We start from the raw sequence: 549385 nt of genomic DNA on the forward strand, positions 1-549385 counted from the left end.
TCTTCCAGGTCTCCCATGCAGGTGCAGGGGCCCAAGCACTTGGGCCATCTTCTACTACTTTCCCAGGCCATAGCAAGGAGCTGGATCAGAAGTGGAGCAGCCGGGTCTCAAACCGGTGCCCATATGGGATGCCGGCACTGCAGGCTGGGGCTTTAACCCGCTGGGCCCGAGCACGGACCCCTACACACTGCTTTTATGATCCTTCCTTTGCTTGTATCCCAGTGCGGGTGAGCATGGGTTGCTCCGGGTGTGTAAGAGGAGTGCGTCTCTAACATATGAACTAGGGTGACCTTCCATTTTGCCAGTGATGGCACCACTTCACGTGCCCACCAGTGGGGCATGCAAGTTCCCCTAATCTGTGCCAACACTTGATATTGTCAGATATTTTTTCCCTTTTTTTGTCAATCTGTAGCCATTTCATTATAGTTTTAATTTGAAAAATTTTTTAACTATTAATACAGTTGAAGTCTTTAGACATATTGACATTTGGATTTCCGTTTTATGTGCTCTGCATATTTAAATTGATTGCTCAGGGGCCAGTGTTGTGGCACAGTGGGTAAAACTGCCACCTACAAGGCCAGCATTCCACATGGGCGCCGCCTCATGTCCCGGCTGCTCTACTTCTGATCCAGCTCCCTGCTAATGGTCTGGGAAAAGCAACAGAAGATGGCCCAAGTGTTTGGGCCCCTGCCCTCCACATGGGAGATTTCGATAAAGCTCCTGGTTCCTGACTTTGGCCTGACCCAGCGCTGGCCGTTGCAGCCATCTGGAGAGTGAAACAGTAGATGGAAGATCTCTCTGTCTCTCCCTCTCTGTAATTCTTTAAAAATAAATATACATAGGGGCTGGCGCTGTGGCATAGTGGGTAAAGCCACTGCCTGCAGTGCCTGCACTGGTTCGAGTCCTGGCTGCTCCACTTCTGATCCAGCTTTCTGCTATGGCCTGGGAAAGCAGTGGAAGATGGCCCAAGTCCTTGGGCTCTTGCACCCATGTGGGAGACCTGGAAGAAGATCCTGGCTCCTGGCTTTGGATCAATCCAGCTCTGGCCATTGCGGTCAATTGGTGAGTGAACCGGAGGATGGAAGACCTCTCTCTCTGCCTCTGCCTCTCTGTAACTCTGGCTTTCAAACAAATAAATAAATCTTTTAAAAAAAGAGAGAAGGCAGTGAATAAAGTAGACAAAACCCCCGCCCTCCCAGGGTTTGCTTTCTAGTGGGAGACTCAGACAACACACAAGATAAACAGACCACAGTGTATTAGATAACCATCCATGCTAGGGACAAAAATAAAGCAGGCTGAGCTGACATTTTGGAGAGGATGGTTACAGAAGACCTCAGTAAGAAGAAGATACTGTGATACTGTTGATATCTTTTTTTTTTACAGGCAGAGTTAAATAGTGAGAGAGACAGAGACAGAGAGAAAGGTCTTCCTTTTCTGTTGGTTCACCCCCCAAATGGACGCTACAGCCGCCGGCGCTGCGCTGATCCGAAGCCAGGAGCCAGGTGCTTCCCCCTGGTCTCCCATGCGGGTGCAGGGCCCAAGCACTTGGGCCATCCTCCACTGCCTTCCTGGGCCACAGAAGAGAGCTGGACTGGAAGAGGAGCAACTGGGACAGAATCTGTTGCCCCAGCCAGGACTAGAACCCGGGGTACCGGCGCCAAGTGAGCCGCGGTACTGACCGATACTGTTGATATCTAAAGGGAGTGAGAGAGCCCAAGGTAACACCCAAGAATCCCATTATGGACTGATGAGATCCAAACCACTTAATAAGTATGTTCTCAGAACTGAATAGCTTCCTGAAAAAAATCATATCTATACGTTAAAATAGTTTAATGTTCTTCTTAAGTCACCACAAAGACACGGTAATGGGAGGTGTGCACCTGTTGAGCATGACACAGTGTCTCAGATGCTGGGATCAGCTTGAGCACTGCCACCGTAATTTCCTGTCTATATTAATTTGCACGTGGTATTTGCTTTTTTATTATGGCGCCTCTTGAAAATCCAGCTTTGCCAAGAGATAACGTCACTGAAAGAGATGCTTATCATCTAGTACTGAAACTGTGAACTCCCTCACGTTTAAGGTGCTGCAAAGCCTGACAGATATTGAGTATCTGATGTGAGCAGGGAGGAGCTGAGGTCACCAGCCCCTCGCTTCAGCCCTGCCTGTTCCACCCAACCCTCCCCCGGCTTTGTGCCGTGGAAAAACCAGAGCTTCTGTGAACCCACTGCTCAGAACCAGTGCCGGGCAAAATGCTAACCAACATGGCTGCCGACTGCATCCCTGTGAGGACATTAGTTAGTTACAAGGACATAATAATAAAGTTCCACTGCTGACACTTCTATTCCTATAATGCACCTGATACCACGACACTTCAGAGACTTCCAGGAAGGGCAAGGAAATGAGTGGTACTCAAACTCCACCTCAAGCTCCACCCCTAGTGTCACTCCCCCTCTTCGTGGAGGAACGACACTAAACCCTGCCTAGGCTTCATATCCGAGTCACGGCACCATTATGTCGCTCCCCGTCTTCGTGGAGGAACGACACAGGACCCTGCGCTGTTCTTTTGTCTGCTCGGCCCTCCCCGGGTTTGCTGCTGGTTCTTCCCGGGTTGGCTACCGACCCTTCCACCTCCGTGGAAGGGCAGTTCCCCCTGCCACTTTCCCCACTTCCGCAGGGGAGCGCCACACCGCCGGCCGGCTCTCTCAGAGGCTGCACAGGTGTCCCTTCAGATAGATGTTCCTCGTGCGTGTTGTCTCTCTCCTCCTTTATAGTCCTCTTCCGCCAATCCCAACTCGGCTGCCCACACGCTGAGTACGCTGCTCTCCTCCAATCAGGAGCAGGTCCTGCTGTTTATTGGTTGAACTGGAGGCAGCTGTGTAGAAGCTGTTTCCTCCTCTCCCAGCGCCATATTGTGGGAGAGCAGATGCATAGAATAAGTCTTAATTCCAGTAACTTAGTCTAGTCCGAGTTGCTCCCAGTTGCTCCCCACACCCTAGGAATATTCAATTAAATCCTGCCCTGACACCTCCCCCTAAAGCCTCCAGATCGTAGAGAGATGGCACCAAACTTGGCTGAGGGCAGCTCACTCTCCAATACGCATGCACTTCCTCTCAGTTCTTTATATCTGCTTTATGTGTAGATAAATCTTGTTCCTCTTTTTTTAAATATTTATTTATTTGAAAGTCAGAATTACACAGAGAGAGAAGGAGAGGCAGAGAGAGAGAGGGCTTCCACCTGCTGGTTCACTCCCCAGTTGGCCGCAGAGGCCGGAGCTGCGCCGATCTGAAGCCAGGAGCTCTTCTGGGTCTCCCACGCGGGTGCAGGGTGCAATAGAGGATGGCACCCACTGCACCCTTAACTCACAGGGACATTGGAGGCTATTTTAACTTTTTCTTTTTTTTTTTTTTTTTATTTTTTATTTTTTATTTTTTTTTTATTTTATTTATTTTTTTTTTTTTGACAGGCAGAGTGGACAGTGAGAGAGAGAGACAGAGAGAAAGGTCTTCCTTTGCCGTTGGTTCACCCTCCAATGGCCGCCGCGGCCAGCGCGCTGCGGCCGGCGCACCGCGCTGATCCGATGGCAGGAGCCAGGAGCCAGGTGCTTTTCCTGGTCTCCCATGGGGTGCAGGGCCCAAGCACCTGGGCCATCCTCCACTGCACTCCCTGGCCACAGCAGAGGGCTGGCCTGGAAGAGGGGCAACCGGGACAGAATCCGGCGCCCCGACCGGGACTAGAACCCGGTGTGCCGGCGCCGCTAGGCGGAGGATTAGCCTAGTGAGCCGCGGCGCCGGCCTATTTTAACTTTTTCAAGGAAAATACATCACTATGTTGTGAGACGGCTGGGTTCGGATTCGTGTATACAATGCAAGAAAGAATTCAAAGATGAGTTGGGAGCTGGTGCTGTGGTGTAGTAGGTAAAGCTGCCGTCTGCAGTGCCGGCATCCCATATGGGCACCAGTTTGAGTCCCAGCTGCTCCACTTCCAATCCAGCTCTCTGCTATGGCCTAGGAAAGCAGTGGAAGACGACCCAAGCCCTTGGGCCCCTGCACCCATGTGGGAGACTGGAAGAAGCTCCTGGCTCCTGCCTTCGGATCGTCACAGCGGCCATCTGGGGAGTGAACCAGTGGTGGAAGACCTCTCTTTCTCTTTCTCTGCCTCTGCTCCTCTCTCTGTGTAATTCTACCTTTCAAATAAATAAATAAATCTTTAAAAAAGACATTGTCTATGACAGCAAATTTTATTCAGGCCACTGGAGCACAGGAGAGGCAAGGCTTAGTCTCTGGAAATGCACGTGGTGGCCGGGAAAATACACAGACACATGCACGCATGCACGCACGCACATGTTTTTGCAATGCATTATGGTCATTGCTCTATCAGAAATATACACTAAACGATTGATTTTGACTGAGGAGCAGGTCGAGAAGGCATTATAAAGCAGAGAATTTACAGCTGACCAGGGAAAGAAAGACGGAGTAGACCGCACAGCAGAGGAACAGATGGGCTAGCGCGTTTTATGCTGTGAGCCGCACGGGACTGCTACAATTAAGGCCAATGAATTAAAATCCCAGGAAGTGCCGGTGCCGCGGCTCAACATGATTAATCCTCCTCCTAGCGGCGCCTGCACACCGGGTTCTAGTCCTGGTGGGGGCGCCGGATTCTGTCCCGGTTGCCCCTCTTCCAGGCCAGCTCTCTGCTGTGGCCAGGGAGTGCAGTGGAGGATGGCCCAAGTGCTTGGGCCCTGCACCCCATGGGAGACCAGGATAAGTACCTAGCTCCTGTCATCGGATCAGCGCGGTGCGCCGGCCGGCGACGGCCATTGGAGGGTGAACCAACGGCAAAGGAAGACCTTTCTCTCTGTCTCTCTCTCACTGTCCACTCTGCCTGTCAAAAAAAAAAAAAAAAAAAAATCCCAGGAAGTGAGAAGGAACAGGTGGTTTGGGCCCCAACTGTGAGCAACGTTGAATGCAATAATAGGGAGTTGAGATGTTATTGTGAGAGCTCTAGGGAGCTGTCAGAGACCTCACAGATAAGGGAAGCGCAAGGGCCCGGCACGGGATGGCGCGGATTTAAGTCTGTGAGGTCCAGCTCCACAGTCCACGTGGCTGGCCTCAGGGAATACCGCCTCTCCACGATGCCGATCAAACATTGCCCTCCCTCCACAGGACGCATAGCAGCGCCATCAATGCCGACCCTGCAGCGTGAGCTACGCTCTCACACACAGCCAAAGGACTTGGTCAGTTGTTTGCAAAGTGACAATAGTACAAAAAGTAGGATCACCCAAGAAACGTCCACAGGTTACTGCATGAGGCGTGTCGCCCTGGTCAGAGTGGACACACCGGCAATGTTTCAGCGTGGCCTGCCAGAGTGTGAGGAGATAAAGTCTTCAGCCCGGAGTCTGCTGGCATCGCCGAAGGCAGCAGGGAATTTAGGGGAAGCAACACTGTCTGGTGAGGGATAGAAGAGTAAATAAATCATGGATGGGTACAAGAGGCAGAACTGCCGACCGAGGAAGGAACTTCTGCGGCTGGATTTGCAGCAGGAAACCTGAGCTAACCTGCAAAGGCCGGGGATGAGACTGGGGGTGGAAGCGGAGGGTCCCCGAGGTGGAAGATGGAACTCTGCCCTGCTCCACACTTCCAGCATCGGAATGCCCAGTTGTTCAAGGAGGAGTTTCACGATGGAATGCAGACCTGTGCATTAGTGTGTGTGTGTGTGTGTGTGTGCGTATCTGTGTGTGCATCTGAACATTTGTCTTGGAAGAGAAGAAAAGATTTATCATTCCCATGATTCTTCCAAGGGGTTCTTCATTTTAAAAATCCTTCAACAAACACTTTTGGTGTCTTTTGGTCCTTTTTTTTTAAATCATTTAAGTTTGAGAGAGAGAGAGAGAGAGAGAGAGAGAGAGGTCTTTCATCTGCTGGTTCATTCCCCCACCCAGTGCCTGCAACAGTTGTAGCCAGTTTGGGCTAAAGCCAGGAGCCAGGAACTCCACCCAGGTCACCCACATCAGTGGCAGGGACCTAAAACCTTGATCTAACACTGCTGCCTCCCAGGGTTCACTTCAGCAAGTAGCTGGAATTGGGAGTGAAGCAAGGACTGGAACCCAGGCACGCTGTAGGCACGATACGGATTACCTTAACTGCTATGCCAAACACCTCCTCCTGTTTCTTTGAAAGATTTTTATTATTTATTTATTGGAGAGGGGAGAGGGGAGAGGGAGAGAGCTAGTTCCTATCCACTGACTCACTTCCCAAATGCCTACAGTGGATAGGACTGGGCCAGACCAAAGCCAGAACCCCACATGGGTGGCAGGGACCCAATTCCTTGAGTTATCACTCCCAGGATCTGCACTGACCGAAAGCTAGAACCGTGAGCTAGAGTGGGGTATCCAGTCCAGGCATTCTGATGTGGGGTGGGGGCATCTTACCCATTAGGAAAACCATTTTCGCTTTTTTTTATTACATTTTTATTTAGGAGTGGTCTGTTTTGAGGTCGACCAGCTCCTGTAGTGCATCCTTTCTTCCTCCCCACAGCTGTCCTCCAGGGATGCCCACCTCTGGCCTGACTGTGCCCCCTGGAGCAACACTGGGTGAACCTAATCCTACATTTGTCTATCTAAATGGAAGCTCACTTCTGGGGCATTGCTTAGTTGTTAAAAGAAATCCTTGACATTTTTGATTCTTTCAAAGATCTTGATGGAATCAGCAAATATCCTCATATGAATATTTTTGAAAAGCTTCTAAGTTTAGCGATCTGGTGCTTAGTAACAGATTCTGTTACTTGAACTCCCCATACAATCTCATGGTTCCAACTTTCTGCCAATGCAGATCCTGGAAGGCGGCGGAGATGACTCAAGGAATTGGATCCCTGCCACCTACGTGGGAGACCTGGATTGAGTTCCTAGCTCCTAGCTTTGTCTAGGCCAATCCTAACCATTGCAGGCATTTGGGAAGTGAACCTGGGAGTGGACGTGCTCTCTCTCTCTCCCCTTCTCAATCACAATTTGCATGATTGTTAGAGTGTTGGGAAAAGGAGACAGAATTCTGTCCTCTCTCACTGTTTGCCAAATAATACTCAATGATCACTTTGCAGGGTCTGGTTTTCAGGAAAAGTAGTTTTAACAGAGGAGACATATTCTTTTTTATTTTTTAAAGATTTATTTATTTATTTGAAAGGCAGAGTTACAGAGAGGCAGAGGCAGAGAGAGAGAGAGAGAGAGAGAGAGAGAGAGAGAGAGAGAGAGAAAGGTCTCCCATCTGCTGATTCACTCCCCGGTTGGCCACAAAAGTCTGAGCTGTGCTGACCCAAAGCCAGGAGCCAGGATCTTCTTCCGTGTCTCCCACATGGGTGTAGTGGCCCAAGCACTTGGGCCATCCGCTACTGCTTTCCCAGGCCACAGCAGAGAGCTGGATGGGAAATGGAACAGCTGCACTCGAACCAGTGCCCATATGGGATGACGGCACTGCAGATGGTGGCTTTACCCGCTATGCCATAGTTCCAGCCCCTTTAAGTAAATTAACATGACTTGAATGAAGCACCCAGCTCCTGGGAAGTCACATACAAGAACCTGAGATTTCTTATTACACATAACCCAGCCAATGCAACACCAACCAAATGTATTGAGGAACTTGAGAAATATGCAGTTACCACGAGAGCAAGAGTCCGTGAAGTGACTTCCGACACGACTCTTGGGGAGAAAGAGGACATCCATCTTCTCGACTGGCCTTTTCATGATGGTGCACCCCCAGCCAGCCGGACTGTCCAGCACTGGTTAAGTCTTGTCTAAACTAAGTTTCATGAAGAAGCTGCTTGTTGTAGGGCTGTTTGTGTTTGTTGCAGACCTTGGGAAAGCTCCAGTGCTTGTCTCCCGAGCATTCATTGAAGGTGGAATGAAATCCAAAGATGCAGTACAGTTCATAAGACAAAAGTGGCATGGAGCTTTTGACAGCAAACAGCTTTTATATTTGGAAAAATATTACCCTAAGATGCGGCTGTGCCTCAAAGACTCCAATGGTCATAGAAAAACCTGTTGCATTCAATAAAACTGGGGTGCCTCATGCCATTGCCTTGGAAGTAGAACTTGAGACAGGATCTGATTTGTCATACATATTAGCCAGTATGTTGGCACGGTGAATAAGTTTAGTGAAGCTTCCAAAGGGTTTTGAAAAGCAGTTTGACGAGGCCATGAGATTGATGGAATTGCAACTTCTATCTTTGGGTTATAACCAACGGACATTTAGCAAAAGATTCTTGCTGTTTAGCATTTAAAACGTGCTTATCATCTGTACCAATTTGGCCTTTCCTGAAATGATGCAGTATTGAGTTGTATCTTAAATCTATTCCCATGCCAGAATCTTATCAATGCATAAGAAATTTTGAAAGATCAGGTGCCAAAAAAAAAAATACCCTGCACAATACTTGTATAATTTTAGAATCCTACAGAATTAAAATCCCAGGAACTATGAACACTCTAGACCTTATGTGGTTGATTCCTTCAGCCACTTCAAATATTGAAAATGGGGACTCTTTAAGTTTAGATTGCTGGGGCCGGTGCCATGGCACGGTAGGTTAATCCTCCGCCTGTGGTGTGGCATCCCATATGGACGCTGGTTCTAGTCCTGGCTGCTCCTCTTCCAGTCCAGCTCTCTGCTATGGTCTGGGAAAGCAGTAGAAGATGGCCCAAGTCCTTGGGCCCCTACACCTGCGTGGGAGACCTGGAAGAAGCTCCTGGCTCCTGGTTTTGGATTGGTGCAGCTCCGGCTGTTGTGGCTATCTGGGGGAGTGAACCAGAGGATGGAAGATCCCTATCTTTCTCTATCTCTTTCTCTCTATCTCTCTCCTTCTCTCTCTGTAACTCTGCCTTTCAAATAAATAAATAAAAAATCTTAAAACAAAAAAAGAAAAAGTACACATCAAAGTAAAAAGTGTTACTAAAAATAAAGAAGGTTATTCATTCCACAAGGATAAAGAAGTGAATTTATGAAGATGACATAACACTCCTAAACATCAATGTACCTCATGACAGAGCTTCAAAGAAAATGGAGCAGAATCCAATACAACTACAAGGAGAAATAAACTAACTCATCATTTTTAAAAGATTTGTTTATTTATTTGAAAGGCAGAGGCAGAGAGAGAGAGAGAGAGAGAGAGAGAGAGAGAGAGAGAGGTCTTCCATCCACTGGTTCACTCCCCCCAGATGGCCACAGCAGCTAGAGCTGGGCCAGTCTGAAGCCATAGCCAGGAGCCAGGAGCTTCCTCCAGGTCTCCCACATGGGTGCAGGGGCCCAAGGACTTGGGCCATCTTCCACTGCTTTCCCAGGCCATAGCAGAGAGCTGGATCAGAAGTGGAGCAGCCGGGATATTAACCGGCGCCCACGTGGGGATGCCAGCACTGCAGGTGGCGGTTTTACCCATGACACCACAGTGCCAGCCCCCTAATTCATGCAGCAGTTTCGACATACTCTCCTCAATGAATGACAGAGGGCGGGCATTTGGCACAGTGGTTGCGCTACCATCCCACACTGGAGGGCCAGGGTTAGAGTCCCAGCTCTGCTCTCGGCTCCAGCTTCTGCTAATGCACAGCCTGGGAGGCAGCAGGTGGTGCCCCAGGTAGTTGTGGGAGACCCAGACTGATCCTGGATCCCGTCTTTGGCCTGGCCCTACTCCGGCTGTCCTAGGCATACGAGGAATGAACCATCAGATACAAGATCTCTGTTTCTCTCTTTGCATTTCAAGGGAATAAAACAAAATAAAACATCCAGGAAGAAACAAATCCAAAAGATTTGTACACATAATAAGTAAATGATAGAATCAGTAGGAAGACAGTCAGGAGGCCCCTGCCAATCACCTTGGCCTAACTGTCACAGAGCACTGCCAACTGCAGAGGCCACACTCTTCTCAAATGCACGTGGAATGTTTACCAAAACAGATCACATTCTGGACCATAAAACAAGTCTCAAAGCATTCCAAGGCACTTGGGGCCGGCGCTGTGGCATAGTGGTTAAAGCCGCAACCTGCAGTGCTGGCATCCCATATGGGTGCTGGTTCGAGTCCCAGCTGCCCTACTTCCTATCCAGCTCTCTGCTATGGCCTGGGAAGCAGTAGTGCTTGGGCCCCTACACCTGCGTGGGAGACCTGGAAGAAGCTCCTGACACCTGGCTTCAGATTGGCCCAGCTGCGGCCAACTGGGGAGTGAACCAGCGGATGGAAGACCTCTCTCTCTCTCTCTCTCTCTCTCTCTCTCTCTCTCTCTCTCTCTTCTCTGCCTCTCCTTCTCTCTGTGTGTAACTCTGACTTTCAAGTAAATAAAAAAATCTTTAAAAAAGTTTAAAAAAAGAAAAATTAGAAAGCCCTTTGAACTGAAATAAAAATCCAGCATATCAAAACTTGTGGGGTGAAGATAATGCAGTATTAAAGCACCTATTTTAGAAAAGAAGAGAAATTGGCCGGCACCGTGGCTCAATAGGCTAATCCTCCACCTTGCAGCGCCAGCACACCAGGTTCTAGTCCCAGTCGGGGCGCCGGATTCTGTCCCGGTTGCCCCTCTTCCAGGCCAGCTCTCTGCTATGGCCCAGGAGTGCAGTGGAGGATGGCCCAAGTCCTTGGGCCCTGCACCCACATGGGAGACCAGGAGAAGCACCTGGCTCCTGGCTTCAGATCAGCGCGATGCACTGGCTGCAGCGTGCCGGCCGCGGTGGCCATTGGAGGGTGAACCAACGGCAAAAAGGAAGACCTTTCTCTCTGTCTCTCTCTTTCACTGTCCACTCTGCCTGTCAAAAATAAGAAAAATAGGGCCGGCGCCGTGGCTCAATAGGCTAATCCTCCACCTTGCGGCGCCGGCACACCGGGTTCTAGTCCCGGTCGGGGCACCGGATTCTGTCCCGGTTGCCCCTCTTCCAGGCCAGCCCTCTGCTGTGGCCAGGGAGTGCAGTGGAGGATGGCCCAGGTGCTTGGGCCCTGCACCCCATGGGAGACCAGGAAAAGCACCTGGATCCTGGCTCCTGCCATCAGATCAGCGCGGTACGCCGGCTGCAGCGGCGGCCATTGGAGGGTGAACCAACGGCAAAGGAAGACCTTTCTCTCTCTGTCTCTCTCTCTCACTGTCCACTCTGCCTGTCAAAAAAAAAAAAAAAAAAAAAAAAAAAATAAGAAAAATAAAAAATTTTAAAAATTTTAAAAAAAGAATAGAAGAAAAATCTCAATTTATGACTTGGGTCTCACCTTAAGAAATTAGGGGAAGGGGCCAGCGTTCTGAATGGTGGGTTAAGCTACTACTTGCAATGGCAGCATCTCATATGGGCACCGGTTCAAGTCCCAGTTGCTCCACTTCTGATGCAGTTTCCTGCTAGCATGCCCGTGACAGCAACAGAAAATGGCCCAAGTACTTGGGCCCCTGCCACCACATGGGAGACCTAGATGGAGCTCTATGCTCCTGGTTTTGGTCTGGCCCAGTCCCAGCTCTGGTGACCATTTGGGAAGTGAACTAGCAGATGGAAGATTCTCTCTCTCTCTCTCCCTAATTCTGCCTTTCAAATACATAAAATAAATCTTAAAAAAATTTAGGGTAAAATGGAAGAAGCAAATGAAACTCAAAGTAACAAAAGAAAGGAAATAATAAAGACCAGAGTAGAAATAAATGAATTAGAACCTATAAGATTGGTTGAGAAAAATCAATGAAACCAAAAAGTGTTTTTTATTTTTTTGGGAAGAGCACTAAAATCAATAAACTTTTAGCCAGACTAACCAAGAAAAGAGAGGGGAAAAAAAAAAAAAAACAAAAAAAACAAAAAAAACAAAAAAAACAAGGTACCAGTATCAGGATGAAAGAGATGGCATTACTACAAATTCTGTAGGTAGTAAAAGAATAATATGGAACTACTATGCACAACTTTATGACCTAAATTAATTCAACAACTTAGAAGAGAAAGCAAATTCATTGAAAGACCTAACCACCAAACTTCATTCAATAACAAATAAAACCTGAATATTCCTATAACTATTTTTTAGAAGATTTATTTATTGGGGCAGGGGCTGTGGCACAGCAGGTTAAAGCCCTGGCCTGAAGCGCCAGCATCCCATATGGGCACCGGTTCAAGACCTGGCTGCTCCACTTCTGATCCAGCTCTCTGCTATGGCCTGGGAAAGCAGTAGAAGATGACCCAAGTCCTTGGGCCCCTGCACCTGTGCAGGAGCCCCAGAAGAAGCTCCTGGCTCCTGGCTTTGGATCTGCAAAGCTCCAGCTGTTGCAGCCAACTGGAGAGTGAACCATTAGATGGAAGACCTCTCTCTCTTTCTCTCTCTCTCTCTCTCTGTCTCTGCCTCTCCTCTCTCTGTGTAACTCTGACTTTCAAATAAATAAATAAATCTTTAAAAAAAATCATTTTACCAGATTAAGAGACTACACAGAAAAGTATATGCAGAAATCATTGACAAAATTCAACATGAATTCCTGACTAAAAAAAAAAAAAAAACCTTCAGCAAAGTAGGAATAGAAGTGGCCATCTTCAACACAATAAAGAGTGTCTAGGAAAACTCTATGGCCAATGCTGCTGTTAGTGATGCAAGATTGAAAGTTTTCTCCTACAATCAGGAACAAAGCAATAATGTCTTCTCTTACTACTTCTCTTCAGCACTGTTACTAGAAATTCTAGACAGTGCTACAAGGTAAAAAAAAAAAAAAAAAAGAAAAGAAATTAAATACAGAGAGGCAGAAATAAAACTGTGTTTATTTGCAGATGATGCATTTGTCAATAGAAAAACCCAATGAGTGGTACAAGGTTACAGAAAAATCTACTACAGTTAACAAATAGATTTAGCAAAATTGTAAGACATAAGATCAATATTTAAAACTTGGTGTTTCTATATAATACCAGTGAATAACCAGAAATTTAAATATAAAACATTATTCAATAACATTAAAATAAGAGGGTATTCAGGAGTAAATATGAAAAAAATGGCAAGCAAGACCTGTATCCTATTAAAACTACAAAATGCTCAGAGAAATCAGAGTACTGAAATACAGGAAGAGTTCATGAAATGGAAGACTTATGTTATGACATGCATTGTCCCCAATGTGATTTATAGATTCAAAGCCAACTTGATCAAAATCCTAGTGCATATTTTCGTAGAATTTGAGAAGCTCATTCTAAAATTCAGATGGAGGAGTGGGTGTCTGGAGTGTAGTAAAGACGCAAGCATCCTATATCTGAGTGCCTGAGTTCAAGTCCGGGTGCTGCTCCTAATTCCAGCTCTTTGCTAATGTGCGCCCTGATGGCTCTAGTAAATGGGTCCCTGCTACCACGGGACACTTGGCTTTTGGCTGGCCCAGCCCTGACTGTTGTGGGCTTTTGGGAATGAACAAGGAGACAGGAACAGTCTGTTTATCTCTGCCTCTCAAACAAATAAAAATGCAAACTAAATAAAATTCATATGGAAATGCAAAGGACTTAGAATAACAAAATCAGTATCAAAAAGAAGGGCAAAGTCACACAGCTTAAAGCTACGTGGGAACTTCAACCTGCTTGTGGAAAATGGAATGAAAAGACTTTGGTGCAAACAATTTTAAAATGCATGCATACAGGGATCTTCAAAAAGTTCATGGAAAACACAAGTTATCACAGTACATGGGCTGCATGCACACTTTTTTGCACCATAATAAACTCATCTTTTTAATTTTTTTTTTATTTTGAAAGAATTACAGAGAGGGGAAAGAAACACACACACACACACAAAGAGAGAGAGAGAGAGAGAGAGATCTCACTTGCTGGTTCACTCCCCAGATGGCTTCAATGGTTGGGGCTGGGCCAAGCCAAAGCCAGGAACCAGGAGCTTCATGTGGGTCTCCCACTCAGGTGCAGGGACCAAAACACGTGCACCATCTTCCATTGCTTTTCGCAGGCTATTAGTAGGGAGGCGGATGGGAAGTGGAACAGGCTATTAGTAGGGAGGCGGATGGGAAGTGGAACAGCTGGGATACCAACCGACCCCCGTATGGAATGCCAGTGTCGAAAGTGGTGATTTTACCCTCTCTGCCACAGCGCCGGCCCCAAAACTCATCTAATTCCATTTTCTACTAACTTTTTAAAGTCCCATCAAATTAGTGTCAAGATAGGAAAATAGAGGAAAGAAACCAAATAGATTCCAGAAATAGACCCTGACTTACTGGATCAATTGATTTTTGACAAAGGTTTGAAGACAATCATCAGAAAAATGAGTCTTGAACAGGAACAGCTAGCTACCATGCCTTCCCTCCCCACCACTGCACAGAAGAAGGAAAAACGAACGAAAAAGAATCTCAAACTACAGTTCACACTATATACAAAAATTAATTCAAAATGCTTTACGTAATTGAGGACTACAACATTTATAAAAGGCAAAACAGTTTAAAGGCACAAGTCCATAGCACAAGGAGACATCTGAATCCACCTTTTAGGATGGCTGGGAATGAAAAAGGCTGCCAACGCTGGCATCCGAAACTGTCAACGCGCTGTCGGGATGCAAAATGCAAAGCAGCGCGGTCCTTACTTAGCATGTTCAATCTACACCTCTAATACCTGCAGCCCGACCCGGTAATTCTGTTCCTACATATGCGTACCCAAGAGAAATCAAAGCATCCGTCTATTCAGAGGCTTGCACGCAAATGCGTGTAACAACTTAACTGGCAGTAGGCAAAAACTGGAAATAGAGTAAATGCCATCAATGCCATCAATAGGTGACAGGATAAACGATTGTGCTATATCCCCATCGCGAATACTGCTCGGCAGTAAAAAAAAAAAAAAAAAAAAAAAAAAAAAAAAAAAAAAAAAAGACGGAACTGTCGACGGGCAGCAACCGAGTAATCTCCAAACAATTACGTGGAGTGCACGAAGGGAGTTCACACTGCATGACTGCATTTATTTAAAACCCCGAAAAATGCAAACTAATGGACAGTCATAGAAGACGCGTGGTTGCCTGGAGAGGGTTGTGGGGGCGAGCGAGGCAGGGGAGCTCCAGGAAGCAGCACCGGGAAACTTTTGGAAGGGAGGGGTACGGTCCTCACCGCGGGGAGTGAGAGCTGCGTGCACACACACGCATCTCAACACCGCACTCTCTCCACGTGCAGCTAGCTGGGCACCTGTCCATCAAAAGGCACGCCGCGGGCACCGAGGTGCCTGGCACACCTCGGGTCCTGCAGCCCCCACCACAAACCCATGCGCTTGGCACCCCGGGGCCTAGCTACTGAGGTCGAGCGCCCCTAAGGTGAGCTTCTGGCAGGAAGAAATGAGCAAGCGCGAGGCACAATTAAGTGCGCTCGCATTCACGGTCCGGCTCCTTGCCGGAGTGCGGACCCAGCCGCTCGAAGGCTCACGCAGGCTTTCCAGACGCGCGCACGGAGGCTCGGGCGATGAAGGTGACCCCGGCGCAGAGTCACACCTGGGGGCCGTCCGGGAAGCGGTGCGCCCCCGCTCCAGCCACCAGGCCCGCGTCCTTGGAGACACGCGCCGCCACCTGCTGTGCGCCCAGCCCCCCCCCCCCCCGCCCCCGAGCTCCCCAAGCTGGCCAGAGGGCAGGCAAACGGAATTCCTCGCGTCCACACGCGTCAGCAACCTCCAACATCCCGGCGGGGTCCCGAGACCCGCGCGGCCACCGTCCCGGGCCCCTCCCGTGCGCTCGCGCGCGCGCGTGGCTCAGGCGGGGGCGTCGCGGGGGCGGGCGCGGGAGCTCCGGCGCGGCGCCCCCTACCGGCGCCCTGCTCGCTCGCCCCGGATCCGGTGCCGGCGGCGCGGGGGACGCGGGCCCGAGAGCGGGCGAGCGGGCGAGCGGGCGGCGCTGCGGGCGAGCGGCGCGCCCTGCACGGGGTAGGTGGGCCACGGGTGGGGCGCGGGGGACGCGGGGGGCGGCCGGGGCGCGCGCCGAGGGGTGGGCGCGGGGGCGGGGCGGGGGGCCCGGCGACGGGGCGCGCGCGGCGGCGGCCGCGGCGGCGCGCGACGGGCGCGAGTCATCAATTATGCAAGGCCCCGGGCGGCGCGGGGGGCGGGCGCGGGGAGCGCTCCAAGATGGCGCCCACCGCAGTCCCGCCCGCCGCAGCCTCGGCGCCTCTGCAGTCCGGCCGCGCCTCCCGGGCCCCGCGCTAGGGCCGCCGCCGCCAGCCTCGCCGCCGCCGTAAGTCCCTCCCGAGTCCCCCGCCCCGGCGCCGCGCCTCGCCCGCCGGGGGGGGGTCTCCTGCTCGCCTCAGGACCCTCGAGCGGCGCTCGCCCGTGTCCTGTCAGGGGCATTGCCGCAGAGTGCGCGGCGGGGCTGAGGGGCCGGGGACCTGGGATGTCCGCCTTCCCCGTTTTGGACAGGTGTTGGGAAGTCTGGCTTTCTCCTGCCGTGTTCCCCCGGGGTGTGGGGTGGGGAGGTCCTTTGGGAGGATGGGGGGCCACCGACGCCCACCCCCAGACGGCCTCGCTCTCCTCGTCTCTTGGTTACCGCGGGGCACCGGGCCTGCCGCCGGCCGCCCCTCGCGCTGGGTCGCCCCGGGAAGGGCATCGCTGCCGGGTTTTCCCTGCGGCAGCAGCCCCCCCCCCCCCCAGTGCTACCCCCTCCTCCATGTCTGACTGCATCCTCCTCTCCTATCCGGCCCCAGGCTGCTCCCCACTGCAGAAGCCCGGGGCCTCCCGGGTTCTTTGGGCAGCCGAGACTCCCCCTGTCCTGTGCTCGGATGCGTGGGTCCCCCTCCCAGCGGGGTGCTCTGGGGCTGTGTTGGGGGCCCCTGGGACCGTCTGGGACCGACTAGGATTCCTGCATTAGGGAGTACATCACTTTGAGAATATCCCCTTCCCCCACCCCCTCCGCTACGCCACCCGTTGCGGAGCCCGCTCCTCTCCGCCTTCACCCCCACCCCCCTTACCGCCGGCAGCAGCACCCTGCTTTGGCCTCTTGGTAGCTCGGGGGCCCGGGACCGTTTGCTCGGCTTCACAGGCCGAGACCCCTCCTCTCTGGGTCTCCCTGGGTACCCTGGAGGGGGGAGGGGGACATCGCAGAGCCTGTGCGTTGCTCGGGAGAGCTCAGCTCCAACCCCTCCATTGCCAGCAGCGACCACCGGCCAGACTTGGCAGTTAACTTTCTGGGGCTGCGAGACCCCTCCAGGGGCCCCATCTGCGAGTTGGGATGGGGCAGGAACCCATGGGTTCTTCAACCCGTGCATTCATTCCTTCTAACTACTCCACCCTGTGCTCTCTGCCTCACTTACACTGCAGTTTTTTTAAAGATGGGAGAATACATTTTATTTCCGGGGAATCCAGGGTTGGCCTCCGTGTTGCGAATTCAGGGGTGTCATCTGTCTGGGGGAGGGGGCAGAAGAGGTTTTGCATTGCATCTAGCTCAGTGCAAGGGGGGAGGAAGAGGGAATTGGCCCGGAGCAGGGGCTACCCCAGAGAGCTGCTTGCGGTGCACAGTGGGCAGCAGAGAGACCGGGGTGGAAGCAGGATGCGTGGGTGAGAGCCATGGGAGCAAGGGGGCAGTGCTTTTAAAAACTGTTTTCACAAGTTGGAACCTGGAGAGAGGCTTCAGGGAGGTGGCTGTGTTAGGGCTGGGGGATGTTTTATCTTTCTAGGGGGGAGATTTCAGCATGGTAGGGTTTTCGGTCTCACCATCTGCCTGTATGGGTCTCTTTTCTCCACGTGTGTTAGCAGATATGGGGAGGGGAGGATTTTTCCCCCTTTCATCAGAAAAATTTTTTTGATGTGTAATGCAAATGGCTGGATAACGTTGCCACCCGGTACCATCCTGGTTGGAGTCTTGGGGGAATGGCATTTAGAGTGCTGAAAGCCGTTAGCACATTGCCTGTAACCTGGTTCTTGAAATATTGCAGTATTTCTCTTTGGAACTCATGACCCATAAGGCCGTCAGTTCTCCCTGGAAGAGGATTTTATTGCCTGGGATGGGGGCGGTAGCGATGGTTTGGTGTTCCGCGGGCATTCTCTGTCCTAGAAATCGAGGCTGTCCCTGGACAGGGCTGCAAGCGTGTTCCATGTTCCCCGAACATCTGAATCAGTATGGAAATGTGGTGTTTCCTGGTAGGACTGGTGTTGGATCAAGCAAACTAGTTCTTGGTGGTGTGGGTTTGACTTGAGAGGCTGAGTTAAAATGCCCTTGGCTTTTGTTTGGGGTTCTGTTAACTCTTTGATTATCAGACTATTTGGAGGCTTTTAATTTAAATTAATAATATAGAATGAAGTGGGATGTAGTATACAGAAAAAAGAGGTGACCATACAGTTGCTTGTCATTTTCCTTGTGGGGTGGTTAAATTTTTCTCGTGGCTCGGATTTGCATTGCCCGGGTTTGGTTCCCACCGGGGTTTCTTGCTGTGGTGCTGAAAGGACAGCTCCCTGGCTCTCCTGGTGGAGTGCACACATTCTGGACGTGATCAGGGTGTTTCTTCGCTTTTCATTATCAGCAGGCATTCCTGTGGACGTGGCGGTGCATGCGCAGAGGGGTTTGTGCTCAAGGCTGAAGCCTAGTTATCACGTTGGATTACTCCCACATAACTTCTTTCTGGCTGTCCCTCATGGAGACGACGCTTTGCGGGCGGCTGCGGCAGTCATGCAGTGACATTCTGCTGACTGCGTGATTTCAGCGCATTTCGAATGGCAAGAAACTGTTAATATTATGGAGATTTGGTCTCCACAAGAAGTCATTAGGTAGAAGGATAAGTTGAGCCATATTGGAAGGGCATTTGCTCTGGCCTGCTCTGAACAGTGAGCTGGGAGAGGGTCCTGACCCAACAGAGGCTGGTGTGTGACCCATAGCAGATTTGTCCAAGAAAGTTACTTACAAATCAGAATAGGTAGGGAGGCATTAAATTTAGCTTGTGCACCCAACATAGGAGACCCTTGGATGGGAGAACTCCACGTTGAAAACTTAGGTTGGTAGGGAACTTAATGGGGCAGTGAGTGTCTTAGTCCGTTTCAGTCTCATTGAAAACTACTTGAGAGACAAGTTAAGTTGGGCTGTCTTAGGGCAGATGTCACTCTTGTGCTTGTCATCAAGGGAACCAGAGTTCTGGAGAGATTATACAAGAAATGCATACCTCCTTGAAAAGGATGCAAAGATAGAGACACGTCCACGTGAAGTAAGGAAAGCCTATGTGGATGGAAAAAATTGCCTGTAACGTGCTGGTATTATGTAACAAATCGTCCTGGACGGCACATGCTTGAATTAATGACTGCTTGATTCTTATGGATTACTTCTAATGAGGGCAGTGCACCCATGCTGCATAGAAAGAGTTAAAAATACGAAGCTTTTTCTAACTCTTCACATGAGATCAGTTACTGTAAAAATAACCAAAACTTATTGCAGAAACACTTCAACATGTGTAAAGAGGGAAAAAGTTGTCCTTAGCCTTCTGATCCTAAGCACATCATTTATATGTGTTTTGTTATATTTCCTGCAGTCTTTTTTTCCAAACAGAGGACAAGAAGTACTTGGAAAAGTTAGAATGACATTCGTTTTAAACTGAGCCTTTTAACATCTTAATTTCGTGGTTCACTAATCATTGGGAGACTTAAAAACTAGATTATTATATTTCAACTTACCTTTTTCTTAATCCTTTTTAAGTTCTTCAGAAAGTCATCTTTAATGTGAAAGAGTTTACTCATAGAATTGGGCTTCTGTAAATTCTCTTGATTTTAATTTAACAGTTAACCAGAGGAATAAAGGAGTCTTCTCTTAACACATAGTCCCACTGTGCACCTGCTGTGTGTAAGGCATTGTAGTAGGCGCTGACACTCTCACTCCATGACTAGCAGCAGTTTAGAAAACGCCATCCTCAAAGTCTGTGGCTATTAAAGTGTTGAAGGAAACAGAACTGTCACCTTTTAGGTTTGATGCCGAACTGTTGTAAGGCATCCATTAGATCTCACTTAGTAATTTTACATACAAAAGAACAGTCTGTGCAAGAATGGGAACCAAATGCAGGAAACAGCAAAGGAGAGTGTCCTGGAAATTTAGAGACAAGCGGGACACAGGGTTACGTACTATATGCGGGATTAAGGTGAAATGAAGACCCAAGAAGGTTGCCGTAGTTACGCTGCTGACAAGACGAAGTCACAAGCAGCATGGGCTTTGCAGTCTGACAAACCTAGGTTCAAATCCTGGCCCTGCTGCTTCATTTACTCCGTGACCTTGGGCAAGTTATTTAATCTGTCTGGGCTCCAGTGTTCTCATCTGTGAGTACCGGAATAACAATAGTTACATTGCAGAGTGTTTGTAGGGATTAAATGAAATCTCCATTTCCTTATGGTTTCTGACACATAAAGCTCAATATGTATTAGCTCCTTTCTCTCTAGGGATTTAGCAGCTTAGAGTGTGTTTCAATGTGTGTTTGATAGAGTATACATGTACTGTATTAGATTTCGGCTGTCTGGAGAGCAAGCAGTTGCTTTATCTTCAGTCTGGCCTGGGGCACGCAGAATCTGCAGGTGCGCTAACCCGGAGGGCTGTGGCAAGTCTGAAAGGAGAGACCCCCACCACCACACTGCAGATGCAGTTACCACAGTAACTCTTTGCTGTTCCCAAACTGCGTTAGAACAGGCCTCCTTACCCAAAAGGAATGCCTTGGCACTCGTCAGCTGACAGGCAGCTGGGCCGTTTTTAGCTACAGTTTGGAATCTGATGGTGGAATGAGCCCAAATGCTGAGGCCTGCCTTTGGTCTGACTTGAGCTGGGTTTTTTAGTTGGTGGTTAAGTGGTTATACAAGTTTAGAGTTGCTTTTGTCTTCAGCACCATTTTAGGTTTCCCCATTATAGAAATGCAGTTTTTTTAAATTAAAAAAAAGTTTAATTATTTTCATCTTCTTGAAAGATTGAGAGAGAGTGAGAGAGAAAGGGACAGATCTTTCATCTGCTGGTTCATTTCCCAAATGCCAGCAATAGCCAGGGCTGGGCCAGGCTGAAGACAGGATCCAGGAACTCAGTCTGGGTCTTCCATATAGGTAGCAGGGATCCAAGCACTTGAGCCATCATCTCCTGCCTGTTAGACTGCATTAGCAGGAAACTGGATCAGAATCAGAGTAGCTAGGACTCAAATCGGTACTGCTGGGTGGGATGCAGGCATACCAAGCAGCAGCATGACTTGCTGTACCACTAAACCTGCTCCCGTGAGTGTGGTTCATTTGTGTGAATCTCTCATGTCTGGGTCTCCCACATGACTGTCCACTATTGGTAATTATTACTCTGCTTGCAAAAACTTAAGAAAATTTTCTGTCTGCCCTTGAGCTTGGGAAGGCAAATATTCTACCCATTTTATAGCTGAGGAGTAGCCAAGAGTTTAAGTGAGTTGGTTGTCCAGGGCTAAAAACTATTTACATGGTTGATGGAGTGGAGGCTGCTACTCAGGTTGGTAGACTCAGGCATCAAGCTTTTTTTTTTTTCTTTTCTGTTAAATGATATGATATTCTGATGTTCATATAACCAAGTAATGTGAATAATTTTTGGTTTTATTTTAAGAAATTATCATTATCCTAAGTAGCTAAACATATCTTAGTGAGTGGGCATTATGAAAGATTTTGCCATAGGCAGAGGAAAGAGAAAAGAGCCATTGAAGGAGAGCATTTTGGGAGCAGGAAGGCTGAGGGGAAATGAATAGAAGATGTACCAATAAATAGAAGACGGATGAAATTAGGAGGCATGGAGGCAACACAGTTTCCCTTCTGCGGCTATCCTGGCTGCTTTGCCTACCTGTCTTGGTCTCTGTCTCGCACTGAAATGCACACAGTTGGTGCCTCATCAATGCTTTCACATTGTCAACCTGGGTTAGAGCCGGGACTGTGGGGCGTGCGGCCACGGCCCCCTGGCCTGCGTTGGGTTTGCAAGGCTGGAATTGGTGTAGAACTCAGAGAAGAGCAGGGCGTGCTGGGGGCTTTGTGCTGGGAGCCGTCAGCAGAATGGAGAAGTTCTAGGAGGTCTCTGGGCTGGAGGAGCGCAGGGAGGGGAAAGAACTTTCGGGGAAGCTCTGCCTTCGGTGTGGAGAACACAATGGCAGAAAAGCTGGCAGCCGGGGGGTCCAGGAGGCTAAAGCTAGATAGGGTGGGGGAGAGGTTTGAGCACTTTTTTACCCTCACTGCTGGTGGCAGAGGGAAGCACCCCATATTCACTGGGCTTGTCCCAGAGTTTGGAAATGGGCGGCACTGAAATCCCTCTAAAGACACAAACAGGCCTCTGCCACGCTCGCTTGGCCAGTGAGAGCATTTGAGTTCCCGGGAGTAAGAACCCGAGAGATTACGGTGACTGCTTGTTTTACCAGGGTTGGGGTCTCCAGATCGTGAATTATACAGTCATTTATTTCCCTGTACTTTGAGGTGTTTGATTGCTAGCTGTTTCTCCAGAGTGAACAGGGGAAGGGAGGAAAAAGTTACAGTGTTCTTTTTAACGAAGATCATGCCTGGTGCAGCGAGAGCACCCAGCTACTTTATCAATGAAAAGGCAATTCATATTCCACGTGCGCCTGCTCCCTCCTCCCCTAAACAGCACCGGCAGTTGAAGGCTGAGCCTGCGGAAGCTCAGCGGCCACTGCAAGCCACTGCAAAATAGTGTTATCCCTTGGTTTTTACTGACATCAGCCCTGTCAACAAACAGGGTGTAACTTATTACATGGTCAGCTGGGTGCTTCGGGAGGAATTTTCTCTGAGTTCCTCTGATCCCGCAAGCTTTTGTGTCCCATGTGCTTGTCTTTTTGTTTTATCAAAAAGCTGAATAACATGCTTGTAAGTGAAAACAAATTGATGCATTATTAGCAAATTGAGAACAGAGAGCCGGTTGCAAATGAGATGGATATAGCTTTCTCAGGGGTCACAATACTCCGATATCCCATTCACTGCATAATTCTATGGGGGATTCCCTAAGATTTCAATTGAAAACTGAGGCGACACAGTGCTTTGTTAACAGAAATTCTGCTTTGAAGATAATAAACTTTTTTTTTCTTTTTAAGTTTTATATTGTGATTGGGAAGAAAGGAATGAGGGGACTTGGGGGGATAAAGTGAATGCAGTAAAAAAGAAAAGAATTTGAATGTGAATGTGGGGACCTGCTCATATATATATATATATATATATATATATTTTTTTTTTAGATTTTTAAAAATTTATTTGAGAGAGTTACAGAGAGAGAAAGAGACAGAAAGATCTTCCATCTACTGGTTTGTTCCCCAAATGGCCACAAGGGCTGGAGCTGGGCCAATCCAAAACCAGGAATCAGGAACTTCTTCTATATATATATATATTTTTTTTTTTTTTGACAGGCAGAGTGGACAGTGAGAGAGAGAGACAGAGAGAAAGGTCTTCCTTTTGCCGTTGGTTCATCCTCCAATGGCTGCTGTGGCCGGCGCGCTGCGGCCGGCGCTCCGCGCTGATCCGAAGGCAGAAGCCAGGTGCTTCTCCTGGTCTCCCATGGGGTGCAGGGCCCAAGCACTTGGGCCATCCTCCACTGCCTTCCCGGGCCACAGCAGAGAGCTGGCCTGGAAGAGGGGCAACCGGGACAGAATCCAGCGCCCCTACCGGGACTAGAACCTGGTGTGCCGGCGCCGCAAGGTGGAGGATTAGCCTACTGAGCCGCGGCGCCGGCCAACTTCTTCTACATCTTGCACATGGGTCCAGGGACCCAAGCACTTGGGCTGTCCTCCACTGTCTTCCCAGGCCATAGAAGGGGAAAAGGGAGTGAAGGAGGGAGGGGGTAGCTCTTCCATCCACTGGTTTACTCCCTAGGTGGCCGCAATGGCCTGGGCTAAGGCAGGCCCAAACCAGGAGGCAGGAGCTTCTTCTGGGTCTCCCACGTGGATGCAGGAACCCAAGCACTTGGCTCATCTTCCACTGCTTTCCCAGGCCATAGCAGAGAGCTGGATCAGAAGAGGAGCAGCCAGGACATGAACTGGTACCCATATGGGATGCAGGTGGAGGCTTAGCCCACTATGCCACAGTGCCAGCCCTGACCTGCTCGTATTTTAAGAGAAGCTGTTCACTTCCATCTGAAAGCTCCTTTGAGTCTGTGTCTACTTCTGAGTTAGAGGGATCTTGATCTGTGATCTTCTGGACAGAAATTTAGAAAGGTGTTTTTTGTTGTTTTTAAAAATTCATTTATTTGAAAGGCAGAGTTACAGAGATGCAGAGGCAGGGAGAGAGAATGAGAGAGAGGAGGAGAGAGAGAGGTGTCTTCCATCTGCTGGTTCACTCCCCAGATGGCCACAGTGGCCAGAGCTGCACCAATTCGAAGCCAGGATACAGGAGCTTCCTCTGGGTCTCCCACGCAGGTGCAGGGGCCCATGGTCTTGGGCCATCTTCTACTGCTTTCCCAGACCATAGCAGAGAGCTGGATGGGAAGAGGAGCAGTCAGAACTTGAACTGGCACCCTTATGGGATGCTGACAGCGGCTTTACCAGCTATGCCACAGTGCTGGTTCCTGTTGTTGTTTTTAAAATTAATTTATTCGAGAAAGAGAAAGCTGCCATCTGCCCATTTACTCCCCAAATGTCCCCAGTGGCAGGGCTGGGCCATTCTAAAGCTGGGAGCCAGAAATCCAACCTAGGTCTCCCAATCATAAGCAGGAACCTAGTTACTTGAGCCATCATTGCTGCTCCCCTGGGTCTACCTTGACAGGAACCTGAGTGAGGATTTACAGCTGGGAAGTGAACCCAGGCACTCTTACATGGAACATGGGTGTGTCAGCAGCTGTCGTAACTGCTAGGTCAGATGTGTGCCCCTTGTTTGATTAAAAAAAATTGTTTTTATCCATAGCTTTGTTGTAACATTGCTGTAAATGCTGCCTTTAACTGATTTCTACCTTAAGAAAATTGGTACATATTTTCTTATTTTATGGCAAAAATATTTGTTAGCATCTTTAAATGTTTTTTTTTTATTTCATTTTTTTAGATTTTATTTTTATTTATTTGAAAGTCAGAGTTATACACAGAGAGAAGGAGAGACAGAGAGAGAGACAGAGACAGAGACAGAGACAGAGACAGAGAGAGAGATCTTCCATCCATTGGTTCACTCCCCAGTTGGCCACAATGGCTGGAGTTTCGCTGATCCGAAGCCAGGAGCCAGGAGCTTCTTCCAGGTTTCCCACATGGGTTCAGGGGCCCAAGGACTTGGGCCATCTTCCACTGCTTTCCCAGGCCACAGCAGAGAGCTGGATTGGAAGTGGAGCAGCTGGGACTTGAACTGGTGCCCATATGGGATGCTGGCACTGCAGTATTTCACTTTTTAAAGGCATTTATTTATTTGAAAGGCAGAGTTACAGAGAGGCAGAAATACACATGTGCACACATAGAGTGCAATCAATCTTCCACCTGCTGGTTCATTTCCCAAATGGCTGCAACAGTCAGAACTGGCCCAGCCCAAAGCCGGTACCCAGGAGCTACATCTGGGTCTCCCACATAGGTGCCAGGGGCCCAAGGACTTGGGCCATTTTCTATCCCAGGTATAGTAGCAGAGAGCTGGATTGGAAGTGGAGCATCCGGGACTCGAACTGATAGTGATATGGGATGCTAGTGTGACAAGTGAGGGCTTAACTCACGAGATCAATTAGATCAACTGATTTCCTCTTTTCCTCAGGATATACCTAATCCCTCCACATTTTCCTTTTCTTAGTGAAAATTATATTATTTCTGGCTTAGTAGAGATTCATTAGAGACTCATCTGTGAAAACCAAGAGTAGGGAGGAAGATGGTGGTGCGTTGTGGCAGGTAGTGAGGAAGAGATAAAAGACCCTGTATTGCAGGCATTTGTTTCTTTGTAAATAAATCATAAGTCAATGTTAAAGACATGACGAAACAATTAAAAATTTAACTGACAAATAAGTGGTATAGTTAGTAAGTGAATTGATTTTTTTCTTAAAAATTTATTCATTTATTTGAAAGGCAGAGTTACAGAGAGAGGGGGAGGGACAGAGAAACAGAGAGGTCTTCCATCTGCTGATTCACTCCCCAGATGGTTGCAATGGCCAGGGATGGGCCAGGCGGGAGCCAGGAGCCAGGAGCTTCATCCAGGTCTCCCACATGGGTGGCAGGGACCTAAGCACTTGGGACATCCTATGTTGCTTTTCCCAGGCCATTACAGGGAGCTGGATCAGAAGTGGAGCAGCTGGGACTCGAACCATTGCCTGTATGGGATGCCGGTGTTACAGGTGGTGGCTTTACCTACTGTACCACAACCCTGGCCCTGACAGACTGATGGAAGAAGTACGATTTGAACTGTGCTGGATGGATGGCATGAGCCACAATGCAGAGTGTTTGGGGGAAGCCATAATCAGACCTGGGCAGGGCGCAGTCCCCCAGCAGAAGCTCCCCAGTGACACAGGGCTGTCCACCTGCCGACACACGGCAGAGTCAGCCAGTTTCTCCTGGGTGACTTTTGAGGGCATGATTGAGACCGTGCTGAAGTGTTGAAGGTTGGGTCATGGCGTCTGCTGGGATGGAATAAAGCAAGGAGTGGCCGTCAGTTAGTTGCCTCTTGGATTTGCCGGGTATTGATGAAGGCATGGACTAGCCTAATGGTGATACAGGTGGGAGGGAAGCGAATGGAATTCTGTGTATCTGTGCCACGTGGCTGTGTGTGTCTGAGTAACATTTTCTAATGTAATAAACAGTTCACAGGAAGGTGCAGGAGGACTTAGCACTTTAATGCTTAGGGGAGAGGGAAGCAGAACCAAAGATTGTTTTGTTGTCTGGGAGTTTAGAGACAGACTCTCCTGTTCTGAAACTCAAGGGAAGGGGCGGACATTGTGGGGTGCTGGGTTAGACCGCTTGCTGCGCTGTGCCCCCTCTCAGAGTGCTGGTATGAGTCCCAGCTTGTTCAGCGCCTGGTCCAGCTTCCTGCTAATGCATCCTAGGTTGCAGCAAGTGATGGCCCAAGTTCATGGGCCACAACCCGTGATTCTTGGGTCCTGGCTTCCTCCTGGCCCAGTGCTGCCTCTTGTGGAGATGGCAGATCAATCTCTGTCTTTCTGTGTCACTCTGACTTTTGAGTAGATTAAAATATATTTTTAAAAAAAATATGGATTTCTATTTGGTAATGAAAAAGAGAAAAATACATTCTGAGGACAGATACTCTAATGCGTGCTTGGCAGTCGAGTCCAGAGGGTTGTGGCTACCTAGGTCTCCTTTTTTCTCATTTTCTCTGAAGTATTTCATTTTTTTAAAATTATTTATTTATGTGAAAATCAGAGTTACTCAGGGAGAGAGAGAGAGAGAGGTCTTCCATCTGCTGGTTCACTCCCCAGATACTCTCAACGGCCGGAGCTGCGCTGATCCAAAGCCAGGAGCCAGGAGCTTTCTCTGGGTCTCCCACGCAGGTGCAGAGGCCCAAGGACTTGGGCCATCTTCTACTGCTTTCCCAGGCCATAGCAGAGAGCTGGGTCAGAAATGGAGCAGCTGGGACTTGAACCAGCGCCCATATGGGATGCCGGCACTGCAGGTGATGGCTTTACCTGCTACGCCACAGTGCCGGCCCCAAGAAGTGTTTGCTTCTTGCGCTTCTGGTGTTACTTCTGAAGTTTTTTGTTCTCTGTGCTCTTGCTGCTGCTGCTGATTCGGTCTCTGTGGTTTTGGAGCCTTTCATTCCGTGCATTTATCAACACTCACATTAGCCTGCTTTCCATTATTTTAACTAAAATCCCCATGAGGACCTTCTCTGGGGAAGAAGAGATTTATTTCTGCGGACAGTGCGGAGACTACGCTTGAGGGTGGATGGCCCCTTGGTGTTTGTGCGTGAGTATGGAGGCCTGATCACACGATGAGTCAGGCAACAGAGAGAGAGAGAGAGAGAGAACCTAGGTCACACTTGAACTCAGAACAACCAACCCTTGCTAGAAACACCCTCCAAGGACACACCCCTGTGACCCAGAGCACTCCTGCTGGCCTCCTGTCTCAGATGCCATCATTGAGTCATGTCTCCACTCTTAATACATTATGCCTTGATATTAAAACCCCCAGAGGGCTGGCTTTGTGGCATAGCAGGTAAAGCCGCCGCCTGCAGTGCTGGTATCCCATATGGGTGCTGGTTCGAGTCCCAGCTGCTCACTTCCGAAACAGCTCTCCGCTATGGCCTGGGAAAGCAGTAGGAGATGGCCCAAGTCCTTGGGCCCCTGCACCTGCGTGGGAGACCTGGAAGAAGCTCCTGGTTCCTGGCTTTGGATCAGTGCAGCTCCAGCCGTAGCAGCCACTTGGGGAATGAAACAGCGGATGGAAGACCTCTCTCTCTGACTCTACCCCTCCTCTCTCTGTGTAACTCTGACTTCCAAATAAATAAATAAGTCTTAAAAAAAAAAAAAAAGACAACCTCAGACTTTAAACATCTCGTGTGAGTTTTGGGGAGACAAGTCTCGCCGAACCCATGCCTACACATAGCTTGCAGCTGGGAAGATAAAGAAACAGGATTTGTGCACCTCTTCCTGGACCCAGTGGATGACCGTTTTATCCTTACTAAAACTCGGTGGTGGCTTCTGTTTTCTTTGGTCTCCTGTTGCTACACACCCCCGTGCTTCACAAGAGCCTTGGTGTTCAGTGTCGCAGGCTGCATTAAGGTAGCAGCTGAGAGGATCTGCCAGGTGACAGGCCTTCCCCAGCCCGGGCCGTTGCCTTTCTGTTCTGTCCGTTAAACCGGGGGCTGGGGGTGAGAATCATCAGCTTTGACTTGGGTGAACTTCCCTGGGGAGGCCAGCAGGTTGCAACTTACAGCTTGGGTTTGCAGCTGTAACTCAGCAGGGACTGAGCCCGGAGCCCGGGTGCAGCTTCCTGCCTTTTCTAGGCAGTAAAGATCTTTGAATAAGAAACAGGGCCAGTCCAATGGACTTAAGAGGATATGCCTGGAGACAAGCGCATTCAAAATTTAGTTTAATACAGCCTTTTTTTTTTTTTTTTAACAGGCAGAGTTAGAGAGAGAGACAGAGATAAAGGTCTTCCTTCTGTTGGTTCATCTCCCAAATGGCCGCTATGGCCAGCACGCTGTGCTGATCCAAAGCCAGGAGCCAGGTGCTTCTCCTGGTCTCCCATGGGGTGCAGGGCCCAAGCACTTGGGCCATCCTCCACTGCACTCCCTGGCCACAGCAGAGAGCTGGCCTGGAAGAGGGGCAACCGGGATAGAATCCGGCGCCCCAACCGGGACTAGAACCCGGAGCACCGGCGCCGCAGGTGGAGGATTAGCCTAGTGAGCTGCGGCGCCAGCTTAATACAGTTTTTAAAAAAACATCCCATTTAATTCATTAAAATTGTATTCCTTCTCACCGTTGAAGTTGCACAGTTCTTGCAGGTTCTGTCCCTGTCCACCAGAGTTGGCCCTTGGCTTCTGTGGAACCGGGAGCGTGAGCAGGAGCTTAGGTGGAGCACTCTGCTGCAGGTGCACAGTGCACGCACCGTGGCTCCATTGCGAGGGCCTCTGTGCAATCACAGTGGGAGTTCTTTCATGTCTGCCTTCTGGTTGGAATGCTCCAAGTCACAGGGGTGAAAACTCCATCCTCAGTAGCCGTTCACATGGCCCTGGCCTGCTCAGACGAGCCTGGGAGGAGAGAGGCAGTGAGTCCCACTTCACTGAGTGATGGCAATCTGTTCTATTCGTCTGCCTGTTCCAGTGTTCTAGTGCAAGTAACATTTTAGTGGGGTTGGAAATTTTTCTTTTTTTAAAAAAACTTTTTACTTATGATACTTTTTTTTAAAAAAAGATTTTTTTGTTTATTTATTTGAAAGTCGGAGTTACACAGAGAGAGAAGGAGAGGTAGAGTCAGAGAGAAAGAGAAAGGTCTTCCATCCGCTGGTTCACTCCCCAATTGGCCGAAACAGCCAGAGCTGAGCTGATCTGAAGCCAGAAGCCAGGAGCCAGGAGCCAGGAGCCAGGAGCTTCCTCTGGGTCTCCCACACGGGTGCAGGGACCCAAGGGCTTGGGCCATCTCCTACTGCTTTCCCAGGCCATTGCATAGAGCTGGTTGGGAAGTGGAGCAGCCAGGACTCGAACCAGCGCCCATATGGGATGCCAGCACTGCAGGCAGTGGCTTTTTCTGCTATGCCACAGCGCCAGTCCCTGTTTATGATACTTTCTCCTTTCTTGTCTGTAGAAAGGAGGGTGGGCGCTGTGTAGAACCTAAGAAAGGGTTTCCTCAGCGCACAGGTGGAATGATTCAGTGAGGTAAGGAAGCAGCAGTGGCTCCGTACGACTTTCACTTGCTGGCCTTTTTTTTTTTTCCCTGACTCAGAGAGGAAACTTTGGCCAGAAGTGCCCAAAGGTTAAGACTTCTCTTAGGCAGAATCATGGCATTAGACGTTTCTCAGCAACATTATAGGTCAAATAAAATAGGTCCCTTTCTGTCTTTGCATGGAGTGGGTATCAAGATTTCCGTTAATTAGATGAGTGTTTTCCATCTTTAAATTTAGTTAAACCAAATCCAGCCTGAGCCTTGGGGGCCGGCGGGCTTTGTTGCTAGCCGCCAGCGCCTTGGCTGGTCGTGAGTCTCTGGTTTAGCCTGTCCCTTGTAAGGTGCAGGAATTCTGAAGCTTTTCCCTCCCACTCCCCTGCAGGCTGCCTGCTGGTCTCCAGGCTGTGAGGCAGAGAGCGAGAGCGGAGCAGTGGAATGTGATTCCTGGGCCCTTGGGGGGCTCCACTCTGGAGCACTACCTTGGCCACGGTGGTGCTCAGAGAAAGAATTTTTTTTTTTAAAGCAATGCATTTATCACTTAGTGTAATCATTGTAAAATTTCAGGAGCAAATGATCATCCACACAAAGCAAGGAGTCTGTGTCACTTTTCTAGACAGGACTCAGAACCAATGGGTTGATGTAGGCTGGGGGCCAGTGTGCAGCTGTGACCCTGTGAGAGCCACATGGGCTGTGGTCCTGTGTGCAGCTGTGACCCTGTGAGAGCCACGTGGGCTGTGGCTGTGTACAGATGCGACCCTGTCAGCACCATGTGGGTTGTGGTCTGTGTATAGCTGTGACCCTATCAGCACCATGTGGGCTATGGCTCTGTGTGCAGCTGTGATCCTGTGAGAGCCACATGGGCTGTGGGCCTGTGTGCAGCTGTGACCCTGTCGGCACCACGTGGGCTATGGCTCTGTGTGCAGCTGTGGCCCTGTCAGGCCTCTCCAGCTGTTTCCTCCACCCATGACGTAATAACAGACCCTTGTAAGCATTTGTGGGGCTTTCTTTTATTTATTATTATTTTAATTTTAATTGTATGTATTTGTGGGTACAGTGTGATAATTCAATACAGGTATTCTGTGTGTCATGATAAAATCAGGTGAGTTAACATGTCCATCTCATTAAGCATTAAAATTATGTTTTGATTCACATTATTGTTACACATTTACGAGGTACAGTGGGAAATTTCAGCGAATATGTATAGTGTGTACTGATGGAATCGGAGAGGAACGCTCCCTCCCCTTCTTACTTTGTGTTTGGGGCCTTGGAGCTTGTCTCTTCTGTGTATTCATAAAGTGCATACTGGTCTGTTGTGAACTGTGACTCCCCCACCCCATGCTGGGGAGCACCAGGATGTATCCCTTATCTCTTGCTGTATTTTGGCTTCCCTCTGCCTACCCTTTCCCCCTTCCCAATCTCTGGTCATCTCAAATTATTTTATTTCATAAGTAATATTTATTCTTTGAGAGAGAGAGAGAGACTGAGCTCCCCCATTTGCTGGTTCACTGCCCAAATGCCCAAGAGAGCTAAGAGGGGCAAAGCTGGAGCAGGAACTGAATCCAGGTGCCCCATGTAGGTGACTGAGAACCAACTACACCTGCAGCTGGCACCTGCTGCCCCCAGTGTCTGTGTTAGCAGGAAGCTGGACTGGAGCTGGAGCTAGAGATAAAACTCAGGCACTCCAGTCTGCAACTTGGGCATTCCAACTAATGTCCTACTTCTTGGCCAGACACCTGCCCCTTAAATTCTTAGTTGTGGGAACTGAATACTGACTTCTGGGGGTATTAAAAAGACTCATTTGTGGTCAGCATTGTGGCATAGCCATTACCATCCTGGCTGTTCCACTTCTGATCCCACTTCCTGCTAATGCACCTGGGAAAGCAACAAAAGATGGCCCAAGTACTTGGTCCCCCTGCACCCACGTACAAGACCTGAAAGAAGTTCTTTCTCTTTCTCTCTCTGTAACTCTGCCTTTCAAATAAATAAAATAAATCTTTAAAGAAAAAACAACAACCACCCAATATGGATCTATAGACCTCAAAGCATGTGTGCTAGTCCAAGTGTTGAGCAAGAGGAAGTGTGATTTTTTTTGTTTGTTTTTTTGCCAAACTCTGGGGACAGAATTCCTGCATTCTGGATGTGGATTAGGCTGACAGTGTCACAGGGAGAAACCAGGTACTTTTAGGTATTTGGAAACCTTTTCCTTATCACAGTGCTATATATATAGATAGACAGATAGATAGATAGATATCTATATATAATATATATAATAAACATCTCCATATACATATATATGTATATACACATATATATACATATATGGAGATATAGATATCTCCAAATAAGCACTGTTGTTCTTACAATAATATGTCCAATAGAAATGGAATTTGGAAAGCTTTTGAAGTGCTAGCTAACAAATGATAAATACCTATTTTTCCTTTTGACATTTTAAACAACTTTGGTTGTTTTTTAGTTCTAATTTTTGAATTTACAATCGGCCTGCAGTTGTGAGTTGTAACACGTGTGTAGGTTTGTGTGCCTGCCACCGTGGTCAGGGCAGGTCTTTCTCTGCTCCCTAACTCCTGGCAACCCATGGTCCAGTCGCCATCCCTGTGGTTTAAGCCTTTTCCCGAGATGTCATATAAATGGAATAGTAGTGCCATGTATGACTTTTGGAGCCTGGCGTCTTTGCTCAGCGTGATGCCGTGGGGACGGACCCACGTTGTATCTGTTAGTCATCTGTCCTTCTGTATCACCGAGTAGCATTCCACTGTGTGAAACGGTTTGTCCCACTGTGTACGGCACTCATCCGTTGGCATCTGGTGACGGGCAGTGGTGCTGCTGGAAACATAGACAGGTGTTTCTGGGACCCCAAGTTTTCCTTTCTCAAAGGTGATCCCTGATCGTGGAATTGCTGGACAATATAGAGACTGGAAAGCTGCTTGCATCCCCCCCAGTGACGTGTGGGAGTTCAGCTGCACCACGTCCTCCTGAGCACTTGGGCTTGTCAGTTTTGTTGTTTCAGCCATTTTTTTTTTAAGATTTATATATTTATTTGAAAGTCAGAGTTACATAGAGAGGAGAGGCAGAGAGAGAGAGGAGAGAGAGAGAGGTAGGTCTTCCATCTGCTGGTTTACTCCCCAATTGGCCGCATCGGCTAGAGCTGCACCGATCTGAAGCCAGGAAGCCAGGAGCTTCTTCTGGGTCTCTCACGTGGGTGCAGGACTTGGGCCATCTTCTGCTGCTTTCCTAGGCCATAGCAGACAGCTGGACTGGAAGTGGAGCAGCCAGGACTTGAACTGGCACCCTTATGGGATGCCAGCACTACAGGCGGCGGCTTTACCTGCTGTGCCACAGCTGTTTTCACAGGTGTGCAGTGGTCGCTTCCCATGTCTCTGATGGCTACTGATGTTGCACATCTTTTTACATGCTTGTTATTTGTTACTTTGTATCTTTGGTCAAGAGTCTCTTCAAAAATTGTTTTCTTACTGTGAGTCTTGGGACTTTTTTTTTTTTTTTAAGAAAAATATTCTAGATACAAGGCTTTTATTAGCTGACTTAGTCACGAGTATTTCTCTTGTGTGTAGCTTTTCTTGTACTTCCCTTAACGGTGTCTTTTGTAAAGCTAAGATTCTAAATTTTGATTAAGTCTAATTTGTCAATTTTTTTTTTCTTATGTGGGCCATGTTTTATGTCTTTGTCTTACCCCAAAATGTTCTTCGTTTTCTTGTAAAGTCTTTATAGTTTTACATTTAGATCTGTGATCCATTCGAGTTAATTTTTGTACAAGGTGTAAGATCTAGGTCACAGTTCTGTTTCTGCAGATCTGTGTGCAATTGTTCCAGCGCCAGTGTCATTGAAAAGATGAGTCTTTCTCCATTGAATTGGTTTTGTGTTTTTTGTCACAGCTTAATTGGCTGTTTTTGTGCTGGTCTATTTCTGGATTCTTTTCTTCCATTGATTTATGTGACTGTCCTTTCACTAAAACCACACTGTCTTGATTATCTTTATAGCTGGACTTAAAATTGGGCAGTGTGACTTTTCTTAACTTTGCTCCTTTTTAAAGTTGTCTTGGCTGTCTTAGTCCTTTTACCTTTCCATATAAATTCCACAATCCGTAAATCCTCCTGCTGGCATTTTGAATGGAACCACATGAAAACCAGTAGAGCAATTTGAAAATTCATCTATTAACTATTTTGGGTCTTCCAATCAATGCGTATAATATATGTTGTTTCATTTATTTGGATCATATTTGATTTGTTTTTTATCAGCATTTTGCATTTTTCAGAATATAGGTTCTAGTTGTTAGGTTTATATCTATTTTTTGAATTAATATGAATGTTACATTGTGTTTCAGTTTTTAGTTCATGTCTTGTACATAAAAATGTGGATTTCTTTATGTAAACTTTTTTTTTTACAAAATTTATTTGAGAGGCAGAGTTAACAGAGAGAGATCTTCCTTTTTTTTTTTTGTTTGTTTGTTTGTTTTTATTTATTTTTTGACAGGCAGAGTGGACAGTGAGAGAAAGAGACAGAGAGAAAGGTCTTCCTTTGCCGTTGGTTCACCCTCCAATGGCCGCCGCGGCCGGCGCACCACGCTGATCCGATGGCAGGAGCCAGGAGCCAGGTGCTTTTCCTGGTCTCCCATGGGGTGCAGGGCCCAAGCACCTGGGCCATCCTTCACTGCACTCCCGGGCCACAGCAGAGAGCTGGCCTGGAAGAGGGGCAACCGGGACAGAATCCGGCGCCCCAACCGGGACTAGAACCCAGGGTGCCGGCGCCACTAGGCGGAGGATTAGCCTAGTGAGCCGCGGCGCCGGCCCCAGAGAGAGATCTTCCATCTGCTGGTTCACTCCCCAGATGGCCGCAATGGCCAGAGCTGCGCCGATCCGAAGCCAGGAGCCAGGAGCTTCTTCCAGGTTTCCCACATGGGTGCAGGGGCCCAAGGACTTGGGCCATCTTCTACTGCTTTCCCAGGCCATAGCAGAGAGTGGGATCAGAAGAAGAGCTGCTGGGACTCAAACTGGTGCCCATATGGGATGCCGGCACTGCAGGCAAAGGCTTACCTTACTGTGCCACAGCACTGGCCCTAGCCCCTATTGTATTTTTCTTTCTTTCATTTTGTTTCTCCTTTACTACAGACTCCCAGTAAGATGCTGAGTGTGGGTGGTGAGAATAGACTTCCATGCCTTCTTCCTGATCTTAAAGAGAAGACATTCAGTCTTTCACCGTCAAGTGGGATGTTAGTTATGAGGTTTTTTTTTTTTTTTAAATACTTATTTGTTTATTTGACAGGCAGTTTCAAAGAGAGAAAGAGAGAGATTCTCCATCTGCTGGTTCATTCCCAAATGCCCACAGTGGCTGGATCTGGGCCAAGCCAAAAGCCAGGAGCCAGGAATTCTATCCTGGTTTCCCACATGGGTGGCGGGGACTCAATTACTTGGACCATCTTCTGCTGCCCACCAGGCACATTAGCAGGGAGCTGGATTGGAAGAGGAGCAGGCAGGACATGAGCCGGTGCTCATATGGGATGCTGGCATCATAGGCAGTGACTTAACTTGCTTGCTGTGCTATGATGCCAATCCCAGCTGCAAGTTTTTGCAGATGCTTTTTATCAAGTTAAATTCCCTAGTTTCCCTAGTTCTGAAGAGTTTTATCAGGAATAAGTGTTAAATTTTGTTAGATGTTTTTTCTGTATGAATTGATACAATCATAGTTTTTTTCTTTAGTTTTTAAATATAGAGGATTGACTGATTTTCAGATATTGAACCAGACTTGCATTCCTGGGCTAGACTGTGCCATGTAGTTGTGATACATCTTTCTTTAAGTGATTGGACTTATTATGCTAATATTTTGCATCTATGGTCATGAGAATATTGGGCTACAGCTTATTTTCTCTTTTTTCTTGTACTCTTTTTTTTTTTTTTAAAAATTATTGTATTTATTTGAAAGGCAGAGTTACAGAGGGAGAGAAGGAGAGATAGAGAGAGCTCTTCATCTGCTGGTTCACTCCCCAAATGGCTGCCAGGAGCTTCATCCAGGTCTCCTATACAGGTGCAGGGGCCCAAGGTCCCAGACCGTCTTCTGCTGCTTTCCCAGGTGCATTAGCAGGGAACTGGATCAGAAGTGGGGCAGCTAGAACTGGAACAGGTGCCCATGTGGGATGTTGGCTTTGCAGGTATGCCACAATGCCAGCCCCTCTTACATTCTCTTTGCCCTGCTGACTCTCACCCTGGCTTGAGTCCTTGGGTCCCTGACACCCACTTGGGAGACCCTGATTAGGGTCTTGGCTGCTGGCATTGGCTGGTCCAGCCCTAGTTGTTGTGGGCATTCGGGGAGTGAACCAGTGGGTGGGAGATGAATCTAGTCTCGATCTCTCTCTGGCTCTGTCACTCTGCCTTTAAAATAAAAATAAAGTTTTTGGTTTTTTAAAATATTTATTTATATATTTGAGAGGTAGAGAGACATGAAGAGAAGCTAACAGACAGAGTTCCCATCTGCTGGCTCACTCCCACAATGCCCACAGTGGCTGGGAGGCCAGGAAGGGGCCAGGCCCAACGCTGGGAGCCAGGACCTGGTTGAGGTCGTCCACGTGTGTGGCAGGGACCCTGAGTCACCACCTGCTGCCTACTAAGTGTGGATTAGCAGGACCCTGGAATCAGGAGCACAGCTGGGACTTGACCTGGGCACCCTGCTATGGAATGTGGGACCTCAACTAGCACCTTATCACGAAGCCCAATGCCCACCACTGTCTTTGTCTAGCTTTGTTATCAGGTTGGTGCCGGCCTTATTAAACAAATCACAAAGTGGTCCCGTTGATATTTTTTGGGAAGAAACTCTAGAGGTTTTTTTTTTTTTTTTTTTTTTTAAGTATTTGGTAGAACTCTCCAGCGAAACCATCTCAGCCTAGGATTTTCTTTGTGTGAGGATTTTAGCAACAAATTGGGTATTCTTTAAGTAGAGATGGGGCCATCCGAGCTGTCCGCTTTTGGGCGTGTTTTCATGGAACGGTCCGTTTGGGCTGAGTTCTGCAGGTTTGTCAGAGTCCTTGGTGTCGTGACAGCTGTGGCGATCTCCCTTCCTTCAGTCCAGGCTTGCTGACTCGTCTGTTCATTCTGTTTTGCTTTATTTGACCAGAGACTTACCAACTTTATTCATCTTTTCAAATAATAGACTTCTGATTCTGTTGACCTTTTTTCCCTCTATTTTTCTGTTTTCAATGTAGTTGACTTCTGTTCTTTATTTTCTTTCTCTGGCCAGCTTTAAATTAATTTGCACTTCTTTTTGTTTTTCTAAGCTAGAAGTGTAGTATGTTGACTTAAGACTTCTCTTCTTTTCTAATGTAAGGTTTTTTTTAAATATTTATTTATGTATTTGAAAGGCAGAGTTACAGAGAGGCAGAGGCAGAGAGAGAAAGAGAGAGAGGTCCTCCATCTGCTGGTTCACTCCCTAGATGGTTGCAATGGCCGGAGCCATGCTGATCTGAAGCCAGGAGCCAGGAGCTTCTTCTGGGTCTCCCACATGGGTACAGGGGCCCAAGGACGCAGGCCATAGCAGAGAGCTGGATCAGAAGTGGAGTAGCCGAGACTCAAACCGGTGTCCATATGGGATGCTGGCACTGTAGGCCACAGCTTTACCCACTACGCCATAGCACCGGCCCTTCTAAGTTTTTAATGCTATAAATTTCCCCCTAAGTACTTCTGTATTTTTACAAATTTTGATGTGTTGAGTGTTTGTTTCACTTGTAACTTCCTCTTTGACTTAAGGATTATTTTAAATTATATTTTTTAGTGTTAGGAGGTTTTTTAGTGTTGGTTTCGTTGACTTTTAGGTTAATTCCATTATGATTAGAGAATGTATTTTTTCTGCTTTCAGTATTTCAAATTTTCTCAAGGGGTCATTTTATGTCCCCAATAATACTCTACCTTGGTGACCGTTAGCATGTCCTTGGAAAGAGTTGTTAAGAAGAGTGTTCTGTGAATATTGGTTGCGTCCAGTTGGTTGATACTGTTCAGTTCCTTTGTATCCTTGATTATCTCCCATATGTCTGTTTTATTGATTATTGAGGAGGAAAAATGGAAGTCTCTAATTATCGTTATGGGTTTCCCCATTTTATCCCTTAGTTTTATTAGTTTTTGCTTTATGTATTTTGGAATTTTTTTGTTGAGTGCCTACCGATTTAGGATTGTTATGTCTTTTAGTGAATTGGCCATTTTTGTCACTACTTCATGTCTCTCTCTATCCCTGGTAACTTTCCTTGCTTGGAAGTCTAATTTGACTGATTTTTTATATAGCCACTTGAGTTTCTGATGATTCATTTTTTTTTCATGGTATTTATTTTCTTCTCTTTTCACTTAAAAAAAAACCTTTTTATTTTGAAGTAATTTCAGATTTATAGAAGAGTTGCAAAAATAGTATAACAATTTCCTGTATGCTCCTCACCCATTCCCCTAATGTTAACATCTTATGTAACCGTGATACACTTAAGAAAAATGAGACATTTACATTCGTATAATATTAAGCCACAGACTTTATTTGGATTTCGCCAGATTTTTCTACTGATGTCCTTTTTCTGTTCCAGGACCCAATCCAGACGACCATATTGCATTTAGCACCCACTTATTTTTAACCTGTACATCATCGTATTTGTTGCGGGTTTCTAGTGGACAGCCAATAGCATGTCCTGTTTCACCGGGTCTGTTCTGACCTTCTCTCTTGCGGTAGGAACCATATATGTGAGAGCTGCCCTCTTGCTTAGGTGTAAGTGTGCAAAACTATCTTCTTGACTGGGTGCAAGGTCCTGGGGGCGGTCTTTACCACCTGTGTGTCTCGCTAAACTCAGCCTCCGCGTCCATTGTCTACCAGCTCCTCATGATGGTCCCTGTTCTAACTGGCTGTTCAGACCTTTTACATCTGACACAACACAGTGTGACTGGGTTTGGGTCAAACGTTTTAGTCTTTGTTTTCTGTGGGTTCCTTCTGTTTTGCGTTTGTTTTTTCTCGCCTGCCTTCTTTTGGGTTATTTGTAAGTGTTTTAGAATTCCATTTTAATTTCTCAATTGAGGATTTTTTTCCTGTATCCCTTAGTATAATTATTTTCACAATGCTCTAGGGATTACAGTAAGCATGCCTAAGTGTTCAGTTTACTTAAATCTAATATTTTAGTACTCAAAGTGGAGTGTAGAAATGTTAGTATTATGTTGATCTTTTTAATCTCTCCCTTTGGTCGTAATTGTCACTTATAGTGTATCTACATACATGAAAAACTTCATCTAAAGTGTTTAAATTTGTGCCTACAGCCTCATTCTTTTTTTTTTTTTTTTTTTAAAGAACTTAACAGAGCAGGAGTAAGACAAGCTGTTAGATTTACCCAGGCATTCACCACTTCTGTTTCTCTTCCTTCTCTGAAATTCTAGGTTTTGCTGTAGCATCATTTTCCTCTAGCATTTCTTTTAGAACAATTTGTTGGTGGTGAGTTTTCTTGGTTTTTCTGAGGATTTCTGAAATTCATCGTCGTTTTGGAAGGAAATTTCCACTGGATACAGAATTCTGAATTGAGGGGCCTGTGTTGTGGCTCAACAGGTTAAGCTATCCCCTGTGACACTGGCACCTAATATGGGCGCCGGTTTGAGTCTCAGCTGCTCCACTTCCAATCCAACTCCCTGCTAGTGTGCCTAGGTAGGCAGCAGCAGATGACCCAAGTGCTTGGGCCCCTGCACCCATGTAGGAGAGATGGATGGAGTTCTGGGCCTCTGGCTTTATCCTGGCCCAGCCCTGGCTGTTGCTGCCATTTCGGGAGTGAAATGGTGGACAGAAGATATTTCTCTCACTTGCTTGCTCTCGCACTCTGCCTTTCAAATAAATAAATATATCTTTGATTAATTTTTAACATTTAATTAAATTATTTATTTTATTTAAAAAGCAAAGAGGCAGAGAGCTCCATCCTCTGCTCACTCCCCAGATGCCCCCACAGCAACCAGAACTGGCCCAGAAAGCAGGAGTGGAAAACTCAGTCCGGGTCCCCCATGTCAGTGGCAGAGGCCCAACTCCAGAAGCTGTCACCTGCTGCCTTCTGGGATGCACGCTAGCAGGAAGCCAGGACACAGAGCAGAGCCAGGACTTGAACCCTGACACTCTGATATGGGATGTTGGCATCCCAAGTGGAGCGCTGACCACCATGCCAAACACCCACCCCACAATCTTATAATTCTAAAAGCGCTTGGGGCTGTTGCTTCTTGTTAGATTGTCTTTTCCATTGTTGAGATTTTCAAGTTTCTTTGTATGTCACTTTGGATTTGTATCCTGGACATTGTGAATAATGTCAGGAGACTTTGAGTCTTATTAAAATCACAAAGTTTTTTTGTTTGTTTGTCTTAGCAGGCAACCAGTCCAGTTATGTTCAGACTAAATTCCTGCCTGCCTCCTGAGGGCTGGGGATTGAGCATCAATTTGCCATGCTACCCTGTTGTCTGTCCCATGAATGCACTGGCCAGTGGCCATTCTCAGACCTGGGCAGCAGATTGTCTGGGTCAGGTGCATGTGTGCGCATCACGGGGCCAAGCCCGGAGTCCAAGCACCACGTTCCTGAACTCTCTCCTCTTGCCGTTCCTCTCCAGCAGTCTGGGACAGCAGTTTCTGTGCCATGACCGCACCACCTGTGGGAATCGAATGGCAGGAAGATGGGGAGAAAAAGCTTAGCAGTGGAAACCCCTTGCAGCCTTGGCTTCCCAGGTCCCCTGGCCAGAGAGAAGCTCTCCTCATCCCGCGGCAGGGCAGGAGAGAGCTGAGAGACAGCCGGGAGAGTTTCTCCAGGCCCTTCCATGTTTGGGGATTCCTGTTCCAGGGGAATCAGAAGTGGCTGTCTTCTCCTGGAGCTTCTGTGTGCACCTGCTGCAACAGCTCTCGGTTGGGACTGCCTCCGAGGTCAGGCTAGAAGATACCGGAAGAGGGGGAAACGAGGTGGTACCGCTGGTTCCAGACTGGGGACCTTGAGTCTTGGTTTGTTTTCCCACCCACCTGCACCATCAGACCAACATCCTGAGCAGTGTGGCCCAGGGATTTTACTTGAATTGGGTGGGAGAGCTAGAGTCGGGTGGACTTACTGCATCCTGTCTGGAGCCAGAGACTTAGTTCTTTATTCGGCACATGCTTGGAGGGGAGTGAGGTTGGCAGGAGCAGGAAGGGCAGTGGCTTCAGTTGTCAGACACCCCTGGGAGAGCAAGTGAGATGGGACTGGCAGGTGCCTGGGGGCCCCAAGCGGGGAGGCTTCTGGAAGAAGGACTTGGGTGTCCTTTGTGTGCAGGGTGCTCCCTCCAACTCCTTTTATAATTTTGAAATTTAAAGTAGTTTGTGAATAGATAATGTCTGCAGTGAGTAGCACTTCTGAAAGCTACAAAGGGAACAAAATGAGAGCGGCCAATGTTGCTGGCCACCCAGGCCCTTTCCTGGTGGAAACCACTTCCCAGGGCCTCCAGTATCCTTTCAGAGAGATCCTGCGCACGACCAAATACAGGATATGGAGACGTGTGTGCACAGTAACAAAAGCGGTAGTGTGTCCTGCACACCGCTTGGTGCTGTGCTTTCTCTCTTGATGTGGCCTGGAGACCGCTCCACATCAGTGTCTCAGAGAGCCTTGTTCTTCTCAGCTCACAGAATGCCATCGGATGCACGCATTGTCATCTGGCTGGGAAGTCCCTTGTTGATGGGCATGTGTGCCATTAGTAAACGTGTACTTTCTGTAATAAGCACATATACACTGTTCCATCCGTTTCAATCCTTTGTTACTGTGGGAAGGTGGCATTGAATATCCTTGTACATGCATTTGGCATCTGTGAGGTTTATTCTGTAGAATGAACACTTGGGAATGAGTTGCTGGGCTAAGACATGTGTCCATTTAAGCTCATCCCAATCTTTTTTTTTAAAGATTTATTTATTTATTTGAAATATACTCAGAGAAAGAGTGGCAGAGAGAGAGAGAGAGAGAGAGAGAGAGAGAGGTCTTCCATCCACTGGTTCACTCCCCAGTTGGCCGCAACAGCCGGAGCTGAGCTGATCTGAACCCAGGAGCCAGGAGCTTCTTTTGGGTCTCCCACATGGGAGCAGGGACCCAAAGACTTGGGCGATGGTCTACTGCTTTCCCAGGCCACAGCAGAGAGGTAGATCAGAAGTGGAGCAGCCGGGTCTCAAACCAGCACCCATATGGGTTGCTGGTACTGCAGGCCAGGGCATTAACCCGCTGCACCACAGCGCCATCCCTGCTCATGCCAATCTTATGTCTCCTTTTTCTCTCTCTTCCTTTACAAGTAAAAGTTAGAGAGAGAGAGAGAGATCTTACATCTTCTGGTTCATTCCCCAAATGGTCACAACAGCCAGGGCTGGGCCAGGCACAAATCAGGAGGCAGGAACTCCCATTTGGGTCTCCCACGTGGGTGCAAGAACCCAAGGACTTGAGTCATCTACTGCTTTCTGAAGCACATTAGCAGGGAGCTGTATCAGAAGTGGAGCTGCTGAGACACAAACTGGCACCCATATGGGATGTCGGCATCACAGGTAACAACTTAACCCGCTACACCACAGCACCAGGCCCTGTATCTTATTTCGTAACTGCAAATGATATATCAGTTTTTATGCTTCAATAGGGTGATGAGTGTTAGAACTGGTACTGGAAGCCTTTGTGTCAACTCAAGTCTTGGTTTGGTAAAGATCCAACTCCAGTTCTGCCTAGTCTTTTACCAAAGTTATGTGGAAAGAAGTGAACAAATTAGCATGGTCCTTCTTTTGTCACCCTTCTGATTCCAGCAAGTGGTGTACCAGGAGGCCATGAACAGGGTCTTGTGATGCCAAGGGCAAGGCTGGGCCAGTCAGGAGGGTTTGGACATTGGTCTTCATTACAGTTTTGTCACCTGCTGTCCCCTGCACATCTGTGTCTGTGTAGGCAGGAGACAAAGGGTGTGCGTAGCTGTCACTGACTCTGCCGGTGGTAGAATAGAAGCCCTGTGAGAGTCAGGGTCTTCTCTTTCTGGTCAGCGTGGGGGATATGGAAATGTTTTATGCGAGAAGCTATAAAGTTGTCCCTTAGGGTTACTTAGATTGTTCGTAGTGTTTCTTTAAACGCAAGGCTCTCAGGGTGGCGTTGGGGTTATGATGCTGCCTGGGCCCCCTGATTCCCACAATCAGAGCGCCTGGGTTCCAGTTCCAGCTCTACTCTGGAGTCCATCTTCCTGATGTTGCACTGTATCCCCTGGGATATGACTCAAGTAGCTGGGTCCTTGCCACCCGCACGAGGGACCCAGATTGAGTGCCTGGTTTGTGGCTTTGGCCTGGCCCAGCCCCAAATGTTGTGGGCATTTGGGAATTGAACAGTTGGATGGGAAATCCGTCTTGGCCAGTCTGTTCTCTTCCTTTCTGTGTGCCCCGCCCCCAACCTTTCTCTCTCTTTCAAGTATGTAAAATAAGTTTTAAAAATTGCTTAAAAATAAAACCAAGGCTTTCCTGGAAAATCAGAGATGCACATTTGTAAGAGTGGAGTGTTTTCCTAGTAGCAGTCCTTTTGACAATGCGCTTGGAACCAAAAGTCAGGTCAGTGAGTGCTTTGGGTCTTTCATGTTTACTTGGCCATGATCAGGTTGGTGTCTGCTTCCTTTAGTATGAATGAATCTTAAATAAAATGAGCTATACAATAAATCTGCAAAGCACAATTTTAAAAGTGAATTATGTGTTCTTCCCCAGAGAGACCCAGGTGGTAGACTGTTAAGTCATAGAACTAGCTTTGTTGTCTCTGCAAATTGTAATCTTTTCTTTTTTAAAAATTATTTATTTTGAAAGATAGAGTTATAATGAGGCAGAGAGAGAGAGAGAGAGAGAGAGAGAGAGGTCTTCCATCCAATGATTCCCCACGTGGCTGCAATGGCTGGAGCTGGGCCAATCCGAAGCCAAGAGCCAGGAGCCAGAAGCCTCTGCAGGTCTCCCACATGGGTGCAGGGGCCCAAGGAGTTGGGCCATCTTCTGCTGCTTTCCCAGGCAGAGAGCTGGGTCAGAAGTGGAGCAGCTGCTGGATTGGAAGTGGAGCAGCCAGAACTTGAACTGGTGCCCACATGGGCACTGCAGGCGACGGCTTTACCCACTACACCACAGCACTGGCCCCACAAATTGCAATCTTGTTGCAGTTTTCTCTTTATACAACCGCATGCTATTGGACAGTTCGAGATGCGCAAGTGTGAGTTTTGTAAAGAAACATGATGCAGCAGCAAATAGGAAAGAAAGAAAAACGATGATCTTGGAAGGCTGTGCACACAGTACAAGAATCATTGCATGAAGACTCCTTGGAATCCCTTGTTTGAATTTGCCTGCTGAACCTGCAAAGGGGGAAGAATCTGGAGGATCAAATCCCAGTGCAGGGCAGGCAAGGAGGGAGAAAACTGCTGCTGTTAGCGTGACTGGAGTGACACAGGCTCGCCAGAAGACACTCAGGTTTTTATCCATGTGCTGTCCTCAGATTGTGGTTTTAGAGAGTAGTGCAGTGGAGGGGACACTCGGGCCATGTTTTATTGCTTTGAGGCTGTATCTTTTGCTTTTTCATTTCACAACACTTTGTGACCATCTCTGCCCAGCGTATTAAGCAAGTACGACCGTCCACGTCTCCGGGTCTAGAGGTTCTCTTCTGAGTGGTGATTCCTGTATTTGGATTCAGAGACCAGGATCTGTGTGGTTAGTATGCAAGCTTTCCCAGAGGAGAGCTAATAAATTCTTAGAACTGAATTGTTACTGGAAAAAAAAAGTGCTACTGTTCCTTTAGGAGGAGCAGGTGCATTGTGTTGGTGACCCCTTTCAGGAAATGAACCATTAAAACCTCCATGGGGGCCCACACTGTGTCATAGAGGGTAAAGCTGTCACCTGCAGTGCCGGCATCACATATGGGCACTGGTTTGAGTCCCAGTTGCTCCACTTCTGATCCAGCTCTCTGCTGTGGTCTGGGAAAGCAGTGGAAGATGGCCCAAGTGCCTGGGCCCCTGCACCTGCATGGGAGACCTGGAAGAAGCTCCTGGCTCCTGGCTTCGGATTAGCACAGCTCCAGCCGTGGTGGCCAATTGGGGAGTGAACCAGCGGATGGAATACCTCTTTCTCTCTCCCTCTCCCTCTCTCTCTCTCTCTTTCTCTCTCTCTGCCTTTCCTCTCTCTGTGTAACTCTGACTTGCAAATAAATAAATAAATATATAAAAAAAACACCTCGATGGCAGAGGTGGGTATGAGGTGTGACCATCAGTGCTGGGGTCTTGGCCACAGACCCGGACGCTGCTGTGGGATTAGAGTGTCCATGGACATGGTAGTGAGTATGGAGATGCGTTGGTCTGCAAGTGGAGACTGGAGCAACCCAAATTTCTTTAGCTCCTTGCGGTGAGCGAGCAGGCAGAGGATAGGCCTCTCGTGGGCAGGCTGGAGACTTCAGCTGATCTCATGTGGGGGCGAGAGAGGGAGGGCCAGGGTCCTCGTGCCTCCCTCGAGTGGCGGCTCATGTGTACTCCTGATGAAGAAGCCATATCAGTCCTCCCTCTCGGTCACATATTTCCAGTTCACAAGGTAGTGTGGCAGGTGCACTTCATGAGGCTATGTCACCAAGGTCAGGGACAGCGGGGTTAACAGAAGTATTCCCTTGGGTGCAAATCGATTTTTGAAAGCCTGCATTTTTCCCCCTCATAATACGTATTTCCCATGAACTTTCTGGAAACTTTTCGAATTTGCCGACACCACTAGGAGACCAGCATCGATATGCTGCTGCTAACTAGATTTCAGATCTTATCTGGATTTTCCTGGCCATCATGCCAAAGTCCTCCTTCTGGTCTGGGACAGGTTCTCAGCCACGCCTTGGTAGGTTTGAGGAATCCCGGCGAGGACATCCCTTGATTTAGTCTGGCACTTGTGTCATGACTGAACAGAGGTGTGACGGTGACCAGACGCTTCCCTGGGGATGCCACCCTCGACCAGAGGTCTCCAAGGCGCTGTGAACTTACTGTCTCCAGTGTATTTGAACTAGCCGGCGCCTGGGGGAAGAGAGGAGGGGCAAGGACCGAGTCCCACCCCTGCAGGAGGTGGTGTCCAGTCATACTGTTGCCTTCCTGCCTTCTCTGCCGGGTTTATTTATCGATCGGCTACTTTGTATCAGAATGCATCCTGGATGTGTGTTTTGCCCTTTGTGTTGTAACAGGTTGTTTGAACTTTGGCTGCTGAGGCCTCTGGCAGATTTGCTTCGCCTGCCCTCATCCTGGTAGGAGGTGAGTCCCTCCTTGCTTTGTGGATCTAGAAGATGCTCCAAGCTCAGCTTGAACTGGTAGTGCCCCTGTCCCAGCTCTAGAATGGCTGTTTTTCTTTCTTTTTTCTTATGGGGTGGTGGGGAGTGAGAGTAAGATCTTCCATCCGCTGGTTCACTCCCCAGTTGGCCACAATGGCTGGAGCTGCACTGATCTTCTTCTGGGTCTCTCACATGGGTGCAGGGGCCCAAGGACTTGGGTCATCCTCCATTGCCTTGCCAAGCGCATTAGCAGGGAGCTGGATTGGAAGTGGAGCAGCCGGGACTTGCAGCTGCACCTGTATCGCATGCTGGCTCCACAAGCACCAACTTTACCTGCTGCGCCACCGCGCCAGCCTGAACGGGCTGTTTGTCAAGGAGTCCTGGTTCTTTTTTAGTAGAAATCAAGATCTGAGCACTGGACTGTGTCTTGCTCCTGGGGCCTCTCAGTGGGAAATACACATACACAGGTTGAGTGTCCTGTATCTGAAATGCTTTGCACCAGATGGGTTTTGGGTTTGTGATTTTTTTTTTTTTTTCGAATTTTGGAACATGTGCTTATATGTAGTGCGGCACCTTGGGAATGGGACAGAATTCTAAATGCAAAAGCCACTTACATTTTTAAAGAAATTTCTTATTTATTTTTCACTGATGTAAAAATGTACAGCTTTCTAGGGCTATTTATGTTTCATATTCCCTTTTTACAAAGGTGATTTCTTAGGTTTATTTTTGACTGCAGCCTGTCCCTGAGGTCAGGTGTGGAATTTTCCACCTGTGGTGCTGTATCTATGCTCAAAGAGTCTCAGGTTTTTCAAAATTTCAGGTTTTGGGTTTTGGAATTCGGAACATCCAGGCCCATATGTACTAACCCACGCATGTGTACGTATTTAAAGCTGCTGCTGCGTCTGCCCATCTGTATATGGCTCAGGCATGCTGGGGGCGCCCTCTTACAGTTCCAATCCTGATGGGTAGCACGGAGTTCATCGTAGCATCCTCCACCCCCCGCCTGGCGTATTTGCTCTTCCCTCTCTGACAGTAGGAGGCCGGCCCATTGTCAGCCATTTCCTCAAGCCTGTGTGTGTGTGAGGCAGGCATGGAACTGTGAACTCACACCCCAGCATGGTCACCAACTAGGGGATAGTGCTCCTGCACAGGTCCTTTTAATGTCTGTGGTTGCCCTTCAAAGCGATATTTTCCAAGGTCACTTAGGTCAACCCCCACCCTTCGGTGAGTTTATGCTGTGCATTTTGTTCCCTCTGTCTTACCTGTGTTAGAGTCACTTGCCACAGTCTCTGTTCCATTCTGGGGTTCCCTGGCTTCCTGGAGCACTCTCAAGTTCCCATGCATTGTAGGGTGCAGCTCTGTAGGCTTTTGACAGATGCGTGTGGCACCCCAGTAACATCGGGTTTCATCACCTTACAAACGTCCCTATGCAACTCTCACAGCTGCCCCCCCACCACAAACCCTGCCAGCCGCTAATCTGTTTTTCTGCCCTTTCTAGAATGGAGTCATATAATACATAGTCTTCCGCTTGCCAAAACGCGTTCAAGGCTCGTCCGCATTGTTGCGGGAATCAATAACTTCTTGAACCCTTTTGTCGCTGAGTAATTTTCCGTTCTGCGGACACGCACCTCGGTCTGTTTGTTCATCTGCTCCTTAAAGACGTGCTGGCCTTTCCTGCTTTCGATGCTTGTTAAGACAGAGCTACTGTAACCATTCGTGTCTGTGTTTTTGTGTGAACAGGGTTTTCAGTCCCTTGGGGTAAACACCTAGTTGTGTGATTGCTGGGTCATGTTGTAGTTTATATATAAATTCATATATATATATATATATATATATATATATATATATATATATATATAAAGCTACCAGACTGAATTGTTAGTGTTTAAACACTATTTGGGGGTGGGGGAGCAGAGGGGATAGTTAAATAACTGCTAAGATTCAGGCTTTAAAAATGTCCAAGTAGTTATTTACGTATCTGTGTAATGTTCAGCTCACCCAGTGACTGCTGTGCCTGCAGCCTTACATTTGGGAAGTGGTGGGTGCCAGAGAGGAGCTTGCTTCAGTGTGCAAAGGGATTCGGGGTCTAATAGGACAGGTAAGTTCTTCTAAGCACAGTGGAAGCCAGGGTGCAGGACTCAGCAAGGCTATATTCTGGTTCTGTGCATCTGTTGGCTGTGGGAATGGTCATATCTAGTTGATGTGTCACCTTTAAGAAAGAGAGAGAGAGGGAGTGAGAGAATATCTACCCACTGGTTCATTCCCCAGATGGCCACAATGGCAAGAGCTGGGTCACGCCAAAGCCAGGAGCCAGGAGCCTCCTCTGGGTCTCCCACGTGGCTGCAGGGGCCTGAGCACTTGGGCCATCCTCCACTGCTTTCCCAGGTGCATTTGCAGGGAGCTAGATTGGAAGTGGAGCCTCAAACTGGTGCCTGTTAGGGATGCCGGCATTGCAGGCTGGGGCTTCAACCCGCTGTGCCACGCGCTGACCCCCATTACTTAAATTTCCAAGAGAAGAGGGCGCAGATCCTGCCACAGAGGACCAGCTTTGCTCAAGAAGCAGAAGGAGTAAGCGGCTGTGAGACAGGGCAAGGGCCATGGTTTAAGGCTGACTAGTTTGAATGCCTGCAGCCGGCTTGGGGTGGGGTGGGCAACAGGGGTCTAGGAAGAACCCACCCTTTTCGTGCGGATACACGAGGTGCACCAGAGTGTAGCCCACGGGTCTCAGGGGTGGTGTAAATGCTTTGGCCCTGTGATCAACAGATGCCAAATACGGAATCTGAGAGATTCCTTCATAGAGCTCTCCCCGCCCGCCTGCTGAATGGTTTAAAACAGCGCAGAAGCAGGATGCAGGATTGCCTGTGCGGAAGGAAGGCTCCACCCTCGGATGCGCTCATCCAGTGAGCAGGCCTAGACTGGCCAGCTGCCCCTGGGGGCTGGCAAGTTCCTGACCTCCTCTCGCTTCTTTCCCCTGCACACATTCGTGTTGGAGATGGAAGTGCCTTGTCTCCCTGTGCTGTCTCCCATCCCCCACTGCCCCACACGGCCCCCACCAGTCGCTTTCTGGATGTGTTGTTAGATTTCGAGGCGCTTCACGGTTATGGATTCGAGTTTTCACATGGGCAAAAGATATAAAGGAAAGTACGTCACTGACAGATTTCTCTTTGACAATCTGAGGGCAGATATTATACAATATCTGATACTGATACTCTGCAGATACTCAGCGCTTGTACTCAGTGTATGTAGTTTAAATCAAACCTTCGAGGACTCTTGGAAAGCAGCACATATGCAAGCGAAGGAGAAATCGGCATGCAGACTGGGAGGGTGAGGATGAGGAGGGAGATTCTGGTCTTGACCCTACAGACAATGTGGAAAACAGAAGAGGGGCATGCTGGAGGTAGGAGGAGAATACCACCATGGCAGAGGTCAAGTTGGTGCCCTTGTTACATTGCAGGTGTTCGCTGTGGCTGTATGCAACCTGCAGCTCTATACCGAAGTGGGTCACAGGCATTGTAGGTGACGACGCCCTTCAAGGTCAGGATTCTACCTACAGAGCCTCTCGCTTCTGCGGAAGGCATCCCTTAGGCTCTCGCTATCACTGACAGCGTAGTCCTTGTCAAGAGGTCTGGCTTTCGTAGCAGACAGGGCAAGCATTAGCAGTCTTTGGAGGAGGTGTGCCAACGTTTGGGTTACTTTCCATCTGGAAAGTGCAGAGGATTCTCGCTCTTGTGGGGATGCTCACGGCTGGGGGCTCAGCGACCTGCGTGCTGGCCCCAGCCGTAAATGACTGAGAGCGACTGTTTCCAAGTGGAGGAAAGAACTGAGTGTTGGTACCTGCGAGCCTGTTTCTCCCCTGAAGTAAGGGCATCTTTCTTATCCACGAGTTAACAGCAGGTTGGCTGGAAGCCACTGCCTTCCTGTTCCTCATTGGTGTAGCTGCGTATTAGTAAGTACCAGGCTGGATGATGTCTTTACCGGCAATGCACACATTATCTGCTCTGCAGAATTTCAGCCTGAGACTCTCAAACCTCCATAAACCCAGAAGCATGTGTGACAGCTGTCCGAGTGTCTGGCTCATGTGTTTATAGGATGCAGTGGCTCTCTTGTGGTTTTGGAAACTTGCCATGTGGAGCACAGTCTTGGCTATTCTTTGACCTCAAAAACCAGCATTGGACCGTGAAAGGTCACAGAGACAGATGCCGACAGAGCTGGAGGAGTGAGCTTTTTAGTGGATGCCGTGGGCTGCCTCTGGGGGTCACCGTTTCCTGTGCAGCTGCGGCAGGGGCTGGCATTTTCTTGGTGATCTGTGAGTGGCTGGACCATGGCCATCAGGGTGTCAAACTCTCAGCACCGTGGACATTTTGGGCTCGGCCATTCCTTGTTGTAGGGGGTTGCAGCATCCTGGCCTCTGCATGGGATCCCATCACGTTGGGACCTTAAAGCTGTCTGTAGACAGGGTCACAAATTCCCTGAGGGACAAACTGTTGGGCGGGGTGACTTGTACTTCGTTGGTTTACAAATGACTTCTGCCCCGGTGTCTCAGCCAGGGCCTCACTGCTTTCCTATTCAGGGAGGCTTGGGAGCCTGGAGGGTCTCCAGAATCCTTTGAGAGATGTGGGAGTGGAATGCCTAGGTCATTCCTGTGAGTGTTTGTTTATCTGCCTATTCTTGGAAGAGTTGAGTGGGAGGTGGAAAGGAAGGCTGGACAAAGCCTGAGTGAGAAACCCGGGTGGCCAGTGAGAGGGGGAAGGCCAGGCTGTAGCAGGCCGAGCCTGGAGGCCTCTTGCTGACGGCTGCCTGTCTTTGTCTTTGTGCCCCTGTCCCAAAGCTTGTGGGGGAGGAGGGAGCAGCGCCTAGGAAAATCGAAGGCTTTAATCGGAGTTTGAGTTCTGTCCGTTCTGTAGCCTAGTTTTGGTCTGGCTGAGTTCCCTAACCTCACCGTGCTATTTAAAACACTTGTTTTTGAATGGTGACAAAGCATACATAACACAGAGCGCATCACAGGGGCCATGTTGAAGGGCGGGCACAGTTTTGCGGCATTCAGTAGATTCTCTGTGTCGTACAGCCTCCGAACACTCGCATCTCCCCTAAACGACACTCTGTGCCCAGCAAGCAACAACTCCCTGGGGGACCCTGTGTGAGAGCACTCGTGGCTCTGCGTGACCGTCAGCCAGGTGCGCCGGTGTCGCAGGGGTGCGCGTGTGCTCCGCCCTCTGCTTCTCTGTTCAGTTTTTGATAGGCACTTTGGGTGGCTTCCACCTTCCGGCTGCTGTGAAGAATGCTGCCGTGGTGTTTGGTTTTGTGTTTCATTTAGAGTGGCGAAAAATAGCGCTTCCTTCCCAGGATTCTGGGCAGTGTCTGGAGACAGTGCTGGTAGACCTGCAGAGTGCTGGGCGCTGGCCCCTGTTCCTCGCCTCGTTGGGCCAGTTCCTTGCTCTCTCGCTTCCCCGGCACCTCCCTTCCCGTCTGGGTAACCAAACCCAAGCAGAGAGGGGTCGTTGATTGTTTTTTTGTTGTTACTGTTTTTCCTGCCACCACAGGTCCAGTCTAAAACTGACATTTTGCAGTGTTCTCCAAACAGGTTATTTCAAGATCAGTCCGTCTTTTTGGTAATCTGGCTTTTGTTCTAATGTTGCTTTACGCCTTCAGGTTCCCCTGGGTGGTTTCAGGCATCCTACCCCAGATCTCACCATCATACTTTTCCCTAAGATGATTTATTCCAAAACCTCACTCCCGGCAGCTCACTTGGCCCATGGTCCTGAGTTGCCATCATCTAGGGTTTTTGATTCTTCTGTTAGTCAAAAAAGGAGAAAGAGAGGGAGAGGGAGAGAGGGGGAGAAAGAGAGAGAGCGAGCGAGAGCACATTGCTGTCCCAAGGACAAGTTTCTGATACACTTGGTGGGTCTCCGTGCTCTGCGCCCCTGACCCCAGCCTTGAAGCACCAGGCTTCTTTTCTCTGTGGGGAGGCGGATTTGTGGCCAGCCCCTTTCTGTCTCTGCTGTGCCATCTGTCACAGGGGTCACTGTTCAGAGGTTGGCTCCTTTCCCACCGGGAGCAGGTTGGTCAAAACCAACAGCCATTGACAGGGACGGGTTGGGGCAGCTTTTCAGCGTGCCCCTCCCAGGCTGAATGAAGAGTTGCCATGCTTCGGAGAAGCCACGGGAGGCTGCACTTGGGAGATGCTTTCTGTCACCAAGAGCAGCTGCAGGCGGGCCCCTAAGTTGTTGGTTGGTTCCCGAGATCCAGCCACGTGTCGGCCGGGCCGTCTGTGCCCCTCTCTCCGTACCCCAGCTGCTCCTGGCCACTACAACCACTTCCTGAAGCCCCGTACAGTGCACAAAAATAAAGCAGCATCTGTGCAAATGACGGATGACGGAATTACTCAGGCCCGGCGCGTGGCAAAGACGCTAGAGCGGCGACCATGCTGACCCTCGCGCCAACAAAACCAAAAGCCCCCGAAAGTCCCCTGATGATCTTAGGTGGCAGAGACCCTGGTTTTCAAAGTCGCATTTAAAGAGATCGTGTTTCCAAGCCCCCGAGGTCCCGAGCCTGACTCACAGGGGAGCCGGCCCAATGCTGAGTCACTTAGCCGGTTCCATTCACGATCAGGTGCTTGTGCACAGCTTGGTGGCAAGGTGGGAGAGAATGACTATTTTCAAATGTTCCTTCCTGAGGTAGCATGGTCCAGAAGTGCGCCGAGAGACAGGATGCCGGTGTTCTATTCTGGGCCTGGCTGTACACCTCTCCAGCAAGATACAGTCCCGTTTCCCCCGCCCCCACCCCCTGCCCGGGTTCACATGCAAAGAGCAGGGGAAATAACAGAACCAGCCAGACACATCAAGAACACAGATGTTTAAAAAAAAAAAACTGTTTCCCCCAGAGAATAAGAGGAAGTACAGCCCCCCAATACCCCTGCCCCGCCGCTGGTTAGGGTGCCCTGCCCGGGTCGGCTCCGGTGACTTCCAAGGCTGCCCTGGTAAAACGAAGAGGACTCTGTCCCCCAGAGGTGAAGCCCAGCCCCACCCCCAGCCCCACTTTTGTCTAACCCCCTGGTGCCTCGTCCTTAGAACTGGCTGCCTGCTCTCTGCTACCCTGCCCTGTCCATGGAAACACAGGCGCAGGATGAGGGGAATAGGCGTGCATGGATCTTGAAATTTGTTGCGCTGAAAATTTCCATTTCTCTCATTCTGTATTCCTGCGCCTTCCCCGTGTGGTTCAGAGCCGCGGCTGCAGGATCAGCCCCGGGTACAAGGGGTCCTCCGAAAAACCCGTGGAAATGTGTGCTATGAAAAACCTGCTCGCGGGTGTCAAAGGCCTTTGTTTGTTTGTGTGACTGCACTAAATAAATTCATCTTTTAATTGCGTTTCCCCACGAGCATTTTGGAGTAGCTTCAGGTTACTGAAATCAGCCTGGCCCAGTGTGGGCTGTGCTGGTTTCCTTGGGGCCTCGTGGCTCCCCCTGGTGGTCGCATATCCCCGCCTTCTAGCGGGCAAGCTCAGTCCTCCGGCTCCTTGGGTACGTGGAGAGGTCGGTCTTTTCGCCCTGTATCCCACGTGCAAGGTGCAAACCTCTTCCCGCATCCATGTCTTTCTTTTCGCTGGCTTCTGAACCTCAGCGTGGTGGCATCCCCTACACTTTGCTTACAGAATTCTTTTATGTTCATTATGAAATATTTTAAGCATGTAGAAAAAAATATATAGGAAATCAGACAATATGTACTTTGGATTTTTTTTTTTTTTTTTTTTTTTTTTTTTTGTGAGTGAAAGAAAGCTTACAAGTGCGTTTGAAGCCCTGAAGCACCGTGACCACGCCCCTGCCCAGCTCTTGGGATCAGCCCGGTTTTACCCAGGGCTCCTTGCAGACGTTTTGCCGTAGGGGGAGCTGCCCTCTGTGGCCTGTGTTCCTTGTTCTGCCTTCACAGCCCTGGCTGTGACCTCGGGTACATTGCTTCCTGACTGTGAGCTATAAGGCCCTCATCTGTGAAATGAGAATAGCTACACCTGCCAGCTGCCAGTTATTTGGGGAATCCAATAGGGTAATATATGTATATATGTACAGGTGCCTTGTAAAGCTCTGTGTTACACCTGGCGTCGCCGCCTGTGTAAAGGACACATGACAGTGTTTTACAGGTCTTGCCAGGGGTACACTGCCGAGGACAGGGTGGGGCAGAATCCCCAGGGCCTCCTCAGGTGGCTGCTTCCTGCCCCGTGTGTGTGTGTGTGTGTGTGTGTGTACACATAGACGCTTACACATGCAACTGCTGCAGGTGCTTTGAAGGTAGGGACTCGGGGAAATATTTCTTTCTCTATCTCTCTTTTACTGTTTATTGCATTTTCTTTAATTTTTTATACATTTTAAAATTTTGATTAATATAAAAAGAACAGATTTCATGTATTTCCTAGGTACAGTTGTAGGAAGATAACTGTACTTTTCCCCTTCCATCTCTTACCCTCAGTGCACCTCCATCCTTCCTTTTTTTCTTCTTTAATTTCTACAAGGCCATGCTTTCACTCCCCCTCTGTAACCCCAGGCTTAATTCACTACCAAACTTGATATTCAACAGGTAAAAAGTGGGATGGCCAGAGTTCCACAGCAGTCTAGACAAGGGCCAAACATGACAATCACATCACGAGATGTCAGTTTTAGTCCTATACATTTTATTTGGTCTTCTATATTAAATGCCACATATCAGAGAAAACATAATAGTTCTATTCTGGAGACTGGCTTATTCACTAAGCATAACGGTTTCATGGAATACTACTCAGCCATCAAAAGGATAAAATCCTGTCTTTTGCAATAAAATGGATGCAATGGCAACCATTGGTGCAGAGAAATCTCTCTCTGGAGTCCTTTCTGTAACAGCCAAGCCTCTCTGTTATTTTCTGACCTAGTCCATCTTTCAGCTGGTTTTGCACTGGAATGGCCATTTAAAAAAAATAAGTTTCTCAGTCTGTTTACTCAAAAATAAAGTTTTAAATAAGAATCTCCATCAGCTGTTTGAACAAGGAGGTTTGCTGTCACCAGGGTGCTTTGCGGAAGTTCTGTCTCTAGGTAGTCTGAGCTCATAGGACGTCCCTGTCCTCGACTCTGCCCTCTCTCTCGGCTGCAGGAGGCCTGCAGAGGGTTCTGCTGGGTCAGCGCCAGGGAAGCCTCAGCTCCTCCTCCATAGCACGCCAAGCTGAAGACAGGGCAGTTGCTGATCAGGCTGGAGAGAAAATGATGCAGGTACGCCTGTTACAGCCCAGGCTGGGAGAGTTCCGTGGCATAGGGGCTACTGTGCTGAGGTCTTGGAGTAGGAAGATGGGGCTGGATGCAAACACAGCATGGAGAGGTAGGGGTGCAGAGCCAGGGAAGGGTGCTGGGGTCGGTGAGTCAGTGACCAGGTGGTTCCCTGGGCCATGCCAACCTGACAGCCTGTTGCCACAGACAGGCAGGGTGGTGTTCTTTCCTGGGATGGGGCAGATGATGAGAAAGTAGACCAGATGTCACAGGCAATCAGGGCTTGAGGATGGGGGTCTGACTGACTGAGCTTAGCAGGGGTCTTTTGCCAAAACCAGATGCTGCAAGTGCAGAGGCGGATAGAACACAAGATTCAAGAGCCTCACCCAAGTGTAGCCATGCAAGGGATCTTCGTCCAGTCTTTTCTGTGCCGCCATGTGCAGGTTCACCAGGGGCATTCTGGGAGTCCCCGTTTATGTAAGCACTTGCATTTTCTTTTAGTTTTTTAAAAAAGATTTATTTATTTATTTATTTATTTGAAAGAGTTACAAGGAGAAGTGGATATCTATCTGCTGGTTCACTCCCCCAAATGGCCACAGTAGCCCGGTCTGGGCCAGGCCAAAGGCAAGAGCCTGAAACTACATCCAGGGCTCCCACATGGGTGGCAGGGGCCCAAGCACTTGGGCCATCCTCTGATGCCTTCCTAGGCACACTAGCAGGGAGCTGGATGGGAAGTGGAGCAGCCAGGACTCGAACCGGCGTCCATATGGGATACAGGTGCCACAGGTGGTGGCTTAATCCACTGTGCTACAGCGCCAGCAGGTGCATTTTCCTTAATTATGATACTCTGGCCTGGAGCAGAAATTGGTGAAGGTGTATTTTATTTTATTTTATTTTATAACTGTATAATTATAAGTATAATTATATTTACAAACTATGTAGTTTTATTACTTAGAATCTTTAAGACCAAGAGGAAACCCTGTAAAGTCAAGTGTAGAAATTGGGGCTGGCGCTATGGCTTAGTGAGCTAAGCCTTTACCTGCAGTGCCGGCTTCCCAGATGGGCGCTGGTTTGAGACCTGACTACTCCTCTTCTAATCCAGCTCTCTGCTTACGTACTGGGAAAGCAGTAGAAGATGGCCCAAGTGGTTGGGCCCCTGCACCCACTTGGGAGACCCAAAAGGAGTTCCTGGCTCCTGGCCTCAGATTGGCTCAGCTGTGGCCATTGCGGCCAATTGGAGAGGGAACCAGTGGATGGAAGATCTCTCTCTCTGCCTCTCTTCCTCTCTCTGTGTAACTCTGACTTTCAAATAAATAAATAAATCTTTTTAAAAAAAATACCAGGATTGATATTTTGCATCTATATAAAGTTTCAAAATAGTCCTTCAGGTTGTATGTGGATACATTTTTACATGCAAGAGAACAAGAAATACCTGCTTGAGGATAGTGGCTGAAGAGGGAGGATGGAGAGGAACTCGACCAGAAAGAATATGAGGATACTTCAAAAAGTTCATGGAAAATGGAATGAAAAGGTGTTTATTTTAGGGCAAAGAAGTTTTGACATCCATGTGTAGTTTTTCCCATGATACATATTTTTCTGAACTTCTTGAAGATACTACTGTTTTTATATCTGAAATATTTTGTAAAACAACCAATGGAAAGGATTCATTCACAATGTCAGGGGAATATCATCCCCAATTTTTTAAAGATTACAGACAAAGGAAAGAACACAGAGATATTTAACCATAGTTCCCTAATTATTAGGCCCATAGACAGTTTTGTTTTGCAAAGATACTTCAAAAGTTCCTGTGGAAATGAATTAAAAGCTAAGTTTAGGGGCTGGCTTTGTGGCATAGCAGGTAACGCCACAGGCTGCAATGACAGCATCCCATGTGGGTGCCAGTTCATGTCCTGGCTGCCTCACTTCTGTTCCAGCGCTCTGCCAATGTCTTGGGGGAAAGCAGCAGAGAATGGCCCAGGTGCCACCCACATGGGAGTCCTGGAAGAGGCTCCTGGCTCCTGGTTTTGGCCTGGCCCATCCCTGGTCATTGCAGCCATCTGGGTAGTAAACCAGCAGATGGAAGATCTGTCTCTTGTGTTCTCTCTCTCTCTTTTTCTCTCTCTCTGTAACTCTGCCTTTCAAATAAATGAATAAATAAATATTTTAAAAAGATGTTTATTTGGGTCCAAACAAAATTTTGAAACCTGCTCATGTATTTTTTATAATATACATTATCCACAAACCATTTTTTTTGGACATGCCCTTATATCTTCCAAGTTGTCTGTAATGTGTATTATTTTTATAACCAGGAAAAATGGCAATAAGTATTATTTTAAAGAGATCACAAAGTAAGACCATAAAGTAGTACTGCAGGCTGTTCAGAGGGTTTCTCTGCATATGGGACTGAGAATATTTTATGATGACCTTAACTGGCTTCCATTTTCAGATACTTTAATCCTAGGGATGATTTTTTTTTTTTAATTTTTTTTTTGACAGGCAGAGTGGACAGTGAGAGAGAGAGACAGAGAGAAAGGTCTTCCTTTGCCGTTGGTTCACCCTCCAATGGCCGCCGCGGCCGGTGCGTGGCGGCCGGTGCACTGCACTGATCCGATGGCAGGAGCCAGGTACTTATCCTGGTCTCCCATGGGGTGCAGGGCCCAAGTACTTGGGCCATCCTCCACTGCACTCCCTGGCCACAGCAGAGAGCTGGCCTGGAAGAGGGGCAACCGGGACAGAATCCGGCGCCCCGACCGGGACTGGAACCCAGTGTGCCGGCCCCGCAAGGCGGAGGATTAGCCTAGTGAGCCGCGGCGCCGGCCGCCTAGGGATGATTTAATGTTCTCTTTGCATTTTAAACTTTTTGTTGTTTTTTTAAAGGCTCAGGAAATAAACAGCCAGATTTTTAAATCCAAAAAATGATGTTCAGTATTACATAAAGTCATGTTGAGACATAGTGATTTTCTTTATTTTTTTCTAAGATTTCTTTATTCATTTGAAAGGCAGAGTTACAGAGAGGCAGAGGCAGAGGCAGAGGCAGAGAGAGAGAGAGAGAGAGAGGTGTCTTCCATCTGCTGGTTCACTCCCCAGATGGCTGCAGTGGCCAGAACTGTGCTGATCTGAAGCCAGGAGCCAGGAGCTTCTAGGTCTCCCATGTGGTACAGGGGCTCACCTGTTGGGACCATCCTCTGCAGGCTTCGCAAGCACATCTGCAGGGAGCTGGATTGTAAATGGAGCAGCCAGGGACTCAAACCCATACTCACGTGGGATGCCTGTATCACAGACAGTGGCTTAACCCATGGTGCCACAACATTGGCCTCAGTACCCCTTGTACAGGGAAATATACTCCCCACCCCCAACTCACAGGCCCCTGCCTCTGATTCTGAGTGATGTGAGTCCCTAGGGCCTGTCCTTGTGCTGTCGTGTGCTGTGCAGTGTCTGGCTGGCTGTGCATCTGTCTTGCCTGGGCTTGAAGCCCCGGAAAGCTGGGATGCAGGCGTTCAGTACATCACTGAGTCAGTCCTCAGTACCCAGCACAATGTCTGTCACATAGGAAGCTCCATGAATGAACAAGCGAATGAATGAGAAGGTCGTGACCGAATGGACATTCTGGAAACTGAGTCATCTGATGGGAAAAGTCAGGTTTTCCATTCATAGGTACGGGAAAGGTAATTATGTTGAGTAATAAGATGTGAGTAATTCTCCCTGGAACTGTTCAGTGAAGAAATGAAAAGCTAGAGCTTTGGATGCCAATGCTTGATAGAGGTGATGAATGAGGAGATGGAGAAATGAAGAAAGCATACATAAGATTGAGAGAAATGGCGATTTTTAAACATTTGTTGATTCATCTGATATAAGTAGTGTTTTAGGCTGGTGCCGCGGCTCACTAGGCTAATCCTCCGCCTACGGTGCCGGCACCCTCGGTTCTAGTCGTGGTTGGGGTGCTGGATTCTGTCCCGGTTGCTCCTCTTCCAGTCCAGCTCTCTGCTGTGGCCTGGGAAGGGCAGTGGAGGACGTTCCAAGTGCTTGGGCCCTGCACCCTCATGGGAGACCAGGAGGAAGCACCTGGCCCCTGACTTTGGATCGGCGCAGTGCACCAGCCGTAGCAGCCACTTGGGGGGTGAACCAACGGCAAAGGAAGACCTGTCTCTCTGTCTCTCTCACTGTCTAACTCGGCCTGTCAAAAAAAATAATAATAAAATAAGTGGTGTTTTAAAATCTTGCTTTAGTGGTAGGATTTCTTAATATTAGCGAAGTCTGGTCAGTTTTGTGACTAGTTTCAAGTTGACAAAACAGAAGTCGTGAAGTCATACGCAGTTCCTGTTGTACCCGGACCCAGCTTCCCCTGGTATCAGCATCTTAGTCCAAGTGTCTGCCATGGCAGGCGAGCCTCGCCAGCTCTCTCTGATGTGCACGTAGAGAAATGCAGACGCCGTGAACGTGTGGCTGCATGCAGTCCAGTGCACAGCAGCCCAGCAGCCGCCCTGCCCTGCTCTGCTCTGCTCACTCCCTGTCCTAGTGGGTAGCCATTGTCCCGAGCATGCGGTTTTTCCCATAGTACAGTTTTCTGGAATGCCTTAGCCTATCAGGTGTGAGTCAGCCATCTTCCACCTGGTGATCTGAATGAAGCCATGGCAACCGGAGCCCAGTGGGACCACCCCGTGTTATTGACAACCAGTATCATCGGGTAACCTTCATCACAGAGATCTTAGACAGTGGTTGTGAGGACAGGCGAAGAACAAAAGAACAGAAATTGATGAACATAGTTGCTCTGAGCCCTGGTCCTCTTGGATGTTGAAGATCTCAAAGTAGTTACATTGTTTTTTTTTTTTTTTTTGACAGAGTGGACAGTGAGAGAGAGACAGAGAGAAAGGTCTTCCTTTTGCCGTTGGTTCACCCTCCAATGGCCGCCGCGGCCGGCGCGCTGCGGCCGGCGCACCGCGCTGATCCGATGGCAGGAGCCAGGAGCCAGGTGCTTCTCCTGGTCTCCCATGCGGGTGCAGGGCCCAAGCACCTGGGCCATCCTCCACTGCACTCCCTGGCCACAGCAGAGAGCTGGCCTGGAAGAGGGGCAACCGGGACAGAATCCGGCGCCCCAACCGGGACTAGAACCCGGTGTGCCGGCGCCGCTAGGCGGAGGATTAGCCTAGTGAGCCGCGGCGCCGGCCAGTAGTTACATTGTTGTGTAAGAGATGCAGGAGTCAGCTTGCTTTCTGGTGTGGCCGTTGTCTTACTTGAGACAGTAGCTGGATGCATGCTTTGATTCATGCCACACACACTCGCCCAGCAGCCTGCTGTGTTCCTCTCTGTTGGCAGAGTGCGATGCAAGGCAGAGACTTGTGAAGATGTACTTATTTTACCCTTAAGGCACGTATGATCGCACAAGGAAAATGAAACCCATCAACACAAAACTGTGCTTTAAAGTAATATGGGGACGGGGGTAGAACAGCCACCCCGAGCAGGGATGGGCACCATAGCATTCTGGGCCAGGGGAATGGCACACCAGAGCAGAGGCGGGTAGCGGGTAAAGCCACTGCCTGAAGCACTGGCATCCCGTATGGAAAGCGATTCAAGTCCCAGCTGCTCCACTTCCCATCCAGCTCTCTGCTGTGGCCCGGGAAGGCAGTGGAGGATGGCCCAAGTGCTTGGGCCCCTGCACCCGCGTGGGAGACCTCGAGGAAGCTCCTGGCTCCTGGCTTTGGATCAGCACAGCTCCAGCCATTGTGGCCATTTGGGGAGTGAACCAGTGGATGGAAGACTACCTCTGTCTCTTTGTAACTTTGCCTTTCGAATAAATAAAATAAATCTTTAAAACAAAACAAAAAACAAATAGGCACTGCTGAGATAGTTCTGGTTGCTTCTAAAAGGACAGGTGCTTTTTAAAATTTTATTTTATTTATTTGATAGACTTACAGAGAGAGGTAGAGACAGAGAAAGAGAGAGGTCTTCCATCTGCTGTTTCACTCCCCAGATGGCCACAACAGCTGGAGCTGCACCAATCCAAAGCCAGGAGACAGGAGCTTTTTTCTTGGTCTCCCACACAGGTGCAGGGACCCAAGCACTTGGGCCATCTTCTGCTGATCTGAGAGCTGGATCGGAAGTGGAGCAGCCAGGACTCGAACCGGCGCCCATATGGGATGCCGGCACTTCAGGTGAGGGCTTTAACCCACTGTGCTGCACTGAGGGAGAAGCAGAAACGGGGATTCCAATGCCCATAGGCGGCCACATGCTGGTGTAACTCAGACGGAACAAGAACTTTGTAAGCTGCCTTGCTTTTGTCTTAAGGCATTGTTACAATAGAACAGCCACAAATGTAAATATTCACTCTCTTTCTAACTCCTTTTCTTGTTCTAATTCAGTTCCAAAAGACATAATGAATTCTGTAGCTCTTTATTGGAGGATTCTCACTACATTGGACAGTGTTCTTGCAGACTTGCTAAAAGGACTTTCCACTGTGCTGGATAGCGGCCATCTCATCTTCTCTCTCTCTTTTTTTATTTAAAGATTTACTTATTTATTTGAAAGGCAGAGGCAGAGAGAGAGAGGTTTTCCATCCACTGGTTTACTCCCCAGATGGCCAAAACAGCCAGAGCTGCGCTGATCTGAAGCCAGGAGCCAGGAGCTTCTTCCGGGTCTCCCACATGGGCGCAGGGGCCTAAGGTCCTGAGCCATCTTCTACTGCTGTCCCAGGTCACAGCAGAGAGCTGGATCAGAAGAGAAGCAGCTGGCACTAGAACCGGCACCCATATGGGATGCCGGCACTGCAGGCGGTGGCTTTACCTGCCATGCCACAGCACCGGCCCCCCATCTTCTCTTTTCTCTTTCTCCTCTCTGTCTCCAGAACTCCTTTACATCTCTTGGGCCACACTCTCCTGCGTTCTTAGGTGTTTAACTACCTGTCGTCTTCATCCGTCATCATCTGTATTACTATAAAGAGAGCTTTCTGCTTTGCTCTCCACCCGTCATTCTGTTCAGCTGCAGGCAGAGGTGGCTTGGTCTCAGAAGGAGGGGAAATCTCTTTCCTTGGCAAATGGGATAGGGGGCTGCCAGTGTCACTGGCTGTTTTGCACTAGGAAGTCAGTTGGCCTCATTAACCCAGGACAGCTTTTATTCTGTGAAGTCTGACCTAGGAATATTTGCTCTTTTGCAACTCACCAGCGAGGACGAGATGAGGCAAAGCATAAGAAAATACTCTGTAAATGTCAAAGCGCTCTACAAATATGAGGTGGCATTAATTTGTAGGCTCAGCAACTATTTGCAGAGTTTGTCACTCTGTCAACTGCAGCCTCCCAAGTTCCTTGCAAGCCCAAAATCTTGTTTGGGAAAGATCTGCCCTGGTATTTTTTTCTTTAAGCGTGGCCGACCCCAGGGAACTTCCTGCTGGGAACTTCCCTGATGTGCACAGCCTGGTGGCGGCAGGTTTCATGTTCACATGTGTGTAGCTCTCCTGTCTGTGCCTCCATGTAACCCTGGGAGGCGGGTGATTTTATTACCCTGTGGATGAAGATGTAGCTCAGGCTGGAGTCACCGCATGCGAGTACCCCAGCAGCTGCCTGGGGCACCTGTCTGCCCTTGCTCTGTATAGCCCCATGCAAGGTGAGCTCTGAGTTTGGCCAGTACCTGGTGGGGGCTGGGTCCTGTGGTCACAGTGTGTGCATGCGTGCACACGCTTGTGTTGGCGAATGAGGAGCAGTACCCCACTCTTCGCTGCTCTGCAGCCTGGGGGCTCCCAGCTTAGAGTCTGGAGCTCCACACCACTGTCTGGCCTTACACTGGGCTCGGTGTCTTCTGCCAGGGAAGCAACTGTGTGTTGCCCGAGGGACAGGCAGGTGAAAGGCTATGGTTTTCAGAGGAATCACAGCAGACCCCCCCCGCCATACTCACCCAGACCCCAGACCATTGCTGCCGGGGTGGCCCATGGCATTCTTTCCTCTCCTGTGCAGGACTGGCTTCAGGGCTGCCTTGGGAGGAGCCCAGTGGGCTTCAGGCCCCAAGCCACCTGGTCTCTCGCGTGTGTAGAGGAAGCCAAGCACTACATTATCTATTGACATTCTGTGTGCAATTTCCTTTGGAAAAAGACTTGTGGCAACTGAGAACAAGAGCGCTTGAAACTTTGAGTGCCGGCTTCCCAGCCATCCGACGTGGAGAGCTGCTCTATAGCGTGACTTCGGTGAGTGGGACCTGGTGTTCGCGTCTGAATTCTAAGCTTTCCACTGCCTCCGTGAGCACGAGTTCTTGGTCATGCTGCTAGGGTCAGCTGTAGGGCACTGGAACCTTCGGTTCGCCTCCATCCTTTATTCAGCACACAATTCCGTGATGATAGGCTTTGCCTCAGTGCGTCACTCTTCCTGATTAAGCCTCTATAGTGTTTCTTAAAAGATTTATTTATGTATTTGAAAGGGGGAGAGGGAGAACGGGAGGCAGGGAGGGAGAGAGAGCAAGAGAGATCTTGCATGTGCTGGTTCGGTCCACAAACGCCCACAATTGCCGGGGCTGGGCCAAGCTGAAGCCAGGAGCCAAGAGCTCCATCCGGTCTCCCACGTGTGTAGAGGAACCCAAGCACTCAGGCCCATATCTGCTGCCTCCCAGGTGCATTAGGAGGAAGCTGGCTCAGAAGTGGGGCAGCCAGGACTCGAGCCTGCGTCCTGATACTGGCTACAGGTGTCCCCGTCAACAGCTTCACCCCCACTGTAGCACAGCACCCACCCCCAGCCTCTGTAGGTTTTGGACCTCGGTAAGCTCAGAGACATCTCCTTTGCCAGTCTTGAGGACAACTAATACGTCTAGCTTGATGGACTCAGTCAGAGCTGGGAGGGAGGGAGGGAGCATAGCCTGCAGCCAGGCAGCAGGAACTTGAAGCCCAGGTGTGACCTCGAGCGAACTGTCCAGCTTCCTTGTGCTGGTTTCTCACCAGTGACCTGGCCTTGAGGAGTCACTGGGAGGATCAGAGACTGCTGTTGCGCTCTTGGAACTGTCCCCAGCAGGCAGTCAGCGCCCGTGTTAACCACTGCAGGAAGCATTCCCGTTAGTTATTAACACCCACTTCATAGGCATCGTCTGTGACACTCAGACAACTGTCGCTCCCCCTCTTCGTGGAGGAGCAACACAGGACCCTGCGCTGTTCTTTTTGTCTGCTCGGCCCTCCCCGGGTTTGCTGCTGGTTCTTCCCGGGTTGGCTACTATCCCTTCCACCTCCGTGGAAGGGCAGTTCCCCCTGGCCGCATTCCCCACTTCCGCAGGGGAGCGGCACACCGCCAGCCAGCTCTCTCGGGGGCAGCACAGGTGTTCCCCTTAGATGTTCCCCATAGATGTTCCTGGTGCATGCCGTCTCTCTCCTCCCTTATAGTCCTCTTCTGCCAATCCCAACTCGGCTGCCCACACGCCGAGTACGCTGCTCTCCTCCAATCAGGAGTAGGTCCTACAGTTTATTGGTTGAACTGGAGGCAGCTGGGTAGAAGCTGTTTTCTCCTCCCCCAGCGCCATACTGTAGGAGAGCAGATGCATAGAATAAGTCTTAATTCCAGTAACTCAGTCTAGTCCGAGCTGCTCCCCACAGAGGAGAGCAGATGCATAGAATAAGTCTTAATTCCAGTAACTCAGTCCAGTCCGGATTGCTCCCCACAGATCCCCCTTTCTTTTTATTTTTGGCGTTGATACGCGCCTGTCTTCGGTGTCCCGCGGCACACACTCTGCTCTACTTGCTAGAGTTGCCACAGGCTCTTACAAGTCCTATCAATCAGGAAAACCGAATCCGGGTCCTCTCTTCGCCATGTTGTGAGGAGGTTTTTAGGCGCTGATGCGTGCCTGTGTTCGGTGCCCTGCAGCGCATGCTCTGCTCTGCCTGCAAGGGACTTACAAGACCTATCAGGCAAACCGAATCCAAGCCTTCTCATTGCCTTATTGTGGGGGAGACTTATTAGTGTTGGTTCGTGCCTATCTTCGGTGACCTGCGGCGCATAAGCTGCTAGCTGCCCGCAGGTGCTCATCGCCTCACTTGATTAGGCAGACCGAATCCAAGCTCTCACATTGCAGTGTTGTAGGGAGGCCTTTTTATTTCTCTATTTCTCTATCTCCGGGCATTCCTATTTCTCCCATTTTACTTCTATCTTCCAGCATTCCTATTTTTCTTTTACTTCACTTCCAAACTTCTGTTTCTCTTATCCCTGCGGCTTCCCGCTCTCATTCTTATCCCCGCGGCTTCCCGGCTGCGCCCGCCCCGAGGCTGCTTCTCGGCGGCTTCCCGGCTGAGCCGCTTCAGCCCGCGCCTCTCTCATCTGCGCAGCTTCCCGGCTTTGCGCGGCTTCCCGGCGCCTCGCCCCGCGGCGGCTTCACGGCTCTGCGCGGCTTCCCGGCGCCTCGCCCCGCCGGCGGGTTCCCGGCTCTGCGCGCACGCTCCGCGGTCTCCACGCACTTCGCGCCCGCACCACGGCCTCGCGCCAACGCCCCGTGCTCTCTCTGCACGCGGCGGCTTTCGCGAATGTTTCCGCCACCACCAGCATTCAGTCCAAGTTCCCCGGACTAACCTGGCGAATTCCAACCTGGCGGCCCACGTCTCTGGTTCCAGATCTTCGCCTCTTGCTCCCCGGGGGTGACTTGAAGAATTCCAAGGTGGCTTATATCTCCGCCTCGGCCTGCACTCGCGGCTTCATTTTCCCTAACATTTTTCTCTACCCGGTATGTTTCCCCAAGTTTTCTTCCAACAATATTCCTCCCTCATTTCTCCTGGCCTCTCCCCACAGTCCGCGTCCGAGTCTGTTTGTTCTAGCTTTCACTTTCGCTTTCGACCTTAAAGATTTCTCCCAGCTTCCCCCCCGTAGTCCGTATCCGAATCTATGCCTAGGCTTTCAATAGCTTCTTCCGGCACCCTTTTCGTCCGGCTTTTCCCTAGGCTGTTTGCTAGTCTCTCCCTCCGGTAATTTCCCACTTCTTCCCGTTTCTTCCCTCCTAAGTTTCATATCCGTCCTAGGTTTCCTATCCGAGTCAGGTTTCCTATCCGTTCTAGGTTTCCTATCCGAGTCACGGCACCATTATATCGCTCCCCCTCTTCGCGGAGGAACGACACTAAACCCTGCTTAGGCTTCATATCCGAGTCACGGCACCATTATATCGCTCCCCCTCTTCGCGGAGGAACGACACTAAACCCTGCTTAGGCTTCATATCCGAGTCACGGCACCATTATGTCGCTCCCCCTCTTCGTGGAGGAGCAACACAGGACCCTGCGCTGTTCTTTTTGTCTGCTCGGCCCTCCCCGGGTTTGCTGCTGGTTCTTCCCGGGTTGGCTACTATCCCTTCCACCTCCGTGGAAGGGCAGTTCCCCCTGGCCGCATTCCCCACTTCCGCAGGGGAGCGGCACACCGCCAGCCAGCTCTCTCGGGGGCAGCACAGGTGTTCCCCTTAGATGTTCCCCATAGATGTTCCTGGTGCATGCCGTCTCTCTCCTCCCTTATAGTCCTCTTCTGCCAATCCCAACTCGGCTGCCCACACGCCGAGTACGCTGCTCTCCTCCAATCAGGAGTAGGTCCTACAGTTTATTGGTTGAACTGGAGGCAGCTGGGTAGAAGCTGTTTTCTCCTCCCCCAGCGCCATACTGTAGGAGAGCAGATGCATAGAATAAGTCTTAATTCCAGTAACTCAGTCTAGTCCGAGCTGCTCCCCACAGAGGAGAGCAGATGCATAGAATAAGTCTTAATTCCAGTAACTCAGTCCAGTCCGGATTGCTCCCCACAGACAACGACATGAAGACTTCACAAATTTTATCTAATTTGGCCCCCCAGGCACCCAGCTGATAGATTGCAGGGCCATCTCTACAAATCCTATCACCGACCTGCCTCCCTCTTTTTGTAAATAAGGCCACAGTTTGGGTGGGTGAGTCAATTTATGAAGGGCCACATTGGGGCCAGCGCGGTGGTGCAGCCAGTTAACACCCTGGCCCGAAGCGCCGGCATCCCATGGGCACCAGTTTGAGGCCTGGCTGCTCCGCTTCTGATCCAGTTCTCTGCTATAGCCTGGGAAAGCAGTGGAAGACGGCCCAAGTGCTTGGGTCCCTGCACCCATGTGGGAAACTCAGAAGAAGCTCCTGGCTCCTGGCTTTGGATCTGTGAAGTTCTGACCGTTGCAGCCAACTGGGGAGTGAACCAGCGGATGGAAGACCCCCCCCCCACCTCTCTCTCTCTCTTTCTCTCTCTCTGTCTCTCCTCTCTCTGTGTAACTCTGACTTTCAAATAGATAAATAAATCTATTTGAACAGCTATTGGAACAGCTATGACTTGAACCAATGCCCGTATGGGATGTGGCACTGCAGACGGCGGCTTTACCCGCTACGCCACAGCGCTGGCTCCTGATGTCTTAAATTTAAACAGGCTGGGGCCAGCATCATGGCATAGCAGGTAAAGCTGCCAGCATCCCATATGGGCACCAGTTCATATCTTGGCTGCTCTACTTCCTGTCCAGCTCCCTGCTGATGGCCTGGGAAAAGCAGCATAAGATGGCTCAAATCCTTGGGCCCCTGCCACATGGGAGACCCGGATGAAGCTCCTGGCTCCTGGCTTTGGCCTGGCCCAGCCCTAGCTATTGCAGCCATCTGGAGAATGAACCAGCAGATGGAAGATCTCTCTGTTGCTGTCTCTGTCTCTGTAACTCTTTCAAGTAAATAAAAAATAAGTAACTTTTTTAAAAACTAAGTCTATAGCGGCTACTTGGGGGGTGAACCAACGGAAAAAAGGAAGACCTTTCTCTCTGTCTCTCTCTCTCTCTCTCTCTCTCTAACTCTGCCTGTCCAAAATAAATAAATAAAGTAAGTCTATAGCTAGGGTGATGTCAGCTGTCCAAGACCGTTGTATTGGAGATTGTGAAGCCTCAGAGAAGCATATGGCCTAGAGTCTTGCTAATCACAGGAAGCAGAAAGCTCACAGTCTTCTCTCTAGTCAAGTCTGAGGATGGCAGACTTAAGCCCAGCTGTGAAATCACGTGACTTCTGAACTCCACACACTTTGCAAAAAGTATATGTGGACTGGGACCGGTGCTGTGGCTCAGCAGGTTAATCCTCCGCCTATGGTGCCAGCATCCCATATGTGCGCCAGTTCTAGTCCTGGCTGCTTCTCTTCCTATCCAGCTCTCTGTTATGGCCTGGGAAAGCAGTAGAGGATGGCCCAAGTCCTTGGGCCCCTGCATGGGAGACCCGGAAGAAGCTCCTGGCTCCTGGCTTTGGATCAGCGCAGCTCCAGCCATTGCGGCCATTTAGGGAGTGAAGCAGTGGAGGGAAGACCTCTCTCTGTCTCTCCCTCTCACTGTCTGTAACTCTACCTCTCAAATAAATAAAACAAAAGTAATGTGACCCTGTGTGGTTACTGGCATCGAAAGCCAGACTGGTGTCCCTGGTTGAAGAGTCTGCTTTATGCCTAGCCAGTGTCTCCACTGTGTCTCTTTTCTCTGAAAGAGTCAAGTCCTCTTTGCTCCTCAGTTGAACTTGGCAGGTGCGTGTCTCATGCACTCCACATCTTGCCCGTGTTTGTCTTTCTTACATGTGGTATACTGATGCTTCCTACCCATGTTTGGATTTTCCGTAGCAGCTGGGAAATGAACGCTTTTAAAACTGGTATTTAATGTACCCCTTCCACATGTTAGGTGTGTTTTAAGCCCTGCACTTTCTTGTCGGTTAAGTAGTTTTCATGGTCCCTGTCCAGTTGGGGCGAAATGCAAAACCGTTGGATTTTTGGCCTGAATCTGAATGTCTGACCCAAATCATATATTCAGTGGCCTTATGCTGAGTAACTGTGTTCAGCTGTGGAGGGAAAAAGTGGCATGGCATCCCAGATGTGTCAGTTTCCTCTGCTTCAGTTGCAATTAGGGGCATCATAGTCGGCGAGTACATCCAGCTATTCCTTTCGACAGAGAGAATTTTTCTTCCTCCTAGTCCCACCGTGCACCGTGAGTGCTTCTGGGGGAACACACGGAGTAAGAGTTTCTCAGCCAGGTTCCAGAGTGGTTCAGACGTTTCAGAGAAAATGCAGTGTCCTCAAAGTTCTGCTCCTCCCAGGAGCATGAGCACCTGCCGGTTGTCTAATGTTAAACTTGAACATGGTGGAGTGGAAAACAGGACGCCTTGGGCTCTGGTCTCATTCCACAGGGAGGGGAGCAGGAGACCATGTGGTGGGGAGGAGAGGCCCAGTGTCACAGCAAGGCAGGCACAGAGAGTTGAGGGTAAGCCCTCATGTGCATGCTGGCACTGGGGAAAAATGAAACAGAGAACCACTCGTCATGAAAGCAGAGCCCTTTGCTGTTGGATTCATCCGTGTCCAGCTGGTCTGTTTGGCTCAGGACTTTTCAGAACTTTCTAGCAGCCCGGGTTGGTTATTCTGGGACTAGTGTTCCCAGGAACACCTCAGGGAGTACGACATTAGTCTGTGGGACACCACTAACAGGTTTCAACCAAAGCGCCAATTGGTCGGAATCACTCACACACCTTAGAAAAAATCTCCCCTTGGGGCAGATAGACAGAAAGGAAATGAAACTGGAGGCAGCGACACTAGTTAGATGGTTGCTATGGCAGCTACACAAGAAGTGACAGGACTCAGGACCGGTGGGCAGGCTTTTTCTGGAAGGGGTCAGATGGGATGCGTTTTTGGTTTTGTGGGCCTTACAGCCTCCGTGGTAACTGCTCAGCCTCGCCACCGCAGCGCAGAAGCAGGCATGGATGCCATGTAAAGAAACAAGTGTGGGCTGGTGCCACGGCTCACTAGGCTAATCCTCCGCCTGTGGCGCCAGCACCCTGGGTTCTAGTCCCGGTTGGGGCATTGGATTCTGTCCCAGTTGCTCCTCTTCCAGGCCAGCTCTCTGCTGTGGCCCGGGAAGGCAGTGGAGGATGGCCCAAGTGCTTGGGCCCTGCACCCACATAGAAGACCAGGAGGAAGCACCTGGCTCCTGGCTTCGGATCGGCACAGCGCACCGGCCGTAGTAGCCACTTAGGGGGTGAACCAATGGAAAAGACCTTTGTCTGTCTGTCTCTCACTGTCCACTCTGCCTGTCAAAAAAAGAAAGGAAGGAAGGAAGGAAGGAAGGAAGGAAGGAAGGAAAGGAAGGAAAGGAAGGAAAGGAAGGAAGGAAGAAAGAAAAGAAAGAAAGAAAAGAAAGAAAGAAAGAAAGAAAGAGAAAGAGAAAGAGAAAGAGAAAGAAAAGAAAAGAAAAGAAAAGAAAAGAAAAGAAAAGAAAAGAAAAGAAAAGAAAAGAAAAGAAAAGAAAAGAAAAGAAAAGAAAAGAAAAGAAAAGAAAAGAAAAGAAAAGAAAAGAAAAGAAAAGAGAAAAGAAAAGAAAAGAAAAGAAAGGAGCGTGGCCGGGATCTAGGGAGACCTGATGCGCAGGGTTCTGGAGATCAAGTGGCAGGTATGATCCTAACCAGGATCAAGGAAGCTAGTGAAAAATTGAGAATAGAGGGTCTGGCGCTGTAGCATAGTGGGTAAAGCCGCCTCCATGCAGTGCTGGCATTTCATATGGGCACCGGTTCAAGACCCGGCTGCCCCACTTCAGATTCAGCTCTCTGCTATGGCCTGGGAAAGCAGTAGAAGATGGCCCAAGTCCTTAGACCCCTGCACCTGCGTGGGAGACCCAGAAGAAGCTCCTGGCTCCTGGCTTCGGATCGGTGCAGCTCTGGCCGTTGCAGCCAATTGGGGAGTGAACCAGCGGATGGAAGACCTCTCTCTCTCTCTGCCTCTCATTCTCTGTGTAACTCTGACTTTCAAATAAATAAATAAATCTTTAAAAAAAAATGAGAATAGATGCAGAGGCAGCACCTGGGATATAAAGCAAGAAGTTCATGTGGCCTTGAGGAAGAGCTGAGACACATGGGAAGCAAGTCAGATTTGTAGGGAAGAACAGTGGTGACAAGGGTGGTACAGTAGAGGACGGGTTGTAGCATCTGCAGGGTCAGGGTGGCAGGTGTGGCCACATCACACCTGGGAAGCAGAAAGGGTGGCCAGTGCTTGTGTGCACTTAATAGGGTGGAAACCTTTGAGCCAACGGCACCTGCTCAGAGAAAACTTTTGGGTTTATTTAAAAACGTTATAATCATTGGTTCTTACTTCATTTAGGTAGGATATGTTCTTTTTTAAAAGAGAGAGAGAGAGAGAGAGAGAGAGAGAGAGAGAGAGAGAGATTCTGTCCACTGGTCCACTTCCCAAGGGGCTGCAATAACCAGGATGGGCCAGGCTGAAGCCAAGAGCCTGGAACTCCATCCCCATATACCATATGGATAGCAGGGGCCCAAGCACCCAGGCCATCTTCCGCTGAGTTTAGAGGCACAATAGCAGGAAACTGGGTCAGAAGTAGAGCAGCCAGGGCATGAACCGGCACTCACGTGGGATGCTGGCATCCCAGGCAGCAGCTTGACCTGCTACACCACAGTGCCAGCCTCCTAAGCAGGACAACTTCTTGCCCAATAATTAGTATGTTTAGATCAAAATATCTATACTCAAAGTATAAGAGGTTCACAGGGATTTCCTGATAGAATTACTTATATGGTTGACTTGTGTTGATATCCACGCTGGGCTTCTATCCAACACCCTTCGCAGGAAGATCTGTTCCTGAATGAACCAGGAGTTGACTGTCTCAAAAGGGCTCGGGAGAGACTGAGTTCATGGGAATCAGAGGCAAGTGGGTGAGCTTTTGGTAGATTTGGTGGAGGTGAGGTGAGGGATGTGAGAAGTCAGAAGTGACCTCAGCCGGGGGCAGGCCATCATGACCGAAGACTGCGTGGGAACTCTTGGTGAGGGCGAGCCCCCAGGATCCGGGAACAGGGAGAGGCTTCAGGCTGCAACCCCTCGTGTTTAAAATGGTTAAAGTCAGACTTCGGCAAAATTGTTTTGATTTCCATTTCTAGAACTGTTACAGGTTTTCCAAAATGAAATATGTAAGTGACAAAGTAGGAAACTGGCAGGCCAGCGTCCCGGTGTCGTTGGAAGAAGGCGGCTTGGGGAGTGGGGGGCGGTGCAAAGGCTCCATATGCCTGCTCTTCTCTCTCCTCCTAGGAGAGGAGCCGCCCACCTCCTCCCAGCTCAGAGCCGCTCCTCTGGCTAATTCCAAATGAGTTAACAGATCACATGCAAAGAGCTGGCTTGCAGGCTCCAGTCCTGTACCAAGCTTCCTCTCTTCTGGTTCCCCTAAGCTTTAGAGCCACCTGTCCTGCTGCCCATAGGGTGTAGCAAAGCGCCTCACACGCAACCCCACCCCGAGCAATCATCACCTTAGCCCCACGTCTCGGCCCCCATCTTGGAGAACTGCATTGCTGTGCATCTGCTCGTAGGGGACAGAAATCCGAGTGTCTGTCTTGACTCTGTCCTGCCGCCCTCCCACCATCAGCTGGCCTGCAGGATGGTTCAGAGCAGCACACCTGCAGCTGCCGAGGGGCCACACCGGTCTCCTGCACACTTGCTCCTCTCCTGCTCCACTCCACTCCGCCCACTCATTCAAACACTGTAGCTAGAACAACCTCCCACAGGTGTAGCTTTGGTCCAGCCGTGGCAACAGGACTCTGCATTTCTGACATGGTCCCTGCTCGCCTGTTGGGTGACTCTCTGAAGCCCACATCCCCTGTGCCATCAGCGCCTAAGTGGCTTGATCTCCGATCTCCGACGTGTGCACTTCCTCCTCTGCGAAGCTCCGCTGGTTCCTTGCCATCCCCACTCCACCTGCCCGGCCTTCAGGCCTTGGGTAGATGGTTCCCTTCTCTGGGAAAGCCTTCCCTGCCCTCTTCCCCCAGACGAGCTCAGGTGTCTTGTCGTGTGTTCCTGTGGAAGCTGATTGTGCTTATTGGAGGATGTAGCATGTTGCACTTTGCCTGTTTGTCTCCTACCCCCAAGAAGACTGCAAACAGGCATGAACTGCCTCATTCATCAGAGTGTAGCTTCTGGCATATACGAGAAAGCATAGCAAGGTTTTCTTCTCTCTCTTAAAAAGTATGGTATTTACACTTAACTTAAAATTTGCCACCTTGGCCATTTTTTAAAAAAGATTTATTTATTTATTTGAAAGAGTAACATAGAAGGAGAGGCAGAGAGAGAGAGGTCTTCTGAGGCCAGGAGTCAGGAGCTTCTTCCAGGTCTCCCACGCAGGTGCAGGGGCCCAAGGACTTGGACCATCTCCTACTGCTTTCCCAGGCCATAGCAGAGAGCTGGATCGGAAGAGGAGCAGCCAAGACTCGAACCAGCACCCATATGGAATGCCAGCACTGCAGGCAGCGGATTTACCCACTATGCCGCAGCACCGGCCCTGTGCCTTGGCCAATTTTACACGTACAGTTCCGTGGTATTAACTTACACATACATTGCTATGCAGCTATCATCTCTGGAACTTTCTCAGCCCACACTGACACCCATGAAACTCTTCCTCCCTGCTGCTTCTCCCCTGCACCTGTAACACTCTTCTGTCCCCACATATGGGACGACTGCTCTAGGTGCCTCTTATCAGCAGGATTATTCAGTGTTTGTGCTTTGTGTCTGGTTTCTTCCACTTAGTACCTTTTCGAGGTTCATTCATGTCGTAGCATGTGTTAGAATTTCCTCCTTTTTTTTTAGAGAGAGAGATTTATTTACTTATTTGAAAGTGTTAGAGGGAGAGAGAGAGTGAGTGAGAGCGAGCGAGAATACCCCTATCTGCTGGTTCATTCCCCAGATGGCTGCAATAGCTGGGGTTGGGCCAGGCTGAAGCCAGGAGCCAAGACCTTTATCCAGGACTTGTACGTAGGGGGCAGGAGCCCAAACACTTGGACCATCTCCCACTGCTCTTCCCAGGCATTAGTCCGGAGGTGGATCTAGGGTGGAGCAGCCAGGATGCAAACCAGTGCCCACATGGAATGCCGACATTGCAGGTGGCGGCTTTCCCCGCTACACCACAACGCTGGCCCCCAGAAGTTGCTTGCTTTGTAAGGTTCCATTGTTTGTACATACCACATCTTACATATGTATGAATTTCAAAAGGTTTTAGCACCAGGAGAAATTTGTCTTTTCATTGCATTTCGTGCAAATGTTTTGAAGTACCCTTAGATTTATCAACACTCATGGACATTTGGCTTGTTTTTACCTTTTGGCTGTTTTGAGTAATTCTACTGTAGGAACAGGGGAACGCGAGCATCTTAAGCCCCTGCTTTCTGTTCATCTGGGTGTGTATGTAAAGGTGGAATTGCTGGATCTTGTGGTAATTATGTGTTTAATAGTTTAGGGGAACTGCCATACTCTTTTCTGTAACAACTACACCATTTACATTCCCACCGTCATTGCATTAGGCTTATAATTTTTTAAAAAGATTTTTTATTATTTTTATTTGAGAGATAATTACAGAGAGGGAGAGACAGAGTGAAAGGTCTTCTCTCCACTGGTTCACTCCCCCAAATGGCCACAATGGCCAGAGCTGAGCCAATGCGAAGCCAGGAGCCAGGAGCTTCCTCTGTGTCTCCCACACGGGTGCAGGGACCCAAGGACTTGGGCCATCTTCCACTGCTTTCTCTGGCCATAGCAGAGAGCTGGATCGGAAGTGGTACAGCCAGGACTTGAACCGGTGCCCATATGGGATGCTGGCACTACAGTTATAGGCTTTACCCGCTACACAACAGTGCTGGCCCCAGAGTTACAATTTTTCAACACATTACTAGCACTTACTACTTTCCACTTTATTTTTTTTACTGTAACAACCATTCTGATGGGTATGAAGTGGGATTTAATTTTTATTTTTGATTTCCATTTATCTAATGATTAGCAGAATTCAGCATGTTTTCCTATGCTTACTGGCCATTTGTGGATCTTTTTTTTTTTTTTTTGAAAAATATCTTTCATCCTTTGCCCAATTTTTAATTGCATTTTTAAGGTTTTGTTAAGCTGTAATTCTGTGTATATCTGGGAATTAATTTCCTATCAGATATAAGGATACTTCAAAAAGTTCATGAAAAATGGAATTAAAATATAGGTTTAAGGGTAGGCATTTGTCTTAGCACTTAAGTCACTCCATGTCCCATATAAGGTTGTATGCCTGGTTCCACTCCTTTTTTTTTTTTTTTTTGGTTTATTTTATGTATTTGTAAGGCAGAGTAACAAAGAGAGAGGGAGAAACACAGCGAGAAATAGAGAGATCTTCTATCCACTGGCTTGCTCCCCAGATGGCCACAATGGCAGGGGCTGGACCAGGCTGAAGCCAGGAGTCCAAAACTCCATCCAGGTCTCCCACATGGGTGCAGGGGCCCAAGCACCTGGGCCGTATTCTGCTGCCTTCCCAGGCACATCAGCAAAGAGCTGGATCAGAAGCGGAGCAGCCTGGACTTGAATCAGTGCTCATGTGAGATGCCAGCACCACAGGCAGAGGCTTAACCTGCTGAACTAAGATGCAGGCGCCTTGGCGCCACTCGACTCTGGGTTCCATGTAATGCAGATACTGAAGACTACTGCAAGCATTTGGAGAATGAACCAATGAATAGGGATCAATGTTCTCTCTCTCCTCTCTCAGATAAGTTTGTTTTGGTGCAAAAAAAAAAAAAAAAAAAAAAAAAAAAGAAATCCATGCATAATTTTTTTGGTACTGTGGAACTACCATGAACTTTTTGAAGACTCCTCATATTATAGATTTCACAATTTTTTGCATTGAAATAAACTTAGTTCATTTTTGCTATGAACTTTGTGAAGTTCTCCTATGTATGATTTGCAAATATTTTCTCTTGTTCTATGCATTGCCTTTTTTTTTTTTAAGATTTATTTATTTGAAAGTCAGTTACACAGAGAGAAGGAAAGGCAGAGAGAGAGGGAGAGAGAAAAAAGTCTTCCATTCGCTGGTTCACTTTCCTGTTTGCCACAATGGTCAGATCTGCACTGATCTGAAGCCAGGAGCTAGGAGCTTCTTCTGGGTCTCCCACGCAGGTGCAGGGTCCCAAGGACTTGGGCTATCTTCCACTGCTTTCCCAGGCTATAGCAGAGAGCTGGATCAGAAGTGGAGCAGCCAGGACTCCAACTGGTGCCCATATGGGGTGCCGGCACCACAGGCAGATACTTAGCCTACTATGCCACAGCACTGGCTCCTGCATTGCCATCACAACAGTGTTTAATTTTGGTGAAGCTCACCTTATCCTTTTGTTTCATTGCCTTTGCTTTTGTTGTCACATCAAAGAAATCATTGCTCAATGCATTGTCATGAAGATTTGCCCCTGTGTTTTCTTGGGCGAGTTTTGTAGCATTTGATCTGTGATCCATTCTGAGTCAGTTTTTGTGTATGGGGCAAGGACTCACTTCAGTCTTGTGCTTGTGAATATCCAGTCTGCCCAGCACCTTTTGTTGAAAATACTCACCTGTTCCCACTGAGTGGCCCTGGGCCTCTGGCCAAAGGCATTTGACCACCCATGAGGCTCATCTGTGTGCTGTCTAATCCTGTTCCATTGGCCCCTCCCTCCTCACACTCACACCACCCTGCAGATCTGTGGCAAGTTCTGAATCAAGGAAGAGTGAGCCTTGAACTCTGGTTTTCTTGATCAGATCTGAGGCAAGTATTTTTCTTTTAAGGTTTATTTTATTTGAAAGACAGTTACAGAGCCGGCGCTGGGCTCAATAGGCTAATCCTCCGCCTAGCGGCGCCAGCACCCTGGGTTCTATTCCCGGTCGGGGTGCCGGATTCTGTCCCAGTTGCCCCTCTTCCAGGCCAGCTCTCTGCTGTGGCCAGGGAGTGCAGTGGAGGATGGCCCAAGTGCTTGGGCCCTGCACCCCATGGGAGACCAGGAGAAGCACCTGGCTCCTGCCCTTGGATCAGCGCAGTGCACCGGCCGCGGCAGCCATTGGAAGGTGAACCAATGGCAAAAAGGAAGACCTCTCTGTCTCTCTCTCTCACTGTCCACTCTGCCTGTCAAAAAAAAAAAAAAAAAAAAAAAAAAAAGTTACAGAGAGAGGTAGAGACAGAGGGTCTTCCATCTGCTGGCTCACTCCCCAAATGGCCATAAAGGCTGGAGCTGAGCTGATCCAAAGTCAGGAGCTTCTTCCAAGTATCCCATGTAGGGTGCAGGGGCCCAGAGACTTGGGCCATCTGCTGCTTTCCCAGGCCATAGCAGAGAGCTGGATTGGAAGTAGAGCAGCCAGGACTCGAACCGGTGCCCATATGGGATGCTGGTGCTGCAGCCCAGGGCCTTAACCTGCTATGCCGCAGCGCTGGCCCCTGAGGCAAGTTTTTAGCACTGCTCTCTGCTCTTCTCAGATCCCATCCCAGCCTGTTGTCTGATGTATGTCCCCCTGGGCATTGTAAACCACTCCTCCACCTTTAATCCCTGTCACAGGCCCTCTTCAGGGCTGGCTTGCTTCCTGGCTTCCACCCCAGCTCTCAATTTGGATTCCTTTATGCATGTGTCATGGCCACTGCTGGCATTTTAAAACCATTGTGTCCCATTGTCCTTATCCATAGGACACCTGGAAAGACTTAAACTGAGCAACAAACAAAACGCTTATGGCAACTCTGAAATAAATATCACATCTCTGAAATACTCCCAGCATTGAAAACTTGGGACTGAATCCTCCTGGACAGCCAAGGCAAGAGAACCCTAGCCTTGCCTCCGGCTGTGAGTCTAGTTCCATCTCTTTTGGAGCTCCAAGTTGCTTTTCTCATTCCTTCATCACCTGGGCACGGGCACATGGCCGGACAGACAGCCAGGACAGACAAAGTGCAGTGGCTGAGAGACTGTGGGTTGGCAGAAAGTACATTTTATTGGAGGCCGAGAAACCTGGCTCCCAGCTCCATCCGCTGCTACCTAGACAGCTCAGCCTCTCTTTTTAACTTACAGGTAGAGCAGCTGGACTCGCTGCTCCCTAAGTTTCCTGTAAATCTAAAAAGTTCCTGTCTCCCTTTTGCAGCCCCTTCTCAGAAGGAGAAGGAGCTGAAGCTGAGTCTGATGGACGAGGAAAGCTTAGGTAAGAAAGAAAGATTTCAGGAGGCTTCAAACTAAGATGAAAGCGAATTCAGTAGTCAGTGCAGGTTCCCGTGACTAGACGTTTTGATTTCCATGTAGGGGCAAATGAACATTGACTTCTTCCTCACACCACACACACAAATCATTTCCTTGTGGTTTGCAACTGAAGAAGGTTAAGCAAACACGGGAGAATACCCATATAACTTTGGGGCAGGCAAAGATGCTTGAACAGAACAGATTGATAGATTGGATGTCGGTAGCATTGCGGACTGGTCATTACGAGGCGCCCCTGGGAAGTTAGATGGGAGAAGGTAGGCGTTTGGCTTGGTGGTTAAACCGATGCCGCTTGGGGTGCCCACATCCCATAGTGGAGCGCCTGGTTTGGAGTCCCAGCTCTGTACCGGTTTCCTGCAGGTACACACCCTGGGAAGCAGTAAGCTGCAGCCCAAGTAGTTATTTCCTTCCCAGACTGAATTCCCTTGTCCTGAATTCGTCCTGGCCTAGCCCTGATTATTGTGGACATTTAGGGATGAACCAGCTGATGAGCGATCTCTCTGTCACTCCTTCTCTCTGTCTCTTTGTCTCTCTGTCTCTCTGCCTTTCAAATGAATAAATCAGACTCCCAGCTTTGGCCTGGCTCCCAGCCCTGGCTTCTCTGGGCATTTGGGGAGTGAACCGGTGGATAGGCACTATGGCCGTCTGACTTTCTGTCTCTCTCTCCCTCCTCCCCCATCCCCTTTTCAAATAGTTTTATTTTTTATTTTTTTTATTTGGAAAGTAGAGTCATAGACAGTGAGAGAGACAGAGAGAAAGGTCTTCCTTCTGTTGGTTCACTCCCCAAATGGCCGCTATGGCCAGCACTGTGCCAATCCGAAGCCAGGAGCCAGGTGCTTCCTCCTGGTCTCCCATGCGGCTGCAGGGGCCCAAGGACTTGGGCCATCTTCTGTTGTTTTCCTAGGCCACATTAGAGAGCTGGATCGGAAGTGGAGCAGCCGAGACTAGAACCGGCGCCCATATGGGATGCCGGCGCTGCAGGTGGAGGATTAACTAAGTGAACCACGGCGCTGGCTCCCAAATAGTTTTAAAAATCAATTAATAAGGCCGGCGCCGCGGCTCACTAGGCCAATCCTCCGCCTAGCGGCGCTGGCACACCGGGTTCTAGTCCCGGTTGGGGCGCCGGATTCTGTCCCGGTTGCCCCTCTTCCAGGCCAGCTCTCTGCTGTGGCCAGGGAGCGCAGTGGAGGATGGCCCAGGTGCTTGGGCCCTGCACCCCATGGGAGACCAGGATAAGCACCTGGCTCCTGGCTCCTGCCATCGGATCAGCGCGCTGCGGCCGGCCGCAGCGCGCTGGCCGCGGCAGCCATTGGAGGGTGAACCAACGGCAAAGGAAGACCTTTCTCTCTGTCTCTCTCTCTCACTGTCCACTCTGCCTGTCAAAAAAAAAAAAAAAAAATCAATTAATAAATTAAAGGAGGACCTGGTAGAGGTGACTGTGGTTCCATTTCATATGGCTGTCAGACAATGGTCCCAACAACAGAAATAAAAAACCAGGAGGAGGAGTTGGGGTTGGAAGCAAGATGCGTGTTTTTTTTTTTTTTTTAAGATTTGTTTATTTATTTATTTGAAAGTCAGAGTTACACAGAGAGAGACATAGTCATAGAGAGAGAGAGGTCTTTCATCCGCTGGTTCACTCCCCAATTAGCCACAATGGCCGGAGCTGCACTGATCTGAAGCCAGGAGCCAGGAGCTTCTTCCGGGTTTCCCATGCAGGTGCAGGGATCCAAGGGCTTGGGCCATTTTCTACTGCTTTCCCGGGCCCTAGCAGAGAGCTGGATCGGAAGTGGAGCCATCAGGACTCAAAACAACACCCATATGGGATGCCGACACTTCTGGCAGCAGCTTTACCCACTACACCACAGTGCCAGCCCCAAGAGATGGGTGTGTAACATGTGTTATTCTGAAGTGGGTGCAGACCCCACAAGACAACCATGGGCTCAGCAGAGCTCTCAGGTGCCTGTGAAAGGAAGAGTGTGACAGACATTTCCCAGGCTGGCCCTTGGAGAAGGGAGGGGTGAGGCCGAGAGGACACTGCAGCTGCGGGGGGAACAGCGTAGCAGAGGGTTGCACACCAGATGCAGAGTGGGGGACGGGTGTGCACAGGGAGGTCGAGGGAGGATTGAAAGGCAGCGGCGAGCCGGGGTAGCTGAGGGGACTGAGGAGCTGAGAACAGGGCCCAAGTTGTGGAACCCGGATGCCTGCAGTGAGATCACAAGAACTGTCAGCCTCTCCGGTGACTTAGGCTGCCCTCTGAGTAGCAAGTGGGAGTGGCCTCAGTTTGCGCATAAGCGTGTGTGCAGGAGCCAAGGTGCCCAGGGTGTTGGGCGAGTCGAGGCTGTTCTGAGTCCGGCATGTGTCGTTTCCTGGGGCGTGCAGCTTCGTTTTCTCTCTCTCCACCTGTCAGGTGGCTAGGATGGTATTGAGCTCGCTCGTGTTCTGGAGGTTAAATGAGCTAATGCAGGCAAGGCGCTTGGGATGCAGTAGGTGACCAGTGTCAGCTGAGAGCCTGAGCGTGGCGCGGTGCCCTGGGGGCACAGAAGGAGGAGTTGCTGGGAGAACTGTGGAGGAAAAGGGGCTTACTGGTGGGAGAGGGGGCACTGCAGGGATAGGTAAGGGGACAGGGAATTTTAGGTTGGGAAAAACATCGTCACCAAAACCTCGGATCAGTAAAAACAGAATATTTCCATGTGATTTTCTCGCTGAGCCGATGAGCAGCTCTTCAAGGAAGGGCGAGTCAGCATGTCAGAGCCCTGTGACTTGGAGCAGACCAGCCAGTTCCCTTTGACCCCTTGTGTCCACATCAGTGAAGTTGAAGGGACTGGACCTGTAAAATCCCTCACAGCCGTGAAGCCTTGAGTCTTCACACAAGGAAGCGATTTCTGTGAACCAATGGCGTTGGTACAATGGGATGCCCTATGTGGGGCCAACTTGTGGCTCTGGCCTCATCCACCTCATGCTGTGAGTAGGTGCCCACCTGCAGACGCTTGGGGGCCTTGCCCATGTAGCAGTCAGTATCCCTGGAGAGTCTGGGATCTCAGCAGGTGGACTAAGAAGGCAGCCGCCTCCCAGATTACTCAGAGCTAATCTGCTGTGGGTTTCCAGAAGGGGCCCCCAGTTTTATGGATTCTTGCCTTGAAGTGGGCCCCAAGTGGGCCAAGTAGGAAGGGAAAGAACAATCTAAGGCCTTTTTTTTTTTTTTAATCCACTTCCCTGGCTTGTCCTTGTGCTCACAGACTAAAGGAGAAAAGACAGTGCTGTGCAGCCAGATGGACTGCCAGCGAAACCCTGAGGCTGTCACGGCTGCTCCCCTGCCCTGGCCTCTCGTGACGCTAGCCGAACGCTGGTTGCTTTAACACCAGGATTCCTGCGTATCAGGGCCCGTGTTGAAGTAAGCTGGGACTCTGTGTAGACTCATGTGGGAACAGACTGGCTGTCAGATGGCATAACTTCAGCCATCCTTCGTAGAACGGGGTTCTGCAGCTCCCTGTCCTGCCACTGGTGCCCAGGAGCGAGTTCCAGAGCTCCATGGGAAGGGGCAGTCCCCTGGCTGGAGCCTGGCCACTGAGGGAGACGCTTCCAGACAGCTGTTCCTCCATGGTGGACTGGAAACTAACTTGAAATGGGAGGACCCACGCAGGTGGCAGCTGTTGCAGCCACATTCTGTGCCTTGTGGAGCTTTTGCTTTCTGGAACTGAAAGTTGGGAGGAGGGACTGATTACCTTTGTGTCATCCTTTAAAGGGGGAGTGGCTCCGGGGGGGGGGGGCGAGAGCTCCAGGAAGGGCAGGTGGCATGGGCGTCTGGGGCTTCCCTGAACTGGAGCTGACTGTGCCACTCTGTGGCATCACGGAGGTCTTAGCAGTTCAGCCTAAGAGCCCCTGAGAGTGTGGACTATGCCCTCTTGTTGCTGTAGTTGTCTGTGGTCGTCTAACAGGAAGTGCCTATGATAAGTTCTAGAGATTCTGGAGGCTCCCATCTTTTGGCCGATGACTGGTCTATGACCCAAGTCCATTCCTGCCACTGAGAAAAAAAAAATCACCAAGGCAAGGGGCAAAGGAGACACGCTGTGTGTCGCAAAGGTGGGGACTGGAGGCTGCGAGGGAGGTGGCCCGGGCTGGCCGCTGTTCCGAGCGGTGATTGATTAATGCTGTCTGTGCTGCTCTCTCCTCCAGAGCTGACCTGCCCCGGACGCAGCCCAACGAACGAAGCAGCTGCTGCAGGATGAGAAGATGGCAGCGCGGCTGCTCGCACCGCCAGGCCCCGACAGCTTCAAGCCGTTCACCCCCGAGTCGCTGGCCAACATCGAGAGGCGCATCGCCGAGAGCAAGCTCAAGAAGCCCCCGAAGGCTGAGGGCAGCCACCGGGAGGACGATGAGGACAGCAAGCCGAAGCCCAACAGTGACCTGGAGGCGGGGAAGAGCCTGCCTTTCATCTACGGGGACATCCCCCAAGGCCTGGTGGCCGTTCCCCTGGAGGACTTTGACCCCTACTATTTGACACAGAAAGTGAGTTACAGGAGGAGCGGTGGCCACAGGTGTCCCCCACCCACCGCCACCACCACCGCCACCACCTCCAACTTCCCAGCAGTCTTAGGGGGAGATGGGCCGGCAGGAAGCACACCTCGAGGCCAGAGTGTGGCCGAGTTGCTCACCATCAGCTTCAGGGCTGGGCTCTGGGGTGATCTGTCCTTGCAGCGGCCGCCCAGGGTCAGCCATGGGTGTTGGTGCTCGTCCATCCCATCAGTTAAGACCTCTGGTTTGGGTTCCAGGTCACACGGGGCGTGGGGAAGAAGAGAACGGTTCAGTGGAGTCCAGAAAACGACGGGGCACCATGCGGGATCACTCGCACCCGCACCAGAGCTGCCTGTACAAAGGAAGCAGCCAGTGCAGAGCATGGGGTGGCCCTTGGGGGGACGTTAGTGCAGAGCCGCCGGGGACAGGGACAAGACAGAGAGTAAAGCAGCACGGACCAGCGAGGAGAGGCACCAGGACCTCGGCCTCAGCCTTGGCTGTCTGGGTTGGTCCAGTTATTCCTGGGGGCTGGGTCCGCAGGTGACAGACAAACCTGTGTTCTTTTGCCCAGGGTTTCCCAACTTCCCAAATGATGATCTGAGTGAGTCTGGGGTTTCTTTCTCACAGTCATCTTCTGAAACAAGGCAACAGGTGGTGAAGTGGACTCTCCTGGGTGCGTTCCCGGTCCCGGAGTTGGCCGTCGTCTTAGGGAACCCCTCGCTGGACAGGTGTCACTTAAAGAGAGGTTTTTCCAGACGAGAGGGGAAATGGCTTTTTGTGATTTTATATTCATAAATAGAGAGGCTTAACTGCCTCTGTTAGCAAAACCATCTCTGGCGACTTTGCTTCATCTCTTCACACTGGGGGGCTTTCAGTGCGACAGAAGTCAAGGCGAGGTGCGGGAATCTCTTGACTTGGCTCTGGCTGTGGGATCATTTTTTAGTCCAGGATGACACAGGCGGTCCAGACGCCAAATGCTCCTTTACCCATGCAGTTTGGCTGCTGCCCAGAACAGCTACACCCTAGGAAGGAGTGAAACTGGTAAACTTTCTCTTCCACTGAGCAATCTAGGAAGTTTAAGGGAGGAAACGTGCCAGCGACACAGGGCACAGGAGATAAAGTAAGAGCTGTCAGCCCCTAAGTCCCCAGGTTTGTTGTTTTTCAGTTTTCCCTTTTTAGTGTAAAGGAGGGGGAAAAAAACTCCAAATGAATGCATGACTTTTAGTAAGTCACTTTATTTTCTTGGGCCTACATTGTTTACTCTTACAACTCAAATGCAATTGAAACTTTATCTTCTTCCACTTAACACATGGAAACCACAGGCAGCTGTCGGCTGTCAGAGCCCAGTTCCCTTCTGCGTGCCTGTTCCTCAGGCTCCTGCCTCTTTCCAGTCCCCGCACCCCAGCTGTCAGCAGCCTGGCCTGGGGTCTCTGCTCTGGTGGGCGTCGGTCCTCTGATGGCCTGGACCATTGCTGACGGTGCTCCGTTAGGGAGCCGGCTCGTCATGATGTATAAAGGCTGATCTCGCCTGTTGGCCCTTACCACAAGGGTTGATTGTTCTGAAAAGGATCACCTTAATTGCATTTTCCTATACTCTTGCCTTTTTTTTTTTTAAGTTTAATATACTTCCACACAGAAAAGTTTGGAAGGAAGAACACTGCTAGCACTTCCCAAGCGGTAATTGTCCTTTGAAGTGAGAGATCTTTCAGTTGATTAAAAAGAATATGCTGGATCCAGTGTGCTCACCATCCTTCGCAGGCATGGCTAACGCTTGTTACTAACCAGGCCTTGTGCCAGCCAGGCCTCCACTGCAGGGACGCACACAGGGAATTAACCCACAAATCAAAAAGAGATATGGGTAGGAATGACCTTAAGGGGACGTCCCTTTCTGCTTGTTTCTCAAGGGCTGCCTTAAATGATTCCAGGCCGGTTCTAGCAGCTCTCTTTGCTGAATGATACAGTGGGAGTCCTTGTTCTTGTCCTTGTGGGCCACAGCTTCTGATTTGTGACTGCTGCGGAGACTTGCTGCTCACTCCCTTCTCTCTCTCTCGTAGTCGGTGAGAATGCGTTCGTTCCCCATGAGCAGACTTCTGGTTTCTCTGCCCCGTGGGTTTCACATTCCAGGGCCCACACAAGGCCCTAACAGTTGTATGTCACGGCTGCTGGCCTGGCTGTCGCAGGCCTCTGGGCGTGTGCTGGGACCCATGGGGCCTTCCCCAGTGCCTGTGCAAACCCGCTGGATGGTCCTCACTGACGAGCCTCAGAACTTTACTCGCCCTTTGCCTCCTGCTACTTTGTCCTAAGTGCCTTTTTCCTTTGGTTGTCTTGTTTTCCAGTTGTCTGCTACAAACGCTTGCATCGAATGTTTAGACAAACGCATCTAATTTTTAAAATAGGTAATTGCACGCTCAACAACTCGGAGATATTCTGTAAAAAGTCTATCCTTCACACCTGTCTCATCTGCCCACGTCTTCTCTGCCTGCACAGGTTAATGCCTGTAGTAGGGTCCTCCAGACCTAATGCACGCACATATACGAGCAAAACCCGCCATGCGTGTTCCAGAACTTTAACTCCCTCAAATGCCTTTGTTTTTGGTTTCCTTCCTTTTTTTAAAAAAAGATGTATTTATTTATTTGAAAGTCAGAGTTACACACAGAGAGAAGGAAAGGCAGAGAGAGAGAGAGAGAGAGAGAGGGGTCTTTCATCCACTGGTTCACTCCCCAATGGCTGGAGCTGCGCAGATCCAAAGCCAGGAGCCAGGAGCTTCTTCCAGGTCTCCCACACAGGTACAGGGGCCCAAGGACTTAGGCCATCTTCCACTGCTTTCCCAGGCCACAGCAGAGGGCTGGATCGGAAGAGGAGCAGCTGGGACTAGAACTGGCACCCATATGGGATGCCTGTGCTGCAGGTGGCGGCTTTACCTGCTACGCCACAGCGCTGGCCACTCCTCCCTTCTGAACGCTGTGGCCTCTTTTCCTTCTTTTATGCTGTGGCACCTCCAGTGTTAGCACTGTCAGCTCTCAGTGCCTCTCTCTCCTCTCCCTCTTTTTTTTTTTTTTTTTTTTAAGTGAACTGAGAGAAGGACTCTGTCTCTCTCTTCACCCCGAAATCACACCCTCCAGTGCTACACGGGGACGTGTGGAATTCTGAATGGCCCAGGGTGTGCCTGAAGACTGCCTGACACGGGCACAGTCAGCGGAAGATCCCCTCCCTGGCTGACCCCCACCCGCCTCCCTGTTTGTTAGAACTGATGACTCCTGTGCGTGTGCCTTTCATGTGGCGCGTTTGCCTTGAGAGAAGAAAGGCTTCTATAAAGGCCAAAAATCCAAATCACAGCACTCTGTCGTGCGTGTAAATAAGACACGGGACTGTTAGGGTGAAAGTACCTGGGTATGGCTTCCCTAGGTCCGTTTTATTGTCTGCAGCTCTTGGTGTGTCCGTTTTCCTGCAAAGTGGGGTGATGGGGCGGGGCAGGGCTGCACTTAGAAGCATAGAACATCACAGTTGCCCGGCCCAGCCCAGCCCAGCCTGCTCATTTCATAGGGGTTTCTCGAGGTTAAGTGCTTTGTCAGAAGTCAGCGCCGCCGTCAGTGGCAGAACCCGGACGATAACCACGCCTCTGCCCCTCTGCTCACCGCAGCGTATTTCTGGCTCACCGCTCTCCTGGTTTTGCATCAGTTGGGGGCCAGCCTCAGTGGGCTCGGGCCTTCTGAAGTTGGGCCGGCAAATAGAGAAAGAACGATAAGCCCCTTTTTCACTTATGCTCTTGGGGGACCCCTGTGGTTTCCTAACCCTTCTTGGGCAGGGCCTAGCGAGTGCTGGGAGCCCCTTCTGCTGGGAGGGTGGGATTCGCGTTGTAGCCAGCACTGCGTCTTCTCCCGCAGCAGCCCCCACAACAGCCTGTCCCAGGGCCCGGGCTCAGCATCACCACTTCTGGGGTTCAGCTAGGCCTCGAACCTTGCGTGACCTGGAACCTCACCTCCCCACCTTTGTCACTTTTCAAAGCAGATTATCCTTCCCGCGACGCACACACTGGCCATAGCCCCTCCCCAGATTGTGGCAAGGGGGCATGGTAAAAAGAGCCCCCAGCTAGGAAGTAAAGCTTTGGTTTTTGTTCCCACTTTGCCTGGGCCAGGTCATTTAAGCCCTCAGAGCTTCAACTCCCTTCTCTGCGGTGCACACTGTCTGCGTCTTTGTCAGTGAACTTCATGCTTTTGCCTGAAACAGGTGATGTGTTAGCTGCGGCAGATAACTTTACATTTGTGTAGTGTGCCCCTCCCAACCCCCAACACACACACACACACACACACACACACACCTGCTGCATGTTCCGTCATTTAAGTTCACCTCTGGCATCCCACCCATCTGTCTGGGCCCAGTGCACGGTCCCTTGCTTCCCTCCAGCCTCTGCTGGTGGTCCTACACCAGTGCCGATTGTTGCTTCTGGAGCTTTCTCATACACTAAGGTCTCCAGCCCTGTCTCAAGTAGGATTCTCGTTTTCGATTTCACTCGTATTAGGTGTGGCCGAGCACCTGTGTTCCCAACGGTGGTTACAATTTTCTCCTGACCATCAACTCCCTCAAATAAAGAACTCTTAAGTGACACACACACACACACACACACACACGTACACACGTGAACTCCTGGCTAGAAATTTTTCCCCAATCTATCTCACAACCTTTCAGTAGGTCCAGGGCAGAGAAAGGTGGTTAAAGCAGGATTCGTGTTCATCACCTGTGTCTTGAAGTGTTGCTGATGAGTTGTTGCATTGGGTCTTTCACCCAACAAGCCGAGTTGCTTTATGCTTTATCTAAAAGTAAATGTTTTTAAACTTCGATTTACTTTGTTGTTAAAAAGTCTTTTTTTTACCCCAATAACAAAAGAAAACAAAAGGAGTTTTGAAGTTATTCTATCTTCCAAATAAAATTGAATATTTGGGAGCCCTTGAGATGTGGGCCATTGTCAGGATGATGGATCCATTAATGGCAGGCATGGAAGTTGGGGTGGGGCTGGGGGACTCTTGGCTGCTGTCTGAGTGTTGTTACGCAGAGGGCAAGGAGCCTGGTTCAGCATTCCTAAGCCAGATCTCTCTTTGATAGCCTGAGCAGTAGACCAGGAGTTGGGAGGTCTTCCTTCTTCATCTAACTCCCCGGTGATCTTGGGCATGGCACTGGATGGGTCGGTCATTCAGGGCCTCAGTTTCTATAGAATATTAAGATGACGCACATAGGCAGCATCTCACCGGCGTCTCGGGGTGCTGGTTAGCATCACTTCTGGACTGTCTGGACAGCCCGGCGCCCTGCCCCACTTCATTGTTCTCCATGGGGCTTACCGCCTGGTGCGTACTGTATTTATTTGCTTCTCGTGTCCTCGTCAGCTGGAGCGGTGCCTGCCCTATAGTAAGAGCTCTGTGTTTGGATGAGTGAATGAATGAATCTTGTGAGCTAATGCATGGGAAAGCACCATGCAGTTTTCTAAGTGCTATGGATACAGAAAGTGACATTTAAGCCTTTCCTAATGAGACATCGTCCCATTTTCCAAAAATACAGCCCTTAAAGGGGTGTGGGTGGGTGGGGGTGGGGGGAGACTGATTACCAATATGTTTGTTTCTTTCCCAAAGCATTGGCGTGGTGGAGGAGCTGAGGAGGAGGAGGGTGGGAGGCAGACTTGCTAATGGAGACGTTTCAGAGGGCGGCACAGGTGGAGCCCCAGCTTGGAGAGAGGACGCTGGGAAAGGCGCTTAGGTAGCAGCTGCTGTGCTGGGCTTGCCTCTCTTCTTGTCAGTTAGTCACAAGGGTGCATTGCACAGAGGGTGTTATTTCCTGAACATCCTAAGTCCTCTCGTGTCCACTTATTTTTTTTTCTTCAAAGATTTATTTATTTACTTGAAAGTCAGAGTTACACAGAGAGAGGAGAGGCAGAGAGAAAGAGACAGAGACAGAGAGAGGTCTTCCATCCGCTGGTTCACTCCCCAATTGGCCACAATGGCTGGAGCTGCTCTGATCTGAAGGCAGGAGCCAGAAGTTTCCTCCAGGTCTCCCACGTAGGTGCAGGGGCCCAAGGACTTGGGCCATCTTCTACTGCTTTCCCAGGTCATAGCAGAGAGCTGGATCGGAAGTGGAGCCATCAGGACTTGAACCGGCACCCGTATGGGATGCCGGCACTGCAGGCAATGGCTTTACCTGCTACGTCACAGTGCCAGCCCCTGCATCCACTTTTTATTTTTTTATTTTTTTTAACTTTTATTTAATGAATATAAATTTCCAAAGTACGATTTATGGGTTACAATGGCTTCACCCCATACCGTCCCTCCCACCCACAGCCCTCCCCTTTCCCACTCCCTCTCCCCTTCCATTCACATCAAGATTCATTTTTTGACAGGCAGAGTGGACAGTGAGAGAGAGAGACAGAGAGAAAGGTCTTCCTTTTGCTGTTGGTTCACCCTCCAATGGCCGCCACTGCCAGTGCGCTGTGCCCGGTGCACCGCGCTGATCCAATGGCAGGAGCCAGGTGCTTCTCCTGGTCTCCCATGCAGGTGCAGGGCCCAAGGACTTGGGCCATCCTCCACTGCACTCCCTGGCCACAGCAGAGAGCTGGCCTGGAAGAGGGGTAACCCGGACAGAATCCGGCGCCCCAACCGGGACTAGAACCCGGTGTGCCGGCGCCGCAAGGCGGAGGATTAGCCTAGTGAGCCTTTTTTTTTTTTTTTTTTTTTTTTGACAGGCAGAGTGGACAGTGAGAGAGCGGACATCCACTTTTATTAAGCATTCTGCTAGTTTGTCAGCCACATGAAGACAAAGTCCACTCCTTGTCTCTGTGTGGTTATGGCTCGGTGGCATATGATGTGATGTCATCTTTGACCTGGGGGGTTAGGAGGGTCCCCGAATGGTTTCATGGTAAGATTAGTATTTGAATCAGGCCTTGGATTTTATTTATTTTTATTAGAGAGAGACAGCTCCCCTCTGCTGGTTCACTCCCCCATGATGCCAGGAGGGCTAATGCTGCTGTCCGAGGACTTAACCCAGGTCAACCATGTGGGTAGCAGGAACACAGTCACTTGAGCCATCGCTGCTGCATTAGGCAGTCAGCAAAGCCGGGTGTCCCGCTCAGGGACTCCCTTGTGAGACACAGGCTCTTCCCCACGGGGCCACACACCTGCCCCAAAGCCTTGGATTTTTAGGAGGGGGGCCGAGCTTGCAGGCAGAGGCGCAATATGAATGGAGGTGCTGCTTTGAGAAGCAGGCAGCATGGAACCTGGGAGCAAAAGCCAGGTCTCATTCCACCTGAATCTGATCTAGCAGCTGAGGAGCAGGGAGAGCCAAGGCGTGGCTGGCTCCCAGTGTTGGGCCAGCACGGTGGTCTTCACTTGCTAAGCAGTAGAGAACCGTGCAGGGCGGTGATGTGTGGGGTAACAGAGCTGGCACGAGGGGGCCAGCGGTACAGTAGCGAGAGTCTGAATTCCAGTGGTGCAAGCAGGAAGGAAGGGGAATGGAGGAATTCGGGGTTTTCAGAGAGAAGTTGGCAGGGTTTTGTGCTGGGCCTTGCAGGGTTAGGAAGGAATTGAGCAACTCTCATCTGATAATTGATGAAATTGTGACCAAGCATTTTCTCTCTGTCCAAGCTCGTGTTCTGTGCCCTTGGGAACAAAGACAAGTTAGAGAGACTCTTGGAGTTTAGTTTTTGTGGAGGAGACAGATAACACACACACACACACACACACACACACACACACAGAGAGGAAGTCATTATAGATAACTATGGATGCTCTGAGGAGGATGGCACGCCATGGATGGTCGAGGTTTGGGGTTCTCTAAGTTGGTACAGAGGCTGAACTTTGGGAGATTCCAGTTTGTGTTTTCTCAAATATGTGCCTTCAGTGGGTCTTTAGTGAGTACCAAATCGTAGTCTCTCGAAGGACCCATCCTACAGGTGTTCTGGGTAGTTTTACAGCCAGTGCTGTCGCCGTGTTAAGAATGACCTGTTTTTATGGGCCTGTCTTAGGTGTCTGCATAGGCGGAACTCAGCCATCTGGGCCCATCGATTAGGAAGTGAATAAGACTGTTAAGGAACTGGTCTCTTGGTTTCTCCAGAGTGTGAGTTAAGAACTCCTATTCTTGTAAGAATTGACCCCGTCAAGTGGCATTCTTTAATACACACAGAAATGTCGGAGAGTGCCACAGTGACCTTGGTCGTCATCTGACACTGATTAACTGTACTTTTTTTAAAAAGATTTATTTGTTTATTTGAAAGTCAGAATTACTGTTAGACACAACTTAAGGTGAGAGTTGCCCTGCCCTGTCGTCTGCCAGTTTCTGCCAGCCCTGGTCCCAGCTGGCTGCAGGCTTTCCCAGACAGACTTGGAAGGGGTGCACCTCATGTTCCAGGCTGGGAAGGTGGGCCTGCGGCCTCGGTGTGAGTGAAAGAATGCTCTAGCTTCAGGAATGGGTGCCCCCCGTACTTGGCCACCCCCTCTCTGTTCTGTGTGTCCCGTTGTTCCCTCTCATGGTGGTTCCTTCCCCGGTCTGTGAACACACGTCTAGCCTCGTCCTAGCAGCTCCTTAACATGGCCTCATCTTCCCAGCCAGGCTCATCTCTCTGCGTGCCTCTGGGCATTATAAGAGGGACCTCTGCTTTGCACCTGCTCATCTCTGCCCACCTCCACCACCCTTGCAGCCTGCGCATCCTCAAGATAGGATTTTCCCAGGAAGACGAGGGCTCAGATCTAAGCCGTGTCCTAAGATCCCAGCCCTCTGACCCTCTCTGCCGTGTGTGGTGCATTGGCCACTCTTGAAAGCTATCTGCCTTCTTGGCCTCACTGCTCGAACTGTTTGCTTTCTCTTTCCTGTCCTGCTCCTTTCCCATCAGTGTTGCTATTGCCCCGCTGGGTTCCGCCCTTGGCCCGCATTCTTCCCATTTGGCACTCTCTGGCTGGGTGATCTCATCCAGTCTCTCAGTGGAGGGCTCCTGGCGCCGTCTCCAGTCTGGAATGCTACTTAAATACTCAACACCTGCTTGGCCGGGCACCTCTGCCCGGATTTCCCATAGGCAACCCCGTGTGTCCCAGGCCAAGCTCAGTCTCTCCCCTGCTATCTTCCGCCATCTGCCATCTTGCTGACAGCACTCCCAAAATTCTAGATTCCGTTACTGTCTCCCCATAGTTTTCTGCTGCCCCACAAGGATCACCGGTACTGGGGTGGGGGGTATCAGTTATAATGATGAACGTTTTTACAAGTAAGAGAAAATTATGGCTCAGAAACATTTAACTCGCTCACAGGCCCTCTGCAAGTCCATGGCAAGGCCAGGTTCAGTGCCAGGAGTGTGTCAATTTAGTGCCTGTGGTCACCACCACTCTATAAAGTACGAAGGGTCTTCAAAAAAGACTCTGTGGAAGATGCGTTTTATGGAAAAAGTAGGCATGGCTTTCCTATTTTGTGCATGGAATTAAACTTGCCTTTCACAGCCACTTTGCCGTGAACTTGTCCCGGTCCCCTAGGATGCTGCACGAGCACGCTGTTTTCTACCAGCATTTTTAGAGAATTTTCTCTCATTCTGCATTGCTGCCATTGCAAAGTTGGCACATTAGTTTTCTTAGTTCTTTTTTTTAAAGGATTTATTTATTTTATTTGAAAGGCAATGTTACAGAGAGGCAGAAGCAGAGAGAGAGAGGGAGAGGGAGAGAGAGAGGGGTCTTCCATCTACTGGTTCACTCCCCAGATGGCTGCAATGGCCAGAGCTGTGCTGATCTGAAGCCAGGAGACAGGAGCTTCTTCCGGTCTCCCACATGGGTGCAGGGGCCATCATTTGCCGCTTCCCAGGGTGTGCATTAGCAGGAAGCCACAACAGCAGAGCCAGGATCTGAGAGGGATTGTGGGTGTCCTAGATAGCGGCTTGTACCACAGTGCCCGCCCCTAAGTAAACCATTTCTTCATACCTGAGAGGTTTGTTCATACATTTTAGCAAGCTTATCTGAACTACCTGCCTTGTGCCAGACAGGTGTCATATTTCATTCTCTGCTTGCTAAGCCAAGGAAACCTGTGAGACAGAAGTAGGGTTCCTACCTCCACTGGTCTCCCGGTCCAGTGAGAAATACTGATGTGAAAACAAAAATGCCAGTGTCTCTGTGTCAACCGTTCCAAGTAACAAGTGAAGTACAAGTGTTGCGAGACACCCGGGAGGGTGGGTGATCAGCATGGGAGAGTGGAAGGGGGCTGTTTTAGGAGGTAATAGTTCAGCTGGACCTGAATGTGCTAAAATACAGCAGTGGGTGCCTGGCACCGCAGTTAAGATACCCTTTGGAACACCTGCATTCCATGTGGGAGAACCTGGGTTCAATTCCTGGTTTTTCCCTCTCGCTTCCAGAGTGCCCAGGTCTGAAACACACTCGGGGGCCCATGTTGAGCCAGTGCGTTCCCAGCTGCCCTGGACCCTTGCTTTAGCTTGTGCACAGGGGTCCTGCTGGCCTGTGCCGCGTGTGTGGGTGCCGATTAATGTACGTGTAAGCCCCCTGAAAGGGCCTTCCGACAACCGCCCCTGGTTTGGACTCGCAGCTCAGGAGTGGCTGCTGGGTGCGACAGTGGCAACGGTGTCACAGTCACAGCACTTGCTGGGCGCATGTTCTGTGCCAGCCACTGTGTTAAGGGCTTCTTGTGACCTTTCATGGAACCCTCAACCTGGTCAAGTACTTCTCAGGGGTACCAGTCACTACCCCTATTATCAATACCAAACCGAGCCTTTAGAACCTTAAGTCATGGCCTGAGATCATGACAGCTGATAAGCCAGAGAGTTGGGTCTTAAATCCAAGCTTCTCTGGCCTTAAAACTTCTAAGTCTCTCTGCTCTGCTGCTTTCTATGAGAGAGAGAGAGAGAGAGAGAGAGAGAGAGAGAATGAATGAATGACAATACAGAATGTAAGTTCACTTAACCAAGGGGCTAACGTGCTTTGCATAATGGACCTGCAATTTGTTGCACCCCGGAGCAGCTGCGGTCTGCACATCCTAAGAGAGCAGAGGGGAAGAAGGTCAAGGGCAGGTGCACCATGAGGAAGAATGGTCCTGCCAGGGTGTGGGTAAGGGAAGGTGTGGGTTGAAGGGCATGGGGTTGCAAGGTCAGACCCAGTGAGAGTAGGCATACAGAAACACCTGGAAAACCATGGCACCACCAAGCTTGGAGGAAGACCAGCATGGTCTCTGAGGCTGTCTTGTGGGTGTTCCGGGATACAAGTGGTGTGACGGCTTTGTGGACCTGAGGGTTGGACCCAGCGGCCTGGCATATAAGCGTATGGGGCTGGAAGCCCTGTGACCCTGCACCCCCTGCCTGCCAGCTGTGTGACCTCAGCCTGGCTTCTTGTCTGTGAAATGAGGAGTTGGGTTTGATAGATGGTTCTGAAGCTTTCTGTAGTTACTGCAGAATGGCATGAAAATTACAAGTTTAGGCTCTGGAGTTTGCCTGCCTTGGGCTCAGGCCTGGTGTCCCACTTAATAGCTGTGTGGTCTTGGATAAGTTACCTAACCTCCCGGGCTCAAGTTCATCATGTGTGGAATAGCACAGACCTCGTGGAGGAGTTGCGGTGAGACAGCTGTTATATGGAGAAGCTTCACAGGGTGCCGTCCACACGGTCAATTATTCATAACTATAGAATGTTATTATTCCTTCAAATAGACTCACACATAAAATTATCAGCGACTAAAAGCAATTTTTAAGAGATTTATTTATTTATTTGAGTCAGAGTTACACAGAAAAAGGAGAGTTAGAGAGAGAGAGAGGTCTTCCATCCGCTGGTTCACTCCCTCAAATGGCTGTAATAGCCAGAGCTGGGCCAGTCTGAAGCCAGGAGCTAGGAGCTTCTTCCAGGTCTCCCACGTGGGTAGATCGAGGGTCCAAGGTGGTCGTAAGTCCACACCACTCACAATTACAACCCCAGAGGCTCAAAGGACTCTGGTTTAGATTTGGCTAAGCCTCCGAGCCGCCAGGTGTCCATTGCAACCGGGACACCGTCAACCCTGGCCCTAGTGGATGGGGAGAGCTTGGCTGTGAACAGAGCTGCCAGCAGGGCCGTGTGCCTGCAGCCGACCAGGGCTGTGCCGGGTCGCAGGTGCTTCTCTGAGAAGCTTCGTGTCCTGTGAGAGACACCACCCCTGCAATCATCCACACAGCACCCTCGCAGTTTCGTGCACCCTTTGCTGTTGTAACTTACACTCTGCATGCGACTAAGACAAATGGTGCCAGTCTTGGGGGCCGAGCAGGCACATGCTCAGTGCTGGGAGGACGTGCAGGGTCACCTTAGCGCCTTTGCAACATGCTGGGATCTGTTTGGTGTCTGTGCATGAGCTGGTGCCGGGCCGCCCCTCCCCCTAGAACTGTGGGCCCCCAGGGCAGAGACATTCTGTTCACTTGGGGCTGAAGCCCCAGCTCACCTCCCAGGGAAGGAAAGCCCAGCTCTGCAGGAGGCACCTCTTATGCCGCCAGCTCGCTGTGCCCTTACCAGGCCCGTCTATGGCTGCTGTTCTAAACCCATGTATCCCCTGGGGTAGCCAACCGCAATCCAATTTCAGTTTCCCTTTTGGCTCATTTGCTGCACGAAGATTTAATTTAAGACAGATTAGGCAAACTATTATCAGACATCATGGGCACCAAGTGGTGGCTACTTAAGGAGCGCCCTTCTGCAAGCCATGCGCATCCGGGCTTCGGAGGAGCCCAGGGGCTAGAGCGTGGTGTTCAACTAGGGTCCCCGTGTCCTCCTCCGCCCTCACACCTGCAGTCAGTGATTACAGAAGGTGCATCGGCCGGGCCAGTGGCTTCGACGTTCATTTATATATATTTAAAAAAAAAAAAAGCCATCACCAGCCGTCCCTGGTCATCGTCTCTTCTTAGTCACTGTGTGCCCAAGAATAAGGGCTGAAAGCCGGCGCTTCTGTCACGGCTGCCCCATGCTGCCCCCTGCCGGCGCCGCCCGGGGTTGTCGGGAGAGCGTCCAGCGCGACCCTGGCCTGGACACACCCAGCCAGGAGAATTCTACCAAGATATAACGCTAGGGGGTTCGGTAACAATGGGCTTTCTCCCTGACAGGGGACTTTGCTGCCGGCTTGCACTTAACCCCAGCGGCTCTGTGAATTCCCCAAACCCCAGAACCCCACGTGAGAGCTGGGAAGGACCTGGGCAGCCCCCTCACCTTATGTGAGACCAGGAGAGGTGCAGGGCCTCAGCCAGACCCTAGGCCAGGTGGAAGCCACACTTTTCAGGGTCCACGTGGTCTGGGACCAGAGAATTGATCCGGGGACCCCCAGACCCGGTGAGCTCAGATTTCCGGATCGTCCTGCAGACATGTTTAGTGAGAACTCTGCAGGTGGGATTTGTGAGTAGGCTTTTTTTTTTTTAAGAAGAGTGCTCAGATGACTCTCATTGCAGCAGTCTGGCCTTAGTCTGGCTCCCAAGCGGGCAGATCAGCTCTGCCATCTGTCTTTGCACAACCCACGAGCTAAGGACAGTTTTTACATTCTCAAACAGCTGGGCGTGTGAACCTCACATGAAGCCTTAAGGTCTGTGTCCACAGAATTTTACTGGGGACGCTGCCATGGCAGCCGATATTTGTGTGCATACGGGTATCATCAGTGGTCCTCGGGCTGCACACTTGTAGAGCTGCATAAAATTATGCAATGCATAAATGCGGAGAGCAGTCAGCATTTGCATCCTGCACTTCCCTGGGCAAGCCTGCTGACGCTCATGTGTGCCGTTCTCTCTCTCTCTCTCTCTCTCTCTCTCATTAGCATCAACAGCGTCAAAAGGCAAAACTCCTAAGCTTTGAGTACCTAGGTTGGTCCAAACAGCATCTTGCTTTATGCAAAAGATGCATTTATGAACAGCTGTGTGTAAGCTCTCTGTACACCTTATTGGTGATGGAGTTCATCGTACCATTGTGCAGTCAGCTGCTCTATGTACAAAGGACTCAGCTGCCTCTCGGGAGGTTCAGTGCGGACCAGATGTTGATTTCTGTCCCAGTCGAATAAAGACCTCCTGGTTTTACGCTTGATGAAGACATGGGCAGCGACAGACATCTTTTATGCCAAGTGCAGCAATCACTACGCAATCTCTACGTCACATGTGACGTGTCCTAAACAAAACCTCTCTACCTACAACATCATAGCCGCTGTAGTAGTCTCACAGAGGCTGTCCATGTTTATGGGGTGCCGTGTGGTGTCGAGACACAGGTACACCTTGTTCAAGTCAGGGCACACACAGGTGTCTCCTCCAGCATCCGTCGTTTCTTTAGGGTGAAGACATCCGGGACCCCTTTTCCTAGTGTTTTTACATGCAGTACCTAATCATTGCCCACAGCAGTGAAGCTTCCTACTCTTGTGCACCCTTTCCTATCCCCCACCCCCACTCCACTTGCTCTGCCCGGCCTCTGGACATGTAGCTGTGTGCCTCACTGAAGGTACCCAGCCTCCCTCGGGCTGGGCGCCCTCCCAGGTGCCACCTCATTGCCACCCTCAGAACGCTGACCACCTCCTGGCTTTTCATCAACCAGAGCACACGTTTCAATTCCCTCGTGTCTTCCTCTCCTCCCTGCCCCCCCAACCTCGTCCAACACAGGCATTTGTCCATCAGCCGCTCGACATTTATTATGAGCACCTGCTGCATGCCAGGCACCGCAGGCATTGATTCTGCGATAGGAAATACCCTCGAGGTACCTCTAGCTCCCTGTGTGTCCATCACGGCCAGACCAGGGAAGGGGGGCTGGGAGGTGGGGACTGTGTTACTTCTCAGAATTCTGCTGCTTGCCTACCAAGGTGGGCGGGTGCCTTCGTAAAGGCCTGGCCTGGTGGGTTTTAGGTTCTGTGATCTGGGCCAGTCCTCTCTTTGCTGTGTGGCTGCTTTAGAATCGAGGACCCCTGGGGTCCCCCTCTCTTGCTCACTAGCCCCCACACTGACTTCAACCTGTAGAAGCAAGGGCATGGCTCCGAGCGCTCACATTGACCACCGATAGGTGGCGCCTCTCCTGGGCTTTCGTAAGGCGGGAGGGTGCCGGTGACCCTTCCTGCACGGGAATATCCCGAGCTTGAACGAGGAGGTGATTGAGAAGGGCCGGATTGGCGCCTCGTGAGTTGCCATGGGAGCACAGAGGCCCACAGGTGCTTTGCAGAGGGCGGTTTGGGGACGGCTGGGCACCTGCCGGGAGCTGTGGGGGTGGGGGTGAGTGCCAGCTCGGGCCCTGCCCTCAGCTCAAAGCCTGGCTGCGGAGGGCAGGGCAAGAGTGGAAACAGAAGCAGGGGTCACGTTAGCTGTGGGGCCCTCACAGGTGACTGCACCGGGGAAAGGAAGTGCCTTCTCCGTCTGGTTTCCATCGTCGACTGCTCCTATGATGGAAAGTTGTTGAGTTTTGTCTGCTGCTTTCCTGCACCTGCTGGGACGGTCCCCAGGGTCTTTCTCCACTGTTTTATTAGTCTGCTCTGTTCCATCAGCTGAGTCTCACGGCTAAACCATCTCTCCCTTGGTCATGGTGTATGATTCTTTAAATATGCTGCAGGATTCAATTTTGCTGGCATTTTTGCCAAGGCTTTTTATGTCCATGTTCCTAAGGAGCATGAGTCTAGAATTTTCTTCTGACTTTTTTGTCTGGTTTTTGTATGCAGGTAATACTGGTCTTATAGAATGAGTCGGGATATGTTCCCTTCGCTTCTATTTTTTGGGGGGAGGTAGTGTTAATTCTCCTTTAAACACTTGGTGGAATTCAACAGTGAAGCCATCTGGTCCTGGGCTTTTCTTTGTGGGGGTTCATCTTCTTATTGCAAGGTGCAGAAGAATATTTATAGTACAATCCTATGAGAGAGACTTTTTAAGGATCGATCTATATGCTTGTATTTACATGGAAATTTTCTGGAAGGATATAGAAAAAAAAACTGGCAGCAAAGTTCTCACTGGGTAATGGGATGGAACTTAATCTTATGATCCATTTAAAAACAATTATAAGCATGCATTGCTCTGAGTTAGAACAATAAAAAGCCATGTGCACCGTCCCTCCCCAGGGAGCTTCTCAGACCCTGCTTGCCGCTGGCCTAGTCTGCTGAGGCAGGCACAGTTCAGGAGCCCCCTGTACCCTCCTGCAGCACCCTACATCCTGTGCTCCTGGGCCACCATGTCCTCCATCAGCGCTGAATTCCCTGTCTGTTCCCTGCAAACAACCCGCAGTTAAGAGCTGCTGTTCCCTTTCCTTGCTGGCCCGTCCCCCTTTATCTGCCCAATTGATTTATCTACATCCCTTTTTATCCTTTATTTTAAAAAAGGATGTATGCATTAGTTTATTTGGAAGGCAGAGAGAGAGAGAGAGAGAGAGAGAGCGAGCTCTTTCATCTGCTGAGTCACTCCCCAGATGGTTGCAGTAGCCAGAGTTGGGCCAGGCCAGAGCCAAGAGCTCAATCCAGGTCTCTAATGTGTTTGGCAAGGGGTCAAGCACTTGAGCCATCTTCCACTGCCTCCCACGGGCATTAGTATGATGCTGGATCAGAAGTGGAGTAGCCAGGACTTGAACTCACATTCCCATATGGGATGCCAGCATTGCAAGTCGTGATATCCCTCTGTGCCATGGCATTGACCCCTCCATTTTACCCTTTGAATCCCCTTCCAAATATTAGCGACCTTCCCTTTTGAGCACCCTGTCTCTCCCTCCTACTGCCTCTCACATTTTACACCTACTGAGCTTTGTTAACTTCCTGCATCCTAAGTACCAGGCCGCATGAACATCCCCCCTAAAAGGACAGTTTTTCTCCTTGCATGTCCCTGGACTGCACACAATGCTTGGTGCAGAAGAAATGCTCAAAAGATACTTTAACTGAACTGAATTTTCAGAGCAGGGCATCCTGGGTAAGATGAGCAATGTGCAAACAAAGGCCCAAGTTGCACATCACGATGACCTGTTCCGGGGACAGGAACTGGTGTGGCCGCACAGGAAGCTTCACACTAGGGAGTGGGACTGGATGATCTTGGCGAGGCTGAGAGCGGAGGCTCTTAAAAGCCAGACAGCGCAGACTTGGCAGCTAGGCACTGGCAGAGGGAAGACCTCTTCCTCTTCCTTGCAGTCCTCACTCGAAGGTCTCTTCTTATCAGGCTTACCCTGCCCGCCTCCTCTGGAACCATCCCCCTCCCTCCAGCCAGCCCCTCGCCTGGTTACCTTGGTTTTCTCTCTGGCACCCCCCCCCCTTTTCTTTTTTCGTAGCACTTGCCACTTTCTGGGTGTCACGCTGTCTGTAATTCCCTTACTCATGTTTTTGTTAAATGTATTGCCTGCCTTCTGTATTTGCGTATAAGCTCCAGGCCAGGACTGCCCTGTTCACTGACAAAACCCAAGTGCCAATCAACATTTCAACCAAGTGCAGTCAACATTTCTTAAGCAAGTGAATCCTAAGCGAACGACCAGAACCCGGAAGGATATCTTAGGTGTAATTCACACTGCTTGTTTCTCCAAGAGCCACGTTTCTTCTGTAGCACTGCTAAGATTCTGCCAACCCGCTGTAAAGACCCATTAAGTATCTCTTTCCAAAATGTTCAGGGCCGGAAGTGGTTTTTCAGATTTGGGGATATTTGCGCAGACTCTACAGGTTGAACACGCCACATCCCCAAACTCTGAAATCTGGAATGTCCCAAATTCCAGAACTTTCTAAGCATCCTATTGGCACTCAGGAAGTTTCGGATTCTGGAGCATTCTGTGGTTTGGGTTTTGAACTTAGGGGCTCTCAGTTTGTGTAACCTGGGGGCAGGGCAGGGGTGGGAGGTGGGAGGAGGGAGGGTAAAAACATTGCCTTTAAGGTGCTTGCCTTAAAAACCAAATCAGGAAGTAGAACTGTTAAATGCCTTTGAGTTTCTTTATTTCTTGCCTGGAAAAAGAACTGTTTCAGATGGTGATGCATAGCTATGCTTAATGATCTCTCTCTCTTTCTTTCTCCACAGACCTTTGTAGTATTAAACAGAGGGAAAACTCTCTTCAGATTTAGTGCTACGCCTGCCTTGTACATTTTAAGTCCTTTTAACCTGATAAGAAGAATAGCTATTAAAATTTTGATACATTCATATCCTTTTCTGCAAACGTGGAGCCAGTGGAGTGACGGCGAGGTCACAGGTGTACACTTCCCAGGTTCGACAGCTGAGCTGGGTGTGGAGGTTTTGGTTATTGGTTTTGTTTTGTTTTTTTTTTTTTTTTACCTGTAGTGCAATTGGCTGTCCGGCCAGGCATGCAAAGCCTGCTGAATCCCCCAAGCAGAGCCTCGGCCGGTTCTTTTCTCCTGGGATCGGTTTTGTGGGAACCTGGGTTTCCGCAGGTGTCAGGACGAGGGACGGGAAGATGTCAGCTTTCAGCAAAGTCTTCGCTTTTTCTAGTGACTCCAGCCGTGGCACACTGTTCAGCCTGTTCACTCAGTAAGATAACAGTGCTCCTGCCTAAGTCCCGGAGAGCTGAATGAATGTTGCAGGGATCTGCCTTGCATTTTTGTGGCATCTTGAGCCATAGGCTTGGGAAGTCTGGGAGACAGTCTCCGGGAGAGAGAGCCTCCTTCGTGGCAGGGTTTAGATGCCAGCCGCAGCTGAGGTCTGGGTCTCTTCTGATATTTTTGCTTGCCTCAAACGGAAAAATGCCAATTTGCTCCCATTTGGCCCATGACATCTCATTAATACATGAATATACACGACAAATGAAAAAGTTACATGGTAGGCTTAGCCATTTTGCAGGGTGACTTTGAACTTTCATGGCTGGCTTTTAACACTGTCTAGCCCCACGCTTTGGAGAGCGTTGCACCCTGGCTGAGTGAGTTTTGAAACTTTAGCTACCCAATTCTTTTTTTTTTTTTTTTTTAAGATTTATTTATTTATTTGAAAGAGTTACACAGAGAGAGGAGAGGCAGAGAGACAGAGAAAGGTCTTCCATCCACTGGTTCACTCCACAAATGGCTGCAACGGCTGGAGCTGTGCTGATCCGAAGCCAGGAGCCAGGAGCTTCCTCCAGGTCTCCCACGGGGGTGCAGGGGCCCAAGGACTTGAACCATCTTCTACTGCTTCCCCAGACCATAGCAGAGAGCTGGATTGGAAGTGGAACAGCCGGGTCTTGAACCAGCGCCCATATGGGATGCCGGTGCTGCAGGCCAGGGCGTTAACCCGCTGTGCCAGAGTACCTGCCCCGAGCTACCCGATTCTGAAGTCTGTTGTTAATGAGCAGCCGAAGCCTGAAGTCCAGGGTTTGGAAGGAATCAGTGATTCAGAATGGACTCCTCTGCTCCGCTAGAGCGGGAGATGGTTCTAAATAGCACGCTATTGGTTCAGCTGCGAGGATGTTCCCTTCATACAGCTCCACGGGGAGGGTATGGACAGCAAATGCGTAAACAAGAGGGAGGGAGTCAGCTACAAGTCAGCCGCGGTGGCTCCCTGGGCTCGTGAGAGGAACAGTGTGAGTTTGAGGACCTCACGCAGCCCCCAGATGGCCTCATTTCTCTCAGTAGACAACACACAAACAGCTAAGCAAGGTCCTGGGTACAGCTGACATGGCAACAACATGAGTTGCTGTGGGTGCTGCGGGACAGGGAGGCAGGCTTGCTGCACTGCAGCCTCTCAGGAGTGCAGGTGTCCTTGACCCTCCCCAGACAGGGCATTTTGCTGGTATCTTGCCCCCGAGGACAGACAGCTCTGTGGAATTGGGGGCAGGGGGAGGAGGGGATATTAACCACTAAGTACGTGGAGATTTGCCAGTATAACTCGAGATGTGAGCTTCTTAACAATAAAGGAGGGCTGAGTAGTGCACATTTAATTTACCCTCGCCTCTGAAGGATCAGGAGGCCAGTGGAGGGGGAGACTTCTGATCACAGGTACAGTCAGTGCACAGTACAGTCGGTGCACAGGTACAGCCATCAGTGCACTGTATAGTCAGTGCACAGGTACAGTCAGTGCACAGGCACAGCCATCTGTGCACAGTACAATCAGTGCACAGGCACAGCCGTCAGTGCACAAGTAGTTAAGTGCACAGGTACAGTCGGTGCATAGGCACAGTTGTCAGTACACAGGTATAGCCATCAGTGCACAGTATAGTCAGTGCACAGTACAGTCCATGCACAAGCACAGCCAGCAGTGCATAGTACAGTCAGTGCACAGGTACAGCCATCAGTGCACAGTATAGTCAGTACACAAGCATAGTTGCCAGTGCACATTACAGTCAGTGCACAGGCACAGCCATCAGTGCACAGCACAGTCAGTGCACAGGCACAGCCATCAGTGCACAGTACAGTCAGTGCACAGGCACAGCCGTCAGTGCACAGTACAGTCAGTGCACAGGCACAGCCATGAGTGCACAGTACAGTCAGTGCACAGGCACAGCTATCAGTGCACAGTACAGTTAGTGCATAGGTACAGTCGGTGCACAGACACAGCCGTCAGTGCACAGTGCAGTCGGTGCACAGGCACAGCAGTCAGTGCACAGAAGCAGCCGGGGCGGGGTCAGGGCTGCGAGCCTGTGGAGCAGCGTTGTCTATGCCCTTGACTCTCCCCCCACAGTGTTTAGCATGATCATCATGTGCACTATCCTGACCAACTGTGTATTCATGACTTTCAGTAACCCTCCCGACTGGTCGAAGAATGTGGAGTAAGTAGCTCACGATTCCTCTGCCTGTTTGTTTTGAAGCTTTCTCAGTCCCCAAATCTTGCTTTGCCACAGTTTATCCACAAAGGGAATGAAATGGTTGCTCTCTGTCTCACAGCGGGCGGGCTGGCTGACGGTGCACGTGGAGTTCAGGTAGTGTCCCCAGAAGCACCCGCTAGAAAGGGGAGGCGTGCCCTGGAAGTCACTGTCGCCACCTCCACCCCTCCTGGGGCCGTGGCCTGGCTGCCCACTCAGCGCCCGCCAGCCCCTGTGCTTCGAGACGCCCTGTTCTCAGAGTCCAGGCCTCCCTTGCTTTTTTGCCTCCTCTAAGGCTAAAAATAGCTCCTGGGGCCTCCTCCCCGCTCCCAAATGATGGAGAACTCCGCTGGCCATGCTGAGTGAATCCCTGGGAATCCCTGCAGAATGCCGAGGCGCCCCCCGGAGGGCTTGGTGGGCGCACGCCCAGGGCGCGTCTGCTCCTCCCCGCTCTGCTCCCTCTCTGTCCGCAAAAGCCACGCATCAAGCCCGCGTTAGGTCTTTACCGGGTCGCTTAGAGCCGCTGCCCGTTGAGAAGCCGCCTGAAGCCTCCCGTTTCTTTGACAGGTACACGTTCACAGGGATTTATACGTTCGAATCACTAGTGAAAATCATCGCCAGGGGCTTCTGCATAGACGGCTTCACCTTCTTGCGGGATCCGTGGAACTGGTTAGATTTCAGCGTCATCATGATGGCGTAAGTTCGCTGCTTCCTGCCTTGCCGGGGCATGTGGTCGTATAACTGGGTGTGCTCGTGTGAGTTTGTAGACGAAGCTGAAGCTGCGTGGGGAATTACTGGGTAATCGTGTAAGGAGAGCCCTGGAGGCTCTTGCCTGCAGGGGCCGGAAGTGGGGCGGGATTCCCGCAGGTGCTGCCTCCTAACTTATTCCCAGCACCTGTCACAGGGGAGGGGGCGGGGCTCTTTGAAGACCTGACACTTTTTTAGGTATAAACCTTCAGCTGAAAATGAATTTCCTGGATATTTTTTTTCTCTCCCTTTAATCACATGTTAATTTAATGAGGCTGCGTGACATAGAGCTCAGAGCACATTTTAAAATCGAGACGTGAGCCAGGGCATGCCAACTGGCCCTCCTGAAGGGTGACTAACTCAAATTTCCGGCCACTGCTGGGGCCCAGTGTCCCACCCCACCACTACGACAGCCACTTGGAGTAACCTGTGCTGTTTTAGCAAAGCAGATGTTTCACTTTGGGGAGTTTAGCTGACGACAGAGAATGACAGCAGGCTTTCTTATTTTTATTCCCAGGGTGGGAAAGCACTTTGTGGTTTGGGGGTGGTGTAGATGGGTGTGTGTGCGCGTATGCGTGCGTGCGACTGAGAGAATGCATTTGCACATGTTTGGGTGTGCACGTCAGCTACAAAGATATCTCCCACCCTAGAAATGTGGGTGCATCAGGCACACTGGGTATGTGTCACTGGAACTTTGACTTTCCGCTCTATGAAGGCATTTTTCTAGCTTCAGCCTTATGAATATACCCTGGTGTTCATTTTCAAACTTGAGTGTCCTTGCTAGGCACAGAGCTGGTGATCAGACGAGCAGTTAACACGCAGGCTTTGCTCCGATCCCCTGGTCTGATTTTCCTGAGCCCTCTGCTTTTGCACGGCACAGGCTAAAACGTCACCTATAGTCGTGACTTAGCCAGTGTTTGTACTTGGCTCTCGGATGAGGAAGAGCGCACAGACTTTCGGCATCTTTGCCAGCACCAACTGGGAGGTGATCTCAACACGGACCTTCCTTGGGGGGCTCATGCTGTACAAATTTGTCTCCCTGTTCTAAGAAATTCTGTGCAGAACTTGGGGACGCAAGCCTTGGATATCCCCCGGGCTTTGGGTTTTGCTAAAAAAGACGTAAATGGGCCGATAGTTAGGTCATTTCGGATTGAACCCAGTGCATCGCTGGGCTGGCTCAGAAAACCAGCTCCAGGACTTCCTGGTGGTACCAGTTCTTCCCAAACCATACTTTGGAATTCTCTTTTGCCCAATGAAAAGAAAAAACAAATCAACCCCCCCCAAAAAAGTGCCCCTTATATGTTTGTATTTTGAAACTTTTTTTCTTTTGCAAGGAAAAAAGTGAACCTATAGCTTGTATATAGACCCTTTTTGATCCCCCTCCCCCCCCCGCCCCGTGATGAGCCCCTCGCCCAGTGGCACGGTTATAAGTTAACTCTGGTTTGATTCTGCAGGTATATAACAGAGTTTGTAAACCTAGGCAATGTTTCAGCTCTGCGCACTTTCAGGGTTCTGAGGGCTTTGAAAACTATTTCAGTAATTCCAGGTAAGACGGCCCCGGGGCTACTGTTAGGTGTTGGGTTAGGCCCCGATGTGACGTATTGTACTTTTTGTTTTGTTGTGGTTTCGTCTTGGTTTCCTTCTTTTTTTTTTTTTTTTTTCCTTTTGCTCGTCCGTGTTTGTGTCTGTGTTCGTCATTCGTGTCTGCGTGTCGCCTCCCTTGCTACAGATATGTGACAGAGTTCGTGGACCTGGGCAATGTCTCAGCGCTGAGAACATTCAGGGTTCTCCGAGCTTTGAAAACTATCTCTGTAATTCCAGGTGAGAGAAACATGCACACGAGACCCACCTCGCCGCCTCTGCTCCTCATTTGTCCCCCCACCACCACCGCCACCCCACATTCTAAACTGGCGTGGGCGCAGGTGGCCACGGCCTCGCACGCTGCATGCTTGGCCCGGGAGGTGGCCTGGGGTCTGCACGCTGCTTCCTCTGATGGCGCTTGCCAGGCATGCGGCCCCCATTCCATCCACGCTTTGGAAAAAGCACGCGCTTGAGAGTCACTTGGATCGTAACACTATCTGGGGGGAGGGAGAAAAAAAAAAAAAGCTGACACAGAGCCAGCTGTGTCTTTGTCCGTAAATCATTTGCTTCCTGGCCTCATGGAATTACAGTGATTTTCACATTTTCCCCGCCATTCCATCGCCTGTGACTTCCAGACTTCCTGGAGCTCAGCTGGCTGGTGGGATCTTTTCCAGAGCATCACCCTGTCGTTGTTCCTGTATATTAATGGAATCATTTACTCCCAGGAGGGACTTTACCCAGTGACAGGAGGTAGCGTGCTGACCTGGGGTAGCCCCTCCTCGCTTCGTGAGAGCGAGCAGCGGTATGCACCTGCCCCACGCATGCGCAGGTGGCAGCTGCACACAGAAAGCTCAGTGAAAGCTTACGCAGGGGCTAGGTTTTTTTAATAATTAAAAAAAAAATGGCAGGTAAGGTAAGATGCAGCTGAAGGCGTGGGCAAGCAGAAACCACAGGAGCCCAGAGGAGAATGGCAGGTGTCGGGCAGGGCAGGCAGGTTGACGGCAGTCATGGACGATTTCTCTGAAGGTTTTGCCTTTTTCCTTTTTGTCCTGGTTGAGCAAACCCCAGTGGTTCTTAACGTTCTGAAGCTTTTGAAAATCAGATGAAAGTTGACAGACCCCCCACCCCGTCTGAAACCTACCCATGGACCCTGGGTCAGGGTTCTCGAAATTACCGGAGCTGGAGGGTACTAAGAACCAGTCCAGTTAGAGGATAGAGGGAGTCGTGGAGGTCAAGAGTACATGGCCGCTCTCTGGACTCGAGTTGGGCTCAGGGCTCGGGCTTGGGGGGGTTTCCAGGAACCATGCTGTCCACAGCAGGTGTGAGGGCCCAAGCAGGCAGGTGTCGCGTCACCTGGTTCCCCCGCCTCGGAGGCTGACTCAGAGATGTTTCTCTTCTCCCCTTAGCCATGTTATCCAAACACCTGGTACTTAGATGATGACTTGTGGCCCATGGAGGGGCTGGGGCATTAGCGCCTCAAGGAAGGTGAACTCCTTTCTTTTTAAAGGCAACTGTAGCTGAGTCCTTGTCAACCAGAGGCCAAGCGTCAGGCCAAAAGCTACCACCCTGATTTACCAAGATTTTCCTGCCAAGCACCTTAAACTTAAGAGAAACTCCAGCTCGGTGTCCAGGCAGCCTCACACAGCACTGACATCAGCCTGAGCCTTGATCTTAACCTTCAAGGCCTCCCGAGTGCCAAGTCTTTGCTTTTGCCTTTGATCTCTCCTCTGGCCCCTTCTGTTTTTTATTTAATTACTTTTTCACTTTATATGAAAAGCAGAGAGACAGAGAAAGACACACACACACAGACACACACACAGATCAATCTTCCATCTGTTGGTTCACTCCCCAGCTACCCACAGGAGCTTGGAGTTCCATCTGGATCTCCCATGTGGGTGGCAGGGACCCGAGCCCTGGAGCCACTTCCTGTGCTTCCCAGGGTGCAGCAACAGGAAGTTGTGTTGGAAGCAGAGGCGGGACTCGAACCCAGGCACGCTTACATGGAGATGTCCCACGTGGCATCTTTTTTTTTTTTTTTTAAGATTTATTTATTTTCTTGAAAGTCAGAGTTACACAGAGAGAGAAGGAGAGGCCGAGAGAGAGAGGTCTTCCTTCCGCTGGTTCACTCCCCAATTGGCCACAACGGCCAGAGCTGCTCCAATCCGAAGCCAGGGGCCAGGAGCTTCTTCTGGGTCTCCCATGTGGGTTCAGGGGCCCAAGAATTTGGGCTATCTTCTACTGCTTTCCCAGGCCACAACAGAGAGCTGGATCGGAAGTGGAGCAGCCAGAACTCGAACCGGCGTACACGTGGGATGCCAGCACTGCAGGTGGCAGCTTTACCTGCTAGGCCATAGAGCCAGCCCCCCATGTGGCATCTTAACACTGCTCCAGACACCGGCCCCCTGGCCCCTTTTCAGTGAAATCTGTGTGTTTCACTCACCCCTTCCCCCAGTGTATTCTGCAAGGCCTCTGTCCCTCCATGCTTTTGTGATCTCCAGACTACTCTTCCAGAATCAAGTCAGAAAGCTGCGTTCTGCTAAGCCAGACAGCAAGTGCTCCCTGTGGACTAGCCCAGGGCTTCTACCACCATCCCTGCTGCGTGGTTGACTTGGGGCCACAGCGTAAGCGACTGACGCCACGTCATCCATCCTTAATACCCCAGTAACGCGGTACATGTATGCACCTGTACTTATACAGCATCCAACACAGCGGTGGGCCCGCAGCAGTGCTCCACACATGCCTGGATCATAAAGCAGTGAAGCAACTGAAGCCCACACGCAGGGATTATATCAGGATTTAGGCCTCAGCTTCATCGTTTGAAATGGATTTCCAGATTGCGATTTCTAGAAGTGCCCGCCTCACCCCACATGCCCTAGGAGGCTGGGGTCGGGGCCGCCAGGGCGCCGCCAGGTGGCAGAGTAAGGCTCCTGGGTTCACTGCAGCCTTTTGCAGCATCTTCCTGTGTCTTAGTGAAGACCCAGCACACCCTCTGCCCCTTCTTGTTCAGCCAGGCCAAAAACATTGCCAGTTGCATGTGGTCCCTGGATTGCCTCTGGCCTCATGGGCGTCAGCTCAGGGAACAGTGCACGCCAGGGTCTTTCTCAAGTGGCCCCTGGTCTGGAATTTGCCAGGTTCAACCTGACATTGAAGGATTCTGCCTGAAGGTGTGTATGTCAAAGCCTGGTTTCTACTGCTTGATCTGGAGCTTGGGCCCAAAAACAAACATGCAAGTGAGTCTGTGAGAAGTTTCCAGTGGGCAGGTGCACCCAGAGAGAGTGCAGGAACCTCAAGGAAGGCGTCCCAGGTCTTTCTCGACTCGCACTTAATGGTATCAATATAAGGAGACATCAGAAGCTTTGGGGAAAGGGGCGGGCCTTCAGCCTGGCAGGTAAATCCGTATCAGAGAGCCCGTGTTCACGTCCCAGCTGTAGCTCCCAACTCCAGCTTCTCCACAACGCAGTCCCAGGAGCCAGCAGTGATGCTCAAAGACCTGAGTCCCTGCCATCAATGTGAGAGACCTGGGTTGAGTTTCCAGCTCCTGACTCAGGCTCTGGCCCAGCCCCAGCTGTTGTGGGCCTTTGGGAAGTGAGCCAACAGATGGAAGGTGTCTCTCTTATATCTTATATCTTGTATCTTATATATCTTATATATATATATATATATATATATATATATATATATATATATCTGTCTCACTCTCTGTGTTCCTCAAATCAGTGAAAATTGGGGCCCGTGTTGTGGTGCAGTGGGTAAAGCCACTGCCTGTAATGTCAGCATCCCCGTATTTATCACAGTGCCAGTTTGGGTCTTGGCTGCTCCATTTCCAATCCAGCTTCCTGCTCATGCACCTGGAAAGGCAGTGGAATGTGGCCACCCATGTGGGAGACCCAAATGGAGTTCCAGGCTCCTGGCTTCAGCATCACCCAGACCTGGGTGTCGTGGCCATTTTGGGGAGTAAACTGGTGGATGGAAGCTTGCTCAATCATTTCTCTCTCTCTCTCTCTCTCTCTCTCTCTCTCCCTTTCAAATACACACATCTTTTTTTAAAAAGCAACAAAAATTGCTTTAAAAATAGTTTATTTTGGTGCAAGAAAATTCTGGAATCCATGCAGTTTTCTTATAATGCTCATTTCCCATGCATTTTCTGAAGACCCCCTGTAGAATGGGCTGGGAGTGCCCCCATGTCCTTTCCTCCTGGTTCCCAGCATCTCAATGGCTCCTCCAAAGCTCTGCCCTCCCGCCGCCCGTCAGTCCTGCTTTCAGCCCGTTTTATTGTCTGGAGCGTTCTGACTCCTCGATCATCTTTCTCCTGGATATTCGCTCACTCTTCTGCAATTTGGTGGCTCCCACTGCCGACCAGCGGGTCAGGCAGAGAGCAAGGACCTTCCTGCTCACAAGGAAGTGTTTTTGTTAAAGGTATAGGCTGTGAACATGGCGATCTCCACCGAGTGGCCGAGGGACCCCGGGGGTGTTTAAGACCTTGTTCGGGCCGGCGCCATGGCTCACTAGGCTAATCCTCCGCCTTGCAGCGCCAGCACACTGGGTTCTAGTCCTGGTCGGGGTGCCGGATTCTGTCCCGGTTGCCCCTCTTCCAGGCCAGCTCTCTGCTGTGGCCAGGGAGTGCAGTGGAGGATGGCCCAAGTGCTTGGGCCCTGCACCCCATGGGAGACCAGGAGAAGCACCTGGCTCTTGGCTTCGGATCAGTGCAGCGCGCCGGCTGCGGCGGCCATTGGAGGGTGAACCAACGGCAAAGGAAGACCTTTCTCTGTTTCTCTCTCTCACTGTCCACTCTGCCTGTCAAAAAAAAAAAAAAAAAAAAAAAAGACCTTGTTCGGACACATTGCTTTTTTAGGATTTCTGGTTGGCAAACATGGTGGTTTTGAGCTTCTTTCTTCCTGCTGCTTCTCAGGAAACAGAACTAAAACCTAACAGTGGTCCTGAGTGGACCAGCCCCAGCCTAGCGGGTTCCCCTCACACACCTCCGAGAGCCAGGTACACTCTGTATTGCATCTGGGCCGGAACAGACAAACCCACAGCCCCCACATCTCTCCCAGATTACTCTTGGCCTGGAGAACCTTCCAGAGCTGTAGCTGGGAAGCGTGTGTCTGCAGCAGGAGGGTTGGCAGACACCACCTTGCCCCTAGGACTTCCCCGCACCCCAGCCAGGCTCTGGCAGCCGGTGGAGGAGCTGTTCTGTTCCTTCCCTCTGGTTCCGAAACTGCTTGTCACTGCCAGCGGGGCCTCGTTCCCGTGTTAACTCTGCAGAGGAATCAGCTCGCGTGGCTCCACACCGCTTTGCATTTCCCAGCCTGACCTGTAAACCAGGGACTGTGAGTTAAATTTGTCTATAGTCTGGCCATCGCTGCGCTGGAAGATTGTGGTCCTGTTTGGAAATAACCACGTGAGCCGGCTCTGTCTGTTCGCTCAGGGGATTGCTGGGCATTCTGGAAGGTGACAGGGGCTCAGAGTGCCTTTGGGCGTAGCGTGGGATGGAATTCTGCAGCCATGGCTTCATCTGCTCCTCCAAATTCCGTAGACAGACAGCTGACCTTCCTCTACGTGGGTCTGTGCTCAGACAGACGCTGATGCCAGCCTTTCCCGAGAGTTCTCGCTGTCCAGTGGGCCCCCCACTTTGTCGCGCGCACACTGCTCCCTGCGGGAGTCATCTGGAGGCATGTTCTTCTCTGTTTGGGGTCATCAATTGTCAGGATCTTGCTTGTTCCGGCGTGCGGTGCCAGGAGCCAACAGAAGAAGTAAACAGTCCCAGCCGGAACAGGAGCGGCCTGCGTTCTCGCTTGCCTCCTCCGGTCAAGGCTTGCACCTGCAACTTCTCAGCCTTTCTCAACCTGTGCTGGTGATGGAGGGAGCAAGTCAGCTAGGTGGGGCAGCCCCTGGCGGCGGATCTGTAGAACCTGAGCTCCCGAGCTGCGGTGCTGGTGCCCCCTCCAGTGGGTGGGCGCTGGTGCCAGCAGATACGGTCATTCCTCATGGAGGGAGGAGGGGTCTCAGCAGCTTGGAGCCCAGGGACTGCTTACAGTCAGTACTGCCGGGGGATTGTGTGCCTCCCTCCCATGCAAACGTGGAGCCAGGTCTCCTCCCTCCCCCCACTAAGCCTTCTGCCAAGTGTTTCTCTGTGACCTGGGTGAGAGTCTTGGAGAGTAATCGTTTTCCATGGCCACGATTAATATTACGGGCTGATTATTCGTGCTGAATGTTGACTTGTCCCTCTGAGCCCCTGCGAAGCGCAAGCAGCTGAAAACCATTTCCAGCTAAGTTTCTGCTTCAGACATTCTCAAAAGCCGAAAGAAATCTCACACGATCTCAGCCTCAGGCTCCAAAGCAAAGCCCTTGAGGGAAATTATTATTATTTTTTCGCTTCCTGGCCTCATGTATCCAGATGCCATCAGCAGTGACATCTAGTTCACGGAGAAGAGATGCCAGACATCTGTGTGTGAGCATCCGGGCCCTCTCCCAGGAGAGATGAGCTCCTTCCGTGGCTGCTGTGTGAGCTGAGCATCTGTGGCTGCAATTGAAGGGACGCAGGAGTCATTCAGGGAGCCAGGGGCGGCCAGCACCTGCATCTCTTCGCATACTGACATCTTTAAGGCTAACGCACGCCCTGAGTGACGACAAAGTTCCCAGATGTACATGCTCCTGTCCCTACACGCGAAGAAACTCCTCACCTCTCTCTTGTCCCATTACAACGCCTGTTGGAAAGCATCTGAGTTTAGGTCGGGTGTCCACCCAACACGCAGGAACTTCTGAGAAGGACCCCTTCCTGGAACAGCAGGTGGTTGGCACTCATGGCCTAGAATTTCCTGTCGTATGAATTAGAACGGTCGGAAGAGTTCCCAGAAATAGAAAACATTTGCATAGAAAAGTAGCAGTGGAGGGGCAGGCTCTGAGGCACAGCAGGTGAAGCCGCTGCCTGGGACGCTGCATCCCATAAGGGAGTGCCTGGGATGCAGTCTCAACTCCACGCACTCTGGGAGGTGACAGGTGATGGCTCAAGTGCTTGGACCCCTGCCACTCACCTGGGAGACCCAGGCGAAGTTCTTGGCTCCTGGCTTTGGCGTGGCTCAACCCTGACTGTTGTGGGCATTTGGGGAGTGAGCCAGCAGATGGAAAATCTCTTTCTCTTCTTCTCTCTCCCTTTCAGACAGATAAAAAGAGGAAGGAAGGGAGAGAGGGAGGCAGGAAAGAAAGAACAATGGACAGGGCCTTGAGAGAGCACTGGTGTTGAGAAGAGACAGAGCTGAGTGAGCTCTTCCCAGAGGACCAGGGAAGACCCCAGTAGCTGTGCTTCCGTGGCCGCTTCAAGTACTCTTTGTAAAGTTCCTGACTTTCAAAACAACAAACCAGCTGCTTTGTGGACCCAGACCTTCTTCCTAACCCAGGCGAACACCACGAGGACTGTTTTTCTTTTTAAAGATTATCTATTTGAGGCCGGCACTGCGGCTCACTTGGCTAATCCTCCGCCTGTGGCACCAGCACCCCAGGTTCTAGTCCTGGTTGCTCCTCTTCCAGTCCAGCTCTCTGCTGTGGCCTGGGAGTGCAGTGGAGGATGGTCCAAGTGCCTGGGCCCTGCACCCGCATGGGAGACCAGGAGGAAGTACTTGGCTCCTGGCTTTGGATCGTTGCAGTGTGCCAGCCACAGTGGCCACTTGAGGGGGTGAATCAACAGAAAGGAAGACCTTTTTCTCTCTCTCTCTCTCTCACTAACTCTGCCTGTCAAAAAAAAAAAATGTGGAGCAGCCAAGACTAGCACCCCATGGGATGCCAGAGTCATAGGCTGTGGCTTAAAAAAAAAAATTATTTGAGAGGTAGAGATACAGAGAAGCAGAGGCAGAGAGAGAGAGAGAGAGAGAGAGAGAGAGAGAGACAGAGGGAGAGGTGTCTTCCATCCACTGGTTCACTCCCCAGATGGCCTCAACGGTCGGAGCTGCGCCGATCCAAAGCCAGGAGCCAGGATCTTCTTCCGGGTCTCCCATGCAGGTGCAGGGGCCCACGGTCTTGGGCCATCTTCTACTGCTTTCCCAGGCCGTAGCAGAGAGCTGGGTTGGAAGTGGAGCAGCCGGGAGTAAAACCTGCGCTCGTAAGGGATGCTGGCATCGCAGGCAGAGGCTTAGCCACAGTGCCAGCCCCAAGAGGACTACTATGTTCCTCCACAGCCGCGCGGACCTCAGTACTGCAGTAGGGGACTGGCACGCTCACCTCCCGGCTGCCTCCTGGGTCAGGCCACCCGTGCCTCCCACCTGGCTGCGCACTGCGAAGCAGCTCCCTGGTGCCTTAGGTGTCAAAGACAAGTTTGCACTGTCAGCCACTTTATCTCCAACAAATGAAAATCTCTGCCCTATTCTTTGAATGTTTTATTTATTTTTTATTCTAAAAGCGGGGGGTGGGGGTGTGGGGGGAGGGAGAGAGAGAGAGTGAGAGAGAGAAAAGATCCTTCACCTGCCGGTTCTCGTCTGCAAATGCCTAGGCCAGGCTGAAGCCAGGAGCCAGGAACTCTGTCCGGGCCTCTCACCTGGGTGTCAGTGACTCGAGCACCTGAGCCGCCATCTGTGCCACGGCAGGAACCTGGAAGAGCCAGGACCGGAACCAGGCATCGGGTTGCGGGCATCCCGAATGATGGCTTCACCGCTGTGCCACAACGCCTGCCCCTCGTCTTGCTTTTCGAGGCTTCTAGGGAAGATTGGCCACATGCCCCGCAGTGTCCGCTTCCGAGTGGACCTGTGTGTGTGTCCATGTTCTGCGCCGGCAGCGTGAGCCCGAGAGGTGACCTGAAGTCCGCTCTGCACGCAGTGGCCCAGCCTCGTGGCTGAGCCAGGGACAGAGTTCCCACTCTTGTTTCCCTGCCTGCTGTTCATTCTGCCCTGCCCTGGGAGGAGGCAGGGACTCTGGCTGGAAGGGCCTTGCTTCCTCGTCCCTGGGGTGGCTGTTGGGCCTGACCCTGCACCTGCGAGGTCTAATCCTGGGCTCTCTCTTCTGGGCTCTGTGTGTGTGAGAGATTTCTCATTCACTTACTTCTTCGGTAAAATCCAGAGTGCCTCCCTGTGCCCGGTTCTGTGTGAGGCACAGCACCCACTACTGCTGCTGAGCTCAGCTTACAGAATTCTGGCTTCTTGCATTCACGGCCGTCCCACCCCTAGAGCACCGGCCTCCTGGGCAGTCAGCCCCACGGTGGGTCATCCCAGCCGGGTCCCTTGGCGGAGGGCAGTGCGTGGGCCAGGTGCCGTGTTTTCCCTGAGCGATGTCTAATCCTTACAGCAGTCCCATGATACTCAACCATTTATCCCCCATTGTAAAAATGAAGCACTGAGATTCCTAGAGGTGTACGGCTCAGGTCCTGCAAGGAGACACCGGTAGCTTGGCTGAAATGAGTGGTCTTCCAAGGTCAGGCCTGGGACTCCCTGGAATCCCCTCTCATGTCCCCACCCTCAGCAGGGGATCAGGCATGGGAGCCCTGCTGAGGCCTTGGTCTGCCTGGTGCTTTGGCCTCCGGGAGGGCTCCGTGCCTGTCGGATTGCCTGGTGTCTTGAGCGTGCCGAGAAGAGCCACGCATGAACTCAGAGATCCGTGTCCTACGGGCAGCCTGGTGTCCCAGCCCAGGAGAGCCCCACACAGGCTTGTTTAGGTCCCCCTACGACTGCTCCTTGCGCCGTCACGAAGTCTCTCTTCTTTAGCTTTAAGTGGGAACCCAAGGCTTGCAAGCAAAGCTCAAGTTTTGTCTTTCCCCTGGGACAGAGCAAAGGTCGTGGTCATCATCGCAAGCGGGACACGTCCCTTAATGGAAAGGCAAACTCTGAATCCTGGGTTCAGAGCTGACCTCTGCAATGCGCGGGGGATTGTTACTGAGCCTTGTGCTTGCTGTGGGCGCTCAAGCTCCCCAGTGTTCCCTTTCTAAACTAAAAGCCTCCTTGATCCCTCGTTCTTCTATTTGCTGCCTCAACAAATGTGTCCCGCGTGCCCGCGGTGGGATAGGCACTGTAGAGACAGCCGTGAACAAAACAGTCATGGAGAATTCATCGTCATAGCGATCCCTACCCCAGGGGAAGTATAAAGTGCTCCTTATCTGAACTCCCAGAGACTGGTAACAGCAGAGGAAGGAGGGTTGTCAGGGAGGGCTTCCTGGAGGAGGTGGTATTTACGCTGACTCCTGAAGAGTGAGCAGCTATTAGGCAGGTAGAATGCGGGTGGAAGGGAACAGCATGTGTGAAGGCCCTGAGGCCCGTGGGGAAGAGCAGACGCCAGCAGCCGGGAGGGCGGGGGGTGGGGTGAGTGGGTGGGGAGGTGGGGAGGACTGGGGGCTGAGGCCGGCGCCGGGGTGCTGTGTCCGCAGGCCTCAAGACCATCGTGGGCGCCCTGATCCAGTCGGTGAAGAAGCTGTCGGACGTGATGATCCTGACCGTGTTCTGCCTGAGCGTGTTCGCCTTGATCGGCCTGCAGCTGTTCATGGGGAACCTGCGGAACAAGTGCGTCGTGTGGCCCATCAACTTCAACGAGAGCTACCTGGAAAACGGCACCAAAGGCTTTGACTGGGAGGAGTACATCAACAACAAAAGTAGGTGGTTCCTCCGCCACGGGGCCGGCACCAAGCCAGCCAGGCCTCCAAGGAGTGGTTGGGCCCCAGGGGGAAGGTGGGCGGGCGGGCGGGCGTCCCCATTCCCTGGGAGTGGAGGGAGCACAGGCCTCTGACAGCAGCCCCCACCATTGGTCCTGGCCTCACCTCTTGCAAGCAAGCGGGACTTGAGAGCATCTTTGCGTGTGCCCCTGGATTCCACTTCAAAATTCAAGCTTCCAAGCCGAGTGAAATAAAATTCATTCTTTTTCCCCTGGCTGGGTTCCCTGGGATATTTAAACATTTAGTTCCCAATGTCCCTGTGGAATGTGTTTTTTTTTTTTTTTAAAGATTTATTTATTTGGCCGGTGCCGCAGCTCACTAGACTAATCCTCTGCCTGTGGCGCCAGTACTCCAAGTTCTAGTGTTCTAGTCCCGGTTGGGGCGCCGGATTCTGTCCCGGTTGCTCCTCTTCCAGGTCAGCTCTCTGCTGTGGCCCGGGAAGGCAGTGGAGGATGGTCCAAGTGCTTGGGCCCTGCACCTGCATGGGAGACCAGGAGAAGCACCTGGCTCCTGGCTTTGGATCGGTGCAGCACGCCAGCCATGGCGGCCATTTGCGGGGTGAACCAACGGAAGGAAGACCTTCTTTTTTTTTTTTTTTTTTGCCGTTGGTTCACCCTCCAATGGCCGCCGCGGCTGGCACACCGCGCTGATCCGGTGGCAGGAGCCAGAAGCCAGGTGCTTTTCCTGGTCTCCCATGGGGTGCAGGGCCCAAGCACCTGGGCCATCCTCCAATGCACTCCCTGGCCACAGCAGAGAGCTGGCCTGGAAGAGGGGCAACCGGGACAGAATCCGGCGCCCCAACCGGGACTAGAACCTGGTGTGCCGGCGCCGCTAGGTGGAGGATTAGCCTAGTGAGCCGCGGCGCCGGCCATGGAAGACCTTTCTGTCTCTCTCTCTCTCACTGTCTAACTCTGCCTGTTTAAAAAAAAAAAAAAAAAAAAAAAAGACTTATTTATGTAAAAGAGTTAGAGAGGTCTTCCATCTGCTGGTTCACTCCTCAAGTAGCCACAATAGCTGGAGCTGGACTGATCCGAAGCCAGGAGCCAGTAGCTTCTTCTGGGTCCCCCATGTGGGTGCAGGGGCCCAAGCATTTGGGCCATCTCCCACTGCTTTCCCAGGCGCATTAGCAGAGATGTTGGATCAGAAGTGGAGCAGCCGGGTCTTGAACTGGCGCCCATATGGGATTACTAGGAGCTGAGGCCATTGGCTCCTTGGGAACAGTATAACTCTATCTCTGGTCCACCTAAACCTGCCTGTTCCTTTCCTCCCTCTTCACACTTTCCTAGCAAATTTTTACATAGTTCCTGGCATGCTGGAACCCTTACTGTGTGGGAACAGCTCTGACGCTGGGTAAGTAGCTCGGCTCCTTTGGTTCTCTGGCCTTAAAAACACTGTGCCTCTTATTAGTGGATCGGATCGGGCAATGTTTTCAACCTTCCTTTGTGCCCGCGTGGTAGCTCCTACAGTCGGGGTCAGATTCTCTTTCTGTTTCATATTTACCCATCCAAAGTGGACGTTGCACCTGTAGCTGGCTGCGGGAGGTACGGGGCAGGGGGAGGATAGATTCTGTAACACCAGATGGTATCACAAAAGTAACACAGTAAAGAGTAAGGACAGTGTCACCCAGGGATGACCCGGAATCCACGAGCCCTGACCTCACACCGGTGAGGGCCCAGAGGTACATGTGTCATGATTCTGCTGCTTCCAGCCCTGTGACCTCTGGAAGCCACTCAATTCCTCTGAGCCTCAACTCCTTCACCCATAAAATGGGTATAGTAGGCACTGGTGCTTTAACACGGCCCCAGCAGCTGCCAAGTTCACCGAATTCCCCGTGCCGAGGTAGATACTAGAGACCGCATGGCAAGGCACAGCCAGTGAGTCCAGAAGCAGAGGAAGTCATGTAACCAGGGGGTCCCTGGTATCCCCAGCATGAGCTAGGCTGTCAACAGTGAGGGCCAGGAGAGCCGAGACCGTGAAGGGGAACTTCTGGGGCCCTTGGCACTGGAGGTGGTAGTTGGCTTGAGGTTGGATTGGCTGACTTGCCCACCGGTAGGAATCTAGGACAGCAGTTCTCATGCTCGGGGCAGGCACGAGAATCCCCTGGCCTCACCGCTCACAGTGCAGACGCACAGACGCCACCTGCAGAGCGGGTAATTCCTAGGTTTGGGGAAGAGCACGGGAAGCCGCGTTCTTAAGATATCTGCTGATTCGGACCTGGCCTGCCCCTTCCCGACTTCCTACCAGCTGTGTGCCTACTTGTGTCCCATTCTCTTGCCCTCTAATCTGTTGGCCTGGCTCTGTGCGCTGTTCCTTGTCATGGAGTGGGCGGAGTCACGGTATTCACCCTCTCGGAGGGCATGGATGGGCGGGTGCTTCTGACCAGCGTTGAAGTGCCCGTTCTGTCTGTAGGCAATGCCCGGAGGGCTACCAGTGCATGAAGGCGGGCAGGAACCCCAACTACGGGTACACGAGCTTCGACACCTTCAGCTGGGCCTTCCTGGCGCTGTTTCGCCTAATGACCCAGGACTATTGGGAAAACTTGTATCAGCTGGTGAGTAATCCCTCTCCCTCCCCACCCCCCATGGTGGAGTTTGCACGAGGGCAGGTGGGTTGGGGGCTTTCTGTGAAGGAGGGCCGTGGGGAAGCTGTCCAATGGGACCCCCGGCGGGGTAGATTTCTTTCCATGTTAAGTCAGTCATGTGTCCAGTGAGTTCTGCCGGCTCCCGTGCCTTGTGTCTTGGATGCACAGGCACGTGGAGCTGTCGAAGCTCTCTCCACCTTGGCAGCTTCTTACCCAGCCCAGGAATCTGCTGTCTCTGCCTACTTCCTGTTAGTTCACCCTCTCGTTTTGGGTTTGGGGCTCAGGGCATCTAGAAAAAATACTGAATACCGCCCTGTACATGGCCCTGTGCCGGATGCTAAAGAGATGGGCTATCTGCACACAGGGACCTTGGGAGTCTGAGCGCATCTCCATGTCTGAGATTTGTAACACTTCTGGAGTTGGCACAGCTGAAAGCAGGCTGAGTCCCGTTCTGCTGGGCAACTCCGGTGACTCCGGCGCAGTGCTGAAGTTCGCTGGCTGGAATGGAAGAGGAGTTGCAGGCGACTGCCCAGGCTCTCCCCGCCTCAGAGTCCCACAGCGGTGCCTTAATTTGCTCTTTGACTCCGGCCCCGTGACAGACGAAGGGGCCCTCTATAAGGAAAGCGCCCCGTTCACACCGCCAAATGAGTTCTCCCTTTTCTACTAGACAGTTCACTCAGATGCAAGTCTTTCCCATAAAATATTTGTGACTGGTGCTATGTGCCATTAAATACTTTTTAAAAATTTATTTTGAAAGGCAGAGAGAAGAGAGAGAGACAGAAAGATTTTTTCATCCACTGGGTCACTCCCCAAACGGCTGCAACAGCCAGGGCTGGGCTATGCCCAAGCCAGGAGCACGGAGCTCCCCCTAGGTTCTCCCGTGTGGGGGCAGGGCCAAACTCTCCGGCCATCCTCCACTGCTTTCCCAGCTGCACCAGCAGGGAGCTGGATTGGAAGCAGAGCAGCCGGGACTCGAACCTGTGCCCTGATGTAGGATGCTGGCTTTGCAGGCAGCAGCTTAACCTGCTGCACCACAACACCGGCCCTCCACTGAATACTTGTGAGGGAGAGAATAAAGATGAAAATTGGGGAATATGGTCACGTGTACTTGTTGTTGTGTTTAGTGTTTTTTTGTTTTTTTTTTGTTTTTTTTTGTTTTTTTTTTTTTTTTGACAGACAGAGTGGATAGTGAGAGAGAGAGACAGAGAGAAAGGTCTTCCTTTGCCGTTGGTTCACCCTCCAATGGCCGCCGCACTGTGGCCGGCGCACCGCGCTGATCTGAAGGCAGGAGCCAGGTGCTTCTCCTGGTCTCCCATGGGGTGCAGGGCCCAAGCACTTGGGCCATCCCCCACTGCATTCCTGGGCCACAGCAGAGAGCTGGCCTGGAAGAGGAGCAACCGGGACAGAATCCAGCACCCTGACTGGGACTAGAACCTGGTGTGCTGGCACCACTAGGTGGAGGATTAGCCTATTGAGCCGTGGCACCGGCCGTGTACTTGTTCTAAAACCCAGTTGTTCTTACATGGCCATGTGCTCACTGTTAGTGAAAAGAAGGAGCCTAGGATCTTCTTATTTTCTTCCCGCTATCTTTTATGCCCTGTCTCTCTTTTTAAAACGCACCCTATTGCAAAAAGATAAGGTAGGTGTCACTCAAGAAGGGGACCTCCTGTGACTGGGACCTGGTTCCCAGGAGGGAATTTGTTAATGTTCTTTGAGGACCAGTAGATAAACAAGGCAAAGTCTTGCATTCTTTCCTTTAGAACTGTCTTCCAGCCAGCCACTGAAGTCAAATAGAATTCTTAACTCAGCGCATTTTTCCCTGAAAGTAAAAAGAGAGAGAGAGAGAGAGAGAGCATTTTTCTGTGTAACGAGGATGTGGGGAGAATTTGGAAACAGGAGGGGATTTCTCTGTCACCATGGGTGGAGGTTAGTATTTCCATTTACTGTGAGCTGAGGATGAGGCCGTGTGACCAGTGGGGACACCATGTGTCCCCGACAGGACGGGCTGCCCCCTTCAAACGGCCCACAGAGCCTTCCCAGCCCTGTTGAGTTGACTCAGCTGACTCAGAAAATGATCTCTGCTTTTGCAGACTCTGCGAGCAGCCGGCAAAACATACATGATCTTCTTCGTCCTGGTCATCTTTGTGGGCTCCTTCTACCTGGTGAACTTGATCTTGGCTGTGGTGGCCATGGCTTACGAGGAGCAGAACCAGGCCACGCTGGAGGAGGCCGAGCAGAAGGAGGCGGAGTTCAAGGCCATGTTGGAGCAGCTGAAGAAGCAGCAGGAAGAGGCGCAGGTTGGTGGTGGGCTCTTTGCCCGCCCTGGGCTTCGGGCAGATCCCAGTGACCGAGGCTGCCTCTGGGTGTTGCTGTGTAGGCACACCGCCACGCAGAGCTCGCCAGTCTGATGAAAAAAACCCAAAGAACCCCTACTCGTGGTTGAACCAATTGGTCCATTTGTCTTCACGACCAGATCATTTGCGGACGTGACCTGTTGTTGAATTTCCCAGCCGGTCAGCCGCTCTGATGACCCGGAAGGAAAACGTAGGCAGCAGGGCGGTTTCTGGAGTGCTTCATCTAAGCATTCATTGCCTGCCACGAAGAAAAACAGGAGGAGCCCCTGCAGAGGTTCCCTCTGCTCATGGAAAGTGTTGTTGCTAATAGAAAAGAGGATACAGGCAAAAAGATCTCCTGCCCTCACTTAACTTGCTGACCCTTATCCAAACACGAGCATCGGTGGTTGTGTCCCTAGCATCTAAGTAACGTGGTTTCCTAGCGTTCATTTCCAGAAGGTTCTCACAAAGTGGCCTGTGGTGCCGAGAATGCAGTTGCATCCTTGGCCGAGATACTCCAAAGAGCAAGCCCCAAGGTCAGCACTGTGGGTTCTGCTCTCGCCAACAGAGGGCCGGTGCAGGTGGCCAGGCTGTGGCCGCGGTGTCCACCAGCAGGTGGCGCTGCCCTCCTCCTGGTTTCCCGCCCTGTTATCCCTGCAGGAAAGGGGGTGCCGGCTGCTAACTGCGACCGACTTGTTGAGGGAGAAGGGGACTTCTGGTCTCAAATGTGACTGTGGCTCCTCTCCTAGGCTGCCGCCATGGCCACCTCGGCGGGGACCGTGTCAGAGGATGCCATCGAGGAAGAAGGGGAGGAGGGGGCCGGCTCCCCGCGGAGCTCATCCGAGATTTCCAAGCTGAGTTCCAAGAGCGCCAAGGAGCGGCGGAACCGGAGGAAGAAGAGGAAGCAGAAGGAGCTATCAGAGGGCGAGGAGAAGGGGGACCCCGAGAAGGTGTTCAAGTCCGAGTCGGAGGATGGGCTGCGGAGGAAGGGCTTCCGGCTGCCGGACAACAGGATTGGGAGGAAATTCTCCATCATGAACCAGGTGAGCGTCCCCGGGGCGGAGGCACTGCCGGCAGGTGCGGCTGGCCCTGCACTGCGCTGCCTTGCCCGAACGCACGGGTGGGTTCCGTGCCAGCCCGTGTCTCCCCTGAGCACAGAACGCACCCCGGACGCCTCTGCTTAGGAATCCCATGTCACTCGTCGTCGGTAAAAATAGCAGCAGGAACCCTGAGGCTCCGTGGGAGACCTGATTCGAGCATGGCCCATCCTGGTAATTAATTATTCCAGGAACACGGAGTCAGGCGGAAAAGTTAGCCGAGCCGTGCATTGCACGCCTCCGGTTTTCTCCAGCCTTAATACCTAAGGGGAACTGGGAGAAAGACAGGGGAGAGGCCTAGTGGATAACTGGTGGCCGGTTCTCTTGCCATGAACGTCGTCATAAAATAGATAGCTTGGGGTATCAAAACCTACTACCCAAATCCCCAAGGGGTTGGATTGGATTCCGTTCCACTGCCCATTTTAAAGGAATGCGGCCAGGGTGTAGGTGGAGAACAGGGCACATCCCGCCGGTGGCACTGTCCTCAGCATCGTTTCTTTGTTCCCAAAGATGAGTCACTGTGTTCCTCTTCCTTGTAGCTCTCACTGCCCAGTTCATATTTATTCATTTATTTATTTATTTTGCCAGCCCCTGTTCATTTTATCACGGCACAATCTCCTGCTCCCATCCCCATGAACCTCTCTCTATCCTCATTAACCTTAACCCCGTTGTTACTTCATTCCACTGCAGTCGGCCACTATGGTTTTGTTTTCTCTAATCTTTTTTTTTTTTTTAAGATTTATTTTATTTATTTGAAAGAGTTACACAGAGAGAGAAGGAGAAGCAGAGAGAGAGAAAGGTCTTCCATCCACTGGTTCACTCCCCAACTGGCTGCAACAGCCGGAGCTGTGCTGATCCGAAGCCAGGAGCCAGGAGCTTCCTCCAGGTCTCCCACACGGGTGCAGGGGCCCAAGAACTTGGGCCATCTTCTGCTTTCCCAGGCCATAGCAGAGAGCTGGATGGGAAGGAGAGCAGCCAGGGCTCAAACTGGTGCCCACACAGGATGCCAGCACTGCAGGCGGTAGCCTCACCTGCCACGCCACAGCGCCGACCCCCATCTCATTATTAACCTGACATAATTCTGACCTCGTGGGCCCTGCTACAACAGTCTCAGGGACCAGCAGGGGTCCCCAGGTCACATTTTACAAACTAACTTTGGCATAGAAATAGAACCTTTAAACCACACACACACACCCCATTGATGACATTTCAGACATCCGAATCCTTCCAAGCCCATGGATGCCCTGAGCTCCCCAAGTGCAATTTTTCTATGGAATGCGAGGGCCATCATCCCAAGTCCTGAATACCCCAGGGCTTGTTTTTCCAAGCAAGCAGCCGTAATGCCACTGCCTGGCAAAGGGGGCAGAAACCCCTGGTTTTGCAGGAAAGATTTTTGCAAACAGGAAGTTCCTTACATGCAGACCAGGCAATCCAAAGCTACAGCCTCAACCACCTCCTTGAACTGGCTCACTCACCAACCAGGGTTCCCCTTGCCCTAAGTCACCCAGGGCCAGTCTGCTCCTACGGATCTGGGATCCTCTCTGGTGGAGAGTGGGGCTGGGGAGCAAAGCCAGAGTGCCCGCAGTTCTTGCAGTCCCTAAACACTTAGCAATTCATGCAAAATGAGCTCCTCGGTGACTGGTTTGCCTCCATGGGGTCCCTAGGGATCAAATTATGCATCTCAGAAGCACGTGGGCTGCTTAGAGCCAGGGCAGGAAGAGACTGAGTCCCCCGGGAGAGACACAGGTGGGAGGCTGGACTGCGGGAGAACTAGAATTGCCTGAAGAAAAGGCAGAGGTCTGGGCCTGGGGGCTCTGTACCTTCTAAGGAGCCGCCAGAACTGGAGGCATTTTGAGTGTAGCACCGGAAATGGATTCTCCACAGCAAAGAGATAAGGGCATGTATTAAGTAAGGAGGAGTCCCATGGCCCTTCCAGGGTTCTCACCAAAAGTTATCAAAATAGGTCTCCCCAGCAGGTATGGGATACGCACCATGCTGCCACAGCCCCCTCCTGTGATAAGAGGTGCAAAGAACTAAACCCTAAAGCAAAAGTCTCATCCATTTAAAAAACTGGTGTCAGAGTTCCTTCAGAGTCCCCCTCGGGCAGACTGTCTCAGGCCAGTGCTTTGCCAAGTTTCCTCCAGCTGGACGGGCTCGCCCTTTGAGGCTCTTGGGAACTTCCTGAGCACAGTCTCAAGAGCTTGTTTGCCAGGCCTTTCACACAGTGCATCCCGGGGCCTGAGAGCAGCCCTGCACACCTCGGCCCCGGCCACGGCCCCACCCCCACCCATCCTCCCTTCCCACTTCTCCTTCCAGCACCCCTTTCCCTCCCTGCACGAGGAAAGCGTGTCCCTCTCACCCGCCTCTCCCTTGTCCTGAGGTGTAGACATCTTTAGGATGTCTGATGAAAGGCAGTTAACAAAATTAGCATCTGTAACATTTCCCTCGATCCAGAGAGCTTCAGTTCATTGTGAGGCTTTTTGCGCTGCTGCTTAGATATTTCTGTTCAGATTGAAGTTAGTAATTGGGAGTGCTGGGTGTTGGAAGTTCAGCAGTGGGGTGGCTGTCGCTCAGGTCTGCATACATCTATTAAAAGTGAAAAGTGAGGCCAGCGCTGCGGCTCAATAGGCTAATCCTCCACCTGCGGTGCTGGCATACCAGGTTCTATTCCCAGTCGGGGCGCCAGATTCTGTCCCAGTTGCTCCTCTTCCAGGCCAGCTCTCTGCTGTGGCCCGGGAGTGCCAGTGGAGGATGGCCCAAGTGCTTGGGCCCTGCACCCACATGGGAGACCAGGAGAGGCACCTGGCTCCTGGCTTCAGATCAGTGTGATGCGCTGGCCGCAGCGGCCATTGGAGGATGTACCAGCGGCAAAAGGAAGACCTTTCCCTCCGTCTCTCTCTCTTTCTCTCACTGTCCACTCTGCCTGTCAAAAAAAAAAAAAAAAAAGTGAAATGTGAGGTTACGTGTTCAAACGCATCTGTGACCACGTGGGCTGACATCCTCGGATCACGTGGTGGACAGTCTCATAAAGCAGTGAGCCTAGCTTGCCGGTAAAACCTATGTGATTAGAATGATTTGATTACACATTAATGATATTTTGATTATTCCATGCTTTTCTGTTTGGTTAAACTAGGTAGTTTTTTTTTTAACTTTTATTTAATGAATATAGATTTCCAAAGTACAGCTTATGGACTGCATTGGCTTCCCAACCCCCCCCCCCCATGACTTCCCTCCCACCCGCAACCCTCCCCTTTCCTGCTCTCTCTCCCCTTCCATTCATATCAAGATTCATTTTCAATTTTCTATATATACAGAAGATCATAAAACTAGGTAGTTTTATGTGAAAGAGGAACCCTTATCAATATAAATAAGTAATCATTTGCAGAGATCAAGAGAAGCAAAGCCACTAATAACCAAGTATCCAGTCCCTTGGCAAGAGCTGGGCTATTAGCAGTTTGTTTTCAACAGAATTTAAAGAGGACCTAATGTAATTTTCGCTGAGACATCAGTATAATAAATTTTGCTGATGGTTTGCTGTGTCATTTTTGGCAGATAACTTGGAAGGAGTTGGAAGAATTACTATAACAGTACTATAACATAATTCTTCTGCTCCTAGTAGTCTTCCAGTGAAAAGGATACTAGAAAGTATCTCATTCTAATGATAAGTAATACCACCAGCAAATATTTAACCTCTAGTTGACAAAAAAAAAAAAAAAAAAAAATCCCATCCATCTCATTGAGAAATGCATTCTAATATAATTTTCTGTTGAAAACCAATTATAAAATATGTGATAAGTTTTGTCTTTAAAGCCAATTGCTTATAAAATGCGATACATTTGTGTAGCTTGATCGATGGTTTTCATAAGCATTGCAGTAACACAAGTCAGGAGAAGTTTTAAATTCCTCAGAGACTTGGCCACAGGGAGACTTACATTTTGAGTACAGTTTGCAACACTTCTGTTGCAGAGAAGTTGTTCAAGGGTGGTCAGTAGCAGACGTTAAGCCACAGAAATACCCAGGTGCATAACATTCCCTAGGGAGTGAGGACCGGCAGGAGAAAAGGGGGGGTGGGGTGGAGGAAGGCAATTAGGCGGCAAAGGAGATTCGACTTGAAAATATCAACGCTGAGAGCTCTGTCATTCACAGCTGGTTTACACTGGGGGTTGTACCATTGGCAGTCACTCAGACTTCCCATGGGGAGGTTACTGAGTCGGCTTTATCACCGGGTGGGAGGGGGCGCGTGATTGGCAGGAGGAGCCACACAGGGTGTGCGGTGTGACCATCGCGGGTACCGCGTGGAGCGTGCGAGGTGCGGGAGTGGGCGTGGGGTAGGGGTGTGGGAATTCCTGAATCCGTTGGACCCTGGTGCGCCGCGTGCATCGGGAAGTTCTACACGCACCTGTGCTCTGGTCCCCGGGCTGGGGGCTGGGCCCCGGGAGTCCAGGGACCGCTGGGTCTCACATTCTCGCTCTCTCTCGCCCCTGCAGTCCCTGCTCAGCATCCCCGGCTCGCCCTTCCTCTCCCGCCACAACAGCAAGAGCAGCATCTTCAGCTTCCGCGGGCCCGGGCGCTTCCGGGACCCGGGCTCGGAGAACGAGTTCGCGGACGACGAGCACAGCACGGTGGAGGAGAGCGAGGGCCGGCGCGACTCGCTCTTCATCCCGATCCGGGCGCGCGAGCGCCGCAGCAGCTACAGCGGCTACAGCGGCTACAGCCAGGGCAGCCGCTCGTCGCGCATCTTCCCCAGCCTGCGGCGCAGCGTCAAGCGCAACAGCACGGTGGACTGCAACGGCGTGGTGTCCCTCATCGGCGGCCCCGGCTCCCACATCGGCGGCCGGCTCCTGCCAGAGGTGAAAATAGATAAGGCAGCTACCGACCACAGTGTAAGGACTTACAGAGAGGTGGAGGCTAGGCATGGCGCCCGGTCCCTGGTCCCTCGGGCCGCCCTGGTTAATGCCCCCCGGCCATCTCCGTCTAACGCCCACCCCCGGGGCCCCACCCTGTGTGCTGCTGCCCTTTCTTCAAGCCCTCTCTTCTCCTTCCCCCTCCCACCCTTTCTCTCCACTTAGAATCTGTCTCTTCCCACCCCCGCTTTGATTGACAGCCTCTGTCCCCACCCCTGGCGACTTGAGAATGCCACCGCCAATAACCAAAGTCTGAGCCAGTTTGGAGCTGCCCTTGCTTCTCCTGCCCCCACTTCTCTCCTCCTAGGGAGACAGCTTGGAACTTAAAGATCTTATTTTTTCCATTTAAAAAAAAAAAAAAGTCACACGATGTGTGACTTTTTTTTTTCCCCCAAAGAGGCCAATCCATGCGTGATGTCAGGGTGGCAGGTGCGTAACCCAGAGAGGCAGGCAGGGAGAGGTGTTGGAGACCAGAGATAACTGGACCCAGACTTTCAGAGGGATTGAAATGGAGATAAAGGAGGGAGGGGGAGGCTGGGGGCAGAACCATGGTGTTTGGGGGAGGAGATGAATTTCAGATGTAAGCAGGTGCCAGGCTCTGAAGAGCTGCACGTCGTCGTCGTAGCTCCACAAATTCACCCGCCCAGGGCTTTGCATCGGGGTCCCCGCCCGCTCTCTGGGAAAAGCCATCTCTGAGCCGCCCTTTAAATTCTAAGCTGTTTGCACCTTTCTCTGTCCAACCTTTCAATTCTCAGAATCTCCAGGGCCCTGATCCTTCCCACCTCCAATCCTGTAACTGCCCAGCAACACCACCCCCGCCCCCCGCGGTGGACACCTTGGGGGCAGCATGTCCCAACACCTCAATGGGCTCTAACACAGCATGACAGCAGCCAGGCCCGTATAACCAGCATGACGCATGTGTGGAGGAAATGTTCCAGAACCATCTGTCCTTAGCGGTTGGTGACCGACTGCACAGATAAACACTCAGAAGCGTTTGAGTGTCTCCGAGGTGGTCGTCTCTCTTCCTACTCTTTCTTTAAAAGCAAAAAATCTTTCTCCTTTCACTTGTTTGGAGCCTTTTACAAGCTACAAATTAATTTCACTTGCATTATTTAATGTCGTCTTTAAAAAAAAAAATCCTGTAAGGCGGACCCAGTGGAAATTATTATTCCCGTTTTTGAGATGGGGAGCAGGCTCTCTGGGAGTCTGTGTTCCTTTAAGTCTGAGTTACACAGAGAGAGAGGAGAGATAGACAGACAGAGGGGTCTTCCATCCGCTGGTTCACTCCCCAATTGGCCGTAACGGCCAGAGCTGAGCTGATCAGGAGCCAGGAGCTTCTTCTGGGTCTCCCACGTGGGTGCAAGGGCCCAAGGACTTGGGCCATCTTCTACTGCTTTCCCAGGCCACAGCAGAGAGCTGGATCAGAAGTGGAGCAGCCAGGACTCGAACCGGTGCCCATATGGGATGCCAGCACTTCAGGCGGCAGCTTTACTCTCTATGCCACAGTGCTGGCCCCTACCAAGTTCTTTCTGATGTCAGAGTTACCTGACACCCTAAATGTTAACTCCAATGGAGAGTGGGAAGAACAGTCATTTACCTTGGGACATAGTTTATTTAGACTTTTCTGTTTTTTATTTGAAAGGCAGAGCAGGGGGTGAGAGGGGGGAGGAAGGGCTGAGCCTTCCATCGACTGATTCACTCCCCAGATGCCCACATCAGCCAGGACTAGTCCAGGCTAAAGCCAAGAGCCTGGAACTCCATCTGGATCTCCCACAAAGGTGGCATGGAGCCCAGTGCTTGAGCCATCATCTGCTGTCCCCCACCCCTGGGGTGTGCATTGGCAGGAAGCCAGACAGGCATCAGAGGAGCCGGGACTCATACACCTGCAAGGTGTCCCAAACAGAAGCTTCACCACTGCGCTATAATATTTTTCCCTTAGGTTATTTTAATATTGTAAAATTTGATTACAAAATTCCAGAGTTGCTAATTGCTCATCTGTCAGCCCAGGCTTCCCAGTGTAGTGAAGGCAGGGAGGCAGTGGTGGCAGCTCAAGTAATTGAGTTCCTGTCACCCACCTGGGAGCTCCCAGCTCCTGGCTTTGGCCCAGCCCAGCCCCAGTCATTGTAAGCATGTGGGGAGTGAACCAGCAGATGGGAGCTCCATCTCTATCTCTCTGCCTCTCAAATAAGTTAATTAAATATTATATATTCTATTTTTAAAAAAGAGTTATCTACTTAACTGAAAGAGAGAGATCTTGCATTTGCTGATGCACTCTCCAAATGGCCACAGCTGCCAAGTCAGCCCATGCCAAAGCCAGGAGCCAGTAGCTCCACACAGGTCTCTCACATAAGCAGCAGGGACCCAAGCCCTCAGGCCATCTTCCCAGGCCATTAGCAGGGAGCTGGAACGGAAGCAGAGGAACCAGGACTCAAACCAGCACTCTGGTAAGGGATGCCGGCATCACAAGCAGCTCCTTAGCCCACTGCACCATGATGCCGGCCCCTCAAATAAATAAATGATTGAACATTTACATTCATGTTTAGGCTGTACCACATTGCCTTCTGTCTTTAAACTCAGAATGAGCAGGACTCTACGCCATTAAAGAAAAGACATCACCTCGTTCGCGTCTCCTCAGAACCAAGTCACACACTCATTAATTACTCAGCTGTGGTTGCATGGTGTTGAGTTCCTTCAGAGTTTAGGAATTTCTGTGTTTGCTTTTGGCTGAAGCAGAGCGTAAGGGGACTTTTCCCTGTGCCGCCATCTCTGAGCCAGGAAAGTGGATGACGAAATCATTGCTTTTTGCTGATGGAGACGGCAGGTGCCCTTAGAAACCCAGACTCCCGCTAACCCAGAAAGCACGTCTTAGCAGCTTGCAGACGTACAAGCGTGATTGCACTTAATGCCCACAGCCCCCGCCCTTCGAGAGAGGCGGTGCTGTTCTCCACACCTTACTGAGGGGGGAACCTCGGCTGGCAGGAAGCAGTAACCTGTCCGAGAGTGCACGGCAGGCCGTAGCGTTAAGACGTGAATCCAGGCGTGGAACTCCAGAGCCTTCCCTGTGAGCCCTTGCATGATCTGAGCAACTGGAATCCAGATGCTCCAAAATCCTAAAGTTTTTGAGTGCTGTGTGGTACTGCAATTGGAAAATTCTATATTTGTCATAGGCAGAACATAGGTGCACTAGTAGTGTTGTCTGAAATACACACACACACATCTCCTGGGCCCCATCCCCAAGACACCTCATTATGTGGATGCAAATATTCCACAATCCAAAATCTGCAACACTTCCGGTCCCAGATAGCTCAGGTAAGAGAGATCGCAAGAGTTCTGAAGCCAAACTGAATACTTGTAGGATCCTGGGAAGATAACATCACCAAGCCATTTTCTCCTCTGTTTAAAAAAAAAAAAAAAAAAAAAAAAAAAAAAAAAAGACCTCGGGCATAGACCTATTGTGAAGATTAAAACTCACGGGTATAAAATGAGAAGCGTATTGTATGGCCCACTCCTGGTGTTCAGAGAGCCGAGGTCCCTTCCTCTCTGGTCTTCTTCGTCCTGAGAAGCAGATGGTGGGAGTGCTGCTTGAGTTGGTTGAGTTAGAAAGGGCCAGGTGTGAGAAGGAAAAATTGTTGTGCAATTATTTTAAAGCATTGAAGGAAGCCTTGAGTAAGGGAACTGATGAATGGCTAGATCTTAGGAATGCTTCTAAGATGCTATGAGTTTTAGTTGTGCGAAGGTAACCAGATGATAAATTTCCATTTCGTGCAAGCAACTTGGGATCTTGAGGCCGATGAGCTGCCTTGGTGGTGGCCTCAGGACGCAGGTGTTCTGCAGGAGCCACGGGCCATCGTCTTTGGGACGAGAGGGCTGCTCCAGATGAGGAGGTGGCGGGTCAGCGGCGAAATGCTCCCGTAAGCTCTGCATCGGAGTTCAGAGAAATGGAGCAAACTCGTGCTAGGTTTAGCTTCCAAAGTACTTGATGAAGGTACACAGTGGCTGCTTCTGTGACTGACAGCTTTGCTCCCAGGAGCGCTGCAGGCGGAGGGGTTGGCAATACCTGCTGGCAGGTACCATATTCGTGTTCAGGGCGGTGAAGTGTTCTGGGGCCAGGTGCCGGTGCTGGTGCCATTTACATGATGTGAATAAACCAAAATGGATGGTCAGCCCTAAGTGGTGAAATGATGAATTTTGTGTTGTTTGCTTTTTTTCTCAAAATGTTGTTGTTGGAAAGAAGGAAAAGGAAAGGGAGGGAGGCAGGAAGGATGAGCATTCGTCCCAGCTTCCCACCCTCACCCTGGGAGGAGGGGCTGCCAGGGACTGCCCGCCCAGCTTGGTATCCAGTGTTTTGGGGTCTTGGTGGATTAGAGTTTCCTCTACAGGTGTATTTGTCTCTGGAGACTGTCCTGCCCTCCCACTTGGGCGTTCTCCCACGTCTGAGTGATGTGGCAGTTTGGGTTTGGATCATTGTGATGGTTTGCTGCAGTGCACATGGGCTTGTTCTGTCTCCCCGTTAATCTGATGGATGCTCAGATGCTGCCTGTACCAGTGAAAATGGCCACGCCACACACAAAATAGAACTCTGACCTCCAGCTTGCCGGGAGGCCAGACCTGGATCTACAGTCAACAGACCCAGAGGCCTGCCTGTTAAGAGGCCTGCCTAAGGGAGCCAGGTGCTGGCTCTTGGGACAATGCAGGAGGCCCAGAAACCTGGGCTTGGTGACTGCTCCCTCGCATTTCCAATTTCAGCCCAGGGTGACTGCAGAAAACATTTCTAGGCAATCGCGCAGGACACCCCACTTCTCGCTGGCCCACCTGCAGGCTTCCCCCAGGCCACTGGCCTCAAGGCAGGACACAACGTGCAGCCTCCCCTCCTTGCCGCCTGCCTCTGAGTCTCCGCTGGGGGCTTGCTGCCTTGGTGCCTGAATTATGAGCAGAGGTGGATACGTGGATCTGGAACGGATCCGTCAGGCTGTGAGTGAGCCAGGCATTGTCCTTTCCCTGGGGTGGTGTTTTACACGTATCTGCACCCTCTGCATTCAGCAAACTGCAGTAGTACGTTGGGTGGGCCTCAACCCAGGAGTTACCAAAGATGGCAGTTAGAAAGAGGTGGGGAAGGAGCTTCCGACCAACAAATGATTTTCCCCTAAACCTTTTCTCACCACGAGGCTGTTGAAAAAAGAACATGGATACCCCTTTCTAGCCAATCCCCATCCACTACCGGAAACCACTATTTTTTAAAATAGAATTTCTTTTTTATTGCTCCTCCCTCCCACTTATTTATTTTTATTTTATCTGAAAGGCAGAGAAACAGAGCAAGACAGACATAGAGTGAGCTTCCATCTGCTGGTTTATTCTTAGTCCCCAAATGCCTGCAACAAGTCAGGGCTGGGCCAGCCTGAAGGCAGGAGCCTGAAACTCCATCCAGGTCTCCCACATGGGTGGCAGGGACTGACTTAAGCCATCAGCTGCTGCCTCCCGGGGCGCACATTAGCAGGAAGCAGGAGTTGGGAACAGAGCCAGGACTTGAGCTAAGTACTGTACAGTGGAGGGCGGGCATCCCAAGCAGTGAACTCACAGCCATGCCGCAGGCCAGTGCCCCCAGACAACCACTCCTGTCTCGTGTCATCATCCATTACTTTTCTTTCCTATTGTAGATTCAGACACTGTGTATTTTTTATTTACTTTCATTCCATGAGATTTATATATATATATATATACACACACACACATATAATATACACACATATGCACATTCGTGTTGTGTTTTGTATGCATATCATCAAGCTATATTCCTTGTTGCTGAGCGATGTTTCTTTGTATAAATATACCCCAATTTGTTCATCTATTCTCCTCTTGGTGGGCATTTGAGCTGTTTCCAGTGTGCAGGTAATATGAATAAGTTTGCTGTGAGCATTTGTATATAGCTTTTTGCAGATAAATGCTTTCACTTAGAGTGAATAAGTCCCTCAGATGAAGTTCCTGGGTTTTATAGGACAAGTGTGTTTAGCTCAAGTTTTTAGATGTTTTGCATATGAGTCATTTATGAGGTCCATAATTTTTACTTTTGGTGAGGTCCAGTATATCGTTTTTTAAAAAAGATTTTATTTATTTGAAAGTCATAGTTACACAGAGAAGGAGAGGCAGAGTGAGTGAGTGAGTGAGAGAGAAAGAGAGAGAGATCTTCCATCGCTGGTTCACTCCCCAGATAGCTTCAACAGCCAGAACTGTGCCGATCCAAAGCCAGGAGCCAGGAGCTTCCTCCAGGTCTCCCACGGGGGTGCAGGGGCCCAAGGACTTGGGCGATCTTCCACTGCTTTCTCAGGCCACAGCAGAGAGCTGTATTGGAATTGGAACAGCCGGGTCTCAAACCGGCGCCCATATGGGATGCTGGTGCTTCAGGCCAGGGTGTTAACCCGCTGCACCACAGCACCAGCCCCAAACTAATCTTATAACGATTATTTTTGCTAGTCTTGACTTTTTTTTTGAGTGTTTTCATCTGCTTGAGTCAGCGGAGGGAGTGGTGTCTTCCATCCCCTAGCACAGCCAGGAGCCTGGAATTCTCTCCAGAACTCCCAGTGGGTGGCAGAGCCCCAGGCCCTTGAACCATCATCTGCTGCTTCCTGAGCTGCATTAGCAGGAAGCTGGATCAGAAGCAGAGTCACTGAGAGGCAAACTAGTACTTTGGTGTGGGCTGTAGGCATTGCAAGAACCACACGGAACCACAATGCCCACTCTAGACCTCATCCAAAGATTGTGTTTCTATTCTAGAGCCTTCATGTGTCCTCACAAGTTTTAGAAGACCTGGCAGTTCCAGAATCTGTAGTGTGGGGAGGATGAATGATACCCTCCTACAGTCCATGGACATAGTATAGTTCTTCATGTAGTTAGGTCTCAGCAAAGTTGAGTGGTTCATAGCGGGGTCTTGCATGTCTTTCATAAGATGTATTCCTTGCCTTGATATTTTTTGATTCTGCCATCAAAGTATTTAAAACATTAAAATATTAAAAATGTTATTTCTCAGTAAAATTAAAAGTATTATTTCTCAAGTGTTTCTTGCCAAAGTGTAGAAATTCAGCTGGTCCTATGTGTTGACTGTGTATCATGTGACCCCAATAAGTTAGCATATTGGCTCTGTTAGCAGTTTTCTTAAAGTTCCATGGAGTCTTCTACGTACATGGTAGCATTGTCTATGGATAACAGCAGATGCAATCTTTATCTTGCGTTATGCCACTAAGTAGGAGTTCAGATGCAAAACTGAATATGCGTGATGAAGGCAGGCATCATTCCTTGTTTCCAGTGTTAGCAGAGAAAGAGTTAGTGTTTCACCAGGAAGCAGGATGCTAGTTACAGGTTTTCATAGGTCTCTTTCCTCAGATGGAAGCTGCTATGTGCTATTCTTGATTTGCAGAGAAATTGTATTACTCAGAGGTGTTGAACTTCGCTGAATGTTGTTTTTCTGCATCCGTGACGTGATCACGTGCCTTTCCTCCATTCCTCTGTCAGGGTGAGGAGTGACATTGACATTTTTCCTGAGGTTAAACCAACCATGCTTTCCTGAGAGAAACTCAGTTGTTGGTCAGGATGCATGATCCTTTGTATTTATTGCTAGATTTCATTTGCTCATAATTTGTTAGTGAGTTTGCATCTCTGTGAGGGATATTGGTCTCACATTTTTCTTCTAATGTTTTTGTCAGGTTTGCTATCAGGATTATGCAAATCTTATAAAATAAGTTGAGAACTATTCCCTAATCCTGTTTTCTGTAAGAATTTGTGTAAGATTGGTATGACTTCTTCCTTAAATTTTTGTTGGAAATCACTTGTAGAACTATCTGGGCCTGGAGGTTTTGCTTTGTTTTTTTTTTTTTTTTTTATAAGGTTCATTATTACAGTTTCTTAATTAGTATAGACTAAGGTTTTCTATTTCTTCTTGCGTCTGTTTTGGCAAGTTGTGTTTTGGTAAGGTAGAGGAGATGGCATAAAGCTATTCACAGTATATCCTTAGTAACCTGGAAATATCTGTAGGATTTGTAGTGATGTCCCCTTTTTAATTTTTTTTTTTTAAGATTAGAGTTATACATAGAGAGGGGAGAGAGAGAAAGAGTGAGAGAGACAGACAGACAGATAGAGGTATCTTCCATCTGCTGGTTCACTCCCCAGTTGGCCACAGTGGCCAGAGCTGGGCCAGTCTGAAGCCAGGAGCCAGGAGGTTCCTCCGGGTCTCCCACATGGGTGCAGGGGCCCAAGGACTTGGGCCATCTTCCACTGCCTTCCCAGGCCATAGCAGAGAGCTGGATCTGAAGTGGAGCAGCCGGGACTTGAACTGGCACCTGTATGGGATGCCAGCACTACACGCGGCAGCTTTACCCACTCCGCCACAGTGCTGGCCCTCCCTTTTTAATTCTTGAAAATAATATTTCTCTTGATCAGTCTTACTAGAAAAATTAAAAGTTTGTTAATCTTTTCAAAGAATCAACATTCACTTTTGTGAAATGTTTTTCTGTTCACTGTTTCACTGATTTCCACTCTTATTTTTATTATTACTCTAGAAAACTAAGATGTATTCTGAAACAAAGAAGTCACGGAACAGATTTTAGTGTTCTGGAATTTGTCATCATGTATTCCTGCTACAGCTCACTTCCATTTAACACAGACAGATCATAACTACCAGCCATTAGGTCTTAGTATGAAGTTGGGGATGAACTTTTCTCTATATGTGATTTTGAAAAGCCCATGCTAAAGATTATCCTATTTATCAAATGATAATCTAATGATTTGGCCATCTTTTTAACTGTTTTTTATTGATTTTGTTTTTTAAGCCAGACCTTTTTCTGTTTTAATGTGTAGAATTTTAAAAATATAATAGCTTTATCTGATTTATTATCTGCCTGAGGACTATAGCAAAAAGTAACTTCTCAAGGAAATATACCTTTTGATCTGAGATAATGATTAACAAGCCATACTTACACATACAGTGTTTATGTAACAGCGCAGCCAGGAATTCCAAGAAAATCAATTCTTTTTCCAGTTTCTTTTGTAAGTCCACCAACAATCAAAATCAGACCCTCAGCTCATATGTGAAACAATCTGATGAGGTAGATCTCGTCGTCTACTAGGGACTTTGTCCCATGGACTCCTTACAATCTTCCTAGGTGTTGTAGGGACAGAAGGGCTGTTTGCTGTAACTCTGCAGAGAGAAGTTTCTGCCCACAACAGCTAGGAATCTGGCGCGGCTGGGAGTACACTCCCGCAGCCGCCTGCAAACTCGTCCCTTCTCTGTCCTCAGAGATGGTGATTACCTCTGTCCCCTCCCGACTTCCCATGGGTGACACAGGACAGTGGAGGGCGTGGTCCCTGGAGAACCAGCCTGCAAGCCACCCCCCTTAAGCCTCATTCAATGTAGAATCTTCATAAAAAGCAAAGGGACACAAAGAAAGCCTTCGCCATCATCCTCCGTTTCAGTATGGCCCAGGGTGGAGCATTTAAAAGCAGATGCCTTCTGAAAAACCATTCGATGATGTCCCCTTGCCATTTTTCTTTGGGTGGGAATTCGAGCATTAGCTCCCTCCTTGCCAGGGAGAGGTTTGGAGTAGAACCTCCTTAGCAGTGCTCAGTGGGGTATGGGTTTGGCATTAAAGGGGGCATTTTATTAGTGGGACCCCGGGAAGCAGCAGCTGCAGTATCCATGTGACCAGGGACTCGGCCTCTGACCAACTTTGTCACGTCCGCGACTCTAGGCACGTGTGGCCGAGAGACACGGACGGGAAAACTTGGGGCTGCTTCCGGTAGCATCTTTCTGCTCTGTCCTTGGAATTCACCTGCCGATCTGCGCAGGTCTCGGCCGGCCTCTCGGATTCATCACAGATTTGCGCAGACTTGAATAACTCGGTCTGAACTGACCACCAAGGGTGATCCATGGCCAACTTGGCTCATCTACTTCTTCTTGAAGTGACTGAGATTAAAGAAGCAGTGTTTAAAAAAAAATGCATGGATTGCCTGTCCAGCATGGCCCGGCCTCACGAGACTTCCCTCACCGTGGTTTTGTTTTTGTTTTTGTTTTTGTTTTGTTTTTTAGGCTACAACTGAGGTGGAAATTAAGAAGAAAGGCCCTGGGTCTCTTTTAGTCTCCATGGACCAATTGGCTTCCTATGGAAGGAAAGACAGAATTAACAGTATAATGAGTGTTGTTACAAATACTCTGGTAGAAGGTAAGTGCACCGGGGTGTTGGCCGTCCACACTGCTGGTGTAAATATGTATAGTGTGACCAGTAAACCAAATCCCAGCCCCTTGTCTGAGCTTTGCAAAAACGGCCCCTGGGCTTTTGGCACAGATCCTATTGAGCATAGCAACCAAGACCATGAATTTTTTTCCCAAATCTAAGTGCAGACAAATAAAATCTTTGCCTCTGCTGCTGCCAGCCTCACACACAGATTGTGAGACGTTTGTGGCACAGAGGGTTGAACGACCACTTGTGACATCCGCATCCCATGTCGCAGCTGCTTCCTTCCCATCCAGCCCCCTGCTAATGCACCTGGGAAGGTAACAAGAGATGCCCTGAGTGCCTGAGCCCCTGCCACCCTATAGGAGAACCAGATGGAATTCCAGGTTCCTAGTTTCGGCTTGGTCCATCCCCAGCTGTTGCAGGTATTTGGGGAGTGAACCAGTAGATAGAAGAGATTCTCTCTCTTTTTTTCTCTCTCTCTCTCTCTCTCTCCCTCTCCCCCCCCCCATTTTGTCTTGCAAATAACTCTGTTTTTTCAGAAAATGAAAGAGACTTAAAAAAACTACAGAGATAGAAATGATGGAGTTGCCCTGTGGCCAAACCCCAAAACACAGCCTTCCTCTTTTCCTTTGTAACTCCTTCACAGCCTTTTGATTTTTCCCTTCAGGAGAAATGCGCTGTGTGTGTCGATTGCACCTAATTCTGTCTCTCTTCAAACACCCCCACATCTCCATAAATATATTTGATGTGTGACTAGGCAGGCGGCTGCTCCTCTTGTCCCAGACGCTCGGTGCCACGACAGAAAAGCAGCCACAGTGGGAACGAGTACGTGCGTGGTGACACCGGCATTGGTGCCTGCGTTCTCGGCACTGAAGACCTTCCCCGAGCACAGAGCTGCCCTCCCTCCCGTGGGGTCTTGCAGCCCGGGCTCCTCTTGCCTTACTGGGTAGTAAACTCAGCAGCTGGGCTGTCTCTCTCACAAGATCACGGCTGACGCTGCTTGCGTCCCCTTTCATCCAAGCCACAGAGGTTCAGCTGAGTTGTCCTGTTGTGGGTTCAGACACCCAGGCCATCCCAGTGACAGCCAGAGGCCTTCAAATGGGGAAACTCAAAATTATCCTGGTGTCATTTCAGCCCGACACCACTCCCACTCCATACAGAGGAAGGGGCAGGAATCCCTCGACAGGAGCTCCCTGGGGCTGTTTATACCCCCCACAAATGCACAAGAAATGAGACCACAATTGCACCCATCTTGTGAAACTACGGAGCACAAAGAATACAGAACTCAGGCTTCCAGCTGCCTGACAAGCTCCAGTCTTTGCCGTTTTCATTTGCTCCCGTTGAGGTCTTTGTCCAGTAGAGCCTCTTCCAGCTTGGCCGCTGAGCCTTGGAGAGTGCAGACAAATAACTACAGATTGCAGAATTCCAAGCTAAGAAACCCTAGCTCAAGAACCGCAGCTAATTCTGTCACTCACTTGGAGATGGACACAGGATTCCTCCCGGGTATTTATGGCAGTTGAGAAAGCAAAACCCACAGCCTCTAACGGGTACATGTTGTTATTGCTGGAGACATCAGGACGGGAGAGCCATGCTGCAATGCAATGGTTATTTGTCGGTTGCTACGCTGGCTGGCAAAGGGAGATGTCCAGACTCTTGCCAAATTGAACTTGGCCGCTTTTGGAGCAGTGGGGGAGTGTTGGCACTGCAAGGATCCCTTTGGGGGGCCTTGGAGCTCCCCTCCCTCTGCTGAATTGGATACCATTGGGGCATTTTAAAAATTTTCTCTTCTTCTTCTTCTGCCCATCCTCCACTTGGTCTTTCTCTCCTGCTGGCAAGGAGTGGCTGGACTCAGGGACACAAGGAAGGACGTATTCCTCTTTAACTGTTGGTCCCAGGCTTGCTGCAACGTTAAAAGCCAACGTTAAACAGTGAGGAAGCTCTGATGTGATTTCAACCCAGAGTCCAGAAGAATTATTTTTTAAAGCCAAAGAAGCAGGCTCCTGCTCTCCACGGCAGAGAATCTCAGAATCCTGCAAATAAATGAGAAGTGTTGCAGACATGTTCACCACGATCCAGTAATCTCGGGAGCATCATAGCCGACAAAGCCATTTGCTTTGGGGTTTGCTCAGCGGGCCAGGGCTGGGACGCGGGCACAGAGCCATACAGCCAGGGAGGAAGAGCAGTGAGGGCACTCGGAGCAGGGACAACTCCATCCTCAGTGCCTGGTAGATGTGTAAAACGTGAATGGAATGGAGCAAAGCACCTGCCCAGGGAGAACAGGGGGCCTCCCTGCTCTGCCTTCGTGCAGAACAGATGGCTCCCCAAAAAACCAACTTCCAGGACGTCCAAGACCTACAGGGTGGTGTCCGTGAGAGCAGTCCCAAAGCCCTGGACAGCCCCATCTGCTAATCCACTGCCCACTGCTGGCGCGGGGCGCGGGGAGTGGTTCTCAAAGGTTGTCTTCCCCCAGCTGCTGGTGGGGCTGGCCCCTGCAGCGCCACGTGGTCTCTCTTTGTGTGGGATATGCCGCATCACCCCAAGGGTCCTCCCCTTCTCCGCTAGCGTGGGTTAGAAATACCCCAGTCCCCCTGAAGGAATCTCCTAAGTGCCTTGGGGCGTGGGAGTGCCCCTGCCTGATGGTTCACTGTCAAACAGTACGATGGTGTCCGCACAGTCAAAGCCTCAGCAAACGCCCAGGGAAGGGAGGAGATGGAAGACAGAGTGGAACCAGGTTCCCAAATATGTACTGTAAGAATTTATAGAAATAAGAGAACCTTTGCATTTTCTTTTTTTGGGGCAGGGGGGAGAAAACTAAATTTACCTTGGGGAGAGGGATCCTATGAGGAAGCAGCCAAAGTGAATTCTCCTTCACAGACCTCCTTTTCCCACGCAGACTCCCACGTGGCGCTTGCCGTGGCCCTTCCATCCTGGAAACCAAGGCAACCGTTTTCCTAGCAACCAGGGAGCCAATCAGAAGCCCAGCCCAAGTCACCCCGTCTAAAATAAAGCCATCACCTGGGCACCATCCAGCTGGCTGGGAGAAGGGAAGGTAGACTAATGTAAGACAGCCTCTTCTCGGTGAAATGTTAGGAGTTTGTACCAAAAAAAAAAAAAAAAAAGTTTTTGTTTGTTTCTCACTTCACTTGAAAGTCAGCGAGACACAGACGGACTGAGAGATCTTCTATCTGTTGGTTCACTCCCCCAGTGCCGGGCCAGGCCAAAGCCAAGGAGCCTGGAACTCAGTCCGGGTCTCCCACATGGGTGGCAGGGAGCCAGCCACCTGAGCCAGGCTCCCAGGAGGTACTTTGGCAGGAAGCAATCAGGCGCTCTGATAATGGAATGCAGGCATCCCGAGCTGTAGATTGACCACTGCGCCCTCTGCTGTACAAACATCTCCTCGCTTACTCCTCAGTCAAACCCATGGAACCTCCTTCAGGGAGCTTATAATTTAGTCCCAGGACCTATGAAGTGTTGAAGCCGGGTTAAGCCCAGGGAGTCAGGCTCAGAGGCCAAGCTCCTAACCTGGGGACTGGAGATCCCTATAACTGAGGGTCAAGTTCTCCTACAGCTACTTCATTCTCAACATTGAAACAGCAGTGGCGGTGGCCAGGGAGGCCCGGCCTGGGTCTCCTGTGTTTTTCTCACTGTGATTGACAGCTGTCTTTTTGTTCTTCACTCACTACAGAGCTGGAAGAGTCTCAGAGAAAGTGCCCGCCATGCTGGTACAAATTTGCTAACACGTTCCTCATCTGGGAGTGCCACCCATACTGGATAAAACTAAAAGAGATTGTGAACTTGATAGTCATGGACCCTTTCGTGGACTTAGCCATCACCATTTGCATTGTGCTGAACACACTATTCATGGCCATGGAGCACCACCCTATGACACCGCAGTTTGAACACGTCTTGACTGTAGGGAATCTGGTAAGTGGGTTGTGCTGTGGACACGTTCCACCTGCAGCACGCCTCTCCCTGCTCCTCCACTCTGGAGCTTGGTGGAAGACAGACATATCCCACATAGGCCCGGCACCGCTCAGCTGTTTCCTGCTTCTGCAGAACTTGAAGGTGTCATGGAGGAGCTGTTGGCAGGGATCCGACCACGGTGACAGAATGAGAGGCACAGCACAGTGGCTTGGTTTCAACTGCTGAGCCAGGGACTTCTGGATTTTTTTTTCTCATTCTGGTTCTTAAATGGATTCCTGCAAATTGCTCCAGCAAATCTCTCCCTCCTTTCACCTTAATTAAGAACCACTGCAAAACAGGGAGCTCCTAGTGCATTCACTGGTAGCCCTGTGCATGCCCGCACCGTCACCTCTTCATTATCCAGATGGGAGCTATTTGTGAGAAATCGAAAATTCTATTCCAACTTCTGGGCCATCACCCAGTTTTTGCCATTAGTTGATCTGGGCCAGGCTTATTTTAATGTTAGCTGAAGTCATACTTTTAATTTGTCGTATCATTTAGAAGCATGCAGTTTCTAAAGATTAGATTATACAGTGTGTTCCAGAGTCAAATAGTTGTGAGCATTGTTTTATGTTCCTTCTTTAGTACAAAAATCAGGAGTTCATTGAGTTTTGATGGGTTGAATAATTGGCTGATTGAATTTTTTTAAAGATTTATTTATTTATTTGAAAGAGTTACAGAGAGACAGAAGCAGAGAGAGACAGGTCGGGGTGGGAAGTCTTCCACCCGCTGGTTCACTCCCCAAATGGCCGCAGCAGCTGGAGCTGCGCCAATCTGAAGCCAGGAGCCAGGAGCTTCCTCTGGGTCTCCCACATGGGTGCAGGGACCCAAGGACTTGGGCCATCTTCTACTGCTTTCCTAGGCCATAGCAGAGAGCTGGATCGGAAGAGGAGCAGCCAGGACTCGAATTGGTGCCCACATGGGATGCTGGTGCTGCAGGCAGCAGCTTTACCCGCTGCGCCACAGCGCCAGCCCTGACTGATTGAATTTTGATGGTTGCTAGAGTTGTTTGAATGCTGAGGGACTCATGGCATTGATGGGATTTCCATAGGCTGCAGAGTTAATTGGGCCAAGTCCTCTAGGTCATTCTGGGCCTCGTTCTTCCCCAGGAGTCACAGCCTGGTGTCTTCAGTCCTAGCTGTTGCCATTTCCTTTGAGTAGGATCTCTGCCCAGTGCCAGTGTGTGTGTGCACGCTCTCTCTCTCTCTCTCACACACACACACACACACACACACACGAGTCCTGGAGACACTTACAAAGCATTGCAACATCATTGCTAGTTCGAATTCTGAAAGCACAGACCCTGCACCCGATTAGGCCTTGTAATGTTCTCTGGCTCCCATCCTAGATGGTTCTACACTCCTTCCCATCTGGGGTTGGGCACCTGCCCCAGCCTCACTGCCGCCCCGCGAGACACCTGCCTTCTCTGGAACACGCTGCTCCCGCAGGCTACCCGGCTCCTAGCAGTGCCTGTGGGTGGGTGCGCTGTATGATGCCTGACACTGGCACAGGGCCTGGGCCATGGAGTCTAACCAAAAGCCCATCCGCAATGCCCCCACATATAAGCTTCATACTGTTACCCAGGAGTTAAAGCAGTGAGAAACGTGACATCATAAACTGTGGTGCTGATGGTGGCATTTTCCCCGGAGAGCTGGGTTTTTCCTTTAAGTCTCTACTCGTCCTCGCCGCCACAGAATCAGTCCTTGCTTCCTGTGGTGTTTTGAGAGACCTTGCTGCCCAGTGGCAGCTACTGTGCCCTCGGACCAGGCTGGCTCACAGTGGTATGTTTCCCTGTCTTAAAAAGGCCCAGAGGGGCCAGCGCTGTGGCGTAGTGGGTAAAGCGCCGCCTGCAGTGCCAGCATCCCATATGGGCACCAGTTCAAGTCCCAGCTGCTCCACTTCTGATCCAACTCTCGCTATGGCCTGGGAAAGCAGTAGAAGATGGCCCAAGTCCTTGGGCCCTTGCACCCACATGGGAGACTTAGAAGAAGCTCCTGGCTCCTGGCTTCGGATCTGCACAGCTCTGGCCATTGCGGCCATCTCGGGAGGGAACCAGCAGCTGGAAGACCTCTCTCTCTGTCTCTACCTCTTTCTGTAAGAAAGAGAGGTCTTCCAGCTGCCGGGTCACTCCCCAGTTGGCCCACGCAGGTGCAGGGGCCCAAGGACTTGGGCCATCTTCTACTGCTTTCCCAGGCCCTAGCAGAGAGCTGGATTAGAAGTGGAGCAGCTGAGTCTCAAACCAGCATCCATATGGGAGGCCAGCACTGCAGGCAGTGGCTTTACCCGCCATGCCACAGCGCCGGCCCCATGAATAAATCTTTTAAAAAGGAAAAGAAAGAAAGCCAGAAAAGTCTCAGGCCAGTAGGGATGATTTGGTCGCCCTGCCCCCGGCGAGTGAGTGAGTTATCATGGCCACTGCTTTTTTCAGGTCTCCACTGGCACTTCCTGAGCCCTGGGGGAGGGCCCGCCATAGAACAGGAGCCCCCATTCCAAGAATACAGCAAGAACCGTGCCACACCCTGGTTATTCCCAGTGAAGCCCACACTGTGCAGATGCAGTTAATGCAGAAGGAGGGGTACTGCTGCTCCCTGCCCTGCTGCAGCCCCAGGGCAACCTCCAAGCAAAGCACCCCAGGGCACTGGCTGTGAATTCAGAATGTTCTATTAAAACAGGGTCTCGATTGATATGTAGTCTCAAGACCTCTGTAATCTCTTAAAAGAGCTAGAGCTTTGGTTTATGTGGGTTATATCCACTGATATTCACTTTTTAAATGATCTCCCTGATAATGATCTCTGATTAAGAGATCATTTAAAAGTATCCACTTATTTATTTTTAAATCATGATACTATACCATTATGCATTGAACATAAATAACACGTATGGAAAAAAATTATATCTAAGACAAAGACAGAAGCATGGGAGGATTTGCCATTTTTTCAAATCCCTTTCGGGTCTTGTGTGTGTCTGTGTGTGTGTAAGATTTATTTATTTTACTTGAGAGTCACAGTTATACAGAGAGAAGGTGAGGCAGAGAGACAGAGAGAGAGGTCTTCCATCCACTGGGTACTTCCCAAACAGCCACAATGGCTGGAGCTGAGCCGATCCGAAGCCAGGAGCCAGGAGCCCCTCAGGGTCTCCCATGCGGATGCAGGGGCCCAAGGACTTGGGTCATCTTCCACTGCCTTCCCAGGCCATAGCAGAGAGCTGGATCGGAAGTGGAGCAGCCAGGACTCAAACCAGCGTCCATACAGTTGCAATCACTGCAGGCAGCAGCTTTACCCACTATGCCACAGCACTGGCCCTGTTGGATCTGTTTTAATAGGAGATAACTAGACCCCCTTACCTGCTTCTGCACTCAGTCCATCGTGTAGGGAGAAAAGCTGGCCTCATATGGATATGTAGTGGGAAAGGGGAGGACCGGGTGGGGGTCTTAGGGCCCCCAGGGACCCTCAACTGCCCTTCGAGAAGAGCTAGAACATAAATTCTCAAGTGAGTATTTGACAACAGTCCTGTGTGATTGCTAATACATCACTTTTCATTCTTCCTTCTTCCTTCTCCAAAATCATCATCACAGTGCAAATGAGAGCAGCCCCCTAGGGATAACCTTTGATCCACTCTTTAAAAAAATAAGATTATTATTTATTTATTTCAAAGGCAGAATTACAGAGAGGCAGAAAGAGAGTTCACTCCCCAGTTGGTCACAACGGCCGAAGCTGCACCGATCCGAAGCCAGGAGCCAAGAGCTTCTTCCAGGTCTCCCATGCAGGGGCCCAGGGACTTGGACCACCTTTTACTGCTTTCCCAGGCCATAGCAGAGAGCTGGATCAGAAGTGGAATAGCTGGGACTCGAACCAGCACCCACATGGGATGCTGGCACTGCAGGCAGTGGCTTTACTTGCAACGCCACAGCACCAGCCCCTCTTCTATGATTTTGAATGAGAGACCCCACAGCATATATCTAGGCTTCATAATACATGTAATAAGTCAGAAATAATACTGTATTTTTCTGTTCCAATTATAATACCATGAGTAAGCTTTTTTTTTTTTTTTTTTAACACAGACATCCCTAGCACACACCTACAAATAACTGCCAATTCCTAAGTCATCTGGGTGGTATTGTTCTTGCTTAGCATATGTTTTTTTAGGATTTAATTATTATTCGAAAGGCAAAGTTACAGAGAGAGTTCTTCCATCTGCTGATTCATTCCCCCAAATGACCACAACGGCCAGGGCTGGGCCAGGCTGCAGCCAGGAGCCAGGAACTCCATCCAGGTCTCCCACATGGATGGTAGGAGCCCAGACACGTGGGCCATCTTCTACTGCTTTCCCGGATGCATTAGCAGGGAGCTGGATGGGAAGTGGAGCAGCCAGGACTCAACCTGACCCCTAAATGAGATGTTGGCATCGCAGGCAACGGCTTAAACCCACTGCACCACAATGCTGGCCCCAAATGTTTTTCTGACCTTTCTTTGGAACAGTGTGAATTGAGTGGTTCTGGCAACAGAAAATGGGGACAGTGGGGCTGGGGCTTCCATTCAAGATGCAAGTGAGTTTCCAGCTGATAGAACCCATCGTGTCTGAGGAGCCCGGGTGCTGTTTCCCCCAACTCCGGCCATTGTGCGGGATACGCCTGTGTCAGAGGCTGATCGTCTACCCAGAAATAGGCACATCCAGTGCACTGTCAATTACAAACTCTTTCAACTTTTATTAATATTTTTAATTCCAAGGAGTAGAAAAGAGAGAAATAAAGAGACTTTCCCGCCTCCCATGGGGTGCTCGGGGTGGGGACCCAGGATCAGCCACAGTCCTCAGATGCAGAGTTTAACCACAGCTGGCCCGTGAGCTTTCTCGGACGTCTGGGTTCAAAGAGAATGACAGAGGTGTTCTTTTCTCTATTATCTCTCTCTCTCTCTCCTTCCTCCTCCCACCCCCGTCCCCCTTGTCCCACCCCCTCTTTAGGTTTTCACTGGAATTTTCACAGCGGAAATGTTCCTGAAGCTCATAGCCATGGACCCCTACTATTATTTCCAAGAAGGTTGGAACATTTTTGACGGATTTATTGTGTCCCTCAGTTTAATGGAACTGGGTCTAGCGGACGTGGAGGGGCTTTCGGTGCTGCGATCTTTCCGATTGGTATTCCATATTTCTCCACTTTCTTTCACTATTGCTAGCTTGCAGCTACTAGAAAGAGTTTGTGTATAAGTTAGCTTGATGATTCCTTAACGCCCTTACCCTGTAATTCTCTCAATTCCGCTTGGCTGTTTGGAACTGGCTTGGCTACTACTAAAAATCCTGACAGCATTCCTGCTGACCACCTAACGTAGAAGTTCATTTTAAGACTCTGTAAGCAAACGGGAATGACTTTAGGACGCAAACGATGCTTAGAGATAACGCTTATTCTAGAAGCCGAAGGAGGATTCCCACAGGCCTTGCGTTGGTAGTCCGGTTTGATTTCCCGGGGAACCGTTGCCATACCTGTCTCCCTAGAGTGGCAGTGGTCACTCTCCCATTCCTTGCTGCTCTGTCATCGTAACCCCTTCCAGAAAATCAGAATCAAATCGTGTTTTTTAACATTATGTTGAAATGGATTGTCGTATGGTGTGGCCTTATTTTTTGTATTATTAGCTAAGAAGGATATTATTATTATTATTATTATTATTATTATTATTAATGTATTTGAAGGAGGCCTGGGCCTGGGCTGGTTGAGTCCCTGGAGAAGCTCCAGGCTTCTTCAGGCTGCCCACTCAGACCAAACTCTCTGCTGCTTCCTGGGTGGCAGAGCTGGCTTACGTCTCTCCAGCCTCCTGGGAAAACACCCAGCCCCTTGCAACACCAAGGCACTGAGCAGATCTGAGAGAGAATCGGAACAGAGGGCCACTTTGTAAAATGCGCCAGTGTCACTTGTTCCGGGTCGCAGATAGCATCTGGCTGATTTCTGGAACCTCCGCCTACTGTTCCATGGCTGCGATCCAGCCTACTTTTTAAGAACAGTTTTCGTTATTTCAGTGACAAGAAGGGAGGGTTGAGAGATAAAGCCTTAGAACAGATATGCTCATTGACGTACAAACCAGTCAGGGAAAAGGAGACAGGCGACCCCAGTAAATGTCGAACTCTCAGATGGAAGACTCCGATTTTCAAATAGAGGAGAACCGCTCCAGGCAGCGCTGTCGCCTTCTACCGAAATCCTTGTCACCGTGTGTATCAGCTATGTGTTAACTCGTGGTATCTGCCATAACCATTGGCTGAGCCACCGTGGCCTTTTACGCTCTGCCAGGCCATTAGCCAAGACCTTGTCGTCACCGTGGCAGAGTACATGCCCTCTGAGTTAGTGACCGTATTGGCCCTTTTCCTAAGAAGTTTGAGCTCCATGGCCCTCCCCCCGATCCAGAACTCTGCTTTTTCCTCCACGTTATCCCGAGCATGTCAATGCACTTTCAAATCAGCAAAAGGGAGACATTTCAAATTTTTTTGAAATGCTTGCTTTTTTATTTTTTTTTAAGAGACAGATGACTTTTTTCCCCACTCCCCTTCGACAAGGCTGTTGGGAAGGCCAGGGCCCGCCAGCTGGGAGAGGATGTGTGCACATTTAGGTTCTGGGACTTAAGGTCCATGTAATCCCAGGAGGTTGGAGGCAGCATTCCTGCCTCCTACTTGTAAACGTTTCGCTTCCTATGAAACCCGTCGGTTTTCCCTTACCTAAGTTCTCCCCGCTTGAGCCTGAGCCAGTCAGCAACATCCTGGGACTCTTCCCGACACTGCAGCTTGTACCAGTCTAGTCGTCTTTGTTTTCCCGCGTGCTGAGAGAGTGCATCGACTGGCATTTAGCATCCCTCCTCTTGTCTCCTTCTCCCTTAGCTTCGAGTCTTCAAGTTGGCCAAGTCCTGGCCCACGCTGAACATGTTGATCAAGATTATTGGGAATTCCGTGGGCGCCCTGGGCAACCTGACCCTGGTGCTGGCCATCATAGTCTTCATCTTTGCCGTGGTCGGGATGCAGCTCTTCGGAAAGAGCTACAAGGAGTGCGTGTGCAAGATCAACCAGGACTGCGAGCTGCCCCGCTGGCACATGCATGATTTCTTCCACTCCTTCCTCATCGTCTTCCGGGTGCTGTGCGGGGAGTGGATCGAGACCATGTGGGACTGCATGGAGGTGGCCGGCCAGGCCATGTGTCTCATCGTCTTCATGATGGTCATGGTGATTGGCAACTTGGTGGTTAGTACAGACCTTGTGCCTGTTTTGGTTTTCTGCCCTTGGCTCGGAAGCCCTGCCCTCAACCCCCAGCCCCGTCCGTCTCCTGCTTTCCCTGTCTATTGATTTTTTTCTTCTTGCCCAGTCCCTGGGGGGCCCTAAGGTACAAGTGACAGGGAGGAGCCCAGTGCTTACAGAGCTCCGACTCATGACCCCTGCCCCCCACACACACACTTTTCACAATTAGAACAACAACAAACCTGAGCAGAAGTCAGGAGACCTTCCTTCCCCAAGATCACATGGCTGCCATTGTGTGCACAGGGTGTGCACTTGAACTTGGACTTCAAAGTCTGCTCTTGGAGCTCCAAAAAAACCCCCTTTTACCCAAACCAGATAATCTCGACCTTGGCACTGCTGACGTCCTCGGCTGGATAATTCTCCGCTGTGGGGCCGTCCTGGGCATTGTAGGATGCCATTAGCATCACCCACGCTGGGACGACCAGAAATGTCTCTAGAAAGTGCCCAAAGGCCCCCTGGGGAGCACAGGCTGCCCACCAGTGAGAACCACCTGATCACTGATCCAAATCATCTTTGGGTTTGTATCTGTGTAAACAGCAAATCAGTTCCTGGCTTTGTTGGGGTCTGTCCGCCCGCTGTCTTCTACCTCGAGAGCCAGCATTGGGGACGCGGCACCTCGTCGAAGTGCAATCCGGGGACCAGCAGCCATGAGCTGTGGACTCTGAGGCCCCACCTCAGAACTCCCTACTGACTCAGACACTGCATTTCCGACAGGGTCCCCAAGGGATCTGTGCGCACGCCGCCATTGGAGGAGTCTCCATCTCCAGGTCCCCTTGCAAGCATAGAGCAAGGAGAACTGAGAGAGGGCGGGCTCAGGCTACCCCTGGCAGGCTCATCCACTTCATTTCATCCCCCTTTTCTGCCGTAAAGAAGCCAGGACAGGGTTCTCGCCAGCCCTGGCCCAGCCCTGGCTCGCCTAATGCTTTCATTTGACCTATAAAAATAACTGTCATGATGGTTCTCTCTTATTAAAAATGTTTTATGTATTTGAAAGTTTGTAGAGAGACACAGATAGACAGAGGGAAGGCTCTTCCATCTTGATTCACTCCCCAAATGCCCGTGATGCCAAAGAAGGTGGGACCAAGAGCTCAATCCAGGTCTCCCATGTGGGGGCAGGACCCCAGTCCTGTGAGCCATCCCTGCTGCCCCCCAGGGTGCACGCATTAGCAGGAAGCTGGAGTCAGGAGTGGAGCCAGGTGTCATGGGCGCTCTTGAAGTGAGATGTGGGTGTCCTAACCGGCATCCGAATCCCACCAAGCCAAACCCTCGCTGCTTCTCTAATTCCTCCCATTCTACATCCCCAGCACCCTGTCCCTTGGCCCCGATCCCTCTGGGCTTCTCACCGCTTCGGTGAATCCACCCCCTGCCTCCTGGTGGGGTGCCATCACATTTCCTCGCCTGACATCTCCACTCGGCTGCGCTCAGCTGTCTCGGGATGTCCCCGCTGTATCTGTCCCCAAACACCTGAACCCAGGACAAAGCGCGTCTCTCCCTGGGTCCCCGTGATGCCTTTCCAGGCCCTTCTTTGTCCCATCCCTCTGATGTACGGCTTGGGATGTACCTTCATTTAGGAGGGAGGGAGAGAGAGAAAGAGAACATGCTCTTAATCAGTGGTTCACTTAATCCGGGCCACCCCCACCTCTACCTCGCATATGAATACAGTTTATAAAGTTTAGTGGGAAAAAAGCCACATCCCAAGTCCTATATCAGATCTACTGAATCAGAATCTCTTCAAGGTAGGCCAAGGGCATAGGTATTATTATTATTATTATTATCATTATCATTATTAAGAGAGAATGCCTACCTCCTGGTTCACTCCCCAGCCAGCAATGCCTGAATGCCTGAGCCTGGGCCAGACCGAAGCCAGCAGCTGGGAACTCCATCCAGATCTCCCACATGGGTGCCAGGGACCCAGCTACCTGAGCCATCACCTGCTGCCTCCCAGGTTCTGCATTAGCAAGAAGCTGGACTCAGGAACCCGAGCTTACTGTTGAACTCAGGAAGTTCCCAGGCATCTTTACTGCTCGGCCACATGCTGAGCACCCCCACCCCAGACAGGAAATATTTCTTTGTAATGAACAGCCACCCCCAGCAGGTTATTCCATAAACTAGGGTTTGGTGTTGTTACCACCTGGTCTAAACACTTACCCGTCAGACCTGCAGCAGCCCCCTAACTCATGTAGCTGGTGGGAATGGCTATCTCAAATCCCTGTCGTCATGTGTGACTCCTATATCCAAGAACCAATAGTGGATCCAATTAGATAAGTTCCTGTCCCTCAGTGTGACCTGAAAAGCTGTCTCCAACTCACCCCAATTCTGCCAGCCACATTCCTTTGAATTCTATAAATGCCCTAGAGAATCCAAATACTCACGGGTCGCGTGTCTGCCACCTTGCCCTTATGTTATTTCCGCCTCAAATGCATACCTTCTTCTCCTTCCAAAGTACGACAAAGTCAGCACCGAGTGTCAATCAAGAAGTGAATCCCTTCCACTCTCCAAGAGTATGTCTTAAGAACAGTAATTAATTTTGATGTCCATGGTAGTTAAAATGAAAATGGAGAAAGAAAGCATATGTTTGAACGCCTGGCGCTTGACTATGCAAGAGAACAAGGAAGCAGCCATCACTGTGTTGCTAAGGCTGCTTCATTTTTGTAAATTTAGGTAAACAAGGACGGGGCGGGGGGGTCTTCCATCCGCTGGTTCACTTCCCACATGACCACAACGGCCCAGAACTGAGCCAATCTGAAGCCAGGAGGAGCCTCCTCCAGGTCTCCCACGTGGGTTCAGGGGCCCAAGCACCCAGGCCATTGTCCACTGCTCTCCCAGGCCACAGCAGAGAGCTAGATGGGAAATGGAGCAGCCAGGACTCGATATGGGATGCCGGCACTACAGCAGTGGCTTTACCCGCTATGCCACAGGGCCAGCCCCAAGGATAATGCAGTCTTAAAATTAAGACAGCATGAAGAGTTTCAGTTCTACCTTCTTGGTTCGTTGTGTGAAAGGCTAGCTCTCCTAGCCTCATGGGCCCAAAGTACTTGGTATACGCCTGCTCTCTTGGCCACAACCCTCCCCCACCCCCAACAATTCATAGCCATCATTTTGATTTTATTTGGGAGCCATTTTCCCCAAAATAAATACAACCTTTGCTATTTTTTTCTGGTTGTAAAAGAAGTAATAAGTACATTGGGGCTGGTGTTTGGTGCTTGGGAAGCCTGCATCAAATACAGGAGGGTCTGGGTTCAAGTCCTGGCTCCGCTCTTGATTCCGGTTTCCTGCTAATGTACAGCCTGGAAGGCAGCAGCAGGCAAGGCCCACGCCCTTGGTTCCCTGCCACCCTTGTGGGAGCCCCAGCTCGCATCCTGGGCTCCCGGCCCAGCCCTTGGTGTTGCAGGCATTTTGGAGAGTGAACCAGTGCCATGGACAATCTCTGTCTGGCTCTGTCCCTGGCTCGCTCAGTCCTTCTGCCTTTCAAATAACTAAATAGATAGATAGATAGATAGATAGATAGATAGATAGATAGATAGATAGATAGATGAGAGAACAATGCAGAAAGGGAAGCCCTATATGGACTTACAGTCAGATTTCAAAAGGGTCCGGCATCAAAACTTTTTGAAGTCCCCTGTCCGTAGGCAAGCTATGCAAGAAGGCAGGTGTGAAACTCCTTGTGTTTGCAGCCAAAACCAAACACTTAAAATGAGTCGTGGGCCCCACAAACGCAACGGAAGCTCCTTTTCGGCATCCGCTCCTCCCAGCCCCCACTACCACCAGGAAGCCTTCGGGCTTGCAGTGGGTAACCCCTGGGGCGGGGGGCAGTGAGTCGCTAGCTCTCCCTTCCCTCGGCCAGTTCCTCACTGCCTCCTTTCCACCAACACTGCATGCTGCAGGTGCTGAACCTCTTCCTGGCCTTGCTGCTGAGCTCCTTCAGCGCGGACAACCTGGCGGCCACGGACGACGACGGGGAGATGAACAACCTCCAGATCTCCGTGATCCGCATCAAGAAGGGCGTGGCCTGGGTCAAGGCCAAAGTGCGCGCCTTCATGCAGGCACACCTGAAGCAGCGGGAGGCGGACGAGGTGAAGCCGCTGGACGAGCTGTATGAGAAGAAGGCCAACTGCATCGCCAACCACACCGGCGCCGACATCCACCGCAACGGCGACTTCCAGAGGAACGGCAACGGCACGACCAGCGGCATCGGCAGCAGCGTGGAGAAGTACATCATCGACGAGGACCACATGTCCTTCATCAACAACCCCAACCTCACCGTGCGTGTGCCCATCGCCGTGGGCGAGTCCGACTTCGAGAACCTCAACACCGAGGATGTGAGCAGCGAGTCGGACCCGGAAGGCAGCAAAGACGTAAGGTCCCAAGCCAAGAAACCCAACCTCGCTGTCTGCAGGAGCCTGGGAGGGGAGGGGTCATCTCTGCCCGGGGCCGGGGCACAGTCTGAGTGCTTCCCCCTGAGCCGTGGCCCTGAGATCCACCCAGAGCCACCTCTGGTTCCAGGAGGGTCCCTGTTTTCTCTGGGTTTGGACATGATACCCACTCCCGACAGAGGTCCTGGGGAACCCTGGTTATGGTATAGCTCATCGTGGCTTGGCCAAGGAGGAGTTGTACTAACAATTTAGGGGAGGAGAAGGGGCACAGGTGGGTGGTGTTGGGGCACAGCCAGTGAAGCCGCCAACTGAGATGCCGGCATCCCATATCTGAGCACCGGTTCCAGTCCCAGCTGCTCCGTTTCCAGTCCAGCTCCCTGCTAGTGCACCTGGGAAGGCAGTGGAAGATGGCCCGAGTATTTAGGCCTCTGCCACCCATGTGGGAGACCTGGATGGAGTTACTGGCTCCTGGGGTTGGCCTGGCCCAGATCTGGTTGTTGGGGCCATTTGGGGAGAGAATCAGCAAATGGACGTTCTCTCGCGGGCTCTCTCTCTCTCTCTCTCTCTTTGGCGGACACGTGGCCACAGCCTTGCCTGATCTCCCTTTCCCTTGCTTCTAGAAACTCGATGACACCAGCTCCTCTGAAGGCAGCACTATTGACATCAAACCGGAGGTGGAGGAGGTGCCCGTGGAGCAGCCCGAGGAGTACTTGGACCCGGACGCATGCTTCACCGAAGGTGCGCGCACAGAGCCGGGCATGCGACACCTGACGGCTCCCGGGCACAGCTCGGCCAGCAGCTGGGGGGCCCCGTGTCCATCTCCGGGACTCTGTTCCTCACCCTGCCCTCCTGAGAGATGTCTATCATCCTATTCAGCTTTGATCTATAGCAAGTTTCAGTTCTCAGACTTTGTCCATTTTCTCTCGACTTTCAGCCCCAAACCTTCCCCTAAAACGTCCTATCTGTCGCAGCCTGCACTCCATGCCCCTGCCTTCCCTCCTCCCTCTCACTGCTGCTTCCTAGACTGACAAGGGCCCTGCCAGCCCCTACCACACTGTCCCTATCTGAGCTGGGCCTCTGACTTGGCCCCCATACTGGTTTCCAGCCATGCGGTGGGCAGCACCTGTTGGGGAACTGGGGTTTTGGGGGGTGGGGAGGAGTGTGGAGGACAGACCTGGGCTGAGCCTCGGGGGTCTGACCCACCTCTCCCTCCCCCGCTCCCACCAGGCTGTGTGCAGCGGTTCAAGTGTTGTCAGGTGAATATTGAGGAAGGGCTAGGCAAGTCTTGGTGGATCTTGCGGAAAACCTGCTTTCTGATCGTGGAGCACAATTGGTTTGAGACATTCATCATCTTCATGATTCTGCTCAGCAGCGGTGCCCTGGTAAGGCCCCGGGGAGAACGCGGTGAGGGCTTGGCTCGGGGGAACGGTTCAGCGAAACCAGGGAGGCCCATGCCCAGGTTCCCTGAACACCCAGATCAGCTGTGGCCCCTTGTGCTTGGGGGGGCAGGAGATCGCACTGCAGGAAGTGGACAGGAAGGGACAACGCAGCGGTGAAACATGACCTGAGCTCTCGTGTTACTGCATTTGTCAAGATAGGATGTTCAGGGAGCCGGTGCTGCGGTACGGCGGGCCGAGCTGCCGCCTGTGATGCCAGCATCCTGTATCAGAGCGTCACCCACTCTACTTGGTCAACAGCTTTTGGGCCAGCACTGTGGCATTATGGGTTAAACTGCCACCTGCCACACCCACATCCTATATGGGTGCTGGTTCGAGTCCCAGCTGCTCCGCTTCCGATCCAGCTTCCTGCCGAGGTGCATGGGAAAGCAGCAGATGATGGCCTAAGTGCTTGGGCCCCTACACCCATGTGGGAGACCCAGATGGAGTTCATGGCTCCTGGCTTTGTCCTGGCCCAGCTGTTGTGGCCATTTTGGTTCACTCCCAAACAGTCTCCCTGTTCTTCCAGCACTGCTGAGAGCAGGCACCTCCCACTGCCTCACCGCGGACTTTTGCACCTCTGTGTCTCTCTCACACTCTGGGCATTCCCTCCCCCTTGGCACCGCACCTGAACACCTGTGTGTGGCCCTCTGCACATGGGGATGCGTGTGTCCTCCCTTTTCAGGAAATGGCCTCATCCGTGAATCCCTCCCTTCAGTGGGGCCACGGGATTGACAGAAGGAGCGATTCTTTCATGTCTGGAATCCTCATACTGCCCTGGCGGGAACGTGAAATGGCACAGCCAACTCTGGAAACCAGATTGGCAATTTCCTCAACCCAAAAAAATCAAACACAGAGTTACCCGCAATTTTTTTAAAGATTTATTTATTTGAAAGTCAGAGTTACACAGAGAGAGGTAGAGAGAAAGAGAGAGGTCTTCCATCCAATGGTTCAATCCCCAGTTGGCCGCAATGGCCAGAGCTGCGCCAACCCAAAGCCAGGAGCCAGGAGATTCTTTTGGGTCTCCCATGTGGGTGCAGGGGCCCAAGGACTTGGGCCATCTTCTACTGCTTTCCCAGGCCACAGCAGAGAGCTGGATCGGAAGAGGAGCAGCTGGGTCTCCAACCGGTGCCCATATGGGATGCCAGTGCTTCAGGCCAGGGTGTTAACCTGCTGAGCCACAGCGCTGGCCCCAATCCCGCAATTCTAATCCTAGGCATACACCCTAGAAAAATAAACTCATATGTCCACGCAAAAACATATCCAGACAGTGGCCAAAAGAAACACACACTACGAATGTTCGTGGGTAATAAAGTGCAGCGTGCGTCAGCCAGCCACACGTTAGCATGTGCTTGGTCACAGGCGGACAGGGGCTGGCACGGGCTGCACATGGGTGAGCCTTGAATGCGTGGTGCCGAGAAGCTCTAGGACTTGCGGGGGCCAGGGGAAGGGAGGTGACAAAGTGTGTGAGAGTTCTTCGGGGTGGAAGGTTCTAATGTCAATTGTGGACAGAAAAAAAACAGACGCCTGACCCCGACTATGCTGGAAGTCATTGAATTATTTCAGGTGGCTGAATCGTGGAGCGTGGACATGACACCCTACTCAGCTCAGCAGAGCTGTTTGGGAAATCAAGAGCACGCACAGCAAGGGGCAACCTCAAGGTCACTGTCACGGGCAACCGCCGCCTCTCTTTCAGGCCTTTGAGGACATCTACATTGAGCAGAGAAGGACCATCCGCACCATCCTGGAATACGCCGACAAGGTCTTCACCTACATCTTCATCCTGGAGATGCTGCTCAAGTGGACGGCCTATGGCTTCGTCAAGTTCTTCACCAATGCCTGGTGCTGGCTGGACTTCCTCATCGTGGCTGTACGTGTCTGGCTTTCTATTTTGCCACTGCCGCCGCCACCACTGCTAGTGGGAAAACGGAAAGCAGGCTGGAGGCAGCCTGGGGTCCAGGGTGTAGAGGAGCTGAGGCATGGGCGTGGGCGTGGGCGTGGATGGGCTTGAGAAGAGTCCCTTGATAGCACTCAAATCTTAATGCCAGGCACGGGAAACTCAGAAGTCCCTGCGTTTACAGCTCTGGTGGGTCTGCTTCGTGTAGATTCAGGGATTAGGAGAGAGAGCAGGGTCACGGATGAAGCCCCAGGAGCAGAGAGGAGCTGTGCTCTCCTGCTGCGGGCAGAATGGGCGGAGTGGGTTGGGGGGAGGGGGGGGCTCTGGAGTGGAGGTGGTCATCTCAGGACCCACGTGGACTCTCCTGCTGGCCGCACCTGTGGACTTTCCCATCTGACCCGAGTCTTGGTACCAGGCTCGCCGGAACCAGTCAGTTTATCTGAAAGAAGGCATCTCCACCAAGCACAGGCACCTCCTTCCACCGTCTAACCGTGCTCACCAGACCCAATCCGTCTCTCTTTCCCTCCAGGATCGGGGGCCATCTCCCAGCATGGTGACTGTGCCACCACCCCCCACCCCACCCTGTGTTGCTTTTCAGGTTGGAAGCTGCGTCTTCTCCCACTGCGGCTCACGCCAGCAGCGCTCACTCCTCGTCAACTTTCCTAATGATGGTGGCTCTTCTCTCATTCAGCGTGACAACTAAAGCCATTTTTTCCCTCCCAGCATGCAAGGAAAGAGTAAATGGGAACGCGGGCCCAGGACCCATGGGCAGTTCACATCCTGTGTAGCAGGTGGATGCATTTAGTACTCGGCAGCCAATGCTGGGGCCTAGGGTAGAACAGCACGGCAGCCTCGCTTGGGGACAGGAGCCCAGCACCCTATAAATGATTCCCTTCCTGACACATAATCTGCAGGTACCATTTACCATCCTGACTTCTGGAGGGCGGGCCAGGGGAGAGCGGGAGCTACCCTGTTCCTTAAGGTGAACCAGATGGGCCAGCTCCAGAGAGCCCCCATATGAGGCCATGGGAGCCAGAGCTTTGACACTCTCTTCCACAGCTGTGGACCACACCTCTCAGCAGAAGGCCCTCCGCTTCCCCCAGACAGGCAGGCAGACAGACAGACAAAACGCTGCGGCTCTGAGTCTTAAAGCTCCATGGGCAGAGAACTGAAGTGTGGCTGGCCCAGCCCTCTCAGTAGAAGAAGGGGAGACAGCACAATCCTCGCTTCAGAGTAGCTCTTCCGGACCACCAAGTATCAGGTGGGACCCCTGTAGGAGCCCCCTCAATCTCTTGCACCTTCCAGAAACTCAAGACAGATGCCAAGGGTCTTCAAGAAGTTCATGGAAGAATGGGCATTTAGCCTAGTGGTTAAGACACTGGGTAAAATGCCTGTGCCTCACTCGTGGCGGGGGGCGGGGGGAGGGGGGGTCTGGGACCAGTTCCTGGCCCCAGCACTGGATTCCAGCACCCTGGATTCCAGCGGTGGCGGCTCAGGTACTTGGGTCCCTGCCACCCACATGGGAGATCTGGATTCAATTTCAGACTCCCAGCTTCAGCCTGGCCCCGCCCCAGCTGTTGCAGGAATTTGGGGAGTGAACCAGCAGATGGAAGATCTCTCTCCCTCCTCACTCCTCCCCCCGCCTTCTCTCTCTGCCTCCCGAATAAGTTATTTTTAATTTGTTTTAAAGTTCTGGGAAATGTGTATTATGAAAACAACTATGCATGGATTTCAGAATTTGTTTTTTTGCACCAAAATAAGCTTATCTTTTCATTCCATTTTCCATGAACCTTTTGAACTCCCCGTGCACAGACACAGGCACACTCCTAACCATCTCTAGGGAGGCTGTGGTTTGGAACAAAGCTTCCCCACCACGGCTTAGCCTCAGCCACCTTCCTCTTCCCAAGGAGGGAGGCACCTCAGAATTCCCAGGATATTGACCAGGGATTGCCACTTGCCTTGGTACCCAGAGATGCGGCAAAAGGCTGTCAGTGTGTCTCACATCACCATTCATTCCGGACACATTCTTGTTACTTCTGGTGGGATGAAGTAGCAAGCATAAAGCAGGCATACAGCCAGCTGACAGAGCCCGCCAGTCCCTCCAGCTTCTGCTCCGTTAACCCCGTTGCTATAACACTTCCGAGAACCTTCTGTGCCAGCTGTTGGTAAACAACGTAAATGGAATATAGTTCTCTGTGTAGCTGTGTAGCAGTTGTCCCAAGAAGTCACAAGTAGCCCCAGGGGATAGGCAGGCATGGTCCCAGCTTCCAGGGGCCCCTGGCCCGCTTCAGGCCTGAGGAAATTCAACATTCTCCCAACAAGGCGCTCCTAGGAAGATTTCATTTGTTCTTGGCTCACCAGATGTATATCCACAGTGCCTCCTGCCAGGTGTTGTGGGGACTGCAAGAGGATGCGGCAAGGGCAGCTCCCCTTGAACCTGCAAATTTGGGGCTCCTGCACTAGTCACCAGCACGGCAGCTCGGTAGGGACTTCCCCAATCCATCATGCTGGCTCCACTGTTTGCCCCTTGTGCACTGTGGACGGGCAAGGCTGCTCAGCCCGGCACCTGGCCAGCCGGAACCGCGGGAGCTCTTGCTGTCTGTCTGGGTCTGTGCGGCTCCTTGGGTGTTTGCGTGCAGCAGGTGCACATTTAGGTACTAGCACAGCACTGTCCGAGAGCATCTTCCCTTGTCGGGTCCCCGGGAGGCCATGATGTCTGTGTTTCTCCTCCCCCTTCCCCGCCCCCGTTTGCTTCCCTAAGGGATTGTCAGTCATTCTGTTGCCCCCCTGAAAGCTGCTGAGAGCACATTTTAGACTCCTGGGGATAACCCAGACACCGTCCAGGCTCAGCGGACTTTGCATACAAGCCAGGGTTCCAGCCGGGGACAGCGTTTGCCTCTGCGCAGGTCCTTGCCCAGGACGGCATGTGCTATAGGATAACTCCGCCTTTTTCCTCCAGGGAAATTGGTCTTCAGTCACGTGTGGGGCTATGTCTGTTCCAGGGGGCTTCCCGAGACCACGCACTCCGTCCTGAGCGTGCATTTCCGAAAACCTTCTCTGTTGGACAATGTCCCGTGGTTTTGAACAAGCACCCCCCAGTGTCTCTCTCTGTCCTCCACCATGCCTGCAGCCAGACGGCCACCCGGACCTGTCGCTTTCTCACCACTCCCTTTTGTGTTAAGGTTCACCGCTTTCCTGCAAGCTTAGTTTAAACAATGTTCTGCTTGTCTCGGCGGGGAGTTAACATGGAGACTCAGAGGATGACAAGAGCGCCCTCACCTGCTGAGGATGAGCTGTGCCTTGGGCTGCCCCGACCAGACTGAAGGGCGGAGCAGCGGGGTCCCTGGGAGCAGCGTGGAGAACCAGCCCGCCCATGCCTCCTCCCCGCTTCTCCCCATTTGGTAGCAGACAAGTCGCCCAGCTTCAGGAGCTGGGGTCTCTGTCCCTGGTGTGAGGCCAAGAGCCACTCCAAGCTGGATTCTTTGGCCATCTTTCCCTGGCACATTTCCCAGGACGGTGCTGACCCAGGGGCGTTCTGAACAGGGTAGCTCACCCCAGATGTGTCTGTGACAGCCTCTGTAAGAGTCTGGAGCTTTCAGTTGTTTGGGGTTAAGAGTTGGTTGCACCTGTACCTGTTGCTAGTAGGCAAAAGACACCTGTGCCTAAATTTCTTAGCAGAGGGAAAGTGGCCGTGGCCGGTCCATGTTGCTGTGGGAAGACCGCGGAGGCAGAGATGGACTGGGGACCGTGCACCGGTGTGCCTTCTGGGCCTTGGCACCCTAAGTCTCTAGGATCAGGCCAGACAGCCCGAGGTGAACGCAGTACCCCAGGGGAGGGGAGTCCTTGTGGCCTCTGCCCCGACAGCTCTGGTAGAACAAGGTAAGTTTGCCTGTGCAAGAACCGGAGAGCACTTGAGCCTGGGAACCTGCAGACTTCTCTCCGCGGAAAACTGCAGGTTTTCCAGATGCTTGTTCACTCCTGTTGGGACACTGCCACAGGAGAAATTGGCCTAGGAGCTCGCAACAGGGGCCTTTAATCTTGGCTCCAGAGCAGGCAAATTCTGTTTAGGTCGCAATTCCCTGATCTGTAAAATAAAGGGAAAAAAATCTTTTCCCTTAAGAATTCTCCCAAGCTCTTTTTTTTTTTTTTTAATATTTACTTATTTCAAAGGCAGAGCAACAGAGAGAGACTGAGACAGAGAGAGAAAGAACTTCCATCCGCTGGTTCACTCCCCCAAATGCCCACAACAGCCAGGGCTGGGCTGACCCGAAGCCAGGCGCTTAGGGCTCATCTGAGTCTCCCACCTGGGTGACGGGGACTCAAGTTCTCCGTCCATCACCTCCTGCCTCCCACTTCGCTCACGAGCAGAGGGCACAGTAGCCGAGACTTGAACCAGGCGCTCTGATGCGGACTGTGGGCATCCCAAGAGGTGGCTGCATCCACCGCGCCACAGCGCCTGCCCCCTCCTCCAGCTGTGAATCCAACCACACTGGAGCCATAGAAGACTGTCCCGAAACGGACAGAGCGGAGGCCAGTTCTTTGGAAGGCAAGCACGGGGAACGCTAAGGAAAAGTCTGGATCCCGTTGTCCAGACCCACCCACGTTCTGGTCCTGCGAAGGTCTCGGGATTGTGCTTTCAAGACGGAAAGATTGCTAGAGTTACAAGGGAGAGCAGGAGGAGCGGCTTGGGCGAGTTCTCCCGGAGCCGGAAGCACACTCCTCCCGGGGGGCTGCGGGGACTCGCGCAGCTCCGGAACACAAGGCTATGTCCCCCGTTGGTCAACCCAGGGTCGTGAGTGAGCTGAGGAGGGGCAGCTGGCGTGGGGCACGCGTATTTACCTGTATTCTTTTCCATAGGTGCCATTAAATTTGTCTGGCTTAATTTAATGGGAACTGCTGGGACCCCGCAGACTATGCAGGGCGAGGGTAAGGCTCTTGTCAACTCTCAGGCTCCTCTTCTTCCAGTGGAAACTCGCTCATCCTCACCCTCTCCCGCCCCCCCCCCACCTCCTCCCCTGTCCAACGCCTGCGTGTGCCCGACCGCCTCGCGACTGCCTCCTCCCTCTGTGTTGTCGTTGTTGTTGTTGTTGTTTTCTTCTGCCTCTCTCAACCACCTTTCCTTCCAGGTCGTTTGAGTCAAGTTGAAGTAGGCAGCTGGTGTCACCCACCGTCCTTGACCTGGGCGGGGCGGGCAGGGTGGGGGGAGCAATCGTGTCACCAGTGCTAGGGGCTGTGTTCTAACTCTCTGGAACCTCTGCTTTCTTCTCTTCCCTTTGTGTTTTTTTTTTGTTTGTTTGTTTGTTTTTTTTTTTTTTCTCCTCTGTTCCGGTGTAGGTCTCTCTAGTCAGCCTTATAGCTAATGCCCTGGGCTACTCGGAACTAGGTGCCATTAAATCCCTTAGGACCCTAAGAGCTTTGAGACCCTTAAGAGCCTTATCACGATTTGAAGGCATGAGGGTAAGCTACCGAGAGAGAGAGCGGGCTGATCCTTCTGCATGCCACCGGGAACTGTCAGCATGCCAGAACCGATCACACGGTGCGGGGGGTCGTTAAGATGCGACCTGTGTGACGCAGCTGCGGCCCGACCCTCCGCCGTGCGCCCCGTCCCCCGCCCCGCGCGTGCGCACACACACGCGTGGGCAGGGGCGATGCACCGGGCTGCCGCATCACAGCAGTGTGGGCCCCATCGCAGAACGTGTTCACGTGGGCTGTCCTCATGTGGCCTGGCTTACCTGTAGCGTTCGGGGACGGCTTTTTTTTTTTTTTTTTCTGGGCTGTTGATACCATAGGGAGAATCACCAGGTGCAAAGAAGGGGAATTGTGCCCCCCACCCACCCAAGACCCACCGAAAAGCACGGGGCTGCAAGGCAGGAAGAGGGCCGCGAGGGGGCGCTGTGGCCTCGGAGCCACCACCGAGAAAGCCGCTGAGCAGGGGCCTTGGGAAGTGGGGACCGAGCAGAATTTGGCATGGCCCCGGGAGAAGAAATGCTTTTCTGTCTATCCTGATTCCTCTTATTGCACCTTGTTGTTCTCAACCCAGTCCCCGCGAGGACTGGCAGCCTCTTGTCTGGTAGCAAAGCTTCTTCCTCACCCCACGCTGTCCGGTCCGCCCAAGGCTGACACTGCCGGAGCGACGAACCCCGGGCAGGTGCACCTCTCAGCTAGGTCCCCGCAAATCTCTCTGGACCCGCGCACACCCAAACAGCACAAAGCGCCCCCTTGGGGGTGCCACCTTCTGTCTTTCTGTGTGAATAATTTAATGCACACCATGCAGCCGACTGCCTAAAATCAAACAAACAACCGGCCCTGGTTGGTCAGCGTTGTCCTACGGTTACCAGAGAGGTCTGTTAACGCTTAAGGAGACCAAGAAAACTCCTTTTGGACCACGTGTTGAATTCATGCAGGAGAGCAAACCAGAGAACGCATTGTTTGAAACGTGCAGAGCTCAAGAGTCTAAGTGAGAATTCCCCTGTGAAGGTCGCCCAGGCGAGGCAAGACCGATTGGACAAGACAAGATGCCAGGGTGGGGCTGCTTCATCTGCGACCCCACCACCACCTCCCCCAGCCGCCAGCCGGTGACGCCCCCCCACGGCTGCAGAGAGAGGCGAAGTGGCTGTGAGCCATGCGGGTCTCACTTTGCTACTGAGGTTTGCTCAGACCCGGACCCAGGCGCTCTGCGGCAAAGCCGTGTTTCCTGTGTAGCACAGTCACAGTTTGGTTTACTGCACAGATGCAGGACAGGCAGCTCCACAGCGAGAGACATCCAGGTTTATTATTATTTAAACAGACAAGCCTGGGCTTTTGAGCCTTTTTCCCCACAGATGAGAGAGGTTTCAGAATGTGTGCAATAGAATTATTGCTAGACTCGGGCTAGGTTGAGAGAGACAGAAAATAGATGTTGCCCAGGGCACACATGCAGATACCCCCCTGGGTTACCCCCCGCTGCCACCCCACAGTTTTTCAGGAGAAGTGCATGTCGTCATAGATCATACTTGTTCTGTTAGAGCTGATTATCCACTTCACTGGCTGAGACACAGGCCGCTGGGCCCTTGGAAGCTCACTGGAGACAGGACTGGCAGCTGAGCTCTGTAGCCCAGGGGACCCCAACACTGTTCCCGGGGCTCCTCACAGGAGACTGGCGATCCCTGGAGAAAGCCCCAGTAATGCCCGCCCCAGCCTCTGAGCTCACCTGTCCATCTGGATGCCGGTTCCTGCCCGGCTGGGCTGTGGCAGAGGCGGCCTCACCAGCCAGCTGATGCCTATTTGCAGTAACATGGATCCAGGAGCCCTTGCGGTAGTTGTGTCTTTCCCTGTCAGCTCCTCCTCTCCTCCCCTTCCCTGAACTCCCAAATAGCTCAGCTTTCGCAGAGTCAAGGAGCCCAGGGGTCCAGAGTGGGTAAGTTCTGGAAAGTTCTATTTGAGAAGCACTAGGAAAAAAAAATAATTCTATTTGAAAAGCATCTGCACTGAGGTCTTTTCTGATCCAAGGTGGCAGCCCTTCCAAAAGTTCATGGAAAATGCACTGGATGAAAAATGAAAAACTGTCCACAGGATTTCCCAAGCTTTTTGCACCAAAATAAAGTCTGACGTCGTCATCCTATTTTCCACGAACTCTTTGAAATGGCCTCGTAATGTGGGGAAGAAGGACTTTGAGCCCAAAACGGCAACTTGACGCCAAGCGTTGCAGGAAAGGACGCTGTGGTGCAGGGTGTAGCCATCAGTGCCGACACTGGCTGGGTCCCTGGGTCCCTGAGTCCCTGGGTCCCATCCCTGTCCTATAGTTTCCCAGCCCTCCTATGGAAGAGTGACTGCAGGGAGGCGAGATGGAATTTGACCAAGCTCCTTGTCAAGCTCCCCTAGGAGTCGCCAGTTAGGTGTGCCCGCTGCACTGACACAGGCTTTGAGTAGAGTAGGTGCATGTGGTGGTTCTGTTTTGTTTTTGTTTTTCATCGTTCGGTTTGGGTTGCTTTGAGAGCCTGCCCTTAGATGGTTTCAGTCAGCGATCCTGAGGAAGTGAAGTGAACAGCGTCCGTGGGGATGGCCTCACCTGTCACTCTGCTGCTCCGATCTTGTAGGCTCAGATGCCTTTGGCCCCAGCCTGTCCTGGGATGCTGACTTCCGTCTGCTCCTCCTCTCCTTCCTCAAACCAAAGACCAGAAAATTGAAACACTCCCGCTCCCGGCAAAGGAACACTTCCTTAATGTAGTTCTTTGCTTTTCTCTCCTCCATCGTCATCTTCATTCAGAGATTTTTTTTTTCTTTGCCGTGCTGTGAAGTTTCTGAGAGGCCCTCATAGTGGCACTATGATGCATGCATGCGTGTTTGTTGATCGTCGGTGCGTGGTTGTCCATGAAGGCCATGTTCCCTCTGCCAGATGTCCAAAGCTGTTTGACAGACCCGAATCTTGTTTAACAAGCACCAGCAGCATCCCAGGCATTAGAGAGAAGACACAAGTGCTGTGAAATCAGTCTCCATTGGCATGTTCTCATCAGTTGGGTGAGACTTACGTCAATTGCTAGGTGTAAACTTCCAGTGAAGACACTCACTCTTTGTAGATTGCTGGCACCTAACTTCGAGCACCAGTGAGGGCAATGTGGAGCCTCTAGAGAGAAGGGAGCGAGCAGACGAGGCCATGCAGTTGCTTAGGTGACTCTCAGGGGAGACTGCAGTGGCCATTCGTGCTGTATCTTCAGCAGGAGAGCCCAAAATAAAAAGCGTAGTCTCTTGCTCTTTGGTTGCCAAGAACCGCGGCAGACACATTCTACGTGGAGCCCAGCTCAGTTCTACTTAACCTATGAGTACTGCCACTTAGGAGCCAACGCTCACAGCAAAGAACTTAAATCAGTGAATTGCATCAACTCTCTTTGCTGTTTTAGGCACAGAACCCAGAAGTCTTTCCTTTGGTAATGATTAACAAATAAAAGTACTTCTGTGTCTTAACAGAAGCAATGGATTTTACAAGGTTCTGTGTCGCTTCAGGGAGCAAGGTTTAGCAAAACAAAAACAAAAAACCAGTTTAATGCATCGATGCCTTTGGTGAGATCTGTGCATCTACACGTTCAAAGAGACCACTTTGTACACTGGCCGATGACCCTCCTGTGCTGTGACCCTCACCCTGGATCTCACTGTGGCACACAGACCCCGCTGGGAGTTTAACCTTTTGGGGGTCTGCTTCCCTAGATCCCATCTGCAGTGGTCTACTGCAAGGTCATTGTGTCTCACCCAAGCTCACGTAGATTTGACCTTTGAACTCTTCCCATAATCCCCTCCTTCCTGGTTGCGAAGTGACCGTTCTATCTGTGGACCATCCCCCCCACCCCTTTGCCTGTTCTTTGCCACTTTGCATTGCTTTTTGGTTCCCACCAAAGAGTGAGCCATGGCCAAACCAGCTCAACCAGTAAATACAACTCTCATTCTTCCAAAGTTAACATGGAGCATTTTCCGAGTTTTGGTTAGTCTGGCTTTGCTTGCTCAGTGATAATTCAGTGAGAAAGTAGTGAGCATTCTATACCAGTGACAGAGCCATCAGGTCTAGAAGAGCTTTCTTGGTCTAAAATTAAGAAGTAACTGCCTCTCGATCCAAAAGCCTCCATATAAGAATCGGAGAAACACAGAACAAATGTTCTCACCTAAAAGGAAGCGTGGCTCCGTAGCAGGCTTCTTGTCACCTTTGTTTATGTAGAATGGAAGAGAGGGCTCTTCCCCAACACCCTGTCTAATGCGGGACCATGCAGTCTAAGGCAAAAATAGAACCCAGCTTTGGAAAACCCAAACCTGCTATGACCCATGAGAGCTCAGCACTGCCCCCTGGTGTCCCTGCACAGTATGACCGGCCCATCTTTGCACTGGGCTGGCTGATGATAGGGCCAGCCACACCTGTCATTAAGCAGGGACATTGGTGATTGACACCTGTCACTGCCTCTGAACAAAACTGTAGAAGACACACTTCATTTGTACCTGGTGTCTTAACTCTCTTAGCCTTCCCGGATACCAGGAAAAGGAAGAAGCATTATTTTTGCATATTAAAATCAGGGCAGAAATGGAAACCAACCTTGTTTTCCATCCCACCACCTGAAGTATTAGTGTCGTGAGCACTTGAACTCCCCCCGCAAAAGCTGCTACAGCAGTGCGATGTTGTCCAAGTTCTCTCACCGCCCATGCAAAGCAAAACCCAGATTAACAAACACCCCGGAAGCTTCTGTTCCCAAAGGGATTTTTCCTTTGCTTTTTATTATTATAATTTATTATTGTTGTTATTTTTATTCCTGACTCTTAAACATCTGCCAGTTTTTAAGTTTCCAGGGCAGTGCTGTCACCAAACCTTTACACACACACACACACACACACCATCTCAGTCATTCCTTTGGGTAATCATCGGGAAGAATGGAATCAAACCCTGGAATTCGAGCAGACTCTTAGATACACCAGGCAAAGAGAGGCTGCAGCAGAACAGTGACCCCGAGTGACAAGCACATGTGTTCGGATTTGATTCTGTTACACTGTTTGGTAGAGGGAATATAGCTTTTTTTTTCTTTTTTCTTGAGCCTGCAAACTATGCATGCTCAGCTATTGCCTGACATCCGATACGTGGCCTTGCACAGACAAGAGAGATGTTAACTCGCCGCCGGTCTCGAGGGCGGCTCTGTGTGGTTTGAACGGTCCTATCTTGTTTCTCAGAGGGGGAATGTCCATCGGAAGACAGCCCGTGAGCTTGAAATTCCTCACAGTTCGCCCACAGGGGCGAATTTCCCTGAGTTGAGGAGGAGGGAGACTCCAGTGGGACTGAGAAGTACTGTGTTCAGTCCCAGGTTGGTGCTGAGGAGCGAGCTCTAAGCTTGGCAGGGAAAATTTGCCTGCGTTTCAGTAAAGATGTATTCAAATTCCTCAAAGTCAAGTTCAGAGACTTAGACGTTCTGGATCCTGCCTGCGGATCCATCCAATTACTCTGATTGCAAAGGGAACTTGGTGCTTCCCTAGAGGAACAAGGCACAGACATATCATTCCCCTCCTGGAAACGAAAAGAATGCGCCTGCCCCCCCATGTTTCTGGACACTCAGCAGCCTCCCCCTTCCAACGCAGGTGGTGGTAAATGCCTTGGTGGGCGCCATCCCTTCCATCATGAATGTGCTGCTGGTGTGTCTCATCTTCTGGCTGATTTTCAGCATCATGGGCGTTAACCTGTTCGCGGGAAAGTACCACTACTGCTTTAACGAGACCTCCGAGGTCCGGTTCGAGATCGATATTGTCAACAATAAAACCGAGTGTGAGAAGCTCATGGAAGGGAACAATACCGAGATCCGATGGAAGAATGTGAAAATCAACTTTGACAACGTCGGGGCAGGGTACCTGGCTCTTCTTCAAGTGGTAAGTGGCACACAGCCATCCTTTAGTGCCCTGAAATCCAGGCAGCAGCTGGCATTCCCCGTGCCCTGCCTTCTCAGCCCTGCTCCCTGAATCAGGGTTGCTCTCAGAAGGGCGGTGGGAACGAGATCATTCCCCAACCTGAATTGGGGGTGGGGAAGGGGAGGGCTCACCTGCCTATTCTCTGGCCCCTCCCAGGTTTCCACGCTAAGGGGACCCCTGAACTGTGCTCAGAAGCAGAGTTGTACGTAGCAATAAGATTTCGGCCGTGTAATTCGGTGCCTCTCTCCCCGAGTCAGTGTAGTTGAAGAATTGGGGAAAAAAAAAAAAACAAGTGCATAGACAAAAGGGGGGGTCATTTTTGCTGGAACACAATCACCCTACATTTTAGTTACACTAAAGAGGGAGAACCCGGGGCTGGCGGGCGGCCGCTTGCACCCCCGCCCTCGGAGACAGCGCCAGTGGGATCGGTAAGGAGGGATTGACTGCAACTCCGCAGACCAATCTCTTTTGGCTGGATTTTGTTTTCCTCACTTCTTCCCCCTCCCCCCCAGTTTTTGGGGACACCTGGACAGCAAAATGACATAGTGCAAATGCACATGGCGGATTCATCTGCAGACTTGAGCCGCCCTCTGCTGTGTATTGGATAACTTGGACAAGTTCCTTGGCCCCTCTGTTTGTCCATCTATTAAGTGTGGATAATAACAGCTTGCATGGATACTCACGGGATTTGTGATTTCTTTTTAAGATTGATTTATTTGAAAGTCTGAGTTACACAGAGAGAGAGAGAGAGAGAGAGAGAGGGGGGTCTTCCATCCACTGGTTCACTCCCCAGTTGGCCACAATGACCAGAGCTGCGCTGATCCGAAGCCAGGAAACATGAGCATCCTCCAGGTCTTCCCACGCGGGTGCAGGGGCCCAAGGACTTGGGCCATCTCCCACTACTTTCCCAGGCCATAGCAGAGAGCTGGATCAGGCAGTGGAACAGCCAGGACTTGAATCGGTGCCCATATGGGATGCTGGCACTGCAGGCGGCGGCTCTACCCACTATGCCACAGCACCGGCCCCTGTGATTTTTTTTAAAGTTTCTCAGCACAATGCCTGCCACATAACAGTGCTTCATTAATGGTAATTGCCGTTGCGAATTTTCATGATGGTTATTACTAGGCCTACACTGTACTGTTGTTGAGAGGATTAAATGTGTTGGTACAGGCAAAGCTCTCAGCCTAACGGTGCACTCGTAGCAAGCAGGCATACCCTGTGAGCCGGCAGTAAAATAAAGTGAGAAGGAATTTATCCTGCCCCAAAGCTCTTTTGCTGTTGTCCATCCCAATTCAAGAGACTTGCAGCCACAAATCAAAATTGAATGGGGGCCAGCACCGCGGCTCACTAGGCTAATCCTCCACCTGCGGCACTGGCACCTCAAGTTCTAGTCCCGGTTGGGGCGCCGGATTCTGTCCCGGTTGCTCCTCTTCCAGTCCAACTCTCTGCTGTGACCCGGGAAGGCAGTGGAGGATGGCCCAAGTGTTTGGGCCCTGCATCTGCATGGGAGACCAGGAGGAAGCACCTGGCTCCTGGCTTTGGATCAGTGCAACGCGCCGGCCGTAGCAGCCACTTGGGGAGTGAACTAATGGAAAAGGAAGACCTTCTCTCTCTCTCTCTCTCTCTCTCTCTCTCTCTCTCTCTCTCTCTCTCTACTGTCTAACTCTGCTTGTCAAAAAAAAAAAAAAAAAAATGAATGGGGGCAGCTCCAGAAAACAAATGTAGCTTGGGTCACTCAGCCAGCCAGCTCCTGGGTTCCGTGAGTCCACACCCGATATGGGCGGTGCTTAGGGTCTTTCCATGAATAAAGAACTTCCCGTGTCCTGGAAAAAGGTAGAATCCTGCTGGAGAATATTGGATTGCCTGGCCATGATTGTTGGCAAGATGCAGTAGAATGATGGACTGGAACTGGCCCAGTGTTGCCATTCCGTGGCCTACACGTTGGTGCATTAGGGGAAAGTTCTGGCCTCGGTTGCCCTGGAAATGCAACCAGGAATTGCCAGATTCCATCGCTCTGTAGCATCTTTGCTTTTTAAAAGGAGCTCCCAGTGGGAGGCTGTGTTTCGGCCCCTTCATTAGATTCCTGAGTTAGCTCATGAATACACATTTGCCACCACCCCTGTTAAAGAGCTTTTGTAATAGTATTGATCCAGTTACCACTGTCTGTTCAACTCCTTGCCAAATTTCGATGGGTCCCAGAGCTGTCCTGGGACCTGCAAAGCAGGGGTTCTTGAGAAAGTTTGTGGGGAAAATGGATGCAAAGTTTATTTTGGTGCAAAATAATGTTTAATTATAAACATAATTTTTTGTCATAATACACACTTTCCTGGGAACGTTTTGAAGACATCTCATCACACCTCTCTCAGACTTTGGCACCAAAGTAAGCTTAACCTGTTAATGCCATTTCCCACGAACTTTCTGGAGGCCCCTGTGTTAACCAGCAGACGGTTCTGTGTCTGTGCGAGGCTGTGCTGAACTTCAGCCTGGTGCTCAGACCCTTGCCTAGACTCCCACCCAGCCCTTTCGCGGCACAGGCTCATGCCTCGCTCTGTTTGCCAGGCAACCTTCAAAGGCTGGATGGACATCATGTATGCAGCCGTGGATTCCCGGAAGGTAAGGCGGGGCGCGATGAGATCTGAGATCCTGGGAAAGCAAGCTGCTAGCCAGAGCCCAGCCAGAGAAAGGGAGGGAGGGAGGGAAGAATGGCTTGGAGGTAAGTGTGGCTCCTGGCAGACAGCCCTTCCCTCCCCCTCGCCTCCTCTTAGGAAGCCGGTAGGGCGGCGCGCATGGCCAGTGTGGGATAGAAGAGCTGACCCTTCCTCTCCTCTGCTCCTTCCCCTTCGACAGCCTGATGAGCAGCCGAAATACGAGGACAACATCTACATGTACATCTACTTCGTCATCTTCATCATCTTCGGCTCCTTCTTCACCCTGAACCTGTTCATTGGCGTCATCATTGATAACTTCAATCAACAAAAGAAAAAGATAGGTCTCCTCCCCTCCTTGCCCGTGGTCGGGGGCAGGGTCCACCCAGATGGACAGCACTCTGCCCTCCCCCCTCCGGAGAGCAAACGCCCCTCCTGCCCTCTGCAAAGCCGGCACCATCACCTTGGTGTCTCAGTGGCCCCCACCAGCTCTTTCTGTTTGGGGCTGGATTGGGTGCTTTGCGACAAAGACCTGCCGTCTTAGAATTCTTGGGGCTTTTTACCAGTTTGGGTCCCTCCACCAATGGATGCCCCTAACAGCTGCAGGGTGGAGCAGAGGTGGGAGGTGGCCTACACTGGCAGCCAATCACATGAAGCCTGCACGGTGGGAACTGAGAGATCACCCTTGGAAAATTCACTTCCTTCTTAGCCCAGACGGATACCGAGTTTCCCAAAGCAAATGGAGCGGATGACCCTTGTCAATCACTGGGCAAGTGTATTCTTGCCCAGTAAGCGCTAAGGAACTTTCCAGATTGCCTTTTTGCTCCAGAACTTCCGAGGGTTGAAGATTGGCTCAGATGCATGAGCCATTAGCCAGGACTTTTGGAAAATCATCTTCTTTTAAGGCTTTCCTTGAAAAATTGCCATGGGGAAAGCAGGCCAGAAACGGGTTGTGAGACTGTGGGTTGTAACTGGCTTCAGCGACTGGCTGGCCTCAGGGAGCCCGGGCCGCCAGCCAAGACAGGTGTCTCCTGGAATTGGGATCAGTCACGCCAGGTCCACCTCACGCACCGGGAGACAGCTTGGAGCTGAGCCGGCCCCAGGACGGGGGAGAAGGGCAGTTGTGGGCTCTGGGTGGAGGGGCCGTGGCACCGAGCGCCGGTTGTAACAGCCCTTCCTCTCTCTCCTCCCCTTACTTCGGAGGTCAGGACATCTTCATGACGGAGGAGCAGAAGAAGTACTACAACGCCATGAAGAAGCTGGGCTCCAAGAAGCCCCAGAAACCCATCCCCCGCCCCCTGGTGAGTGCAGGCAGGAGCCCTTAGGGGAAAGGCACTGCTAGGGTGACCCTGGCAGAGAAGGGGCAGGTGACAGCACCCGGCGCCCACTATGCCAGCAGGGCTCGCAGCCTGGGCTGGCTCTCGGGTGGGTTCACACCAGACCCATCCTCCGACCCCGCCTCCAGAAGTGGCCGAGTAGCCATGTGCTGGCCACCTGGGCGCTGGCCCTGGGAGAGACAGACAGAACGGAACAGCAGAAAACCTGAACAGAGCCTCTTGTGGCACAGGCCAGGGAGGGGGACAGAACCCCCCAAAGCCAAACTTCCTCCTGGAACTTTCCTTTAAAGCGGCTTTCAAAAGCAAAAAACAGGCCGGCGCCACAGCTCACTAGGCTGATCCTCCACCTGCAGCTCCGGCATCCCTTATGGGCGCCGGGTTCTGGTCCCGGTTGCTCCTCTTCCAGTCCAGCTCTCTGCTGTGACCCGGGAAGGCAGTGGAAAATGGCCCAAGTGTTTGGGCCCTGCACCCACATGGGAGACCAGGAGGAAGCACCTGGCTCCTGGCTTCAGATCAGCACAGCGCGCCGGCCATAGCTCTGCCTGTCAAAAAAAAAAAAAAAAAGGCAAAAGACCAGCAGGGCCTCTCAAAAGAAAAGCTGACCTTGGCAATCTAGTGTGTAGACGGGAGAGGAAAAGTCGGAACCCAGCATCGGCGTCCCCGAGGGCCCGACTCCCGGCACCAGTCTGAGGCTGCGCCTGGTACTTTGCATACGGGAACCTGAGCGCATTTTCGTCCGCAGTCAGACACGGGTTAATGGGGCAAGTGTTGTGGCACAGTGGGGTAAGCCACAGCATGGGACACTCACATTCCATATCTTGAGTGCTGGTTTCTTTTTTTTTTTTTTTTTTTTTTTTTTTTGACAGGCAGAGTGGATAGTGAGAGAGAGAGAGAGAGAGAAAGGTCTTCCTTTGCCATTGGTTCACCCTCCAATGGCCGCCGCGGCGGCCGGCGCACCACGCTGATCCGATGGCAGGAGCCAGGAGCCAGGTGCTTTATCTGGTCTCCCATAGGGTGCAGGGCCCAAGCACCTGGGCCATCCTCCACTGCACTCCCTGGCCACAGCAGAGGGCTGGCCTGGAAGAGGGGCAACCGGGACAGAATCCGGAGCCCCGACCAGGACTAGAACCCGGTGTGCTGGCGCCGCTAGGCAGAGGATTAGCCTAGTGAGCCGCGGCGCCGGCCAAGTGCTGGTTTCAATCCTTGCTGCTCTGTTTCTGATTCAGTTTCTTGCTAATGCACCGTAGGAGAGCAGCAGCGATGACTCATATAGTTGAGCACCTGCCAACCATGTGGGAGAGCTGAACTCGGCTCCCAGCTTCAGCCTGGCCCAGCCCCACCTGTTGCAAGCATTTGAGGAATGAACCAGTGGATAGGCTTTCTCTCTCTCTCTCTCTCTCTCTCACACACACACAAATAAATAAGCTGTTTAAAAAAAAAAACCCTTAGCATGGTAAGAAGCATTAATAAAAAAAGTGATTATCATTCATTCAGCAAATATCTAAATATCTATAAATATTTTGTGATGAAAAAAATTTAAGACACTGCTATCATGGAGCTTGCAGGAGAATGAGAGAAAGAAAATAAACAGCTACAATAAAACCTGGGGCATCACGGGAAATAATTACAGGGCCATGGCCAACAAAAATGTAGGTCATGGGTTGGGTCTGCTTCAGCCCAGCCAGCAGCCCGCACCGAGGAGGGGCCCCTGGAGTGGGCATGGCGGCACAGCCAGATGAGGGGGTGGGCTCTGGTTCTGTTTTGGGGAGGAAGCATCAACAGGGTCTTCTTGGAGCGGGTGGAGGCTGAAGGAAAAGAAACTGCTCCCTGGCCCAAGAGATTGGAGGAATTAGGGATTTGAGATGGATACGGCTTGCGGGCTGGAGCGGGGCACAGGTGCGCTGGTGTGGTGCGTGCAGTAGGCTTGAAGGAGCTCTCCCTGTGCCACAGGGCCGAGAGAGAAGAGTTAGGGTGAGACCAGCGGGGAGGCACACAAGATCAGACATGCGAGCGGGCAGCGCAGTGAGGCCGTGCACGTGTGGCCCAAGTGTGGACGTGTGGGAGCCCGCAGCCCCGGGAAAGGCCTTGCTGAATCCTGTTCCCTCTCCTCCCCAGAACAAGATCCAGGGCATCGTCTTCGACTTCGTCACACAGCAAGCCTTCGACATTGTCATCATGATGCTCATCTGCTTGAACATGGTGACCATGATGGTGGAGACGGACACGCAGAGCAAGCAGATGGAGAACATCCTCTACTGGATCAACCTGGTCTTCGTCATCTTCTTCACCTGTGAGTGCGTGCTCAAGATGTTCGCCCTGCGCCACTACTACTTCACCATCGGCTGGAACATCTTTGACTTCGTGGTGGTCATCCTGTCCATCGTGGGTGAGTAGGCGGGGTGTGGCACGGAGAGCGCCCCCTGCTGAGCGGGGTGAGCATACAGGTGTAGCAGGGGCGCCCCCTGCGGGGCAGAGCGAGCACATAGGCACAGTAAAAGACCCCTGCCAGGCGGAGCGAGCACATAGGTGTGGTGGGAGTGCCCCCTGCTGGGCGGGGCGGGCACACAGAATGGGTGGATAGGGCATGCACACAGGCACGGCGGGTGCCCCCAGCTGGGCGAGGCAAGCACACAGTGGGTTTGTGCTGTGTGCCCGCAGCTCTGTGGGATTGGAAAGTCTGTGCTGCAGAGGGGAAAAGGGAACAGAGTGTTCAACTTAATGAAATCATCCGGGAACTTGTGATGGTGGCACGGTTGTGCCACTGCCATAGGAAACACCCGTTTACTGGGGTCTGACCGTGGGCCAGGGACAGCTTGAGCATCTGACCTGGGCGACCCCGTCTGGGCCTGTAACAGCCCAGGAAGCAGCCGTGAGTTAGATTCGCCCCTGTGCACCTGCGCAGGGTCACGCAGGAGGCGGCAGCGGCAGAACTCAGGTAGGCCCCAGAGGCCGTGTTTTCCTCCGTGACTGCGTGCACTCTGCTGGGGCCTACAGCGTGGAGAGGAAGATCCCGGCAGGTGGGCCGAGAGATGCCTCCCATCGGCTCCTCCCCAAGCACAGCGTCACCTCCTGTAGGGCATCTAAGTCCAGCAGGTGGGACTGCGTGACACCAGCAGAGACAGGCCCCGGCCCCGCTGAGCGATGTGGCAACTCCGGCCTCCCTCCCCTCTCCCCACTGCCCCCTCTAGGCCTGTGCTTCCGAGCAGCACAAGAGCCTGCTGGCCTCTGGCGTCCCTGTGACAAAGTCCCCTTGGTAACACAGCACCGTCACTCCCCTCTGCAGGGTCCCGGTGCACAGAGCCGCCTCGGGCGTCCCTGTGACAAAGTCCCCTTGGTAACACAGCACCGTCACTCCCCTCTGCAGGGTCCCGGTGCACAGAGCCCCCTCGATCCTCTTTTTTTTTAAAGATTTTATTTATTTATTTGAGAGATAGAGTTACAGATGGTGAAAGGGAGAGAGAGGGAGAGAGAGGGGAGAGAGAGAGAGAGAGAGAGAGAGTCTTCCATCTGCCAGTTCACTCTCCAAATGGCCACAATGGCCGGAGCTGTGCCAATCCAAAGCCAGGAGCTTCTTCCAGGTCTCCCACATGGGTCCATCTACTGCTTCCCTAGGCCACAGCAGAGAGCTGGATCAGAAGTGGAGCAGCCAGGACTCAAACAGGCGTCCATATGGGATGCTGGCACTGCAGGCAGTGACTTTACCTGCTATGCCACAGCTCCAGCCCTCATGAGTCTCTTTTTAAAACCTCCAAATAGGGGGATTCAGTGGCCTTCTATCTGAATTCCTGTGGATGAGAGAGACTGCCCTGCTTAGACTAAGCTCCCCTGTGTCAGTGGAAACCTCGCGCTGCTCAGGGCCTGGACAGGAAGAGACCCTGAGTGGGGAAAGTGTGGCACTGCCTCCCCATGCCCCACCCTCTCCTCTCTGCCCCTGCTGTGGCACCTGGGACTCGCTGCTCGCTCTGCGGTCTTATAGACAACCTGCCTGCATTTCCACACTCTGCTTCTATGTCCTGCTCCTGCCATGGCCCCGTGGCCCGCTGAGAGTGGTCTCTCATTTACGGCTTGCAGCACAAAATCGAGACGCTCTGAGAGGGGCCCGTTAGCTTTCCAGTTGGGGAGATGGACGATTAAAAAAAAAAAGTACGAAGAGTCGAAAATTGGTGGCATTAATGGAACAGTTGGGACAGCAGAGTGAGAGGGCAGTGGGCCATGTGGGGAGCAGGGACCTTGTGCCCATCATTTATGAATGTGGAGATTCAAGAGCATTATGGAGAACAGCCCATAATACTCCGGAAAGCCGTGTGTGCACACATCAGGAAGACTTGCTGTTCTGGCACAGGAAGACAGATAAGTGAAAGGGAATACCACTGAATTGTTAAAATGAATCATCTCAACCTATTTTTTAAGATTTATTTATTTATTTGAAAGTCAGAGTTACGCAGAGAGAGGAGAGGCAGAGAGAGAGAGAGAGAGAGAGAGAAAGAGAGAGAGAGAGAGAGGTCTTCCATCTGCTGGTTCACTCCTCAATTGGCCAGAGCTGTGCCGATCCAAAGCCAGGAGCTGGGAGCTTCTTCCAGGTCTCCCATGCAAGTACAGGGGCCCAAGAACTTGGGCCATTTTCTACTGCTCTCCCAGGCCATAGCAGAGAGCTGGATCGGAAGTAGAGCAGCTGGGACTCAAACAGGCACCCATATGGGATGCCGGCACTGCAGGCAGTGACTTGACTTTACCTGCTACGCCACAGTGCTGGCTCCTAAACCTATTTTTTTTTTTTTTTTCATTTTATTTGAAAGGTAGAGAGACAGACGGAGAGAGAGATTCCATCTACTGATTTCACTCCCCAAATGCCCACAACAACCACAGCTGGGCTGGGCCAGGCCAAAGCTAGGAGCCCAAAATTCAATGTGGGTCTCCTGCATAAGAGGCAGGGGCCCAAGGTCTGGGGCAGAAGCAGAGGAACCGGGACTTGAGATGGCACTCTGGTATGGGCTGTGGGCATCCCCGATGGCGACTTGAACCGCCGTGCCAGACGCCCGCCCCGACACCTATTTTCACACAAGATCCATCTCATAAACGTGATAAATCTCAGAAAGAAATTCATATAGATCTAAAAGGATAAGCCACGTAGAATCGGGCTGACGTCAGTGGTGCAGCAGGTTACACCACCACTTGCAACACCTGCTGGCATCCCACATCAAAGTGCCAGTTTGAATTTTGGTAGCTCTGCTTCTGACTCAATTTCCTGCTGATGTGCCTGGGAAGGCAGCCCCTGCCACCCATCTGGGAGGCCAGGATGGAGTTCCTGGCTCCTGGCATCAGCCTGGCCCAGGCTGGACTATTGTGGGCATTTGGGGAGTGGCCCAGTAGATACAAGATCTCACTCTCTGCCTCTCTATGTCACTCAACCTTTCAAACAAATCTTTAAAAACAGATGCAGTGGGATTTCCCCAGTGTGATGAGATGCTCTCGGTAGCTGGTGGGTTTCATCCTGTGAAACTAGACAGATGGTGTGCTCTGGGGTGTGGATGCCCTGGGGAATGGAAGGGGCAGAAGCAGATCTGGGAAGAAAGATGCTCCCTCTGTCCGGGCTGCATGCTGGGCACAGAGGCCTCTGTTTGAGGCTTTCTGTCTCCTTTGACGTGAGAACATGCTATGGTCCTATTAGGCGAGTGCAGATTGTGGAGCCAGGCACTTGCTCTTATTACAAAGCCCTTTGGACTCCAGGCGCCAGGTGAAAAACAAGGAAGGAGATAGGGCAGCTCCAATGTCAGTAACACAACGTCTTCTGTCCCTCGTCCTCAGGCATGTTCCTGGCTGATATAATCGAAAAGTACTTTGTCTCTCCGACCCTCTTCCGAGTCATCCGATTGGCCCGAATTGGGCGCATCCTGCGTCTGATCAAAGGCGCCAAGGGGATCCGCACCCTGCTCTTTGCCTTAATGATGTCCCTGCCTGCCCTGTTCAACATCGGCCTGCTGCTCTTCCTGGTCATGTTCATCTTCTCCATCTTCGGGATGTCCAACTTCGCCTACGTGAAGCACGAGGCCGGCATCGACGACATGTTCAACTTTGAGACGTTCGGCAACAGCATGATCTGCCTGTTCCAGATCACCACCTCGGCTGGCTGGGACGGGCTGCTGCTGCCCATCCTCAACCGTCCCCCGGACTGCAGCTTGGAGAAGGAGCACCCGGGCAGCGGTTTCAAGGGTGACTGCGGGAACCCCTCGGTGGGCATCTTCTTCTTCGTGAGCTACATCATCATCTCCTTCCTCATCGTGGTCAACATGTACATCGCCATCATCCTGGAGAACTTCAGCGTGGCCACGGAGGAGAGCGCGGACCCCCTGAGTGAGGACGACTTCGAGACCTTCTACGAGATCTGGGAGAAGTTCGACCCCGACGCCACGCAGTTCATCGAGTACTGTAAGCTGGCTGACTTCGCGGATGCGCTGGAGCACCCGCTGCGCGTGCCCAAGCCTAACACCATTGAGCTCATCGCCATGGACCTGCCCATGGTGAGCGGGGACCGCATCCACTGCCTAGACATCCTTTTTGCCTTCACCAAGCGGGTCCTGGGAGACAGCGGGGAGCTGGACATCTTGCGGCAGCAGATGGAGGAGCGCTTTGTGGCGTCCAATCCTTCCAAAGTGTCTTACGAGCCCATCACGACCACGCTGAGGCGCAAACAGGAGGAGGTGTCCGCCGTGGTCCTGCAGCGCGCCTACCGGGGACACCTGGCGAGGCGGGGCTTCGTCTGCAAAAAGACAGCTTCCAATAAGCTGGGGAACGGAGGCACGCACAGGGAGAAGAAGGAGAGCACCCCTTCCACGGCCTCCCTCCCGTCCTACGACAGTGTGACCAAGCCTGAGAAGGAGAAGCAGCAGCGGGCAGAGGAGGGGCGGAGGGAGAGGGCCAAGAGACAGAAGCAGGTCCGAGAGTCCAAGTGCTAGAGGCGAGCGGAACCCGGCCGCCGCTTGGAGCTCAGACTCGCGCGGGCCAATGGTTGATGATTGTTTACAAACTTCCTGCATCTTATCCATTCAGAACAGCTGTGGGGACACGAACCCGAAGACCTATGCGAAGCGTACGCTGCTTTCCATGTCACACGGTTGCATCTTGAGCAGTGACCTGCCGAGGGCACAGGACCCCGCTCCCTGGACTCACAGATTTTTTTCTACTGCTTGGGCAGGTGGTTACTGCATGTTCCACATCAGTCAATGCAACTTAGGACAAAACCAACAGGATACAAACACCGAGGAGAGGCTGCTGGGGCCAGCGTTGTCTCCGCCGCAGCCAAAAAAAAAAAAAAATGGATTGGATTTGATTTGATTTTACTTTTTTCCATTCTGTCGATTCTCGGAAGCAGAAAGCATCGCTTTCAAAGTTTGTTTGTCCATGCAAACTATATTTGCATTCTCACATTAGTTAAGCTAAAGCGGCAAAAAGAAACCACACACACACATACACTACACACACTCACACACACACACACACAGTCACTCACTCACATTTAGCCCATGTCATTTAATTGTCAGTTTCTTTGACATAACGCGCATCTTCTCCACATGGGCTTTCCGTGGTTTGGAGATGGGTAGGGGGAAATAATCCGGTTTTTTCCAGGCTGAGGAGGACTTGCTCAGGCCGATTCCAAACATCGTGCTCGTTCAATGCGTAGAAATGATTTGCATGATGGCATGCCGTGATCAGAACTCATGCATGAGATCCATACGCCACAGGACACTACTCTCCTATCCCCTGCATTGGGTCAGCCTCTGGACGGGACCCAGCCCTGCACCGTTCACTGTATCTGGGAGAAAACGGTAAGAGTTCCATCCCGGCTGCAATTTTTTTCTGAGTTCTTAGAAGTCTTTCATACACAGTTGCTGGGTGGGAAAGACCTAACCAATCAATTGACCGCCGCCGCCACCAACAAAAACAAACCCAGTCCAACAAGCAGATGGATCCGTTGCGTGTCCGTGGTTAACAGACTTCTCTCAGACATGCAGCCACTGTTGCACATTTTTTTTTTTTTTTGCAAGATGAACTAATCAGTACTGCTTTGCGGCCAGTACGTGGGGAGACTCAGATCCCGAATGGCTTGTACCATTAACAACACTGTAAAACCAAATCCTAGGGCTGAAAAGAAAAAAAAAATTTCATTTGTATTTTGCAATATTCACGAGGATTGTTTACCTTTCATATTGAAGAACTGACACATACTTGAGGTAGAGATGAAAGCGCTATGCAGAATAGCTTGTCATCTCTGGGGGCCTTCTGCTGGGGTTGGGGGTGGGGTCACGGTGGGCTCGCTTCATTCGGTATCCTGTCTTCCTGCATCGGGGCTGTCTCCCGGCTCACGGGCCCCTGGGGAATCTGTGACCCGGCCTCTCGCTTCTGCAGAGGGGTTGTCACAAGATCACGCCTGCATGATGCCTTCTGCCTCCATTGCTCTTCTCCACCAAGCAGGGCTGCCCTGACCCGCCCAGGTGGGCGAGGGCGGCGGCATGGGGGCGTGGCTGTGGGCTCTTTCCTTAGTGGCTCAGGTCCTGCTCCTGAACCAAGCCTGCTTGGGTTCCTCACTGCACTGGGGTTCCTGAGAAAGCAACCTAGTCGTACGTCTCTAGAATGTTCCAGCTCCTTCTTCCCCCCAACGGGGGCATTCTCTTTCACGCATTTCCCTCCCTGCTTAGCGACCTGCCATTTGTCACTGAGGGTGGCTTCTGGGGGGGAGTATCCCAGCTTGCATTCCATCTCCTGCTGTGTGGAAGTGGGGGTGGGGGGGTCCGAATCCAGTGACTTAGCCCAAAGCCCCTGCAGGCTGCTGTTGGCTGTGTCTGGGGTGGGGGGGAGTCTACCCAGAGACTTGAGTGCAAACAAATTCTTCCCGAATCATCCCACAGAGGGGGAAACAGTCCCACCCCATCTTGGCCACGCACCAACCTGCCTTGTAGTGGAAGCACCTTGGAAGCTACCGCGCAGCCCACCTGGCTAGTTTTGCATAGAACAAACCACGGCCAAGTTAGGACACAGAGCTCCGCATCTTTCAGACCGGCTCTCTTAAGCCTGCTTCTGCAGTGTTGTTAGAATGTTCGTACTACACCCAATACCAACCGGGGAAGGGCATTCTCTCCATGCCCCCGCTAACTGCTAGGACGAATGTATAGTCACGTGTACAGGCTCTTATTGTAAACAGCACAAAACAAGCTGACATGGTAATTCTTTTTTTTAAAAAAAAAAGGATTATAAATACTGTAAGATATCATTTTATTTTATTGGCATGCCTTTTTGTAAATACAAAAATGACTAACTTATTAAATAGGAAGTGGCTTCTGGCTTATGCCATTGTCATGTTTATTTTTATTTTTTATACTTTTCTTTCTTCTCAGAACATAGATGCTTATCAGCCGATGTACATCCCCAAACCAGACAGACAGACAAAAAATTTTTTATCGCTAATGGTCTTTTCCAAAATGACATATATATATGTGTATATATATATACACATATATACATATATATATATTTGTTCCAATGTGCAATAAATTGTAACCACTTCTATGCAAGATCTGGCTAAACTCAGTAAATTGTTCTTAGGTTTTGAGATAGACGACAGGGTTCTGTGGTCCTGCTTAGGTACGCCGAGCACTCGCGCCAGCCGTGTCCCGAAGCTGCTGGAGCCTGACCACAACACTTGGGCCTTGCGCACCGACCGCCATCAGCCAGCTTCCTAGGAAAGAAGCCCCCTGCCCCTCCGCTATCTCTGAAGCTTTACTTTTCTTTCTGACTTCTCCCGCCCCCCGCCCCTCCACCTGCTCACTCGCTCACTCACCCACCCATCCCACTCAGCACTTCCTTGGTAGTAACCGACACACCATCACCAGCAGTCTGCACCCGCAGTTAACAGGCACGGAACCAAGAGCAAAAGTGAGGACAGTGTCACACGTCCTCGCTGAGTGGGTCAGCAGCCAATCAGAAGCAGCAGCAGCCGCAGCGTCACCACACACACACACACACACACACACATGCACACACATATAGAGATATATAAATAGAGTATAAATATTTATTTTTTGTAGCCAGGTCCTTGGTGCAGTATTTATACCCCCACAATCCACCTTTTAAAAAAAAGGACAAAAAAGCAAAAAGACGCGTGCAATGCTGTTCATCTTGGATGCAGAGCTAGATGCGTGACTGCTGCCCGCAGGCGCTGGTTTATATGTGGAGACCCTTCCTCCCTCAGCCTCCTGGGGCTTTGAGAGGCTGAGAGCAGGGAGAGGCTCTGGCACCTGCAAGGGGAGGCAAATGCAAACTCCCCCCGAGGGGGCGGGGCAGCCCCTGGAGCGCCAGCACCCAGGGCCCTCTAACTCCTCGCCACGACCAGTGTAGACCGTACCCCCTAGAAGCCAGCACCTCCCTTGCATGAGCAGTGGCCGGAAGCGCATCACTATAGAAGCGAAAAGGAAGCGAAATAAAAACGAGCCTTTTTTCCTGTACAAGGGAAGCCTGTCGTGGTGTTTGTTGTTTGTCCCAATTCTTGGGTCCTGGGAGGGGGTCTGGGAACTGGGACCGTAGCACTCTTGGGGGAACAGGAGTCAGAGGCGTCTTTGCAGACGCCCAGGCCAGAGCTTGGCGGGGAGAAGAGCCAGGTCCTGCCCCTGCCCCCGGGAGCGCACTTCCCACCCCCACTCCATTGCATGCATTTCTCCTGTCTACTGGGCTGGTGCTCCAAGGCCCACCCAAGCCCCCTCCCCCACCATCGGCCGAGAGATGTCAGCCAACCCAGCTGGACTGGCCTTACTTTTTTTGCCTTCTCACCAGAATGTTAGGAGACGCCTGGCAGCCTCCCCTCCACGCCCGCTGACCTGGCCCCCTCCTGGCCACCCCTTCACACTTGCACGGGGGGCGGGGTCCCGGCTCCGGGTCCTCTTCTCCCTCCCCCTGCTGTGGGGACCTCTCTCTCTCTTCGGGCCGTGTCCCCTGGCCCAGAAACACTCTCTCAGGAGGATCTTGTGCCCACTCTAGTCCTGCTCCACGCTGAGAGAGACGGCAGTAGGTCAGGCCCCCTCCTCCCCTTCCTCTTCCTCTTCCCTGGGCTCCCCCCACCCCACCCACAGCCTCCAGGCCTGCTATGGAGGCCAAGCAGCCATTTGTGACTTCAGTCCCAGGCATCTCCAGGCGCGATGCCTCTTTTCTGTTCTCAGATGCTGCCCAAAGTTTTGCAAAAAGCTTCGTTCATTTTCAGGTACCTCCCCCCTTGCCCCCCAAAAGAATGAGCTGCAACCGTCAGCTAGGGGGACATCAGGAGTGAAGAGGAAGCCTGGGGTGGCAGAGGCCCCAGGCCTGCACCGGCGTCGGCCCTGGGCTTCCTAGGATGCCCGCTCCCAGACTGCCAAGATTTCCCCCGTTAGATGCTCCTGAGGCACCCCTGCCCCTGCCCCTCCCCCCTTGCTGTGTGCTGTGCATAGAGGCTCCGTGGGGGTGGGGCGGGCAGCTGTGCACATGTGCTAGTGTGTGTGTGTGTTTGTATGTGAAGAATGCACATAGGTAAAGGGGAGTGTGGCCCAGTGGTTCCAGAAAAGGGACGGAACCGTGTTCTATCCCTGGCTTTTGGCCGCTGGCTCGCTGTGTGGCCTTGGGCAAGTCACTTAACCTCTTCGTGCCTCAGTTGCCCCATCTGTAAAATGGGGGCAATAATACTGACCTACCTCACAGGGGTGTTGTGAGGCTTTACGTCCATGTTTTGTAAAAGCGTTTTTGAGATACAGAGGCCAAGGCACTAGGGAAGGGCAAAGCCTTGTTGGTCTTTGGAAAGATGCAATGGTACCATATATGCTGCTATTCTGAGAGCCATTTAAAACTGCACTGCTCCAACCACCCCCGCTTCTCATCACCAGGACAGCAGGTCGAGAACCGTCTTTCCTTTCACTTGCTTCTGGGCTCTGTCGTTTACTCTAGACACGGAATTCTTCCCCCCCACCCCCGCCCTCCGCTGTATCTCCCGCCCTCACCCCCCCTCGACTTGTTCCCTGTTCTGTTCATGAGGAAATGGCAGAAATCCTTGAGAAATGAGAATGTATCCGTGGATTGGAAGTTTCTAGTCTGAAATTTCAATTTTACTTTGTACTGTACATCTTTTTACTTTAGAATTTGCAATAAAGGGTTACGTCAATCTTGTTTTCAACTCTCCTCTTGGACTGGCCTGTCATTCTGTCCTGGCTGTCACGCCGAGAGCCCCTTGGGCCCTCCCACCCCGAAGGACCACGTGGAGCTCCTCTGTTCCCCCCAACCCCCACCCCCACCCCCGTGGGCTGGGAGCAGAGGGGGTGTGTGCGCGCGTGCGCACTTGGGCTGGCCCTGCCCTCTGCCACTCGCTGCTTGGAGGTGGGCAGAAAAGGCTGGGGGCTTCAGTTAGAATACCAAGAGGCCTGGCCCGCGTGGAGAGGACACCTGGAAGGCAGCAGGCCCCTGGAGTGAGCACCCCTCCTAGGCCCTGCACACTCCAGCAGGGCCTCCGTGTAGACCCCAGCGGAGCTGCAAGTCCCAGGTCCCTGTTGGCATTTCTCCGGCTCCCTTATTGCAAACACACAGTGCTCCCTCGGGACTGCAAATCTGATGGCTTGGGGTTCAAAAAAATCGGACGATGGGGCAGGGGTTCGTTGAAACAGTTAAAAGACCGCCCCTCGGGAAGGCAAGCATCCCATAGGCCAGCGCCTGGGTCACAATCCTCGCTCCGCTGCCAAAATTGCAGCTTCCTCTTCGTGAACATGCGGGGAGGCAGCAGGTGATGGCTCAAGTACTGGGGTCCCTGCCTCCCACAAGGGAGACCTGGATGGAGCTCCTGACTCCCCGCTTCAGTCTGGCCCCGCAGCTGTTGGCATTTGGAGAGTGAACCAGCAAATGGGGAGATACCTCTTGCTCGCTCGCTTTTCAAATAAATAACAGGACTTTTTTTCCAAAGCCAACTGTGCCACCACCTTGCGGTCTCCTTGTGTGAAATGGAGATGCTCTATGGGGCTTCTGGGGTTTTGAAGAGTGCATGAAATGATGGCTGGGACCCCTTAGCACTAGGGCCAAGCACACAATTCCTGCTCAAGAAGCGGCAGCGCTAAGTAGCAGAGAAGAAAGAGGAGCCACGGCTGGCACGCAGCGGGAGGTCTGTCCCCGGCCCTGGGACGCAGGCACCAGAGCTGGGGGCTCGTGGGCTACGCCTCCCACTGCCAGTGAATGGACAAACCGACCGCTCCCTCCGTGCAGTGTTTTGTGACTTTTATAATCCGTGCGAGGATTGCGCTGCCAGTTCACAGTGGAGCGGGCGCCTCTGGCAGCGCTGCAGCCCAAGCCGGGCGTGTCCCGGCCCTACGTCGGGGCGCCCTCAGCAGCGGCTCAGCTTCCCACGAGCCGCGCCCCTCGGCGGGCCTGAGCCGGAAAGCGTCGGGAGGACCCGGGCCGCTGCCCGCCACCCACAGCGTGAGCAGGAGCAGCAGCGCCGCGGTGCCCAGCGCGCCCGCGAAGCCGGTGAGGAGGCCGAGCGCCAGCGGCCCGACCCAGCCCGCGGGGCTGCGCTCGTATGGCGGCTGCGGCAGGCGCTCCAGGATCAGCTCCAGCTCGTCCCAGTTGGGCTCCGAGGAGCGCCGGGAGCGCCGGACCGGGCCGGGCGCCGGGGCAGGTGCGGGGCCGGCGGCCGGGGGCGCGGCGGGGCCCGGCGGCCCCACGTAGCGCTGCCCGAACTTGCGCAACTGCAGCGTCGCCTGCTGGTGGAGGTTCTTGCCCAGCTCCCGAGCCACATCCGGGCGGCCGCAGCGGCGCAGGGCGCGGGCCACGCGGTCCCAGGACAGGGATGGGGCCTGGACAGCCAGCCAGGCCGCCAGCGCCTCCCGGCAGCCGTCCGACACCGCGTCTGGGTCCTCCTGGGCCTCCCGCCGCCGCCGCCACAGCTGGCCCGGCGACCCAGATATGGGCCTCACAGGCCGGGGCCGCGCCAGCCGATCCTCAGAAAGTCGGGCCAGCTCCGCCTCGAAGTCCGGCTCTGGCGCCTGCAGCAGCGACCGGAAGTGGCCGCACTCCTCGGGGGTCAGCAGCTCGGCCAGACGGATGGCCGCATGAGGGCCTATGGCGTCCAGGGCCCCCGCAGGACTCAAGGTCCAGCCCCAGAGCGTCAGAACCAGAGCCGGCGCCGCCATAGCCGGTGGCGGGGACAGATTGTGCGTGCGCTGGCGGGGGGCGGGGGGTTTGCTCCGAATGTCCGCGGTGGGGGAGGGGCCTCGCGCCTCGGATTGTGGCAGGGAGGGGCCTGGAACTCTTGGGGCTGCAGAACAGGGGCAGATCCCGGACACCCAGGGACGGGGAGGGGCGCCCCGAGGAGGGTCTCCCCCAAAGGCAGGAACCGGAGTGAGAGGCTTCTAGACTTGAAACTGAGCAAGTCCCCTTGAGGCGGCGGCACTTAAGCCACCTGCTTGGTTCATCCGCTTCCCACATCCGAGCGCCTGGGTTCAAGTCCCCACTTCCTATCGGGGCTGCCTGCTACTGTGCACCCTGGGAAGTAGCTGGTGGCACCCGTGTGGGAGGAGATTGAGTTTCTGGCTCTTGGTGTCCTTTTGTGAGCATCTGGGGAATGAACCCGCGGATGGGAGCCGTCTCCCGCTCTCTGCCTAATAACTGAGGAAGTCCCCAACGTCTCTTCCAATCCATCTGCCACCCACAGAAGCCTGAATCCTCTGCTCTCCACTACCCTGCATCTCTCGTGTCCCATTCTCCCACACCTGCCTTCCACCTGTCCTCTGGGTACGGGAGGCAGTGCCTCCAGTCCCCCCCACCCCCCCACACACACACTAGGAGCCGGACTGCTTGAGCCGTCAGCTGCTGCCTCTCCAAGCTGGGTATGGAACAGAAGCACTCCAGGGGAGGGTGTAGGTGTCCTAGCTAGCTAGCATCTTAACCAGTAGGCCACATGACTTCCCCCTGGGGGTGTGTGTATTTTTTTTAAAGATTTATTTATTTGAAAGGCAGAGTTACAGAGAGGCAGAGAGAGAGAGAGAGGTCTTCCATACACTGGTTCACTCCCCAAATGGCCACAATGGCCGGAGCTGGGATGATCAGGAGCCAGGAGTTTCTTCTGGGTCTCCCACATGGGTGCAGGGGCCCAAGCACTTGGGCTATCTTCTACTGCTTTCCCAGTCACATTAGCAGGGAGCTAGATCTGAAGTGGAGCAGCCGGGACTCAAACCGGTGCTCATATGGGATGCCGGCACTGCAGGCGGCAGCTTTACCCGCTATGCCACAGCACCAGCCTGGGTTGTATTCTTAAGTGATCTCTCAAGCTTTTCCCATCTGGATTGGGGGCTCTCCAGAAATGGTGGCACGTGCCACCCGTGATGCCTGCACACAGGTAGCGCAAGATAAACCAGAGGGGTGGGAAGCAGGCTGGACCTCCAAGCGCCAGGACTGGGATGGCTGAATGCCCCCACGTCCAGGAACACCCACATTTGTCTGCGAGGGGCAGCTTTGCTGGCTTTGCCTCCCGCAAGCCTGTGCACCTGGGTGTACTGCTCCCCTTGAGCGCTCATGCATTCTCAAGAATTTTGCTTCGAGAAGGAGGCTCCTACCCTAGCAGTTCACACACCCGTGCCTCACAGTCAGAGTGGGTTCCATTCTTGGCCCTGGCTCCGCCCTCCTGCTAATGCAGAGTCTGGGAGGCAGTGGTGATGGCTCAAGTCCCTGTCACCTATGTGGGAGACCTGGATTAAGTTCCTGGCTCCTGGCTTCAGCCCAGCCCAGCTCCTGCTGTTACAGGCACTGGGGACTGAGCTAGCAGATAGACACACACACACACACACCCCGCCCCATTCTCTTCCTAAAGGTTTAGTTAGAGCACTCAGGGGACCTCAGGGAGCTGGGGGCCAAGCCTTTTAAAACCATGAACACAGAACTTTCCCAGCAAAGGTCCCTCATGAATTTTCAGTCTCGTCAGAGGCTGGAGGCTGGGCACTGGTGGATGGTGGGATGGTGGCCCAAGGATCACACGTGAGCTGAAATGCTGGGACGTGGCTGCCCACTGCCTGCCTTCCCTCCATTGCAGGAAGGATGCTCTGATGCCTAAGGGCTACAGCAGGGTCGGGTTCATTCCTCCTCCTCCTCTTCTGCCACCCCCTTTCCTGTGTGTTCACTCACTCACGGCCTTCTTTGCCCCAACACTGCAGCATTCTGGGAGATTGCCCCAGACAGGGCTTCACACCTTGGAGCAAAGAAGTCCCACGGGAACTTTGTGCCCAAGGAACAGAAACACCCGCGGAATCCCTGGCAGACCGGCCTGGGTGCCTAAGCATCCCTCCTCCCCACCCCAGGACTCCCCCCATCGCACGCTCCCCACCCCCACCAAGAAATCCTCCGGAAACCACCTGTCATTGCTTTAATACTGTGTTAATACTTTCTTTTAAAATACAGTCTCTTCTGAGGTAGACCATAACTGCAGAGCATCGTCAGACAGGAGATAAATATGTCCATGTACAACACGCAGCAAAATGAGGTAGAAATGGTTACAGCCGGAGGACAGGTGCCTGACCCTGACTGGGGGGGAAGGAGCAGGCTAGCTAGCAGAGGCCACCCTCCCCCCGCCGGCCCTGGGATTCTTTGGTATGTCCCCCCTCCCCCCAGCCCCCACCAACATTGCCAGAGCTGAACCTGCTCTTTTCCCTACTACCTTGGTGTCTAGGAGGTAGGTACCGGTAGCCTGGGGGCTGTCTCCTTGTGCAAAGTCCCCCAGGCCTGGGGAACAGGAAGAGCCCGGGAGAGCAGCCTGGGTCTTGGTCAGTGAGCCCCTGGCTACCCCCAGAGCCGTCTGCCTCTTGAAGACACGGATCCCAACCCTTCTTCTTGACTGGCTCCGCCCACCCACCCCCTGCGCACGCGCACACACACCTGAGAGAGAATCCCTCGCTCACCGCACGCTCCCTCTGCACCCGGCTGACTCCCGGGAGAGGAGAGGGTTTGGAAGAGACCAAGAGGGAAAAGCAAGCAGCTTTCCTGACAGCGCTCCCGGGCCAGCATGGGCCCTCAGCACCTTGGCACCTGGAATGTCCCCCAGGGACACCCTCCCTGCCAGGACGGGGAGGTGGTAGACTCTGTGGGAGCTCCATGGGCAGTCAGGGGCAAGGGAGAGCGGCTGGGCTGGGGGAGGGAAGAGGAGGCGCCCCCTTGGACCAAAGCTCAGAAGTGTGAAACAGAGTAGGGGTGCCTGCCCGGGTGGCCCGGGGAAGGAGAGGGCTAGGGCTCTCAGAGAAAAGGGCTCCAGGCCTGGGGGAAGTGTGGGCCGGACCGCGGCTGCATCCTGCATGGCGCCAGTCTCTGTCGCACCTGCAGCTCAGAGCTGGGCCTCTGAGGGGCCCAGTGAGGGGTGCACAAGCCCCCCCCCCACCCACACACACAGGGAAGGCAGCTGAGGGCTGGCAGTCTTCCCTGCCCAGGTGACTGGGGGCTCTCTGCTCAGGCAGGGCCCCCGGGTGAGATGGCTTCTCTGGGGACTTTTTGCCTTCACCCCCTTGGCCATTGGGGCCCTCTTAGCCCACTTGCTGGACCAGGAGCAGGCCATGGACAAGGGGTACCCCAACTCTGGATTAACCCTTTCCCAGGAGATACTAGGCTGCGGCAAGGGGTGGGGGGAGCAGCAGGCAGGGAGCAAGCCCCACCCCCTCTGAAGACCACCCGGCAGCCCCCCATACACACCCCTGCCTACCGCCACGGGACTTGGGGAGGAAGCCCTGAGGAATACATTCTGTTTCTGCCCTGGCAGAGCTCCGGGTTTTGCCCTGCCCCTGTCCCAAGCCCGCTACCAGCAGCCAAAGTCCAACATTCTTTCTGAGGTCAGTTTCTTCCTGAGTTGTCAAAAGAAAAACAGCAAACGCTACACATCTTACAAAAATAAGAGGCCTAAAATAAAGAAGCTACATTTCTGGGATTTCTCCTCAAAAAAAAAAAAAAAAACAAACAAACAAAACAAAAACAAAACAAAACAAAACAAAAAACTCTTCTTTGGGCTTTGGGTGTGTTTTTGTTTTTTTTTTTTTCTTCCCAGCTGAGTGAGAGATAAGGAGGTGGGAGGAAAGTCTCCCGCCCTCCCCAGTCCCGGGGGCCTCTGGCTCTCCCGGCTCAGGGACAGTCAGAACCAGGGGGCCAGGGACAGCGGCAGAGGCGCGGGAGAGACACCGCAACAAGGCGCAAGAGAAACAGGGCCAGCGACAAAGCGACTGCAGCGAAAGCGGAGGAGTGCAGGGTGCCATTTTGCAGGAGGCAAAAAGGAATTGTGGCGGGGGGGGGGGGGGGGGAGAGTGCCGGCCCCGTGCGGGTCCGCCCCATCGCCTGCGGAGATGGTGAGCCTCCCTTCCACAATAAATAGGAAAGAAAAAACAAAAACAAAAACAAAAACCTGAGTACACAGCGCATCTGGCATCTGGACCTGCCTGGAAGAAGCGTCCTCCTTCCCCCAAAAATGAAATCCACCCGCAAAGCACCCCCCATCCCCAGCCCACTTTGGCCAACGGCTTTCCCCGCAAGCGGCGGCGGCGCCCGCGGTCCTCCGCGCGCGCCTTCAGTGTCCGGAGCCGTACATCTTGTCCCACTCCACGAACGAGTCCAGTTCCTTCGGGGAGGCCCGGGGGCCCACCTTGGCTAGCGCCGCCTCCAAGTCCTTGTAGGAAAGGGGGCGCTGCAGCCCCGCCAGGCCCGTTCCGGCCGCCGCCTGCTGGCACAGCTGCCCCAGCTCGGCCCCGGAGAAGCCCTGCGTGCCCTGCACCAGGGCCGCGAGCTCCCGCTCGCTCAGCGCGCAACCCTGCTGGGCCAGCGACCGCCGCAGAATCTGCCCGCGGGCTGGGCCGTCGGGCAGCGCCACGTAGAAGCGGAGCGCGAAGCGCCGGCGGGTGGCCTCGTCCAGGGCGGCGGGCCGCGCGGTGGTGCCCACCACCAGCACGCCGTCGGCCCCCGCGCCGCAGCCGCCGTCCAGGCAGGCCAGCAGCGGAGCCTGCAGCGCGCCGTCGTCGCGGGCGGCCAGCAGCGCGTCCAGCTCGCTGAGCAGCAGCACCGCGGGCGGGCGGCAGCGCGCGGCCGCGAAGGCGGCCTGGAGGAGGCGCGCGCCCTCCGCGGCGCCCGGCGCGGCCAGCGTCGCCCCGCGCAGCCGCAGCAGCGTCGCGCCCAGCTGCGTGGCCAGGCAGCGGCCCAGCAGCGCCTTGCCTGCGCCGCGCGGCCCGAAGAGCAGCACGGTCCGCGGCGGGCGCGGGCTGCCCGGGTAGGCGGGCGGCCTCAGCAGGGGCCACACCAGCTCCTCCTCCAGCGCCGCCTTGAGCGCGCCCTGGCCCGCTACGTCTGCCCACTGCACCGGCGGGCCGCAGTCCAGCATCTTGCTCGTCACCAGCTCCAGCGCGCTCTGGTCCACGCCGTTGGGAGGCTCCCCCGACGGCACCGCGAAGCCGCCGCGGGGAGCCGGCGCCGGGGCCCGCTCTGGAAACTTATCGAAGGGCTCGAGCTGGGGGCCGTAGGCCGGGGAGCCCAGAACCTTCAGCGGGACGCCGCCGCCGTACTTCCCCGACGCTTCCTCCGCGGCTCCCGGCGGCTTGGCCCGGAACCCGTTGCCCCGACATTCGCCGTTGTCCGCGGCGGGGTAGGGGGCGCCGTCGGCCGCGGGGGCTTTGGCGGGCTCGTACGCGTACTTGCGGTAGCGGCCGTCCGCGCCCTCGTCGGCAGCCTTGCGCTTCAGCGACACTCCGGCCTCGGCGCCGGGAGCAGCCGCCTGGAAGCCATAGGAAGCGGGCGCCGGCCGCGGCGGCGCGGGCGCGGGCAGGGGCGTGGGCGCAGCGAGGCCGGGGGTCAGGTAGGGAGCCGGGGGCGCGGCCGGGGGCGGCGGGAGGGCGCCGTAGCCGGGCTGCGCCGCGTAGCCGCCCGCGGGATAGTTGTAGAGCGGCCCCGAGGGGCCGTACCCCGGCGGCGGCGGCGGCGGCGGGGGCTGCAGCAGCGCGGCCGGGGGCGGCGGGGGTAGCGTGGCCCCGGTCTGCGTGCAGTAACCGGGCGCCAGGTACCCGCCGCCGTAGCCGGCCGCGTACTCGGGCGCCGCCGACGTGGCCCCGCAGGCGTTGCCGGCGTACAGGGGTTCAGGCAAGTTCCCCGCTAAAACCGGGGAGCCCGCGAGGCCCCCGGTACCGCCCGCACCGCCCGACTTGGTTCCCGGGAGGCCCTCGTGGAGCGAAGCCAAAGGATAGGGCGGCTCGGGCCCCGGCCAGGGCTCAGGGTCCGCCTTGGCGCCGTTGAGGAAGGCGGCGTCGCCGTAGCCGCCCAGGGTGGGGCGCTCGTAGGGCGAGTCCAGGACCCCCGAGTACTTCTCTGCGTAACGTTTGAGAAGGTTGGAGGCAGTGAGAGCGGAGATGTCGTCGTGCGCCCAGGCGTAGTGGCAGCGCTGGCGACCCCCCGGAGGCAGCTCCAGCTTGTGAGCCGGCGACGGCGTGGTGGAGGAGACGTCCAGGTGCTGCTCTGGCCACTGGTTGAGGGGCTGGGCGTGCTCCTGTGTCCAGTGCATCTTTGACAGAGCTGCAGGTGAGAGAGAAGGGGGGGGGGCGCGACGGTTGAGAGCCAGCAGAGGCCTCTGGGAACCCGACTCCACTGACGGGCAGCCCCCGCCAGCCTCCTACCCTCGCACGCTTGACACCAAAGCCCCCTTCTACCCCGGGATTTAAATGAGCTCCAAATACTGCCCTCAGAGCCAAGGGAAGCCTCCAAAGGATACGGCCAACAGCTGAACTCGCCCTTCCCCCTCCTGGTGTCCAGGAGGTCGGTGCCGGTAGCCTGGGGGCTGTGTCCACCTTGATCTCGAAGGCAGTGGTTATGATTTTGTCAAAGACGAGTGCCCGGGGTTCCTGACCCTCCGGCTGGAACTCCCACATGCCCTCTTCCCAGTGGCGGCCCCTGAGAATCCAAAGCCCCCTTTGGGCCCCAGGTCGGAAATGCTCCCTGCGTGTGCCTCTCAGCCTCACGGTCCCTGACAACCCGCTGTGGTTGACCCAAAAGTCCCTTCACTTCCTCTCCATGCGGTGTCTGGGCCTCTGCCTGGTGAAGTTGGAGCGCCCCGGGGTTCCACCCCCCACCAACAACGGCACCATAATGGCTGTGTGCCCAGGGCGGGTACCTGCCGGCTGCTTCATTCCCCAAATGCATCTCGCCACAGTACACAAGTATTACTCAGGCCCTATTGCGGAGAAAACAGGGTCACACGATCACAGACTGCGGGTCACAAATTTCTGAGTTTCCCAGAAACCAGACGAATGTGGGATTAGACTCACTTTGTGATGTTAAAAAAAATTTTTTTTGCTCAAAAGAAGCAAAAAGGGGGCTGGCACTGTGGCACAGCAGGTGAAGCCACCACCTGCCATGCCAGCATCCCACATGGGCACTGGTTCAAGTCCCGGCTCTTCCAATTCTGATCCAGCTCCCTGTTAATGGCCTGGGAAAGGCAGCAGAAAATGGCCCAAGTGCTTGGGTCCTTGCAACCAGGTGAGAGACCTGGAGGAAGCTCCTGGCTGCTGGCTTCGGATCAGCCCAGCCATGACCTTTGTGGCCATTTGGGGAGTGAACCAACGGATGGAAGACCTGTCTCCCTTCCTCTCTCCAATCTGCCCTTCAAATAAATAAATAAATAAAGCCACTGCCTGCAGTGCCATTATCCCATGTGGGCACCACTTCCAGACCTGGCTGTTCCACTTCCGATCCAGCTCTCTACTCGTGCACCTGGGAAGACAGAAGATGGCCCAAGTCCTCGGACCCCTGTACCCATGTGGGAGACCCGGATGAAGCTCCTGACTTTGGCCTGACCCAACCCTGGCTATTGTGACCATTTGGGGAGTGAACCAGCAGATGGAAGATTCATTCATTCTCTCTGTCTGCCTCTGTAACTGCCTTTAAAATTGGGGGGAGAGGAAGGGGAGGGGGCGGGAGGTATGAGTCAAACTCTGCTAAAACAGACCCAGGGCCTGGGGACCAGCACTGCCCCAGCATATGGCTCCAGTGGGCCGGCCCGATCCTAGAACAAAATCTCTTTTCTTTCTTTTTTTTTTTTTTTTTTTTTTTTTGACAGGCAGAGTGGACAGTGAGAGAGAGAGACAGAGAGAAAGGTCTTCCTTTGCCGTTGGTTCACCCTCCAATGGCCGCCGCGGCCGGCGCACAGCACTGATCCGATGGCAGGAGCCAAGAGCCAGGTGTTTTTCCCGGTCTCCCATGGGGTGCAGGGCCCAAGCACCTGGGCCATCCTCCACTGCACTCCCTGGCCACAGCAGAGAGCTGGCCTGGAAGAGGGGCAACCGGGACAGAATCCGGCGCCCCGACCGGGACTAGAACCCGGTGTGCCGGCGCCGCTAGGCGGAGGATTAGCCTAGTGAGCCGCGGTGCCGGCCCAAAATCTCAAAAAACTAAAAGGGCCCACGGTGTGCCAAGAGACAAGTATTTTTGCTGTGGATTATTTCTCAGACTTAAGCTTCTGATGAGTTACTGAACAGGTTTGGGCATTCTCACAATCTAGGCAAATTTTTATTGAGTAAATCCCGAGTGCTTTGCTAACCATGAATGGGCTGTTTCAGCCAGGTGGGAGAGATCCCTGTGAGGCGACATCCCTATCTAAAGCGGGGACATAGGCATGTGTGCCTGGGGCTCTGCGCTCTGGCCAGCATGCCACACCTGGTTAGAAGGCCTCACCGTGGAGGTGGCAGCTTTATGAGAAGATGAGTGAGAGTGAGGGGCCGAGCTGACTAGGCAGGCTAGAGGCAGCAGGGTATCCCAGATCACAGGCACAGCACCTCCAAGGGTGTGGAGCACAAGACACTCAGAAAGCCAGGACCAGGGCTGGCATTTGAACGCTTGTGTCACCGGCCTCCCACATCAGAGTTCCTGGGTTCAAGCCTGCTTGGACCATCCAGCTTCCTGCCCATGTACACCCTGGGAAGCAGCAGCAATGGCTCAAGTACTTAGGTCCCTGCCACCCATGTGGGAGACCTGAATTCAGTTCGTTGGGTCTGCCCGGCCCCGGCTGTCACAGGCATGAGGAGTAAACCATCAGGTTGAAGAGTTAGAGAGGAGAGGCAGAGAGAGAGGTCTTCCATCTGCTGGTTCCACTCCCCAGTTGGCCACAATGGTCGGAGCGGCGCCGATCTGAAGCCAGGAGCCAGGAGCTTCTTCTGGGTCTCCCACACAGGTACAGGGGCCCAAGGACTTGGGCCATCTTCTACTGTTTTCCCAGGCCACAGCAGAGAGCTGAATTGGAAGTGGAGCAGTAGGGACTTGAAATGGTGCCCACATGGGATGCTGGCACTGCAGGCGGCGGCTTTACTCACTACATCACAACACTAGCTCCATCTCATACATTTTTTTTTTAAAAAAGCAAGTCAGGGGCCGGCGCTGCGCTCATTAGGCGCCTGCGGTGCTGGTACTCTGGGTTCTAGTCCCAGTTGCTCCTCTTCCAGTCCAGCTCTCTGCTGTGGCCCAGGAGGGCAGTGGAGGATGGCCCAGGTGCTTGGGCCCTGCACCCACGTGGGAGACCAGGAGGGGGCACCTGGCTCCTGGCTTCAGATCGGCGCAGTGCAGTGGCCGTAGAGGTCATTTGGGGGGTGAACCAACAGAAGGAAGCCGTTCTCTCTGTCTCTCTCTCTCACTGTTTTAACTCTGCCTGTCAAAAAATAAATAAATAAAAATAAAATAAATAAAAATAAAATAAAAAGCAAGTCAGGGCAGCGCCCTTTCTCAAGGTGCTTTACTGCCACCCTCTGGACAACCGTCATAATACATAATACATAATGAGTATGGTATGATTTGTACCCCCTTAGAAGTAGAGCAGGTTAAGCCACCAACTGGGGTGTCCACATTCCATGTCAGAGTGCCAGTTTGAGTCCTGGCCCCTCCTCTTCCAATCCAGCTCCCTGCTACTAAACACCCTGGGAAGCAGCAGGTGATGGCCCAAGTACCTGGGCCTCTCCCACCCACGTGGGAGACCAGGATGGAGTTCCAGGCTCCTGGCTCCAGCCAGACCCAGCCCTGGCTGCTTTAGGCACCTGAGGAATGAACCAGAAGATGTAAGATCTTTGTCTCTCTTCCTTTCCAATACATTAAAAATGAAAAGATTTAGAGCAGATAAATTAGTGAAAGGCAGATTCTCCTGTACTGGTCAAAGCCTCAGATTGTCTTAGGAAAGGAAAAAAAATGAGGGCTGGCACTGTGGCACAGTGGTTTGAAGCCCCGGCCTGAAGCATCCACATCCCATATGGACGCCAGTTCGAGTCCCGGCTGCTCCACTTCCCATCCAGCTCTCTGCTATGGCATGGGAAAGCAGTAGAAGATGGCCCAAGTCCTTGGGCCTCTGGACCCATGTGGGAGACCCACAGGAAGCTCCTGGCTCCTGGCTTCAGATTGGTGCAGCTCCCGCTGTTGCGGTCATTTAGGGAGTGAACCAGCGGTGGAAGACCATTCTCTCTCTGTAATGCTTTCAAATAAATAAAAATAAATCCTTTATTTAAAAAATGAAGCAGCAGAGCTCCTGGGCAGTGCACAGCCTACAGAACCACACCTGTGGGACCGTGGGGAGCACCCAGACATGCCGGACCCCCAGAGCTTTGAGCAGGGGTAGAGAAGAGGCTGGAGCTCACCCAGCGTCCTCTCTGGGGCAGAAGACAGGCTCTGAAAATAAACCCAATGTCGTTGTCACCGCCCTAGGGAAGGTGGAAGTCGGTGCAGCCTCCCTCCAGAGGCACGAGGGCGCACAGCTGAGAGTGGTCTGGGGGCAGCTCTCGCCCACAGGGCCCCTGAGATGGGCAGCATTACTCGGTAATTTCCTGTAACTTCAAGGTCACAAGTGGCTGTGGCAGGATCACGGGAGGTAAGCGTTGTATTGCTGCATGGACCCTAGCCAGTTTGGGATTTGGGTTTTGTTTGTTTGTTTGTTTCCTATTTACCGGTATCTCTGCCTTGGCTCCTTCCCATAGAGGGAAGAGAGTTGGCTTTGGTGCCAGGGAGAAGCAACCCCGTGCCGAAAGGCGTGGACTTTGGGGAATAATGCGCTGCGTGTGTCCAAGCAGCTGGAGGACAGGACCCCAAGGGCAACTTCGGGGACAGGTGGACGTCCCCCTTCCACTGTGTATGTGGGTGTCAGCACGCCACGTGCGCCCAAGACATGGGTGATTTGGGACCAACTTACATCATGACTGCTTTGAATTATGATTTTAAAATAAAAAAAAGCCTCTGGATCTAGACGTATCCACACACATCTCCTCCAGGCCCCACCGGCCGCTCTGGTCCTCCTGGTTGCTGTCACATGGTATCCTCGGTCCCTCGTACCCTGAGGCCCTGGGCCGAGCTCCCTCAGACCCTGGCCCCCATGGTCCTCCCTAAAAAGCCTCACCCTCAGACCAACCTCAGGGCCCCTGCTGCGTGCTGGGGATGGTGGGTCCCTTGAGTCCTCCTCCACACCTGCACCCCAACTCCATGCCACCCCCTCCTTTCACCCCTGGATTCAGCCCCTTCCCCAGTGGGACCTTGCCCGGGACGCTTCATCGACCACTTGATGGCTAACCCTCAGCCTCCTTGGATACCGGCCCTTCCACTTTGGGGAACTCTCTTCCCATTTCAGCCAGGAAAGAAAAAAATATGCAGCCATTGCGTGGCTCTCCCTCACCTCGGGCCCTGATTTCACCTTGCCATCCCTGCTGGACCTCAGGCTGGCAGCTGGCGCCCGCGTGAGCTCCGCCTCTTCTCTTAGCACGGCTCAGCTTTTCCCGCCTTCCAGATACCGCCCTGGACCCAGTCCCTCCCTCCCGCCCCCCAGCAGCCAGCCCCCTGCTCCCCTTCTGCGCTGCTCCTGGGGCGTCGGGCCCTGCCTGCAGCAATGCGCCCTCTGCTGGCGGGCCTCCCCTGTTCTACCCGCGAGCAAGGCAGCCGAAGGCGATCCTGGAGCCTGTAGGACTCTCACCCCCTCCTTCCGGGACGGATCGCAGCCGCCCCAGGACCAGGCTCCACAGGATGGCAGGAGGAGAGCAGAAGTGTGAGGCGAACACAGGTGAGGCTGCAGTGGGGCCCAGAATGCTGCTCACACGAGCCCAGACGCACACCAGCTTGCTGGCGTGCGCACAGCACACACAGCCTCCAGAGGGTCGGTGGAGCCTGCTGTCTCCCCGCCCTGTCCCCAGGCCGGCCACAGGCCACAGTCCTGCTATCACACAGACAGCACCCCCAACCATTCCAGCTCCTGCCCGAGCCTGCAGGAAAGAGCCCCTGCCCCAGTCCCCCAGAGCACCTGCCCCCTCCCTTCCAGGTTCCCGGGCCACACCCAGTCCCCTGGGAATCAGCTCTGACGGCCGGAGACCTGGTCTTCATAGAGGCCTGGGCTCTGTGTGACCCATGGTGCTGGCCCTCATCCAGCCTGTTTCTCCATCCAGTAAAGGACACATAGAGTGGTTTTAAGGGTTAAAATGTTGGGAAGCCAGTGCTGTAGCATATCGGGTAAAGCTGCTGCCTGCAGTGCCAGCAACCCAAATGGGCGCCAGTTCAAGTCCCGGCTGCTCCACTTCCTGATCCAGCTCTCTGCTGTGTCCTAGGAAAGCAGTGGAAGATGGCCCAAGTCCTTGGGCCCCACACCCGCATGGGAGACCTGGAAGAAGCTCCTGGCTCCTGGCTTCAGATCGGCGCAGCTCCAGCCATCTGGGGAGTGGAACCAGCAGATGGAAGAACTGCCTGTCTGTCTGTCTGTGACTCTGCTTCTCAAATAAGTAAATAAAACATTTTTAAAAGTAAAAAAAAAAATGTCGGTGAAGTACACAGTCCAGCATCCACTAAGAGCCCACCCAGTAACCCGTGCTGCCAGTGACTCAGCATGTCTGTCACACACCCCCTCCCTGGGAGAAGGGAGCTGGAACATTCTCTGCCAGTGTTTCCAGGCAATGGAGACATGGCACACTGGTCTTTGTGCCTTTCCCCAGCACTCAAGCCATGGAAGCCAACCAGTCCCATTCTCTGCTTTGCGTATCTCACCGGGCCCTGGCAGTCCTGAGATCAATACCATTATCATCCCATTCTCCAGATGAGGAGACTGAGGGTCAGTAGGAGTACCACCTCTTCGAGGTCCCACAGCCACTCCACAGTGGAGCCCAGCACTCTGGCTACAGAGCCAGGCCTGATGGATTTGCCAGGCTGCCTCTCAGCCCAGCCTTTGGTCCTTGGGGCCACAACACGGCTGTACCAACACTCCTATGTGCTGGCTCACAAGCGTGGCCGTGGCCCAGAGCTGTGCACTGAAGAAGAATCTCATCTCCTCCCAGCAAAATGGCGCCCTGCCACACCTATCTGCCTTGTGTCCCCCTCAGGTGCTTCTGCCCCCCTGTGGCCCTCCATGCGTGTGGCCTCTGGCAGGCTCAGCTGGTGCGCCCCTCCCCCTTTCCCTGGCATCCTGGGCTGCAGGTACCTGAGCTGTCATTGAGACCACAGGCAAGACCCCTGACATGCTCTGTGTCCACTTTCGTCATCTGTGTCTTGAGACAGTTGGCTTTGGTAGGTAGACTTCAGACATTTTTCTTCCCTCTAGAAACATTTACAATAAATTTCAGGGGCTGGCATTGTGGCGCAGCAGGTTAAGCCACTGCCTGGGACACCAGCATTCCCGTATGGGCGCCGGTTCAAGTCCTGGCTGCTCCACTTCCAATCCAGCTCTGTGCTGATGACCTGGGAAAAGCAACAGATGATGGCCCAAGTGCTTGGGCCCTGGCCACCCACATGGGAGATCTGGAAGAAGCTCCTGACTCCTGGCTTCAGCCTGGATCAGCCCTGGCCATTGTGGCCATTTGGGGAGTGAACCAGCAGACAGAAGATATTATTTCTCTCCCTCCCCCTCTCCCTCTCCCTCCCCCTCCATGACTTCAAATAAGTAAATAAATCTTTAAGGCCGGCCAGCGCTAATCCTCCGCCTTGTGGCGCCAGCACACCTGGTTCTAGTCCCGGTCAGGGCGCTGGATTCTGTCCCGGTTGCCCCTCTTCCAGGCCAGCTCTCTGCTGTGGCCAGGGAGTGCAGTGGAGGATGGCCCAAGTGCTTGGGCCCTGCACCCCATGGGAGACCAGGATAAGTACCTGGCTCCTGCCATCAGATCAGCGTGGTGCGCTGGCCGCAGCGTGCCGGCCGCGGCGGCCATTGGAGGGTGAACCAACGGCAAAAGGAAGACCTTTCGCCCTGTCTCTCTCTCTCTCACTGTCCACTCTGCCTGTCAAAATAAATAAATAAATAAATAAATAAATAAATAAATAAATAAATAAATATAAAAAAATCTTTAAGGCCAGCACTGTGGCATAGTGGGTAAAGCTGCCACCTGTGATGCCGGCATCCCTTATGGGTGCCAGTTCAAGTCCCAGCTGCTCCACTTCCAATCCAGCTCCCTGCTGATGTGTCTGGGAAAGCAGCGGAAGATGGCCCAGGTGCTTGGTCCCCCGCACCCTTGTGGGAGACCTGGAAGAAGCTCCTGGCTCCTGGCTTCGGATCGGCCCAGCTCTGAATGTTGTGGCCATCTGGGGAGTGAACCTGTGGATGGCAGACCTCTACCTCTCTCTCTCTCTCTCTCTGTGTGTCTCTGTCTTTCCTTCCCTCCCTCTGTAACTCTGCTTTTCAAATAAATAAATTTAAGAAAAAAAGAGTTACAGAGAGAGGGAGAGACAGAAAGGGAGAGAGTACTAGAGCCATCTTCTGCTGCTTTTCCCAGATCTTCAGCAGGGACCTGGATCGGAAGTGGAGCAGCAAGGACTAGAACCGGCGACTGCCGGCACTGCAGGCAGCAGCTTAACTGTCACACACTGGTCCCACTGTTCTACTTCTGACCCAGCTCCTTGCTAATGCGCCTGGGAAAACAGCAGAAGATGGCACAAGTGCTTGGGCCCCTGCACCAACACGGAAGACCCAGATGGAGTTCCTGGCTTCTGGCTTCAGCCTGATCTGTCTGTAGTGGGCAGCTGGGGAGCGAACCAGTGGATGGAAGATCTTGCTCTCTCCCTCTCTCTGTAGCTCTGCTTTTCAAATAAATGAACACATTTTATGCAGGGTGGGAGGCCCAAGACCTCCCTAGATCTCAACAGAAACTGAGATTCTGGATTCATTACCAGGAGGAAGGACCGACACCCCCCACCACCATACCAAATAGGGCTTGGGGGCAGGGTGGAGAAGGAGGGGCAGCTGGACAGCGGATGCGCGCCTGTGTGGAAAAGGGGCCGAGGCCGCCCTTCTGGGCAAGGCTTCTCCAGCTCCATTATCTCCGCCTGGGACGGAGGGGCTGCGTGGAGAATCCCATTGTCCGGCCCCGCACAGGGAAACCCCATTCATCCATTCACCATGGCTCCCACAGGCCTTTTGTCCCAGGCTTTTTGTCTGCTGCTCACAACCGGTGCCCTGGGTGGGTTGCAGGGGTAGGGGGAAGGGGTGGGGGTCTTGGGCTGGCCGCCTGGCAGAGCCTCAACAAGACTGTGCCCCCTCCTCTGGGCCCTGCCCCCTCATGCCAATCTCCAGTCACAGCAAGAGAGAGGAGATGGAGGGGTGACAACGGCACCCGAGAGGACAGGTCACCTTCCCCAGCTGTCGCCCCACCCACCCTGGAAGTCTGACTGGGGGATGCCGGGGCCTGGGCCAGGGTCTGGCTTGGGTGGGGCTCAATGCATGTTTGGGATGAGCCGTGGGTGGGGCTCAATGCATGTTCGGGATGAGCCGTAGGAGGCCAGAGTGGAAACTGCACGATCCAGTGTGTTCAGGCTGCAATGCATTTGCGGCAGGTGCACGGCGCCACTGCCCCCTCTTTGCAGACAGCAAGTTTTTATGCCACCTCCAGCGGGCCGGGCCCGAGGACCAGCACTGAAGACACGCGGACTGGGCCCAGGCTCCCAGGCTGGAAGATGAGGTGGGAGTGTCCATAGCCAGGCAGGAAGGAGGGAGACAGGAAAGAGAGAGAAAAAGAAAGAGAAAGGAGGGGGGAAGAGAGGGAGGGAGGGAGGAAGCAGGGGAGAGGGAGGTGTTCAAAGGATGCCAAGTTTCTGCTAGGAGAGGTCAGTGCAGGAGAGCTATTGTTCAGTGTGGTGATTGTGGTCAATCACAACATACTCAGTATTGGAAATCGCTCAGGGAGTCGATTCTAAGTATTCTCAACACAGATAAGTATGTGAGGCAGTGCATATGTTAATTAGCTTGATTTAGTCATCCTCCAATGTATGCAGATTTCAAGACTTCGTACTTGTACACCATGGATATATACAAGTTTTTAAAGCTTTTTTTTTTTTTTTTTTTTGAAAGGTGGAGGAGTTGGGGAGAGATCTCCGATCTGCTGGTTCTCTTCCCAAACAGCCACACGGTTGGGGCTGGGGCTGGGCCAGGCCAAAGCCAGCAGCCTAGAACTCCATCCACTTGGTACATCCTCCACTGCTTTCCCAGGTGCATCAGCAGGGAGCTGGATCAGAAGTGGAGCAGCCGGGACTCGAACCAGCAGCCACATGGATGCCAGCGCTGCAGGTGAAGGCTTAGCTCTCCACGCCACAGTGCCAGCCCCGAAGGTAAGCTTTAAAATAAAAACTTGTCATTATATTACCCTTAAAACATCTAGACAAATGTTTATTACTGAGGAGGAATCACGGGAGAATGATTTTTTTAAGCCATGCAGGGAAGAAAGCTGGGGCTTCAGACACAGCTGAGAGTCTTTTCGGATGCAGACTTGGGATCTGGAAGAGGGAAGGGGGGATGCCCTGGGGATAGGGTGGAGGGGAGGTCCCAGCCAGGAGGGAAGGAGAGAGCAGCACCCAGGGAGACGGCGGTTGGCCCGAGGCCACACAGCCTCCTGCAGGGAGAACCGGAACCAGAGTTTGGAACCTGACCGGCCTGAGTTCTGTCCCACCTGCCCAGGCTGGGTGAGACAAAGATGCACACTTCGGGGACATAGCCTCTCCTGCCCTCACACTCTGTCCCTGGTGGGGGAAGGTGAGCATGCCGGGCCCAACAACACAGAGCCAGCCAGCGCTGCTTCCCTAATATCCTGGCATGGCCAGCCCTTCCCTGTTCAGCTCCAAGGCCAGCCCTCTCCCGGCACTGCCGCCCATCACCCACCACAGTGCCCCGCCCCCCGCCACCGCCTACTCTTCCTCACACTTCCCTGATCCCTTCCTGCATCCCTCCCTGGCCTCTCCAGCTCCAACCGAGCCCTGGCCTTCCTGGGGAGGCTGTAACAAGCCCCACTAACAAATACTGGAGTATTCATCCCATTTCATGGGAAAAAAAAAACACCAAAATATCTAAATCCCTCTCTAGCTACATCCTCTCTCTACTTGCTTGTTACCCTGCACCTGCACCCCCAACAGCAACAACAGTGAAGTGGCTACTCCGGGTACAGCCAGGCACCCTGCCCCACATGCCACCTGTACCACGCGCACGTTGCCGGTCAGCGGTCAGCCCGCGGTGCACAACTCCCAGTGCTGGGCTGGCTCTTCAGGCCAGCGTCCCCTCCCCCCACTGCCACACTTCTCCCTGACACCCCCATAGCCCGGACTGAGCTGCAGAACCAACACTTCCAGAAGCAGGCTTTGCTGGCCCGCCCTCCGTCTTCCCCGTCACGGACTAGGGCAGCGTCACCCTCGCTGTCACCCTTCCCGCCACCAAATCCTTCAGGCTGAACTTCCAACTCTATCCCTGAGAAGCCACTTCTCCTGCCTCCAGGGACAGCTCCCCGCTGGATGGCGGCAGCAGTCTCCCAGCTCACGTCCCCAGCTCTACGCCACCCTATGCACCGGCTACTGTCAGCACCCACCTGGGGGCCTAGCAAACACTGCCCACCATTCATTCTTCCCCCAAAGTGTCTGCTGGCTCCCACGGCACTCAGGATAAATTCCAAACTCATCACCCTGGCCTGCCTGATCCTTAAACCCTCAGCAGGTGGGCTTTACCTGCTCCGCTCCAGCCCCACTGTCCCCCTCAGTCTGGTGTTCACTGTGTAGCACTCAGCCTAATCTGATGAGGACTTCCTTGTCTGTGGGACCCAGGAGGGCTTCCATGAGTGAAGGACTTTGTTTCGCCTACTGATACATCTCAAGCACCTAGGACAGTGCCTGGCACACACTAAGTTCTTAATGGACTATAGGCTAGATGGATGGACGCATGGATGAGTGGGTGGGTGGGTAGATGTATGGAAGGATAAATGGACAGGTGGATAAGTGGATGGATGGACGGGTGGATGGATAACTGCACAGAAAGATGAGTGGGCGGATGGATGGATGAGTGGGTGGGTGGATGAGTGTGTGTGGATGGGTGAATGGATGGATAGTTGGACAGATGGATGGGTGAGTAGATGGATGGATGGATGGATGAGTGAGTGGGTGGATGGATGGATGGATGGATAGACAGATGGATGAGTGAATGGACAGATGTGTGTGTGGATGGGTGTATGGATGGATAGTTGGACAGGTAGATGGAAGGATGGATGGATGAGTGGGTGGGTGACTGTGTGGGGATGGGTGAATGGATAAATGGACAGATGGATGGATAGCTGGACAGAAGGATGAGTGGACGGATGGACAGATGGGTGGGTGGGTTGATGGATGGATGGGGGGCCAAGGAACTTGAAGTTGCCTCTGTGTCAGATAAAGAGTCAAGGTGACTACATTTGAGCCCACCCAGGACACTAAGCGGCAGGAGGTGGAGCCAGGAGGCGACCTCGGGGGTGACAGGGGAGTTTGTGTCTGTGAACCCAGGAGACCACACAGCCCTGGCCTGGCTGGAGCTGAAAGGCACCCACTCCAGCCCCCATGGGCCCCACCTGGCCTCCCTCTTTAAAAAAATCTCCCTCCTTCTGTCTCCACCGGTGCTCAGACCTCTGAGAGAGGACAAAAGGGCCGATGGAATTCCCATCAAAGGCCGCCGGACACATGGTAAAGAGATCAGGGCCCTTGGGAACCTGCTTCCTGGAGGCAGTGAGGCCTCCGCGCCAGCCTGGCTCCTCTCTGGGCCGGGGGTGGGGTGGGGTGGGGGTGGGGCTGTGGCCTCGGCCCTCCTTGTGTGTCAAATGCCACACAGCAGGCGGTCTGCAGGAGAAGCTGCCGCATCTGGGCTGTGTGCTGTGTGCGCGCGCGCGCGCGCGCGCATGCGGGGGAGGGGGCAGCGCTGAAATCCCCGCCTGCATCTGCGGTCAGGGCCACAGCCGCGCTGGGACCATCTGTTGTGGTCCTGAGAAGCCAGGCCAGGGGCCACACCCTTGTGGAAGGAGCTGGCTCCTTCTCCCAGCTTCACAGTTGTCCCTTGCTCCCACATTTCGCCCCGTGCCCGCCAGACAGGTGTCCTTCTCCCCATTATTGTCCATGGGAGGAAAGGGTGGCTCAAGGAGGCAAAGTGAACCTGTGAAGGTCACAACAGCTAAGAAGAGGGGCCCTGGAGGGGCTGGTACTGTGGCATAGTGGGTAAAGCTGCAGCCTGCCAGTGCCAGCATCCCATATGGGCGCCGGTTCTAGTCCCGGCTGCTCCTCTTCCGATCCAGCTCTCTGCTGTGGCATGGGAAAGCAGTAGAAGATGGCCTAAGTCCTTCGGCCCCTGTACCCTCATGGGAGACCTGGAAGAAGCTCCTGGCTCCTGGCTTCAGATCAGCACAGCTCTGGCTGTTGTGGCCACTTGGGGAGTGAACCAGCGAATGGAAGACCTCTCTCTCTCTCTGCCTCTCCTTCTCCGTCTGTATAACTCTGACTTTCAAATAAATAAATAAATAAATAAATAAATAAATATTTTTTAAAAAAAGAAGGACCTGGACCCATTCTGCCAGCCCTTCCTTACCCGAGCCTTGACGAAAATGCCCAGGTGCCAAGCAGGGCCCTCACATCAAAATCAGCGGGTCTCCAGGGCTCCCTGGCTAATGCTCAGCTCCAGCCCGAGCCTCAGCCCCACTCACCCCCTCTTTCAAGAAGTCTTCTTGGATTACCATCACCAAGGAAGTTCCCAAGACGTGTCAAAGCCTCGCTCCACTTCTTCCCCAGTGCAGGCTGTCTGTCTCCTTAGGTGTTCATCTTTCCTGTGCCCCACGGCCTCTTAAGTCTCAGCCACGACCCCAGCCAAAACTACAGTCACTCATGCGGTGACCCGTCCACGCTAACAAAGCCCCCACCACGCCCAGAGGTAGTGGGAGGGTATAAGGCTGGACAGGTGCGCTCCCTAACCGGCTTGATCAGGTAGGGACATGGTCTGCTAGGGGCCTGATCCTTGCTCCAGGCCAGATGAAAATCCTTTGTCTCTGCCCAATGATCTGGGCACAGTGGACACCCCAGCCCCCACTCCTCAAATAGCCACGCACCCATGCGTATGCATACATATACACACATACTCCCAGCTGCGGCCATGAGCCCCCTCCCATGGCCCTCTGGCCAATTGCAGCACTGGAGACTAAGTCCCACTGTTCTGTGCCCCCCCCCCCCCGCCGCCCCGGACTACACAAGCTCAACCTACAACTGACAAAGCGGGGGTGGGGGAGCTTGGGAGGAGACACAGCAGGGGGGTGGGCGCCTGCTAGGGGCTGGGAGGAAGCTGACATGGGGGGCCCAGCTCCCGCAGTGGGTAAGCAGCCCATAAAATCTCAGTTCCCACAGTCACCGATCAGACAGCCCCTGGATGACCCAGGAAGCTGGGGTTGCTCTAGGTAAAGGCCCTGAGAACCTGCAAGCTGGACCCAGGACCCAGGCTGCCAATGCTGCACCTGCAGACACAGCCTCATCGCGATTCCCAGGAAGGGCACTGGGCCCCTGCCTGCCCCACCCCCGTGTGAGCCTTGGGTCGGGGGAGGGCTCAACCTGGCGGCCATCTTTGTCCATGCTCGGGCCTGAGGCTGCCCGCCGGACTGCAGCCTCATCAGAGCCGCTGATCACTTTTCCAGCTCTGAAATGCTCCCCTCCTGCCCGCCACCTTCTCTTGGGGGCTTTCTCCAGACCCGCCTCCTGGGGCTCCACCCTCAGCTCAGCCCAAGCCAGGCAATGTCCAATGTCCACTGCTGTCCTCGTCCTCTCTCCCTGCAGGAGTCAGGCCAGGAGACCCAGCCTGGAAATCACCCTTGTCCTTCCCCTGAGAAAACACGATTTATCTGAATTTGGTTTGCTCCACGTGGTCAGGCACTGCCGGCATGAGGAAGCCACTCTGGTGAGCCCAGCATTTTCTCTCTGGGCACTCTCCAGGAGGGTCCAGGCTGCCTGCCCCCTCGAACCTCGAGTCTCTGTGGCTGGGAACTGACCCGTGCCTGGAGCTGCAGTGGACTTCAATAACGGGGCTGGAGGGGCTGGTGCTGTGACATAGCCGGTAAAGTCGCCACCTGCAGTGCCAGCATCCTATATGGGCGCCAGTTCAAGTCCCGGCTGCTCCACTTCCTATTAGCTCTCTGCTGTGGCCTGGGAAAGCAGTAGGAGATGGCCCAAGTCCTTCGGCCCCTGCACCCGCATCGGAGACCTAGAAGAAGCTCCTGGCTCCTGGCTTTGGATCAGCGCAGCTCCAGCCATTGCAGGCAATTGGGGAGTGAACCAGGAGATGGAAAACCCCTCCCTCCCTCTCCCTCTCCTTCTCTCTCTTTGACTTTCAAATAAATTAATTAATTAAAAAAAAAAAAAAAAACGGGGCTGGAAAGGCAGAGATGGAGGCCAGGGTGCACCTACCTCTTCTTCCCAGAGAGCTCCCGACACAGCCAGAGCTGTCACCTCCCAGAGGTGGCAAACGAGGCTGGGGGCCTGAGCTCCAGCAGGGGTGAGGGGATTATAGTACGAGCCCCATCTACAGTGGGACACAGTCTTTCCTGCCTTCTGCCCCGTCTTCACCCTCACTGCTGCCCCCAGCCCACCCAAGACAGCCTGACCCGGTCGGGATATGAGTGAGGCAGGTGCCTGAAGCCTCAAAGACTGACCCAGGGCTGGGGGGCTCCAGGCACACTCTAGCAAGCCCAAGGAGGCCATCTGGAGGTCTCAGCCCCCCACCCCTCCCCGTGATCAGCTGTCCCAGGAGTAGCACCGGCCTGAAACAGCCTCCAGGATGCTGGGTGGATGTCCCCATGTTCTCAATACCACCCAGAAGGGCTCAGGGTTTGAGACAGGGCCAGGGGCAGTCTCCACCTGGGTGCTGCAGCCTGGGAGAGTAGAGGAAGGGCGGGACTCTCCAAGGCAGCTCCCAAGGGAGAAGCCTGCTGGGGCCCACAAGAGCGCCATCCTGCGGGAGTGAGATCCCCAGCCCTGCCCCTGACCGCCTAGCCGTCACTGAAATGCAGACTGAGTGGTAGATCCCAGTTTCCCGGGGATGCCCCAGCTTGACCCTGAACCCTGAGAGGCCTGGCGCCAACTTCCCCTCTGCCAGCAGAGAGAGGAGCCCCAGGGCCCTGCCTCGCAGCCCCCACCCTCCTCACCCTCCTGCCACTTAGAAACTGCCCTGGGCAAGTTCACACGCTCAGCTCCAGGCCTCTCTGCAGCACCTTCGATGCCCAGACTCAGCTGCAGCCCAAGCCTCATTTTCCCAGGGGTCCCTGGGAACCCAAGAGGAGACATGGGATTTGGCGTGGGACTCTGTAAGCCCGCCGGGGGGCCGCAGGGGCCGAACACAGCCTAGTGCACCTCCTGTCCAAGCAGACAGACATCTGGGAGACGCTGGGTCTTCTCAGGGCTCCAGGAGTGCCGCTGACACCTTGTGTGAAGTGGCCCACAGTTCTCACGTGTTCTCTCTGCCCCCCACCTGCCACCAGGGCCCCTCTCTGGCACCTTCCTCCACATCGGCCCAGCCCCGGGCCCGTTAAGGGATGATTGGCTTTGCACACGGGACCCACTCTGCTTCTCCCAAGGCTGCAGGGGACTCCAATGAGCTGGCCCATGCAACACAGGTGCCCAGTGAGGGGGGACTGCCAGCTCTGGACAGCTATGCCCGTCTCCTCTGGGGTCTGCATCCTGGGTATACCTGGTATGGCAAGGTCAGGGCTCTCTCCAGGTCTAAGCCATAGGCCCTGTGGCTATCGGGAACAGATGTGTGTTCTCAAAAGCACTTTCTCGGGCCGGCGCTGTGTGTTAAGCCGCCACTTCTGACGCCAGCATCCCATGTGAGTGCTGGTTTGTGTCCCAACTGTTCCACTTCCGGTTCGGCTCCCTGCTGGTGCACCCGGGGAAGGCAGTGGAGGATGCCCCAACTAACTGGGCCCCTTGCACCCATGTGGGAGACCCGGATGGAGTTCTAGGCTCCTGCTGTCATTTGGGGAGTGAACCAGCAGATAGAAGCTCTCTCTCTCTCTGACTCTCAAATAAATAAATAAATAAATCTTTTAAAAAAAAAAAATACCGTTCTCACTGCACAAAATAAAAGCAACCAGGACCATAAACTCCATGAGCGACATGGAAATATGATTCTACCCATGAACTCTCCAAGGGCTGCCGATCACAGGTCTGAGCCCAAAAGCCCAGGGTCTCCTCCAGGCCCCCCTCCCACCCATCACCAGGAGCAGGGTCCGGGGGTGACTTGTGGCATTTCAGGTTGCATGTGGCTGCCAAAGGCTGGGTGACTTTCTGTTCCTGGCCCGGCAGGGGGTGCGGGAGAGACATCCCCCCCCCGGGGGGGGGGGGTCTGGGCTGCCCAAAGGTGAGTAACAGGCCCAGGCAGCCCACCCAGCCTCCTCCTGTCCCTTCCCAGGCCCGGGGGTGCTGAGCTGAGTCACTCCAGCTATGCAGCTTGGCCGGTCCACCTGGTATGAGCGGGCAGGGCCACAGGCACAGAGAGAGAGAGAGAGAGAGAGAGAGAGGATGCTGAGGAGGGCCCACAGCCCCTTGCTCTGTCTGCCCGTATGGGATTCCCAACACCAAGTTTGCCCTAGGTGCTTCCACCTGTAGGTCAAGGTCACTTACATCACCCAAGGGCCACAGGGCTTTATTCCCACAGGACAAAGGAGGACCCTGAGGCACAGATAACTTAGGAAACCCAGTTAGACAGAGGGCGATCGCCCAGGCAGTCTCCAGCCAGGTGCTTGTCTGCCTCCCACCTGAGAACCAGACGTCATCGCTCCCCTTTAATAGCTAAGAAAACAGAGGTGGGGGCTGGCACTGTGGCATAGGAAGTTAAACCTCTACCTGCAGTGCCGGCATCCCATATGGGTGCTGGTTTGAGTCCCAGCTGCTCCATTTCCGATCCAGCTCCCTGATATGGCCTGGGACAGCAGTAGGAGATGAATCAAGTCCTTGGGTCCCTGCACCCACGTGGGAGATGCAGAAGCAGCTCCTGGCTCCTGGCTTAGCTCTGGCTGTAGTGGCCACATGGAGAGTGACCCAGTGGATGGAAGATCTCTCTCTCTCTCATCTTTCTGTCTCTTCCTCTCTCTGTAACTCTGCCTCTCAAATAAATATTTAAAAAAAAAGCACTTGGCTCTGTCTGAGAACAGGTGGGCTGCCTGCAAGTGCTGAGCTCCCCGTCGGCAGGGACATTCAGCATCCGAGTGCCCGGGCAAGTGCAAGCACTCTTCTCATCATCTCTGGGTCGCCGCCACTTGGCTGTCTAATAGACAAGTCCCAGACTGAACTCCAGACCTCCCCCAGCCCATTAGGGCAGCTGCATCTTTCTCAAGGAAGGGCCCAGACCCTAGAGTTCAAGCCCAAAGAGGTTCAGCACGGGAGATGCTGTTTTGAGTGACAGCCTTCTGGGAAAGCAGCCTCCATGTGGAGTAGTGCGGGTCCAGCCACCAGCGAGATGCCATCCCCTTGGAGGAGCTGGGTGTGAGGGCAATCTGTCCTGGGGGCTGAAGTCCCCAGGGAGCAGACAGGCAGGCAGGCTGGGTGGGTGGGAAGGGTCCATTTTCAGGTATAACCCAAGCCCCACCAGCTTTCTTCCCCCTTAGCCTGGACAGAACAAACTCCACCAGCCCCCTGAACATCCACAGGCCACAGCTGCAGGTAGACACTCTCTAAGCTGCAGGCTTAAAAAAAAATTATTTGAAGGGCAGAGTTACAGAGAGGGAAAGAGAGAGATTTTTGCATGTGCTGGTTCACTCCCCAAATGGCCAGGACTTCAAGTCAAGCCAAAGCCAGCAGCCAGGAGCCAGGAGCTTCTTCCAGGTCTCCCACGTGGGTGGCAGGGGCCTAAGTACTCAGGCCACCCTCCACTGACTTTCCAGGCTCATTAGCAGGGAGCTGGATCAAAAAGTGGGACAGCCAGGACTCCAACTGGCACTCACATGGGACGCTGGCACCACAGGCAGCGGCTTAATCAGCTGCGCCACGATCCAGGCCCCCAAGGAGGGGCCTTTGTCCCCTTTCCCTACATCACTTGGCACAGCCTCACCAGGAAATGACTCCCTGTGCCAGCCAAGTAGCTGGTGTTCGCCTGCGGCCTCCCCGCTCCAACCCGTCCTGTCCCCTCCCCAGCTCCTGTGCCCTTAGAGGCTCCCTTAGCCCAGGGAATACAGGGATGGTTGGTCCTGAAAGCATAGTCTGTCCCTTCACTTCTGAGCCGGCCCCCAATCCTTGCAAGGTCCCTGAAGGTGGCCCCGTATCAGAGGGTGTGGGATGATTCAACACCTAGATGCTGACCCATCTAAAAGGCCATGGCAAGCAAGGCCAGGGCTGGAGACACCCTCTGTGTCTCCCTGGCCACATGGGAGGCTGAGGGCTCTTAGTGGACACCCCAGGCATGCACGGCCCAGCTCAGGGCTCAGTGAGCCTGGAGGGAGCCTCGGGGTCCCAGGACTCCAGGCCCTGGCTGGGTAGCCTCTGAAGCCTGGCTGAGGTCCCCGGCTTTGCAGACTGCTCACTGTGGGGAGGCACCAAGGAGAAAAGAGCCAAGGCTCTGGGGTGGCTCCCACCGCAGTCTCCTCTCCCCGGCCGGGCAACCAGGGCCACGGCAGTGCTCATGAGCTGGGCGCTGTTCTGAGGCCCACCTCACAGAGGACAGAGCGTGTTTCATGAGTGTTATGTGAGCGTGGGCCACGGATCCACGCAAAGGCTCGGAGCCAGGTTTCCCTGCCACTCCTAAAACAGCAAAGCCCTCCCAACCAGGGCTGGGATGAGCAGCTCAGACCCCGACCTGGCAATGGATCCCTTTCCACCTGAAGGCTGGCCCAGCCCCCACCGCCCCCCCACAGCCCCTGCCAACACCACGGCCATAGAGCAAGCACTGAGGGCAGAGGCCGCCAGCCGTGGGCTGCAGCACATCAGAGGGGGCCGGATTGGAGTGAGAGTTTGGGGAGCCCAAGAACCCTGGAAAGCAGTTTGCAAAACCTGGTACCAATTAACAGCAGGACATTTTTCTGGGGGGCGACTCTGATTAGCCCCTCCAACGGCTCTGAATCAAAATCCACTATGGGGGCCAGCACCGTGTTGCAGTGAGCTAAGCCTCCACCTGCAGTGCTGGGATCCCATGGGTGCCAGTTCGAGTCCCAGCTGCTCCACTTCCAATTTGGCTCTCTGCTATGGCCTGGGAAAGCAATGGGAGATGGCCCAAGTCCTTAGGCCCCTGCACCCATGTAAGAGAACTGGAAAAAGAAACTCCTGGCTCCTGGCTTCAGATCTGCCCAGCTCCAGCCATCACGGCCATCTGGGGAGTGAACCAGTGGTTGGAAGATAGCTCTCTCTCTCTCTCTCTCTCTCTCTCTCTGTAGCTCTGCTTCTGAGATAATAAAGAAATAAAATCTTTATTTAAAAAATCTATTTTGGATCTCCACGCTGGGCAATCTTGAGGGTGACAGGCATTTAAGCATCAACTCCACTCCCATCCTCCGAGGCCAACTGAGCTGCCACTCCAGGAGACTGTCACAGATGTCACTGCAGCCCGTCAGGGGCCCCCTGCCCTGGTCGTCTCCCTCATCGGCTCTCCAGCTGCCCCAAACAGCAGAAGACTCCAGGACACTCGGAGGTCTACCGGGTGTGGGCAAGGTAGGGGCCCTCAGTATTACAGGCCGCAGGTGCACCCAGGCTCGGGTCCCCCTCCGCCATATGCAGCCCTGGATCCTCACGGAGCTGTGCTCCTGCAAGGAACCTGGTTTGCCTGAAATCGGGTGAGGGAGTCTTAACTGCCCAGTTGAGAGTAGAGGCGAAACTGCTAGCAGGCATAGGAAGGCGGGGGGAGACCCGGCCTGTCCTCTGCCCTCCCTGGCTGACCGACGGTGGGGGGAGGGGGAGGCAGGAAGGCGGGCTCCTAAGGGTCCAGAAACTGCAGCAGGAGGAGCTGGGGGGTGGAGAGTGGGGGGAGTCTGGGCCCAGATAATAAGCAATTGTTAATGTAATCCATATGGATCCTGACTGGCCTCTCTGTTTAACAGGATGATAATGGCAGGGAAGGAATGCGGGTCCACGGGGAAGGAGAGGGGCAAAGTCCTCCCACACTTGGGGGTGGGGGTGGGGAGAGGGTCATGGAGGAGGAGGAGCAGCAGCAGCAGCAGGAGACCCACCCAGGGGTCTCCACCACCCAGGAGCAGAGAGCGATTGGCCTGGAAGTGACCAGAGTGGGCGCTGTGCAGGCTGCCTGGCGAGAAGCCCTCACAACCCGCCTTGTACTGGGCCCGCAGACACTGGTGGGCACCCACAGGGTGCCACGCTCTGCGGGGAGGGGGGCAGGCAGGAGGGAAAGGGTTATGTTCCACAAAGGCTGCAGCCAGGCACAGGTGCAGGGCTGGGAGGCCACGGAGGGAGGGAGGAGCCAGCGACAAGACTCTTGGGAGGCTCTGGAGCAATGTGGCATCCAGGCTGGGCCTTGAAGAATGAGGAGGCTGTGGGGAGACGGGGACAATGGGGAAGGCCTTTGGCTGGGGGAACTGCAGGGCGCAAAGGCAGAGAGGCGTGAAATTGCGTGGAGAGAGTCTGAGATTTCAGCAATAAAGCTGTGGCCCAGGGGAGGGAGGGGATTCTTGATCCATAGAAGCTGCGGCCATGGATGACCAGCAGGAAGGCAGGAAGGGGCACTGGAGTCTGCTCTCCCAAGCTCCTCAGGGTGCGGGCTGCAGAATTGTCCAATTACAGCCCAGCCCGGGGCCACACCACAGCCAGAGACTGGAGCAGAGTTCCCAGCGCCTCTCAGCCCCCTCTTCTTCTCCCGGGGAGATGGGGGTGCCCCCGAGGAATGGAGGCAAGCCAGGCCTCAGGAGAGAGACTGCACCGCTCCACACAGCTACAACCCCTTGGTCCAAGAGAGCTTCCTCCAGAACCTACTACAGCCCGGCGATCAGGGGCGCTGGGGCCTCTGCGCACACCGATGAACTCAAGAAATCCACGAAACGGTCTTAACGTGGGAGAGGGGGATTCACCAGGCCCCGCCCCGTTCCTCGCCCACCCCCAGGAAGTCTCGCCCCGCCCCCTGCCCCCGAGCGCTCCGGGCCGAGGGGAACCGCGCGCACCCCGGCTGGTGCCCAGCGCGCGGGTCCTAGGAGGCCGGGGGTGGGGGGGCAGCAGGCCACAGCCTCTGCTCCCGGGTTGGGAGGCTCGCGGGCGCCGACCACGGAAGATGCCTTGTGGGGGTCGGGCTCGCCCCCCACCTCCGCCCTGAAGGACCAGAGGTCTTTGGATGCACCTCGGCACCTCTGGGCCGCTCCACAGCAAAGGCCGAGGCTGGGATCCGAGAAGCGCCCCCACGCCGGAAGCCCACAGTGGGGCTGGCGCCGGGTCCCCACTCCTCGGTGCCGGAACGAGGCAGGGGCCGGCTCGGCCGCCGCAGCCCGTGCGGACGACAACACAAACATTCTTCCGTCCTCTATTCTCCTCCAAATTAGGTATCCATGGAGACAGGGCCGGCAGCCTGACAGCCCCACGGCCTAATCCTGATTTAGTGACCGTCCCTTTAACAGCCCACCCACCCGTCCACCCACCCCTGCGCTCCGGGCCGCCGCGGGGCGCCGGCTCCAGGCTGCTCGCACTCGCCCCGCAGACCCCTTCCCAGGCCCCCTCCTCCGGCGGGGCCATGGGGGGCCGGCGGGGCCGAGAGAGGGGGGTCCACGTCCCGCTTGGGCACCTACTGCGTACCCAGCACCCCGCGGGGGCCCCTCTGCGAATTGGACCCTAGCATGGGAATCTCTGTGTAGCCCCGAGCGGATGGGAAGTTTCGGGGGCTCCCTCCAGGTAGGGGGAGCTCAGGGGGTGTCCTCTGCAGCCTGCAGCACACGGGCGAAGGTAAGGGGGTGTCCCTTGCAGCCCCAACACTCAGAGACTGGGCTCTGCGCTCCCGGGCCACGGCAGGAAGAAGCGGAGGGGGTGGGCGTTAGGGGCGCGGGCACCCGAAGTAGCCTCGGTCTCCTGTCACTGCTCCGTCACCACGCTGGGGAATCTCCGGGCCGTAACCCAGCCCCCACCCCTCCCACACACACACAGGGGCCGCTGGACAAAGACCTGACGGAGTGGGAGGGGCCTGCGGGCCGGCCCTCGGGCTCCGGACGCTAGATCCTTCTGGGACCCGAACCCGCAAATCTGGCTCCCCGCTCCCCCCGCCCCCAGCAATCGCGCAGGCTCCCCCCCACCCCCCGGAGTCGGCTGCTCCCTAGGGATGCAGCCTGCGCACTGGAAGGGGTGGCGAGGGGGTGCCCGTCGGCGGCCCAGCGGCGACCCCCTGCTCCGCCCGCGCCCTCCCCCCGGGAAGTGACCCTCGGCTCCCACGCACCCGCTAGGGTCTCTCGCCGGCCTTGCCCTCCGACCCCCGCCTAGTTGAACCCCGCGACCCGCAGCCCCCGCCCTCTCCGGCCCTCTCACGGCCCCGCGCCCGCGGACAAAGCTCCGGACACCCCGACCGAATGGTCACCACCCCCTGACCCCGGCCCGCCCGCGCGCTCCCGTGCCTGCCCCCGCCCCGGTCCGCAGCCCCCGTACCTCGGCATCCCGGCCGGGTCCTAGGTGAGCGTGCGCGGCCTGGGAGGGCGTCCGGCCCAGGGACCGGGGCGGGGGCGCGGGCCGGGGGCGACAGGCCAGGGCTGGGGGGCAGCGGCGCTCACCATCCTGGAGCCGCTTCTGCTGCGGCTGTTGCGGCCGCCGCGGCCGGGAGCGGGACTGGACAGTGGGGGTGGCCGGACAAGGGGCGGCCCCGGCTCCCCCCGCAGGCAGGACCCCCACCCCCACCCCCGCCTCCCCTCACCCGCCCCAGCGCCCTCCCTCACAGGCCCTCGCTCCCCTCCCCTTCCCCTGCTCCTCCCCTCCCCTGGTGCCCCTCCCTTCCCCCAACTCCCGCCCCTTCCCCGGCCCTCTCCACCCCCGGGCTCCTTCCCCGCCCTCCCCCACTCGCCCCCGCCCCGCCCCCACCTCCCCGGGGCTCGCCCGGCCCCTCCTCGCCACCCTCCCCGCTGGCCCCGCCCCCTCCCTCCTCTAGCTCTAAAATAAATTAGCCACAGAGGGGGGAAAAAGAGCAAATGACCCTTGGTGTGGAGAGTGTCCTTGCGCCACTTCAGGGCCGCCCGCCCCCGCCTCTCCCGGGCCGTCGGAGCGGGAAGTTGGGGTGGGGGTGGAGGCTGGGCCGGCGGGCAGGGGTGGGGGAGAGGCCGGCCGAGAGGGGAAGGCCGGGATCCAGAGGCCCGGCCGGCCGCCGAGCTCGTCCGCTGGGTGTGTGAGCGGCTTCCTGGGCCGAAGGGCAAAGGGGAAGGCAGCCGGGCCGCTCGCCTCACCGGACGCCCCTCTCCCAGGACTGCCTTGGGCCCTGGCCCAGCCATGTGGGCTCAGCTCCCTTCCCCTGCCCCTAGGTGAGCTCATCGCACTAGGTGCGGTGCGAATTCTGCTTTGCCCCCGGTGGGGGGGGGCGCAGAAGGCGCAGCCCGGTGAGTCCGGGTCTCTGCCTTGGTGCCACTCGAATGCAGGTGCGTGCTGGGAGGAGGGCGAGCCCTGGATGCAGCGGGCAGCGAACCATGGAGTGTGACTTCTAGGCTGGGGGCTTCCCTGGAGGGCTTCCTGGAGATGGCGGGTGTTCACACTAGGCCAAGTGGGATGAAGACGCTGGGGGAAGTCAGGGTATCAGTCCCAGGCCTCCAGTCTGTGTGTTCTGTCCCAAGGCCTTTGTAGGTGGGAGCATGCGTTCAGCATACGCTAGGCCGGACACCCACAAGCATCCAAAAGGAAGCGCCTTGCCCTGGGGTGGGTCCCAGAGACGGCTTTGGTAGTGATATAGGCCAGGAACCCACTGTCCCTCCGCAGGCCATGGGCAGAGGGTCCAGGGAAGAGTCCTGGGTGGATGTTGGCCCCCCAGGAGGGCGCCAGGGCCATGGGTGCCCCCCTAGTCCAGTGCCTAGGGCTCCTCTCTTCCCAGCTGTGTGTTCCTTGGGGGTGGCAGCCCCTCCTGTCAGGAGTGCAGGATTGCCCTGTGCCCCTCACCCTCCCGCCTGCAGAGCAGGGCCCTGTCCTCTGGGGTGGGACAAGCACTCCTGTAGGTAGCATTCAGGGAAGGAGACCAGCATCACATGTCCCTACCCCCTACCCCACCCCACCCCTAGCCCCCACCCGGAAGGCAGAGCAGCATCCAGGCAAGGTTCTGGAACTCACCAAGGTCAACGTCATTTCCAGTCCCAGAACTCTGTCTTCCTGTGCACTGCTGACCCCCAGGACTGTAGCCCGGCACCGGGAAGGGATGTGTCCAGCGCAGAACCAGAAAGGCAGGGCTAAGGGGGAAGCCCTTGAGCTTCCTTGAGGAGCTCCTTGAGCAATTCTTGAGGAATGGGGCATCAGAGGGAGCCAGGCGAGTAGCAAGGCGCTTGGGTCACAGAGCTAAACATGGTCTGGAATCCACTGCCTTCTCCCCCATCCCACCCCTTGCCCACGCACCAGCCAGGCTCCCCCTGGGCCAGAAGCAGGAGTTAAGGGCGAGGTCAGTGTCACGCGCTGAGCCACCTTGGCTGGTGGGGGAAGCCCAGCTTCTGGGTGTCCCTGGGGACTCCACTTGTCCAGGCTCGGGGACGGGGGAGGGGTGTGGGTGACAGGAGTGGGGCCCAGCTTGCAGGAAGGAGTTGATGTGCACCCTGAGATTCATTGCCTCATCATCTCCACGAGCCCAGGGAGAGAAGGGCCTGGCTGTGCGGGCTGGAAAGACAAGGTTAGCCCTCTGGAAGTCCTTGGCTGGGGAGCTGGAGACCATGGAGATGTGTTTGGTGGACCCCCCCCCCCCAGCCCTGAGGTGAGGCCAGCATCCGCCATGTTTCCGATGGGCAAACTGCCAGTCAGGGGCTGGGTTAGCAGGTAGGGGTGAGGTCGGTGGCTGCACCCGTCACCCCCATCCCGCCCCAGTGCTCAGGCACTGAAGTGTGACTCCCCCTCCCTTTCCTGAATCACGCAGCTTCCAGGGCTGACAAACACTCCATCTTGGCCAATGGCCTCCATCTCTTCTCCACCTCCTGGCCTGGGGGAGAGGCGGGGGGGGGGGGGACGGGGGCAGGGGCTGATCTCTGAGGACTGCCACCTGACCTTTCTGCTGGCTGCCCTAAGTCCAGGGAGCTGGGCCCCCGAGAGCCCCCCTGCCGAGGTCATTGTGATCGGTTCCAGGCAGGTCAAGTGCCCAGCAATGGATTGGATAATAATAGTGGTGATGACAGCCCCCTGGCTTCCACAGAGCACACACCACTCTGCCACAGCCCTTTGGCCTGCATCCAATCCCCGGGTGGAGAATCCTACAGCCACCGCCCCTAGGGAAGGCACCTGCTGGGGCCTGGAAGGGATGGGGGCAGTGACATGTGTGTGACATTGCGACCACGTCTTGCTACAAGGATGGAGAAGCTCCACGAGGCCCAGGGAGAATCCACATTAAGCTTTGGCAGGGAGAGAGCAGAGTTGGAGGAAGGGAGGAGCAGGTGGGGTGAGGAGGAAGGGGAGAAAAGTGCCCTGGGGAGGGGTGAGGGTGGGGGAGGAAGGGAGGAAGAACTGGCAGAGAGGAAGAGGAAAGGGTGAGGCGTGGAGGCCTCTCTTTGTGGCCCTGCAGCTGGCAGCTCCGGAGTCATTATAAGCCGGAAAGGAAGGAAATGTGTCTGGCTAGGGGTTTGGGGTGTGGCCAGGGGATGGGCGGGGGATGTCCAGAGACCCCTCCTCTCCCCTGCTGGCTGCCACGCCTCTCACCTTGGGTTCTGTGGCAGCCCTGGCTGTGTCCCCTCCACCCCCTCCCCAGCAGCTCCTAACTGTTTACAAGCTTTGTATAGCAGCTTCGCCTTCCACTGAGCCACAGGCTGCACCTGGGTCCATTCCCCAGCCCACATCCCTAAGAGACGCCACAGGAATTGGACAGAGTGCTTCTTCCTCCAGGCAGGCAGATGGCTCAGTGCCTGAGCACGGGGCGGGGGTGTTGGGAGAAGGAGATGGGCTGGCCACCAGCCTTCACTTTACCTCCCAGGGGCAACTCTTGGGGAGCCCAACACCCCACTTGCCGAATCCTCGCTCTCACCTGGCCCTGCTGCTTGGCCATTGAACAGAACACACCCACCCCAGCCCCCATTCTGCCATGGATACCCCCAGTTAATCCCACCGAGCACCTTAGAGCCCTGCAAAATTTCTCACTGAACACTGGCACCGTGTTTATGCCTTGGAGTCTGCCTGGTGGACTCGTATTGATCCTACAGAACCCTACTCAGATGTGGCTTTCTGCACTTGTCCCCTACCTCCTGCAGAGCTACCAGCTCCACCCTTTTTTCCCCCAGGGGCTGAGCCCAGAATCCCTAGAGGCCACCCCCACCCCACCCTCCCAGGGCTGCAAGACCTCCTCTGTAACCGGGGAGGGTACTGAGATCCAGCCCATCTGGATCTCACTGGGCTTCCCTCCCTAAAGCAGCCGGAGCCAGGGCCCAACAGAGAACTGGAAATCCCAGTGTCCGCAGCCTCCCCACCCCCACTCTGCCCTCTCTGGGCCTGGGCCTGACCAGGAGATTCCTCCCTGCACATCTGGTTGTGTTTAAATCCCACGGCACTAGGCTGCCCAGGCAGGTTCCCTGCTCCTCGGGCTTCTGGCCCAGCCTCCGTCCCTCCCTTCACCAGCCAACCAGGTCTCTCCAGGATGCCTTCCCTACCTGCCCAGCCTGCACCTCGGCACCTTGCACCGCTACCTCCCTGATCTGGGGTCTGTAAGGGTGCAGAGGGTACTGTGCGTGCCTGCGGGGCTCAGAGTGTGGAACCGCACCCTCCCCAAGCAGCAGGGCTGGAGAGAATCCCCCTGCGAGCCTCCCTCTGCTCCCTTGCCTGCAGCTCCGTGTGTGTGTGTGTGTGTGTGTGTGTGTGTGTGTGTGTGTGTAGCGAGGTGGCGTGCATGCCACTCTGACACCGAGTGTCACTCTGATCAGCTCTACACCCCACCCCCCTGCCCCATCAGTGTGCCCCTTCATTCATTTGTTGCTTCAGTAACATGGACTGGAGCCTGCGTGCTACATGCTGACGGTAGAGATGTGAACAAGACTCCAGCGCTCCCCAAAGACACTCAGAGTCCAGAAGGAAGGGAGAGGCGGAGGAACCCGTGCCAGGTGCTGTGACGGGCAGAGGCCGTGGCTGCAGCCCAGATCTCTCACTTTTCCTGGTGCTGCTGCCCCCGGTGGTGGTGGCAGCGGCGGCGGCGGGGTCAGGGGGTGGGGGTGGGGGTGGGGGTCGGGGGAACATGTTCTCCTGCTGCTGGTCACCTCGCCTCGGCGTGCGGTGCTCTGGGATAGGTACTGAGCCTGCGGGCACTTGGTAAAGAGGTTGCCCGCCTGGCATTTTTCTCACACCTTGACAGCTGTCTCTCCCCTCTGCCTGGTGGGAGCCTGCGGGACGAGTTCTGTGAGCAGTGGATGGTGAGGGAACACGCACACGTGCACGCGCACACACACACACGTGGGCACATACCCCTTTTGTTATGCAAGCAAAACACATGTTTATAACAACACTGGGGCCTGCGTTGTGGCAGAATGGGTTAAACCGCCGCCCGCAGTACCAGCATCTGGGCACCAGCTAGAGTCCCAGCTGCCTCACTCCCATCCAGCTCCCTGCTATTAATTTTTTTAAGAATTATTTTATTTATTTGAAAGACAGAGTTACAGAGAGAGGGAGAGACAGAGAAGTCTTCCATCATGCTGGTTCACTCCCCAAATGACCGCAACGGCCAGAGCTGAGCTGATCCGAAGCCAGGAGCCAGGAGATTCTTCAGGTTTTCCACGTGGGTGCAGGGCCCAAGACCTTGGGCCATCTTCTACTGCTATCCCAGGCCACAGAAGGGAGCTGGATCAGAAGAGGAGCAGCCAGGACTTGAACCAGCGCCTATTTGGGAATGCCGGCGCTGCAGGCTGGGGCTTTAACCCACTGCACCACAGCGCGGGCCCCACAAGTATAAATTTAAAGTTTCCTTTCTTGTCCATTTTTTTCCCCAGAAATGAAAGCCAAACGAACAGACTTGCAACTGCCACTGTTGTGCACTGCCTTAAGGACACAGTCCCAGTTAGGAGAGCTGGGAATGTATATTTTTAGCTTTGAGGAGCTCCCAGCCCCATCTCCTCCAGGCAGCCCTCCCGGACTGGCGGGCCTGGCAGGGTCGAGAGCACACGCTCAGGCTTCAGCCCCTACAAGCCTGCTGGGAAAGCCGTGACAGTCGCTTGGAAGCAGGCCCCGGCTGGTGCAGGCCCGGAGGGGCCCCGGCGTGAACAGCACAAAGCCGGCGCCTCCGGGGCTCCCGGGGAGAGGCTCCGCCCTCCGCGCCGCCCGGCCCAGCGTTCCTGCCGGACAATGGCCGCGTCGGGAATCCGGAGAATGAAGGCGGCCGGCCGGCGTCCCCCGTGCACGCCCCTCCGCCTCCCCCCCTACAAGCCGCGCCTGAGCCCTAAACGGAAAGTAGGGGCACTTTGCGCGGGGCGGGGCGGGCGGCTGCCGGCCGCCCCTGCCCGCGGGCCTGGGGCAGGTCCCGCGCCCTGCCTGGGCCCCTGCTTCCACGGCTATAAATAGGAAGCTCGGATTCAGTGGCTGCCGAAGTGCAGTAACGGATGCAGCCTTTGGAGCCAGGCTAGGTGGGAGTTCAAATCCCGATCTATCCTTAACCCCTGGAACCCCCTCTGTTAGGCGGGTCGGTGATAGAGACCTACGGCCCCCCGCCCCCCATCTTCACGTCTGCAGGTCCAGGGCATGGATACTTGCCTTCCTCCTGCGTGTCTCCCTATGCACCCGCACTGCCCATAAAGCTGTCGCACCATGCAAGAGTGGGGGGGTGGGGTTGGGGCAGTAAATAAAACTGCCTTCCAATGAACAAAAACTCCTGCTGGAAATAAAGGCATTTCCTATGCAGCCATCGATGGCTAAGCACCGCGGGTCGTGGCTCGTGCAGGCTCCCGGTAGCCCAATGGGGTGAGCAAGAGGGCTCTCCCATTCATATTTTAAAATGTTTTCTTTTAAAATATTTATGTACTTATTCATTTGAAAAGCAAAGTTACAGAAAGACAGAGGCAGAGAGAGAGAAGAGAGAGAGAGAGAGAGATCTTCCATCCGCTGGTTCACTCCCCAGATGGCCTCAGTGTCTGGAGCTGGTCCCATCTGAAGCCAAGACCCACGAGCTTCCCCGAAGCCTCCCACTTGGGTGCAGGGGCCTCTCTCTCTCTCTGCCTCTCCTTCTCTCTCTCTGTAACTCTTTCAAATAAATATATAAATCTAAAAAAAAAAAAAAAAGGCAGAGAGAGAGAGAGAGAGAGAGAGAAAGATCTTCCATCCACTGGTTCACTCCCCAGATGGCTGCAACCACCCAGGCTCGGCCAGGCAGAAGCCAGAAGCCAGGAACTGCAACCAAGTCTCCCATGTGGGAGCAGGGGCCCAAGCACTTAGGCCATTTTCTACTGCTTTTCCGGGTGCATTAGCAGGGAGCTGGATTGGAAATGGAGCAGCCAGGACTCAAACTGGTGCCCATACGGGATGCCGGTGTTGCAGGAGGTCGCTTTACTACACCACAACTCCAGCCCTGACAGAACATTTCTTAAAAGAATGCCCTCCAATGGAGGATGTTCCGGGTGCTTGGGGCCCTGCACCAGCGTAGGAGGCTGGGAGGAGGGGAGCACCTGGCTCCTGGCTTCGGATTGGATTGGCACAGCACTGGCCGTGGTGGCCATTTGGGGAATGGACCAGCGGAGGGAGGACCTTTCTCTCTCTCTCTCTCTCTCTCTCTCTCTCACTGTCTGTAACTCTACCTGTCAAATAAAAAAATTTTAAAAAATTAAAAAAAAAAGAATGCCCTCCTGGAGCTGGTGTCCTGGAGCAGCAGGTTAAGCCACCACTTAGGAAGCCAGCATTGCTTATTGAAGTGTCAGTCAGAACCCCAGCTGCTCTGCTTCTGATCCAGCTCCCTGCTAATGCACCTGGGAGGGGGCGGCACTGTGGCGTAGCAGGTAAAGCTGCCACCTGAAGTGCTGGCATCCCATATGGGAGTCTGTTCTAGTCCTGGCTGCTCCACTTCCGATCCAGCTCTCTGCAGTGGCCTGGGAAAGCAGCAGAAGATGGCCCAGGTCCTTGGGCCCCTGCACTGCCATGGGAGACCTGGAAGAAGCTCCTGGCTCCTGGCTTCGGATCAGCGCAGCTCCGGCCGTTGCAACCAACTGGGGAGTGAACCAGTGGATGGAAGACCTTTCTCTCTCTCTCTCTCTCTCTCTCTCTCTCTCTCTCTGTGTGTGTGTGTGTGTAACTCTGACTTTCAAAATGTACCTGAGAAGGCAGTGGAGGATGGCCCAGGTATTTGGGCTCCTACTACCACCCACGTGAGAAACTCGGATGGAGTTCCAGACTCCTGGCTTCAGCCTGGCTATTGCAGCTTATTTGGGGAGTGAACAGCAGTTGGAGGATCGATCGATCTTTCTTTCTTTCTTTCTTTCTTTCTTTCTTTCTTTCTCCCTGCATTTCAAATAAACAAATAAATCTTTTTTAAAAAGAGTGTTCTACTGGATTATCTATTGCTACGCACAAATTCTTCCAAATCATAGCAGTTTTAAGCCACAAACATTTATCCTATTTTTAAATATTTATTTATTTGAAAGTCAGATTTACACAGAGAGAAGGAGAAGCAGAGAGAGAGGTCTTCCATCCACTGGTTTGCTCCCCAAGTGGCTGCAACAGCCAGAGCTACACCAATCCAAAGCCAGGAGCCAGGAGCTTCTCCTGGTCTCCCACGTGGGTGCAGGGGCCCAAGCACTTGGACCATCTTCCACTGCTTTCCCAGGCCACAGCAGAGAGCCGGATCAGAAGTGAAGCAGCCGGAACTCGAACCAGTGCCCATATGGGATGCCGGCACTGCAGGCTGGGGCTTCAATCCGCTATGCCACAGCACCACAGCGCGGGCGTCCAAGGGTGCACTCTTGAGCGCCCATTGTACCTGGATGTTCCCAGGCACAGCACTTCCCTTTCTTTCATCTGGCCTCTCCCTGCCCTTGCAGGCTCTGCAGCTCCCCCAGGGAACCTTCCTGACTAACATCTGCACGGCCTCCATAGTGTCCCAGCCCACCCTGTTTCCCCCCTCTCCAGGGTCCATGCCCCAACCCCCCAAGACCAGGAACTTTCCCAACTGTAGCTCAGCGGTGGCCTGGACCCTGGAGGAGCTTGCCTGGTAAGGGCAGGATGCCCGCCCTCACCCCCATTCCCACTGGAGAAGGGCTCAGATGGGGTGGGGCAGGTGAGGAGGGGGCCATCTGCCTGAGTGGCAGCGGACAGGCCCACTCAATCCTTGACCTATGCGTTGAGGGGTCAGACCCAGTTCAATAGACCCCTCCAGGCTGATCCCCACCTCATTCCCACAGGTCTGGGGGATGAGGTGGGAGAGGAGGAAGCCTTCTCCGAGAGCCCCTGGTTTCATCCTAGCCCCTAGGGAATAACCCAAGACCAACCCCCAACAGTGCCCAAGCCCCCTGGGGCGAGGCCCCAAAGGGAGGTGGAAGAGCAACAGAAGCCCAGTGTCTTAGGGGTCCCCTTCTCTCCTGTGGAATTTTCTCCCAGAGAATGGCCCTTTCTGGATATGAGGAATGGTGGAGTCCCACGTGCAAAACCGAGAAAGGCTTTGCTGCAGCCTTGATGCCAAGCCTGGGTCCACCTCCTTTTCCCAATCATCTGCCCAACTCCACCCATCCTTGGCCCGCCAGGAGTGCTATGCTAATGAGATGCAAAGCAGGCCGACACAGCCGCAGGGATTGGCTAGTGAGGCAGACTTTGTCCTCCCAATCCCAAGCTGCCAAGAAGCCTGGGCTCTCCCCACCCCCCCCCCCCACTACCACCACTTCGGGCCAGGGGCCTGGTCCCCGCCCATAAATCAGCTCTGTCAGTGTTAATGGCTCCTGACTAATTGCCTGGACTTGGGCTCCAGGGCTTGGGTCGCCCACATTAAAATTCAATCAGGCCTAGAGCTGAGCTATTAAATATTCATTGGGAGAGCTTCCCGAAACCCGGCTGGGGGATGGGGTGGGGTGGGGTGGAGGGCCCGATTTCTCTCTGAGCTGACTTGCAGCAGGAGTGTGGCGTTCACTCCTGCAGCGAGGGTCAAGAGTGTGCGTGTGTGTGGAGGTGTGTGTGGCTGCCCTCGCCTCCTGCCCTGTGCGCATGCGCATATGCGTGCCGGCTCACCTCACTTTAGGGACCCCGGAGTGGAACAGCGACAGGCACAGGTTTCATCCTAAGCAGAGGTCAGCAGAGGTCCCCAGGTCCCTGGCCCCGTGCCCTGTGCCGGCTCGGAAGGAGCTGCGTGGTTAGTGAGGCCATCAGTCTGGGCAGCTCAGGGACTCTGCTGGATGGGAGGAGGGGGCTCGGCACAGTCCCCCTCCCCTCTCTCCCCTGCCCCCAGGAATGCAGCCTGTCCCAGCTCCTGGGTCCTGGCCTGATGCTGAGCAGGCTGCCTGGAAGTTCTCAGTGGGGGGTGCCAGGGGGAGGGGGCAGGGCCTGGGGGCCCAGGGAGAGCCAGGAACTTGAGTAGAAGCGCCCCCCTGCATTCACATTACACCCTTGGGAGCTCTGACGAGAGCTCAACTCTCTCAAAAGTCTTGTTTGTTTGTTTATTTATTTATTTATTTATTTGAAAGACAGAGTGATGGAGGAAGAGAGAGGAACTGACAGAAAGATCTTGCATCCACTGGTTCACTCCCCAGATGGCTGCAACAGCCGGACTGAGCCTGCTGGAACTGAGTTGATCCGAAGCCAGGAGCCAGGAGCTGCTTCTGGGTCTCCCACGTGGGTGCAGGGACCCAAGGACTTGGCCATCTTCTACTGCTTTTCCAGGCGCAAGAGCAGGGAACTGGACCTGAAGTGGAGCAGCCGGGACTAGAACCGGCGCCCATATGGGATGCCGGCACTACAGGCCAGAGCTTTAACCCACTGCACCACAGCACCAGCCCCCAGACACTCTGGATGGGATGTGGGCATCCCAAACAGCAGCTTACCTCACCGTGGCTCCCTGGGGAGGGGTTACCAAGTGTGATGACAGCCCTGGCCTAAAACCTGGAGCTGGTTTCCTGGAGCTGGTTTTCTGGCTATACTGAGACTCCTTTGACACAGCCCCAGATCCCAGGGCAGCAGGACTTTGGGTTAGGAGGAGGAGAAATCACAGGAAAATATTCTGGGGCCAGCACTGTGGCACAGTGGGTTGAGCCACTGCCTGCAGTGCCAGCTTCCCGTATCAGCGCCAGATTGAGTCCCGGCTGCTCCACTTCCGATCCAGCTCCCTGCTGATGCACCTTGAAAAAGCAGTGGAAGATGGCCCAAGTGCTTGGGCCTCTGCACCCACATGGGAGACCCGGAAGAAGCTCCTGGCTTTGGATTGGCTCAGCCTCAGCTATTGGGGCCATTTGGGGAAGTGAACCAGCAGATGGAAGATCCTCCCCCCCCCCCACACCCCGCCCCGGTCCTCTTGCTCTGTAACTCTGCTTTCAAATAAATAAATAAATCTTAAAAAGAAAACATGCTGGGAGAGGCCCGTTCCCTGCTCCTGTTTTGGCAGGAAATGCTCAGCTCCAGGGACCCACAGAGACCCCGGGGACACTGCAGGGGGGACGGAGGTGGAGGGTACCCGTCTCCACAAGGCAGAAGCAGTGAAGTCTGGGGAGCACTGGTTTGGGGCTCCTGCGGAGGACTTGTTCTGCTGTGTCTGAGCAACCCTTGGCCCAGCAGGAAACCTAGGATTTGGGAGAATTCGCCAGGGCTTGGGTACTCTCCTGGCAGGAAATGGGGCCCACGCAGCACCCCCTTCCAGGTCCCAGGCAGGCCGCAGGGCTGGGTGCAGCGTCTGGCAATGATTAGGAGGGGAGCTGGGGCCAGGAGGCCCCAGGCTTGGGCCGGTCAGGAGTGACCCCAGCCGAGAGTCCGATTCCAAAGGCAAACGTCACAGGCGATCCGGGATTCCAGGCTCACCCCACGTGTGGTTCCCATTAGAGCCGGCCAGGGTCTTCCTGAGGGCCAGGCTGAATGCGGAGCCCCTCCCCCAGCCGGCCCCACCCTGGGCAGGCGCAGTGCCCAGTCTCACCCAGCCCAACCTTGGGGGATTTCTTTTTTTACAGTCCCCTAAAGAGCACAAAGGGACAGGGGACTTTAAACCTTGAACACTGCTCCCACCCCCACCAGGGAAGGCTAATCCCCCCAGACACCAACACTGTGCAGGGGGGGCTCTTCCCACCCCCACCCCCAGCTCAGCTGCTCTTGTTCAGCTCCGTCCCTCTGACCAACATGGCCAAAGCTGCCCCACTGCCCTTCTGCTACCAGGCAGTCCTCCATCCTAAAACCCAGCCCTGCAACTCCCATCATTTCCCTCCTTCCAAAGCTTCCAGCACATTGCCAGCCACTCTGCAGCTCCTTGAGACTGGTCCCCAGTGGTCCCCAGATAGACTTATGTCGTGGTGCTTTTGGCACTCGGCACTCGGTATTTCTTTCTTTTTCTTTTTCTTTCTTTCTTTTTTTTTTTTTTTATTTGAAAGGTAGAGTTACAGAGAGAGGAGGAGAGAGAAAGGTCTTCCATCTGCTGGTTCACTCCCACCCACAAATGGCCGCAATGGCCAAGGCTGGGCCACACCAAAGCCAGGAACTTATTCTGGGTCTCCCAAATGGGTGCAGGGGCCCAAACCCTTGGGCCATCTTCCACTGCTTTCCCAGAGGAAGCTGGATCAGAAGTGGAGCAGCCAGGACTTGAACTGGCACCCATATGAGATGCAACTGCAGGCAAAGTCCTGGGGGGACTGGGTATTTCTAAAAAAAAAAATACCTATAGCTGTCAACATCTGAAAACCAGGGGGCAATATACAAATATTCACATTTCTGACTTTTCTTGCAAACAATATTTTCTTGAACATATCTCATTTGGGTTCGTCTCAAAACAACCAAAACCCAGAAATACTCTTGTTCCAATCACTTCAACTCTTGCCATACACAAGTATGCTTCGACTCTCCCAAAGATCAGCTCGTCATCCTCCCTCCGCGACCCCCACCCTCCACCTCCCAGGGGCTTCCCAAGGCTAGGGACAGGCCTGATGCCCCCTGGTCTCCCCAGGACCAGCGCCCAATCCTCAGGACACACCCAGCAAGTAGCTGCTGGCTCCCTGATTCACAGACAGGACACAGGCCCCCCGAGCACGCTCCAGGTGGAACCCCACCCCCACCCCCGCCCCAAGCAGGCTCAGCAGGACAGCCGGGTCCTTCTCGCCCACTCCCTGGGTAGCACAAGGTTGGGATTCCGGCTCTTGCAACGCTCAGCGACTCCAACTGGGCGCTTCCTAAAAGACGCAGCGGGGGGTGCTCTCAGCTTGCCCTTCTGCCCTGTCCCCGAGATGGGCTCAAGCCCTGCGCGCGCCCCAGACCCTCCCCCAGGCCGTGGGGGAGGGGGAGGCGGGAGCAGATGTCAGCAATTAGGGCTCCGGACAGTCCCCGCCCGCGGCGCGGCCGGCGGAGCTGCGCGCTGGACCCGCGCTGGACCCGCGCTGGCCGGGACTTGGGGCGGGGCTGGGGCGCGGCTTCCCGGGCAGCGGGGCGGGGCGTCCTGGCTTCTCCCGAGGGAGATGGCGCTGCGCCGCCTGCGACCTGCGCGAACACCAGGCCTTGGCAGGTGCTGACTCATTCCGGAGGAAAGCAAGGGCCCCTCTTCTCACACGGGGGCCCCCCGCGTGAGCCTCCGACTGCCGCAGGGTTAGGGCTGCCGGCTGTGCTGGGGGCGGCGAATGGCCTGGGTTGGCCGCAGTGGGCCCGCCAACGAGGGCTGGACTCTCCCGGCTCAGCGTTAGCGACCCCTGGAGCAACATGGCGTCCTGGCCTGGCCCTCTCCCACGCTCAGCCTGACTCTTGCTGCAAGGTAGACCCTGGATCAGCCCATGCCCCCTCCCCCACCCCTCAATTGTCCAGGCCGGTGATTTCCTGGCACCCCTGCAAAGGCTCCTGTTTGCTCTGCGCAGCCAGAGACCTTTAAAAACAGAAATCGGTGAGAGTGGGGGCAGTGGGAACCAGTCGTTTCCAGTTTAACAGCCGCCCTTGGCTTCATGGCCCCAGCTTCCCTGGTCCCTGCTGGAGCTGAACTGACCACTCTTCCCCTGAGTCTCTCCTCTGCCCAAACCTGGCTACTTTAATGTCCCCTTGAACTTGACAAACTTGCCCCCACCTCTGGCCTTGACCTGGCTGGGCCACTGGGCCCAGCGCTTCACAGGAGCGTCACCTGCCCGTCGCCATCACCACGGTGGGAGTGCTGTCCCATCTACCTGAGTCAGTGTCATTTAGCCGGACGGGGATCTTCCCAGGGTGCACTGCGTTCTAGAATTCCCTTCCTTACTTGCTCCATTTGCTGTCTCTCTCCCTGTACCACCCCCCTGCCATCATTGCTTTCTCTTCCAAATAAATAATAAATAAATCATTTTTAAAAAGCCATCATCACAGCCTATGCTTTTATTTATTTGAAAGGCAGAGTTACAGACAGGCAGAGAGAGAGTGAGAGAGAGAGAGAGAGAGAGGTCCTCCCTCCGCTGGTTCACTCCCCAGATGGCCACAACGGTTGGAGTTGGGCCAATCCAAAGCTAGGAGCCAGGAGCTTCTTCCAGGTCTCCCACACAGGTGCAGGGGCCCAAGGAGTTAGGTCATCTTCCACTGCTTCCCCAGGCCATAGCAGACAGCTGGATCGGAAATGGAGCAGCCAGGACTCAAACTAGCACCCGTATGGGATGTTGGCACTGCAGGCGGCAGCTTTACCTGCTATGCCACAGCGCCGGCCCCACAGCCTATCCTTAAACTGAGTGGGTACTGTGGGCCAGGCTCTTTTTCTGAGCCCTCTTCATGTGGCTGATCTGATCTGATTTGTTTGCTCACCCCCACGAAGTGATCACTCACATCCTCTCTTTACAAACAGGCTGCACACAGTCAGATGCACCCAGCACACACACACGGCTAACACAAATGTGCTTGGTAAGCAGCGGCTCCATTAATTATTACTGCACACCAGGCACGTGGTGGGGAAAAGAGATAGAAGGGTGAGCCCAGGCGTTTAATAATTACTGCCGGAAGGCGGGACAGGGCTGACGCCAGCAGAGGGTCAGTGTGGGGGTGGCGGTGGGCACAGGCAGTGAGGGCACTGGGGGGACCCTGGGTCCCCACAACTCTCAGAGCAATGCTGAGGGGTGATCTTGGGCAACCGTTCACCCTCTGGCGCCCCCTGAGCAGGATGATGGGGGCTGTCATTACAGCTAAGCTTTAGCTCCTCTGAACCATAGCCCCCTCCCCACACACCCACCCACCGTGGGCTCCTGCAGAGCAGGGGTCTCCCCTGTGCCTGGCCTGGCAGAGAGCTAGGACTGCACAGGTGTTTGTGGAGTGACTACCTGAGCGAGGGGCTGACCAGGAAGGGGAAGAGAGTAAGTAGGGGAGGGGAAGACAAAGGGATTGAAGCAGGAATTGGGCACAGGTTCTGTATCAGAGCCTCAGCTTCCTTGTCGGGCCTGCCTTCCCAGCTGGGCCCCAGGGCTGGTCAGCTGAGGTGGGGGCAGGTGCAGAAGAGCCACCTCTTGCTCTCTGGGTGGGTCTCCGGGGGGGCAGTTGGGGGGGCAGCTGGTGCTCCCCTCCCCCACAGCCCAGTCCCCTGGAATGTATGGAGAACTCATTGTCCCACACAAAAGCCTTCTCGAAGAGGGCGGGGTGGGCAGGAGGCTGAGTAACAGCCCACCACACCCGGGGCCCCATAAATCTGCCGGCCCCTGGAAGATGGACTCACGCTGCCCTTGCTCCAAGCCTTGGAAGCTGCTCACCCTCCTCCTCTGGGCTCCAGACGCGGGGGGGTCTTTGTGCACATGGCACTTCACCCCTCATGTTGCGTGATGTCCCCCGCCCACGCTCCTTCTTCTAGGCAGGAAAACCAGTCTGGTCTGCTGTGGGTCTTTCCTTGGAGGGGAGGGACCTGGGGTCCCAGACCCCAGGCAAGGCGGCCTCCTCCCCCACGCCGGCCTCTGGGAGTACAACTGACAGATGGTGCAGTGTTAACAGATGACCCGGAGAGCATACCCGCTCAGCTGCTCCGTGCCCCGGCTTCCCGACGCAAGGGGATGGCCTTCAACCTGGACCGAGACGAGGGGAGGGGGTGGCCGAGGAGAGGAAGCAAGACCGAGTGGGGACACAAAGCCCCCGTGTGGAATCCCGTCCCTGACACTCACCTGGCTGGGCCACCGCCAGTGGGTCCCTGGACCTCTGAATCTGGTATGGGGCCGTAGCAACCCAAGCTTTCCTTTCTCACGGCTTTGATGAAGGCGACACAGACTCTTCTTACTGTACAACGAGTTTTAAAGCCTTGTGTGGGGGTAGGTGTTGCAGCACAGCCGGTGGAGCTGCCACTGGCGATGCTGTTCCACACTCTGCTTCCGGTCCAGCTCCCTGCTCATGCGCCTGGAAAAGTAGTGGAAGGTGGCTCAAGCGCTTGGACCCACTGGGAGTGAGAAGTGGATGGAGGAGCTCTCTCTGCCTCTCCTTCCCTCTCCCTGTCACTCTGCCTTTCAAATAAATAAATCTTTTAAAAATAAAGCCTATGACGATATAAACTGTGAACTGTAAGTTCCTGCCCAGTCCTGGCTTATTAAATTGTTGTTACAACGTTTTTTTAAAAAAGATTTATTTTATTTATTTGAAAGCATTATGGGGGGGGGGGGAGTCTTCCATTCACTGGTTCATTCCCCAAATGGTACAGCCAGAGCTGTACCGATCTGAAGCCAGGAGCCAGGAGCTTCCTCTGGGTCTCCCACGCAGGTGCAGGGGCCCAAGCACTTGGGCCTTCTTCTACTGCTTTCCAAGGCCATAAGTAAGGAGCTGGATCAAAAGTGGAGCAGCCGTGACTCGAACCAGCATCCATATGGGATGCCGGCGCCCATATGTGATGCGGCCACCGCAGGCAGAGGCTTTAGCCCACTATGCCACAGAGGACCCCAGAGCAAATGTATTTAGTGTGGGTGACGGTGGCAAAGTTTAAAACAGAGTAGAGGGGAGTCTTCAGAGAACTGCCAAAGGGAATGGTGGGTGGCTGGACACTGGCAGCGTGGAGGGCACCAGGGATGAAGAGAAATGGAGAGGGGGTGGCCTGTGGAGCCCCAGGCTGGGGAAACCCCGCTCTGAGCAGCTCAGCGCAGCAGAAGGTGGTGGCACAGGGCGAGGGCCTTACTTGGTGGGCAATGAGGCTCTCTCTCTCTCTCTTTCTTTCTCTCTCTGGCTTTGTAAGATGCCTAGAGCCTGAGGTGCTGAATGCCCAGTATGGCCCGAGCTGAGCCAGAGAGGACAGGCTAGAGCTGATAAGAACCGTGAATTCCTGTGCCTGCACCCTCCCCCGACCCCCAGTACAGAAGTGTGTGCAACAGGTGTGATGCACAGTGGTCAGGACCGCCCCCCCACTCCACCTCCTGCCTGAACTTCACCTCTGACCCCCATTCCCACCCCCACCCCAGGGGCCATAGCCTAGTGAGGGTGAGGTGGTGAGAGCCAGCCCTAAATCAATCCCAGACTCTCCTAGGCAGCACAGAGTTACAAGCTACAGGCTTTGTGATGTAGATCATGATCTAGGGCATAGGGGACATGACCTATGGCAGGTCCTCAGAAGGGGCCGGAGCTGGGGTTAGAGGCCATGGGTTACAGGCTCATACTCCACCCCGCCCCCTGTGTCAAGTCTTTCGGCTGTGGGCCCCTCCCCACGACTGCCGACTGCAGCAGTACCTGTGGCGGTACCTGTGCTGTAGAAGGGACTGCAAAAGGCAGGCTGAGACGACAGCAGATGTGGCTCCCTGGAGGAGACTGATCCATACTCCAATCTGCACTCACAGCTGCTTTAAAAAAAAGATTTATTTATTTGAAAGAGTTACACAGAGAGAGAAGGAGAAGCAGAGAGAGAGAGAGAGGTCTTCCATCTGCCAGTTCACTCCTCAACTGCCCACAATGGCCAGAGCTACGCTGATCCAAAGCCAGGAGCCAGGAGCTTCTTCCGGGTCTCCCACGCAGGTGCAGGGGCTCAAGCACTCGGGACATCATTAAGCCTGCCACTCCACACACTCCCCACGGCCACAACCATCTCTACGGCAGAGCCACACACAGGGAGTGCTGGGAGCCAGTGGGAGCGTCTATAACGATCCTCCCAAAGAGGGAAGCCTAGGTGGGGTGCCTGGGAAAGCAGCGGAAGATGGCCCAAGTGCTTGGGCCCCTGCACCTGCGTGGGAGACCTGGAAGAAACTCCTGGCTCCTGGCTCCTGGCCCAGCCCTGGCCATTGTGGCCATCTGGGGAGTGAACCAGTGGATCGAAGTCTCTCTCTCTCTTTCTCTCTCTCTCTGTAACTCTTCCAAATAAATAAGTAAATCTTTTTTTTTTTTTTAAATGAGACCCTTGACCCTCCTGTCTAGACCCTACCCCCGCCTCTGCCCCTGGGATCCTAGGAAGCCTCAAGTTTGTGGGGTGGGGATGTGCTCCCAATTCCTGCCCAGGGCTGCCACCTGCTGGCTAAGAGTTGCCTTGCAGAAACAGGACCCTGACTGAGGTTGGGATTTATGGGGCTTGGTGATGGACTAGAAGTAGCTTCTCTAGGTTTGGGGATGAAGAATTTGAAAAAGCAAATCCCAACATCTCCTTTCACCTGCACAGACGTCCTTGGGAGCTCTCAGCACAGTTTAAAGTCTCCCTAAACCTCGACAGTCTTTTTTGTGTAGTGCACACATTTACAAAGCAGCTCACCCTGGGCTGGATGCAAGAGCCGCAGAGACGGCCAAGGAGGCGAAAGCAGCCAAGAAGGAGGCTGTGATGGTGAGAGAGCACAGTGCAAGAGCTGGGGCAGGGGCCGGACACGAGCAGGATTCCAGAGATAGCTACAGAGTGAATCAGCACCACCGAACGACTTCGGGAGAGCTTGGGGAAGAAGCAGCAGGAGAAACAGAAATGTCTCTTTCCTTTCTTCCTGTGATAACCAGGCAATTGTTATCTTAAAGGAAGATTCAAAAGCAGGAGCTTAACAAACAAAATAGCGAAGTCCCCTCTCTCCCCTCTCCTGCACTCCCCCACCCTCTCAAATTAGCCACTTTGTAATTAGCAACATTCTGCCTGCTGGGTCTCAGCCTCCGCTGTACAGTAGAATCTCATCAGGAATTGTTTTTTTGTTTTTGTTTTTTTTTTTTTTTTTTTTTTCCCCAGGCAGAGTTAGTGAGAGAGAGAGAGAGAGAGAGATTTATAGACAGTGAGAGAGAGACAGAGAGAAAGGTCTTCCTTCTGTTGGTTCACCCCCCAAATAGCCGCTATGGCCAGTGCGCTGTGCCGATCTGAAGCCAGGAACCAGGTGGAGGATTAGCCTAGTGAGCAGCGGTGGTCTTTTTTTTTTTTTTTTTTAAATGTATTTATTTATTTGAGAGACAGAGACAGGGAGAGCGAGCACTCAGCTGCTAATTCACCCCCACACGTCCACAGCAGCCGGGGGCTGGGTCAGGGGCTGAGGCAAGGAGCTGGGAAGACACGCCAGGTCTCTCATGTGGGCGGCAGGAACCCGATCGCCTGAGCCCTTGCGGCTGTGTATGTGCGTGTGTTTGCTCGTGTACGTGTGTATGTATCATTACAGTGAACTCTTCCCATCCAGTTTACAACGTACATCAGAGATGTTTTCAGGGTAGTGCTGGGTCGGAAGTGGAGCAGCCAGGACTCGAACCGGCGCCCATATGGGATGCCAGCTTGCAGGCGGCAGCTTTACCTGCTATGCCACAGTGTCGGCCCCAAGTTATTTTTTTTTTAACATAGGTATGATCTTCATGTACTCTCCTTTCTCTAGCCCTGTTCCTATTGATAAGCATTTAAATTGGTCCTGATGTTGGAATTTACAAGCAAAGCCGTGCCCACGCCCTAGGAAGGAGCTCCTGGCCCTGAGTGTGTGGCACCTGCAGCTCTGAGGGCGGTCCCAGGGACTATACCTTTGGAAGTGGTGTTTGGGGAAAGATTTCTAAAAGCAGTGTTTCTGGGCCAGTGTTTGTGCACATTTATTACTTTGACATTTCCTGCCAAAATGCTTTCCTAAAACCCTCCACTGATTTACATCCCCCATAGGGTAAGCATTTAATATTATTAACGATGATTTTTTGCCAAGTCGATGGGCCAAAAGCAGTATTTCATTATTCTAACCTGCCTTTTCCTGCTGGCTTGTGAGATGAAGCATCTTTTCATGTTTTCTGATCTTTCATATTTCTCCTGTGAATGAATTGCACATTTTTTTTTAATTTTCAAAAATTTGAGAGGCAGAGAAAGCTCCCATTCACTGGTTTATTCCCCCGATATCTACCAACAGCCGAGGTTGGGTCAGACCTAGGTTGGGAACCACGGACATAATCTGGATTTCCCACAGAGGTGGCAGGGGCCCGAGCACTTGGACCATTTTCCACTACCTTCCCAGGTGCATTAGCAGGGACCCACATCAGACGCACAAAGTAGCTGGGACCCCAGCCGGCTCTCTGGGAAGAGATGGGGCCGTCACAAGAGCTGGCTATACATGCTGCACCACAATGCCTGCCCCAGAAGTTCTTTCCTTAAAGTTTTTTTTTGTTTTGTTTTTGTTTTTTTTACAGGCAGAGTTAGACAGTGGGGGGGGGGGCAGAGAGAAAGATCTTCCTTTTTTTCGTTGGTTCACCCCCCAAATGGCCGCTACAGTCAGCACGCTGTGCCGATCCGAAGCCAGGAGCCAGGTACTTCTCCTGGTCTCCCATGTGGGTGCAGGGCCCAAGCACCTGGGCCATCCTCCACTGCCTTCCCGGGCCACAGCAGAGAGCTGGCCTGGAAGAGGAGCAACCGGGACAGAATTCGGCGCCCCAACTGGGACTAGAACCCGGGATGCTAGCGCCGCAGGCGGAGGATTAGCCTAGTGAGCTGCGGTGCCGCCAAAGGTGTTTTTTTGTTGTTGTTGTTGTTGTTGTTTTTTTTTTTTTTTAATAGTAGGTGCACCTGCTTTCAGAGAGCATTCTCTGGCTGTCAGCAGTGTTTTTGTGTCAGAATATTGCACACGGATTGAGTGCGAAATCCAGGACACCGTATTCTGGGACCATTCCCTTTATCTGAAGAAACTGTCCCCCGCTCCAAGGCATGGGCTGGCCCTTGGAGAAGGCACACAGCCCTCTCCTGTTTGTCCATTCGTTCATCCTGTCTACCCCCTGGACCAGGCCTCCAGGTCACTGCAGCCAGGAAAGCTGTGCTGTGCCCTGAGTGTGTGGTACCTGCAGCTCCCAAGGGCAACCTGCACCCTCTGCTCCCACTGGCCCTGTACCACCTGCATCCCCCAAAGTGCCAGGGGATCCCCAGCTTGCCATCAGCCTCAACTGTGCTTCACATGTTTAAGAAAATAAGAATCAAGCTAGGGGGCCGGTGCTGTGGCGTAGTGGGTAAAGCCACCGCCTGCAGTGCCAGCATCCCATATGGGCGCTGGTTCAGGATTCGGCTGCTCCACTTCTGATCCAGCTCTCTGCTATGGCCTGGGGAAGCAGTGGAAGATGACCCAAGTCTTGGGCCCCGGCACCCATGTGGGAGACCCGGAGGAAGCTCCTAGCTCCTAGCTTCAGATCAGTGTCGCTCCGGCCATTACAGTCATCTGGGGAGTGAACCAGCAGAGGGAAGACCTCTCTCTCTGTCTCTCTCTCTCTCTCTCTCTCTCTCTGCCTCTGTAACTCTGGCTTTCAAATAAATAAATAAATCCTAAAAATAAAAAAAGAAGAGGATCAAGCTAGAACATTCCTACAGGCAATAGAAAACTGTAGAGAACGGCCAAGAAATTTGCATAAAGAACAAAAAGGAAACATAAAATAGTTAAAATCTTTTTACTTACTTGTTATTAATTTACAAGCAAAAAACAAAAGGACATTATAAAACTGAAAATATTTAACAATTATACATCGTTCACACTTTCATGATACTAGCAGACACAGTAACAATGTATTTCAGAGTCTTTTTTTTTTTTTTACATTTATTTATTTATTTGACAGGCAGAGTTACAGAACGGCAGAGACAGAGAGCGAGAGAGAGAGCAAGAGAGAGAGAGAGAGGTCTTCCATACACTGGTTCACTCTCCAAATGGTCACGTGGCCAAAGCCAGGAGCTTCTTCCAGGTCTCCCATGTGGGTACAGGGGCCCATGGACTTGGACCATCTTCTACTGCTTTCCCAGGCCATAGCAGAGAGCTGGACTGGAAGAGGAGCAGCCAGGACTTGCACCGGTGTCCATGTGGGATGCAGGCATCCCAGGCAGTGGCTTAACCTGCTGCATCATGACGCTCACCCATCCCAGTGTACTGAATTCTTGAATCTTTCATGATTTGTTGCTCCTCTATTGGGGAATGATTCTTTTCCTTTCTTCTGTTTGAACGATTTATTTATTTACTTGAAAGTCAAAGCAAGGGAGAGAGAGAGAAAGAGACAGACAGACAGACAAACAATCTTTCATCTGCTGCTTCACTCCCCAGATGGCCACAGTAGTCAGGTCTGGACCAGGCCAAAACCAGGAGCCAGGAGCTTCGTCCTGGTCTCTCGCATGGTGGCAGGCCCCCAAGTTCTTGGGCCATCTTCTGCCACCTTCGCAAGTAGCAACTTATCTCCTTTGTCACCAGGCCTGCCCAGGACAAATTTTGGATGAATCGAATAAAAATCAGGATTTCTTTCAATAGAGGCCGTGCCGGATGAAGCTCTCGGAAAGATTTACAGCAGAGTCAGAGGAAGGAACCCCTCTTTCCTTAAGCCCGAGGCAACAGTTTGGGTTCAGTGGCGGCTAACGGAAATAAACCTAGCCGGCTTACACAGCAAAGGGTTAGAGACGTAGGCCTGGGTCCAGAGACAACTCCAGGACTTGAGGGTCATGTGACCTTCGCTTGTGACACAGAACAACCGGCACTGCTACAGGAAGCCGCTCACCGGGTGACCCTGCCACGGATGTCCCAAGCTATAGAGCTCAGCTCCAAATCTGTGTCTCGCACCGAGCAGTGTGCGAGCTCAGGGGACTCCCGGGAGTGTCACTCTCCCTCCCAGCCTCTGCATTTCAGCAGCAAAAGCAGCTTCGGGGTGTGGGGAGCACCCCACCTGGCTGAGCCCCGTGTTTGTCTGCTTACGATGAAACGCACCCTTAACTGGGGCACTACTCGTAAAGCAGCAAGGAGAGATATATTTTTTTAAAAAGATTTATTTATTTATTTGAAAGCCTGAGTTACACAGAGAGAAAAGGAGAGGCAGAGAGAGAGAGAGAGAAAGAGAGAGAGAGAGAGAGAGGTCTTCCATCCGCTGGTTCACTCTCCAATTGGCTGCAACGGCCAGAGCTGTGTCGATCTGAAGCCAGGAGCCAGGAGCTTCTTCCTGGTCTCCCATATGGGTGCAGGGGCCCAAGGACTTGGGCCATCTTCTACTGCTTTCCCAGGCCACAGCAGAGAGCTGGATCAGAAGTGAAGCAGCTGGGACTCGAACTGGCGCCCATATGGGATGTCGGCACTGCAAGCGGCAGCTTTACCTGCTGCGCCACAGTGCCAGCCCCAAGGAGAGATCTTTTTGTTTTGTTTTGTTTTTGTTTTTTGACAGGCAGAGTGGACAGTGAGAGAGAGAGAGACAGAGAGACAGAGAGAAAGGTCTTCCTTTACTGTTGGTTCACCATCCAATGCCCGCTGCAGCCGGCGCACCGCGCTGATCCGATGGCAGGAGCCAGGAGCCAGGTGCTTCTCCTGGTCTCCCATGGGGTGCAGGGCCCAAGCACCTGGGCCATCCTCCACTGCACTCCCTGGCCACAGCAGAGAGCTGGCCTGGAAGAGGGGCAACCGGGACAGAATCTGGTGTCCCGACCAGGACTAGAACCCAGGGTGCCAGCGCCGCAGGCGGAGGATTAGCCTAGTGAGCCGGGGCGCCGGCCAAGGAGAGATCTTAAAAGCTCAGCTTTGGGGCTGGCTCAGTGGCGCAGCGTGTTAAGCCACCATCTGTGGCACCGGCATCCCATATGTGCACTGATTCGAGTCCTGGCTGCTCCACTTCCCATCCAGTTCTCTGCTGTGGCCTGGGAAAGCAGTGGCAGATGGCCCAAGTCCTTGGGTCCCTGCACCCACATGGGAGACACGGAGGAAGCTTCTGGCTCCTGGCTGCATCCTGGCCTAGCACTGGCCATTGCAGCCATTTGAGGAGTGAACCAGTAGATGGAAGATCTCTCTCTCTGCTCCTGCCTCTCTGTAACCCTGCCTTTCAAATAAATAAATAATTATAATAAGTCCCAGTAACCCCTACAGTGCTTCAGGGAGCCCCAGGCCTACTTGGTGTGATACCCAGCACCTGCTCCTCCAGCCTGCTGGGCCAGAGGTGAAGGGTCCTTGGAGCTGGGCGCAGCTGGGCTCCGCAGCTGGGGAGTGATCGGGCTGAGGACCTCCCATCTTCCCCCTGGAGCCCACCCTGGCAGGGAGGAGCAGCCGGTCTGAGGCCCAGCCCCACCTGGCAGGATCTTGGCCAGCTCCCGAGACAGAGCAGCCTCGCTTGGGGCCCCCAATCCCTTCCTAACCCGCTTGACCCAGCTCAGCCCAGGGGGTTTGAGGCTGCCCATCTGTCAGCAGCCAGCCAGGCCCCAATTAAGTGTGTGCCCGGGAGTCTGGGAGACGGACGGCTGGGGACCCCAGGTGCTGTGGCCGGCTGTGGTGACCACCTCACGGAACTCCTCCCACGTCCAGGTGAGGCCCCCTCTGGACCCACGCTGCCCTCCTAGGGCTCCTACAGCTGCAGGAGACCCGGTCCTCTCCTCTCCGTTCCAGATACCTGCTGTGTGAGCTCCAGCCTGGAGGAGGAAGAGCCGCCGCTGGGCAGGGCGGGGCTGGGCATGTCTGGGCCACCCTCCTGCCCGGGGCCCGACAGCCTGGCCCCAGGCTGCAGGCCGGCAGCCGCCCTGTACTGGGCCTGCGTGCGCAACGATACAGCCCAGCTCCAGGCTTTGCTGGATGCTGGGGTCTCCCCAGAGGAGGCTACGCAGGCCGATGGCAATGGGCGGGTGAGACACTCCCCTCCCTCGCCCCTACCACGTGCTTGGGCCAGGGCTCCGTACCCCATGCTGCACTGCCCTGAGTCCCAGAGAGAGAGAGAGAGAGAGAGAGAGTCAAGGTCAACCCCCACGACCTGTGTGCTGAGCTGGAAGGGGGTGGGGGAGCATGGGGCTGGGCCCTGGGACAGGTGTGGGCCCCAGGGAGACCCAGGAGGGGACTCAGCTGCCCCGCCCTCAGACAGGCCTCATGGTCGCCTGCTGTCGCGGCTTCAGGGACGTTGTGGTCCTGCTCAGTCGCTGTCCTTTCCTCGACGTGAACCAACAGGACAACGGAGGCGACACGGCCCTCATGCTGGCGGCCCAAGCAGGTGCGAGGCTGCTGGCCCCCACCCTCCCCCCTCGTGCTCTGCTGCTTCGTGGGGAGGAGGGTGGGTGCGGAGCTTCATCTCCCTGGGCGCCCTGCAGGCCACGTATCTCTGCTAAGCCTTTTGCTCAACTACTACGCCGGCCTGGACCTGGAGCGCCGGGACCAGCGGGGGCTCACGGCACTGATGAAAGCCGCCATGCGCGACCGCGCCGAGTGTGTGGCTGCCCTCCTCATGGCAGGTGTGTGGCCTCAGCCCCTCCCACCAGCTTCCTGCACCCAGCCAGCCAGCCAGCCTTGAGAGGGGTGAGAGGGTGAGGATCAATCCAGGCCAACTTCCTGGTGGAGAGGCACATGCTGCTGGCCTCTCTCAGTCAACTCAGTCTGGCTGTCAATGGCTCAGCGGATGGAGGACGCAGAAAAGACAGCCTGGGAGGATAACAGAGACCAGCAGGAAAAACACAATCAGACGCTGGTTTCTGGCCCTGGCCTTGCCCCTAACTGGGTGCCCCTGGCAGACGGCCTCCTGCTCTGTGCCTCGCCTGTAGGCTGAGGGTGCTCTAAGACAGGTCTGCAGGGAACAAGCTGACGCGTGGCGGTGGCGTGGGGGGTCCTCGTTCTTCCCCAAGGTGGGGCTCACCCTGGTGGGATTCCAGCCTCTGGCTTTCCCCTTCCCCACCCCAGCAGGCTGGGTTTGGTGTGAGGAGAGAAGGACCCCACAGCCATTCCTTTGTCTCAGAGTGAGGGCTCCTCCCCTATGCACGCTGCAGGATCCCAAGGGAGTGGAGATGCTGGGAGGAAGGAGAGGGAACCAGCAGAGCTCCCCTCCCCACCCCCAGCCCCAGCACCCAGCCCCGCAGGTGCAGCCTGGGCCTCTGCTCCCTCTGCTCCAACCTGGGAGCCTGCACGGTGGGCCACTGAATTTCCCTCTGCGGCCCAGACTGTTGGGCTCTCTTATACGGCAGGTTGCAATACCACTGTTCACCAACAGGGGACGCTGTGTCTGAGGATTTAACCCAACTCCATCCTGCGTTGGAAGAATCCGCGCCTTGTCCAACCCTCACATCACCCCGTGTGGCCCCCTCCCAGGTGCTGACCTGACAGCGGTGGATCCAGTGCGGGGCAAGACGGCCCTGGAGTTGGCAGTGCTCACCGACAGCTTCGCTGTGGTGCGGAGGATCCGACAGCTGCTGCGGCGGCCCCGGCTGGAGCAGCTCAGCGAGCACTACCGGCCCGAGTGGCCGCCCTTGCCCGGGCTGGTAGCACAGGCCAAGGCCCGGGCTGCCCCAACCTTCCTAGAGCGGCTACAGGCCAGCTTGACCTTCTCCTTCCCCCAGGATCCTCAGGAGGGGGGCGTCCTGGACCACCTCGTCACCATCACCACCAGCCTGGCCAGCCCCTTCCTCACCACTGCCTGCCACACTCTGTGCCCTGACGACCCACCTGCAGTGGGCACCCGAGGCAAATCCGTGCCGGAGTTGCTCGGGACTGCCCCGCCCCCGCCCCCTGCTCCCCAGCCCCCCCAGGTTGTCCCTGGCCCCCGGGTCTTTGTCCCCTACCAGAGCCCCCAGGGCATGCTTCCTCAGTGGCTACAGTGGAGGGACAGTAGCAGCCCCAGGTCCCAAGTGCCCAAGATCCTCCTCTCCAAGGCACCACCATCTTTCAGCCTGTGTCTGCCGAAGCCCAGCTCTGCAGGGCATCATAGGCTGGCCCTCCCTGTCTGGCATTACCAGGAGCTCCGGATGGAGAGGAAAAGGCAGGAGGAGGAAGAAGCCAAATAGGCACAGACGCAGGGGAGGATGGGTGGGTCACCTCCACCTCGGTGAATCTGCTCTCAAGTCTGCAGGGTGCGAAGTGTAGAACAGCAAGCATGCCACGTAGCCACGCGTCTAAGTACAGTTTTCACCAAGCCGAACGTGAGTCACGTCGCTCTATACCGAGCGCAAGGGTTCACTCGGCTTGATTGAAACAGCGGTCGGGATCAAAGGCAGAAAGGGGAAACAGGTGTTGAGAGTGGCGGAGTTTTACAAAGTTTCACAAAGTTAGGTGTAGAAAGCTAACTTCCTCCCTGGCAAGCAGAACCTATGGTTTTAAAACGTAATTGTTTTATCAGACAAAAATAATTTGCTGTCGATCAATCACCCGCAGGTCAGCCCCTTGCTAATAGCATGTCAAAGTTATCCTCAGCGACTCGGGGGTGTTCGTAGCCCCCCTGTGAGCTAAAGTATCTTGGGAGGGTGTTTAGCCTGGAGGTTAAGCCAATCAAGTCCCAGCTCGGCATTTTCGGGGTTTGATAGCTGGCTCCAACTTCCTGCGAATGCACGCCCTGGAGGCTGCGGGGATGGCTCAGGTCACTGTAACCCTTGTGGGAGACCCAGGCTGAGTTCCCGGCTCCCATTTCAGCCTCTGCCCAGGCGTTACAGGCATCTGGGGGTACCCCGCAAAGAGGGAGCTGTCTCGGTCTCTCTCTGTTTCTCCAGTAACTAATAAACAAACAAACAAAAAGCTTTCAAAATAAATACACTTGTTTGTAAGTTACGAGGATAATGTTAAGTCAGCACCCGCTTATAAAGTGCTTACTGCACACAGTTACACACTGGACCCCTGACCCCTAAAATCCCACGGCTGTCATCTTTGAGGACAGCAGGCACAGAGCAGATAACAGCCCAGGTCCCACCACTGGAAAAAGGACAGAGGTCAAGATTGAGCCAGAGGCGGTGACTGCGGGGGCTCCCCAACATTCGGCCACCACCCCTCCCCCTCCACGCCCACCTTCCCTGCGGGAGAATTGAGCAGCCAACCTGGGGAGGGAGCAAAACTCTTCACCAAGTATCTTTTCTGTCCTTTTTATAAAAAAAAAAAAAAAAGAAAGAAACAGGATTATTTTAGAACAGTTTTAGATTTGCAGAAAAGCTGTGAAATAGTACGCAGAGCGCCCCCATACCCCGCAGCCAGCTTTCTCTGTTATTAATGCGGATATAGAACATTTGTTACAACTGGCAAGCCAGTACCCATGCCTCGCAATTAGGATTAACAAAGCTTGCACTGGGTTCAGATTTCCCTCGGTTTCTCCTGATGTCCTCTTTCCACATCCAGGCTACCTCATCCCCTCTCCTTGCAGAGCGTTGTGACTTTTTAAAATCATGCAATATCACGTTTTTTTTTTTTTAATTAAAAATAAATCTGGGTCGGTATGGTGGTGCAACGGGTTAAGCTGCCACTTGCGACACCCGCATCCGGAACTGGAGTGCTGGTTTCGGTCCCGGCTGCTCTGCCTCTGATCCAGCTCCCTGCTAATGCACCCAGGAAAGCAGCAGAGGATGGCCCAAGTGCTTGGGCCCCTGCCACCCACATGAGAGACCCAGATAGAGTTCCTGGCTCCTGGTTCTCATCTGGCCCAGCCCAACTATTGCAGCCATTTGGGAAGTGAACCAGTAGATGGAAGATTTCTCTCTCTCTCTCTCATGAAAATGACCACTAGGGTTAGATAACGTGGGATTTCTCTGCCGGGCTCTGACAGCAACCGAGCTGGGCCAGAACGGGCTCGGGGCTGGCCCTGCCTTCCCCACCTGTATTAGCCTGAACGAGGTGCTTCAGTTTCTCTTGCGTGAGCCTGAACATCTGTCCAATGGAGAGAGGTGGGGTTTTCGGAGGAACCCAGTAGACAGCTAAAAAGAAGGGTTCTGCAAACAGCCACCTGCTCCTGAGAGGCGTGGTCTTCAGGCAGGGCCCCTGCCCTACAGGGATCTCCCCTCCCCGCCCAGGGCTGTGAGCCCAGCACACCACGCCAGCCTGGGCACCATGTCACAGACAGCCCACAACGCCTGTGCTCCTGCTGGTGAGATGCCGTGGCCTGGGAGGCAGCCGTGACCTTGGACAAGGGGGATCACATTTCTGAGCCTCTCAGCAGTCACCTGGAGAACTGTGGGGGGAGGGATCTACTGTGGGGCTGCCGGCCCTGTGCCTGGGCTTGCTCACATCCTTCTCTTATTCTCTGCCTTCCAATGGTGCAATTAGGGAAACTGAGGCTGTGAACGTTGGGCCTAACGTTCAGCTGGTGAGCGGCAAAGTGGCACCAGGAGACCCCGGAGCCCGAGTTGCTTCCACCATAGCGTAAGGCCTCCGCCTACAATTCCCACCACGGAGCTGGGACCCGGAGGGGAGGGGGATCTGGGGTTCTCCCGCCTGGCTCTGTCCCAGCTTGGTTGGCGCTGGAGCAGGAAGCTGAGTGGACAGGAAGGCCTGGGCCAGCAGAGGGAGCCCCTCCTCCTTGGAGAAGACCTACCCTCCCAACCCTAGCCGTCCCCAGGGTAGCTGCAGACCCAGGCTATCCTTCAGGGCCATGCCAGCTCCCTCCCAGCCCCTAAGCCTTCAGAGGGGCCTGGGCGGGCTCCGCTGTGTTCTCACAGTCAGCCTCTCCTCTGCTCCCAGCCACCCCGGCTCTCCAGCTCCTGAGGCTTCCAGGCGGGGGCCCCATCCGCAGAGGCCGAGCAGCCCGTGATAGGACCCCTGGCCACAGGGAAGGCGCCTGCTGCAACATTCAGAATCTGGTAGACTCGGGTTTCAATCCTGGCTCTGCCTCTCCCAGCCTCTGCTCCTCACTGGTTACAACACAAGCTACTGGGGCGGCGGCAGAGGGGTGGTTGCTGGTACGGGGGAGTGGCTCTGTGGCAGAACAGGTAAAGCTGCCACCTGCAGTGCCGGCATCCCATAGGGGTGCCAGTTTGAGTCCCAGCTGCTCCACTTCTGATCCAGCTCCCTGCTAATGGCCTGGGAAAGCAGCAGAAGACGGCCCAAGTGCTTGGGCCCCTGCTACCCAGGTGGGAGACCTGGGTAGAGTTCCAGACTCCTGGCTTTGGCCTGGTCCAGTGCTGGCTGTTGTGACCATCTGGGGAGTCAACGTCTTGATGAAGAGTGAGCAGTGGTGAGGCCCACTCAGTAAGCGCAGCCTGTGTGCTACTGGGCTTGAAGCGGCAGCACGGAGAACATAACTGAGAGGCAGCTCCCTGGAGGAGGCGGGTGGGCATTCCCTGGGCTCCCCAGCCCACACTTGCTCATCTTGCACCTGCCACCCAGGCCCATTCCCAGCCTGCACCCCATCACCGCCAAGCGGACCCGGGGGTGCATGGGCCCAACCTCACCTGGTGCACAGGCCGGGCCTCCAGAGGGGATGCAGGGTTGGCCATCCTGAGCCATGCCAGGATGTCAGTGGGGCCCCACTGACTCCTGGGCCGGCAGCCACCATGTCTGTGTGTCACCCCAGCTCTGAGAATGGCCCAAACAGACTCACTGTGAAGACCCGAGTGCAGGTTCTGCCTTCGTCAGAAGCCCCCTCCTCCTCTTCTAGGAGCTCCCTGGCTCTGGGTGTGGCAGGAGTTCCTGGTGACTCTCGGCCATGCCCAGGGACCCTCCTGCTGGATCAGGAGACAAGGGAATTCATGTGTACGTGTACGTGTACGTGTGTGTGTGTGTGTGTGATGAGGCCAGGAGGTCAGGCGAGGGCTCACCCAGCTGAGCCCCCTCCCACCCACACTGGGGCGTCTGCACAGGGTCCCCTTCTCCGCCAGTCGTTTTTCCCATGGGGTTGAACCCCAACGTGTCTCCCGGCACACCAGGCCCAGGCCATCGCCCCCTGTCCGTTGCCCAGCCGGCCTCTCCAGGCCCCTTCCTCTGCCAGAATTCAGCTGCCATCTTGCTAGGGTTCACATAGAGGCTGAATACCAATAGTTGTTCAAATTATTAATTCATTTGTTTTCACTGATGCGCTTGAAAGAGGGACAGGCAGATCTTCCATCTGCTGGTTCACTCCCCCAAATGCCTGTACAGCCAGGGCTGGGCCAGGCTAAAACCAGGAGCCCAGGATGCCATCTCTGTCCCCCGTGTGGATGGCAGGGATCCAGGTACTGGAGCCATCACCTGCTGCCTCCCAGAGTGCGCATCAGTAGGAAGCGGGGATCAGCGCCCAAACCAGGCACTCTCACGCATGCGTGTCTCACCCTCTGTCCCACCCAGCGGCCCTGCAGAGGCATAGAGCTGCTCTCTCCACCTCTGGTTGTTCCCTGTGGAGAGGAGGACTGGCAGGTGCACCCCCGGCCTTGCCTCTTCCACCGTGGGGACACAGGCCATGAAGGTCACTGGCACTCACACTGCCCAGAGCACATAGAGGGCCACACCAGCGAGAACGCACACTCACACTCGGCCACAAGTACACACAAAACACACAGACAGACCGATGGTGCAAAAAAAATAAAGGCGGTGCCTCCCCTCCCCCACCTCCATCCCTACAGCCCAAGGGTCCAGGCCCCTCCTCTCTGCCTTGGGTGTTTTGCCTCCATTGCCTACACAGCCTATGTGTGTTAGGGGGATCAGAGTTTCAGGGTCCAGCAGACCACATGGAGGGGAGGGGGGAGCGGAGGGAGGCCCAAGCCCCGCCCTCTCGCCTGGGCATGCGCCTTAACTGCAAAGAGCTGTGGCCCCGCTGAGGCTGAAAGGGGAGAGGTGAGCAGTCCAGCCCGAATTCCTTCTTTGTGCCTCTTTACGAGACAAACCTGCCTCAGACGCCCCCGGACCCCCATCTGCTGTACCCACGCCCGGGCAAGGGGCAGAGACGCGCCCGAGGGCTCTCAGTCCCAGGCGCAGCGGGCCTGGGAGGGGCAGGGCCTGGGCACGGATGCTGGAGGGGGCGGGAGCGGGGCAGCGTCTGTGGCATTTCCCCTGCAGCTGGGAACAAAGGCGGATTCCTGAGTCCAGCGTGAGCAATCCGGTCCCACCCACCCGAGTGGCCCCGAGCTGAAGGAAATCCTCGCTGGCCTCTGGCCTTGCGCAGCCACTCGGCCACTCTCCCAAACAAGTTTTCTCCTAGGCAGCACCGGCACTCACTTTTAAGTCCCCGAGGCCCCCTCCTGTCCAAACGCCCAGGGCGCCCTGCTGGGGATGTTCACCGTAAACCCTCGGAATCACCTAGAAGCCTGCCAGGCCCCCACCCTCTCTGCCGGCCCGTCCTGCCCTCCCTCACCCAAGCTCAGACCCTGCCCCTCACTGGGTGAGGGAGCCTCCACGCCTCCTCTGCCCGCCCAGACGCCCAGCAAGGCCCTCAAGGAACGAGATCTTCACCTCTGCTAATTGATTCGTCTTCCCCACCCGCATCAGAATTGCAGCTCCAGGGATGCGCGGGCATGTGGCACTGAAGCTAAGTCACCAACTGGGACTCCCACATCTATGTCTGAGTGCCCGGTTCCAGTCCTGGCCACTCCGTTTCTGAGCCAGCCAGTTACTTGCTGGTGCGCACCCCTGGGAGCAACAGGTGTTGGCTCAAGTGCTTGGGCCCCTGCCACCCATGTGGGTGAGCTGGAGGAAGCTCCTGGCTCCTGGCTTCGGATCTGCGCAGCTCTGGCCGTCACAGGCAACTGGGGAGTAAACCAGCAGATGGAAGACCTCTCTCTCTCTGCCTCTCCTTCTCTCTGTGTAACTCTGACTTTCAAATAAATAAATCTTTAAAAATAATCTATTTTCTTGTAAACTCATAATAAGTATAGCACCCATGTATATGGCACCTACTGTATGCATTTACACACTGACCCTCCTCAAATCCTGATGATGTCATCTTTGAGGACATATAGGGAATTGTCCAGACAGATCCTCTGTCTGTCTGTCTCTACCTCTCAATTACATAAGATAAAGAGAATGCAGTTGGAGAAGAAACCCCCCGCCATGGGGACAGTAACTGAACCTCACAGCACAGGTGCTCCAAGCCCTGTCCCTTCTGCTGATTTCCTCTCCCCCAGCAGTGAGGCGGGGCTGGTGGGCATGGGTTCGAGGCTCTGGGAGACACGAGGGGCAGGCAATCCTGAGCTGCCAGGCTGGGACGGGGCCTCTGCAGACTCGAGACCTCACGCCCACCCAGCCCTCTGGCTTCGAATGGGCAGCGGCTCACCTCCAGACCCTCCTGCCAGATGCACCCTCTCCCCAGCCCCCCACAAGAGCGTCCACGCTCAGATGAGTCACCTTGAAGGTGCGGGCCTGGGTAGCGAGCGGATGATGCCGTCCAGAAGGGCCGGAGAGGAAGAGGAAGAGAGCTTGGCGGCTGGGCGGCTGGGAACCCAGCTGCCAGCTTCGTCCGGACGTGCTGGGAGGAGCGCCCCTTTCACCTGACTCACAGCGGCAGGGCCTGGGAAGATCGCAGATGGCTGGGAGGGGTCGTGGGGATCAGCCGGTGTGCGGGGGGAGACACTGAGCCCCATGCTGCCTTGTGCCCTGAGCCGAAGACTTTTAGAAAGTTCGTTCCTCTCCCTCTTCCTTCAGGTCAAGCCCACACTCCGGAAGACTCTGCCATGTGTGGAACAGATGGGATTTACTGGCCTCGGCCCACAACCCCCTTTATTCTTCCTGCACAACTCTCGCCCCTTGGGTACCCTGCACCACCGTGCTCCCGTCTCTTGGGTTTGAGTTATCTTTTCCATGTCTAACCTGAGTCTCTCATGCTGCAACTTCAGTGGAGCCAAGCCCAGCGCACCTCTGCTTATGCCCTCCCCTGTTTTTCCTGCCTCCTCTGCCTGGTGCAGAACTGGCTACCTAATTTGTGGGGGCCAGCGCAAGGTGGAGATGCTGAGCCCTTTGTTCAACGGGAAGAGTGGAGTGTCACCAAGCGTGGGGCCCTATGTGTGTGCATGGGTTGTACACCCATGGTCAAGGGTGAAGCTTGAACTTAGTGCCCATAACTTCTCCTAGGAGATCAAAGTGAGCGGCTGGTGCTGTGGCATAGCGGGTAAAGCCGCCACCTGCAGTGCCGGCGTCCCATATGGGTGCCAGTTCGAGTCCCAGCTGCTCCTCTTCCGATCCAGCTCCCTGCTGATGGCCTGGGAAGGCAGTGAAGATGGCCCAAGAGCTTGGGACCCTGCCACCCATATGGGAGACCCAGAGGGAGTTCCTGGCTCCTGGCTCCTGGCTTCCGCCTGGCCTCGGCCTAGCCATTGTGGCCACCTCGGGAGTGAACCAGCAGAAAGATCTCTCTCTCTCTTTCTGTCTCTCTCTCTCTGTCTCTCCCCTCTCTCTCTGCAACTCTGCCTCCCAAATAAATAATCTCTATAGGCCAAGGTGTCCATCCCCCTGCCGTCCCTGCAGGCTGCACGTCACATGCCTTCCAACAGTGGGAGTCTCTTCCAGGGCCACTCCACGCCCAGTTCCCACGCCCTCCAGGCCTCTGCTGCGGGCCGTGCTGAGAAATCCTCCGAGCATCTAAATTCTCATCTGAGTCCTTGGGGCCTGTTTCCTCTCATTCTGGCCCGGCTGAAAATGGCAAACAGCTGGTCCCTGGGAGCCGTCGGTTCTCGGAGACTTGGCCACGGTCCGTAATTTCTTCTCCCAGTTCTCTCTGGGCTGAGGCTCCAGTGCTGTCTCCAAATCTTTCCCCTCCTCTGATCCCTTCCCCCCCTACCCTCACATCCTCTGGGACCTTTGCAAGCCACCAGGCTCACCAGACAGCCCCCAGAGAGCTCCAGTCCAGGGCCAGAAGGCTCAGTGCTCTGAGGAGGAGAGGGAGACGCCAGCATGGATGACTGGCCCCCACTTACCACTGGGTCCTCTCTCCTGCTCCCCAGTGCCCAGCCGGTGTCCCCGTGCGCATCTCAGACTCAATGCCTCCCTGGGCGGGGGTGGGGAGGAAGAGCCTCCACTCCCTCCCCCTAGGATGGAGATCTGTGTGGTGGGGCGGATGGGGGGAGGGAGGAGAGGAGGTGTGAAAGATGGCCACAGGCCCCGCTCGCAGGCCTCCAGCTCATACAGTGCCCAAGCAGCCACTATAATCTGGGAGAGCAGATACCGTAATCCCATACTACTTCCTTATTGGCTGCAGGACACGGCTCAGTCCTGACACTGAAATTGGGGTGTGCCGGCCCTTCTGGGAATTCACTGAAGCAGCTGCGGGCTGGGCTCCGCAGGAGGAAGTGAGTGAGGTCAGCCACTGGCTGTCTGAGCCTCTGACCACTGTCTCCCCCAGCCTCTGTTCCCGGCAGTGGGTGGGGGTCCCTGCCCCTCCTGCAGAATCCCGGCTTCCCACCTCCTCCCCAGCTGCTTCATTCATGGATTTAATTAGCAAACTGCTCTGCACCAGCCCAGCCAGCCAGCATCTGCTATGTGCTAAAGTTAAGCTCCACTTCCTGCCATTCTCCCAGCCCCATGGGGCTGGCACTCTGCAGCACGCCCATTTAGCAGACTGGGAAGCTAAGGCCAGGAGCAATGTTGCTAGCCTGAGATCACACAGTTCTGCCTCCAGGATGTCACAAGCTGGAGCAACAGTAGAGGCGTGGGGGTGGGGGGTAGGAGGGGGGGCCTTGCCCCCTGGCCTGGAAGCCATCTGCACCCCTCCCCAGCTGCCTTGTCTCAGCAGGATTTCCAGGGAAGCACCCTCTGGCTCCATCTGATAGGATGGGGGCCTGCCTGGAGGAGGCAGGTCCATGGAAGCACTCAGCTCTCCCTGCATTCTGGACACCCTGGGGTAGAGAGCTGGGGTGCCCAGAGTGGCTCAGGCTACCCTCATCAGTGACCCAGAGTCACCCACCTGGGGCCTGCTTGTCCCTGGGCTGGGGCGAGTGGACACTGGGAGGGGCCCAAAGGAGGAGTCCCAAGCACTGGGGAGTCCCCAAGGGTGGAGCCAAAACGTCCAGACCCCATTTTCTGCCCTGCCAGGTAACTGACCCTCCTCCTTCTCCTCCTCCCCACCCCCCAGGCCCCTCAGCTGCTAGGAGCGGCCCCATCTCTGCTCTAGCCCCCACAGCTCTGGGCCAGGCGCCCTCAAGACCCCCCGCGGGCCAAGGCCCGCCCCGCTCAGGCAGGCGGATGTGGGAGACTGGGCTGGGGCTTCCCTGGGGAGTGAGGGGCGGCTGCGCTGGGGGTCCCAGCAGCCATGGAGGAGGGCGGGCCCTGCAGCCCCGCAAGGGGCCGGCGGGCTGCCTGGCGGAGAGCTGGGCAATAGGAAACGGTTTATTAGGAGGGAGTGGTGGAGCCGGGCCAGGCAGGAAGACGCTGGAATAAGAAACATTTTTGCTCCAGCCCCCTTCCCAGTCCTGAGAGGCCGCCGCGCCAGCCGCGCCGAGCAGAGCCCGAACCGATCCCAGCCCTGTCCAGGGCCGCGCCCGGACCCCGGCCGCCGTCCCGTTCTCGTCGTCGCGCGTCCGCGGCCGCCGTCGGGGAGGGGACGCGGCCCGCCGCGCCCCGCAGGCCCAGAGGTGAGTGGAGGTCGGCGGGCGGGCGGGACCGGGTGCGGACGGCCAGACCCCCGCCGCAGGGGGCCCTTCCTCTGGGCGGGTCAGCGAGGCCTCTGGGAGGTCCTGGCAGGGCCCGTGCTGGAGGGCAGGGTGGCCCTCACCGCTGTCTGCGCGGGTCTGCCGGTGACCCACCTGGGCCTGGGACGCGGGAAACTCTGCTGCCGCCAGCTGATGGGGGGGCCACTCCCAGAGCGCCTCTGTTCTACCCGCATCCGTGAATGGGTCTTTCTTGGCCCGCGGAGGCGCCATCACATGCCCCTCCGGGCCACCTGGGGGCCATGGGCCACTTCCAGTGCGGTGGAGTCCCCCTCGGAGCCCACCCGTCCCAGGCCCTCCCTGCTGGAGGGGTCTGCCACTGCGGAGACTCCATCCCGCAAAACCCACCTTGACCCTGCCTGGGCACCCTGGCCACGGCCTCCCATCGAGGACCCAGGCCGGAGGGACCCGTTTTCAGTCAGTCCCACCCCCTTTTCTGTTTGGGACAGCAGCTGGCACTCCATGTGTGGGTAAGGTCTCAGCTTTCTGACCCCACGCTGCCCTAGTTGTCCTCCAGCTCCTTGGATTGTTAGAAATAGCCAGCATTTATTGAGTACTTACTGTATACCCACTGAGATACGTTTTTTTCCCGTCTTGTAATGCTGGCCACAGATAACATAAGATGGGTGATTCTGACCATGCTACCTAAAAGACAACAAACACATACTCGGATAGCTGGTCTGCAGGTTCACTGGTGGTGTCAATGGGGTTTGGGTAGCATTCATTATGTGCTTACTGTATACTACTTAGTATTTTGCTGAAGTTTCACTACATCATCCCTATGAAATAAGTGCTAATATTATTCCCATTTTGCCTGCAAGGGGAAGCCTGGGCCTCAGAAGCTTGTGTCATTGGCCCCAGATCTCGTAGCTCTGAGTGGCAGAGGCAGGATTTGAACTCGAGTCCACATGACCCAGACCACGCCCGGCCACTACGCCAAACGGGAGTCGCCTCTAGCTGTGGTTTCAGGCACCAGGGTCGACTGCAGTCTGGAAACATTAGATGGAAACTTCTAGAAAGAAACAATTCATACGTTGTAAACCGTACACTGATCTGAATAGTGTAATGAAATGTTGCATTGTCCCACTCTGTCCCTCCTGGGACACGGGACACGAATCGTGTTTTAGTCCCGCGTGTCCAAGCCATGTACACTGTCCACCAGTGGTCACTTGTGGGCCGTCTTGGTTACCAGATCGGCTGTATGGCGGTGCTCCTGTTCAAGTAACCCGCATTTTACCCAGCAGTGCCGGAGCAATGATACTGGCAATTTGGATATGCCAAAGAGCGGCCTTTTGGTGCTACTTTTAAGTGAAAAGGTGGAATTAATACTTCGATTACCGTTGTTTTATTTTATTATTAGTTGTTACGGCTCATCTCTCAGTGTATGCATTTGTAAGTCAGACTTTATCAGGGGTGTGTCTGTATGGGAGAGAGGTAATGAGACAGGCTGGGGGGGGGGGTGTCCTGGAACCCTGTCCCCCGGGAGAAGGCGGGCTGCTGTGGCTCTGACATCCCGGCTTGGTCCGCTCCGGAGGGGCCGAGGGGATGATGCAGTGACCCCTGAGGGCAGCCTTATGTGAGCAGCTGAGTCCAGGCAAGACCCGCTGCAGGGCAGGGGCAGGCAGGACAGATGTGTTTGATGAAGCACTTCCGCAGCCTCAGGGCAGTCACAGCTGTGCTGAGCTGCTGCTGATACACCGCTGGGATCAGCCCCTTGGCTGCGCTGCAGGGAAAGACTGACAGGCACCTCCCAGGTACTCCCCTACTTTGCTTCTACCCACAGCAGAACAGATAATGTCAGTCTCGGTGTGTAAACAAACCCAAGTCCACCTGCTGATGAGGATGGCAGGGGCCAATGTGTCTGCCAAGGCTCGCGCCATCCGGTCTTTCCCCCGCCTAACTCAAGCGCTTGGAGGTATAGCAGCGACAGACTCAAGTGCCCGAGCCTCAGTTTCCCCACTGAGTGGCTGTGAGATTTAATGGAGATAAACCATTAAGGTTTAGCACTGGGGCCAGCGTTGTTGGTACAGCCAGCATCCTGCATACGTAGTGTCGGTTTGAGTCCCGGCTGCTCCACTCCCATCTGCTTCCTGCTAATGCGCCTGGGAAGACAGCAGAAGATGGCCCAAGTGCTGGGGCCCCAGCCTTCTATGTGGGGGACCTGGGTGGAGTTCCAGGCTCCTGGCTTTAGTCTGGCCCAGCCTTGGTTGCTGCAGCCATTTGTAGAGTGAGTCAACAACCTCTCTCTCTCTCTCCCCCCCACACACACCCCATTACTCTGCCTTTCAAATAAATAAATAAGTCTTTAAAGTTCAGGAATTAACACATAATTAGTACTCACAGGAGGCTAACCATTATTATTTCATAGGGTTAAGTTCATGTTTGCAGTGAGCGGAACAGCTGTGGTTTCTGGCCAGCAGCAGTGATGCTTCTATCAGCAGGACTGTTGTGCTAAGAAACAAAAGGCTCCCGCCCTGCTCCAGGAGTGCTGCTGCGGTCAGCTCGCAGGGCAGCTGGTCAGGGCTCAGCACGCTCCTGCACTCGACCTTCCGGGTCGCAGCTGGACGCATCACAGGCTTTCCTCCACCCCATTCCTGGGAGTAGACTGTAGTAGGACTGTGCAAGTGCTGGGGGCGTCCCTGCAAGGCAGCGGGTCCCTGCCCCACCCAAACCGCTGGCCTCAGGTTTAGCCGGGGTCACCCTTTCTCCCATGATGGGAAGATGGGGAGGTCCCTGGCTGGGAGTGAGAGTCCCCTCTCTGTGTGTCCCCGGGCACCAAGAAATGAAAGCCCAGGAACCTGTCTTAACGTTGTGGAGAACACATCTCTCATTCCCTGGGGGGGCAGGGGGGCGTTTTTAAAATGCAGGTTTCCTGCCGGTGCCAGAATCTGGAGTGAGAGCGAGACTGGAGCACCGCAGGGGATTCTGCTTCCAAGTAAAGGAGGTGAGAATGGACTGGGGTTGTCAGAGGAATGGCTGTCACTCCCTGCTGGCCTCATACCCCCTCTCCCTAGCTGCTTTCTGGGCAAGCCAGGGCTGCCAAGGAGTGCTTCCTGCCGGGATCCCCACCTGGGCTCGGGCCACCTCTCCATCAGCTGCCGGCCCCATTGCAGAGTGCTTGCCTGAGTCCTCACTGGCTGCCGGGCGGGGTAGGAGGGCCGAGGTCAGGCGGAGGCTGGGGGCACAGCTGCAGCAGCCCCGGGTTCCATTTCCTTCCCGAGCTCGGGCCTCTGGGGCAGAGGAAGCACCGGCAGGAAGGCCGGAGCTGCCACCAGGCAGAGAGGCCCATGAAGCCGCTCGCCCAGCCATCCTGCACTCCCAGCCTCAGCATCTCGGCTCCATCCTCAGAGCACGTGGCCTCATGCCCAGTCCTCACCAAGCCAGGCCAAAGGCCACCCCGCCTCCCTCGCGGTTGCCGCCCTACCTGGCCCCAGACCGACGCCAGCACACTCTGTACCCTTCAGGAAGTCCTGGGCGCCGTCTGACCACGATGCTTCTTGCTGTAGCCTGAGCCCCCGCTTTCTGTGTCTGACCCTTTGGGAGACGAAAAGCAGGGTTGCTTCTGAAGCAGTGGCCGGTGGGGGACAAGGGCTGGGGACTGTCCCAGACCAGAATTGCTCCTGGTAAACACTCTCTACCAACCGGCTGGAGCAGTTCGGCCAGCCCTGGCCAGCCACCGAAAGTCACGCATTGGGCGTTTAGGTGTGTTTCGCTTCCCTCGTGTCACTGGCCCTCCTACACCCTTTGCAGGACAGTTCCCGGGGACAGGAGGGGCCCAGGGAACAGAGCAGAGTTGGCACCAGACACTCCCGGGGTGGTGGAGCAGAGCAGAGAGGTTCCTTTTTGCCTGGCGTGAGCCAGCGCCAGACGGGGGCGCGGGGGTGGGTAGGGCAGCCACTACTGGGGCGAGAGAGAGAGTGGAAGGCGTGTGGGCGCCTGGAGCTCTTCCCAAGGGCCCTGTGACCCTGGACAAGTCTCCTGCCCTGTCTGAGCCTTACTCCCCACCCCCTCACACCTGCTCTACATCACGGGGCTGGATTCTGTGGTTTCCAAGGTGCGCTCCTAGAACTCCGTCTCCAGACCCCACACTGGCTGCCGGCTGCCCCGATTCCCTGCCCTGCGTGACTCCTTGCCTATTCTATCCAGACCCCAATCTAAACAATCTTGATTCCTGTTCCCCGGCGTGGCGGGACCCTGAATAGCAGGAAGTGAAGCCAGGAGTCTGTTTATGTTCCAGGCAGCCAGGGCTGGGGGGCTGGAGGTGGACCGGGGCACTGGGAAAAGGGTGGGCAGGGGTGAAAGCCGGGAGAGGGGTGGGCGAGGGGCAGAGGATGAGGGGCGGCTGCTGTGCCTTCTACACCAGCCCAGCTCTCAGCAGCTGGGGACTGGAGCCAGGGTTCCCCTAAGCTCTCAGTGACTGAAACATGGGCTCTCCACCCTTCACCCCTAACAGGATGGTTTCCATGGGGAAGTGAGCCAGAACTTCCCCTGTAGGCCCCGCCCCCAAGCAGACACAGGGAGTAGGGAGGTGGCCTCCGTGCCTTCCCCCCAAAAATACACCCAGTGATTTCCTCTGGCTGGGAGGGAACCGTAGTCCGCAGCTGTCACATTTTGCCAGTCTCCCTGTCTCTCTCCTGTCCCAGCGACCATGGCCTTGAACCCCCCCAGGAGCGGTTTTCTGATGCTGCTGATGACCTTGGGCCTCACCCAGGGTGAGTGTCTGGGGAGCAGGCAGGGAACGGGGGCCCTGCGTGGCTCAGCTGCTGCTCAGGCTGAACTTGAAAGGCTGGGAAGGAGTGAGGCACCGGGAACCTGGGCTGGAGGGAGAAGACAGTGGGGCTCAGGCCAAGCTCTCTGCCCTGGTCTTCCTCTGTCCTTGATCGCAGTCTGGGGTGCAGGGGGTGGGGGCGTCTCCCAGGCCGGGAGAGCCTCAGAGCTGGGGCTGAGGGCCTGGAACTGGGAGGGGAGATTGGGATCTCGGAGGCTCCGAGGATGGAGGTCAGGCCCCAAGGTCCCGAGCTTGTTTGAGGGGTTGGACGATGGGACAGAAATGGTGGCTGAGCCTCTCGTGTGTCTCCCAGGTGACCCTGGGCGGCCCTTGCGAGGCCCGCTGCTGACCTGCACGTGTGAGAACCCCCACTGCAGGGGGCCCACGTGCCAGGGGGCCTGGTGCACAGTCGTGCTGGTACGGGAGGAGGGCAGACGCCCCCAGGAGCACCGCGGCTGCGGGAGCCTGCACCCGGAGCTCTGCAGGGGGCGCCCCACCGACTTCGTCAGCCACTACTGCTGCTACAGCCCCCACTGCAACCACAACGTGTCCCTGGTGCTCGAGGGTAGGTCTGTGGGGCCCCCTGTCTCTGCCCCTGCCCTGCTTTCCTCCCGGGCTCTGGCCAGGGAGGGGTGGAGGCGGGGCAGAGAGGGCTACCGCAGGCGGGGGGGGGGGGGCGGGGGGGGAAGCTGGGCCTCAATGTCCCCCTCTCCCAGCCACCCAAACCCCTCCGGAGCACCCAGCCAACGGCCAGTTGCCTCTGATCCTGGGCCCTGTGATGGCCTTGCTGGTCCTGCTGGCTCTGGGTGCCCTGGGCCTGTGGCGCGTGCGGCGGAGGCAGGAGAAGCAGCGGGGCCTGTACAGCGACCTGGGCGAGTCCAGCCTCATCCTGAAGGCATCCGAGCAAGGGGACAGCATGCTGGGGGTATGGGCATGGGGGGGTGGGGGGCGGGGAGGACGCTGGGACCCGGGGTGGGGGGCGGGCAATGACCCCCAGAGAAGGGGGCTGCTGCTGGGGGTGGGTGGCCCCTCAGTGGCCCCTCGGTGCCCCCAGGACCTTGTGGACAGCAACTGCACCACGGGCAGCGGCTCTGGGCTCCCCTTCCTGGTGCAGAGGACAGTGGCACGGCAGGTGGCCCTGGTGGAGTGTGTGGGTGAGTTGGGAGAGGGCTTCCATGAGCCTGGAGGGGTGAGGCCCCGGGCAGGCAGGGTGGGGCCGGGCCTGGGTCAGGTTGGGATTGTGCTGGGCAGGGGAGTGGCTTGGAGAGGGGCAGGACCTGGTGCTTCTGTGGGTGCAGGGGTGGAACGAGAGGCAGCTAGGGGTGGCCCGCAGCCGGGACTGGATGTGGATGTAGGGCAGCGGGGATGTCAGCAGTGCAGCAGCCAAGCTGAGGGGCTCTAGGTGCTCGGGGTGTGAACCTCGTCCTCTCCTCTGGCTGCCGCGTCAGGGAAGGGCCGCTACGGAGAGGTGTGGCGGGGCTTGTGGCACGGTGAGAGTGTGGCCGTGAAGATCTTCTCCTCGAGGGACGAGCAGTCCTGGTTCCGGGAGACGGAGATCTACAACACGGTGCTGCTGAGACACGACAACATCCTAGGCAAGGGAGACCGTCGGCCCCTGCACCTGCCCACCCTCACCCAGCCCCCAGCCCCCTTCAGCTCCCACCTCCACCCCAGCCCCTGCTTTGCCCTGACCCTACCCATGCCCTGTCCTGGCCCCCCCGACCTTGATCTTGACACCCCTCGACCTTGACCTCCCCCTCAACCTTGACCCCCACACAGGCTTCATTGCCTCGGACATGACCTCCCGCAACTCGAGCACGCAGCTGTGGCTCATCACGCACTACCACGAGCACGGCTCGCTCTACGACTTCCTACAGAGGCAGACGCTGGAGCCCCAGCTGGCCCTGAGGCTGGCGGTGTCCGCGGCCTGCGGCCTGGCGCACCTGCACGTGGAGATCTTCGGCACGCAGGGCAAACCGGCCATCGCCCACCGCGACCTCAAGAGCCGCAATGTGTTGGTTAAGAGCAACTTGCAGTGCTGCATCGCGGACCTGGGTGAGCAGTCGGGGCTGGGGCTGGGGCTCCGGTTCTCATCTTGCTCCATTCCCAGCCTCGGGGCTCTGCTCCGGGAAGTGGGCACAATAGAGCCTCAGATGATAAACTGTGGCGGCTGCTTCCCTGTGTCCAGACCCAGCTCAGGGTGGGCATCCATTTGCCTGCCCGTCGACACGTCACTGTGTCTCTCCCACCCAAATATGGCCTGCAGCCCTGGACCCCTCAACTCCAGGGACCATGTGGGCCCCGTGAGTGACAGGCCTGGTACCTGCAGGTCTGGCTGTGATGCACTCCCAGGGTAGTGATTACCTGGACATCGGCCACAACCCCAGGGTGGGCACCAAGCGGTACATGGCGCCCGAGGTGCTGGAGGAGAAGATACGCACCGACTGCTTCGAGTCCTACAAGTGGACGGACGTCTGGGCCTTTGGCTTGGTGCTGTGGGAGATCGCCCGGCGGACCATTGTCAATGGTGAGGGCCCACCTGGCACAGCGTCAGGGGAGGGTGGCGGGCAGGTGCAGCCGGGGGCGCCCTCCTGGTGTCACCTCAGTGCCGCTCAGACAGTGAGGTCCGGCGGAGCCTGAGTCTGTGATTCCGGCTCTAAAATCCCGGGTGTGTGATAATAACAGAAATATGAATAGCAGGCTAACATTTATGGAGCTTAAATAGCACCAGATGCCTTGCTATAAGTGCTACAGGTATCAGCGTGTCTTACTCCTCCTGTATTGGCAGGGAGGTGGTTACGGCTTCGTGGTTAAGAGCGTGGGCTTGGAAGCACACTGCCTGGGTCCTGAGTGTGCTGTGACGGACGGTGGGCAGGCAACTTAGCCTGTCTGTGTTTCACTTTCCTCACTCGGGAAATGAGACTTAAAAGCAGCTTCTGGTTTTTGAGGTAATCCAAGTACTCAGAGCAGTACTCAGGCAAATATCCATGGTCATTATTGCTGTAACAGGATAAGTGCTGGACATAGTATTATGCCCATTTGATGGATGAGCAGACTGAGGAACACAATTACAGCTGGCTCCAGACAGCAGCAGCGTCTGAGAATAGGCAGTCTGACCCTGGGGCCAGCACTTTTTTTTTTTAAGGTTTATTTATTTATCTGAAAGGCAGAGTTACAGAGAGAGAGAGAATCTTCCCCCTGCTGGTTCACTCCCCAAATGTCTGCAATGACCAGGGCTGGGCCAGGCTGAAGCCAGGAGCCTGGAGCTTCTTCTGGGTCTCCCACGTAGGTGCAGGGGCCCAAGCACTTGAGCCATCCTCCACTGCTTTCCCAGGAGCATTAGCAGGGAGCTGGATTGGAAGTGGAGCAGCCAGGATTTGAACCAGCGCCCATATGGGATGCCGACACTGCAGGTGGCAGCTCTACCCGCTACGCCACAGCACCAGGGGCCAGTGCTCTTCATCACTGCGTCTCTGTGCCTCTCTGGCCCTTTGCTCATCCACAGGAACGCAGGCTGTTACGGTGCCTGCTCCGCCTGCTTCCTGCTGCCTCTTGGTTCCTGTGGGTCGCTGCAGGGCCTCTCGATCTGTCGGGTGTGGGAGCAGGTACAGGACCTGCCCTGGTGAATCCTATGCTCGGTGCCTGCCCGCCTGTGGACTGGACGGGGGACGGGGGTCGTCTGGGGCTGGTGCATCCAAGGTGAAGGCTGTGGGCGGCCTGGCAGACTGGGGACGATCCTAAGGACACAAGAGGAGCCCTGTACTGGCCCACATCTGCCCATGCTGGCCACCAGCCCCTCCTGGAGACCCTGATTCGGGGGCTCAGTTCCTCCGGACTCGGGGCACGACCTGACCAGCGTGGGCTGTGGTCAGCAGGAGGGAGCACCTGCAAGAAGCCAAGCCCCGCCTCCCCTCCCCTCCCCTCCCCCCCAGCAGGCTGCAGGCAGGAGGGGAGGGCTGGGTCGGAGGCTGTGTGCAGGCTCTGGGCTGGCAGGGAAGAGCTGTCAGCAGCGCATTATAAACACTGTAATCTGGTGTCAGCCCCGGCTCTGATTAAAGGCTCATTAGACACGCTCAGGCCTCCGGGCAGCACTGATTAGGGCTGGGGCTGCAAGGGGCCGGCCTGGAAGCCAGCCACGGGGGTGAGCAGCTGGCCAAGGCCCTCCTGTGGTTGTGGCCTGCGTGGCCCCAGGGCCCCCAGCCTCAGGCTGGGAAGCGAGACGGGTTGGGGCATGGGCACCATGGTCAGAAAACTGTCACCGAGGACCGCACACTGGGGGTGACATGGGAAGGGGTGCTGCCGGCTGCGTGGCTCAGCGGAGGGCGTGCCGGCCCTGGGGCTGGGGGATGCTCTTTGGACCTATCAGCATGTGACACGGCTGTTAAGTGGCCACTTGGGACACCCACGTCCCATATTGGGGTGCTTGGGTTTGAGTCCCAGCCCCACTCGCAAACCCAGCCTCCTGCTAGCGTGTGCCTTGAGAGACAGCAGCAGTGACTCAAGTGGTCGGGTCCCTGCCATCCACACAGGAGGCCTGGATGGGCTTCTGGGCTCCTGGCTTCAGCCCAGCCCAGCCCCAGTGGCTGCAGGCATCCAACCAGCGGATAGAAACTCTGACTCTCAAAAAACATTTTTTGTTAATTTTTGTGCTTGATCCAGTCCTCATCCAGCAGTCCACCAGCCGGGAGAGGGGAGCGGTCAGGAGCATGGGCACTGGTGTCGGACTCTGGCTGTGTCTGTTACCCCTGTTCATCTTAGGTTGCTCAACTGCCTCGGTCTTACTTTTTTGGTGTGTCAGATGGAGCTGATAGTGTGATATTGACCGTGCGAGGATTTAACGGAGAGCACCCAGGACAGGGCCAGGCACCCAGGAAGCGCTCAGTAAACAACACCAGGTGCTATTAGGATCAGGCACTTGTGGTGGTCCAGGTCTGCAGGCAGGGCCTGGGGCCTGTGTAGCTGTGGAAAGACTGGAGGGGCCGGTGTTGGGGCCCAGTGGCTTAAGCTGGCCACCTCTCACGCCAGCATCTTGTACGGGCAATGAATGGTTCAAGTCCCGGCTGCTCCACTTCTGATGCAGCTCCCTACTACTATACCTGGTTTTTTTTTTTTTTTTTTGGACAGGCAGAGTGGACAGTGAGAGAGAGAGACAGAGAGAGAAAGGTCTTCCTTTTGCCGTTGGATCACCCTCCAATGGCCGCCGCTGCAGCCGGCGCACCGCGCTGATCCGATGGCAGGAGCCAGGATCCAGGTGCTTTTTTTCCTGGTCTCCCATGGGGTGCAGGGCCCAAGCACCTGGGCCATCCTCCACTGCACTCCCGGGCCACAGCAGAGGGCTGGCCTGGAAGAGGGGCAACCGGGACAGAATCCGGCGCCCCAACCGGGACTAGAACCCGGTGTGCCGGCGCCGCAAGGTGGAGGATTAGCCTATTGAGCCACGGCGCCGGCTCCTACTACTATACCTGGGAAAGCAGCGGAGGATGGCCTAAGCAATTGGGCTCCTGCTGCCTACATGGCAGCCTTGGATGGAGTTCCAGTCCTGGCCGTTGTGGCCATTTGGGGAGTGAACCAGTAGATGGAAGAGTCTCTCTCTCTCTCTCTCTTAAAGATTTATTTATTTGAAAGGCAGAGTTACAGAGAGGCAGAAAGAGAGGTCTTCCATCCACTGGTTCACTCCCTAGATGGCCACAACGGCTGGAGCTGCACTGATCCAGAACCAGGAGCCAGGAGCTTCTTCTGGTACAGGGGCCCAAGGACTTGGGCCATCTTCCACTGCTTTCCCAGGCCTTAGCAGAGAGCTGGATCAGAAGTGGAACAGCCAGGTCTCGAGCTGGTGCCCATATGGGATCCCAGCACTGCAGGCAGTGGCTTTACCCGCTACACCATAGCCCCAGCCTGTCTCCCTCCCCCCTCCCCTCCCTCCCCTCCTCCTCTGGCTCTGTACCTCTGCCTTTCAAATACATATTTTTCTTTTTTTAAAGACCAGACCAAGATCTGGCCTAGGAAGCTGATGAGAGTCTTTTGACTTTGCCGCCACTCCATTGTGTACCCTAGGGCTCAGTATCAGTTTCTTCACCTGTGAAATGGGGGTCACGGCAGTTGCCACCTCGTTGGGCTGCTGTGAGGACTAAGGATAACGACGGGAAGGCACCTGCGATGCCTGGCATACGGGAAGTGCAAAATGAACAGCAGGATGTATATCAGTTAATACACCTGTTATGGTCTCCGCACGGGGTGGACGGTGGGTGAAGCAGCCCATTGGGCCTCCTTGGGGTCCCGAGTGATGGCCCTGCCCACCCTCCGCCCCACAGGCATCGTGGAGGACTACCGGCCGCCGTTCTACGACGTGGTGCCCAATGACCCCAGCTTCGAGGACATGAAGAAGGTGGTGTGTGTGGACCAGCAGACTCCCACCATCCCCAACCGCCTGGCTGCAGACCCGGTGAGGCCTCTGCTGGGGTCGGGAGGGCAAGGGCTGGTGTGTGTGGGGGGTCCAGGTCCCAGGGACTTTGCGTCTGAGGTCTGCGTTCCCCTTGGATGTCTCCTGCGTGTCTCAGATGGAGAGGGAGCACCTCCCCGGAGGCACCGCCCCCTCCCCCGGCCCTCGGGTTACCCTGAGATTTCCAGAAACTCAGAGGCTCTTGGCCCCATCTCCTGCCAGGGAATTTTGGTTGTTGTTTGCTTTTGTTTTTTCTCCAAACATCGCACATGCTTACATGAAGACACACACGCATGTATATAAACACAGACAGGCGTGCATATGCTCCTGAGCCGACACTCAGAGCCACACACAGACAGGCACAGATCCGCCCCCTGCAGTGGGCACCCTCCCGGGGGGGGGGGGACAAAACAGGCGTCTGCTCGCTTGCTCTGTAACCCTGTCACCTCTCACAGTGCCCCATGCACATTTACTGAGAAAATGAATGTATACATGTGTGTCCTTACATGGAACAGGCGTGGGTACGTGTCTGCACAACACACGTCCCCACAAAAAGCCACGTGTGTGCTCCTTTGCACACGCACATGCTCTCAGGCAGCACAGGGGGCGCGGCTGGCATGTCCTAACACCGCTGAGCTTCCTGGGATGGTTCCAGCCCTGGACACAAGCATTTTGGGGCACTGCCTGCCACCCATGCTGCCACCGTTCGCTGGGCCCCGTGTGGCTGGAGGCTTTGGCCCTGCTCTGGGGATCAGGCTGCACATGGGCTGCAGGGCCTGCGCTGCCTACCCCGCGGGTGTTGGCCGAGGTGGGAGGTGGGGTAAGGGGCTCCTTCCACCCTCACCGGGGGAGGGAGGGGTGCTGCTGCAGATCTGAGCCCCTCTCTCTGTCTTCCACGTTTTCTCTCTCTCTCCTCATCCTTACCTGGCTCCCGCTACCCTCCCTGCTCCCACGCCCCCCTCTCCCTGTCCTCTGCCTCCCCCCTGCCCCCAGGTGCTGTCAGGAGTGGTACAGATGATGCGAGAGTGCTGGTACCCCAACCCCTCGGCCCGCCTCACCGCGCTGCGCATCAAGAAAACCCTGCAGAAGCTCAGCAACAGCCTGGAGAAGCCAAAAGCGATCCACTAGACTGGGGGCGGGCGCCCGTCTCCCCTCTGCCTGCAGGCGTGGGGCCGGGAGGCCGTGGATGGTGGCCCAACTGACTGGGTACAGGTGGCGTTGAGAGTGAGAGCCGGGGAGGGGCTCCCCTCTCTGTGGGGCAGCTGCGCTCCGCCCAGCTCGGGCCCCCAGCCCATCCAGCCAAAATTACAGCCGGGCTGAAACCCGATGCCCCGCCGTCTGGCCTGCTCTAAGCAGCCGGCTCCCTGACGCCAGGCTACAAAGACGCCAGGCTCCCTTCCTACCCCCGTGCCAGTGGGGGGTACCCCCTACCCCTCCCAAAGGACCGGAGCCAGGCGGCCAGGCCTGCGCTTGTGGACCCCCTGCCCTTCCCACCCCAGCCACCACAGTGGCACAGGGGCCCTGTCCAGCTATCAGCAGACACGCGCTCCTGCCAGAGCCCAGACTCTGGCACAAGCCCCAGATACCCAGAGCCCGTGCGTTTGTCTCCGTGGGTTTTGAGCTCAGCTCCGGGCTCTCTGTCTCCCAGACAAGACCCTGGCTAGGCGAGAACGCCGGCTCTCCCAGGCAGCCGGGGCCAGTGCCCTACCCCGCCTACTCCCCACCATCCCATCCACGGTGACTTCTTAGGGCATTCAAAACTCCAGGGGTCCTGTTGAGGCAGTGGGAGAGTCCTAGGCCAGTGGACAGGCATGGGTCAAAGGGGGGAGGCCCACAGCACTTGCAGGGGAACCAAGAGGACACCAGGGCCCACTCTGGCGGAGAGGCTGAGCTGGAGTCCGGGGCCCAGGTCTCGTCCTGGCCGCTTGCTCCACTGATTTTCTTTGAAATGTCGGTCTGTGTCTGAGTGGACGGTCATCAGTGTCATGTGCACCTTCGGCCCCAGTTCCTGGCTGTTGGGCCTCAAGACGGGGGAGGGGGGGAGTTTGCAAAGGACTTTATTCCAGAAGTGTCTGCTGTGCCTCCTGGTCTAACTCTGCAAGCTGCAGAACCAGCCCCCACCCTCTTCTCCTTGGTCTTCTGGGCCACAGGGCTAGGGGTGAGGCCTCTGGGACTTCCAAGGCTCAAAAGAAATTTTTTTTTTTTTGACAGGCAGAGTGGACAGTGAGAGAGAGAGACAGAGAGAAAGGTCTTCCTTTGCCGTTGGTTCACCCTCCAATGGCCGCCGCGGCCGGCGCGCTGCGGCCGGCGCACCGCGCTGATCCGATGGCAGGAGCCAGGAGCCAGGTGCTTTTCCTGGTCTCCCATGGGGTGCAGGGCCCAAGCACCTGGGCCATCCTCCACTGCACTCCCTGGCCACAGCAGAGGGCTGGCCTGGAAGAGGGGCAACCGGGACAGAATCCGGCGCCCTGACCGGGACTAGAACCCGGTGTGCCGGCGCCGCTAGGCGGAGGATTAGCCTAGTGAGCCGCGGCGCCGGCCTCAAAAGAAATTTGACTCCAGCTTTTTTACACCAAGTACCTACTTCCTATGGACCAGGGCCCAGGCCCCAGAGGGTATATGTCTTGGGAGAACTCAGTGGAAAATGGCAAGGCGTTATATCCATGTACTGAGCAGGTGGATGGGCTGGGAGGAGGTGGAGCTTGTGAAAGTGTAAGGGGTGGGGGTGGGGCTCAGGCTGGGGACAAGGGCAGCCCGGGGCTTGGGAACACCTAGCCTGACAGCGAGCAACTCTTGGTAGGGTGGGGGCAAAGACGGCTTCCCCTCTCCCCGCTCCATACACTCAGGCCAGCTTTGCACTTTCCCACGCCTGGCTCCGGGCATTGTGCAAGGCCAGAGGGGAACCAGGAAGTGAGACTGGGCGAAAGCAGGCGGTGGAGTTGGGCTGGCTGCGTTCTCAGAGCACTCCTGCAGGGCCTCCCGCCCCCGGGGGGACCCGCCCAGGCCAGCAATCCGGCTCCCTCCAGAAGGAATTGGGGGCCAAACTCCCCTTGAGACGCCACAGCCAGAGACTGAAGGCAGCAGCTCTCCCAAACCGGAAAATCCCGAAGAGGAGGCGTGAGGCAGGAGGAGGAGTGACAGCGAGGTGGGGAGAAGCAGCAGCGGCTTGGCGCCCGGCCTGCACGAAGGGTGGACATCCCTCCTTACCTGGGGATACCGTATGTGGCAGCATCTACCACGCGCCCAGCACCTAGTAGGTCCTCAATAAACCGTGGTTGAATCCTCAGCTCCTCCCAGGCGTGGGCCTCCGCTGCAGCCCCGGCTCGGGTCCCCTGGGCCGCCCCCGCGCCCCCCCACGGCTCCGCTCCGACCCTGCAGGGAGCAGCCAGCTCGCCCCGGCGCCCTCTGCTGGCCGCCTGCCTGCCTGGCGGGGTCGGCGGGCCTTTCCCGGCAGGGTGGGGACAGACGGCCCCGCCGACCGTGCGTGCGCAGGAGCTGTGCCCCCACGAAAGCCACACCTAGCGAGAGCTGTCTGAGTCGGTGTGCGGGCGGCCGGGGCCGGTCCTCCGCAATTGCTTCCTCCAGTGGAGTCTCCCACCTTGTCCAGAGTCGGTCCCCACCCCCGCAGTGGGAAGATTCCCCCGCCTTGGGCACCCTCCTTGGCGTCTGCTCTCAGAAAGCCCCTTGCCACCCGTCCTCTACCCCGGAGGCTGGGGGCGGGGACATGCCGAGACGTGTGGGTATTGAAAGCCCTGGGAGGAGCCCTTGCACGGGGCCTGCCCAGCCCGGAAATTCTGCGTTTATATTAGATGCGCGCTCCTAGGGGAACCCCGGGAGGGGGCCCCAAGCCCTTTTATCCGGACGCCTGGCCTGCTCGCTGCAGCCTGCCAGTCTGGTGTGGGTCTGCGGCCTCCCACACTGGGTGCTTGGGGTCCTGCACAACCGACACCCCTCCGCCTAGGACCGGGGTTTAGGGATGTTAACAGGGGCGCCCCCTAGCATCCCACAAAGGTAGTCTCCCTCCTGCACCTGCACCTGCACCTGCCAGACACGGGCCCCTCATACTCAGCCTGGTGTCCACGCTGTGGGTGGAGAGTGGGGAGGGGGTGGTGAGAAAACTGCCAAGAGGGGAGGTCCCAGCACACTACGCGGGAGGGGTTAGAGGAATCCTGGGCAGGCCTCCATGTCCTGTGGTACAGCCTCGGAACCTCGTTGCTTTGGAAGACTACCCACTGCACCCTATGCTTTGCTCTGATTCCCTGGGGGACCCTAAGCTCCAATAAGGCTCTAGTCTCCCCGCTTCTACAAGGAAGGGGTCTGGGGGGGTGTTATGCTGGAGAGGGGTGAAGATAACCCAGGGGCAGGAGCCCCTTCCCCCGCCAAGGCCTCTGTAGCCCACCCCCCAACAACCCTGGAGGAAGATGGCTTGCTTTCTCCATATCCACACTGATATTGCAATTGGCCGCCAAAGACATGGCAAAGGCCTCTTGCCCAGATGCCAGGCCCCGGGGTGCACGTCCTGAGCCCAGTCTCCTGGGGCTGGCTGTGCCACCGTCAAGCTGGGTGGGCGACTCTGGGAACACGCTGTTTCCACCGGGGCCACATTGGGTTCGCTAGAAATAGACAGAGGGCTTCTTGACTTTGCATATGATTTGCATAATGTCATAGACACAGTCTATTTTCAGGCAGTTTTCAGGTTCAAGTGTTGTCACTGCTGCCCTGCGGAGTGTCATGTCGGGATGAGCCTCTGTTCTCTGGGCGTCCTCACCCACCCACTCTCACTGACCTACATCCCCAGCGGCAGGAGCGAATGCTGGGGGCAGGGCAGAGTGGGCTTGGCCAGGGAGACCCCAGGCCAGGGGGCGTGAGGCAAGCTGGGAGGTCTGTATGTGCATCATCACCTAAGGCAAGGGCCGCTTGCTCAAGGGTGGCTGAGTTACAGCTGGGAGGGCACCTGCGGCCAGAGCCAGGTAGCCCAACTCCCCTTCGACACAAACCTTTCCCGTGACCGACCAGAAGATCCAGGTCCTGGGCTCTATTCAGCTTCCTGCAACATTGAAGAAAGAGCCACAAACCAGCACCCCTTGGCCATGCAAGGAGCCTCGCCTGGCCGGAATACCCCTCGTGGGCATCACCCTGGCGACACTGGAATGTGAACCCCACCGCCCAGGAAACCTAACCCTCAGTGTGTCCCCTTCCTGGGAGACCTTTCTGAGAGATCAGATGATCAATGGGCATTTTTAAGGCACTGGCTCTTTAACAACAACAACAACAACAACAAAAAAGTGGGCGGGAAGCTGGTATTGTGGTACAGCAGGTTAAGCCACCGCTTGCAACAACTCACAGACAGACATCCCTTATTGGTTGAGTCCTGTCTGCTCCACTTCCGATCCAGGTCCCTGCTAATGTGCCTGGGAAAGCAGCAGAAGATGGCCCAAGTGCTTGGGCCCCTAAATCCACATGAGAAACCTGGATGGAGCTCCTGGCTCCTGGTTTCAGCCTGGCCCAGACCTAACAGTCACAGCGATTTGTGGAGTGAACCAGTGGTTGGATGCTCTCTCTCTCTCTCTCCCTCTCTCTCTCCTTCTCTTTCTCTCTCCCTCTCTGCTGCTCTGCCTTTCATTTTTTGTTTCTTTGCTTGTTTTAAAGATTCATTCATTTATTTGAAAGTCAGAGTTACACAGAGAGAGAAGGAGAGGCAAAGAGAGAGAGAGAGAGAGAGAGAGAGAGGTCTTCCATCCGATGGTTCACTTCCCAAATAGCTGCAGTGGCCAGGACTGGGCCAGGCCAAATCAGGAGCCAGGAGCCTCATCTGGGTCTCCCACCCAGGTGCAGGGGCCCAAGGACTTGGGTCATCCTATAATGCTTTCCCAGGAGCATTAGCAGGTAGCTGGATTGGAAGTGGAGCAGCCGGGACTCAAACCAGCACCCATATGGGATGCCAGCACTGCAGGAGATGGTTTAACCCACTGCACCACAATGCAGGTCCCTGCCTGCCTTTCAAATAAAATAACTCCTTTAAAGCATGGGTGCCTAGCAGGAGGCTCATCAGTGCTACAATTCCCTCTTTTCCTTCCTCCAGAAGTTGCGCCCTACACCCAGGTCCTAGGCCTGGGTGCCCAGTGCAAGCAGCGGCCTCAGGACTTGGAGGCAACCACACTAGAAGGGAGGGGCAGGGACTTGCTAATGTCTCTGTGTCCTCAGCAGCTCACCTGGCCTCTTCTTACCTGGTGGGAAATCAGGGGCAAACACAGTTCTCTCTCTCCCTCTTTATTTTAAAGATTGATTGATTGATTTGAAGGCAGAGGCAGAGAGAGGCAGAGGCAGAGAGAGGAGAGAGAGGTCTTCCATCCACTGGTTCACTTCTCAGATGGCCGAAATGGCTGGAGCTGGACCAATTTGAAGCCAGGAGCCAGGAGCTTCTTCTGGGTCTCCCACATGGGTGAGAGGCCCAAGCACTAGGGCCATCTTCCACTGCTTTCCCAGAGCAGAGAGCTGGATGGGAAGAGGAGCAGCCGGGACTTGAACTGGCACCCATATGAGATGTCAGCACTGCAGGCGGTGGCTTTACCTGCTCCACCACAGGACCAGCCTCCACAGTTATCTTAATGTAAGGAAAAAATAAAATTAAAATGCTTAGGAGCTGGCACTGTGGCCCTGCAGGTTAATGCCTGGTAACCCATATTGAGTCCTGGCTGCTTCACTTCCGATCCAGCTCCCTGCTAATGCACCTGGGAAAGCAGCGGAAGATGGCCCAAGTGCTTGGGGCCCTGCAACCATGTGGGAGACATATATAGAGGTCCAGGCTCCTACCTGGCTGTTGAGGCCATTTGGGGAGCCAACCAGTAGACAGAAGATTGTGTGTGTGTGTGTGTGTGTCCCTCTCTGTAGCTCTCTGCCTATAAAATCAATAAATCTTTAGGAAAAGTTTATTTATTTTTATTTCTAGGGCAAAGTAACAGAACGAGAGAGAAAGGTCGTCCACCTGCTGGTTCACTCCCCAAATGTCCCCAGCAGCCAGGGCGAGGCCAGAGCCGCAACTCCATCCTGGTCTCTCACGTGGGTGGCAGGGACCCCAACCACTTGAGTCATCCCCTGCTGTCTCCCAGGATGCACACGGGCAGGAAGACGGGTGGCAAGTGGAGTTGGGCCTCCAGCCCAAGCCCTCGGAGACGGGCTGTCGGCCTTCCAAGCGGCGACCTTCCTGGCTGTGCCACAATTCCTGCCCCGGGTTCTCTCCATTTTCTACCTGGAGCTGAGCACCTGTTCTTGGTCAGGGGAGGCAGACCTGGGCTCCCACCCAGCACCTGCACCTCACGCAGCCCCTCTGGCCCCAGGGCGGGGGCCTTCCTGTGTCGACGGCACGGGCAAAGAGCCCGGGAGCCTTCCCAGGTCCTGGCTACCAGAAAGCAGTCAGTCAGCCTGCCCAGCAGAAGCACACTACCCAGAATTCCCAGCGGGCGGCCAGTCCCCCTGGACCTGCCTCATCTCCCCTCCCCCACCCCCCAGGCAGGCGTTTCCTGTTGATAAGGAGCACAGTCACAAACACTGATAAAGAGATGAAGAAAGGAAATTGACAGGCTTGGGCATAATGGGCATTTGGTCTGCCTTTTGCTGCTCCCACCCCCACCCCCACCCCCAAGACGGCTTCCCAGAACCAGGGAGAAAACAGGTCCCAACACTGCGCAATTTTGTTTCCAGGAATTTAGCCTGCAGACTTGCCTGGGTCCCCCCCAGGGAGGGCCTTGCTTGACCTGGGTCAAGAGGGGAGCCTGGGGCAGGAAGCACTGGGCGCTGAGAGGCCCCTGAGCCCAGGGACCATGGCCAGTGGCTGCGGAAGGAATGGCAGCCAGGCCCAGGGCGCATCCATGAGCCTTCTCCAGGGTGCGTGCTTCCCAGCAGCGGTGGGTAGGTGGCCAGAGGTTCTGCACTGAGTAGATTTTCCATAATTTCAGGCTCAGGTTCACTCCTGGAAAAACTCATGAATTTTGACTCTACTGATTTGGAATCTGGGTTCCTACAGGGCAAGAAGTTGGACAATGTTCAGAAAGATAAACAACAGGAGCCGTAGCTTGTGGCGTAGCAGGCAATGCCGCCGCTTGTGAAGCCAGCATCCCATGTGGGCGCCGGCTGGAGTCCCGGCTGCTCCACTTCCAACCCAGCTCCCTGCTAATGCGCCTAGGAAGGCAGCAGAAGATGGCCCAAGTACGTGGGTCCCTGCACCCACATAGGAGACCTGGAAAAAGCTCCTGGCTTCAGCCTGGCCCAGCCCTTTTGTAGCCATCTGGGGAGTGAACCAGCAGGTGGAAGATCACTCTCTCGCTCTCTCTCTAATTCCGTCTTTCAAATAGACAAATCTTTAAAAGAAAGGAAGGAAGGAAGAGGAAGGAGGGGAGAGGAGGGGAGGGGAGGAGAGGGGCGGGGCAGGCCCTCCTGTCTTTCCCACGCTGCTGCACCTGCAGTCGAGTCAGCCTGCCTGCAGGTGGGTCATGAGCCTTGGCCTGCCACTGCTGCTGCTCAGGCTTCAGTAGTCAGCACTCACCGAACCAGAGGCATTTGCTTCTTTTAAAAGTTTATTTATTAATTTTGATTTACTTGACAGGCAAAGTGACACACAGAGAGACACACACAGAGACACGAGAGAGATCTCTCATTCACTGGTTCATTCCCCCTCCCCCAAATTGGCTGCAACAGCCGGAGCTGTGCTGATCCAAAGCCAGGATCCAGGAGCTTCTTCCGGGTCTCCCACGTGGGTGCAGGGGCTCAAGGACTTGGGCCATCTTCTACTGCTTTCCCAGGCCATAGCAGAGAGCTGGATTGGAAGTAGAGCAGCCGGGACTCAAACCGGCACCCATATGGGATGCTGGTGCTGCAGGTGGTGGCTTTACCCGCTACGCCACAGTGCCAGCCCCACATGTATTTATGTTTATAACAGTATAGCATTCCTCTGTTTGGATGAGCCATAGTTAAGCTAGTTCATAGTTTACCCTGTTTGGGGGAGTTTGAGTTATCTGCAACTTTTGGATATTACAAACAACGCTGCAATGAATAAACTTGTAAATACATAATTTAACTACTTTCAAATGTATCTGTAGGATAAATTCTAAAAAGTGCAATTCTGAGAGCTGGCACTGTGGTGCAGTGGGTTAAGCCACCATCTGCAACACCAGCAGCCTGTATGGACACAGGTTCAAGTCCTGGCTATACAACTTCCCATCCAGCTTCCTGCTAATACACCTGGGAAAGCAGTAGAAGATCACCCAAGTGCTTGGACCTCTGCACCCACGTGGGAAACCTGGAAAAAAACCCTGGCTCCTGGCTTCGGATCGGCGCAGCTCTGGCCGTTGTGGCCATCTGGGGAGTGAATCTGGATGGCAGATCTCCCCGTGCCCCCACCCCGCCTCTGTGTGTGTGTGTGTGTGTGTGTGTGTGTGTCCCTCTTTTGCTGTAGCTCTGACTTTTAAATAAATAAATAAAAAGTGCAGTTTTGGGGGCTGGCACCGTGGTGCAGTGGGTTAAGCCACTATCTGCAACACCAGCATCCCATGTGGATGCCAGTTCAAGTCCCGGCTGTACCACTTCCCATCTAGCTCCCTGCTAATGCACCTGGGAAAGCAGTAGAAGATGGCTCAAACCCTTGGGCTCCTTCACCCGTGTGGGAGACCGGAAGAAGCTCCTGGCTCCTGGCTTCGGATCGGCGCACCTCTGGCCATTGCGGCCATCTGGGGAGTGAACCAGCAGATGGAAGACCTCTCTCTCCCTCTCTTTCTCTCTCTCTCTGTAACTCTGACTTTCAAATAACTAAATAAATCTTTAAAAAATATAATAAAGTTAATAGATAGTATCCTGCAAGGAGCTGTTTACAATCTCTAAAACTGCTGAGACATTCATATCTATGTTAATGTATGGGGAATTCCTACAAATCCACAAGACTCAGTAGAAAATGGTCAAAAGAAGAGTTAATTCACAAAAGAGGAAGCCGAAAGGGCTCACAAGGATAGAAAGGAATGCTCGTACTCACTGGGAAGCCGAGAATTCCACATTTAAATGACTTACCAGCTAGCATCCATCAAAACGGCAAAATTAGCAAAGTGAGTAATGCATGTGTTGACAAGGATGTGGGGAAATAGAAACTCTTGTGCAACTCTCGCGGCTGTATACACCGGTGGAGCTGCCTTAGCATTGCTTGGTCAAAGCGGGTATGGCGATGCCATTCACCCCGGCGCTACCAGTGCTGGGTATGTCTCTCAGAGAGATTCCCGGACAGGTGCACTAAGGGACCCGCAGGAGGAGGTGCCAAACACTCTCGCCTGGGTCGCAGCCAGACTTGTTTGGGGGCAAACTCAATGTCTGTCTGCTGGTGGAACAGGAATAGATAAGCGAAGTGTTGTGGGAGTGGAATGCAGTGTCATAAAAATACAGAATCGACCCGCAAGACAGCACGTCGCCTTAGCCGTAAGTTCAGAATGCGTCCCGATTCACAGCAATGTGACAGGCTTAACGAGGGTCTGCACATATTTCAGGATACGGAGCACGCTCACTAGCACGCCAGTGGCATGAGGGGAGCAAGATAAAGATCGGAAGGAGAGTCCGGCTTTCCAGTGCAGAGGGTTAAGCTGTCACCTGGGATGCTGGCAGCCCATATAGGTGCTGGTTCGAGTCCGGGCTGCTCCACTTCTGATCCAGCTCTCTGCTATGGCCTGGGAATGCAGTAGAAGATGACCCAAGTGCTTGAGCCCCTGCACCTGCATGGGAGACCCAGAAGAATCTCTTGGCTCCTGGCTTCCGTCTGGCCCAGCCATGGCCATTTGGGGAGTGAACCAGTGGATGGAAGACCTCTCTCTCTCTGTGTGTGTGTCTCTCCCTCTCTCTGTAACTGCCTTTCAAATAAAGAAATGGAATATTTTCTTGACAGGCAGAGTGGACAGTGAGAGAGAGAGAGACAGAGAGAAAAGTCTTCCTTTTCCATTGGTTCACCCTCCGATGGCTGCTGCGGCTGGCGCGTTGAGGCCAGTGCACCGCGCTGATCCGAAGCCAGGAGCCAGGTGCTTCTCCTGGTCTCCAATGGGGTGCAGGGCCCAAGCACTTGAGCCATCCTCCACTGCACTCCTGGGCCACAGCAGAGAGCTGGCCTGGAAGAGGAGCACCGGGCCAGAATCTGGCGCCCCGACCAGGACTAGAACCCGGTGTGCCGGCGCCGCAGGTGGAGGATTAGCCTATTGAGCCGTGGCGCCGGCCAGAAATGGAATATTTTTTTTTTTTTGACAGGCAGAGTGGACAGTGTGAGAGAGAGACAGAGAGAAAGGTCTTCCTTTTTGCCGTTGGTTCACCCTCCAATGGCCGCCGCTGCAGCCGGCGCACCGCGCTGATCCGATGGCAGGAGCCAGGAGCCAGGTGCTTTTCCTGGTCTCCCATGGGGTGCAGGGCCCAAGCACCTGGGCCATCCTCCACTGCACTCCCTGGCCATAGCAGAGAGCTGGCCTGGAAGAGGGGCAACCGGGACAGAATCCGGCACCCTGACCGGGACTAGAACCCGGTGTGCCGGCGCCGCAAGGCGGAGGATTAGCCTATTGAGCCGTGGCGCCGGCCAGAAATGGAATATTTTTTTAAAACAATCAGAAGGAGATCGGAGATTGAACTGTAGAATAAAGGCTAAGAGAGACCTGGACACCTTGCACAGGGTGAAGATGACAGTGTGAGGCCCAGAGAACAAATGAGCAGAGTTGAGTCCTGGCTCAGCCACTCAGAAACTTGTGATCCTGGCATGAAACAGAACACACCCTCTGAGGGCTCAGTTTTCTCCTCTTTCTAGGTACTCCTCAGCAGTGGGCTCATGGTGGGCAAAGGGCCTGCATGGAATCACTGCTCCATGAATGATGATGGGGGCTGGCGCTGTGGCATAGCAGGTGATGCCAGCGCCTGCAGTGCTGATATCCCATATGGGTGCTGGTTTGAGTCCCGGCTGCCCCTCTTCCAATCCAGCTCTCTGCTATGGCCTGGGAAAGCAATGGAGGATGGCCCAAGTCCTTGGGCCCCTGCACTCGCATGGGTGACCGGAAGAAGCTCCTGGCTCCTGGCTTCAGATCTGCCCAGCTCCTGCCTTTGCAGCCATTTGGAGAGTGAACCACGGGATGGAAGACCTCTCTCTCTCTCTCTCTCTCTCTCTCTCTCTTCCTGTCCCTGTAACTCTGACTTTCAAATAAATAATCTTTTAAAAATACAAATAAATAAATAACGGCAATAACACCAACGATGGAATCCCACTCTTGTTCCCATGATCACGGCATGTGTCCTGCAGGGCTGTAGGCCGGCTGGGTGGGGACAGCTCTTACCTTGCTCCCCAGTTCCCTATTCTCTTATCTCTCTGGCCTCCGCCAGAGAAAGCAGTGAGGTCATCGGCCGTGCCCAGGTACAGTTCTGGATCGATTATTTACTTGTTTCAGTTCGGAAAAGGCTCCCCATCCTGTGCTCACAGGCTGCTGCCTTTGGATCAATACTTCAGTTAGGTCTTCAGAGAGAGGAAATTTATATTCACGCCCACCGTTCCCTTAGTAACAATCTCTGGCAATCAGAGCTGCTCGCTGGTGGATATGGCCTTTGCAAGCGCTGGTGCACTGCACAGTTGCACAATCTTACCTTCGCCAGAATCTGTTTTCTGATATCACCGGTATCTTTTCAAAAAAAAAAAAAAAGCTACATTTAAGCAGACTTCACAAGGTCTTAAAATAGATCTAAAGTGGTTTCACCCCACAAGGGGAATTCTTAAAATACTAAAGTACTGTTTTTAAGCAGAGGACTTCAGAAACATTCATTTACATTGCAAACAATTTCTATGCTAATTACCAATGATTCTCTCCCAAACACTAGGTAATACTTTCTGTCCCTGTGTGGACCTGAAATGAATAAAATTGCATTGCTGTTCTTCAGCTTCTGGGTAGCCAGCGGTCAAAGTCACGCGTTCCGGCCTCTGCGGGGTTCTTCCAGATGAAGACTTAGACTGGGGTGCGGGTGGGAATCGGCCCGCAACCACTCTACTGCAGCACCCCTCACACTCCCCATGTTTCTTTCTTAGCCCTCAAGGTTTCGACTGGGAGCTATTGTGCTCTCTGCATCTCTCACTCTCAAAGCACCTGTCCTTTTCATGAATGAGTCCTCAACTCACTTCTCTCTCTATCAGGCCCTCCCCGCACCCAACCCCCCAGGGTGCAAACAGAGCCGGGCACCCTCTCCCTGCAGCACCCCCACCCCCACTCTCTCCCCTCCCCTCCCAGCTCTTGGCCATGGCTGTGTTCTTCACCTCCCACTCATTCCCCAGCCCATTGCCTGAGGCTTTGCCATGGAAACTGATCTCTGAGAGGTTACCACTGGCCTCCCACTTGCTGAATCCAGCCGTCTTGGCCTTTCCTTCCTTTAAAAAAAAAAAAAAGAGCTATTTATTTGCAAGGCAGAGTGTCAGAGAGAGAGAGGGAGAGAGAGATAGAGAGAGAGAGAGAGAGAGAAATCTTCCATCCGCTGGTTCTCTCCCCCAAACAGCCACAACAGCCAGGACCAGGCCAAGCTGCAGCCAAGACCTGGAACTCCATCCTGGTCTCCTGCGTGGCTACAAGGGCCTAAGCACTTGTGCATCTGCAGGGAACTGGATGAGAAGCAAAGCAGCCAGGACTCTGCTCTGGGATGCCGGCGTCACAGGAGGCAGCGGCTTAACTCTGCTGTACCGACAAGGGTGGCCCCAGCCCGCCCTTCTTTTCCGGACCTCCGGGCAGTGTGGGGCACTGCTGCCCACTGCTGCTCCCCTCCTGTGTCCCTGCAGGTTGGCTGCTCCTCCCCAGCCTCCCTAGCGTCTGTCCCAGGGTCCCCTGCTCCTTCTCCATCCACCTACGGGGCAAGTCTGTTGCGCCCTGGTCTCGGTGTCTGAAGGCGACTTTCTAAGCCGGGTCTCCAGCCCTGGCCTCCCTTCCTGAGCTCCAGATGTCATGGCCTAGCTCCTTCTAGATGGCTCCTTGGATGACATCTGGAATAGAACCCGCCCCCCAAACCTGCTCTCCATCCCCGTCTCAGACAATCATTGACATAATCACCGGATATCTGTTCTTGACTCCCTTCTCCCTATCACCTGGGGCCCCCAGCCTCCAGCCAATCAGGTGAACACAAACTCTGGTTGGTCCTAAGTCCCAAGCATCTCGCAACATCCTCTCCCTCTCTCCATCCCGGCCCTGGTCCCTGGTACGGGGCTCCTGGATCCCAGCTCCCAGCATTCCCTCCTAGGTTAGTGGAGCCTCCTCTTGGTCTTGCATATCCCTCCTGGCCCGGCTGTCGTCCTAAAACACAGGGAACTCTTTTGTAACACTCTGCCCTGGGCATCGTGGCCCCTGGGGGCGGCTGTCCAAGCATCTTCTGGCAGACCCTTTGTGCTTGATCCAACCTGGCCCACGGCTCAGCCGCTCACCTCAGTACCCCACGGTCTCCCTCCGGGCCTCTGTACGCCCCTTGCTCCCCATCCATGACTCTCAGCCTGGCTGACTTGCTTTCCTCAGTGAGTGTGTGGGTGGTGTGACGTAGTGGCTTCTGGAGACAGGCAGGTGGGGGGTGGAATTGCAGCTCCGCCGTTCTCAAGCTGTGTGACCTCAGGCCTGTCAACCAGCCTCTCTGAGCCTGTCATCTGCAGAGAGGCACAAGCGACGCCCACCATGTCCCATATGCACTGATGTCTCTTTCCAACCACCTGCACCCCCCACCCGCCAACAGCCTCCACTCTTGTTCAGGAACCACCACTTCTTCCCTTGTAGGAACAGTGGTGGTTCCTGGCCTCCATGTCAGTCCACCCGGGTGCATAACTGGGCCCAAGAGCTGGCACCTGACCCGCATGCTGGACCATCAGTTCCTAGCTCCTGGCCTGGGAATCGGAACCCAGTGAGAATCCCGTGAGGCTAGGCAGACGGTAGACCCAAAGGCTACCGGTAGCCACATGGCCCTGTGAGCCGGGAAGCAGAGACACAGTCGAGGCAGAGACTCAGAGAGAGAAAGACAGATGGAAACGGAGTGGGGCTGCTTCTGAGTCCAGTTTCACTGAGCCGTGAAGAACTCTTGCATCCCTAAGGCAATATAGGGTCCAATAAAAAAGAAAATGAAAAATTCCATTCAACAGCCGCCCTGGGTTTCTCTTACGTGCAACCAGCAGAGCCCTCACTCATCTGAAAATGTTGCTGTGAAATTAGAAGTTTGCACGCGTACAGCAGAAATTCAACAAAAGCAGTCTTTGTAAGAGATCTAGTTCTTTGAAAGAGTGACAGAGCAGGGAGAGACGAGAGAGAGAGGGAGGGAGGAACAGACCCTCTCCATCCACTGATTCACTCCCCAGGTGGTCTAGGCCAGGCTGAAGCCAGGAGCCTGGAAGTCCACCTGGACTCCCACGTGGGTGCAGGGGCCCAAGCACTTAGGTCATCTGCTGCTGCTTTCCCAGGTACAGGATGCAGGTGTTGCGAGAAGCAGCCTAACCTGCTGCGCCACCCTGCGGGGCCCCAGGAGCCATCTTCTTATCACCAGGAACTCAGTGGATGGATGAGGCCAGGGCTGAGGCCGAGATGTTGAACTCTCTGTGCCCATTTTTCTACTCTAAGCTCAGAAATGGAGTCTGGTGCTTCTCCTGGTCTCCTCCCGTGAGTGCGTATGCAGTGTTGAATGGAAGAAGTAAAGGGTCATATTTTGGTAATTTTGAAAAGGAGGGAAAGGGGCCAGCTCTGTGGCGTAGTGGGTTAATTCTCTGCCTGCGGCGTCGGCATCCCTTACAGGTGCTGGTTTGAGTTCCGGCTGCGCCACTTCCGATCCAGCTCTCTGCTACATCCTGGGAAAGCAGTGGAAGATGGCCCAAGTCTTTGGGCCGCTGCACCTGTATGGGCAACCTGGAAGAAGCTCCTGGCACCTGGCTTCACAACAGCTTAGCTCTGGCTGTTGCAGCCCTTTGGGGAATGAACCAGCAGATGGAAGACCTCTCTCTCTCTCTCTCTCTCTCTCTCTCTCTGTAACTCTACCTTTCAAATAAATAAATAAAATCTTTTTTTTTTAATTTTTTTTATTTTTGATAGGCAGAGTGGACAGTGAGAGAGAGAGACAGAGAGAGAAAGGTCTTCCCTTGCCATTGGTTCACCCTCCAATGGCCGCCGCTGCAGCCGGCACACCGCGCTGATCCGATGGCAGGAGCCAGGATCCAGGTGCTTTTTCCTGGTCTCCCATGGGGTGCAGGGCCCAAGCACCTGGGCCATCCTCCACTGCACTCCCTGGCCATAGCAGAGAGCTGGCCTGGAAGAGGGGCAACCGGGACAGAATCCGGCGCCCCGACCGGGACTAGAACCCGGTGTGCCGGCGCCGCAAGGTGGAGGATTAGCCTATTGAGCCACGGCACCGGCTCTAAATAAATAAAATCTTAAAAAAAAAAAGAAAGAAAAGAAAAGGAGGGAAAGATTTGCATAGACTCACACCCCAGCAAATTGTGACAAATTTTTTTTAAAAGATTTGTATTTATTTGTTTGAGAGGCAGAATTATAGACAGAGAGAAGGAGAGACAGAGAGAAAGGTCTTCCATCCACTGGCTCACTCCCCAAATGGTCACAGCGGCCGGAGCTGTGCCAATCCGAAGCCAGGAGCCAGGAGTTTTTTCTGGGTTTTCCCATGCAGGTACAGGGGTCCAAGGACCTGGGCCATCTTCCACTGCTTTCCCAGGCCACAGCAGAGAGCTAGATTGAAAGAGGAGCAGCCAGGACTTGAACCGGCGCCCATATGGGATGCCGGCGCTGCAGGCTGTGGCTTTACCCGCTAAGCCACAGCGCCAACCCCTGTAGCAAATATTTTCATTGCATAAATACTTTCCATACTTTATAACCATGGTGCACATTCCATTTTCTGCCTGGGATTTCTCACTTCACATATCATAAATACTTCAATATTTCTACACAGATGTTATAAGCATTTTAACAATTGTATAGCATTCTATGCAACACATGATGTAATTTATTAAGCCGTTCCCTGGACATTCCCTGTTTTTTTTTTTTTAATCACAATCACGGTGGAATGTGTATCTTTGTGGATAAATTTATTTTAAATTAGCTTTTGTTAAGTGTTTTAATTACGAAAGTAGTATATAACCATCTTTAAAAATGTTAATAACACAGATTATTGAGAAGAAAATATTTGTGATTTCACCACCTATTTTGCTGTGTAACCTCCAATTCTCTATCGTGGGTAGTGTTTTTACAAATGTTAGATTATATTGTTCCTGTTTTATAACCTGCTTCCCCCTGCAATTAATGCTGTATCACAAATGCCTTTTTGGGTCACTAAATGCTTTCATACAACCCTTTGTAGTTTTTTTGAAAGATTTATTTTTATTTATTTGAAAGGCAGAGTTACAGAGCGGTCTTCCATCTGCTGGTTCACTCCTCATTTGGCCGCAATGGCCAGAGCTAAGCTGATCTGAAGCCAGGAGCCAGGAGCTTCTTCCAGGTCTTCTACGAAGGTGCAGGGGCCCAAGCACTTGGACCATCCTCCACTGCTTTCCCAGGCCATAGCAGAGAGCTGGATCGAAAGTGGAGCTTCTGGGACTCAAACTGGCGCCCATATTGGATGCTTGCGCTGCAGGCGGCAGCTTGAACCCACTGCGCCACAGCGCCGGCCCTCCGGCAACTCTTTGTATGGGGCCCCTTACATGAATAATGCTGTATTTCTGAGCATTTGTTACTAGTATTTTAGTTTTTCGGGTCAAACCAAAATGATATTCCCAAGGCAAACCTTTATGCACATCTTTGCTTCCAGTATTTCTTTAGGACGAATTCCTACACCTGGAATAAGCAGGGTTAAGAAACACATGGAAATCCTTGGAATAATTTCTAGGAGTGGAATTATAGAGTTCAAGTTTATGAAATTCTCCTTTTTTGAAGGTTTGTTGTTTGTTTCTTGTAAGGCAGAGTTAGAGAGAGAGAGAGAGAGAGAAATCTTTTATCCACTGGTTCACTCCCCAAATGGCCACAATGGGCAAGGCTGTACCAAGCCAAAGCCAGGAGCCTGGAACTCCATCCTGGCCTCTCACGTGGATGACAGGGGCCCAAGCCCTTGACCCATCCTCTGCTGCTTTCCCAGGTACAGTGGCAGGGAGCTGGATCAGAAGTGGAGCAGCCAGGACCCGTGCTCATATGGGAAACCAGCATTGCAGGCGTGGTGGCTTAACCTGTTGTGACACAACACCAGCCCCATGTTTATGAAATTCTTTAAGGCTCTGGTGTGTTGCTGTTCCACTCTTTCAAAAAGCAAGGAGGGAGTAGGCATTCGACTCACCGTTGATACCTGAGTCCCATGGGGCCGGCGCTGTGGCACAGCGGGTTAACGCCCTGGCCTGAAGCGCCGGCATCCTATATGGGCGTCAGTTCGAGACCCGACTGCTCCACTTCTGATCCAGCTCTCTGCTATGGCCTGGGAAAGCAGTGGAAGATGGCTCAAGTCCTTGGGCCCCTGCACCTGCGTGGGAGACCCGGAAGAAGCTCCTGGGTCCTGGCTTTGGATCGGCACAGCTCAGGCTGTTGCGGCCAATTGAGGAGTGAACCAGCGAAGGGAAGACCTCTCTCTCTCTGACTCTCCTCTCTGTGTAACTCTGACTTTCAAATAAATAAACAAGTCTTTAAAAAAATAAACATACTGCCGGCACCGCAGCTCACTAGGCTAATCCTCCGCCTTGCGGTGCCGACACCCCGGGTTCTAGTCCCGGTCGGGGCGCCGGGTTCTGTCCCGGTTGCCCCTCTTCCAGGCCAGCCCTCTGCTGTGGCCAGGGAGTGCAGTGGAGGATGGCCCAAGTGCTTGGGCCCTGCACCCCATGGGAGACCAGGAGAAGCACCTGGCTCCTGCCATCGGATCAGCGCGGTGTGCCGGCCACAGCGTGCTGGCCGCGGCGGCCATTGGAGGGTGAACCAACGGCAAAGGAAGACCTTTCTCTCTGTCTCTCTCTCTCACTGTCCACTCTGCCTGTCAAAAAAAAAAAAAAAAAATACCTGAGTCCCACCTTCGAGGGCTCCATTCCAGCTTCCTGCTAATACACACCCTGGGGGGTTGGGTAGCGGGTGCCGGCTCAAGTGCTTGGGTCCCTGTCTCCCATGTGGGAGATCTGGATTGGGTTCCTAGCTCCAGCGTTTGGCCTGGCCCCGCCCTGTCTTTTGCAGGTATTGGAAGATGAACCAGAGAATGGGAGCTCTGTTTGTCTCTTGTCTCTCTACCTCTCAAATAAATTGGGGGGGGGGGGAGCAACGAAACAAGGAGGCAGGCTGACAGACGGAAGTTTCTGGAGTGGAATTGGAATTTTAGTGGGGAGGGGCTTTGTCTTTGGTAATCACCTCCCAAGGGAGAGACAGATGGAAGGCCCCAGGGCAGGGACCACACAGCTCCAGGCTTGTGTCCTCCAGCCCCTGACCCACTGCAGGGCAAGCCCCTCCAGTCTTGAGGGTAAAGGACAGACATCAAACGCCTTGGGTTCAGAGCGCTGGCTCCGCATTTTCTCGGTGGCTCAGGAATCCCATCTGCGAGGTGAAGTTCATTGTCCCGCTGTGGTGTTTGAAGGGGACAAGGAGGAGCAGCCAGCGCACTGTATAGCCCCACTCTAGATGTGCATTTGCTCAGCCCCGCCGTGTCCGGTCCTGGGCTGGCTTTTGGAAAGGCTTACGGAGAAATGGTGGCAGAGAGAGTGTTGAATCAGGGAATTTCACCAGCAGTTGCCTGCCTTCTGGGCTCACAGAGCACTGGGCAGCCAGTGTGGGGCATGGTGGGAGGGAGCCCCCTCGGCTGGCCTACCCCCGGCCCCCCGCAGCCCCCAGGGGCTGGCTCTACAGCAGCGGTGGGGTCCTTTGGCTTTTAATCCACAAAGCCTTTCTCTCCCCCCCCAACACCCAAGCAGCCTCTGCAGGTTCCCATGACAACAGCATGCCTGGGAAGGACCAGCCTGGGGGAAAACCAGATTTTACTGTAACAAAAAACTGGCCATAAGCCACAGGCAAGGCCAGCTGGGACACAGGCTCTGCAGAGAAGCTAGACCCTGGGACAAGGACCACAGTGATGGGAGCGCCCGCTCTGTGCTCGGGGCTGGCACACTTTGAGCCCTTCCTTTGGCTAGATACCATTGTCCCCTCAAGCCAGGTATGCGCGGCATGGGCTCCTGGGAGCCTTGTGCGTAGGGCTGTGCAGGTGGGCAGGCAGGTAAGGGGCGATTGGAAGCTAGGGTTCTCACTTCAGGGCCCAGGGTACTGACCCCGCTCCCCTCTCCACGCCCTTGGCAACCGGGCAGGAGCAGTATCATTCTGTCCTCAGAGCTTTTGCAAGGTTACACCACTGACAGATCACAGGGCTGGGATTGGACTCGGTTTGGCTTGAACCCAAAGGCCATGGTCCTTCCTTTTCTAGGGTGTGTGGAAATAGATTGGGGGCCCTTATATTCCCCTTCTCCTGCCACATTTACCTGTAAGCCTGGGAGGAGAGCCATGGCTGCCCAGGACAGCCCCAGAGGGAGAGTCTTCACCTTTCTGTGTCTCCAAGCCTTGTGCCAGCCTTTTCCCAACACACCCACACACATGCACACACGCACGCACACGTGGGCGTGAACGCAGGCCCTGACAGGCCCATGCTGCCCTCCTTCCCACAAGGGACAGGCCCACCTACTCCCCACAGGCTCCCCAGGCAGGGGAGCCTGCCCACACCTGCTCGCCTCACCTGAGAGCCGCTGGAAGGCAAGTCTGCCCCCGCTGTTCCAACTCACTCTGTGTAACCTGGCCGGGGCTTCCCAGAGCTCCTGGGGGGTCTGGGAGACCCCTGGCACTGTGTGTGTTTTCTTTCTGACTGTCAGGACCTGGAGCCTTGCCTGCTTAGGGTGGGGCCGGTTCTATGGTCTCTACAAGACACTCTTCTCTCTCTGCTGTTTCTCCAGGGCTCACTTCCTACTTCACCCACCCCACTTCCTGTCCCCTGTGTGGATGGTGGCCCGTGGGTCTGTGTGGCAGGAGCAGTGGCCCTCTGTCTGTCTGGTGCAGCTCTGAAAGCCGGGCGCTCACCTCTAAGGCCTTGGAGTGAAATCACAACATTTGCAGAAGATCAATCATTCCCCAGGTGTTGGTTCTGCAAGTATCCCCCCTCAAAGGCAGGTGCATCTGGGAAACAAAAGACAAGTCCAGACCCACCCTTTCCAACTCTGTTGAAGTCAGGGGAGCAGAGAGAAGCCTCGGATCCCACCAAGTTCCCTTTGAGAGGTGGGCTGGGTCTGGGGCAGTAGCCTGAAATTTTGCCCTAGCAGGCAGCGTTGACACACTTGGCTTGGAAGCAGAGCTGAGGTGGTCTCCCCATTTGCACCCTACACTTCCCATGGGCTCCCCTTGGAGCCCCCACCGACATCCTTGGGGAGGATGTAGCAGCCACTCTGAGTGGCCCAGACACCCCCTGCCATCCCTAGACAGGAGCCCTGTCTCTGTTTATGCCAGACTGCAGAGGCTGGGGTAGTGCATGGAGCACCTGCAGTCTTTCTTTGGAGCAGCCACGCGTCCACCCCCAGGACAGCAGCCTCCAAAGTGGAGCTGGCCAGTGAGAGAGAGGCTGCCCACTTAAGGAGGAGAGCAAGGCGGCAGTGTGGGTGCTGGGGGGGGGGGGGGAGGGCAGGCGGCAGAGCCTAGAGAGGACCGAGTAGGGAACGGTGGCCAACAGGTGTCAGTATCCACTCTGCTTTTTCCCTCTTCCAGGCAGAATGGTGGGGGATGGGGGGTAGGGGCTGGAAAACATCGCTGCTGCCTTCAGCGCTAAGCTCTGTGCCCTCCCCCAACCCTCTCCAGCCGGGCCGGCCTGGGTGGGCGCTGGGCGCTGAGTAAGTGCACGCCAGTGTGCTGACATGACGGCACAGCACTCAGTCTGCGAAGGCCAGACTTCTGTCTCTCCTACCCCCCCGGGAATTTCATAAATAAATCCCTGGACCTGTGCCAAGAAGAATTTCAAGGCTTCTCTGCGTGTGTGTGTGTGTGTGTGTGTGTGTGTGTTTCCAGAAACACAATGCTTTGACATGATGCCTGGGGTGCAAACGCCTAAGCTTAACTCATGGAGAGGACTGAGGGCGGTGGTCTGGCTGGGTCGGGCAGGGCTGCAGCGAGCCAGACAAGCAGCAGGGGAGGGCATCGGTCCGGCGGCGGCAGGCAAGCAGGCAGCAGTGATGGTGGGAGCCGAGGCTCTGCAGCTGGCGGCCAGTAACCTGGCTCCCCAGACGCCCAGGCTGCCCCGGGGTTCAGATTGCCCTGCCTCCCCGCCCCCACCAGGTCTCTGCAAAATGCTGGGGTCTTAAAATAGTACACACACACACACACACACACACAGAGTCTCTCACACATCGAACCCACACACGCACACTCACTCTCTCGCACACGCACTCACACTCAGACAGTAGCATCAGAATGAGGATCACAAAAAGTGGGGGCGTGGTGGGTGGGGCAGGAGGCCAGGCCCTCTTCCCGGGCAAGGGGTATGAGAAGCAGCAGGGGATGGAGGAGTCCGGAGGAGCAAATGAGACAGAGCCTGTGTCTGGATGCGTGTGACAAGGCGACAGGGCGATGGTCACATCTGAAGTGTGTGTGTCTGTGTGAGCGTGTAGCTGGGATCAGGGAACCGAAGCTGTTGATGGAGACAGCTTGGCAAAGAAGACCTAGGTTTTCCCCTTGGACTGTGAACTCCTGGAAGGCAACAACTCGGGCTTAATCACTCCCAGGACCTACTCCAGCGCCAGCCACATGTGCACCCACTGTGCATTCCCGGGACGGACACATGGTCGGGTAGAACATCAAATGGCAGCAAAAATCATTGGCAAATGAGAATGGTGCATGGCCAGAGTGAGAAGATTCCAGCACTCAGCGGGCATGAGCAGAACCTCTTGGCGGAGCGGGGCGGGAGATTGGAATGAGTGACGCTGTGGTGACTTTGTGATCAGCTTGGGGAAGCGCAGATGACCTGTGCACGGAGGCAGCAGGAGGCTTCCTGGAGGAGTCAGGTTCTGAGCTGGGAGAGCCACGTGTGAGGTGCTGGGCCAGCCACAAGGACAAACACTTCAACCGGGGAGGAGAGATGGGAATCAGGGAGCCAGATCTCACGGGATCTGAGAAGGCACAGGGCAGGGGACGTGTGGAGTGGGTGAGGCTGGAGGGTGTGTGCACAGGGACACACCCACTGGCGCACCTGGCGGAAAATCTCTCTGTCTCTCTGGGTCCCTCCTCATCTGCCCCTTTCTGCCATTCTCTCCTGGCCTGCCCTCATCCAGGGTGTGTTCCACGCACGTGCCTCCAGCATTCACCACTGTCTCAGGGACTCAATTTCCACAGCTTCTTAGCTCAGTGCTCCTGAGAGAGGTGTGAACGGCTCAGCCAGTCTATTCGCTGCTTTGCCAGGGCACACGTCCACTGAGGCCAGAAGGCAAACCACGCACACTCCCCCCGGAGAAGCAGGTGCATCTGCTGGGAGAGGTGGACTCTTGTGATCCAGGCAGGAGGAAAACTGTGAGGAGTCAGGGTGTGTGTGTGTGTGTGTGTGTGTCGGGGGCACTGGGCAGGGCAGAGGAAGCACAGGAAGCAGGGAGAGAGAGAGGGAGAGGGAGAGGCCACTATAGGAACCCGGACAACAAGGGAGCAGGGCCAGGCGTAGCTGGGTGACCTCAGAAGTTGCTCAGGCCCCCTGGGCCTCAGTTCCTCTTCTCTACAATGGGGTGAATCACGCTGCTTCTTCTCGTGGGGTTGCTATGCAGATTACACAGTCTGGCTCAAGTTCAGAGCAGAGTCAATGTCCAGTCCCTGAGCTCTGGTCTCAAGTGCACAGGAAGTCGGTATGCGTGGAGAGTTAAGTCGTCGTCACATAGAAATCTTTACTGCCAGCTTTGACCCTGTCCTGAACAAGCCACTTACCTTGTCTGCACCTCGGCCTCTCTCCCTGTACAACAAGGGGATCAGACGAAATAACTTCACAATCCCAGCGAGGCTGCCAGTAGCACAGTTCTTAGGCCAGGGTGGAGCCTGTGTGTTGTGGAGAAGGCAGAGGACAAAAAGGCAGGGAGCTCTCTCTCGGGGCCCGAGGGCGCCATGTGTGCCTGGTGCCTGGTAGAGGGAGGAGGCCGGGAGGGAGAGGGAGAAGTGAGAGAGTGTGACGTCAGTTATGAGGTTCACCAGGGCCCAGAGAAGAACGTTGTTGGCTAGACAGGCTCAGAACAAGAAGAGAGAGACGGGCAAAGCAATCCTGTTTGACCACTGGGCGCGCCCAGGCTCAGGACATGGAGCCCATTTACCAAGGAGGCACTGGAGTGGATCCAGGTCAGTGCAAGGGGCAAAGGAAAGAAATTGCTCCCAGGATCAGGCAGAGCATGAGTTAGAAAACCTGGGAGCGTGGCTGGCACCATGGCTCACTAGGCTAATCCTCCGCCTGCAGTGCCGGCACCCTGGGTTCTAGTCCCGGTTGGGGTGCCAGATTCTGTCCCGGTTGCTCCTCTTCCAGTCCAGCTCTCTGCTGTGGCCCAGAAAGGCAGTGGAGGATGGCCCAAGTGCTTGGGCCCTGCACCCCCATGGAGAGACCAGGAGGAGGCACCTGGCTCTTGGCTTTGGATCAGCGCGTCAGCCACAGCACATTGGCTGTGGCAGCCATTTGTGGGGTGAACCAACGGAAGGAAGACCTTTCTCTCTGTCTCTGTCTCTCTCTCTGTCTCTCTCTCTCTCTCTCACTGTCTAACTCTGCCAAATAAATAAAAATAAAAGAAAACATGGGAGCACTCCCCACCCCCTAGGACCACTGAGAGCAAACTGCAGACTGTGGCCTTTGAGATTCTCAGGTTCGTAGCAGCCCCCTTGCCAGCACCCCTGTACTCAGCTACCGGGCACATTATGCGCGTTCTCGCCATGGCCTCACTCGCCCTGCCTCTGCTTCCTGCAGTGCACTGGCCAGCTGTCTCTCCGGGAGTCCCAACACTCACAACCGTCCTGTCTCCTGCTCCCACATTAGGCTTTTCAGCACCTACAAAAGAAACGAGTCCATGAAAGAGAATTATTGCGACCTCAGCTTTAGGTTCTGCAATCCTGCATGGGCCCTAGTGTCCCTCTGGTGAGCCCTGTCTGCCTAGACAGCATGCCCACTCTCCACAGTGGCTCCTCCAGCTCACCTGCCATCACAGCTGTCTACCCTGGGTTCTAGCTCCATCACTTACCCTTCTTTCTGAACCTTTGAATTCCTCTTAAGTCCTTTATTATGGTCTCAACTGCAATCTTTCTCTTCTTATTAAAGTAATGAAGCAGGGCCAGTGCTGTGGTGTAGTGGGTTAAAGCCGACACCTGCAGTGCTGGCATCCCACATGGGTGCCGGTTCGAGACCCGGCTGCTCCACTTCCAATCCAACTCTCTGTTATGGCCCAGGAAAGCAGTAGAAGATCACCCAAGTCCTTGGGCCCCTGCACCTGTGTGGGAGACCCGGCGGAAGCTCCTGGCTCCTGGCTTTGGATTGGTGCAGCTCTGGCCATTGCGTCCAACTGGGGAGTGAACCAGCGGATGGAAGACCTGTCTCTCTCTCTCTCTCTCTCTCTCTCTCTCCCTCTCCTTCTCTCTCTGTGTAACTCCAACTTTCAAATAAAACAAACAAATCTTTAAAAAAAATAAAAAATAAAGTAATGAAGCAAAATAAACACTTTCTTGGCTTTGTGTATCCTTCTGCTCTCTTTTATAGTCTGGGAATAATTTTTAAATTGGATTATTTAGCCCATTTACATTTATTGTAATCATGAATATCATTGAATGTATTTTCACCATATCATTTTTTTTACATTTTTATTTATTTGAAAAGGGGGGGGATGGTCTGCTCACTGATTTGCTCCCCAAATGCTTACAATAGCCAGGGCCAAGCCAAAGCCTGGAGCCTAGAACTCAGTTTAGGTCCCACTGGGTGACTCCCAGGGTATGCACCAGCAGGAAGCAGGGTGACAGGCAGAGGATTTGGCTCTCAGGCCAAGGCATTCTGATATGGCATGTGGACATCCCAAGAAGCATTGTGACCCTGTGACAAACACTCTCCCCTTAACTCTTCTTTCTATTTACCCCATTGCTGGTATTTTCCTTTCCTTTGTCACCTCCTTTGGATTATTTTTTTCTCTCTACTTTCTTCATTCTCTTAATCTGGAAGTTACATACTGTTTCTCTTCTATGATTGAATAGCTAACAATTAGTGAGGTATGCGTGAGTTTGCATATAACTTACACATTTTATTTTTCTAAAATAATTATTTATTTGAAAGACAGAGTTACAGAGGAAAATAAACAGAGAGAGAGAGAGAGAGAGAGAGAGAGGTCTTCTATTTGCTGGTTCACTCCCCAGATGGCTGCAATGGCTGGAGCTGTGCCAATCCAAAGCCAGCAGCCAGGAACTTCTTCTGGGTCTCCCACATGGGTGCAGGGGCCCAAGGACTTGGTCCATCTTCTACTGCTTTCCCAGGTCATAGCAGAGAGCTGGATCAGAAGTGGAACAGCTGGGACTCAAACCAGAGCCCATATGGGATGCTGGCACTGCAGGTGGCAGCTTTACCTGCTATGTCACAGCACTGGTCCCAACTTACACATTTAAGTGTAGCCCTCATTTATTTATTAATTTTAAATATTTATTTAATTAATTAAAAGGTAGAGTTAGAGAGAGAAAGAGACGGGGGAAAGAAAGATTGATCTTCCATCTGCCAATTTGCTCCCTAAATGACCACAAAAGCCAGGGCATGGCCAGGTCAAAGTCAGGAACCCAGAACTCCATCCCAGTCTCCCATGTGGGTGCAGGAGCCCATGCACTTGGGCCATCGTTTGCACCTTTCCAGGCCATAGCAGAAGGCTGGATCAGAAGTGGAGCAGCCGGGACTCAAACCAGTGCTCATACGGGATGCCAGCATCACAGGTCATGGCTTAACCTGCTGAGACCTCATTTGTTTTTCTTTAATTAATTTTTTAAAGATTTATTTATTTATTTGAAAGTCAGAGTTACACAGAGAGAGATGGAGAGGAGGAGAGAGAGAGAGAGAGAGAGAGAGAGAGAGAGGTCTTCCATCTGCTGGTTTACTCCCCCCAATTAGCTGCAACAGCCGGAGCTGAGCTGATCCAAAGCCAGGAACCAGGAGCTTCTTCCAGGTCTCCCACACAGGTGCAGGAGCCCATGGACTTGGGCCATCTTCGACTGCTTTCCCAGGCCACAGCAGAGAGCTGGATCGGAAGTAGAGCAGCTGGGTCTTGAACCAGTGCCCATATGGGATGCCGGCGCTTCAAGCCAGGGCATTAACCAGATGGGCCACAGCACTGGCCCTGAGACCTCATTTGAAAAAAATCTTTTTGGCCGGCGCCGCGGCTCAATAGGCTAATCCTCCACCTAGCGGTGCCAGCACATCAGGTTCTAGTCCCAGTCGGGGCGCCGGATTCTGTCCCGGTTGCCCCTCTTCCAGGCCAGCTCTCTGCTGTGGCCCAGGTGCTTGGGCCCTGCACCCCATGGGAGACCAGGAGAAGCACCTGGCTCCTGCCTTCAGATCAGCACGGTGTGCCGGCCGCGGCGGTCATTGGAGGGTGAACCAACGGCAAAGGAAGACCTTTTTCTCTGTCTCTCTCTCTCACTGTCCACTCTGCTTGTCAAAAAAAAAAAAAAAAAAAAAAAAAAAAAAGAAAGAAAGAAAAAAGAAAAAAAATCTTTTCTATAAGTGTACAATTATTTTTGCTTCTAATGTTTATTTTCATTTACCGGAAAGGCCAAACAACAGCAAGACAGAGAAATCTTCTATCTCACTTCCCAAATGGTCGCAAAGACCAGGGCTGGGCCAGGCTAAAGCCAGGAGCCAGGAGCTTCATCCAGGTCTCCCACGTTGGGTGGCAGGAGCCCCAACACTCAGAGCATTTTCCACTACTTTTCCCAGGCAATTAGCAGGGAGCTGAATTGGAAATAGAGCAGCAGGGACACAAACTGGTGCCCTTATGGGATGCTGGCATCACAGGCGGCGGCTCTACCTGCTACAACACAACACTGGCTGTGGTGCCAAGTACTAGAGCTATCTTTTGCTACCTCCCAGGTGCACATTAGCAGGAAGCAGGATTGGAAGTGGAGAAGCCAGGACCTGAACCAAGACACTCCAACATGGGATGGGGGCATCCCACACAATGGCTTAATCCACTGTGCCACATCACATACTCTTGAGTGGGCAGTGCTAAATTGGCTGTTCCTTCTCTCTGCCCTGTTTTGTTTTGTGCTTTTGGGTATTGTTACTGTGTCGGTTACATTTCTTGGAATTTCGTGTGAGGATCCTCCTCCTAGCCTGGGCGGAAGTTCTGCTTCTCCGGGAACTTCCTGTACTTCCAGGAAGCACTGGTGGCCCCGGGGCCACTTGAATCTGAGGATAGTTTTCCAGATCTCACACACACATATTTGGAATGAGATCAAGCCACCGAGGTCAGCTTGCTATGAAGGATTCTCTGGGAAGATTTTTCCACTATTCTCACCCAGAGCCAAGGCTAGTCACCCAGCCTTCCTCACTCGGAGTGTCTTGAAGGAGGTCTTCATTTCTTGTTCATCTTCAGACTTGGCGTCTCACCTGTGGGAGCTGTGGCTCTGTGCAGAGGATCTTACGTTAGATTCCCTGCTTTGGATGGGCCTGGGCTTCAAGTCATCACATCCAAGGAACTCTGATTCTCTGTGTACCCAACTTTGCTTGCAGAAACCAAAGTTCAAGTTCAAGTTCACCTGCTATGCAAATGCTCTCACTCTGGCGATGTGCTTTCTTCCTCTCTTTTGTTCCTTAGTTTTTGACCTCAGGGATTTTTCTTTTTTTCCATTGCACTGTCTGAGCATCTTGAGCTGTGTTCAGCTGAGGGTTTGCTGATGGAAACCCAAATATTCTTCCCATAGCAGCCCGTGGTCATTGTGGTCCCTCAGCGCCCTTTCACTGCAGTTGTAAGCATGGCCAGATCCAAGAGACCTCCACCCCTCTCGTCCTGGGACTCTGGGCCCCGCAGGCCTCTCCTGCTTGGTCTCCACAACTCGCTTCTCGCCCAGGTCCTTTTCCTGTCCCCGGAGCTGTTTCTTCTCAGTCTCCTCTCTCCTGCCTGTGTCCTTCCAGAGCTTTCGCGGTCGCTTGAGCTGTGTGAACAACGTGGCTGCACTGCTGACTTCCAAGTCCACATCTCCTTGGCGCTGGGCGCCTACAGGCTGCCTTTTAAACTCAGCTTGCTTGACAGGGAACTCATTGTCTTTTTTTTCCCCCAAAGCTGCCCTTCCTATTCTGCAAAATGGAGCCAGCAGGCAGTGGTCACACTGGTCAGACCATCCCAGAATCCCATGGGGCCATTCCCTCTCCTCGCCGGCCACACCCCATCAACCCTGTCTCCACCTCAGTCTTTTTTTTTTTTTTTTTTTGACAGGCAGAGTGGACAGTGAGAGAGAGACAGAGAGAAAGGTTTTCCTTTTGCCATTGGTTCACCCTCCAATGGCCGCTGCGGCCAGTGCACTGCGCTGCTCTGAAGCCAGGAGCCAGGTGCTTCTCCTGGTCTCCCTGGGGTGCAGGGCCCAAGCGCTTGGGCCATCCTCCACTGCACTCCCGGGCCACAGAAGAGAGCTGGCCTGGAAGAGGAGCAACGGGGACAGAATCCGGCGCCCCGACCGGGACTAGAACCCGGTGTGCCTGCACCGCAGGTGGAGGATTAGCCTAGTGAGCCGCGGCGCTGGCCCCACCTCAGTCTTTTGAGCCTGCTTTGTTTTTATCCCCTCTTCCAGGGCTGCTGCCTGGGTCAGGCTACCTCCAGTCTCGCTGAGCTCCTGGGATTGCCCCATCTTCGGCTTCCTCAGCACCAGCTATCCAGCCGTACAAAGCTCACGTTTGCTTGGTTTGGCCAAGTGCTCGTCCTAAAACACAGATTTGTTCCCATTGGTCACCTACTTTCTTAACACCCTTCCAAGGGCACTTCCGCACCTGACAATCTTTCCAACTCGACTTTTGAGCTCCACCCTCTGGGTGCACTGCTCTGCCACTCACCGTCCTCCTAAATGCCAGACTGGTCCCTGCCATCCGCTGGCCCACCCCACACATGCCTGTCTGGCGAGCACTCTTGGATTTCCTGACAGTCAGCTATAAGCAGCCTCTTGGTGGAGCCTTGCCCGTCTCCTCACACCTCCCTGCAGAGCTGAGCCATCCTCACCCTCTGTGCCCCTCTGAACCTTCACGGGGTTGTGTCAGCGTGTATCATGCAGGGCTGCCTCTTTCTCCCTGCTTCTCTCTATTAAAGTATCTCAGGGGCAAGAGCCACGACTGGGGCCGGCGCTGTGGCGAAGCAGATAAAGCCTCCGCCTGCAGTGCCAGCATCTCATATGGGCGCCGGTTTGAGACCTGGCTGCTCCACTTCTGATCCACCTCTCTGCTGTGGCCTGGGAAAGCAGTGGAAGATGGCCCAGTCCTTGGGCCCCTGTACCTGCGTGAGAGACCCAGAAGGAGCTCCTGGCTCAACACAGCTCTGGCCGTTACGGCCATCTGGGGAGTGAACCAGTGGATGGAAGGCTCCTTGCCCTGCCTCTCTATAACTCTGCCTTTCAAATAAAAATGAAATAAATCTTTAAAAAAAATCTTTAGTCTTCTTGTGACTAATGACCTTGCTGCTCCCCAAGGCAAACCGTGCTGTCTCCTAGGAAACTGTGTCTTGTGACCAAGATGGCAGTTGTAATGCTGGGTGATCTGCTTACTGGAACCTGGAGAGCAAATTTTTCCTAGTAGAGCAGAAGGCAAAAGAAGTGTGTGGACTGTGGTGCAGGTGCAGCCCTAAAACGAAGGTAGCTTACAAAAACAGACACTTTGGGGCCAGCATTGTAGTACAGCAGGTTAAGTCACTGCCTGCAACACCAGCATCCCGTATAAGCGCTGATTCAAGTCCTGGGTTCTGCTCCACTTTCTATCCAGCTCCCTGCTAATGGCCTGGGAAAGCAGCGGAGAATGGCTCAAGTGCTTGGGCCCCTGCACCCGCGTGGGAGACCAGTATGAAGTTCCAGGCTCCCAGCTTGGCCTAGCCCCAGCTGTTGCAACCATTTGGGGAATGAACCATTGGATGGAAGATCTCTCTGTCTCTCTCTCTCCACGTCTCTGTAACTCTGCCTTTGAAATAAATAAATAAATCTTAAAAACAAAAATGGATGCCTTGCTGAGGACTTCAGGGATGGTGAGGAGGGGTGGGCGAAGCTTGCCCTGTGGGAAGGGGCATGGGGCACAGGCGTGGACTGGGACGTTTGTCCTTGTGCACCCCGGAACCTGGAAGGGAAGGGGCCTCATCTCCAGGAGGAGATGCCCCAAACACAGGTGAGTGGTGTGTGTGTGTGTGCAGGATAGAACTCACCCCTTCCTGTCAAGTCTTCTTTCCCACCTGCATCCAATCCTGAAGCCCTGACCCTGGAAAAAGTTTGAGATGTTGCAGAAAGCACAGGGCAGTGGGCTGTGGCTTTAATGATCAGTTCCACGTGAGCTTGGCAAGCTGTTTCTCTAGGTCTCAGTCACCTCAAGCATAAAGTGGGCACCACTCAGGATCACAGTGAAGACCAAGGGCCAATAATCATAACAGCTGTTCTTTCATTTCCTGCATGTCAGAGACTGGACTAAATGCTTTCCCTAGAATATCTTTTTCTAAAAGATTTATTTATTTGAGAGGCAGAGTTAGAGAGAGAGGGAGAGACAGAGAGGGATGTCTTCCATCTGCTGGTTCACTCCCCAAATGGCTGCAATGACTGGAGTTGGGCTGATCTGAATCCAGGAGCCAGGAGCTTCTTCTGGGTCTCCCATGCGGCTCAGGGGCCCAGGCACTTGGGCCATCTTCTGCTGCTTTTCCAGGCCTTCAGCAGGGAGCTGGATTGGAAGTGGAGCAGCCAGGACTCAAACCAGAACCCATATAGAATGGCTGTACCATAGGCGGCAGCTTAACCTACTATGCCACAGTGCTGGTCTCTTCCATAGAGTATCTGAAGCAATTCTCACATCTCTATGACACAGAATTGTGCTCAGCTCCATTCCACAGATGAGTGCATTGAGGCTTAGGGAGAGAAAACAACTTGCTCAAAGTCAAACGCTATTAAGGGAGCTACTGGAGATGGCATTTGATCCCCAGACCCAGAATTTGGCCTGGTGCCTTGAGGCTCGTGGCTGGCTTTGCTGCCTAGCGGTAAAGCAACCTTAGCTTTACTGCTGGTGCATCTGTTATTGTAGCCACAGTGGCAACATAGTGGCAACCCTTACTGAGCAAGACACAAAGGAGAGTCTCTGCCCCTTGCAAGGGGAGGGGAGGACCTGTTTTCCCTTCCCAAACACAGAGACAGCTTGCTGATTGTATCTGTTAAACAGTGTCCCTCCTACACTCACATCTACCCAGAACCTTCAAAGAAGACCTCAAGCTCTTTGTGGAGGTAATCAAAGATTACTGGAATGCCCGCCGACTGGATTAAGGTGGGCCCTAAATGACTGGTGTCCTTCTGAAATCAGAGAGAGAGAGAGAGAGAAGAGAGAGATGGGACCAGAGACACAGACTCAGAGAGCAGGCAGCCCTGAGAAGACCCAAGAGGCAGAGATGGGAGCTTTGTTTCCACAAACCAAAGAAGAGCAAGGATTCAGGGTACCACCACGAGCTGGAAGAGGCGAGAAAGGATTCTTCCCTCGGCTCTTCAGAGAGAGCAGTGGCCCTGCCAACACTGTGGTCTCAGATTTCCAGCCTCCAGAGCTGTGAGAGAACACGTTTCTGTTATTTTAAGCTACCCAGTTGGTGGTGCTTCGGGAAGGAAGCCCTGGGGAACTAGCTGTGTGCACTGCAGCTGGGAGACCCGGTGTGGACAGAGTATGCCTGGGGAGACCAGTTAGATGCTCAGGAGGTGGGAGGTGCCTATTGGAGGTGAGGGGGGGAGGGCGGGAAAGAGAGCAGAATAAAAATAAGGTGTTTATTTGTCCAGCTGCGGGATCCACTTGGCAGTGCCTGGGCACGTGTGACCGTGTGTGCATTGTGTGTGTGCCTCTCGTCTTGTTTTTCTGCCCAGGGAGAGGATGGTGCTTCAGTTTGATGACAACTTGTAAGACGAAGAGTCCAGCAAGAGTCCACCTGAGAAACTTGCTCCAGCCCGTCCGGCTCACAGCCAGGGAACTTGGGTTTAGCCAAGCTACAAGCTTGCCCAAGCTTCGTTATCAGGAGCCTGGGAGACCCTGCCCTGTTCACCATCTCCGACCCCCTTGCCTCTGAGGGAGTGAACTCTTCTTCCGCCTAGCTTCCATAAGCATCTTTGTCTAAATCTGAAAGTGACATGTATTTAGCACAAATTTGGAAATCGCCCAAACGTTTAAGGGAAAAGAAAAGAATTCTTCCTGGCAGTAACTACTGATAACGTTGGGTAATATCCTTCCAGTCTTTTTTCCATGCAAATATATAGTATCACCAAATTTGAACAGCACTCTGAGTAGTTATGTAATCCACTTACGCCTTTAACAGTATCTCACGCCATTAGTTTTTGCAACCATGATTTTAAAATCATAACTCGTGTTCCATCTCCCAGACGGCTCATAATTTAACGGGCTTCGATTAGCGCCTACGCGGTGTCCAGTGCTCGCAAGGATAAATGGGCAAGTTGACATTCGGCATAAACATTCGTCGTCTCCCCTTACGACTTCCCGGACACGGACACCGGCGAATACCGGGCAAAGGGGAATGGCTAGCGAGAGGCTCTCGGTAGACAGGACGCTCGCGGCCAGGAGGACAGCGCCGGCGGCTGCGCCCAGCCCCCACCACGCCTGGGCTGCATCATTTGCAAAGCCTTGCTGTGTTATGGAAGGAGCGTGCACGCACGCGGCATTGCAGGGGGCGAGGGTAGCGAGCGAGGACCCTCTCCCCGCCCTGGGGCCACGCCGGGCGGCTCCGGGCTCCGACCGCGCACCAGCCGCAGCTCGCCCAGGGCCCGGTTGGGGGGAGGGGATCGGCGCTGATAAGGTAACCAGGCGCTGCGTGGGGTGCAGCAGAGGGGCGGAGGCTGCACGTCCGGCTCCGGCCTCCTCCGCGCCGGGCGCCGCACGGCTCCGCGAGGCTGGCCGAGGCGCGAACCCCGCCCACCCCTTTAACAGGGACACTCCCCTTTAAGGCGGGCGCCCGCGCGCACCCCGGCCCCGCCCTTTCGGGGGCGCGCGCGCGCGCCGGCTCCGCCGGGAGCGCACGTGCCGGCGCCGGGCGGAGGAGCGGGAGGCGGGAGCGGGGCCGCGGGAGGAGGGGAGGCGCCGGGGGCGCGCGCGCGCGCGCGCTGGGCGCTGCTGGGCTGCGGCGGCGGCGGTTACTATGGCGGAGTCGGCCGGAGCCTCCTCCTTCTTCCCCCTCGTCGTCCTCCTGCTCGCGGGCAGCGGCGGGTCCGGGCCCCGGGGGATCCAGGGTGAGTCCTGGGGTGGGGGCGGGGGCTGGGCTGCAGAGGGCCGGGCGAGGGCGAGGCCTGGAGCTGCGGCCCCCGGGCGACGGCGCGCCCCCCTCCCCACGCGCACAATATGGCCGGGCGGGGGGCGCGAGGTGTCCGGGGTGACCCTCGCTCGGCCTCCTCCTCTTCCCCCCCGACCTCCGAGGCGCGGCTGCCCCGCCGCGGCCCGAGCTCGGCCGGGCCCCGGGGACCCGAGCTCTCCTCCAGGCGGAGCTGGGTCCGGGCAGCGCTCAGGGGGTCGCGCCCCCTGGCACCCTCAGCGTGCGGCGCTGGGGACCCCTGGGGCCGGCGCCTGCGAGATAGGGAGCGCCGTGGCTTCTGCCCTTCAGCGTGTCCAGGGGGCGGGGGGCAGTGTATCTTCGCTCCAGATGCTCCTGGGTGGGGGGGCGCCTGTTTCTCCCGCCAAGATTGGGGGGTTCGGGCCGTGGGGGGTCTTGGCTCTCCGCCGAGGTATCCTGGTGTGGAGAGGGTCCTCACGCCCAGCGGGCTGGAGGGGAGGGGGTCTCTGACCTTTCCTTGAGCCCCCTGCACTTGGTGTGGCTCGTCCCCTCCTTGCCTGATGTTCTGGGAAAGGGAATCCCATTTCCCCCGAGCACCGTCCCTGGAGTTCAGCGGGGCACCCCCCGACCCTCGCAGCCCACACGCCGGGCCGACGCAGTGGGGAGCAAGTGGGAGGAACAGGCCCCTACACCTCTCCCAGGCTTGGCTCTGGAATCTGGTAGCCTTGTGAAGCCTGGCTCCCGGCGGCTGCTCTGATCCTGGCTGTATTTGCTTTCCTCCTGGCCTCCCCCACCCCACCCCACCCCACCCCAGGGGGCCCATTCAGTGGATCTCTCTGCCGATGCCTGTCAGGTGAAACCCTAGAAGCTGGCCACCACCCCCACGGCCATCGCCGGTGTGCCTCGCCTTGGTCACCACTTAATTTCCTTCCCACAGCCTCTGCTGCCTGATGCTGTACCCACCCTGGCCGCCCTGAAGGTGGGCACCTTCCTGGGGTGGGGGTGGGGGGGACATTCTAGTGGCTGTGCTGTTTGCAGAGAGGCCCCGAAACCCTAACCCTGCTTCCCTTTTCGGAGAGTCGGCTCAAATGCGTTTTGGCATTGGGGTAGCAGGTGAAGGTTATATTTGGATTTCAATAGGTTGAACTGATTGTTGTCCCACAGATGGGTCTGGGGGAGACCAGCCCCGGATAGGAAGCCTGCTGCTTTGACTTCTCAGCATCCCCCTAACCTGCCAGGCGCTGGGGGCCGTGTGTGTATGTGTGTGTGTGTGTGTGTGTGTGTGTGTGTGTGCGCGCGCGCGCGCGTGTGTTCGTGTTCTCAGGTGGCTACAGACCATCAAGGAGACGCCACTTTGGCGTCTCAGAAAACAAGTTCATTATCTCGGGCTTTGATGTTTGTTCCGGGCGGTATAGGCTCTGCAGTGGGGTCTTTGTTCACTGGCTAATGCTCCCGGTAAGCACCTCGCCCGTCCTTGGGGCATAGGTAACCTCCACAGGTCTTATAAACACCGTAAAGGTGCACCTTTGTTGCCTGATAGCGATTTCCATGAATAAGGATGTTTGCAGGGAAGGGGAAGCATGGGGGGCTTATTATGGGCCGTGCATTTGGGATGTATAACCTGGTATAGGAAGTGAGGTGGGGAGAATAAGGAGACTCAAGCCTTCAGGTTTGTCTGGTGTGTGTGGTGTGTGTGTGTGTGTGTGTGTGAATAAATCCTTAAATTCCTAGCATTGGAATTTTTATCCTGCCCATCATACCCCCAGGATTTTTAACAATCATTTATTTCCCTGCTGGTTTGGCGGAGTGGCTGTGGGGTTTCTCTTGTTGTTGTTAAGAGTGTTTAATTGATAATCCCACTGGTTGTGAATGGGGCAGAGTTCATTTTTTTGGTAACTTGCCTACAATGGACATTTGTTGGGGTGAGGGTGGGTGGGCGTAAGAGGGAGCTCCTTTCTGTTTTTGGCAACTGGGAAATTAGGTTGTGTGTCCAGCAAACATTCTCAAGGGCCTTTCAACTTCTTGGCCAGACACTATATTTTTTTTTTCCGGGACACATGGAGTTGCCAGTAGTGCACGCTGCTGAGACCACTGTTGCAAAAGGCTTAAAGTCACACGTCACTTCTGGGAAAGTAGAGGCTGTGCAATGACAAGAAGTTGATTTTTTTTCTCCATGCCCTGCCTTTCCTGTGCTCCCCTACATGGTCTGGGAGAGGGACAGAGCCCGGCAGCTCCGATGCCCACAGCTTGGAGGGGGAGGGAAAGCAGTAGAAGGATAGGTGTTTCTATTAATTAATGAATTACCTGGGACACAGCGAAAGGCCAAGGTGATACAGAGAATGAGTTTCAGGCTAGAAATAGCATCCATTTGATAGGTATATCGTGTTGTTAAGACCTGGCTTTGGAATGTTTACCTTAGTGGTTAACATTGAGTTAGTAAAAGGAGAACAGGACTTCGATGTCTCAGGACAAAAGCAGAGGGACAGACATTGGAGGTTCCTTTTGAGTTGACTAAAAATCCAACTTGAAGCCAAGCCCTGTGATTTTGTTGCGTGGCCGTGGATTTGGAAACAGGGCGGAAGCCAGCTCCTGTGGAGGAGCAGAGACCCTCTCTGGAGTTTTGTTAGGACAGCTCCCGGAGCTGATGTGATAAAACCTGTTAAAATGGCCACCCTGGTTAAAGGTTAGAGGCAGGAGGAGGAGGAGGAAGCAGAGGAGGAGGGGACTGCTTTTCAGTCCGGGAACTTTGCTCCTTTCCAGGCGGCCCTTGACCAACTGGCCAAGCCTTGGGCGCCTGCCTCAGTGGTCCTCCTGGTGCGGCGCTGTGTGGCTGTCCTCAGGCCGGGTGTGGGGCTGCTGACTGAGGGCCAGTTGGTGGAGGTATTTTTAGACGCAGTTTTTGACTTCAGTGAATAAGGGCTGTGGGGTGACTTTATCTCAGGGGGCAGGGGAGCACGCTCTGATTGATAGAGGCAGCACATGGCCTTGTGGTGCGTTTTCTACCTTTGTGCTGCTTCTGCGGACCGGGTTCAGGTCTCCTCAAATTCCTCTCTGCCACCGTGGGTGCTAATCAAAGCAGGTCTGGAGGGAGTGACCTGCTTTAGGCTTCATTGGTTTGGCAACGTTGTAAGTCTTACGCAACTCCGGGTATGTTTATGGCCCTATGTAAATGTTACATAAGAACATGGAGGCCGAGAGGTGGCCAGAGGAGTGACTGCACGCAGGGCGGGAAGGGAAGCCGGGCGGAGGCTGCACATCCCTCCAACCCCCCCCCCCCCAGGACCTTGGGAACCTGCTGTGTGCGTGGGCTGGGGGTGAAGCTGCACTCTGTCCCTGCAGCAGCCTTGTCAAAGGATTGTGTCTTTCAGGTGGACTGCTGTGTTATAAATAGGTTTATTCTACACCGGTGAGCTAATTGTAACCTTGCTACCAAAATATGAATCAGTAAGCAAGGAGGAGCCGAGGAGACGCCGCCGCTGCTGCTCCCGGCACGGCCCGTGCACGCCCGCTTGTTGCATTTGGAGCGTGAGTTGGATTGCATTGCAGGCTGTTCCCATGATAACCTGGGAGCATGGGGTGTCGAGGTGGACCAGCGCCGTGTCTCGGAACCTCTCTAGTTTTGAAGGTTAAATTAGAATACTGAAGTGCATCTTGTGTTTTCATTTTTGAAATCTTTATTGCTGACTGGTCAGTCCTTGCCCAGAGCGGGAGTGAACGTTAACTCCGGAACCCTACCTCCTTGGCTTGAGTTCTTGTGTCGTGTGTTACAGTAGGAGTTGATGTCAGAGGGTCTTATCTCCTTTGCCTCTGTTCATAAAGAGAAAGCCGCTTTGTGATCTGGGCCTCCAATGTGGGCGGGCCGCTTGGAACCCGTCAGTTCCACCTGCACTGGCTGTGCTGGGCTCTGGTTCTCACACCTGAGTCAGGCCCTGCCTTGTGGCCAGGTTGCAATACCCACACTGGACTGCTGCCTCCCCGGGATTTTCCAGCTCCTGCGTGGTGTAACGGGAGCCTGGGCTTCCAAGGTGCCGTGTCTGCCCGTCACTCTGTTGTCTCTGCCCGCTGGGTTCTCCATCCTGGACACCAAGCCCCAGTGCTGTTTGCAAGCAGACGGGTGGCTCCCTGCTCCTTGTGGAGCTGTCAGGGTGCAGGTTAGCCAGGGTGCGGGTTAGCCGTGAAGTTTCCGGCCCGGGGATGTGTCACCTATTTTCCGGGTTCCTTCTCCTTCCATTCTGTCTTAAGGCTGCGTTTGTCTGGCTGAATATTTGGAGTTTAGTGAAAGTTACTGGGAAGTGTCGCATCACATCACCACTAGTATTTACGGGGTTACCTGTAGGAGCCCTCCTGGTTCATTTTTGTTGTCTTTGTGCCTGGAACAGTTGCTGGCTTAGGGAGGTAACAGAGCAAGATGAACGGGAGTCCCTAACTCTGCTGTTTCAGAACTTAACAATTGAAGTGGCTTAGACGGAAAATAAATAAGTAAACACGGTTATCAGTCATGGTTGCCAAATGCACCTCTCGTGGCCGCTGGAGCCGTGGAGCCGGGCTGATCATGTCCACACTCCTCGCCCGTGGCAGCTCTGTCCTGGGAAGGCGCTGCTCCACGGTGGGGAGACACGGGGTCAGATTCCTGCAGGCCTCCGCACACAGTGTGCCTGTCATGTAATCGGCGCGTAACCTGGCTTTGTGAGTTTCCGTTGGAAGACATCCTATTTACTACGTCCCTGATTGAGAAACCGACAGCGGCGCCGTGGCCCGTGCCTGTACCGGGGTGTTGGCCCCGTGTGTTTTCTCCGAGAGGCCCGTCACCGGTGCCTTGCCCTTAGGAGCGCGGTCAGCACCAGGCTTGGGGGCCGTTTAGAGCAGCGAAGCGATCAGTAGGAAGCAGGGCGCTGGATACACTGCAAAAGGAACATGTGTTTCCCGCGTGAGAACCGAAACGAGAAGGCAAAGTGTTGCCTGGTTTGACCTCAGCTGGGAACATGTGTGCTGGGCGGCTCACGTCTCCACTGCTCTGTGCATGTCCTCAAGTGACCAGGGAAGGACTGTGAGCCTTTGATTGGGGGGGGGGGGTGACAAATCAATTTTCGAGAGCAGGCAAACTCGCAAACCCGGAATGTGTGGATAAAGAGGACCGACCGTGATTCCTTGGAGCTGTACAACTAGGGGGAGATGTTCCCATGGCGTATGCGATCCCCAGGGCTCCTGGATGGTTTCGCTGATCCAGAGTTCTGAGACACACGCAGTCCCAGTTCCAGACTGCAGATGAACCGAGCAGACCCCAGCGTGTGTAGATCCTGTGGCGATTGAACACCCACCTAGGGAGCACCTGCCTTCAGCCAGGCACTGCCCCAGGTGTCCGGGGGACACACTGCCTTCCCCTCGTGAGGCTCGCCTTCGGGGTGCCTAGAGAGACAAAGAAGTGTAGGGTGACCGTGTCTGCCCTCCTGCACCCTCTGCTCCCTGCTGGCCCCGGGTCTCCTAGTTCTTCGGTCACACACTGGGTTGGGGACTGCTGGGACAGGCTGAGCAGGTGTAATTACGGCGCCTGGCCTACATGAACCAGTCCCTGAGAACTTCAGAAGCAGGTTTCTCAGCCGGTGGTGGAAGAGGAAGCCAGCAGCCCGAACAGGCGGGCGGGGGGGTGGCGGGCCGGCTGGAGCTGCTAAGAGTGGTCCCTGGCCGTCAGCTGGAAGGAAAACAGGTTGGGGTTGGGGGGGAGCTCAGTGGGTTTTGCCCACAGCCGGGAAGCTTGGAAGAGAACCCAGTTCTAGACGGGGAAGCAGCCCTGGTTGGCACCAGTTACACTGGGCCTGGACTGGGGGCCTGCAGAAGCTGTGCCATAGATGTTCTTTTATGCAGTGGAGGCGTGGGGTGGGCCAGGTCAGGTGCTGATGTGAGGAGAAGTGAAGCGGGAGAGGGGACGAGTGAGAAGCATCCAAGACAGGCCCGAGGGTACTTGACCTTGTGCCCAGCATCACAGGAGGAGCTCTCGTGCGCCTTCTTCTGCCTGTGTCTTTTCTCTGGATGGTTCCGAGTTGAGTGTTTGGAGGGGAGAGGGGATTGTGGGTTCTTTGCAGGTAAGTTTGTGTTTTTATTTATTGAAAAGTCAGAGCATGAGATCTTCTACCCGCTGCTCTCTAGATGCCCACAGAAGCCGGAGCTGGGCCAGACTGAGCTGGGAGCTCCATCTGGGTCCCCGACATGGGTGGCAGGGCTCACGTACTTCGGCCATCCTCTGCCACCTCCCAGGTTGCACATTAACAGGAAGCTGGATGTGAAGCAGAGGCAAAACTCAGCCTAGGCACTGTAGGCACCATGGTGTGGGATGCAGGTGTCCCAGGTGGTAGCTTTATTTTTTTTTTTAAAGATTTATTTATTTGAAAGTCAAAGTTACACAGAGAGAGAAGAGGGAGGGGGAGGGGGGGGAGAGGGAGAAAGAGAGAGAGAGAGAGGTCTTCCATCCGCTGGTTCACTCCCCAAACTGCCACAATGGCCGGAACTGCGCCGATCTGAAGGCTGGAACCAGGAGCCTCCTCCGGGTCTCCCACGTGGGCGCCGGGGGCCCAAGGACTTGGGCCATCTTCTACTACTTTCCCAGGCCATAGCAGAGAGCTGGATCGGAAGTGGAGCAGCCGGGTCTCAAATCGGCGCCCATATGGGATGCCAGCGCTTCAGGCCAGGGCGTTAACCCGCTGCGCCGCTGTGCTGGGCCCCCAAGTGGTAGCTTAACCGACCGGGCCAAAGTACCTGCCCCTGTGGTACTTGGAACTGAATTGAATTTTTTTCCCCAAGGGTTGGGAGACGGGTTGTAGAGAACCCTCCTTGCTCCCGACTTGGCGTGAGCTTGTCTATGACATTCTACACTTGTAGTAGTTAAAATGGAATCGGATTCATTCGGTGTCCATTGCTAAGATCCAGGTCGTGCGCGGCACAGAACTGAGGGCTGAGAGGCAGGGGCCCTGAGGAGAGGGTTCGCACACGCACGCACGGGCCCCTCCTGCTGGGGCGCCACCACTGAGGAAGAACGCTGAGCTCGTGCCCCGTGACGCCGCGGGAATGAAAGCATCGCCGTGCTCACTGGTCACCACACACCCAAGCGTGCCGTGCAGCGCTTGCTCTGTCCTTTACGCTAAACAGCCCTTCCCTGAGGCACTCTCGTTCCCAGCTTACAGATGAGCACCCTGGGCCGCAGAGAGGTTAAGTGGTGGGCCCGAGGCCCGTCGGAAGCCAAGGCGCACACCGGCAGCCCGTGTTCCACTGTGTGCTCTGGTTACTGCTGTAGCGCCGTCACCAGCTTCTGCCTTCAGCCTCCCATTTGAGCTATTGTAGTGCTGGATTAAAAAAAAAAAAAAGAAAAGAAAAGTTCCTTTAACTGCAGAGAGAGAGAGAAATCAATCTGCTATCCTGGTTTACTCCCTAAGTGGCTGCCCCTGCCAGGGCTGGTCCAGGCTGAAGCCGGGAGGCTAGGACTCCATCCGGGTCTCCCACCTAGGTGCAGGGACCAAAGGGCTTGGGTCGCCTTCTGCTGCTTTCCCAGGCACGTTAGCAGGGAGCTGGATTGGAAGCAGAGCAGCCCGGATGTGAGCCCATGCTCTGATACGGGATGCCAGTGTGGCAGACAGCGGCTGACCCCTCCTGCTGCTGGGTTTGACCTTGAAAATGCACATGCGTGCTCTCTGATGGTTCCAGAGCCTTTATGAGACCCCTCCAGACCCACAGTCCGTCCACTCTGGCCCAGGTCTTCCTCACTGCCCTCGTCTCTGACTGTCTGCTTCCGGTGGACCTCGTGTTTCTCATGGCCCTCTGCCTTCCCTGCTCTTCTCTCTGGGACGCCTCCTCCCCTTTCTCTTAGCTGAAGCCGCACCCCCCAGTGCGAGACCCCTGTCCTCCTGTGGCCCCTCAGTCGCCCCCTCAGCCTTTGCTTCCGCTGCCTGTGTGGGCGGCGTGGGCGCCCGTGTGTTTGTGGTCGTCTGCTCCTCCCGCTGATGTTGAGCACGGATTGATTCTTTACATGGCTTTGGCCCGTCCCAGAGCCTTGCATATCCTAAATACTAGCACATTTGTTCAGTTGAATTGATTCTTTGCTGCGCTGTTGGTACGATCCTGGGTCACCAGGTCCCGTTCTGCCCCGCTGGCGTTCTGTGCCTGGCTGCTTCTCCCAGTCCCTGAGAAGCTGTGGGCTGTCATCTCCCTTCCTGCTTCTCCTGGCACTGGCCGTCCCATTCCAGCCACATGGACTTGATCTCAGCCTCATCAGTTCTCTGTTTTTACTGATTTTCTCTCTCTCTCTCTCTCTCTCTCTCTCTTTTTTTTTTTTTTTTTTTTGCGCCTTCATTGTCCCAGTTGCCTGAAGCAATCATTCCTGTCCCCTCTTCTCACTCAGAACTGTGACATGCGCCGTCTCCACTCCACTCATCCATCCCGTGGTAAATAGGTCAGGAGCGGAGCACCAGGGGTGGCTACCATGCCTGGCTCTAATGAGCCGAGAGGACAGAGCAGAGTTCCGTGCGCGTTGTCTGCCGTGAGTCGTTGTGGGTGGGCAGTGTGACTGTGGCCGCTGAGCCTGCACACCTGGGCCCCAGGGACGCCGGGCGCACCCCACCGTAGCAGCACCACGCACTGCTCCCGGGCAGCAGGTGGGCGAGATGTGCAGGTATTTACGCTCCGTCATAAATGGGGCCTGCTTAGCATCAACATCAGACGTCTCTTTGGAGGGAGAACAAAGCGTTCATTCTGCAGACCCGAGGCTCGAGGTTGAACTTGTCTCAACAGCTCTCTCGGGCTGGGTCTGTCTCGGCAGAACGGCGGAAGGGCGCTGCGTGGCCTGGATGGAGCGTGGAGCTTCCCCTCGTGCGAGCCTCCCTCTGTGGGGACGCCACGCCAGGCTCCCCCTGCGGCTCGGGGTGGAACCTGGGGCGCCCACAGCTCCCCTTACTAAGGCGGCGGGGTTGTTTGATTGGTGTTTTCTGGTTTGTGTGTTTTGGGGATAGCACCGAGTGCCCACGTGGAGTCCGACTTTGTTACGGGGCTCTGAGGTCCCTGGCAGTTTTCATCTAACCCATCTTGGCAGTTGCCGGGGTGAAGGGTCGCGGTGGCTTTCCCGTCGCAGCTGCGGACGGGGTTGGGGTATTTGGAGTACGGGGTCAGCCCCCCTCCCTGCCCCTGCCCGAGAACCAAACGTCACCTCCGTTTTGCGAGGGTTCAGTGCCAGACGCCTCAAGAGACACCTCGGTTTTGAAACCGGATCCAGGCTCCCCGTAAACATTTTGGCAGTTGTCTAGATCGGTAGCTGCTGAAGGATTTCTTTCTTTAGAAAGCAGTGGAGGCCGTCATTAGAATGAAGAGGCAGAAATGAATGTAAGACAGGTAGAAGCCAGGCAGCCCAGGAGCCCCCTGCCCCCTGAGCTGCCGGGCTGACTGCAGGCCCTGCCCTGCGCTGGGAACCGAAAACTACATTTTAAAAGTATCATTTTAACCTTTTTTTAATGTTTACTCATTTTTATTTATTTGAAAAGACAGAGATCTTCCATCTACTGGTTCACTCCCCAAATGCCTGCCAGGCTGGAGCTAGGAGCCAGGAATTCCATCTGGGTCTCCCACATGGTGGCAAGGGCCCAAGCACTTGGGCCATTTCCGCTGCCTCCCAGGCACTCTGACAAGATGTGGGTGTCCCAGGTGGCAGCCTAACCTTAACAGTTTCCAAGTATACAAGTCAGGATGAGCATTGTGCTGGTGTCCGGTACCAGAGTGCTGGGGACCACGTCCTGGCTGCTCCACTTCCAGGCTGGCGCTCTGCTGATGTGCGTCCCAGGAGGCGACAGGTGGTGTTCCAAGCACTGGGTTCCTGCCACCCACACGGGAGACCGGGGTCCGATTTCAGGCTCCTGACTGCAGACTGGCCCAACCCCAGGTATTGTGGACATTTGGGGAGTGAACCAGCAAATGGAAGATCAATATCTCTGTGTGTGTGTATGTCTCTACCTTTCAAGTAAATGAGAATAAATATTTTTATAACGTGTATACTTCAGTGGTGTTAGGTGCTGTCATAATGATGTTCAAGCTGTCGCTACTCCATAGTTCCAGAACTTCTTCATGACTGCTGGAGGAAACCCTGTACCTTCCAAGCAGCCACTATTCCCCTGCCCTAGCCTCTGACATCCACGATTCTGCTTTCTAGATTTCTTTTTTTTTTTTTTTAAGATTTATTTATTTACTCGAAAGTCAGAGTTACACAGAGAGAGAAGGAGAGGCGGAGAAAAAGAGAGAGGTCTTCCATCCACTGGTTCACTGCCCAGATGGCCGCAACAGCTGGAGCTGTGCTGATCCAAAGCCAGGAGCCAGGAGCCTCTTCCGGGTCTCCCATGCGGATGCAGGGCCAAGGACTTGGGCCATCTTCTACTGCTTTCCCAAGCCATAGCAGAGAGCTGGATTGGAAGCAGAGCAGCCGGGACTCAAACCGGTGCCCACATGGGATGCCAGCACTGCAGACAGCAGCTTTACTTACTAACCCACAGACCCGGCCCCGGCCCCTAGGGATGTGACCATCTTAACTGTTAGGCTTAGCACCTACTCTGATTCTTTTTTTTTACTGTTGATTGTTTTTCAACAATTTATTTGCTCATTTATTTCAAAGAGTGACAGAGGGAGAGCCAGAGTGAGTGGGAGAGAGGACTCTTCCCATCTCCCATCTGCTGCTTCACTCTTCACATGGCTGTAACAGCCAGGTCTCCCACGTGGGTGGCGGAGGCCCAGGTGCTTGGACCATCATCGACTGCCTTCCAGGTGCATTGGCAGGAAATCAGATTGGAAGCAGAGTAGCCAGGGGTTGAACCGGCACTCTAACATGGGATGCCAGTATCTTAACCCACTGTGCCAACCCCTGGATGAGTTTTTGATGTATCTTAGGTGCTAGAACATTATCAGGTATATGATTTTGTTTTTTTTTGTTTGTTTGTTTTGTTTTTGTTTTTTTTTTTGACAGGCAGAGTGGACAGTGAGAGAGAGAGACAGAGAGAAAGGTCTTCCTTTGCCGTTGGTTCACCCTCCAATGGCCGCCGCGGCCGGCGCGCTGCGGCCAGCGCACCGCGCTGATCTGATGGCAGGAGCCAGGAGCCAGGTGCTTTTCCTGGTCTCCCATGGGGTGCAGGGCCCAAGCACCTGGGCCATCCTCCACTGCACTCCCTGGCCACAGCAGAGAGCTGGCCTGGAAGAGGAGCGACCGGGACAGAATCCGGCGCCCCAACCGGGACTAGAACCCGGTGTGCCGGCGCCACTAGGCGGAGGATTAGCCTAGTGAGCCGTGGCGCCGGCCATCAGGTATATGATTTACAAATATTTTCTCACATTCTTGTGGGTTATCTTTTACTCTCTTGATACTATCCTTTGGAACACAAGTTTTTAATTTTCATGAAGTCTGATTTGTTTGTCGTTTGTTGCTTGTGCTTTTGGTGTTACATCTGCGAGAGCATTCAAGGCCGCACATGTTCGTTCACCTGTGTTTCTAAGAGTTTTGGAGGTTTACACTGTCTGAGTTGGCTGGTATACTCAGGGCTTTCATCTACTTTGAATTAACTTTTGGGCGGGGCAGAAAGCAAGGTCTGGCGTCTTTCTGTTACGTGCCGAGGAGGAGCCTGGCATGCTTGCTACATCAGGTGGCCCTCAGTGCATGGGTCTCCATCTGGGCTCTCCGCACTTATGCTGGGTCGCACTGCTTGATAACTGGAGCTTTCTGGTGAGTTTGAAATTGGGAAGTGTGAGTCCTCCACCTTTGCTCTTTTTTTTTTTTTTTCCCCAAGATGGTTTTATCTGTGTAGTGTCATTTGTGAAATTTAAGACCATTTTTGTTTGTTACTGAAAAAAAAAATTAGAAAAAAAAAGCACTAAAATTTTCATAGGGATTGCATTGGATCTTATGTATTTTAGACATTATTTATATTTGATATCATTTTTTAAAAGATTTGTTTATTTATTTGAAAGTCAGAGTTACATAGAGAGAGGAGAAGCAGAGAGGTCGGTCTTCCATCCGCTGAGTCACTCCCCAGATGGCCACAATGGCCAGAGCTGCGCCGATCCGGAGACAAGAGCCAGTAGCCTCCTCTGGGTCTCCCACGCGGGTTCAGGGGCCCAAGGACTTCGGCCATCTTTCACTGCTTTCCCAGGCCATAGCAGAGAGCTGGATTGGAAGTGGAACAGCTGGGCCTCGAACTGGTGCCCATATGGGATGCCGGTGCCTCAGGCCAGGGCATTAACCTGCTGCTCCACAGTGCCAGCCCCTGATATCATTATTTAATCCATGTTGGTACAGCAGTTGGGTTCTCATTTTTCTGTATCACCCAATTTGCAAAAATTTTTTTAAAGAATCTTGGTCAGCGCCGTGGCTCAATAGGCTAATCCTCCACCTGCAGCGCCAGCACACCGGGTTCTAGTCCCAGTTGGGGCGCCCGATTCTGTCCCGGCTGCTCCTTACAGTCCAGCTCTCTGCTGTGACCAGGGAGGGCAGTGGAGGATGGCCCAAGTGCTTGGGCCCTGCACCCGCATGGGAGACCAGGAGGAAGTACCTGGCTCCTGACTTCGGATCAGCGCGGTGCGCTGGTCGGAGGGTGAACCAAGGTAAAGGAAGACCTCTCTCTCTGTCTCTCTCTCACTGTCCACTCTACCTTTAAAATTTTTTAAAGAATCTTCTAATCTTAGTACACCTAAGAAACTGCTGGGGAGTGTGCATCAGGCCTCGGACGAGGTACTGGGGGCTCAGCCTCCAATCGTGCATTCTGTGGGGTTTGAAATTTTTTAACAAGGAAATGTGGATTACTTTTGTGCACAAAGGAAAAAAACAGTAATAAAGAAAAAAAAAACAAACAAAAAAAACCTAGTAAAGCGTCATTGTATAAACCAAAACCAGGCATACTGTCTTCGTAAGGGCATTAATAACCTTTGTAGGGAGGAGCCCTCCCTACCAGGTAGCAGGGAAGTAGCAGAGTTGGGAAGCCAGGAGCAAGTGAACACCTGGATGTGACTGAGTCCGTCCCCGCGCCGCAGGGGACGCACAGGCAGGCGGAAGGCAGGTTGGAGAGGCGAGACCGCAGGCTGTGCAGTAAAGTGCGCGGGGCAGGAGCTGAGCTGGACCAACACAAGGCCACAGCGTAGCTGGGCAGTGAGATGGGAGCAGCCACAGAGTCAGCCGAGACACGACTGATGGTAGACTGAGGATCCGGAGAGCGGAGGCTGAGTTCCGTCTTGGGCACTGAAGGAACCCTCGCACAGAAATCAGTCCGCGTGGCACAGAAGTCAGTCCGCGTGGAGGGGATGGCGCGGGCTGTGTGCCCAGTGGGGCTGGGGCTAGAGGAGGGGAGCGACACAGGGCCTGGGGCTGCAGAAGAGGGGCGCTCTTTCCAGGAACAGTGGCAGCCGTGGCCGCAGAGACAGCATCGCAGGAGACCACTGGAAATTGTGTGTCCTGTGAGGGAAGGACTGTTCACTGTGACATTCCAGCCACAGATGTGAGCCTGCGTGAGATGGAACCTGTAGCTCTAACCCGCAGTCTGTCAAGATGGGGTCAGTGTTGTGGCGGAGCAGGCTAAGTGGCCGCCTGTGTTGCTAGCATCATGAATGGGTGCCTGTTGATGTCCCAACTGTTCCACTTTGAATTCAGCTCCCTGCTAATGGCCTGGGAAGGCAGTGGAAGGTGGCCTGAGTTCTTGGGCCCCTGCACCCACATGGGAGACCTGGGTGAAGCTCCTGGCTTTGGCCCAGCCCAACCCCGGCCATTGCAGCCATCTGGGAAGTGAACCAGTGGATGGAAACTCTGAGTCTCTCTCTCTCTCTCTGCCTCTGCCTCTCTGTCACTCTGCCTTTCAAACAAATAAGTAAATCTTTTAAAATATATTTTTTAGGCCGGCGCCGCGGCTCACTAGGCTAATCCTCCGCCTAGCGGCGCCGGCACACCGGGTTCTAGTCCCGGTCGGGGCGCCGGATTCTGTCCCGGTTGCCCTTCTTCCAGGCCAGCCCTCTGCTGTGGCCAGGGAGTGCAGTGGAGGATGGCCCAGGTGCTTGGGCCCTGCACCCCATGGGAGACCAGGAAAAGCACCTGGCTCCTGGCTCCTGCCATCGGATCAGCGCGGTGCGCCGGCCGCAGCGCGCCGGCCGCGGCGGCCATTGGAGGGTGAACCAACGGCAAAGGAAGACCTTTCTCTCTGTCTCTCTCTCTCACTGTCCACTCTGCCTGTCAAAAATAAAAAAAAATATATATATATATATATATTTTATAAAAGTACCCAGGAAAGAGGAACGTATCAGATGATACTATGGGAACTCCGTGAGCAAAAAATCAGGATGTGAGAAACCATTGCCCGTCAGCCTTGATTCCTCAGCAGGTGGTTTACAAGGAAAAGAACAGAGTGAGCGGGAAGCCCGTGGGTTGAGAGGGGTGCAGGAGCCTTCCTAGCCAAGTGCCGTGAAAGGACTCCATTTGGATCCAGATTGGAACAACTGTGAAACGTTTTTGAGACAGTAGGAAGACGTTTGAACGCTGGCTGTCTGGGGATGCTAAGGCTCTTTGTCAGTACTTCCGGGTGTAAGGGTATCGTGGGCACCTTGGCAGTTTACAGTAGAACTTGCAGAAGATCCCAGCATCGTAGCTAAGCCTGAAGGGCCTCCAGACATTACAGGTGGGCGGAACCCTGATGGGCAGTCGCGGCGGGTGACGCTGCCACGGGCGGGCGCTCTGCTAAGCTTGATGTAAGATCTTGTCTTGCTCCTCAGGGCCGCCCCACGAAGCAGATTCTTTTTTTATCCCCGGTATCTAGCCAGGCAGCCGAGGCCCTGGAGCTTAACCAAGCGGCCCGGTGTGGCTCAGTCAGCAGGTGATGGAGCAGACTGGGGCTGGCTGACCTTGGCGCCCAGGCCGTGAGTCATGGTGGAGTTATGCCCTCCGGAAGGTGCTCTCGGTGACGGAGGAGATGGCGGGGGAGCCCATAGGGTTCCACTGTCCAGTTTTTTTTTTTTTTTTTTTTTTTTTTTTTTTTTTTATTTTTTGACAGGCAGAGTGGACAGTGAGAGAGAGAGACAGAGAGAAAGGTCTTCCTTTGCCGTTGGTTCACCCTCCAATGGCCACCGCGGCCGGCGCGCTGCGGCCGGCGCACCGCACTGATCCGATGGCAGGAGCCAGGAGCCAGGTGCTTTTCCTGGTCTCCCATGGGGTGCAGGGCCCAAGCACCTGGGCCATCCTCCACTGCACTCCCTGGCCACAGCAGAGAGCTGGCCTGGAAGAGGGGCAACCGGGACAGAATCCGGCGCCCCAACCGGGACTAGAACCCGGTGTGCCGGCGCCGCTAGGCGGAGGATTAGCCTAGTGAGCCGCAGCGCCGGCTCCACTGTCCAGTTTTGAGCAGCCTGCTGTGGGAGCGCAGAGCCCCAGACTTGTCCGAAGTGACCACGCTGCAGGTGTCAGCTCCCTCTCGACGTGGCTGACGGTCTAAAGCTCATCTTGTGTTCCCAGGTGACTTGCAACAAAGGCTGCTTTACCCTGAGTTTAAGTACGGACAGAAGGCACGGATGTTTGACCCGAATGAAGTGGGTCTTTGTGCAAACGGTGGTTCCTGAATGGCTGCAGCTGTATCTCCTGTCCTGTGTGGTCTCACCAGGCAGCCTTGGCACTCCTTCAGCCTCAGGGGTCTCTGTCTCTGCCTCTGCTCCCCTTGAGTCTGGGTGGAGGCTTGACTGCCTGCACCCATGGAGCCATGGCGGCTGTGACGTTTCCAAAGGACATTGGCTCCATTCAGGGCCTTGCTCCAGGGAAGCCAGCGGTTAAGCCCCAAGGGACCAGAGGAACCTCAGGGAGGGACCACAGACAGTGGAAGCAGAGTGGCGGAGCCCCCGCCAGACCCCAGCCCCAGTCACTGCAGAGTGGAAATGAGCCAGGCCTGCTCTGCCCACACTCATGGTCCTCATGAGCCGTTTGCAGAGTGAACGGGGGTTTGGGGCCACAGAGTTGTGGGGCTGAATTGTTACGTGAGCACAGGAACGCATGGTGTTCTTTCCCCTCTCATCTTGAAGGCCTTTCTGATTGTCCTCTTCAATGGTCATTTGAGGAGCACATGTTTCACGTAGTTCTAGTTGGAGCCAGCCCCGCAGGTGCTGGGGGTCGGGGGGGTGGGTGGGTGAATGGGTGAGGCTGGACCGTGCCTTCTGACTGCAGAGAGATTCCCCAGCAGGCATTGTTGCCGGGCTGGTAGGATCTATAATAAAAGCCGGGGCTGCAGAGCCCAAGAGCGTCACCCACTCCAGGGGAGGCGGTTTCCCTAAGGCCCAGGGAGACTAAGAATTGAGAATTTGTCAGGAGGTGGATCGGTGTATGACCCGAGAGAGACTTGATCGGGACTTTCAGCCACCTACAAAGTGGTGGCGTGTTTTTTGTTTTTGTTTTGTTTTGTTTTGACAGGCAGAGTGGACAGAGAGAGAGAAAGGTCTTCCTTTGCCGTTGGTTCACCCTCCAATGGCCGCCGTGGCCGGCGCACTGCACTGATCCGAAGGCAGGAGCCAGGTGCTTCTCCTGCTCTCCCATAGGGTGCAGGGCCCAAGGACTTGGGCCATCTTCCACTGCACTCCCTGGCCACAGCAGAGAGCTGGCCTGGAAGAGGGGCAACCGGGACAGAATCCGGCACCCCAACCGGGACTAGAACCTGGTGTGCCGGCACCGCAGGTGGAGGATTAGCCTATTGAGTCGCGGCGCTGGCCGTGGTGGTGTTTTTAACCTTGAATTTAATTTTTTTTTGTTTTAGAGGCAGAGAGAGAGAATGAGAGAGCAGGAGCTTCCATCTGCTGGTTCAGCGCCTTAACAGGTGGGGCTGAAGCTAGGAACTCTGCCCACATCTCCCATATGGGTGCCAGAAACCCATCACATAAGCTATTACCTGCTGCCTTGCAGGGTCTGCATTGGCAGGAAGCTGGGGTCAGGAAGGGGACCCCGGTACTGCAGCGTGGGATCTGGGTATTGGCACCATCAGGCTCACTGCCCCAGCACAGTTGTTTTACTGTCATGGGAGGATCATAAGAAGGGGAAGGCAGGTGCCCGCATACCATCCCAGAGCACTGGTGCCGCACCCAATTCCATTTTACTGGGAGGCAGCAGGTATGGGCCAAAGGACTTGGATGCCTGACACCCATGTGGAAGACCTGGATTGAGTTCCAGGCTCCAGGCTCCAGGCAGCTCCAACCCCAGCTGTTCTGAGCATTTGGGGAGTGAACCAGTAGGTCTAAGATCTCTGTGGCTATCTTTCTTTCTGTCTCTGTGCCTTTCAAATAAAATGAAAAGAAATGACAGGAACTAACACTGGTGTAATAAACTTTAAAAAAATTATTTATTTGAAAGGCAGAGTTAGAGGGAGAGGCAAAGAGAGATCTTCATTCCTCTGGCTAACTCCCCGAAGGGCTACAACAACAGGGACTGGGCCAGGTTGAAGCCAGGAGCCCAGAACTCCATTTAGATCTCCTGCATGGGTGGCAGGGGCCCAAGTACTTGGGCCGTCTTCCACTGCTGTTCCGGGAACATTAGCAGGGAGCAGGATCAGAAGTGGAGCATTCCGAGACCCGAATCGGCACCCAGATGGGATGTGGGCATCATAGGCAGAGGCTCGACGCTGACCCCAAGAACTGTCTTAAAAATAAGGCAGGGATAAAGTGCCACAGCTGCAGTACAGGTGGCGGGGCAAAAATGAAGTCCAGAGTTTCCAGTGGACCCGTTGTCTCAGGCTGGGACACACCAGGGCCCCGGAGCTCCAGGCGCCTCGGTGAGGCTTGGTTAGAGTTGGGTCCGGAAGCTGGATGTGGATCTGCCGTGCGGGAGAGCAAGTCCCTTCGTGAGGGTCTTCAGTGCGGCTGGGCAGGACCCACAGGAAGGACATGGCAGAAGCCGCATGGGGTGTGGTCCAGGGAGCATCAGGGGGCCCCAAGACTCCCCTGAGGCTCCTGCATCCGCAGAGTGGGACAGCCTCGCCTGCCTTGGCTCCCGGGAGGCGGTGACTGTGAGAAGTAGTCTGGGTAACACGGGGTAGCTGGCACAGCGGTTCCAAACTTACAGGAAACAAAACCAGAAACATCATCCCCAAATATAAAACTGGTGTTTCTGATCCCGACATTAGATTTGTGGTCTTTGTCCTAACTTTGGACACAGTGCACGGAGGAATATTTAAAATAGGCCTGGTTGTGAGGGTGGCTGACGGCTGCTGGCACTGGGTGGAGAGGGCCGGCAGGCAGTTTGTGATCCGGTCCTAAAACCGTGAAGGGTGAGGCTTCTCTGTGCCATCTAGAACCCGGTGAGCGCCGTGTGTGAAATGTGCCAGCCCCGGCAGTCACCCATCCGTAGAAGCCGGAAACTGTTGTTTGTGCGGCTTTAAGAACACAGCAGCTTCACTGGCAACCTTTACCTGCTGGGGCAGACATGGGTGGTGTGCGGTGTGCCACTGGCTTTTTTTTTTTAAAGATTTATTTATTTGAAAGGCAGAGTTACAGGGAAGGGATAGAGATCTTCCATCCGCTGGTTCACTCCCCAGATGGCCACAACGGCCAGTGCTGAGCCAGGCTAAAGCCAGGAGTCAGGAGCTCCTTCTGGGTCTCCCACGTGGGTGCAGGGGCCCAAGGACTTGGGCCATCTTCTACTGCTTTTTCCAGGCCATAGCAGAGAGCTGGATTGGAAGTGGAGCAGCCAGGACTCGAACCGGCGCCTATACGGGATGCCGGTGGCACAGGTTGATGGCTTTAACCTGCTGCGCTGCAGCACTGGGCCCGCCACACTGCACTTGCATACCTGTTCCCTGGCGCTGTGCCCGGCGCCTTCAGGGCCTACCCACCGGGCAGCCAGGTGGGGCCTGCCCGGGCTGGGACTTGTCAGACTTCTCAGGAGGCAGCTCTGCAGGTCGCCGGGGCCGCAGCCAGCTGCTGATCATAGTGATCATACCTGGCAGCCGTGGCCGGGCCCTGCCGGGGCGCTGGCGGCTGCAGGTTTGCCTGAGGAACACGCGCACAGCAGGAGTGCTTCAATGGGGCTTTTGTTGCGGCTGCTCTCTAACTTACGTGTAGAGAGGTTTTGTCCCTGTGTGACTTCTGTGTCACGTGCCTCCTGGGTCATGGGATAAGGCGAGTGTCAGGCGTGTTTCTGTACACGCGTGTGGCCTTTGTAACCTCATGAGTCACCGTGCCACGGATCACAAGGGCCTCGCCCCGTTGGTCCCGATGGAGCCCCTGGAAGAGAGCTGAATTTAGGTTGCTGATGGAGGATGTGGCACTTGAGTAAACTCAGATGTGTTTGTAGTCTCACGGTCGCTTCTCTTGTTTCTGTGAAAAAGGAGTATGAACGGAAGACCAGGCAGAAGGGCTGTGTGTGCAAGACGCTGCGGAGAGACTCAGCCCGGAGTTGGGGGTGTTACATTCGGACAGTGTGAATGTGTAAACAGAACACGATTCAGGCTTCAGCTGGAAGGGACGTGAACGGGCATCTGCTTGGGTCCCTCCTTTTGGCAATCGGGCAAGAGAGCTCAGGGGCTTGCCCGCCCGCCGGCAGAGCTGGGGCCGTGCTGGCTAAGTGCGCGCTGCCCTCGGCTGGTTTCTTCATCTTTTCTCCACTTCAGGAGGAGGTGCTGACGTTTCTTGAGCACCCACTATTTCTTAAGCACTCTTTGAAATGTTCCACGGCGCGGGAGTCTTGGCTGGGCTGAGAACCAGTGATTAGCCTCTGCGCTTGGTGGGCTGAGCAGCGTTCCCACAGGCTCCGGCGCCAGGTTAATCAGCAGCTCCAGGTCGAGTGAGTGAGTAACGTGGAGCCGGTGCTGGGCGTGGGGTCTTTGGGACCTGTCCTGCTCCCGTGGGGGCAGCCCTACACGCACAGACGCGCATAGCCCCCCCGCGCGCCCAGCTCAGTCCTTATCACAAACCCACAGGGCCCAGCCCCCGGTTGGTTCCGCGTCCCGTCTAGCATGGATTTCACCACTTTGCTCCTTTCCTGTCTTACACCAAGATTGTTTAAGTACTTCCCAAAAATAATGAGCCACGTGTGGGCGTGTTCGTTCTCCGGAATGAATCACTGCGAATGGGGCTGTGAACCAGCACGAGCAGAAGCCGCCTCTGGGCCCCGGGGGGCTCCAGCCGTGCCGCCCGGCTCACGGATGGCGGGGAGCGCGCCTTCTAAGGGGGCCGCCAGGCGTGTGGCCCTGTGTGCCTGCCCGTGCTCAGGACAGCCCCTCCTGAAGTTGTTCCTCTCTCCCTTCTGCAGATAAAGCCGGCGCCCCACATGCGTGCTAAGAGGGGACCCCCTGTGCCCTGATGCCACGAGGTGGTAGCGGGCTGCCTGGCGGGGGGGCATCCCAGCACGGGTGCTGCGAGCCAGATGTCCACTGGGGCCGGTGAGAGGGGGAGGCGAAGCGGCGAGCCACGGCGTATGCAGCAGTGGTGTGCGGGCTCCCCGGGGCTGGCTGCCTCCCGAAGCGCTGGGATCGGAGCTCGGGAGGAATTTGCTTTAAACTCCCTTTAAGGCTTGGACCCTGCTCTAATGAGCACCTGCCCAGACCCTCCAAGCAGGTAGCTGCACGCTCTAGAATCTTCCCCCAGAAGAGAAGATCTGAGCCGACGCGGGGGCCACAGCAGGTCCTCCCGAGGCGCTGCGTGGGGCTGCCCCCGTGTCTCCGTGGGTGGGAAGAGCCAGGGATTCTTCAACTGATAGAAAGCCTGAGGGAAAAGGCCTGAGACACCGGGCAAGGGCTGTGCGGGAGCTGACCATTTGCAGGCCACACCTGGGTGGGACCGATCCCTCTCGGAGCCGGCTGTGAACGCAGCCTCGCTGGCGTCCAGAGAGCTCTGCCCACGCGGCAGCCGGGGCCGGTGGCCCTCCCGCCTCCATCCCCTGGCTGCCCCAGCCTCGGTATTCTAGTGGCCAGCGCGACATTCCTGCCCCTCCCAGGAGGTCAGGGCTAGGTTAGGCTCATGGGAGACAGCGCCAGGGAGAAGCAACTGCTGCCGTCTGGGCTATTCTTGTTAGTCAGATAAATAAAGGCCTGCGGCCCGGGGCTGCTGAACTGGCTTCAGAGGCGCCGAATTAATTTACAGTCATTTCCTGTCAGTGGCACACACTTAGGGATGATGCATACCCAGGCAGGCCCAGCGGGCCCAAGGTGAAACTGCACACTGCATGCGTGAGAGGAGCGGTGGAGTGCTTGTGCACACGTGTGTTAGTTATGGTGCCAGCCACGCCTTCTGGGACACTGCTGGTGCGCTCACGCCCGCCCCGCCGGTCCTCAGTGACTCCCTGAGGTCACTGTCACAGTTCTTCCCTTTGGAGCACCTGCCATGGACTGAAGGGAGGAGTGGCCACGGGGAGCCTCTCAAAGGCAGGAGAGAACGTGGGAATGCGCGTGGGCCAGCTCTGGAGCCCATGGAGTTTCCCATGGAGTGTGTGTGTTGGAGGTGTCCTGTTCCTGTAGAGGCCGATGCGTCCTCCGCGGGCGTCTAGGGGAGGGAATCTCTCGCGGGCCTGGGACCCAGCCCCGGCAGGGAAGCCTTGGGCATGAGCGGGCGGAAGGGGCGTCCTGCTTGCAGTTGCGTTTCTGGCCCGTCTCTCATGGAAGCTCCTTGTCGGGTTCTCACATGTGCTAGGGACTTGCAAAAGGAGCTGGACGAGACCTCACCGTCACTGTTGCTGTGCCCCCTATCCCCCCCACCCCCGTCTCCCGCAGCCTTGCTGTGTGCGTGCACCAGCTGCCTGCAGACCAACGACACATGTGAGACGGATGGGGCCTGCATGGTGTCCATTTTCAACCTGGACGGGATTGAGCACCATGTGCGCACCTGCATCCCCAAGGTGGAGCTGGTGCCCGCCGGGAAGCCGTTCTACTGCCTGAGCTCGGAGGACCTGCGCAACACCCACTGCTGCTACACGGACTTCTGCAACAAGATCGACCTGCGGGTGCCCAGTGGTGAGTCCGCGGCCTGTGGCCGGCTCGGTGTACCCCTTGGGGACAAGGGGGAAGTCTGACATGTAGATGAGAAAGAGGGCAAAGTTGGTGCCACTCGGGTGCCAGCTACATTTCGGGCTGTAACAGCAGCCATGGGCCCTGGTGACGAGTGGAAGAGCCAGGGCAGGGGTGTCCACGGGAGGACGTGGGACGGGTGAGGAAGGAAGTGGCCCCAGAGGCAGGCAGAGGGGCCTGGTTTGGGCAGGGGGTGTCAGATGTGGTGGGTGGCAGTGATGGAGGTGGGGGACGCCAGCCCCACCCCTCTGCGAGGATGCCACTGGAGAGAGCCCTGAGCGCCGTCGTAAGGTTGGGGGAGGCTGGCCTGGGAGCAGGAGCAGCGATGCACCGTGAGGACACGCGGTGGGCCATGGGGCGCCTGGTGAAAGGGGTGCCTTTGCACAAGAAGTCTGGGGCATCTGGGGCACACGGGCGGGCAGAGCAGCCCAGTGAGACCAGAGAGGCCGGAGAGCTGGGAACCCCAAGACCACAGGGCTCCCTGTCCTGCCCCTTCCTGTTTCACTGTTGGCTCTCTCCTCCACCCCTCTCGCTTGGCCCAGGCCACCTCAAGGAGCCCGAGCACCCGTCCATGTGGGGCCCCGTGGAGCTGGTGGGCATCATCGCCGGCCCCGTGTTCCTGCTCTTTCTCATCATCATCATCGTCTTCCTCGTCATTAACTACCATCAGCGTGTCTACCACAACCGCCAGAGACTGGACATGGAGGACCCCTCCTGCGAGATGTGCCTGTCCAAGGACAAGACGCTGCAGGACCTCGTCTACGATCTCTCCACCTCGGGCTCCGGCTCAGGTACCGCGGTCTCCAGGCGTCCCCGGGCATCAGGGCAGGAGGGGCCCTGCCCTGGTTTCTGCCAGCCCTCTCTCATCCATCCGGCTTCATAGCTCAGTTCACAGAAAGCCTCTCGTTGCCTGGGAAGCCACGGTCAAGGGCAGCCGCTCCCTTGCAGGAGCCCCGCCCCGCTCCGAGGCCGCGGGGTGCTCCCGCAGGGCCCCTCTGGGTGCCTGTGACGTGGTGACAGCTGATCATTGATCTCTGAGCCTCCCGTAAGGGGACTCAGGACACCGAGCCAGGCTCGCGGGCCGGGCTCTGTGAATCATTGACCCAGGGGCTGGGGGAGGGGCGGGCCAGGGCGTGCAGCCTGGCGCCAGCCCTGTGGTGCACCGCCTGGCCGTGTCCGCCCAGTCTTTCTCAGGTGAGGGGACTGAACCCAGTGCCAGACCTGGGCACCAGGCCAGCACTGAGGGCTGGGGAGCCGAAGCTATTCAGGGGTGTGTGTGTGTGTGTGTGCGCCTTCAGTTGGGTGGGAATGGCATAGCAAAGGGGCGCTGAGGGGGATGAAGCCGTGGTCTTAGTAATGTGGGCGCCCCCAGGGATCGTGGTGAAGCCGGCAGGGTCTAACTGTGTCCTCGCCCTGGCGCCCTGGCCCTGGCACGAGGCTGCTGCTCTGAAAGGAGTGCCACCGTCACAGGCGTGGCCGCCGCTCCTCCCTGCACGCAGCTGTGCTGTGAGCCGCGCCGGCTCCTGAGTGTCCATGGCTTTTCCTTTATTAAGCCCTGCAGCAGAGAGCTCCGAGATGATGGATGTATTTAAAAAGCTGCATATTTTTAGAAGTCGAGAAAATGCACGGCTGCTTCCTTGCTGGAAGGTGGGACAGTGGCTAGAGCCGCCTGGCTGACTGTGACTGGAATGGCCGCGGCTAGGGGAGGCCCTGGGCCTGCTCAGTTGTGTGCAGGCAGATGGCCGGTGACTGCGGCTCCCTGGGTGGATGAGTCCCTTCACCGTTCGGATCGGACAGAGCTCACGCCGTGCTGCGTGGTTTTCCGTGCAGCAAGTCCAGGCTGCCCGTTCCTTCTAACAGCTGTGCACTCAGCACCCTCTGGCGATACACGGCCACCCCGGGCTGGAGGGGGCCGCCCAGGGCCGGGTACGAGAGGCGGGATGTCCGGGGTGTCTTGCAGAGTGTGCATGTGAGGGTCTGGAAGAACGAGGTGACATTTGTGAGAGGCAGGGGACAGAGCAGGTCACGGAAGGCACCCTGAGTGAGCCTGGGGGAGGAGACACAGGTGCTGGCGCCTGGGGCCGGGGACCAGGTACACAGCAGAGGCATCGGCTGAAAGGTTTTCGTGTGGGAGAGGGAAGCTGGTTTTCTGTAGAAGAAACTCTGGGAGCGGCTGGAGCAGGGCTGTGTGCAGACGTGTGGCCCAGGAGGAGGCGTGGCTTTGGGGCTAGAGCCCAGTGGGAAGTCCTTGAGGAGAGGGCCCCAGTGGGATGGACGCAGGGCATGGGGAGAGGAAGGGCTTGGCGTGAGGGATGTCGGTGCCTCTCTTCTGCCTGGTTGAGAGCTTTGGACAGGGCACAGGTGGTGGCACCATGGGTTAAACTGCCACTTGGGACACCCGCGTCTTGTATCCGAGCACCTGCCTCCACCTTGGCCTCCAATTCACCTTTCTGCTCTTGTGCCTGGGAAGGCAGCGGATGACGGCTCAAGTGCTGAGTCCCTGCTGTCCATGTGGGAGACCCGGATGGACTGTCTGGCTCCTGGCTTCTGGCCATCCCAGCCCCAGCTGTTGCAGGCATTTAGGGAGTGAGCCAGCAGGTAGAAGAAGAGCCTGTCTCTTTCTCTATTGCACTGCCTTTCAAACTAATAAGAAGGAATAAATAAACGTATTTTTAAAAAGCATAGACTAGGAGTATTGTGGCACAGTGGGTTAAGCCACCGCCTGCAATGCTGGCATTCCACATGGTCGCTGGTTCAAGTCCTCTGATCCAGATCCAACTCTGTGCTGTTGTGCCTGGGAAAGCAGGGAAAGATGGCCTGAGTACTTAGTAGGCCCCTGCACCCACATGGGCGACCCAGATGAAGTTCCTGGCTTCAGCCTGGCCTCGCCTTGCCCCTGTGGCCATTTGCAGAGTGAATCAACAGGTGCAAGATCTCTACCTCTCTTGCTGTTTCTCCCTCTCTGTCACTCTGCCTTTCAAATAAATAACTGTATGTGTGTGTGTGTGTGTGTGTGTGTGTGTAAGCGTAGGCTACGAGAGTCAGAGACCTGGATTTGAACCCCTGTGTGAACTTGGATGCGTGCCGTAACTTTCCCCTTTCAGCCTTAGTGTTCACATCTGTTACGTGGGGTCACGATGTCTGGCTCACACATGGGAAACGAGCCTCGGGCTTGGCAAGCCTGCAGTAGATGGCAGTGTACACCCACAGACCCGGGTCACTACCGTCTATGTGGGGGAGGAAGTGGAGGAGTCACGGCAGCCGTGATGTTAAGGGGGACTGGACAGCTGAGGAGACCCAGAGTCACCATGATGAGTCGTATAGAGAGAATAAAATTAACTGTGGGCACGGACGTCGCCCCCACCCAGGGCAGAGCTGGAGCTCCAGCGCCCGTGGGCCGCACCGCACCGCCCTCTGGTGGCCGCTGAGGTGGCTCCCAGCCCGCCCGGCCCGGCCATCCTCCGCCCCCGCCCCGCCCTCCCCGTGGAGCGGAGCGGCCCGTGTGTAACGCCTCGTTTCTCTCCCTTCTCTGGTCCACAGGGCTGCCCCTATTTGTCCAGCGCACAGTGGCCCGAACCATTGTTTTACAGGAGATTATCGGCAAAGGCCGCTTTGGGGAGGTGTGGCGCGGCCGCTGGCGGGGCGGCGACGTGGCTGTGAAAATCTTCTCTTCCCGCGAAGAGCGCTCCTGGTTCCGGGAGGCTGAGATCTACCAGACGGTCATGCTACGCCACGAGAACATCCTGGGCTTCATCGCCGCCGACAACAAAGGTGAGGCGGGGAGGCGGGGCCCACCCCAGGCCCGGAGCTGTGTCATCTGCAGGGGAGGCGGGGCCCACCCCAGGCCCGGAGCCGTGTTGTCTGCGGCCCCATGGGGCAGTGCCCACCCGAGACCTGGAGCTGTATTGTCTGTGGAAAGCTGACCCAGAAACTCGCGTGGTTGCCACCAACATACAGCCATTAGCCAGACCCGCCAGACCCACCGCCATGCCCGGCTGGCTTCTCCCTAGCCCCGTTTTTCCAAGATTTACTTGTGTATTTATTTGAAAGACACAGAGTGGGGGGTGCCTTCTGTCCGCCGACTTGCTCCTCAGTTGCATTCAATAGCCAGGACTAGGCCAGGTTGAAGCCAGGGGCCAGGCGCTCCATCTGGGTCCCCGGCGTGGGTGCAGGGGCCAAGCACTTGGGTGATTGGAAGTGGGGCAGCAGGGACTTAGGCGGCACAGGTAGCTCAGGCGCTGCGCCATGCCTGTGGCCTCGATTTCCTTCCTTCACACGCCCCCAAACCCCACCCTGGGGTGGCCCACGTTGGGGCCCTGATAGGTTTATCCTGACAGTCATCACAGTGAGGAACTGCGTCCTCACCCCTGCCAAGAAAGGGGAACCACAGAGCCACGTGATCCACGTTCTGTGGCGTCACCAGCATCCGGGACACTTCCGTAGTGCAGGCGCCACGGGAGAAGGAAGCCCTGCCTGGCCGCCTGGCCCCAGGGCGTCCCCAGGGCATCCTTTGGCCTGGCCCTGTGGTCCCTTACCGCCCCCTCCTCTCTCCTTTCTTGGTGTGTGCCTAGGCCCTCCCTGTCTGGGGGCCTTGCAGGCTAGCAGAGACCCCCGACACCCACCCCACCCCCCGCGCAGGAGGTGAGCAGCAGTGCCCAGGTGGCGAGAGCTGCTCAGGCAGGGAAAGCCGGCCGGCAGGGCACTGCCCACGTGCAGCGGTGACTTGTCACGGCTGGGGCCCGGCGACGGACTGTAGGAGCAGCAGGCCGAGGCCAGCTCTACAGGGCCTTTTGGAGGGCTCTGTGCTCTGTTCCGAAGATAGCGGGCAGTGGCTTGAGTCTGAGTCCTTGCTTAGTAGCAGTTAGTGACTGCCGGGGGCCGGGCCCTCTGCCAACCGCTCAGGTTGTAACACACGAGAGCCAGGCTCCAGGGTGTGGAGGGCAGGAGCCCGTGAGGGACCAGGTGCGTGTTTTCAGCCGCGCTTCTGGAGGGGGGACCCGGCCTGCATGGGGTACCGAGGACCCGTCTCTCTTCCTCGTCCCTAGCACGAATGGCCGCGGATGTCCCTCGATGGAGAGCGTCGGAGTGGGCTTTGCTGCCTGTGGGCCAGCCGCTCCCTTTCAGATGGGGACAGATCATGAAGCATCAGAAGACGCCTTGCCTCTTTCTTTTTTAGATTTATTTATTTGTTCGAGAGGTAGTTACAGACAGGAGAAGGGTGGGGGTCTTCCAACCGCTGGTTCACTCCCCAGTTGGCTGCAATGGCTAGAGCTGCGCTGATCCGAAGCCAGGAGCCAGGAGCTTCCTCCAGGTCTCCCACATGGGTGCAGGGGCCCAAGCACCTGGGCCATCTTCCACTGCTTTCCCAGGCTATAGCAAAGAGCTGGATTGGAAATGGAGCAGCCGGGACTCGAACCAGCACCCATATGGGATGTCAGCACTGCAGGCGGCGGCTTTACCCGCTATGTCACAGCACTGGCCCCCGCTTTTTTTTTTTTTTTTTTTGACAGGCAGAGTGGACAGTGAGAGAGAGAGACAGAGAGAAAGGTCTTCCTTTGCCGTTGGTTCACCCTCCAATGGCCGCCGCGGCCGGCGCGCTGCGGCCGGCGCACCGCGCTGAGCCAGGTGCTTTTCCTGGTCTCCCATGGGGTGCAGGGACCAAGCACCTGGGCCATCCTCCACTGCACTCCCTGGCCACAGCAGAGGACTGGCCTGGAAGAGTGGCAACCGGGACAGAATCTGGCGCCCCGACCGGGACTAGAACCCGGTGTGCCGGCGCCGCTAGGCGGAGGATTAGCCTAGTGAGCCGCGGCGCTGGCCCCGCTTTCCCTTTCAACTTGTGCTGGGTGGGCCCCTGGTTGTGATCAGAGAAGCCCTGTAGCCGCTTCCTATGTTAATTCTGGCAGCTGTGCCTGGAGGGCTCTGGCTGTGGAAGCCCACGCAAGGGCCGGAGCAGGCAGAAGGTCAGACCCCTTGGCTCTTGTCTTGTTCCCGTGGTACCTGGAGCGTGGTGTACTGGTGCCTGCGGCAGCCGGGGCTCAGAAGTGCTCGGTCCCTGTTCCAGCCTCACCTGTGACGCATCAAGTTGATTAGATCACTGGCACCTGGTGTTTCCTTTTCACCCTGTGCCCTCTTCCCTGTCCCCTCCCCCTGCCTGTCCCCACTGCCCACATCTGAGACAGGAGCCGGCATCTCCAGGCAGCCTGAGCAGTGCGCTGGGCTCTGGCACAGTGGAGTATAGCAGGGTGGGGGGCCTGCCCTGCTCTCACGGGGAGCCCACAGCCACCGCTGGGCAGGAGCGCCAGACTGTGGAAAGGCGTTGCGGTGGGGTGCAGTGGCAGCCTGAGAGGCCTCCGAGGGTTGTGGAGCAGCTGCAGGTGCAGCCCTGGACACCTGGGAGCCAGGCTGGTCAGGCTGCGGGGTGTTGCTTGCTGTCTCCTGGACTGCTGACAGCGGGGTGCTGTTAGAATCCCACAGCCTGGCTGGCCTGCGGCCATGATGGGGTGCCGTCCCCTGTCGTTGCTCAAGACGGCAGCCGGTGCCCATGGCAGACGAACCGGGCGCGGAGGTGTCAGGAGGCATGCAGGGGAGGTGGCAGCGCGGCACAGGTCCTTCCCTCCCATCTCGCACCTTCTCCAGCATGGGCCTGTGTCGTCCGCAGATAACGGCACGTGGACGCAGCTGTGGCTGGTTTCCGATTACCACGAGCATGGCTCGCTGTTCGATTACCTGAACCGGTACACGGTGACCATCGAGGGCATGATCAAGCTGGCCCTGTCGGCTGCTAGTGGGCTGGCGCACCTGCACATGGAGATCGTGGGGACCCAAGGTGAGCGCACCCCCCTCCACGTGCCCTGGCCCCTCGGCGGGGCTGCACTGGAGGACACAGACCTCTAGCCTCGCAACAGCTCTGTGGGTGGTGTCGGCTCTGGTCACAGAGGCGGGGCTGGTTGAGCGGGGCGACAGACTCTGCAGGCCACGGTAGGAAGCCAGCATGGAAGCTGGATCCTGTCACCAGCCTGTGCGTGGTGGCAGCAGGCGCATTCATGCAGGGAGGCGAGGATAGCAGTGGGGCGGTCACGTGCTGCTCCTCGTCCCACCCCAGGAGGGCCGTTGCCATCTTGTAACGCCTGACCCACGCCCGCTGCTCTCCTGCCAGGGAAGCCGGGGATTGCTCACCGGGACTTGAAGTCCAAGAACATCCTGGTGAAGAAGAACGGCATGTGTGCCATCGCAGACCTGGGCCTGGCCGTGCGCCATGACGCCGTCACCGACACCATCGACATTGCCCCCAACCAGAGGGTGGGCACCAAGCGGTAGGATGTCCCCCGCACCCCGGCCTTCCCCCTTCCCGGCCACGGGGCTGTCGGTGGTCCTGAGGGCGGGGAGTGAGCGGAGAATGTGGAGCCAGCTCTGGAGGTGGGGTAGGCACAGGGGCTGGGGGCGGGAGGAAGGTGCCGTGCTCCACAGGGCGGCTGGCCAGAGGCCCCTGAGAAGCCGGGCTCGGCGGGCCGGGCCGGGTGGAAGTTGGGGAGCCCTTGAGGGTGTGAGCCAGCTTCCCACCTCATCCACAGTGACATAAAGAGGAGGGGCCTCTGAGTACAGACTGACTTGGGAGGTGGAACTGGGACTGCCTTTTTTTTTTTTAAATATTTATTTGAGAGGCAGGGGCAGAGAGGGGTCTTCCATCTGCTGCTTCACTCCCCCGGTGGCTGCAATTGCCGGGGCTGCGCCGATCTGAAGCCAGGAGCTGCTTCCAGGTCTCCCACGCAGGAGCAGGGGCCCAAGGACTTGGGCCATCTTCTGCTGCTTTCCCAGGCCACAGCAGGGGGCTGGATTGGAAGTAGAGCAGCCGAGACTTGAACTGATGCCCATATGGGATGCCGGCGCTGCAGGCCAGGGCTTTAACACCACAGCGCCGGCCCGGTTCTGTGTTTTGCTCATAGGTTTCACTTGAGAAGCAGAGACAGAGCTCCCAAGTGCACAAAACAAACCAGGCTGAAGCAGGAGCCAGGAATTCAGTGCAGCTCTCCCACGTGAGTGGCTGGAGCCAGGCTCCTGGAGCCATCGCTGGTGACTCCCAGGGTGTGCATTAGCAGGAAGCTGCTGTCGTGAGCCTGAGCTGCAAGTCCAGCCCCGGCGCTCTGGTGTGGGACCTGGGCAGCTTAACTGCTAGGCTGGATGCCTGCCCCAGATAAACAACATCTCGATGTGTAAGAAGCAGAGAGACACAGCGGCTGGGGCTTGGCGCGGCTGTTCAGTCACCGCTCAAGTCAGGTCGCCATCGCCCCGGATCATGGTGCCTGGATCCTGCTGCGTGCACCCCGGGCAGCAGTGGCGACGGCTCCCGCCACTCCCAGAAGAGACCTGGAGTGGCTGCTGACCTCCTGGCTCCAGCCTGGCCCAGCCCAGCTGCTGGGAGCATGTGGGGAGCGAATCAGCAGGTGGAACATTCTCTCTGGCTCTTCCAAAATAAATCAGAGATACACCTGAGACGAGGGCGGCACCAGCAGAGCTGTGCTGGGGCGCTGAGATCTGAGTCCAAAACAAGGAAGCTGCAGTAACGAGAAGCACTCGGGCCAGCCCCAGCCCCCAGGGCCCGCCCGGTGCGCAGGGGCCCCGAGCCTTTGCTTTGGGGAGGAAGTTGTGACCGTGTCTCCTTGGCTGCCGCAGGTACATGGCCCCGGAAGTACTGGACGAAACCATCAACATGAAGCACTTTGATTCGTTCAAGTGTGCCGACATCTATGCCCTCGGGCTGGTGTACTGGGAGATTGCCCGACGGTGCAACTCTGGAGGTATCTTTCTGTTCCTTCCCTGGCCACAGGAGCTGCCTGAATGCGCCTCTGTCCTGCGCCGCCCCCTCGTCCCCTCTTCTCTCCTTTCTTTCCCTTCGCTTTCCTGCTTCCTCCGATTGATTAATTAGAAAGTTGGAGTGACAGAGAGAGAGGAGAGACAGGGAACTTCCCCCTGCTGGTCCACTCCCCCAGGTGGCCGCAACAGTCAGGGCCAGGCCAGGGGAATCCAGGAGCTTCTTCCGGGTCTCCCACGTGGGTGCAGGGGCCCAGACACTTGGGCCATCCTCAGCTGCTTGCCCAGGCATGTTAGCAGGGAGCTGGATCGGAAGTGCAGCGGCAGGACCTGAACTGGTGCCCATAGGGGATGCCGGCATCACTGGCAGAGGCTTCCTCTGCTATACCACAGCGCTGGCCCTGTGCCCCCATTTCTTATCTTTTTTTATTATTATTTTTTTTTTTAAGATTTATTTATTTACAAGGAAGAGTTACAGACAGAGACACCCGGAGAGCCGCTCACTTCCCAGATGGCCACAATGGCCTGGGCTGGGCCAGGCTGGAGCCAGGAGCTTCCTCTAGGCCTCCCACACGGGTGGCAGGACCTAGGTACCAGGGCCATCTGCTGCTGCTTTCCTGGCGCATTAACAGGGAGCTGGATCGGAGGTGGAGCATCGAGGGCTCAAACCTGGTGCTCACATGGGATACCGGCATCTCAGGCAGTGGCCTAACCCGCTGTGCCACAACGCCGGCCCCACCCCTTTCTTTTTATACCCTGTCGGGTGGTTGGTGCCAGAGCCTGAGTCACACGTGGGACTCATCCAAGCGTCGGGGCTGTTGGAGGCAGCTGCGGGAGGGAAGTGTTTGCTCTGCGGAGCCCCCTGGTGAATAGTGTTTCGTGTCGTGCTGACCTGGAGGCTTTGGTTAAGCGTCAGAGAGACAGAGGCACAGACACAGACAGAGCTCCCCATCTGCTGGCTCGCTCCCCAGAGGCCTGCAACAGCCGAGGCTGCGCCAGGCCAGGGCTGATGCCAGGAGCCAGGAGCTCCGTCCTGGTGTCCCACAGGTGAGGCAGGAGCCAGGAGCTCCGTCCTGGTGTCCCACAGGTGAGGCAGGAGCCAGGAACTCCATCCAGGTGTCCCCCATGGCAGGCAGGAGCTCAGTCGCTTGAGCCATCAGCTCTGTCCCCCCGAGTGGCAGGAATCGGGTGCCAGGAGCCAGGGCCCTGTATGAGACCCCAGGGCTCTCATGGAGGGTTGCCAGTGCTTAAGAGTGGCCAAATGCCCGCCCCTTGTTTGTCGTCATTCCGTGCGCAGAGGCAGGGTGGGGGGACAGCACAGGAGCCAAGCAGGGCTGGGGCTCTCCTCCCCGGCAGAGGCACTGCGTGCTGGCGCGCTGGCTCTCGGGCCACAATGCTGGGGAAGCCTGGCGTTTCGTTCCCAGGGTTAGCAGTGGTCCTTTTGGTGTGGGCGTTGAGGCCACCCCATGGGCTGCCTCATCCAACATCAGTGTGGATCCAAGTCCCAGTGCTCTGCTTCTGACCCAGCTGGATGCTGACGCGAATGCTTGAGCCCCTGCGCCCATGCGGCAGCCCCAGCCTGGCCCAGCCCCAACTGTTGGAAGCGTTTGGGGAGTGACCCAGCATGTGGAAGATCGGTTTTCTTCCTCTCTCTCTCTCTCTCTCTCTCTCTCTCTCTCCCTCCCTCCCTCCCTCCCTTTCTCTCCCTCCCCCCCCCTTCCCCTTGCCTTCTTCCCCCCACTTCTGTTACTCTGCCTTATAAATAAAAAATAAAATTTAAAAAGAAGGGACCGACACCGTGGTGCCTGCAGTGCCAGCATCCTATGTGGGTACCAGTTCAAGTCCTGGCTGCTCCACTTCTGATTCAGCTCCTTGCTCATGTGCCTGGGAAGGCGGTGGAAGATGGCCCAAGTGCTTGGGTCACTGTGCCCACGTGGGAGATCCTGGCTTTGGTTTGGCCCAGTCCCGGTCATTGGAGCCATTTGGAGAGTGAATCAGTGGATGGAAGATCTCTCTCGCTTGCTTTCTCTCCCTCCTTCTCTCTGTAACTGTGCCTTTCAAATAAATAAATAAATATAATTTTTAAAGATTTATTTTATTTTGTTGAAAGAGTTACAAAGAGAGAGGGAGAATCTCCCATCTACTGGTTCACTCCCCAAGTGGCCACAACGGCCAGGGCTGGGCCAGACCACAGCCAAGAGCTTCTTCTTGGTCTCCTACGTGGGTGCAGGGGCCCCAGCACTTGAGCCATCTTCTACTGCTTTACCAGGTGCATTAGCAGGGAGCTGGATCAGAAGTGGAGCAGCCAGGACTCAAACCAGCACCCGTATGGGATGCCTGCATCGTAGGCAGTGCTTATACCCACTGTGCAACAATGCTGGCCCCATAAAGCTTTTAAAAAAAATTTATGAAGAAGTGAAACTTTCCCTAATTCTTTGTTTGTTACCAAGACTTTAGCTTGAAAAGGGAAAGCAAGAAAAATACATGATTCTGTGTTATTTTTCAGAATAATGAGTTCATTTCTAGCATCCTGCGATGCTGACAGGTCTCTCTTTTTAGAATCGTTGTGAACTGGTGGATTTAAAAATATTTGTTACTGTCAGAGTTATTAGTCTTACTGTTGCCTGAGAGTTCTCATCTCTTCCCAGCAGGGAGTTCTTGAAGTGGAGCCTTTTAAGGTGATCTGGTAGTCTTTTTCTTTTTTCTCATTATTTGAGAGGCAGACAGTTTCCATTCTCTGATTCGCTCCCCCAAAAGCCCACCAGGGCTGGGACTGGAGCCAGGAACTCGCTTCAGGCTTCCCAGGTGGGTGACAGGAACCCAGCTACCTGAGCCATCACCTGCCGCCTCCCGGGGTCTGCATTAGCAGGAAGCTGGAGCTGGGGGCCGGAGCTGGCAGTCGGACGCAGGGATGCAGGTGTCTTTAAACACACACACACACGCGTCTTTTTTTTTTTTTTTTTTAAGATTTATTTATTTATTTGAACAGGAGAGTTACAGAGAGGCAGAGGAAGGGAGGGAAGAAGGGGGAGAGAGAGAGAGAGGTCTCCCACCCGCTCGTTCACTCTCCAGATGGCCACAATGACCAGGGCTGAGCCAGCCTGAAGATGGGTGCCGAGAACTCCATCCAAGTCTCCAACATTGTTGTCCAGGGCCCAAGCACTTGGCCCATCCTCCACTGCCTTCCCAGGCGCGTTAGCAGGGCGCTGGATCAGAAGGGCACAGCCGGGACTCAAACTGGTACCCGCGCGGGGTGCCGGTTAATGCACCGTGACACAGGGCCGGCCCCGTTCTCAGTACTCCGTGTTTCTGGTCGCATAGCCAGGGCCAGCCCGCTTCGTAGAGCCCAAGTTGGTGTTCACAGATGCCAATGTGCATGCCGATGTGCATGATTCTTGAGTGAGCTCCTCCTCCCGCTGGGAACTCAGGCACACCTCCTCTCTCCTGCAGGAGTCCACGAGGAGTATCAGCTGCCGTATTACGACTTGGTGCCGTCCGACCCCTCCATCGAGGAGATGCGGAAGGTTGTTTGTGACCAGAAGCTACGTCCCAATGTCCCCAACTGGTGGCAGAGCTACGAGGTAGGAAGCCTGCCCTGCCCATGGGGCTTTTCTGAGGGCGTCAGGTGCAGCAGCCGGCCAGCCGCATCCCTGGAATCCAAAGCTTGGTGGTGGCTGACACGCCGCCGCGCCCCCGGCAGCGGTCAGGGTGTAGGACGTAGCAACACCAGCAGGCTGTGCTGGAGGTGCATGTGAGACCTGAGTGAGTGCTGTCTGCACCCGGGTCCCCTCCCCAAGTTTCCTTAGCACGGAGCTGGAGCTGCAAATGTTCAGATCTGAAGCACTTGGGTTCTGGGTTCCATGCTGCTGCCTGCCGGGCCTTCAGAGGTGACCGCCCTCCCAGGACGCAGATCAGCGAGTGGTGCCTGGAGCTGCAGGGCTGGCTGGAGCAGGAGGGAGGCGCGGGGGGGCTGCCTGTGAGGAAGGGGCCACCCTGCAGTCTGTGAGTGGGAGCTGGGGTTCGGCTGGACAGCGTGGGGGAGGTGGCAGGCAGAATGGCGAGGGGACAGCGTTTGCTGGAAATCATTTATGACGTAGACAGGCATTCTGGGCTCCGAGTCGCTTCGGGGCAGGGTTTCCTGGCCACGTGCACGTGGGTCTCCAGGCTGTCTGTGGCTCAGCTTTACTTTGTACCAGCTTTTTCCGGAAGTGGGTTGTCACTGCAGTGCCCAGCACGCAGATTTGAGCGTGGGGGAATGATTACCGCAGTCCAGGTAACGCACCTGCCCGGCACCCGGGTGCCTTTTGCGTGCGGTGAGAACTTAGGGTTCCAGAAGACAGCCCCGCATGGGTAGCTATGACTTTTAGAGGGAGCTGCCGCTAGAGGGCACGTGTGCACTGGCGAAGGAAACCCCCGCGTTCGCTCCGTGGCGGGAACAGAGCCGCACGCGTCTGTTCTGCTGCGGCCGCAGGAGCTGCCGCCGGCTGGGGCTGGCTGTGGGCCGGGAGCGCTGAGGGCCGGTGGGTCTCTTGCAGGCGCTGCGGGTGATGGGCAAGATGATGCGGGAGTGTTGGTACGCCAACGGTGCGGCGCGCCTCACCGCCCTGCGCATCAAGAAGACGCTGTCCCAGCTCAGCGTGCAGGAGGATGTGAAGATCTAGCCTGCTGCCGCCCCCACGCAGCCCCGTGGTGAGCGCACGATGGAGGCCTACCTCTCGTTTCTGCCCAGTCCTCCGCGGCCAGGAGGCCTGGCCCGCGCGCGGGACAGAGCCCGGGAGACTCGCCGACTCCCACGATGGGTTTGAGACACAGACACCTTTTCTATTTACCTCCTGATGGCGTGGAGACTCAGAGCGGATCGCGCGCTGCTTGTAGTGGGCGGTCCCGCCGACTCTGGTGCCCCTGGCGCGCGGCCAGGAGGGGCCGCAGGAGCGGGCTCGCTGCCAGCGCTGGGGTGCCCCAGGGCGGCTCCAAGGAGCTTGGAGTGCAGCGCTGAGCCACGCGCTCCCCGCCTCACCCGCACGGACATGGGGGGAGGGGCAGGGGGACCGCCGCCGGGCCGGGGGCTGCCGCCTGTTTGTCCAGCCGTGCGCGCCTGTGCCGAGGTGCGCCCTCCGTGGTGTGTGTGTGTCTGTCTGTCTGTGTGCGCACTCACCTGCTTCAGCTTCCTGTGCGCGTGCAGGTCAGGTGTGTGCCCGTCTGCTGTCTCTGCGTGCCGGTGCCTCTGTTCCCCAGTGCGCAGCATCTGGTGTCCCCGGGGCCCCTTCCCAGGAGGCCCCTCCCCCCCGAGGCCCGCCCCCCACATCCACGCAGCTCCCCTCCTCCATTCCAGTCTCCCGGAACCAAAGCTGGCCCAGTTGTCCACGGCAGGAGAGGTTTTCGGGTCAAAATTGGGAGCAGGATGGGCAAGGGGAGTCTTGGGCACTGCGCTCAGCAGCGGCACAGGGCATCAGGGCGTGGACCAGCCCCAGGCCCCGCCCTCAGCGTCGAGGACAGGCCCCCCCGGGGGGGGGGGCTTTGAAGCTGGGTCGCAGGACTCCGATCGGAATGTCGCATCTGCCCTGTCCCAGATTCTGGAATCAGCAGTGTACATTTTTGGTGGTGGTGGGTTCAGGGTGGGGAGCCAGTGGGGGTGGGCGGGAGGTGTCGGGCTGCGTGGGGCTCTGCCCTGGGCCGTCTGGGCAGTGGGGGAGGGCGGCTGAGGTCTGCACCTGCTGCAGGGACCCTGGCCGGGGAGCAGCCCGAGGCGAACGTGTTCTTTAACCAGAGTAGAGTATTGAATGATCTCTAGAAACGGTTGTGGGTGGTGACTCGGTCAGCGTATCTAGGTATATAATAACTTTGAAGCCATAACTTTTAACTGGAGTGGTTTGATTTATTTTATTTTATTTTATTTTATTGGGAGGGTCTGGATTTTAACTTTTTTTAAATATTGTTCAGTTTTTGTAAAAGGAGAACCATCTCTGTGTGATGATTACCTCTCAATCTATTTGTTTTTAAAGAAATCCCTACAAAAACAATCACACACAAAAAAAGATGATTCTGTGATCTAACGCACATAGCTCAATCACACTGGAAACGTCTGTCCTTGAACCTGAGCCTGTCCACTCAGCCCTGGGGGAGCCTCCTCATGCGGGGAGGGGTCGCGTCCCTGCTGCGTCCGGTTCCCTGTGTGCCTCTGCCCTGCTGCGCCCCCTGCAGGCGGTTACTGAGCATGCGTGTCCCGCCCGGCCGGCCCGGGGAAGCCCGGGAATGCGACTTCGAGGGCCACGGCCTGGCCCTACTGCTCCTGACGCTCCGGTGGCGGTGGCGCCGGCTCCAGTGTTGAGACCACTGAAGAAAAGCGGGTTCTGCCCCCGCCTGCAGCGAGACCCCCAGATCCCCAGTCTGCTCTGAGCCCCTCCCTGGCCCCCGGGAGGGGCCGTGTGCAGCCTCAGCGCGCCCCTGCCTCCAGCCCAGCAAGTCTCTGCCAAAGCCTCCCCTCGGCCTCCCACGCTCCTGGCCGTTCTATTTATAATTTCCCCCTGTGTTGCTTTCCTTGCGTTAAAGGAGATCTTTCCCCTAACTTTTTGGGCCGATTTACTGGCCACGGACTGACTGCCCTGGATTACCAGTTGCATCACCTGGGGTGGGGGCGACGTGCTCACCCCCCATCACCGACCCCCCTCCTCCGTGCGGGAGACCCTCTGTGGCGGACTGCTCCGCCCCGAGCCACACAGCCAGCCTCTGGGAACCTGCCAACTCGCAGCCGCCATGACTCCCGAGCCGCCGGTCCGCCACTTCTGTCCTGCACGGCTGGGGAAGGCTGAGCAGGTCTGAGGAAGTCCCACGCCTGGCCCTCACCGTTCTTGACACTCGGCCGGAGGTGGGGAGACGCTAAAGCCGCGCTGGTGCGCCAGGTGCGCGGCCCCGGGGGCCGCCTGCACCTTCGGATTCGGGGTTCACAGACCAAGTCCAAGCCCGTTCTCGGTAGGGGCACCCTCGAGGCTCCCCCCCGCCCTGAAACGGCACTCTCGGTACTTCTGTTTGTTTTTGTACATTTTATTAGAAAGGACTGTAAAATAGCCACTTAGACACTTTACCTCTTCAGTATGCAAATGTAAATAAATTGTAATATAGGAAATCTTTTGTTTTAATATAAGAATGAGCCTGTCCAGTTTCTGCTGTACATTATTAAAAGTTTTATTCACAGAGCTCCTCTCGTGCCAGCTGTCTTACGTCTGCAGAGTGATGGCCCAGCCTTTGGGGGTGGGGGGCTGGGGTGGGCAGAGGGGGAGGCCACCCCTTCCTCCCAACGGCCAGGGTCCGGGCAGCCTTGATCCCTCGGAGACTCAACCCCGTAAGCTCCGGAAGCTGAAGCGCCGTGTGTGTCCCAGTGACCCGGTCAGCTGCTACCGGTCCACTTGCCCTTGCGTCCTGGCTGCAGTGCTGTCGACAAAGTGGCAGAAGCCCAGGAACCTGGCTGACATGCCACTGTGGCTGCATCCCCTTGGGATCTGCGCACCTGCTCCTCCGGAGACACCAAGAAGGTGGTTTGTAGTGACTGTCCACCCGGTCAGGGAGGAGGCCCCCTTCTAATCGGGCACCTCACCAGGGTCTGGCCTGCGAGTGGCAGGTTCAGCCTCAGCACCGGGGAAGTAAGGCCGGCAGCACTGCCGGTGCCCCTGGAGGGGGCCCCCTGTCATCGCTGTAGGGCCCCGGGACACAGGAGACACAGGAGCCAATTTGAGTGGCTTCTCACTGGGGTCTTCATTTCGCACCTCTTTGACTTCCGTCCCCCACGCCACGTGTCGTGATCTTCGCAGTCCTGCATGCTTGCCAAATACAACCAAAGCCAGATGCACGGTAGCCGAGTTCAGGAGAGACTGCCCTAGGAGCACGGAGGGCAGCCAGACCGGGAGAAAGCCTGGGCAGCTGATGATGGCTGTGTGCACAGAGCTTAGCCCGGGAAGCGGAGTCCAGAGACCCAGGGCGGAGCTGGGGCTGGGGTCTGGAATCTGAAAGCAGAGCCCTCCCTCAGGAGCCGTCAGTCTCTCAAGGCTTTCTGTTGATGGCTGAGGCCCGCTCGCGTCACAGAGGGCGCAGAGCCAATCACACCTAAGACACAGCTCCCGGGGGCAGGCCTTTGGCTTGGCAGGCTGGATGCCCCCAGTCTGTCTTTGTGGAGTTTCTGGGCTCCGTGCCTGCCTTTAGCTCCTGACCCCAGCTTCCTGCTCACGCAGACCCTGGGAGGCAGTGGCGATGGCTCCCGCCACGTGGGAGACCCAGCTGGATTGCCTGACACCTGCCCAGGCCCCAGCTGTGTGGGCATCCTGGGAGTGAGCCTACAGAGGGGGATCTTGGTCTCTCTGTCTCTCTTTCTGGGGCTCTGGAATCAAAGTTCAACAAATAAGCAGGGGCAGGTGTTTGGTGCAGTGGCTTGGGATACCCACATTCCACGCGTGAGTGCCTGGCTTGAGTCCCCGCTCCTTTGCTCCCTATCCAGCCTCCTGCTGAGGAGCTGGGAGGCAGCAGGTGATGGCTAAAGTGCTTCAGTGCCTGCCACGCATGGGAGAGACCCAGATGGAGTTCCTGGCTCCTGCTTGGCCCAGCTCAGCTTTCGGGGGTGAACCAATGGACAGATTCTCTCTCTCTCTCTCTCCCCTCCACCCTCCCTCTCTCTCCCTCGCTGTCATTTTGTTCTTCAAATAAAATAAATAAGTCTTTAAAAATTAACGGCGAGTGGAGCTGGCCCTGTGGCACAGCGGTTAAGCTGCTGCCTGTGGCACCAGCATCCCATTTGGATACCGGTTCAAGTCCTGGCTGCTCCCATTCTGATCCAGCTCTCTGCTGATCCCCCTGGGAAAGCAGCGGAGGATGGCCCAAGTGCTTGAGCCCCTGCCAACCACGAGGGAGACCTGGATGAAGCCCCTGGCTTCTGCCTGGCCCAGCCCTGGCCATTGTGTGCATTTGGGGATTGAACCAGTGGATGGTAACACTCTCCTCACTCATTCTCTCTCCCTCTACCTGTCTGTAACTCTACCTTTCAATAAATAAATCTTTTTTTAAAATTAAATAAAAAATTCACAGTGAGGAGCCAGTGTTGTGATGTAGCAGATAAAGCCACCGCCTGTGGAGTCAGCATCCTGTGTGGGCGCCGGTTCGAGTCCTGGCTGCTCCACTTCGCTGCTCCACTTCCAGTCCAGCTCCCTACTAATGTGCTTGGGAAAGCAACAGATGGCCTGAGTGCTTGGGCCCCTGCACCTGCGTGGGAGACCCAGACAAAGCTCCTGGCTCCTGGCTTTGGATCAGCACAGCTCCGGCCGTTGTGGCCATTTGGGGAGTGAACCAGCAGATGAAAATATCTCTGCGTCTCTCTCTCTACCTTTCAAATAAATAAATAAACCTTTAAATAATAATAGTTTAGCATGGGTGATTTATAAACAATGGAAACGTGTTGGTCACGTTTCTGAAAGCCAGCAGGTCCAAGATCAAGGCACGAGCAGACCCAGCATCTTTACTGCAGTGCCGTGTGGGTCCTCCTGCGACTTTGATTTCCCTAAGGGCACCCACCCTGTGCACCTGGACACAGCTCCCATGCCCCGCCCACCTCCTGGGACACGCCTCTTAAAGCTGTCCCGTTTGGTGCCATCTTGGGGGGGGGGGGCACCAAAAGCCAGACTACCGCAGGAAGGCTGGTGTGGTCCTGCTTGTCTTTGGGAAACTCAGTGTGGACTTCAGGAAGAGGGAAAAAACTAAGCACACGCGGGCCTGGGTGTGAGCAGGTGCAAATGCTGGGGGCGATGGGAGCTGGCTTCAGCTGGAGTCCTTGGGAGACTCTCAGCCTGACAGTCTTGCTTGTGAGTTTGGGGGTTCAGGGAGGCTGATGCACAATGCTGTCCCCCCACGAGAGGGAGTCAGAAATAAAGCAGTTGGTCAGCCATGCTTACCAGGAGGGAAGTGAGGTGGAGGGCCTGGGACCCTAGAAGCAGTCCTTTTCCATCGTCACTCTCGATGTGTTCTGAAATAAGGGAGGAGCAGACGAGAGTCTCATGAGTGAGGTGTAGAAATGGGAGTGGGGGGGGGGACCGGCACTGTGGCATAGCTGGAAAACCCGCCGCCTGCAGTGCCGGCATCCCATATGGGCACCAGTTTGAGTCCCTACTCTCTATTTACCATCCAGCTCTCTGCTGTGGCCTGGGAAAGCAGTAGAGGATGGCCCAAGTCCTTGGGCCCCTGCACCTGCATGGGAGACCTGGAAGAAGCTCCTGGCTCCTGGCTCCTGGCTTCGGATGGCCAACTGGGGAGTGAACCAGCGGATGGAAGACCTCTCTTTCTCTCTCTCCCCGCCCCCCGTCTCTCCTTCTCTGTGTAACTCTGACTTTCAAATAAATAAATCTTAAAAAAAAAAAAAAGAAATGGGAGCAGGCGACTGGCCTCGTAGGTAAGACTTCCACATCCCAGACTGGAGTTCCTGGGTTCAAGTCCGGGCTCTGTCTTCCTGCTACCACAGATCCCGAGTAGCAGTGCTGATGGCTCGAGTGACTGAGTTTCCGCCACCCACCTGGATTGAGTTCCAAGCTCCAGAGTTTGGCCCTAGTGCAGCCCTGGCCACCACGGAGATCTGAGGCGTGAATCAGCAGACAGGAACTCTCCCTTCAGACCTGTTCAAGCCAGCAGAGACACAGTGCCACCTCCACCTGGAGACAAGGTGGCTCCTGGCCTTCGCGCAGGACTAGACCTGAAACTACCCATTGTCCAAGGCAAATAAACCCCGACACGCACTTTCCCCTACCCCAGCAGCCCGAGATTTGTGCCCAGTCTGTGCTGCTGGCCTCGTCCCCGGGACCCCGTGCACACACACACACACACACACACACACACTGTTCCACGGACACTGCGGGGTTGCAACAGCCATTTAAAAAAAGAAAAGAAAACCACCATGCCCCACCCAGTCAGCTGTCCAGCTGCTGCCCGTGCCTTTCCCAAGAAGCCAAGTCTTGTAGCTGGGGCCCAGCCCCATTCCTGCCAGGCCACAGAGCCAGCTGAGCGCCGAGCCCTGGCCCTCCCGCCTCCCCAGCTTACAAGCAGTGGTGAGAACTCCTTCAGACTTCTAGAGCTCGGACAGGGTCAGGGGAGCAGGATTCGGCTCTCCCTGGGTTGTGTGTGCACCCGAGTGTCACCCCAAAGAGTGTTACCTGGGCTTCTCCGTCAGCCTGGGCCCCACCCCCACCCCAAGCCCCATCCTGAGTGCCAGGAGCTGAGGCAGCCAGAGCAAAAGGAAGGTGAAACCCGGAAGCGGGGTGACGAGACCAGATGGTGAGCCCAAGCTGGGGGGACCTGGAAGAGGAAGTCGCAGGCGTGCACAAAATGCTTATACTACCCCCCTATCATCCCCTCCTTGGGCCTGGGAAGAGGCCACGGAGGGCTGCCTCACCCCTGCCGCCTGGCCTGTGGCCCCTCAGCAACCCACCCTCTCCCTGGTGCGTCTCCCCTGCGGCAGGGCAGCAGCAGCGACCGGCTGGCTGCAGCAGGCGGAAGGGCCCAAGCTCCATGGCCAAGGGCCGCCCCGGTATCTCGACTAAATGCATACACGCTTGGGAGGGAGAGGGCTGGGGCTCCAGGCAGAGTCTGGCCTCAGCAGGCAATCTTAGGAAGAGTTTCCACCAAGACGCTCCCGACCACCAGAGGGCAGCACCACTCTGGGGAGTGGCATGTGGGCGCTGGGTCCCCTCCCTGGAGACACTAAAGCCAGGATGGCTCCCAGCATGCAGGGAGAAAGCAGCGCCAGAGAAGCAGAGCCTCCGAAGTCAGGAAACCTGGGTCCCAGCGCCTGTTCTGCCATCGTCTCTCCCTGTGTGTTAAGCCAGGGCTTGGGCCGCACGGTGTCCCTTCCAGACCCCAAGGCTCTTTCCAGCTCTGAACTTGCAGAATTTCAGGAAATCAACGCCAGGGCAGCAGGAAGACACTGGAGGTGGGAACGTTGGGGGGTGAGGGGAGCCTGACTTGCCTGCAGCCAGCCCCAAGGAGGGACATTTCAGCAGAGCTGTGGGGCCCAGGGCCTGTGTGCCGCCCACCTCTCTGGGTTTCAGGAAAGGAGGTGCCCATTAGATGCCTCTGGGATGGGCAGGTGGAGCCTTCACAGAAGAGACTGTGTACTGGGGTGAGCAGAGTAGAGACCCAGGCCTCTCCTGCCTCGAGGCTCCTCACCCCCCACCCCCATCCCAGATGCAAGGCAGCCGGTGGCATCCCAGGGACCCTGCTGTACTGACACGTACAATGAGCCCTGTGATCCCTCACCCGCACACCTGGGCCCCTCAGTGGATGGCCACTAGGTAGAGGAGGGAGGGGAAGGTACTTAGGGAGCAAGTGCTTAGCTCCCAGCAGGCCCCAATCCGCCCCTGCCCCCACCCACAAGCATCTTGCCATCTGGGGTTGAGAAGCAGCCCCTGCCACTCACACCACCTGTAGCGGCTGGGGACCCTGGGGGCCTGGTGGGAGGGGGGAGGAGACAGACCAGCAACCAGCCAGATGGGCAGGGGACAGAGTCTTCAGGGCTCCCCAGGGGCAGCAGGCCACACCCCCTCTGAACTCCCCAGGGCTCCTGTGTCACCCTGCACCTGCACGACCTGCTGCTGGCCCCAGCGTCTAGCCAGCTCCCGGCACAGGGCAGAGCTGCAGCGCTGGGTGGGGGAGACAGCATCCGCCTACGACCAGGCCGCTGGGGTTTGAACCACACTGGGATGACCTGGAGCCTCAGTTTTCTGCTCCTCATCTGTAAGGGAAGAGAATGGTACCCATTTGATAGGGTTGTTATGGCGACCAGATGAGATCACACATGGGGCGGGGGCAGCCCCAGGGATGCGCTCAGTGCAGACAGGGGGAAGCCTGCGGAGGCGGCCGCAGGGACAGCGCATCACCCGCCCGTCGCCCACGTGCTGCCGCCCTGTGGTGGCTGGCCCCTCCTCGCACACCAGACGTGGCCTTCCACTTCCTCCTCTCACTTCTTATTTGGGCACCCCTGACGCCAGACGGCTGGGCACTGCCTGCCTCTCCAGCAGCCCAGCAGCCATGGCAACAATCAGCCCGGGGTGGCGGTGGGGTGTCCCTAACGCAGGGTCCGAGGAAGGCTGAGCGCGAGCCAACCCCACAGCACGTGGCTGGCAAAGGGCTTATGCAATAGGGCCCATCGGGGACCCGGGAGGAGACAGCCCAGAACGCAGGCTACGGCGCTCAGGTTTCCCCCCCTCACTTGCTTCTCCTCTGGCGTGGGAAGAGGCGGCCGCCTCTTTGGACAATTCTGGGGTACCTAAGAAAAGACGAAGGCATGGGTCCGCTCTCCCTTGGGGCTTCTGCGTAGGCGCAGTTTAGAGGCGTCCCCCCACCCACCCAATTTCTGCCCTTCCCAGCCCCAATGCTTCGCTCCCCTGGCATCAGGTCTCCTGCGGTGCCCTGGATCTCTGTGGAGCCCCAAACTTCCTTACAGTGGCCCGTGCTGTGCCAGCCCCCCCCCCACGCCAACACTCAGAAGACTGCTCCAGTCACCCACCCTCAAGCTTCGAATCTCCCGCCAACCTCCCTCACAGGCCCCCGTTGAGGGATCACGCAGACCTCCGCGTCGAAACGCCCGCGCATAGCCCCGGGGCTCCCCGCGATCCCCGCACCCCGGCCGTCGAAGGCGGGGGGCGGGTCCCGGGCGCGAGGGGAGGGGCGAGGACCCTCCCCGCCCCCCGGGACCCGCCCCGCGCCCGGAGCCTATAAAGGCAGGCGGCCAGGGGCCCGCCCGCGGGTCTCCGTGAGCCGCCGGCGGCGCCGCCGAGAGCTGCAAGCGCCGACTGCCCGGGGCTTCCCGGCGCGGAGACATGACCCTCCGCCGGCTCAGGAAGCTGCAGCAGAAAGAGGAGGCGGCGGCAGCCCCGGACCCCGGCGCCCGGGCCCCCGCCACGACGCCGGCCTCGGGTCCCCCTGCTGCCGCCGCCAGCCCTGGGCCGCCCGCGGAAGAGCTGTACGCGGCGCTGGAGGACTACCACCCCGCCGAGCTGTACCGCGCGCTCGCCGTGTCCGGGGGTACCCTGCCCCGCCGTAAGGTGCGTCCGCGGCGCCCCCACCTGTGCCTGCCGACCCCCGCCTCCTCCCATCCCTGTGGGGTGCAGTCCCTACCGCCCCCGTTTTGGTGGCTCTTCGCCCCTCCCTCCCTGAACCCCCCCCAGCACCCGCTCCGTCTGGCTTCCGGCCCCCCATGTCCCGTCTCTCCCTGTCCGGGTGTCTCGAAGCCCCCAGGACACCCTCGCCATGGACAAGTTGAGGGTCCCAGGTCCCCGGGTGGGGAGCTAGCGGGTGGCCGCGCCGCGGCGTGTGTGGGCGCCGCCGACTCTGGAGATCAGCCCTCTTACGAGGGGAGTCCCAGCCTCCCGGCCTGGCCCGCGCCGACACCGTGCAGTGCGCGAGCTTCGGCTGCTGCCTGGACTTCGGCGCCACCGGACGCGGCGGGAGGGGTCGCAGGGCGCCCGCGGGGCAGGAAGGATGCGGCCGCGCCCGCCCTTGGCGTCTCCCCCTACCCTTGGAGCCGGGCTTCCTCTGGCCCGAGGGGACCCGAGGCCCAGGTTAGGGAGAGGGGTGGTGGCCTTTCCCTACTCAGCCCCCTCCTTCCCCTGGCTCCGACCCCCCCCCCCCATACAATGAACAGCTTGTTGGAAATTTGCATTTTATGAAAATCGGGTTGAAAGACAAAAGGGTCTCTCTCTGCTGCCTAGCCTTCCTCCCCAGCCCATTTGGGAAGGTCCCCACCCCAGGCTGGAGAAAGAGGGCCTCTTTGCCTGGCCTTGGGGCGGCCCTGACCAGGAAAGGCCCAGGCGCCAAGTAGGGGCTGGTCTGGGCCAGGCTTCCTCCTAAGACCAAAACATCGGGCAGAAGCTGGGACTTCCAGCCCTGGCAGCCCTCCCCCAACGACAGCCCCCGAGCTCCCTTGCTGAGTGTAGTGGAGACTTACAAGTTAGAACGCCTAAGATCATTTTGTTCAAATACTTGGTAATGTGGAGAGACCAGGTGTCGCAGGGTGCAGCTGGCCCTTGAAGTGACATGTGCTTGCTCTTCCACAGGGAATAGCTGCCCCCCCCAGGCCATGGGGAGAGAGGCCTTGTGCGCAGAGGGTCCCCCACCCCTGGAGATAGCCCCTGCCTGCCTCAGTTTTCAAAGTCTGCAAGACCTGAGTGCCACCTCCCCCCCCAGACGTGGTCCTGGGAGTAGAGAACATTCTAGAGTACTGACTCCATTCCTCACCAGCCTGGGAACCAGCAGGGAGCTTAGGGGGCCCTGTGCCTGGGAGCCCTGGAGGACTGTTGTCCCAAAGGCCGTGGGATGGGGTCGAAGCCTGGGGAGCCAGGTAAGGGGGTGACCCTAAGAGTGATGCCAGCGCCCCAGCATGGATGGCGTTGGGAAGGGACAGACAGGCCACGGGAAGAGGGGTGTGGTGTGCAGGGCTGCAGCCCAGGTGGAGCGCCGTGCAGAGACCAGGGCTCCAGGCAAGGACCACCCCACTCACCTGCTCCTTCCTGTCTTTCCCGCTCAGGGCTCAGGATTCCACTGGAAGACTCTCACCCAGAGTCCCGAACAACATCGGTGAGTCACCCCACCCCAGCACCCTCGCCCCCCAGGACTGCAGCAGGGGCTGGGGCGGGGGGGGGGGGTTGTGTGGAGGTGGGGGCACAGCGCTGTGCGCCAGGGGGCGTTCTCCCTCCCTTCAAGCCTGGCTTCCCCACCCTGGGAGTGAGGGGCAGGTGGGGGTGTGGGCTGTGTTAAGGGGGTGTCAGAGAGAGGAGGTGGGGACTTCTGAGTCATTAGGTGCTCCTCAGCCACCCCCAGGCCCTGCCAGTTACGCCTCCCTGGAGAGATGTAGATGGGTGGGGGGGCGGGGGCTGCCCTAACCCAGGTCTCTGAGCCCACACCGTAGCTGAGCCATGTGCACGTGCTTGGGCCCGACTAAGCCTGCCTCTGGCCTGTAGGCCTGCGCTGTTCCCAGCGGGCCCAGCTCTCTTAGGAAAGACACGAGGTGTGCGCAGAGGTTTCTTTTCTCTGCTGCGGGTCGTCTCTGGCTCCCTCTCCAGTGGTTCAACACAAGGCTGCCAGACTCGCCCCTTGGGAGGCGAGAAGTGTTTCCGTACTTTTAAAGAGTGGCAGCATAAGAGAGAGCCTGAGATATTTACCTGCCCTCCAGTCCCCACCCCCACCCTGCCGGCCGTTTGCAGAGAGAGATCACCAATCTGGGGTCCCCTGCTCCTCTGTACCCACAGCAGAAAGAGTGCCCGGGCCTCCCCTTGGAAGTGGGGGTGCTGCTCAGCCCTCGAAGGGGTGTCCCCGCGCCAGGCCTGTGAGACGCAGAGGGGCCTCGGGCCAGGCGGGAAGGAAGGGGCTGGGGGAGGGGTGGGTAGAGGAAACTCCGGGCTCCCCAGCAGGCAGGCCAGGACCTGGAGTGGCTCCAGATCATTGTGTCCAGTGGGCAGGCCTGCAGTGCGGGAAGGGGCGGCCTTGCGGCTCCCCTCCCCCAGCCCTCACATCTGGTGGGCTGGCCCCACCGCAGCTGGGAGGAGCAGCTGTGGTCTCTGAGCTGAGCCTGAGCCTCGTGACTGGGCGGGGCGGGGCAGTCCCTGCCCAAAGCTGTGGAGCTGAAGAGGCTCCCAGTGGGGACTGAGTTTAGGGGCCTCGGCCAGTAGCTAAGCCAGGCCGCCAGGAAGCTGGGGTGCGATTGTAAGCCTGAGCCGGCCACCCCTGGCCTCCCACCCCCAGCTCTGGGCGGCTCCCTGAGGATGTGGAAGGAAGTTCCCGCAGGCCCTGAACGGGACAAGGTGTCTGTCCGTCTGTCCGTGGAGCCTGGGCGCCCTGTCTTGGGGTGGGGGTGGGGCTGGGAATCCTCAGCATCTCGCCTCCCCGTGTCTACGGCAGGAAAGTGCTGACTTTGGAAAAGGAGGATAACCAGACCTTCGGCTTCGAGATCCAGGTGGGTGGGAGAGGCAGGTGCAGCGGGTGGGGGTCAGGGACTCCCCCACCATCGCCCCTAGGCTGAGCCATCCCCCTCCTCCCCTGCAGACCTATGGACTTCACCATCGGGAGGAGCAGCGCGTGGAGATGGTGACGTTTGTCTGCCGAGTGCATGAGGCCAGCCCCGCCCAGCTGGCTGGGCTCACACCAGGTGAGGCCTGAGCCCCCAGGGCTCCCGAAAGCGGGCTGAGAAAGCTGTCCTGCAGTCAGCTCCTCTTCCTCCACCCCCCCTTTGGAAAAGCCACCAAGAAGGCTGGATCGACTGTGGGCTTTGGATGCAGGAACGTTTGCCATTTACCCTGTGCTCTTACAGGGTCCCACCTGCAAGGCAGGGCTGATGCCCCATCCTCATAGCACCGTGCTGTCGGGGGGACTCCCTGGGCCCAGAGCCAGGGCCTGGCCTGTGGTGGCTGCCCTGCCACTCTGACTCCTCCTGGCAGCCTGCTAGTCCCGCTGGGCAGGAGATGGGAGGGAGTGGCCTCCGTCAGGTCTGCCTGCTGCAGGGGCCCGGGGCCATCTTGCCCCTACCTGGACCTGCTCTGGGGAACTTGTGTTGCTAGGAGCGCCTGGGATCGGGCAAATGCAGAGTCCTGAGGTCCCAGAAGGGGTGGCCTGAGACAACCCAAGTTCACCCCTCCCCATCCCATCACTGTTTTTGGCCCTAAGTCTTTGCCTCACTGCCACTGGCCAGCAGCACTCCCTGCACTGCCCTGGAGAGCCAAGGGGAATATCACAACTTGGCCAAGTAGTTTCACATCCACTGTTCATCTGCGTGGCCCCAGCAGGGACCCGTAGTCCCTTAGTGCAGACGGGCAAAGCCTGCTCTTTGGGAGGGCAGGTGGCAGAAACTGGAGCCCCTGTTGGCTTCCAGTTGGATGCCACTCACACTGTCTGCTTCCTGCCTTTACAGGGCGGGGGGGCTAGACAGAAGTCACCAACTCTGGGGACAGCCCAGGGCCTGGGTGGCTCAGCTCATGGGGCAAGGGTGTCGGTGTACAAGGTCACGTCCCTTCCACTATGAGAGGTCCTCGGTCCCCAAACCGGGGTGCCAAGCCTGCACAAGCAGGCAGATGTGGTGGACAGGGCACACAGCTGGGACTTTGTGTGTGTTTTTTGGATATGGTAACAGATTCTTGGATGTTTGGAGTGTGTTAAAGAGGAGGTATCCCCAGAACTGTGAGGGGCAGGGGGCTAGAGGGAGTTTGGGTGTGTTCCTAGGGGGTTGTTGCCCCTCTTCCTTGTCGCTAAGGCCAGGACTAGGATTCTCCCATGGTGCCCCGGGGAAGCACCTGCTGACCCCTCTCTGCCTGGCAGGAGACACCATCGCCAGCGTCAACGGGCTGAACGTGGAAGGTGTCCGGCACCGAGAGATTGTTGACATCATCAAGGCATCTGGCAATGTCCTCAGGTACGTGTGGTGGCCGCAGGGCCTCCTGGGCTGGCTCAGCCCGAGGCTCCCTTAGCCTGATGATGTCCCCACCCCCACCCCCAGACTGGAGACGCTATACGGAACATCCATTCGGAAGGCAGAGCTGGAGGCTCGGCTGCAGTACCTGAAGGTACGGGGCACCCATGGCAACTAGCTTCCCCCTCCTCTTGCGTGGCCCTGGCCCCCCGACCCACACTCTTTAATGCGGTGCGGCTGGGTGGGGGGAGTTGTCTTTGTGGTCAGAATCTCCTTGTACCCTTGGGGTCGCCCCTGTCTGCTCCTGGGTCCTCACTCTGCATCTGTGTCCTGCAGTTCCCCTGCCTGCTCTAACGCTGGGGCATCTCTTGCAGCAAACCCTGTATGAGAAGTGGGGGGAATACAGGTCCCTAATGGTGCAGGAACAGCGGCTGGTGCACGGTGAGTAGACGGGCTGGGGGTGGGGGTGGGGGTAGGGGTGGAGGGTGGGGAGTGGTGAAGGGGGCACCTGCTCCGCTGCCGGTCCCCACCCCCTCTAAAGAAGTTTAGAGAAAAGAGCAAGTTCAAAGCTTTGGGTAGAGTTCAAAGCTTAGCCCTGGGCTGATGGCACGCAGTTTTAGTTACTCTCTTTAAATACATGGCCTCCATTTTACAGAAGGGAGGCACCAAGGCCTGAGCGCTTGTATCCTAAGTGGATTTAAATTGGTGATTCCTGGCTTACAGATGTGGGGAGGAGGTGGGCGGGGCCCGGCAGGGCCACGTGGGCGGTCCCGCTCCCCCCCTCCCCCGCTGGTGCAGGGGAGGCTTCCGCCCCAGGCCTGACCGCCCGCCCTGCCCTGTCCCCTGCCGCCAGGCCTCGTGGTGAAAGACCCGAGTATCTACGACACGCTGGAGTCGGTGCGTTCCTGCCTCTACGGGGCCGGCCTGCTCCCGGGTTCTCTGCCCTTCGGGCCTCTGCTGGCTGCCCCCGGGGGTCCCCGCGGGGGCGCCCGGCGGGCCGGGGGCGACGCCGCCGACGACACGGTCTACCACACGTGCTTCTTCGGGGGCGCAGAGCCGCCAGCGCCACCCCCGCCACCGCCGCCTCCTGCCCGTTCGCTCGGCCCCAGCCCCACCGAAGCCCCAGCCTCAGGGCCGGGCCCGGGGCCGCGGGCCGCGCTCAGCCGCAGCGCCAGCGTGCGGTGCGCGGGCCCGGGAGGCGGCGGGGGCGCGCCCGGCGCGCTCTGGACTGAGGTCCGGGAGCAGGCTCTGTGCGGCCCCGGCCTGCGCAAGACCAAGTACCGTAGCTTTCGTCGGCGGCTGCTCAAGTTCATCCCAGGACTCAACCGCTCCCTGGAGGAGGAAGAGAGCCAGTTGTAGGGGTGGGCGGGCCGTTGGGGGAGGTATTTATTTATTTATTCTTTCCTAACAGGCAGGCCGAGGGGGGGGGGGAGGCGGGCCAAGAGGACCCCAGGATCCCAGAGCAGCCTGAGAGCGTCCGCCCAGGAGGCCCCGGAAGGAGCCAAGGGCAGGGAGAGAGTAGGCGTCGGGGTTGGGAGAGGTTTGGGGGTGCCCATTTTGCCATCTGTAGTCTGGGTCAGTAGTGCCTTGTGGGGTATCCACCGGGGTGGGGTCCCTGTCCCACGAAGCCCTCTCCTCAGCTTTACTTGCTCTCCGCCCCCACCCTCAGCAGTGGGGAGAAGCGGCCCTCCTAACCCCCTCTCCCCGCCATGACTCGGGGCCCACCCTCCTTGTGCCACGCACACAGCTGCTGCCACCCCGCGGGTCTGCAGGGGGCGTCCGGTGCTGGTCCCCGCCCCCTCTCCCCAGCCTGGCCTGGACTCACCCCAAGGGCTCAGCCCCCGCCAGGGGCCTGTGTAAACTAAGAGGGGGCGTTCGTGGGGGCCCCTGGGCATACGGGTGTCGAGGTGGGGTGGGGGCAGCGCAGACTGTTGCAGCGTTTTATTGTTCCTTCTGAACCGCAAACTGTATAAAATTGACGGGTTTTTGCATCTGTGTCTGCGTGGTGCCTGCCTTAAGGGGGAGGACTGGGCTGGGCTCGCTGACTCGGCACTTCCTCGTGCACAGGCCTGCACACGTGCACGCGCGCACACACCGGATTTTTACATCCACATGCTCGCAGCCTGCAGCCAGGAACATAGTCCTGGAGGTTTTACCTTGCATGTGCGGGCCTGACCTCCGTGCAGGCTCCACGCCCTCAAGCAGAGCCAGGGCCTCCCTCTCCAGATCTCCAAAGCTGGTGGGGGCTGAGGCTGGCCCAGGTCTTTGTCCCCCACGGACCCCCTTCCAGCTCCTCCCATGGGGTTGTCTAGCGCTTGCTCTGCCTCCTAAAGTTCCCCCACCCTGAGTCTTCCTCCCATCCTGTCACCACCATCTGACGGTTGGGGGACTTTTCTGAGTTTGCCTGTGGGGATGCACGCTCGTTGTAGCAGGACTTGGGGGGCTTTTTGCTGCCTCACTCTGTTTCTCTGTTTTATTCTTGCCTGGGATGAGCCCATGGACCCTCAACAGGGGTCGGCTTTGAGGGAATGTGGCCTGTCTGGCCGCACTGCAAGCCGGTGGCAGAGCTGGGCCCGGGACCTGAGACTCCTGCTCCAGGGCTCCTCCCTGGCAGTGGCCAGCATAAAAAAAGGGGTGGCACAGCGGGTTAAGCCACCGCTGGCCATGCTGGCTTCCCACCCAGAAGTCCCAGCCGCTCCACTGCCGTTCCAGCTCCCTGCCAATGGGGCTTGGGTAAGGCAGCAGAAGATGGCCCCCAAGGTCATGGGTCCTTGCTACCCACATGGGAGATGGAGTTCCTGGCCCCTGGCTTTGGCTAGACCCAAACTTGGCCATTAATAGCACCCATTTAGGGAGTGAACCAGCAGATCGAAGATTATCTCTCCCTGTCTCTGCCTTTCAAAAAAATTTTTTAAGTGAAACTGGGCTGACCCCAGCCAGGCCTCTTCCCATCCTGCTTCCTGTCCTTGCCTCTGGCTTTCTGTGCATCTCGGCCAGCCTTGACACACAGCAGGCTGGACGAGCTTTTAAAAAAGGAACTTGTAGCCCAACCCACGGCTTGAAACCCATGATGGCTTCCCTTGGAGTAGGAGGAGAAAGTCCACACCCTACCGTGGCTTCTCCACAACACCTTGTTCCCCTGGGAAGAGCAATTGGAAAAAGGCCTCCGTGTATCCGATCTGACAGCAGTCACACCGGCCCGAGAAGTTGTCATCTGGGAGCCTGTGTGCAGTGCGAAACCTCTTCAACCGTCCTGGGCTGCCTGCCCTGCAGGAGGCCTTCCAAGTCTATTCCTGCCTCTCCCTTCAGGCTCAAATCCTCTCTCCTGCTGCGTCATGCGTGTTCCAGCCACACTGCCTCTCTCTCTCTGTGCCTGTTGCTCAGCGATGCCAGGCTCTTGGCTGCCACTGCCCTCTGCCTGTGCAGCTTTCTGCTGAGAGCCCTGCAGGACAGATGCCCGCCCCCGGGTGCTCAGCTTAAACATCCTCCCTGGGAGCCGCGCTGTGGTGTAGCAGGTAAAGCCGCCGCCTGCAGCGCCGGCATCCCATATGGGCGCTAGCTAGCTTGATTCTTGGCTGCTCCGCTTCCGATCCAGCTCTCTGCTGTGGCCTGGGAAAGCAGCAGAAGATGGCCCAAGTCCCTGGGCCCCTGCACCCTCGTGGGAGACCCGGAAGAAGCTCCTGGCTCCTGGCTTTGGATCGGTGCAGCTCCGGCCATTGCGGCCAACTGGGGAGTGAACCAGTGGATGGAAGACCTCTCTCTGTCTCTACCTCTCTCTGTACCTCTGTCTTTCAAATAAATAAATATTAAAAAAAAATCCTCCCTCTGAGGGCTTTCCCTGAGCACAAGATCTCAAGTCCCTGGTGGTTTTCTGTGTGGCACTTTCTCCTAACTGGTCATGATACCAATCGACTTCGCTTCTGTCCTTTACCTTTGCAAGAGCAGAAAGCCCAGCCCTGCCTGTGCAAAGCTGCACCTGCACCTGCAGGCTGTTTGAGCAGAACCTGACATGGCGTGGGGCCCACCCTGCACAGGGCTGCCCACCACCTGCATGCCCATTAGCCCTGGGTGCTGGTGGTGAGGGGTGACCTGGCCCCTCCTCTGCTCCATCTGGGGCTGGCATCTGTGGGCCGCTCTCTAGAAATCCCTTTGGCCTTGTGGCTAAGATCAAGTGTAGAAATCCCTTGGGGGCTGGGTGGCCACTGGAGCCACTTGCACCTGCACCTGGCTACCTGCTCCACCCAGTCCTGGAAAAGACATTGGATTAAGAAAATGGAGCTGCCCCCCTCCTCCCTGTTTGAACAGCTGCTTTGCAGGATGGCAAACATCAGCTTTTGTCCAGGGTAGTGGCCTTATACACCTTTGTTCCCAGGAGGCCAGCTGCAAGGGGGCGGCGCAGCCCTGGGGGTGGGGGTGGGGGTGGGGCAGCCTAGCACCTCGCTGCCTTCTCTTTCCAAAGGAGACTCCCCCTGGGCCCCCTCCAGCCCAGCCCCTGCCAGACAGCTTGCTGGTGTCGCCAGCGATGTCAGAAATCACTCACGCAGTCTTAGGGGGCTCCAGGCCCCGGCTGTGAGCTGCGCACACCCTGAGAGGGAGGAGGAGGGGTACCCAGGGCGGGGCTGCATCCCACCTCTCAGCTGATGGGATGACGGCACCAGCGCAGCAGCCTCCTGCCGTGTAGGTGGGTGACAGGGAGTGACTAATGTGCGGGCTGCGATGCTAAAAATTAACCCAGGGATCGTGTTTGGCGGAGGGGGTGGGGGTGGGTGGGCAAAGGAGCAGGGACTGGGAATACTGTGTGGTCGGTATTCCCCTGCCCCGCCTCCCCCCCAACACCTCCCACCAGCCTTCTGATCCTCTCAGCCTCAGGACTAAGGGGGGTGGGGGGTTGGGATGGACTCCACTGCAGGTCTCATGCATGGCGGGGCCAGGCCATGGCCTGAGGTTCCCACAGAGCCCTGCCTTTTGCTATCTCCCCTGCATGGTGGCATCGTGTCCCTGTATGCTCTGGGGCATAGGCAGTGGGGCACGCTGAGGCAGCTGGTGTACTGAGACGAGACATGGGACACGGTGGGGGAGGGAGGGGGGAGGGATGGTCAGACTATCGCCCAGAACAGCTCCTGTGTACCCCACACTGTGCTAAGCACTTCCACATCCATCGCCTCGCTTGGGTCTCACAGGGAGCATCCTTGTGCCCATTTTACAGATAAAGAAACTGAGGATTGGAGAGGTTCTCAGCTGGTCCCTTTGGGAGCCAGGCTTCTCTCTCCTAGTTGTTCCCTGTAGCCCAGAGCAGGCAGAGGGAGAATGCTTCGTGGGGGGGGGGGGTGTGAGGACAGGAACACAGTGATGGGGAGCCAATAGTAGACCACCAGGGTTCCACAGGTGTGGATGCTACCCCCGAGTGAGGGGAGGACACGCCCAGCAGAGTGGGGGAGTGGGTGAGACTCTTGGGACTTGGTGCTAGGGTCCACAAACGGGGCTCAAGGATGGTGCCGAGAGGAAACCCGATGGAAGGGGGGGTTCTATGAATACTCCCACCTTCCCTGGAGCGCGAGATTGAGCAATGGCGGTGGCCCTCCCTGCCCGCGGTCAGCCCTGAGGGAGACTGTGGGATTGCCCAGGGGCAGGCGAGACGTCAGGCCGCCGTGCGGTGCGGAGGCTGCTGGGTCCCGCTTGGAAAGCCGAGGACAGGGTCGTCAGGGGAAGGGAGTGGACAGGAGCGCGGGCTGGCCGCAGGTCCAGGTGGGACCTCAGGGCGCCAGCCCGGGGGGAGAGCGCTGCGCTGACCCCTAGTGGTGACCTCGAAACGCTGCTACCCATCCACGGTGCAGGGGCTTCTGCCAGGGCGGAGCCCCCCCTGAACCCACAACCCTTTATTTAAGCCCCTCCCGCCGCAGGGGTCCCCACTGGGGGGCTCCCAGGCCATTGAACCCTCCCCTATGCACCTCTGCGACCCATGCCTGGCGGTGGGATGCCACTGACGGGGCTGACTGGGTGGCCGATGGGGCAAACAGCACCAACTGACGGCAGGTGTGCCCCGTGAACCAGAGGGAACCTGGGACTTCTGCGCTCTGGGCCCCGCAAACCTCTGCGCGGGGCATGCCAGCGGGGCCCGGGCAGGAAGCGCGTTGGCCAAACGGAAATCAAAAATTTTGATGTCAAGGAAAACCTCCCAAATCTCAGTGACTTCCCTTCCTGGAGTTGGGCCTTTCCGGAGGCAATGTACAAATCACGCAACAAGGTAACAGTTGCGCAAGTGCCTGGGGCTCTCTCTGCCCACTGCTCGGTCTGCAGTCAGACTGGGCCTCCCGCACGCCCAGCCCCCCCTCCCCCTTTCTGGGTGAGTGAAGGCAAGCCCAGAAGTTGGTTACCTGTTGCAGCAGCAAATGGCTTCGGGGGACATTTAACAGTGCAGACACCCCACCCCCGCACTTCAGATTTTGTTCTAGCACCGGTTCGAGTCCCGGCTGCTCCACTTCCCAACCAGCTCCCTGCTAATATGCCTGGGAAAGCAGCAGAGGATGGCCCAAGTCCCTGGGCCCCTGCACCCATGTGGGAGATTCAGATGGAGGCCCCAGCTCCTGGCTTATGCCCGGCCATTGGGGCTGTTTGGGGAGTGAACCAGCAGATGGAGGATCTCTCTCTGTAGCACTGCGTTCCAGATAGGTAGGTAGGTAGGTAGGTAGGTAAATAGATAGATGGATTTTGACCCAGGAGTACTGGCGTGGGCTGGGGCGTTGCTATTTTAGGAGTGCCCGAGGTACCTCCTAAGAGTTTCTGGATGGATATTGGATCCCAATGGCCACATCCGTGTCCCAGCACCCGGGACCTGCTGACCGGCTCAGCGACAGAGGGCAACGGAGGGCTTCCCCACTGGCGGCGGCTCTTGGGGGTTCAAGTCTACACCAGGAGTTGGACCAGGCGGGGAGGGGGGTGGCGGCGGGGGTTGGAGCCGGCTGCCCACTAGACCGGGTTGTGGACTAGGCTGAAGCCGGGTGAGGGAGGCGCGCAGCATATCAGTGCCCACGCTCGCCCGCCCTGAGAGGTGCTTAGGGCTGGGACGCCAAGGCAGATTCGGCCCCCGGTAGGGGGGGAGGGTGGTTCGCAGCCGCTGCGACCCGCGGTGGGGGCGGAGACCAGGCGGGAAGCAGGTGGCAGCGCCCGAGTGAGCAACCGCTTCTTGGGGCAGCTGATCGCGTCGCCTTAGGAAATCCCGGAGACCAGGTGCAGCCCCTGCCGCCGCCCACGCGGGGGCCTTCCCCCGGCGCGCGCCCAGGCGGGACCCGTGGCCCTGCAAGCTCCGCCCCTAGGTGCCCGCGGCGGCCACGCTCCGGCCGCGCTGGTTCGCGGAGCTGCGGGGCGGCGTCGCCCCCTGGCGGGAAGGCTTGGGACTGGCGCGTCCGGCTTTCCCTCCTGGAAATGTAGGGATGTCGGTGCCGGCCCCACTGTCTGCCAGGAGTCAGGGCCTCTCCCTCAGGTTAGCCCGGTCCCGCCCGCCAGCCCCGGGACGCTGGGAGCTGGCAGGGGGTGCTTCTGCTGCCGCTGCTGCTGTGATGACAAACAGGGGGTCGGACCTTGCCCCCTGTCCAGCATTGCACGTGACCAGCGTCCGCAGAATTCCTCACCTCAGCATCTTCCCGCTCAGCCCTGTACCGATGCGCTTGCCTCGGGGTAAAGGCGCTTTGCTTTCCCTGGCCTCACCCGGGTGCCCGCTCTTGCAGAAACGCACCCTGCTGCGGGCCCCTGTATAATCAGCTCTCATTGCACGACGTCACCCCTCCACTAGAAGGCACGTGCAAGAAAAGTGGAGGCTCTCCGAGGTTCTTTATTCACCCCTTCGGTTCCTGCAACCTGGCGCACGGTCCGCTCTGCTTACGCTCGGGCGTGCACGTCCGTCCGACAGCCTTGCTCCCTTCCAAGGGGCGGCAGTGCCACTTGTGCCCGGTGGAGGGCGCCACCGCCCAGCGCTCCGGAGTGCAGGTGTCTCAGCGAAGCCCGAAGGCCTCGGCGCTCCCACCGCTGTGACCGGAAGCGGGAGGGCCCCCCGCGCTAATCTGCCCTGGCAGGCGGAGCTGGCATGCTCTGGCTGCATGGGCCGGCGCGCTGTGTGCCGCAGGCCAGAATGCCCGGACTGGTGGCTGGGACACAGCGCTCAGCAGCTGATGGAGCCATCACAGCCTGTCCCGGGCGCACAAGACGTTCTGCGAAGGTAGACACCTGGCCGATGTGACTGCTGTGCGTCTGTAACCGGTCGTGGCAGCAGACTGGCAACCAGAGGGCCAATTAGAGGCGACTTAGAGGAGTCTCGAGGCTGCCCCGGAGGTGAGTTTATGAAGGGGATTAAGACGGCGAAGGAGACGGAGGTTAAAAATAGCAACCACTTTTCACCAGGAGCTTATTAGGAGCCAGAGCTGAGGACAGCGCCTCCAGACATTGTCTAATTATAGCCAACACTTATACCGGCGTTGCTCTCGCGCCAGGAACTGCCTGAGCGCCTCGGCCAGGCACGCAGCTGCTCCTCACGGTAGCTCAGGGCTGTAGGTGGCATCTCTGTCCCTGTCCCGCACATGGGGAAACTGAGGCACAAGGGCCTAAAGAACTGGCCCCAGGCCACGCGCCGGGCTGGGATGAAGACAGCTAGGAGTTATCATCAGGCCCAGCACACCTAAAAGACCATGTGAAGCCACCCAAGAGCAGGTGCATCTTAGCCCAGTGTCACCACCAGGCTGAGCCTCCCAGCGCCCACAGAGGTGGCCGCAGCGGTGGGCACAGGTGCAACAGTGGACACAACGCCTCCTCTTCTAGTGGTGCACGGGGACAGAGAACAGAGGCCAGGGCAGCTGGAGGAGTTTGCTCCACGGGCTTGGCTCACAGGAGGGAGAAGCCAGGCCATGGCGGAGGTGTGCTGGTGGCTGTCACCCCCACGCCTGTTGATGGTGATTCCACCCAGAATCTTGGGCTCCGTCCACCCACGTCCACGGGGCAGCATGCACTCTGAGGGGCTGGCCCTCCACGGAGGAGACTGGAGCATGCCTGCCCTTGCTCCAAGTACCCACCACTCAGCTCCTGGCTGCCAGCTTTTACATAAGCTGCTCCATACCAGGGCTGGCCGGGCTGGGCTGGGGGCATGATGAATGGTTCTGGGCCGTCAGCTGACAGCCCTGTGCTCCCGAGGTGACCTGAGGGCCCATCGGCAGCTCGGGTTACCCAGCCCTTCCCGGGAGGGCAGTCCTGCCTGGCTTGCAGAGGACCGTCCCAAAGTGCCTCTGTGTCTGGACATTTATGGTGTGGGTGCTGAGGGACCGCCCCGCGCACAGCCACGCCGCGCCCACCGCTGGGTCTCTGCAGCCGGCGCCGGGGGAGTTGGGGGCTCCCCTAGCACCTCGGAGTCCTGAGCCTGAGGAATTGCAGGTGGGAGGGGAGTGCACGCCAGCCGCATTCCCATGCCTCCCATTCCAGTCCGCTCTGTCCCTGCACTTATGGTCGTGGACACAAGGGGGCGCCCGCACACCCTGATGCCCACCGCAGAGGACAGCACCAGACACACCAACCCCGAGGTCCTGAGTGGCCTGGGCTAGACTCTCACAGACCACGTGGGGAGTGGGACGGTGCGCCTCCGGGGGCTGCGCTCATGTGCTCAGACCTATGGGGCCACCCGGATCGTGCACCTGTTGACACCTGCTGCTGAACAGATCAGGCCAGCGTTTAACCCAGCTATTAGGATGCCGGTTAAGACGCCCACGGGCCCCATCCTAGTGTCTGGTTCAAGGCCTGGCTCCAGCTTCCTGCCAATGCAGAGCCTGGGAGGAGGCAGTGATGACTAGAGATCACGTGGGAGACCTGGATTTAGTTCCCAGCTCCCAGTTTTGGCCCAGCCCTGGCCATTCTGGGCATGAATCATCAGATAGGAGCTCTGTCTCCTTTATTTAATTTTTTGAATTACTTATTTGTTACTTACGTGAAAGAAGCAGACGGCCTATTTGGTCATTTCCCCCAAAAGTCTGTAATAGCCGGGGCTGGGCAGGGCTGCAGCCAGGAGACGGGATGTCATCCAGGTCTCCCACATGGGGGCGGGAACTCGACCACTGGCGCCACTACCGCCGCCTCTCCGGGTCTGCCCTGGAGTCGGGAGCTGGCCCTCGAACCCAGGCACTCTGGTGTGGGAGGTGGCTGAACTGCTAGGTCTGGTACATGCCCCTCAAATAACAGTAAAAACCTTCCCCAAGAAAATAGTAATGCTTTATAAATTACTAGGTGTTACATCCCCTAATTGGCTGGTGCTGTAGTGCAGCAGGTTAAGCCATAGCCTGCAGCGCCGGCATCTCATATGGGCGCCAGTTCAAGTCCCGGCTGCTCCACTTCTGATCCATTTCCCTACTAATGTACCTGGGAGAGCAGCAGAGGAAGATGGCCCAAGTCCTTGGGTCCCCATACCCATGTGGGAGACCCGGAAGAAGCTCCTGACTCTTGTAAATACACACACTCACACACATGCATACACATTCATGCACACGTGCACACACGCGCACACATGCACACCTCTCTGCTCTCCTTGGTGCTCACACACGCGGCCCAGACTCCCTCTGAACTCCTGCAGCAGCGCCCCTCCCCCACCCCCGACGTGCCCTGCCCATGCCCAGGTGCGGCCTCTGCCTCTGCACCCCTCTCCTGAGCTGTGGGTGGGTCCAAGCCACAGGGGAGACGGCCCCCAAAGCCACACCAGAGATGGGCACAGCACGGGCCACACCTGTGGGGGAGCGGGGGGGGGCGTGGCGTGGCCTCCCCGGTGCCTGCCTCCTGCCTGCCTCCCTGTCTCCCCCCCCCCCCAGGGGGTTTTTCGCCAGTAACCGGAGCTGGCTTGCTGGTGAAAGCAGGAGCAGCCGTGTCTCCTGGCAACGGCGACTGCACACAAGATCCAGCTAATCCCAGGCTGGCCCGGCCGCCTGCCGCCCGGCGCACACCCCCGGAAACACTGCTCACACACCTCTCCCTCATCCCAGCCCAGGCTTGCAGGGGCAAGGAGGACCCTTTCTTTCTCCATCCTCTCTGTCTCTTTCCCGTCTTCCAGCACTGGGGCCCATCAGAGCACGGAGCATGCGACAACATGGCGGGGGCCAGCCTCTGAGGCCACCCTGTTTTGCATGCAGAGCTACACGCTGCTGCTTCCGGGCCGGGGCCCCTGGATCTGCTCCTTGATGTCCTGGTTCCTCAATACTAAAATAGCACTCACCTGAAGAGAGGAAGCAGGCAGCACAGTGCTGGGCTCCAGGCCCTGCAGGATTTGGCCCCATCCCGGCTCTGGCCTCACCTCCTTTAGTCCCCTCCCTTTTATGCTGCTCTTCTAACGGGCCAGGCTCTGTGGTGTGGCAGGTTAGGGCACCAGCTGCGATGCTGGCACCCCATATCAGAGCGCTGGTTCAAGTCCCCAGCAGGCTCCACTTCCCATACAGCTCCCTGCTAACATGCCCCGGGGGAAGGCAGCTGATAACGGCCCCAAGTACTTGGGCCCCTGCCACTCATGTGGGAGACTCAGCTGGCTCTGCGCTTTCTGCCTGTGAAATATCTCACTGATACCCTGCATTGCATTATCTTTTTACATCTGTGATGCTTAATTTTTATTTGCAAAGACATGCATTGAACTGTAGTTTCTTGCTGTTGCAAGCTTTTTGGGAGAGTAAACCAGTGATTCCTCTCTCTCTCTTTCACTCTCTCTTACTCTCTTTCGCTCGCTCTCTCTCACTCTCTCTCTCCTGTTTTCCCAATAAATATACATTATAAGAGCACTTGGAATTGATGCAATGTTTAGGGTGCCACGTGGGGTGCCCACATCCCACACTGGGGTGTCTGATTGAATCCTGATTCCTTTGTTTCAGATCCAGCTTCCCGCTGGTGTGTACCCTAAGAGGGAAGAGGTGATATCTGGGATACCTAGGTCCCTGCCCTCCATGTTGGAGACCTGGAATAAGTCCCAGACTTTGGCTTTGGCCTGACCCAGCCCTAGTTGTTTCTGGCATTTGGGGAGGGAACCAGTAGATGAAGGATCTCTTTCTGTCTCTGTCTTTCTCACTGTCTTTCAAATAAAGCAAAATAAATAAATAAATAAATAAATAAATAAATAAATAAAATTTAAATGCATTAAAAGCGGGGCAGCTGTCATGGGAGGAGACCTGCATCCTCTCTTGGAGTGCTGGTTCAACCTCTGGCTGCTCTTGCTTATGACTCCTGGGAGGCAACGGATGATACTCAAGTGGTTGGGCCCCTGCCGCCCAGGTGGGGGACCCAGGCAGAGTTCCTGGCTCCTGGTTCCCACGTGGTCCAGCCCTGGCTGTTGTGTACATTTGGGGGAGTGAGCCAGCAAATGGAAGATCTCTCTCCCCAACCCCCTGGCCCTGTCTCTCTCTTTCTCTCTCTGCTGTTCTTCCTTTCAAATAGATGAGAATAAATACACATTTTTTTTAATTCAAAGGGAAAAAGAACAACAAGGCAGAGGAAAGGCGAATTCACGCTGTTCTGGGGGCCACGGCTGTCCATCGGAGACTTCTGGCTGGCGGCTTCCCTGGGCCCAGGGCTAGCAGGCTGTGGACTGCTCGGCTTCTGCGACCTGGTGAGCCAGGTCCTCACGCCACCTCTCTTTCTTTCTACTCATCTGCCATGGTTGTTTCTCTGGAGAGCCTTGGCTACGGCAGTGGCGGGAGCCACTTAACACGATGGACTACAAGTGTGGGACAGAGGCTGTGTCTGTGTTCTGCACAGAGAGGACTGGCCGAGGTGCTTTCTGGAATAAGTTCCAGCTCTCTTTTCTTTCTCCAAGTCGACCCCCCCCCTCCATTTTTTTTCCCATTTATTAAGTTCTCTGACTCTCCAAGCTGCAGGACCTCCCTGGAAACGCAGCTGCAGGGCGCGTACCCTTAATTGCCCTCGGTTCCCCTCGGGGCTGGCTGACACAGCCCAGCGTTGTCAATTCCCAGTCCAGCCCCCTGCACGCCGCGGGGATCCTCTGCTCCCTGACCCGGGCGCGCCCCCGTTCTCGCAGTGACGTCTGTTCGAATACACCCGACCCGGAGGAAGCGTCGGCTCAACCGCTGATTTACATACTCTCGATCTATTGGCTGCGAGGGCAGCACGGGAGCCAATGGGCGGCAGCGGCGTTTGCAGAGCTTCAGCCCCGCGCCGCCGGGTGATGTCATGGAATCCTGGCTGGACCCCGCGCGGCCTCCCTCCGGAGCGCCGGGTGACGTAGCGGCTTCCCCGGGCCGCACCCGGCCGGCGCGGCGGGGCCCGGCGCGGGGGCGCGCGGCGTGGGGCCGGGCGAGGCGGCGGCGCTGCAAGGGGACCCGGCCCTGTGCCTTCCGGAGCCCAGACAGCCTGAGCAGCTCCGATCTGAGACCAAGCGGAGGGAGAGGTCGGGAAGCAGACACGGAGTGACCAAGCCCCTGCCCCTCTTGGGCGTGGAACTACGGCCGTCTCACTTCATCAATCCAACCAGCATGATTTCGTAATTGAAAAAAAAAATTGCCGAGGATTTTATATGTATATATGTTTTTCATATCGAGTTCTGGTTTGCTCTTAGGGGAAATCTTACATTAATTTCATGTCCACCACTTCCGGTCAGGTGACCTTGGCCACTTTCTCCCGCTGGCCTGACACCTGCCTTGACACCGGAGAGAGCAAAGGCGAGGCACCTGAAAAAGCAGGAGTCATCCTGGCGTCATTTGGAGCTGGCGACCTCACTGCGGGGTGTCCCTGTGTGGCCCCCATTCCTGGGACAGCCCCAGGCTTCGCTTTTTTTTTTTCCTGCCCCAGAAGCCTGTGGAAAGGCGGGGGGATCCCAGCCTACTGGTTCTCGTTCCTCCAAATGAGGAAGGGAACCAGGAAAGGGAATCCCCTCCACAGCACCCTCCTTATTTTGGGTCAAGAGTGGGCTCCAGTGGGCTAGGGATTCCCTGATGTCCTACACCTGCTCCTGCCCACTGCTGCCAGGGCCAGGGCCAGGGCGGTGAGGGCTGGGTGACTCCCTGCGTGGAACTGAATCAAGGTTTTCTGATGTTGTGAGCCTGGGTCCTGGGGTTCGCCTTGGCTGGGTGGGGGTCCCTCCCTCGGAATCCCAGCCCTGCCCCTCTCCCACACCTGTGCACAGCACAGTGGGGGGTAGCCCCTCTCTGTGGGGTGCCCTCTCTCTACCCTGCCTGGTCCTGTGCCTTTCACACTGTGCCGCACATTCTCTTCCTCCAGGAAGCCTTCTGGGGTTAACCTAGATGACACCCCAGAGCCAGCAGAGACCTTTCGGAGTCTGCTTCTCAATGTTTTTTCTTCTTTTTCTTTTTTTAAAGATTTATTTATTTATCTGAAAGTCAGAATTAGAGAGAGAGAGAGAGAGAGAGAGAGAGGTCTTTCATCCTCTGGTTCACTCCCCAGTTAGTCACAACGGCTGGAGCTGCGCCAATCCAAATCCAGGAGCTTCTTCCGGGTCTCCCACACAAGTGCAGGGGCCCAAGCACTTGGGCCATCTTCTGCTGCTTTCCCAGGCCATAGCAAAGAGGTGGATCGGAAGAGGAGCAGCCAGGACTCGAACCGGTGCCCATATGGGATGCCGGCACTGCAGGTGGCAGCTTTACCCACTACGCTACAGTGCTGACCCCATCAATGTTTTTATACTCATGCCTGTGCCTGCCTCCGGGCTTCCTGCTTTGGGACGTGGTCCTGTTAGTAAGCCCCCAGAATGTGGGATGATGCTGGCCAGGTGCCTGTTCCCTCCTACTCCAGCCCCTGAGCCACATATGTAACGGACCTGCTGCTTCCTCAGCTTTCTCATCTGTTAACAGGGCTACGCATCCATTCCTGGGACTTGTGTGCAAGGAGAATGCTGGGGGCGGGAAGGACCATATGGCGAGTCAAAGAGCCTGTTCCAGAACCAGCAGACCAGCTGTGTGGTTCTGGTTCCATCACCGGCTCCCTGAGTGACCGTGGCCAACAAGACGGTGGGGACGAGATTTCCTGAATATCCATAATGACATCAACAGGTGATGTTGGGGGTCCACGTTGTGGTGTAGCAGGCTAAGCCTCCATCTGCGACACCTGCATCCCATATGGGCGCCGGTTCGAGTCCCAGCTGTTTCACTTCCAATCCGGCTCTCTGCTAATGGACCTGGAAAAAGCAGTGGGAGATGGCCCAAGTGTTTGAGTCCCTGCACCCACAGACTCAGAAGTCCCTGGCTCCTGGCTTTGGTCTGGTCCAGCCCTGGCTGTTGCAGCTATTTGGGGAGTGAACCAGGGGATGGAAGATTATATCTGTTTCTCTTTGTCTCTCCTTGTCTCTCTGTAGCTCTGCCTTTCAAATAAATAAAAAAAGTCTTTAAAAAAAAGAGGTGATATCACCCCATCTGTGAAACCCCCAAGCTACCAAATAAACAGCCTCTGGGCATAGCTAGATTATCAGGTTGCAGGCACAGCTTCAGGACAAGGCGCCCGGCCCCTGCTCTCCCCAAGCCCTCCTGTACAGAACTGGCAGATGCGACGCCATGGGCCAGACAGCTTGCTGGCATGCTTTATGTCTCTCTCCTAGGAAGAGGCACTCTCTGGGCTGGGCATCTGAGGCGGTGGTTAAGACATGGCTTGGGACACTCGCATCCACAATTAGAGCATTTGGGTTCCAGTCCTGGCTCCACTTTTAATTCCAGCTTCCTGCTAATGTGCAACCTGGGAGGTAGTGGGTGATGGCTCAAGTAGCTGAGGCCTTGACACCCACATGAGTGACCCAGGCTCCCGGCTTTGGCCTGGCCCAGCCCCAGCTACTGTAGATGCTTGGGGAATGAATTAGTGGATGGAAGACCTCTTTCTCACTCTCTTGCTCTCTGATTTTCCAATAAATAAATAAGAGTTTTACTAGGAATGGAACATAAAAAAGGATGCATTCTTCATGTCAACCCTGTGACGTGTTTCAAGTGAGGAGACTGAAGCCCAGAGTGGGAGAATAATTTCCCAGAAGTGACACAGCCGGTAAGAGTGGGGCCCTCTTGGGGCAGGTGGGTGGCTTCGGCGTTAAGACTGCCAGTGAGGATCCCTGGGTCTCACTCTGGAGTCCCTTGAATCAAGCCCCTGCTGCTTGGATCAGAGCCCAGCTTCCTGCTAATGTGAACCCTGGTAAGCAGTGATGATACCTCAAGTGCTTGGGGTTCTGATCCCTGCGGGAGTGACACACGGTAAGTTCCTGGCATTTCATTTGGGGAGTGAACAAGTGGAAGGGAGCTCTGTCTGTCTGTCTGTCTGTCTCTGCCTTCCAATAAAGAAATACATAACTTTCAGAAGCTCCTTAAAAAAAAAAAGTTGGAAAACTTTTTTTTGGATGGGGCAGTCAGATGCGTAGGGGAGACCAAGAAGAACACACTCAGCGCCTTCTGTGAACCGGGCAGCTGGCTGGCCACTCTGTCCTGAGAACCGGGTCAAGTCTAGGCCTTGAGCCAGTGCTGCTTCTACCATCTGCCACTGCTCCAGGGGCCAAAGGCGTGCGTGCGTGTGACAGCGTTCCACATTTTAGTGAGTGTTCTACTTGGTCGTAAACAGGAGAGCCTAGTAAAACACAGATGAGTCGGCTTGAGTACTTATGGAAAGGCGAGACCTCGGGGCTGGAAGCTTGCATGGAAAATGCTTAACAGGGCCCTTATCCCCCCCCCCCCCAACCTCCTCCTGTCTAAATAAATGTGTATCTACACAGACAAATAGTTTAAAATATGTTTCAAAAGTTAGACTTTTGGAAAAAGAAAGAAAAAAGAATGAACCAGCTACTTTTTAAAAAAATTATTTATTTGAAAGGCAGAGTTACAGAGAGAGACACAAGGAGATGAGAGAGAGAGAGAGAGAGAGGGAGAGAGAGACCGCGCTTCCATCCACTGGTGCACTCCCCAAGTGGCTGCAACGGAGCCGGAAGTTCCTCCAGGTCTCCCACGGGGGTTCAGGGGCCCAAGCACTTGGGCCATCCTCTGCTGCTTTCCCAGGTGCATTAGCAGGGAGCTGGACTGGAAGTGCAGCAGCTGGGACTTGAACCGGCGCTCTTATGGGATGCCTTTGCTGTAGACGGCGGCTTTATCCGTGACGCCACAGTGCCGGCACAGGCAGCTACTTCTTTAAGGTCCCATGTACCAGAAGCTGCTGGAGTAGGAAGGTGGGGAGCCTGGGTGAGTGAGGGAAAAGCTGGCCCATGGTTCTCTCCTGCCCCGGACTCCCCAGACACTTGCACCATTTAAAAAAATTATGTATTTAAGAGAGAAAGAGAAAATGGATCAGATATGCACAGCTGGACAGAAAGAAAGGGCTCGCATTTGCTGGTTCAGTCCCCCAGATGCCTGCAATGGCCAGGGGGGCTGGGCCAGGGCAAACCAGGGAGCCAGGAACTCCATCCAGGTCTCCTGCGTGGGTGCTGGGGATCCATCACTCTGCCATCACTGCTGCCTCCCAGGGTCTGCATTAGCAGGAAGCTGGGGTCAGAATAGCAGGGAATTGAACCTGTGCACTGTGCAATACAGGATGCAGGTATCAGAAGTGCCACTCCTTGCCCACTCCTTGCCATATATATTTAAAGCCTCAGATTCTCTGGTTGTAACCTGGCCTGATACTTGAATGGGGGACAGCAATGTCCAGGCTCTGAGAAGGTGATTTTTGCAAGGAAAGGGGGATTTGAGTTGCAGCAGGAATTTTGGGGAGTGTGTAGGGAGCGGAACGTGGTCCCTGGAATTTGGGCTGAGTGTGGGAGAGCTATGAGCCCATCAGAGAGTGATGCCTGGGGCCTGGTCTGAGTGTGTGACACTGCACATCGCTTAGGGCGATTCCCAACCTGAGCAAGGGCTGGGGGCTCCCCAGTGGCCTTGCCTGTGTTGGAGCACAGGGACATGTTGGCCCCCAACCCCACCCAGCCACGTTGCTCCAGTCTTGGCCTGGCCTTTCTGACCAGTGGCTCCCTGAGCAGCCCGTGGGGAATGAACAGCTGTTGAGAAGGAAAGATTTGCCCAGGACAAAGTGGTTCTCCCGTTTCCGGTCAGGTGGGAGGCGGCCACCTTGCATTGCCCCCACCCCAAGGAAGCTTGAGCTTGCGGATTAGGGGCGGAGAAAGGTGGGCATCCAGCCCTTCCTGGCCACTCGGTATTTCCTGCTTTATCTACTCTTGTGATGGGGGTTGTCGGGCTCCTGGATGAGGGCAAGGAGGTGGACTGAGCGCCTACTGTATGTATACAAGGCACCTCCACAGCTACTCCGCATCCTGATAACCAGAATCAGAGCGCCTGGGTTCCAGGCCCAGCTCCATTTCCCATTGTAGTGTCTTGTAGGCTGCACCCTGAACAGCAGCAGGTGGACAGCTTAAGAGCCTGGGCCCCTGCCACCCACATGGGAGTCACTCAGATTGAATTCTGGGTCCTGGGCTGTTGCAGGCATTGGGGAAGTGAACCAGAATCTAGGAGGGCTCCGTGCGTCTGTGTCTCTCTCTGCCTTTCCAGTGAACAAATAAAAAGTCAAGGTGGAGGCCATCACCACCCCGAGGAGGAAGTGGAACCTCAGAGAGGTAGAGTGACTAGCCCTAGGACGCACCGCCTGTGGGCGTGCTTCTCTCGGGCGGAAATTTCCCGTTTCTCTGTGCGTGCGGAGCTGGCTGTGCCCGGCGGCCTGGACAGGCGCGCAGGGCGCGCCGGGCTACCCGCAAGCGCCCCGGCGGCCGCTGTGTCGCGGCGAGCAGCCGAGCTGCGGTGTGGCTCCGGGCCGCCACCGAGCCTCTCTGAGCCTAATTTTTTCCGCCTCTTAGGGGAAGCCCCGGGGGCCTGCCGTGTGCGTAGGCGTGAGCAAGGCCTGGGGGCCCTCACCTGGAAAACGGCCGCCCGCGGCCGCGCGGCGGGTTATGTAACCGCGCGTGGCGGGGGCGCCGCGGGGCGGGGCGCTTTGACTATTCCGGGCGCCGCTATTTTTAGCGCCATTGATGAGGCTGCGTCGGCCGCCGCCGCCGGGATTCCGGAGACGTCAATGGGCCCGCGTCACCGTCCCCGCCCGCCGAGGCTGGGAGGGCGCGCGGGCGGCCGCGGGGCGGGGGCGGGGGGCGCGGCCGCGGCCGGAACTGCGGGGCGGGCGGGGGGCTGCCTGGGGGCGGGAGCGCGAGGCGACTGCAGCTGGTGGCGGCACCAACGTGGTCTGAGACCCCCGCTCGCCCCCCTACCCCCACCCCGGCATGGGCGCCCCTGCGGTGCGGAGCCGACCCCGGCGCGTGGGGCTGCAGAGGCGAGCGGCGCCCGCCTGGCCAGGTGAGCGAGGCGCGCGGGAGGCGGGGAGGCCGGGGCTGCAGCGGACGCCGCGCGCGGGCTCCGGGCCACCGCCGGGAGCCCTGCTTGGAAACTGGGGCGTGGAGGGAGCTGGGTTCCAGGCGGAATCTGCTGGCTCCGGGGCAGCCCCGAGCGCGCCGGCCAGCGCTCTCGGTCCCCAGCCCGCCGAGGGTGGGGTTTGGCCCGCGAGGGGCTCTGGAGGGGGCCAGGCCAGAGGAATTCCTTCCATTTCCCCGCCGGCTGTGGGGAACGGGTTCCAGGAGCTCAGGAGCGCGCTGCCAGAAGAGCCGGGCGGGAGACCCCGGCGTTGCACGGCGCAGCCCCAGGGTGGGATCGAGGCAGAATCCGAGCCCGGAGGGGCTCTTCGAGTCCGGCGCGCGGCCAGGGTTCAGACTCGGTCCCGCGTGTCCCGGGCCCGTTTTCTGCCAGGCACCCTGGCTCCTGGCGGTGGCCTCTGGCTTCGTGGAGAGTGGTGACTACAAGAAGGCGCGCAGGTCCTGGTCTCGCTCCACATACCCCTTTGAACGCCTCTGCTTTGGATGGGTGACTGGGTGAAAAGGCCCCAGAGGTGGTCACGGTGAATTGCTAATTTGGGTTTGGGGGCATGCTGGGAAAACTCAGGCTGGACAGAGCTAGGGACGCACACAGAGGCTCCCCTAAGCGCACTGATGGATAAGGGGGCTGCAGCCGGGCTCCACTGGGGCTCTCTGGTGTGGCTCCAGACCCTACCCTGAGTGAACATTTGGCTCAGTGACTTGGATGAAGCCACTCAGCTGGTGGCCCAGCACTGAGAATGAGTGTACAGGACAGCAGAATCCAGATTCAAGGTGACGGTGACAGCCCGGCCGGATGGGCCAGGGCAGCGGAGAGAGTGCATGTGACTGATAAGAGTTCAAGCCCTGTCCCATCTCCAAAGCCCAGCAACCTGGCCCTGGTGGAACACTCTCTGGGAGGCCTCCACTCCCTATACCCGGCCTAAGGAGTGAGAGAGAAAGCGCTTGGGCTCTCTGAGTTCTAGAACCAGCTCTGCGCATTTCTAGCTGTGGGCATGTTTAACATTCTTTCTCTGAATACAGTATTGTTTATTGATTTGAAAGGCAGACAGAGAGAGAGAGAGAGAGAGAGAGGCTCAGACACACACACACATGCACACACGCACACACAGATCTTCCACTCAGTGGTTCATCCCTAAATGCCGGCAATAGCCAGGGCCAGGCCAGTCCGATGCCAGGAGCCTGGAACTCCATCCAGGTCTCTCACAGGGGTGGCAGAGACTCTGAGCACTTGAGCCATTGCTGCTGCTTCCCAGGATTCGCATCAGCAGGAAGCTGGATCAGAAGCAGAGTAGCTGGGACAGGAAACAGGTACTCCCAAGTGGGATGGAGGCAGTGCGACTTAAACACCTGCCAGGCAGTTGCTTAACATATTTCTTCCTTTTTTTGTGGATAAAATTATGTAATAACCATGGCTTCTTCCTAGATTGGTGAGGCTGAGATGGGAGGAGTAGCATGCAAGTGCTTGGTTATTAAATACCTAGTATATGTTCAACAAATAATAGCTGCTTTGTTACTGTTCGTAATAGTAGTACTCCTGCTTCTGGGTGGTAGGGAGCATTGTCCCATTCAGAACTTGAGCACAGTGGCTACCAGGGCTGCAGTGGGGCTATCCGCAGCCAGTCCCCCCATTGCAAAGGGGACTTTTGTTAAGAAAATATTGAAATAGGTGAGGAAAAGGACCAGGCTGGGCCTGGGCAGGGGACAGGTATCTCACAGGCAGGGCCCAGGGGTTGTGACTTTAATAAAGGAAGAACCCTGTGACTGTTGGATCTGTGGCATGATGGAAGGGATGGGTGACCTTGCTGACCCAGACTCAGCCCAGCCCCAGTGAGGCAATGGTGGGTCCACCCCCACCGCCGCCACCGCCTACAAATACTGATTGAGCACCTAGTGGAGAAACTGGAGTCTAGAAGGGGCCGGCGCTGTGGTGCAGCAGGTTAAAGTCCCAGTCTGCAGTGCAGCCATCCCATATGGGTGCAGTTCGAATCCCACTTGTTCCACTTCCTATCCAGCTCCCTGCTAATGCACCTGGGAGAACAGCAGGGGATGCCTCAAATGCTTGGGCCCCTGCACTCATGTGAGATACCTGGAAGAAGCTGCGGGCTCCTGGATTCGGATCAGTCCAGCTCTGGCCATTGCGGCCATCTGGGGAGTGAACCAGCAGATGGAAGACCCTTCTCTTGTCTATCCCCCTCTCTCTAACTCTGACTTCCAAATAAATAAATAAATCTTAAAAAACCAAAACAAAATAATGTAAAGACAAAGTTTATTTGGGTGCAAAAAACCCTTACGTAGTCTTTGCATAATGTGCATTTTCCACAGACTTTTGGGCGCCTCCTCTATTTCTGCTGGGATTGGCAGGTGCCAAGCAAGTTGCAAATGAGCCCTAGTCCTGAGGAGAGGATGGAAACAGGGGGAGGTGGTGGGGAGAGGTGGAGGATCTTGCAGCAGGTTAAATGGCCATGGGAACCTCATTGAGGAGGGGCCGGCCGCGCACATGTGGGACAGAGGCCCCTGTGGCTGGGGCACCGGGAGGAGGGGCCAGGGCTGGGCGCCGAGGTCTGGCCTAATGCTCCCCCCACCCCACTTTTCAGGATCACTTTCTCCTCCAGGTTCACTCAGCGCTTGCTCTGCCCTGTGCACAGTGCTGACATTGGCCTTGGTTCTTTTCCCCCGTCCTGACCTCCCTAGGCTCTGGGGTCTCGATTTGCTCTCTGGTGCCTCTCTTGTTCTTCACGGCCCTCTGCGTGTTTCACAGTTGGCTCTCAGCCAATGCTTGCTGTGACCGGCAGGGAGGAGAGCTTGGCTGGGGACAGGACACCTGTTCTGCAGTGCTGTGGGTCATCTGGGCCCCAGCTGGGTGCTAGGCACTGGCCCCTGTTCTCGGATGCAGGTGGAAAAGTCAGAGGCCCTTCGGGAAGCCTGACTGTTGCAGGTGAATTTGGCCCTCCCGGTCCTTTCTCCCGAGCTATGGGCCTGTGTGTGGGAAAGAGAAGGTTGGAGGGACCTTGAGACCCTTTTCTGGGCTCTGGGAGGGCACGAAGCGGAGTAGTCCATGGGTCAGGGCCGGCCGCAGCCTCAGTTTGCATTCTGCATGATTTGGGCTCCCGGGTTTGTAGCCACCTCCCTCTGTGCTGTGATCTTCACTTCCTGTTCCCTGTTGGACCCATGGCACAAAGGGTGCTGGGAGCTCAGTGCAGGGAGAGCCTGGGTGCCGTGGGCCAGCAGAGTTACGGGAGGTCAGGAGGGCCAGGAAGCCCCTCGCCCACCCTCTGGGGCCCTGCCCCTGCCTCCCATCATGGAACCCTTCTCCCTGCCCCCATCTCAGCCTGTGAGAGTCCCCGCACTCTGGGAAAGTGGTGGAAGCTGGTGGAAGTGGGCGGGAGAAGGGGCGGGGCTGATTCAGGGGCCCTGGCTGCAGGGGACTTCCGTTCCAGTACTATCAGGGGGAGCTGAGGAGGCTGGGGGTGGAGTGAGCATCTGGTTGGCTTCCACAGTGCAAGGAGAAGCGGTCCCCACAGTAGCTTGGAATAGGGGCCAGGGTCTGGGGTTAGCTTTTAAGGCTCATTCAGTATTTTTTTTTAAGATTTATTTATTTGAAAGTCAGAGTTACATAGAGAGAGAAGGAGAGGCAGAGAGAGAGAGGGAGGTCTTCCATCTGCTGGTTCCACTCCCCAATTGGCCTCAATGGCTGGAGCTGTGCTGATCTGAAGCCAACAGCCAGGAGCTTCTTCCAGGTCTCCCATATGGGTGCAGGGGCCCAAGGGCTTGGACCGTCTTCTGCTGCTTTCCCAGGCCACAGCAGAGAGCTGGATTGGAAGAGGAGCAGCTGGGACTTGAACCAGTGCCCGTATGGGATGCTGGCATTGCAGGTGGCAGCTTTACCCACTACGCCACAGCACCAGCCCCCAGAATAATTTTAATTCTGTTTTCTGTGAATGTTGTGAAGCCCCCCTGGCAGCACATGTATTTTCAGCAGTGTTCCAAGCCTTTTATGTGTATTAACTCACTTTATGCCCCAGGACCTATGACTGTCAAAGTTAGAGATGTCAGGTCGAGGTGATGACTTTTTCTTTTTTTAAGGAGCAGCCCTTATTATTTATTAATTTGAAAGTCAGAGTTAACAGAGAGAGGAGAGACAGGGGGAGATAATTCTTCCATCTGCTGGTTCACTCACCAAATGGCCCCAACAGCCAGGGCTGGGGCAGGCCGAAGCCAGGAGTCAGGAGCTTCCTCTAGGTCTCCCACAGAGGTGGCAGGAGCCTAGGGACTTGGGCTATCCTCCGCTGCTTTCCCAGGCATATTAGCAGGGGGCTGGATCGGAAATGGAGCAGCTGGGACTTGAACTGGCGCCCATATGGGATGCTGGCACTGCAGGTGGCGGCTTTACCCACTACGCCTCAGCACCAGCCCCCAGATGATCACTTTTATAGATGGGAGACGAGGGGGCAGGAAGAGATTATGTAATTGCCCAAGGTGATAAGCAGTGGAGTTAGAATTCAAACCCGGACAGTCTGGGATCCAGCATTGATGCTTTTTTGTTTTTTAAATCCATGTATTTATTTATGAGACAGAGGAGAGAGAGAGAGAGAGAGAGAGAGAGAGAGAGAGAGAGAGAGAGAGGCAGGCCAGCACTGTGGCATAGCCACAGTGGCTAAAGCCACTGCCTGCAGTGCCGGCTGGTTCAAGTCCCTGCTGCTCCACTTCCGATCCAGCTCTCTGCCTGGGTCAGGGCAGAGAGCTCCCCACGGTCTCTGACACCCAGCCCAAGGAGGTCCTTGGGCCAGCTCGTCCCCCTCTCAGCCTGGGGCTTGCCCTTGCCCATGTGGCTGTGTTCTCTGCCTGTCCCCGGGGTAGCACTCACTCTGGCTGTCTTCTGCAGACTCCCGCCATGGACAGAGGCCAGCCCCTGCTCCTCCCTGGGTCTTGGGCTCCTCCCGCCAGCGTGAGTGCTCCCCAGGGCCCGATCCATCCAGAAGCGTGAGTGTTGTGCTGCTATGTTTTGTTCACCCCTGGGGGCCCCCAGCAGGTGGGGCGGAGGGGCAGGGATGGGAGTACCCAAGGAGGATGTGGTTTGGGGGCTGATGGGGGAAGCCCTGCAGAGGTGGCCACGAGGTACTGCTCGGGGCCAGGAGATCTGATTTCTTTGGAGCTAGGAGTGATGTAGGGGTGGGGACAGGGAAGCCTGATTTTCTCAGGGGCTGGACTGGGAGGCTCTGGGTCTGGTGACATGGGCTGATGGAGCCAGGGGCATGACAGCTGCTCCCAAGGCACCGTGTGCCTGCCTGTCTGTGGGCATCCCGGGGCTGGGATGGGAGGATAATGGGGCAGGGGGGCAAGCAGGTAGGGCCGGGGGTGGGGGAGCTGGCCTGTTTCCAAGGTGCAGTCACTGCTCTGAGAAAGTACAGAGAGATGTGTGATAGCCACAGCTCCTCACCATGGCAGGCCTACAGGGCTATGGTGAGGGAGGCAGGGGGAGACCACCCACTACTCACCCAACCTCCTTGCCAAAGTCCCGATTCTGACTGTGGCCGGAGGGATGCCTGGCCATCTGGCTTGTGAGGGTGTGTAGGGCCCAGCCTGGACTCTGGGTCTCCCTCGGGTCTGCTCTGATGGTGGAGGACACAGCCCGCTGTCTGGGGGGAGGGGTGCCCCCAGAGAAGGCCCAGCATTGATTGACTGAGGAAGTAGCTTCTCCGCCAGGCCCCTCCCAGAGACACTGGGGCTCCGGGCACCACAGTGCTGGTAACCGTGACTGAATCTGGAGTTCAGCCCGGTACCTGGATAGGCTCCCGTGATCCCTTCCTCCTCCCCCAGGACACGGGGCTGGCTCTGCGCCCAGCCCCTCCGGCCCTGGAGAGATCCCGGATGCAGCAGGAGCCAGCTCCGTGTCTCCCCATGCCCTCTGCGCACACACTGTGTCTCCTGCAGAGTTGGTGCCCAGGGTGCAGCGTTCTGGAGCCGTGGCTGGGATGGGAAAGTTGAAGGGGAAGCCCCTGGTCTCCTGCTGGAAGCGGGCACTGCCACCAGCCCCAGGCTGGGGACAGGGAAAGGGATTCACAGGTGCCTCCCTCCCCGTGGGCTGCACCGCCACCTCCGCTCTGGGTGCACAGCAGCCATGTAGGCACACTTCCTTGGGTTCACCCTTTGGGTTGTGGTGGCGATTGGGTGGAACTCCCCTGCTGGTGACTGCCAAGGCCACCCCAAAGGGCTGCCAGCCGGGGCCCCATGAGTCCCGCAGTCGCTGGTCTTGTGACGTGGGCACCTGTCTGCCAGGCCCTGGGCACGGGCCCAGGGTCACACTCACGCCGGGGCTCCCATCAGCTGACTATTTTGGGCTCCCGCTGACCTGGGCCAGAGTCAGGCCCCCGGCCAAGAGTGCCCAAGGCGGCTCCCTCCTCATCCCTAGGGGCCGGCTCTGGTTTCTGCTATATAAGCAGAGGAGGACACGCAGGCGTGGAGACCGCTGTACATCCAGAGCCTGCTCGGCTGGTCCACGGCCTCAGCCCCCTGGGCAGTCACATTGCCAGGAAGAGCCCCCAGCCCCGCCCTGGGATCCTCCACCTGTGCGGCTGGCTGTCCGTGGTCTCCGTGGTCTTCGTCGGATCGGGAGGAGGAAGCCGGTGAGTGTTGGGAATGGGGACGCTGAGGCACAGGGTGCTGGGCTGTTTGGAATTTTTTTTTTTTGTCTTCCATCGTGACCCTCATACCACAGCTTTCGGCCTCGAGAGGAGAGAGGAGGAAGCCAGGCTGGGCCGCAGGCGCTGAGCAGGGTGAGTGACTGCTGCGGCCCCAGCCCCTTGCCTGCCCTCTCGTCTGGTGTGCCGGCTGCTTTTGGTGCGGAGAAGCCAGGCCAGTGCAAGGTCTCTGGCATGTCCGCCAGCCAGCTTGCCACAAACACACTCCCCGGGCCCCGGGCCAGGGGCTTTGGCCCGCGAGGAAGAATTGGGAGCTCCTTAACGTGGGTAACTGCTGCAGCCTCCTCCCCAGTTCTCAGCCAAAAAAAAAAATTTTTTTCCCCCTTTCTGAACGTGAGTCTCTAAGCGAATCCAGAGCCAGCGACTAAAAATACTTTAACAATGGGAAAGTACATCAGCCTTTCCGGCTGGGGCGAATTATCAGAGCGTTTTTATTTTGGAATTTGAAATTTTGCCTGCGCAGGCTGGGTGGAGAGCCGGGGTTAGGGGCAGGGGAATGGGTGGGTGGTGAGGAGAATCGGGCGAGGTGGTGGCAGACCCCGCAGGGCGCCAGGCGCGAGGAGCTGGCCAGCAGCTGGCCAGACTGTGGGTGGAGCAGAGGGGCCTCCAGGGAGGGTAGGGTGCGCGTGAGGCACTGGGCCCACCTGTCTCACGGGGACTGGGTGATCTTGTCTGTTCCCCAGCTCTGTCTGGCTCTTCCCCCTTAAGTCGAATCTTATTCCCAGGGGCTGTGTGTGAATTTCTTCTGGCCCTCTGAGAGGGAGGTGTGGGCAGAGAAGTCCCTGGACTGCCTGCCGTAGCCCGATCTCCTCAATTAGCCAGCTGCTACCAAGTATTAATTGGGCACTTGCTGTATACCCAGCCTGGAATTTTGTCCCCAGTGCCGGGTGGAGCCGCATCTCTGGGCAAACCCTAGGATGGGGTTGCTGGTGACCTCTTTCATGGAGAAGGAGGGTGCTGGCTCCCCAGTCCTGCTGAGAGCCCTGGCAGCTCTTGCGTCTTTCCCTTCTGAGGCTGTGGGAAGAGGAGAGCAGTGGCTGTCCTGCCGAAAGCCTTGGGGTTCAGTGTTCTAGCAGGTGTGGTCACGGCAGGGCCTGGGCAAGGACCAGAAGGTCAGAGCCAGCGGCCCGGGCCTGACCCTTTGACCTCGGTTCCCAGAACTGCCCGTGGGAACCCCCCCTGGAGCAGCAGGCAGTGCATCCCTGGCCACAGCACAAATCCCCCTGCCCGCCGCCCGCAGCCCCTGCAGGAAGAGGAAGTGGCCAGGCCAGGGCTGGCGATAGGCCCTGGGGCCAGGGAGGGGAAGCTCCCGGGGCAGAACTCCTTCCCTCTGCCCACCCTGTGGGAAGGGATGGAGGCCCCGTGGGTGGGGATAGTCTTGCTGAAAGTAGGCCAAGTTCCTGCCCTCTTGTCGGCAGGGGCGGGGCCAGACCAGGGTGGAGGGGAGCCGTGTGAGACCCAGGCTGGGCAGTTCTCCCTCCTCCATCCCTGAGCGCCCCCAAACTCCAGGCCCACCCTGTTGGCTTGGCTGCTCATCTGGGGCCCGCCTTGGACTATCTGCTGTTGAGCACGTAAGAAGCGCTTTGTGCCAAGGTTGAGGGTAGCAGTGCCCTGGCCCTCACGGTGTCCACACACTGGTGCAGGGAGGGTGTGGGGGGCATCATCCAAGCACAGAACCCCCCGGGCCTCTCCATCACCCACACTTGGACCACGTAGCCAGGTCAGAAGCTGTGAGCACCCCCGACTCTGGTTCTCATAGTGTCTGTTAACAGAGTGAACATGTGAGGCGAAACAGCTGCCTTGAGTTCAAACACACGGGAGTGAGTTTGTCCTCAGACCCCTCCCACTGCCTCTGCGGCCATAGGTATGGCTAGTTTATTTATTTATTTATTTTTTTTAATATTTATTTTTTGAGAGGTAGAGTTACAGACAGCGAGAGAGACAGAGAGAAAGGTCTTCCATCTGCTGGTTCACTCCCCAAATGGCCGCAACAGCCAGAGCTGAGCTGAGCTGATCCGAAGCCAGGAGCCAGGAGCTTCCTCTGGGTCTCCCACATGGGTGCAGGGGCCCAAGCACTTGGGCCATCTTCTACTGCTTTCCCAGGCCATAGCAGAGAGCTGGATCAGAAGTGGAGCAGCCAGGACTTGAAGCAACGCCCGTATGGGATATGGGCAGAGGATTAACCTACTGCGCCACAGCACTGCCCCGCATGGCTAGTTTGGAAGTGTCACATGGGCATCCGCGGCGTAGAACCTGAGCACAGTTGCGTGGCTGTTTGGGGGTCCACCTCATCCGGTCGGGCACCAGAAGGCTCCCAGTCTCACCAGAGTCCCCCTGGTTTGAGCTCACAGGCTGTGTGTGTGTACCTGTAGCCAGAAGCCCCGGCCTCCACCATGGAGTTCACGAGTCAACCCTGAGGCCTGGGGACCCTCTGTTTCCACATTTGGGACATGCACATTTTAATACCGAGCCCGGGGGTGGGGTTGGGAACGCTCCACAGAAGCATCCACGTCAAGTGCCCTGGTCCCCCAGGTCTGACCCTCTTCCGCATCCCTGCTCTCCCTGCCCCTGCCACGCCACACCCCATTATCAAGTCAGGCAGGCTTCGAAGCGTGGCAGGGAGCTTGAGTAGAGAGAGGAGGAGCAGTGTGTGTGTGTGTGTGTGTGTGTGTGTGTGTATAGGGGGATGAAGCAGCAGGTGCAATGGTGGGCGGCAGGAAGGTTGAGCTCGAGGACTCCACGTGGGGTCCGTGGGGGACCAGGGTGATGGGAGCAGACTGGAAGGCTGGGCAGTGGCCTGGTGGCTGGCCGAGTGGGGCTGTCTCGTCTCCAGCCTGCCGTCCTCTCTCTCCTCCTCTGCTGCCTTCGCCTTCAGGATCCTGTTACCACCTGCCCTCCCCGCCATGAGCTGTTCACTCTGACCTTGTTCTTGAAGGCTGGACTTAGCGGGTCCACAGGGGTGTTGGGGGGGTCTCTCTGTCCAGCCTACAACTAGCTTTTTTGTTCTAGGCCTCCCAAGTTGGCATGGTCCCCTGAGTTCCACCTTAACTGGACTGCACCCCTGCAGAGCCCCCCGGAACGCCTTGCCTGGGGCCCCCTTCCTGCCCTGCCCTCACCCCTGACCAGGTCTGGGATCGCCAAGGCCTTTCCTTTGGCTTTTCTTCCATCTGTCTTAGGCGAGGTGCTCCATGTGGGCCCCTGCACGGGAGGCTCTGGCTGTGTTCCCCAGAGTGGCTTTGCTTTTGCCTGCTGGGTTCCAGTTCGTAGGTTTATAGTGTGGCCTGGTAGGAGCCTCTACTCCCTCCCTCTGGCTCCGGGGCGGCAGGAATGTAGCCTCCACAGCCTGCAGGCTTGGGCTGCAGGTGCATGGGTTGGGGTTGGGAAGTGCACACGGAGATGCTGACTTCGCTGCGTTCTCTGCAGCGGCTCATGGGGCGGAGGGTGGGGTGGGGGCAGGTGGGTCTGCTCCATGCTGCTCATTACAAATGCAAGGTGGTAGGGGTAGAGGCGAATGCCAAGCCTCTCTCAACGAGCCGAGCGAAGGCTGAGCTGCAGCACAGCCGGCCACGCCATGGAGGACACACACTGTTTTGCTGGCTGGCATCCTACAGGAGTTTTGGTTTTCTGAGGAAGGCCTTGCTGGGGTGGAGGGCTAGGTGGGGAAACCCGCCCATGACCCAAACCAGGCTTGCCTTGTGCTTCCAGAGCCAAGGGGGTAGCTCCTTTGGGAACCCTGAACCCCAATCTGCGAAATGAGAGGAGGACTTGGATTACATTGGTGGCTTCAAGACTAATTTTTGTTGTTGTTTCTAGCTGTGCAATTGTTTGCCACATAAGGATCCCACAAAATCCAACCAAAAATCTTACTGCAAAAGCCCAAGAGGGAGAAAAGTGAAACTTTGGCTGTTAGAGTGAATGGGGTTCCTGGACAGGTCCTACTGGCACCATCCTGCCCACAGTCATTTTCACCCTGGCCTTGAAGGTCTTTGGATGAAGATTCCAGCAATGTCCACACTGAGGCTGTCTGCCGGCATGGGGAGTGCGGGCAGGTGCTGACCAGATCCGTATGAGATGGGTTCTGGTAGACAGTGAGGGTGCAGGAAGAGTGGGCCGGTTCGGCTCAGGATGATTTTCTTAACAAGCAGGGTTCGGGAGGCAGTCACTGGGTGCATGGGGTTGACCTGCTGCCTCGGGAAGGCTGTGGTTTGGCTGTGGGAACAGTGGGGGCACACACAGGAGATGTCCCCAAAGAAAATTCCAGGAAAGCGGGAACAGGTACACGTAGGGCCTCAAGAGCAGAGATGGGGGGTGGGCGGGGGCTCAGGGCAGCCATGTACCTTGGGATGAATGAAGCCAGGGGTGCATTCAGGACCTGCGTGTGGGCGGAAGACAAGGGTGTGGGAGGAGAGAGTGCAGATGAGGAGCAGGCAGTGCCTCCAGGGCACAGCTCTGTGTCTGAGGTGCCCAAAGGAGGTGGGAGTGGGGGCAGCAGGTGCAGGCCCACTGGAGGCAGAAACTTAAAGGGTTACAGGCAAGGGGGTTCATGGGTGGGTGTTTTCCTGTCCATGTCTAAGCCCTTCTTCCTTCCCTCCAATCTTGCCCCTGAGGGTTCCCCAGGCCAGGGATGGAGGGGTGACAGCGGGACCAGGAGGAGAGGCCACAGGTGGCTGCCCTCCCGGTGGGAGGTAACGCGTCAGAGAGCTGCTCCCTCCACCAGGAGGAAGGCTGGGAAGGCTGGCTTCCCTGGTCTTGGACAGGGGAAAAGGGTGTTGTTAGGGGCGAGTGAAAGGAAGCCGTTGCTGTTACAGAAGCTGTCCTGGCCCTAGGTTCTACCTCTGTGTGCCACCACCTCACTGTGTGACCTTGAGCAAACGCCATTACTTCTCCAAGCCTGTTTATTTATAAAATGGGGGCGAACTGGCACAAGTTGGAAAAGATTTCCCAGGCTCCACCCGGTTCTGAAACGTTCGATAATTGCTCAGCTAGGGTGCAGCCTCCTTGTAAGGGGCTGGGGAGGGAACTGGAGGGGTACCAAGTTCAGCAAGTGGCGCAGAACCCACTGGCCGAGCCAGCTTCCGGCAAACCCCTGCCCTCAGAGAGATACTTTCCGGGGAGACTGGGGGCGGCGACGGGTGGGGAGGGAGTAAGCCCGGGCTCGCACCCACGCCCCTGGGGCAAGCTCTTGGCTGACACCTTGCCGGGGAAGGCGAGTCAAGTGCACAAGCAGCGCCTAGGGCCGAGGTGGGGGCACAGTCTCGCCAGGGCGTGCCGGAGTTGCCCGTCCTGGACGAGTAGCGGCGGCACTGGGAGACACCCCAAACCTCCGGGGAGGGCTTGGGAGGGTGCAAAGGCGGGGCTGGGCGCAGGGGGATCCGGAGGGACCGGGCGCGGTTGGCTGCCCGGGGCAGCCGGATGGTGAGAAGATCCTGGTCCGGGGAAAGCCCTGTGGCCGCGGCTCCAGGGCGCCCTCTCTTCGCTCGCTGGCCCTCCGGGGCCGGCTATTTCGGACGAGGGCGCCCCCCGGCCCGGTTCTGGGTCCGGCGGGGGGTGCCCATTGGGTCTGGGAGCTGCTCTATTTTTAGCTGGAGCGCCGGGCGCGAGGAGCCTATTTTTAGATCAAACAATCCGCGCTCCCTGCGTCAATGGAACCCCGCGTGCGTCACGCGCGCAGACATTCCAGGCCCCCCCTTCGCCCCGCCCCCTCGGGCTCCCCGGGCCCGCGCCTCCCCCTGGCCGCCTCCCGCCGGAACCGCGCCGCCCCCCGCGCCCTTGTATGGCCAAACCTCGCCGGGCCGCGTGCGTCAGTGGCGCCCCCGCCCCTCCCCGTGCGTCACGGAGCGCTTAAGAGGAGGGTCTGGCGCTCCCGGGGAGCCCGAGTGGCAGAGGCTGCGAAAGTTAGGGGAGCGTGCAGAAGGGACCGCGAGAGCACACGCGGGACCGAGTCTGCGACTCGGGCCGAGGGTCCCGGGCAGGGCGAGCTGGAGCCGGCCGGGTAGGTGCCCCCCCGCGGGTAAAGTGCATCTGTTTTCTGGGCTGGTGCACGGGGTTGGGGGATGAGACGGGGGTACGCGCGGGCAGAAAGGCGCGCAGGGGCGCCCAGGGCTAGCTGTTGGAGCGGGGTGAGGACTCAGCAGCTCCGGCTGGAATCTACGGGGCGGGAGGAGAGGGGCTGTAGAACATGCAAGGTGGAAGCCACAGGCGTCGGAGTGCCTCTTAGAGCGGGGACTTGTCCAGCAGGCGACGGGCCTGAGTTCTGTCTCCGAGGAGACCCAAGTGGGCATACGGTGCTTTCGGCTTGGGCGCTGATGGGCATCTAGCTATAGGCGGTTAAGGTATCCAGAGCTTCGGTGCTACGGGTGATGGGCCCTGCAGGGGGTCGGCGGACTCCAGCCTGTCAGCCCTGTGCTCCTGCGGGCTCAGTTGCAGGGGGCTGCGTTAGGAGGTCTCTTAACCAGGGAGACTACTAGCTTGGTGGCTGGGCAGTGGAGGGTGCTTGTGCCTGCTGCGTGTTGGAATAAGTGAGTTTGCTTAGGGACAGGGGGGCAGGGTGTCTGCAAGATTGTTTTAACTGTGGCTTGGAGTGAGAATGTGTGTGTGTATTTGTGAGAGACAGAGTGGACATGCTTGTTCTGGGGGATCCTGCATGGAAGTTAGTAGCCTTGGAGTTTTGGTGTGGTGCTACCTGGGGGACCCTCCCCTCCTCCCAGGTCTACTTCCTGATCGCCTCTGCACCCCCTCTCCCAGTAGTCCCGGTTGGATCTTACAGGCAGGGTGCAGCCTGAGGCTTGCTTCGTCTAACAGGTGCAAACCATATTGTTGCCAAAACCTGCCTGAAGCCGGATTCTCCCCGCTCCCTCCCGCCTTCAACCCCACCTCTTCCTCCTTGCCGTGGGACTGCCCTCCCCTGCCCCTGCCCCCCCCCCCCAATCGGGAGGCTAGATGTGAGTCGTATCTTGTGTTCAGTACCTGCATGAAGGTGTGTATGTGTGTGTATCGGGGGGGGGGGGTTGGTGGGGGTTGATCCGGATGTGGGACGTCCCAGTGGAGAAACAGGATTTGAATAAGGCTGGAACAAACGCCCAGTTCTGCGTGGCTGCTGCCTTTCCTCCTCCACCCCCAACCCATCCCTGCCCAGGCTGTCCCGGGAAGGCAAACGTGGCCACACTTATCGGGCAGGTGCTGTATTTTTGTGGATGGGTGCCACTGGGTGGATAGAACTTGAGCTTCGAGGGGCTCTGCTGCCTGGGTTGGTTGTCTGAGTGTCAGGCTGGGGTGGAGCTGACTTGGTCAGGTCCTGGGAGGTAGAAGAAAGGCTAGGACCAGCAGCCTTCCTGGGCTGGTGGCCAGGGGGTGGGGACAGCCTCTGCCCTCATCGCTGTCCCGTTGATTATGGTACTCTGTGTTCTGGCTTGATTTCCTACCCAGTTTTGCCTCTCTGCCTGGTGAGCACAGAGGTGGGCACATCCCAGGCACGGTGGTGGAGACGGAGAGGGTCCTGGAGCCTATTGGGATTGCTTTGTGACTGCTCTGTGGGTCAGGCTGTTCAGGATTGGGGGGTGCGTGACCCCCTTTGCCTGCCTGCTAAGGGCACAGACTTTAATGGGGCGAACCCAGGCAGAAGGCATTTTCCCTTTACCCATCCGCCCACAGGCTCCCCCACCTTAAGTCTCCCACTGGACTCTTAGCAATTCTTAGTCAAATAGCCAGGGAGAGCAGAGAAATTCCTCATAGGGACTGCCCTTGCTTCTGGACCTGCAGAGGGCTGTGCCTGCTCCTGCCGGCTCCCCCTCCCTTGAACATATGGCCTTAAAGGGCTGGGAGCCAGGTTACGTGATCCCCTCGGGACATGGCGAGGAGGCCTGGGCGCCCTTCCTCACTGCCTCTGGGAGCATCCCAGGCAGTCCAGAGCGCATGCCCAGCCCCAGACGGCAGGCAGGACTGGGGTGCCTGTGGGCTCGGCTGCCTGTGCTCCGTACGTGGGACGGGGTGCGGATGGCTCCAGAGCGGCATCTATACCCGGGCTCCCTCCTTAGGCAGCCCTGCCTTCCATCTGGCTCCTCTGCCATTGCCAGAGTGTCCTTGTCCCCCAGCCCCGGGAGGCAGGGGCTTCTGCAGAGGCTGGGGTGTGCCTGCGAATGTTCCCCAGGAAGTGCCTGGTTGGTGAAGAGCAGCAACAGATCTGCTCTGGGGGTGCTGGGCTGGGGCTTTGCCAGGCTGCCCCTCCCACCCACCCTTCTCCCAGCCCGCACCCACGCTCTTCCCTGCTTGGGGAGGGGCAGGGGGCTGGGAACACAGCTCCCCCTGTTGCAGCAGAAAAACGCTGGCTGTGTGCCTCGCCCGGGGTTCCCAGGCCGGCTGGGTGTGGCTGGCCTTCCCACAGATCCCACTCTTCGCTGGGCCACTGCCCGGGGTCTTTGTGGCTAGAGTTGGACGTGGGGCCCCAGCCAGGGGGTCCAGGATCCTGGGCACTGTGGCCTCCTGCCTCAGTGTCCCTTCCTTGGGCTGCGACGCTGGCCAGGCCAGCTGCCTGGCTGCTCTGGGCTCAGCCTTCCGGGCCTGGCTTGGCTCACGGAAGTCCTTCCCCTCTCCTCTTTGTCCAGAGATGCCCTGTATCCAAGCCCAGTATGGGACTCCGGTGCCCAGCCCAGGACCGCGTGACCACCTGGCAAGCGACCCCCTGAGCCCCGAGCTCAGCAAGCCCACCATGGACCTGGCCAGCCCAGAGGCGGCCCCTGCAGCCCCCACTGCCCTGCCCAGCTTCAGCACCTTCATGGACAGCTACACAGGGGAGTTTGACACCTTCCTCTACCAGCTGCCGGGAACAGCTCAGCCGTGCTCCTCGGCCTCCTCCTCGGCCTCCTCCACGTCCTCGTCCTCGGCCACCTCCCCCGCCTCTGCCTCCTTCAAGTTCGAGGACTTCCAAGTGTACGGCTGCTACCCTGGCCCCCTGAGTGGCCCCCTCGATGATGCCCTGTCCAGCGGCTCCGACCACTACGGCAGCCCCTGCTCAGCCCCGTCGCCAAACACGCCCAGCTTCCAGGCACCCCAGCTCTCTCCCTGGGACAGCTCCTTTGGCCACTTCTCCCCCAGCCAGACTTACGACGGCCTGCGGGCATGGACAGAGCAGCTGCCCAAGGCTGCCGGGCCCCCACCAACCTTCTTTTCCTTCAGCCCCCCGACGGGTCCCAGCCCCGGCCTGGGCCAGAGTTCCCTGAAGTTGTTCCCGTCGCCATCGCAGGCCACCCCCCAGCTCGGGGAGGGAGAGGGCTACTCTGTGCCAGCGGCGGCTTTCCCGGGCCTGGTACCCACCTCCCCACACCTCGACGGCTCGGGGATGCTGGACGCGCCAGCGACCTCAGCCAAGGCCCGGAGTGGGGCTCCAGGTGGCAGCGAGGGCCGCTGCGCCGTGTGTGGGGACAATGCTTCGTGCCAGCATTATGGCGTTCGCACCTGCGAGGGTTGCAAGGGCTTCTTCAAGGTACTTGGCTGCCGGGGCGGGGGTGGGGACTGGAAATCTCAGCCCAGCAGGGTCTGTGCCATCATTCGTCAGCTCAGCCTGTCCTGCAGGGAGTGGGGTAGCCACCTGCCATTTGCCCCGGGGCATATGGCTGCCTCAGGGACCACAGAGAGCTGAGGGAGGTGGGGGGGGTGCAGGCAGCAGTGCCCAGGAGGGGACATTTGAGTGGCCAGCCTCTGGTGGTCTTCTGCCTGGCCACGCTCTCCTGTAGGGGCCTGGTGGGAAGGGGTGGCCCAGGCACTCATGGCTCTGGCGTGAGATGGAAGCATTTGGACAGAGGGTTTGGTTCTTGAGGGCTGGGGGTGGACTGGGGAACAGGCTGTGTGTTTGTCCCAGTGCTGGGTGCCTGCTCAGCTACCCATCCCCACACCCAGCCCCTGGGCGCTCTGCTGTCTGCCATGGGAAGGCACAGGCCAACACAGGCACTACAGGTGCGGGAACTGCAGGGGGCCCCTAATCTTGTCCTGGGGTCTTCCTCTTGAGGTAGACACCTCCCCTCCCCACCACCCCGCTCCCGTCTCTAAGATTTTTTTTTCTCCCCCCCGTCCGGCTCTCCCTCCCCTGCCACCCAAATGTTAGAAAAATAGCTGTGAACAGAGAGCCCTTTTGTCTGCCATAGCAGCAGGATCTGGACGGCGGTGCCCTCCCCTGGGCTCCCCCCACCCCACCCCCCAAACCCTGACAGCCTGTTCCGCGTCCCCACCCAGCGTACGGTGCAGAAAAACGCCAAGTACATCTGCCTGGCGACCAAGGACTGCCCTGTGGACAAGAGGCGGCGGAACCGCTGCCAGTTCTGCCGCTTCCAGAAGTGCCTGGCCGTGGGCATGGTGAAGGAAGGTGGGTGTCGGGGGCGGGGCCCAGCAGGGCGGAGCACGCCCGCCCCGGAAGGCTGCATGGCTGGACCCCTGAGTCCCCCTGGGAGATGCTTCCACCTGCCTGGATGGTGAGGGTGGTGGTAGGTACAGGGGGAGGCTCCTGTAGGCACTTTGGGTCTCAGGGCCTAGGGACAGGACTCCCCAGCGGTGGGGTGCTTCCTCACCCCTGCCTGTTTTTCTGCAGTCGTCCGGACAGACAGCTTGAAAGGGCGGCGGGGCCGGCTACCTTCGAAACCCAAGCAGCCACCCGATGCCTCGCCTGCCAATCTCCTCACCGCCCTTGTCCGCGCGCACCTGGACTCGGGGCCCAGCACGGCCAAACTGGACTACTCCAAGGTTAGCAGGCATTGGGCTGTGCTTCTGTGCATGCTGGTGAAGGCCTCCCCTGCCCCTGACCCGGGTGGACAGACCGAGAGAGGGGGAAGACAGGTGGCCGCAGCCCCGGCCGGTCGCTAGGTGCGAACTAGCAGCGCATGAGTATGGGGCGGATCCCAGGTCACTGTCACGGCCAGCCCTGGCCCCTGCTGGGCGTGCTGACCCCTTGCCCGGTCCTCTCAGTTCCAGGACCTGGCGCTGCCCTGCTTTGGGAAGGAAGACGCCAGGGACGTGCAGCAGTTCTACGAGCTGCTCTCCGTGTCCCTGGAGGTCGTCCGGAAGTGGGCCGAGAAGATCCCCGGCTTTGCCGAGCTGGTGCCGAGCGACCAGGACCTGCTGCTGGAGTCGGCCTTCCTGGAGCTCTTCGTCTTCCGCCTGGCGTACCGGTGAGCTGCCCCCCGCCGCCTCCCAGCCCCTTCCTCTGCTGGCCAGCCCTTGGGACTTCCCAAGCCCTGATGGCCGTCTGTGTCCCTGCGGTCCTCCAGGTCTAAGCCGGACGAGGGCAAGCTCATCTTCTGCTCTGGCCTGGTGCTGCACCGGCTACAGTGTGCCCGCGGCTTCGGCGACTGGATCGACAGCATCCTGGATTTCTCACGCTCCCTGCACTCCTTGGTTGTGGATGTCCCTGCCTTCGCCTGCCTGTCCGCGCTCGTGCTGATCGCCGGTGAGTAAGTTGGCGGCAAGCTGGACCCACGGAGGCAGGTGTCAGGGATCTGATGGGTCTGCATGGGTCCCCCCACCCCCCACCCCAGGCTCGTGCCTGCCTGGAAAAGTGTGGGGACAACAGGAACTGGAGAGGCGGCCCCAGGCAGCCTCGGAGTGATGGCCTGCAGGTGGCATGTGTTTGGCCTAGGGCTTGGGTGTGTTTTTAAAGTGCTGCATACAGGAACAGTGTTGGAGCAGCACCTTGGTCAAGACACAGACAGGACCAGGCCGCCACCCCCCCCCCCCGGAGTCCCTCCTTGTGGCTCCTTCTTAGTCCCGGTCTCCCAGCCATCACTCAGTGTGGACTGTGGGGGAGACGCTGTCAGTTCCCTGTACTTTCTGAAGTGCCACCATGCATCTTCCGCCCCCCACCCCTTTTTCCCCCCATACATGTCACGGGGGATCCAGTCGTGTAGCACAAAATCAGAAGTAGTGTGGGCTGAACAGGGCGTGGAGAGTTCTGCAGCCTCGCTCCTGGAAGGCGCTCCCCTAAAACACACCTGCTTGGCTCTGGGCAGGGTTAGGGAATGTCCAGCCCTCGGGCCATATGCAGGGCCCCTGGGATCATTTGGTGTGGCCCTGGCAAGGCAACCACAGGCAGAGCTCAAAATTCAATACATCTCTAGCAGGCTTTTAAAAAAAAAAAAAAAAAAAAAAAAAACAACCAAAAAAACAAGATTTATTTATTTCACTTGAAAGGCAGTTAGAGAGAAAGAGAGAGAGAGAGGAGAGAGATCTTCCATCTGCTGGTTCACTCCCCCACATGGCCAGTATGGCCAGGGCTGGGCCAGGCTGAAGCCAGGAGCCTAGAACGCCATCCTAGTCTCCCATATGGGAGGCAGGGGTTCAAGCACTTGGGCCATCTTCTGCTGCTTTCCCAGGTGTATTAGCAGGGAGCTGGATTAGAAGTGGAGCAGCTGGGACTCGAACTGGTGCCCCTGTGGGATGCTGATGCCACAGGCTCATTATGGCCCATGACCGATGTTACAAATGTCCAAACGGCACTTGGCAGAAATAAAGTTCCTCATCTCTGCTCTAGGGCTTCTCAGAGCAGAAAAGGCCTGGGCCCAGCCAGGAAACCAGGGTTAGGGGTTTTACTTTTTGTGTGTGACCTTGGGCGAGCCATGTAAGCTGCCCGGGGCCTCAGTTTCTCACTGGGAACTTGCGCCTATGTCAGCTTCCTGCCTTTGGCCTCTACAGAGTGTGAAGGTGTTCTGGGGGGTGCCCCGGGCTGGAGGCTGGGGCTGCGGGAGTCTGGTCCTCAGACGGCTGAGCCACTAATGCTGTTCCTTCCTCTAAGACCGACACGGGCTGCAGGAGCCACAGCGGGTGGAGGAGCTGCAGAACCGCATCACCGGCTGCTTAAAGGAACACGTGGGGGACAGCTGCTTGTCCCGCCTGCTGGGCAAGCTGCCCGAACTGCGATCCCTGTGTACCCAGGGCCGGCAACGAATCTTCTACCTCAAGCTGGAGGACCTGGTGCCCCCTCCGCCCATCGTGGACAAGATCTTCATGGACACGCTGCCCTTCTGACCCAGCCCCGGGACAGGCGTGCGCCCGTGCGTGCATGCCCTTATGCCACCCCACGTGCCTTCAGCCCCGAAGCCTGGCCTTTGAACTACAGACTGACTCACCTCCTCACCTGCTCGGAAGGGGCGTGTGTTCACGGTGGGGGGGGGAGGGGTGACCCAACTATGATGTCTTACCCGAGCCCTGCTCTGGCCTTCATGGTTTTTTTTTTTTTTTTTTTTGTAAGATAAACCGTTTTTAACACACACCACCGTGCTGTAAATAAGCCGAACGTTGCTGTATATACAGGAGGGCAGAGGTTGAGGTGGGAGGAAGGGCCCGGGGGCCCCCCAGCCTGGGCCAACCTTTCCAGTCTCCTGCCACTTGGGGGTCCCTTCCGCCCCTCCTTCCACATGTACATAGCCTGTCACTCAAGGGAGAAGCCAAATGACACATTCTGACATTTATATTTGTGTATTTTTCTTGGATTTGTAGTATGTGACTTTTCTGATTAATATATTTAATATATTGAATAAAAAATAGACATGTAGCTGAAACTGGGGTTGTCTGTCTCCCTTAGCCCCTCTCCCCGCCACCAGCCACACAACCCCCGCCCCCCCTTTCCTTGGCACCTGCTTTATAGAGCTGCCTCGCACAGCACTCGGGCTGGTCTCCCAACATGGAGGAAGGCCCTGCCGACCCAGGGGCCAATGAATCCGAGCTGTTAACAAGTACCTATGGCCAGGGGCCGCCCCTCTAAGAAATCAGAATCTACAATGGGCCCAACCCCAGGCCCAGGGTGGCTGGCCACATGTGGGCTCCAGCCCCTTGCCTGTGCTCGGTGCCTGCTGGTCATTGTCACCTCCATAGGGACCTGGCTGGAGTCCTGAAGGCAGTGGCCTCGCACCTGTCCCTCACCATCTCTGGCCCGGGGCCCTGGGCATTGGCTGGAGGCGGGCAGCCCCAGGGGATGGGGCTGTCTGTGCTGTGCTTAGCAGCAGAAGCAGGGGCCTCCCCCATGGCTCCACCCGCACACTGCAAAAACAGCCTCACTTCCGGCTTCCTGAAGGGTCCCTGTGTGGCGGGGGTGGGGAGGCCACGGCCCTGGCTCAGTGACCACTGTCTTGGCAGTGCCAGGGGCTTGTGAGCATGTGCCAGGGCCGCCGGTGGCGGGGGGGGTGGCGTTTGTCAGCAGAACCATCTCCCAACAGCTTCCCAGCCCACCTCTGACCCTCCAGGCTGCTCTTGGAGAGCCCCTATTCCTCTCTGAGCCTTGGTTGCCTGCTCTGCATGGGAGCAGAGCTTGCTGGGAAATCTCCATCTCGCTGTGGCCCTGCCGCTCCCCCCAGGTGGGTGTGGGCACTGGGCAGGCCTCTGAGGGGGCAAAGGACTGCTTGGGGAATGGCCAAGAAGATTTTTTTTAAAGGTTTATTTATTGACTTGAGAGGCAGAGTTATACACAGAGAGAGGGAAAGACAAGTCTTCCATCTGCTGGTTCACTCCTCAAGTGGCTGCAATGGCCGGAGCTGGACCAATCAGGAACCAGGAGCTTCTTCCAGTTCTCCTATGTGGGTGCAGGGGCTCAAGCACTTGGACCATCTTCTACTGCTTTCCCAGGTGCATCAGCAGGGAGCTGGATTGGAAGTGGAGCAGCCGGGACTCAAACTCGCGCCCATATGGGATGCTGGCACTGCAGGCGGAGGCTTAGCTCGCTGCGTCACAGCGCTGGCCCCCAGGGAGAATCTGGATCCCAGTGCACGTTCGAGGCCCACAGTGAGGACATCGCTCATGGCGACTGTGCAGGATGGGACCCTGTGGGTGAAGTCCCTTTCCTGTGACGTTTGTCATTTCTTGCCTTTGCTGCTGCCCAGTGAGGCCAGCAGGAGCGTCCCTACCTCCCAGTGGAGTGGTGAGGAGCCAGCACGTGCTCTGGAGCCCGCACCTGCCCCTGGGTTTGCTCCTGTCTGCTGTGGGCTGTGGGCCAGTTACAATTACACTCATTTCCTAGTGTTGCTGCTGTCGGGGTTACCTGAGTGACTCTGAAACGTTCAATCGGTGCCTGGCCTGTGGGAAGCACCCAGGGAGTCTCGGCTGTTGTTTTTAGAAACAGAGGCTCACCCTGTTCTCTGGAAAGGAAATGACAAATGACTTTGCCAAGGCCACTGGGCTCGCAAGCGGCTAAGCCCGGCGTGTTTGGCTAATGAAGCCCAAGGTCTCCTGGCTGGGCCTTGTGAGAAGCCGCCCCACTGCTGGCTGTCCCCTTCTGGGACGCTGGCATTCGGGTACCCCGTGGAAGGGGGAGCTGATGCCTCCAGCTCCGCCGGCCCCACGCGGCCTCGCCCAGGTCCTTTCTCCCCACTCAGCAACTGGGAGCACTGGCCCCCACTCTCGCTGGGCCCCGAGGGCGGACAAGGGGCACTGAGCCTGGTGGGCGGCACAATGGCTGCTCTGTCCCTGCGGCCGGGGGCTGGGCCCGCTTCCGACAGGGGACAATAGTCAAAAGGCTGTGACGCCACCGGCAGCCCGGGGCCTGGAATCCCGGGCGGGGTTTTCCAAGGCCTCAAAGCCTGCTGTTTGTCCTTACAGAGAGACCCAGGAAGCCTGCCTCTTGGCCTCCCCCACCCTGCCCACGCTGGCCCCCTCCCCAGCCCTGAAGTGCCACCAGCTGGCTCCCAGGTCTAGCTGGGGGGCGGTGCTGTGCCTGGGGTGGAGGAAGCTGCTCCACACCTGGGCTCTGGCCACCAGATCTTTACGATGGAGGGCGGTGGGGAGGTTCAGCCTCGAGGAGGCGGGAGGCTTTTGAAGGTCACGGGCAACCCCACTGTAGTATACAGGGTCCATCCTGTCCAGTGCACTCGGCTGCAAGGCCTAGGGCAGCTGGCGCGGTGGCCACTGGGAGAGCCAGCCACCACGAGGCGGCTGTGTGGGCCGCCCTCATGCGAGAGCTGGGCCTGGGACTCCCAGGGGGGTTTTGGCTTCAACATCTGGGTGTCCCCTGTCCCTCTACCACATGCCCGCAATGCAGGGAGACCCCCGGACTCTGCCCACTGCAGGGGGTGAAGCTGGAGGAGGGAGAGAGCCCTCGTGAGGTCCACCAGGCTTCCAGCCCCGTGAGGACCTGGCCGTGTGGACCCATGGCTCAGCCAGCATGCTGGTGCGCAGCCTGCATCCCCGCCGCAGCCCTGGCTGGGGGGAGCTGTCTGGGAAAGGCCTAGGCCGGCCTGGGGGTCTCTGAAACCTCTGGCTCCTCACGGTGGGGACGGGAAAGAGCCACTGCAAGACGGGGGAGCAGTCTCTCTTATTTCCTGAGGTCTCCTTCCGTTTCTGAGGGCAGGAGGCCCACTCGGGGGGCCTGGCTCAAGTCAGAGCCAGCCTCCCTCCCTTGGCCGGCCCACCCCGTCCACCCCGGCTCCCCCTCGCCTCCTGCTAGGCCCTGAACCTGGCAGGCTGGGTGGCTGCCTGAGGTCTCCACAAGGTCTGACCCAGGCACTGGCACTGTCCAGCCTCAATAAATCAGGCCCGTGTGGCCACGGGGCCTGGGGGTGGCAGCTGGGCCGGGGAGGGGAGCGCGGCGGGGGGTGGGGGCCTGTCCTGGTACATGCTGCGTTAGCAGGGAGCAGTGCCCAGCTGCCAGCCAGCCGGCGGGGGTGCTGACGGTCACATCACAGGGAGCCCAGCCACGGGTGGCCCAGCGGGAAGCCTGGACCCCAGCCGGGCTCCCAGGTAGTGGGGCTACAGTGGGGATACAGACCCAGATGCCCCCTGCCTGCCAAGGAACCAGGGACAGAAAAACAGCCCCCCCGGGGGGGGCCAGAGACACCATACACCCCCCCCCCGCCAGGGGTGGGTAAGCAGCCCTTGCGGCCGTGCAACCCAGTCACCGAATCCCCTTCCCAGAGGGAGACCCGTGTCTCCTGAAGGAACAGGCACACAGACCTGGCAGGAAGGGAGACCCTGGGGGCGGGGACGAGGGACTAAGAAAGCCCCACCCCCAGCTCGACTTGGCTGCACACACACACAGGCCTGGCCCCCACCCCCGGCCCCCGTGATGGCACAGAGCCCCCCCCCCCCCCACGATGTCATCAGGAGAGCCGGGCCTGCCGCCCCGGGCCGGGTCCAGTCGGGGGGCCTCCTCCTGATGAGGCTGGGAGACGCCTCAGCCTCTCGCCTTCAGCCACTCTCTCAGCCCAGCCATTTCCTCCGCTGTGGAGGGCGGGGACTGGGAGTGACACTGCAGAAAGGGTGGGCGGCGGAGGAGCCCCTGCCCAGGGTTCCCAGGGGGCATTAGTCGGAAGGGGACAGCTGGTCCTCCTCGCCCCCGCGCCCTGGCCCCCCGGCTGGGAGTGGGCAGGGAGGGTGCTGGCTCTCCGGCCAGGCTGGCCACCGTCAGGAGCCCCCAGCCTGACGTCAGTGCCACTTATTGTTGTCGCTGGGGCTTGAGTCACACCCCGTGACGCCACTGGGGTCAGCTCTGCAGCGGCCGGGGTGGCCTGCGGGGCCAGCTTCGGGGCTCGGCTCTCCCCTGGGCGCACACCAGGATGAGGTGGGGCCATCCAAGGCCACACTGGCCGGCCGAAACCAGCTGCCTCCTCCCAAGGTCTTGGGTTGGCCTTCAAGGTCCCGCCAGGGGCCTCTTGCTGCGGGCCTGTGCGCCGGGCTGGCCGTGGCCCTGGGCTCCGGCCGAGAAGTCGGCCAGACGCTGTCCTTGCGTCTGCTGCCGGGGAACCCGGCTTCCAGCTCTGACCCTTGCTGAGCTTGTCCCGCCACCCCCCTCCACCCCAGCCTTTCTCTCTCCTCCAGAAAGTCTTCCTGGAATCATCCTGGAAGCTCGGCTCCTTCCTGGAACCAGCCTTTCCCTGCCCAACTCCTCGGGCTGCCGTCCTGTGCTTTCCACAGCCACCTGAGTCTCACTCCCCACAGCCTGCTGGGAGCGGGGCCTGGGACCCCTGGTCACCCTGAATGTGTCACTTCCTGTTCCAGGCCACCGGCGTTTCTTTGGGTTGACAGCGGTCGCCGCCAGCCCGGCCTCCTCTGACCCCCACAAAGCCTGCTGCTGTTTCTTTTCACACCACGTGCTGGGGCTCCTGCCTGCATGGAGCTCGTGGGCCATCTCTGAGCTCCCAGACCCACTGAGGCTCGATTTTGCTGTCTCGACAGGGGCAGTGACAAGCGTGTTGGGGGTAGAGAGTGGTCATCACTGCCCCCGGTCCCTGGTGGGCTCTGGGCTCTGGGTCCCGCCCCCCCCCCCCTCAGGGGTTGCTGGGCTGCAGGGCAGGCAGCTTTCTCTTTTCCCAGGCTCACCTGGGAGAGCTGCCCAGGCCTGGGACAGGCGCGAGGGCTCTGTGTATGAGCAGGGCCTCTCGGGGGAACGAGATGGGGTGGGGGAACAGACTTGGGGGAGAAGGCCAGCCAGGGGCGGGGCTTGCGCACCTGGGTGTGGAAGAATTGGGTGTGTGTGTTGGGGGTGCTGGAGCCACCTGTACCTCCTGCTTCAAGATGTAATCATTCATTCCTTCTGGACTCTGAATTCAGTGACATCACGTAGTTTGGCCATGGCAGGAAACGCAAATGCCACATAGCCAGGCATTTCCCTCCAGGCCAGCAGACACCAAGCACTTGCCAGTGCTGGAGATGGCACTACCCGGGGAGGGCCTGGGCTGGAGAGGCCAGAAAGAGGGCTCTGGGGTGGGAAACAGGCCTGGATTTAAGGCCCAGGCGCTGTCACTTCCTGTGTGACCCTGGGCAAGCCATGCAAGCTCCAGCACTGTTAGTTTCTTAACTACCTCCTAGGGTTGATTTGCACCAAGCTGCCACTTGCTGCCCTGGCATCCCAGCTTCGAGTCTCTGCTGTTCTGCTTCTGACCCGGCTTCCTGTTAATGTGCCTGGGAAGGCAGCTGAAGATGGCTCAAGTGCTTGGGCCCCCGGCCCCTGGCCCGGCTATGGCTAAGGTGGCTGGGGGAGGGAGATGGGAGTGTGAGGGGCAACCAGTGGATGCAAAGTCTCTGCGTAACTCTGCCTTTCAAAAAAAGAAATAATTTTTAAAAAATATTTATTTATTTATTTGAAAGTCAGAGCTACACAGAGAAGAAGAGGCAGAGAGAGAGAAGGAGAGGACAAGAGAGAGAGAGAGGTCTTCCATCCGATGGTTCACTCCCCAATTGGCTGCAACTAGGCTGGAGCTGCGCCGATCCGAAGCCAGGAGCTTCTTCTGGGTCTCCCACGTGGGTGCAGGGGCCCAAGCACTTGGGCCATCTTCTGCTGCTTTCCCAGGCCATAGCAGAGAGCTGGATTGGAAGTGGAGCAGCCGGGACTCGAGCCAGCACCCATATGGGATGCCGGCACTGCAGGCGGTGGCTTTACCTGCTATGCCACAGTACCAGTCCCAAGAAATAATTTTTTTAAAGCCCTTTTTAATCCCACTCAACAAATGTGATCTGTCGTTTTGGGAGATGAAGTCTAACCCCTAAGCAAGTAGCTCAGCAGTGCCTCCTGGAGGAGGTGGGGGCATTAACAGAGCCACCGACAATGCCCGCTTTACCCTGGGCTTGCAATCTACAAATAGAAACAAAGGTAGCCGGCGCCGCGGCTCAATAGGCTAATCCTCCACCTAGCGGCGCCGGCACACCGGGTTCTAGTCCCGGTCGGGGCGCCGGATTCTGTCCCGGTTGCCCCTCTTCCAGGCCAGCTCTCTGCTGTGGCCAGGGAGTGCAGTGGAGGATGGCCCAAGTGCTCGGGTCCTGCACCCCATGGGAGACCAGGAAAAGCACCTGGCTCCTGCCATCGGATCAGCACGGTGCGCCGGCCGCGGCGGCCATTGGAGGGTGAACCAACGGCAAAGGAAGACCTTTCTCTGTCTCTCTCTCTCTCACTGTCCACTCTGCCTGTTTAAAAAAAAAAAAAGAAACAAAGGTGTCCCCAGGAAGTTTCCAAGGGCTCAGAACCCATATTCCTACCACTTTACAGGTCGCAAGGTGTGGACTTCTTCGTTTGCTAGAATTTGACAGGCACAGGGACGCGGAGACGGAGAGAGGGAGCTTCCAGCCACAGGTTCGTTCCCCAAAGGCGCGCCACACAGGGAATGGAGGTCTCCCAACCACCTGAGACAGCACCTGTCGCCTCCCAGCTGGAAGCTGGGGTCCGCGGCGGGGCTGGGACTCGAACCTAGGCACTCCCCTAAGGGATGTGGGCGTCCTGTTTAGCAGCTCCCTGTCTATGCAGCGGGAACTCGAATGCCAAGGGCCTCCGACAAGAGATGGCGGAATTGCCAGACTTACAAGAACCATCGCGGCAGGCTGCCAAGGGATGCTGCTGGCTGAAGTGAGCGCTCAGCGACAAGATCCTTGCTCCAGCATCTACATGTGGGTTCCCGGCCGGGGAGCCTGTGATACACGCTCCAGCTCTGCCGTCCAGTCGGCCGCATACACAACCTCCCCCAGACCGCTTCCGGGTCTCAGCAGGGCCGGGGACCCTGTTCTGGGACCCCAAGGCCGGCTCGCCGCCCAGACTCCTCTCCGCCGGCGGAGGCAGCGCGGAGCACACCCGGCCGCTCCTTCCCGCCCATCTCTATGGCGGAAGTGCGTCGTTCCATCCGAAGCACAACAACATTCTCAGTGGTAAAGGGTGAATGGACTCGTCCAATCGAGGGGGGAAACACCTCACTATTAAAATTTTAAAATCCGAGAGAGAACCCAGAAAAAAGTAGAATTCAGTTTTCACAGAAGAACAGGACTGCAGATGTGCGCAAAGGTGATTGTACAGAAGATCTGAGCGTCGCGTTCCAGGTGGGCTCGGTCGAACCGGGCGCCTCCCCCCGCTCCGGAGGCCGCGGCGCAGGTGGAACCGTCCCGGCGCGGCGGCTGGTCGGGGGGCCGGAGCTGGCTTCCGGCGCCGGCGCCGTCTGTGGCCGCGGTGGTCTGGTGCCGCCGCTAACGCGCCTCGAACTTCAGAGTCCGGTGAGTCTGGGCGCGGGGCGCTGTCCCCGAGACAGCCCGGGAGTCCGCTGTCCCCTTGCTGCCGGGAGTGCGCAGGTTCGCGGGGGCGGGGGCGATGAGAGGAGCCGGACCCGGGCGGGGGTTGTTGGGTGCGCCCCGCGGGGCCGGACGGCTGTTTAGCGGGAGGAAGTGGGAGCGGGGAAGGGGCCTGAGGCCAGGCTGAGCACACGGTGGGCGTCCGGGTGCCCGTGGCTCCGAGTCGGCCCCGGGGGAAGCGGCTGGGGGAGGAGTCGTCCCGCGCCCTGCTCGCTGGTAGCGGGGTCCTGGGGTACAGCAGGTGCTTTACGGACCAGACATGGCTGCTGTGAGAAGGGGACTGGGGTATGGGGGTCGCGAGAGGGGGAGCTATGGAAGGGGGGGCGGCGGGACACCGCGGGGCTGGGCCGACGCGAGCTGTGCGGAGGCGGTGGTCGCCTGTGGGAGGTGGCGGACTGTGTCCAGCGCTGGGCCTCTCCGTCTGCGCTCCTGTTTGGTTCTGTCCCATCTCTCCTTGCCGCCGATCCCTCCCTCCCGCCAGCCGTAGGGTAACGTCGTGTCCTGGCTAATATTAGCCGTAGGATAACGAATGGCCAGTACCTGGTGAACACTTGCCCGAGATCGACGCCCCTCACCCCCGGCCCTCACGTCCCCTCACCCAGTTGCAGGGTCTTCCCCGGAGTCTGGGTGGCCCTGGAAACCTGGGAGATCTGGGGTGCGTGTGCATGCCTCGCTCAGAGAGTCAGCTTTTTAAAAGCTCCGTCTTCAAGGCTTCCTTTGAGTTCTCAAAGCAGCGTGTGACTCGAGTAGCTCCAAGTCGTCCTGTGCTCTGTAGCCAGGGGTAACGCACAGACTTGGTCTGCACGCAGTGACGGCGCCTGGCTGGCCACTACGTTCTCCTCAGAGCCTATTCGGGGGTCCCCAAGACCATCCTCCGGTCTCTTCCCGGCCCCGCGATGTTTGCCTGCCTGCCTGCCTGCCCTCCACCCTGCCAGCTTCCCCAGGGCAGGGCTGTGCCTACCTGCGCACGGCCAGTGCCTCTTAGCTGCTGTCCGGGGATCGGGCGCCAAGCTTGGGCTGCCTGTGGGATTGCAAACCCCTGCTGAGCGTGGTCTGGTAACGCACAGCCGGGTGCAGAGCAGGGCTGTGCTGACCTGGGCGCCTCTGGCAGGTTGGCCCGCCCTGGTGGGGCCGCCGCCGCTGCAGGATGAACTGTCGCTCGGAGGTGCTGGAGGTGACGGTGGAGGGCCGGCAGGTGGAGGAGGCCATGCTGGCCGTGCTGCACACGGTGCTGCTCCACCGCAGCACGGGCAAGTTCCACTACAAGAAGGAGGGCACCTACTCCATCGGCACTGTGGGCACCCAGGACGTCGACTGCGACTTCATCGACTTCACCTACGTGCGCGTGTCCTCTGACGAGCTGGACCGTGCCCTGCGCAAGGTTGTCGGGGAGTTCAAGGTAGGGGCGCGGGGATCCCTGTGTGCCCCTTGTTTTGTGCGTGGGTGCATGGGTGCGCGTGCGCTGGCTTCTTCCGGTCTGCAGAGCTGGTGCCTTCAGAGCTGCTCTTGGGGCCCCGGGGGCTCAGGGAGGGAGTGGCTGTGTCCAGGGGAAGCCCCAGCTCCTGGCTCTCTCCACGGGCTTCTGCCTCCATCTCCCCGAGTGGCTCCGTGGTGGGGAGGGGGTCCCTGTGGCAGTGTGGCCGTGGGGGTGGGGGCCTGTGTGGGACGGCCAGGCCACAGTGCTAACCCTGGCTCACTCGGGAAGAGGGAGTGGGTGTATGCTTGTTAATTCCACCTCCATTCAGATGTGCAGTGTTTCCCTGTTTCCATGAGTGGATATTTTGATATTTTTACAAGCCTGTCCACCTGGTTTACTCCTTAGACTCCTGCAGCGGCTCGGGCTGGGCCAGGCCAGGACTGGGAGCCAGGAGCCCCGTCCAGGTGTCCCATGTGGGTGGCTGGGCTCCAACTACATGAGCCTGCATCCGCTGCCTCCCAGGGTGCGCAATAGCAGGAAGCTGCATTGGAAATGGAGCAGCTGGGACTCGAACTGGCGCTCAGATACAGGAAGCCTGCCCCCGTAGCGCCAATCCCGGCTGGGCTAGGAGATAGGTCTGCTCAGTTTGCTCCGTCACTTCACACAAATCCTGTTCCCTCGGGCTGGGGCTGGGAGAGCACTTCCCTGGGGCGCCGAGACCCGTGCTCCGGCTCATCGTGTGCCCCCCCCCCCCCCACAGGAGGCCCTGCGCAGCTCCGGCGGGGACGGGCTGGGGCAGATGTCCCTGGAGTTCTACCAGAAGAAGAAGTCCCGCTGGCCCTTCTCGGACGAGTGCATCCCGTGGGAGGTGTGGACGGTGAAGGTGCACGTGGTGGCTCTGGCCACGGAGCAGGAGCGGCAGATCTGCCGGGAGAAGGTGGGCGAGAGGCTGTGTGAGAAGGTGACCAATGTGGTGGAGGTGATGAACCGGCACGAGTACCTGCCCAAGATGCCCACGCAGTCCGAGGTGGACAACGTGTTCGACACGGGCCTGCGGGACGTGCAGCCCTACCTGTACAAGATCTCCTTCCAGATCACTGACGCCCTGGGCACTTCCGTCACCACCACCATGCGCAGGCTCATCAAGGACACCCTGGCTCTGTAGCCCTGGCTGGAGCCCAGGGAGCTCCCGCTAGAACCCACACTGGGAAACTCGGGGCGCCGCCGAGGGGGCTGCTGCCAGCGGCCGTGTCCTACACACCCCCTGCGGGGCCCTCTGCCGTCCCCGCGTGGAAGCACACCACTGGGTTGGTGAATAAAGTTGAGAGTGCAAGTTGGGGTTGAGCCGTCCTCCCCGGCGGTGTTTGGCCCCAGACGTCAGCCCTTCCAGTGTTCTTGCGAGGGCGCGGTGTGATGGGCTTACACACCAGGGGTGCCTGGGCGGCTGGAGAGTCACACAGGTAGGGGTCGCTCAGCCAGACGCTACCCTGCAGCCCCGGACTGAAGCCGTGGGGTCCAGACGCGTGGCTTTTCTCTTCCCTGGCTGGGGAAGGCCCTGTGGCCACAGCACACGCGCAGGTCCCCGCGTGCCCGAGGCGGCAGCTCCGTGTGGGTGTCTCCGGTTGGCCAGCTGGGGCCTGGGCTTCCTCCAGGCAGGCTGGCCTCGTGCTTACCGGGGCCTTGCCCTTGGCGAGTTCCACGGGCACAGGCAGAATCTCCAGTGGGTGCTGTGTGTGCACTGACTTAGTTCATATTTTACGATGGCTTTTGGCTCTGCCTGGGGCAGTTCTGAGTGGATGGAGGAGTTGTGTGTGAGGGCCACTAAGGGAGCTTGGGGTGGGGGGCTGGTGTGGCGCAGGCTCGGAGGCCAGGAGGCAGGGATGTGTTGATGCGTTTTTCTCCGGTGAAGCTGCCCTTGGCCATGGGGCGTTTGTGCCTGAGGTTCCGTGGGTGTTGCTGATCCTGTGTGAGGCCTCAGGGGGTTGGGGGATCCTGGAGGGGGGGGGGGCTGGGGAGCTGGGGATGGCCCCTAGCAAGTCTCTGCCCGCGCATGACCTTCCACACGGCCCTTGCTGATCTGGTTCCGCGTACTGGGCTGGCACAGGTGCGTGTGAGCAGGAGGGGAGCAGAGGCCAGCGGCGGGGTCCCTTAGACCTGGCCTGAGGGGCGAGCGTCTGTCCCAGCTTTCCCGGAGCCGCCTGGCCGGGGGACAGCCAGCTGGCGGCAGGCTGCCGTGGGGGACAGGACAGTCCTGGCCCTCCCTCCTGGCACTGGGATTTCCCCTGAGTTAGGGGACCCGTTTATACAAGGGTTGGGGTGGGAGGCCTGGTGGCCCAGGTCTGAATGTCCCCCCAGGCTGCCGGAGGCCCCTCAGGCTGATGGGGCGGGGGTGCGGGGTAGAGTGGAGAGCTTTGGTGCTAGAAATTCCCGAAGGGCAGCGCCCTCGTCCTGTGTCCTGCTCAGAGGGGTTGCGCCCTAGCCAGCAGCTAGGACGGGGCTGTGGGGAGGTGCCTCCTGTTTGCCTTCCTGGCCGGGGAGAGTCCTTGGGGCCGGGGTGCCTGGGTCCGGCTCGCTGTGTTTGCATGAGTAAGTAGGGCTGTGGGCCTTGGGGACGGGAAGAAACACGCCTGGCTTGTGGAGAAGGGGCCGGAGTCTGCGCTGGAGGAGCACTCTGTCTGCCCCGGAGGGTGGGGGCCTCGGGGACCCGCCCCTCTGGCCCCTCCCCGCTGCTGCGGCCGGGCCTTTGGCACATCTGGCGGCCTTGCACACATCTGGGCAGCCGCCGGCGCCGGAGCATGAACGGCTCGCAGGTGGGCGCTGCGGCCCCGGCCGCCTGGCTGACCTGCTGCAACCAGTCGGGGGCGCCGCTGGAGCTCCCTGGGGGCCGGCGCACAGTGCAGGCGGTGGTGCTGGGCGTGCTGTCGTTGCTGGTGCTCTGCGGGGTCCTGTTCCTGGCCGGCGGGCTGCTCCTCCGTGCGCAGGGCCTGGCGGCACTGCTGGCCCACGAGCGCCGGGCGTCCTGTGGCTCCGAGCCCAGCGGCAACAGTGGGGGCGACGACTCCTCCTAGGTGCCCGGCCTGCCCTGGGCGGCGGCGGCCTTGGGGCAGCCAGGACCCAGCCCAGAGGCTCCGGGGTGCTGCACACAGGTGAGAGGGCTGGGCACAGGGCGAGTGGCAGCCACGCCACGGAGCACTCATTGAAGAGGCCCCTTGGGGAGTCAGCTCCTGGGTGGCTGCCGTCCCAGCTGAGCCCGGGAGGGAGGGAGGCTGTGCTGGGATCGACCAAGGAGTGCCCCTCCCCTCTCCTGAGTGTCTCCTCCCCACCCTCATGTCCTTTTCTTGGGAACAGAGGCCGAAGAGGGTCGGTGAGCCCGCCCCCAGCTGCGTCCAGGTTTTAGGGGACCCCTGCCCCTCTGCTTCTTCCCAGGCGGGCTTGGGTAAGGCTCCTTTCTGCCTGCTCTGGCCGGGAGTGTGGCTGGATGGCCGTGGGGGAGGGGAGGTGCGCCAGGCCCCCTCGGGGCCAGGACTTGGTGTGTTGTGTGCGTTGGGGTGGGGGTGGGTGGGTTATGCGGTCGGCCCAGCTCCCAGCAGCTGGGGGGCCTCAGGGGCACGTAGCCCCAGGAAGTGGGGCTGAGGGTTCCCAGCTGCGGGGGCTCCGTCTGGGTCTCCTGCCTGCGTCTCCAAGGACAGGAACCATATGGAGGAAAGGGCCTGGGTGGTCCAAAGGAGAAGGTAACTCCGGGCCAAGGCCACCCCCCCCCCCCCCACCTCCTGGCAGAGCCACAGGGGCTGAGCCGGGAAGCCTGCTCTGCTCAGCTGTGTTAGTGGGAACTCGGGGGGCTCCTGCGGGTGGGTGGGGGTGATTCTGGCCTCTCTTGCCCTTCCCACTCTCCAGTGCTGCCCTGCTTGCCCAGGACTGGGGCGGGGTCCCCAGTTTCTCTCCCAGAGAAGGGAGCCCACTGGGTGCCTGTGAGAGGGGCTGGGAGGGGTGGGGTGGGGTGGCGGCTGGACAGGTGCAGCACAGCCGCTGTGAAGCTGCCAAGAACCTGCCAGCCTGCCGGGCGGCCCAGGGCCTGGCGCTAATCCCAGCCACCACCGTGCCCTTGCTCATCGGCCACTTCTCACCTTGGCACCTCGGTGACGACGAGTGTGTGCCCCGCTGGGCCTGGCCCGGGGGCCCTCAGTGTGTGCCCAGGGGACACAGCCCGCTCGCCGGCTGGGTCCTGGGGCTCTGGCATGGCTGGGGTCTCCCTGCCATCTGGCCTCATGCATCTTGTCACTTGCCCAGCCTTCTTCCCCCAGCCACGCTTCCCCAACAGGGGGAGAGGGTCTTGGGAGCCTTCACGTCTTGCAAGTGGGGGCTTCGAGAACTTCGCAGAGCAGCTCTGAGGTTCAGGGAGCAGTGGCAAGTCTCGGGGAGCAGCGGAGCTGGCGCTGGCCCCCAGGACCCCCTCATTTCCCAACCTGGACGGCCTGCCTGCTGCCCCAGCGCTCTCGGAGCTGCTGCCATGGGTGGCCTCTTGGCAGAGAGGACCTCTGTGTCACGGCCCCCTCCTGTTCCCTCTTGATGCTGGGAACAGTCGCAGCTGCCCCGGCGGCTGGATTCAGCTTTGCCCGGCCTGACCCCGAGTCACGGGGAGGGGCTCCGAGGGTCAGCTGGATTAAACCTCTATGGAGAAAAGATCCATGGTCGGAGTGGAGGGATCGGGGTTGAGTGGGGAGACCAGTGCCTGGTCCTTTTGGGTTCAGGTTCAGGTGGTGTTAGGGTCATAGAGGGGGCCAGTGGAGGGCAGGGCTGGGCCCCAGCACCGTTGCCTCTGCTCCCACCTGGGACGATAATCCCACCTCCCGCCCTTGCTGTCCCTTCACCTCAGTGCTAGGGGACCTCCGCGTCCCCTGGGGGAGGTCCTGAGATGCTTGCTGTGGGGCTGTGGGCCTGGGTAGGGCCGTGGGAATACTGGGAAGTGGGTGCTCAGCCGGGGTGAGGTGGGGTGTGGGTGTGGGTGGGTGGGTACCAGTCTGAATACCTCCCGGGGAAGCTGGGCACCTGGGCTCTTGGCAAGCAAGCTCCCTTAGGCTGTGCTTGGGAGCTTGGGATTGGCTGGTCACACCCTGAGCTGGGAGGGGCTGAGGGTTTATCCTGTCCACTCCCTGGCCTCCATGCAGGGTAGCCCCTTGACCAGCGACACGGGGTGGGGGTTGGGGGACACGGCTGTCTTTGCAGATTCTGGAGCCCTACACGCACAGCCTGCCTCCTGGAGCATTCTCCCGCTGCCAAAACGCCATCGCCCCGGCCCGGTTTGTGGTGCGGATGACAGGCTAGGGGCCAGCTGGACTGTGGAGAGACCTGCACCTGGAACCCTCGTGTTCTGCTGTACCTCCTGAGATGCGCCTGGAGTGCATGAACCCGCCGGCCCGGGGACTGGGTGCTGGCCGTGCCCCCTCCACCAGGCCTCTGGGGACGACGGGCCCGGCCCCTGCTCCGGTGCGGGGCGGCAGTGGTCTGAGGGGCCCGTGGCCTGTCCTGTGGAGGGCTGCGGGTCCGTGTCTCACAGGGAGGCCTGGGGTGCCCCAGCACCCGGCTGTGCCCCATTGCTTCCTACCACTTGTTATTAAATGTGTGGGAGAAGAGTCTATTTCCAGCCCGTTACCTTGGAATCAGCGGCTTGTTCCCCTGCAGTATGACCTGCCTCTGGTAGATACTGAAATAGCTGCGCCCACCTCTCCCCCGAGGTCTCCACAATGGTGGCTGTCCTGTGACAATTTCTGAGAGTGAGTGACTCGCATGCTAGCACGCTGCTGCCCCCCTGTGGCCAGCGTGTGCAAGAGCACCATTTCATTCCCTGTTTACCGTGGGGTCTGAGAGCCTAGCCCAAGCCCCAGGCTCTGAGAGCAGAGTGGATTGTGTGATCCTGGGCGTTGGATTCCAGGTTGCAAATCTTCCTGGCCCCTAGTCTCTTTCCTGTGTTTCCCCAAACACAACCCATCTGCAAGAGAAGAGGGAGGGAGGGCGGAGGTGCCAGGCCCCCGATCTGTTCCCACAATACTTTACGTGCTCCTCCTCTCTCTGTGAAGTGACTGCTGTGCAAACTAACAGCCCCACGACACTGGAGTTCAAACAGGAAGGACTTGGGAGCAAAGAGGGGGAGCCCCTGGGGGCAGGGCGGGGGGCTGAGAGCAGTCAGGGCAGAGGCACAGGGTGAGTGCTTTACAAGCAGGGGTGGTGGGAGCGGGGAGGGGGGTCCTGACCTGGCCAGGAGCTGGAGCTCATGCTGGGAGCAGCCAGGGGGCTGGAGGAAGTGATACTGCAGACCCGGATCTCAAGGAATTGGGGGTAGGAAGGGGTGGTTAATTTACGACTGGGAGAAGATTGGCTGCAAAGAGGCAGCAAGTGGAAATAAAGTCACCTGTGCTGGCTAGGGAGGTGAGAGGGGACCGACGCAGGCCATGGGCAAGGCTGTGAGGGACAACAGGGGGCAGAAGGGGAGGAGGGTCTCCTGGTGAGCCTGGGGGTGGCCCTGCCTTGGGCCCCACATCGCCTCAGGACCCAGACAACGAGGCAGGTCTCAGTTTCTTCTACCTCCTCGGCCTGTTCAAGAGTTGGGACTCCAGAATCACACAGTCACCTCTCCATGGCCTGATTCCATCGTCCTGACCCGGGCTGGAGCTCGCACCGTGCCTGCCACGCAGCCCCGTGTCCTGCATCCGGGGACCACGGAGGCTGTCAGAACAGGGAAGAGTATGGTCCCACCCCTGGCCAGGAAGTGCTGACGTCTCAGCTCCACGGAGATGGGCAGTTGGGCCAAAGCCTGGATGCACTGTGATTGCACCTGTTAACCTTGAAGCAGCCCCCATGCCGAGGGCGTGGAATGTTCTGGATCTTGGTCCCACGCTGTACTTGGGCTGGGTGTAGGGGGCCACCCCAAACCACAGAGCTCACGGCAGGGCTGTCTCTGCCCACCCCCTGAATCGGCTCAGTTCTGGGGTGCACAGATGCAGGGTGCCACGGGTGGGGAAGCCACAGGCAGGGGGCTGCTGCTGGGGCTCCACGACCTCCCGGGGGTGTGTAGGGCCCGGGCTCAGCAGGGAGAACCCTGGACCAGGGTGTGGCTAGGGATGGAGCAGGCAGAGGTGAGAAGGCAGTAGGAGGTGAGTGAGGCTGGTGATCCCTGGGGCAGGAGGGGGGGGGCAGGGAAGGGAGGGTTTGGGAAACCGAGGCGCTGGCTGGGAGCATCTGTGACCCAAGCAGGTCTGGGGCGCTGGGAAGGGCCCTGCAGCTGGGACCTGGGCGGTGGAGAGGGGTGATGTGGGGGAGGCCGGAGGACTTTCAGCATCGTCACCAGACTCCCTGGCTCCCAGAGCCTCTGTCTTCTCCCGGTCTCTCCAGCTCTCCTGTTGAGTCCGACCCCAACCTCACTCCCTGCACAGCGCCAAATGACTGCAGAGCTGTCTGAACTTGCACCCAGAGCTGCTGGGTGCCCACAGAGACCCTCCTGGCTATGGGGAGGCTGAGGTCCACCAGGGACGTCCTGGGGGTGGGTGATGGAGTGTGGCCCCAGCTGGCCACGACTTGACTCTGGCCAACTCCCTCCCCCTCAGGCTGCCTCCCTTCAAGCCCCGCCCCCCCCAACTCTGCTCTGATGCCCTCACCTCTTTCCCTTGGGGAGAGAGGAGCCCGTGCTGCCCGCTCCGTGCCCTCCCTGTCCCCGTGTCATCTGCGGCCCGGCCTTCTGTAATTGCGTCTCTGCTGGCTGCGACACCGAGGCACGCTCGGGTTTCTTCCACCTTAAAATAGGCCTCTTCTGCCCCGGCCGCCACCTCCTGGCTGCAGCCTCCCTCCTTTCTCGTCTCTCCTGGCCTGGCCTCCGCCCCCCTGCAGGTCCAACCACGGAGCCCTGGGGCGGCCGCTGCTGTCCTGGCCGCTTCCCCTGTGACCAGCTGCTCGGTGCCAGGACCAAGGGGGCCTGAGACCACGGGCTCCAGAGCAGCTCGGACCGGCTTCTCTCCGCTTCAGCAGAGTGGGGAAACTTAGACCCCAGGCGGCGAGCGTTGGCATTGGGACCCCCCTCCAACTCTGGATCTGGCCACCACCTGGCTCTCACTCCGGGAGCCCCTGCCCCACCTCTGCGCTTGTGGGGGGTGGGCTCTGTCACCCTTGCCTGTCGCCCCTGGTGTTGAGGTGTTCTGCCATTTTTGTAGACCCAGTTCTGGGGGCTCAGCCTAAGCTCCTGCCCTCTCCCTTCTCCCGCACCTGTGGCCCTGGCTCTGCAGCCAGTAGGTGGGGCTGGCACCCAAGCGCTCCCTCCATCCTACAAAGATGGGTGGGAGCCTGTGGACCCTGTCGGGGAGTGGGGGGTGACGCCTACGGGAGCTGTCGGCCAGCATCCAGGGGAGCTGTGGGGCTCCGGGCAAGCTGGTGCAGGCAGCAGGGCGCGAGGGTGACATCTGAGTCGAGAGCTGACCCTTGAGGTGCTTCAGGGCCAAGGAAGTGCTGGGGCACGATGTTCCTGCCAGAGGCACAGCGGGTGAAAATGTCCCACCTTGGCCATGAACTCTCGTGTCTGGGGGGATGGAAGAGAGGCCTGTGTGCTGGGGCTTCCTGGCAAGGGGGCAGCCGGCTGGGCAGGGGTCAGGGGAGCTGGGCTTCTGTCCTGAGCAGGCTTTGCCTCTTCTGCCGCCGCCCCAACCGCACCCACCCCCGCTCCACAGCCAGTCCCCACTGTGTCCCTTTTCCGCCCGGTTCAGGCTGCATTCTGTCTCCCGGCCACCATTCCCACCGTGTCTGCTGGTGTCTCAGCCCCCGTGCTCCACACCATGGCCAGAGCTGTCTCTGAGGTGGGGACACCCCGAGGAGCCACCTCCCTTTATAGCGGAGTCCCCTGTTGGGGGGGTGTCTTTCTGCTGGGTGCTTTGGGCTCGGACTCCAGCTCCGACTTTCCCTACGGAGCCCCTGGCCCCCTGGGTCCCTGGGTGACATTGACCATCCCCATAACCTGTTTCCATGACACAGAGCCCATTCTTTGCAAAAGCCACCTCCTCCTTGCCAGCCTGGCTCTCTCCAAGCACGGAGGGCCCCGGCTGGCCTCGTGCCTGGGAGCTCTGAGTGGGGAAGAGGGAGGGAACGCCCAGCACTGGGCACCCTTGGCTTCCTCAGCCACGAGAACTTGTAGGAATGGGCTGGAACCTTGTGGGGCCACGGGCGAACTGCTGGCACGCACGCAGCAGGGGCTGGGGCTGGGGCTGGGGGTGGGGGTGTGGGGTGCATAGTCGCTGGTACACTTTGTGGGGAAATCAATCCATGCCAATGCATTTCCAGTGGGTTCTCCAGACACCGCCCCTCCTCCCGGCTTCAGCATGTTGTCCCCAAGAGTGCGAGCTGGGCCGAGAGGACCTCCCAGAGACCCTGCCCAGGATGGGGAGGGGGTGGAGGCACCAGGAGCCCAAGCAGCCACTTCAGACGCACAGGTGGCGGGCGGAGGGAGCAATGTGCCGCCTGTTGGGCCCGACTGTCACGTACCAAATGTTCCAGGGATGGAGGGGGGGATGAGTAAAAGGAGGAATGATGTTTCATCCTTTGTCATTTGGGAGAAGCGGGTATTTCAGAATTGCTCTGCAGGACCAGCGGGCTGCACCCCTCCCCCCCTCCCGGGGCTAAGGCGGTGCTCAAGTGGGGACCTAGGTCCTTTGCCCCCAGGGACGCTCATGAGTGTTGCTGGAAAAAAAGCATCCCGGGGTCTCAGAGGTCCGGAAATGAGTCTCAGGTTAAGCAAGGTTGAACAGGATTCTTTTTCTTTTTTTAGTTATTTATTAGAGAGAGAGAGAGATGGATGTTCCATCTGCTGGTTCATTCTCCAAATGGATGCAGCAGCCAGGGCTGGGCCAGGCTGAAGCCAGGAGCCTGGACCTCCATCTGGGCCTCCTATGTGTGTGCAGGGACCCAAGGACTTGGATCATCCTCCGCTGCTTTCCCAGTCGCATTAGCAGGGAGCTGGATTGGAAGTGGAGCAGCCAGGACTCGAACTGGTGCCCCTGTGCGATGCTGGCGTCACAGGTGGCGGCTTTACCTCCTGCACTAGTATACCGGCTCTTGAGCAGGATTCTTTATGGCAGTTTTTTTTTTTTTTTTTTTTAATTACTTGAGAGGAAGAAGAGATAAAAGGCAGACAAAGAGAGCTCATCTATTGGTTTAGTCCTTAAAGTGCCCACACAGGCCAGGGCTAGGCCAGGCTGGAGCTGAGGGACCTGGGGGCTCCATCCAGGTCTCCCATGGGGGTGGCAGGGATCCAAGCACTTGACCTATCGCTGCTGCCTCCAAGGGTGCACACTGGTGTGGAGTGGGACTCACGTCTAGGCACTCGGGTATGGGACGCGGGCACCCTAACCACGCGGCTAACTGCCCCCTCCCCTGCATTTTTTTGGAAGGAGCATCTTCCAGAGCTTCCATTCCAATCACACGCTTCGGGAAGGCTGTCTACCCTCTGGAAGACGAGAAACGTTTCAGAAAAACAATGCGATGAATGTCACTTCAGAGAGCTCATTTCCCTTGCTTTGTCAGAACGGCAGCATAAAATTAATTTCATTTCCAAAGACTGTAATGTCACATTACTAAATTTAATTCACTTTTTTTCCCCCCTCTTCCAAAGAGTGATTTTAAAAAACACATTTCGGAACTACAACTGGTGGGAAACAAAGTTCTACACACGGAGCCATGGCTAAATCTGTTCAAGTTTCTTATACAGGATGCAAATGTGGTCCCGGAATTTCACTTCTGCCACGACTATTGCACCCCAAGTTCGCCACGCCGCGCGCTTCCAGTCACGTGCGAGGTCTTGGCTGGTTTCCCTGAGCCCGGCTGTCACAAAGGAGCCGTCTTGGAGCTGTCTCGTCTGCTTGGGTCTGGCACAGCTCAGCTGCCTTGTGGCCCGGAACGAACTGATTCAAGGGCTGGGGTCAGTGGCCTGTGCTGTTGGCCAGGCAGCAGGCACCAGGGGTCAGGCCGAGGGAGCCCAAAGGCCTGACCTGCTGCTGGCTCCTGGGGGCGGTTGGCAGGGACACTGGTGCTGCTTCCATCCTGCAGGGGACTGAGCTCACCGGGGTTCCTTGCAGCATGTTCTGAGCCCGTGTCTTCGGCCCTGTCACTCACACTGGCCTCTGGTGACAGCTGGCGGTCGCCGTGTGGCTCTGTCGCTGGACTCACTGTGGGAAGGAATGGATTCTTTATGAAGCTTTTTGATGAGCAGAAAATAAGCAATCCTTCTGGGAAAAAGCTACCTTGGGAATTTCTCCCGAAGCTCTCTCCTGGTTGAGTTCAGGTCCACTCCAAGGGGCACCCCCCCCCCCCCGTGCCTTTGTGTCCCCTGGCTGATCAGAATCTTTTAAGGTAGTATACTTAAAAACTGTGGCGTTGGCCGGCGCCGCGGCTCACTAGGCTAATCCTCCGCCTAGCGGCGCCGGCACACCAGGTTCTAGTCCCAGTTGGGGCGCCGGATTCTGTCCCGGTTGCCCCTCTTCCAGGCCAGCTCTCTGCTGTGGCCAGGGAGTGCAGTGGAGGATGGCCCAGGTGCTTGGGCCCTGCACCCCATGGGAGACCAGGAAAAGCACCTGGCTCCTGGCTCCTGCCATCGGATCAGCGCGGTGCGCCGGCCGCGGCGGCCATTGGAGGGTGAACCAACGGCAAAGGAAGACCTTTCTCTCTGTCTCTCTCACTGTCCACTCTGCCTGTCCAAAAACAAACAAACAAACAAACAAACAAACAAAAAAACGTAGTGTAGCAGGTGGACCGTCACCTGTGGCCCACGGTGCTGACATCCCATGAGAGAGCTGGGCCAGATTGAAGCCAGGAGCCTGGAACTCCATCTGGGGCTCCCCAGAACTTGGGCCATCTTCCGTTGCTTTCCCAGGTGCATCAGCAGGGAGCTGGATCGGAAGTGGAGCAGCTGGGACTCGAACCTCAGGCTCAGATTGGTGATGCTGGGAACCACGCGGCGAGTTAACCGACCATGCCGCAACGCTGGCCCCAGCCAAGCTCCGGTTTGGTTGTCTTTTCCTCTGGATCAACACCCTATGCCCACCCCTCTCCCACCCCTGCCCCTGGCCCTCTGGTCTTGTGCCGGCAGGCACCCTCCCTTCCTGCCGGCCACAGCTCCGTCGTCTCCCCACCTGATGCCAGGACCCCCCCCCCTTGCTGGCTGCACCGCTGCCGGCTCCCCCTGAACCCTGCTCAGGGCCCAGGCCCGCACACCTGCAGGCATTACCCTGGCATCTAGCCCGCGCTGACTTAGCAAGCACGCTCAGCCAGGGCCACAGGTGTTCCCGTCTGCATCCTGCAGGCCAAGCCCCGCAGGTCACCCCAGGGATGGGGGCAGGCCTCGGGCAGCGCGGTGTATCAGCTCCACAGAGCAGCAGTGCAGGGAAGGCCGGGTGTCAGGGTCCGGCGGACGGCAGCCTGGGCTTCTGTGGACTCCTCCTCCAGGCAAGCGAGGGGCCGCAGCCGCGTGAGGCTGGCGCCCCCTTGCGGCCCAAAGGATTCAGCGGAGGTGGCTGGGAAGGAGGACGAGCAGGGGGCGGGCGGGCAGGGGGCTCTCCTAGGAGAGTGGGGGCCACGACTCTCCAGGAAGCCCCAGCAAACCTCTCTCTGGAGCCCAGGCGGGATCGTGGGACCAGCCCGACTGCGTAGCTGTGGTGGGGACGGGGATGATCGTGTATTCCCAGCCTGGACCCGAGCTGGTGTCAACTCCCGCGACAAAGCACGCGGGCTGCTTGGCCAGGTGTGTGCGCCTGTGCGGGAGGGCGTTAGGCGCACAGCCGCTCGGGACACCCATTTCTCGTGTTGTAGCGCCTGAGTTCACAATGACATGGATGCTACCCCAGATGGCCGCTGTTGTGGGAGTGCTCAGGGGCTGGGTGGGGGGGTTGGCACGAGGCCACCCCGCCCAGGGCGCTTCTCACCGTCCAAAGGCAGCAGGTCCTGGGCGACGAGGAAGAAATACAGCAGTGGGACATCGCGCTGCGAACGTGGGCACGCCCCTTTCCTGCATCCCGTTCGTCCCATCCCTGGGCGTGCTGGGCTCTAACGCTCTCCGAGTCGGAGCCACCTGGGGAGACACCGGCGGGCCTGGAGCGCCCTCTCGTGGGCGTCCTGGGTGCGGCCTCTCCTCCACGGAGGTCCGGGCTGCAGGATTCCGAAGTCTCCTGTGAACGCCCAAGAGTCCCAGGCAGGTGGGCTTTGCTCCCTTTGGGGACTGCACACATGGAGAGCACATCCGGCCCCTCCAAGGATCTCCTGAGATTCTAAAACCCACAGTGGTGTGCTCCCCGCACGGCGGGTGCGGGTGCACCTGCTTCTGGACAGATCTTGGGAGCCATGCTAGATGGGGGTGGGAATGGATGCCTGATTTACAGGAGTGTGTGTGTGTGGGGGGGGGGGGCAGAAGCTCCGGGAAGGGCGCAGCCTATGGCCAGGGGACATTGGCTAAGCTGACTCTCAGGATCTTCCTCGATTACCCCTTCCAAGTCATCTGGCCAGGGTGGGGCTTTGCTGTGGCACAGTGGCCCAGTGCTCCTGGTGAGCCCACTGACTTGGGGGTACAGAGGGGTGCAGGTGGAGGGGCCCTGGTTGCTGTTTGAGACTAGAAGCCCCCTTGACTGCTCTGAGACCACAGCTCTCCCTGGAAGTGCAGGCGTTGGGTGTGGGAAGGGCAGTTATTACCACTGCTTCTTCTTTGTAAGAGAGAGAGAGAGAGAGAGAGAGAGAGAGAGAGAGAGAGAAGAGAGACCTTCCACCCACTGGTTCATCACCCAAATGCCTGTAAACCCTGGGGCCAGGCCAGACAGAAGCCAGGAGCCAGAAACTCCATCTGGGTCTCCCATGTGGGTTGTGGGAACCCAAGGACTTGGGTCATCATCCTCTACCTTCCCAGGCATATTAGCAGGGAGCTGGATTGGAAGTAGAGCAGCTGGGGCTGAAACCAAGCCTCTGATGGGGGATGCAGGCCTACAGGCAAGGGCCCAACTTGCCGTACCACAGCGTCTGCCTCTACTATTATTTTAAAAATTAATTAATTTGGGGTCTGGTGTTGTGATATAGCAGGATAAGCTGCTAGGTGCAGTGCCGGCATCCCATGTGGGTTCCAGTTCGAGTCCCGGCTGCTCCACTTCTGATCCAGCTCCCTGCTGATGAGCCTGGGAAAGCAGCAGAAGATGGCCCAGGTGCTTGGGCCCCTGCACCCACATGGGAGACCTGGATGAAACTCCTGGCCCCTGGCTTCAACCTGGCCCAGTCCTGGCCATTGTGGCCATTTGGGGAGTGAACCAGCAGATGGAAGACCTCTCTCTTTCTCTCTCTGCCTTTCAAGTAAATAAAGAATTTTTTGGTAAAAACATTTTTTTTTTCTGACAGGCAGAGTGGACAGTGAGAGAGACAGAGAGAAAGGTCTTCCTTTGCCGTTGGTTCACCCTCCAATAGCCGCCGCGGCCGGTGTGCTGCGGCCGGCGCACCGCACTGATCCGATGGCAGGAGCCAGGAGCCAGGTGCTTTTCCTGGTCTCCCATGGGGTGCAGGGCCCAAGCACCTGGGCCATCCTCCACTGCACTCCCTGGCCACAGCAGAGGGCTGGCCTGGAAGAGGGGCAACCGGGACAGAATCCGGCGCCCCGACCGGGACTAGAACCTGGTGTGCCGGCGCCGCTAGGCGGAGGATTAGCCTAGTGAGCCGCGGCGCCGGCTGGTAAAAACATTTTTTAAAAAAGATTTATTTATTTACTTGAAAGGCAGTGTTACAGAGAGGAGAGGAGCCAGGAACCAGCTGAGTGCAGAGGCCCGGGTGCATCAGCAGGGAGCTGGATGGGAAGTGGAGCAGCAGGGACTCAAGCCCACACCCACAGGGGACACCGGCCCTGCAGGCGGTGACTGCTTGCAACACCGCAAGGCCACAGCACTGGCCCAATAAAATAAACCTTAAAAAAAAAAAAAAGAAGAAAATGGGACCCTTCTTCCTTTCTCACGTGAGTTCCACAGGAGCCTTCCGGCATGGGGACAGCACATGGTCAGGGTCTCGGCTTTTTCTTCCCTGGCTCTACAGGCTGGCAGGTCAGCTGGCTGCCCCCGGCCACCTCTGTGTCCAGCCAGAGCCAGAGGAGCGCCTGCAACCTCCTGGCTTCCACTCATATCCCATTGGCCAGCACTCAGTCACGGGACTCCCTGGCTGCAAGGGGTGCTGGGAACACTGAGGACTCCCCCACCCCCACCCCCCACATCCGGGTCTCCCATCCTTACTGCTGCAGAAGCTGGGGGCAGGTGCCTGGGCCCACAGCAGGGGAGGGGGCCTCCAGTCCCTTCCCCGGCCGTCTCCGTTGCTGGGGGTGACCCACACGTGTGTGTGCGGCCATGATCTGATTTACAGAGAGGGCCAGGCTTGGCCTGGAAGGGCTGCGTGGCGGCCGGCACCCGCGTTCTGGCCCTGACCCTGCCGCCCTGCCCGGGAGAGTCTGTCCTTGGACCCGCTGGCCTCTCTGGCTGCTGCCGCAGAGCTGGACATCCCAGAGTGTTCCCCATGGGCGGTGACATGGGGCCGGCGCCCGTTGGCATGTGTTCGTGCACCAGAAAGCAAAACCCCTCATGAAGAAAACAAAGTTGCTGCATCTGAGCTGGTGTAGACTCAAGCGGTTTAGGGTGCAGGTAGATGGGGAGCCCGGGGCTCTGCTGCTGGTTCCCCCACTCCTGCAGTTGCGTGACCCTGGGTGAGTGGCTCAGCCTCTCTGGACGTCAGCATAGTGGTGGTTGGGAAAGTTAGATGTTGAAATCCATACACTTAGTGCTTGGGCAGTGTCTGCATGCCCAGGGCTCATTGGACAGAGCAAGGATCGGGGGATGGAAACGGGGGGTATAGGAGAGAGCGTTAGGGGGGCCCGCAGTGCAGGGCGGACCTGACAGACTTTGCTGGAAGAGCATGGAGGTCGTGAGCCCTGGCAGAGAGCTGCCCACTGTACCTGTCTCCCTGGAAGTGGACACTCGGGGCTCCCTGGGGATGGAGTGAGAGCTTAGTGGCTTTGCATGGTGGACTCACTGCGGGCAGAGGTGCAGCCCCAGGGACCTTCTGGAGCTCCCAGCAGCAGCAGCTGGGTGCACGCTGGCTCCCTGGTGGAGGGGGCAGGCGGGCAGGTCTCAAGGAAGGTAGCCTGGTCTTTCCGAGGGGCAGGCAGCTGGGCAGAGGGGAGCTCCCTCTGAAACCCTGAGTGTGTGGGGGCAGGCACTGGCAAACGCCAGGACTTCCCACTACGGTGACTGCCAGGAGCTTCCTCCGGGTCTCCCATGTGGGTGCAGGGGTCCAAGGACTTGAGCCATCTTCCACTGCTTTCCCAGGCCACAGCAGAGAGCTGGATCAGAAGAGGAGCAGCTGGGACTCGAGCCAGCACCCATATGGGATGCCGGCATTGCAGTTGGCGGCTTCACCTGCTATGCCACAGCACCGACCCTGTGTTTCTTTCTTGATTGTGATTCAAACTCACTAACTTTACATGAAATATGCATTTTTCTGGTTTTATTTGTATGTCAACCACAGCTCAATAAGGCTGCCAAAGCAAAAAGAATGCCCATAAATCAGTAAGAAAATGACAGCTGATGGGACAATGGAATGATCTGAGAAGGCACTTTACAAAAAATAGTAGCCTGGCAAGTATGAGAAGTGGCTCACTGGCCCTGCTTACCGAGGAAACACAGGGTTGAAGCACCAGCAGGTGGCTGGTTCCCCATTCCCACCAGCAAGGCTGAAATGAAACAATGTGAAAATAGTTGGTCTGGACAAAGCTGTGGAGCAACAGAGTTTCTTTGGCACTGGTGCAGCCCAGCTGGGAAGTAATCTGGTGCCGAGTATCAGATGAAGATCCCCATGTTCTAGATCCAAGGCATGCACCCGGGTGAGGACCGAGACACGGGCTCGCCAGGATTCCCGCACCCTTCCGTACGGTGCCCCAAAGGGACACAACCCAGTAGCCAAGGGCTACGGTGACTACGCCTGGGGTGCAGACAGCGGAGTACTCTACAGCAGTGAAAAGTTGAGACCCACAGGGCATTGAACAAGGTGAATGAGGGACAGAAACGAGACATGGAAGAAGAAATATGGCATGGTTCTACACAGATAAAGTGCAAACCCTGGCAAAACTAAGTGACAGCATTGGAAGTCAAATAATGACGTGGGGGCAGAGGGGCGGGGTGGGCATGGTTTTTTGGGGTGGTGACAATGCCCTTTTTCTTCACCAGTGTGGGCTTATACAGATGTTTGCTTTGTTATAATTTCTATATTTAAATATTTCTCTGTGGGCCTTATACGTCTTAACAAAAAAGTTAAAAATAAATTGTATTTATATCGTATCTCTAGCAGAGAGATTTGTCCTAAGAGGATTTGTCTGGCCTTCCTCCTGAGGAGGAGGGGTCTTGGCACTCTGGCATCTCCCTAGGGGTCCTGGTGGACTCAGCCCCCAGCCCTCGGGGTCCCCCCCTCAACCTGCCCGGCAGCTGTAGGTTCCAGGTGGCGCATGCGATGCCTCTCTCCCTGTAGCCTCTCTGCAGACAAGCCCCTGCAGAACCCCCCACCCTGAGCTGCACAAGGCCTTGCTAGGGTGTAGTTTACTCCTCAGAGGTTGGAGGCTTGGGTCTGACTGTATATGGCTGTGGGCCCTTTAAGAGGTGGAGCCTCCTGGGGGTGGTGGTCATGGATAAAGCCAGCTCTCCTGGGACCCTGAGTTAGTTCCTGGGGAGCAGAGCCAGCAGCTGTAAAAAGCAGACTGAGCCTAGTCCCTCCGGCTTCCTGTCTGGCCACGGGGTGCCCTCATGTTGCGTGTGAACCTGCTGTGAGGCTGCGCCCTGGCCAGAAGCAGGACCAATGGGATCCCCCAAGCTCTGAGAGCAAAGTCGACCTCTGTTGTTTGAAAGCAGGCAGGCTCAGCTTCTGCTGTGCTTTCTTGCTTCCAGCTGTGGCCCTGAACTTCCAGCCGGCATCTCCATGAAGCTGTTGATTGGCTAGTTCATTTGTTCACTCATGCTTTTCACAAAGCTTTTTAAAGTGCATTAAAAAAAAAAAGATTTAATTATTTGGAAGGCAGATTGAGAGAGAAAGAGGGCGAGACAGAAGCTGTCTACTTTGTAGAGAGTTCCAAAGCCAGGAGCCAGGAACTCCGCCCGGGTCTCCCACATGAGTGGCAGGGACCCAAGCACTTGGGCCATCCTCCACTGCTTCCCCAGGTGCATTGGCAGGGAGCCGGAGCAGAATTGGAGAAGCTGGGACTCGAACCGGCACTCTGATATAGGATGCTGGTGTTGCAGGCGGCGGCTTAACCCGCTGCGGCCCAACCCTGGCCCCTTGAGCCCATTTTTAATACACCCCAGGCTCTGCAAGGCACTGAGGGGACAGCGATGATCCCTCCCTGCCCCCACAGAGCCTCCAGCCTGGCAGGTGTCAACCCTCATCCAAGAGCTGAAGGAGAGGCTGGGACTGGCCAGGGCACAGGGGACTGGCCCGCCTCTGAGCAGGAGTGAGGTGTGGCCTGAGAGCTGATGGGAGAGTTGGTGGAAAAGCATTCTGGCTGGGGGAGCAGCACGTGCAGGGTGCGCCTGGTGGGGACGGCAGAGGCTCTGGGACCAGTGACAGTGGCAGCCATGTGGTCAGCAGACTCCAGCAGCAGGGGCTCTGGGCATGGGCGCCTCCTTGCTCCTGGGAGGGACCCTAGGCACACAGGAGAGATAGCTCCCAGGAGAGAGGCAGTGCTATGAGGTGGGTGGGGGACTGGCTCCAGGAGGGACATGTGTCTGTGTGTCTCTGTGTGTGTTTGCATCTATGGCTCTGTGTGTGTCTCTGTGTGTGTCTCTGTCTCTGTGTATGTGTGTATGTCTCTGTGTGTGTATATGTCTGTGTGTATCTGTCTCTGCCTGTGTGTGCTCTGTGTGTCTGTCTCTGTGTGTGTTTCTGTCTCTGCCTGTGTGTGTGTGTCTCTCTCTGTGAGTATCTGTCTCTGTGTGTGTTTGTGTGGGGCTGGACTAGTGGTCCACTCCTCAGTAGTGGGTGACAGCGGAAGGGCAGGGGGTCACTCCAAGGCTGGATGAAAAGTTGGCATAGTAAACAGCCTTGAGTTAGGGACAGGGGTTGCGTAACTGGGCGCTACGGCGCTCACATCCCTCGCCGGCGCGCCTGGGTCTGGTTCTCTACTCTCGCCTCTGACTCCAGCTTTTTGCTGCAGCACACCTTGGGGGGACTGGTGCTGGCTCAAGTAATCAGCCAGGCCCTGGTACCCACGTGGGAGTCCTGGATTGAGTTCCTGGCTCCCAGCTTCAGCCTCAGCCCAGCCCTGGCCATTTCTAGCATTTGGAGAGTAAATCAGTGGAAAGGATCTCTGTCTGTCTGTCTGTCTGTCTATCCACCTCTCAAAAAAAATCTGGCTTTTGCAGGGCGTAGGGTCTCCGGTGCCATCAGTCAGCCGCGCCGTTGCGTGTGAAAGCAGCCGTGGACAATACGTAAGGGAAAGGGTGTGACCGGACTTGGCTTGAGCCGGGTGGAAGCGGGCCAGTGAGCTGTCCTTGGCTGACTCCAGCGCTAGCTCACGAGAGGCATTGTGACTTCCTGCCTTGCATCACCCGAAGCGGTGGGGGGAAGCCAGCTGTCCCTCTGTGAGGACACACAAGCAGCCGGGGGCCAGCTGCACACGTGGGATAGGTCTCCCGCCAGCAGCCCCGTGCTGGAGCTGTGAGCCTTTTCGAGAATGGTGCCCTGGCTGGGAGACCTAAGACAGAACCACCTGCTGAGCCGTTCCCAACTTTCTAACCCCCACGCAAGCCACAGAACAAATGCTTGGGACGATGAGTTACAGAGCAGTAGGTAACACATAGGGGCCAGTGGGGGCCGGATAATGCATTTCCCAGCCAAGATCTGACTTAAAATCCATTGTAGGCACCGAGTGTCACTTCCTTGTTCCTTAAGGGCATAATTGGGGTTCATGCTCTTAGGGTAAGCCCCACGTGGGAGCAGCGCCCCCCCCCACTTCACCCTAGGGAGTGCGCGTGCCCGTTGGGAGCATGCGAAGGGTGCAGGTGCAGGGGTCCCCATCACTGCTCCATCTCTAGTTCACCGTCACACCTCGGTGGATGGAAGCGGACGACCATGCACTTGGCCAAGCAGTAAGCTGCGCCCCCTGCACTGTGGATACATGCCCAGATGCTTGGCACACAAGCGGTGCAAGATTGGCGGGACACGTGTGCTCCCTACCTGGGAGGCCAGCTCCGCAGAGACTGCAGAGGCATTCTGGTGGAGATTTGGAGAGCCCGGCACTTAGGGGAGCCCCAGCTAAGGCTGTGGCCGTGAGAATACCCACTACTCACTGCGCTGCTCTCTCCGCTCTGCCGTGCCTTGTAGTTTGAGGTCATCGGCCCCTCTCTCTCCTTCCTGCTTTCTGAAAGCCTACGTCCTGCTGCACTTTGCCGAGTCGAGCTGGAGCGCTGCTTTCCTGGGACCCTGCGCTGGGGAGGAGGGGCGAGATGGCAGCCTTGTCTACACTGGCTAAGGGAAAGCCGGGAAGCGGGGCTCTAGCGGGCATCATGGTCTAAGGCCCCTTGCTGCCTTCTGCTGCCCCCTGCTGGCAGCTCCTCCTCCTCTGCCGCACCCCTGGGTTCTGGGCCCACCTCCCTTTCCTGACGGCTGTAGAGGAACAGGATCCGCTCCACCACTCACACGCACGCACACACGCACACGCACATGCGCACACACGCACGTCTAAAGCCCAAGATCCAATGTTACAGCGCCGAGAGGCCGGGAGCTCAGTGCATCCCTGGTGTCTGAGGGAGAGCCTTCGGGGAGTGACCGGACTGGATTCGGTTGCTGGGTGGGGTCCACATGACTGAATCTTGCAAAATGAAAACTTATTTTTTTTTGAAAGGCGGAGAGAGAGGGAGAGAGAGAGAGAGAGAGAGAGAGATTTTCTGAAGACAATCCCTTGCTCCACATGTGCCTGCTGCTTTGCCCTAGCCCCTGGCTCCGGTCTCTGCACCCGCCCCATCTTGCCCCGTCTCCTCTTTGAAGGGAAGCCTCACTGTGTGTGTGTGTTCTGTCTCCTCACGCCGCATCCCGTGGGAGCCCTGTGCTCCGCTTCAGGCCCCATCCGGCTCACTGCCAGGCTCATCACATCCGCAAAGAACCCTTTTTCCAGCTAAGGTCACAGCCAAGGTCCTGGGAAGTGGGACCACCGTTCCGCTCACCGCAGGGCTGTGTACACAGCAGATGCCTAATGCATGCTGAAATGCCTGCCTTCCTCTGAGGCTGTTTGCAGGGCTGCGTGCAGCAGGCCCGAGATTGAGGGACAGAGAAAGGTGTTGGGAGAGAGGGGGGCTGGGGGATGGGGCTGACGGGGTCGGGTGGGAAAGGGGCAACTGTGGGGTGGGGCTGGTCAGCCCCCACCTCCCCAGGCTGCTTTGACCCCCGAGAGAGACTCATAGAGGGGCTTCTTTGTCCTTTAGCTCACACCCTTTCCAGCCTGGCCCATATTGGTGGCTCACTGGCCAGCTTGAGGGTCTCGCTGTCCCAAGTGTTCCCTGCTCTGACCACCCAGCTGCACCTCCGATGGGGGGCACTCTGCAGCTCAAACTCCTGCCATGGCTCCCTACTTCTGCAGAGTTGGTCTAAACTCCTCCTGCATCTGCCATCCCTGGGCAACCTGGCTCCGCCCCTTCCTTTTCCTAGACTCCTCTCCTCCAGGCTGTTCCCCACACTTTTCCGGGGTTGGGGGGGCTCTCCCTCTCGGGGAGCTTCCTGGCACTTCCCTTCTCTGGAGTGAGTTTCTTCCTCCTAGCCCTAGCTATCTGTGCAGGCCCAGCTCTATGCCTCTTCCTCCAGGCAGCCTTCCAGATTTCCTGGGGGTGGAAGTGCTCACTTTCTCCCCACAGCTCCTGGCTTCTCTGCTGGCCCCAGGGCTGTTTTGTGGTTGGGACTCACTTCCAACACAGAGCTCACCCGCTTTGGCAGGGGCCACATCCACCCCACTTTGGGGTTCCCAGTGCCCGGGCCAGTGCTCAGCATGTAAAATGCTGACTAAGTATTTTTCCAGCGAGCCAAACATTCATGGTAGCTCTTGCAAGGTGAACTCCAGGGCCCCGGGGCGGGGCTCTGATGACCCACCTGTTGCAGCTCACCAACACTGACGTGTGCTGGAGTCACTGCCCCATTGATCGGCCCCAGCATGCTGAGGGTTCTGATAAGATCTTTGCCCCACTGAGTTCCCTTCGGCCCCTGCCCAACGCCCCTGCTCCCCTGCACTACACATTTCGGCCCCTAGATGGCACCACTGCATCATCCCCTTCCCAAGACCTGGGGAGGAGGGCACCGCCGAGAGAGATGGTTTCAAGGAAACCCTGGCCCAGCTTAAACTGGCCAGAGCAGGCTGCTAATTTCAGGTGCTGTTTAATGTCAGGGTCGCACACGGGGTGGGATGGGAGCCGGGAGAGTAACAGCGCCCCCCTCAGAGGGTTTTGGGCTAGATAAGTGATTTGTTTAATAGAAGGTGCCTAGAACATGTCTGGTGCATATTAAGTGCTCAATACAATTTGATCTTTTCCCCTTTCAATTTCCATGTCCAGGACCACGCTCTCGTCCCTTGGGAGCGGAGACCCAGGTGGGCTACCTGTCTCTGCATCCCAAAGATTGGCTCAGGGCAGGTGCTTCCCCTGCCATTCCTTCTCCACCCTGCCCTGTCAGACATGGGGAGGTGAGCACACTGGCAAGAGAGAGTGGACCCAGGGCTGGCGCTGTGGTGTAGCGGGTAAAGCCGCCTCCTGCAGTGCCAGCATCCCATGTGGGCACTGGTTAGAGACCTGGTTGCTCCACTCTGATCCAGCTCTCTGCTATGGCCTGGGAAAGCAGTAGAAGATGGCCCAAGTGCTTGGGCCCCTGCACCCATGTGGGAGACCTGGAGGAAGCTCCTGGCTCCTGGCTTTGGATAGGCTCAGCTCCAGCCATTGTGGACCCCTGGGGGGCAGGTGGGGGCGGACATGAGGCAGGCATCACCTTACAAAGGGCTCTGCCCTCTACCCCAGCATTAGTCAGCCCCTGGGGCTTGGTTGCGCCCACCTGTGTGAGCACACAGGTGACCCCACCTCTCTGACCCTCAGTCTCCTCCTCTCTCCTGTGGGGGTGCAGCGTGGGGCACAGCAGGGAGCACACAGCAGAGTGTGGGATACGGCAGTGAGAAAATGCACACATTCAGCACCATTTTGGGGTCTGGGCTGGTGGAAGGAGGTGGGGCTCTGTGTGCCAGGTGTTGGTGGAGGGGGAGAGGGTGCGAAGGGGGGCAGTGGATGGAACCGGCTCAGCGTCAGCCCCACTGACTGGAAGGGGCTGCCATGGGGCCCACGGCGGGAGCCGATGAGGGAGCCTTGTTTCTGGCGGCTGCTGAGACCCTGGGTCTTGACTGCGTGGTCTCAGAGCCTGGGGCCTATGCTTAGAGAGGGGAGGGGTCACCCCCGTTCCTCCTCCTGAGCCCTCAGCCTGCCGCAGAGGCTGGGGGTCCTCTGAGCAGAGTTCTCGCAGAAGACACTGGCCTTGGGGACAGAGGCGCCCTCACGGGGTTCCCAGAACAGAGCAAAGCTGCACCCCTTGGGGGCCCTCGGGACAGAGAGGAGCCTTTCTGGGCACAGCATGCAGGAGGGGCCCTGGGGGGGCCAGTCTGGTGTGGTCACTGGTACCCATGCTAGCTAGAGGCTGGCGGCCTCCCGGGCTTGGTGGATGGGAGTGTGTGTGTGGGGGGGGTCATCTGTGTCCCCAGGGAGCGTGATCAGGGAGCCAGGCCGGGGAGGGCAATGCCTGGGGCAGGGAGTAGGGAACCTCAGACGCACTGTCCCCTGCCAAGGCCGTCTTCAGAGAGAAGGAAGCCGGGGCCACAGGAATCTCCCTGCTCCCCGCCTCAGGTCTCCAGTCCCAGAGCTTCAGACATGAGCAGCCCTGTCCTGCTGGCCTCTGCTAGGGTGGCTGTGGGCCCCCTGGGACCTGGCCCAGCCAGGGTGAGCTCCTCAGCCACCTTCACAGACCCCGGGCTCCCCACATGCCTGCGCCAGGTCTGGGAGCCACAGCAGGCGCCCCTTCACCTCCTGCCCCAGCCCATGGCCAAGTCCAAGGTTGGAACCCTCGCGCCTGCCTCTGCCTCTCTGCTGTTCCCTCCTGTGGTCCCCAGGCCTGCCCTTCCTCCCTTCTCCTTTAGGCTCACCTCCTCTGATTCGGCTCTAGGTGCCCAGTAAGGGCCTGGGGGCACCGAGGACTTCGTTTTTTGGGCCTGAGCTGGGACTGGCTCCCCATCCCCCATCCCCTGCCTGTCGCATCCTCACCAGCTGGGGGCACTCCTGTCCCACGGAATCACTGCAGGGATGCAGAGTGGAGGCAGGGAGCCTGTGGAGAGTCTCCGGGCTGTGGCAGGGCCGGCTGGACCTGCCTGGCGGGTCTGGGCGGGGGCCCTGTGCACAGCTGCCGCGTGGGGTGTGGGGCTGTGTGTGCCTGTGCATGCACGCGGTGGGGGGCAGGGGTTGCAATGTGCAATGGGTCCTGGTCCCTAGCAGGGTTCCAAGGACCCAAGTGAAAGTCTGGGCCTGGCCCTGCCTGCCCCAAGCCCTTCCCCCTTCTTCCTTCCCAGGGGGCAGGTCCTCAGCCCCCTGAGGGTGAGCTTTGGGGTCTCACCCGCACCCTGCCACTTGGCCCATTGCTGCCACTCCTGTAGCCTCAGTGCCGTTGTAAGTGAAATGGGGATGATAAGCCAGCGTCCCAGGGCTGTGTAGAACAGCTGAGTGTGGACTGGCCTGGCCTCCACAAAGCGGAGGGGGAGACCAGGGGCTGGACACAGACACCGTTCCTCCCCGGGGCACCAAGCCAGCGAGGGCAGGCTGCGCCCTCAGGAAGCTAGGGGCCGGAAGCTCCGGGGCTGCTGTAGTCTGGGTGGGGCGGCTGGAGTGTTGGGGGCAGCTGGGGGCCTGTGTGGCTGGGCAGGGCGGGGTGTAGGCTGCGAGTGAAGACACCTGTGGGTATTCCCCGGGCAGGGGGCACTGGGTGTGCTGGGCGGGGCTGCCAGGATCTGCGCAGCTTCGGAAAAGGCTCCTTTGCCCGGCACGGGGCTGCGGTGCAGAGGCAGGGCCAGTGCTGGCAGGGGCCTGGGTGGTCATCAGGGGACAGTGCCAGGGCCCGGGCAGGGGTGGGAGGACACCTTGTCCTCTGGACTGCACGGTATGGGATGGAGGTTAGATGACAAGAAGAACTTCCTGGGCCAGGTCTGGGACACTCTGGCCTGGGAACCTGGCCTCTACTTGTTCCTGGGTCCCTTCTATCTCCCACTGCTCTCTATCCCCTGACCCCTATCTGGCCTCTGGGGTGAGCTCTGGCCTGGCGGGGGTCAGATGTGGAACAGGGGACAACTCTGGGCCTGCTCTGTCCATCGTAATAGGGGCATGGAGTCATAGACCCTGGCTCTCCTCCTCCGTGGCCTGTGCTGCCCAGAGCCCCAGGCATAGGGGCCAGTGTGCACCTGCTCTTCCACCTGGGGGCACGTGTGTCCCCTGCCCAGCCCCTCTGCAGTGGCTCCCAGCCACTCCCACAGGGGGCTCTGACCCATTACTCGGGGCCAGCACTCTGCTCAGCTCTCTCTTGGGCACAGTCCTACCCTTGGATGTCCCTGGCGGTCAGACAGTGGACACAGGTGGGTGGTGTGGGTGGACGTGGGGCTGGTGAGGGGCTTGGGGCTTGGGGAGTGGAGGGTGGGGCTGGGCGGAGGGCAGAGGCAGGCCGGGTGCTACTGGGATGAGGAGAAGGCCTTGGGAAAGCAGGGTTTAGGGGAGCACTGTAGGTTTGGGGCAGCAGTAATGCTGGCATTGGGATTTGGGCCACAGTGGGAGATGGGAGTGGGAAGGGCCCAGAGGTGGGTTTGCGTAGGAAGGGGTGAGGAGGGCTGAGCATGGAGGAGCTGCCTTAGGGGTAGATTCTAGGGTGCAGGGTGGCTAACACAAGCACACTCTGAGGGTAGGCACATGGGAGCCTGCGAGAGAGTTTGAGGATCTGGTGCCCTGCCCTATGGGGTCCCTGGGGGGTTTGGCTGGGCTGTTCTCAGCTGGGCCCTCCACCCTCTCAGTCCTAACTGGCACTCCGGGTGCCCTGCTCCTGGGCCCCATGTGTTCCAGGGGCCCGGATCTCTCCCAGCCGGAGCAGGGGCCCCTGGTATACTGGACCGGGCCTGCCAGGGAATGTAGGGCCCCTGCCTCCACCTGCTACCTGCCCTCCCTCTCATCTACACCCTCATCTGGGGCACAGGACCCCTTCTTTGGAGCTCGCAGGGTGCTGACCTCGTCCCCAAGTCTGGGTGGGGAGCTGGGAGCCGGGGTCAGGGCTGCTGCCTCATGGGCCTCCCAACCCAGACCCCCAGCCTTCCCCAGCAGGAGGCCGCTCCCCTCTGCCTGTGCCTCTGAGCCTGGCCCCCTCGCCTGCCTCCTGGCTCTCAGCCGGGCTGCTCCCCACCCGGCTGCCACCCGGCTGAGGGACTCCGGGGTCCCACTGTGGGGCTGGGATCCCCGTCTGCACCAGGGTGCCCCCCACCCCTGCAGGCAGGCGGGGCACGTGGCTGGGTGTGCCTGCGTGTGACTCAGGCTGGATGCCTTGGCTCTGAGTTTTGCTTCTTCCCTCTGGTGGGGCGCGTGCGTGCCGCAGCCATGACTCACCCGGGTGTGGCTGAGCTGCGTGGCAGCCCAGCAGACACCCACGGCCTCCCACTGGGGCCCAACCTGGGTGCTGGTGCTGTGAGCCAGCCTGGGTGTCCCTTGGTGACCAAGGACCCTGTGGTGCCCCCAAGCAACCACAGACGTGGCCTCTCCTCTTCTCCCCAACCAGGGGCTGCCCAGACGGAGGCCACGAGGGACACACGGGTGCTCCCCAGCTGCCCCTGTGTGCTCAGAACCCGAGTCGCTTGTCCCCATGAAGCGAGCCCTAGAGGGGAGGACACTACTCTGCCCATTTTCCAGACGAGGAAAAGGAGGGCTCTGGGAGACTCCTAGCTGCTCAGTGAGGGGCAGCTGGGCTCGGGCCTCCCCAGCTGGTGCCCCTGTGGCTTGGCCTGAGCCAGGCGCAGGGACGTTGGTGACATGGGTGCTACCCTAGCCTCTAGGTCAGCTCAGCCATCACTAGGAGTCCCTGGACCACAGAGGCAGGCAGGGGCACCCCAGGGTCTGACTTGATTGTCACTTGGGGAAGGACATGGGGTAATTCCCCCCCCACCCCGTGCCCTCCTCCCCAATCCTGTGGCAGGGCGGGGGTCCTAGGCAGGGCTCCCCCCTGGGGAGTCCTTGTGCATGTGTGGGGGAGGGGCTTAGAGACAGCAGGGGGAGGGGGATGCAGGGGACCCAGATAGCCCATAGATGGCCTTGTGCTGTGGGGACAAGGACAAGGGTAAGACACTGTTGCCTGTGTGTGCCACACCTGGGATCTGTCCCTGACCCTGCGCGCCCCCCACCACAGCACTGTTCCTGCTTGGGGTATGGCTCCAGGAGCCGGCCCACCCCCACCCACAGGCTGGCGGGTGCTCTCCGTGAGAAAGCACCTTATTAGGTAACAAATACCACTGCCAGCTAGGGAGAACAAGAGGCCCGGCCCCGGCCCCCAGGCCTGGGCAGAACCCGGACTGCCTGGCGTCCCAGTCCTGGTACCGAGCTGAGCAAGCCATGTCCCTTGCCCCACAGAGCCCCAGCTGCCCTGATGGGGGGCAGAGGACCCAAGGGTGGACGCCTGCACCGGGGAGGCCAAAGAGGAATCGGCTTGGTGGCTGGGAGCCTGGCCAGGAGACCCCTCCCTCGGAGCCTTCTGTACCTGGGACCCTTCCCACAGGCCCAAGCTGCACCAGCCACCCCTAGCCCCTCCACTTAGTGCACTCAGGACCATCCAAAGCCCCTGGGCTCAGGAACCCCTCTGCCCTATCTCCTATCAGCTTGGAATTCAGAAGGTTGCAGCAGGAACTTCTACCCGTTGTCTGACTTTAGTCTCTTCTGCTCTTTTGGGGCCCCTCTAGCCCTAGCCCTGGGTTCTGAGGGATACAGGGGGTTGGACGTCTCCATCTATGGGGCTGAGGCCCCTGTGGAATTCTGGCCATGGGCATCCACTCCACGTGCCTTCCCCGGCCTTCCACACGGATGCACACCCTGTGTCTGTCACCCTCCCTGGGTGTCCCGCCAGCCTGTGTCCCTGGGCCTGGCATCGGTCGGGGCAAGGCCTTTGCTGGCACAGAGGTGACACCTGTTCCTCCAGTCTCCATCATTAGGGGGCACACACACAGGGGTCTCCGCCCTCTTCCCAGGCCTCCGTGGGGGGCATCTGAAGACAGGTGAACCCTTGTTGTTACCTGTTTCCCATTCCCCCAGGCCTGTGGGTTCCTGTTAACCCCTGGAGTCCTCAGAGGGAGGAGGAGACCCCAGGACCTGCCACAGAGCACCAGCCTCTGCTAGGTTACTGATGTGGCTTCCTTGGGCCTGCACCGGGATTCCTTAGAAGGTTCTAGAAGCCAAGTGGTCCATGACACGAGAGTTAGAAGGTGTGGTTTCTCTGGATTCAGGGCAGGGGGGTTGCTGAGAGCAGGGCCGCAGCCTGCCAATAATCGTTCGTTCATCCATTTAGCGAGTGCTTACTGTTTACAAAGCACGGTGACCCTGGCTCGGAGAGGGCATTGGGATCCTGGAGGTAGGTCCGTGGGGATCTTCCCTCGCACGCCCACGCCGCAGCCGGCCCCCGCGGACTTCTCCCGGGCGTGCACAGCCCCCGGCGGCCAGCAGGGGGCGGAGGTTTGCCTTCCCCGCCCCGGGCAGGGCGCCCGGGAAAGGCGGCGGGGCTCAGATGTGGCGGCGCCGCCCGCGTCCCGTCCCGTCCCATCCCGTCTGGGCGGCCCTGAGCCGCTTCCTTGTCCGGGCACGCCAGCCTGCGGGTGCTGGCGCTGCGGGAACAGAGGCTGCCGAGCCCCGCCCCGGGACCTGGCGCATCATCCGACCCGGCCTGCGCTGGCTGCGCAGTTTCGGGTTGGGGAGCCCGGAGCAGCACCAGGTCCACCTGCTGCCTTAGAGGGTCCTAGCAGGACTGACAGGCCTCTGCCGCTCCCCCGTCGGACTGGCAGCTTCTCCAGAGGGCAGGGGCCTCTGTGTCTCCCTCCTGCTTCCCACTGGGGCTGGGGGCCGAGAAGTAGAACTTGGTCCGTGCTGGTCAGCTCAGCGTTTTCTGTGTGCTGTCTCTGGGTGAAGCTGGGGACACAGGGACCATGGAGGGGGCTGGAGAGGGGTTCAGACTCAGCCCAGGCCCTTGTTCTGCAGGCTGGGAGGGGGTGGGAGTGGGGAGAGGCACACAGAATGGTGGTGGGGAGGAGGAGGCTGAAAATATTGCTCCCATTTGCCAGGTGGCTAAACTGAGGCTTAGGGTCCTCCAGCGAGTGAGTGGACCCCTGGCTCCCCGTCCAGTGCTCTTCCTGCATTCCCTCCAGTCCGTTTCGGTGGGCTGGTTTGAACTGGCGAAGCCGGCTTGGCGGAGCAGCTGTGGCTCTGACATTAAGCTCAGGCGCACTCTTGTGGAGCCCAGGCCTGGCTGTGGCCACACCAGCGGCAGCCTCGAGCGGGCTACCATCTGGGCAATGCAAATCCTTGGAGCCGGAAGCCTGGGCCCTGGAAGGGGCCCTCCCTGCAGCCCCCGCCCCATCCCCACAGAGGGAGCAGCCGCGGACTGGGGGCTGTGCCGCCCCTCTTTCCCTCTGACACCAGCTCCTTCCAGGGGCAGAAGGCAAATGGCAGGGCTACTTGATGTAGCACAGCGGCTCCTGCAGGTGCCCCTTGTCTGCCTGGGGGTGAGGATGGGCAGGGGGCGGGTCCCAGATCAGCCCCCTGGGGCCTGGCCACGGACAGCTACACTATGAAGGGGTGGCCTTGAGAGCCCCGGGGGGCTACCTGGAGGGTCTTCAGGGTTACCGCTCAGGGTACACCTTTCTCAACTGGACCCAGGAACAGAGGCTTCTGTGTCTCGGGGCCCCGGCCCGTGCAGGCAGGAGAGGACTCTGGGAGGGACTTAGGGGACATCGATGGTTGTATAGCCAAGGGCTTGTCCCAGCAGCCGCGGGCTCCTGGGGAGATGGAGTTGAGAAAGGCTGTCAGGCAGGCTGGGGGACCCCAGGAGGACCCCCCCACCGCCAGCTCCCCAGACCCAGGGAGAGCCCCCCAAAGCACTCCGAATCATCACAGCAGGGTGTAGTCTTTGGTAGCCTGGAAGGAGACGGGGTCCCCAGGCCTTGGTGGACCCTAAGTGTCTGTGGCTAGGAGGAGGGGGAAGGCGGCCCGGATCCTGCCAGGCCTAGGCTCCAGCTCTCTGCGGGCAGCTTAGCAGCTACGCAAACAGCGGAGACGCCGGGCGTGCGCATGCGCTCACACGCCCGCCCGCCTGTCTGCCTGCCTGCTTGTCCGCCTGTGCCGGGGCCTCCAGCCCAGGAGACTCTGCCTCTAACCGCCGGCGGGAGCCCCTGGCGTTCTCCATCCGCACAGCAGGCGCAGGCCGAGGGGGCTGTGCCGGCTGCCGCTAGTCGAGCGCGTCCTGGGCTGTAGGCATGCGTGCACAAGAACACACTCTTGTTCAGGGTGCACCTGCTCGCGAGGGTCGCTGTGTCCCACTCCCCGGCCTGCTCCTCGGCCCTACCCCAGCACAGAAAGGAATCTCAGCCTGTGAGCCATGGCAGGATGTGTGATGATGGCCCAAGACTTCTCCGGGTTCGAAGGGAGGCCTCTTAGGGAGGGGTAGGACTGGCAGGAGGGCATTGAATAAGAAGGCAGCAGAGGATGAAAGAGTTAGACTGGAGGGGGGCGGGCCTGGGCTTTTGCAGCCCCCAGCCAATGGCTGAGGACCCGCTGCCCACAAAATCGAGGGAGCCTGCGGGAGGGTCCCAGGCCCGGGAGAATGCTTCCAGGCCCTTTCCCCATAGCTATGTGCCAGGCAATCACCCCGATCCCTGAGGGAAAAGAGGGGTGAGGAGGGCTAACCGCTCTCTGTGAGTCACAGGGTGTTGAGAGAAGGGCGAGGCGGCGCTCCAGCGCTGGGAATTGCCCCATGCCCCGTCCCGGATCCCAGGCTGCCTGCAGTAGCCGGCTCTCTGCAGGGCGTGGAGCTGCAGGTGGGACCGTGGTCAGCAGGGGGCGCTCGGAGCCTGCGGATGGTGGGGAGCCGCGGTGCAGGACGGGGGCGGGGGGGCGGGGCGGGGCCGAAACACTTGGCAGCGTCCGCGCGATCTTGCACAGTGGCTTCCCAGAGAGATAGACCCCCTCCTCCAACAGATTCACAGACAGCACTCGGGGATGGTGGGCAGAGGGCGCTGGGGGAGCTGGGTGGAGGTGAGGGTGCCCGTGCTGGCCTCGGGTGGGGGCAGGACGAGCTGGCTGTGGTGACCAGGAAGACAGATGGGGAGGCGAGGACTCTGGACTCAGACTCAAGCCCTCTGGAAAGTACCCTAGCTCCAGCCTGGACGTACAGCGCCCCCTAGGGTTGTTAGAATTCTGAGTTGGCAGAGCCCCGGGCCTCTCCCCGACCACCTGCCTCATTCCCTCAGGGTTCAAGTCCACTATGAGGCCCCGCCTAGGCGGGCTGGCCACCTCTGGCTGCTGCCTTCCACTCTCCCCTCTTTCCATGTAAGTCCCCAGGCAGGGGAGGCAGGCTGCTGCCTCAGGGTCTGTGCACATTCTGGAAGGTTGCCAGCAGACCTCCCTCCCCCCCAGTCTGTTTTTGGCTGAGGTGTCTGCTGCCCCCTGGCCCCCTGCACACCTTCCTGCCCTGGCTTCCTAGGCTGTATTAACCCCATGTGGCTTGCTGTCTCCCCCAGGAGCACATAGACTCCCCCTGGGCAGGGGCCTGGGCGGGTTCCTTTCCTGCCGGGTCCCCAGGGCACATGGGAGGCACCAGGGGATGCTGGCTGGGGACGAGTATTATTATTTGTTGGCTGAGGACTGAGGCTGGCATGTGCCTGTTGGGAGTTGGGGCACAAGAATGGGCAGGGCTGGGCTTTGCTCAGTTTAGGGCATTTGCAGGGGCCACACAATCGTTTTGTAAAAATGTATTTATTTATTTGAAAGTCAGAACTACACAGAGATCGGGAGAGAGAGAGAGAGATCTTCCAAACACTGGCTCATTCTCCAAATGGCCACAATAGTCAGAGCTGTGCCGATCTGAAGCCAGGAGCCAGGAGTTTCTTCTGGGTCTCCAATGCAGGTGCAGGGGCCCAAGCACTCAGGCCATTTTCTTCTGCCTTCCCAGGCACGTCAGTAGGGAGCTGGATCAAAAGCAGAGCAGCTGAGACTTGAAGGGATGTTGGCATCACAAGCAGTGGCCTAACTTCCAACCCCTTGAGCCATCACTCCTGCCTCCCAGGGCCCCGCCTTCGCAGGAAGCCCTCTAATATGTGTCTTTGCCGCTCAGCTACACACTTTCCCCAGACCTGAGCCCAGTGTGTGGGGAGGCGGGGCTTGCTCCGGCTCCTGGACAGTGTTAGGCCAGCCATGGCCAGCAGGGGGCAGTGGTTGCCGCAGTGCTGTTGGCCAGAGAAGGCACTGACTTTCCCTGATGGAATGCAGCCCGGCCGGTTGGCTCCCAGAGGGAAGGGGCAGGGTTGGGCCACTTCCCGTTTGCTCTCTAATCTGGGCAGACGGTAACCACGGGGAGTCAGGCTTCCCCAGGCCAGGCACTGGGCATAAAAAAAAAGACTTTGAAGGATGCGTGTCTGCTTTTGTTATTACCATGCACTTGCTGTGTGTAAGCACAGTGCTGGGTTCTCTTCTCTTGCATCTGGGAGGCAGGGGCTGTTATCCCCCCCACCCCGCCACCCCTTACCCCCCCCCACCCCGCCACCCCTTACCCCCCCACCCCGCCACCCCTTACCCCCCCCACCCCGCCACCCCTTACCCCCCCCAGCCCCGCCAGCCCGGCCAGCTTGCCCAAGACCAGGATCCTCTCTGCTGGCCACAGCATCGGTTAGGAGGGTGCCTCACAATGTCCCCACCACAAACGGGCAGATCACCATGCTCGCCTCCAGCAATCTGAGTGCCTGGGTTCGATTCCCGCTTCCGGCTCCTGACTCCAGCTTCTGGCTGATGTGGGACCCTGGGAGGCAGCAGTGACGGCTCAGGGTATCAGGTCCCCTGCCACCCCACGTGGGAGACCTGGATGGAGTTCCTGCCCCCACCCCCTACCCCCTTCTTCGGCCTTGCCCAGCCCTGGCCTTTAGCACTGAATCAATAGATGGGAGCTGTTTTTTTTTAATCGATTTTTTAAAAGATTTTATTTTATTTGTTTATTTGAGAGGTAGAGTTACAGACAGTGAGAGGGAGAGGCAGAGAGGCAGAGAGAGAGAGAGAGAGAGAGAGAGAGAGAGAGGTCTTCCTTCCATTGGTTCACTCCCCAAAATGGTCGCAACAGCTGGAGCTGTGCAGATCTGAAGCCAGGAGCCAGGAGCTTCTTCCCAGTCTCCCACACAGGTGCAGGGGCCCAAGGACTTGGGCCATCTTCTACTGCTTTCCCAGGCCACAGCAGAGAGCTGGATCAGAAGAGGAGCAGCTGGGATGCAAACCGGTGCCCATATGGGATGCCAGCACTGCAGGAGGAGGATTAACCTACTGCGCCATGGCGCCAGCCCCACTAAACAGAAGTTTTAAAAAAAGGTAAGTTTGTGTTGGCGCCAAAAATGTTTAAAACCCATGCAGTTTTTTGTTGTTGTTGTTGTCACAAAATGCGGCACCTGCTAGGTGCTCAGAACGTCCTCAATGGCTGCCATCCCTGCCACCCACGACTTCATTCATTTGCCCAGCATCTAATGAGCGCCCACTGCACACACAGCACCCTCTGGACGGCGGTGAGGGCGCCAGGGTACCCCACATTGCAATCTGTGCCCTCACACACCCCCTTCATCACTTGCACCTCCAGCTTCCCCCGCTGACTCCCAGCCCCAGACTGGGGACTGAGCGAATCTGTACCCTCCCTCCCTGCCCCCCCCCCCCCCCGCCTCCTTGCACACCCTAACACCCGCTCCTGCCAAGCCGCCTGCTCCTGTCCTCCGGGAAGCCCTCCCAGGCTAACTTCTCCAGCTGCGCTGTCGCTCTCAGTTCTGTGGTCTCCCAGCCCACCGGAGCTTCTTAGCCGCAGCGCCTCCTCCTCTGCTGGGCGCCTCGGGTCGCAGTGCGCACAGAGGTTACAGGTCTCTCTGGGCTGCAGCTAATGAGAGAAAGGAGAGCTGAACCCAGGTCCGGGCTGCTTTTTGTTGCTGTAGCCCGAGCCAGGCTGGTGCCCTTGGCCAGGCATTTGCTGAATTACTGAAGAGCAGGAGTGGAGGAGAGAGGTCAAGGACCCTGGGGTGGGGGGTATGGGAGGAGCGGACCCCTCCAGATCTGCTGGCAGGGCGGGGCAGGAGAGTCTGCGTTTGCAGTTCGCTCCCACAGGACCATCCGTTCTGCACATGCTCAGTGAGTCCTGTGTGTGCCACCAGGGACCTGCTCTTGCCCCCGTGGGACTAAAGGCTGGGAGGTCTTGGTGGGGGAGGGGCGTCACTCATTCCTTCAGCTTCTGTTGCCTGAGCACCTGCTGCGAGCCAGGCCCTGTGCAAAGCCCTGGGGAGGCAGTGGGAGCTCCCAGTCTTTTAGCCAGGGGTGGGGGCAGGGGCGGGGGGCTTTGCCTAAGCAGAGGAGTGGGAGTGGAAGACATGGAGGTGACTGCTGGGTGGCTTGATGTTGACCCGGTCACCCAGGGCAGGGCCAGGCCCAGGCTTGGGGTGTGTGTGCTCGCCCCATGCGTGTTTGCCAAATGAATGACCCACTTGTGGGCAATAAATTTCTAGAAATAACGCATGAGTCCAAGACTACAAAAATGTTTTGGGGTCTGGTGGTGGTGCAGTGAGCTAAGTTGCCACCTGCCATGCTGGCTCTTGTATTATCTGAGTGCCGGTTCAAGCCCTGGCTGCTGGGGCTGGCGCTGTGGCGTAGCGGGTAAAGCCGCTGCCTGTGATGCCGCCATCCCATATGGGCACTGGTTCAAGTCCTGGCTGCTCCACTTCTGATCCAGCTCTCTGCTATGGCTTGGGAAACCAGTAGAAGATGGCCCAAGTCCTTCAGCCCCTGCACCCACGTGGGATACCTGGAGGAAGCTCCTGGCTCCTTGCTTTGGAAGATCTCTCTCTCTCAACCATCCCCTTCAAATAAAGAAATAAACCTTTAAAAAACGAAATAAAACTCTTTGAACAACATAATAAAAATGCTGCAAACAAAAGAAAAAGGAAGCCGTCAACAAGGCTTTGCTGGGAATTTCTGCCGGTCAGCGACGCAGGGCAGGCAGCTGGAGGTGATCAGAACTGCAAGCTCCGAGGAGGTGGGAGGACGCGAGTGATGCACACGTTGCCTCATTCCTGCCCAGCACAGCCCCATTTTTGAAGACAGACGTGAATGAGAGCCGGTATCAGCTCGCGGCCTCTCTCGGGTGGGGATGTGGGGATGTGGTTTACCCGTCCCCGAGTTCCCCCGGGGCTGAGGATGGCGCAGCTCGCCCCTTGGGGTTCTCAGGCGAATGGATGAACTTGGCCTGTGAACTTCCAGCCGGGAGGGCCTGGCCGTGCTGACACTGAGCGAGGCAGCCTTGGTGCTCTGTCAGCCTTCACATCTGCTGTGCGGGCAGCAATCGGCTTCTTGTTCAGGGTGCCCAAGCCAGAGAGCTGCCATTGCTGAGAGAAACAGGGCCCTCCCCGACCCGGCCCCTCCCGGGGAGCTGAGGCGGACAGTGGGTGCTGAGTGTCCCAGACTGGGAAACAGGCAACTCGGAGGCCGGAGGGGGCGGGCGGGCATCCTCCAGCGCCTCTGTCTCCTCGGATTCCGATAATCTCCTTGCACCTGCACAATCTCTTTGAGGGATGGTGGGGAAGAAGACCTTTGGGAGTGCAAGCTGCCTTGAGCTGGGGGCAGAGCCAGGTCCCTGCATCCCCCCCATCAGCCCACCATCAGTCTGATGGCTCAGGGGCCTGACCCACCCCAGAGCAGAGAGAAAACCAGACCCGGAGGCTTTATCCTCAACATTTTATTCATTCCCTTGGCAGGGGGAGGGGCGTAGCCCCGAGCCAGCAGCCAGGTGAGGCAGTTGGGGTCCGAGTGATTTTCCAGAATAGTACATACAGCACGGAGCATGCAGGAACAGGACGGGAAGCAATAAGTTAAAGCCACATAAGTTACGAAACAAAAAATAATATATACTTTCTCTCTCTTCCATCCCCACTGAGGACCCACGCCCCGGGAAGCCGACAGATAGCCCGAGAAAAAGCAGCACCGTCTTTTGGGACTTTGGGGGTGAGTATAGGGTGGGCTCCCTGTGGCCTGAGGGTCAGCAGCCCACTAGCACCGCTCCTGGGGCGGGGGCCTCAGGCCCTGCCCCCCTGGGGACATGAGAGGCAATAGGAGGAGCAGCAAGTTGGGGGAGAGGGAGGGAATGAGAGCCCAGGGCTGGGGGGGGGGTGAGGTGGGGTGGGGGGGTGCGGAGCCCCCTCCCGCCTGCTGGCCTGCCCGCCCGCCCACTGGGGGCTTCCTGCTGGCTGCATGCAGGGCTGCTCTCTCTGCCCACAGCCCCAAGGGCTCCGACGCCCCCAGACTGGCCGGGACTCTGCATCGTCATGGCCTGCTGCAGGGAGGCAGAGCAGCTGTGGAGGAGGGAGGCAGGGGCCTGGTGGTGGTGGTGGTGGTGGGGTGGGGTGGGGGGGGTTGAGGAAGGGGCTGTCACCTTCAGCTAAGCAGGAGAGAGCAGAGGCCTGGCAAGTGGCCTGCTTGGGAAATGGGCCTGGGGTTGCACAGCAGGCACCAGCCCAGTATCCTGGCTGGAGGCAGAGCGCTCAGGCCCCAGGCTGGGTGGGTGGCTGTGCGTGGGAGGGAGGGAGGGGCTGATTCTCCTGCTTGGTTCAAGCTGCCCACTGCCTCCTGCTCCCCGTGAGTGGATCATGGCAAGAATAACTTTTGGAGAAGGTGCTTAGAGCTGGCTGGGTGCAGCCTGCTCAGGCGTGGTGATGGCCCCCTCGGTGGTGGGGTGGAGGAAGGGGCTGGTATCCAGGCTGGCCTGAGGTCCAGGCTCAGCTCTCAGACACCCAGGGGTCCTCCTGCACTCACCCCCTAATACTGTCAAGTGTCGGGGGAGCCCAGGTGGTGCAGAAGCCAGGGGGGACCCTCAGCACCCCAGGGGGCAGCTGGGGGGCTGGGGCCTGGGCCAGGTGAGCAAGGCCTTGCTCCCAGGCAGTGGCAAGGCAAGGCTTGAGCAGTGAGTTCAGGGCAAGCATTGGGCAGACGCATGAAAAGCACCTGGCAGGAGCCCTGTGTCAGAGGGAGAGCCCAAGAGTGGCAGTGAGGTGGAGCCACAGTGTCCCCCAAGTCCCAGTGCAGGCAGTCGGGAGAGCTTCCAGCCCCAGGCTGGAAGGCCGGGGCAGTGAGAAGCTATGCAGGAGGTGGAAGCTGGGGGGACCCGAGGGACCCTGACTCTCCCCTCCCATCCCCCGAAACCCACAGCCAAGCAGCCCTGCTCCGAGCCCTGCTGCTGTCAGCGTGGTGGCAGGTTCCGCCTCCCCTCCCAGCTGCTCTCTGGAGTCTAGCTGGAGTCCCTCCTGCTGCAGCGGCGGCGGTGGGGGGGGGACCCCGGGGCTCCGGGGCTCCAACGCCCTACTCGGAGACCTCGGACTCCTGCGAGAGGTACTTCTCTGACATCTCTGTGATTTGGATCACGTGGCCTCTGCTCTTCTTCTTCTTCCGGGAGGGGCCCGCGGAGAGGCGGGATTTGGAGGCTGCTGCCAGGGACATAAGGGTGGGGGAAAGGAAGGCACTGGAGGCTGGCTGCTGTTGACACCTTTGGGGTCACCGTGCCCCTGCCTCTCCCCCTCCTCGGGTTCCTGGGCCGCGCGTACTCACCGACTCTGGATCGGGACTGCACTGCGCTGATCACAGCGGCCGAGGGCAAGTCCATCCTGGTGGGGGGGGGGTGGACAGAGGGATGTGGTGGGAGGGGAAGGGAGCCCGTGGTTCTGGCTCCCGTGGGAATGAGGGCCCAGGGACTGGCAGGGGGAGGGCATGTGGCAGTGTGTGTGCACGGCCACACGATCCCTGCCTCCCCCACCACGCACGGGAGCCATGCTAACGATTTTCCAAGCGGGCCAAGCTCCCGGATTGTAAGTGGCCAAGCCGGGACTGGAACCCAGGTCTGCCCAGTGGTCCCTCCCTCCAGCCCTCCTCCCTCCACCCCGCGCACCTGCTCTCCTCGCCCTCCACCAGCTTGTGGTAGGTGGCGATCTCGATGTCCAGGGCCAGCTTCACATTCATGAGCTCCTGGTACTCGCGCAGCTGCCGCGCCATGTCCTGCTTGGCCCGCTGCAGGGCGGCCTCCAGCTCGGCCAGCTTGCCCTTGGCGTCCTGGAAAGCCAGCTCGCCCCGCTCCTCGGCTGTCTGGATGCTCTCCTCCAGTTTCAGGCACTGCAGCCAGGTGGACAGAGGGGAAGGCGTTGGGGAGCGGAGCAGGGAGGGGGCAGAGAGGGTGTGTGTGTGTGGGTGGGTGCCGCACTGGCTCTGCAGGCTTGTCCTGGCCGGATGCCGGCTCCGGGGCCCTCCACTCCCTCCTGTGAGCCTTATCACTGCCTTAGGAGGCTTGCTCCCATCCCATTCTGCAGGTTAGAAAACCGAGGCATGGAGGCTCAGGGTCACGAGCACCCTCCCCTCCCCCTGGAGGGGGGTGCTCCTCACGTGACTCTTGGCGGAGAGGATCTGGGAACGCAGTTTCTGGATGCGCACGTTGAGGGCGGCGATCTCACAGCGGCTGCTCTGCAGGCTGCTCCCGAACTCGGCCGAGCGGGCTGCCCGCTCCTCCAGCTGCAGGGCCGTGGGGGAGGAGGGTGGCAGTGAGGGGCGGCTCCTGTGTCGCCCCCAGCACCCCGGCTCCGCCTTGCTCGTGAGCCCCTGCACCGTGCCCCACCTGCCCAGCATGGCTGAGGGCTTCTCTCCCGGCTGCTTCCCCCCAACCCCCCGGGACGGTCAGGCCGCCCCACCCCTGTGCGTCTCCAGTCCCCTCTGGGATATTGGTCACCCTGGGGCCCACCAGCAGTGCCAACCTGGTTCCGGGAGTGCGCTTCAGCCTCCTCCAGGCTGCGGGCCGCGATGGCGTCGTACTGAGCTTTCACCTCCTCCACGATGCCGCTCAGGTCGATGGGGCAGCGGCTGTCCACGCCCAAGGTCACCGACACATCCTTCACTTGGGCTGCCAGGTCCTTCAGCTCCTGGCCGGGCACAGACGCGGGGGGCTCAGGGCTGGGGGACAGGGCATGAGGCCCCCCTGCTGCCCCCGGTGCCTGTTCCCCTTCGCGAGTCCCTGGAGAGATGGGAAAGGGTGACTTCCTGCTGCGGCTTCCCCTCGGGCTGGATGCCCCCATCCCCCACCTGGCTCTGTCCATCTGAGCAGAGGGGAGCAGGGCCGGGAGGGCTCTTGGCTCCCCAGGTCACCCTGGCTTTGGGTCTGCAGAGCCACGTTCGTCCCCAGGCTCCCCCAACATTGAATAAGTGTTGGCATGCAACCCCTGGTAGGTGGCCTGCACCCTACTCCTGACCCATAAGTGCAGCTGCCCCAATATTTGCTTTCTTTTCTCCCTGTCCTGTGACCTTGGAGAAGAGTGAAACTACCCCCCCCTTTCCCTGGGACTCACCAGGGGCCAGCCCCCTACCTCGCTCTCCCCTACCCCCGCCGCCCAGGCTCCCCAGACCACAGGGGAGCAAGCCGAGGCCCAGGGAGTCATGGAACCACTGCGGGTGGTAGGGCTGGGCCTGGAGCTGGTGCTGTTGGCTGGGCAGCTGCACGGAGCCAGAGCAGCTCGGACGTCTTTCCAGCCTTTTGGCAAGCTTTCTGGCCAGCGTGCTCTCTAGAGGCTTGCAAGGGGTCTGTCTTGGGTGGCCTGAGTGGGGGACGGAGGACAAGCGGCACACAGGGCTTCCCCTGGCAGCCTTGTAGGAGGGGAGGAGAGGCGGGGAGGGAGCCTGGTGGAGGCAGGGGTGGGGTAGGGTGGGGTGGGCAGGGCTGGGGCAGCGCCTGCATCCTGCGCCTGCTGGCCCTGGCAGTCCACCCGAAGCCCCCGGTTTCAGCCATCAGCTCGCAGTCCGCGTGCCTAGCTTGCAGACTGCCTCGTGATTTTTGAAATGCGATCCAGTTGAGGGCTCTGCATGGGGTCTTCAGATAGCTCAGAGACCAGGCGCCTACCCTTCTCGTTCGGGTTTGCACACAAGGTTTTGAAACTGCCTTGTGCGTACTCTCCGTTAACCGCAGACCCGATCTCTCTCTCTCTCTCTCTCTCTCTCTCTCTCTCTCTCTCTCTCTCTCTCTCTCTCCCGCTTTCCTGGTTGTCTTCGTAACTGAGAACGCCGGCTGGCTGCCTCGCAGGATCCCCACATCGGGGGCTTCGCTGAGCACCCGAGCCAATGATGTCCAAACTGCACCTCCCTCCGCTGCAGAACCGGCACTCGGCTCTCGGGGCTGTGTCGAAGCCGAGTTCAGTTGAATGGTTTGTGACTGCACCCTGAGTGTGGCTCTGACCTTGGGCCCTTGCTGACCCTCTGAACGTGCACCTGTATGTTCAGAGAGGCACAGCCGGTGGGCGCGGCTCTCGTGTCTGTCCCTGGCAAAGGCTCTGCTGCTTCTGCCCGGCGACCTGTATGCCAGAGCCGTGGCTGTAGGGCTGAGGGCTGTTGCGCGTGGCTGCTGCCTGGTGACAAGGAGGGGCTCCTGAGAGGTGGTGGGCATTGTGAGACCCCCCTGGGGGCAGTCTGGAGGACCCTGGGCTCAGTGGCCAGCCTCATGGTGAGGGCTTCTGGCTGGACTTCACGTGAACTTTAGCTGGGGCCCCCAAGCAGAAGCAGGCTGTGGGGCTGACTCCAGCCAGTACTACATGCACCATCACTCTGGGCTTGTGATGCTGTCCCCCCTCCCCCACCCCCAGACCACCACTGCCACCTCCAGGGGGAGCTGGCGTCCCAGCCGGGGACGAGAGGGTGCTGCGTGTACAGCCATCCTCACGGGGTTCCGTGCACTGGGTAGGTGGTGCTCTCCTGGGCCCCTCTGTGCTGGCTGGTAAAACGCAGGGTTTGCTGGCATGAGACTCTCATTGCCAACACCTTTTATTAGCCAGGTGACCCTCATCAAGTTGTGAAGTCTCTCTGAGCCTCAGTTTTCTCATCTGTAAAATGGGTATAATCACAGACCCGAAACCAGCTGAGGTTTCTTCAATGCTCACCCTGTGCCTGACATGGTTCTAAATGCTTTTGGGTGCATTAACAGAACACAGCTTCCGAGCAGCCCAGTGAGGTAGGTGCTGTTAATCTCCCCGCTCTATATATGGGCAAACTGAGGCGAACAGAGATTAAACTAAGCTGTTCCAGCACACACAGCTCCTGAGCCAGGATTCAAATTGGCATTGCTCAAAAATCAATGCTGTTTCGATCATTACTTCTACTTCATAGGGTTGTGAGAGCGAATTGAGATTAAGTCAGCAAAGCACTTAGCCTGGAATATAGCAGGTGCACAATAGGTAGTCAGAGAGGGGGATGTTTTAGGGTTTCTGGAGGGGCAGGTGGATGCGGCCAGAGCCCGAGTGTACTGGGAGCTGCACCAGAAGCTGAGGAGGGGAGGGCTATGAGTTTCTGCCCCCAGGGTCTCCTCATTAGTCTGTGTCCTGGAAGGGAGGGGCAGAGGGGTGGTCTAGGGGGCTGCTGTGTGTAGATGAGGCCTTGGGGTCTTGATCAGCTGGCTGGGGAGGGTTTGTAGAACACATGCCAGCTGCCTCTGTGTGTGTGTCCATGCGTGCATGCGTGTGTGTGCATGTGTGTGCGTGCATGTGCACATGTGTGCTGGGGCTGGGCTGGGCCCCTGCGGCAATGTTTTTCTGATCCAGCATCTGCTCCAAAGCCGAAGCTACAGTGCCCAGGTGTTTTCCTTCCAAGTGGGGCAGCCGCAGCCGGTGCCTCCCTTTGCTCGCAGCTGCTCTGGCCAGTGAGGCAGCCCCTAATCACCTGTGCTACTGAACACTTGAAGGGGGCCAGGCCCAAGTCAGAACAAACTGTGAGTATGAAGTACACACTAGGAACTGGTGCTGTAGTGAAGTGGGCACTGGTTCGAGACCCGGCTGCTCCACTTCCGATCTAGCTCTCTGCTATGGTCTGGGAAAGCAGTGGAAGATGGCCCAAGTCCTTGGGCCCCTACACCCCTGTGGGAGACCCAGAAGAAGCTCCTGGCTCCTGGCTTCAGATCGGCTCAGCTCTGGCTGTTGCGGCCATCCTGGGGAGTGAACCAGCAGATGGAAGACCTCTCTCTCTCTCTCTCTCTCTCTGTCTGCCTCTGCCTCTCTGTAACTCTGCCTTTCAAATAAATAAATCTTAAAAAAAATACACATTAGATTTTTCATACTTAGACGCATAATTCAAATGATCTGTTTTTTTTTTTTTTTTAAATGTGGCATCTAGGGGTGAGTGCATAGCCGGATGATTTAGGTGCCAGTTAAGATACCCGCATCCCAAACTGGAGTGCTTGAGTTCCACGTCTGACTCTGGCTCCAGGCTCCAGCTTCCTGCTAATGCAAACCCTAGGAGGCAGGGCCGATGGTTCAAGGCACTGGCCTTCTGCTGCCTCTGTGGGATCCCTGGGTTGAGTGTCTGGCTCCTGGATCTGATCCCAGCCCAGTCCATTTGGGGAATGAATAAAGCAATAAGGACTCTCTGTATCTGTCTCTCCAGAGAACTTGAAATGACATATGGGGCTCACAGAGCTATTCCAGGGGGCAGCACTGGCTTAGAGACCCCCCTGGAGTGGGTGCAGAAAGTTTGTAGCCAAGGGGCCAGTGTGGTCTTTGCAACCTCCTGGCCCCAACACCAGCTCACCACCTCGCTGCCTCCCGAAATGTCAGCCCCACAGCCCCATAGTCAACCAGGCACAGAGCAAAAAGAGCTGGGGAAGAAACCCAGTGTCTGTACCGACTGCGTAGATGCTTTCCTTGTCATTATTCCCGGGCCACACAGCGTAAGCCCTGATGGATGTAGCGTTAGCGTCGCTTCAGGTTTTGTAAGTCACCCAGAGAGGGGACCCACACAGTGGACTCTACGCCGTCTCATATCTCAGGGTCTGGGGATCTGGGGGGAGGGGTCTTGGAATCACTGCCCTGAGGAGACCAGAAAGGGACAGCTGGACCGCCAGGCACCTGCTACGCAGCCTGCAGTCCCTTCTCCACGGGGGTCCTGTAACTGCATAGACCACACTCCGAGACCCCCATGCACAACCCCTCTGTGATACCCAGCCCCGATACACATCACAGGTGACAACGTCTGACCCCGCCTCTGGCCCAAGACTCCATGTGAGTGACTTTCCAGAGCCCCGGCTCCTGCCCCAGCCCTGTCTGCTCTCAGCACAGTGGCATCTTTCTCTTTAATCACCAAATTCAGTCCTGCCTCCCCACTCTCCCCGCTGCCTGGGATGCAGTCTGGGACGTACACGGGACTGGCCCCATTTCACAGGTGAGGGAGTGATGGTTGAGGCACAGAGGGGACATACATGGCACTCAGAGTCGCAGAAACGGTAAAGAGGAGTTTTGTAGGGGTGCCGCGGCAGGGCCCGGGGATAGCGCTGGTCACCTCCAGCCATTTGCCTCTTTGATTGCCACACCTGCAGGGTGCCTGTCCTGGCTTGGAGCATAAGCTCTGAGCTTGCCGAGGCGTCCGTGAGCGCAGGGACAAGGCCGGCTGCAGAAATGCTGGCCCTGCTCACAGTGAGTATGGGCAGAGGGACGCCTAAGCCAAGCCAGCCAGCAGGTGCGGTGTCCCGGTCGGCTCCCTGCCCTTCCCCACACACTCAGGCTTTTCAGGGTCGATGGTGGAGGTGGTCCACTGGGGGCGCTGCCTCCCTCCCTGCTGTTCTCAAGGCTCTGAGCTGTGCTATGGCCATATCTGGTCTTAGCCCTACCCTGAGGGGAGCCCTGGCTGGGGGCGGAGCCTGCTGCAAAGCCCCCCCCCCCCCACCTCACCTTGCAGAGCCGAGGCCATGAAGCTGTGCTCAGAGGTCCCCCAGGGCTATTTTAGCAGAGCTCTGCGAAGATGCCTTTGAACTTGGCTGTGGCGCTGCAGCTTGGCACCAGCCGTTTGTAGCACAAATGTTGCTAAACCCCTGTTGTCCCCCACGATGGCTCTGCCTCCTGCTCTTAGCTGGACCAAGGGCATTTGTGGAAGGGGGCCCTAGCCCAGCAGTACCTGCCCTCCACCCCCGCAAGCCCTGCATCGGGCTGTGGATGGGAGAATGCAGCTTCGCCTGGGGTTGGGGGGAGGGAGCGGCAGGTGGCAGCCACAGCTGGGTCCACCATGCACATGTGGGCAGCACACACACCAGGACTGGCTGGGCTATGGACTGACCCCCGTGCCTGCTTTTACTGGGTCTCTTTTGTCCCCTGCAGGAGTTGGTACTGCCAGGGAACGAGAGAATTCTGATTGCAAGCTGCCCCTGCCCGAGCCCCAAACTGAGTTGGCTGTGACACACGCTGAGCAGAGCTGGCCTGGGTGGGTGGGTGGGTGGGTGTGGGGCAGCTGTGGCTCAGACTGCAGGGGTTAGAGAGAGACCAATGCCATTGGAATGGTTGTTCAAGGCTCCTGGACTGAGGCCAGACTCCCGATCCCCGCCTGGGGCACCTGCTGCCCTGCACGCCCTCAGCTCTCCAGCACGGGTGAAGACATGGTTCTCTCTCAGAGAGGGGTCTTTGCGGGGAACCTGCCTGTGCTCCACGGGGCAGGTGGAAGGCGGACATGTGGGATTGTGGACGGGAAGGCGCTTGGGAAATTGTGACTGGCGCAGGTTCCAAGCCGCACCTCACGCTGTTCCCTCGCCTGCCTCCCGCCCCCCACCTCCCTTGCCTGTGGACCGGTCAGCTCCTGGCTCAGCCGGACACTGGCCCCGTCTCACTCACCTGCTCGTAGATGGTCTTCATCAGCTCCACGAAGCTCTGCAGGCCCTTTAACTTGGTTTCCAGTTCGGTCCGTCGGAGACACTCTGCGTCCAGGTCCTAGGGTTGGGAGCAGTGGTGAGAGATGGAGAGGGAGAGGGAGGGCCCGGCCCAGGGCAGGAGTGGTGGTGGTGGTGGGGGGCTTTGCTTCCTGGGTGAGAGTGGGCGTGGTTCTGGAGGAGATTGGAGCCTGGGAAAGGAGTGGCATGTGGACGGGGGTGTCTGCTGGCCCCAGGGGAGGTGACCCTCCAAGCCCGGCATGGGCACAAAGGACAGCAGGTGGTCTTGAGGGGAGGGGCTGGGGGGCCGTGCATGGAGAAGCCCCAGGGAGGCAGTGGTACCTTCTTCAGCTGGACGAAGGTAAACTCCAGGTCTGTGCGCTTGGAGATCTCATCCTCGTACCTGGAGGGGAGAAGGAGGCAAGGGAGCTGGGGCCTGTGCACCTCGCCCAGGCAGCTTCCCCCAGGGCCTGTGCCAGTGGGGAGACAGTGGCCCTTCCACGTCCTCGCTGCATACTCCCCCTGCTGTGACACCCTGGCGCGGGCAGGGCACCTGTTCTCTTCCTCCTGTTCACCTCCCCTCCCCTCTGCCCTGTCCTCCCCTGGCCACTTCTGGTCGCTTCCTCTCTGCTTCACGTCTACCTCCTCCAGGAAGCCTCCCCAGGTTGTGTAGCCCTTGCACCCGGCACTCTCCGTTCTTTCGTATTTTCCCCTATCAAGCTCAGGTTCAGATGCTTTGGGGCCAAGTCCCCTCGGACTTTGCTACCCCCACCCCTCTCAAGTTCCCCATAAGCGTGGTCTCAGGTTCATCATGGGTGGGCCTGGGTCCTGCAGGCTGCACTAAGCCCACCAGTGATGCACCTGTGCCTGCAAGATGAACCTGTAGAAGCTGCGACACCTGGATCCGATGCCCAGTCTCGGAGAGCGAGTCCGCTGGGCCAGTCCACGTTTACAAACTGCCTCTGGTGCTGTTGAACTAAGGGAGTTTCTGTAACTTCAGCCTCCTCCCCTGGCGTGTGCTCGTGTGTGTGTGTGTGTGTGTGCCAGCTGGAGCTGCCAGAGCCCACCTCTGATGCAACCAGTGCTCAGCAAACTGTAGCACCTTCCTCCTCGCTCTGGTGTCCACCGGCCTCTGCTCCTGTCCCAGCAGCCGGATGTAGGGGCTCCGCACCACGAGTTTCCCTCCCTCCTCTCCAGGAATGCCTGAATCACCAGCGGCTCTAATTACAGCCGCCTGCCTGCCCGGGTCTCTGACCTCACAGCAGAGACCCGGCTGCCCTCGTGTTGGCCCTGTGGAGCACCAGGGGTGGACCCACAGGCACCAAGCGTGCCCTCCTCCCTGCCTGGTTCGGCCTTCCTTCTGCCTGTCGCTCAGGGCTATGAGGGCGCTGGGCAGATGTGCGCAGGGGTGGGGTGGGGGGTGGCCTGCCCAGCAGAGCAAAACGCCTGGGGAAGGGAGCACCAGGTACCTCCTAGCCACGCCTCCCACGTGCCGGCGCTTCATCCACACCCTGCCCAAGCCCCAGCTATGGGATGCCATGGGTCCCCTTCTACCGAGGAGGTCACGGCTGATTAGGGAGGGGGCTTGGGAGCTGCATGGGTCTCACAATCCTGGGACCTCTGTCAGCTCTTGCGTGAGCCTTGGGGGCGTGGCGCTCCTGGTGGCATTGTGTGCGCATGCAGCAGGCTGATGTCTCCACAGCGGCACATGGTGCCCCTGCACCTGCTGTGGCCTCTGACATCCTCTACACACCCCGCATAAATTCTAGGTGCTGGCTGACTCCAAAGGCTTCCTGCTAGGAGCCAGTGCTGTGACGCAGTGGGTTAAAGCCCTGGCCTGAAGCGCTAGCATCCCATATGGGCTCTGGTTCTAGTCCCAGCTGCTCCACTTCTGATCCAGCTCTCTGCTATGGCCTGGGAAAGCAGTAGAAGATGGCCCAAGTCCTTGGGCCCCTGCATCTGCATGGGAGACCCAGAAGAAACTCCTGGCTTCGGATTGGAGCAGCTCCAGCCATTGCGGCCACCTGGGGAGTGAACCAGCGGATGGAAGACCTCTCTCTCTCTGTCTCTACCTCTCTCTCTAACCCTGTCTTTCAAAAAAAAAAAAAAAAAAAAAAGCCTTCCCGCGCTGGAGTCAGGCTTGGGGTGATCTGCTAAGCGCCCAGCCCCCTCCTTGCCTCTCCCCGCACTGCCCCCTGGTGGGCGCCCCTCCTGCCTCCTTATCAGACACCTCACTTTTGCTGGGCCCACCAGGGGTTTCTCAATGCTGGGGGCCTGTCCTCTCCCCCACCCGATCTGTTTTTAGCTCTGTCCCCTGCAAAACCTTAAGAGGGAACCTGGTGCCTGGGGTTGGGGCCTCCAAGTCTTGGCGAGCCGCCCAACCCCTGGGTTGCAGCCTAGGCTGTTGAGGAAGGGGCACAGAGGTGGGGCCGGCTAGGGGCACAGGGGCTTCTCTGTGGCTCTGAGGACCCTCCCAGGGCACAGAGAGACATGCCAGGGGAGGGCAGCCCAGGGGGCACGCCCCTATGCCAGCAAGCCTGCCCGGCCACTCTGCTCTCTCCCTGGACCTCTGGCTGGGTTTGGTGGCAGTGGGCTGGGGCCAGCCAAGGCTTCAGCCCCGGGGAGAGGCTGGTGGCATAGCAGGGTCCTGGGGCTGCAGTCAGACGCTGGGCGCCAGTCACCTTAAGGCTACCACCTCAGCTTCCTGGGGCAGGCAACCTTGCTCCAGGTCATCTCATGCCTGATTTGACTGGGTTCCCCCCAGCCAGCTCTTCCCCACACTCTAGTACCCTGAGTGGCTTGCCTATGCCATCTCTGAGCCCCTTTGCACGAGCTGGGCCTCTGCTTTGTCCTCAGTAAACAGAAGGGTTCGGTCGGCGTGTCCTTGGCGCATCCTTGGGGGTCCCTGCTACCCCGCACGATGCCCGCCTTCTTCCCCATCCTCAGCAACCAGCTCCCAGACTGTGCACAGTCCCATCTCACCTTTGTTTATTCCTGGGAACGAGAGGCTGACCTCATCGCCTGCAGAGGCAGGGCACAGCCCCTCCCTGTCAGGGCTCTGCCTGGTGTCTCCCAGGCCCTGGGGGCCTCCCCCACCCTGGGCCGTGCACTGCCAGGCTGCAGGTTCCCCCTTGCAGCCCACACACCCTGCAGCCAGGCCGGCGGGCTCCGAGAGGGGAAGAGAGGCCCTGAGCCCAGTCGGGCCGAGTGAACAGACAGCAGGCTCTTGGAGAGCCGGCTGCAGGCCCAACGGGGGGGGGGGGGGAGCCTGCTGAGAACAATGAGTGGCATCTGGACAGAACTTGTAGTTACAAAGGCTGGGCGGCTGGGAGTAGCTGTGTGCGGCCACTGGCCGAGGCTCGGGGTGGGGTGGGACACAGCATGCCTGGCTGTGTGTTTAAGGACGAGCCCTGCCCTCTCTGGTCTGTTCTCTTCTCCACAAAAGGAGGCCCCCACACTCCCACTTGGCTCTGCTGCTCTCCCACCTTCCAGGCGAAGCACCTGACCCTCCTTGTTAGGGTCTCGGTGGGGTATCGGGAACTTAGACAGCTCCCAGCAAATGTGCTGTGTGTGTTTCCCTAGGACAGGGAAGGCAGGGCTTAGGGACAGGAGCTGGGCAAACTCAGCCTCAGCCCAGGCCCCCTGCCCCAGCCCGTTAGAGGGTGCTGAACTGCCGGCTACCTCCTCGGACCCGCCCCAGGGGCATCAGCCATCACCACTGCCCTTCGTGGGTAAAGGGAGCCGAGATGCAGAGTTAAGTGCACTGTCCCAGGCCTCCAAGCTAGCGCGGGCTGGGGGCAAGGACTCACCCGCCTCCCGAGCCTGCGCCCGTAACCACTGGACCGTACTGCCCCCCGGCTCTCTGCCTGTCCCTTTAAGCCCTGTCTCCTGTACCTCTCTACTTTGCCTGGCACGCTGTGACCTACAAAGCCATGCTTTCCCGTCCCCGGCTCGCACCCTGGACACATCCCTCTCCTCTCCAGCCCACTCGAGACAAAAACCCACAGCCACATCCCCAGTAGAAGCCCCTGTGTGGTTCTGGTGGTGACATAATTCCCCCAGCCCGCGCGGCTGCAGGTTGACCGCGGTATCCCGCAGTGTGCGTGCAGCGCCTGGCCTATACCAGGCTCTCAATAAAAAATAAAGACAGGGCTGGCGCTGTGGGGCAGCGGGTTAACACCCTGGCCTGAAGCACCAGCATCCCATATGGGCGCCAGTTCGAGACCCGGCTGCTCTGCTTCCTATCCAGCTCTCTGCTATGGCCTGGGATAGCAGTAGAAGATGGCCCAGATGCTTGGGACCCTGCACCCGCGTGGGAGACCCAGAAGAAGCTCCTGGCTTCGGATGGGCACAGCTCCGGCCATTGCGGCTATCTGGGGAATGAACCAGCAGATGGAGGATCTCTCTCTCTCTCAAACTCTGTCTTTAAAATAAATAAAATAAATCTTTAGAAAAAATAAAGCCTCGTGCAGGGCCAGGCCTCCCCGCGTGAGAACAGCTGGGTCTCCGCCCTCTGACCCGGCCCGGGGCCCCTACCTGATTCGAAACTCCTCCACTTTCTGCAGCACCTGCAGCAGGTTGGCCTCGAGCTGCGCCCGCTCCTGGCTCACGGCGCGCAGCTCCTCCTGCAGCCGGCCCTGGTACTCCTCGTAGTGGTGCCCCAGGTCGAAGGCGGTGGGGTCCTGGCCCTGTAGGAAGCTCCAGCGGGTCTCCAGCAGCTGGTTACGCTGCTCCAGGGCTTGCACCTGGGACAATGAGGAGGGCGCCGAGTGGGCCAGGTGTGGGTGCGCCCGAGCGCCCCAACGCGGGCGGGCGGGGGGGGGGCGCTTCCTGGGAGGCGGCGGCTCATCCGTGCATGTCCACCCCCGGGGCCCTGCGTGTTTGGAGTGCGCCTCCTGGGACAAACACTGATCAGCTGAGGGTGCCAAGATCGGAGAGGATCTGATCGAGGTGGAGCCACCCAGCAGGGGGAACCGGGGTGCCGAAGCGTCTGGCAGGCTCTCCTGGGCCGTGTGGGCTGGGGTGGGAGACCCCAGGGAACATGGGCTGCCCCGGGCTCAGCTGCCCCCTCCTGGCTGCAACAAGCCTGGTCTTGTCTTGTTTTGGAAACTTGGGGCCTTGTTAGTGTTTCAGTAAAGACTAATCCTCTGGACACCCCCAGACTCTTCGCAGCCCCCACCCCGCCCTGCCCCAGCCGGAGCCTCAGTTTCCCCAGCTAGAACCACCTCTGACAGCTGCTGGGTGGAAGAACCCAGGGACTGCTTGGATGAAGTATTGATAGCAAATGCTTATGTGGCGCCTACTGTGTGCGGGCCTGCCATCTTTAACTCGTTAAGTCCCTGCGAGGAGCCATCAAGGGTGTGTTATGGACAAGCTAACCAGGTGCCCAGAGGCAAGGAGCTTGGCAAAATTGGCACCGGACAGAGCCAGGCCTGGAATCCAGGCACTTGGGCCCCCTGGCTGTGCTGGGGCCACTGTGGGTCCCGGGACCCCAGCTTCCCCGTTCTGGGCTGGGCTTTGGCTTTCGGTGGGGGCTGGCTTTGCGCTGAGCACTGCTGCTCATCTCCTGCTCGGTCTCCCTCCCCCTCCTCCTACTCCTGCAGGGGCTTCTGTGGCTGTCAGGGTCCCTCCCGGGGTTCTCTCCTCCCCACCCCGAGTTCAGCTCCACTGGGCCCAGGGCTCTCCTGTCTGTGCTCCCAGCCTCTCTCTCTCTCTCTCTCTCTCTCTCTCTCTCAGGAACACCTCCCTGCCCCTCCTCCCAGGGCCTGGCTACCCGACCCCCCCCATGTGTGCTCCTGCAGGAAGCACCCTCTGCCCCCTCCCGGCTGAGCCTGAAAGATGCCTCTTCTTTCCACCAAGACCCTCGGTTATGTACCCTCACTTGTCCTGAGCCGCGGTGGCCCGGGAGCCCTCTGCCCCCTTGGTGCCCAGGCTATGGGTAGCCACCGAGGTGAGGGGCCGGCTGCGGCCTGGCTCCTGCACCGTGCAGGCTGTGTCGGTCCTGAGGATGCCACGCTGCTAAGTCCAGCACTGTCCCCTGCAGCCACAGGTGGACGGCTGGGCCTCTTCCTGCCCCAGCTGGGATGCTGTAGGGTGCTGGCGCCTGGCAGAGCGACCAGCAGCCTCTGGGCCGGTGCCCTGTGTCCCTTGTTACCAGGGGAGGGGTCTCCCCACCCCTCTCCGTCTCAGCCTTGAGCACATCCTCGGGCTTCCCCCCCATGCTGAAGCTCTTGGGAAGCCCCCTTTGCCACTCCCCCAGCAGGAGCACAAGACGATGGCCAAGCTCCCACCCATACAGGTAAGTTCTGCGTGAAGCTGACCTTAGGCCTGCTGTCTGCCGAGATCACAGCCAGACAGGTTCAGTAGGGATGGAGGTCAGGAGGGTGCCCTGCTTTGTATGTGAGAGGGAGTGTTGTGGGGGGGAGGTACCTGCTCACCCCACCTCGCCTCTGTTTTGACAAGCAGAGCCGCGTGTTTACACTGAGGGTGGGGCGAGAGGAGATACGGGAGGCTCCTTCCTCCACCCAGGAGCAGCAGAGAAACCTTCACACCAGGAAGTCCTTCCTTTAGTCTAACCTCACTCTTGCATGCTCCAGCTCCAGCCTGAGCATGTGGCTCTGGCCAGCCAGTCCAGCTGGTCCTAGGGGACCAGGGGCAGCTCCCGTCTCCCTCTCCCCTTGGTGGATTTTCTGTGGCCACCGCCACCCAGAGCCTCTCCTGCAGAGAGTCTCCTCCTTCTCGGAACAGAGACCCAGGGAGGCCGAGGATTCCTGCGCCCTGAGAGGTGCGGGGTGACTGCTTCCCACCCAGGAGGGTGCTGAGCATCGCCGCTTGCTCCTCCTCCTCCTCCTCCTCCTCCTCCTCCTCCTCCTCCCCGTTCTAGCTGGAGCCCCTGTCCTTATACAATGGCAGCTTGACCAGCGGCCCCTGGGAACAAAGGCCAGCTCTGTCTGCCTCCCCATTCTGCAGGTGGGGAAACTGAGGCCTGGAGGCCCAGAACTGACTCCATGGCACTGGCCAGGCCAGGGCAGAGTCTGGGGGGAGGGATATATATATATTTTACAGGGGAGATTGAGTCCACTAAACTACAGCTCCTGACTGGGGCAGGAAGCTGACCACCTGGGAGAGCCACTCCCCCAGGCTCCAGGGGGTGCATCCGGGCCACACAGGTCCTGTTCCTGCGATGGGGGGGAGGGTCTGCTCCATTCCCCAGGGGGGCCGCTGAATCTCACGGGAAAGGCTTGGTGGTATCTTTCTCCACACGCAGAGTGTTTATAGAACACTCGCTGCACACCAGCAAGGTCCTAACTGCTTTTCAAAAATTACCCCATCTGGTCCTGACAAGCGGCGCATTGCCCAGGGGGTCCTGGGGAAACTGAGAGGTGGAGACATTTGCCTGAGGTTGCACAGCCATGGTGTAGCCAGGAGTCAACCCCCATCATGTTCCTGCAGGGGTCCCACTCTCATGGGCTGCCTGCTTCCTCCCAGGGCCCTTGGAGTTGGGGAGGGATGGCAGCAAACAGATCTCCCCCACTGGAGTGGGGGCTCTCGGGGCAGGGCCCCTCCAAAGGGCTGGCACCCCCGGCTCCCTGAGTCTTCCCCACCCCTGGCCCAGAAGGGCACCCCATGTCAAGGCCGAGGTCCAATTCAGCTGCAGGACCCTGCCCCAAGGGCCCCCCCCCCCCCGCCCTCTGCCAACCCTGGCTCCCACTGCCATGGCAGAGGCCCAGGGTGATATGGGGAGCAAAGCCACCCACTGGAGCCAGATGACACAGCTCGGCGAGGCGAGGCGCTCCTTTTAAGGGATTCAGCCAGGTGTGGGGCGGAGGCGCCTTCTCTCCGAGCCCAGCACACCCTCGTCCTCTCACTGCACGGCCCCCGCCCGGCCACTCAGTGCAGAGGAGAAAATTCCGCTCCGGGGGCCAGAACAGGGTGGGAGGCAGGGAAAGCATCAGTCTCCATCCCAGAGAGCACCGACTTTGTCTCTCACAGGCTTGGGTTCAAATCCAGACGGCGCCACTTGCTGTGTGCCCTTGGGCAAGGCACCCAGCCTCTCTGGGCCTCCATCTGCCCATCTGCAGGGGTGCTGTGTGGGTAGGTGACATTGCCCCGGCCGGCCATGTCCCTGTAGAGGCTTAACCCCGGGCAGGGGCTTGGTGTGTGCAACTCGCCTCCCTCTGCCTCCTCTGTCTGCAAGCTCCCGCCTCATGGGAGAGATGAGCACCCCAGAGTCAGCCTCAGAGAGACCAAGATGGAGGCAGGGAGGGGGCCGGGGTGGGCGGCTGGGTTGTGCATTTCCGGGGAGGATCAGTCCAGTGGGCAGACACAGATGGGCAGGAGACAGCGGAGCGGAGGGCTGGCCAGAGAGGCTTCGTGGGGCAGGGAGGCCGGGGAGGTGGACGGGACTTCTCTGGGGGCTCCCTTGCTTGGGGAAGAGATTTGGTGCCCTTGCCCCATGGCCAGTTGCAGGCCATGGGCAGTGGGGTGCAGGACATGTGAGGGTTGGGGTGCCAGGACTCCATCCTGGGACTTTGGGGGAGTGGCATGGGCAGCCCTGCTGGTTGTCTGGTTCCGACCAGAGGCACCCATCCTCTCCCACCTACCTTCCTGCCTCCACACACAGGGCCCCACAGCCCCTCGTGGCCCTGCCCCGGGCTTCTGAGCTGGGCTGCCTTTAGGACCAGAGGCTCCAGGGACCGCCAGGAAGGTCACCTGCACGGCGGAGCCTGCCTCCTCGGGGTAGCAGTGCCGCCTGCCATTGGCTGTGGGCAGGGGCGGGGCTGCTGACCTAAGCTGGGGCTGGCTGACCTCGGCCACCTGCCAGGGGGCGGCTGGGACCCCCGCTCCCGCTTCTGCTGCTCACCTTGCCAATCAGGGAGGCGAATTTGTCATTGAGCACCTTCATCTCCTCTTTCTCCTGGGTCTTCTGCTGCTGCAGGGCCGGGTCCACCTTGAGGTCCAGGGGCACCAGCAGGCTGGGGTTCACGGTCACCTTGGGAATGGTGCCCGTCGGCCAGCAGCCCGTGAAGCTGCGGGAGCTGAAGCTCGGCCCCGGGGCCCCACAGCGGCCCCATCCCGAGGTCCCAGGCCGGGGGCTGCCTGCCGGGGTCGCCTCACAGTCACTGAGGCTGTCGAAGCCAACGACGCAGGAGCGGCAGGCCATGGCGCCCCCCGGCCCGGCAGCGGCAGGGCCCAGGGGCGAGCCAGCAAGGGAGGGAGAGAGCGAGACTCCGACGACGACGGACGGCAGGCTCCTGTCGCTGCCAGGACGGGCTGGGGACTGAGGAGCAAACACCTGTTGTACAGTGCTCATTACAGCAGGAGGGCGGGACGCCTCGCAGCCAGACCAACCTGTTGGATGCTGTGGCGTGCCCGCCCCGCCCCCAGCACCACGCAGGATCTCCCTCGCCGCCGGGGGGCGGGGTGGGGTGGGGGGTAGAGTTGTCTGCAGAGGGGGCTGGTCCCAGAAGCCCCTCAAAGCCTAGGCAAGCCTGGCTCAGGGAGTCAGGGCGGCTTGGGGAGGGGGGGTTGGGAATGGGGAGACTCCAAGAAGAAGCGGCGGAAAGAGCAAGCGAGCGCGTGCCTCTGGCCCCAGACCTTGCTGCATACCTGCAGGGTGACACAGCTTGGCTTGCATACTTCTGGAAAAGATGAGGCTGGCCAGCCCTGAGTTCCAAGTGGGAGGCAGCTGCCCGGGCACCGTGCCAGCCTGGCACTGGAAAACAGCACCTCCTTTCTTTTGGTTCTGGCTGCCAAACACTCCGAGTGGCTTATCTCTCCTCCCCTCCCCCACCCACCCCCACTGTCTCTCCTCTCCTCCTGCCTTCGCCCTATCATTTATTGGTAATCATATTGATATCATCTATCGAGGGCCTGCTATGTGTGCACCCATATCTCGGAGGCTTGGAGTCCTTGGCTTTGGGGGAGTGATGGATTCAGGACTTGTTAGACTGATGGTGACTGGTGTTTGAAAAAGATTTATTTATTTTCACTTTTAAAAATAATTTTAAAGGTTTATTTATTTTACTTGAAAGTCATAGTTACTCACAGAGAGAAGGAGAGAAAGAGAGAGAGAGAGAGAGAGAGAGAGAGAGGTCTTATATCCGCTGGTTCACTCCCCAATTGGCCACAATGGCCAGAGCTGAGCTGATCTGAAGCCAGGAGCCAGGAGCTTCTTCTGGGTCTTCCATGCGGGTGCAGAGCCTAAGCACTTGGGCCATCTTCCACTGCTTTTCCAGGCCACAGCAGAGAGCTGGATGGGAAGTGGAGCAGCCGAGTCTTGAACCAGCACCCATATGGGATGCCGGCACTGCAGGTGGCGGCTTTACCCACTATGCTGCAGCGCCAGCCCCTTAAAAAGAATTTATTTGCAAGGCAGAGTGACGGACTTCCTTTTGCTAGTTCACTCCCGAAATGACTGCAATGGCTGGGGCTGGGCAGAGACCAAAGCCAGGAGCTGGGAACCAGGAGCTTCATTTGGGTCTCTCCCCTGTCAGCGGCAGGGGCCCCAGCACTTGGGCCATCCGTCTTCTGCTGCTTTCCCAGGCACCTTAGCAGGGAGCTGGACAGGAAGTGGAGCAGCCGGGACTGGAATCAGAACGCTGATGCGGGCTGCCAGCATCACTGGCGGCGGCTTAACCCGCAGGGCTGCTCGCTCGCGGGTGCCAGCTTCCGGTCCGGGATTGCTGTTGAACACAACAGTGCTCAGCAGAGGACCCGGAAGTGCGCTCTTGTCCAGGCGGACGGGGCCTGCAGGGGGGCGGCCGCCATCCCCTACAGCTCTGTGGCTTGGAGAATGACCCCCTGCCTCCTCTGCCTTCTGCCCCCTCCACGCCTCCTCTCACCTGGGCCCCTGAATCTCTGGTGGGGCAGGAGGCGTTTCCCCTGTCTCAACCCCACCCCGGGTGCTGGGGGCCGGAGCGGGAGACCCAGGTGATCAGGGATGGAAGGGACCAAGGGAAGAGAGAGCTCCCCAGAGGCGCTTCCCCCTTCCCATAGGCTGGCCGCTGAACTCCTCCACTCAGCACCCACCCGCCGCCCTTTACCCTGGCCTGGTATCCGAGTGGCATGTGGCCAGGCCTGGCCTGCCCTCCTCCCCCACGCCGGTCACCTCCGTGTGCTCCGCCAGTGCCCGAGTGACAGCTCACGGGGCGGGGATGACCCCAACATCCCCTTCTTGCTCACCAAAAGCACATGTGAGAGGGGGTGCTACAGCTTTCTTCACCCAAGGTCACCCAGCAAGAGGCTGGGGGGTGGGGGGCTGCGGGCCTGGCCTCAGGCCACACAACTTATCTTAGCCTCTAAGCTTTTATTAAAATTTTTTTTTAATATTTATTTATTGGCATGAAAGGTGCAGTTAGAGAGAGAGAGCAAGAAGGAGAACGAGCAAGCTCTTGTCTGCTGGTTTACTCTCCAGTGCCTGGACTAGGCCCAGCTAAAACCAGATCTGGAACTCCATCCGGGTCTCCCATGTGGGTGACCAGGGACCCACATACTTGAGCCATCACTGCTGCCTCCCGGGGTGCACATGAGCAGGAAGCTGGAGTGGGAACAGAGTGGGGACCAGGTATTCCGGAATGGGATGTAGTTGTCCCAAGCAGCCTGCCCCAGTTTCTCTGTTTGGGACAGGGAAGGAGGTTGCCTAGGGCAATCCCTTGGCCTGGCCCATTGCTGTAGTCTCCGAGGCAGAGGCCTGGTTCTCCTGTGCGCCTCTGCCAGCCTTCTGGTCGACCTGGGCGGGTGGTAGGTAACTGTGAAGACCCGGGGTTCCAGGCTCGGCTTGTGGGGCTGGGGGGCTGTCTCTGCGCTCGAGCATCGAGCATCAGGTGGCTTTTCTCAGGGCTATTCTGCCTTGGTGGAAGAAGGGGGGACCTGCTGCCCAGGGGGCTCAGGCTGTGGGGCTCCCTCTGGCCCTGCTGTGGACCCCTTGGGCACAGTTGGTGGAGGTGTCTGGTTGTCAGCTCTGGCTGCTGAACTGGAACAGCAGCAGAAAAGCCCAAAACAAACAGAACTCCTGGGCCCCGCCCAGCCCTGCCTCCTCCTCCCTCCCCTTCCTTGTCCCCCCTGCCCCTCCCTGGCTCCACCCCTTGTGGGGGCTCCAGGAGCCCTGGTGCTCAGAGCCCTGAGGACCTCCACCCTCTCTGCGGACCCGCATGATCGGCTCCTGGTCCTGGAAGGAGCCCGGAGCACCCAGCCCCTGGGGAAGCAGGAGACGGGGTGGGGGTTGGGAGAGACATGCAGAGGGGGACTCAGCCCTTCTGGGGGTGTTTGGGTCCGGGGCAGTCTGCCCGCCCCTCCTGGAGGTGCTGTCACATAAGCTGCTGGGCTGGGGGTTTCGGGGTGGGGGTCGAGCTTGGGGAGCCCCAGCTGGGTCTCCGGGAGTCTGTCTTGGTTGTCGCTTCCACGGTGGGTGGCAAAATCTCCTCCCACCTGCCCGCTCCCTTGGGTGGGGAGTGGTCGTTAAGCAAGGGGCACCCTCTTGGCTTTTCTTGCATCTCTTCCTCCACGTCGCTCCTTCCGGCCTCTGAGCCCCCTCCCTCTCTTCCGCAGCCGCCTCTTTCTCCGTGGTTTCCGTTGTCTCTGCCTGCGCCTCTCAGAGCCTCCTGCCCACGCAGGCCTGGCTCTGTCTCAGCCTGGGGGAGGAGAGGCGTCTGAGCCACCCCTGCTGCCCTGCCAGATGGCGATGGCCTTACGGGAATGGCATCCCTGTGTCACAGTTTCAGCGCCTCCCCTCCGCCCTGCGCCCCATTTGGCCCGAGGCACAGCGACCACGAGGCACAGCGGTTGCAAGACACAAAGCTGACGGATGAATGCTGCAGGTTCTGGGACAGCCTGGGGCTGTTGGAGATACAGGGGACTCTCTGGGCAGGGGAACATCTCAGCCTCACTGTAGGGTCACTCCTCCAGGAAGTCCTCCAGGATGAGCCCGCTCAGGTCCCTGGCCCCCTCTCACCCTCTCTCCTGAGTGCCTGTCCACACCAGAGTCATTATCTGGGCCCGTCTCTCTCCCTGATGAGGCTAGAAGCTCCTGGCCTCCCTTCTCTGGATGTTGCCCTTGAGCAGGGCTGTCCCGAGGCCTAGTCCGGGGTGGGGGATAGCCCAGCCTGGGAGCTGCGGGGCAGGGATTTCTTAGGGCCTGGGGCTGGGATTGGGAAGCAAGTGTAGGTCTGAGGAGGCAGAGGCCAAGAAGGGGGAGATGACTGGAAAGACCAGGAGGAGGAGGATTTAGGCTTCCTCTCCCCTCTGCACCCCCCTGGTGTGGCCTCTTGGTCCCTGATCCCCTGTTCCAGGGGACAGGACACATCCTCATGGTTGTAGGCAGAGAGAGGGCAGAGAGGGGGGTGAGGGCAAGTCAGAGACAAGGCACGGGGAGGATGGAGCAGGCGGGAGGGGGCACCGACCCCAGGGCGGTCACCTTCCCAGAGGTGGACAGCGAGCCAAGAGGGGCAGCTGCCTGGGTGGTGGGGGAGGGGCGGGGGCAGTGTCAGGGCTGAGACGTGTGGGTTGGGGGTGCTGCCGTCAGGAGCAAGAGCAGCGGCTGCAGGGAGCTCAGAGGAGCAGTGACTTTCGGGGGCCGTGGACGCTGCCGTCAAGGTCATCTCCTGACCATGAGGCTCAGGGGCCAGACGATTCCCGGGAAAGTCCAACAGGACATTTCACCCTGTGCCCTTCTCCTGCTCTGGGCCCCCTCTTCACGCTCCACTTCTCTCTACAGTCGCTGCCCGGCCACCGCGTCTCCCAGAACCACGGAGACACCCATCACGTTAGAAGACCTGCTTCCTGTGCTGGGGCTCTGCCACTTCCCAGCTGGGCGGCTGGAGGCCAAGTGCTTGACCTCTCTGGGCTGGATGATCATTGCTTTTGTGCCCCCCCCCCCCCCAGTTTGGTTCAGCAAAGTCAGTCCCTAGGGACCTGGCTTCCGGTGTGACGGGCAGGTGCAGGTGTTCTGTAATGAGGCCAGGCCTCTGGGGCTGGCGAGAGGAAGCCCGGGTTAATTACACTTTCCCATCTCCGAGCACTTAGTCCAATTTGTAATTATTTATTGTTGGTTGTTTACCTGTTTGCTTGTGTCTGCTTCCATTAGAATATCTGGGTGCACAGGTCTTGTGGGTGTCCCATGCCTGGTGCATAGTAGGTGCCTGGTGATGACATGCTTCTGGAATGAGCAAGAGACCACCCTTCCGCACATGCGCCTGTTACGTTGCATTGCGACACAGGACATGTGGAGAGATTTTTATTTTTTTAAGGATGTATTTATTTATTTATTTGAAAGGCAGAGTTACAGAGAAGCAGAGGCAGAAAGAGAGGGGGAGAGAGAGAGAGAGAGCGAGAGTGTGAGAGCGAGAGAGAGTGAGAGGTCTCCCATCTGCTTATTCACTCCTTAAATGGCCACAATGGCCGGAGCTGTGCTGGTCCAAAGCCAGGAGCCAGGAGGTTCTTTGGGGTCTCCCATGCGGGTGCAGCAGCCTAAGGACTTGGCCCATCCTCCATTGCTTTCCCAGGCCATAGCAGAGAGCTGGATTGGAAGTGGAGCATCCAGGACTCTAACCAGTGCCCATATGGGATGCCGGTACTGCAGGGGCCTTTCTCGCTATGCCACAGTGCCAGTCCCACTTGGAGAGCTCTGGGTGTGGCAGGGAGAGACTCTGGCTCACAGGGCGTGGGTGTCCCCTCACCAGGCTGAGTCCTGGGTTGACACTGGGTCCCCCTGGGGTATCCAGTGAGCCCCTGCCGGCCATCTCCGAGACTTGCGTTCTACGCCTGCAGCTTCTGCTTTCCTGTCATGGTGAACCCCTTGGATGGCCAAGAACATTGGGGTCCCCCTGCAACAGAAGAAGCAGTGGAAGACTCCCCAGGTTGCCAGAGGCTCCCCCCTCCCCACCAGGCCCAGAGTTTAGTCACAGGTGCCCCAGGGGCTGGGCAGGGACTATGGGACAGATAGCCCCAAGAGTGGGCTGCGGGCAGGGAGGTTTCTCCAAGTCTGAGTTCCCCGGGAGCGCCAGCCCCTGCCGAGCCGCGTGGGTGCTGGGTTCACACCCACTGACTTTCAGCACAGCCGCCCAGGCTGCTTCTGGGTGGAGAGGAACAGGAAGAAGGATTGCACACAGGGAAACTGGCGGGCGCCTTCCTCCCGCCGCCCCACGCCTGTCGGGGAGGGCTGGGGACAGCAGGGCTGCCGGGGTGCCCTGGGAACTCCACGTCTTCTCCTCCGCTCCCTTCCCAGGAGGCCAGGCCAGGCCCTAAACACCCTCATGGCTCAGGCGCCAAGCGCTTGCGCTTCCTCTCCCTCCCGTCTGCCTCTGAGCCTTGGCCCTGACCCTTCCTGCACGAAGGGAGCCCCTTACTCATCCTCCTAGCAGGGAGCTCTCAAAAGCAGCCTCATGATGCCTGGGATGCTGTGTGTGTGTGTGTGTGCGTGTGTTTTAAAGATTGATTGATTGATTGATTTGAAAGGCAGAGCGACAGAGAAGTGGGGAAAGAGAAAGTGAACCATCTACTGGTTCATTCCCCAAATGGCTGCATCAGCCAGGGCTGGACTGGGCAGAAGCCAGGAGCCAGGAACTCCATCTGGGTCTCCCATGTGGGTGTCAGGGGCCCAAGGACGTGGGCTATTGTCTGTTGCCTTCCCAGACGCATTAGCCAGGAGCTGGATTGGAAGTGGAGCAGCCAGCACTCGAATGAGCTCTATGACACAGGATGCCGGTGTCACAAGCAGCATCTTGACCCCTTGAGCCGCGACGCCAACCCGCGGGACGTGGGACGTGATTTCCTTCACTGTTCTATCACCACTGGCACCCAGCAGGTGTGCGATACATAGTTGCAGAGTTAGTATACCTTGGGCCCTGTTAGGCAGCCCTTGCATTTCCGGCTCACTTGGGCAAGGGCTGTTTCTTCTCTCCCCTCATTGGAGAGTCGGGGAACCCTGTTTCTCCTCTCCCAGCTGCACTCCCCCACCCCATGCTTGGAATCCAGGTGACCGCATCCACCCCTGCTGTTTGGGCACTCACTCAGGGCAAGTCCCTGGGTCTCTGCTGGTGAGCAGTGGGGCAGGTGCAGAGATGCTAAGGCGGGGTGGGGCTGAGCTGTTCACCCTTCCCAATCCCGGGTCTCCTCTGCCTCCGAGCCCCGGAACCTCTCTCCAGCCAGCCCCTGCCCAGCTGGTTCCAGTCTTGCCGCCCTGCACTTCTTTCTGGGCAGTGCACACAGCTGTTGAAAAGGCGTCCCCCTCCCTGGGGCTGCTTTCAAAGAGGAACAAAGAGGCGCTGCAAGGCCGGGCAGCTGAGTGGAGCCCAGGGAGTGGTGGGGCACGGGGAGATGCTTCTTTGTGAGCCTGCTCGGGCCTCTGAGCTCCAGTTTTCTGCCTTTATCTGGCCCGATAATAGACCGAAACCGCTGTCTGCTCCCTGCCTGCAAGGGTGGTGCTGGGCACAGCTCCAGCAGACACGGGCCAGCCAGCCCTGGGATGCTGCAGCCACGCAGGGATAGCCCGCTTGTCTGGGGGCCCCCGGGGTTGGGGATCAGCTGCCTGGGGTGGTGGGTGGTTCCCAGCACCCAGTGCGATGCTCAGCCCACAGCAGTAGTGCAGGGGGTGAACACTCTGCATTAATCATCTATTTGTTGGGGACCTTCTATGTGCAGGCAGCTGTGTCTTCTCCCTCCCCATGCTCTATTTCCTGAGGTGAGATGGAGGCAATGTCCCAGACAGCTGTCCCCCCGCCCAATCAGCCTGAGGCCAACTTGGGGAGATGCGAGCTTGTGTCCCAGGAACCCACACCGGCGGCCAGACCTGCCTGAGTGCTGAGTCCGGTGACCACCAGGCGGCCCAGGCTTCACAGAGTGGCCCCTGATCTCCTAGTTCTTAACGTGGATCGCAGCCTGGACTTCCTGTGCTGTCTGGGATCTGAGTGCAGCAGTTCAGCTCTGAGACTCTGGAGGAAGCTGGGGGGGGGGTGCGGGTGTAGGGCAGTGTCCCTGGCCTGCGGTGCTGGGCAGAGCAGAAGTGGCCAGTGGGAATCTGTCAACCTCAGCTCCTTTCCCAGGTGCCCCGGGCTGCACAGATGGACAAACAGAGCTGGGTGAGACTGGGGATTAATGAGTGTTTTCCAGCGGCTGTTCCTCTATGTGGAGTGTATCTTCCTGGGTCATCATCCCACAATCTGCACTTACCAGGCTAATAGCAGGCTGCTCTGGGGCTCCTGACAGATGGCAGCAGATGCGGGAGAGGAAGGCACGGAAGCAAACAGGAGCGGCATCTGCACCCTGCCCTGCCCTGAGTCCCGGGTCACGAAGGTGTGGGTGCCCTCAGTGGCAGGGCAGCTCCCCTCACCACAGATCCAGGGAGCCCCACGGACACCTGCACCCCTCCCAGGCCTCCCTGCCCCCACCCAGGCCCACACAGAGCCCCTCCCTCCTTGTATGCCGCTGCATGTGGGCCACAGGTGTTCTCAGCGCCGCTGGCCGGGCTGTCCTCGGTGTGGGTGCGGTGCTTCCTAAATCCCTGTGACCCCTTGGGTGACTTGACCAAGTGGGAAGCAGAGGAATGAGCCCCTCTCCTCCAGAGATGGCTCTGTCCCAAGTCCCAGAACCTGTGGGTTTGTTACCCAATGCAGCAAAAGGGGGCTTGGCCGATGTGAGTTAGGGGCCCTGAGCCGGAGGGATGCTCCTGGAACTCTCTCTGGGCCCAGTGGAGGTGCTTTGAAGGTGGAAGACAGGGGTGGGGGGAGGAAGACCCCCTGGCATGGCTGCCCTGGCAGAGGGTTGGGGAGCCCCCGGTATGTGGCAGAGAAGGCCAGGAGATGGGGCCGCCCCTGGAGCCTCCACAGGACGCAGCCAGCAGACCCACTCTGGGCCTCCGCACCGTACGGGTTGGAGTGGAAAGAACAGGCAGTGGGGTCCATGGGAACCGAGGCGCCCAGCCAGGGAGCGGGGAGTCAGCCTCTGCTCCAGCCAGCGCACTTTCCAGAGAGACTCGGGCCCCACAGGTGGAGCGGCCATGCTGAGGAGGCAGGGCGAAGGCGCAGGCTTGGGCAGAACCTGGGGCTTACCTCCCCTCTTCTTCCTCTCCTTCCTTCTCTCATCCCCAGCCTCCCCCGCCTGCTTCCCCCGTCCTGTGGGGGCCTCTCAGGAACATGCCTACAGAGGTCCATTTTGGGGTTCAAGTTGGGGTGCGGGGTTGGGGTGTTGTGGGGCTGCGGCCTTGAACCTGACACAGCCAGGCCGCTTCCTTGCTGCACTTGGTTTCTGGTTTCTCCTTGCTGAGTGAAGAAGGGGTGTGGGGGCAAGGCGGGAGGTCTGAGGGTCTGTGTGGTTGTCTCAGAGCATGGGGAGGGGCCTGTGAGTCTGGGGGCCTGGTCTGGGGACAGTCCAAGGGCCCTGCCCCTCTGGGGCATGGGGGATCTTGAGTCCCGGGGATGTTGCTGGACAACAAACCTGTTCAGCCACACGTGTGCTGTGGGGACAAACGTGTGTGTGTGCTGTGTTACTGTGTGTGGACATGTATGTATGTGCTATGTTGCTTGTGTGGACATGTGTGCGTTGTGTTGCTGTGTGTGGACATGTGTGTGTTGTTGCTGTGTGTAAGTGTGTGAACATGTGTGTGTGCTGTTACTGTGTGCGAGTGTGAGCACACACATGTGTGCTGTTACTGTGTGTGAACTTGTGTGTGTGCCATATTACTGTGTGTGTGAATATGCATATGTGTTCTGTTACTGTGTGTGAGCATGTGCATGTGTGCTGAGTTGCTGTGTGTAGACATGTGTGTGTACTATTACTGTGTGTGTGAATATGTACATGTGTGCTGTGTTACTGTGTGTGAACATGCACCCGTGTGATGCATTATTCTGTGTGAATATGTATGTGCTGAGTTACTATGTGTGTGAACATGCACACAAGTACTGTGTTACTGTGTGGACATGTGTGTGCTGTTACTGTGTGTGAACATGAGCATGTGTGCCATGTTATTGTGTGTGAATATGTACATCTGTGCTGTGTTAATGTGTGTGAACATGTGTGTGTGTTACTGTGTGTGGACAAGCACACACGTGTTATGCTACTGTATATATGAACATGCATCTGTGTGCTATGTTACTGTGTGTGAACATGCACACGTGTACCATGTTACTGTATCTGCATGTGTATGTTGCTGAGTTACTGTGTATGTGACCATGCATGTGTGCCGTGTTACTGTGTGTGAGCATGTGTGTGTGTGTGCTGTGTGGACATGTGCATTTGTAAGTCTGTGAGCCAGGGTGTGGCCATGTGTGGGTCTCCCACTCACACCTCCGTGCACACAGGTGAGTTTCCCTGTCCCCTGTGTGTAGACGTGTGCCAGGGCCCCTGTGCCAGTGTGAGTGTGCCGGTGCGTATCTGTCCTCCCCCGGGCTGCCGGCCGGCAACGCCTCACCCTGTGACACAGCCACTAATGACTGTTTGCCATTGTCTGCATGTGGTGGCATCACCTGTGGTAATGACAGTGTCCCTGCCTAATGACCCGGCCCCGGCCCCATCATTTCAGAGCCACGGGAGCCCCGACCCTGTGGCCAGAGAGATGTTGACGAGCTCAACACATTTCCTGCTGGGGTGTTAGTGGGGGCGGGGCACAAGCCTGGGGTGCCGCGTGGGCTGGGAATTTCAGCTGCTGACGGCATTGCTGGGTCTGGCCCCGCCCCCCGCTCTGTGGTGGGGCTGGGTGACTGAGGATGCTCTCTGCTTCCTCTCCCCTCCAGCGGCCCGGGGACCCTGGCAGACAGGCCTGCATCAGCCCCATGGGCAGGGGTCTGCCTTGTCCCATGCAGACCCCTCTTGCTCTGAATGGAGACCCAGGCCTCTCTGATCAGGCTCCTGGGGCTCTGGTCTGGGGTCACTCTCTGGAGCAAGGGGATCTCAAGCTCCAAGGACACAGGGTCCAGGGTAAGCCCCCTACTACTAGACATCTCATTTGTCCATCCATCCACATTTGGTTTGATTAAACAGCCGTCTGGATTTTGAAGGAGCCGAGGAGGGGGTGCTGCCTCCCTTCTGTGACCCCACCATGGCTTGGACCCGCTTCAGCCCTGTGGATGTGTGAGTGTTGCGAGATGGGCAGAGAAGCCAAGGACTCCGCCTGCACCTGCTTGCAGCTGGGGGAGCCTGAGCAAGCCACCCCTGAGCCTTCCTCAGGCTCTGGCTACTCCATGAGCGACGTGTAGAGGACACTCAGAGTGGAGCCACACACGCAACAAGCACACCACGTGGCTCTCTCTCACGTGCGCTCTCTCTCTCTTAAAAGATCTATTTATTTGAAAGTCAGAGTTGCACAGAGAGAAAAGGAGAGGCAGAGAGGGAGAGAGGTCTTCCTTCTGCTGGTTCACTCCCCAATTGGCTGCAATGGCTGGAGCTCTGCCGATTTGAAGCCAGGAGCCAGGATTTTCCTCAGGGTCTCCCACACAGGTGCAGGGGCCCAAGGACTTGAACCATCTTCCACTGCTATCCCAGGCCACAGCAGAGAGCTGGATCAGAAGAGGAGCGGACGGGACTCAAACTGGTGCCCATAAGGGATGCTGGCACTGCAGGTGGTGGCTTTACCTGCTACGCCGCAGCACCGGCCCCCGCACATCTCCTAAGAGCCTGCGTGCTGGAGCGAGGACCGGCGGGAAGGCATGCAAAGGGCCCGATGCAGGCAGGTGGGCGCGCGGGCAGCCCGCGGCACGTTCCCCACCAAGTCCTCCTTGAGCATCTCAGTAAGGGGGGGGGGGAGAATGCACCAGCTGTCCTGCCTGCTGCCTTGTGTCCCCGCCCTGGTGGGAGCGCCCTCCTACTTGTTGATTGGTGGCTGTGGCTGCCCCCATCACACACTGCAGAAAGCCACATGAGTGCATTTCTTTGTGCTGTGCGATGAAGGCTGCATCTGTGGGCTCTGTGCAGTGGGTTTCTTCCTAAAAGCCAGAGACCACCCCCCTCCCACCCACCACAGTCTCTGCAGAGGCGGGGCTGTGGGGACTCCCCGGTCTTGCCTCCTCTGCTCCACTGAGAACCTGCCCTGAGAACCCCCATGTGCTATGCTGGGAGTAGTTGATGCAGCTGGAGGCACAGCCCTGTCTTCTCCAGGAGTCCTCGGGAAGCCTCCTCTCGCCCTTGGCCTTGTTCAGGTTCAAGCTTGACCCCCAGGAGTGGCTTGTGGGCAGGTGTGCAGGCACACTGCCCCTCCAGCTTGTGGCCCTGGGCTAGCTTCAGGGCTAAGGCAAGCTGGCCCATGATCCTGGATGTAGTGCTCAGGGTTTATCTCTCTCTTGGGCCACCTGCGTCTCCTACTGGAGTGCTGGTTCGAGTCCCAGCTACACTGCTCTGATCCAGCTTCCTGCTAATTCACCCCAGAGGAGGATGGCCCAAGTACTTAGGTCCTGGCTGTTGAAGCTATTTGGGGAGTGAACCAGCAGATGGAAGACCTCTTTCTATCTCTGTCTCTGTCACTCTGTCTTTCCAATAAATAAATCTTAAAAAAAAAAAAAAAGTTTTCCATAAAAGCTGACCAGTAGGGGGAGCTCTGAGGAAATCCCAGCCCGGCTGCCCAGGGACAGGCTCTTTGCCCCTTCCCTCCCCCAGAGCCTGCGGTGGTCCCTGGCAGCGAAGTCTGCACTTTGCCAGGCACAGCACAAGCTGACTGGTGCCCACCCCAGTCTCTGTTCCCCTCTTCAAAGCTTCCTGCTCTTGCGCTCATTTTCCAGGCAGTGAGCTTGGGGCACAGAGCGCTTCAACTCAGGGAGCCGGGACAGACAGTGCTAGAACGGGGAATTCACTCCCAGGTCACTCTAACCCCACAGCCTGCTGCAGCCTCTGCGTGTGCTGCTGGGAGATGCAGCAACAGCACCCGCCTGCTGGTGCCGGACGGGTCTGCAATGGACCGGCGGGAGTAACTTCCCTGGGAGGAGTAGCTGGCCTCGTCCAGGGATTCCCCAGAGATGCCTTGCCCCAGTGTGACCTGAACTGGGGCCTCCCGGCAACCAAAGCAGGAACCCAGACACTAACAGAAACTGCTTATTGTGGGCAATTTCATCAGCGGGATCGCTTGGTTATCAAGAGGAAAAAATCGCATCGAGAGGGGAGCGCCCTCAGATTCCAGAGTCTCTCTGGGCACTCCCCAAGGCAGGGACTAATCCTCTGACAACGTGGGCCTAATTAACGCTGGGGCCTCTCACAGGAGCCACGCTGGGGGAAGGTGTAGCCCTGGGAGAGCGTGTGCAGAGCAGCACATAGACAAGGCCAAAGGCAAAGCCGCCGACAACCCTGGGTCCGTGTGCCGAGGGGCCGCGGAGTCAGCTTCTGAGAGCAGGGAAGTGTGATGCGGGTGGGGGAGGGACAAGGCTGTCCTTGGGGTGGGGGCTGGCATCCTGGCACCACTGTTCTAGAAGCAGCCAGGCCCCGGTGGCCCCACCCCAGCTACCCAGCTCAGCAACCTGCACCCTTGGGTGGGGACTGACCAGCCACACGCCTGCCCAGCCCACTTGGCGCCCTTGGAAACTGACATGGACGTGTGGTGTGGCCCTCCTGTCCAAGAATTCTGGTCCAGTGCTGGCCTGTGGTCCATTACAGTGTCTTCTCTGGGGGATGCCGGGTGGGTGTGGCTCTCCCGAGGTAGGGCTGAGAGGGGTTGTGCAAGGCGGAGTGGGAATGTTAATGAGGCCAGCTGACCCCTCCCCAGAGGGCCAGGATGCCCCCTGTTAGTCTGTGCGCTCTGCTGTTGGTGGGGGGGAGCAGGGGGCTGGGCTGGGGACAGTGTCCTCAGTTGGAGGGGAACTTTGCTTACTCCCTTTCTATGCAGAGCGCACCATGGAGGTTTGGTGTGGAGTTGGGAGGGTAGTGTGCAAGTGTGTGCATGCGTGTGTGGGGGGGTCTAGGGTACAAGGCAGAGGCACTGTCTAGATTTCTGGGAGTTCCCTGGAGGGCGGGGGAGAGGGGCACATCCTAGGCTGTGGTCCCTGGAGGAAGCAGCAGGTGCACCTCGGACACAGGCACTGGATGGTGACTGGGGAGGAAGAGACAAGCAGAGCCCTGGGTCCCCTGCAGGAGCAATGGGCAGGACCGGGAAGCTGGAAGGGTGAGGGCCCAGGCCCAGCTCCCAGGTGGGGAGAGGGAGACGCAGGCAGGAAGCTGTGCTGCGAGCCCGGGGCATCCTCTGGGGGCAGCCATGCTGAGGCCTTTGTCTGTCAGGGCAGGGGGAGGCCCTGATGGACCAGGAGGATGGAGGTGACTCCTGGCCTCTGGGTTGCCAACCAGGTGTCCCCGTGTCGGGTGGGGAGCTGCAGCCTGCCCAGCCAGGCTTGATGGAGGAGTCTCCATCTCAGGGGTGGATTTGGGGATGGATGGAGGGGACTGTTTGGGGTGGGGTCTGCAGGGGTTGGCTGGGGAAGAAGTCGGGTGTCTAGGCATGAGAGACCCATGGGGCTGGGGTTGTCCTGACACTGGGACAGAGGCGTGTGTGTGTGGGGGGCTCATCATCTCTGATGACTGCCACTTAGATGCGAACCTGCAGCAGCCCCCCGGTCCCCACCCAGAAACCATCTGTGCTTTAACAGGGGCAGCAGAGAGAGAGAAGCCAAGGAGTGGCTGGTCCCAGGAGAGGAGAGGAGCCTCCACTACCCTCACCGGTGGTCGGCAGGGGTGCGAGCGGAGCTCTTAGAGGCCTGAGGAGAGGAGCAGAGCTGGTGGGTCACTGGCCAGACGGACGTCACATCCCACGGGGACGGCTCTGTCGTCAGCTCCCAGAAGCCTTCCCGCCTTTTGCTCCTCGGGCTTCGTGCCCAAGCCTTGCTGTCAGCACCTGCTCCCCAAGCCAGATCTGGCAAAGGCAGCCATGAGGTCATGGGGCGGGGTGAGCTGGCGGACCCGCCCATCTCCCTGCAGCTGTGGCAGGTGCATGGCGCAGCCTTGGGCCCGGCGCCTCTGTAATCTCCCTCCCGGTCCCAGGGAGGTGGCTCCTCCAACCAGCCAGTTCAGCCTCCTCCGCCTCAGACTCCAGCCTGCAGGAAAGGTGGACCAGTGGCTCCGGAGCGGGGGAGTCAGCCCCGCACAGGTGGGCGGGCTAGTTTCTGTCGGGCATCTCTTGAGTCAGAACGGCAGCAAGGTGTCCCCCCTTCCTGGGTGCCCACCATCAGCAGGGCAGTGCCTGTTACCTGGCCAGGGAAAGCAGCTCCAAGGGCCGGGACCTTGGTGGTGGGTAGGAGATGGGTGGGGGAGGGGAGTTGGCCCAAGGTGGGGGGTCTTTGTGCAGGCTCGGGTGTGTGTTTGGGATTCAAGGTCCTACGGCAACACACACAGATCCCTGAGGAGATGTGGGACCCCAAAACCATCCAGCCTCACCTCATCTTCATTTATATACAGGTGTCCCTGAGAGAGGGAAGAGACTTCTCCAGGGTCACACAGCAAGTTTAGGGGGGCACAGCTGGGTCCTTTGCGTCCTGCCCACTCCCCCCAAGCAATTTTCGCCAATTTATACCACCCCCCTGGTTTTGGCCAGCCCCCCCATCCAGGCCCCGCCCATTTCTCAAGGCCCCGCCTCCCTGGCCATGGAACTTTTGGGCACCCTCAGCAGCCTGTCCTGCTAATACCATTCCCTAATTGTCTGTAGCTTTATTGCTTTATTGCTTGATGCTCTAATAACCTGGGTTCTAACCAGGCTCGGTTGCTTCCCAGCTGCATGACCTTGGGCTAGCTTCTTTCCGTCCTTAATCCTCAGTCTTCACATCTGTACAATGGGGCAGGCATCTGCTCACAGGCGGCCAGGCTAACATGGGGGTGTGGCAGAGGTGGGTGGGGCTGACGGGGAATGGGAGGGCAAGGGGGGAGCCTAAGAGAGGAGGGGTCATGCTGAGTGCAAGGGGGGCCCATTTGGAGAGTTTGGGGGGCTGTGGAACGGGGTGGAAAGGGGCGTGGGTCTGGGGTTGAACCCCAGCTGTGGCCCGGAACCCCTTCTCTAATCTGCCCTGCAGAGTTACGGCAGAGACAAACGGCTTGGCTTGGAGTCTCATGCTTAATAAGTGTTTAAGGAGGAGTGGCCATTCCCCATGCCAGTGTCACCGCACCATGCGGTCCGCCTGCATCCCGGCCTGGCTTCCTGTCTGGGACTCTCGGGGCCCTGGGAGTCATGCTCATTCCTCACGTCCCAGCCTTGAAGCTTCCCCAGGGCAGGTATCACATACACCCGCTGGCAGCTGCCGAGACAGGATGACATCATCCTTGGAGGGGGGGCCCTGGGCGGCTCTGCAGAGGCCCTGGGATCTGCAGGCAGGCAGGGGTGGGGTGCCTCGGGCCACCCAGGCCACCCATTGGCCTTGCAAAAATTCCAGGGGCTTAAGGAGCTCGGGGTTCACAGGGTGTGCCCCCAAGTCTCCTGCGGGGCTGCACAACCAACCTCCCAGGGCGTGGTCCTTGGGGCCCGCAGCCTGCAGTGGGCTCACCACTGCCCGTGAACCTCCTGGGGGGAGGGAGCAGAGCAAGGCACACACCAACAGGAAATAAGTAGAGTCTAATAATTATTAGACACCCTTCGGAAAACACCTACGAGGTACTGCAGGTGTGCAGCTGGGTCCCTGCCTGCAGAAGGGTTATGCTTTGCAGCAGTCTTGGGGGAGGGGGGCATTCCAGGGGGCTATGGGATTCCAAGGGGTGTGCTGGGTCCTCCAGAATGTGGGCTGAGCCCTGCAGGCTGAGCCAGGCACCAGGAAGCAGCTATGGTTTGGAGGGTCCTTGGGGGGTATTGGGGGAGGGGGCGGCGGCTGGAGGTGAAGCCAGGGAGGTACACAGGAGTACTGAATGCCGAGGAAGGGTGGGGCAGCCTGCTTTAGGGTTTGGGAGGAGGGACGTGGCATGCTCCTGGGGAGACCAGGGTATGGATGCCCCCGGAGTGGGCATCGGGTCTGAGGCAGACAGGCTGAGCTGCGCCTGTGGGGTGGGGGTGCAGGGTTGAACATGGGACACCCCCACTGGGTGGGAGATGGGGGGCCCAGGGAGGTGTGGGACCCGGGCAGTGGCTGAGCTGGGTTCTGATGGGGTGGGGGGAGGTGGAGGCAGAGGGCTGGAGCCGCGGTTGTGGCTCATCCGGCTCCTACCTTTTGGCCCCAAAGGCTGGTCCACAGGTGCTCGGACAAGAGGCCGCCTCTTCAAGCCCGTGTTCCCGTTTGAAAAAGGGAGAGGGTGGTCCCTTTCACCCTGCCCCTCAGCATTGGTCAGGGAACAGTCTCTGCACTGCTGACTGGGCTCTGAGACCTGGGAGAGGTGGAGCCACTGCCCAGCAGCACCCACCCTGCCCAGTGTGGCCTAAGTGGGCTTTGGGTGTGCCTCAGAGGGGCAGGAGGGGACAGGGGAGGCCTGACAGGGTGCCCGTGGCAAAGAGCCCAAGCCCAGGATTTGGGGTTCAAGGCTTCCTTTCTCTGGGACTTTGTGACCTGCAAACATCTCCGAGTTTTTGCATTTATTTGGAGTGAACCAGAAGGGACTCAGGCAACAAGGGGAGTCTGAGGCCCAGCCTTGGCTTCCCAGCTTCCTCTGCACCCCGGGGGACCTGCTGGGCCAGTGGGGGCAGGAGGGCCCACTCCCCACCCCTCCCTGGGACCTGCCCTGCCAGGGCTCCTGGATGGGCCGCCTGGGTCTCGCTGGACACTGTCCCCTTGTGGGTGGCAGGCAGGAGGCTGGCTGGCCAGGGTGCTGAGACAGAGCGTGGCTCAGGTCAGGAAAGAAGAGACGAAGCAGGAAGCCACAGCCAGACCAGGTTTACTTATTTATTCCCAGGTGAACGCATGGGAGAGGGAGGGAGGGAGGGAGGGAGGGAGGGGGGGGGGAGGGAGAGAGAGAGAGAGAGAGAGAGAGAGAGAGAGAGAGAACCTTCCCTTGCACACCAGTGGTTTATATAGTACAAAGTGGTGGGAAGGGGCTTGGGGGTCTGAGCTAAAGCAGGGCTGTTGGGATAGAGAGAGAGCTTGGGGCTAGTTCTGAAGTTCTCGCGAGATCACAGCATTAGCTGGGAGGGGTTTGGGCTGGGGCTGGGGCTGGGGCTGAGGCTGAGGCTGGACCCTGAGCCTGAGCCGCTGAGTTGGGGGAGAGCTTGGGAGGAGTGGGGGAGAGCTCAGGCTGATGGTGGACTCCAGCTAGCGAGGGGTGGCCAAGGCGGGGCGGGGCTGTGTCAGCAGGGCAGAGAAAGGGGGACCTGTTTACTGTTATGTAGGTGAGGTCATAGGACCCAAGGCTTTTTGTCGGTGCTCTGTCGCCAACCAGGCGGGGCTCACTGCAAGTTGGGGGCGAGGTAGGGGTCAGGTCCTGCAGGCCCAGGAGAGGACAAAGCAAGACCCCACCCACCAGAGGGGGTCCCCGCTCTGGCAAAGGTGCTGCCTTCTGAGCATGCAGACTGGGGGAACCCAGCCTGTTGGGCCCCCAGGAAGGGAGCCCTGGGCTTGTCTGTGCCTGCGCAGGGGTTGGAGGATAGGGGGTGCAGTGGTGCCTCCCCACGCCCAGAGGCTCTGCCCATCACCCCTCACCCTCCTGGCTTGATCCTTGAGGGGCCCCATTCCCTCCATCCCTTTCCATCTCCCCCCGCCCCGTCCCCTGTCTTTCAGTTCCAGCTGTCCATTCTCCCCGCTCCAAGGCCCTGGGTGGGCAGTCACTCCACAGCTTTCGGGAGTCCAGGGCCAGTGGCGGGTCCCTCTCATTCTTCCTCCAGGCAGCCAGCCCCACAGTGCTGCCTGCCTCCCCAGGCCAACTTCAGAGCACAGTGCTAGGCCACGGTCCTGACAGCGGCCCCCAGAGGTGAGGCTGGGGATAGCAGCTTCCTGCCGTCCCCTCACAGGGCTCCTGTTCTTTCCCTTGGCTTCCGGAGGCTCCCACCTATGCATCCAGGGGTGTGTGCGAGGGTGTGCATGCTGTGTGGACACTCGCATGTAGGAAGTGGTTCCTGCATGCATGTGTGAGTCTAGGGTGGGTGTGAGATTTGAGCGTGGCCAGCTAGCTGGGTGTCCTTGCCTGGGTCCTTGTGAGTGTCCAGTGCATGCACACAGGTGTGCACGTGTGTGGATGTGCAGCCCTTGCACACCTGCAAGTGTGTGCATGCAGTGGGACACGGGCATATGCCGTTGTGGGTGCGTGGAGGAACATGGTGCCCCGCCAAGGGTGAGCTCATCTGTGCCTGGGGACAGCCGGGAGCTGTGGAGTGGTGTGATGGTTCGTGTGTGAGGGGCTGGGTGTTGGCAGGCGTGTTCTCACAGTGCACGCTGGGAGCCCCAGGGGGCCTGGCTGCCTGCCTGGGCTCGGCTGCTGAGGACACACGTGTTTTCATTGCATATGCATGTGATGTGACACCCCCACACACACACCCACCTCCCCCTCTGCTGCCGAGGGTCTGGGCTAACCCAAAAGCAAGGAGGCCAAAGGGAGTTGCTGTGTGGGCCTGTAGAGACGTGTCCTCTGAGGCCCCAGGTAGAGCTGGCTTGGAAGAGGAAGTACTTAGTGATTTATGAGCTTTTAAAGAAATGTCTCAGCCCCTGGCCGGGCCCCAGACACAGCGAGTCTCCCGCGTCGCTCAGGCCTGACGTCAGCCAGGCACTTGAAACCACAGGAATGTAGGGAGGAGGTCGTGTGGCCCAGGCCACCTCCCCCTGCCCACCCACTGCAGGGCTGAGTCCAGGGCACAGCAGGGGCGCCCTTCTCCCTTTCTCAGAACGTGCAGCCAAGCTGATGCCCCCTGCCAGGCCAGAGGCCTCCCTACCCCCTGCCCGGCCAGCGAGGCAGGCTGCCCTACCCCCCTGGCTGAGAAAGGGTAGCAGGTGCCCGCCCTGGGTCCTGGAGCATAGTAGGTGCTCAGGAAGTGACAGGTGTTACCTCCCTGAGAGCTGCCCTGCCCTGAGCCCCTTCCACAGCCGCCCCTGGACCAGCCCTGAGTCAGCTTCGCCTGGCAACAGGAATCCTCCGGCTCCCATTCTGGAAGCATGAGTCAGGCCCAGGTCAGGGAGGTGGGAGGTCACTCGGGGGTCAGAGACTGGACTCAGGCAGGAGCAGACTTGCTCCCGGCCGCCACCGTAGCACGAAGCCCATCGCTCGTACCTGGGTCTCGGGAGCAGGTGGGGGTGGAGCCGCCGTGGGCTCCAGGATGCGTAGGTGACTTCCAGGTGGAGCGGCCAGGAAGGCACTGCTTTCATAGCTCTGGCCCGGCGTGGGGCTGCTCTCCCTCCCTCCCTCCCAGCTGAGTTCCTGAGCCCAGCTCGCAGGCTCCTTATGCAGGGGCCTGTGGGATCCTGCCAGGCCTGCGTGAACATCTCAGCGGTGGAAATTTTGGCAGCTCGATGACCCTAAGCAGGCTCTGTTAACTCCTGCAAACCAGGAGCGTTTAGGGGGAAAACGGACAGAGCTGGGCTCAGGCTCTGCACGGAAGCCACGCTCTGTCCCTGGGGCCCGGCTTCTTCTGCCTTAGGAGCCGCTGCTTCCGTAGGGGTGAGAGCCTGCTGCTGTCTCCTGGCGGTTCAGGGTGGCCCACCCGTCTGTCGGACGAGGCTGCACACCTGCACATCTACACATACACTCGTGGCCTTAGAGCTCTAGTGAGCATGTGACAAACCAATACACAACTAAACACCAAAACACAGCCTAGGGAGGTGGTGTGGTAATAGGACTTATCTCTTTGTCCTCTAGATATGCAGAATGAGGCAATTAACAGGGAGAGAGAGGAGACACACACACACATGCACACACACACACACACAGAGAGAGAGAGAGAGGAAGAGAGATCTGTCATCTGTTGGTTTACTTCCTCAAATGTCTGCAATGGCTGGGCCAGGCCAAAGCCAGGAGCCTGGAACTCCATTCGGGTCTCCCACATGGGTGGCAGGGACCCAAGCACTTGGGCCATCTTGTGCTGCTGTCCCAGGTGCATTAGCAGGGAGCTGGATGGGAAGTGGAGCAGCCGGGACTCCAACCAATGCTGATATGGGATGCTGGCGTCACAGGCTGTGGCTTAACCTTCTACGCCACAGCACTGGCCTCTCTTGTCTCTTTCCTTGCTGGCATTTGCAGAACTATTCCAGGGAAAGCATCCAACCTGTGGTTCTTCCTCGGGTGTGGGAAGATCCCTGGTTTGCGTCTCCTGCTATCCCAAACCACAGAGGCATTATGCTGCCGACCTACTCCTTGAGTGCTCTCTGCTGAGGTTCCTCGCTGAGCCTCAACGCAGCCCTCCCCTGCCCAGCCTCGGGGCTGAAGCCCTGGACAGAGACGTGTGTGCCTGGCCCACGCCTGGCAGCCGGGATGAACAGGTTTGGCTGCCCGAGCTGCCTGCTGCCCGTGCTTTAGGTGAGATAAAGGAAGAGTCAGGGCTTTGGGTCACAGCTGAAATAAATGATCTGGACTCTCAGTTTCCTTTTGAAAGCGTTTCTAGCTCACGGACAAGTTGTAAGAATAATACAATGAACCTCCTCCCTCCCAACCCCGATCCATTGGAGAGTACGTTGCCAATGGCCCCACGCACTTTAATGAGTGTTTTCTACACATGTAACCACAGCACAGCCATTAACATCGGGTATTTACTTCTATGCTTCTGTCTGATCCTCAGACCCCCATTCCAGTCTGATCAGCTGTCCCAATAAACTCCTTATAGCAAAAACGATCCAGTTCAGAACTGACTTGGCGGCCACATCTTTCCTCTGGAGTGGCCCCCAGGTGCCGTCTGTTAGGTTCTCCCCAAATGCCCGCAACGCCCAGGCTGGACCAGGCTGAAGCCGGCAGCCTGGTACTCGATCTGGGTCTCCCACCTGGGTGGCAGAGACCCAAGTCCTTGAACCACCCTGCCTGCTGTTTCCCAGGGTGGGCATTCGCGGGCAGCTGGAATCAGAAGCAGAGCGGAGAGTTGAGCCAGGCATTTGGCTATGTGGCGGGAAGGTCCCAAGTGGTGTTTTTGCCCCTATGCACAGAGCCCGCCCCTTGGGCTCTGACCACTGAGGAGGATGGACCAGTTATTTTGTCCAATGCCACTCAGTTTGGGTTTGTGTGATGTTTCACTGGCTCTGGCCATGCATTTCTGGTAGGGTGATGCTGTGTGTTTTGCTAGGCGCCTGCCAGGGAGTGCATGGTTTCAGCTTGTCCAGCGGCCGCCGATGGCAACTCTGCTCACTGGACAAGCCTGGTGTCTCAGAGGCTTCTCCCCTGCTAATTACGCTTTTCCTCTTTGTAAGGTGAAGGCACTGTGGAGAGAGATCCTTTGAAACTCTCTGAGTGTCCTGATCCTCCTCCTCCCACTCCTTCCACTATGGCTGATGCTTCCTGGCTTAATTGTTAGTGCCGGTTGCCAAGTCCATTATTATTGCTATGTTTATTAGTCGGCATTCTCTGTATGTCCTCTCTAACACACATGTTTGTATTGAGGTAGACCAAGGAGTTTCCTATTGATACCCATGCTCAAATCCTCCCAGCCTGGGACAGGGGGATGCATTCTTGCCGCACCGCTTAATTTCTAGAACTTCTAATTTCTAGAATTTCTAATTTCTAGAATTTCCTGGCTCAGCCCTAGGAATTGACCCTATCTCCAAGGAACATTTGTTTCTTCTTAAAAAATTTATTTGAGATGGAGAGAAAGAGAGAGTGAGGCAGGGGGAGAGAGAGAGGGAGAGAGCAAGAGAACACTTCTATCTGCTTTTGGTTCGGTCCCCAAGTGCCCACAATGGCCAGCGGGGGCTGGGCTGGGGCTGAAGCTGGGAGCTGGGACCTCAATCCCGGTCTCCCACCCGGCTGGCGGGAGCCCTCTGAGCCATGGCTGCTGCCTGCCAGGGTGTGCAAGGGCAGGAAGCTGGAGTCGGGATTTGGATCTAGGAATTGAACCCCAAAGCACTGTGATGCAGACACGGGCATCTTAGCTGCTAGGCTAAGCACCAGCTCACCCTCAGTTTCTCTTGGGGCAGGTGGTATTTAGAAGCCAAGATCTGCGCTCACCTTTGTGCATTGTTTTTTGAGATTCTTGTCAGTGACTCTTGGACTGGAGTCAGGAAAAGGATACTGCTGCCTTCAAGTTTCACATCCTCAACACGTGGCCTCAAAATCTGTTTCAGGAGAGTGGGACACGTGAATGCGAGACTTGTAAGGGGATCCCTCGGTATCCACAGGGGATTGTTCTAGGACCTGTCTATAGAGTAGCATAGAGCCTCTGCCTACACTCCAGTATGCTTTAAATCACCTCTGGATGACTGATACAATGTACACCTGATACATTGTCCACACTATGCAAACAGGTGTGATACTCTATTGTCCAGGGAAACAGACAAGGGAAAAAAAACCTGCTTGGTATACAGAAGTTTTCTGAGTATGTCTGATTCCCCAGTTGGCTAAAGCTGCAGGTATGGCGCCTGAGTGCTGAGGCCAACTGGATTGATTGATTGATTGATTGAATGGTATTTTAGAGGGAATAAACTCACTAATGGAGGTGGTTAGGGAATACAGTGTAAGTGTGCAACTTTGTGTGTGTAATGTATCGTGTTTATAGAGAATTGTGTTCACAATTTAAATCTGTGTTTAAAAAATCTATTTCTGCCTGCCTATTTTTTTAAAAATTTATTTTATTTGTTTGGAAGGCAGAGTGATACAGAGAGAGAAAGATTGAGACAGAAAGATTTTTCCTCTGCTGGTTCACTCTCCAAATGGTTACAATGGCCAGGGCTGGGCCAGGTTGAAGCCAAGAACCAGAAACTACCCCCTGTTCTTCCATGTGGGTGTCAGGGGCCCAAGCCCTTGGGCCATCCTCTGCTGCTTTCCCAGGTGCATTAGCAGGGTGTTGAATCTGAAGTGGGGCAGCTGGGACTCGAACCAGTGCTCTGATGTGGGATGCTGGTGCTGCAGGTGGCGGCTTAACTTGTACCTGTGTGGATGGCCAATCTCTCCTGGCAGCCACTGCCCTTTGCACAGGTGTCCCCTCCACCCCCTATGGGGACAAAGACCGCCTCTGGCTGGGTGCCCCCTTCCCGGTCCCTGTCTCACAGTTTGAGCCCTGAATGAGGCAGGCAGGCAGGCGGGATTTTGGACTTCCTGTTGACTGATGTATGAGATTCTTCCGGATCTTTGGGATGTTGCGCTCAAGGCTTGTCCTTCAAAATCATGTACGGGGTTGGCGCCATGATGTAGCAGGTATAGCCGCTGCCTGCAGAGCCCGCATCCCGTATGGGTTCAGGTTCAAGTCCCGGCTCCTCCACTTCTGACCCAGCTCCCTGCTAATGTGCCTAGGAAAGCAGTAGAAGATGGCCCAAGTCTTTGGGCCCCTACACCCATGTGGGAGACCCGGAAGAAGCTCCTGGCTCTGGATTGGTGCAGCTCCAGCAGTTATAGCCATTTGGGGAGTGAATCAGTGGATAGAGAACTCTCCCCCCCCCCCCCCCCGCCTCTGCCTCTTTGTAACTTCGCCTTTCAAATAAATAAATATACCTTTTTAAAAAAATGACATGAGGGATATTTCAAAAGTTCATTAGAAACATTATGAAGAAACCACGCAGGGATCTCAGAATTGTATTGCACCTAAATGAACTTATTCTTCATTCTATTTCCCACAACTTTTTGAAGCATCCTTGTGTATTTCACCGTTATTAAAGTACTAACGCATGCGATGAATACTTGTAAAAGAAAAGTGCTTCTCCACGCTCAATATCTTTTTTTTTTTTTTTTTTTTTTTTTTTTTACAGGCAGAGTGGACAGTGAGAGAGAGAGACAGAGAGAAAGGTCTTCCTTTTCCATTGGTTCACCCTCCAATGGCCGCTGCGGCTGGCGCGCTGCGGCCGGCACATCGCGCTGATCCGATGGCAGGAGCCAGGTGCTTCTCCTGGTCTCCCATGGGGTGCAGGGCCCAAGCACTTGGGCCATCCTCCACTGCACTCCCTGGCCACAGCAGAGAGCTGGCCGGCCTGGAAGAGGGGCAACCAGGACAGAATCCGGCGCCCCGACCAGGACTAGAACCTGGTGTGCCGGCGCCGCAAGGCGGAGGATTAGCTTAGTGAGCCGCGGCGCCGGCTCCACTCTCAATATCTTTGACATCAGGTGTGTGGGTTTTCTACATTGAGTGATCGTCCAGTTTCCTGGGTGTCCTATAATTTAATTCAATTCCTTTTATTTTATTTTAAAGATTTATTTATGTATTTGAAAGGCAGAGTTAGAGAGAGAGAGAGAGAGAGAGAGAGAAAGAGAGAGAGAGAGATCCACCACTTGTTGGTTTACTCCTCAAATATTAGCAATGGCACTAAGAGCCTAGAACTCCATCTGGGCCTCCCACGTGGTTGGAGGAGCCCAAATCCTTAGACCATCTTCCACTGCTTTCCCATGCACATCAGCAGGGAGCTGGACTGGAAGTGGAGTAGCTGGGACTTGAACCAGTACCCCTGTGGGATGCTGGTGTTGCAGGCATGGCTTAACCAGTGGTACCACACCCAGCTCCTGGGACCCCAGGGTTCAAGCCTCCTCGTGGGGGGTGATGGGGATTAATTCAGGCCCTGGTCCCTGCCCTCCAGGATGAGGGCGAGGCTGAGAGTTCCAAGCTCTGAATGGAATCGTGGCCACTGGGTCCTCACGCTGAAGCCACTCAGGGGCCCACAGGGGTCGTCTCCCCCATGAAATTCCCGGGCATTTGGTGTGCTGTGTTGGGACTGGGGACAGAGACCAAACCTGGGTGTATTTTATTACACTGCAACCTGGGAAACAGCAAGAGGGAAGAGTCACCGGCCCTGTGACCCCTCGACCACAACACTTATTTGGTCTTTAAGGGAGTTTCCTTCCAGATTTTTCTGCCAGCACATTTTTTTTAAGCATAAGCCTAAGTGTGATGTTGCCACATCTTTCCATTCTGCAGGCTGACTTGAGACAATCAAAACACTCACTGCTTGTGAAATGCCTGGTACTGTGCATGCCAGCTGCTGTAGCTTGTCCTCTCTTTTTCCTAATCCTTAACCTAATCCTGCAAAGTAGGCATCTTCCTGATACTAGAGATAATGAGGCTGAGCCCAGGGAGCCTCTCTCGCTCGCTCGCTCTCTCTCTCTCTCTCTCTCTCTCTTGCTCACTTGCTCCTGCTATATAAATAACACACTGATGAAAATCTCCACGGATTTGATTTTTTTCACCAAATCGTTTTTTTTTTTCCCCCTGCAGGACTATCCTTATTTAAATTCCAGACTCAAGTCACAATGACATTAAAAAAAAAAAAAAAACAATTGAGGCGTTTGTAGGCCAAAGGCACCCTGCCCTAATCAGCATGCGTTTGAAGGCAAGTCTGATTTTATTGCGGAAACATTCAAGGAGCACCTGATGTGTGGCAGGCGCGGAGGAAGCACTGGTCGTTTTAATGTGCTGTTGGATCAGAAAGCTACAGCCAGGGGCTGCCTCTGAGCTGTCTCAGGGGCTATCCTGCAGCCCTCCATGGCAAGCCCAGGGGTGACACTGGGTGTCGACGCCAAGGCAGTGGGTTGGTTCAGCCGGCTCGGGGACAATGTGACCCGGAGCGGATGGGATTGCAAGCTGGGGGGTGTGGCTATTATTCATTCAGCTACTGTCTCTTAGCTCCAAACCCACACTTAGCCACTCTGTTCTGTGTCACTCATGTCTCTGCTTTCCCAGCCGGCTGCCCCAGGGACCTGCAGAGACCCGGCAGCAGGGGGAGCCTGCTGGGTGTTTGCTGTCCGTGGGCTTCTGTCTGCTCCTGGAACCTGTGAGCTTTGCTGCAGTGGCACCTTCTCCCTGGCATCCACTGGTGGCTCTCCCACCCCCGGGAGAGTCAGCCCCCCATGCACAGGCATCGGAGCAGTGGAGTGGCAGCTATGCAGAAAGGCTGAGCAGGCTGGCGCCGCAGCTCACTAGGCTAATCCTCCGCCTTGCGGCGCCGGCACACCGGGTTCTAGTCCTGGTCGGGGCGCCGGATTCTGTCCTGGTTGCCCCTCTTCCAGGCCAGCTCTCTTCTGTGGCCAGGGAGTGCAGTGGAGGATGGCCCAGGTGCTTGGGCCCTGCACCCCATGGGAGACCAGGAGAAGTACCTGGCTCCTGCCATCGGATCAGCGTGGTGCGCCGGCTGCGGCAGCCATTGGAGGGTGAACCTATGGCAAAGGAAGACTTTTCTCTCTGTTTCTCTCACTGTCCACTCTGCCTGTCAAAAAAAAAAAAAAAAAAAAAAAAAAAGGCTGAGCACCCGACTCCTCTTCCTCATCTCTGTCTCCAGCCGCTTCTCTGGGTTCCAGCAGGCCTGGTGATGGAGCCACTTCTGCTGACAGAAGCTTCAAGTTCTGTTTTCACCCTGTCACTTTCCCAGTTAACACTCTGTGCCTCTGTTCAAGAAACTGGCTTGGCTGTTGTCTCCTTCCTGGAGTCTGTCAGATCAGAGGTGGACCTCGTGCCTGCGTGGAAGGGCTGTGCTGGGGGGAGTGCAGAGTGAGGAGCGCCACCCACTGAAAAACGTCGCAACCCTTTTATTGCGGGCAGTGGAGAGCAGGCTCGTGCCCTAAAGAACTCTCGACCCCATGCTCCAAGCAACAGGGTTTATAATGGCAAAAGCCACAAGGAGGGGGCAGGGAAGACATGGGTGCTAAGGCCGAGCTGACCAAAAGCATATATGAAACTAATATCAATTACAGTCTTGACATTGGTCCAGGTACCAACCTAAATCATATGTGGGACTTATGCAAATTGCCATGTAGACATTACCCTAGGTGCAACCTACCTGTTTTTTTTTTTTTTTAAAGATTTAAAAAATTTATTTGAGAGGTAGAGTTACAGACAGTGAGAGGGAGAGACAGAGAGAGAAAGAGAGATCAACCATCTGCTGGTTCACTCCCCAATTAGCTGCAATGGCTGCAGCTGGGCCAATCCTAAGCCAGGAGCCAGGAGCTTCTTCCAGGTCTCCCATGTGGGCGCAGGGGCCCAAGGACTTGGGCCATCTTCCACTGCTTTCCCAGGCCATCAGCAGAGATGCTGAATTGGAAGAGACGCAGCCAGGAGTCGAACTGGCGCCCATATGGGATGTCAGAGTCACAGGCGGAGGATTAACCTACTGTGCCACAGCGCCTGCTCCCCAGCAACCTATCTGTTTTAAGCTGGAGCCACTCTGCAGGGAGATGTTCAAGTTCTGCCCAGCAGGGTGTGGTGTGTTACCATTGTCTTAGTCTTAGGCTCATGGTATATGTGTGGGGGTGCTTTTCCTAGATGGAGTCTTGTCTGTCTCTAAAATGGAGTCCCTGCTCTCAGGGTGTCACTTCATTCTCCCCGTTGTGTGTTGACAATAATCAAATCTTTGATTCAGCCTCGTCATCGCATTGATCAGGAAGGTTATTTACAGCAGAGTCACAGGTGTGCCTACGGTAAGTTTAACAGAAGCTATACTGCATCCAATGAAACTTAGTAACCAAACGTAGTAACCAGTTAAGAATTCAGGGGCCTGCCATCAGTCAGAGGAGGCGGAGGTGGAAGAAGAGGAGGAGGAGGATGACAAAGGGCCCCACAAAGCCATTTACCAGGGCGATCAGCCATGGGTTCCAAATAAACATATGACTCTACCACGGTTGTGAATTTTGGCATTGTTTGCAGCAAGTTTTTAAATGTTGTTTTACCTTTTGGAGGGAGTCAGTCATAACTCCTGACTGATTAGCATAGAAACAAGCCCCTCCCAATGCGATACAGAGGCCGCCTAGGTCCAGCCCCTCCTATTTTGCAGCACCACGGCACTACTGGTCTGGTAGTTAAGGTGTTCAATGGAGTACAGAGGGTGACCGAAGTCCATGTCAGTGGTCATGGTTAAGTGACTGAGACTGATTTTTCCTCGCATGAGGGCAGCTGTTCCAGCAAGTTCCAAGTCTTCCAGGATTGGGACAAGGAGAGGGGCTGCTCTTTTTGCTCGATTTAGTCCATGAGGCGACTTGGAAAGTAGGCCCCCCTCAACCTGAACAGGCGTACCCCTGAGCAAGCACACGCACCAATACAAAGAATAAAGGGGCTAGAGCTTTTTCATCTGCAAGAATCTTAATACAGTGGGTGAAAACCGCTGTGCAAGCAAATCATGAGTTATTAGGGGTGGGGGGTGGTGATCGCTGTGGCATAGCCGGTAAGGCCGCCATGACAGTGCTGGCATCCCATATGGGCACCAGTTTGAGTCCCAGCTGCTCCACTTCTGATCCAGCTCTCTGTTACAGCCTGGTAAAGCAGTAGAAGATGGCCCAAGTCCTTGGGCCCCTGTACCATTGTGGGAGACCCAGAAGAAGCTCCTGGCTCCTGGCTTTGGATCGGCGCAGCTCCAGCAATTGCAGCCAACTGGGGAGTGAACCGGCGGATGAAAGACCTCTCTCTCTCTCTCTCTCTCTCTCTCTGTGTAACTCAGACTTTCAAATACACTAGATAAATCTTAAAAAAAAAAAAGAATATATTCTTGCATGCAAGTAGTAGTGTAAGGAGAGTTAAGAAAGTCATAATCAGATGAAAATATGCAAGAAGCATTCCTTTGGATGGATCCAAGGGGTAGAGAGGGTTCTCTGGTGGAATGTGGAGTACTGGAACTTACTATCTGGTGAGGGCTTCCGATGCCTGTGTAACAAGGCATCCTGGCTCGGAGACAGAGCCAGCACTCTTGCGCTAGAGAGCACTGGGTGTAGTTGATGAGAGATGTGGATCCCAGGGAATGGGGAGCAGCCTGGGAGCTCTAGGGGGGAGGAAGGGTTTCAGAGAGTAACTCAGGGTCTGGGATGGGTCCTGGTGTGGGGGGAACCATGCAGGTGTCAGTAAATGGACCAGCAGGTTTTTCTTGTTGAACACGGGGAAATAAATCATCGTTGTATGTGGAATGTGGACCCAGGATCTCTGGTAGGTCAGGAGCTATGAATCCGAATGCCCCAGGTCAGCCAGTACTCCTCATGGAATCATCAGGATGAGTCACTTGGTTGAAGACTGGATTGCACCTCTCTCCTCACTTACAGAAATACTTGGTTTGCCCTCTTAAAAAACGAATTGTCTGTGTGTCATTCCCGCCCAACCATGAGTCTGTGGCCATAGTCACCCAGTCCCAGAATGGGCAAAGGAATTCACTGGCAGCATTACAACTGGCCTCGCCCGGGTTTCCTGGGCAGAGGCTAAAAACCCTGTGGGGCCAAGTAGGAAGCTGGGTTGGTGATTTGGTTCCTAGCCCTCCTGTATGGGAAGAGATGGACCAAATCCACAGAGAGAGTGACGGGGCTTCTTTGAGTTCCGGGGCCATAGGATGTGCAGCTGATCTTTGGGCTGGTGGGAAAGCCACGTAAACTCACATCATAGTCCCTTGTTGCTGTGCTGCTCGGGCAGAGGCTGAGGGAATGAATGACCACAATCGCACACATTGTGACATACGTACGAGTCAGTCTCAGTTTGAGGGGTTTGAGCGCTCTGTGACTCTCCACGTTGATGGTGTACGTTCTGAGTCTCCCGATGCCAGACTCTGCAGGTGCAGGCTTGACCGGAGGGGCAAATCCACGTGGGGATGCCGATCACCCTTTCCCACTGTTATCGTCGTCAAAGGACAGCATGAGGTCCTCTCTAGGCTGCAGGCAGCCCTTCCTTCTGGAACTTTTTGATTCAAACCGATCTCCTGGCTGGAAAACAGATGACAGGGAACAGGTGCAAGAGCACAGGACGCGCCTGAGGATGGACTGACTCCTGGCCCTGTGGTGGAGATTGGGGAGACTTTAAGAGAATGTAATCCATGGTCTCCCCCTTTTCTGCACCTCTGAGCTTGGGCAACCATGGAGTAGGTCTCCCACTGCAATTTCAAAAGGAGTGAATTTCTCTCTATCGGGAGAACACCTGGCCCTCAGCAGAGTGAGGGGAAGTAGCCAAGTCCACCCCATGCCGGTCTCTCAAACTCATTTAGAAAAAGCACTTTTTTTTAAAGATTTATTTATTTGAAAGTCAGAGTTACACAGAATGAGAAGCAGAGAGAGAGAGAGAGAGAGAGAGAGAGAGAGAGAGAGAAGTCTCCCATCCAGTGGTTCACTCCCCAGTTGGCCACAACGGCAGGAGCTACAACGATCCGAAGCCAGGAGCCAGGAGCTTTTTCCAGGTCTCTCATGCAGGTGCAGGGGCCCAATGACATGGGCCATCTTCTGCTGCTTTCCCAGGCCATAGTAGAGAGCTGAATCAGAAGAGGAGCAGCCGGGACTCAAACCGGCGTCCATATGGGATGTTAGCACTGCAGGGTGGCGGCTTTACCCGCTACGCCACAGCACTGGTCTGACAAAGTACTTTTGATGGTTGTATTCATGGGTTCTGTCTGTTCAGAGCTCTGGGGCCGGTTGGCCTAATATAGTTTCCAGGAAATAGTAAGTTATGGACACAGTGAAGGCAAGACCATCATTTGCAGCAATGGAGGGGGCAATCTGTACCTCAGGATAATCTTGGAATAATTCGGAGATCGGAATAATCTTGGCAAATAAAATCTTACCACTACTTGCGCAGTTTCTGACCGAGATGTTTTTGCCTCCACCCATCTGGAAACAGTACAAATATTTGTATCCTGCCTGAGGCATGTTTATCTCAGTAAAATCTATCTCCCAGGCCTAGATACTATGTCCCTGGAGTTTTCCTTGGCATTTTATTTTATTTTATTTATTTAAAAGTCAGAGTTACACAGAGAGAGGAGAGGCAGAGAGAGAAAGAGTGAGAGAGAGAGAGAGAGAGAGAGAGAGAGAGAGGTTTTTCCATCCACTGGTTCACTCTCCAATTGGCTACAACGGCCGGAGCTGCGCTGATCCGAAGCCAGAAGCCAGGAGCTTCTTCTGGGTCTCCCACAGAGGTGCAGGAACCCAAGGACTTGGGCCATCTTCTACTTCATCTTTCCTGGGCCATAGCAGAGAGCTGGATCAGAAGTGGAACAGCTGGGACTCGAACTGGCACCCATATGGGATTCCAGCACTGCAGGCGGCAGCTTTACCCACTATACCACAGCACCAGCCCCTTCCCTTGGTCTTTGACTTGGGTTTATCTAGGTGCAGGCGGGGCATCTGAGGGCTGTTTGCTCACTCAGTCAGTTGGCGTAGCTGAGAAAAGAAAAACCTGTGACTTGATAAGCAGGACAGCCGAGTGTCCCCCAGATGGGCGGCTGAATGTGATTGTCTAGCCAGCCAGTGACCAAGACTAATTGGCAATACTATTTGTCTCTTGGCAATATCCAGCAGCCCAGAGTCCTTTTTCACCTGTTTATAGCTGAAGAGTCTTTTTTTTTATTTGATAGGTGGAGTTATAGACAGTGAGAGAGAGGGGGACAGAGAGAAAGGTCTTCCTTCTGTTAGTTCACTCCCCAAATGGCTGCTATGGCCAGTACTGCGCTGATCCGAAGCCAGGAGCCAGGTGCTTCTTCCTGGTCTCCCATGCGGGTGCAGGGCCCAAGGACCTGGGTCATCCTCCACTGCCTTCCCGGGCCACAGCAGAGAGCTGGACTGGAAAAGGAGCAACCGGGACTAGAACCCGGCGCCTATATGGGATGCCGGCACCGCAGGTGGAGGATTAACCAAATGAGCCACGGTGCTGGCCCTGAAGATTCTTCTTTGACCGAATAAGAGGGTGCCTCTGGTAAGCTGAGGGAAGGGGAGCCCTTTAGAAGTGTTAAAGGACTTACCGGAGGAAAGCTGCTTCCTTGGCTGTCCCCTCGGCTACCACCAGGGAATCTGGTGTTTGGTGTCCCGTAAGGTGAGTGACTGCCATCTTTTCTGGCAGCCATATAGCTTCTAGGGGGCTCAATTTTGTTTTTAGCCATTTATCCTTTAGCAGTAAGTAGCTCCCGTTCTCGTTAGTTGGCAGCATGAACGTAGATTGTTGCGGAAGCACACCGGCACTCAGTGTAGATAGCGAGTTCTTTATGGTTTCCCCGGCTCTCGGCTTGGGTGAGAGCAGTGAGTTCCGCCTTTTGAGCGGAGGTCCTTTGGGGCGAGGCCTGAGACCAAGTGACTTTGTCTTCGGTGGTGACAGCAGCGCCCGCTCTCCTAACCCTGTCTTCCTGTACTGTGCTACTCCCATGGGTGAACAAGGTAGATTGTGCACATCACTGAGATCAGACCGGGGCGCTTGGTTTGGGTCCAACAAATCAACGCAGCCATGTAACAGGGCTTCTTGGACCATCGTCTCATCAAGGGGTCGCTGGGTTGAAGCGAGTTGTTTTGAAGAACCTCAGTCTAGGCTGATTGAGAAGTGGAGTGGGTATTGGGCAAGGTGGGTCTTCGACATCCGGTGCCTGCTGGCATCCCATTACAGCACTTCCGCCACATGGGACGCTGTGAGGCCCAAGTCTTGCCCTGGTTTGTCTGCCTCTTTTGCCAGCATAGCAGTAGTGGCAATGGCCCCTGATGCCACCGGCTCTGATCTTTTGGGTAGATGGGTTGCAATGGCTGGGGCTGGGCCAGAGCAAAGAGCAAGGAGCCAGGAGCTTCATCCAGGTCTCCCATGTGCGTGGCAGGGGTCCAAGCACTTGGGCTTCCATCCACTGTTTTCCAGGTGCAGTAACAGGGAACCGGATAGGAAATAGAGCAGCCAAGGACTTGAACTGGTGCTCCAAAATGGGAGCTAGTGATGCAAGGGGGGCTCAGCCTGCTGCACCGCAACGCTGGCCCCCACCGATTGTTTCAAAGACGGGAGCTGGTTTCACTGGATTGGTGTATCGTGGGATAGTTGGAGCCTAATATGAATTTCCCATTTGCACGCATGCAGTTGTGTCTGTGAGAAACATTCGTGAAGGCAGGAAACTGTAGTAGCATAACTGAGCCCCGTAGGGACACATGCAACACATGGAACACCTGCTCCAGCTGTCTGCCGGCCGCCTGTTCCCACCATGTACACCCAGGTCAGTGTCGTTGCTGCCTGGGATGAGCGTGCGGGGACCTCCTCCCCTTCCAGGAACGCTCTGCTACAGCCCCTCCCCGCGCCCATTTCCAACATCACATTCCATTTTTTTCTGGGTAAAATGCATTGTTTCCTGTAGCGGTTATGTATTTTTTAAAAAGATTTATTTATTTATTTGAACATCAGAGTTACACAGAGTGAGAAAGCGAGGCAGAGAGAGAGAGAGAGCGCGCGCGCGAGCGAGAGCGCTCTTTTGTCTGCTGGTTCACTCCCCAGAATGGCTGCAAGACCCAGGACTGGGCCAGGCTGAGGCCAGGAACCTGGAATTCCATCCTGGTCCCCTGCATGGGTGGCAGGAGCCCAGGTACTTGGGCTATCTCCCACTGCTTTCCCAGGCACATTAGCAGGAGGCTGGATTGGAAGTGGAGCAGCCGGGACTCGAACCGGCTTATTGAAAGCAATAACTTAACTTGCTGTACCATGATGCTGGCCCAATGCTGTGATGTCCATGGCCTGGTTTTGCTTTTCAACTGTCAATGTCACGATGGACAAAACAAACAGCTAGGGAGATGATTGCGGGATGCTGTTGGAAACCGGCACACAGAACAAGCTGTAACTTAGACCAAAGGAAGCTGAGCCCAGGCCTGCCGTGGGAAGGGAGGGAGTTGCACAGGGCGCGCTCCTGCCGAGGTCTCCTGGGACGCATGGCAGAGTGCTGAATTGCAACAGGGCACCTGTGGCCTCTGGCAGAGCCCGCCTGAGGGTGACCTCAGGAAAGTCGCGTTCATCTATGCATTGTTTACTCAACAGTCATTTCAAGGACCTGACCACAGGCAGTGCAGTGTTTCTGGGGTGATTGCACGAGTCTTAGCAAGCTCAAATGATTTGCATGAAGAGATGGACTCACAAAAATGGCAGACACAACTCAAACCCCAGCACCTGAACCTCACCCACAGCATGCTTCCCACAGGGGGTCTTCCGGGTCCCATCACTCACTGGGGTTTTCTAAAGGTGGAGACAGGGAGTTCCGGGCCGGGCGCGCCAGGACCCTGCCCTTCTGCAAGCACTGAGCACACAGATAGGCATCGTCACGCTCCGGGGGCGCCCCGCACCGTGCACCACGCCTACTCACCACTCCCTGGCCCTTTCCCCAGACACAGCCAGCACCAGTTGTTTCTGAAGACAGAGACTCAGCGTGCAAGGAAAGACCGCCAGCGATGCAGGTACCACCTGTCTTTCAACACCATTTACTCGCTGGCATTTCTTTCTTTTTCTTTTCTTTCTTTCTTTCTTTCTTTCTTTCTTTCTTTCTTTCTTTCTTTCTTTCTTTCTTTCTTTCTTTCTTTCTTTCTTTCTTTCTTTCTTTGACAGGCAGAGTGGACAGTGAGAGAGAGAGAGAGACAGAGAGAAAGGCCTTCCTTTTCCGTTGGTTCACACCCCACGCTGCAGCTGGTGCACCGCACTGATCCGAAGCTAGGAGCCAGGTGCTTCTCCTGGTCTCCCATGCAGGTGCAGGGTCCAAGCACCTGGGCCATCCTCCACTGCACTCCCTGGCCACAGCAGAGAGCTGGCCTGGAAGAGGAACAACCGGGACAGAATCCGGCGCCCCGACCGGGACTAGAACCCTGGGTGCCGGCGCCGTAGGCAGAGGATTAGCCTAGTGAGTCACGGTGCCGGCTCTTTCTTTCTTTTTAAAATTAATTAATTAATTAATTTATAAGGCAGAATTGCAGAGAGAGAGAGAGAGAGAGGTCTTCCATCTGCTGGTTCACTCCCCAGATGGCCACAATGGCCAGAGCTGTGCCAATCAGAGGCCAAGAGCAAGGAGCTTCCTCCAGGTCTCCCACATGGGTGCAGGGGCCCGAGGACTTGGGTCCTCTCCTACTGCTTTTCCAGGCCATAATGGAGAGCTGGATCGGAAGTGGAGCAGCCAGGACTCGAACCGGCATCCATATAGTATGGCAGCACAGCCAATGATGGGTTAACCCACTTCACCACGCTATACCTGTCCAGCATTTCCTACTTCACTGTTTATCTACATGAAGGCAATCAGTCAATGCAGCTGCATGGCTAAAAAAGAATTCAAAACATCCAGAGGAGCCCAGAGAGGGAAAAAAAATCCACAAGTTCTCCTTCTATTTCCCTATCTCCCGCCCCACCTGCCGGTCCCGTGGGTAACCACTCGTGTCTTCACTTCTCTGGCAGGTGGAGGTTTTCCTGTCCACCTCAAGAGTACAAATGATTGCTCTCATTTTTCAGAGTATGCCCGGACCCACATTTCACGGTCACTGCACAAGCCAGGGTTAGTGGGGTCTGCCCGCTTGAGATCTGCCTTCTCCGCTTCCCCCAGCCCCGCCTCCGCCCCACCCCAACTCTCCAGCCCAAAACCTGGGTGTGGCTGAAACAATCTGTGAGTTTCATTCCAATGCATCATTGAAGGAGTTTTTTCTCCCCTGTGTCCTGTTTCCAAAGTCCTTCTCTGAAGCCACGCTGGGTCTGGATTTCTTGTATGAGCTCTGACCTCTCGACTCTCTGCACAGTGTAGACTCTTCACTCTCAGGGGAAGCGACTTTTTGGGTCTGTGGGGCTTAGCAGACTCCTATAATCTGTGACCGCGGAGCTGGAACATTTTCTTTGGTGACTTCTTTTCCTTCTATGTTCCCTTTCTGGATGTCTCCTTATTTAGAGCCCTCCTGAACCAGTTCTCTAGTTTTCTTGTTTTAAACAAGCATATATAATTTTTCTGAGTTCTTTTAAACTTTTTTTTTTTTTTTTTTACAAATTTGCTACTTTATTTATTTGAAAGACAGAGCAACAGAGATCTTCCATCTGCTGCTTCACTTCTCTAATGTCCACGGTGGTCAGGGCTGGGCCAGGCTGAACCCTGGAGCCCAGAACTCAACCTGGATCTCCCACATGGGTGACTGGAACCCAAGTACCTGAGCCGTCACCCCTCCCTCCCAGGGTGCACAGCTGGATCTGAAGTGGAGCAGCTGGGACTCGAACCTGAGCCCATATGGGATGCCAGCGGTGCACGCTGGGGCTTTAAACCTGCTACGCCACAGCGCTGACTCCTCTTCATATTATTTTCTAAGCCTTTTACTAAGCTTTTTGTTTATTTGATTTTTGATCATGTCTTTTTTAGCACCCACATTCTTGCTTCCTGGGTGAAATCTCTCCTCTTCTCTGACAATACAAAGAGGCTTTGAAAATGTCAGGAAACAATGGCATTTGAAAGCAGCTTCCGTGTATTGTGCTCGGCTGACTCCCATCTTGGAGATGCACAAATCGATTCCCGCAGAGGTTACTCCAAGGTCACACCGCCAGTCTGAGTGAAGGCAGAGCCCAGCCCTCCCAGCATGGCCCTGAGAAAGCCCACCTGCAGGAAGAGAGGGCATGGAGAACTTGGCGGGCCTGGCAGCAGAAATGGCCGCTCCTTTCAGCTCTGGAACCTGCTCCGACCCTGCCTCCCGTGCCCCTGTGAGCACCCAGCGCCTTGCTCCTCTGTGGACAGGGAGGTGCCTCCCGCAACCCCACAACTGGTTCCCACGGGCCCTCAGCCCCCCGACCTGCTCCATGCAGCACCTCTAGTGTCTCTCATTCATCAGATCTCTCTCTCTCTCTTTTAAAGATTTATTTATTTTATTTGAAACAGTTACAGAGTGGCTGAGGAGACAGAGAAAGGTCTTCCATCCGATGGTTCACTCCCCAGATGGCCGCAACGGCCAGAGCTGTGCAAATCCGAAGCCAGGAACCAGGAGCTTCTTTCGGGTCTCCCATGCAAGTGCAGGGGCCCAAGGCTTGTTCTATCTTCTACTGCTTTCCCAGGCCACAGCAGGGAGCTGGATCGGAAGTGGAACAGCTGGGACTTGAACCGGTGCCCATATGGGATGCCGGCACTACAGGCGGTGGCTTTACCCGCTACACCACAGCGCCAGCCCCAGGGCAAATGTCTTTTTAATTTTGAGAGCGTTTGCCAACTTGCTTTCCAAAGAGGATGTAGTGACCTCTGACCCCAGCAGCACAGCGGCAGGGGTGGGGGTGGGGCAGAGCTCTGGGGACATGCGGCCGCCAGCGTGGAAAATCACCCTCAGACAGGTCAGCCTCTGACCATGGGACAGCGGGACAGTGCTGTATTTCTTTGAGTGAGGTGAACTTTTTTTTTTTCCTGCTTGCTAACTGATTGTCCTTCTTCCCACTGTTTGTGAGTGGTCTGCTTCAGAGCAGAGCTGGGACCTGAACCCAGGAACTCTGAGATGGATGTGGGCATCCCAAACAACGCTTCTTAAAGGCTATGTATTGGTCAGCACCACGGCTCACTAGGCTAATTCTCCACCTGCGGTGCCGGCACCCCGGGTTCTGGTCCCGGTCGGGGCGCCGGATTCTGTCCCATTTGCTCTTCTTCCAGGCCAGCTCTCTGCTGTGGCCCGGGAAGGCAGTGGAGGATGGCCCAAGTGCTTGGGCCCTGCACCTGCATGGGAGACCAGGAAGAAGCACCTGGCTCCTGGCTTCAGATCGGCACAGCGCGCCAGCCCTAGTGACCATTTGGGGGGTGAGCCAATGGAGGGAAGACCTTTCTCTCTGTCTCTCTCTCTCTCACTGTCTATCTGTATTTTATTTATTTGAAAGGCAGAGTGACACTCACACATGGGAGGGGGAGGGAGAGGGAGGGAGGGGGAGAGAGAGAGAGAGAGAGAGAGAGAGAGAGAGAGAGAGAGAGATATCTTGTATCTGCGGGTTCACTCCCCAAATGCCTGTCACAGCAGCCAGGCCTGGACCTGGCTGAAATCAACATCTCCATTTGGGTCTCCTAGGTGGGTGGCGTAAACCCGAGTACTCGGGCCACCATCTGCAGCCTCTGAGGCATAGTACCAAGAAGCTGGGTTGGAAGTAGAGGTGGGACTGGGTGCTAGGCAGAACCCTGCCTGATCTGGGAGGTGGGTGTGATGTCTCGGGCCCTGCTCCTCTCCCCCACGGGGCTCTCCCCCGCCCCATAGTTCTTTCCCTGCTGTGTGTTTGGGGAGTACGCCAGCTGTCTGTCTGCCTTTCAAACAGATGAAAATGAAAGAAGAAGAAAAGCAGGAAGATTGTGCGAGGTGGGTGGAGCTGAGGGCCCCGGGGCCGGCGGACAGGGTCTGGATGAGCCTCCAGCCTGTGCCCTGCCCCAGCCAGGGACTTGCTCCGAGGCCTCTCCGGTTGGCTGGCCCTGTCCAGGATGTTTGTGCGTGCCACCTGGCACTGAGCGGGCACCTGGTGTGAACGAAGAGGCGGGAAGAGGCTGGCGAGGGCTGGAGCGGAGTGGCCAGGAACACTAAGGCTTCAGGGCGGGGATGAGAGGCCACGGGGACGGGGCAGGCTCTGGAATGGGGAAATGTTTCCCAACAAGGCTGGGGCTGCGAGTGGGGGTGGAGGTCTAAAAACTCCCAAGCCAGACGTCCTGGCCAGCCGCCCCAGGCACGAAGCTGGATCTAACTGCTGGCCGGAAACTGTGGCCCCAGGGGGAGGCAGAGGCGTGTGTGGGCAGGGTCACAGCCCCCTGCAAGAGTCTCTCTCTCTCTCCCTCTTTCTCTCTCTCTCCCTCCAGGGCAGAGGTGGACGGGGGAGGCAGCGTGGCGGTGCTGGAGCCCAGCTCCAAGGGCGCAGACCCCGTGCGGACTGGAGGTGGACAAACACGGCTGGGGGCTGAGTTGATGAGCCCCCAGGGTGAGGGGTGTGCAGATCCAGCCTTCCGTCCCTTTGCCTGCCCAGGGGTTTCCATCTGAAGTGGCCATCCAGGAAAGGCCTTCTATCCCCACTCTCCCCCGCCCAGGGCGCCCCCCACAGGCTTGGCCTGGGGTGACAACCTGGCCAGCTCGTGGGGTGGGGCCACAGGTGGGCCAAACGCTGGGGAGAACAGGGCCAGGGATCCAGGGATCCGGCATGTGGAGGGTGTGGCCAGCGTGGCCACTACTGCTTTCACCCCGTTGAAAGTGCTGGGATTTGCTGTCGATGGCTTCTGGTGTTGGAGCTGGGGGACCTTAGACAGGAGAGTGGCCATGTGAGGGCGTGGGCAGGAGTGTGCTAGTGGAACAGAAACCCATACACGCAGACATGCGTGTGCACATGTGTGGCGGTGTGGGCACAGCAGAGCCACTAGCCTTCCCTGACTGGCTCCGAAAGTGGTCTCCCTGGCTGTCGCCTCCCCACCGCTCCCCGCGCGGTGCGTGTCTGCAGGTGCCCCCACCCCTGCTCCCAACACCGAAAGCCTGGGCGCAGAGGGCGGAAGCTTGAGCCCCAGGAGGGGCCTGGCGGTGGAGCAAGGTAGCCTGCGGCCAGCCCCGCCCCTACCTGTGTCGGCCCAGCTCTCCACACCCGCTCGCTCGCTCGCAGCAGATAAAAGGGGCTCAGCCGGCCGAGGTCAACGAGTTCGCTCACCGCTTCGCCCGCCGCTACCTGCAGCCAAGATGTCCATCCACTTCCGCTCGCAGGCGTTCAGCTCCCGCTCCGCGGCCGTCCCGGGCCGCGGCGCGCAGGTGCGCCCGACCTCGGGGCGCTCGCTCCGGCTGGGTAGCAGCAGCCTCTATGGCCTGGGCGCCTCGCGGCCGCGTGTGGCCCTGCACTCTGCCCATGCGAGCCCAGGGGGCGCCGGCATCCGCGAGGTCACCCTTAATCAGAGCCTGCTGGCCCCACTGCAAGTGGACATCGATCCCTCCATCCAGCAGGTGCGCCGGGAGGAGCATGAACAGATCAAGACTCTGAACAACAAGTTCGCTTCCTTCATCGACAAGGTGAGCCTGCGGGAACCCACCCTGGGAATGTCGAGGACCCTGTTCCTTCGCGGCTTCCCCCTCCCCCTCCCCTGCACCCCCCCCCCCCCCCAATCAGCGCCAAGCCTTCTTTTCCAGCGCGCTGCCCACAGCCCCGCCCTCTGCTCCAGGAATGCGCGCCCAGGTTCTGTCTGGCTGCCCTGGCTAGCTGTAGTCCCCTGAGGCTCACTTTCTCTCTGGGGCCAGCCTTGGCACGCGTTGTCAGAGTGTGAGCTTTAGAGGTCAAGGCCAGGAGGTCCCCTCCTCGCGGGTCTCTCCCTGAGTGTGGGCTCAGCGATTGGCCAGGGGAGACCTGGGCTCCTTCAGGTGCTGTGGGTACTGAACCAGCGCTGGAAACAAAGGGCGGGCAGCTCCCGGCCCCTCCCAGCTGGCTAGGTCCTCCGCCTCTTTGGTGGCAGAGGTGATGTCCCTGCCCCTTTGGGGGCAGGAAGTGGCAGCGGGGGCTCCGAGAAGGGGCCATTTGGGAGGTTTTTGTTTCTGTCTGCTGTGCTGTACCTGGGTCCCTGGTGGGGAGGGGCAGGCTTGGGGTGGGGGAGGAGTAGGGTAGCCTGGAAGGCGAGGGGCCAAGTGGGGCTGGACCTAGGAGGAAGGGCGAGCTCCTCCCTCAGGCTGCCTTTCCCTGGCCTGCCTCCGCTCCTCTCTGCCCCTACCCTCCATGTTCTGTCCTCTCCCACTTGGGCACCTGTCCTCCAGCCCTGCTGCGGCCTCTCGGCGTGGCCCCAGGCCCCGGTGCCCGTCCCTCACTGTGGAGTTGCACTTGTCAGGGGCTGCCAGGTTGCTGGATTTCGGGAGACTTCTCTTGCCTCCCACCAGAGTCAATCCATGGGGGTGGGGGTGGTTCAAGGACCACCGGGGGCCCCACGGCTGGGTGCATCAGAGGTTGAGAGGAGTGCCTGGTCCTGGGGCCTTGCTGGAGCTGAGGGGACGGAGAGAGAGGCTGGGGGGGGGTAGGGGGAGGAGCAGGAATGGAAGGGCAGGGGGCAGCCCTTCAGAGACCACCCGCCAGGCGACCCGGAGGAGACCCTAAGGCACATTTGTGGAAAGTTGGACAATGAGTGTGCTGGAAGCCAGGCCGACCTGCTTCCTGGATCACGCTCCTCCTGACTTCAGACAGCGCTGGGGAGGAGAGGCACCTGGGGCGGGGCCGGGGCAGGGCTGCATAGGGGAACAGCCAATGGGAGCGCGGGCGGATGGCGCTGTTGGGGGGCCCTCCTGAGTTCCCTCCTCCTTGCCCCCTCCAGGTGCGCTTCCTGGAGCAGCAGAACCAGCTGCTGGAGACCAAGTGGGCGCTGCTGCAGGAGCAGGGGTCGCCCAAGAGCAGCCGCCTCCCCAGCATCTTGGAGGCGCAGGTTGCCGGCTTGAGGGGGCAGCTGGAGGCGCTGCAGGTGGACGGCGGCCGACTGGAGGCGGAGCTACGGGACATGCAGGATGCGGTGGAGGACTTTAAGAATAAGTAACGCCCCCTCCAGGCTGCCTGGGACCCTCTGCAAGCCCCCGCCCTGTGTGCAGCTGCCCAGTGCTAGGACTCCCGGAAGCTGCTGTCACATACCCCCATCTGCCCACTATCTTCTCTCTTCCCTGGGGCTGTCTCCAGGGCCTACTGGTCTTTTCTCTTCACTCAGCTCAGCCCTGACCTGCATGCTTGCTTGTGGACAGGGCCCTGAGAGAGGCTGTGGGCAGAAAGTGTCCATGGTAGGGTGCTTCGGAATTAGGCGACCCTCTTAGATCATTCTAGAACAGCTCTCTTGTTCACGTGGGGCTTTAGAGACCAGACACTTGCAGGCACTAACATCAGGAGAGCTGGGACTTGAGTTTTGGATCTTCTGTTCCCAGGAGGAGAGAAAGAAACCAAAAGGGAGGAGAGCCGTTGTGGGCCTTGGGAGGGGTGTGGTTAGGGCGGAGTCAGACAGGAACCAGGAGGAGGGGCTGCGAAGGCTGGGCCCTGGAGGACAGGTCTCAAGGGCTCTCTCCTTTCTCAGTGAATAGAAACCAAAGCCCCAGGCTTGAGTTGGGCTCCAGCCTGGCACACACAGGGACAGCCAGTGCGGTCTGTTTTCCCTGCGTTGGTTTTGACTGGATCAGAGCAAAGATGGCCTCTGTGATGTGACCCCCCCCCCCCATCCTACTTCCCTAAGGACAAAAGTTGACAGGATTAATCTCACAGCAGGTGGACTCAGGGGCAGGGCAGGGCAGGCGTGGGGGAGCCAGCCAGCTCCTGTTGTCAGGGCCTGCACGTGTATATACCCTCCACTGCTTCCTCCTGGGGAGGAGGGCTGAGCTCCAGGCTGGGGATGAAGCAGGAGCTGGGAGGGGGTGCCAGGCAGTGGCCAGATGCATGGCTGCTTAGGGAGCTTTGAGCTGAACACCTTCTGGGTGCAACGGTGCAGTGCTGGGTGGGGGTTGGAGGACAGCCAGCCTCTCAGATGATTCCCTAGAGCCCCCAGGACATGGGGGAGTGGGACTTTGGGGGTATAGACATCTCCTACCCTCGTCTGGGCTCCTGGAGGGGCCCCGGGTTGTCTGGGCACCCTGTTCCCACAAGCTCACAAGCTCTTGCCGACACACATTGTGGGTCCCCCAGTGCACCCTGAGTTAGGCCAGCATGCTTTTGCCACTGTATCTTGTCTGCCTCCCTGAGGCTGGCTCCTGGAGAGAGAGAGAGGTTGGAGGGAGAGGCTGTGGGAGCAGAGGTGGAGCCATATAACTGGGATGTGGTTAGGCATGAAGTCTGGAGTCAGCTGCCAGGAGCCAGGAGCTTTTTCCGGTCTCCCACATGGGTGCAGGGGCCCAAGGACTTGGGCCATCCTCCACTGCTTTCCCAGGCCACAGCAGAGAGCTGGATCAGAAGTGGAGCAGCTGGGTCTCGAACCGGTGCCCATATGGGATGCGGGCACTGCAGGCCAGAGCATTATCCCGCTGAGCCACAGTGCCGGCCCCTCCTTTTCTCCTCCTCCTCCTCCTCCTTCTTCTTCTTTTTGACAGGCAGAGTGGACAGTGAGAGAGAGAGACAGAAAGGTCTTCCTTTGCCGTTGGTTCACCCTCCAATGGCTGCTGTGGCTGGCGCGCTGTGGCCGGCGCACTGCGCCTATCCGAAGGCAGGAGCCAGGTGCTCCTCCTGGTCTCCCATGGGGTGCAGGGCCCAAGCACTTGGGCCATCCTCCACTGCACTCCCTGGCCACAGCAGAGAGCTGGCCTGGAAGAGGGGCAACCGTGACAGAATCCGGTGCCCCAACCGGGACTAGAACCCGGTGTACCGGCGCCGCAAGGTGGAGGATTAGCCTAGTGAGCCGTGGCGCCGGCCTCCTTTTCTTCTTTAAAATATTTATTTGGAAGGCAGAGCTTCAGAGAGACCCAAAGAGATCTTCCATCTGCTGGTTCACTCCCCAAATGACCACAACAGCCAGGGCTGAGTCAGGCTGAAGCCAGGAGCCTGGAGCTCCATCCAGGTCTCCCATGTGGGTGGCAGGGGCCCAGGTGCTTGGGCCATCTTCTGCGGCCTTCCCAGGTGCATAAGCAGGGAGCTGGATCTGAGTGGAGCAGCCGAGACTCAATTCAAACCCATGTTTATGTGGGATGCGGGCGCCGCAGGTTGCCACTGCACTGGTTACTACACCGGCCCTTGCATTCCCTTGTCTGAGAGTCATGGCCCCACGGTTACAGGCTGGCTGTGAGGATGAAGTGAACCAAGGCTCGGGGCCCAGGGGAAGCAGTCGGAGTTGTATTCGCTGCTTTCTTGTCCCCAGGATATCCAACCTTTGTCCTTTCCCTCCCCTGCCTTCTGCGTGCCCTGCCCCTCCCTCCTCAAGCCAAGATTCAGAGCCTAGGGATAGCCAGGTGGACCTCAGGGAGGTAGGGTTTAGTGGCCTGGACACCTGCTTGCCCAGGTGTGTCCCAGGGGAGGGGGAGGGGTGAGGGATAGGGATAGGAGGGGCGTGAGGCAAAGCTGCACCCACACCATGCCCCTCGTCTGCCACAGGTACGAAGATGAAATCAACCACCGCACGGCTGCTGAGAATGAGTTCGTGGTGCTGAAGAAGGTACCGGGGGCAGTCAGGCCGGGGGGGGGCTGAAACCTCAGGGGACCGGGCCAGGGGTCTCTGTCGCTGAGCAGCCAGTGGGACCTGCTGCCAGTCTGGCTGGGCTGTACAAGAGGGGAGAGGGACAGAGGGGCTGGAGCTCATGCCGGACCTGGGTGTGTGTGTGTCCATTTGTATGTGTGAGTCCATGTGTGTGTCCATGTGTCTCTGTGTGTATGTGCATGTGTGTGTCCATGTGTGTGTATGTGTGAGTCCATGTGTGTGTATGTGTGTCTCTGTGTGTATGTGTGTGTATGTGAGTCCGTGTGTGTGTCCGTGTGTCTATGTATACATGTATGTCCATGTCTGTCTGTATGTGTGTATGTCTGTGTCCATGTGTGTATGTGAATGTGTCCATGTATATGTGCGTCCATGTCTGTGTGTGTATGTGTGTCTGTTTGTATGTGTGTATGTGTTTGTGTATATGTGTATGTGTCTGTGTATATGTGTGGGTCCATGTATATGTGTCTGTGTATATGTGTGTATCTTGTATATGTGTGTGTCCATGTGGGTGTATGTGTGTGTATATGTGTGTGTCCATGTGAGTGTATGTGTGTGTATATGTGTGTGCCCATGTATGTGTGTATCCATGTGTATATGTGTCCGCATGTGTATGTGTGTCTGTATGTCTGTGTGTGTCAATGTCTGTGTGTATGTCCGTGTGTGTATGTGTGTCCATGTGTGTATGTGTGTGTCCATATATGTGTGTGTGTGTGTGTGTGTGTGTGTCCAGAGAGTGACTATACCGCCACTTAGGACCTAGAGCAGGGAAGCAGGTTGGAGAGGGAGCGGTCAGCCGGGAATAATAGTGTCCTGTTGCTGGCTGACCGTTTCCCGCTAGGCCAGGGCTGCATGCGGCCAGCTTCGGCTCCCTGCTGAATGTGTGCGATGAGCCGTCTCTGCCCTCTGCAAGCAGGTGGTGGCGGGATGCTGGTGGGCTGTGGGAGGGCTTCGAGCGTCACGCCCTGTGGGGTCCTGAGTCAGGGCCACACCGAGGCGGCTCGGCGTTCCAGCCGCTCTGCAGCCACGCAGCCTGCACAGCACGTGGACCCTCAGGGGTGGGTGTAACCCCCAGAAGGTGCAGCTGGAAGAGGAAGCTGCCTGCTCTTCCCTGGCCCAGGCCGCGGTTAAGCAGGTCCCCTGAGGTCGGCTGAGCGTTCCCGCCTGCGGGAGCCTTCCTGGTGTTGTAGTCCCCTGTTGACTGATGAGAAGCCGGGGTTTGCAGAGTTGAGTGGTTTGCTCCCAACCACATGGCTAGTAGATGGCAGAGTCAGGGGTGTGCCCAAACCCTCAGAGCCTTCTGGAACCGGCCAGGTGTAGGTTTGCAGCTTTGGCTGCCCTGAGCTACCCGTGCAGAGAAGGCGCCTTGATCCTGGGCTGCATGGGCTGGGCAGGGCTGGCTTGCTCCTGCCGCTTCGGGGCACGTGCTGAGGGGGTGCCCGCCCCTGCCCCCTCCCCAGGACGTGGACGCCGCCTACATGAACAAGGTGGAGCTGGAGGCCAAGGTGGGGGCTCTGAATGACGAGATCAACTTCCTGAGGGCCCTCAATGAGCAGGTGAGACCCTCGGGGGTGCGGGATGTGCCGTGTCGTCTGAGTCCTACCCGGGAGCCGCAATGCCAGCCCCAGGAATAGCTATATATTTTTTAAAGGTTTTTATTAATTTATTTGAAAGGCAGACTTACAGAGAGAGGGGGGGGGGTCTTCCATCCACTGGTTCACTCCCCAGATGGCCACATCAGCCAGAGCTGGGACCGATGCGAAGCTGGGGCGGTCTGTGCAGCCTCTCCTCTCATGTCTTTTCCTGCGTTCGTGAGGATCCTCAGGGTGGGTGCGGGCACAGAGGGCTGGGTCGCGCCCACGTCCCCGCGTTCTGCTTTGGTTCCTGCAGGAGATCCGCGAGCTGCAGTCCCAGATCTCCGACATGTCCGTGGTGCTGTCCATGGACAACAACCGCTCCCTGGACCTGGACAGCATCATCGCCGAGGTGCGCGCCCAGTACGAGGACATCGCCCAGAGGAGCAAGGCTGAGGCCGAGAGCGTGTACCAGACCAAGGTGGGTGCTGCTGGGGGCATTTTCCCTCCTCTGCCAGGGCCTGCATGGCTGGCAACTTCCTGTCCTCCTGGCCTTGTCTCAAGCCTTGGGCCTGCCTGCGGTCCCACCGTTCTGGCAGATCCAGTGGCTGAGGCCGAATCCGTAGCCCAGCTCTGTTAGGGAGGCACCATTAACTGTTCCCATGTTAAAGATGAGGACAATCGAGGCACAGAGGCATTTCATACTTTGCCCAGTGCCTCCAGCTAGACAGAGCAGCAAGAACTACATCCTGAGTCCTGGGACTTCAGACTGGGAGGCCTGTGGAGGTAGACAGCTGAGGGGTACAGGTGCTAAGGGCAGGAAGGGTGCTGGGTGAGCCGGGGGAGGAGGGAGCCCTGGGCAGGGTTTCAGAGAGATAAGGGCCCCAGGGTTCAGACTCTCATTCTGCCATGGGTTTGCTATGATCCCTGGATGGGGCTTTTTAGGGACTCTTCTTGTCTCTGAAATGGGTGGTGCTGCTAAGGGGGTGTTGGAAGGGTGAGGGTCTCAGACTTGCCACAGTGGGAAGAGCCCTGGGGTCAGGGACTATGGGCCCTGGGAAGCTACCTTTGCCTTCCCGGTGCTGGCTGGGAGGACACTGCTGCCCCACGGCCTGGAGGTTGGGTGAGGGTGGCTGGGCGCTGGCACACAGACGCTGGGATGCGGGGAGGACCTACCCTGCCCACCCCTGCCAAGCGGCTGTGTCTGGCCCCTGCAGGTTGAGACCCTCCAGGCCCAGGCTGGGAAACATGGGGACGACCTCCGCAGTACCCGGAATGAGATCTCCGAGATGAGCCGCGCCGTGCAGAGACTGCAGGCTGAATTGGACGGCGTCAAGAACCAGGTGGGGATGAGCCCTCCTCCTCCTCCTCCTCCTCCTCCTCCTCCTTGCGCCTCCCTGCTGCCCAGAGCCAGGCGTCGAGCGGGAGTGGATGCTGGAACAGAGGGTGTCAGGCCGCCCACCTGGGGCCAAGGCTGCTGCCCTGCACGTGTAGGGCCAGAGGGAAGACAAGAGCCCAGGCCAGGCCTGGTGTCTGTGCAGGGGCCCCAGGCTGGCCGAGGGAGGAGGATTTGGGGCGGAGACTGAAGGTGAGAAGGGTGGAAGGGGGAGTCCTGTGCTGGGGAGAGGGAGGCTGGGCGTGGCAGCTCTGGGGGCTTCAACCAGCTGAGGCCTGGGGTGAGGTAGGCTCTTGGGGGTGCGAGAGCTCCAAGGCCAGCTAGGGAGAGGCCGCTGCCTAAGGCAGACGTAGGTCCTCCCAGCCAGGCCTTCCCTGCCCAAGCCCACGGGCTGCAGATCCTGGCTCCACAGCATCCAGGAGTGACTCGTAGGGTTTGTCCACTCCAGGCTCCCTGCCCTGGACGTGTCCCCAACTGGGGGACTCAACTAGTGTCTAATGGGCTTTGGAGCTCCTGCAGCCAGGAGCTGGGAGACTGGGCACTTGTAAATTGTAACAGCATTTATTAAGCACTTGCTGGATGCAGGTAAGGTAGACACTGTGCTTTGGCTCAGAAGGGGTTGACTCATCCAAGGTCACACGGCCAGAAAGTGGCTGAGTCAGGATTGGAGCCGAGGCATCGGCCATCCAAGCCGCCCCCTCCCCCACCCCGTGTGGAGCCCCCGCGGTTCCTCTGTGCTTGGGGGAGTCCGCAATGCCAAATGAAGCTGCCTGCAGCAAATCGCCCAGGTGCTTGCCGGGTAGACAGGGAGGCAGATGCAGGGGGAGCCCTGTTTCCTCGCCCCCCACCACGCCCTGCTCACAGCCCCACCTCCTCCCACAGCGTGCCAGGTTAGAGGCCGCCATTGCCGACGCCGAGCAGCGCGGGGAGCTGGCCCTCCAGGACGCTCGTGCCAAGCAGGCCGAGCTGGAGGAGGCCCTGCAGCGGGCCAAGCAGGACATGGCGCGGCAGCTGCGCGAGTACCAGGAGCTCATGAATGTGAAGCTGGCGCTGGACATCGAGATCGCCACCTACCGCAAGCTGCTGGAGGGCGAGGAGAGCAGGTGCGGGGCTGGGCGCTGGGAAGGGGCGTCCCGGGTGCCGAGGAGTGTCTGGGGCTTGCCAGTCATCCGTCCACAAGCATTTCCTGCGTGCGCCTCTCTGACGCGCGCCGGGGTGGGCGGTGCCTGCCGCCCTGCCCTCTATGAGAAGGTCTGCCGGATGTCAGTGGGAAAGGGAAGTGATAGCACTTCCGTGTGCGTGTGCGTGGCTGTTGGTAGGGTCACCTTATTCGGGCCTCAGAGCACATCCAGGCCAGCGGGTCAGGTACCGTGGGTTCTCTGGTCTACTGGAGAAAGCCAGGGCTCATGTGCAGGCCAGGAGTGCTGCTGCCTGGGCCCGGCGTTGGCCACATCGCCGGCGGCTTCCTGTGTCACCCCTTCGGGTAAATCACGCGATGTTGTCCGAATGTTGGGGAGGAGGATTCTTGCCTCTGTTCCGGGGTGTGTGTGTGGGGGGGCTGGGATAGGTTAGTCTTTTTTTTTTATTTTTTAAAGATTTATTTATTTATTTATTTGAGAGGTAGAGAGAGAGAGAGAGAGAGAGAGGTTTTCCATCTGCTAGTTCACTCCCCAAGTGGCTGCAACAGCTGGAGCTGGGCTGATCCGAAGCCAGGAGCCAGGAGCTTCTTCCGGGTCTCCCACGCGGGTGCAGGGGCCCAAGCACTTGGGCCATCCTCCACTGCTGTCCCAGGCTGTAGCAGAGAGCTGGATCAGAAGTGGAGCAGCTGGGATTGAAACAATGATCCGTGGTGCTGGCATCGAAGGGGGCAGCTTATCCTGCTGCACCACAAAGCCGGCCCTGGGTGGTTGATGCTTTCAGCCTTGGGGGAGGACGAGGGTTTAGAGGAGGTGAGAAGTGGCAGTGAGAGCAAAGGCGGGAAGTAGGACTCATCACGCCTGCCTGGGAGACCTCCGCCACGCCCCCACTCCCGTTGAACCCAATCATGAGTGAGGCAGAGAGAGAACACGTGAGCGTGCAAAGACGAGCGCCTTGCATTTGCACGAGGCTGAGTTTGTAAAACTTCTCTTTTGCAGGGAGCACTGGGGACAGGAATGGAGCAGGGAGGAAGGGGGTGGGGACCAAGGGCGTTCGAGGGCAGAGTGCCGGGTGCTGGCAGGAGGGAGAGACGGACATGGCAGCTGGAAGCAGAGGCACGAGAAGTGTATTTGCCCCTGGCTGTGTGGGCACCTGCTTTTTGGGCGAAGCAGAATAAGACATCCAAGCTTCTAGTCAGGGGTGGGCATTTGGCCTAGTTGTTAGGAAACCGTGTACTACATCAGAGTGTCTGGGTCTGAGCCTTGCTCTGGCTTCCTGCTCATGTAGACCCTGGGACAGAGCATGCTGGCTCCAGTAATTGGGTCTCATTCACCTGGGAGACCTGGATCGAGTAGCCTGCTTTGAACTGACCCAGTCACAGCTACTGCAGGCATTTGGGGGATGAACCAGCAGATGGGAGTGGCTTCTGTCTCTCAAATTAAAGAAAAAAGATCCTGGGGCTGGTGCTGTGGTGCAGCAGGTTAAAGCCATGGCCTGCAGTGCCGGCATCCCATATGGACACCAGTTTGAGTCCTGGCTGCTCCACTTCCGATCCAGCTCTCTGCTATGGCCTGGGAAAGCAGTAGAAGATGGCCCAAGTCCTTGGGCCCCTGCTCTTGTGTGGGAGACCCGGATGAAGCTCTTGGTTCCATTGTGACTATCTGGGGAGTAAACCAGCAGATGGAAGATCTCTGTCTCTCTCTCTCTCGTCTGTCTCCATGTAACTCTGATTTTCAAACATATAAATAAGTCATAAAAACAAATTCTTTGGGAAGAGAGAAGCTAATCTGGGGCCCAGGGCAGCTCTAGCCATGATGCCTCTCTCGGCACCTCCTCCCCCATGTTTATAGGGGCCCTTACTCTCTCAGTGACCTCATGGAGGTCACACCTGGGGGCCCCTCAAAGTGGGACCTGAGTCAGCTTCCTGCCATAGGCTAAAGAGGGAGTTGGAGCTCAGAGAAGGCAAGTGACATGCCCAAGGCCACACAGCAGGTGGAGGTGACATGATCCCAGGCCAGGGTGCCACCATCAGGCCGCATGAGGTCCTGGTTCTCTGAGGGGACACCACTGTTTCCATGTCCACTCCCGGGGGACATGGAGGAATATGCCCTGCTTTCCCCTGTCAACCTCAGCCCTTCCCAGGGGGCAGGCCCAGGATTGTGATCCACAGGCTCAAGCAAGAATGCAAGGTGGCAAATATAAAAGCAGGCACAAAAAAATAAGTGTGTATGTAGAGTGGGAAAGCAGAAAAAGCACAGAAATCATTAGAGCCTGGGACGTTCATGCCTTTTCCTTCTGGGTTCTTTAGAAGCTGTACTAGATTTTTTTAAGATTATTTGTTTGAAAAGGAGAGAGGGAGAGAGGCCGGTGCCGTGGCTCACTAGGCTAATCCTCCGCCTTGCGGCGCCGGCACACCGGGTTCTAGTCCCAGTTGGGGCGCTGGATTCTGTCCCGGTTGCCCCTCTTCCAGGCCAGCTCTTTGCTGTGGCCAGGGAGTGCAGTGGAGGATGGCCCAGGTGCTTGGGCCCTGCACCCCATGGGAGACCAGGAGAAGTACCTGGCTCCTGGCTTCGGATCAGTGTGGTGCGCTGGCCGCAGTGCGCTGGCCGCGGCGGCCATTGGAGGGTGAACCAACGGCAAAAGGAAGACCTTTCTATCTCTCTCTCTCACTGTCCACTCTGCCTGTCAAAAACAAACAAACAAACAAACAAAAACAAAGAGAGAGAGTGGGAGAGAGAGAGAGAGAGAGATCCTCTAGGGTGAGAACCAGGAGCTAGGAACTCCATGCACGTCTCCCACATGAGTGCAGGGACACAAGCACTTGGGCCATCCTCCACTGCTTTCCCAGGTGCATTAGCAGGGAGCTGAATGGGAAGTGGAGCAGCCAGGACTCGAACCGGGGCTCATGTGAGATGCTGGCACCGCAGGCCGTGGCTTAACCTACTGCACTGCAGTGCCAGCCTCTAAGACAGAACCTGTTTCAACTTCAGTCTGCTCAAAGCCACCCCACCCAGCCCCTGTTAACTCATTATTCCAGAACACAGCGAGAAATAACTCCAGCACCTGGGGCTGGAGATATGGGAATCAGCCGGTAGCGGCTTGGGAAGGGAGGCAGCCCACTGCCCACCATGGGCACATGAGGGGTCCTGAGGAAAGGTCATGGAAAATGTCATCAAAGATTAGCTTGCTTGGGCACAGAGAATGTTGAATGTCCATCCCTAGTTTTTTGTAGTACACATTTTCCATGAATTTTTGGAAGACCTCATGAATACATAGGAGCTGCCAAGTCCTGAGTGTATCATTTAACCTTCAAAAACAAGCGCGTGACCTTGGGCCTGCAGTCAGGTTCAGCTTACAGGTGGCAAATGGAGGTCCCAAGGCAGGGCCCAAGGTCCTGGGGCCAGGAGGTGGAAGGGCCGGAGAGAGCCCTCCCTCCCTTTGCTCATTGCACAGCGAGGCTGAGGGCTGGCTGGAGGGGTGGGGGCAAGGAGGACCCTGCTTGGGGTGCTGAGCTCTGCTTCCTGCCCCTTGCTTTCATGGTGCTGCCCTCTGTCCCCAGGTTGGCGGAAGATGGAGCCGGAGCTGTGAACATTTGTAAGTCCCAGAAGGGAGCTGTGGTCCCTGTCTGTGCTGTCCACACTGGGCTGGGTGTTTCGAATGGCAGCTGACCCATGGGCAGGTGGGGCAGGGAGCCCCTGGGAGCCATGCCCCAGCACGTCAGAGGCTCCTCATGGTGGGGACAGGTGGCTGGGGGGGGGGCAGGGTGCCTGATGGGGCCTCCAGCTGATAGAGCCCTGCTGTCTTCTCCCCTAGCTGTGGTGAACTCTACAGGTGGCGGTGGCAGCGGGCTCACCTTCAGGGGGACCATGGGCAGCAATGCCCTGAGCTTCTCCAGTGCTGGGGGGCCCGGGACCCTCAAGGCCCTCAGGAGCATCCGCAGCTGAGCCTCAGGTGTGAGGAGACCCACGTCCCCTTGGCACACAGGCACGGGGACTCCTCTGCCCGCCTCCCACCCCCACCTCCGTGGGTCCCAGGACCATCCGAACGTGAATGTGGATGTCAGGGAAACTTCCAATAAAACAGCTGCTTCCTGAGGCCTGGAGAACCCACGTCCATGTCTGTGCTTTGTTAGGGCGGGGTGTGGGGACAGGGTCAAGGTCAGGGTCTGTGCATGAGGTAGGGAACACACAGGTGACAAAGCAGTCATGGGCACTGGGCCACCTGCTCCCAGGGCAGCCTGGGAGCCCATGCTGGTGTTTGCACCCCCCGCCCCTAGTCCTGTGTAGCCACCTGCATTCCAGAATGTTCAGGCACCCTAGGCCGGGCTGCTGTGGCTTAACCAGCTTGCATATCTGCTGTCCTGGGGCCCTTCCTGCTGCCTGGCTGGGGTCTCAGGACCCTGGGTAGCATGTTTCTGGGATTCTCTGGGTGGGGAGGGACATCTGTGTCTGTGTGTGTGCGTGTGTGTGTCTCATGTGTCATGTTTTGGTCACTGGCAAGGCAGAGGACCAGGCTGTGGATCTGGATCCTTGGGTGGAGGGGTGTTGGGACACCTGTGTGTTAAGCCCATGCTCCAGGGCGACCTTCCTATGTCAGGGTCTCTGCTGAGGAGGGCGAGTGTCAGGCACTCCGGGCCTGTGCATGGGGACATCTGTCCCCAACAGAGGTAGCACGTGCCATCACTGGTGCTGGGTGAGAGGTGACCGTGGCAGGTGGGGGTGTGGGGCGGCTACCTGGAGGTGCTGGCTTCTGAGGGAGAGACTGGGGCCTCCGTCCACATGGGCAGAGGTGGGAGTGGAGAAAGGGGACAACTGGCTGCCAGCATCCAGCAGTGATGAGTCAGGGTGGTGTTGGCAAGGCCCAGCCCTTTCCCCCTTGGCTGGCGCCCTCCTGGTCCCGTGTGTCCAAGTTGGGGGTTGAGGTTTGTCCCTTGTACCCTTTAGGATGTAGTGTGTGTGTGTGGGGGGGGAGGTCCCCAGCTGAGAACAGCTCTACTGTGGGTCTCTAACCAGGCTGGGGCTGGGTGGGAAGGCAAAGTGAGCAGGACAAACTCAGACAATCAGAGCACATTATTAGCTTTATTGGAAAGTTGGAGTTCAAGCGGGGTGGGGGTGGGGTGGAAGGATGGCCCCCTCGGGGACGCCACATCCCAGGGCTCTGGGGCCAATCTGTCCATTGGAATCCACGGGTCTCCAAGCTCCCAGGGCAGCGCGGGAGAGGACTGGGTGTTTGCCCAGGGCCTGGAGGAAGCCGGCCACTGAGATGTGGCGTCTGAGCGTTCGGCCGGCCGCCTTGGAGGAAACGCGGCGCTGCAGCGGGGAGCGGGTGCAAGACCACGCGGCAGGCCGGGCCGCGGGGTCGCCGGGAGCCCTTCAACTCGGAGACGCCGCCGCCGCGGGAGCAGGGGCTGCGGTTCGCGGCGGGGGCACTACGCGAAGCGCACGGAACGGCTGCTGCCGCAGCTCTGGCCGCAGGGCGCGCACAGGCCAGTGCTCACGGCCACGTTGCCGGTGCAGGGGGCGCTGCACACGCTGCCGGTCACCGGGCGGGAGCCCGACACACACAGGTCCCCACACACGACCCCGCCCCGGGAGCTGCTGACACCTGTGGGAGGAGGATAGGCGATCACTGGGGCCCCACCTGCAGGCCTGAGTCCCCTTCCCTCGCTCAGAGCCCCCTCCCTTCTGGCACATGCGCACTTGGGCACTCCTACCTACAGTCTAACCCGAAGTATCCTGAAAGCATTAGCTCAGGCCTTTCTTAGGGTGGCAGTTCAGCGACCTAGGCTACCATAACCGCACGGGCCCTTTAAGATAACGTGTGCCCACCCCGGATCCCAAGCCCGGGATTGGGAGAGGTTACTTACAAACGTTGACAGCTCCCACACCCTCACACAACCTTGGGAGAGCAAAGAGAAAATAATTACTTGCAGGGGACACAGATGGTGAAATATTTATGCAAACTAGATTACATAATATGCAAATTGTTCCTGCAGCACTACCTAAGGGGGAGACTTAGAGACACTTCCCACAGGTGTGTGGAGCTCACCTCTGCTCTTCGCCCTCCAGCAGGCGGCGGTAGGTGGCGATCTCGATGTCCAGGCCCAGCTTGGAGTTCATCACCTCCTGGTACTCCTTGAGCAGGCACGCCATGTCCTGCTTGGCCTTCTGCAGGGCCTCCTCCAGCCCCGCCAGCTTGCAGCGGGCGTCGCTCAGGGCCGCCTCGCCCTGCTGCTCAGACTGCGTCACGGCCGCCTCCAGCTTGGTGTTCTGGGGACCCGCAAGAGAACAGGCTGGGTTCTGCTCCCTGGGCCTCTCTGCCCCTGGCCTGGGCTGCTCCAGGCTCTCCCACCCAGCCGGGAGCATCCCCCCTGACAAGGCCCCTGGCCATCCTCACCCGGTCTCCCTGAGCGACCACCACCAGGGACTCCAGTCTGGCCAATGGGCTGGAGGGCGAGTGCTGGGGTTCCCACAGGGCTCGGGCCCCGTCGCTCCGGCCCCGGCACAGCTGGCCGTACCTGGCACTTGGCGTTCTCCACCTCGGCCGTCAGCCTCTGGATCATGCGGTTCAGCTCGTTGATCTCCTCCTTGGTGCGGCGCAGGGTCTCCCCGTGCCGGATCACCGTGGCCTTCATCTCCTCGCACTGGGATGGGGGGGGCGGGGGGAGCACAGGTGCCCCTGAGGCTCAGCACCCACGAGCCCTGCCCTCAGGTCAGCACCACCGGGATGGCGCGGGTTGAACAGTGCTCAGCCTGTGCACCCACACGGGGCGGCCTGTTCTCACCACCCTCAGGGGGCTGACCTCAGCCTTCTCTATGGGACGCCCCGTGTCCCTCCCACTTGGTGCCCGGGGTCGCTCACCTTGCTGCGGTACCAGGACTCGGCCTCAGCCCGACTGCGGGTGGCGATGTCGTCATACTGGGCCTTGATCTCGGCCACAACGCAGTCCATGTTCAGGTCCCGGCTATTGTCCATCTTGACCACGACCGAGGTGTCGGAGATGTGGGCGTGCAGCACGCGGATCTCCTGCGGGAGGAGGTTGGTGGTCTGGACCTCTTGGAACACAGCCCCATCCATCGAAGCCCCCCTCGCCTTCCCCCTGCCTCCTCAGACAACCCCACTGGCTGAAGCCCTCCTGCCAAGTCGCAGAATTCCTCAGGCCCCCTCCATGCGCCACAGGCCTAGGGTCCTGAGGCTGCGAGACGGGGGAGCAGGCCAGCCCCTTGCCTGAGGTCCATAGCCTGATTTCGCTCCCAGCTGTAGGCTTTGGACATGGGACCTGTGATCAGGGTTAGCACCCTGAGCAGAGGGATCGGCTGTTCTGTGGCGTGGGACATGGGATGTCCAGCCGGGCAGCCTGGCTTCCAACAGAAACCTGCCTTGGGCTCTCAACTTCATGCCCCCTCCCACCCTGCAGTGGGGGTCAGGGGTCAGGGACATCCACCTCAGGTCCTCTTGCCGGCCCCTCACCTCCTCGTACAGGTGCCGCAGAAAGTCGATCTCCTGGGTCAGCGCCTCCACGTTGGCCTCCAGGTCTGCACGGCGGAGGTAGGCGCAGTCCACGTCCTGTGGGGGCAGTGACACTGGGAAGTTCCCTGGGGCCACCATGTGGGGCTTTTGTGTTTGCCCTCCTGGAGCGGGGCACCCCATCGGGCTGAGCCAACTCCCCGGAGACCCTCCAGGGGAGCTCCTCCCAGCGCTTGGCCTTGTGGCTTTCACATGGCAGGGGGAGGAGCAGGTTCCGGAGAGGGACGGTTTCCAGAACCTTCTGCAGAGCATTGGTCTAGAATCCGCGTCTTGCACCATCATCAGAACTTAAGATCTAGTGTGAACCAGGTCGGTTCTCACGATGCCCGCCCCTCTCTGCCCTGGAACTTCATGGAAAGAAATCTCGAGGTGGGGCCAGCAGCCCTGCCCAGGTTGGCTCTTCACCCCTGGACTTCCCTGCCTTGTAACTGCCCACCCTGAGCCGGACAGGGCAGGCGGTGGGGGAAGGGGCAGGGGACAGGCTGGGGCTGTTCTGTCATCTCCAGAGGTCCCCGGGAGCCTGTGCCCTGGCTCCTAGCAGGAGGGGAGAGGGCTCTGGCCTCACTCACCTTCTTCAGGGTCACAAATTCATTCTCAGCCGTGGCCCTTAGCGCCACCTCCTCTTCATACCTGGAGACAGACGGGGGACACAAGGCTCAGAGTTGAGAAGCAACAGGAGGAAGAGACTCGCAAAGACACATCCCAGCGACTGGATGTTTTGCAGGAGGTTGCCGGGGGCACAGGGTCTACCCCTCGCCTCTGGGCGCTGGGGCAGACCCGTGTCACCCACAGCACTTCCCATCACAGGGGACCCTTGCTCCTGGGCAGGGAGGGTGCCTGGCACATTTCCAAAGGCCCCTCTCTGCCCAGGGCTGGGGCTCCCTGGGGGGCAGGAGCTGCACCCCAGCTCTGGGACGCAGCCCCTTTCTCCTCCTCCTCCCTTTTCTCACCCCTCCCCACTCGGCCCAATGCAGTACCATGAGCATCTGTGAATGAACAAATGAAATAACCACATAATGATGAGACGCTAGGAATCCCCAGCCCTCACAGGCTGGGGGGTTCTCCTCCAACCCCCTCACTTCTCATCATTGTCTTCTTCCCCTTGGGAAGTTCCTCTTGTGGTCTAACCCAAATCTGCCCTGCTGTTAGGCTCTTTTTGTCTCTCCAAACCCTCCTCCCGGCTGCACTCACTTCTTCTTGTAGCCCTCCAGCACCTCCTGCACATGGTTGAGCTCCGACGACAGCCGCCCGCTGTCGGCCTCCACGCACTCGGCCTCTCGCCGCAGCGTCTCGATGTAGCCCTCAAACAGCGGCTCCAGGTTGCTCTCGCAGCACTTGCGGTTCTGGAAGAACTGCAGCTTGGTCTCCAGCAGCTTGTTCTGCTGCTCCAGGAAGCGCACCTGCGAGGGGGCGGGGAGAAAAGTCGGTGGGAGGAGCCCACGCCCTGGCCCTTCTTACAGCCAGGCTTAGCGGAGTTAAGACCATTAGCAGTGAGATGTTCAAATGGCTGGGGCTGATTGAGGGTCTGTTTGTGGACCTGCACTGGATGAGTGAGAAATCGAGAGGCATCTGGGCTGTGCTGGGTTACTGGTGGGCTTTGGGGTACAGGGGTGGAGGGTGGTGACAATCAGAGAAGGCTTCCTGGAGGAAAGGCATGCAGGACAGGGCTGGTCAGGGACAGAGGAAGAGGGAAACACCCAGGTTTCTGGACATTGGCAGTGGCCGTCTTCCGGCTCGGTGAAGGGCTTCCCGGCTGGGAAGGCAGAGGAGTTAGGCTCCTACCAGGCAGGATGCCTGGGGGCCTGAAGGGCCCTGGGGATGCTGGGGTGGTCCGGGCGTCCAAGAGTTTATGCTGGACACAATGCCCTTGGTCCCTGCGGGAGCTTCAGAATACAGGGAAGCTGAGGACAACAGGAGGTCAGGTGTGCCAGCCTCCCTGGCGGGGGGGAGGGGGTCACTCAAACAATGGGACTGTGCCAGCAGTTAGATGTCCTCCCATCCCAACCCGGCCTCTTGGGCTCCGTCTCCCACTTTTCCCACTTTCTAGCTGGAGTGGGGAGAGCTCCCAGTTAGCCCTGGGATCTTTCGCATCCTTGGGGGCACCCAGGATAGAGCTTACTAAAGTGTGGGGGTGTTCTCTGGGTCTCATCTGGTGTCATTGTGGGTGTAGTGGTTGACAGGGTCTCAAGGTCGCCTTGGCCCCCATCTTCCCTTTCAAAGTGACGGTCGGCTCACACACTGTGTCACACACTTGTGGGTATTGAACCAGGATCTGGTTCAATAGGGCCACTGCCCAGTGTCCCAGTGGGTCCGTGGCTGAGCTGGGTGTGGTACCTGCTCCTGGGCCAAGGTCCTTCCGGGTTCCACCCCTGGAGGGGAGTGAGGCAGCTGGGGCCGCAATCCTTGCACCTGTTACCCGGGCTCTGGAGGGCTGGTGAGAGCCTGGGCCTGGAGTTGGGCTCTGGGGTGTCCACCCTCTATGGCACCTGGACAGGTGCTTGGCCACTTCCCTGCCTGCTTTTCTCTTCTGCCTGCACTCTGAGGAATGGATGCTGGCAGCAGTTCTCCGTATCATCCCTTTCCAGGCCGGCCAACCTCAACACTGTACTCAAGACTTCTCTCCCAATAGATCCGAGTCATTGTTACAAGCCGTGCTTTCAAAGGAGTAACTTTGTATTGCTGCGGGAACTGTGAAACCAGCATTACTGGGGCGAACATAAAGGAAACCGCAGAACATTACATTGGAGCGGAAAATGTCTTTGGCAGCATTGAACCTGACCTGAGGCTGGATATCTGTTAGAAGTGGGAGAAGGGCAACTTTGAGCCGAGTGGTGGAGGTGCTGGCTATGACACCTGCACCCACATTGCGGAGCCTGGTTCAATACCCGGCTCCGGTTCCTGGCTCCAGCCTTCTGCTAAGGCGGATCCTGAGAGGCAGTGGTGATGGCTTAAGTAATTGGGTTCCTGCCACCCATGTGGGAGACCCAGACTGAGTTCCTGGCCCCTGGCTTAGGACTGGCCCAGTCCTGACCCAATCCTGGCTGTTGCAGATATTTAAAGAGTGGACCGGAGCTCTTTCTCTGTCTCTGCCTCTCCAATAAATAAATAATTTTTAAAAAGTGGGAGGGAAGCAAGCATGTTAAAGAGATTGGCAGAGCAGGCACTGTGGCATAGCGGGTAAAGCTGCTGCCTGCACTGCCGGCATCCCATATGGGCATGGGTTCAAGACCTGGTGGCTTCACTTTCGATCCAGCTCTCTGCTATGGCCTGGGAAAGCAGTGGAGGATGGCCCAAGTCCTTGCACCTGCATGGGAGACGCAGAAGAAGCTCCTGGCTCCTGGCTTTGGATTGGGGCAGCTCCTGCAGCCATTTAGGGAGTGAACCAGTGGACGGAAGACCTTTCTCTTTCTCACTCTCTGTAACTCTGCCTTTCAAATAAATAATAAATAAATCTTTAAAAAAAAAGAAGGCGAGAAAGAGAGAGAGCTTGGCACCCAGTGAGATTTTTTTCCCACCTAATGGGAAGCATGGCAGCCTACACAAAGGGGGATGAATTTTCTCACCAAATGGCTTGGATGTTATTTAATGCTGCAGGCCCACGTCACCTAAACTTTATCAGATGAAGTATCAGCATTTCCCAAGTCCTATTTCTGGGCTAGCCTGGGAATTCCCTTCACGCGTCTCAGGACCTGGGGGCTCAGGCAGGGCTCGATCCAGGACACCGACCTTGTCGATGAAGGCGGCGAACTTGCTGTTGAGACACTTGATCTGCTCCTTCTCCTCGTGCTTCACGCACTGCGCGTTGGGGTCGATCTCCAGGTTGAGGGGCGTCAGGAGGCTCTCGTTGACCGACACGGTGGTGATGCAGGGGGCGCTGGGCCCGCACACGCCGCCCGAGCGGTAGCCAAAGCTGCGCCCGCAGGAGCCGGCGCGGAAGCCTCCGCCACAGAGGCTGCGGCTGCCGAAGCCCCCGCTGAGGCCGCGGTAGCAGGCGACGCCGCGGTAGGGGGCGGCGGTGATGCAGCAGCGGCCTGGCCGGGGCCCGCAGGCCGAGGCGCAGCTGAAGGCGCGGACCCCGCAGGGGGCGCCGAGGCGGGACGAGAAGAAGGACATGGCTCGGCGGCGGCGGCGTGAGCAGCGGCAAGCTGGACCCCAGACGGCCGCGCGGCGCCTTATATGGCCACCCGCGGGTCCCGGGGAGGGAGCTGGCGGCCGTGGCGTTTATGAGCTTGGAGGGCTCGGTCCTCGCGCCTCGCGGAGCCGGGAATCAAAGCGGCCCGGCCGCCGGGCAGGCTCCATAAAACGGCGTTCGCGCCTCCCTGCTGCACTTTATGGGGCCGGGAAGCGCCTGGTCAGCTCCAGCTCCCGCCGGAGCCCCGCCGCCCCTCGCAGGGCTGGCTCAGCCCGCAGCAGGGCACGACGGACCCCCACCTGGGGCCCAGCCCCGCTCCATCCCCATCATGCAGGCCTTGCTCAGCCGTGCTTTCTCCACGGCCTCTGGGGTCAGTCCCAAGGTTCCTGTCGTGACGTGGGCCTCAGTTTGCTTGCATGCAAAATGGGCTAATGATAGTTACCCATAGGAGAGCGGTTGGGAGGGCATGATGAGGTAGTGGCTGGGACAGCAGGAGGACTCTGCCTGCCATTTAACAGGACGGCCGCACATGTTTATTTATTTGCTCTGTTTATCCCACTGTTATTAACTTGGGTGTCCCTTTGGATAAAAAACTTTCTCTTTTTAAAAGATTTCTTTTTTTTTTTTTTTTTTTTTTTTTTTGACAGGCAGAGTGGATAGTGAGAGAGAGAGAGAGACAGAGAGAAAGGTCTTCCTTTTGCCGTTGGTTCACCCTCCAATGGCCGCCGCGGCCGGCGCGCTGCGGCCGGCGCACCGCGCTGATCCGATGGCAGGAGCCAGGAGCCAGGTGCTTTTCCTGGTCTCCCCATGGGGTGCAGGGCCCAAGCACCTGGGCCATCCTCCACTGCACTCCCTGGCCACAGCAGAGGGCTGGCCTGGAAGAGGGGCAACCGGGACAGAATCTGGCGCCCTGACCGGGACTAGAACCCGGTGTGCCGGCGCCGCTAGGCGGAGGATTAGCCTAGTGAGCCACGGCGCCGGCCTAAAAGATTTCTTTATTTATTTGAAAGTCAGAGTTATACAGAGAGAGAGAGAGAGGCGGAGAGGCAGAGAGAGAGAGAGAGAGAGAGGTCTTCCATCTGCTGGTTCACTCCCCGATTGGCCGCAACAGCGGGATCTGAAGCCAGGAGCCAGGAGCTTCTTCTAGGTCTCCCACGTGGATGCAGGGGCCCAAGGACTTGGGCCACCTTCTACTGCTTTCCCAGGCCATAGCAGAGAGCTGGATCGGAAGTGGAGCAGCTGGGACTCAAACTGGCGCCCATATGGGATGCCGGCACTGCAGGTGGTGGCTTTACCCACTATGCCATAGCACTGGCCCCCATTTTCTTTTTCTGAGAACTGAGTTCCTCTCTTTTCTCTAGTGAGGGTCTCCCCTCTCTGAGGAGAGGGCTGCATGTACCCCTCCCCCTCTGCGTGGGGGAAGGGCAGGGCATTGTGTTAATGGGGAGCTGAGGGTGTGCCCGGCGTTGTGCTGGGTGTTACTGTGACCCATTTGCCTCATCAGAAAGGGGAGCTCCCAGGGTCCCCTGGCATGGGGAAGGACATCTGTGGAAAGTTCTAGCGAAGGGGTGGAGTCAGATCAGAAAACAGACTCCCCCACCCCATCCCAACCCTCCTGGACACCGGCTTCTCTTGGGGTCCTGGAGGCCAGAACCCAGACTCCCCCCGGGCTCTGGACTCTCACAGAAGCTGGCCTGCTCCAAAGGCTTCCCCTCAACTGGTGCTTGGTCATGGCCATGCGCTCTAGGCGGCCGTAAGTCGTCACAAAGGAAGTGAATGATGTGCCCAGTGAGTTATGGCAGAGCGCCGCGGAGTGTGCACTCAGCAACCAGAATTAAAGAGAAGCATGCCAGTCACCTCAGCTTCCTTTGCTTTTAAATATGAGTTATTATGCTGCACGCAGTAATTAAGTCTAGGTGCGCCGGAGTTCACTGCGGCTGCTCCGCCTTTCGGCTGTTTGACTCCTTGTTCCTGGGGGAGAGGGGTGCTCCGTGGTCCCCACACGCCCATGGGCTTGCCTTCCCTTGGTTCAGACTTGGTCCATTTTGCAGCAACTTCAGCTCAGCTTTTGGTCCATCCTCTGAGAAGATGGAGCCCCACTCCGGGGTCTTCTACTTCCACCACCCCCCTGGGGGGAGGTTTCAGCAGGGGCGCCAGCCGGGTGACAGTGAGACTGGGGCTTGGTTTCAGCGAGATGTGTTTCTACTCTGATTGGTCGGCCTGGTAGAACTGGGGGAGTCCCCCCTTGCTGTGTATCCCTCCAAGAGGAAATGGACTCACCCCCGAGCAGGGAGGGTTGAATTTGGACTTCAGGAGGTGCACGCATGGTTCTGGCTCGGATTGAGTTCTGGGTCTGGGTGAGTGGGTGGAGGGGACCTCCTGTGCTAGTCCATACCCCAGTCCCTGAGGGTCACCACTCAGCGCTTGTCCACACAGCCCAGTGTATTTTAAATCCAGGGAGATGGGAGAGCTGCAATTAAGTTGACCAGATCTTGGAGAAGTCACTTCGCTTTGCCTCTTCTCTCTGGCATGCCAGTCTATTGGAGAAAGCGGGTTCCCTGCCCCCGCGACCGGGGTCACTGGTTCCAGAAGTCAGTTCAAGGCAGGGAGCACCCATCAGGAGCCAGGCTCAGTGTATGCAGGGAAGGACTGTGTGGCCCAGGCGGGGGCAGGCACCATGCAGGGCAACTTAACCCAGGGGGGTCCAGCTAAATGGGACAGCGAGTCTCTAGTGCTGGGAGGTTGGGGAAGGGTCCCTGGAGACGTGATGCCTTGGTTGTACCTGAAGCATGCGAGGAATTGGAAGTGCCCAGATGAGAGAGGGAGGGGGAGGATTCAGGGAGAGCAGGAAGGCGGGAGCAAAGATGCAAAGCGAGGGAGGCGGGAGCATGGGAGACCAGTAGGGAGCTCACTTTGGCTGAGAACTAGGGACTGGCTGGGGGCAGAGGGAAGGAGGCAGGCTGAGGCCAGAAGGTGGACTTGGAGGATGGACGGGTTGGGCTTAGGATGCTTCCTGGGCTGATGTTGTGGTGCCACAGGCGAAGCCACTGCTTGGGATGCCTTTATCCCATATTGGAGCACTGGTTCGAGTCCTGGCTGCTCTGCTTCCAATCCAGCTCCCTGCTAATGCACCCAGGGGGGAAGCAGCAGAAGGTGGCCCAAGTGCTTGGGGCCCTGCCCTGCATGTGGGAGATACAAATGGAGTTCCTGGCTCCTGGCTTTGGCCGGACCCAGAACTGGCTGTTGTGGCCATTTGGGGAATGAACTAGTAGTGGGTGGAAGATCTCTGTGTCTCTGTGTCTGTCTCATTCTCTCTGTGTTTCTAGGCCTTTCATATAAAATGAAAATTAAAAAAAAGAGAGAGAGAGAGAGACTCTGTATCTATTAATCAGTCACTCCACCTTAGGAAAAAAGAAAAAAAAAGAAATATCTTTCCACCTTGCCCACGGACACGGTGAGGATGGAGTGAGGTGCACATGTAAAACTTTAACACAACACCTGCTGCATAGCCCAAGGCCAGTAAGCTGTAGTTGCCATGATTATTGTTATTATTTTTCCCTTGCCCGTTGCTCACCCCAGCTGCCTGCCCTAGGAGCCATCCAGAGCCCCCTACCCCCTGGCCTGCTCTTCTAGGTCTGGGGCCTGGGGCTTCCCAAACACAGATGCTGGCTGGGGACTCCCAGACCTACCCTCTCGGTCCTGGCTCTGGTGGGCTGAGCCCAGAGCTCACTCCCACAGAGTGCCCAGAGCATGGCCCTGTGTGTGTGTGTGTGTGTGTGTGGCTGGATTGGGGGTGACACCCAGTTGCAGGCACCCAAGAAGGGTTGGAGGGGGGCAGGCGGGGCCTTTGGGATCCTCAGAGCAGATGTGGACAGAAATCCACCAGCAGCACGGGTCCTGTGACAGGAAGAGCAAGACCCTTTCCGGCCGTGTGGCTGGCTTTCCCACACCTCCCTCTGCCACGCCAGGGATGCAGCATCTGCAGGCCGTGTGAGGACTGTGCCTGGGGCACCCCTGGAGGCTCATTCCCTGGAAGCCTCACCTCCACAGCTCAGCTTGTGTTCAAAACAGAGAGACGGGCAGGTTATGAGTCCAGCTGTCAATGCCAGAGGAAGCAGCCAAGCCCAGCGTCCCTCCCCCTCCTTCCTCATCTAGCAAAGTGCAGAGCTCCAGGCCCCCAGGGGCTTCAGCAATTGGACAAACGCTGCCAGAAGCCTGGAACTGCCCAAGTGTAAGATTTTCCAAAGCTCCATTGCGATGATGTGGCCGCAGGAGACAGGAGAAATGACAGTGACATTCCCCAAGCCCATAAAGGTGACCAAACGGCCACTCCACAGAGCGGCCAACAACCCAGGGTGTCCGGCCTTATAAAAGGGCAGACAACGAGGGAGAGACCAAGATCCTCTGCTTCCTCCGGCTTCATCTCCACCAGCCTAGAGTCGCCATGACTTGCCGATCCTCTTGTCTGAGCTCCCGCAGCGGAGCCCGCACCACCAGCTGCTGTGTGTCCGCCCAGAGGCACAGCTTTGGCCGCACCTTCAGCTGCGCCTCGGCCTGCGGGCCCCGGCCAGGCCGCTGCTGCATCACCGCCGCCCCCTACCGCGGCGTTGCCTGCTACCGCGGCCTCAGCGGGGGCTTCGGCAGCCGCAGCCTCTGTGGCGGAGGCTTCCGCGCCGGCTCCTGTGGGCGCAGCTTTGGCTACCGCTCGGGCGGCGTGTGCAGGCCCAGCGCTCCCGGAATCACCACCGTGTCGGTTAACGAGAGCCTCCTGACGCCCCTCAACCTGGAGATCGACCCCAACGCGCAGTGCGTGAAGCACGAGGAGAAGGAGCAGATCAGAGGCCTCAACAGCAAGTTCGCCGCCTTCATCGACAAGGTCGGTGTCCTGGGTCGCACCCTGCCTCACCCCAGGTCCTGGGCTAGGTATAGAAAGCTTGCTGGCGTTTCCACGCAACCAATGCATCTGATGGAGGAGGTGCACACCTCCTCCATGGCTCAGACAGACCCAGGGAGATGGGGGATAGGACAGGGGCTACTGATCTAATAGCACTGCTTTTATATGCCTGCAGAGAGACGAGGACAAGGCTTGGAACTGCCTGTCAGATGGAGGAGGCAACATATGCATAGCAGACACACAAGAAGCAGGAGCAGTTCTGTGGGATGACCTTGCTCTCAGGGGCACTGAACACACACACACACACACACACACACACACACACTGGGGCCTGAGCAATCTCACAACAGACAGGCGTGCGTCTATAGGAGCGGCAGCTAGAGACAAGGATTTGAATCCTCGTGGACGTAAGAAAGGGCTCCTGCACTTGATTATGGGATGCTAGGATGAATGCTGGCATCCGGGTCACTGCAAGAGAAGGAGTGAGCGCTGGACATGGGGAAGGGAGGGGCGAGTGTGGAGGCTGGGTAGGCGGGTGGTGGAGCTTGCAGGATGGTAGGTGGATGGGGGACCCTATGGCTGTGCCTCTGGGCGGCAGGTGCGCTTCCTGGAGCAGCAGAACAAGCTGCTGGAGACCAAGCTGCAGTTCATCCAGAACCGCAAGTGTTGCAAGAGCAACCTGGAGCCGCTGTTCAGTGGCTACATCGAGACGCTGCGGCGGGAGGCCGAGCACGTGGAGGCCGACAGCGGGCGGCTGGCCTCCGAGCTCAACCGTGTGCAGGAGGCGCTGGAGGGCTACAAGAAGAAGTGAGTGCCCTGTGCTTGTGTCCGCTGTGTGGGCTGTGACAGGAAGACAGAGCCAAGGAAGGGCCTTTCCCATTTCCTTCCGGACTTCTCAGGACAAGGACCGTGTTCCCCTCTGCCCTGCCTCCCCCTAAACCTCACCCAAACTTTTTCCATTTTCCATCATCGTGCGAGGTTCTGGGGACCCCAGATCGGGACACCCTCTGGCTCCATGGTTCTCACTCACTGGTTCATTTTCTGGCTTCCACTCACTTTTCTAGATCTAAGCTCAGTAAGTCATATTTTATATCAAATACTAACAAAACCAGGATCTTTAAAAACAATGTCTTCTTGGCCACCGCTGCGGCTCACTAGGCTAATCCTCCACCTTGCGGTGCCAGCACACCGGGTTCTAGTCCCGGTTGGGGCACCAGATTCTCTCCCGGTTGCCCCTCTTCCAGGCCAGCTCTCTGCTGTAGCCAGGGAGTGCAGTGCAGGATGGCCCAAGTGCTTGGGCCCTGCACCCCATGGGAGACCAGGAGAAGCACCTGGCTCCTGCCATCGGATCAGCACGGTGGGCTGCGGCGGCCATTGGAGGGTGAACCAACGGCAAAGGAAGACCTTTCTCTCTGTCTCTCTCTCTCACTGTCCACTCTGCCTGTCAAAACAAAACAAAACAAAACAAAACAACAGTGTCTTCTCAAGTGAGAGGAGCATCCTCCTGGGGATGTGGGTGGGGGAGGGACGTGACCGGCCCAGCAGCAGTGGCTCCCCGCCCCGCCCCGTCCCATTACCAGTAAAATTGGGAATGATCTCCTTGTCCCCAATCCTTTTCCCTGCTACAGGTATGAAGAGGAGGTGGCTCTGAGGGCCACAGCGGAGAACGAGCTTGTCAGAATCAAGCAGGTGGGTGAGCCTGTGCGTGCGCCCCCAGCGGGAGACTCCGGCATTGTCTCGGGGGGTGGGGGGGGCAGCCAGTTCTCCTGCCCTTGGTTAATAAGCTCCTGTGCTTCCCCACCGAGGGCATTTCCTCCCTGGCCCCGCAGTGGTTCCTCAGGGCAGGAATTCTCTGGGTCATTCTTTAGAGAGAGGTCGCAGTGTGGTGGGCGAATGGCCCAAACTCCCTCACTCCATTACACTGGGGGCTTGGAGGGGAGCGTGCACTCCTGACTTCTGAATCCATGCCTACAGCTTGCAGGGCTGGGAATGGGGTTGGGGCCTTTGCTGGGTGGGCCTGGGAGTGGGGTGCTGGGGTCCCTGGGTGGGGTTCTGGGGTCCCCACATCTGCAGCAGCTCAGGACTGACATTTTTCTGCAGGGGGTCAACGGTGCCTATGCGTGCAAGGCAGACCTGGAGGCCAATGCCCACAGTCTGGTGGAGGAGATAAGTTTCTTGAGGGCCTTGTATGAGGAGGTGAGAACTGGGCATGGAGGACTTGGGCCACCTCCTCTTGTCTCTGTGCTACGCCAGTCTGTGTGCTGAGGAGATGGAATGGGTTGGTGGCCTGAGGGTTTTGGTGGCTCCATGTGGGAGGGATGGGGACTCTGCTCTGGGTGGCTCTGGCTTGGCCGGCACAGGTGATGGGAATGGTTGTTGGCCCTGCAGGAGATCCGCGTGCTGCACGCCCACATCTCCGACACCTCGGTCGTGGTCAAGATGGACAACAGCCGGGACCTAAGCATGGACTCGATTCTGTCTGAGATCAAGGCTCAGTACGACGACATCGCCACCCGCAGCCGGGCTGAGGCCGAGTCCTGGTACCGCAGCAAGGTGAGCCGCCGGGGCACCAAGTGGGAGGGACACAGGGTGTCCCTGGAGAAGGCTGGGGTGCGGCCCCCTGAGGGTGGTGAGAACAGGCCGCCCCGTGTGGGTGCACAGGCTGAGCACTGTTCAACCCGCGCCATCCTGGTGGTGCTGACCTGAGGGCAGGGCTCGTGGGTGCTGAGCCTCAGGGGCACCTGTGCCCCCCCCCCCCCCCGCAGTGCGAGGAGATGAAGGCCACGGTGATCCGGCACGGGGAGACCCTGCGCCGCACCAAGGAGGAGATCAACGAGCTGAACCGCATGATCCAGAGGCTGACGGCCGAGGTGGAGAACGCCAAGTGCCAGGTACGGCCAGCTGTGCCGGGGCCGGAGCGACGGGGCCCGAGCCCTGTGGGAACCCCAGCACTCGCCCTCCAGCCCATTGGCCAGACTGGAGTCCCTGGTGGTGGTCGCTCAGGGAGACCGGGTGAGGATGGCCAGGGGCCTTGTCAGGGGGGATGCTCCCGGCTGGGTGGGAGAGCCTGGAGCAGCCCAGGCCAGGGGCAGAGAGGCCCAGGGAGCAGAACCCAGCCTGTTCTCTTGCGGGTCCCCAGAACACCAAGCTGGAGGCGGCCGTGACGCAGTCTGAGCAGCAGGGTGAAGGGGCACTGAATGATGCCAGGAGCAAGCTGGCAGGGCTGGAGGCCGCCCTGCAGAAGGCCAAGCAGGACATGGCGTGCCTGCTCAAGGAGTACCAGGAGGTGATGAACTCCAAGCTGGGCCTGGACATCGAGATCGCCACCTACCGCCGCCTGCTGGAGGGCGAGGAACACAGGTGGGTCCACAGAGTAGCTGGGCGGAGTCTAATTTGCATGCACCTGCTCCAGGCTCTCTCCTCCTGCAGCCATCTTGGAATGCTCTCAGCACCCCTCTGTGCTCCTGGGGGTGGCTCAATGAGAGTGATCTTAATTGAGGTTCAGGGGCTTCAGGTTTCTGGCATGATTTGGGTCACAGCTGGTGAACAGCTGGTAAATGACACCGGGTCTCTGGGATAGAAAACAGAACATCTGGTGGATGTTTACCCTGGCTCTTGGGAGCTGAACGGAGCTTGGGGTCAGGATAAAAAGAGGCCTTGTACTGAACGGGCAAAGAGAAAGGTGTATTTCTAGAAGGATGGGGAACTGCAGACATAGCTCCAAGTTACAGCCTTGCCCTGAACTCTTGTGGGGCAGCTGAAGGGATATGGGTTGATCCCGCAGGCTTTCCTGGGTCTAGGGGCACCTGCCCCATGTGCTCTCTGTGGACAGGTTGGAGGGGTGCTGGACCCCAGATCTTGTTTGCTTGGACGACTCCTTGGGGGGCTAGGTTCAGAGCTGGTGAGCCCGCGTTTCCGGGAGCCTTGTCGGGAGTTAACGCCCAGTGCTAACGCTGCCTTTTCTTTCCTGCACCAGGCTATGTGAAGGCATCCGTGCTGTGAATGTCTGTGAGTTATTTGGGCCCCCAAAGAGAGGCACTGAAGTTAGACAGCAGGGAGAACTTTTTGGATGTAGGGGTGGAGAGATCCTGGGGGGCAGTGGCTCTGGTCCTTTATAGCCTCACAGTTATGGAGCAGGCTGTCCCGTGTTGAGTCACTCCTCCCTCGGCGCACACCCGTCAGCCAATCAGTCCTATTTGCCCCGCCCCCCAGTCATGGGATGCTCTGCTTTCCTCCTTGTCCAAACACACTTGGCCATATTCTTGAGCGCTTCTGGCTCCCAGGGCGGGGGCTCTGGTGGGAGGTGGGGCTGAATGGGAGCAGCTCCCGCCCCCACCTACGGTTCTGATTTATGGCTGTCTCCATGCAGGTGTGAGCAGCTCCCGGGGTGGAGCTGTGTGTGGGAGCCTCTCCACCACCCGCACCTGCGGCATCGACTCCCGTGGGATGGGTGCGGGTGGCAGCTGCTGCAAGAAGTGTTAGGGCTTGAGGCTGTCACCCTCCCGGTGCATGCCAGGTGGCCCTTCTGTCCTGCCTGGCTGCCAGCAGCCTGGGAGCGGGGCGCAGCTGCTGGTTGTCTTCCCTGCTCTGGGTCCCTGCTGTGTGGGCTGTTCCCTGGACTGAGAGCTGCTGAGAGGCGTGACAGGACACGGGGCCACCTGCCCTCATGAGGGGGACAGCCTCTCCGTGAGCATCTCCCAGGCCCCTTCCCCCTACCCCTGCTCCCCCCCCCCCCCCCCCCGCTTGGTCTCTCACAAGTCCCTTCCTTCCTGCTTTTCTTTGCTGAAAATAAAGTTGCAACCCGTCGGTGACACTCGTCAATCTTCCTGTTCCTCATTTCAGGCCTGGAGGGGATGGGTGGGGTCTCCAGGAGGACACTCAGCACAGCCATGTGGCTTTTTTTTTTAAATGTTTATTTATTTGAGAGAAGGACAGCGAGTGAGAGAAAGGTACACACACACACACACACACATACAGGAAGGGAGCTAGAGCTTCCACTCACTGGTTCACTCCCCAAATGCCCTAAGGAGTCAGGCCTAGAGTCGTAGGCAGGGGTTTCAAGCTAGGTTTCCCATGGGGCAGGAGCCCAGCTGCTGCCTCTCAGGGCTCCCATTAGCAGGAAGCTGGAGTCAGGAGCCGGAGCTGAGTAGAAAAGCCAGGCGCTCTGATACGGGCTGTGGGCATCTTAAACGTTAAGCTAAACACCTGCCCCACGACCGACTGTACTGCTTTCATTTGTGACCTCTGGGTCTGTGTGCATTGAGAGCTCACAGCTTCTGGAGCTGCACTTGCAAGTTCCTGGAACAGGTCTGGCTCCTGGCAGGCACTGAGCCGTGTTAGAGGAGCAAGCAAATTCACCTCTGAGGATTCCAGTTGCCCCCGAGGTATCTCTGTGAATGTTGCACTGTTTACAAACACTGCCTTGGGGTTGGAGCTGTGGCAGAGCGGGTAAAGCCACAGCCTGCAGTGCCAGCATCCCATATAGGCGCTGGTTTGAGTCCCGGCTGCTCTACTTCCCGTCCAGCTCCCTGCTAAAGCACAAGAAAGCAGCAGAAAATGGTTCGAGTGCTTGGGCCCCTGCATCCATGTGGGAGACCCAGATGGAGTTTCTGGAGTGAGATGGTCTCTAAGATTCTGTGTATTATTAATGCCCCCCCCCATGCCCCATCAGAGAGGGTGGCAGAGCAGGGGGCTCACTCTGCAGAAGACTGGCCTCACCTTGGCTTGCTAACACCGATCTGTGTGTCTGCAGAGAAACGAAACTCAGCCCTCCTCCTGCCCGACCTCCAGGACACCCTCTGTCTCACAGGCTCATCAAGTTCACCTTTTTCCATCCTCCTCTCAAGTTCAAAGGCTCCATGCAAATCCCTGAACTTGTAAAGATTCTCCTACTGAATTACACTAACAGAGGTCCCAAGATGTTTTAATTAATTTTTAAAATATTTATTTGAAAGGCAGAGTTACTGGGAGGGCAAGACAGAGAAAGAGGTCTTCCATCCGATGGTTCACTCCCCAAATGGCCGCAATGGCCAGGGCTGGGCTGATCCGAAGCCAGGAACCAGGAGCCTCTTCTAGGTCTTCCACGTGGGTGCAGGGGCCCAAGCACTCGAACCATCTTCTGCTGCTTTCCCACGCATGTTTAGCAGGGAGCTGGATCAGAAGTGGAGCAGCAGGGACTCAGATATGGGATGCCGGCATGGTTGCAGGTGGCAGCTTAACCCACTGTGCCACAACACCAGCTCCCAGGAAAGTGCAAATTTAATACATATCCATGCTAGGAAATCAGTTCAGACTTCTTACACACAGATCCTGGGCGGTCAGCCCCCACGAGTGGAGAGGGCAGTTGTCTGCTCCTGGGTCATCCAGGGCAGGGATGAAGAGTTGGGCAGAGAGAGAGAGAGAGAGAGAGAGAGAGAGAGAGAAAGAGTGACAGTGAGTAAACAGGTTTTGGGTCACTTGAAGTTTTCATGCATATGCCTCACAGGATGTTGGTGGAAACAGCAGGGCATGCAATCAGCCAGTGGGAACCTGCTGTTTCCATCTCTGGTCGCTGGCTGGAGCTGGCTGGGTGTGGCGATGTACTTAACTTCTGATGTTCAGACAGCAGCTTCTGCCATGTTCTTGTCCTGCCCACAGGGGCAGTCAGCCTGAGGACAGACAGACAGAAATATTCCAACATAGAGAAAATAGTTTGGAGAAAAAAAAACCAGAGCCCCAGGGACCTGTGGGACGATATCAAATAGTCTAGCATACACGTCAGAGGACTTCCAGAAGGAGAAGAGGGTGAGAACGAGGCAGGAAGTATTTGAAGAAATCATGTCCCATAGTTGACAAAAACCTCACCCCCAAGATCTCAGGGAACCCTATGCACGTTAAATGAAAAGCATACCATATATGGGCACACCTTACTGAAAATCTTGAGTCCCTGAGATTTAGAAAAAGCTTCAAAGAAACCAGGGATGGGAGGGGGCAGGGAAGACCATATAACACACAAGAAAACAAAGAAAGCAAGAAAAATCACCAACCCATTCCCAGAAATGATATAGATCAGGCGATAGTAAGAATTAAAAAGCAGCAACAACATCCTTCAAAACAAGGGTGAAATGAAGACATTTTGGAAACACAAAAGCCATGTGGATGTGTTATCACCCGACGTGACCATGAGGAGTTGATGATGGAGCTTCTTCAGGATGGGGGAAGTGACACTGGAGGGAGGTGACACCACCTGGATTGGGGTGGCACCCGCTGGATTGGGGTGACACCCTGGAGCCTGCAGCCCATGGACAGGTGGGAGCCCCTGGAAGTAGCAGGTCAGTGGGTAAAAATAAAGGACTATTTGTTTGGTCATTTTCTCATCAAACAATGGACTGTTGAAAGCAAAAGGAGTGACATCTTGAACAAGGGCTGTAGGAGTCGAAGAGCTGGCCACGGCTACACAAATGAGCTGGCGGTGGGCAAATGAGCCGCACTGGTGTGCAGTGTGAAATGTCGGCTATGAAGGGGCAGAAGGACAACAGCAGCTCTAGACTGATCGAGTAAGGGTGGGGTGGATATGGTCAGGTCCAGAGACAGCGCTGAAAGCAAAACAAAATGATATTGCGACAGTCAATAGATTAAATAAAGCTAAAAATTAAAAAATAGTTTAATTAACCCAAAAGAAGACAGGAAAGGAACAACAGAAAAGAATAAAGGATCTCCAACAGGACCAGATGGGACAAATAGAGACAGAGAGCCAGAGGACTGACTTAAACCCAGTTCTATACAGGACTTCCTATACAGCAAGGCCCACCCATTTATGAACAGGTCAAAGGATAAACAAAGCAAGGCACAGGCATATGATGGCTATCACTCAGCAGGATGAAAGATGGAACTCCAACCCATGAACTGACACAGGCCAATCTCAGAAAGACTATGCAATGCGGAAGGAGTCAGACAAGAAAGATAAACTGTGCTTTTCTTCATAAGTAGCAATACTAGAGGCTGGTGTGGTGCAGGAGGACACAGCCACCTGTGATGCCACATCCCCTATGAGCATTGGTTCAAGTCCTGGCTGTTCCACTTCAAACCCAGATCCCTGCTAATTCAAGTCCTTGGACCCCTGCACCCATGTGGGAGACCTGGGTGGAGTTTCAGGGTCCTAGTTTCAGTCTAGTCTAGTCCAGCCATTGTGGTCATTTGGGGAGTGAACCCATGGGTTGAACATTTCTCTCTTCCTATCCCTCTTTCTCTGTAACTCTGCCTTTCAAATAAATTAAACAGTAAAAAACAATTAGCAATGCTAATCTACAGTGATGGAAGTTAGACCAATGGTTGCCTGGGTAGTAGCAGGGAAATTGATGACAGTGGGACATGAAGGAACGTTCTGAGATGATGGATATGGCCAACATCTTTTCTCAATGGCTGTTCAAATGGCATGTACATCAAGCCCCAGGTGTTGAACTGTACTCCTAGCACATATGCATTTTATTGAAAGGAAATTACAACTAAATAACTCAATAAAGCAGTGATTAAAGTCTTAAGATACTTAGAAATAAACCCAACAAGTAAGTGAAAAACCTATATTTAGAAAAATGTTAACATTATATAGCCAATGAACGATAATACAGAAGATCCAGCCGAGTGAGGTGATATACTATGTTCATAGATAGGGAGCTTTGTCATCATGAAGGGATCAGTTATCCTGAAACTGGTCCTCAGAGTTGATTCAACTAGAGTAAAATTATAAAGATTGATGCGCATTGTGCTGAGTTGGTTCTAACATTCATGGGGAGGAATGAAAGTCGGGAATAGCCAAGGCACTGATGAGGAAGTATGAGTGGGTGCTCTCCTGTTCAGACGCTACAATCATTATAAAGTTATAATAAGTAAGACAGTGCAGCATTCACATAATAGACAAATTGATCAATGGACCAAAGCAGATAGCCCCTAAATTTTATTCATATTTATAGCATAGCTTTCATATTACACCTGTCCCATGCGAGTACAAGAGAGGCTGATGGCAGATCAGAGGGAAAAGAAGAACCAGACATTGGTTTTCCTTATGGAAAAAAAATGCCACTGGAGCCCTGCCTTCCGTTATCTACAAAATTGACTCCAAGCAAACTAAGATTGGAAATGTCAAAGGAAAACTTTGAAATCTTCGGAAGGAAAAATTGGAGCGTATCTTTCTGACTTTGATTAGGGAATGACTAAAACAGCAGAGAAAATGTTTAGCATAAAGTTAGGGAGATCTTGCTCAAAATAAGCCACATATAAAATGGAAAGACAGGGGCTGGCACTGTGGCATAGTATGTAAAGCTGCTGCCTGCAGTGCGGGCATCCCATATTGGCGCCAGTTGGAGTTCTGGCTGCTCCACTTTTGATCCAGCTCTCTGTTATGGCCTGGGAAAGCAGCAGAAGATGGCCCAAGTCCTTGAGACCCTGCACTGGTGTGGGAGACCCGGAAGAAGCTCCTGGCTCCTGGCTTCAGATCGGCGCAGCTCCAGCCATAGCAGCCAACTGGGGAGTGAACCAGCGAATGGAAGACCTATCTCTTTCTCTTTCTGCTTCTCCTCTCTTTTGTAACTCTGACTTCCAAATAAATAAATAAATAAATAAATAAATCTTTAAAAGAAAAATGGAAAGACAAGCCGTGAACTTGCAGATGATATCTGTGGTACAGATGGGTGACAAAGCAGTAATATCCCAAATATAAAGAATTTTTATAACTGCTAGGTGAACTTATAACTTGTAGTTGAACCTACAAGTTCACCACCACCTAATGGGGAAAAATGGGCAAAAGAAAAAGAAACACATTTGAAAAAATATTTAAAAATTAGATTCATTTATTCATTTGAAAGGCAGAGTCATATACATATATACATACATACAGAGACACACACAGAGGGAGAGAGAAATCTTCCATCTACTGGTTCACTCTGAAATGCTCATAAGGGCCAGAGCTGAAGCCAGGAGCCAAGTACTCCATCTGGGTCTCCAACATGAGAGACAGGGGCCCAAGCATTTGGACCACCTTCCCCTGTCTTCCAAGGTGCATTAGCAGAGAGCTGGATTGGAAGCAGAGCAGCTGGGACTTGAATAGGTAGCTCCAACATGGGATGCTGGCATTGCACGTGGTGGCTTAACCTGCTATACCACAGCACTGGCCCATTTCTTCAAAAACTTTACTTATTTAAAAGGTAGAGCAAGCGAGAGAGAGAGAGAGAAAGAGAGAGAGAGTGTGTTTTTCATCTGATGGTTCACTCCCCAGATGGCCACAATAGCCAGAGCTGGGCCAATCTGAAGCCAGGAGCCAGGAGCTTCTTCCAGGTTACCCACATGGGCACAGGGGCCCACGTATTTGGGCCATCTTCTACTACTTTCCCAGGCCATAGCAGAGGGCTGGATTGGAAGTGGAGCAACCTGGACTCAAACCAGTGCCCATATGGGATGCTGGCACTGCAGGCGGTGGCTTTCCCTGCTATGCCACAGCACCTGCCCCTGAGTTGTAATTTAAAGGAAAGGCTGCCGCCAGAACCCTGAGGAACTTCCCGCAGAAGTACACGAGCAGCTTGGGCCTAGCTGTTCATAGCAGCACTGCTCGTTGCAGGAAAACCCACAACAATTACAGGTTCACAGCCTGGAATACCAGGCATCCTAGAAGCAGAGCGCAGATGGAGAAAAGCGAGTCATGCAAACATGCGGGCCGTGCAGTTCTGTTGACATAAACCTTGCAGGTGGGCAAAATTGAACAAGAGCTTAGGGCTGTACAATGCGATACATCCAAAAGAAAGATTGGGTGATCATTAGCATAAAACTCTAGGACGGTGGCTCCCCAGGGGATGGGACAGGGTCAGGATAGAGGCACTGGGATTGGAGAAGGTCCTGGGGAGGGGGTGGGGTGGGGTTTGGAGGCAGTGGTGGGCACACAGGGGTTTCTGATTGCTGCTGCTTCCATCATGAACTGCACGTGATAATACCCTTTTCATGTGCATGAAAAATGTAACACAAAAGCAGCATGTGGGGCTCCCTAGCCCCCAGCTCACTCCTTCAGAAGGGGGTCATTGTCCCACTGCCCACCCCATAAGCCTAACCCCCTTAGTGCCACACATCCCCCCCACCCCGGCCCCCAGTGCTTTTTCCTTCCTCTACTTTCCTTCAACACCCAGTCCTTTCCCATCTGGGCTCCCTGAGGCCTCTGGTGAGAACTCTGTGACTGTAAGAATATGACCTCATAAAGCCCCCCGGAGAGAGGCCGGCATTCCAGGAGCACCGGGCGTGGAGCTGGGCTTGTAGGAGGCGCCAGCTGCTTTCACCATGGTGAGGCTTAGCCGTGGGACTCACTGGTCACACGGGGTTAGGGGGGATTGGATTTTGCTCCGATCTGCTGGAGCCAGTGAGACACAAGTTTGCCTGCTGTGTCCATGGCCTGTGGCATGAGAGCAGGGAGGGGCGTGCAAGGGGAAGCAGCTGGGTGTGCCCACCACTCGCTGCTACCCTGCCAGCACCAGGCTGCTGTGAACAGTTCCCACCATCTGGGCCAAGGGCCCTCAGGCTGTAGAGCAAAGAGCATGGGCTTAAAACATTGCCATCCGGCTGGCTCAGCAGCCAGGGCACGCCCCCGGGTCCCTACGTTCTTGCCTGTGTGTGCAAGAGGTAAGGAGCGGAGGCTAGCTCAAGGGGCCGCCACGGGCATCAAGCCCCTTCCCAGCGGGTGGCAGGAAAGGCTTGGGAAGAGCCCCAGTCGCTGTGCATACGTGACTGTCCGCACGCAAGGGGCTGGAAGGGAAGAGTCCCACCGATTTCATCCCTTGGAGACAGCCCCTCCCACCATGGCCTTGGAAGTGGGCGAGAAGCTGGAACCAGGATGCCTGGCACTGGCAGCTGCTGCTTCTTTTTAAAGATGTATTTATTTATTTGAAAGGGAGAGTTACAGAGAGGCAGAGGGAGAGGCAGAGAGAGAGAGAGAGAGAGAGAGAGAGAGAAGAGAGAGAGAGAGAGAGAGAGAGAGAGAGAGAGAGAGAGAGAAAGTCTCCATCCATTGGTTCATTCCCCAAATGGCTACAACAGCCAGAACTGGGCTGATTCAAAGCCAAGAGCCAGGAGCTTTTTCTGGGTCTCCCACGCAGGTGCAGGGGCCCAAGGACTTGGGCCATCTTCCACTACTTTCCAGGTGCATTAGCAGAGAGCTGGATTGGAAGTGGAGCAGCCGGGACTTGGGACTTGAACCGGCACCCATATGGGATGCTGGCACTGCAGGCGGCAGCTTCACCCGCTCTGCCACAGTGCTGGCCCCAGCACTGGCCTCTGTTTCATGGCATTGACTGAGTTAAGGAGGCCTAGATGTTTAGTTTCTTTAAAACTGAGAATTAGCAGTGAATTTTATTAAATGATTTTCACATGAGTTTTGATGGTCCTATAAGGTAAATTAGAATAATTTATTTGCTCAAGTTTAACTCCCAACCTGTTTTGGGATAAGCCCTGCATGATATCTGTCTAAAAGCTTACCTCAAAAGACGCTCACCTCCCTCATCTCCCATTGTGCCTGGGTGCAGGCGACACTGGGCACCTCCAGGCCCCGTGTGCCAGCTGAGTACGTAGTACTTCCCCAGCAAACCTTGGGGTAGGGCTGGAGAACACCTAGCCCTTGAAATCACTTGGTCTGGCCCTGCTAAGCAACTGGAAGTGCAAAACCTCTACAGCAGGCTAACTTTGACGTGGACCATTTTATAGGTGTGCCAATGACATTATAAATGTCCAAATGGCCCTTGGCAGGACGAAGGGTCCCCAGCCCTGCCTCGGAGACCGTGAAGTTTATCAGCCCCATTTCAGGGCTGGGGCAGCAGGAGGCTGTGACACAGCTGGTGGCTGGACTGCATAGGGGGGGCCGGGTCACAGGTGCTGTTGTCTTCACTATCCGATCCCCCAAACCCCACTCTGTCCTGCTGCCTCCACCCCACAGTGTGAAGAGGTACAGGCGACCACCCAGAAGCACAGGAAGAGCCCGAGGTACAGCAAGGAGGAGCTGGACAGGCTCAACCAGGCCACCCAGCGGATGGCTGTGGAGATGGACAGCTCCAGGGGTCAGGTGAGGCATGGGGCGTGGGGGCGGCGATGGTGGGAGGGGACGTCTTAGTCTACTTTGTGTCACTACAACAGCATAGTTGCCACTGGGTAATGTAGAAAGGCTTCTTTAGCTCACATATGGGCCCCAGCTGTCAGTCCTGGGGTGAAGGCCGTGCCTAAGATGGCAGGTTAGCAGAAAGGGGAACAGGTGCATGCAGAAGGCACCACACACGGGACGGCCACAAGCACCTGCTCTTGCGAGAACCAACCTGGGCCTGTCTGGGGCAGGGGAGGGCTTTATACCCTTCTCCTAAAGAACCACCTGCTGGTGTCGTGGCACTGGGGAACTTTCCTGGCAGAGTGGGGGGCGGGGCAGCCCACAGCAGGGGTAGCCTCCGTCTCTGTGGAAGCGCTGGGTGGACTTTGTGGACGTCTGAGCAGGCAGGGCTGTGTCCGCACAGGTGTGCCAGGCCCGGCCTCACCTGGAACTCCAGGTGGGTAAGTAGTCAGCATAGAGGTAGATAGGGCTGGATATATACACCTGTTTGTACCCAGTGATAACACGCGTGTGTATGTATATTATTTATTAACATTTGTGAGAGTTCCATCTAAAACTCAGTTTCTGGAATTTTCTTCAGGAAAAAAAAGGGTGAAGGTTTGGCAAAGTTAAATTGTGATTCCCTCACGATCATATGAGGCTGGAAGAGAGAGGCCTCTATCCTCTCCACATGGGGGCGTTTGCTTCCTGGGGTGCCGCAGTCCCCACCACTCCCAACTGCATCCTTTGTCAACCAGGCAAGAGGTTTCCTGGGCTGTTTATCACCACCCCAACTGTTTTCCCAGAAGAGAAATGGTGCCTGCCGCACCTTGGTCTCTAAGGCAGAGGATTGAAAGGCTGGAAACATGAAGAGTTCCTGCTGATTTCAGGAGATGGGGAGAGAGAGCGTTTTTCTCTGTATAAATTGGACACCTGTGATGGGTTGAACCTTTGGCCTTGATCTTGACCTTGCTGTTTCTGGCCAGCCCGGCCCCTTCAGGCATTTGCATCTATGACTCAAGCTTAGAAAGACGAGGTTCCCCCAGGGCTGCCTTCCTTTTCCCATTCTCTCTCTCTCTCTCTCTCTCTTTCTCTCTCTCCCCCCCTCCCCCCCACTCCTATCTGCCTGCCCAGCAGCCTTCTCTGTGCAGTGCCCATGGCTCATCTGCCACTTCTTACAGCAGTGTCACCAGACTAGAGTCTAAAGGCTCTCTCTCAGCCATCCCTGTTGGCTGGCCCCAAACCTCCACCTTGCACCTTGAGAGCAGACAGGTGGGTGGGTTGTTTGCATACGCTGCTACAGACCCATGCACAAGTTTTGCAACAGGCATGCTCCCTCCTTACCACCATGGGCAGGTCCCCATGCCCTCCCTGGTCCTCCAGCCCCTGAGAGAGATCTGGACCCTTGAAGGGGAAGGAGAAGGAGACATGGATGTCTTTCTGTCTCTGGTCTTCCCTTCACTGCCAGCCCTGCAAAGGAGGGCAAGCCGAGGACCAGCCGGCTCTGCGGGAGGACGGTGCCAAGGGCAAGCTGGCCTGGCTGGAGGCCACCCTGCAGCGAGCCAAGCAGGACATGGTGCAGCAGCTGCGCGAATACCAGGAGCTCATGATTGTCAAGTTGGGTCTGGACTTCGAGATCGCTACCTACCGGCGGCTGCTGGAGGGCGAGGAGAGCCGGTGAGGGGTGGAGAAGCACTTCCGGGGTGGCCACAGGTGAGGGAGGAGTCGGGGGCTGCAAGGTGACCCCCATCCTCATCAGCCTCGAGGGAGGTGGGGAGAGGCGACCTGGGTGCCCAGCGGTCTGTCTTCCCGGAGCTGAGTCTTCCTCCCACCGCCTTACAAAAGGAATGAACCGGAAGTCCTGGCTGAATACCCGCCACGTGGCAGGTGGTTCTCCTGGAGGTTCACTCAGCTGCTTCCTTCCTCTCCCCGCAGGCGTGGTCTGAGATTTGGGGCGCGGAGCATCGGTGAGTAAATAAAAGGCACAGCTTGGGTGCGTGGGGGTCCGGCCTGCCCTTACCTCCACACCCCTGCCTGCTGAGCGTGCTCTGCAGAAGGGAGACCGGGGTGTTTCGGGCCGTGTGTCTGTGACTCCGTGCATCAGTCTTGTTGGGGCTGTCTCTTCTCTTTGGGGTGGTGGTGATGCTGTGTTGGCGCGAGGTCTGTTGCTTTGGGGGCATTGCACATCTATCTCACGGTGGAGAGGAGGGTCTGTGTAGGAGCAGACTGTGTGTCCTCCCTTGGGGCAGGCAGTGGGGGCACGGCAAGGCTTCCTCATTCCCACGCTGCTGTCTGCTCAGCCCCGAGCAGCGCTTCGGCCCCAGAGCCTGGCTCAACCGCGGGCCCTGCCCACCCGCTCCCGGCCACGGAGACGAGCGCCCCTGGCGGCGGCTGCGCGCTCTGCGGCTCCGCGGGCTGTGCCGGACACTAGAGCTGCGACAGCCCCCCTGGATGTTGAAGTCTCCAGCAACTCCGGAGACCAGGAACTCCGGGTTCTACCCTGAAGACTCTGCCCTGCCGCCCATCACAGAGCTGACCCGCCCCCTCTCTCTGTTGCCCTCTCCCCGCCAGCACGGAGAATCAGATCTTGGAGCATAGCATAGCTTGCAGAGTCGTGACAGATCTGTTCCCTTGTGCAGAGATACCCAGGTGCTGCTGCTGTCGGGTGGGCGTGGCCTGTGGCTTACCTGGGCCCAGCACCCGGCTCCTCTGAACTGACTCCTCCCCCCTTTTCCCAAGGATTCCTCCTTTGCAATAAAAAGTGGTGCAGGGGACTGAGCTGGCTGGCTGTTTGAACCCAGGTTTCCCAGGGCAAACATAGGACTGGCCAGATTGGAGGGAGGGAATCAAAAGTGAGGAAGGTGGGGGACAATACTAGGAATCAACCCTGCCCTGGTGGTATTCTGGCCCAGAGGACCTAAGTTTATGGAGATTTTATATTACAGAACAAGGATGTTGGGGGCGGAGCTTAAGGGCCCAGGGGATAGTGAGGGACTGGGCTTATTCATGCCGGGCGTTCCAGCCTGGGGTCTGTGGACAGCTGTTCTGGGCAGAGGAGAGTCTGAGAACTGCATTCATTTAGCCATCCACCCACTCTACAAATACACTTATCCAATGGCCTCCTAGGGTCCTGCTCAGAGACTGGCTCCTGGGACCTGAGGGCCCCCAAGGGCTCTACGCCCGTCTGGCTCTCTGGTGGGGAACTCCTAGCAGAGGGTGCAGGCCATAGCAAACAGACCTGACAGAGAAGAGAGAGGGACGGGAGCCAGGGCTGTTGTCTTGCTGGGTACTTGCAGAAGGGGGCTGGCCCAGGCCCGGGTTCTGGGTTTACAGCATGTGCTGGGGGTGGGCAGGTGTATTAGGTAGCTTTTCACCATCTCAGCAAATCCCCCGAGATGAGCTATTTGTAAAGGAAAGAGGCTGATTTTGGCTCCCGGTTCTGGAGGTTCTCAGTCCAAGATCGGGCAGCCACACTGGTGTGGCCCCGGCAATGGTGTTCTTGTGGGTGGAGTCTGAGTTGGCACAGAGCGTCAGGTAGTGGGTGGGGGGCATGGGAGTCTATAGCATAGGGATCCAGCCATGGGGGCTCCGCCCCAACAACCGCATTCAATCCAGGGACCTCCTAAGGCCCAGCACCAGACGGCACAGGTGCATTTGTTAGGCAGGAAGTTAGATATATTAGCCTATGTGTGTGTGTGTGAGACAGGCCTAGAGACCAGCACCCACTGCGGAAGCCCCAGAAGCCCAGCATCTTGTACTTCACAGTCCTGCCCAGACCCTGGAAACCTCCCAGGTGGTCCCAGCCCTTACCCCAAGGCAAACTCCCAGGAGAATTCTCTCTCCTCAGGACCAAAAGGTTTACCTGACCTGATAACACGGGGCAATAAAACCTTCGCAGATGCCCTAATGGAAGCCCCCTACCCTGCCCAGGCACCAGCAAACCTGGGGAGGAATTTGCAAATTTTCACACAACAAACCCTTCTGCCAGGGCTCCCCATCCTTTGTCCCGGAGGAGAGGGGGAGGTGGGTAAACAGACTCCCTTAAAAACCTAGGGAGTCCAAACGGACTGTGCACTCAGCCCTCTGCCTCTCTGCTGAGCCACCCGCCTGGCCTGCCCAGGTGTATTCTCTCCATTCAACCATGTGACCTCGCTCTCCCCCTGAGCGCTCTCTGTCTGTCCCCTCCGTTCTGACGGATGTCCTGTCCCCAATAAAGCCTTATCACTCCACTCTCTGCCTCACACATGAACCCCACGGCTTCCACGGCCTTTTCTCCAGTGACACATTCAACTGCCGCCCTCTCAGTGACAGTGATGTCACACATGGGGGACGAAACCTTTCACACCCAGTCCTCTGAGGGACATTCAACATGCAGGTGATGTCCGAGCCGGCGTAGCAGCAGGACAACAATGCTGGTGGGGAGCACGGGCTTTGGAACCAGACACAGGTGCCGGCCCTGCCTCCATTGCCAAATCTACGTTGTGGTTTGGTCTGAGTTTTCACAAGGCACCCGGAGTTTAGGGGGGCAGAGCGTGGACCAGTTTTGGGGTGTGGGGTGGCCCCAGAAAGGCTCTTTCCTGGCCACGCAGTGTGGAGTGAGCGCAAATTCTTTTCTATTGCACAAAGGATGACATCATCAATGCATCTTGAGAACAATTGTTCCTGCTTTTTATGTCCCTGGGTGGGGTACGGTGTGTGTCATTGGCCAGAGGCTCTGTCTTTACCTTTTAAGGTATTCTAGTGCCGGAGTGTCTACTCTGCTTTCCTGCTTCCCCGGCTTGGAGAACAGGTCTCCCCAAGGCCCCGTAAACAGAACGGTCTCATGCCAGAGGAATGGAACCGAAACTTGGCTGGCAGGCGGCCACTCACCTGAGGGACAGGATCAACCCTGCCCTTCACCCACCGTGTAAATAGCCTCGCCAACACTCCCAGGGCCAAACAGTTGCTTGCTGCCTGCCAGCTGGAAGCAGACCCGCTCAGCCAGATTCTGCAGCCCCGTGTGCCCTGCGTTTTGCTGGGTGTTAATGAAGTACTGGGATTGTTCAAGGCCATGGTCTCCCAGCTCCCCTCCCCTCCCCCGTGGAGGGACCTCTGCAGGACGCGTGGGCAGGGGTGATCTCCCAGGCCTTGTGGGCAAGCAGTTAGGGTGTTCATTCTGTACCCTGGAGCTCGTGGCAGGTTGCATATGCTTTCCTTTTACAACTCCCTGACCCTCCCCCCCCCCAAGTCTGGACTTGCCTGCTGCCAGCTCAGGAGACCTGAAGGGCGTTAGGGTCAGGCTCCAAGCGTCTTTCCTGGGGCCAGGGCCACGTGCGTCAGTAGCAATTTGTGATCTGGGGTTGGGCTCTTGAAAAGCTCCCAGGACCACGGGCCATTCCAGCCTGGGGTGGGAGAGCGCCCCCTGGCGTTTATCTGTGCACAGTCACTCGCCGGCTGTGTGTGGTGGGGTGACTTCCGAACTCGGTGCACCAAGCCTGCCCCTGCCGTCCCTGCCTTGGCTGTGCCTCTGGCTCTGTTGGCAGTGGCTGTCTCCCCCAATTGAATCAAGTGGGACTCCCGACAGTCCTGGTTTCTGGGACGTGCTGAGCCCTCTCTCCCCACTGTTAGACGCTGCAGCCAAGCCGACTATGGATCTCAAGCACGCCAGCTTGCGGTAAGAAGGAAGGGTCTCCATCTGGTTCCCAATCTCGCCCTGACCTTGGCCAAATCCTCACTGATTTCTGGGCCTCCATGCTGCCCTGCTCCGGATTTGAAGGGTGAAGATTTATCTCTTTCTTGCCTTTTATTTCCCTCCCCTTTTTGAATCTCTGAGCCAAAATTCACCTGCAAAGTAGAATAGGATCCACCGTAGGGTTGTTTGAGAATGAAAAGAGGCTTAAATGCAGCAAGAGTTTTATCGGTGCAGCAAACATTTCTCGTACTGGAGTTCTTTGCAGGGGGTCTGAGCCGCTTTGCAGAAGTTGCTACAAAGTCCAAGTCCCTGGGACCTCCCTGGGTCCCAGCTGGAGCCACAGGGCCAGTAGGGCAGGAGGACAGGGGGGCTAAACCCAAGAGGGTGCCTCCCCTGTCGGACACCCAGGGCCACCTGTCCATCACTAACCCCGCCTGAGCCGTATTCTCCATCTGTGACCCCTGCCTCACCAGCACATAGAGGTACCCATGGACCCACACATCCTCCCCTCTGCAACACACAATTCACATGCATAGTCATGCCTACAGGGAAGAAATGCGTGTGCACACACACATGGATGATACCTGGCTGTGTGCATGTATCTGGAAGCAATGATACTGCTCCAATCACAGCCGCCCGTGGATATCAAGTGACAGAATGAGTTGAGGCCAGTGGGTGTTGGTGCTGAGAGTTGAGCTGCCACTTGGGGCACCAGCATCCCAGTTCAAGCCCCAGCTGCTCTGCTTCTTCCTATCTGGTTCCCTGCTGATGCAACTGGGGAGCAGTGGATGATGACCCCAGGGCTTAGGGAACTGCCACCTGTGTGAGAGACCCGGATGGAGTTCCTGGCTCCTGGCTTCAGCCTGGTGTATCCATGGCTGTTAGAGTTATTTGGGGAGTGAACCAGCAGATGGAAGACATACCTCTCTCTCTCTCTCTCTTTCAGATAATTAAACTTTTAAAAAGCATCAGTAGACAGCACACAGCACAGTTGCATGCAACTTGGGTACCTGATTTCTCTGTAGCCCCTAATCCTAATTTTCTTTCCTTTTTTTTTAGGATTTATTTATTTATTTGAAAGTCAGAGTTACAGAGAGGCAGATGAGAGAGAGAGAGAGAGAGAGAGAGAGAGAGAGAGAGGTCTTCCATCTGCTGGTTCACTCCCCAAATGACTGCAATGGCTGAAGTTGGGCCGATCCAAAGCCAGGAGCCAGGAGCTTCTTCCAGGTCTCCCACGAAGGTGCAGGGGTCCAAGTGCCTGGTCCATCTTCTACTGCTTTCCTAGGTGTATTAGCAGAGAGCTAGATCAGAAGTGGAGCAGCTGGGACTCAAGCTGGCATGCATATGGGGTGCAGGCACTGCAGGTGGCGGCTTTACCCACTACCCCACAGCACTGGCCCCCCTAATTTTATTTCTTTCATGAATACACCCAGGCCCAGAGCTGGGAGGTGACTCGCTTGAGGCCACACAGAGAGATGTTCCATGTTCCTCATATCAGATTCCTGACTGTCCTGCCCTGACCCTCTGCATGGACCTGTGCAGGCATGGGGGCTGGGGGAGGGGGAGAAGAGCAGGGTCAGAGTTCAGAGTTCAAGGGGAAGGTGAGAGGGTGAGACCGCAGCTCCCCGATGAGATCGGGGGTAGGAAGGAGGGGCCACGGCCGGGAGGAGAGTTCCGGCAGGGGCCGAGGTCACTGCCCTGGGCAGTGAGAGATGGGTGGAGCTGGGACCTGATCCTGACACTGGGCCTTTGACAGGGCCTGCTCTGAGCTGCGTGGTGTCACAGCGCAAGGGCTGGCGAGGACGACTGCACATTGTGGAACTTTCCGGGGCTCCGTCCTGCTCAGAATTCCATCTGTTAGGGAGACCTTGGTTTGATCCTACCCCTTATAAGAGCCATGTCCGAGCTCTCCATGTTCTGAATGATTTCTGGTGCCCTGATGGGTGGGAGTGGGCCCCTCCGTGTCTGCTACATATTCTGGTCCTGGGACTTGGAAGGTTAAAGAATGCCAGTGTGTGTCAGGGACCTAACTTAGCCCAAGGTGCAGGTGCTCTGCCCCCGACTCTGGCCAGACCCTCATCAGAGTCAGCACACAGGGCCTCGGGGGCCCTGGGAGAAGTGGAGAGATTTCTCTCTCTGCTTGCACTCTCTGGTCACAGATAGAAGTGTGATGAGAGGCACCTCTGCTTTACTTTCTGCAAAAGAACACCCTGGTCGACAGGCGCTCCTAGTGGGAAGGAAGTTGCTTCATCCTCCTCCTGACCTCCTAGGCTGGTGCTGTTTCTGATCACGCTCCTTTGGAGCTGTGCAGACGGGCACAGAGAGGGTAAGTGTGCTGACCAAGGTCACTCAGCTTAGGCGGCAACGCGCAGTGTGGACGCAGGAGGTCGCCTCTCTGCACCCCGTCACCACCTTGCTATGCACAGTTTCCTGTCTCTGAGAGGCACCATTGGCTATGGCAGGTCTCCAAGCCTCAAAGTGACTCCATTAAAAGAAAGAAGAAAGAAAGAAAGTCAGAGCAAAGGCTTTCTGAAATTACTCCTTAAAGAATGCCAATAAATGGCTCAGGCACGAGTCTTCCCACCAAAGCGATGAGTAATGTTTTCTTAAGCTTTGTGTTAACCGGAGAATGTGATTTTTCGTGGCCCTCGGCTTACGGAGCAGCATGGGTGATTCCTGGAGGGCAGCAGTGAACAGAGAATAAAGTGAGACTCCCGGGTCTGGTTTCTTTATCCGCAGGTTGTACCACGAAGGCACAATCACTCAATGCGCATTTGGGCACCCAGCCCAGAGAGTGAACAGACAGTAGCCTACATTGACGGCATTGATTTATAGGTGTTGATTTATTGGGGGGAAAACACCGACGAAGACATGGATGGACAAACAGAGAGGGGAGGGAAGGGCTGGCAGTCTGGTAGCCCCGGGGTCGGGTCCTGGTTCCTGGCGCTCTCTGCTAGGGCGCCCCCTTCTTGTGGACCCCTCTTTTTGGCACTTCTTAGTGGGGGGCTGCAGAGCCCCCAAGGAGCGGCTTCCAGGGAAATGAGAGGCCAGAGCAGAAGGGACTTCTCAAAGGGCAGGCAGGGAAGAGCCAGGCGGAGCTAGAGAGGCATCCTCGGGCGCAGGGTTTGGCTTCAGATCTTTTAACATTTTCTGCAACTGATGCTGCTGGCACCCAGGCCGCAGGGCGCGCACAGGTCGGTGCTCACGGCCACGTTGCCGGTGCAGGGGGCGCTGCACACGCTGCCGGTCACCGGGCGGGAGCCCGACACGCACAGGTCCCCGCACACGACCCCGCCCCGGGAGCTGCTGACACCTGAGAATGGACATGGAAGGGCGGAGTCAGAATTGTGAGGGCGTGGTGGGCGGGGCAGCCCGCCCCTCGCGGTAGCCCCGCCCCCACAAGGGTCTGCCCCACCCCATAGTCCCGCATCCTGCCAGTAGCCCCCGCCCCTCGCAGACCTCTCTGCCCCAGGCCCTGAGCGCTGGTTACTGACTCAGACGCATGCCCCAGTGGCTGATCTTAGCTCTACTCCTATGTACGGCTGAGGTCTTTCTTGCTAATCCCAAATCCTTCTTGCTGGGAGAGAGGGAGTTTAGTAATTACTAAATTACTACTCGGTGGGGCACCTCTGTCCACCATATGATCTTCCTGCCTAACAGGGAGCGAGAAAATCACCCAGCTACCAAGAAACAAAATACTCACAGACATTCACTGCCCCAACGCCTTCACAGAGTCTGTGGGACAAGGAGAAAAGCCAGCATTAGGGACAGGGCAGGCTGGCCGCCAGGTCCCAAGGTCTTGAGTGGGGTTCACAGTGGTCAAAGATTTAGGAGAGCAGGGTGAGAGGAACAGCCTGTTCCCCACAAAGCCATCTAACAAAGTGCAGAGGACAGCATTATCTTGACTGGCCATAACCTCGCCATCCTTCACCCAAAGGCTTAAAGTGGGATTGTGCTGGGAGATGAGAGCCGGGCTGGGTGGGCTCACCTGTGCTCCTCGCCCTCCAGCAGGCGGCGGTAGGTGGCGATCTCGATGTCCAGGCCCAGCTTGGAGTTCATCACCTCCTGGTACTCCTTGAGCAGGCACGCCATGTCCTGCTTGGCCTTCTGCAGGGCCTCCTCCAGCCCCGCCAGCTTGCAGCGGGCGTCGCTCAGGGCCGCCTCGCCCTGCTGCTCAGACTGCGTCACGGCCGCCTCCAGCTTGGTGTTCTGGGGACCCGCAAGAGAACAGGCTGGGTTCTGCTCCCTGGGCCTCTCTGCCCCTGGCCTGGGCTGCTCCAGGCTCTCCCACCCAGCCGGGAGCATCCCCCTGACAAGGCCCCTGGCCATCCTCAGCCGGTCTCCCTGAGCGACCACCACCAGGGACTCCAGTCTGGCCAATGGGCTGGAGGGCGAGTGCTGGGGTTCCCACAGGGCTCGGGCCCCGTCACTCCGGCCCCGGCACAGCTGGCCGTACCTGGCACTTGGCGTTCTCCACCTCGGCCGTCAGCCTCTGGATCATGCGGTTCAGCTCGTTGATCTCCTCCTTGGTGCGGCGCAGGGTCTCCCCGTGCCGGATCACCGTGGCCTTCATCTCCTCGCACTGGGGTGGGGTGAGGGGAGCACAGGTGCCTCTGAGGCTCAGCACCCATGAGCCCTGCCCTCAGGTCAGCACCACCGGGATGGCGCGGGTTGAACAGTGCTCAGCCTGTGCACCCACACGGGGCGGCCTGTTCTCACCACCCTCAGGGGGCCGACCCCAGCCTTCTCCAGGGACGCCCCGTGTCCCTCCCACTTGGTGCCCGGGGTCGCTCACCTTGCTGCGGTACCAGGACTCGGCCTCAGCCCGGCTGCGGGTGGCGATGTCGTCGTACTGAGCCTTGATCTCGGCAATGACGCAGTCCATGTTCAGGTCCCGGCTGTTGTCCATCTTGACCACGACCGAGGTGTCAGAGATGTGGGCGTGCAGCACGCGGATCTCCTGCAGGGGAGGGGAGGGGAGGCAGACGCTGGTTCATGTCCCAGCCCCACTCCCCACGGTGTGTGCCCAACACCCCTGACCCAGGCTAATCTATCACACTCACACACGGCCTCCAGGACAAAGCCCCACCCAAACCCTTGGCCAGTGCACCAGCACCCAGACCCAGCTTCTCCCTCTGGGCGGCCCTGCCTGCTCCCTGCGTGGCCCAGGACCCTCACCTCCTCGTACAGCTGCCGCAGGAAGTCGATCTCCTCCGTCAGCGCCTCCACGTTGGCCTCCAGGTCTGAGCGGCGCAGGTAGGCGCAGTCCACGTCCTGAAAGGTGGGCTTGGCTCAGAGCAGAGGCCCCGCTGACCACACCCAGGCTCTCCCTCCTCACCCATGGTGCACTGTAGGTCGAACGGGCTCCCCAGGGTCCCTGTCCCCAAACCATCTCCTCACCTTCTGCCCCTCTCTGGGACAGCCCTGAAGCCTCCTCCACTTCCAAGCACAAATCCCACAGGGAACGGGAGATGGCTCACAGCCGGTCACCCCTCCCCGAGACCCCGTGCCCCACCTCTCCTTTCCACCCTCACCTCACCAGGAAGCCTGCCTGATCCATGCCCACCCAGCTCTGCCACCCCAACTGCTCCACCCCCCACAGTCCCCCAGGAGGACACCTGGCCGCTCCTGGTTCTGCTCCAGCCTCCGCTAGACCCTGGACCCTGGCCCCACCTCGTGGTCAGACTCCCAGAAGGCCAGGCAGACTGCAGAGCAGAGGGAGATGGCCAGAGGCCAATGCAGCCATCCCCCTGCCCCAGGGCCAGTGACAATGGGTAATCCCCGGCCATGGCCCTTGGTCAGAGCCAAGGGTGCCCCAGGAAAAGTCTTTCTTTCCCTCCCACATTAATCACCCACCCTGGTGTAGACTGGGCAGTGCTCCCCGCTGAGATTGAGCCCCCTGGTCTCCCCAGGAAGAGCCCGTCATGCTGAGCCCCTCGTGTCTCTGCCCCTGCCCCCAGGTTCCTCACCTTCTTCAGGGCCACAAACTCATTCTCAGCTGTGGCTCTCAGGGAAACTTCCTCCTCGTACCTGAGACACAGAGGAGAGGGGTCAGAGAGGGGTGGGTCTCCCAGATCCCCGCCAGCTCAGACAGGTGGGGACACACGAGGTCCCCTCCCGGGCAGGGTTCCAAATGGCCCTGCTGAGTCCCTGGGGTTGGATGAGTGGTGATGGGAATTCTTCCTTCACTTGGAATAAGGCTTGGACAGCACACTCCCCTGTTTGTCCCAGTCCTGTCCCAGAGCTGCTCCAAAGTCCCTAGACTCTGCCCCTGCCCCATGCAGGCAGTGGACAGCAAAACCCCTCAGCAACTGAAGCCCCACCTTCGACCACCTGTCAGTCATAGCTCAGGTATACATGGGGGTCCTCACGGTCTTGACCCCACCTGTGCACCTGGAGGTCATGGCTGCTCTGTCTCCCTTCTCCTTGCTGCCCGATCCAATGTGCTGTCCCGGAGCCCCTCTCTGGCCCAGACGTCACCCCCGCCGCACTCACTTCTTCTTGTAGCCCTCCAGCACCTCCTGCACGTGGTTGAGCTCCGACGACAGCCGCCCGCTGTCGGCCTCCACGCACTCGGCCTCGCGCCGCAGCGTCTCGATGTAGCCCTCAAACAGCGGCTCCAGGTTGCTCTCGCAGCACTTGCGGTTCTGGAAGAACTGCAGCTTGGTCTCCAGCAGCTTGTTCTGCTGCTCCAGGAAGCGCACCTGTGAGGGAGTGGGGAGGAGGTGTCAGGTGGCTCCTGGTAGCTGAGAGCCAGCACCCAGAGCTGACTGCTGTGAGCTGAGCGCCCGGACCTGGAGCTTCGCAGAGCCGGGGCAGAGGTGGCTGTGGGGGCCCCGGCACCTCTGTGCTTCCTCATCCGGGTCCACGGCAGGGGTTCCCAGCTGAGGCAGGGAACAAGGTGCTGGCCCCCCCACAGGGGAGCTGAGGCGTGCCAGCAGGTGGTCCAGGTGCCACCCCCAGGGCCAGCCCCCTCCTCTGCAACCAGCTGAGAGAGGAGCCATCCCGGCAATGCACCAGATGCACAGGGCAGCACGGGGTTCCTGAGGTGAGGTGAGGTGCGGGGTGCCGTGGCTCCGCCCTCCAGAAGCGAGCTCAGCTAGCCTGACCCCTTCACCCCACTCCTCCTGTCTCAGTGCTCCCAGCCTGGAACACAGAAGGACACAGGCCCCAGGCTCTCTGGGCTCTGCATGGCGGTTGTATCCCTCCGCCCTCCTGCGGACTGGCCACATGCTTCCTCCAGAGGCTCCTCCTCTCAGAACCATCAGCGGAGCTTTCTGGGCCTTTAGTGCTGGGCCTGCCTGTCTGCGAGCCTCTTCCATCAGACTGGAATCTCAGAAAGCCAGAGATCTTTCTGCCTGTGACTCCTGTCGGTCCCCAGTCCTGGTCGTGCCCAGGGCTGGGGTTTCAGGCAGGGTGCGATCCAGGACACCGACCTTGTCGATGAAGGCGGCGAACTTGCTGTTGAGACACTTGATCTGCTCCTTCTCCTCGTGCTTCACGCACTGCGCATTGGGGTCGATCTCCAGGTTGAGGGGCGTCAGGAGGCTCTCGTTGACCGACACGGTGGTGATGCAGGGGGCGCTGGGCCCGCACACGCCGCCCGAGCGGTAGCCGAAGCTGCGCCCGCAGGAGCCGGCGCGGAAGCCTCCGCCACAGAGGCTGCGGCTGCCGAAGCCCCCGCTGAGGCCGCGGTAGCAGGCGACGCCGCGGTAGGGGGCGGCGGTGATGCAGCAGCGGCCGGGCCGGGGCCCGCAGGCCGAGGCGCAGCTGAAGACGCGGCCGCAGAACCCTGATCCGCAGGTCATGGTGCTTTTCGAACGCTGGGCTGCAGAGGACAGGAGAGGAGCTCTGGATGCCTGCTGGACACCCGGACAATGCTCCTCTGGCGCCCCAGTCCTATTTATGCTCCGTCTCTGGAGGGGCTTGGCTATGCAGATGGGTTGGGGCAATTTTTACTTTATGGGCTTGGGCGGTTAGCCGGCTGCTGCGCCTCACGGGAGGGTGCTTTCATGGTGGAGTGGCCCGCACCCCTCCCTTTGTAGAGGATGCCAGCCCAGGGCCCTGGAGAGACTCTGAGCGTGTTTCATCTTCAAAGTGCCTGGCTGGGCGTGGGGGAGGGGAGGACTGGCGAGGGCGGAGCCGGGAGGCACAGGAGAGGAGGGGCTTGCCTGTTGAGTGTGATGTGGGGAGGAGGTGGGGACCAGGAAGGGCTGAGGTGGCTGAAAATAACTTCCAGATGTTTCCATGCCAATTAGCCGCTAATGTGGTCCTAGAGCACAACTCACAACTCTGGGCTTCCTTGTCTTCAGGTCATCTGCACGGCTGCTGGCAGTGTGTGATCGCCCACCAGGATCCAGTTGGTAGATGGTTAAATATTTACATTCTGTGTCTTCCCCAGGGTTTATCACGAGAGTTTTCAAAAGGAGAGCGAAGTTGGAGTAATGCAACCACACCAGCAGAGGCTCCACTTGCGTTCCGGGATTTGGCTGTTGTGAGCAGCCTGCCATGTTTGTTCCCCCATTCAGCCAATCCCTGACACGTACTGAAAGCATAGGCAGGGAACTGAACCCTGAAAGACCTCAGCACCCAGTTCTTACTTTTAAAAAATGAACCTGTGGGGGCCGGCGCTGTGGTGCAGGCGCTGGCCTAAATCGCTGGCATCCCATATGGGCACTGGTTCTAGTCCCGGCTTCTCCTCTTCCAGTCCAGCTCTCTGCTATGAACTGAGAAAGCAGTGGAAGATGGTCCAAGTCCTTGGGCCCCTGCACCCATGTGGGAGACCCAGAAGAAGCTCCTGGCTCCTGGCTTGGGATCGGTGCAGCTCTGGCCGTTGCGGCCATCTGGGGAGTGAACTGGTGGATGGAAGACCTCTTTCTCTCTCTCTACCTCTCTCTGTAACTCTGTCTTTCAAATAAATAAAATAAACATTTAAAAAAATGAACCTGTGTTGTTTCTTTAAAAAAAAAGATTTTTATTTATTTATTTGACAGGTAGAGTTACAGACAGTGAGAGAGAGACAGAGAGAAAGGTCTTCCTTCTGTTGCTTCACTCCCCAAATGGCCACCACAGCTGGAGCTGCGCTGATCCGAAGCCAGGAGCCAGGTGCCTCCTCCCAGTCTCCCATGTGGCAAAGGGGCCCAAGCACTCAGGCCATCCTCCACTGCCTTCCCAGGCCACAGCAGAGAGCTGGACTGGAAGAGGAGCAGCCGGGACTAGAACTCGGTGCTCATATCGGATGCTGGCGCCGCAGGCGGAGAAGTAACCCAGTGCCCCACCGTGCCAGCCCCCCTGTGTTGTTTCTTTAAGAATATGTTCCTTTTGTTTGAAAGACAGAATGAGAGAGAGAGAGAGAGAGAGAGAGAGAGAGAGAGAGAGAGAGATTCTATCTGCTGGTTTACTCCCCAAATGCCTACAAGAATTGAGGTTGGGCCAGGCTGAAGCCAGGAGCCTGGAAGTCCCTCTGGGTCTTCTCTGTGGGTGGCAGGAACCCAAGTACTTGAGCCATCACCTGTTGCTCCTATAGTGCTGATTGCCTGGGAACTGGAACTCGGAGAACAGCTGGGACTCAAACCCAGGCATCCTGATATTGGATGTGGGTCTGCAAACAGGATGTTAGCTGCTGCACCAAATACCTGCCCCAGCATGCACCCCCCCTTTTTTTTTTGAAAGGCAGAATGACAGAGAGTGAGCAAGAGAGATCTTCCATCCCTAAATGGCCATAACAGCCAGGGCTGAGCCAGGCTGAAGTCAGTGGCCAGGAACTTCATCCAGGTCTCACACACGGGTGGCAGGAATGCAAGCACTTGGCCATCGTTGCTGTCTCCCAGCTACATTTGCAGGAAGTTGGATGGGAAGCAGAGATGGGGCTCCATCCTAGACACTCATGTAGGATGTGGGCAGCCCAAGTAGTGGCTTAAATCCAGTGCTGCAGCACCTGCCTCCCAGCATGCATTTATTTTCAGAATTGATTTTATGTGTTCGAAGAACAGAATGAGAGAGAGAGAGAGAGAGAGAGAGAGTCCATCCACTGATTCACTCCCCAAATGGCTGGGGAGCTGTGCCAAGCTGAAGCCAGGAGCCAGGAGCTTCTTCCGAGTCTCCCATGCAGGTGCAGGGGCTCAAGGACTTGGACCATCTTCTACTGCTTTACCAGGCCATAGCAGAGAGCTGGGTTGGAAGTGGAGCAGCCAGGTCTTGAACTGGTGCCCATATGGGATGCTGGCACTCAGGTGGCAGCTTTACCCGCATTCCACAGTGCCAGCCCTCTAAGAGATTTTATGAAATTCAACATGTGATGCTGTCCCTTTGCATTCTCTGTGCTCTAGCGCTGCAGCTGACAATGGCACGTGTGGTACTCACTTTTAAATGAATTGATGTTAGAGAAACTTCTGCAGGCCACACTTCTCAGTAGCCACCCCCAGCTGGTACTGACCTTACTGGACAGTGCAGACAAAGAACAGCATGTGCACCATCACATGCAATTCTGCTGGGTGGTGCTGGAGGCTTGGTTAGTTTTGAATTGAACCTTTTTGGGCAGAACCATGCATAAGTGCCGTGTTTCTTGCCTGGGAAGGGCAGAGGCCAGAGGGGGGTGACGCTGGGCTGCGTCATTGCACATATCACTGAGAGACAACTTGCATGGGGAAACACAGGTGCTGCTTTGGAAAAAAGACTTATTTTATGTATCTGAAAGACAGACTGGGGGCAGGGAAGAGATCTTCCAGCTGCTGGTTCACTCCCCAGATGGCCGCATTGGTCAGGGCTGGGCCAGGCTGAAGCAGGAGTGAGGAATGCTGCCTGGGTCTCTCATATGGATGACAGAGACACAAATACTTGGGCCGTTCTCTGCTGCTTTTCCAGGTGCTGGGAGCTGGACCAGAAGTACAGCAGCTGGGGCTTGAACCAGAACTTGGATTTGGGGTGCGGACGTTGCAGGCAGTGGCTTCATCCTCTGTGTCATGATGCTTACTTTTTTAAAAAAGATTAATTAATTAATTTGAAAGGCAGAGTTACAGAAAGGCAGAGGTAGAGAGAGAGAGTCTTCCATCTGATGGTTCACTTCCCAGATGGCCTCAATAGCTGGAGCTGAGCTGATCCAGAGCCAGGAGCCAGGAGCTTCTTTCAGGTCTCCCATGTGGGCACAGGGGCCCAACGACTTGGGCCATCTTCTACTGCTTTCCTTGGCCACAGCAGAGAGCTGGATCAGAAGTGGAGCAGCCAGTACTCGAACCGGCGTCCATATGGGATGCCAGCACTGCAGGTGGCAGCTTTACCCGCTACGCCACAGCGCTGGCCCACATGATGCTTATTTTGATAAGAGAGAATTTCCTTTCTATGGGCAGTCTGCTCTGCGATCACCATTATATGCCACAAGCGCTTTATAGTTCTCATATCTACCGTATCAAGTAGGTGCCATTGTCCCCACTTTGCAGATGAGAAAACTGAGGCCGAGGGAGGTGAAATAATTTGCCTAAGTCCCCCCAGCTTGCAAATGCTGGTGCCAGGAGATGTCCTTTCACCTGCAAGCTTCTGGCTCTCTGAGAGCTGGGAAAGTTTGGGAGGTTTGAGAATGTTCTTTAGGAGGGGTTCTCTCTGGGTATGGGGTAGGAAGATGGCAGAGTCTGAGCAGGCTGGGATGATCAGAAGCAGAAGGGGCTGTGTGCGTGCCATGCACGCTGTGTGAAGCTGTTTTGCAGCCTGAGTTGGATGTGCTGTTTCCTGTGGCTGAGGACTGAAGACGGGGTTGCCAGGGGAGGGAGAGCAAACAGGTACCCAAGCTATTTGCATGCCTCTGGCTTGCTGTCACCCTTCCTGTAGATTGCACCATGTCCCATTTACCCAGAACCTACCCCAACTCGGATAGAGCAGGGGCTGGCAAAGCCACCCCATAAAGTTCCGAAGAGAAGACAAAGGCAGTGCTACGGTGCTGCTGCCAGCCCTTGTTGCTGTTGTCCCTACCGAGAAGGCAGCCGCAGGGGAGGCAGAGTGGGGATGACAGGCAAAGAGCAGGAAGGAGGAAGGCAGAAGAGAGTGGGTTTCAGGGTGGGGTGGGGGGCTTGTGACAGGGCAGACAGGGGTCAGGGACTGAGCCACCCTCTGTGCCAGAGAAGGGTGTGACACCTGCTGTCACTTTATGAGCTCGGGCCAGCCGAGCTCCAGCGCCAATGTCCCCAGCGAGCCAGCTGGCTGGGAGTCCCAGGGAGCAGGTGAGTCAAGGTGCCTCTCATAGGAACCTCAGCTTTCCTGCCAGCGTACCTCCCTATAAAGATGACCTGCATAAGCACGGGCTCATTATGGGGTGGGGTGGGGGTGGAGTTGGGGGGAAGCTGGCTCTTGTTGGGCAATTTTGAAGGTGCAAGAAGCAATTTAAAAACCAGGGCTAAAGACATGCAAATGTGACAGCAGTTCATTCGACTTCTCAGGGGATTAATGGCTGCTAATTTTTCAACACCTTAAAGGACATTGCACCTGTTTTCTTGGAGCAAAGAAGCGCGTGGTGGAGGCAGGCAGGGCGGGTTGGCAGAGTCTCCATCTGTGGTCTTGGCCCTGGCAATGCTGCGTTAGTTCATGGTAATTTTGTGGAGGTTGAGCTTATGTTGATGGTGAAATTCGTCAACACGTAAAAGGCTGCACAGCTGTTCCCCCCATGCATCCTCGCCTGTAGCAAGAGCTAGAACCTGTGTATTGTACCTAATTCTGGTGGCACCTTCCTTCTTCCTGGTCTACACTGATACCTGTCCTGGATTTTTGTTGTTAATTATTCGCTTGCTTTTCTTTGCATATCTAAACATTACTTATTTATTTGAGAGGCAGAGAAAGGGAGAGAGACGGATGGAGATCTTCCATCCACTAGTTCACTCTCCAAATGTCTGAGTCGGCTGAGGCTGGGCTGGGCTGAAACCAGCTGGAAACTCCACCTTGGTTTCCAAGGGTTTGAGCCATCATCACTCGTTGCCTCCCAGGGTGTACATTATTAGCAAGGAGCCGGACTCTGGAGCTGCGATGTGGGTTGTGGATGTCCCAACCTGAGGTCTTCACGGATGGGCCAGGTGCCTTTTCCTTTCTTCACTTTTTTTTTTTTTAAGATTCATTTAATTTGTTTGAAAGACAGAGTTAGAGCCAGAGAGAGAGAGAGAGAATCTTCCATCCACTGGTTCACTCCCCAAATGGCCGCAATGGCCAGAGCTGAGCTGATCCAAAGCCAGGAGCCAGAGTCTCTCATGTGGGTGCAGGGTCCCAAGCACTTGGGCTATCCTCCATTGCTTTTCTCAGGTGCATTAGCAGGGAGCTGGATTGGAAGTGGAACAGCCGGGACTAGAGCAGGCACCCCTATGGGATTTACCCACTACACCACAGCACAGGCCCACAAAATAATCTCTTACCTTAGTTCATATTGTTAGGTAGGAAGTCAGATATGAGCTTATGTGTGTACGACAGGCCTAAAGAGAAGACATCTATATCCAGCATGTGCATCTACATCTCAAAGTCATCCCAATAATGTTTCAGGGGCAGCCTGCCCTGCCCCCTTCTACCTGATAACCTGCCAGGTGGAGGTCCCCACCCCTTCTGCCTGACAAATCTTCCACAATCTCCCAGATGCAGCCCAGTATCTGCATTTCAAACACCCTGCTCTGGATCCCCATTCTCTAGGGGGTCCTGCTCACCCTTCCTCTGAACCCAGGATGGCACCAGCTAGGCTTCCTCCTGTCTGATACCTTCAAGGGAAAACTCAGATAGGAGCTTCTTAATATTTATAGCCATAAAATCCTTTGTTTCAGGAGGAGATGTGTGAAGACAAAGACCCAGCTCCTTAAAAACCCCTGGCCTCAACCAGATAGCACGCTCAGCCCTCTGCCTCTCTGCTGAGTCGCCTGCCTGCCTGGCCAGGTGTAATCTCTCCACTCAACCATGTAACCTTGCTCCTCCCCCACCCACCCCCAGTCCGAGCGACTACACTCTCTCTCAGGTCCTGTCTGGAGAGGTGCCCATCCATTCTTGCAGATGTCCCTACCCTAATAAACTTTGCTACTTTTTACTTTCCACTACTCTGTCTCAAGCCTGAATTCTTTCTTGCACGAAGACAAGAACTCTGCATTTCTCCGGTAACAATATCACCCCATACCAGATACCCTAGTAATAGCCTGAGATGTATGAACCTGCTTAATTTTTCCAGTCAGGCTGTTGTTCCTGTCTTATGGGTGGGGAAGAGACTGGCTCAGGTTTGTGCTAGTGACAGAGCTGGTGGAAGGGACGAGTTTGTGTCTTTGCACTCCTGGGAGAAGCATCACATGTAGATGGTGTTTGCAGGGAACACAGACACCCATTCGCGCCCCTCCCCTCTGTGCCCTTGCCAGGGTCCTGCAGGGTGCTCTCTGGGCTCAGAGCCAGAGGCTGGATGAGTGTGCGTCCTTTTTTGTTGTTGCTGGGTTCCTGGCTTTCAGAGAAAGGCTGAACATGCACTCCTATCATAAGCAGGAAAATGAACACCCTGCAACACACCCACGTACACAAAAGTCTTATTTGTGGATATATTCCGAGGGCTTGGCACATAGTAGGAGCTCCTTAAATATTTCTTGAGTGAATAACAAGAATACCAGTTGCATGGGAAGTGCTGAGTAATGGAGCCATCCAAGCTTGGCAGTTAATAGTGCAAAGCTTTGTGGTAGGGTGGGGTGAGGCCCAGAGGGTGACCATTCCTGGGGGCGGGGCTGGGGAGCAGGGCTCGCTGCTGGGGGTGGGGGTGGGATGGGGGGAGGAGGGAGGGCCTGAAGGAGGCAGAAGTGAAGAGATTTGTGCTTGACCAAAGTGAGCCAACAGGGAGCCCCCCCCCCCCCCCCCGGCTCACACATGGGCTCAGGAAGTGCAGGGACTCCCTCCCCAGGACTGAGCTGCTGAGTCAGGTTCCACCCACTCTTTCTTTGTCCAAAGGGACTCCCCAGGGACGAGTGTTTTTGTTGGGTAATTGGCCAGTGTCTGGGCTGTCCTGGGGCTCTGACTTGGGCCCTGCCACCGCCTCAACAGCTCCACAGCTCAGGGGGCGTATCACAGCCGCTATGCCACCCCTTAATACCTTGCGTCTGCTTCCTGTGATTGAAATGCAGGAGCTGGGAGGTTAGAAAGGGCCCCCTCGGACCCTGCACGTGTGGCTTGTGGGTGTCCTGGTGTCTCCCTTAGGTAGCTCTCACAGGTAGGCCCACAGCTTGTGGCTGCCGAGCAGAGGGAGGGGTGACGGTGGCGCTGCTCCCGAGGTCTCTGCCTCTGCTGGCTTCCTTTCTCTCTCTCCACAGTCACAGCATCCCATGGTCCCCGCTGCTTCTTCCAGGGCTTGCGGGCTCCACTGCTGCCCCCTTGCTGACCAAGTCTCCCCTGCTCCTGCTCTCAGAAATATCTCACTACCCCTGCTCCACCCATCTCCTCCGGAAGCCTGTCCCCTCCCCTTCCCCCAGGCCACCCTCCATGCCTGTCCCATCCACCAACTGCAGTACCCAGGGTCCCAGGGTGGACACCATCGGCGTCCGTGGCACATCCCAGATGCAGCCCCCTGCAGGTTTCTGTTCTTTGTCATGAGTGTGGCTCTGTGCCACTCCCTGTCACTCTG

General features: G+C 56.4%; 17 protein-coding genes, 2 long non-coding RNA genes and 1 pseudogene across 56 annotated transcripts; 12 read left to right on the top strand and 8 right to left on the bottom strand.

Annotated features, from left to right (window-relative positions):
- Positions 1-7520: 7520 nt before the first annotated feature.
- LOC100344055 (protein tyrosine phosphatase type IVA 1 pseudogene) lies at positions 7521-8511 on the top strand (annotated as a pseudogene).
- Positions 8512-15698: 7187 nt separating this feature from the next.
- On the top strand, positions 15699-182316 carry SCN8A (sodium voltage-gated channel alpha subunit 8). Of its 12 annotated transcripts, none has more exons than XM_051845488.2 (27): positions 15699-15837; positions 82778-83110; positions 101058-101175; positions 103638-103728; positions 104329-104457; positions 106238-106329; positions 116432-116653; positions 118000-118063; positions 119123-119264; positions 121385-121591; positions 122377-122670; positions 127212-127607; positions 137701-137833; positions 141534-141772; positions 146771-146944; positions 148667-149023; positions 152962-153432; positions 154071-154188; positions 154678-154832; positions 156583-156756; positions 162118-162240; positions 167863-168147; positions 170746-170799; positions 171034-171171; positions 172028-172132; positions 174284-174554; positions 177974-182316. In XM_051845488.2, exons 2-27 carry the CDS (start codon positions 82835-82837, stop codon positions 179119-179121), a joined length of 5976 nt encoding a protein of 1991 aa, XP_051701448.1. In that variant the 5' UTR covers positions 15699-15837; positions 82778-82834; the 3' UTR covers positions 179122-182316. The 12 variants fall into 12 exon arrangements, with proteins under 12 accessions (XP_051701448.1, XP_051701447.1, XP_051701452.1 ...); XM_051845487.2 differs by lacking the exons at positions 15699-15837; positions 106238-106329 and adding exons at positions 16002-16141; positions 105963-106054; XM_051845492.2 differs by lacking the exons at positions 15699-15837; positions 106238-106329 and adding exons at positions 16002-16141; positions 105963-106054 and having other exon boundaries at positions 127212-127574.
- A 2164-nt stretch (positions 182317-184480) lies between these two features.
- On the bottom strand, positions 184481-186416 carry TMDD1 (transmembrane and death domain 1). Its single transcript, XM_051845510.2, has one exon. It carries the CDS (start codon positions 186349-186351, stop codon positions 185470-185472), a length of 882 nt encoding a protein of 293 aa, XP_051701470.1. The 5' UTR covers positions 186352-186416; the 3' UTR covers positions 184481-185469.
- Positions 186417-188562: 2146 nt separating this feature from the next.
- On the bottom strand, positions 188563-216375 carry FIGNL2 (fidgetin like 2). 2 transcript variants are annotated; one of them, XM_070052258.1, is made up of 2 exons: positions 216124-216375; positions 188563-192736 (listed from the first exon to the last, which is right to left on the bottom strand). In XM_070052258.1, the coding sequence occupies exon 2, from the start codon at positions 192723-192725 to the stop codon at positions 190752-190754; it is 1974 nt and encodes a 657-aa protein (XP_069908359.1). In that variant the 5' UTR covers positions 192726-192736; positions 216124-216375; the 3' UTR covers positions 188563-190751. The 2 variants fall into 2 exon arrangements, with proteins under 2 accessions (XP_069908359.1, XP_069908358.1); XM_070052257.1 differs by having other exon boundaries at positions 216002-216374.
- Positions 216376-240078: 23703 nt separating this feature from the next.
- On the top strand, positions 240079-242687 carry ANKRD33 (ankyrin repeat domain 33). 4 transcript variants are annotated; one of them, XM_070052261.1, is made up of 5 exons: positions 240079-240237; positions 240319-240551; positions 240781-240910; positions 241008-241148; positions 241996-242687. In XM_070052261.1, exons 2-5 carry the CDS (start codon positions 240384-240386, stop codon positions 242685-242687), a joined length of 1131 nt encoding a protein of 376 aa, XP_069908362.1. In that variant the 5' UTR covers positions 240079-240237; positions 240319-240383. The 4 variants fall into 4 exon arrangements, with proteins under 4 accessions (XP_069908362.1, XP_069908363.1, XP_069908365.1 ...); XM_070052262.1 differs by lacking the exon at positions 241008-241148; XM_070052264.1 differs by lacking the exon at positions 240079-240237 and having other exon boundaries at positions 240419-240551; positions 240785-240910.
- A 245-nt stretch (positions 242688-242932) lies between these two features.
- On the bottom strand, positions 242933-266757 carry LOC138844350 (uncharacterized). 2 transcript variants are annotated; one of them, XR_011380052.1, is made up of 4 exons: positions 266618-266757; positions 252765-260708; positions 248911-250599; positions 242933-246317 (listed from the first exon to the last, which is right to left on the bottom strand). It is a non-coding gene; the product is annotated as an uncharacterized lncRNA (long non-coding RNA). The 2 variants fall into 2 exon arrangements; XR_011380051.1 differs by having other exon boundaries at positions 242933-250599.
- Positions 250606-257290, bottom strand: LOC127491013 (translation initiation factor IF-2). 2 transcript variants are annotated; one of them, XM_051845509.2, is made up of 3 exons: positions 255846-257290; positions 255628-255737; positions 250606-252848 (listed from the first exon to the last, which is right to left on the bottom strand). In XM_051845509.2, exon 3 carries the CDS (start codon positions 252414-252416, stop codon positions 251454-251456), a length of 963 nt encoding a protein of 320 aa, XP_051701469.1. In that variant the 5' UTR covers positions 252417-252848; positions 255628-255737; positions 255846-257290; the 3' UTR covers positions 250606-251453. The 2 variants fall into 2 exon arrangements, with proteins under 2 accessions (XP_051701469.1, XP_069908366.1); XM_070052265.1 differs by lacking the exon at positions 255846-257290 and having other exon boundaries at positions 250606-254305; positions 255628-255730.
- On the top strand, positions 251989-266696 carry ACVRL1 (activin A receptor like type 1). Of its 3 annotated transcripts, none has more exons than XM_070052260.1 (11): positions 251989-252128; positions 255050-255147; positions 256822-256915; positions 257285-257536; positions 257688-257896; positions 258026-258125; positions 258420-258566; positions 258751-259026; positions 259301-259498; positions 263283-263413; positions 264404-266696. In XM_070052260.1, exons 3-11 carry the CDS (start codon positions 256852-256854, stop codon positions 264536-264538), a joined length of 1512 nt encoding a protein of 503 aa, XP_069908361.1. In that variant the 5' UTR covers positions 251989-252128; positions 255050-255147; positions 256822-256851; the 3' UTR covers positions 264539-266696. The 3 variants fall into 3 exon arrangements, with proteins under 3 accessions (XP_069908361.1, XP_051701463.1, XP_051701464.1); XM_051845503.2 differs by having other exon boundaries at positions 251995-252128; positions 256847-256915; XM_051845504.2 differs by lacking the exons at positions 251989-252128; positions 255050-255147 and adding an exon at positions 255773-255905 and having other exon boundaries at positions 256847-256915.
- Positions 266758-297663: 30906 nt separating the features above from the next.
- Positions 297664-335916, top strand: ACVR1B (activin A receptor type 1B). Of its 4 annotated transcripts, XM_070051452.1 has the most exons (11): positions 297732-297861; positions 298837-298878; positions 319619-319858; positions 320455-320703; positions 323453-323683; positions 326574-326741; positions 327072-327228; positions 327859-327948; positions 328586-328710; positions 332174-332304; positions 333259-335916. In XM_070051452.1, exons 3-11 carry the CDS (start codon positions 319684-319686, stop codon positions 333382-333384), a joined length of 1452 nt encoding a protein of 483 aa, XP_069907553.1. In that variant the 5' UTR covers positions 297732-297861; positions 298837-298878; positions 319619-319683; the 3' UTR covers positions 333385-335916. The 4 variants fall into 4 exon arrangements, with proteins under 4 accessions (XP_069907552.1, XP_051701460.1, XP_069907553.1 ...); XM_070051451.1 differs by lacking the exon at positions 298837-298878 and having other exon boundaries at positions 297664-297861; XM_070051453.1 differs by lacking the exons at positions 297732-297861; positions 298837-298878 and adding an exon at positions 299868-300779.
- Positions 335917-342470: 6554 nt separating this feature from the next.
- Positions 342471-349132, top strand: TAMALIN (trafficking regulator and scaffold protein tamalin). Its single transcript, XM_051845507.2, has 8 exons — positions 342471-342789; positions 344271-344320; positions 345641-345695; positions 345785-345887; positions 347051-347144; positions 347229-347295; positions 347516-347582; positions 347995-349132. Exons 1-8 carry the CDS (start codon positions 342565-342567, stop codon positions 348498-348500), a joined length of 1167 nt encoding a protein of 388 aa, XP_051701467.2. The 5' UTR covers positions 342471-342564; the 3' UTR covers positions 348501-349132.
- A 5821-nt stretch (positions 349133-354953) lies between these two features.
- NR4A1 (nuclear receptor subfamily 4 group A member 1) lies at positions 354954-386731 on the top strand. 4 transcript variants are annotated; one of them, XM_070052266.1, is made up of 11 exons: positions 354954-355466; positions 359611-363140; positions 371378-371475; positions 372905-373118; positions 373211-373268; positions 381794-382671; positions 383418-383547; positions 383770-383921; positions 384144-384346; positions 384446-384624; positions 385966-386731. In XM_070052266.1, the coding sequence occupies exons 3-11, from the start codon at positions 371387-371389 to the stop codon at positions 386196-386198; spliced, it is 2136 nt and encodes a 711-aa protein (XP_069908367.1). In that variant the 5' UTR covers positions 354954-355466; positions 359611-363140; positions 371378-371386; the 3' UTR covers positions 386199-386731. The 4 variants fall into 4 exon arrangements, with proteins under 4 accessions (XP_069908367.1, XP_051701457.1, XP_069908368.1 ...); XM_051845497.2 differs by lacking the exons at positions 354954-355466; positions 359611-363140 and adding an exon at positions 366254-366421; XM_070052267.1 differs by lacking the exons at positions 354954-355466; positions 359611-363140; positions 373211-373268 and adding an exon at positions 366275-366421.
- Positions 386732-393976: 7245 nt separating this feature from the next.
- ATG101 (autophagy related 101) lies at positions 393977-396952 on the top strand. 2 transcript variants are annotated; one of them, XM_002711194.5, is made up of 3 exons: positions 393977-394127; positions 395314-395601; positions 396380-396952. In XM_002711194.5, the coding sequence occupies exons 2-3, from the start codon at positions 395350-395352 to the stop codon at positions 396782-396784; spliced, it is 657 nt and encodes a 218-aa protein (XP_002711240.2). In that variant the 5' UTR covers positions 393977-394127; positions 395314-395349; the 3' UTR covers positions 396785-396952. The 2 variants fall into 2 exon arrangements, with proteins under 2 accessions (XP_002711240.2, XP_017197368.2); XM_017341879.3 differs by having other exon boundaries at positions 394051-394202.
- A 140-nt stretch (positions 396953-397092) lies between these two features.
- On the top strand, positions 397093-401254 carry SMIM41 (small integral membrane protein 41). Of its 3 annotated transcripts, XM_070052270.1 has the most exons (3): positions 397093-398765; positions 398968-399055; positions 400843-401254. In XM_070052270.1, the coding sequence occupies exon 1, from the start codon at positions 398415-398417 to the stop codon at positions 398685-398687; it is 273 nt and encodes a 90-aa protein (XP_069908371.1). In that variant the 5' UTR covers positions 397093-398414; the 3' UTR covers positions 398688-398765; positions 398968-399055; positions 400843-401254. The 3 variants fall into 3 exon arrangements, with proteins under 3 accessions (XP_069908371.1, XP_069908370.1, XP_069908372.1); XM_070052269.1 differs by having other exon boundaries at positions 398968-401254; XM_070052271.1 differs by lacking the exon at positions 398968-399055.
- Positions 401255-406210: 4956 nt separating this feature from the next.
- LOC103348272 (uncharacterized) lies at positions 406211-416470 on the bottom strand. 5 transcript variants are annotated; one of them, XR_007919459.2, is made up of 3 exons: positions 415983-416470; positions 408567-412381; positions 406211-406814 (listed from the first exon to the last, which is right to left on the bottom strand). It is a non-coding gene; the product is annotated as an uncharacterized lncRNA (long non-coding RNA). The 5 variants fall into 5 exon arrangements; XR_011380053.1 differs by having other exon boundaries at positions 408567-413667; XR_007919457.2 differs by adding an exon at positions 407405-407588 and having other exon boundaries at positions 408567-416470.
- A 15239-nt stretch (positions 416471-431709) lies between these two features.
- Positions 431710-449991, bottom strand: KRT80 (keratin 80). 2 transcript variants are annotated; one of them, XM_051845526.2, is made up of 9 exons: positions 449546-449991; positions 445219-445427; positions 441025-441085; positions 440648-440743; positions 434777-434941; positions 434412-434537; positions 433924-434144; positions 433587-433642; positions 431710-433462 (listed from the first exon to the last, which is right to left on the bottom strand). In XM_051845526.2, the coding sequence occupies exons 1-9, from the start codon at positions 449843-449845 to the stop codon at positions 433341-433343; spliced, it is 1356 nt and encodes a 451-aa protein (XP_051701486.1). In that variant the 5' UTR covers positions 449846-449991; the 3' UTR covers positions 431710-433340. The 2 variants fall into 2 exon arrangements, with proteins under 2 accessions (XP_051701486.1, XP_008254707.2); XM_008256485.4 differs by having other exon boundaries at positions 431710-433465; positions 449546-449990.
- A 38925-nt stretch (positions 449992-488916) lies between these two features.
- On the top strand, positions 488917-502584 carry KRT7 (keratin 7). The gene is made up of 9 exons (XM_051845529.2): positions 488917-490257; positions 491538-491749; positions 494273-494333; positions 495833-495928; positions 496263-496427; positions 497164-497289; positions 498225-498445; positions 502039-502073; positions 502293-502584. Exons 1-9 carry the CDS (start codon positions 489934-489936, stop codon positions 502421-502423), a joined length of 1371 nt encoding a protein of 456 aa, XP_051701489.1. The 5' UTR covers positions 488917-489933; the 3' UTR covers positions 502424-502584.
- A 954-nt stretch (positions 502585-503538) lies between these two features.
- On the bottom strand, positions 503539-510160 carry LOC100350481 (keratin, type II microfibrillar, component 7C). Its single transcript, XM_002711195.5, has 9 exons — positions 509733-510160; positions 507198-507406; positions 506576-506636; positions 505950-506045; positions 505341-505505; positions 504997-505122; positions 504528-504748; positions 504346-504377; positions 503539-504083 (listed from the first exon to the last, which is right to left on the bottom strand). Exons 1-9 carry the CDS (start codon positions 510117-510119, stop codon positions 503908-503910), a joined length of 1473 nt encoding a protein of 490 aa, XP_002711241.1. The 5' UTR covers positions 510120-510160; the 3' UTR covers positions 503539-503907.
- Positions 510161-514567: 4407 nt separating this feature from the next.
- On the top strand, positions 514568-519748 carry LOC100345838 (keratin, type II cuticular Hb6-like). Its single transcript, XM_051845527.2, has 9 exons — positions 514568-515014; positions 515631-515839; positions 516661-516721; positions 517133-517228; positions 517421-517585; positions 517798-517923; positions 518172-518392; positions 519009-519040; positions 519402-519748. The coding sequence occupies exons 1-9, from the start codon at positions 514583-514585 to the stop codon at positions 519512-519514; spliced, it is 1455 nt and encodes a 484-aa protein (XP_051701487.2). The 5' UTR covers positions 514568-514582; the 3' UTR covers positions 519515-519748.
- A 6505-nt stretch (positions 519749-526253) lies between these two features.
- Positions 526254-530887, top strand: LOC103345089 (keratin, type II cytoskeletal 7). Of its 5 annotated transcripts, none has more exons than XM_051845530.2 (5): positions 526254-526330; positions 527973-528098; positions 529582-529790; positions 529959-530080; positions 530414-530887. In XM_051845530.2, the coding sequence occupies exons 1-5, from the start codon at positions 526328-526330 to the stop codon at positions 530542-530544; spliced, it is 591 nt and encodes a 196-aa protein (XP_051701490.1). In that variant the 5' UTR covers positions 526254-526327; the 3' UTR covers positions 530545-530887. The 5 variants fall into 5 exon arrangements, with proteins under 5 accessions (XP_051701490.1, XP_051701493.1, XP_051701491.1 ...); XM_051845533.2 differs by having other exon boundaries at positions 530685-530887; XM_051845531.2 differs by having other exon boundaries at positions 530049-530080.
- Positions 530888-536595: 5708 nt separating this feature from the next.
- LOC138843001 (keratin, type II cuticular Hb1) lies at positions 536596-541675 on the bottom strand. The gene is made up of 9 exons (XM_002711196.5): positions 541221-541675; positions 540280-540488; positions 539754-539814; positions 538963-539058; positions 538580-538744; positions 538241-538366; positions 537773-537993; positions 537488-537519; positions 536596-537097 (listed from the first exon to the last, which is right to left on the bottom strand). The coding sequence occupies exons 1-9, from the start codon at positions 541590-541592 to the stop codon at positions 536925-536927; spliced, it is 1455 nt and encodes a 484-aa protein (XP_002711242.2). The 5' UTR covers positions 541593-541675; the 3' UTR covers positions 536596-536924.
- Positions 541676-549385: the final 7710 nt, after the last annotated feature.

Source organism: Oryctolagus cuniculus, chromosome 11 (assembly GCF_964237555.1).
Source record: "Oryctolagus cuniculus chromosome 11, mOryCun1.1, whole genome shotgun sequence".
NCBI lineage: Eukaryota > Metazoa > Chordata > Mammalia > Lagomorpha > Leporidae > Oryctolagus > Oryctolagus cuniculus.

What these genes read in the sequence shown, in the direction of transcription:
- SCN8A (XM_051845488.2), top strand. Translation starts at nt 82,835, where the DNA reads ATGGCAGCGCGGCTGCTCGCACCGCCAGGCCCCGACAGCTTCAAGCCG. An exon ending in TCTTGACTGTAGGGAATCTG is followed by an intron (nt 141,773 to 146,770) that starts GTAAGTGGGTTG and finishes CCCCCTCTTTAG; the next exon opens with GTTTTCACTGGAATTTTCAC. An exon ending in TGGACTTCCTCATCGTGGCT is followed by an intron (nt 156,757 to 162,117) that starts GTACGTGTCTGG and finishes GTTCCGGTGTAG; the next exon opens with GTCTCTCTAGTCAGCCTTAT.
- TMDD1 (XM_051845510.2), bottom strand. Translation starts at nt 186,351, where the DNA reads ATGGCGGCGCCGGCTCTGGTTCTGACGCTCTGGGGCTGGACCTTGAGT.
- FIGNL2 (XM_070052258.1), bottom strand. Translation starts at nt 192,725, where the DNA reads ATGCACTGGACACAGGAGCACGCCCAGCCCCTCAACCAGTGGCCAGAG.
- ANKRD33 (XM_070052261.1), top strand. Translation starts at nt 240,384, where the DNA reads ATGTCTGGGCCACCCTCCTGCCCGGGGCCCGACAGCCTGGCCCCAGGC. An exon ending in CATGCTGGCGGCCCAAGCAG is followed by an intron (nt 240,911 to 241,007) that starts GTGCGAGGCTGC and finishes GGCGCCCTGCAG; the next exon opens with GCCACGTATCTCTGCTAAGC. An exon ending in GGCTGCCCTCCTCATGGCAG is followed by an intron (nt 241,149 to 241,995) that starts GTGTGTGGCCTC and finishes GCCCCCTCCCAG; the next exon opens with GTGCTGACCTGACAGCGGTG.
- LOC127491013 (XM_051845509.2), bottom strand. Translation starts at nt 252,416, where the DNA reads ATGGCGCCTCCGCGGGCCAAGAAAGACCCATTCACGGATGCGGGTAGA.
- ACVRL1 (XM_070052260.1), top strand. Translation starts at nt 256,852, where the DNA reads ATGGCCTTGAACCCCCCCAGGAGCGGTTTTCTGATGCTGCTGATGACC. An exon ending in AAGGGGACAGCATGCTGGGG is followed by an intron (nt 257,897 to 258,025) that starts GTATGGGCATGG and finishes CGGTGCCCCCAG; the next exon opens with GACCTTGTGGACAGCAACTG. An exon ending in CCGGCGGACCATTGTCAATG is followed by an intron (nt 259,499 to 263,282) that starts GTGAGGGCCCAC and finishes TCCGCCCCACAG; the next exon opens with GCATCGTGGAGGACTACCGG.
- ACVR1B (XM_070051451.1), top strand. Translation starts at nt 297,771, where the DNA reads ATGGCGGAGTCGGCCGGAGCCTCCTCCTTCTTCCCCCTCGTCGTCCTC. An exon ending in CGACCTGCGGGTGCCCAGTG is followed by an intron (nt 319,859 to 320,454) that starts GTGAGTCCGCGG and finishes CGCTTGGCCCAG; the next exon opens with GCCACCTCAAGGAGCCCGAG. An exon ending in CCGACGGTGCAACTCTGGAG is followed by an intron (nt 328,711 to 332,173) that starts GTATCTTTCTGT and finishes TCTCTCCTGCAG; the next exon opens with GAGTCCACGAGGAGTATCAG.
- TAMALIN (XM_051845507.2), top strand. Translation starts at nt 342,565, where the DNA reads ATGACCCTCCGCCGGCTCAGGAAGCTGCAGCAGAAAGAGGAGGCGGCG. An exon ending in CAGAGTCCCGAACAACATCG is followed by an intron (nt 344,321 to 345,640) that starts GTGAGTCACCCC and finishes TGTCTACGGCAG; the next exon opens with GAAAGTGCTGACTTTGGAAA. An exon ending in GCATCTGGCAATGTCCTCAG is followed by an intron (nt 347,145 to 347,228) that starts GTACGTGTGGTG and finishes CCCCACCCCCAG; the next exon opens with ACTGGAGACGCTATACGGAA.
- NR4A1 (XM_070052266.1), top strand. Translation starts at nt 371,387, where the DNA reads ATGGACAGAGGCCAGCCCCTGCTCCTCCCTGGGTCTTGGGCTCCTCCC. An exon ending in GGATCGGGAGGAGGAAGCCG is followed by an intron (nt 373,119 to 373,210) that starts GTGAGTGTTGGG and finishes CTCATACCACAG; the next exon opens with CTTTCGGCCTCGAGAGGAGA. An exon ending in GTTGCAAGGGCTTCTTCAAG is followed by an intron (nt 382,672 to 383,417) that starts GTACTTGGCTGC and finishes GTCCCCACCCAG; the next exon opens with CGTACGGTGCAGAAAAACGC.
- ATG101 (XM_002711194.5), top strand. Translation starts at nt 395,350, where the DNA reads ATGAACTGTCGCTCGGAGGTGCTGGAGGTGACGGTGGAGGGCCGGCAG. An exon ending in AGGTTGTCGGGGAGTTCAAG is followed by an intron (nt 395,602 to 396,379) that starts GTAGGGGCGCGG and finishes CCCCCCCCACAG; the next exon opens with GAGGCCCTGCGCAGCTCCGG.
- SMIM41 (XM_070052269.1), top strand. Translation starts at nt 398,415, where the DNA reads ATGAACGGCTCGCAGGTGGGCGCTGCGGCCCCGGCCGCCTGGCTGACC.
- KRT80 (XM_008256485.4), bottom strand. Translation starts at nt 449,845, where the DNA reads ATGGCCTGCCGCTCCTGCGTCGTTGGCTTCGACAGCCTCAGTGACTGT. An exon ending in TCGCCTCCCTGATTGGCAAG is followed by an intron (nt 445,428 to 449,545) that starts GTGAGCAGCAGA and finishes TCATTGTCCCAG; the next exon opens with GTGCAAGCCCTGGAGCAGCG. An exon ending in AAGCGCACTCCCGGAACCAG is followed by an intron (nt 434,538 to 434,776) that starts GTTGGCACTGCT and finishes ACGGCCCTGCAG; the next exon opens with CTGGAGGAGCGGGCAGCCCG.
- KRT7 (XM_051845529.2), top strand. Translation starts at nt 489,934, where the DNA reads ATGTCCATCCACTTCCGCTCGCAGGCGTTCAGCTCCCGCTCCGCGGCC. An exon ending in GTGGAGGACTTTAAGAATAA is followed by an intron (nt 491,750 to 494,272) that starts GTAACGCCCCCT and finishes CGTCTGCCACAG; the next exon opens with GTACGAAGATGAAATCAACC. An exon ending in CTGGAGGGCGAGGAGAGCAG is followed by an intron (nt 498,446 to 502,038) that starts GTGCGGGGCTGG and finishes CTCTGTCCCCAG; the next exon opens with GTTGGCGGAAGATGGAGCCG.
- LOC100350481 (XM_002711195.5), bottom strand. Translation starts at nt 510,119, where the DNA reads ATGTCCTTCTTCTCGTCCCGCCTCGGCGCCCCCTGCGGGGTCCGCGCC. An exon ending in AGTCCTGGTACCGCAGCAAG is followed by an intron (nt 505,123 to 505,340) that starts GTGAGCGACCCC and finishes CCCCCATCCCAG; the next exon opens with TGCGAGGAGATGAAGGCCAC. An exon ending in CTGGAGGGCGAAGAGCAGAG is followed by an intron (nt 504,378 to 504,527) that starts GTGAGCTCCACA and finishes TGCTCTCCCAAG; the next exon opens with GTTGTGTGAGGGTGTGGGAG.
- LOC100345838 (XM_051845527.2), top strand. Translation starts at nt 514,583, where the DNA reads ATGACTTGCCGATCCTCTTGTCTGAGCTCCCGCAGCGGAGCCCGCACC. An exon ending in AGCTTGTCAGAATCAAGCAG is followed by an intron (nt 516,722 to 517,132) that starts GTGGGTGAGCCT and finishes ATTTTTCTGCAG; the next exon opens with GGGGTCAACGGTGCCTATGC. An exon ending in AGTCCTGGTACCGCAGCAAG is followed by an intron (nt 517,586 to 517,797) that starts GTGAGCCGCCGG and finishes CCCCCCCCGCAG; the next exon opens with TGCGAGGAGATGAAGGCCAC.
- LOC103345089 (XM_051845530.2), top strand. An exon ending in CTGGAGGGCGAGGAGAGCCG is followed by an intron (nt 529,791 to 529,958) that starts GTGAGGGGTGGA and finishes GCCTTACAAAAG; the next exon opens with GAATGAACCGGAAGTCCTGG. An exon ending in ATTTGGGGCGCGGAGCATCG is followed by an intron (nt 530,081 to 530,413) that starts GTGAGTAAATAA and finishes CTGTCTGCTCAG; the next exon opens with CCCCGAGCAGCGCTTCGGCC.
- LOC138843001 (XM_002711196.5), bottom strand. Translation starts at nt 541,592, where the DNA reads ATGACCTGCGGATCAGGGTTCTGCGGCCGCGTCTTCAGCTGCGCCTCG. An exon ending in TGGAGAACGCCAAGTGCCAG is followed by an intron (nt 537,994 to 538,240) that starts GTACGGCCAGCT and finishes GCGGGTCCCCAG; the next exon opens with AACACCAAGCTGGAGGCGGC. An exon ending in CGTTGGGGCAGTGAATGTCT is followed by an intron (nt 537,098 to 537,487) that starts GTGAGTATTTTG and finishes GTCCATTCTCAG; the next exon opens with GTGTCAGCAGCTCCCGGGGC.